The sequence below is a fragment of the Stegodyphus dumicola genome, chromosome X1, assembly GCF_044657685.1.
Source record: "Stegodyphus dumicola isolate Sdum_Otavi_A_Nest chromosome X1, ASM4465768v1".
NCBI lineage: Eukaryota > Metazoa > Arthropoda > Arachnida > Araneae > Eresidae > Stegodyphus > Stegodyphus dumicola.
The window spans coordinates 60206674-60742580 of record NC_140780.1 but is presented as its reverse complement, the minus strand read 5'-3'; the positions used below and the strand labels follow the sequence as shown (position 1 = coordinate 60742580).

The 535907-nt window shown below is 33.1% G+C and overlaps 2 protein-coding genes and 1 long non-coding RNA gene across 4 annotated transcripts; 1 reads left to right on the top strand and 2 right to left on the bottom strand.

Annotated features, from left to right (window-relative positions):
- Positions 1 to 21809: 21809 nt before the first annotated feature.
- On the bottom strand, positions 21810 to 39781 carry LOC118186085 (protein yippee-like 5). Its single transcript, XM_035356133.2, has 3 exons — positions 39440 to 39781; positions 31957 to 32126; positions 21810 to 24151 (listed from the first exon to the last, which is right to left on the bottom strand). The coding sequence occupies exons 2-3, from the start codon at positions 32115 to 32117 to the stop codon at positions 23953 to 23955; spliced, it is 360 nt and encodes a 119-aa protein (XP_035212024.1). The 5' UTR covers positions 32118 to 32126; positions 39440 to 39781; the 3' UTR covers positions 21810 to 23952.
- A 30525-nt stretch (positions 39782 to 70306) lies between these two features.
- LOC118185692 (transient receptor potential-gamma protein-like) lies at positions 70307 to 508908 on the bottom strand. Of its 2 annotated transcripts, XM_085808683.1 has the most exons (17): positions 508498 to 508908; positions 372600 to 372718; positions 298969 to 299046; positions 206250 to 206516; positions 174530 to 174764; positions 164510 to 164884; positions 149171 to 149341; positions 113727 to 113961; positions 112612 to 112764; positions 103984 to 104123; positions 100500 to 100615; positions 93817 to 94071; positions 90638 to 90833; positions 90349 to 90540; positions 88032 to 88073; positions 83618 to 83816; positions 70307 to 77481 (listed from the first exon to the last, which is right to left on the bottom strand). In XM_085808683.1, exons 4-17 carry the CDS (start codon positions 206381 to 206383, stop codon positions 76295 to 76297), a joined length of 3630 nt encoding a protein of 1209 aa, XP_085664809.1. In that variant the 5' UTR covers positions 206384 to 206516; positions 298969 to 299046; positions 372600 to 372718; positions 508498 to 508908; the 3' UTR covers positions 70307 to 76294. The 2 variants fall into 2 exon arrangements, with proteins under 2 accessions (XP_085664809.1, XP_035211630.1); XM_035355739.2 differs by lacking the exon at positions 298969 to 299046.
- Positions 322613 to 441934, top strand: LOC146993158 (uncharacterized). The gene is made up of 3 exons (XR_015038795.1): positions 322613 to 322669; positions 370756 to 370809; positions 440169 to 441934. It is a non-coding gene; the product is annotated as an uncharacterized LOC146993158 (long non-coding RNA).
- Positions 508909 to 535907: the final 26999 nt, after the last annotated feature.

Here is a 535907-nt window from a genome sequence, read left to right as displayed (position 1 = left end):
AACTGCTACAGAGCTCTTTACCTCAATAGAGAGACAAATTTCGCGTATATTTTACGCCAAGCCGGATAATTCTTCAAATTGTTTTAACCCATTAGCCGTTGGTGTTGCGTTGACGCAACGGTCAAAATAAATGCGTATATAAATATAACTACCTAAGATATTTTATACCAGCAGATGATTTTGTGTAGGGAATATTATGAAGATTATTTCTGTAAAAAAATATTTGCCTTCAACAATCATTTTATTTATAATAATTAATCTCATACTTTAAGCAAAATTTTCGACCAGGTATTTTTGCCGAAAATATTTAACGAAAGAATCGCCGTCTTTATGAGTGATCTATTTTTAGTCAAGGTCACCGTTTATCAGAACATTACATTACACCAATCAGATGATTATATTTGTGTTGGGAAGGAAGGGAAAACAGGTGTTCCGCTGACGCAACGTCAGCAGGAAACGGGTAATCTCTTTTTTTTTTTTTTTACTCATTCCTTTAGATGTTTGGTTCATGTTCTGGCTGCTTTAAAAATGTCTATAACTTAGGTATCTTATATTAGAAGAAGCCCTTTAAAGATTTTTTGATGAAGAAACAGATGATGATAATGTTAATGATCAGAATGAAACTGATATTGTTGCTGTTCCCCCAGAAATTGCAGGAGCTAGTGATGGAGAAGAAGGGAATGACAATGTTTTAAACAATGATAATGATATTTTACCAAATGATATTGCTGAGGAAGTTGAAAGTCACGTAAGAAATAAGTTTCAGCCTTCTAAAAGCAGTGGTAGTCATACGAAAACGTTTAAAAACCAGAAAACTGAAAACTTGAAATAGATAAAAAGGAACCGTCAGTTATGTTTCAGGAAGAGAGATAGAAGAGAAACTACAAAAGACAAAATACAAGGCAAAACTAGTGGAGAGATTTTCAATTTTCTTTTTGGTTTAGACATTTACTCTCTTCTCGTTGAACAGACAAATATATACACTCAGCCAAAAAAAAAAAAAAAAAAAAAAATCTCCCAGAATTTTATTGCATCTGAAGCCTATATGGAAAGATTTATTGGAATATTATTGCTGACGGGATATCCTTCTTTACCTCAAGAAGAAATATATTGGTCTATTGATAAGGACATTTCTGTTCCTGTTGTACGAGAATCGATACCACGTTTGCAGTACAGGAATGTGAAGCAGAATTTGCATTTAGCTGACAATAGTCAAACTGACAATACTGATAAATTATATACGGTGAGACCTATTTAAATATCGCGACTTTCTACTACTGGAAATAAAAAGTCTCTTTTAGATTTCAGACGCGAGATTGCATTATTCCTTTTGCAAACTCCTATTGAGAGTGTAGAATTAGCCAGAAATAGATCAGCAATAGGAAGACCTAGTAAATTCAGCATTCAAAAACCACTGCATGGTGATGGTAAACATTTTATCGTGAAGTCCGATGATAACAAAAGACTTCGTATTAAAGAGTGCCATAGCCAGACTGTTTATAGATACATCATGTTTATAGATTTATTTACATCATGTGTGTAGTTAAGCTTTTCATGCTTGAATTTTTCAATTGAAATAATCTGTATCTGTAAAAGAAATATAATGTGTATTTTAATATTAAATATATTACAAGTAAAGTGATTTGTAGATTTAAAACGTTATACAGTTAAAAGGTAATCCAGTGCTCCACTCAAAGGAAACATCGCACGAGTATAATCCTATTCACTAAACATCCGTAGTTTTATTCCGCTGACGTTGCGCGAACGTCAGCGGAATACATCAGCGCGAACGTCAGAACGTCAGCGAACCTCGCTTTTTGCACAGGTTAGAGCATTTTTTTTATTTTCAATGTAAATTTATGTTATAAATGCTTAATTTAATATTTGTTATTATTTTCATAAGAAAAAAAATCATTCCTTATAGTTTTGGCGGTTAATGGGTTAAAGCTAGAAAAATGTCTTTAAAGGAGAGAGAAAATGTTATTGAAAAGTCCATTTCTTTTTATGCTTAAAATCTGGTCATCAAGTACGAAAATGGTCATCAAGTAAGAGCAAGTTTCTTGAATTGAGGAAAGAAACACTTATTTTATTGTATAGAAACTTAAATCAGCGTACTTCGACGCCCACCAACGAAGCGGCAGGGAAGCTAGAAAATCCTGCCGTGAAAGATCATGCTCTGGCAATTGTATCTAAATCCCCTTGTGAAATGTTGCAAACCTTGACCTTCTAATTGCAAAAGTGAATGGGATAAGACATATGGCAAGGTTTGTTATTGATACCGCTTCTCTGCGTTCATATGTGTTAAAAAGTACTGCCGAGGAGATGGGATATCAGGCTGGAAGATATGAATATCTCAACACTCTCATTTTGGAGAAAGCGACGCAGGGATGTGTTAACAAAGTGTGTTTACATTGTATCCATCAAGATGGAGCTTATAAATGCAACTTCAAAGTATTGAGCCATCAAATGATCTGCGAAACTGTTACGCGAGTAGATCTGGAACTTAGTGCAAAAGAAATAATGGAATGAATTTGCGTTGGAACATGAGCTTGATTCGAACATCACAGAAAAATTTTTGAAGTCGGCTAGAAATATTATTTGCCTTGAAAACATTCTTTTACCAAGAAATTTTGGAGCAGAAGAGGTTAAACATTGTTCAGTGCATTTGTTTTGTGAAGCGAGCAAATACGCCTATGCTGGTATTAAAATACGAGTAGAAACAACTAACTCTGTTAGAGTGCGGTTGCTTCAAGCAAGACGCAGGGTTGTCCCTACTGAAAGAGGAGAGATTACAATTTTTAGACGGAAACTTCTTGCTGCCACTACTGGTTAACGCCCCTTTTCCCACTGTATTACCCAAGATCGAATATGATGGAAGTTTACTATTGGACAGATTTGTCAACTGTCTTAGAAGAACCATGGAGAAACTTCGTTTATAATAGAGCCAAGGAAATTAGAGAACTGACAGCCAAAATGTCATGGAGTCCCTGTGTCATGGAGTCATGGATCCCTGTGTCGGTGAATCCTGCTGACTTACTCAGTAGGAAAGAACAACTGCAAACAAAAAGTTACTGACATCTTTCAAATCACTCAAATGAACTACAAGTTCTCCAGATGAATGAAACTACTATTTATTCAGTTAAATGGAGCCTTAAATTAGCATTGCTAACATAAACAGTGTTAAAAAATTAACTTAATAATTTTTTAGTTTCTTTAAAAGTTTTATTTCAAATGAAATATCAAAATTCTGCCTACCTGTTCTTCCTAGGTGATGACTGTATCTCCTTCGATGTTGATTCAGCACGCAATGAATGACAACGCAACTAAATGACCACACGGTTAGACTAACACTAAAATATATTTAAAGCAACATTAAAATTAAAATTCAAATTATACCGTCTCAAGAATACGTCGTTAGCATGCCATGGAACACATCTATCTCTTTTTCCGCAGTTCGAAGTGAGTTGTAGTAAGATAAGAGTTGAGTTGCAGTGTGCTTCTCTCAAACGATAACTTTGCGCGAAATTTTAAGAGCTCCGTTTTTAACACTCCACTTTTTGAGTTTCGGGAACATTGATCAGGAACTCAACACACCTTTTTATCCATATCTTGAGGGAGGTTTAACAACACGTCCAATTCTTGTTGTAACAAGATGGTAATCGGGATTCCTTTGGTTGATAGAAGGTTCTCCTTCTAACATAGCATTCTCCACATTGGTGAAATAGTTCTCACCATCCAATTCTAAAGGACACAGTGTTTTGATGGGTCTAGTCACAAGTCTTGCTTTAGTTTTAATTTTGGCAGTTCTAGCTACTCCATCTTTTCTGGTGTAAATCGATAATATTCTTCCTAAAGGCCAATAGAGTCTTTTGAGGTTATCAGTCCCTATTAATACAATATCTCCGACGTTAGGGACATAAACTCTTTTTCGAGCTATTGTTCTTTAGTACAATTGCCCCAAGCATTCATTTCGAAACCTGACTCGAAGATCGAACATCAGCTTTCTTCTGTAAACCAATCTTTTTTTCCAAGTTTTTGCTAGTAGTTCTTATTTGGTCAAGCCCACCAGCGGTCGAGCGGTAAAGTCGCTGAACACTGGTAGTTCGGTCTGAGGTTCGAATCCCGCGAACGGGCTGGCTGCATGGGTGTTTTCGTGGTTTTCCCTATGTGTAACGTGTATACGAGCCAGTTTCCCTTAGAAAGTCCTCCACGAAGGCATCCCTCCCCTTAGGCAGATAGCCCTAGTGTGCTTTGCCATAATTAAATACACCGAAACACTTATTTGGTCAAAATCAGTTGTATTACTTAGGCGATTCTCTTTCATAACTAGGTCAGGTGTTAATGGGTTTAAGTCCTTTAGATCTTCACTGACATAGGTTAGAGGTCTAGCATTTAGTTCGCTTTCACAGTCATAGAGAACGGTTTCCATTGCTTGATAGTTTAGAGATGCTCGTCCTAAAACCTTTTTCAGAATTCGCTTTAGAAGGCCAATCAACCTCTCCCAAAAGCCACCCGACCATGGGGCTGCTGGAGGAATGAATTTCCAGGTAATAGGATAGATAGATATTTTTAATCCTTTTAGATCTACATTTTTCAATAAAGTTTCAGCTCCGGTAAAGTTAGTCGCGTTGTTTGAGTACATTACTGAAAGGCGACCGCGACGAGCTGTGAATCTTCTAAGTGCCAATAAGAAGTTGTCTGTTGATAGAGAAGTCAGAAGATCAAAATGTACTGCTCTATAAACTGCACAGGTTAAAATTAGAATCTATACCTTCTTTCTTTCTTTCAGTACTAATGGACCTGCTACATCCACTCCAATAATTTCGAAAATGTTCTGTTTTATTTCTCAAAATTCCACCAGCGTCTGTAAATGACAATTTAGACGTTGAGTTTTCTCACTAAGAAAAGAGTCTTCTTGAACTTTTTTCAAAATTTTAAGTTCAGCTTCTTTAAGCTGTTCAGTAGATAGTTCTCCTGAAATTTTGTTTGGTGTTTTAGAATTCCTATAAAGCCTATATATCCAACTACACTGGTGTGCAAAAATTAAGGACGAAGTCGAAAAATTAGCAAATCAGCTGAACGAAGAGGCAGAGCGAACAGAAAGACCAATCAGGAGATTAAGTAAGGTGATGTAGGGTAGCACATGAGGAGATATGCAGGTAGACGTAATGGGGGAGTGTCTGAGTAGTATAAAGCATGTTGTCCGTGTAAGATCAGTATTTCTGGCGAAGAGATTGCACGCCGTATAGCAGTTAAAATCACACTGAGTTGCTGCCTCAGCGAGAAATGGCGAATAGTCAATCTGTTAGACGACATCTGGATGCTTTTACCCGAGGTCGAATCATTGGGAAGTTGGAGGAAGGCCGCAGTGTGACAAGTGTGGCTGCAGAGTTCGGAATTGCTCACAGCATCGTTTCACGACTTTGGAGGCAATTTCAAACTACAGGAACAGCTATCCGGGGGTTTAGTAGTGGTCGTCCACGAGGAACCACACCGGCAGATTACCGGTATATTGCCTTACAGGCTAGAAGAAACAGGCGGCAGACAGCGGGAGAAATCGCTAGACACACGACACAGGCGACTGGACGACCGATATCGCGTTTTACCGTGGCCAGAAGACTGCATGGCGATGGTCTGTTTGCACGACGCCCTGCACGGTGTGTACCTCTAACGCCTGCCCATCGGAGAGGGCGTTCTCTGTGGTGCCGGGAACACCGGAATTGGAGAGACAATGAATGGGGACGAGTACTCTTTACAGATGAGAGCAGATTCAGTCTGAATAGCGATTCTCATCGCATACTCATCTGGTGAGAGCGGGGAAGCCGCAATCATCCCTGGAACATCATTGAAAGGGACAGGTATGGAGGTGGATGTGTTCTCGTTTGGGGAGGCATCATGCTTGGTATCTTCGACGCAGGTTCAGTCAACGGGACCCGTTATTGTAACGAGACTCATCTTTCATATGTGCGTTCTTTTAGAGGCGCTATGGGTCCGCAGTTCCTTTTCATGGACGACAATTCACCATGTCATCGCACAGTAGCTGCCGAACAGCTCTTAGAGAGTGAGGATATTAAACGTATGGATTGGCCGGCACGATCTCCGGATCTCAATCCCATCGATTATGTATGGGATTTTCTAGGCAGACGCTTGGCAGCTCTTACCTTACCACCAGTAACGATTCCGGAGCTTCGATTGGCGCTGCAAGACGAATGGGCAGCAATGCCGCAACAGCTCATTGACACCCTCATTCTCAGCATGGGCAGACGCTGTGAAACCTGCCTAGCAGTCAGGGGAGATCATATCCCCTATTAAAGACCGGATGTTTCTTGCTGGACACCCATCACAGGGATGTTTCGGCCTTCAGTCGCATTGCGCTCCATGCTACTTTTTCAATAAAGCTTCTTTTTATCCCTCTGATTTCTCTTTTAGTAAGTGTTGCTTACATTACTCATGTCCTTACGTACTGGGGATCTTACGGTATTAAATGTGTTGATTTGGAAAGCTTTTGTACAAAGTTATATTGCAAAAACCGTCTCGTCCTTAATTTTTGCGCACCAGTGTAGTAATTCTAATTATTCTCTTATAGGAGGATATGTGATTAGGATAATTATCCTTACTCTGATTCATGTGAGACACTATAGTTTTCTTCTTTTCTGCATTTACAACATCTTCGTCAGGTGACAGATCATAATCCGACCATTTATCTTTAGAATCTCTAAACCAGGGCGGTCGTTCGTGCCATTTTGGCTTCAGTAAGGTTTTTACTGAGCAATCTCTTGATGATATGTCGGCCGGATTTTGAGATCCAGGAACAAACTTCTATTCATTGGATTTTGGTAGAGTTTTTATTTCATTTACACGGTTAGATATAAACGTTTGCCACGGACCTTCTCTTTGGATCCAATACAGTACGTCCATGGAATCGGACTAGTAGACTGACTGAATATTTTCTAACTTCAAATCTTTCATCACTGCATTGGTTAATCTAGCCCCAATAAGACATGCTAGCAATTCCATCCTTGGAATCGATAATTCTTTCAAAGGAGCAATTCTTGATCTAGCTTGTATTAATTGACAAGTTACCTTTCCCTCCTTTTCAGCTCTAAGAAAAATACAAGTCGCATATGCAAACTTAGACGCGTCACAAAATGTATGCAGTGTTATGTCGGATTCACTAAGGTCCAAATCAGATAGTCTGCGAGGTATCTTGAGGTTTTTAATTTCCGGTAACTGATCTTCCCATTTTTCAAATATTTTAATTAAATCTTCCTGTAATTTAGAATCCCATGAGATTCCCAGCTTCCAGCATTCCTGAAGAAGCAGTTTAGGAATTAACGTTATCGGGCAAGTGAAACCTATGGGATCAAATAATTGAAAGACAAAATCTTTCGATTAGTAATCGGTTCATTGTTCTTCTCAGTTTCTATCAACTGGCATGACAGGGTATCATTCTTAGTCATTTGAGACCTAAAACCGGTACATCGTTTTCATCAACATAAGCTGAGCTGTCTCTAAAGAAATCTTGTATATCAAGGAAGATAATTACTTCTCCATCCACGCAAGTCAAATTTAGCTGCTTTAAGATGTTTTTGAGACTCTCTTTTGAAATATTCGAAGTCAGCAACAGAATCAATACTTGCAACACAATTATCCACGTAAAATGAATCTTTCAGTTTCATTGCAATACTTTCAAAGGCTCTTCTACTTAATCTAGAGCATGATTTAAAACAGCTGCAAGTAAAAAAGGATTATTTGAAATACCGAATACGACTCTGTAGTGTCTGTATGTGATTAACTGTTGGATATAATCACCTTTCCACCACATGAACCGTAAAACATCTCTATCGTTTTCGCTTAGGGCTTATTTGCAAGAAGGCTTACTTGATGTCTGCAACAACTCCGATATTTCCCCACCTAAACCTATTTAGAATTGTTGAAATCATTTCAGTTAGATTGGGACCCTTTTCGATTCAGTCATTCAATGATACGGAGCTGCTAGTTCTAGCAGAACCATCGAACACAGGACGAAATTTAGTGGTACAGTTATCCTTAAATATCGCTCTATACGGCAAATAATGTATACCCAACTTTTCCTTCAACTTATCCTGATCAACTTATTCAATTGATACCTTCTTTTTCCCACTAATTGAAAACCATATTCATTTAATCGACTATTTGATTTCAGAGATTTCACTGTGGTTTTAAGTCTTTTTTGGGCTAACTCTTTATTATCGGGTAAAGGACGATGTCCTTGTAACCAGGGTAAAAGAACCTTCTATCTACCACTACTGAAATTAATCTACTACTGTCTCTGCTAAGACTACTACTGTCTCTGCCAAGAGTTTCTCTGAAATGTTTCAAAGCCAGTTCTTGGGTCTCTGTTTTAGTGCGTTTTTCGCCACTATCTTTAATACCTAAAGTATCTAAACTCCAGAAATCTTCAATCTTTGCGTTATTCACACGAAGTGGCAATACTAGCATTGAATTGTTTGCCGAAGCATCTTTTTTATCATATTTATCCATTACTGCCCACCCCAAGAGAGTATGAACTGCAACTAAGTCTCCTGAAAGATGCTTTATGTTCCCCGTTAATAATTTTCCCGCACAGTCAGCTCCAATGAGTGAATGGATTTCATCCGAATTATTTTCATATAGACAAGCTTTATCATTTATAACTGTATCATTTATTAAAATATCAAGATCTTTTAATTGGTTTAAGCAATGCGAATCATTCAATGGAAGCACAAATTTTATTTTCGTCTAAAACTTCTAATTCACAATTAAAGCTTCCATCTATGTTTGCGAGTTTAACGCGATATTTTTGGTGCTTTTCTGTGTGTGTAATTTCGCCGAATAAACCATCCTATCGCCTTTAATTTCAAGTGGTGAGCAACAAATTTAGACACATAACTTGTTTGGTTACCCATGTCTATAATTATTCTTACAAGGTATTTTATATTGTTTTCCGTAATATACACTATCAAAGTTTGAAGATAAACTTCTTGAACAGTTATTATTCGACAGAATTATGTTCTGACAAATGTCCTTTATTTCAGTAATTACGGCTTTATCACTCGACTGTTTTTTGTCTGAGTAACACATTATTTCCAAATGTGTTTTGCTGCCACATATGCTGCACTTTACCTTTGATAAACATCGAGAAGGAATATGACCAGATTTCAAGTATCGGAAACAAATTCCGTTTTTAATTAAAAGTGATTGCTTGTTTTCATATGGTAAACCCTTTTCGTATAAACAATCTGTGCTTAGATGTGAATCCTTTCCACAGAAGGTACAATATTTAGCTTTGAAGGCCAAATTGCTCGTTAATAACTCAGAAGCTGTCACAGGATGCGACTTTTCTTTTTGTTTTTCTAATCGCACGCCCCAGCAGTTTGGAATTAGCAAATGTATCTGGGTGTGGCACTGGGGAATTATGAAAATGCAATCCTGTTTTTTTCTTAAGCCATTAACTGTTTGTGCAAAAAGCCAATTAGATCATTAATAGAATATTCATCTCCTAATTCTTTATTAAATTCGAATATTAAATCACACGGTAATGCCTTTAAGATTATAGGTGCTAATAAGACGCTGAACGTGTTCGAACTTACACCTAGCGATTCCAAGCTTCTAATATTAACTTGAATTTTATCAAGCAATTTCCGAAAATTCACTACGTCACTAGAACGTTTAAGTGTGGGTATTTCTAGTAACTGTTTCATGTGTGTGTTTATCAAAAGTGCTTTCCTTCCAAAACTTTCTTCACGTAACGAAACAGCTTTTTTTATAATTATCGCTTGAAATAGGAAAACCTTCTACAGTTTCCAAAGCAGTTCCAACAAAAATGGGCTTTTAAGTAATTGAACTTACTAACATCGTCAAGTGATTTGTTTTTATGTATTGATGTTCCGAATGAGTTCCAGAATGCAAGCTAATCGCTTAACTTTCCATTAACTCCTGTAATTACTCTTTTCGAACTTGAGCTAACCACTCTGTCAATGCCGTGTCTAGCTCATCAAAGGTAGAACCCTTCATAGTATTTCGCGTTTTCATTGCGGAAGCACTGTCCGACATTGATGCAAAGTTCACCAGTTTGTCTTTTTGCTTTAGAATGTCACGCACTGTTGTTTCCGCGATTCGGTAATTCAATTCCATTTGCTGCCTTGTAGCGCCGTTTGCTACTTTGGAAATTAATTCTAGTTTTTGCGCAATCGTCAACACAACCTTCTTTCGTTTTCCTGACATTTTAAATGGATAACGAAAAACACAAAACCAAAATGCATAAGCACTGAACACAATAAAAGATAAGAAATTAACTCCGACCGGTTCTCAAACACTATCAGGCTTAAACTAACAATGGAGAGTGGGAGGAAGTGGACGTGTCAGTAAGATTAAGACGAGAGAGGGCGGTGGAGCGGGCACTGCAAGGGTGTGTAAGAAATCACTTACTCATCAGAGGGAAAGGTTCCGAGAAGGCCTGGGATATTTTTGCTATAAATAAGCACGATGTTAGCAAATTTAACGTTTCGCTCAGTTTCGTGAACATTTTTATTTTCTTTGCTTTACGCGTGTTAAAAAAAAAAAAAAAAAAAAAAAAAAAAAAACTTTGTGCGGCAGGCGCGGATTAATCGGGAGTCTACTGTATCTCTTTTTCCGCCGTTCGAGGTGTGTTGTACTAAGAGAAGAGTTGAGTTGCAGTGTGCTTCTCACAAACGATAACTATGCGCGAAATTTTAAATGCTCCGTTTTTAACAAACAGCATCAAAATAAACTGAGAACATTGCGTTCTAAACATTACTTAAAAACGAAAGCATATTTTTCTTAATAATAATAATAATAATTGTTGCCGTTCAGCAAAAAAGAAAAGTAATAACTAAATCATTGGTGAAGTAGTAGTTAAGTTTAAAGAACAATATTAATTATTGCGCAATCTTTAAGAGTAGGGGTTGTTCAGCCCAACATCTATTGAAATCGAAGTGGTGAGGAGGATTCAAGTGGCTGTATTTATTTCCTGAAAAATCACCACACAATAATTTCGATGCCGATGAAGAATCCTTTAAGAGCAGAAAAGGAGTGTAATTTCTACAGTTGCAAAATGCTTATTATCAACAGACCTGCCTATTGAGAAGGAAAGATTGTTATTACTGATATTTTTCTAAATATAGTAAAATTGTCAACTTTGTTGCTTGGGTAATGAGATTTGCTGAAAGTATCCATTCCCCTGCATGTGGAAGAAAACATGGTATTATTGATTCAAGAGAGAGATTGAAGGCCGGGAGAGAGAATCAAGATGATCCAGAAGGAATGCTTCGAAAATGAGTGATAGAAAATTGAAAAATTTCCAAGTCTTCGAAGATCAAAGTGGAATTATCAGACTCAAAACCAAGCTAGTATATCGACATGATTCTTCTAAATTTAAAACACTAGCTATAATTCCCTCTCAGCATAATGTTATTGAAAGATTAATACGTTAAACTAATATGAAAAATTTTCACTTTAGAACTCAGATTTTAGTAAAGATATTACGAGAACAATTCTGGATCCTAGATGAAAGAAAAGGCATTAGATCAATCGTGTCTAACTGTGTCATCTGCAAGAGATTTTCAGCAAAAAGGTTAGACGCTGTCACATCTTCCCTTCCAATAGATTGTGTGCGGAAAGCTGCTTTGTAGTATCGACCTAACAAGCCGCTAAATTCTGAGAGGAAACGAAAAGGCATGGATTTGTCTGTTTACATGTAATACACACAGGGCCGTACATCTCGAGTTAGTGACAGCTCTCTCAACCGAATACCTACAGATTTATACATGTAGAATTATCTATTACGATTATAGAACTTTGTACAGCCTCAAATTCCCTTCAAACTTTAGACTGGAATCCTATAGCCAATGACAGCGGTATTCATATTATTGAGTGGAAATTTAATCCACTTAATAGGATGAATAATCACCTACCGCCTCATGTTGCGAGAGGCTGATTAGCATTATGGAAAATTTAAGAAAAGTTTTAGGACAAGTCTCTTTGACCTATGAAGAAATGACTACAGTGCTCTGTGATTATTAATCAGTTCTTAATTCTCGTCCTTAACATATGTTGTAGAAAATGATGCAGAATATACTCTTTTGAGCCCATCAATGATTCTTCAAGACTTCAAGTTCCCGGTGTTCCTGACTATGATGCACTGATAATAAGAGTCTAAACAAATGAAAAACGTACAGGCAGGACTTACAAAGTAACTTGGGAAAAAGATTTCCTTCTGAATATTTAGGTGCTCTTCTTTAAAGGCGAGAAGGAAAGAGTTTTCAACGTTGCTGTTGGTGACGTTGTTTTGATCGACAGTGACAATAGCAAACGTTTAAACTGGCCATTGGCAAAGTTATTAAGACCCTTCCTGGCAAAGAGGGAGTGACAAAGCTGGTAAAACTTCAGACTGCAAATGGACAATTCCTTAAACCCATTTAGCACCTATATATAGCCTTTGGAAGTGACAACTGCAAATTCCCTCTTTACATCCAAACTGTATGCGGGTAGAGCAGTGGGAAAACTGAATAGGCACTGAATATGGCGACTGTAAAACTAAAGTCCTCAGGTACTGCAAACAGCGAGATTTTGAACGTTATTAAAATACCTAAAAAGATTAAATTTGTAAATTCGAGGGTATATGTATGTACTAGCGTTTCCATAAAGCTAGAACCAGGTTATTATAATATTAGGGCTGAATTTGGTTGTCTTATATAACATACTTGTTACGCTATTTAGAAGATATTTTCAATTTGTGTGTTAGTTTATTGTGAATATTTATCTTTTGTTATTTATGCTATTTAATGATTCAATGCAACCAGAAATAACTTTCCGAGATAATGCACGTTAACTTCGGTGTGAGGATGTTGGAAATTGCATCTTTACATTTCCCCATCTAATATAGGACCGAGAGTATAATCTTATAGTTTTAATTACATTTCATTAACATTTTATTGGTAGCAGGTCCAATCCTTTTTCTGTTCGTTCAAAAAATACTACAATGATGTTTTTGTTTTTTGGTTAGAGTTGTGTGACTAATGTTTATCAAGAGCAAGTTTTTTTAATAGTAATTTTTTAAATATACCACAGAGAAAGTATATTAAAAAAATCGACCAAGATGATCCCGAATCAAGGTCATTTTGAGACTTGTTTATTGAATAATTTGATTTTATGGAAGTTTTGAGAAATGTCATATATTTGTCTGAGGTGATGTAAATGAATCCTGTTCGTGATTGTCTTCAAATAGATTTGTGAATTAAACGTTACTTCTGATTAGATATCTTTATACTGACACCAGACATCCGGTGTCCGTAACAAAACTCATCTGCATTTTTTTAAGCTAAATAAGTGAACATTTTCTTTCACTTTGAGTTTGTTGCATATTGCGTTAGTTTTGTGTTGATTATGGAAGCTCACAAAAATCTTTGGACTAATTTAGCACTCGAGCAATAGGCCAACAATTGAGTTTGTCCTAATGCACTGTATGGATGATACTGTCAGAAAATCAAATGTGTTCATACCATCTGTAACATGTCCAATCATTGCAGTCTATGTATTGTCCAGTCTGGAGGAATTTTGCTACTTGATGTGTTCAACAATGTGACAGACAGCGAATTTGCTACATTGTTCACAGATAAGGCAGTTTTCTCGAGAAAGGGAGCATTAAATCAACATAATGCCCATTTGTGGGGGTTTTATGCAAGTAACGGGCAGCTGAAAGATGTTCCTCTGTAAATGTTTAGGCCAACATTGTTGGAGATCATATCCTTGGACTATACCTTCTGTCCCCCTTGTCCGGACGGCAGGGTTATACTTGATTTTCCTGCAGCAAGTCCCATCCAAACTTACTGAAGAAGCACATCTTTCCCAGTTGTTGTACCACTCAGTGTAGTTCCAGCATGATCAGACTCCCCCCACATTACACGAATCCCCCCCACACGGCCACAAACACATGGCCTGATAGATAACTAAACCTATCATGCCTGGACTTCTGCCGCTGATCCATTGATTCAGTTGAAGACCTCCTGGCTGGCATCTCTGTAGCTGCCAGACATCTTCCAAAAAGTTAGGAATTGCATGCAGTGTCACAGTGAAGTGCATGTCATTGCTGCTGGTCAGGATTTCCAACACCTGTAAAACTTGTAATTAAAATGACTTCTGTTACATCAACATGTTGCTGTTCTTTCCTTTTTCTTAACCCATTCACGACGGGCATCTCTGTTACCGAAGCGTCGTTTTGTGGGGACCTACAATTCGCGCTGCTAAGCCTAACTTTGGAAAACAATTCGTACAAATTAAATTTTTCATCTAATTGTTCCAATTTTTTGGTACATTATGAGAAGAATATTCAGGTAGTTGTGAGAATTAATTTTAAAGCTTTATTATTACATTTTCCTTAAAAATTTTATAAAATACTCATTCTAGAATAATATAATTTTCCCACAAATAGATATATATGGAAAAATATCCGATCGCAGATTTTATTGAACACAACACACAATTAAAATTAAAAAATATTAAAACTGTCTTTCATAAAAATTCAACAAGCAAACAACGAAAAATAAGCAATATTTCAAAATGAGACAATCTACGATACTCTTTGAAACATGGGTGTATGCAAAGTCCAACATTGCATATGTCACAAGAATATAATATCTGCTGCTATTTTACTCAGCAAATTTGACTTATTTAGCATTTGTATATGTTCTATGGTCAGATAGTCCTTTCATTTTGCCATATAAAAAAGACCTTTCGCTAAGCGATACAAAATATTAGTCTCAATGCCGGAAAACTCAGAGTAATAAAAAGTCTCTAATGATAGAACATCTACTCCACTATAACGAATAAAAAAATAAAAATAAGAAACATTAATAAATTAAATTAAAAGTCTTCCAGAGCATCGAGCACATGTTCATTTGTTTATATAAAATGACGCAGTAAGAGCTATTAAGGCCCGTCCACAGTTGTTGACGACGGCGTAAATTCATGGACCTTATAAGAAATAGACTAACACAAATGGGTTTTCTCCCTCGTCTGAGGCGTTCCCGGCTGTCACCTTCATCACATCCGGAGGAGTAGGGACGGCTTGCAAAAATTTAACAGTGGTTGCCTATTGCAGCGTGCATAATTGTCAAGAAAAAGCTGGTTGTAGCGCCTCATTTCGTAAATGAAAATTTCTACATATTTTTGAAATTGAGATTGATTTTTAAAAATTTAGCATATTTATCAAGCATAATTAGCGTTCCAAATAATTATAAAGCTATTGCATGCTTTCAGGGCTGGATATTTTTTTAGCTTTTCCTATGCTGTAAGGAAATTTGTAACTACTTCTTTTAGAAAGTAATATTTTAAATCTGAATAGGAAATTTCAAACAAGCAATTTTCTCTTCCAATTTTTATGGTTTTTATTGGTGTAAACAAGTAAAAAAATACTAAAATATTTAAAAACGAATTTTTGAAAGTTTTGTTTAAAATTCTAAATTGTGCTGCTTTTTAAAAATTATAGATGAGTATTATAGCACAATTTCTATAAAGGAATTTTATTTCAATTATATTTCATAATACATCACAGTGATAAACTCTTTTGACTGCTTAAAAAATTTTATACATTTAATTCTAATATTAAAACTGTATTTAATCGTAATAATTAATTTTGCTTGTATTTTATAGTGATTATTTTTTAATTTATTTTTAGTTCTGCATAAGCTTTTTTTTATTTACTGTTAATTTAATTTATTAGCCCAAAGGAGCGGTAGCCTAGAAAGGCTGTTAGTTTCGAAGCGGTATTTTGCGCTGTTTTACTATAAATGTCCGTGTCTCCTAGCAAATTGTTGTTACCAAATATTATCGCCCTGTATTATATTTAAAGAAATTAAATAATGAAGAATCTGGATGAATACATGTACGTTTCTCGCACTGTGACAAAAACGACAGTATTTAGAGCCTTCAAATTTTGAATTATGTAATCCTCCACTCGAACATGGGCATCTGGACGGCCGAATTTCGAATGTGTTTTAATCTGTTTCCTATTTTGTAAAACTTTAACGAATTTTTGATTAACAAACTCATTGCGTTCAGAGCGAACACAGTACGGAAAATAACAGTTTTATCTCCAGTGCGGAAATTCTAGAGATATGCTGTTTTCAAATGTATGTGGTTTACGGGCGAAGAATATGATATTCAATAAATATAGGCAACGCACAAAACGTTAAAAAAAAGTTCCTTTTGGGCGTAATATAAAATCTGAGTGCTTCTAGATTTTATTTTACCTTTTTTTTCCCCCTTAATTACACTCAGAAAATTTTATACTCCGAATTTTATTAATTACTAAAATAAATATTCCACTTTAATGTTAATAAGTTAATGATGATATAATCAAATAAATGATTGTTTTGTAATGTTATTAAAAATCAATGCTTGAAAATGGTCATTAAATTAAAAAAAATGATCAGATCTTGTTTAATTTTACCTTATTTCAAAGCATCACGTACTATCAATCTTATTTAATTTTACGTTATTTGTACACAAAATTAAGTTCATAAATCTTTTGCTTAGAGTTTTTACCGTTTTACCAAAGTAAAGATGTTTGTACAAAAATTACGCATGAAAAAATTGCGCGAAATGCAGTAAAATGTGCTTTAATGAGATATATTAAATCCTATTTGGAAAAACTGTGGCTTTCATAATCTCATCACTATACAACGTATCACATTTAATAATTAAAAAGAGTTATGTGATACAAACGCCATAGGTTTCGGTGTTAAAGTAAACCAGATCGTCCCTACTCTTTCTTGCCGACATCGGTGACGCCCGCCCCGCCTACTGGGTTAGTCTATCTCTTATAAGGTCCATGCGTAAATTCGCGTGACACAGAGGTAAATCTGAGTTCGCTCCTGTTCAGCTTTTTCGCCCGCGACGCGCGCGTATAGCCAATAGCCGACCGAGTTCTTATAACGTGTTATAATCAGAAAACCTTGCTTACCTGTTTCAATCATGGCGTCAGAACCACACAGAGATGAGTTTTTGCTTAGAAATATCATAATTGTATACAGCAATAAAATAATCAACATTGTTCACACCATCTTCAGATTTCTCAAACCGTATATATTGGTATAAATTTAAAATTCTCATTAAAGGGGAAAACTGTATATTTATAAAGTAATGATCCGACTAGTATATCCATATGCTTCACCTATTTATAACACCGTAAGTAATAGGAACCTAAATAAATTAGTGTTTCTACAAAATAAGTTTCTGCCTTACAAAATTCTCCTTAATTATTATAAATATTGGCTATATCATGTGTAATAAAAAGCTCTATAAATATCCCAATATTAAATACACCAAAAACTAACTTCAGCAATATAACAACTTCTAAAATAAAGCAGTTGACTGTGAAAGAGTATTCAATAAAATACAATTACGAAATTTTGGAGGAAAGTTACAACTTGTGTCATACAGAAATCATTTATTGAAGTTTAATTAAATTACCTTTGCAGCGACTTATACTTGTTACATTATTTTTCACAAACCCTGCCATCACAGATAGCTGAGTGGTCAGCGCGCGGCTTTGGAAATGGAAAGGTGGCGAGTTCGAACCTCACCCGTAGACAATATATGATTCAGTTAGCTTTTCTCATTTTGAAGCGTGTTTCTTATATTTAATCATGAATCATTATATTCTTATTTTACCTATTATTATTGTTTTCATTTCTTATTTTATTCATTATTATTATTGTTTTTAATTTAGTTTAAAAATGTGCATTGCAAATAGAAATCCTTATGTAATAATATATCTGCATCTCTTTATCATATATCTATAAATTCTCTATTTTTAATTTTTGCATATTTTATCATGCACATAATTTCTCATAAACTATCCAAAGTTTGAACCTCATTCTAAATTCAAAAATAAATAAAAAGAAAAACAAAAGACCAAGGGAGGGAGAGTTAAAAAAATATGAAGTTGGTTTTATTATATGGTGGATGGTTTATATACTGTATTCCAAACCAATTTTATAAATCCTAATTTTCATACAATATAGAATTTGCAAGTTTGTCAAACTGGTCGATACTCATCCTGAAGTAATTAAAAAACAAGTAATACAAAAAAAAAAAAAAAAAAAAACCCTTCTTAGGTCCACAAAGAAAAATAAAAAAAATACAAACAGAATTTTTTTAAATTAAAAATTTTAATATGTGAAAAAGCTGTATTAACATCAAGTGTCATTCAATACAAGTTTAAAAAATTGTATTTGAACTTGAGTGGATGAATAAAAGGCATTTTATGTACTGAAAATTTGAACAAGATATAGGGAGAGTGTGAGCTAATAGTAGGAATTTAATAATTCCGGATATTCATTTCGCAAACGAGGCAGTAAAAAAAAAAAAAAAATCTCTTTGAACAGGTCGCGCTAAATAAATCTTTCGGACCCTTTCTTGCCATTTTTTGGGGTTTTGCCCCTGCTTAATAATTGCACTTAATAGTAAAGTTTCAGCTATATATATATATAAAAAAAAAATCTTATTCGGACAACTTGCCGCAAACATACAGAAGCACAGCGAAGTAATAAGATACAGCTCTGTTGACGCTATATTACAGAGTCACGTGATGTTTGGGCAAAATAATTCTATTGGTTAAACGCACTCTTCGCAAGCGTACTCGTTTCGACACTTTTACGCTGGTAACGTAACACCGTGTTCGTCAGCTATGCTTCGAGCATACTCGTTTGGACGGGCCTTTACATTACTCAACACTAACGAATTAGCATTTGCATATATTCTAGGTTTAGATACTACTTTTGTTTGCCATTAAAAAAATACGTTTCGCTGACGATAAAAAATATTCATCTCAAAGCCCGAAAAATCTAAGAGTAATAAGAAAAAACTAATGATAGAATGTCTATTCCACTATATCACAAAAATAAAAAGTACCTCAATGCAGCGAGAACATGTGCATTTGTTATATCTAAGGCAGTTAAAGAGACATTACATTGCTCAACACCCTCTCATTCTGAAACAAAATACCAAAAATAAAAAACATTGCATAGGAATAAAGGTAAACATACTTAACTTTTGATATATTTCACCATAACAGACATACAGCTACATCTAGCGGCAATAAAAAATACTAATTAAATGTTCTATCTAAAAAGTCAAATGTGGTATGCCCAGCCATAGAATGAACTAAATGGTGATTCAAATATGACACACCCGGTCGTGAGATAACGTTTGCTGCTGATGCATATATGACACGCTCGTACTGAACAGGTTAACCATCGTAAAAGATATTTCAGACCCTGCAATGCTATGTGCACATAATAATGGCTTTATGTTACATTTTTTGAAATGTAAGTAAAAACACTTACGATCTTAAAACAAATTCTAAAAAATAAAGTTCCACAAAATTGGTTTTTACCATTTTCATAATTGTTCAAAATTTTAGATATCTTTTCAAATACAGGATTAATAACCGGAAAAATCTTGCATAATGCAAATTCAATGTGTCTGGTACTGAGTTTAATACTATTTTTATACTTTGTATGAATTTCTGATAATTTAACAGAAACAAATAAAAATATTTTTGTAACAACTTTATGCAGTATTAAAATTTAGACTAGTAATAAAATTTTGTATAAAGGAGATGCTCTACTCCACAGATGTCAACATTCAATCTGGATTTTTCCAAGAAAAGGTTAAAATGTGTCTTGTTCTGAATACCTATATTAGTTTAGGAATTGAAATATTTTATTAGTAATATTTGCTAAATTTCATATTAGATTATTATTAAATGTGAATTTCTTCATCCTTTTTGGTATCAATAAAAATGTCAGGTCTCTTTGTCATTAGATGAAAAACTTTTGAGACTTTCCTATTTTGTTTCAAATCTGAAACTAAAATAAAGATTAGAACTACTGATTAAAACGTTTGAGAGGTAGTTTCCATATACATTCAGCAATGAATGAAAAATTGATTTAATGCTGATGATGTAAGAGAAAGCCTGAAAGTCTACTGAAATCTCAATAAGGAAATTGCAATCCATCACAACTGCATGATGATATTAAAAAAATACAGTGCTATTCAAACTTTTTAAGGCATTAAATAAAAATTTAATTTTCGCCTAGAATTGTTTTTCAAAATATTAACTGAAACCATTCCTGTTTATTGTATTTTCACAATATGATATAGTTTTGCACATATTGATAAATCTGCCAATAATGGTGAGGTTACATTTTCCCAGTTATAATTAAAGCTCTTATAAAATTTATGTAATCACCATTAAAAATATGTTCATCATATTTTACTTTGCATATTTTCATTAAAGACTATACATACATGAATAGATAGATAAAGTATTGGGCTAATTTTATGAAGCATTTTATATTGATTTAAGTCTACAATTATTTAAATTAAATCTTATATATGTAGGGTGATCAAATATGAAAGAGCTTTTATTGGGTAAGAGTAAGGATGGATATTCGTACGTGTTTGGGCAATTGCAGTGGTTTGGTTGGGTTGCCTAGAGCAAAGGAACCACAGTAGCCGGTTTGTCCTGTGCTTTATTTAGTAGCAGTTACGATAAGCAAGAGGAGTGTGCCTGTCTCTACTGAGCAACTCATAATTATAAAGTTCCTCGTCCATGAAAACAGCTGAAATTTACTGCAGACTGCATGCCCAGTTCGGGAAAGCTATCTTTTCATGGTGAAGACTGAAGGTGAAGGGGTGCAACTAATTCAAGCAAGGCCTTGAACATGAATGTAAATCAAGGTCATCTCCATCGTCCTCGTACCAGTGCAAGTAATGAAAACATTGTACGTGTTTGTGAGCTTATCAAATGGGATTGCCACTGCTCAATGCTTCAGATTTTGGAACAACTTGGTGTCAACTATTGAAGTGTCTAATCAGTCATCAGAAAGCAGTTAAGCTTCAGAAAAATCTCAGCTCATTGAGTTCCAAAGGTGTTCAATAATGAACCGAAATTTGCATGCATTTGCATTTCTCAATTGCTTCAAACTTGTTTTGAAGAAGGGGAAGGAATTTTTTGTATAAAGTCACCTGTAATGAGACATGGGTATATAGCATTACATCCCCAATCAAAGCGTGCAAGATAGAGTGAAGAAAGAAAGGCAATGAAACACTGTGAAAGCCAAAACTCAATTGTCTGGAGTGTTTGGCCACAGTTTCTTGGGATTGAAAGGGGGTCCTGTGCATTTCTTACACCGGACATCAGACCATCAACATAATCTACTGTAGTCTTTTGGATCAAATTAGGCTTCAGTATCAACTGTCCCATCCAGGAAGTGTAGTTCCTCCACAACAATGCTAGGCCCCACATAGCAGGAATAATGCAGCAGAGACTGTTGAAAATGCTTGATTATCCATCTTACAGTTCAAATTTATTGCTATGCAATTTTCAGATGTTTGGACCCTTCAAAAAAGGACTCAGAGGCAAGCGTTTTGAGACCAATGATCAAGTGGAAACATTTGTGTGCAACTGGTTAGATACCAATCAACTTTCATTCCACAAGAACTGAATGAAAAAAATTACCAAAACACTGGGGAAAATGCATCATAAAAGGATGCAATTATTTAAAAAAATAATTAATAAAAGTGTAAATGTTTCCTACAAAATAAATTTTGTTTAAAACAAAAGGCTTGTTTATATTTGATTCCCCTCCTCATATATGCTTAATTAGATTTAGTACATGTAAAACTGAAAATATGATTCCTATGAAATAAAATCTGCTTAAGTATGTACAAGCAGGTGTATAACAATTATACAATTCAGAAGCTATAACATGAAATATTTATTTAGGAAAAGACATAATAAATGTGTTACACAAAATTTTTTTCACACTTATTTTAATACAAATTTTATAAAACAGCTCTAAACAACTTCATTGATATTGTTGAAATTAACAATTTCAAATTTCCAAAACTTTTAAAGATAATTTGTTTTGGCTTTTGGATGAGATTCTGCAATTTTTCAATTGCATGCAAACTTCACACTAAGCAAAGATGACAACTAATCAATAAAAGTGATCTATGTAAATAATCTGATACACCAATTACATGTACATTACATGCCTTTAAAATACAACTTCAGCATTAAAAATTTTATACTGACATATAAACACCCATTATGTATTTCCAAAAAACTGCACATAAAAAATAGGTGGTTGCATTGCAATTCACTCATGGACTTAAAACTTTTTAAATGCATTACTTTTTAATACAAAAGCATCACCTTATTTACTTAAGTTTAAAGATCAGCTGCATGCAAAGCTTTTTCTTTCCTAGGATGAAATTCTCAAATTTTGAAAAAGTTCTATGTTAATTTTTAGTAGAGAGGGAACGATTCAGTATAATGCAATGATGTTTTACATTTCATGTACTATAAATGCAATATTCATGCTTACAGAATTACATAAATAAACATTTGACACACATAAAGCAAGTTATTTATGTGAAGTACTCAAGTAAATACGTTAAAATGGATACAGAAATAAAATTGCATGAAATACTGATGCAGCAATTTTATTTTTCAAACTAAACCACTATGTGCATTGAGATTCTTATCCTATCAATATGTAAGCGTCTTAATGCCTGCTACATGCAAGTTTTTAGATTCCTGCTAAGAGTCCATGAGTATAAGCCCTGGCATTCTTGCGATAGAACAATAAGCTGACACAGCATACACTAGTAAAAAGTTGCAACATGATGCAGCAACCACATTCACTCATCTCTGAAAAATGGACTAGCAGCACAAGAAAAAAAGCGTTACAATATACTCCTCCACCAACATACATACCTTTAACCTGAGCTATTTTCATATAGTAATGAGACAATCTGAATGATTGAGCATCACTCACTGATGCAGTAAAGTAATAGTACTATTACCTGCTGACAAATTTTGAAACCACTTAATACTGTTCCTTGTTATCTCAAAGTAGCCTGCAACATATTTACTGACTTTTCCTCCTAATTATTGCTTAATATTAGAGATTTTGTATCAAATGAAATTTGCAGCTTGAATATACATACTTTATGCTCATTAGGAAATATTTTTAAAGGCTTATAATTTTGAAGACTTCCTGAAAGTGAAATAAGTTCTCTGAAAAATCTGCTTTAAAAGCCAAGATCTGTATTTTACTCATACTGCCTTACTCATTCATATAAAGCATATCCATAGTTTTTGTAAAGTTAAGGCTTGGCATTAAATAGAGATTTCAGAGAAGGAAGTAAACAATAATTTTCAACAATTACCATGTTATGTATTTTTCATATGTTGATCTCTTAGCGACTACTTTCAAGCATTTCTAAAATTAGATTTTTTTATCTTATGATTACAGCATTTCCAAAGTAAAAATGACACTCCCTCATTGTTATTAATTGTTGGCATTAAATATTTATGCTCTATTTGATGGAATAAATGCTTTTTCTGTTTTTAGATTATTTTTTTATAAAAAAAAATTCTTAATTTTTATAGTAAAGGCTATTTTATAGTAAAGGAAAAACTTAACATAGAATTAAAAAAAAATCATTTACTCTATACCCTTAGAATTGTTTTGCATCAGAGTACTGTTTCCGTAAACCATATAAACAGAAAAATAGCTTTCCTGCAAAAGATGTATTTTCTGGTCAACAAATATGTTTCAGAATACTGGAATTTATTAACAGCAATAAAATATTTTAAAAGCTTATTACAATAAAGTTAACAATAATAAAATTTCCTAGACATGAACAATGCATATTGTGTATAGGAAATACGAGATTGATGCCCAAGCCTTTTTAATGCTCTTAAATTTGATAGATAAAATAATATCACATCTATATTTTTCCCACTTAACAAAAAATATTGAATATATATAAACACTGTGAACAGTTATAATATGAAAGGAATGTGTTTTCATAAAACAAATATGTTTTGTTTCAGTGATTTGCAACATAATCATCTACTCCATCACTTTCTGTCACCAAAGCTCTTTCAAGTATTACACGTCCTTCCTTGTAACGCTGGTTTTCTTCTGTTGCAAATTCATATATCCAACCAAGTTTTGCTTCACAGTTTTTACATGAAACATCTCTGACCATATGCCGCCCTGTTAGCATCACACGGTCTTGAACCTCACTGAAAACAAACGCAAAAAATAACAAAAATAAATAGTGTCCTTTTCTACACATTAAAATTTATTGAAGAGTTTGAAATAATATTCAATACATCCACTGTTATCAATGCAGCTATACTGTGTAATTTTATGACAATTAACATAATTTATTCTTATGCTATGGATAGAATTTATATGCATTCTAAAAACTCTGAATTTGATGCCCAGTTATACATGTTCAGTAAATTGCTAAAATTATGATTTTAACTAATACAGTTTGATATATTAATGAAAAATGTATTATATTTAAAAAATAGAAAATCTTCACAACATACTTCATGCTTAAACATAATATACTTGACAGACTGAATTGCTAATAGAAAAGCATTGTTGTGCAAATTTTCGGTATTGTCCCAACTGGCGATCTACTGGATTTTGTTTGTTAGTTATTCAGTTTTATACTAGATGGTGCCACCTCTTTACCAGACTATTTTTTTTGTAAAGCAATGTTTATGCTTATCGTTTCTTTCACATGCAATTTTTCCGTTAAATCAGCGCAGTTTTTAAAATACCGTCTTCAAATCTTTGTTATCAATTTACTCTCAAATAGAAATAAATATTTTCCACGTTCACATTACAAAAAGTTGAAATAAGAGGTGTTAGTGTGTATTTAATTATGGCAAAGCACACAAGGACTATCTGCCTAAGGGGAGGGATGCCTTTGTGGAGGACTTTCTTAGGGAAACTGGCTCGTATACATGTTACACATGGGGAAAACCACAAAAACGCCCATGCAGTCAGCCCGTTTGCGGGATTCGTACCTCAGACCGAACTACCAGTACCGTTCGGCCGCTGGTGGGCGAGTTGAAATAAGAAGCAAATGAAATAACTTATCTTAAGCAGCAACAGTGTTAATTTATCTCTCTTAAATTCATTACCTCATTTTTTGATACTCTGTTTACAACAAATTGTTTGTAAATAGGTTTTGAAACAACTAAATATAGCAGTACAAAAATCGGGTGTATTTTGCCTTACCTCTTATTCCTTTCATTTCAGTTATATGCACAAAATTTTTGTTATATTGTACGAGGGTTGGAACTTTAATAGTGGCAACTATTTATTTACAAGGAATACAAAAGTGATTCATGTTACCATGTTTTACAGTCCTTCAATATAGTCGTCAGCATTGTGTACAACCCGTTTCCAACGATGTGGAAGTCGCAGAATACCTGTAGCAGCGCCTGTTTTGTTGATAGTTTGAATGGACCGGTCTACTGCCGCAAGAATCTCAGGAACAGTTTCGAAGCGAGTGCCATGAAGTGGTTCCTTCATCTTAGGAATTAAGTCATAGTCACAAGGGCTTAGATCTGGGGAGTATGGTGGATGGTAAGGCACTTCCCAGCCCCATCGCTTGAACAAATCAGTCACACCTTGTGCTGCATGCGACCGAGCATTGTCATACAAAATGAGAGGAGCGTTCTGCAGAAAGTGTCGCTTTTTTCTCAAAGCTGGTCGGAAAACGTGCTCCAAAAATGAGCAGTAATACTGCGCAGTGACGGTCTGCTGTGGGGGGAACGGTATGCGTTAGGATGACACCATCACAGTCGTACACGAGAATCACCATAACCTTCACATTGCTGGGGTTCTGACGAAATTTCGAACGTCGTGGTGACCCATGATGATGCCATTCTTTTGATTGGCGTTTCAGTTCTGGTTGGTACGATCGGGCCCAAGTCTCATCCAGCGCAATGATACGGTGTAAAAAAGCATCTCCTTCACGCTCCAGGTGGGTTCAGGTAGCATCGTATTGTAGCCATTTCTGCATTTCCATCAATTGATGTGGAACCCATCGTGAAGCAATTTTTTTCATGCACAGGCGTTCCTTCAGAATGTGCAGCACAGTTGTATGCGCTAATCCTGTTTGTCTGGCCAGCTGACGAATCGTTTAGCGGAGATCACTGTCCATTAGTGCGGCAACAGCTTGCACGTCTGCATCGCTGACACTCGTTCGACCTGGCCGCAGCACGTCTGCCACGTTTTGGCATCCTTCATTGAATGCTTTCACCCATCTTGCTACAGTTCTGTAAGGTAATGCAGATTCCCCGCAAGCCTCTTGAAGCCCTTGATGACACTGTCATGCTGCATGACCTCTGGCACATTCAATTTTTATCCAACATCGTTGTTCTTGTTTTGAAAACATCCTGACAACACTTACTTTAGACCAGGAGCTAATACAAGGATCCGTTCTTCGCATCACTCCACATGCGCGCGACGTAAGCAGGACGAGTCTTTTTGCTGAGAGGTAAGGTAGGTATGTAGTTTACTTGTGCTACACGTGACACTATTTGGTTTTGTTGCATAGCATTTTTTCAGCTGTGTTGCCACTATTAAAGTTCCAACCCTCGTATATCCATAACATTTAGGGGCTCTAATTTAGTTATATTAATATCTAGTAATTAATGTCCTTTTGGCCACTCTGCTTCAGGCCAAGGCCAGAACAGGAACCCAATGGGACATCATAGCATGATGATGAAACTGACAGTGTTAAACAACTCTCCCAGGGTTCATAGCCACATTTTAGTTAAAAAATAAGCACCTGTCTAATTACATCATACACAACTGCATAACCTTAAAAATTAGACTTGTAATTTAAAATATGAGAAATGAAGTACTTATTAAGAGAGAATAAGCATTACCTCAACCATGGAAAATAATTACTTTTTTTTTTTGTTTTTAATTTTAAATAATAGTTCAATTTACAGAACTAGTTTACAATGAGAGGAAAAAAAAACTATGAAGAACTAAACTATATTACAAGATTTAATGATGAAATTTCAGTTCAAGATAGAGAAAATAAATAATATAAGGCATATTTATTGTATTCGCTTGGAACCTAATAATAAATACAATTTATTTTTCCACTCATACTGATATTTAAATAATTTAAATATAAATTCTGAACATTTTCTAAATTTTCATTGTATATCTGTTTTCTCTTAACAGATATTGCAAGCAAAGTAATTTAAGTAAAAAAGAGGAATATTTCTGAAATCAGAAGACAGAAATTTGCTTCATGCAGTCATCTTTAACAGTAAAAGCTTAACTAACCCGCATACTTGGAATTGGCGAATATTCGGACAGTCGAGCGTAACTTGAAGGAGCGGAGCAGTAGACTGTAGCCGCTCTTTAGATTTTGTTGCTAAATAAATGCTTTTGACATTTCAATATATGCATCATATAAAAATAAACCAACGGAACTAAAAAATATTCTGCTTAGCAAGCACAGTAAAACTCTTTCAGTTAGTAAGTGTTCATAAACAAATCTCGGGCTGAACATCAAAATTAATTATCTCTGCAAAATATCGCAAATGTTATTGCACAATATGTACGCCGTAATTCTTCCCTACGTGATATTACGCAATCGGAATCAACAACTGCCAGTATTGGGAGAATAAAGAACTAAATAACTGGGGTGTTTTTCATTCTAATTTTCAACAGACGGCATTAAATTTCTGGAATAGAATCATTCTTCACTTGGGTTGGTAGACCGCAGAACTTTTAGTCCTATTCAATCCAGATTGGAAAGTGACCAAAAAAGAAAAAAAATCCGTTGCTTGTTTTGCAGCGAACTGTAACAGTTTCAATATTTTGCGGAGAAAGGGGAGACCTCCCAACCTTCGTACTGCATAATATATTGGCCAAAAAAATGAAATTATTTTGACTATTCGATTACTTTCCCTTTATTTAAGCCATTCCGAATATTATTCCTTAGAAAGGTAATCTGTGTTAAAACACAACCATTTTTGGAAGTTTACTATACTTACGCAGTTACTGCAACTATGTTATTATAAACATTCATACATATGCTCATAATATAAGCATAACGATCATAATAAACACAAATATGAACTGACCAAGCAGAATGAGAATGCAAATTTTAAGGATCTTGATAGAAATTTAAACGTGTGTAGTATTTGGGTGGGAGGAAAAGAATGCCGAATGTAGAGGAATTTTCTACCGCTTTCGCAATTCTTTGACCAATAGAACGATGGGCACCTGTCTGTACTCTTTGTGCACACCAAAGGTTATGTTAATGCAGAGAAAGAGGGAAAAGCTATTTCCGGGAGTATGACTCACCATCTGACATTCCATATTAGGAAGAAAAGTTGTTTATTTAGTTTTGGCTTTGGTACAGGGAAAAATTGCACGTTCATAAAAAAAAAAAAAAAAAAAAAAAAAAAAAAAAAAAAAAAAAACACTAAAAGCAAAAAATAAGCACTAAAAACAAAAAAATAATGGCTTTAAAGAAAAAGTAAGCACCTATAAGGGCCTTTATATTTTATTTTCAAATATAAGGACTTATAAGCACCGCTACGAACCCTGTCTTCTACCGCAACATCTGGAACAATGTCTTTACTGGAGGCCAAGTAAAGCTACTACATATTCATTTGATAGGCTTAGTATTTGATATACAGCAGACACAGTGGCATAAATGAACTTATTTAGTGGCCAAGAGGTTAAAGGCAACTGAATACTGGTAGCTCATCCCAGGTTCTAACTCAAGCGAACATGATGGCTGCAAGGTCGGTTTTTATAGTTTTCTGCTATGTGTGATGTGACTATGACCGAATTTCCCTTAGAAAGTCATCCACAAAGGCATTCTTTCCATTGGGCAGACAGCCCTTGTACATCTTGACAATTAACCTCATTAACCAAATCCAACAAGATGGTGGGCATGGTCTCTTGGTGTGTGTGTGTTTCACCATTAGGTTGGAAGCTGGTGAATGGTGAAAGGGGAAGCAGCAGAACAGTCAGCCACTTCCTAGAGTTATTAGTAGGACAGTAGGTAACAGTTTGAGTTTTGCTGCCATTAGTTATATACCTTGCTATACTCTTCCCATTGCCTATATTTTGCTAATGAGACTCATTTTCTTTTTGTTCTACACTTTTTCTTTTTGTTAATGGTTATGTTTGCTCAGAGACAATGTCAGTGAATGTTCATGTCCTTGGCTGTTCTGCCTTAGGTCAGGTCAATACCCAATTTTTGTTTATTTTCTGCTTAAATTATATATGTTCAAGGGTTGTCCAAAATAATAAAAAATATACTCAAAATAGTGAATTTGTTCATATCATTTGTACAGTAGACAGTAAAAATAGTCACAGCTTTTTTATATGAATATTTTACAGATAGTCTCAAGATTATGTCGAATTCCAAATTTCTGTTATTATTTGTAAGTTCATGGTGAAGGAAAATGAAACCGAGTTTCAAAGAGGTCAGATTGTTGGTGCATTCTATAACCTCAGCTGTAAAATTATCAAGTATATCGACAGACATTGTGTTACGTCATGACAACATACAATACTCTCAACACAGCACTGCAAGGCTTCATTGTGGAAGGAAAATAAAACTTTCTGACCAGAAGGAGGTTATTCTGAGTGGTACGGGTTTTGGGATCTGTCATCATGCATTTAAACAGCATTTATCAGCTAAATTTGTAAATTTACTTATTTCCTAAATTTACACTCATTAAGGTGATCATCATTTCATTTCTAAATTTACATTCATTAAAGTGACATTTATATTTAAAGAAAGAAAAATATCTTAAATAATATGCTAATACATACCAAGCGACAAAAAATATAATGACCAGATAAAACCGGTCATGCTATTCGGAGGGTTAAATAGGATTTGCAAAACAACAGCAAACAATCTCTAATGACAGATTTTTTAAAACCTAAACCTAAAATTTAAATCAAAAGTGCAGTGGAATTTATCGATGAAACAAGCTCGGATCCATAAGTGATGATGAATAAATTTGCAAGCATAACATTATGCATCTTTTTGATTTTGACTTGAAATAATAATATTTTTATATTTTATGTGATGTTGAATTTTATTTATATCACATAATTCGAAGGTAATGATAAAAACTTCCTCCAAAGTTAACTTACTACACGTAAACCATAATCCAAATCTTAAACTCTACTGACAGCCCAAAAGTTGTTAATTTGGACACCCATAATCCGGGCTTCAAAGCTACAAACTTTCTGCGCATGCGTCTTTACGGCTGCGAATATGCGTGTGCGCATGTCCAAAATACGTTTACGCATGCGCGTTTAATGTATAATGAACGGTATAAGCTAAGCTGAAATTATCTAATTCAGTTAATGTTGCAGATTGCGTTGTTCCTTAATCTTCAGATTGGATCCGGCTTATTATTTTTTGCAGACTGTTAGAGCAATTTTATAAAAGTAAAAAGTAAGCTTGAACTTTCAATTATGTCAAATAGAATTTCCGATATATATTTACTAATATGTACAAAGCGAAAGTATGTTTCGAAGTCCATTAAACAAAAAGTGGAATTGCTGCAAAAAATGGATAAAGGCATATCATTTGTTCGTTTAACCATTCCGAAATCTGTTTATCAATTTCACGCTGCTCTGCGGTGGGGGGACGCTGCGGCGCGCAATGAACTGGAAGTCGATCTGTCAGCACTATCCTTATCTTCAGGGCAGTTGATTTTATTTTATTTGGGTTATAATTCCTTACTAAATGTAGTATTTCATCTCAATGTACTCTGTCTTTGATATGATTTAAATCGAATTCCTTGTCATTATAATTCGCTTCCGATAGCGAAGAAAGTACAGTAAACAAATAAATATTAAGCTTTTTTACGTAAATTTTGATACCCTTTAGATCATGATTGTTCTTTATTTCCTAAATTACTGTTTCATATTTTTAATGTTATAATTTCTGCATGCCATCTTACCAGATTTAAACTGATGATCTATAATCCGGAATCGCCGAAGTCCCGACGAGTCTGGATTAACGACTTTTGACTGTACTTTACCAGCAACCATTCAACTGCAAACCCACACAAGTCTATCAGAAACACCATTCTTCATACGAGTTCTCATATCAGCTCCTCATTTCGGACATGCCAAACTCAGTTTTAAAAGTCCCGACTTCCACAGAAATTCCAAAAATAAACTTCGATTCGCATAAACACACCCGTGAACAAAAGACTTGTTAACAACTCCAACATGTATTTTCTTTTAATACTAAATTTACTTTGCACACAATCTAAAATATGTGAATGTTATCTTCCCATCACGTTTCTCATTGCAACATAGGCCATTTCAAAACAAGCACAACACGAATCAATGGGCAATTAAACCACTGCAGCAAAAGAGTTAAAAGTTTCAATGTCAAAAGGGTTGCTGTACAAATAACATCGTCCCCCAAACCATCCCACAGCACGCAATCCTGCCAAAAACCAGCGCAGAACACATATTGCCACATTTGGTGATCTTAGGGCCCCACAATTTATACTCTTGTACAACATAAATAGGATCAGTATTTAGATTACCTCAAAGCACATAAGAGGGCTGTCTGCTTAAAGAGAGGCATGCCTTCATGGACAATTTTTATGAGGAAATAGCTTATACTCACATTATACATAAAAGGTATAACTCCCATGTAACTAGGCTAGTCACTAGGATTTGAAATTGGGTCAAACAACCAGCATTCAGCAGTTCCACTGCTTACTCACTGGTGGAATTCTTTGCAATATGACGAGATAATAAATAATAGTTAAACTGTGACCAATAAAACTAAGAAATTCAGATGCATATAAAAAATTGAACAAAAATAATTGAAAAACTGATACACATCCAATTATAACAAAGTACTTTTCCAAGACTAATATGAATATTAGATTTTTACTACTGCAAAACTATTCATTTTTAAATCAAATAATCACAGCAAAAAAAAATTTAGATAGCTTTAAAAAAATTGAACATTATGTCTTTAAAATTTATTGCATACCTATATGTTAAATTGACAACTTTGTTAAAAAGAAAGGCTCTTCCAGTTGCTCCGGTAAATCTTGTACTGATCAGTTCATTTCTGTTTGTTAAAATGGTATCGCAACCTGCACAAGAAAACATGCGGGATCCTCCAATATGCTCAAGGAATATTCGACCCATCCTTTATGTCTGACAAAGAAAGCAAAAAAATAAGAATCCTAAGAACACAAGATATTACAACTAGTATGTAAAAAAATTTTAAATATCAGTTTAAAAAATTTTTTGACATTAAGTTATTAAACCGTTCCATGCATTGATGGTTTGGCTAATCTTTGGAATATGGTAACAGGTAGTTTGGCGACATTTTGGTAAAGTGATAAAGGTTATTAGCTAGGACTTTAGCAGTGTACATGGATAAAGTCAAGAGTGTGCGCAATGCCATTTTTGTGCAATGCTGAGATATTTTTTTTTAAGTGAAAATAGGTCGACGTGTACATGGATACCGTGTATGTGCAATTCTTAAAAACGCGGCAAGCAGTGGGCGATTCTGCACTTTCTGCCAATTTCGCACCTAATCTTCGTCATGATTAAGCACTTTTGTTCCATAAAAGTTCTAACATAAGCGTAATTTGGCTAGCAGATTGTTGGGAAAAGATGTTGAGTAAAAAAAAAAACATTCCTTTACTTTGTGAAAACAAAATGGCGTCCAAACAAAAACTAGCAGGTTGCTGTAGCAGGGTTGGTCGCCAAATTTTTGCCAAAAAATCGCCAAGTTACCATAATCCAAAGATTAACCGATGGTTTTTGAAGTAATTAAAACAAAAATCATAATACATAATTTCACACACAAATTAATATAATAAGAATTAGAGAAAATACAAACTGTCCAGAATTTTACTAATTAGTAGTTTAATAAAACTAATAAAATGTCCTAATGTGTAATACAGTAAACATAAATTTTTATTTCTAGCAGCTTCAGATTTAATGATCAGATACTGGAAAACTTTCCAGTTTGTCAAAAACAGCAACACACAAAGTCACTTTAATCATTTAAACTTACACACAGATATCTATTGGTAAACAAACATGGAGGAAAGTTTTACTATGTTTAACATTTTAATGATATCCATATCTTTTTCCCCTATGCATTCATTAACAAGAGCCAGATTTTCACTACTAGAGTGACTCAACTGCCTCATTGTCAAAAAGGACTCCCTGTAGTTACAACTTTACCGTAAAAATAAATAACTACAGCAAAATACCCCAGCAGTCCTCTTTTTTGTAAATATAAATACAAAGAGTAAATATAAGTATAGAAATAGCACTTATAGCTGCAATTTACATAACTTTCAAAACATTTATCACATTATATTGTCATCAGTGCCATCTCTATTCAGAGTTAAAAACAAAGAAACAAGTTTTACTGACTTTTTAATTGTTAACTGATTTCTTGTTGGGTGCAATTCGATAACAATCTTTCAATCTCTGCTGATGTAATTCTTACTATGCTTAACATTTTTTGTGATATCCATATTACCCCCCCCCGGCCCTATGCATTCTTTAAGAGCCAGATTTTCACTACTAAAGTGAGTCAACTGCTTCATTGTCAAAAAGGACTCTGCAGAAAGGTGGAATAACAGATTTCAAATGTAACATTGGAAAAGGCAGTATCCGCATATTTTTCTTTTACCAATTCCTTCCTTTTTCACTTGCTGATAAGGCTTCAGTTTTACACTTTGGCAATAAAATATGTGTTGATGAATGTATATTTTCATCAAGATTTTTTAATGCCATTTTCAAGATGTTTTCCAAACTTTTAAAAGCTTCAGCAATGCTGCAATTATCCTTCTTGATTTCATCCAAAGTGACTGAAACTGGCTTCCTATGAAGTAAAATCTCACATTTGGTTTGACTGCCATATTAAGAACATTCAACTGAATCATCTTATCTATTTCAATTTCTTCCACAGTCTGCACAAAAACTGGAGAGTTCTTTACAAAGCTTTCAAAGAATTTGCATAATGAGTTGCAACACATTTTAGGAGGTGAGTTTAAACCAATTCCATTGTACTCATTAATTTTAGCTCATGCAAGTTGGCGATTTAAAAAATATTTTATGACTTGAGAATAACATGCAATAACATATGATATATTTAAATCCTTGCCAATAAATTAAGTATATATGTTAACTAAACATAAAAGATAAGTTGAAAACTATTTTCCGTTTTTTCATTTGTCTGATTATAACTATAGACTTTTGACTTAAATTAGCTTTCAACTTTTTCAATGGATTTAAACTTTCTTTTCTATACAGTATTAATGACGTATTTATAGTTTCAAAAATTACCGATTTATGGTAGATATTAGACAAACCGTCTAGCACCATACATACTGTTTGATTAATTAAAATGTAACCATATTTGTCTATTTGTTCTTTATGTATCATTAATAATTTACCACTTAAAGACACTAGATGGAGACAGCACCTCCGTTAATTTTATGAAATGAGTATTCATATACTGTAAAATAATACATTAGTAGGGAAAAACTTATCTACTTATTTTAAACGATATGGTGTTTTTATAACACATTTACTTACATTATACATCATGTCTTTTGAATTAGTGTACTTTTATCAGATTTATGTTCGAGACTAGATGGGCATGGAAGTGACAGTTCTTTTTCCCAAAATAATGGCTTAGTTAAAATTGTTTCAAACAATTTTATTTCTTTGAAAAGCTTCTATTTTCGTATTCTGTAATTAAAATCTCTTTAAGAATATTTCATATGCTTATCTAAACCAGGGGTTTCCAGCCCTATGCCCATGGGCACCCACCGCCGTGCGATCACGATAAAAATGTTTTAGTTATCAATGTGAAAGTTCTATGTGCAAGTTTTCTCATTTTTAATGAAACAGAAATTGCATCCAACACAGATACCACCACAAAGTGAAATGCAATGATCTCTTTCTTTGGAACTACTTTGATATGCACCCTCAAGTTGCCAAATTTCTCGCCAACACGCTGCCATATTACTATCTAAATTTTTTGTCTATATTTCGAACTTTAAGCCTAAAATGTCTCCAAAAAGCGGTTTTCTACCTGCAAAAATTACGTTTTGAACACACGATTTAAGCTAAAAATCCGAAACAAAAACAAAAAATTTAGATAGCAAAAACGTAAAGTTTCTAACCAAAAATATTTGACAAGAATCCATGTACACAGCGACATGTTTTAACACAAAAAAAAGTCTATGAATGGCACAATGTAGGCAACGAACGAATTTACAAACTACGCACACCTTGCTTTAATAAATTAACATAACAACAATAAATTTCAAAGAATACCATGTACACAGCATCCTGTTTAAACTTTAAAAAAACATCTATGAATTGCACAATTTAGGCAAGGAACGAATCTACGAACTACGCACACCTCGCTTTAATAAATTAACATAACAATAAATTTCAAAGAATACCATGTACACAGCATCCTGTTTAAACTTAAAAAATCATCGACGAACTGCACAATTTAGGCAAAGAACAAATCTACGAGCTACTCACACCTCGCTTTAATAAATTAACATAACAATAAATTTCAAAGAATACCATGTACACAACATCCGGTTTAAACTTAAAAAAACATCTACGAATTGCACAATTTAGGCAAGGAACGAATTTACGATCTACACACACCTCGCTTTAGTAAAATAACATAATAACAATAAATTTGAAATAATACCATGCACACAGCATTTTGTTTCAAAAACAACAATAACGACAGAAATTCATACTAAATAACCAATGAACATAACATTCTACAAAATAAGAACAAGAATAAAATAAAATGCACTTACCATGAATTAATGCTTTTTCGAGCAGCAGAAATACAAATTTCATACCGCCACGTAATCACTATCGTATTTACATGACAGCCAGACACACTCCAGATAATTCATACTATGGTTCACAAATAAATAAAATCACAAATCCCTACTTCTATCATACACAGCCATTAAAAATAATCTCCCAGACCCTCTTTCCACACCTCCAAATACCCACTACCCCTCAACAGGATGGCCACAATATTTCCTTTTGCCGAACTTCAATTCAACAACTTCTACCATTTTTTCTTTCCCTCCCATCTTCTCAGACACAGACGCGAATCAACGAGCTCCAGCTAAAGATTGTTCAACGTCAACAGGGTTGCCATAGAACACGCATTCGCGCCAAAAACAAGCGCAGAACACATATCGCCACATTTGGTGAAATTAGGGCGTATATCAGAGTTGTACCCTTTCTTTTTGTGCATGTATTATTAACTCTATCCAATTACAAATTCACCTTGAAAAAATAAATCGTGCCAGCCATCCAACAGATATTCTAGAATGAGCTCTTAGGGACAAAAAAGTTGGGAACCCCTGATTTAGACCTTTAGTTTTAACACATTTCCCATTATTTAAAAAGAAATGAGAACATGATTTTAATTAGATTATTTTTAAAACTGCTGTTTAAAATCATAATTTAAATCAATGATTTGAATCACTAACACTCTAATTATAATTTTAATTAAAAAAAATCTCATTTTTAGATCATAATTATAAAATATGCCTTTATGTCTAAAATATTTTTCTCAAAGCAACATCACTAATACAAATAATTATTAAAAGAAAATACGACGGAAGTGAATAAAAATTATTTAAATAAATTTTACAATTACAAAATCTTTCTGTTATATTAATTTATTATTTTTAATAATAATTTTGACATTTTAAATTATGGAGAGACACTACAAAATTAATTTCTGACTATACAAATTTAAAATTTGTAATACAGTAAATATAAATTTTTATTTCTAGCAGCTTCAGATTTAATTCTACAAATGCACTCCCCCCCCAAAAAAAATACACTGTGCATTACATTTGTTATTCTGTCTCTTCTGAAAATTTTTAAATAAATTTTTTCTTACTGAGGGTTATACAGTCCTGTCATGCAGCATTTAGAATTGTCTATACAGTTATTCAGGTATTTTTCTATATGTATTATAATTATTTAAATAATAGTTTTCACAAATAAAATGCATACCACAAAATTTACTTTTGAAAAGTCAACTTAGAAACTTATATTTTTCTAAACTAAACATATCTACATACATATATATATGTTATGGTGAAACACCGAAATTTGGAAAATGTCGACTTTCACCGGTGAATAACATTCATATAGTCACTTGATGTGTGTCCGAAATATTTTCCAAATACTCTTATTTCTGACTTACACAGGTAAATGTCGACATTCACCATGTACTAATGGTGAATGTTGAACATGTAAGAATATTATATTTTCTTCTCCATAATTTAGTCGTGAAAAAACGCACTTGAGGCTTAAAATACGAACTTAAGAACATAAGAACTTAAAACGCACAGTACATTCAAAATGAGAAAGGAAAATAATAGAAGTTAGAAACTTACTAAATTATGCGATTCAAATCTTATTTATTGCAACAACTTAAACTACTATGACGCTTTGAATTGCACAAGAGGCCCTTGCTTTTACGACTGCATTTATTTGTGGAACACTTCCTTTTGCAATTACAGCGTGTACATATACTTCTCTCTTTTCGACCTACACCAAAGCATACCTGTGTTTGTTGACATACACCAGTAAGGGTCCGAATGTACTAAATGTAATGCTATATTCGATCTTTCACCGACATATTTGGTGAATGTTGAACATTCTTGTGAAAGTCAACATTCTCCAATTTCGGTAACATATACACAAACATATATAGACACACATATATAATAATTGGGTTTTTATCTGCAGAAAACTCGTTGGCACTTCGGGAAAGAACCTGCTGGCGGCGTTGCATTTTTACTCGCCAAGCTCGCAGTTCATCGACGATGACCGAGCCGAGCCATAAACGTGATATATTGTAAACATGATTTTTAGTGCATGTAAATTAAAGTTAGCAGACAAAACAATATATTAAGCATATGGTAGTAAAAATTCACAGATAATAAGCATGTAGATGTAAAACTAACCGGTTAAACATGATATACGAAAATAAATTTGTATTAAATTCAAGTTAGCACAGAAAAGAATATATTATTAAGCATAAGACAATATATTAGCATTTAGAACTTAAATAAAAATTCATTTAAAAAATATAAATTAGTATTAATATACTGAAATTAACCGGTTAAACGTGATATACGAAAAAATTTGTCTTAAATTCCAGTTAACACAGAAAACAATATATTCCTTACACCAGCAGTGGCTTGCTAATTTTGATGACCATGGTGATGCATCAAACTAATCTGTCATCTTAGATAATCAATAATATTTTCTTATTTCAATTTAATCATCTATTTAAGTCACACCTGCCATCCTCTGAAAGGTTATTGTTAGAAAAGCATTAACAATATATTATCTTGTTAAAATTTTACGCCATAAAAATTCATTTATTATCATAATTTTAGATGGCAATAACCAATAATAAAAGCATTACTTAATATTTTTTTAAATCTATCTCGGTCTTCACTTTCGCTGCAATAATTTAGTTCGAAAACTGTATACCATTTTTTTTTTACAACAGGAGATAAAACCTTATGGGTCATCGCATTATCCAAAAGTTGAATAATAATAACTGATTGGTTTTTGTTACCTAACACAAATTTAAAAGATCTATTCATTCTGAAAACTACATCAAATATGAGCCACCTGAAATGTAAAATTTTAATTACGTTTTTCTAAAAATGTCTATTACTCTCCATATTCAGAACTCCTAATATATTTTCAAGAAAGTTTCAATATGCATTTTTGTGATGATAGAATATATATATATAAATACTTCCTAAAATTTTAAAATATTCAGCATACAACTATTTAAAAGATATCTGCAACTGCATACAAAATTAAGACTTAATAAAATAAGATTTTAGGGATTTATAAGATTATAGAATTTTATGAAAGACACAAAGTCTGTTCTGTAGATTACGAAACCCTAGTTCAGAAATTCATAAATACATACGTCTTCAACTTATATGCAGTACAAATGTTTAAACCACATTTGGTGAAATACTTATTTTAATTTATGCTTCCCTCTAAAAATTTTAATTCCAGTTTTATTATCCGATACAATACCCGGATACCAAATGAGAGTTCCTTTTTTTTTTTTTTTTTTTCAGGATATAAGAGAATTTGAGAGTTATGGAACTAGTCACATCTACGCACAGCTGATTTCCAACATATGAAGGGAACTTCCGTAAGCAATAAGAACTATAGTGAAACATGACCTATCTTTAAAAAAATTATTTAGAAACTGCTTTTCCAGTATTATATACAATAACTTACAAATTCTTAATGATACCGATAGCAACGTCTAAAAACTAACTTATTAATGCATCCAGTTGACATATCAAGGAATACCACGCACCATTCTCAGAAAATAAAATCTAGTTAAACAGGGCAACCCTGAATCCAAATAAATATTAAATACTCACAGTTAAGTGATGGTCTCAACTTTCAAATTTCAAGCAGCGTTTAGGGCTTATATCATTAAACTACGATTTTCCCTCCACAGTTTTACTAAGACAATATATTAACTAAAAATAACTTCAAATTAAAAACGCGTAACAAATGAATACCGTTACACTTCAGTGCCAAATAGAACGCAGTTTGAAGTCAACCCTATCAACTACTATTTAGTCACACAAATGTACAAATCACGCATGCTCCGTTCATTAGTTGCTGCCACGAGTCCCAATGTCTTGTTTATAAACAGAGCTCAGTAATCCTTATCTCCAGCTTTTTTATGTTTAGAAAAATTGCAGGAAAAAAAGATAATAATAAATAAAATATAATCTTTATTGATATTATTTTCAATGTACTACAATCCTTATGATTCTATCACGGATAAGGTTTAGCCAATAGAGCTGTAGCAAACCGCATGTATTCGTTACTGAGTAACGGGTACATCGGTTGACTCGAAGTACCGATTCGGTACTCACAAATTCATTTCGTTACTCGCATCTGTCGTACGATGCGGTTTGTTCGAGTACGAACGATGCGGTTGCTATACGAATACGAATGATGCGATTTCTATGCGAATACGAATGATGCGGTTTCTATGCGAATGCGAATGATGCGGTTGCGTTACAATGTGCTCATATTTTTCATAGATAATTTTGAATTTTTTTGGGCATCGGGCAAATTCTTGTTTACATTATGTGTTTTAGTTGAAATACTATTTAGTTTAGTTGTTGACATTTAAGAAGATGAGCAATTTTGATAGCGGGAAGCGTTATTTTGTATTTGCTTTTTACTATTGCTATTTATGTTTGTAATTTGAAAATTTAGATGATTATTTATTTATTTTTTTGCTTGAACGTGCCATAGTGAGATTTTGTTGATTTGAAATATTTATATACTGCACTTAGGTATTGTTTATATAAGAATATGTAGGTTAATATAGGTTCTTTACTTCCTTGTATCAAATAAAATGGTAGTAACTATTGTAATCGAGAAAACTTTGGGTATCATATTTTAACGGAAATATCCGTTTTTGACGATTACGGTATCCATGTGAATTATTTTTTGGGGTGACGTATGTACGTACGAACGCAATGAAGGACTCTCTCTTTTTTTTTTCAAAAAAAAAAAAAAAACTTATTGTTAAATGTAATCCCATTTACTCTAAAGCTGATACTTATGACTAATGATTATGACTTTAAGTTGATACTTGAAAGGGATTTTTTTCGTGATGTGCAAGTACGTATGTATGCATTTTGCATAACTCAGAAACGATTAGTTATAGAACGTTGAAATTTTGTATATGGGTCCGTTATAACATCTAGATGTGCACCTCCCTTTTTATTGCAATCGGTAATGCTACCAAACGTAAATATGTATATATATATCAAATAAATTATAATTAAATGTGAAGTACATATATATATATGTCCTTATAATTAAATTTAAAGTACACACACACACACAAACATATATATATATATATATAATAAAAGCTTTGGCTTTTATTTTATTTAATTATCGCTAAATAAGTTACTTGACTTTTATTTTCGCAATCATTGGTTGTAGTCAGGACTTAATTTTTAAAATTAGAAGTGCTGGAGCTCTATGGAAGGCCAACAGGAAAGATGAATAAATAAATAAATAAATAAAAATAAATAAAATAACTATTACAATAATAAAATAATTAGCAACTAGAATATTAAATGATTATTATTATAATTCAATAAAAATTTAAAGACAAATGAAAATTTAGTTAATTCTTAAATTAATGATGAATAACTAAATAATGAAATAAAATACCAGACATCGTCTTGTTTGGGGGCTGTGGCTAAAATTGCAATTTAAGAACTAAGCCGAGCATTAGCTAAATTTAGGCTTTTGATGAGAAAATAATGTACTGTTTACCAGAGTATAGATAGAAATTTGGTTATGTAGCCCATTCTTCTAAAACGACGACGTTTCGTCGCTGCCTTCCACCACCAATTCTCTCTCTCTTTTTTTTTTTTTCCGGTTTCGGTTTATTCGGTTACAGCAAAGCACACTAGGGCTATTGCCCCTACGGGGAGGGAGGCCTTCGTGGAGGATTTTTTAAAGAGAACTGACTCATATGCAAGTTACACACGGGGAAAACCACGAAAACGCCCGTGCAGCTAGCCGTTAGCCGGGAATTGAACCCCGGACCGAACTATTAGTGCTCAGCGACTTTACCGCTCGAGCTCTGGTGGGCTCTTTTTTTCTTTTCATTCACTGTTTGAAAAACGGGTGTTCACTTTACGATAAAGTAAGCACCTGTTTACTTCAATTAAAATGTGTGAGACGATATGACTCTTCCTACTTTAATCTCACTTAGCTTTTGATTTCTAATATTGATTCAATGTTTTCTGTAGACAAAGTATCCTGATTAGAATAATGGATATCAAACATGTTCAAAAGGTGTGTATCTGAATATAATTAGGTTTTTATAACATAGGGCACATTTTATTAGTTTCACATAGTTCTAAAGCAATTGACCACAGTATCGCTGTTTTGAAAGAAAGTAAAAATGTGAGAAATGTATAATGAACATTAATATACAAGCTTTATTAAAAGTAGTCAGCCTTTTAAAACGTGACCGTCTATGCTTTTAGATGATTTTTGGAGCTCTGTGCATTTGCTCTGGCATCTTAAAAAAGTGATGTTCAATATCAACGTATGTTTATGTTCTCAAAAATACAGGTTTCTTTCAGAAAGCGACCTCTTAGAAGTCGTCAATAAATGATTCAGTATAGTTATTTTCTAATAGACCATAGAATAAATTTATTTTAAAGTCAATTTTAAAATGGCTGCTTGTACTAAGAGTTAAGAGCAATAAGATTCTAATTTTTCTTTCGCAATTAGCTGTCATGCCAGCTGAATTGTTTTCTGCAGAATCTTATTGTGTATAATTGAAATATTTAGCTATGCATTCAACAAATACACAACAAATGGAAGACAAATCATTAAAAAAATTAAAATATTATTAATGAATGATGAATTTATATCATATTATATATAAATCAAAATTTAACTCCTATACCTTTATAATAAATTGGAGAAGAGCTATAAAGTGAATTAATTTTTAAAAACAAAACGAAAATTAAAAAAAAAAAAAAAAAAATTTGTCATATACCTAGAATCTAAAATTGACGAATACTGAATTTTACGCCTTATGTGTGTATGCGTGTGTTTAATTATGGCAAAGCACACTATGGCTATCTGCCTCAGGGGACTTTCTAAGGGAAACTGGCTTGTATACACGTTACACATGGGGAAAGCCACGAAAACACCCATGTAGCCGGATCGTTCACGGGATTTGAACCTCGGACCGAACTACCAGTGTTCAGCGACTTTACCGCTCGGCCGCTGGTGGGCCGTTTTACGACTCATATAATAATAAATGCATATTCATATTGTAACAGAAATTTTGTTAGAAGTCTAGCATATGTATAGTTATTTGTGATCTCTTAAAACTGTCGTAACATGATGCATATTTATCATTATTGTGAACCAAAACAGTATGCTTTACATCTTTACAAATATACGTGATAGATTTTAATATTTATTTCTGCATATACTTACGTTTCCCAAAGACACGAAAGCAAGTCAAGCAGATTAAGCAGACTTAAGTTCTCTGTTAGCTAGTGTAACATAATTTCGGATTCTATGAGCCTTCCAGAATTATTAGCAAAATAGTGGAAATGTCTTTACAAAGTGTTTTTATAAGCAAACAGCAGATGTACACTGAGCAGTGATCAACTGATATATTTCTTAAATGATTTGGTTTAGTTGATTATGACAAAACACACTGGGGCTATGTGCCTAAGAGGAAAAATGGCCTTCGTAGAGCACTTTCTTAGGAAAGCTGGCTCGTATGGTACGTGGTAAGCTGGCTCGTATGGTACGTGGTAAGCTGGTACGGGAAAAAAAAACCACAAAACGCTTATGAAGCCAGCCCGTTTGCCGGAGATCGAACTCAGGTCGGAATTACCAGTGTTCAGCGATTTTACCGCTCGACCGCTGATGAGCCATTTCTTAAATGAATAAAGGTATACTCATAGCATTATGAAATAACATTGATTGAAATATTTAGTGCACTATTATCTCTAATAAAGTAACATAAAAATGTCCTTACCTTTTATAGATTTCTAAATTTCTTTTAAGTTCTTTCTTAATTCGTACTTAACCTATGCAAATGCGAATGTTTTTATCGATTATATTGTTAAGTGTAAAAAGCAAGTTGACATTTATAACATAGCATTCCTTGTCTCAACAAATAACAGTCTCAACTAGGAGTTTTTGGAAAGGGGATGAATCGGGGAAATTTCACCCTTTCGTCATTAGCGGGTCTGATGAAGCGAATGGGGGAAGCAGCAAACGAAATAACGAATAACGGACAAATAACGAAAGCTAATCTTTAATGCGGTCTCCCAGTTTCTGTATTTTTATTTGGGAAAGTTTTATGGTCATTATGAAAAAGTGAAAATTTGATATGGATTCCGCATGACTTCCTTCTACGACTATTTAAATTATGCTTATTTTTGCTGCACTTCATTTAAACTTATTTCCTCGAATTATTCTAACTCAATTAAGCGATACCCGAAGGCAAGTTACGAATGGCACCAAACATTGCAAATTTTGAAACTAAATTTCCCGGTCAATCTTTGTCCTACGGGACTCAAACTTCTTGCATTTTTATTTTTTCATAACAAGTATAAAACTTTGCCAGATATAAATATAGAAACCAGAAGACGACATTAAAAGTTAGATTTCATAATTTGTCCAAAATTAATTCTTTTTTAAATTTGATATTGACAAAATATGAATATTTTCGTCATTTAAAATACTTCTGTATTTTTGTTGCACCGTATTTAAACTTGCTTCCTCGAGTTATTGACATTAAATTACATTAATTCCATTATCTATTGGAAAATAATTATAGCAAATCATCTATTTACAACATCTCTAAAAGGTCACCTTTTAAGAGATCTCTATTTTGGGGAACATAAACAAACATTGGTAGTGAACATCATCTTTTTAAGACCACCACATGTAAAATCCTCTAAAAGCATGAATGGTTGCATTTAATGAAGACCCATTACTTTTAATAAGGAATGTAACATTAATCTTAATTATACATGTTTTTGATGTGTGTGCCAAAATAGTGATACCGTACTTCCGTTGCTTTAGAAATGTGTGAAATTAAAAAAATGGATACTATACAACAAAAATGTTATTATATTCAGATACACACCTTTTGAACACGTCTGAAATTCACTATTCTGCTCAACATAATTTGTCTGCATAAAATATTAAATATTATTAAAAAATCAAAAGCTAAGTCGAAGTAGAAACAGTCATCTCCAAGGATAAATAACTCCTGAAGTCTTCTGAGTCATCTCTTCTAAACCATTTTAATTGAAGTAAACAGACGTTCGCCTTACCGTAAAGTAAACACTTATTTTTCAAACAGCGGATGAAACGGGAAAGAGGGAATTGGTGGGGGAAGGCAGCGAACGAAATAACACTTTTTCGAGCTGGGGATGAAATGAGAAAGGACGAAACGATACTAAGCCAATAAGACAAGATCTGGTATTTTACTTTATTATTTAATTAATCATCATAAACTTAAAAATTATTTTAATTTTTATTTGTTTTTACATTTTTATTAAATTTTACTTATAAGTATTTTATACTTCAGTTACTAATTATTATGTTACTTTAATTATTCATTATTTTAATCACTATTTTTTTATTATTTTAATTATTAAGTTTTTTAATAAGTAATTTTTTGTTATTTTAATTATTAATTAATGTTATTATTGTAATATTTATTTCCTTTCTTTCTTTATTTTTTCCTATTTTCCTGACGGCCTTCCGTAGGCGCTTCTGTCTTTAGAAACTAAGCCCTGACAGCAATAGAAAATTTAATAATGAATCATATCCAGTGCACCAAAAAATAATAGCCAAAATAAAGTGAATTATTTCTACTCAAAAATGCGACGCAAAACTCTCTATCGCAGCACTACCCAGTTCCCGCGGGGTAGAAAAGCTCACGTGATTCAATGCGATGCGACGTTTCAAGGCCCTTTTTAGGGCCGTAGACCGATAAAATAGGCTCAGGATACGGATACCGATGGATTTTACCGAAAGTAACGAGTAACGATACGATAGTAACGAGTACTGGTTCACCGAGTAACGAATACATACGGGTACACAATTTCTCGTTACTTCTACAGCACTATTAGCCAAGGACCAAGAGCATATTGAACTATATAAGGATTCACGCATGCTCCGTTCATTAGTTGCTGCCACGAGTCCCAATGTCTTGTTTATAAACAGAGCCCAGTAATCATTATCTCCAGCTTTTCATGCCTAGAAAAATTGCAGGAAAAAAATAAATAAATAAAATACGATCTTTATTGCTATTATTTTCAATGCACGACAATCGTTATGATTCTATCACGGATCAGGGACAGCCAAGAACATATTGAATTATATAAGTATTATATTGGATAATAGATCTAGGGCTGCATTCTGTAGAAATCGAAATCTAAAAATTTTAGCAACCATTTAGAAAGCTAAAAGTTCAAATAGTATGTCTTCTACTTTCGCGGATATGCTTAAAGTTTAGAATGAAATTAAGGCAATCTTTTCCGAATTTTCGATTCTTGATGTGATTAAAATTATCAGTAGTAGACTTTTTAATGAAATAAAGGAAGCCCCCTACTTCTATTGACAAAATACTTGTATTATTTAGTATACTTGAAGAAATCTTCAATTTAGAAACTTCGGAGAGTTCCATTTACAATATTGCTTCCCTTAATATGGTTATTTCACGTGTGCTGAAATTGTTAATAGTTGGTTGTTTTTGTATCGTATCTGGTAATTTAGTATGTGGTGCGTATTTGTACCTATATTTTGAGTTTTGCATTTTCAATCCGTTTATGATTTTGTACTATTTTAAAATTTGTTATGATGCCTTTAAGACTCGCACTGCCTTTGCATCTTTAACTTAATTGTTGCGTAGATGCTCGCCAGTTCGACAGCTCGCCTTACATGTTTCGTTCGTAAGAGAAGTGCGGTGTTTTTATGCTTAGAACTTTTGCCATTCCTGAGCATTTAGAAGCACCTCTGCTACTTCGCAGTAAATTTGAATGTAACTGTTTAGTCGAGAGAGTTAGGTAGCCGCAGACCGAGTACCACTCGAAGAAGCCATTTAGATAAAAATTAATTCTGCACATTGAGCTTTTTCTGACTATACTGTTACATTTGAAATGTTCTTTCCAGTCAGGATTTAAGGGGTATTTTACATACATTATACTAGGCAAAGTATCAATGCCTTAACAAATAGCGCACCAAAAAGTGACCAAAGGCTGAAAGTGCTATATGATGAGGCATTTCTCCAAGTTGGCTTAAAATTGAATAATTTTGACGGTAATGAAAAATCTTTTTGCTTAATTTTTAATAACGCTTTAGCTGTAGAGAGTGCAAAATTATATATATGTTTATACAGGGTGATCAGCGAATAAGCCCTGATTTCAAAATTAAATATCTCTACAATAAAGATCGATAGAATTATGCGGTAAACTGTACGTTTATTAGCAAAACTGTAAAAATGGTGCACAAAAGTTTAGAAAATTTAGTTACAAAAGTCGTTAACAGATGGCGCTCTAATCGCAATGACCTATCAATATCCTTTAAGAATGGGCTTTGAATTCGAAAGTGATCAGTACGAGTGTTGGCTAGTGAAAAAAGGCTAGCGTAGAAAGTGAAATAATGTATTCCATTGAACAACATGTTTTTTTGGTTCTGCAATTTCACCGATTAGAAGACAGTCCTACGGCAACACGTCGCAGTTTTCAAAACCGATTCAATGTTCCAGTTGAACCCGATGCGAAACCCATTCGCATGCTCTTCGCGAAATTCGAACGGACTGGCAGCGTGGCTGATGATTGAAAGGGAAATGTTGGGCCTAGGCAAACTGTAGTCACTCCTGAAAATGCAGCCAAAGTTTCTGGAATTGTAAAGTAAAATCCTAGGAAAAGCATTCGACGGATTGCATCAGAGACAGGTTTGAAGTACACGAGCACGCAAAAAATATTAAAAAATAGCCTACGACTGTTTCCATACAAAATCCAAAGTCATCAGGCCACACCCATGAAAGCTGTGCAACAAAGGACTGACTTTGCGAATCAGATTCCAACAATTGTCAACAACGACAGATTTCATGTGAGCTGCATCTGGTTCACAGATGAGGCACATTTTCATTTGAATGGAATCGTTAATAAAAAAAAACTGGAGATTTTGGGGTTCAGAAAATCCTCATTCGTGTGAAGAAAAAGCACTGCATTCGCCTTAAGTTACTGCATGGGCTGCGGTATGCGCCAGAGGCATTATCGGACCCTTTTTCGTACGAGAAACGATAGCTACTGAACGTTACGTAACAATTTTGGAACAATTTGTCAGTATTCAACTAGCGTTGGAGGATCGACCAGGTATCGACTGGTTCATGCCAGATGGGGCTCGACCACATCGAACAGTTAAAGTTTTTCGCTTTCTTTGTGAATACTTTGGGAATAGAGTAATTGCGTTAGATTATCCGCAATTTACTGACACAGGAATAGCTTGGCCACCATATTCTCCCGATCTGAGTCCTTGTGACTTCTTTCTGTGGGGCGCATTAAAAGACACTGTCTATCGAAACAATCCCGCTACTCTAGATGAGCTTGAATCGTTGATTGGTGTTGCATCTGATTCCATTTCCGTTGAGACAAATTTCATTGTTCGCCACCTCATTGTTTCGAACGGTGACCATTTTGAAAAAAATTGTATTTTGATTGTAAAGGCTGCTTCACTTTATTTATTTATTTATTTTTTTACTCTTTTCAGGAAAAAAGTTTTCAGCGCAGAGCGCCATCTGTTAACGATTTTCGTAACTAAATTTTCTAAACTTTTGTACACCATTTTTACAGTTTTGCTAATGAACGTACAGTTTACCGCACAATTCTATCGATCTTTGTCGTAGAGATATATAATTTTGAAATCAGGGCTTATTCGCTGATCACCCTGTATATATATATATATATATATAATTAAAAAGCTAGGTAGTAAGTACTATGTAAAAAGACCTATTTGGTCTAAAAATGTTTTGCGCAATATGCTGCAAAATTAAGGAAATGAGAAGAAGATAAATTGTAATGAGCTTGCCAAAAAGTTACCAGGAGCTGTGATATATATATATAAACAAGCACCTTTCGTGCAAGTCGTTCGTTAAGACTATTTCAAACGACTGTTAAAATCTTCAAATAATAAAAAAAAAACAATATTTTGAGAAATTTATGACTGTTAGAGAAAAATAAAGTTTCATATTTGATTAATAATAATAAAAAAAAAAACCATACACCATTGGAGAAGATCATTAATGCCTTCGGCTATTAAAATGGTAGAAAAACATCACAAAAGCAAATATGGCGATGAAAGTCGGAATATTCCTTTGTCAAACGACACTGCCGCCAACTGAATTTTTGAAATTAACCACAACCAATTCGAGTAACTTATTACTAGACGTTAAGAAAACCCAAAATTTATTTTTCTTATAATAATTTCTATATTTTTTTATTTATTTAACATTGGACAAAACAACTGATAATTCAAAAATATCAGTTGATGTTTGTATCGGATATGTTTATGAAGAAAACTTTTACAAAGAGTTGTTATTTTGTTGTCCGCCGAAAGAAAATATAAGAGAGGAAGGCGTATAACAGTGTAAAGTTGACGAATTTTTTAAAGTGAAGGTTTAGAATGAAACTTTGCATTGGAATTTACAGAGATGGCGCAAAGGCGATGACGAGCACAGAACTGGCTTTAAATCATTTATAAAATTGCTGGTGATGATCATGTCACTTTTGCATACTGCTTGATCCACCGAGAGGCCCTAGCGTCAAAAAAATAGCAACGGAATTGAATGCTATGATTCAATATGCTGCACAAATTATTAAAAGCCGTGCCCTTAACATCCATTTATTTTCAAATCTCTGTAAAGCTATGGCCTCCGAATGAAAAAAAAATATTAATACACACAGAATTAAGATTGATGTTAAGAGGATGATGTTTAAGATTATTGTTATTAGAAACTAAATTATTACATTTTAAAAATCTGATATTGCTGCTCTTTTCCAAAAGAACTTATGGATATCAAAGCTGCTGTATTTGTCAAATAATTTTGTTCCAGTTTAATATAGCAAAATATTTTTTTCGAATGAAAAAAATTTGAAGATTTTTCAAAAAGATTAATATTTGGAAAAATAGGGTGGAAAATAATGCATTCGAAATGATTTAGAATATCTGCATGATTGAAAAAATAATAGTAAAATTAAATTGAAAAAATTATTAGCGATCACTTAAAATCAAAGATGCTAAGCTTTGTAAATATTGTATATTTGTAAATATCAAATATTTAACCGAACAAATGACTAATATTGCTACTCTTTTCCACAATAATTTACGAATATCAAAGCTGCCCTATCTGTCAGATATTTCGCAGAAACTAAAAGATCTCAATATGTCTTTCTTAAGTAAAATATAGAAAAATATTTCTTTCGAGTGACATGATTGAAGATTTTATTAAAAAGATTAACATTTTAGAGAATGGGGTGAAAAATGATACTGTTGGCGTTCGTAATAGATTAAATGCACAAGTTCGATAATAGGTTAATAAAATTTATTTTTATCAAAAGAAATATTTCAGAACTCTGGAATTTTTCACAGAAATATTCGTACAAGTGTTCCAAGTATCACACAGTAAAATCAGTAGTTACACTTCAAACTACTAAGAACGTTAAACACAATGCAATGCAAAGCACATCTAAAGAGAAAGCTGACTCAAATATCTCAGTTCATGCAGAACTAAACAACTCGCATCAACAATAACTAAGCAACTGAGAGCAGATGCTCTTCGGCCTGAAATATATTTCAACCCGCGGCCGAGATATTTCTAGTACCTTCTGCTTCTCGAAATAGCTGGAAAGCAATAAGAATTGCGGTTACAGATAACATAATGGTTAATTACATTTATTCAATTTCAATACATATTACGGTGATACAGGGACCGGACCAAAATGCCGCCAAATTTTTTTTGGCGATTTCTCTCCAAATTTCACGACAAAATAAGCCGATAAAACCGTTTTCAACTTGGCGATATCTCGCCAAATTACCGAGATACCCATTTGCGCAATGTTAAATGCACCAGCCCCTGTATTCTTACTTTTCCGGTATCGCTTTCTCTTAAAATTTTTCTCGCGCCACATTACACAGAAAAATACAACAATTTTACTTGTAATTATACTAAAATTACCTATCTATGCACAAAATTCGTAACAATACATTCGAAATTTCTTAGACTATCGAGAATTCTATAATTGAAAAATAACTTTAAAATGTTTAATTGAAAAATTATTTGACATCACCGAGTATCATAGACGCTCAATTTTGTAAATACCTTATATCAAATTTAATTAGGAAATATTATCTTGGTTTCAGAAACCATTTATGATTGACGTTTATGAGAAAAATCACCTGCCATATAAAGTCTGAGAGGAATTTCTTGAACTATTGAGTTATTCAAAACTTCAATATCCAAATCCCTGACTGAATTCGAGATCGGAGCTAGAAATGAATTTTCCTCAGCTTCAGGTAAATAATATTAAATTTTCGTCTGCCATTTAACACCATATGTTTATGTGAAACGACATTTTCAGCTTTAACGTTTATTAAACCTGAATATCGTTTAACTCTGAAACGTTCACACATTGCACTGAGATTTAATTTGCTATTGCAGCAAAAAAAAATCATATCCGTCTCATTAAAACATGATTTTTCTGTCATTAATTTCTAGATACGTGAAACAAATCCTAAAACTATTACTTATCATACGTATAATTGTTATTGAAGAAATAAATTATTTATGAGAAAATATTTAATATGATATCTGATAAATTTTTAAATGTTTTTATGCCTTATTTTATTCTTCTGTATAGGTGGCGTTGTTCTCGCACTAGATGCTTATTACTGCGTATGCATTTTTAATATTTTGTATTATTTTTTACCGCAGCAGACGTGAAACGAAAGGACAAAAGACTTCAGCATTTAGCGAAAAAGTAATCGTGCAAAAATTCTAATAGTGCATATAAAAGTCTAAATTTTATTTATTTTGTGTTCTTATTTATCATGTCTAAAATCAAGTGTTTCCAGCTAACTATAAGTCTAGAAAAAATTCAAGGTAAGCTGTTTATAATTATTAATTATTGAACTTAACACCAAATACTGGAGGCCCCTGCGAGATCTATTGAAGGCGAAAACTTCCTGATTCTTTTAGAGTTACCTGTATTCTTTTAGAGTACCTGTAGCATTTGTACCAGCTCAGTGCCTGTCATCGAAATGCAGCAGTTGCTATAGTGACCTTCTGCATTTCTGCAATCGGGTATAGTAAGCAGTGAGAATCCATTTGTTCCAGAAAAATCACTACCGAACTTCTGCTATCAAAAGCAGTTGCCGGCTTCATTGATGCTCGCATCGTATCTAACGATCAATCCGAAGCCTGCCATAGGACTTTCTGATTCCGGTGCAACCAGTAATTTTGGAGGGGGGCAGACTACATGTTGAATTGCTTATAAAAAAATTGAATATATAGGCTTTTGTTATAAATGAAAAACTTTTTATGGAATTTATAGTTGCATTCGAATTGTTTTCATTCTGAAGTTCATTCTGAAGTTCTGGCTTCTTTTACTCGTACATTTTTAAATATATATTTGAAGTTTGCACACCATCTGTACATAATTAGATTTATTCTTCATTGTAAAAGCAAGATGTCAAAAAGGAAGATTTGTTCTAAGATCTGAGATTTTGAATTTAAAATATTTCTAAGATTTTCGACATCTGAGGATTTGAATGTCCCATCCTTAGAAAAAACAATATATAACTTATAATCTATTCCCCATCTAATGAATAAATTCAATTATTTAAAAGTCGATTGGATCTTAGTATGATGGTTGATGGTCCTCATGTTAATTGTGTGGGAAAGCGTAATTATTAATTTGATGCAAAAGCCTAAAAAACTTACTAGCTGATTTTGAAATAATTTTTCTCTTTTAAATAACAGTTTTTCCACAATTATCCACTGTCTGTATCACTTATCGTATTATTTCTAAAAGACTGCATATGAGCTAAAAAATAAATCACTGGATTTCTTTTAATATTACAGATTTATTCTTCACTCAAATGGAAGCCTTTTCCCACAATTGTGAAAATCTTCCTATTATCAAAACATCTACTGCTATCAGACAGAGGGTTTTCTTGCTCTATATGTCTACGAAAGTGTTTGCTATATCCCGAAGGGAGCATACAATATATTGAACTTCCCTACTTTCAAACTTTACCCACGAGCTTAAACAACTGCTCTATCGCACTCGGATTTCGTAATTCAGCAAAATCCTGAACGTAAGGCAACGACCTAGGTAGGATTATTTGTACAACTTTCGCATTTTTTTTTCCATACAATATATTTATAACTTATATTTTCCTTAATATGAACTCTCAACCCTAGTCTGGTAGCTACCAAACAGTTCCGCTTTTAATTTTATTCTATCTTTCACCACGGGGAATGCTTTCAGAAATGTGGCTTTTAATACTTCGAATTTATGTTTCTTACTGCCTGATTCACCCAACAAAAAGACTGAGGATTTGAATGTCCCATTCTTAGAAAAAACAATATATAACTTATAATCTATTCCCCATCTAATGAATAAATTCAATTATTTAAAAGTATGTATTTGTACAGATGTATTTGTACCAGCTCAGTGTCTGTCATCGAAATGCAGCAGTTGCTATGGTGACCTCCTACATTTCTGCAATCGGTTATAGTAGGCAGTGAGAATCCATTTGTTCCAGAAAATTCACTACCGAATTTCTGCTATCAAAAGCAGTTGCAGGCTTCATTGATGCTCCCATCGTATCTACAATGAATCCGAAGCCTTTCATGGGACTTTCTGATTCCAGTGCAGCCAGTAATTTTGGAGGGGGCAAACTAAATGTTGACTTATTTTGTGACATGATTGGCAATTAGTTCGAGAGCCATTTATGGGGTTTTCCTCGATACGTTAAATAGTACAAAATTTCAAACAGACATGAAGCGAATTATCGCTATATCTGAAAGTAACTAACTCAAATAAAGGTTTAAATAAACCCTCTTTTTTATACAAAATTTAGATCATAAATGCACGTTCTGGTTCCAAAAAAAAAAAAATCAACCACAGCTCGTGGTGGTGCAACTAAATAACCGTCAAATTCAATTTAAAACATGAACTAGTAGTCAAATACTACATAACTTATATCTTAATCTAAGGTGGCTTAGTAACTCCACCGGCGTAACAAATTCAAATATCAGCAGCGTTAAGTCAAAGGCGAATAATAAAAAAATATCCTAGCCCGCAGGAACAAACGTAGCGTAACGCGCTCTGTCTTACAATCTAAAACTTTTAAATACTAGCTGAACTGATTTGCATTATGATGACGAAAAGGAAAGGAGAAGTTGTAGTAAAGGCCGGAATTATAAATAACTGGTTAATTTAAACAATATTCTTATAAGTTCATTCTTCTGAAAAATATGAATGATACATTTAAAGCTCGGAGATGTTCAGTTGATGGTAATATTTCACTTCCTTCGTTTCCTTTTATTTGTGGGAAGGTAATTTTTTTTGTACTTTTCTTGGAATGAATATGGGACTCCGACTAAACATAATTAAAAAGGTATGATCGCGTAAAATCTTTCTCTAATTATTAGTTGCGATATTTCAAAGTGCAAGGAAAGAGCACAATCATTTTATCATGGGAACCCGAATTCAGGCCTGGCCACAAATATAAGTGACACAGGCAATCGCTTAAGGCAGCGGTCTCCAAACGTTTTAGCCCGTAGGCCGTATTGGCTCTTTCATGAAACTTTGAGGGCCAAGACGTAGGTCATCCTATCATGGGGATAAAATTGTGATGAAAAGCTTACACATGTTTATAAACAAGGCAGCGAGATTTTTGTGATTGGATTTCTATCTAATCGCAAAGACGAAGAGACGTTTTAGATTTTCATGCAGTTTCACCCAACATAAATTTTTTAAAACTCATTAAATATTTGCTACTATATTCTTTTGCAAAGTAACTAGTACTTTAAAGCGGATTTACTTCCCCGTTGTAACAATTTATCAGCACATTTAAGTTTTGAGAAGGTGCAAACTTTCGCTCATAGGTATCTCATATTTTGGGCAAATTTTGTGTGAAAAAATTGTTAAGATTAACATAAATTACATCATATAAAGAAAAAAAATTAAGATTTAAAAAAACTCGTTTTTGAAAATTTCTATGAACAAATTTAGATTACTAATATGAAAATAAGTAAAGGTAACAAACGAAATCTTTATTCTCGCAAAAAGTGCAATGACAAATTATTTAATAGTGTTACTATATTTCATTCACTGAAAATTTAGAAATGATTGTATAATGTTTATAATATATTTTATAAAGAATATGTATGACGGACATTTATAGTATATACTTTTAGTATATATGTACACTGCTCAAAAAAAAAAAAAAAAAAAAAAAAAAAAAAAAAAAAAAAAAAAAGGGGGGACAGTGCTATATCTCTCGTTCTACTGGGCCGATTGACAAAATTCAAACTGCGTTTTTCATGTCTCGAAAGCATTGGATGATGCGATACAGACTGAATGTGCTGTGCTATAGTTCGTGATGTGACTGAGCGATCCTTCACTGCCATGCGCACAATGTTCCTGTCATCACGTGGTGCACTGATGTGGATGCGATCGAACACGTCGGTCCGTTGTACCATCCTGCATCCAACGGTCTCATATCCGCATTACAGTTGTTTGGTTTCGTCCAACACGACTACCGATTTCCCTGAAAGATAATTACACTCTCGGTAGGCCACTATCCTTCCTCTGTCGAACTCGGATACTTGATCAAACGATGATCGCTGTTTACTACGAGGCATAATTGATCGTTTTTTTGAAAAAAACAACAGGAAAAACACAATTGCCGAACATGAAATCGTCGAAAACTCCAAGCCTTAAATAGCGCTTTGAAGTGGCGCCACAGGCGCGTGTGATGTGTGTCTGCGCTGAAATTCTAATCATTTGCATATCTCCCCTCCGCTAATGCATGATGTAAATTTCATGTTATTTGCATGCTTCCTTCAGGGTGCTGCATTTACTGTGGCCAGCAGTGTATATTAATCTAAGGTAGATTCATCTAATGAAACATATATTTAACATAAATATTTTTGATTTATTAAATTTAATTAGTACTAAAAATAAGTGCTAAATAACTGTTTAAAAGTTTGTTAAAATAATTAATATTTAAAATATTTTTATAAATATTATGGTAAAATATATAAAAATGCAACTAATCTATAAGTAAGTTATTAAGTTATGCATTTTATATATTTTAAAAAATCATATTTCCGAAATCAATGCAAATCACATGTTAGAAATTATTTCACTACTGAAATATGACTTTATTTATTATTTTTGAAGGGCGAATTTATTTGAATTAATATGGTGACATTATATGAAACATTGTACCGCATACAGTGACAAGACGTAATAAAGACGTCTTTGCAACGGTTGCAAAACCGTGAAGTTTCGCGGACATTTGGACGTCTTAAAGACGACATATTGCAACGTTTTTGCAACACGACTCGCGACCGGTTTGCAACGTCGTTACGACGTTGCCGTGCTATTTGGGATTACATAGAATTATACAGCTTATAGGATCTTATTGCTCGATCTGCCAAAATCACTAAAAGAAGTTGTTTCTAATATTTGAATGTACACTGCCGGGAAAAAAAGAGGGGGGGGGCAGTTCTATGTCTTTCGTTCCGTTCTACTGGACCGACTGGCGAAATTCAACTTGCGTTTTTCATTTCTCGAAAGCGCGACTTAGGATAAGTATTTGATTTATATATAGCATTGTTCTAATGTACGTATTTTGACACAAAATCGGACTTTTCTGAAATGACATGCCAATGTTTTTCCATATTTCGATTCCACGACTCAAATTATGTCAAACTGCCAAGTGTTGTAAAAATCGCACGAGTAGTTTTTAAAAAAGTAGCTCTCAAAATTTTAGCTCCTCAATGTTAATTGAATTTGGTATATATTTATTAGTCTCTCTTTTCTTATTAAACTTAGCTGATTCTTCCTTTCACATTTCGAAATTTAGTTCATTCTAAATAAAATTCGTCCATTTTTTAAGATTTATTTTTAAAGTTTGTATTTTTAAATAATTTCTATAAATTTTTGAAAAAAAAATTGAATCGTAATGTATAAAATTTTTACCATCAACTTAAAGTAGATGTATTTCGAAGCATGCCTACAAAAAATAGAGTTTTTTAATTTAAAATTTCCGAAGATATACGTGAATTTATATATTGGCGCGTTTTGAAATTTGGCATATTTGTTGAAAGCGATAATAACATGAAATGTAGTTTAGGCATATTGTTAAAATTATTTGAATGTAGGAACGATGCGAGTTTTTCCGCTCATGCACAATGCAAAAAGGGAAACGAAAATAGGTTGCCATGTATTAAGAAGTTCGCCAAGTGAATTATTCTTGGCGCAAACTTAAAAAAATGAGCCAAGATAAATTTTAGAATTTCTCCGTAAATTTTACAAAATTTCATATTTGTGCATAATTTGTTTCGTAGAATCGAAATATGAAAATAAATTCGCATGTTATTTTAGAAAATGTCCAATTTTGTGTCAAAATACCTATATTAGAACCAGAGGCGTAGCTAGGGTTTTCGGCGCCCGGGGACAACTGAATATTTTGCGCCTCTTTCTCTGTGCCTAGAACGGAAAACATTTCATTCTAAAATTTCGTAACATCAATTTGGCGCCCCTGAATGCAGCGCCCGGGGACAGATGTCTCCCCTTGCCCCACTTTAGCTACGCCACTGATTAGAACAATGCTATATATAAATATAATATATAATCGCCCTTTCGAGACATGAAAAACGTAGTTTGGAGTTCGTCGATCGGCCCGGTAGAATGGGAGATATAGAACTTTTCCTTTTTTTGCCATGTATCCTTTATAATATACTTATCTTTATACAATAAGACCCCGCTTAACGCGGGGGATACGTTCCATCGAAGTGGAGCGTAATGCGAAACAGCGCTAAGCGAGGCTATCTTAACATGTAAATAATGGGGTTAGGGGAAGACGGATAAAAAATGGTTAGGCATTAAATTTAATAATGTTTTTTTTAATAAAAATAAAATCAAACATTTATTTCTTACAAAAATAAAAACAATATAAACGCATATACTTTTAAAAACAAATAAAATTCTCAGTCAGATCATTCAGTCTATTCTGGGTTTCCAGTTTTCTGCCTTTTTGTTAAGAAGGCATTATGATAGATTGGCTTAATGGCATATTGCGTTCAATTTCGTCGTCAATCCATATAGACAGTCGTTTTCCCATCCTCTATAATGTTATTTCTAGAACGGGTAATTCTAGTTGCAGAGCTTGATGTAGTTGCAGTTGCCGATGACAGTATTTTTCTTTATTCTTAAGAATTGTCCTTATTGTTGAAGTTGCCAAAATCAATGCAGCACTAATTTGAGATTGACGTTCACCAGAATCTAATCTTCTAATCACTTGCATTTGAGTTTCCAGTGAAATGCTTTTTCTGGTTGCTTTCTTTTCTTGTTTTTTATTATCACCCATGATAAAAACTAAAGATCATAATATTTGTCACTGTATTAATCGTTATAGTATTATACAAATTTAAGCTTACAATAATGTCAACAAATGTTTCAAATGATAAAAATGCGTCCACCAAGCAAGAAACACAACTACACTGTTTCGGATATGTTATTTGGAAACCTAGCGCTGCGCACAATTTCGGAGAATCTCCGGGTTGAAATAAAAGAGCGCTAAACCGAAACAGCGCTAAACGAAACAGCGTTAAGCGGGGTCTTACTGTAATATACTTATACTTTATAATATACTTAAGATAGGCTTTTTACCAATATGTTTGACAATTCTGATTTCAATGTCTGTGGCCCATTAGAGGTCTTCTAAGCTGAAATTCATAAAAGCTTATTTGAGGTCCTATTTAAATCAAGAAAATCGAATTCTCTTGCATTTCTATCTAAAGAAAGTGCTACAAAAATTATAACACGCTGACATAATGTATGACTATGCCTTGCGAAAAGCCTTTAAATTCGTATTATTGATAGATTGAAAATGATAGCAGTATCGTATTTTTAATTAATGAAATAAAAGTATACCGTGGTTTGAAATATTAATGATATTTAATTTGTGTGGGTGTTCTACTTAATGATCACCAAGGGCGCAGAAAGAGTTGGGCTGGCTTAGATTCAGTACCTTTAGTGGCCGAAAAACAGATAATTAGCGATGTAACAAGTCCTGATATAACACAAAATATGGCATCCTATTTCAAGGTTTATAAAATTCTTTCCAGTAAATTTATTATTTCTACGGGCATAAAATAAACTCACCTTCCACGATGCTTATGTTGAATAGTTGGATTGCTGGGGCCATCTGTTGGTAATAACTGAAACTATTTGTCTTTGCTACATTTAATAATGAAATGCGTTTGAATTATGGATTTGAATACATTTATGTCATTATAAATTTGTGTTTTTACATTAATTCAAATTCACTGTCTAGCTAATAGGTTTCAATATCAATAGCTGCTCATTTTTATTAAATACTGTTATTTAGAATTGAGTGAAAATAAATCGTGGGAAATTAGGTTCCTTTGAAGCAGCGTCAAAATATTCTAGACCAGCGGTTCTCAATCTTTTGACTAACACAAACCATCTAAACAAAAACTGGAAAACTTTAGTACCACCACAACATTTTACAATGATTATTTTTCAATTTCTCAATAGAAAAATTTAAAAAAATATATTTTGTCGTTTGAAGAACCTGCTGCCTATTTGTATTAGATATGCATGCACACATAAAAAATGTTAGAATAAAAACTGGTTACCATTTTAAGTATCAAAATTTAAGTTATAATATTTTAATTCTGAAATATGGGCTTGTTTAAGAGAGATCAATTTCTTTATGTCTGGTCATATTTCACTTAGTTTTAACCGCAAATTTAATTTCGTTCTGTACTTTTTTTTTTTCAAATATAACATGGAAGAAATACTTTTCACACAAATAGGTTGTTCAAACAAGGGAATAAAAATTTAATAGCTTTATTTAAAATGCCTTTGAATTCTTTTTTTCAGTTCAGCCTAAAGTTAACAAGTGTGTTATTTTTGAAATCTTCAGTTAGAGTTCAGTCACAGAAAATTTCTATTAATTGTTATTATTTTTTCCCACGATATTTTTGAATTTAATAGTTAAAAATACTTTGTTTCTTTCCTTACTACCTATTGTTCTCTTGCGTACCAGTGGTACGCGTACCATCGGTTGAGAATCGCTGTTCTAGACAGTTCTTATTAAAATGAGGCAGTGACAAATTTTTGGGATGCTCACAACAAAATAAAGCTTAAAAAGAAATTTAAGTTTAAACTACCGAAAGTTAAAAATTGCTTACAGATCCGAGATGTCTAATGAGCACTCAAAATTATAATCAAATGGAAACGAGTTAAGTATATAACATTATCTCCTGTATGAAGTACCAAAGACTAAGGATAACTTAAAAAGTCGAATTAATTCTTAGGCTAATATTTTTTAAAGCAATTCACTAAATGTGTAAGTTTCAGGCAGGGCCGGCGGAAGCGGGCCTGCAAAGCCTTCTTCGCAGGCGGGCGCCGACCAGCCAACGACACAGAGTTTTTTTTTAATGCAAAAGAACGTGCACTTACCCGGGAAGGAAAAAAAATGTACCTTGAATGCTACACAGGATAGGGATCATGTGCGTTTGCGCCTCTCACCTTTTCTCTCCAGCCCACACAAATACTTTGCTATCCAACCATCAGTCCTTAGGCACAGTGTCACACAAAGATATTCGAGTTCCAAAAGCCGTGGGAATTCTAGGTGTGAGCAAATTTAATCTAGGTAATACCGTACGCCGACTACACGCGCAGACATTTGCGCTTTACTCAAAATAACCCTTCTGAGCACCTAGTATATCATATAATGGTCATTCTTCCATGTGTCTAGAAAGCCACGTGTTATGTATCATCTACATATTCCTTCTGCATATTTATTGAGTCGCTGGCGAAGAAAATTTTCGATGTAAAATAACCTTACTACTATTGGAAAAGAAAAATCCATTTGATGAAGTACGTACTTATTTTATTTTACTTAAAACAATTTCTATTTATCCTTATTTAATCGATTTTATTATATTTTTATTTAAAACGTTGTACAGTGAAATACTGCTTTTTTTCCCCTAGAAAATTTTTCTCAGGGTGGAAAGGAGGGGAATTAATTAGCCCTTTCTATGGGGACAAATTTGCCATTTCTCCATATGTAAGAATGAACACAGGTGCCAACTTTTCATTTTCTTCACGGAAGTTGGAGAGGGGGGGGGGCAAGATTTGCATTGGATGAAAATTCAAAGTCGTAAAGAGGATTTATTTTCCTCTTTCGTGGGGAAGCGGGTAGCATCAGTCTAAGTCCAAATTCTCAACGTTTATATAATTTATTTAATGACTAGACTCCCCTTGGTGTGCTCGTGTGCGTGTTTGTACAGAAAGACAAAAGGAATATAAAAAGCCGCTTGACCAGCTTACCCATTAGGCACGTAGGCAGGGGAGGGTGTCCCGAGGTAAAGAACTTAAGTTTTATATTCAGTTATTTTCGTAAAACGTTGAGAATCTTTATTAGATTTTTAATATTAAGTTGGATTCTGGGACTTGAGCCCGTACCTTGCTGGGGAATGCTGCATCGGACCCTCTGAGGACAAGACCTTTTTCTTCTCGTTAACGGTTGAAATTTCAAAATTTGATTAGTTCCTTCGAGCTAAATACAGAATTGTCTACATTGGTTATTTAAGCTTAGGTTTACAACACTCAGTAGAATTCATGCCAGTTGTAAACATATATTTTTTGTATATTAGCAAAACATTTTGCACTTTCATCCTCTGAAATTTTCCGATTACGTGCCTGATACGCATTGGCTCCCCTCCCTCTCGTTCTTTGGAGAAAATCTGAATCTGCTTAACTAGAAGGCATTTCAGATGTGGAATTTAATTTTAGGGGTATTTTTAAAATTGTTTCTTCAAAATTTACGAATAGTATTTACATAGAAAATTGAACGTCAAAATACCACACGAGGATGGTTCTATCTGTTGCTAAGACTTTAGAGGCTGTATTCCTCCATCGGGGAAATCGGACCGTTTGGTTGCCGTTCTTCCGCGACAGCATTTGTTGATTCCATCTTGATGAGAATTTTGGAGAACTGAAGTTTTTAGATACTGTCTATGAATTACATGTCCAAACATCCGCTTGATCATGATGCTTTTTACAAATCTGGCTTTTGTTGACAGGTGATATATTAAAACGAGTAACAACAATGCCAGAAAACTTTGGAAGCATTTACAAGATTAAGGACAGTAATAAACAAAAATCAACATTAGAATTTCACAATAATTCAATTATAAAAGGTAATGCAATAGTACTGTGCGACATCAAAAAGAAAGATATGTACAGGGGTACGACAACTTCACATAAAGCTATTGAATGAACTGGGGGGGGGATATTTACAAGGGCAATTATGATGTGGTTAACGTTCGCCGTGAGATGGTATCTGTTTGTTTTGTTTTCGGTGCTGTCGTGGTAGTGTATAGATAGATTGGGGTAAGGCTTAGTTGGTGTTTGGGGAGAGAGAGGTTTCGGAGTGCTTGTACACGGAGTTCTTGGCAAACATTTAAGTTTGACCCATTTACAAGGTTAAACCTTTCTTAATCGTTTGTTAGAAAGATGCTAATTCTTCATCAGCTTCTCGAAAAAGTTATGAAAAAGGTTATTTTATTTTTAGTTTTTCATTTTCTTCAATTTTTTTTTTACTTTTCATCTTTATTCTATATTTATCAGATGTTAGGGTTTATTTTAAAAGGAAGAATAGACATTTAATACTTAGAATTGAATTTTTAAATTTAAATTTGAGTGCTTAATTTTTATAATATGGAAACAAAGAAGAAACCATCCCGTGCGCAGAGAGAAAGAACATCCACCACATTGTATAAAAATATCGAAAGGACTGATGAAACTCCAAAGAAAGGGAATAATGATCCAAGCATAGAATTAAATTAATCGGAAGTTGAAGATTACCCAGATAATTTGTTGGAAGATACTGGCTTAAAGGAAAATTCCTTTCCTTATATTGATTTTTTGATGATCTTGCAAAGTGGCCAACTCTTCGCGACAAAGTGAGAATGATTTTGTCTGAAATGGGGGCCTATTAAAAAGAAGTTAATGTATCCGAAAAGTAACAATGGACTTAAATTTAGTTATAGAATATTACAACAGAAAAACGGAAAACGGAGAATTAGTTCCCCGTACATGGCTATCATATTCCATAAGTAGCAATCCTGTTTTTTGCTTCTGTTGCAAGATATTTGCACCGATTGACAGTAGCAGCCTCGTAAAAAGCTATAATGATTGGATAAATGTATCTAAAGTTTTGCATAGGCATGAGACTAGTAGAGCACATATGAAATATTTCTTTAATTGGAAAGAGCTTCAGAAAAATTTGAAAAATAAAACATTTGATTCCCAAACTCAAGAGATGTATATAAAAGAAACAAAAACATTGGCCAAGTGCATTAGGAAGACTGATTGAGATCACAAAATTTCTTGGCAGCCAGAATTTAGCTTTTCGAGGCTCATCTGATGAGCTGTACCAAAAATACAACGGAAACTTCTTAAAATTAATAGAATTGTTTGCAAAGTTCGACCCAGTTATGGAATTTTACATAGAAAGAGTATTACGACCTAAAGTTAGCAGCAGGAAAGTCTAATTTAAAAAAAAGAGAGTCAAAATAAAATGCTGTAAATTATTGGCAGTAGTACAATAGAGAAAATCTTACTATTTCTTCGAAAAGCCAAGTATTATTCTATAATTTTAGATTGTACTCCCGATATTAGCAAAACTGAACAGATGAATGTCGTCATACGTTTTGTCCTCTGCAATTATGGAGTACCAGAAATGCATTTTTTAGGCTTTATTAAAGTTGATGATTCTACAGGTAACGGCCTAAACAGTAATAGTAACTGGAGACAGTAACGGAAATGTTGAAAATGTGGAACATTCCCCTTGATGATATGAGAGGCCAGGGATATGACAACGGCGCAAATATGAAAGGGAAGAAAAATGATCTTCAACATAACATCTTAAAAATAAATCCTCGCCCATTTTATGTTCTTTGTTGCCGTCATAATTTAAATATAATGATTAACGATGTAGCAAAACTGAATGCAGGTACCGTTAGGGTTTTTTTTTAGTCCAAAGGGGCTTTGTCCCTGAAGGACTATTGTTTTCGTTTTGCGATTTTGCGCCGATTCACTACAAACGGCCAAACACTTTTCAAACTGTTGCCACCAAATGTTAGAGTCCTGCATTATATTTGAAGCAATTAAATAATGAAAAATCTGCATAAATGTATGTATATTTCTCTCATTGTGATATAACAATGGTACATAGAGCTTTCAAATTTTGAATAACTTAATCCTCCTACGAATATTGGCATGTGGAAGACCAAATTTGAAATTTGGAATTTGCTTTATTACCGATTTCCTATTTTGTAATACTTTAACGAATTTTTGATTAACAAACTCAAGGATTTCAAAGAGAGCAGTGACAATGTTGTACAGAAAAAACATTTTTATTTCCAGCGCGTGAGTCTCTGTATCGGAAATTCTAAAGATATGCTCATTTTAAAATTATTTTGCGATATTGCTGTTGAACTGAATTTTCTGGTTTAAGAGCGAAGAACGTGATATTTAATAAATAAATGTAACACACAAAATCTTAAAAAAAAAAAAAAAAAAAAAAAAAAAAAAAAAAAAAAAAACGCCCCTTTGGACGTAATCTGAAACATTTCAGATTTTTTTTTTTTTTTTTTGCAATTCAAGAATTATACAATCTATTTTCTTCTTCTCCTGAGCGATGGTTAGTTCTTTTGAAAATCATTTGCTGTTTAACCTTAAAAACCCCCTCTCAAACACTCGATGGGAAAACAAAATTGAAGCCATTCGACTTTTAAGATATCAACTAGGAGTAATCTATGACGCTCTTTTTAAAATATCCGAAGGTGAATGCTTTTCAGAAGAAGTGCAACATGAAGTACGAAGTCTGAGTGCTAAAATCAAAGATTACAAATTGATTTGTTCCTTAATAATTTGGCATGATTTGCTTAACAGAATTAATCCTTCAGCAAATAACTGCTAGAAATGGGTTTGCGTGTTACACTAGCCTTAAAGGCAATAAGTAACTTAAAAACATTCATTGAAAAATATAGAAGTGACATCAATTACAAAAGTATTCTTGAGAAAGAAATGTCACTTCGATTAGGAACATCTTGACAAATCCCCTCAATCTCCAGAAGAGAAGTTTACGGCAAATGACTTTTTTGAAATTTTTGAAATTGCTTAAATGCATTAAATGAAAAATTGCATTAATGAATTGCATTAATAAATTGCATTAAATGAAAGATGTGATGCAATGAAAAATCACTGCAATAATTTTAGTTTCCTGGGTAATTTATCAGAAATCTAGAATGCAAATTTGAAAATAAAATACAGTAAATTAGGAAAATTGTTACAGTGGGATGACAATAAAGATATTAAAGCAAAACACATTTAAGACAAAACAGTAGCTTCGAAAGACATTTTTACAGGCAGTATGAATGACCCATTCGATACTCTGAACTTAATTGTGTCAAACAATTTATGCTTTTTGAACTTGAAGATCATATTGAGAATACTACTTAGTATTTCTGTTAGTGTTGCTAGTAGCGAATGACGTAGCAAAGACGTTGCAAACTGTTCCGAGAGGTTACAAAGTGGTCGTAGCAACGTCCTTGCTACCTCATGTGCTAATTGGGAACCATCATTCTCCAAATTAAAATTGATCGAGACATATTTAAGGTCAAATACATCGCAGGAAAGACTCATAAATCGAGCGTTGATTGCCATTGAAAATGAAATCTGTCAAGAGATAGATGTAAAAGAAATTATTGAAAAATTTGTAAATATGAAATGCAGAAAATAAATTATTCTCGATAAACTGTTAAAAATTCAACAAATGCTTTCTTCAAAACTTCCTTTTCTTAGACAAAAATTTAAAAAGAGAAGGGCATGACTTCAGCTATTTTGCAGGCGGGCGCCGGATAACCTTGCGCTGGCGCTGGTTTCAGGCGCTGGAACTGGAAACTTTTACTTCTAGTGAATAATTCAGATCCTTCTTCTTACAAATTTAACTTGAGAATATAAAGAAAAACAATAAATGCAGGGAAACTCAAAAGATGTTAATTATTATGCTAAAAAGGTGAATTAAATGTGGATTAAATTTTAATTACTAAAATCTAAAAGCTCACTATAAAACACTAGAAAACAAACAGTATTACAAATTATTAAATTAGTTGCTCCTTACGAAGTTAGTTTGAGAATATAAAGAAAAACAATAAATGCAAGAAAATTCAGAACATTTCAAATATTATCCTACAAAGATGAACTGAATGCAGATTAAATTATAATGAGTAAAATCTAAAAACATGTTACAAAACGTGAGAAAACAAACAGGATGAAAATTACTAAATCAGTTAAATAAAAGCTTTCTTTTTAATTGAAAAATTTTTGACAAGATTTTTGGTTTGCAGTTTATGATTAAAAAAAAAAAACACAATCTTCTCCATCATCTGTTTTAAAATCTGGTTATATATTTATTTACATTATGCATTTATTCCCTTCAGACCTTGAATATATCTTATAATAAGTGCATCTTTAGAGACCTCTGTCAGAAGTTTTTTTTTGGGTCGAAATAATTAGCTTGCAAATGTTTGATTGATTGATTATGCTAATGTTTATGACATAGCTATGTATTTAAAGCCAGTCTGGTTTGTTACTTCTCTCTTATTTTACATTTCCACCCCTTCTTACGCTCGCTTATTTGTTAGACTATTTATTGTAGGTTTCAAATAGCATGGTATACAAATACTTTCTGTACAATTATTTGCATATAAGATTCTCGTCATTTTTACTGAAATTTAAAATTTTGTTTTAATATTTTTCTTTACAATTTATTTTTAATGTGAGCATATCCACATGCATATATTTATCTACCTATATATGTATTAATACTTGGCATATATATGTAGTATACCTAGATCCTAATTATTCAAAATAATGGGGAGTATAGCATTAAGGGAGACAGAAAACCAGTTATCTATGATTTTTTTTAAACGAACTTTTTCACTACTTTTATCTTAATAAATATATATATTTTTACAAGGAAAGCAAGTGATTTCAGAATATAACACACAGAAATACTGAACTGCGAAATAATCTGTGTGTTAAGAGAGAATTTCATGTATCCACGTTCAGTTGATGGATTATGTAAATTAAAATTTGAGTTCTTCCGAAAGAATTGTTCTAAAAAATTACTAAGCTATTTAAAAAAGAAGCATAAAATATTCCAGTAAATTATAGAAATATTTTGCAGTACAGTGGAAGTGAGTTTTTGCCATTATATGCTGAAATCTGTCAAGTGGTCAGAATTTGCCATTGTTGTTGAGAGTACTCCAGAACAGGAATTCTGAAACAAGAGACTGACAGTTATTTATGAGATATCATAAGTCTTTTTTTTTACCATGCTGTTTTTTTTTTCATCATGCTGATTCCCATTTTTACTGATTGTTACAAATAATGGAATTTTACAATTAATTAAAATTTGACGCTACGATTAAGAAAAATTTTGCAAGCAAAATACATTAATCCCTAAAACTAAACTGCCATTCAAAATGAAGAGCGTTTTACCTTTTTGAGAAAAATTCATTTTTTAGACAAATGTCGGCACCTGCATAAACAAATGTTCGGCAAATGTCGGCACCTGTCGGTTTTAAATATTCAGTATTCAATAACGGTCTTTTTTTCCCTTTCCCTTTTTCAACAAACTGGCAGATTTAAAGTAAATTTATTGTTATAGACTGCTAACAAAACATTGCGAGTAACGTAAAATAAATCTCGTTAATTCACCAATTACTCGTGTAAAGGACTCGTGTACAATTACTCGTGTAAAGCAAAGCGGTCATATCGAATTCTCTCTCAGTGAGGCCTTCTTATATGAAAATGAATGAAAAAAATGAAAATTCAACGACTTAAGATTATGCAGGTGGAATGTCGTAACTGGTTGCTTTTTGCTACCTTTGTATTATTGCTTTAGCTTTAGTCCTGTTTAGCGGCTACTTCGAAGATTTAACTCGGTTCTGAGCAGATCGAAATTGAAGTTTACCAAAAAAAAATTTGGTAAGTGAGATTTGACTTTTGCTGAGTAACATTTGGTAGAACATAAGCTAACTAGTTTACTCATCCAGATTAATTATTTGTTTATAAAATTTTCATGAATTAGGAAAAGCCACCTTCTGCTTCTGATTGCTCCCATTACAAGGTGTATAAGTTACAATTATTCTTTCAATTTTGTGTAGTGGATCGAATTTTTGGGTGCAACAAAAAGTCTGTTATTATTTCTTCCTTAAGTGACTATATACGTAATAACTCTTTGACGATAATGAGGCCGTCTGAAGTAATGAAATGCCGGCTAGAAAAGTAACATGAAGAAAAGAAGTAAGGGGCACTACATACTTAATTTTTTGACTTGTTACGTTCAATACATGTATAATACGTTCAATACATGTATAACATCTTCAGTATATGTCATAATCTTTAAATAATTAAGAACAGACTTCGGCGGGAGATTTCATTCAAATGGCGTAATGGAAACAGTGGAGGCAGAAAATCATATATCGGTTTGTTAACTTTCTTTCGATGAATTTCAGTACCTAAATTCTTTAAAATACTTAATAACTGGATTTTTACTTAACTCACGGAGTTGCAACGTTTTAAGAATAAATATCAAAGCTGCAACTGGATTGCTTAGCCTTTAGTCTTCAAAACCAATACTACTCAGTAGAGAGATAAAATAATCTTTAAGAAATGCCATATGGGACTCAGTATATACGAGTATACATTAGATTTGGATATTAAGGAATATGAGAAATTTCTGATATAAGCTGAGAAAGAAATGATTTGTTTATGTGACGGATTTTGAAAAAGTGTAACTTATATGAATCGCTGTCATAAGCATGCTGTATCTAAAATCATAAGAAGATAAATTTTTGTTCAAGATTGGTAGAATATTGTCTTAAGAAGTTTATCTACATGGAAGAGAAGAGATTTATTTTGAAATGAAATATTGTCATTCATTTTTATTAAGAGGAATACGTTAAATTCCTTTATTACGTAAAGTTAGGTTAGATCATAAACCTGTATGTTTGACTACGTTATCAACGTTTCTTATTGTTAATGAATATGCTTTTTCTCACCGTGAGAATTAACCCGTGAGAATTCCTACCTATCTTAAAAATAGTACCAACCTGGTAGCAAATCGCAGAAACAGCCTACATTTTGAAATTATTTATAATTACTACATATGCAATCGTAAAATAAAATTACTAACTGTTAAAGAAATATGTTGTTCCACAATTTCAAATTCTAATATAATTTCGAAAATGGAACTGTTGTTTGCTACGATGCTTATCGCTTAGTAATATATGCCAAAGTAGCAGTTTTGGGAATTTTATAATAAGAATGTGGGGAAGTGTAGAGCATCTCAAATTACTTTTAAAGCATGATAATATTTATGATCAAGGGACTAAACAGTTTTTCAAAATTAATAGAATCTAAATCTTATTTTTATTGTCTTTGTATTTATTATTTGTCGTAATTGCAATGTAATTTGTAATGTGATTTTTTTACTGTCTTTCATTGTATCTAATTTCCTGAAATAAGAAGATTGTTGGCTTGCAGTTTTCAAATAGTAAATTTCATTTAGTCAATAGACTTAAGTAATATATTTAAAAAAGTCTGAGAATGGGCACAATTTATCTTAATAGAATAATATAATTAACTAGAATAACTTCATTTACGGAAGACTGCCTGTTATGTAATTTGTAACTCTAACGCATGGCTTAATGACACAGTTCAAGAGACTTAAGCTCATAACAATTTGTTTCGCACTTTAGATTTTTCAAGTGTTTTTTGTTTCCAAACTCTTCCTTTAAGAGGGAAAATTAATTTCATAAGAGTAATGGAAAATTGATTAAACAGTTATCGCCTTTTTTTTAATCTCATGTTAACAGTATTTAATATTAAACTAGCTTTATCAGCACTTGAAGTTCGATAACAATTTCCTGCTTACGCATGTAAGAGTTTTGAAACTTCTAGAAATGAAAATTATGTTATGAGTTAGTGAACCTCTCTTATTCTCTAGAAGTATAAACATATAAGAGATTTAAAGGTAATTTAATGAATTAATGGTATTGCATTTTTTTCAAAGAAAAGGGAATGTCCGTTTTCTTGGGAGAGCATTTCTTGCTTGCTCTTTGGCAGTGTGTTTACAAATAGTACACTGTTAATTTAAAGTATGAAATATGTAAACAGATGTTTTTAAGAGATGGTTTTGGAAATTATTCATAAATAAAGAAGCTTTGCAGTTCAAATGGTGTGCTATGAGAAAAGGAATAAAAGTTATCATTAGAACAGACTGTGAAAGACATGATATAACTTGATTTTTATTTTGACATGAAGGGGCATGAAATTCATTACTTTGACAATTTTATTTGCATATCAGGTTACTTCAAAAGATTCCTTTCAAACAACAAGAAAAGAGTAACTCAATATGCTTGAAAATTGGGTTAAAAAAGGCACTTAAATACTATATTGCCAATTTTCTTATAATTATCACTCGCAGTGCTGAAATTAATGTTATGAAAAGATAAACATTATACAGAAAAAGTTGTACCAAAAATGAAAGATAACAAATTAGGGAAAATAGATCACTAAAAATTTCAAATGCATTTCGTGCAAGTGGTGCCCAATTTCTGCCATAGTACGAGTCACTTTGATTGTTGAAAAAAATTTAATCTTTTATTTATTTTATTATTGTTTTTTTCAGTCTATTGTCTATATATAAAAATGTGCAGTTACATTTGATAAAATAATAGGAAAGTATTTTACCAGGTAATTTTCTAAACAAATTTTCTTACTTACTCAGGCTTAACGAAATTCGTTGAAAAAACGAAAATTAATTCAATAAATTTCATTTTTCAAATCTCATGTTCATGTTTTGTTGGTTTATTAATCGCTTTTTTTGCAAGGAATTCAGTCATCAAAATGCCAGTTAGGAAAACTTAATCTACATTCTTCATTATGAAATTTCAAGACTAAAAATCAATTTCATTCATTGTATGCATCATTTTTTAAAATATTTTCTATTTCTAATATTACTTTTCTAGTGGCATCATAATTTCTCATAAACGTGAGAAATTTGGGGTATCTAGTATGAATTGTAAAGACTATTGAAAACAAAAAATATTAGTTTTACGTTATCTTCGATTATTTTGAATTTTATAATATGTATGCTAATATTTAAGTATTTAAATAGACTTTTGATTATTATTCCTGAAATCGAATAGAAAATGGGTTTCGAAATTTACTTTGAATTCCAGGAAATGTAATTGTCTTGAGTTCTCTAAATTCATTGATTGTTCATTGATTCAAAGACAAGAGAAATTACTAAAGCTTTTGATTTTGTTCGTTAAAGTATCAATTTTGAGAAATTTACAGATTTGTCAAATTTATGAAACACTCGGATGAATTATTTTCTCCTTTTCTTTGAAGTTAAAAGTAATTTGAACTATACATCTGAGCAAAAAAGTTTTCCTTCCTCTTTCTTTACTAATTCGTTTTGCAAAAGAAATATTTACAGCAGGTGGTTGGAATTAATTGAGTCATTTTTCCAAGCTGTCTACAATTAAATAATTGCAGAAATTCAGTAAGCACATTTCTTCTAAAGACATCATAAAACTAAATGTGTGATAGGTTTTTCATACTACTTTGATGGTATGAAAGTTTGGAGAAGAAAATGCTTTTATGGCCATGAATTATGCATTTGAATGCCCTTTAAAAACAAGGATGTTAATTTTGTTCACACTCCCATACTTAATAATGATTTAAGTGATCTTTTTTACTTTTGTTCAATAATAATTCTGAAAACTGTTTTCGCAAATGTATTCACAACAGTTCCATGTATAACAGTTCCATGTTCAATAGTATATACAGTACAGCAGATAACACCTAACCTCTAAAAATCTTCCAAAATATAAAAGCGGGCGCAAACATTTCTAAATATCATTTAGAAATGTGCACCACTACGTTTCATAAAGTAATTTAATTTAAGTAACTTTAATTATAATAAATCGAATTTTCAAATTTGTCATGTGATAGCACATTACGAAAACAACACATGTAGTTTCTTTTCTTTTGTTAACACTTTTGTTTTCAAAGCAGCATGTTAGCAAGGAATCTTAAATAAAATAATATATTTTTATTTCTAGTGCACAAAAAGCCTTCGGAAACTTGTCCTTAGGCGATATAATATTAATATATGAGTATGTAATTAAATGATCTTTAGCTTTTGAAAAAATTCAACATTGTTTATTGTAAACTAAACTTTTTTGACTACTTGTTGGATTTAATATTATATGAATTATTTATTATTAGATGAATGCCAAGAATTTTATTGTTTATTAGAAGCGGTCAAAATAATATTAAATTAATATTAATTGTTACTATTATCTTATTTGTAACAATCATCTTGAATCAGCCAATTAAGTAAAGGGATAAACATTTGGAGGATAAAACGATCCATATTCAGCAAATCTAAAAGGCTGTATAAGCCTGAAGTGGCTCACACTATGTGTTGGACACCACTAGCAAAATGTACAGAAATTCTTATCACAATTATTTTGAAATAATCATTTAATTTTTTTGGCCAGCGGAACAGTTATTTCGAGAAAATGCAAAAAAAAAAAAAAAAAAAAAAAAAAAAAAAAAAAAAAAAGGTAAAAGTTATACCTTTTTAAATATCATGCGCAATGACTACAAAACAATATCAGATGTTTAAGCATAGTTCAACAATATAAGTATTGAACTCTTAAATTCTGAAAAAAAAAAGGAAACTTTCAACATTAAAAATACTCGAGTTAAAGAGGTATAATTTCATGATGTGTATGTTTTGGTAAAAAGGTTTGAGCTTTCGAAATGATGGAAAGTTTGACATATCTTTTAGAAAATTAGATAATTTGTAACTGCTTCAACAAAATTATTTTCATCTGTCGAAGGAGGTAACTTAGAGTTATCACTGCAGGATAAGAAGAAAGTTAGGGCTTATCTGGTTTCAAAATAAAAGTATATAAATATTTTGTAATAGTCATATCTTTGCTATGTTGAGGAGTCTAATGTACAACTAAATGCATTAACGTTAAAAAAATGACGTCGTATTTTATTAGATGTATTAAGTTCGCAACGAAAATTAACTTTTGAAAGGAGAAATGATACGCGATTTTTAACATAACGTGAATCAAACACTGTATAACCATGATAAACTTCATTAAATTAGCATTATTAACTATTAGCTTATGCAAAGTAAGTGATAGAGCAATGTGCTGAGAAATTTTCCACTCATTTCAGAGCTATGTAAAATGCCCATTTAAGGAAAAATAATATGTTGTTTATAGATATAATGCAAAGATTTTTTGATTATTTGCGAAAAGAATAACCTTTGATAAAGCAGTAAATTTAAATAGTTGCATATATTCAGGGTCTAGTTTAAGTAAAAATGTTTGTTCTGTTAAATTTAATACGATTCTTAAGCACAGAGCTATTCATACAAATACAGAATATAAAAACATTGTACTGGCTTTCTTTTCATAATTATTAGAACGTAAAGTTCATTTGGCTGAAATTAAGAACAAACAATTTTTAAAAAAATTTATGGAGCTTGTAAAATATTTGTGAAGTACTTCTTCCGTAACCATAAAATTGAAATTTATGGTATAAAATAAATGGTTTTCTTCTGTCGTTTTTCTTCACTTTTTATCAGAACTTAAATTTTGAACTTTGTAAATTCAGAAGCGTAATAATTAGTGAAAGAAAAAAATCATAAAAAGCGGTGATAATTGTTGCATTATATAACTGCATGGCCTGTTTATTTGTTTTTAGATTATCAGTCGTAACTAGTATGAAAAGCTTGTTTAGCTCCTACGCACTACATGTATCAAGCATAACTGAAAGCAGAATATTTCAAAATATTCTCATAGCTGAAAAGAACTAATTAATCTGAAAGCTTTTAAAAAGTTGCATAGAATAAAATTATTTTCTTAAAATTGCATAGAGTGTGCGCAGAGATATACTTCGCAGAATTCAGACAGTCAACTTTTCTCCCCTTTGCCATTTCAGAAGTTACAGACTTAACTACTCACTAAAATATAAATACTGGCATTTCGTTTTCAACTGCTTCGGAAAATAATACTGCTGCAAACATTGTCGAAAACCAAGGAAATGGTTTTTTCGTTGCATGTCTTCAAGCATATTAATAATCGTTTTAACTTCTTGAAATCTTAGAGCTAATTATAAAACAGCGTAATTGAACTGCTTATAACTGAGCTTATTTAACAGTTTTACCAATAACACATCTTAGTTATTAGTATCTTATGATAAAGCTTTTATTGTGTAGTTTGATTTGAGCTCTCAAGCAAAATAAATTTGACTCTTAAGTATTCTGCAAGACAGAATATGCCTTCTGGAATTCAAACATAAATAAAACAAAGTCAATCAAAGAAAAATCAGACAAAATCATTAACATATTTTTATGTGAATTTGCGCTTATTTAATTACTATAAGAAATCTTAGTTATACATTTGGAACTTTTTAAGAACTTTGAAAAACAAGTTTTTAGTGTAAAAGTTTCACCAGTTCATCCAGCAAACCGCACCATAAACTAAAACATTTTTACGTTTTGTTTAATGAATATAGTTTTTCAGCTATTGTACAAGATTTTACATTAAAAAAACACAGTGCTGGTCTTAATGAGAAAAATTAAAAAGTCAGTATTTGAATGCCGTTGCCAGTTGCAGCATTAAGAGCAAAAATAATCTTCAAAAACACATTTGATGTTAAATGGAGAAACGTGAATTATTTTAGTGTTTCCATGAAGATGATGAAATGAGAAAAGACATAATAGACGAAATTCTTACTTGAGAAAAAAAGTCAGTATGCAAACAATGAAGCTCCTAGACTCCATTTTACATTAAAATGGGATGTAATAATTTAGATAAAATTTACGGTATATTATTAAAAGCAAGTTTATTGTTTTGTGGAAAACTTTAAAATCCTGTTCTTGTGAGTTTGCTGATTAATTGAATACTTAATCTCATTTAGTTATTAACAATGAGATTAGAATTCAGGTAAAGAGCAAAATCAAGGTATTTTCGTAATAATTAACTTTTTTGCAATGAAACAAAACATTTCTTGTCTACAGAAACAATGTCTAAAAAGCATTACTGTAAAAATGCTTTTCAGTTGCACTAAATCGCACAGTTTGAGGCATTAAATTTATGGCATCTATTAAATACTTATTCGTATATTGTTTCTGTAAAAGTTACTACTAAACTACAGTCCTAAAGTCACATATCTTTGAACATTTCTTAGTTATCACCACATCACTGTTTGCAATTGATATGATTTTTTATATTTCATAAAAATCTGTCATAGACTTTCAAAGGCTTTTATCAGATGTGTATAAAACGGAAGTAGTATTGCGGTTAGTTTTATGAGTTTATCTGCGGAAGGTTTGTATACATCAGGACATCTGAGGTAAGAAATGTTTCTCAATATTAATATAAAAATTACAACCCCAAGGCAAAAATTTAAGCATCTAAAACATCATATTTATATTTCCTATCTCACAACAAGAAATCAGTGGTATTCGTCAAAACAGCACACGTTTGTTTCTTGTTAAAATTATTCTATGCATTTTAATCAGTGTTTATTAGTTATGTTTCTCATTTTTAACTTCGAATGGACGTCCTATTAATCAGCATTTTGGTAGCTACAACCTTAGTATTAAAGATAGGCCTTATTTGAGTACAGAAACTGGCCAGTAGACATGTTGTAAAAGGTAAAAGTATTATTTCAATTTTAATTACTTAGTTTTGTTATGATGAGATTAGGATCTATTATTTTGCGAATGAAATAAATGAATAATTATATAATTGGAATGAGAGAAATATGGGAAATAATGGCATTTTTTTCTGGTTTATTAAATTTTAACTTTCAAAAAATAGAATTAGGCCAAGTAATACTACTAATTAAGACAGAATTAATTGACAGATGTTGAAAAAATATATTAGCTGACTCTGAAGAAATTATTAGTACGATCATACAAGAAGCTTCTTTATAAAATTACTGGAGAAGTTTTTTTTTTAATATTAGGGAAAAGTAACTTGAACCATTGTGATGATTAAAACTGAATCCCAAATAAATATTCTATTAAAAAGGAAATCTAAACTTCAAAATATTAAACGAGTACTTTAACTGCCTATTGGCCTGTCTCTGTAAACATAGTTTTTTTCGATTTTAAGTGCCAAAGAAATTCATACAAAAATAATTGATTTGGCACCGCTAATAAGTGATTCCGAGTCATATCCAGCCAGTTCTCATTTCTTTGTTAACAGGTTCAATCCCGTAAACAGTCGATATTAGTCCCAGAGTCCCATTACTAGGCTTATGAGGACTTACAGGTTGACTTGTTGCTATAGGAGTTGCAGGCTGATTTTGGGGTGCAATGGGAACAGTCGGGGTTGTATTTTCGGGCGTGGAGGAGGCAATTGGAATGTCGGAATCTTTCCTTGTTATGGTGCTGCTCCTTCTGGAAGATGCCCTTTTAGATGAAGTTCCCTTAACGGGAACTTCTTCTTCGATGTGAACCGTAGGCACTGGAAAGCGTTCCTGTAATCTCATTTTAGGCGTTTTAGGGGAAGACGGTGAGTTTAAAGTTGATTTACCGCTTGAAGGTGATTCTTCAACACTTCCTATATTTCCAGACAGAGTGCTTATATTATGAGCATTGTTCTGAACTGAGACACTCACAGATGGAATAGAAGCATATGGCGTCTTTCCTTGAGGCCTCATAACTAAGGGGTGATGCTTAGGATGTGCACTTGGTGCTGGCGCGCTTACCGTTCGTCTAGCTTTAGCCTTCTTTGTAGCTTCGCTGTGATGTAATTTTGCTGTATGATGGTGGTCCATTTGTGGATCCTTCTCAGGACTTGCATCATGGAAGGCCATTCGAAAGCGTGAAGATGTAAGAGAGGTGAGCGCATTTAGTTTTTTCGTTAACTTTGACCACTGTCGAGCTGGTGTATCCGTATTTGTAGCACGGTCGCATTTCATCGATTCATCATCGCTAACAACAATGGTTACACCATTATTGCTTCCAGCTTCTGAAAGTGGATCGCCGCTGACCAATGCAGTAAGGCTCAACGAAGATTCACTAGAGGTAGTATCGTTGTGCGTAGCTTCTGCTTCTGATGTCACTTCTGAGCTGACTGATTCCATACTTTGACTCCTTAAGCTGTCTTGGTTTTTGCTTTTAGAATTGCGAGAATTTCTTTCGCTGTAAGGCCATTTTGCACCCTGTGGTCTTTTAGCTTGTTTTCTTCCATTGGCTAAGTTAGCCAGCTTAAGCCAATGTGTTCTAGGGGACTTCGTTGCTGCCTCAACGTCTGATTTTTGATTTGCCTTATTAGGTGGCTGTTTCACAACTCCAATGTCAAAACCTTTCATCAGACGGCGTTCTTTTTGACGGCCTTTCTTTCCTCCTGTTCCTGAAAGCAAAAATAAATAAAAAGATTATATTTCAATTCATATAAAACGTAATTTAACAGAATATGACAGTCTAACGGTGCTGTACAAGCAAAAGAAAAAATGAATGATGAGGTCAAGTTGAAGTAGTCTCATCTACGTACAAGAATACAATTTAGAATATTTTAAAATCGCCTTTTTCGAGTTTCAACTTTTGATGCTAACTGGTAAAGAATGCCAGTAAATGATGATTTTATGATTTATTTTTGAATAATCAGAACAAAGTGTAATAGCAAATTCAGCTAAGGTGTTACTATATTAGGCAGGATGCAGTTTTAGAAACTAAGAGTATAAAAATTCCTTATTAAAAAATACGTAGCGTTCAAGTCTTAATCTTATTTTATGTTTGTGCGTAAATTTTTGCCTATTGTTTCTATGTAAAGATGTAACGAAAAGAGTTAAATATTTAAAAAAGTCTGTTGCAAGGTCTTGACTTCTACTTCATAAACATGTTTTTGGATACTTAACATACTTACAAGTGAAATTTGACATAGTATTTGGCAGTATATATTTTTAAAAATTCTCAAACTTCAACAAATAATTTGTATGCAAACTTATTACTTCAAAGAAAATCTTTCCTACAGATTTGGGAAACCGGAATGACACGCAGAATAAACATGTCAAACTTCCTGAGAACCTGAGTTTGCTCTTAGTTACGCAAAGCGAAAGCTTGCATCATTAATATTTTTCAATGATATCCAAACAAGTCTCTTCCTAAAACTATGTTCCAACTTTCACATGAGTTTAAAAGATTTTTTTTGTTTTTTTGATGGAGGGGGGAGAATTACTTCTTGTTTTGCTATTGCAATTATAAAAACATTTTTCTTTTTGGTACTAAAAACCATTTTAGTTCCCTAGACATTTTAAGAAATTAAAAGTAAGTTTATAGGTGAACAGGTGAGAGCGGGTTCGGACACCAGGCGACTTACTTAAATTGATCGGATATTATCCGTATTCCGCAAATGTCTAGAGCAACACTCTTCGGTGCCCTGCAAGGGCCATACCGGGAGTTTATTGAATTCACGTTCTGAATAGCCATACGAGCTAAGGAAAAGTCCCTAATTGCCGAAAAGTCGTATCCCTCGTTGCTGTTAATAGTCCATTTATTGATATTAAGTTGCAGTTTAAAACTAATTAGCCGATTGCTTGGAAAGTTAGAATTCTGGAATCATCTTAGCTAGCTGTTGAAGGTGAAATTATTACGATGGTATTTTGATGAATATTTCCGACGATATGCCAAGTTATTGATATTTCCAGTTCCTTTTGTTGCGCTGTGATTGATGTCCTCCGTTTGATTCGCAGCGGGGAGTCCGTGTTTAAAAGCTTAAAAACCGCAAAGGGTATTGCTAGAATTTCCCGCCCCGCTTAACGCGGGGGATACGTTCCATCGAAGTAGAGCGTAATGCGAAACAGCGCTAAGCGAGGCTATCTTAACATGTAAATAATGGGGTTAGGGGAAGACGGATAAAAAATGGTTAGGCATTAAATTTAATAATGTTTTTTTTAATAAAAATAAAATCAAACATTTATTTCTTACAAAAATAAAAACAATATAAACGCATATACTTTTAAAAACAAATAAAATTCTTAGTCAGATCATTCAGTCTATTCTGGGTTTCCAATTTTCTGCCTTTTTGTCAAGAAGGCATTATGATAGATTGGCTTAATGGCATATTGCGTTCAATTTCGTCGTCAATCCATATAGACAGTCGTTTCCCATTTCCTCTATAATGTTATTTCTAGAACGGGTAATTCTAGTTGCAGAGCTTGATGTAGTTGCAGTTGCCGATGACAATATTTTTTCTTTATTCTTAAGAATTGTCCTTATTGTTGAAGTTGCCAAAATCAATGCAGCACTAATTTGAGATTGACGTTCACCAGAATCTAATCTTCTAATCACTTGCATTTGAGTTTCCAGTGAAATGCTTTTTCTGGTTGCTTTCTTTTCTTGTTTTTTATTATCACCCATGATAAAAACTAAAGATCATAATATTTGTCACTATATTAATCGTTATAGTATTATACAAATTTAAACTTACAATAATGTCAACAAATGTTTCAAATGATAAAAATGCGTCCACAAAGCAAGAAAGACAACTACACTGTTTCGGATATGTTATTTGGAAACCTAGGGCTGCGCACAATTTCGGAGAATCCCCGGGTTGAAATAAAAGAGCGCTAAACCGAAACAGCGCTAAACGAAACAGCGTTAAGCGGGGTCTTACTGTATATAAAAACAAATTGGGGATAGTTAACATTCTAATTATTCGATTGTCTCCGAACTAACTAATATCAAAATGAGCTTTGCTCTATCCCGCTTCTTTAGATAAAATTTGCGATGTTAGTCGATGTGCGTCGCCACTTTTAGAGGGCCTAGATGCAATCACGCAATGCTTCTTCACAATTCGAAATCCCTAATTAGGCGCTGTTAACTTTCATATACATCGTAACAATACATGTGATATACCAAATGCTTTTCGATAATGTATGATACGACTATTAGCACGGAATTTTTCTGCATAACCACGACAAAAATATGGAGCTTCAAAAACACGACCTACTTCGTACACAGAAAACTGCAGACAATAATCAGGTAAACTTATAGACAGAATTACCAAAGCATGAAAATTTATCAAAATTTCATTTTTTTTTATGAAACTCAAAATTTGTTAGCAAACTGAAATTGAAGATGATTATCCTGGCGGTTAACGGAAACTTCTTCGATATATGACCAAAAGATGTTGAAAATAAGGCAAAGGAAATGAAAAATATAAAAATTTGCTAGAAAAGATCTGCGAGCTACTTATTAAGTATACAGTTCGAGAAAGGATAGTTTTAGGCTACACTTCCTTGTATATTTGTTTTAGTCATGGTCATCCAATCACAAAGTTTTTCAAAGGGAAGTGGAGAATTTTATGAAAGTAATTTTGACAATGCATGAAGCAATATGCTACAAATTATAACTAAAATTACGTAATCGAGCATTAACACTTGATGTAACTAAGCACCTAAAATAAATTCAGCAGTAACTTAGGCCCAAAGTTCTGGTTCATGAGTTCTATAAATATAAAGTTCAAATTCAACTTCAAAAAGTTTCTGAAAATATGGAATCTAATATTCGCTTGCTATGTGCAGAGTCAACATTTCCATTAGAGAAATATTTACTATACATTAATAAGTTTCTAAAACTTAATGTAAACTTGATTGATGCTAAAGAGTAAATGTAAGCTCGAAAAATTCGCGAAGCTATTCCAGAAGCAATTTACATACTTGCATCAATTTTCAATGCATATTGACGAATAAATTCAAGAAAGATTTTTAAAGCAAGTTTAATGAACAGTTGTGAAACACATTTTATTGGGTTTGCTGATTAATTCTACATTGTCTGAAACATTGTCTACATTGTCATCACTCTTAAAATATTCTACATTGTCATCACTCTCTTTTACATTTGTAGCTGACTGAAGATACTATTGATTAGGAATATCTCTACAAATTCTCACTTAGAGGTATGTGAGGTAAAATGTATTGAATATTTCACTAATTCGCATTTTGCTGAGTGAGCACCTTATGAAAGTTAATAATATAATAATATAATGTGTTCAGATATGAACGTAATAATTCTATAGAATGCAAAATACCACAGTCTTGAAATTGTTTTTTGTAAAATTCTCTATATTATTTTGAGAAATTTTGTTACTGTAAGTACCTGTTCAGAATCCAAATTTCAAGAAACATAGTCTTTGGCTACTAATTTTAAACAGCGTGTGAGTGAGACATGTTAAGAGTATATATGATAAATGAAAAAATGGCTCCAGTGTTATTATGAAATAAAACAATCTAACTTTTATTTGATAAATGCGTACAATATTTTCCTCATTATTTATAATTCCATCTTATCTTCGTTGAGTGAGTCTGACACCAAGGGTATCCTTGTTAATTTCCCATCAAATGAAATATTTGACTGAATCTTGTGATATAATTAAAGTATATAATTTCTTACGAAGAAAAATGATTTAACTAGAGATAGATTAAATGAAGGACGTGTAGATCAAAATATTCATGTATTATTTGTCTTCCTTTTGAATAAATATTCATGTATTATTTGTCTTCCTTCTGAAATTTGACTAATCCTTAGCATAGTCCTGTACTCTATTGTATAGTGATTTAACGCTTCAAAATATTAGAAAATGAGTAATATTGTTTGAATTTCAAGTGTTTTATATCTTTAAAATAAAGTATTTATTCAAAGAGCAAAACTAGTTTATCGTTGTTGGACAGAATTTAAATACACTCATGTCCAAAAATTAAGGGTAATTCGGAGTCACGCGGAAATCGAACTCTAAAATAAATATATCACCTGTAAAATCACTACACACATCTTCAAGAATCATATGAAAATTTCAGGAAGTAACCAGATGACACCGATGGTACGTCACAATGACGAGAGTGTAAAAGAGTGATATATAAGGAATACAGGCAAAGAAGTAAAATTGTTCGAAGGTGCTTTATAAGCATTTCAGTGCAATAACCGAATAGTTATGGCACAAAGGACGCATTTGGAGGATTTTTACGTGGTAGAATTAACGGCCGTCTGGAATGTGGGCGTAGCCAACTGGAAATATCAGACGAACTTGGAATTGCCCAGAGTGTCATCTCCAGGCTTTGGCAACGATTCCAAGATGATGGTAATGTGAGTAGACGTTACAGCACAGGTCGCCCCAGAGTTACAACGCAGAATGAGGACCGGTATTTGGCAGTTACTGCCAAAAGAAACAGGCGGAGCACAGCCTCAGACCTGTCTCGTCAGCTCTCTTCAGCCACTGGTACGACAATTTCAAGGCAGACCGTGTACAAACGCTTAGGGCAGATTGGTCTATATGCTCGTAGACCTGTCAGATGCATTCCACTTACTGCAACTCACTGTCGCCTGAGGTTAGCCTGGAGTAGAGAGCATGCATTGTGGACACCGCAACAGTGGGCTTGTGTGATGTTTTCCGACCAGTCCAGGTTTAGCTTGCAGTCTGATTCTCGCCGGACTTTCATATGGAGTGCTCCAGGTAGCCGTTACCACCAAGAAAACATCATTGAACGACACCGTTACGGTGGTGCAGGAGTGCTCGTTTGGGGTGGAATTATTCTGGGTTCCAGAAATGACAAGCCAAATCTATCGGGTCGTCATTCTTGAAAGTATTTTTGCTTTTTTTTATTCATGCACTATTTTATAACTCAGCATATGAGTAAATTGAGAATACTTATTTATTAAATCAAGATTTTATGCTTTGCTTTTAATGCAAACACATTTCTGAAAAAAATATTATTTATGAAATTCGTATGTAAATTTGTAAAGTTTTCTAAATAACGAGCTATTTTTATTAATTTTTTTTGTTTTTTCCACATTTTAATCAGCCTTCACCAGAATGCAGATAAGGATAAGTTTAAACTGCCATGTGTAGCTAAAAGTTTGAAAGTTTAACTTGGCAATGTTTGAGTTTCTAGTTATTCAGTGATTCAGCCAGCCCTTCTTGTTTTATGTACCCGCCGTACTGGTGACTTATAGAGCATTTTTTAAATCTGTTAACTGTTAGTTTTAGATAGGTGAGAGTTATGGCGGCTGAAGTTTAGTTGCAGGTATAACTGCATACTAAACGCATAAATAGTTTAACTGAGTTATTATCCAGTAAATGGCGGCGAATACCTTTTTGTTTAATTCTGAATTATTAAAATCTATAAATCTGAGCAATAAGCATATAGCTAAGCTTTGTCTCTGTATGGTATAATTGTGATAAATTAGAAGTTACATTATAAGATTGTAAATTATACTTTACAAGTCAAATCTTGTAGCTTTTTATACCCGTAATAACAAGAGAAAATACAAGTGCCGCTACCATATTAGCCAAGTTGTTACTGTTATGTTCTGTGTTTCGTAGTTTTAGACTATTTTCTTGCGCATATTTCATAACGGGTTAAAAAGAGTGCTTGGTATGTCCATTTGCTTCTTTGATAGAGCGGCTGAAAGTAAAACTATCCATTAACCGTTCATATTTCTGTATATGATAATTTCATCTCCTAAAGAGATTATGACAACTTTTTATATACCTTTCGCGAGTCCACCTTGCATCTGATCGCTGGCACTAGACGTGTTAAAGCCACTGTTCTTCATGATCTCTATAAGTTCAAATCTGAATGCAGATATATCTTGCTTAATTTCATTTACGTCATCCTCTGTCACTCCTTGATTATCAGCATTCCTCTGCTCCTTAGTAACGTAACGTCTTACAAGATTTCGCATTATTTTCTGTAAAAAAAATTACTTAATTGAGCACATATTGTCTACCTTTATGTACTTAAATATATTACATACATTAACTATAAATTCTTCAGTACATGTTTCGAGTAACACAAAATGAAAAAAAAAAAATCTAATTTGAAAAGCAATATACAAAATACAAAAAGAACGTATATAATATAGTACGCTTAAAAGAGATCAGGTTAGATCAGGTTAGAATAATTGAAAATGCTGATGTTAAAGGATTAAACAATATCTAATACGTATTCTTGTATAAACTGACATCATATCACGATTTTATTACTTTTTTATTATTGCTCTTTTTATTTCCAATCCTTTTTTATTGAGAGAGATTAGGAAGAGCTTGATGAGAAAAGCAATAATAATGGAAATAAATGATTTAATAAATACAGTCGGGTTATGATTTAATCAATTTAATAAACACATACAATCTTTTATAAATTTAATAAATACAGTTTATAATAACTGGAAATAAATGATTTAATAAATATAGTCGTTACCTGTATTTCTTAAAATGCTAGTTAAATATCATGTATGTGGAGAATGCAAAAGAAAGTTGCTCAGTGTTTTTCATCTCAGTAGAACTTAAAATAATAGTAGTTATTCTACAGAGATCTTTCCATCTGCTAAGTTTCGACATGTCAACAAATTTGAACTCTGTAATAACAGTGAGAGTTGCGGTGCTGTTCCCTGCTTATTGAGGAGACACTCAAAAATAACATACTCAGACGTTAAAGTTTTATAAAAATATTTTATTCTTTAAAGTTTGCACAGAATATACGGATATAAAACGAAGTGCTTGCAGTGCTACTAAATGAGCTATGTTGGCTATTTCGGAAAACTTTAGAAAGCCGAGTTTATAAAAATCATACGTAAAAGATACAAAGCATAGAAAATTCGTTGTCAGGTGGTATGAAAAAGTCTAAGTATAGTGATTCGAGGGAGGAGAAAAAAGGCACAGTTCTATATTTTGCATTTTTCATTTCTAGAAAGTAAGGTTTAGGATATATACTCAAGAGCCAAAACATTATGACCAGCCCTACATTTTCCGATGAAACGCGCCTGGATGATGTGGAAGGCACGTGATCAGGTGGAAGTGGTATTTAATTGCTGCTGGAGAGTCTGAAGAATCATTCTTTCACTTACTTCTGTGTGTGATGGGAAAGGCTGCGGATCTAAGCGACTTGCACATTGTAACGGCTAGAAGGCTCGGAACAAGTATTTCCGAAACTGCACGACTCGTGGGTTGTTCGCGATCTACAGTTGTTAGTACGTATGAAAAGTGGATGAATGACGGTGAAACCAGTAGTAGACGACATGGTGTTGGACGTCCACACGCTATCAAAGAGAAAGGTCGTCGGAGAATGTCTCGCATGGTAAAGCAAAACCGGAGCTAGACAGTGACTCAGCTGACAGCAGAATACAATGCAGGGCCAAGTAGAAAAATATCGGAGCACACTGTTCAGCTGACACTGTTGGATATGGGGCTACGCAGCAAACGTCCAACTCGTGTACCTTTGCTGACCAAGCGTCATCGCCAACTGCGCCTGCGCTGGGCCCGGGAACATCGCGAGTGGTCCATGGATCAGTGGGATAGAGTTGTCTGGTCAGATGAATCACGGTTTGTCATTCATCCCGCCGATGGCCGTGTCAGGATACGCCGTCTTCCAGGCGAGCAGTTGCTCCCTCAATGCACAGTAGGTCATACACAGGTCGGTGGTGGCGGTATTATGCTCTGGGGGACGTTCTCTTGGGCGTCTCTGGGACCCGTGGTTATGGTAGAGCAGACCATGAATGCTACAGGGTATCTGAACATCATTGCGGACCAGTTGCACCCTTACATGGCCTCTGTTTTTCCAGCTGGAAATGGAATGTTCCAACAGGACAACGCCCCGTGTCACAAGGCTACAATTGTGTTGGAGTGGTTCCAGGAACATGATGCTGATTTCCAGTTAATGTCCTGGCCGCCTAACTCACCGGATCTCAATCCGATAGAACACATTTTGGATATCATGGGACGGCAGCTCAGAGGTCAAAGACCACCAATTCGCAATATCTCGGATTTGCGTGACTGTTGCTACAACATCTGGTACAATCTGTCTCCAGCCATCTATCAAGGACTTGTGGCATCCATGCCAAGGCGGGTTGAAGCAGTGTTGCGCGCCAAAGGTGGCCCAACTCGTTATTGACAGGTGGTCATAATGTTTTGGCTCTTGAGTGTATATTAGATTTATATATATAGTAATTGCTCTAATACTGATAGAAAGCTGAACTTTTTCTGAAATATATGCCAAATGATTTCAAATTTCGATTCTAAGTCCCAAATTCTGTATAAATACGAAATTTTATAAAAACATGTGCAAGCCATTTCGGAAATTTTTGTGTTTAAAACTGAAGCTAAAAATATACACTTAGCGAGCTTCTAACTTAGCTCACACGCGATTTGAGTTCGAGATCACTGACATTACAACGTATTTCAGCTCTCATACTTAAGCTATGAAAGTATGCCTGTATAAAATTTTGTACAAAATTACAGATAGATTAATTTTTAAATGATTCACTTTTTACGCTGTTGAAAAATGCGTTTTTGTTATATCGAAGATAAGGGCTGGCGTCGGCACCCACTTGTGAATTCAAACAAAGAAACCTTCAGTAATTTGTAATTTTTACTCTCTTTCCACATTATAAGTGATTTCTCTAGGAATATTCAAGCAACACAAATTTATTCAAAACAAACATATTGCTTACATTTTTATGGAATAATTTATTTAGTATATTTTTTACATCTAATAAATCAGATATAAAAATTTCATTTGCTAATCATACAAGATTTCAGTCTAGCTTGTGAATGTTATATGTATAACTTGACTTTTGGTTGGAAATTTTGGCTTCCAAACTGGTTATTCATTATTTACAGCATAACGTAAAATCAAAAATAGTTTAAATAGAAGCGACAAGTTACAAAATATTAAATTACTATTAAATGCCGTTAAGTGGATAATGTCGTAAGGAGAAATTGAAGTAGTTTAATCCCTACTAATTTAGGTTTCAATTTTCCCTTGCTGTAGCAAACCTTTTGATAATACTGGTACAGAAAAGCCCAAGCAGAATGCATAGTAACGCTGCTTCTGCAAGAAGCAGTTTAAACTCGAAAAAATAAACTATATGATGAAGCAAATAATCTTAATTTATTATTTTAAAGCTGAGTTACTACAAGCGTAGTATGCAGCAACTTTCATCAGTATGCGTAATAATATGTAAAATTTCTTACCTTTTTATTAATAGGTATTTTTGTTGTCCTTTCTTTAAAATTAAATTTTTTTTCAAAATTTAATAAAATCAGTTATTATTTTTGTATAAAAAATCTATAAAAATATTTTAGTTTTCTCATTATTTTACATTATATCTTAAACGAACGAGTTTCATTTTGAACTCTGCCAGATGGAAATATGCTACTTGAAATTTCGATCCTTCATATTCAGATATATTTGTGATACAAAAAATTGCAAGCATAAATATTAGAAGATAAAAGACAGAGGTTTTTTTTAAGAAAGACCATAAAAAATTGAGAAGGTACATTTATGGAAGGTGTGCTACTGGATAATATAATAATGATATTTTACACCAAGAACCAGTAACTGTTTTGTACTTTGTTGAAAAGAAAACTCACGTGTATTTAAAAATATTTTCTTTTTGCTCTAGAAGATATGTAGCACTTTAATGTAAAACAGAAGTAAAAATTCCTGTTTAGATTATACGTAATTACTTTTATGGGAACATGATGTAGTTTATCTTTGTGCTTAAAGCATTAAGTTTATTTTCATCTCTAGTATATTATTTTCTTAAACATAAATGTGCTTTTCAATGAATAGTTAGATTTATTACGTTATTTATTGTACATTATAAACTCAATGAAAGGGAATAATCTTAAATGTATAGCGCTCTATGATAGTGCTAACTGAAACCAAGAAAATACATATTAACTATCAAATGAAATACATATAATGTGTATTTTGACATTTAAACCACAGAATGAAAATATTATTTCACTTATGCATAAATAAGTGATAAACATATGGTATAGTATATTTTACAATTCAGAACATAGAAAGTGTTTAACATTTTCTTACAAGCGTAAGACTGAAGCAGAATTACTTGTCATTTAAAAAATGAATTAAAAAATGTAAAATAGTAATGCTTTACCTTGTATCGTAGGTCTCTTTCACTCGCTTGCTTAGCTTTCCTCTAAAAACATTGAACAAATGAATCATGCTTAGAATTATAAAGAAATAATTATATTTATGAACTTTAGAGCACTGTTTAATTCTGATCAGTAAGAAACTTTCAAGATTCAGGCAAGCATTCTTTAAACCAAAGCAAGCATTCTTCAGATTCATGAACATACAAAAGGCTTTCTTTAAGAACACACTTTAGCAGTAATCACTGCGGCGGAAAAATGTTCATTAAGTTATTCAGTTTTAATGCGTGATATTAGAGTGCAAGACTATATTGAGTAAGCATAAGTTCGTATACAAATCAATTAAAAAAACAACAATACTTTCCCCAAAAGTTTCACATTACTATTCCTTTTTATGTGAAATTTAACATAATGACCGAAAGAATGACACATTACAATAACCAATATTTTATATGACATATTACTTTTATTTAGGTATTTAAATAACTACCTGAGTTTCTGAGTTTGGTGTCATAGGCAGTAGTGGCATTGGTTTCAAGAGATGCCATCGTTGTTGTTAGAAATTAAAAAAAAATCTTAACAGTGTTTCCTCTTTTGGTTTCAAACTTGTATTATGCGATTTCAGAACCAAAATACGGTTCTTACAGAAAGTAAACATTTAGCTGCCAAACCGAGTTTTACCATCAAAGTGTTGCTTTAAAAAGGAACAGCTAATTGCAAAGATATGAGAAATCAGAGAAATGATAGAAATGGCAAGAGATGCGTACACATTATTAAATTCTCATACTGCTGTGACGTTGGAAAAGTACGAAGCTTGAACATACGAGGCCAAATACACTAACGGGGTGCTGGTAAATGTGAAGTTAAGAAGTTTTAGTTATTGATATCCTAAGATAGTCTATACAGCGTTCTTCAAGAATATATTATTGATCACCTCTCTACTTATATAATATGATTACACAGGTAGAGAGGTGATTAAATTTTTATTATAAAACATTTAAATTAAACAGCACTTCATGTTAAATATTGTAGATGCTGACTTGCTGTAAGCGTGGATTTTACTAGTGTCTAAGATGCCAGTTGCGTAGCAGACGAGTGCATTTTGTTAGCAGTATGCACATGCATGAACAGTCGAAATCTAGGGTGATAATCTTTTTTTCGGGAAAATTTTTAATTGTTATGAATATCTGTTACATGATTAATATTATAGAATGGCGGAATATTTTAAGCATACAACACATTCACTAAGTGCAATGCGAAAGCTGTCAAGTTACTATATGTGCTTATACAATGCTCAACAAATGTACGTCTTACTATCATTTCCATGCATCTATGAAGAATCATTCAGAACAAAATGAATACTCACTATTAATAACTTTGGGATGTGAGGAGAATGAAAGGAAAAAAACAGTAGATCATTAATGATGAAAGAATTTAATGAATAAAGATTTCATAGTTTTTACGCGCAGTTATTAAATCAAAATTCTGAACATAACGATGCACTAAAAGTTGCTATCAGTTCAAGTAATAGTACTTAAAGTTTCTACCACGTCTCATTTATAGGTAAAAAATCGTGTTAAAATAGTAATCATACACATTATGTGTCATCACATCATTCATAGTATGCGATCGTTAAAAATCATGCAAATTATAGACATATGCGGTCTATAAAATCATCACATATCTGTCATGTTTATATAAAGTTTTTAAAGGTTAGTTTTATTTATTCAATATAGCATCAACATTGAGTACATTTACAATAAGAAAAGCGATTACAGCTAGTAAAAATAACTCAGTTTATTATATACTATAAAATATAAAAGCCACATTTGCAAATATTAGAAAATATTTATAAATGTTAGCAATATCTGTAAACATTAGAAAATATAAATAAACTTAAGAATTAGATATCTTTAAACTATCTGATCTACAGAAACGAAAACTGATACACTTAAAAGAAAAAATAGGCAAGAACTTCAAAATAAAATATGTTTTAAATATTAGACTGTGAACTGAAGAAAGCACAAGGTCAATACATACACTCAAATTTAATTAGGTCAATGAAACTGATAATAAGATCTTAATATTCAACTTGGAAAATATTGCGAATAAAATGATACAATTTCTCAGCTCTGAAGAATAAGCCTCATATAATACACATACTTAATGAAAACTTATACTACACTAATATTAAATAATTCTAAAAGCTAAATCCTGAATAAAATATGATTTAAATTTCACTGCGAAACCAAGAACGTGTCATAAGGCAGGATTAACATTGAAATCAGAACTTATGTGATTTTTATAGTAGGAGAAAATTACCCGTATTGTTTTTAGATCTTTTTTCTTGACAGTTCTTGTAGCACAGAACTTCCTTTTCAACCAGCGAAAGAGATACATGGCGCTTTTAGGAGTAGGAATGATGTTGAATGGAGGAGGCACTGTTGCTCCGTCTTCAAAGTAACTAAGCCACAGTTTGGTCCTTGCGAATTTCCATTCAACATCGGCGTGTTCCTGATAAAATGATTTCGTTACATCATAATGAAACTGGCAAAATATTATAGGAAAGTACGAATTAGGAAAGATTACAAAAACATAAACAGTTTCTTACGGAAATAATTTGGTATGAATGATTCATCATGGCTATGAGGAGGTTGAGGAGGACAACGACATTGATAACACAATAGGAACCGAACATCAGCAGTCCCCAGAATCTGGTATAGCTTTGAATCCCAGTCAATTCAAAATTATCCAAGTCTATGAGACCGAAACTCGCCCAAAAGAGAGTTTGCGAAGATTCAAACAAACTGTAATAGAAATCATTGAACAAGTATTATTAATGGGGTAAAATTATTTCTTTGAGCTTAAGAGAGAAACTCGTAAATGGGAAAAATAGTTACCTTTAGTGGAAAAGGGCATATGTACTTGAAAATTATTAATTGAGAAAAAATTTGTTTATTATCTCTTTACTATCATTTCGTGAGTTTTTATTAAAACATCTCACAAACGTGAGGCTCCTTAAGAATACTCGATAACTGACTGAGAAGCTTCAATAGCTCAGTAAATCAAGCATAAAAGCATTTTTTGGGTAATGGTTTATAACAGTGATAGGTCTCAAAGTTTAAATAGTCAGTCGTGCTATTTAAACTTGCTACTATTGCTGGTAAATAACAAACTAGTTTACTGGGACTGTTTGCTGGTTTACCAGGATTTTGAATAAAATGCTTTAATAAATGGTTGTATTTAATACAGAAAGATGCTAGTGATATTTCTCTTTAAACTACTGTAATAATGAAGTTTTTACACAGTAAATGTTTTAAACAGTAATATAAATTTTTCCCACTTTATAAGATATGTATGCACATTAGAGTTAGATTAACTAAAATTAACGGCTAATAAATATATAGTGACTTCTGTAGGTTACGATTTTAAATTAGGTACCTAATAAATATATCTCTGTTTCTATGGATTATAGTTTTAAATCCATTTGATGCCTTTATAAAAAGAAGTTTTAATTTCTCATATCGTGATTTTCATTTAAAAGTTTCAACTTCTAATATCTCTACCTCAAGACAGAAGAGAAACACGCCTCAAATAAATAATAAAAGTGAAGCAACAACCTGTTTTAGGGGTATATTTTCTATGGTAAAAATCTGCGCCTAACACAGGTTGTTGCTTCTCATTTATGATGCTCTACCTCCCAAAAGTTAAGTATGCGATGTGAAGTCTCATATAGTAATCGCTGACAGGGATTTTAATGGGTGAATATTACTGCTGTTATCAGTGAATATACAAAAATATCAAATGATATGACGAAAAAAAAGATTTTCTACGCGAAAAGTAGGTAAATTAGAAGTAGTGCTAAATTGATTCATTTGCGCATACAAAACAACCATGCATGAAGCTTTTCTTGATCAAAGGAAACTTCTAATGAGTGTCAACTCCTAATGAATGGTTTTGTATTTCACTATCTTTGTTAAGAAATAAACAATACGTTTAGAAGCCTTTCAACAGTGGTTGCTTATGGAAACCTTGTAGAGCAGTTCATTCAGGAAGTCGCCAGTTTCTTTTTTGTGGACTGTTCTAACATTCCTGTATTACGAAAAGAATTCCAAACAAGCAGGATATTTATCCGAGACCCATGAGATCGTTCTAAGGTAATATAAACCTTGATAACCGTTATCATGCTAATGGCCAAACGAAATCTCTACAACGAGCGACCGCATCTGGTGTTAAAGCAGTGGTTGATACAGCAGTAGAAAAGTCGATATCTTGCAAGCATTCGGAGGAGAAACGTAAATACCGAAGAAATTTATGCCTGGTATACCTGCAGGAACTAAGCCCACAGAAGCTGACTTAAGTGGAACCGTCATCATACAAACTGGACAGAATCGCAACGGTCCAATATACTCTTCACGAATGAACTGAGATTCATCCTAAAATCACACAACAGACTTCTAGAATCAGAAAAGTAACCAAGAGTTTGGCCAAAGAAAACAACATGCAATCAACACAACAGTATCTTTAAACATTACGTTTTTAACACTCGAAGTTCGACCTGGGTTCGATTCTAGGCAAACCGGGCTGGCTTTTTCTTGGTTAAAAAGATGTCCCCGAGGGCATCCCTTCCCTTAAGCAGATAACCCTCGCGTGCCTTACCATAATCAATAAACCAAACTAAATCAACTTGCGTGTGTTCAAAATGGTTGCTGTAACTGTAGAAAGTTCACGTTCATGTGACCTCGCAAGAGTGCGCTATATATCGCAAGAGTGCGCTATATATAAGCAGGTATATGTTTTCACTCAGTATAAGACAGCTCTCGTACAAGAACAAGGCTTGACGGAGAAGTATTGATTACGTGTAGTTGTCGGCGTATTTTTACGGAATGTAAATTCCATCGAAATTCAGCGGATTTTTTTTTGGGGGGGGTGTTCGGTAAAGTTTGCTTCGCCAATTAATTACCGAAAACTTCTCTAAGACTCTTAATGTTTTCTACGTGAATGAAAGTTATTACCTACCTTGCAGAGCTGTGTTAGCTGAGTGAAGAGAGAATATAAGGTATTTTCTCCCTTTTTCCAGCATGATTTCGTGGTGTAACGGTAGCAGATTCGGCGCGTATTTGAGAGGTCCAGGTTGGAGTCCCGGAGACGACATTGCACTTTTTTCACATCTCCTGCTTTAAAATAATCTAAGTCGATGCGTAGCTTGCATCAAATCAGAGAAGGTAACATGCCATATTAGAGTTGTTGTTAAATGCACCAAATGTAAATAAGCAGTTAGGAGGATAATATGTTCCTTAGGTGAAGTAGGTAATTAAAGAGTTGAACTTTAACATCAATATATTTGTTACTTTTTTATTATTATTTGAGTTTATAATTGCGTTAACTAATGCAAAGTGGCTACTAATTGTGTTGTGAAATATGGAGTTACTTCAAACGTAATTTTCTGCAGTAATATTTTATTTTATTGGCCCTTGCTAACTTTTGGAAGGTAATGTAATTTCTCAACCATCAAGAGGTTTAAATCACAATATTTAGTGAATTAAATCAACATTCTGTTCCATAATTTTAAAACTTCGTTTGCGTATATTAATTATTAATAGCTGAAAATATACCAATAATCTGTTTCCCAATATGCTAATATGTTACATATTCAAATTTTTATTCAGCCTAAATAGGCATAAAACGAAGAAAAAAAAAGAAACGTAGTTAAAATCGGAATTTGTAAAATATATCTATATCCTTAATTGGCAGGTAGATGAATTATTTTTAGTACTTGAACATACTCACTTGGAGAACCTCCTCCACGTGAAACAAGCTGAATGATCCAGTTTACTGTCCTGACCGTTTTTACCGGAGAAACAAACTTGTCGCTCCATATCAGCATAATACCAGAGAAGCTGGTTCATGCCGCATGCAAATGCGAAAAGCACCAATGTGTATACAAAGAAAAACTTAATAATATCAATCACCATTCTTCCAAGGCATATTTGAAGAGGTCCCAGGTAGGGGTTCACGGAAAAAATGTACACCAGTTTCAGAGAACTAAAAAGGATAAAAAAAAATACTTAGAAAGTATGGGAATCTAGTAAAACTTGAAATGAAACAAATAAAAATGAATCACATTTTCAAAGAAAAGCAGACAAGTAACTAAGCATCAGGTTCGAAAAATTGGTTGAGGGTAAAGGAACAGAAGGTGAATAAAAATTAGTAATTTTATAGGTCTCGGGAAAAAATTGTTAAAAACTTGTAAATTAGTCATTTTCAGCGTAAGAAAAGGTAACCCAAAAGGAAGAATACTTCTTTTGCCACGATGAAGAAAAATATTTCTTTTGCCACGTTTTCAGAATTGAAAAAAAATCATATATTATATATATATATATATATATGTGATGTATCAGCTTTAGTCGTAGCTTAAATAATCAGACGATAAGTTTAAAAAACAGTATCCATTTATTATTATTCAGGAGAAATAGCAGTTACAAAAATCAGATATCCGGAATAAATAAAAAAGAATTACTAATAACTTTTTGTATGAAGTTTACTGCATCGTGACATTAAAGAAAAGCCCCGATATTCCTTTTGCGAGTCCTTTTATAGCCTCTGGAAAGGCGGAGCTTCCAAAAATGACGTCAGCCTCGTCAGCCAATCCAGTTCGCTTTAAATATTTCCAGAACATTCTATAACTGTACGTGTAGAAAAGGCGGAAAAAGCAACTTGACTACGGGGCTGTGGATTTAACTCCACGTACTTTCAAATAAGAGAACGTCGCCATTAAAAAAGAAAAGACATACAGTTAGAATTTTAAGTGTATTCTTGATTATGGAATTTTATTATTACAAATATATATATATCCGAAAACTAACTTCTCGAAACTAATAGTATTTATTAGTTTCGCGCAGAATGCTACGAAATTAAGTAATTAGGAATGATTTAAAATATATAGAATTAATAAAAACCGAATGAGGTGAATTTTCTAAAAGGAAGATACAAATTAAACAATTGAACTTGAAAACGAACACTAAAGTAAATTAAAGCAAAAGGGAAAGAAAATTTACGTAAGAATAAATAATGCTTGATAATTCTTTAGACTTTGTCAAGAAGCAACCGAAAGAGTTGTCAGCAGAGTCACTTTTCTGAATTATACTTGAATGAATTAAAAAATTAATCAAAGAAAATTTTAAACCATTAAATGAGAATTCATTAACATAAAATTTGAAGCACTTGAGAAAATGTTTATAAAAGTTGTAATCACATTGCCAAGAACACTAACAAATTATATAAAAATTAATGGATTTTTAAAAATAATATATGCTATGAAAATTATTTGAAACAATTGCATTAATAATATGAAAAGCTATGATTTTGGAAATCTTTTCACCTCTCTTTCATTAAATGAAATCAAAAATAGTCTTCTTTCAATTTAGGACATCTTTCCAGAATTAAATAGAAATAATTAAATAAATTATGAGAATTTAGTTTCATGCAATTCTGTAAGCAAAATAAAAATTTAAATTTACTTTAAATACATTGATGATATTATTAAATACAATAACTTTAGTTTAACTGAAAATGCCAGTATCTGTTCAAAATGTTTAAAACTTAACAAAACAAATACTAACAACAACGATGTTGATTACCTTGATATTAAATTCGCAATTTTATAAAATATGTTTTTTGACAAAAGAAGACAGTTTAGCTTTAACATTAATAAACTAATCAACTGTAATCCATTATCTCTAAAAAAGTAGTTGGCTACAGAATAATCAATCAAATTTTAAGAATTAAAAAATTGTTCTGAATTTGAAGCCCTTCATAAAGAAATTCATCTTTTCAAAATTACACTTATTCACATTAAAATCGCTGTTAATTTTTTTTAATTGCCACTTCAAAAACTGCACGGCTTTAGTTTTTCTTCTTATTAATGATAAGAAATATTTAAATCTGAAGATGAGGTATTTACTGGATACGCAACAATTTAAATATGGAAATCTGTAAAAATTCCCACTGGCACTGCCGCCTACAAAAGGCCATTTCTATTCCTGTCCCGTCATTCGCCAAACAGTTAAGACCTTTTTGCTGTTAAATTTATTGCCTTCTTTTTTCTACTTTCCTTGCGATTAGTTTTGCCCTTTTTAGTAAAATAAAGCTCTCTTTGCAATATATCCCAATTTTAAATCTAAAATTAAAAATTTTCACCTTCTTAATATAAACAATAGTATTACTTTTACAATTAATACAATACAATAATTTTTACAATTATTTACAATTAAAAATAAGATTATCCTAATTTAAAGAACAGCGTTATTTTTATTTTCTATTTTTAATCAGCAGCAGTTCTACAGCTAAACTTGTGTATATCAAACAATACAACTAGTAAAACTTGGATAAAATTTTACTTATTAATTTTTCCTTTTTACTGTAGCTTCGAACCCTTTTTATTTATACCTGCTTTTAAAAACAGTATTTTAATTTCAAATTTCCATTGTATGGGAAAATTAGCTTTCTAGCAATTAACTTTGGTATTTAAAACATTCTTTTTATTTGTAACCGTCATCAGATTTTGTTCTTCGATTTTGGTTTTCCTCCTTGGCCTTTTGAGTCCTCTGTCTGAATAAATTTTGGAATTTTATATTTTACAATAATCCGCATTTACAAACTTTAATCAATTTTACCATTTCTGAAATTTTGGTTTCTCTTCCATTTGTCTTTTTCTTAGTAACTTGTACAGAGTACCAATACGGATTTCCAAGTTACTAAATTCTAAAATTTAAAGTTAATAAATTTTATACCTTATAAGGTATTTCTCCCACCTTCTTGGCGAGCCTTCGGGGCGTAGTGGGCAGCAGAATGTAGCTGGTATTCCAGAGGTTCGCGATTCGATTCCCGGTGAAGGCGTTGTTAATTTTTGATCTCTACGGCTTTACCAATTAACCTAATGTCTCTACAACCTTTTGTTTAAAAGCAACTAGACTCTTAGTCTGTTATAGAGTTATGGAACTAATTTCGAATGACGTGGAAGAACGTGATTGAGGATTGGTTTCAGATAACAGCAAGCAGCAAGTTCGGTCTTCGGTCTTTAAAAAAAAAAAAAAAAAAAAAAAAAAAATCATTAAAAAATTATTCTAAACTTTGTACTAACTCATTTAATTATTTCTAATTAAAAAAATTCTTTGATTAATTTTGCAGTTCATCCAGATATAAGTCAGAAACGCTACTTCCTTAGTTAGTAATCTCTCTGCTGTTTCTTGAGAAAGACAAAAAATTATCAAGTGTTAATTAAAATAATGCGAATTTCGGTTTGTTTTAGCGCTAATTTACTTCTATTCCTGTTTCATTTCCCAAGGTTTTGATGCAATTGTTTTTCATTTGTGCTTTCCTGTTATAAAATTCACCTTATGTAATTGATACTAACTTTACATACTTTATCTCTTTTTTCTCACTCTCTCTCTATAGTGGTGCAGATATGGAAATCTTTAGCACTTTGAAGAAACAAGGAAATTAACAAAACGAAAAGTTTAGAACTAAAGAAACTAAACAACTAAGGAAAGGACAATATACACAGCCGCGTGCTACGTCAGGCTAATGCTAAATAGTATGAAATTATATCTGTGGACGACTGGTTAGTTTTACTGGTATTTCATATACATGGTCGAGATTTAGTTTGTCTTCGATATAACATTCACCACAGCTGCGTTCTGCATATTAAAAAATATCTATAATGATATTAATACATTTTATGTTCAATTTTCAGCCTTCTATAGTTTTTAGGGGCTTCGTTTTCAGTAACATATAATGTGAAAATAAACCAGATGAGAATGAATAGCACTTGTGTTGGTTGCATTCTTTTGCAACTTTTTTCTAAACGTATCCTTTAAGTGTTATTCACTACTTTTACTTAATCAGAATTTTATTGTACTGTAATAAACTAGAAATCGGACACTCATATTTCTAGAAATTTAAGGCAGATCTATTTTCTATTAAAACTTATTTTGAAATTAAAGTTATTTTATAACGGCTTTGATAAATTCAGCTAATAACTCCTATTATTTAGTAAAAATACATTAATGGTAATTTTTTTCACAAGACCATTTAATATTATTTTCTTTACTTCAAAAAGATAATTAGGCTTTTCGATGCAGGGTGTGGGAAAATTAGCTCTGCCTGCCGTGAGGATTCGAACCACGGATCTCCAGCTTACTAGCTGGAAACGCTGTCTGCTTGTACCCTACACTGAGAAATGTGAAAATTCCTCATAATTCTTCACGTTATTTATACGTTTAAAATACTCATGGTTTAATCTACGGTGGTTTACTCATGGTTTAATTAACTTCATGCCTTTCCGCATCTTCATTTAAATATATTTGGAACACTATTAGGGTGATAACGATAGCAATTTATTTGCAAATAGAGATGAGGGTAATTTCCTTTATGAAAATTAAGAGAAAATAAAGTATTTAAAGTATAAATTTCGGAGTTTATGTTCCAGAAAATGAGTTCAGAAACAATGTGTATTTTTGGAAAAATGGAAAAAAAATTCTTAGTTTGTATAAAAACAAAACACAAGTAAATCTGGAAACAAAATTCTAGTTTAGAAAAGCTGCAGAGTCTTCATATTACATTGATGACTTCTTACAGGCTAAATAATTCAGAAACAGTAATTACCGGTATGTTTGTTTTCTACAGGGCGTTCGAAAAGTGCATTGGTGTTCTTATTTCCTTAAATCTTGATTCTAGACATGTACTTGCATTTACCAAGTTTCCCAAAATGAGAAATTATTGTATGAAAACAGTTTCAATACTGTGGTTTGGAAGGCTGTAATTATAAAACTTGAAATTTTTATTAGTTGAGTATTTAACATAATTTAATAAGTTAAATACAAAAAGATCCACACCTTTAAATGTAAAATTTGTGGAAATATTTAAAAAAAATTTCGAGTAAAATACAGGTAGCACTCGTAATTAGGACTACAGAACTTTCTTGAAAATATTAGCTGAAGAATCTTGTTTGAAAATACTGCGTGTAGAGAAAAGTATTTCCGCAAAGAGAACAGAATTCAACACATTTCATGAAAATATTTATTGTACGTATCCCTTTGAATTTTGGACGCAGGAATAAGGAACGTTTTGCTTGTAAAGCATAATGGATATTTTACCAACATGAGCCTTCGTTCTTCGAGGCCATGTGTAAAGAAACATTTTATATTTTCAGAAGTTTTCAACGCATAGTACATAAATACGACCTTACAGTCTTTTGAATTATTTTACAGATTTAGTAGTGGCAGCCTATGAGTAGAATAAAGTTTAAAAAAAATTAAAAAAAAAGATCATTTTGTATAGTGAAAATTATAGTCTATTATAGTTCCCGTAAAATTAGTTTTCATATAGATGACCAATTTTTAGGCATTTTTATTCAATTATATTTAAGCACTTACATTAATTCAGTTTTATTTAAGCGTTTACAATTTTATTTAGGCATTTTATTTAGTCTTTTAAAATTACTAAATTAGAAAATTCTATTTTATTTATATCACAATAAATTTGAAAATAAACCACCAATTGACGCAAATGATGTGGGTTTGAACTTTACGTTCCCGTTCAAACAAATGTCTTTCTTTAACAGTAGTTTCCTGTTTCATAAATCATAAGAAAACATGCCACTTTCATTGCATCTGATATTTGAATTTGATTAACAACGTTCTTCACTTTTGGAGGTAGTATAACATGTGACATCATGAGGACTAATTAAAAACACTTTTTTTTTGTAAATTAGAACGTGTCAGAAACGGCAAATAACAGCTAGAAATATTAATTTAATCTGGTTACTTTTCATTGTAGATTAATAGTTCTGATTTACACTATCCATTTTTAAAATTAATAAAATGCCGAAGATTTTGTAAGCGCATACAGTAAGCAAGACCAACCCTTGCTTGAAACATCGTTGCTGGTGTTGAAATTTTCCGTTGTTGCTGGTGTTGAACCATCGTTGCTGGTGTTGAAATGTTCTGTGGTCAAGACTGTTCCATGGTCAAGACTTAATCAGTCTTCCTCCAGTGGTCATTTGAAGTGTTCTTTTTAATAACCTGATTCTCTATAAATTAAAAAAAAAAAAAAAAAAAAAAATGGCTTTCCCTGCAAAACTTCAGCCGATATTTTCAAGATATTCTACGAGATGTTCTAAAAAAAGCAAATATCTAAATTATGATCTGTCTTAGACACGAAAAATTTGAATGAATAAATTTATCAATTATTTGGATTAAAATCGAGAGAAAACTGAATTCATTCCTTAATATTTAATTGCATATTCCATCAAAATTTAGATTAAAAAAAGTATATGCCCTTTCGTAATAATAAACAAAATCGAAACAAGCATAAAAAAGTCATTAACTTCAACGTAGAAGATATCACGCCACGTTTCTGACATCTTTTAATATTAGTTGTTATATGTGTGAGAAAGAACTGAAGAAACTTGCCTGAAAATATTGGCTGTTGCGAAAAGTCCTTCGGCAATGAGGATAGGATCCCACGCATCCCATTTTTCGCGTGGTAGATAAGCTGTTCCTGTGTCTTCGGCTATTTCTTTTTGCACCTAGAAATGTAACTAGAAATGGTCATAAAATAAAGAAGACGTAAACGCACTACAATTCAGATAAAGAAGGATGTCCGTTCATTGAAACCTAGGAAAAATTGATTTACTAGTACAAACGTTTTTACACTGCTCAGAACAATTAGGGGATATTATGATTTTAGATACAAACATCGGATGAGGAATTGTTTTGGTGACTGATATATGATGTATAGGCGGTATAAGACATGAGAATAGAAAAAAAGTAACGAACAAGGAATAATTAAAATTTATTGAGGATATTTGCCGGTAAACAAAAAATTAACATTATACAAGTAAACAAAAAATGTGATTTTTCGGATACAAATGAGTTTCAGTAAATGATATGGTTTTTCCTGACCGAAAGCAATACCGCACACTTCTGAGGAGTCAATGAGGTTATCAATGAGAAGAGTGGGGTGTTCTCTCCTAATCCTATAGAGGAGAGCTTTTCAACTGCTGAATTGTTTCTGGGGGTGATCAGCGACTAGCAATACTTTTCCATAGAAAATCCCAAACATTTTCTATTGGGCTCATATCTGAGAAACATGCCGGCCAATACTTTCGAAGGATTCCTTCGTCGAAAAGAAAACTGTCTACTAGCGGATCACGACGTGGCCTGGCGTTATCTTCCACGAGAATGAATTCATCCCCAATTGCTGTAGCATAAAGAACCACAATAGGTCTGAGGATCTCATTCCTATATCACTGAGCCGTTAGTGCTCCGGTCGCGATAATGTGCAGGTAGGTGTAGCCATTGATAGAAATACCATACCAGACCATCGCTCCGCCTCCGCAAAAAAACCTTCATACACAAAAGCAGGAGTATTTCGTGTACCAAGATCTCTCCAGATGAGAATCCTCCTATTGTAAGGTTGTACACTAAAGCGGGACTCGTTCGGGAAGAAGACGTTACACCACTCATCTCGTCCCTCCCGAAAAGCATACTTTTTGCGTGCTGCCCGGTGGTTATGTGTCAGTGAAACACAAGCTTTAGATCTACGAGCCTACAAACCCACATGGTGGAGTCAGTTTAAAAAAGTTTGAGTTGAAACTCTGGTACCATTAACCCTTTGAAGGTACTGTTGCAAGGAAGTGACGTTCAAAGTGCGGTTTCTTCTTGCCTTAGTGTTAAATAACGATCCTCATTTTGTGTTGCTGTAGGCGAGCGACCTTGTTCTGATCTTCGGTGAACATTCCCAATTTCCAAAAGAACCGATTTCGTAGTCTGGAAATGACACTTTAAGAAACTCTTAACACTTCCGCTACAAAGGCTTGCGTTTGATCCGCCTCTAAACGACCGATAGCCCTTCAGGTTACCGATCAAGCTAAGTCATTTTGCTCAAACATCGCATTCTTTGTTACAAAATATTCAACACGTGTTAGTTGTTTTTAATCTTCTCTTAGAGAAGGAACGCTGAAGGTCGCTCTTCAGTCCTTATCTCAAACGCGCAGTTTTCGACGTATTAGACAAAATTTGCATATTTCCAAATTTGTAAACATTATAATTTTTCTTTTGAACCTCTTCTATTTAATTTTTGTTAAAAAAGTTCTCGATTATATGTTATTTCATACCGAACTTTCAATATATCCTAACAGTTTTGAGCACTGTATTATTAAAGAAAAGGGTGCCTTTACGGTGATTTGATGTTCATTCAGAATTATAAAGAATGCAACAATGAAAACACTTTAGAATGATTTAATTAGAAGAATCCAGTTCAAATAATTCCAATATTAGAAGGTAAAAATTGTTTTTACACATGAATTACCAATGAAATATTTTGAAAATAGTTATACAAATTGATTTTACACTCTTATTCAGAGCCTACAGCACATCACTTCAATTTCAAAATAATTAATGTAATTTTATTCATTTAAAGGGAGAATTTTATTTTCTGTTTGTATAGTATCTTAGTAATACGAATTTGAATAATTTCCCTTATGCATCAATTTCTTTAATTTTGCTAAAGTGACGTAAGTAATTTTGCTAAATTTGCTCTTCTTTTACAAATCTCCCATAAGATAAAAGTAAGGCTTTGTTTCCAGGCAGAGTTACCTCGTCAAGCTGAATAGAGAATTCAGATGTTTTTAAGAACTGACATAAAGAATTTCCTGTGCACTGAGCCATTTCGTCAATCCTTCTTTATACTGTAATATTCAATGCAATTCTTTTAAAGGTCGTATTACACATTCAAAACATTTCGTAAGAACCATTGTTTAGTACGAATTTTGTAACATGATGTAAAATAGTCACCATGGATCGTTTTAAGGTATCAAGTAAAAGAGAAACTAATTCTCCATTATATACAATGGTTGATGATGGAGGATTCGATGCTAATAGCTGATTGATTGTTGAAAATGAACAAATTACACATTTTTTCTGAAAGGAAGGAAAAAATCGTACATCTTTCTTTCAGTGGTAAAGCAGATAGAAGAACAATTGTTTGAAATTTTTATTCGCCCGAAACAAATAATGATAGTAGCCTTATAATATCGAAAGATGGTTTACATAGCGCGATGCGTATTATCTCATTTATAGCTAGTAGAGTAGTAAGTTCTGTATCGATGGCGTGTGGCTTTTCGATTTTGCGCTTAGTAAAGTAACATTATAAGAAGCACGAAGGTCATCGTCATTTTCCTCAAATGTTGTCGCAATAACGGTGTTGTCAAATATTTGTCTTTGGTTGTTTTAAGAAAGTTAAATCTTTATCTTTTTTTTTTGTCGCTGTGGTCTTTTGTTAAATGTTCCTTAAGCTTCATTGATTTGTTTGACAAAGTTTTATTGAATAGAAGGTACATAAGTAAAGTACTATACCTGGTAACGGAATGAAGTAATATTTTAAATATTCAACACTATATTGGCTGCATTCCTTTTTACCTCACTCATAACGTTTGTTTGTTAAAAAAGGGCGCAATTTTTTTTAATTTTACCCAAGATGTAAGAATTGTTTCCAATTTATTTATTGCTATTTATTTTAGCTTTCATAGCAATGAAAAGGCGTCATACTTAGTTTATTTTATTAAAAACTGTTTGAGGATTCCCGCCATTAACCGTGCACCCCTAAATTAACTTCAGGAAGAAAATTTGCAACAGATCTTTTCAGTGGATAAGGACCTCTGGGGCTCCGTAGGAACGTTGTTGAGAACAACTGATTTGAAACATCATGCTTGTAGTTGGAAGTAAATGTTTAACACCAACGATTGAGAAAATAAAGGCCACATAAGGACTTTTATGGGCACGGTGTATAGAATGTCTATCAGTAGCATCCTTTTTAACTAGCTATTTGCATTTTACATTATCCCCTGAAAAGAGTTAAAAGGAAGATAACTGAAAGAGAATGCTGAAAAATTACCTGAAAATATGCTATGATCCTTAGGGCTACAGTTGCAACATAAAGTGAATTGGTTATAAAATCTATAATATTCCACATGTCATTTATGTATTGCAATGGACCGCTGTCCCACAGTTGTTTGATTTCACTCCAAATAAGGCCTGAAATTTGAAAGAAGTTTCTTATAAATAAGTGATACAAAGAAAACAAAAAGAAAAGAAATCAAAATTTATATTTGATTTTTAAAATTTATATTTAGTTTCTGGAAATATGCTGCATTATGGTTCTCGTAAAATTTTCCCGAATTTCGATACTAACTCCTTCAAAGCATATGAATTGGCATAATTTTAATATACTACTTAAAACTATATCAAGTGATGAAGTAAATCGATGACTTCATCGCTTGGTCAAGAGTAAAGGCAGGGGTGGAAGTGGAAGAGGCACTAGTTCATCTCCATTTGATCTCCTGGTAATACCTCTATCAACTCATTATCTTGAGCACCCAACGGCTGCTGTGAGCATCCCCACTGTATACTTGACCAAGCAACCTTAGTACACAGAGCAGGTGCTTTTAGATACATAATTGTGCTACATAGTTATGTCGTGTAAAATCAGGCCCTTAGGAGCTGAAGAATAGAGCACTGCATTAAATGGTCATTCTAAGAAAATTGCTAGAAAATCGATAAAAAATTATTTATCGATACGTTGTTTCATAAAAACTTTAAATTCGTATGGAATTAAATAACCATTGTAATTTATATTGCAATTCTGACCAGTATTTTAATTATTTATCATAAATGGTTCCGCAATTAAATCTTTTGTTAATTAAAATCTCATACTAAAAATTTCTTCTTAATTCATTTTGCTTAAAAATAATAAGAGTGAATAAAAGTTGTAGAGTTACTAGGATTTTTTTGAAGCAAGAGAGAGGAAAAATGAGCAGTGCCCTCACTGGGACTCGAACCTCTAGTATGTATGCTTCCAGTTACACTACGAAGGCATGCTAGAAGGCGGGAGAAATAACCCCATAAATAAACCCATAAATAAATAAGGAGATAATAATAACTTTGTAAGGTTCCAAATAACCTTACAAAGTTATTTGGAACTTACATAAATCAAATTTTTCTTAACTCATATTCTTTTGCTTTAGATAACATCCCGACTGCTGATTTATTTCTTTTTTCACGAAATATTAAGTAATTTAAAACATTGATTCGATGTTTTAGATTAGATTTTGCAGCCTTCCATTTTCATTTAAGTCTAATTTTGGTAGACTCATTTGTTCTTTTCTCTCTCTATATTTTTTTGGAGGAATTCCTTGCAACAGTTTGTTGAGACTTTATGTAATTCGCACCTAAATTATCTTGGAAGGAATCATATGCACATTGAACTGAATATTTTCATTATTTGCAACATAATCCTCGAAGGTAAAGCTTTCTTACAAATATTCATGCGTTTTACCATATTTTATTTTAAATGTAATTTTGTACTTTTTCATTCCACTAGTATGTGAAATACTTGAAGAGATTTTCATTTAGCTTGGCGAATGAAATCCATTGGAATTTTCCGCAACCCATAAGTTAATCAAGATAATACCTCGGTTAAATTCAGCACTACATAATTTTTCCAGTAGCCTGAGGACGGGTAGTAAGCTACTAAAGAGCAATGAAATAATGCTTTCTCTGATAAAATTTTTTTGCCTGACATTTTTATCCCTTCTTAAGCGATATCCCACTTTTTTCGTGCTTTTGTACTGCTTTGAAAGAGCAAGACAAAGAATTTACTTCTTCAAAGGAGCATGGTTTTTCAGATTTTCCTGTTACATTACAAGAAGCATTTTTCTTTTTTCAATTGTTTCTGTTTCCTGTTCCGTTAGACAGAAGCTAGAGGTGTAATTATGCTAAGTTTGCTTGTGTATAGCCTTCAGGAAGAAAAAGAATTTATTAATGTATTAGAAAATAGCTTACATCATATTCAATCGGCTGATCAACTGTATAAATTGTCATGATGTTGCAGTTTGTTCAGAGTACGTTAAAGGACTAGTAAGAGTACTAAATTTCAATCCCTTTTATAAGTTATCTAAATCTATTTTTATCATTTATTTTATTTCAGCTACAGTTTTCAGCTACAGCCTTCAAAAGTTTCGAGGACTAGTTAACAGCATATTTATTTTAATTCATAATATTTAAATGTCACATATTCATGAGTCCTTGTTACATGCCTTTCAATATACTTCATCAGTGTACAGAACACATTTAAATTCTATGAAATGATTTTATTCAAAATGTTGTATGTAGATTATATTATATGCAGTAAGAAATTTTTATTTGAGTTTTAAATTATACCCAGCCAATATTTTACACATTTATACTTTTTCACTTCATAAAATTCAATGCTGTCTAGCTTGCTATAACATGCTCTTTTAAAGATTTACATAATATTTACAGTTTAGGCAAATATAAATAACTTTTTTATTTTGTTAGATTTTAGAATAATATAACTATTAAATTATTCATGTACAATGCTGTGCTTCAAAAATATAAATTGTATATTTACTATACAACTTATTACTAATCAGGTATATTTAAATATGATAAACACTTTCTTGAAAATTTATTTTAAAATTAGAAGTTATTGATTTATTTATTTCGTCTAATGTTTCAATTTATTTCACCAAGTTTTACTGAATGATTTTTCTAATTAAATGATAACCAATACCAGAATTTCAAATATTTCGTACAATTTATTCTCATCTCTCAGGAATCATACTAGAGACACTTTCCCAATCTTAATCTTTAAAAAAATCTTCGTTAAAAAAGGAAACATGCATCCAAACAAAAGGAATCGAATACAGAAGTATCTCTACATTCGATTCCTTTTGTTTGGTGGCATGGTTATTTTTTGTAGTATTTATTTTATTTTGCTACTTGCTCCGGCATTAGGCACTATACGGAAAGTGAGGGATGCCCCGTTGAGGACTATCTAAGGGAAACTGGCTCGAATCCACGTCATGGGAAAAACAACGAAAGCGCCCATGCAGCGAGCCCTTTCGACAAAACTCGAATCCCGGACCGAGCTACCAGTGTTCAGCCGCTTTAAACGCCCGGCTGTTGGCGATCCCGCTTTCATAGTGGGTATCACTTCTTTAAAAAGAGCTAATTACAGTTAAAAATTAAAAAAATGTGCATAAAGTTAATGGAGCTTAATTAAAAAGAAGTTATCTGGTTTGCGTTCTGTAATGTTATCAAAAACTTTCGTTTTTATTTAAATTAACATGCAAAGCATTTTCCTTCATTTAGCCGCAATTTAATTTTGATTTCGAGTGTTTACTTGGCAGATGATTCAAATACAAGAGATTTGAAATTCTCATTTTCAACATTGAATTAAAAGAAGTCTTAATTTTAAAAACTTTACGAATCTTAAACTCATTTCTTTTTTTCTGGAAAGATACAGGTAGGAATGAACACAATCTTCACAAAATGAAGTATAACTATTTATTGCGAAATCTGAGTATAGAAAACGCATGCATGATCTTTGTTTAAATTCATGAAGACAGTCATAAACAGCGATTTAAATGAACAATCACGTTGAGTAATCACTTGTGAGCATGACAGGATAATGCCATCCTACAAAAGAAATTTGCAGCTTATATGATCTATATGTTCATAAGATTTCATAATGAGATTTTGTGACAGATACAAAAAATGCAGCTAACGCAAGCTAAATGCTACTTTTACATGCCCCAAATTGTTAAAATATGGGACTCCCATATTACAATATACAAGAATCCCAATACACAAGAAATTACAATATGCTTGTTTATTTTGGCTCTGGAATGACGTTCTGTGAGTCGCAATTACTAATGTATTTTTCACCATCCTTTAGCTAAAGCGAAAACGGAAAAGCTTAACCTGCATTTAAAAATGTTTGCGTAGGTGTTTAGTGTTTAATATACACAGAATATTGGTGAAATGTGTCCAGAAATGCTATGTTTCGAGTTCGCAATTCGCAAATGAAAATGAGGATAGCTTAAAAGCGGAAATATAGATTAAAGAAAATTTCCACTTACCAGGAGCGCTCAATAAATTTTAAGCTTAACACTCTAATGCAGGTTATAAGGGATTGTCTCCCTCGGTCCAGCATGCATTCGTGGTATAACGATATAACCACACTCGGCCCGTATTCTTGAAGTCCAGGTTCGAGTCCCTGAGAGGGCATTGCGGATTTCTTTGATTTCCTTGTTTCGAAAAATTCTAAAATAATTCTACAGTGCCGCTCGAACTAAAATATGGTGGATTATGATTCTTCACCACCGGGATTTGGCGATTGGGTCCCTTAACCCCCAGTTGCCCTTTAAAAGGGGGAGTATCTTCTCCCTCCTTTCTGCATGCCTTCGTGGTGTAACTGTAGCACACTTGGAGCGTATTCAAGAGGTCCAGGTTCGAGTCTTGGCGAGGGCATTGCTCATTTTTCTCACCTGCAGCATAAAAAAAACACCCTAATGACTCTACAAGGTAAATGTTTGAAATTACTTTCTCAATTTTTTGCAAAGTTTCTCTTGATTTCAATATTCTTAACATAGCAATCCGTTAAGCACCAAATTCAGGCAAGTGTTTGGTCGCAGTTTTTAAACCTTCTCGAACAACATACATCAATCATCTGTAATGTGGATCACGAAGATGCTCTGCTTCAGTGTTTTGAAATAATCTCTTGCGGTCACGCCTGGTGAATACGGTAGAAGGGGGAGGAGCGGAAATCTGTATTGCTGATTAGCTGTTAAAAAAAATCTGAGCCTGTCCTGGAGCATTTAGATTAAAAGTAATAGATTTCTACAGAGTCTGCCATTGGGTTTTTAAGTTTTTTGATTTATCGCAGTCCACTACACAACATCACTACATACCATACAACATACCATACATCGTAGTATTATGTGGTGTATTAATTAAACAATAATTGACCCTATTCTTTAAATATATTCTGCTTATTAACTTTCTGCTAGAATGAGATAATTATCCTTCATTACACATACAGTGCGGTTTTAAAGTATTTATTTGCCTTGCATTAATTAAAATATATAATTTATAAATGATGGCAAGGAAGTACAAATGAAAATTTCAGCTTTGAATATTTAAAAAGATGTCTGAATGTAATATTTTAAAGATCTATAAATATAAAATATAAAATTCTGAAACTGGAAAAAAAATTACCCGAAGAAATAAAATCTTGTGCATATACCAAAGATAAAATTTTCTAAAGCAAGTCTTAATTAAAATGACTTATTGAGCTGAAAGTACATATAGTGTATCTGCGATGGAGAAAGATCACTCTAATAAGTTCGGGTTAAATGGATGCATGATTAACATTAGGAAAATATTTAAGTCACAGATATCTGTATGTTTACTAATTAAAAGTTATGAATAAGAACTCATCATTGTTTGAGTTGCATTAATATCTTTAACAATTAGAATAAATTCATGGTAAAAAGTGATAAAAATGACAAATTTTAAAATATCATTAATAATTTACGTAGTACATTTAAAGATTCTTGAATTATGTGACAATAATAGTTAATAACTTATGAAATACAAAAACAATCAAGGCCTGGTGTGGTCAACATTAAACTAGGCATTTCTTTGAATTAAGTGTTGGAAAACAGTCTAGTTATACTTATTTTCACACGAAGAGTAGAATTCATTTCCGTAACATTATAAAATACAAACTTCTGAAATAAAACCCTATCCGTCCAATCGAATATAGATCGTCTATATTTGGGATGATAGAATGAAGAATATTCACCAGCAAACACGGTTGAGAATACGGATACCTTTGTAACAGATGTATCAGTCTGTGTCAGTCCTATTTAGTAATCCTACCCGAAGGGATTTAATTCATCATTTCAGGGCAGAAATTCTTCAACAAATTTAACTCTCAAAGGAGAATAATAGTTTGTACCTCAGAATTTAAAATGAGAAACTGATGTGTGAAATAAAGTAAGCTTATGAATTTATAGCTCAGAAATCTGTTTAGGACAGTAGCGTAAGAAAGCTCAGAAATCTGTTTAGGACAGTAGCATAAGAAAGCTAAAGCTAATTTGCTGGATTTTAAAAATCCAGATACTTCGAATTCATAAAAGAGAAATATAGATTTTGAAAGTATATTCATTTATCTTTAGGTAATGTAGTTAAATATAAATATTTTATTTTATTTACCAAATCAGAGTCTTGATACTTGGTACGTTTCTAAAAACGAAAACGAATATATTTTTCTAAAAAAGAAATTTTTATTAATATTTTGGCAACGTAACAGATGCCAGTTAAGATGCCAGTTACATTACAGCAACTTGCCAGTTAAGATTAGGTCTTTTACTAAGACTTTTAGTTTCTGTATGAAAATATCAATCTTAGAACACTGATCATGCAAGATTAAGACATTAATAAAAAATTAAGTTTTAACTTCCAATGAAAGGCTTAATAATTACTGAACATAAAATTTAGATGAAAAATAAATTAAATATAATAGCTAGCTGCTAATTTTAATACGTTCAAGGTCTATTTTAAAAGTAAAGTTCATTTTGCAGTAAAAGAAAAGAAATATTTTTTTTTCAAAAAACTTTTATCTTCTGAATTTGCATAAAATTCTCTATTTTTACTTCCTTATATGAAGTAAAAGAAGTATTGCAATCGCTAAAACTTTCGGGTATCATATTTCAACGAAAATATTAATTTTGACCTCAACGAAAATCCCCATTTTGACCATGAGAACGATGCTTTTGTGTGACATCTGTACGTATGGACAGAATAAAGGACTCTTTTTTTTCCAAAATGGATTGTAAAATGGATTCAGAAGAGATTTTTGTGTGACATTTGTATGTATTTCGCATAACTAAAAAAAGAGAACGTTGAAATGGGATTTCTATAGCATACTTGTGCACCTCCCTTTCTGGTTGCATTCGTCCGCTCCAAACGTATATTTTATATATATATATATATATATATGTGTGTGTGTGTGTGTGTACTACTCTGTTACCTGGCTCGGTGAGCTCAGTTTTATATGCTTATATGTTGGTAAATTGCGCATTTTTTGCTGATTGATTGCATTGATTTGCATTATTTTGAAAGTGATTGAATTATGTTGTTCTTATGTTTCGGTTAAGCTGCTTTAATAGTTAATATGCATACAGTAGTTGTAGAATTATCAACTATTTAAAAGTTTAAGTTGTGCTAAGCCTAACGAGGCCTCCATTAATTTATATTGGAAACTCTTAGTAGAATAGTGAATTAAGTCAGTTTGTGCACCAACTTCAGTGTCATTTTGCTGAGTAGGGCCAAAAATAAACTTTCCATTTTGTGAACCGAAAACTCTGTCTTCTTGCCACTGATTGAATTGCTTTTTTCTACTTAGAAACTCTAATATTAATTGTAAAATATTTTTTAACTGTATTCAACTGTATTTGGTGTTTTATGTTTTCCTGTATTTCACAATTTTTAATGAAGATATTGTAAGTTTTTATGAATTTTTGCCTTGCCGCGAAGAGTGAAATGAATGAATGGTCCATTTAAACCCTTTATCATAACGAACAATTAGTGCTTGTGTACCCTTCTCATAGAACTCTGCAGTCAGTGATGACGGCCAGGTATTTAGGATTCTTTTCACATTTCTTGAATAATCTCATCCACTTTTACCCTTCGATCCACCGAACTATCACATATCTTACGATGAATATCCGCGGTTTTCACATTTCTTGCTGTTAAGAATCGTATGACTGTGTTTCACAGTCTCTCGACTTTCTTGAGTAATTGAATTGCACCCTACTAAGCGTGTTGACCCGATGCCGTGAATGCAAGCGGTGCCATAATTCTTCCCAATGAAAACGGGGAGGCCGCGTGCGCACTCACTCTCATACATGAGTGAAATTTCAAACTATTTTCACTAACGAACCTTACTTAAAAAAAATCTACCTATAAAATATATAAAATATTAGAAATTAGGTTGAAAAATATGCTTCTAGAAATGAACGAAAAATTCTATTTTAAAGCTTGTAAGTAAAAAACCTCGAGGTTAATAACCATAAACTGAGAAACATGTATAATGAATATAACTCCTTATTTCTACTTAAGATTTGCTGAAAATGGCATTTTGTAAGGAATTTAAATTTTTAATTCTTTTTAATTCAAGCTTAAACTGCGGTTATGTATTAAATAAATACGTAGGAAAAGCCAGAAACAAACAAAGCTTACATGTTGCTTTTAAATGAAAAGGCATGTGATTGCAAACATACCTCAGAATTTTATGCAAATACTTTTATAACATATTCTGAAATTAATTTCGTAATTTAAAATTCAAGCAATTAATAGTTAAAATAATTCTAAGTAGCGTACATATATGATAGTGTAAAACTGAAGTGTAAGTACAGTAATCAAGCTAAATATTTTATAAAATCCAAGTGTACGTTGGTTATTTTACTCAAGTTTAATGAGATAAAACTGAAATTAAGTTTTAATTTCACGTAAAAATTGCGCAACTTAGGGTTTTAGCCGAACTAAAGAAATGCGATAAGAGGTGTTGAAAGTTTTTAAAACATAAGCAATTAAAAAGGAAGATAATAAGCTAATTTAGTTTATGATAGTACAATGTGAACAAGAAACATACCCATTACCCAAGTAAGAATTATTAATTCGACAACGCTAGGTGGTGCACCTCTCTTGGTTGTGACGTCACTGTGCAGACGTTGCCTCATTTCATCCGTTCCGAACCATTCTACTACTACTGTTTCAATTCGTTGGGACGCCAGAATTAACAGAACTGAGAGAAAAGAAAGAGGTGTAAAAGAAAAATATTAGCTTTGCTTCCTTTTTTTAGGCTCTTTAAAATAAATTTCAAAGAGTTTTCTTTTATTTAAATTGCTAATCAAAATATTATGGTTAAAACACGAGGCAGCAAATAATGTTAAATTAAGTATACGTCATTAATGATCAGTAGATTGAGCAATTAAGAGCTTATTATTGAACGCTGGATATCTGGAAAGAAAATATGTGAATAACTATGCAGTACTGCTATTGGTGTTACAATTTCAAATTAGTTGTTTTTTATCAGCTATCGTATTCGGAGTATAAGTTAATGCATTCTAATAAAGTTAGCATATTTTTTTGACATATTTGCAAACAAATCTCTTCCTCAAGTAATTAGAAGCAAATTATTTTACTTTCAGCGATCACAGGAAAAATATAAAATTGCTAAAATTAAATTTCATCTAAACACAAGGAAAACACGCCAAAGTAAAATAAAAAATTAAGCAAAAACAACCTGATGTTTGGCGTTTGAAAAATTAAATAATGTACTTCAGCATAAGTATAACATAATATATTACTTTAAATTATTTTCGTTGCGAGCATCTGTTGATTAAGATTATGAACTCTCGAAGTTATAAATGACTTGATGAGCAAAAACAACCTGATGTTTGGCGTTTGAAAAATTAAATAATGTACTTTAGTCATAAGTATAGCATAATATATTACTTTAAATTATTTTCGTTGCGAGCATCTGTTGATTAAGATTATGAAATCTCGAAGTTATAAAAGACTTGATGATCATATTGTCTTCTGAGAATATGCAAGACATCTCTGTTTAACTGCAAAGAAATCATGCAGAAAAATATTCTTTGATTAATTTAATCTTCTTTTTTCAATAGATATAACCATGTCTATTAAATTCCGGTGCAATACGTTATGGAGAATGCTAGCACGAAGAAAATGACTTTTACTTACACAAAAATGTAACATATGAAGCCGAGTGACATATGAACTTGATGAAAGGCTTTCTTAAAGTGCGGCCTAAATATGACTTGGGAGCGATGATGTATGCTGTGCAGAAGACAGGAAACATAAGGCCTATCCTTGTGATCTCGGCCATCTGGAGTAAAATATTTTTTCTGCGGAAACCTGGTAGACCTTCGTACCAAATGGAAGCAAGAAGTTGTTGGACGTTCGGATGAGCACAGAACTGAAAAGTAAGCAAATGCAAAATTAAAAATATAGATGCTTAAGGAAAACCTTTAAAAAGTTATTGAAAAAACATGCAAAAGTTGAGATACAGATACAATTTCAAGATTGACACATTTTAAATGGCTAGTTTTAAAAGCAACAAATATGATATTACAGTAACAGAATTTCGGATTAGTGTTAGTAATTGACATCCTTCCTATATAATATACTCATAGATTTGCATTTAGAGTAATATAAAACATTTACCGTTTTACTTCTATTGCTTCTTTTAACCAAAATTCACTTAACTTAAACAAATTAAATTTTAATTAAAATCCTCGGTTTCAAAGGTTTTTTTTTTGCATTTATCTGTCGAATAACCATCGGAAACGGAAGTGAGGAAGCTGCTCATCCGACGGTACCCTCATCACTTGACTTGATGATGGACTTGATGCTGCAGAAATTCTCTCTTGCATAACCTTTTTGTGCACTTCGCTATGGAGCTTCGATTGTATTTGCATCACTGCGCGATATTTTTTTCCTTTCATACAGCTAATAACAAAATCATAATTATAATTGTGTTTTTCTTGTTCTCAGTTTGGATTATCCTTTACTGAGTTAAGAAACTTTGATTCTATCTTAATATTTACTTATCGTTAGTTAACTGCGCTTAGATGACAAACAAAATAAACTCTGCTCTCGTTCAGCATTTGATCATTAGACTAAGTGCATCATACGAACGCTTAAAACGTATCGAAATAAGCTATTAAGAATAAAAATAAAAACAGAAAAGAAACTCTGTCATAAATTACCACTGGATAAATGGAAAAGGCCAAGCCTTTGTTCGAAAAGCGAAACAATAGTGGTAGTTGTGTACTGCGTAACAGAAGCAGAAATGGCTATGACCTGCGGAAATAACTATTCAATTGTGAAAAATTGAAAAATGGCAGCTATCAGCTATGGAAATGCGAACAAGAAATGAATCCGCAAAAAGGGAAATTTAATCGCAAATGGTATGAAGAAATTATCGCTGAGTGGATAGAATGAGATGAACAAGCTAACGTAAGTCTACTCGTAGAATCGAACCAAATCGTATATATATAAGAAATAAAACAACACCTAAAGAAATGTGGAACGAATTAAAGAAAATTCACGAAAGAAAATGTCTCTGCAACAAACTTTGCCTTCACAGAAAACTGTATACGTTAAAAGCGAAATCCAAGTACAAACTCGGAGACGACATCAACAAAAAGCTTGAGAGAGTAGATGAACTACGAGGAAATTGGAGAAGGAATAAAGGAGAGTTATATTGCAGCACTTACTAAGCGGCTTACCAAAAAGCTACGGAAATCTTATTATAGCTTTAGAGGCACGCTCAAAAGAAAAACTGACGTTGGAATATGTAAAAACGAAACTCGAATGCTCGAGAAGAAAAGAAGGCATGGAACAAAAAAAGACAGCTGCTTTCAAAACGAATTTTAACACATTCAAATATTTCAATCAACGAAGGTGCAATTATTGAAAAAAAAAAAAAAAAAAAAAAAAAAAAAAAAAAAAACAGGACATTAAGAAAAAGAATGCATATTCTTACATACCTACAAAGAAAAAAACAAAAACAAAAGTAATCCATTTTTCAAGGATGAAAAGCAAGTGAATAGAGGAAATCACGGAAATAAACCAAAAACGAAAGTGTCTGTAAAAGATGATATATATGATGATGAAAATAAAAATAAGAAGTTCGTAAGAAAAGCAAAAAAAGTTAAAACTACAGATGTAATTCATAATCTAGCCAAGAGTTATGAGTTTGTTGACGGAAAAATAACCGAGAATTAATTTTAATATTACTTATTCTATATACAAGTATTTATACGTGTTAACATTTTATATTATCTTCTTTGTATAATTGATATCACTAAAAAGTTTCATTGACAACACTGAGAGTTGGTTACCAGTCTGCTCCTGCTCTTTCGCCGTATACCATTTGTTTTTGTTGGAATGGATATAATAAAGTGATGTTTGATATATTTTTTAAAGTTAAATATTGTTTCTTCTACCATGACAATCAGTGACAATTATTAAAAACATATATGATATTCTGAAGGTATGGGAACAAGCAAAATAAAGTGTTTTCTTTTGCTACTTGATTTATAAGAGTCTGCCTTTTAGATTTCTGAAGCTGTTAAATGATGTTTCTGTACAATTATATATATATACACCGGTGTGCAAAAATTAAGTCGAAAAATTAGCATATCAGCTGAACGAAGTGGCAGAGCGGACAGAAAGACCAATCAGGAGATTAAGTAAGGTGATGTACGGTAGCACATGCGCAGATATGCAGGTAGACCTAATGGGGGAGTGTCTGAGTAGTATAAAGCATGTTGTCGGTGTAAGATCAGTATTTCTGGCAAATAGATTGCACGCCGTATAGCAGTTAAAATCACACCGAGTTGCTGCCTCAGCGAGAAATGGCGAATAATCAATCTGTTAGACGACATCTGGATGCTTTTACCCGAGGTCGAATCATTGGGAAGTTGGAGGAAGGCCGCAGTGTGACAAGTGTGGCTGCAGAGTTCAGAATTGATTTCAGCATCGTTTCACGACTTTGGAGACAATTTCAAAGTACAGGAAGAGCTATCAGGGGGTTTAGTAGTGGTCGTCCACGAGGAACTACACCCGCAGATGACCGGTATATTGCCTTACAGGCCAGAAGAAACAGGCGGCAGACAGCGGGAGAAATCGCTAGACACACGACACAGGCGACTGGACGACCGATATCGCGTTTTACCGTGGCCAGAAGACTGCACGGTGGTGGTCTGTTTGCACGACGCCCTGTACGGTGTGTACCTCTAACGCCTGCCCATCGGAGAAGGCGTTCTCTGTGGTGCTGGGAACACCGGAATTGGAGAGACAATGAATGGTGACGAGTACTCTTTACAGATGAGAGCAGATTCAGTCTGAATAGCGATTCTCATCGCATACTCATCTGGTGAGAGCGGGGAAGCCGCAATCATCCCTGGAACATCATTGAAAGGGACAGGTGTGGAGGTGGAGGTGTTCTCGTTTGGGGAGGCATCATGCTTGGTAGTCGTAGAGAACTTCACATCTTCGACGCAGGTTCAGTCAACGGGACCCGTTATTGTAACGAGACTCTTCTTCCATATGTGCGTCCTTTTAGAGGCGGTATGTGTCCGCAGTTCCTTTTCATGGACGACAATGCACCATGTCATTGCACAGTAGCTGCCGAACAGTTCTTAGAGAGTGAGGATATTGAACGTATGGATTGGCCGGCACGATCTCCGGATCTCAATCCCATCGAGCATGTATGGGATTTTCTAGGCAGACGCTTGGCAGCTCGTACCTTACCACCAGTAACGATTCCGGAACTTCGATTGGCGCTGCAAGACGAATGGGCAGCAATGCCTCAACAACTCATTGACACCCTCATTCTCAGCATGGGCAGACGCTGTGAAACCTGCCTAGCAGTCAGGGGAGATCATATCCCCTATTAAAGACCGGATGTTTCTTGCTGGACACCCATCACAGGGATGTTTTGGCCTTCAGTCGCATTGCGCTCCATGCTACTTTTTCAATAAAGCTTCTTTTTATCCCTCGATTTCTCTTTTAGTAAGTGTTGCTTACATTACTCATGTCCTTACGTATTGGGGATCTTACGGTATTAAATGTGTTGATTTGGAAAGCTTTTGTACAAAGTTATATTGAAAAAACCGTCTCGTCCTTAATTTTTGCACACTAGTGTATATAATTGTACAGAATTTTCTACTTTACTTTAAATTATATATATATATATACAAGTATAATGAGTTATAGTTAGAATCTGCATAGGTATTGTTATTAGAACCATTCCCTATATGTGGAAGTGACAAATGTATAATGAGACAAGTTCATATATTAAGTGTAGGAAATTTCCGCTTTTGCTTAGATTACTTTCGAAGTTATCGAATTCGAAAAGTCAAATTGGTCAGTTGATTTAGGAGCCACATGTCATATGACTGATAATATTAAAGTTTTCATGAAAAGAGATACAAGCAAAACAGAGCAACCAATAATTGTTAATGGCACTTAAATGAAGTCCGAAGATACATATACTGCACAGACGACGAGGGTAACAAATAGAAATAAAAATCTTAGATGTTTCATATATTTTTGACTTCGAAGGAGGACTAATATCCGTATGAAGCATCACATATAAGGGATTTACAGTTGAATTAAAAAACACTTGCAGAATAAATAAGAAAATTAAAACCATAGGAACTGCTAAAACAGAAAGAAATTTACATAAGAGAATCGAATCGAAAAAGAAGAAAGCAAGAATCGTAGTTACAAAAAGAAATAAAAACAGCATGGATCTTTGGAAAGAAGACTAGCGCTTAGGAATTATGAAGCAGTTAAGAGGCAGAAGGACGATGACCTGACAACCGGTATAAGAATCGACCGAGAAATTGAAAAAAACTAAAGAATGCGAATGATGCATCACAAGTAAAATTTCGGAATTAGCGCATTTCAAGCAAAACAACTACAGAGTGAAATCAATTCTGAATTTGATACATTCGGACATTTTTAGACCGATTTGCACAACATCATTAGGAGGAAAGAAATACTTCATAAAATTTATTGACGATTATACAAGATACACGACGATCTACTTGTTAGCCACAAAAGATGTCCTAGTTAAAGCAATTTATAACCATGACAAAGAACAAATTTGAAAAGAAGCCAAAAGTCTTAAGAACAGACAATGGAGGAGAATACACAAATTAAAGAATACTTAAATGAAGAGGGAATCGAACATCAAACCTCTGTAGCATATTCAGCACAACAAAACGGTCAAATAGAGAGATAAAATCAGTGCGTAATGGAAATGACAAGATGCCTACTACTCGATTAGAGACTCAAAAGGGAATATTAGGGCGAAACCGTAATAACAGCCACATATCTACAAAACAGACTACCATCAAGATTAACCGAAAAAATACCGTATGAGCTCTGGAATAGCTCCTTGTTTACACAAATAGGTTGTGCGAAAAGGTAATAAAATTTAATAGTTTTATTTGAAATGTCTTTAACTACATTTTGTTTTTTCGGTTCATCCAAAAGTTAACAAGTGTTTTATTTTTGAAATCTTCATTAGAGCTCTATAACAGGAAATTTCTCTCAATTGTCCTTTTTCTTTACGAGATTTTTGAATTTAATGGTTAAAAATACTTTGCTTTTTTGAGTACCAGCTATTTCTCTCTTGCGTACCACTAGTGGTACGTGTACCACCGGTTGAGAATCGCTAACCTAAAAGATCCCCAAAGAACAACTAAGGAAATACCGGAAAAAACTAATTTTCATACAGGGAAAGGAATGAAGAAATCAAAATTCCTAAAGACTGGCAAGAATCGCAGACTTCTCCAAACAAAGAAAAGGAGTTGTGGTTGAAATCACAAAAGAAGAAATATAATCATGAAGATAAATAAAACATGGGAACTAGATTATCTTCCAAAAGGAAAGACAAAATTAAAAATAAATGGACATTCAAAATAAAATACGACGCTTCAGAAAATGCTACCCGATATAAGGCTTGTCCAGGATTTAAAGGATATTGCCAAAAATTTGGACATGACTACGATGAAGCATCTGCGCCAGTAGTAAAATGCACTACAATAAAGACTATCTTGGCAATAGGAGCCGAAAAGGACAATCATGTAACCATTTTGACGTAAAATCAGCTTGCCTGTATGGAGACCTTAAAGAAGATATATATGCGAAGCAACCCGAAGTCGGGAGAAACCATCTAGTTGGGAGAAGCAAGCAAAGTCTGTAAATTAAACAAAAATGCCTATGTACTAAAACAGGCAGCCAGAAACTGAAATCACAAAATAGCTGAAATCCCGTGCAAACAAGATATATCCAAGGAAGGGCTGATTCATGTTACTTCACATTAAACAAGAAAAATACAAGAACTTATATAATCGCATTCATTGATGACATAGTATTAGTTGTGAGAGATAAGCGTGAATCAATTCAAGAAGTTGAACGAGTTCTCAAAAAAATTTTGTCATTTGAAATCTTGGTGACATATCTACGTATCTAAGAATCTAAATTGAAAATAAAAAGATGAAAGCTTTAAACTTCATCAAGCTAACAAGGTTAAAAGTATAATCAAGAAATTCGACGGAGAATCAGAAAAGAAACTTAGCAGAAAATTAGAAAATCAGTTGACAACGGGGACTGTATTATTAAAGTTATACGATATCTGAGAACTTCGATCAGTTATAAATTACATTTCAAGTCAAATGGTGAACCATTCGTCAAAGCCTACAGAAGTCTGATTGGGTAGGAGAGAACTCTGACAGAAAATTCTAATTGGGATACATATTCGAAAAAGAAACTAGTTCAGAATCATGGACAAAAAGAAAGCAACTTGTATTGCTTTATCTTCGACAGATGCTGAATATATCGTTCTAACTTTAACCCTGGAGCTACTGTGTATGAGACGACTAATTTGAGACTTAGAGGATTTCAACAGGAAGCTAGCGTTGTAGTAGAGTTGAATATATCTTGCATAAATCTTTCCAGAAAAAAAGAAGCAGTTATACTAAATACATCGATATAAAATATCACAACATATGTGATTTACGAAAACAAGGAATCGTTGAATTAAACCACAGGAACAGCAAAATGATATATGAAGATATGTTCACCAAACCTTTGGATAGACCACAACTGAAATTATTTTTGATAAAATTGGTCTTGCTCCAGACGGCATAGGTCGTCTAGTGGGAGACTATAGAATCGCCACTGGAAACGGAAGCCAGAAAGCTGCTAATCCGACGTTACCCTCACTACCTTTACTGAAAATAGACTTGATCCTACAGAATCTCTCTCTTACATAACCTTTTTACATTACACTACGAAGAGTCGATAGTGTTTGCAACCATAGCGCAATATTTGTTTCCTTTCTTACAGCTATTAAGAAATTTGTTTCTATATTGTAATTCTGTTTTTCTTGTTCGCAGTTCAGAGTATCCCTTAATGAGGTAAAAAACTTTAATCCCATTTTAATATTTGCTTATTGCCAGTTAACTGCGTTTAGATAACAAATAAAATGAACTGTGCCTTCCTTCAACATTATCTACATGTATGCGATTTATAGATTATATTATCATTTTTCTTCAAAGTATCCTATATTTCTGATGTCTCCTTTAATAGAATCTATTATTAAGGAAATTTCTTATATATTTGGGTACATTTATCATTTCACAACCAAGAGGTTCTTGTTGCTATCAAGACAAGTTATTTAGTACAGGTTAACTGATTTAAAAAAAAATGCGTGAGGACTATCTGGGGAAAGAGAACAACGCATTCGTGGACGATCGTCTTAGGGAAATTTTCAATCTCGCTAATTATGGCATTAATTACAGTATCTCGTAAATTCAATTATTAACGCGATATTCTCCTTTCCTACAAAGCATTTTTCTAAACTTCTGCTATTTTCTTGCTAAGTTTTGACCATAATTTGTCTTAAGGCCATTAAAAGAATAAAATGCAGACTTTCGCATGAAGATGATAAATGCGCATTTCCACATCTTAATTTAAAAATTTCAGTACCTTTCTTAACTACGGGACCATGAGTAGCACATTGACTGTAACACTGCTAGTTCAACCTAAATTCGAACCCAGCCCCGAACGGTCTGTCGACATAGGTATTATCTGGTTTTCTTTGTGCGTAATATGAATACGAGCCTGGATTTCTTAGAAAATGTTTCAAGATGCGCTCTCTACCCTCAAGCAGATAGCTCTTGCGCATTTTAACGTATTTGACTATGCGACAATTTTAAAATACGGAAAAAAGGTATTCCCATATAAAGACGCATTTTGGCTCGCTAAAGAGAGCAATGATTTTATAAAGCTGGAATGACTGGAATATCGCATTACATAATTATTAGATAAATCTGAAGTTTCGAGCTGCATTGGACACATATTTTACTAACTAGAGCGCAATAAAAGCAACAACTAGTTTAGGAGGCAAGGATTATTTATTGATGAGGACAACATACTTTAGCTTGAATATTAACAATATTTTGATTCTTACTCATATAAGATATTTCTCCCACCTTCTTGGCGAGCATTCGTGGTGTAGTGGGCAGCCCACTGGGCGGGTATTCCAGAGGTCCGTGGTTCGATTCCCGGCGAAGGCATTTACTCATTTTTCATCTTGCCTGCTTCCAAAAAATACCTAATGTCTCTACAGTGGCGCCCGAACTAAAAGGGTGTTGGATGATGATTCTCCTCACCCACGATTTGGTGATTGGGTAACCTAAAAACAGCAGTCGCCCTTTAAAAGAGGGAGTATATAAGGTATTTGTCCCGCCTTCCTCGCGTGCCTTCGTGGTGTAGTGGTTCTGCACACTGAGCCGGTATTCTAGAGGTCCGTGGTCCGATTCCCGGCAAAGGCGCTGTTAATTTTTCATCTATTCTGCTTCCAATTAACCGAATGTCTCTCCACTCTAAAAATTAAAAAAATAAAAATCTGAAATGTTTCAGATTTTAAATTACGTCCAAAGGGGCGTTTTTTTAACGTTTTGAGTGTTACCTTTATTTATTAAATATCATGTTCTTTGCACTTAAACCATAAAATTCAGTTCAAGAGCAATATCGCAAAATAATGTTAAATTAAGCATATCTTTAGAATTTCCGATATACACAGTCTCGCGAGCTGGAGATAAAAGTATTTTTTTTCTATATAACGTTGCCATTTCTCGCTTTTAAAGCATTGAGTTTGTAAATCAAAAATTCGTTAAAGTTTTACAAAATATAAAATCTATAATAAAAGAAATTCCAAATTTGGGATTCCAGATGCCCATATTCGCAGTAGGATTTCGTCATTCAAAATTCGATGGCTCTATGTACCATTGTTTTATCACAATGCGAGAAATAGACAATCATTTATGCAGATTTTTCATTATTTAATTTCTCCAAATATAATGCAGGACTCTAACATTTTGTGGCAACAGTTTGAAAAGTGAACCGACGTTTATGAGTCCGACGCAAAATCGCAAAACGAAAACAATAGTCCTTCAGGGACAAAGCCCCTTTGGACTAAAAATCTCATGAAAGTGATGCTGGGTAGATATTTGATTCCTATACCTATAATGTGAAATATAAGTTTATCATTTAAATGTTTCATTTTTTAAACTGTTCTTGATATCAGGCATTAAAAAGTCTACCCTTTTGATATGTAAATACATTTCAGTTTTATGGTAGTATTTTTCTATTTTTTGTTGAGAATTATAAAATTTAAATGCATATTATGATGTGCGAAATAATGCGTACATTCTTTAAATTAAAACGCATTTAAATAATTTATGATAATATGTTCAGTAGTAATGTGATTAAGTATAAATGAAAACATATTGAATCACACACACAATCTCGTTTGTGAGGTGTTTCTGAGATATGATGGACTTTTATCATTTCTAAGCTAATTCCTAAGCGTCTAAGCTATGGAAAATTCTAAGCTTGACAAAAAGGGACTTCTACAGCTTGACTGCTATAGGAATGCTACAAACATTCTTCTGAAAAAAGAGAATCAATAAAACGGCTAGAGCTGTTATTACACGATCGATAAGATTTCTGTATAAAACTAAAAATATTGGAAAGGCAAAATTCTCAAAATTGGCATACGAGGGTAAAAATCAATTGCATAACAGATCTCATTCATATGGTGTTTTTTATCACAGAAAGGAAGTCAAGAAAAGAAATTGACACGCCTTTCCAGAAAAGAGCAAGTGTATGTTTATATATAACTTGTAAAAGTTTTTGCACATCCGAGTATAAGCTAATTCTGGGTTTACATTGACAACTAGAATTTGAGGAAAAAGAAGAAAGGTACAATTCAAATGGGAAAGAAAGTTTCTCGATATTATGAAATATCTGTAGCATTTTTTTGATGTATGAAAATATGATAATCGTACAGAGGAAATATTAATTATTTGTTATTTAATACGTTTGTGAATTCATAGACACCATAACTAAGGACTGAGGGCGCTTAATGTGAAATGAATTACCTGCAAATTACAAGAGTCTTGGCTTTATTCACAGTGTTACGGATTTGGCATTTAAATAGTTAATGTTAGTAGAATTATAAATTAAATTGTTTTATTCCCTGTGCAATGCAGCGCGTGATGAATATTATGAGAAAGCTAAGCCGGAAAAATTAAAAATACAAGAGCACGTGCATTTAACATTTAATAAATAAATAAATACCTCTTTTTGATTTCGAGAAAGTTCCAGAAAATTCTAGTGCGCGATTTAAAATCTTATAAAAAGGAAGAAAACCTCTCAATTCGATGATTAGTTAGTTTGTTGTTGTTTTAAGTTGGTGTATTTAATTATGGCAAAGCACACTAGGGCTATCTGCCTAAGGGGAGGAATGCCTTCGTGGAGGACTTTCTAAGGGAAACTGGCTCGTATACACGTTACACATGGGGAAAACCACGAAAACACCCATGCAGCCAGCCCGTTCGCGGGATTCGAACCTCGGACCGAACTACCAGTGTTTAGCGACTTTACCGCTCGGCCGCTGGTGGGCGTTGTTGTTTTAAGAGTTTGTTTAAAGAATTGCTCTTGCTGACTGTAGCGAATTCGCGGATTAGCTTTCTCTAGCTGTTTGAATTAAGTTCTCTTGAACGTTTGAGTAGTTAAAAGATAACCACTGTGAGATATTGTAATACTGCACGAATATTTGAGGAAATTTAAGCATATTTGTTGTGATAATAATAAATTTTGTTCATTTTTCATCGGACTTGTGCATTCATTTCGTAACGAACCCGTACGCAAGCAACAATATTATTTGTTATTTCGGATGAACTGGCACTTATTGCAATTCTTAAACTTTACTTAGATCAAATATACGGCAGCGAACATACAGGGAAAACATTAGGGATTAACACTGGACTGTAGATATGCAAAATGCTTTTTAACAGCGAAACAGTTATCTAACACTAGATAATAGCTTACTAATCTTTTTCTAGTTTGTCACGCCCTTTTCAAAAGTTTATCTTTTCATAGCCTTCTGTCCTAGCATCGATCATGTATTATATATCCTTTGAATGCCATCTATAGACAATGCTTTAATACGCATAGAAATGTTTAAGTATGTATCCTTTTCACTTGTATTCCTAGAATTATTAAAAAAAAGTCCCACATAACTAAAAAACGGGCTGCCAATGTCTTTAGAGTCCCACATATTTAAAATTAAGTAACTAACAGCATATTTTATGCTACTGCACGCGGGCTGAACTTGAAAAATTTGCCTAAGTTAAAAGAAGTTTCTAATCGTTTCATGGATGTCACTGAAGGTACAGACATATAATCTTATCTTTAGAATTTCAGACTAATAGATCGTAACTTTAAACTTTTTGAACGCTTATATGGATTAAACGGTGATAATTTTTTACATACAATTTTGACCAACAAATATAAAATTTCGACTGTAGTGATTTAGAATAATTCTTTTAAAGATTAATGAGCTTAATATCTGCAGAATCAAATGACGTTTATTTAACAATTTTTTAGTGATCCAAATTTCAGAAGTATCATATTATTGCTGATTTGATCCTCATATTCCCTTATCAACCTGGGATCAGAAGAACATCACGTTGGAACAACAGGATCTAGATCGTCGTTTTCCAAACGTTTTCACTCGCATAGCCCTGTTTGAAATGAATGCCAATGGGGAAGCCCTTAAGCCTACTCGCGGTTTACAAGTGAATATTATATAGGAGTAGTATTAGGGGGAGGAAGATGGGATAAATAATAAAAGTATGTAAATGAAAGACATGGTATAAACAACTGCATAATACCTGCGCAATAAAATTATAAAAAAAAATTTGAAATTTATCAGAATATTTTAGTTTATTTCCAACTATCAACAATATTAATGATATTGCCAACATTTTGCCGTACAGAAAAGTTATTTTGAAGTTCAATATATCAAATTATTTGAGTCACAAAAAGGTTAGTAGTGAAAATAGTAGAAAAACATACCCATACATTATTGAAAATTTTTATTATTTGTTACAGAAAACAATTTAAATTTCATTTTACTAATCAGTAAAATTCACCATAGTGCAATAATAGGCCTAAATAAAGACTTGACATTAAATAGCACAAAAAGCTTAATGACACGCGTATATTTGTTTCTTATTTTAATTTTCTAATTTTTTTTATACTTTCTAATTCTTATCTTAATTCTTATTCTTCTTCTATCTTATTGAAACTGATGATAACTACAAACAAATGTCTGGTTCTGCAATTAAACGAATTGTATATTTAATTTTAGTGCTTGTATAGATGAAGAATTCCGCAACACAGAGGTTTGCAATCAGATGAAGCACCGAATTTTGCTTTCTCTGACGAAATTTTGATTTTATTTTGTAAACGCAGCTCAACTGACCGGAAACTTTGGTTAAGGAATGGGATTTTATTTCACTGTGAGATATCATTTCTATAAAAACTCGTAATCTTATGAATTTATGTCGGGTGTTTTTTTACATTCTCACTAAATACATTTAAAAACCATCAAAAGTCATCATACACTTTTCTTGAACTGTCGTAAAATAATATTTAAATGAACCTTTCAAAAATTTTGAGAGACACCTGAATACGTATCACTATTTCATCTTCAATCTCGATGTTATTTTCATTCAAGAAGCAATTTGGAGGAGCAGGACCAGCGCTCGTTAGGTCTTTCGACCTCGGTGTAAACTCTTCCAACTTTTAAATTTTACCGCCCCTTTTTTAAATTCTAAAAGTTTTGCCACCCTAAATTCTGTCGCCTGGTGCGGTTGCACTGCTTGCACCGGCGGTCTTGTGTAAGAAAGAATCAATTAAAATTTCATTTTCCATGCTCTCCAACCAACATACACAATTCCCTTTAAAAGAAGGCTCTGATATTTGCATAAAAACTGCAATATTTTTGCAATGATAGATTCATTTCGGCTAAAATGCCGGCCAAATGTTACAGTGTGTGTACCCAAACTTCTTCATTTAAAGTTATCTCCAGTAAAGATATGCAGTCCTTCGAAAATGCTGCAACCTCTGCAAGCTGCTTCATCAAACTTGTCAACATGCTTCCTTAAGAGAACCAATTTAGTTCAAGGTGTAGCATATGACTTCACACATTAGTCTGAAGAACCTGTTTTTAAGAAGTCGCGATTTTACATATTTTATAATGTCTTTCAATACCATCATCTGCTCAAAAAACATTTTTCTCGAGGCTGGAGCGTGTCTGTGAAGAATGCAGTGACTGTTATTACGGTTCTTTGCCTCATCTTTTAATTTTAACAACGGCTCCTGTATTGTGACCTAACATTATACATGCACGATCAATGAATAATAGTATTTTAGTTGGTAGTCGTCTGCAGACAAGTAGCTCCTCTGTAGCTTTTTAAATAAAAGTAACAAATACCATTAGAACTATCAGTTGTGCTATATCAGTCGATGTGGGGCAAATTTGGTATATCGGATAACGATTGAAAGTGATTTTTTAACATCATCAACCACAGCATTGATGTGTTGAGTGACGGTGTTATTTGAGTTGAACACTGTTTCAAAATACTTAGCCGTACTATGAGCGTGTTTTCTAAATTCATATTGCAGATGTTAATTTTATGACCGCTTGACAGAAATGTTAAAACTATGGTAATTTGTGAAACCAAATTGATATTTATATTTAGGATAGTGTGGGGAAGGCCTTGCAATGTCTCTATCATTAGGATTTCCAAAACCGTGACTAGGTCTGTTAACAACTAATACAGAATCTTTCTCTAAATGGATTTTTATTTTTTTTAATGTTTTGTTTTTTCAACTACCTTATAGTTTCCTTATGTTTTTCAGTTTTTTATTGGAAATCTGCTGGCAAAGCTTTTAGATATTCGAAAAAATGCATTCCTATGAGTGATACTGATATTTCGAAATTGTAACTTTGTCTGTTTATTATTCTGTCAATAGAATTCAACTCTTTGATTTTTGTCGCCGAAAATAAAGCATTCATAGACATATAAATTATCAGTGATAGAGTTAAACACCTTATTATCAATCACTGAAAAAAATTAAATAACCACTGATGGGAATTGATTTTATATAATAGAACGTTTTTAAGTTGATATTTGATTTATTCACCTACACTATATTTTACTTTCACAGAAGTTTTCGATTTTTTAATGAACTCTGTTATTAAAGATTTACAGTCCAATGCACTAAATTATTTTGGGATTTAATACTATCAGGATCACACACTAAGTGAAGGGCTTCAATAAGATGTTATAAATACAGATGAATGACTGGATTCAGATCCATAGAAATACTTATTGGTAAGAAATATGCACTGAAGAGCTATCGAACCCCCCACTTTGTAATCAAAGCATGTTTTCCCAATTCTTCTTGACCAAATGAAATTAACAACATTTACCTGCATAATTATGAAGCATTCAGTTGTGTATTGAAAAAAATTAAAAACATCATATTTCTGAGATAGATATTTAGTGTCATCATGCAAAAAAAAAAGTCCCTAATCTGACACAAAAGCATGTAGAGTTGTTAGGTTAATTGGAAGAAGAAAAGATGAAAAATATGCAACCGCCTTCACCGTGAATCGAACCACGGACCTCTGGAATACCGGCCCAGCGTGCTACCGTTACACCACGAAGGCACGCTAGGGAAGTGGGAGAAATACCTTATATACTCCCCTTTTTAAAGAGCGACTAGGGTTTTAGGGGACCTAGTCGCCAAATCCTGGGTGCGGAGAATCATCATCCACAACCCTTTTAGTTTGGGCGCCATTTGTAGAGTCATTAGGTTAATTGGAAGCAGAAAAGATGAAAAATATGCAACTGCCTTCTCCCGGAATCGAACCACGGGCCTCTGGAACACTGGCCCAGCGTGCTACCGTTACACCACGAAGGCACGCTAGGGAAGTGGGAGAAAAATACCTATAAGCAAAACTAAATATTTCGTTCCCTTTCACTCTTTATGAAGAGAGTTTTTAAGCTGCAAATTTTAACCACTATAATTCAAACGTTTTATTACTGTGTGCTAAATGTCAAATATACAGTAAAACTGTACTCGAACTATCTGTGAATAGCAGCCAAATTAGTCAAAATGAAAAGACTATAAATCAGATGAACTATCATCCTACGAAAGCTTCCACTACGATTTCTCGTGCAATAGCTAACATCTACATGACCATTTCTACAGTGTAGGACGTGAGGAAGGGAATTGTGCTATGGGATCCAAAACATATGTTTTCATACACTTCCTATTATAAACAGCGGGATTACGTGGCGACTTTTCTTGCATTGATCGTCTGCTAGAGAAGATGAAATTGACCTTCTCAAATTCAAGACTTGGCCGAATGTGCTTCCTACTCTTTCATTTTTGAGTCTACCTTTTTCTCTTTGTTTCTTTTTCTTTAATTTCGGAAATTTTTAGTTAATTTTTTTTTCTGGAGCGGGCGCGGAGCTTCTGGAAAGTACGCATGGATCCCTTGGAATACCACAGAGCACAGGCTGTGAACTGCTGCTCTAGAGCAAGGCTAACAAACAAAGTTGGTGATATAACTTTTCAGATATACGTAGAAAAATTAATAAAGTATGTGGTCACTTCTGATCGAAATAAAGGTCTTACATCGATTTTCCGACAGCGTTGTAGATTTCAGCATTCGTAGTTGCACAGGTAAAAATACGTAGGTCACTGCGGCTGTTCAAAATTTTGCCCGCCCATACCACCACCTTTAAACCGATAAGTTTCCTGGATGTTTTCAAAAATGAAGGGTTTCATAATTGCTGAGTGTTTGCTCTCTCCCGATTGCAATAACTTTTAGAATACTCTTTAAAGAAGCACGTGGTGGATCAACAAAGAGAAATCGTCTCCACTCTGCAGTAATCAAATCGTGACGACTCCTGCACCGGTTACAGCCGAAAACATCGAGGCAAAAACATCGCGGACGAAAACGTCGCGGAGAAAACAACGCAAGGCGAAAACGTCGTGCTACAAAACATCGTGATACAAAACCTCGTCGTTGAAAATAAAGCGGTTCAAAAACTTCGCAATTTAAAAACATCGTCGTCGAAAATATCGTGGTAAGAAATCGTGGTAAGTATCTACAAATCATCGCATGACGATAACATCGCAGACATGCTTTTTTCATACATGCTTTTCTCAAACATGCTTTAATAACTGTAAATGGATATTCCCATAATGATTTGTGAGCGCAAGATGGAAAGAAGGATAATTTTTACTTTCACATTTTTTTATTAACTAATAAATTTTTTCTGAAAAAGTAAGAAGGAAACTTAAGTATAGTAAATTAAGGCAACTTATAGCAATTATTAGAATTTTAAACCGACATAGTTAACTAACAAAGGCTATTAATAAATCATTTTTTATAAAGTTTTTACTGGTAATTTTTCATGAAAAGTATAAGTTGCATTTAATTTTCTATGTTTAAGTTTCCTTCTTACTTTTTCAGCAAAAAATTATTAGTTAATACAAAATGTGAAAGTAAAAATTATCCTTCTTTACATCTTGCGCTCACAAATTATTATGGGAATATCCATTTACAATTATTAAAGCATGTATGAAAAAACATGTCTGCGATGTTATCGTCATGCGATGATTTATAGATACTTTATTTTTTACTACGATATTTTCGACGACGATGTTTTGTACCATGATGTTTTAGGATTGCAATGTTTTCTCTTTGCGATGTTTTCTCCCACGATGTTTTGTAGCACGACGTTTTCGCCTTGCGTTGTTTTCTCCGCGACGTTTTCGTCCGCGAGGTTTTTGCCGCGATGTTATCGGCGGACACCCCTGCACCACTGCAGTCGGACGAATTTCGTATTTCAGGTTAGTGAAAACCCAAATCATGATTTTCTTGCATACAACCCTGTGTTTGCGGGGGGGAGGGGTCACCGGACCATTATATCTTTCAGTGCCCACTCACGGAACAGTTCCACTTCCCGATACCAGCCAATATCTCAGCATTTCACAAGTTCCTAGCCAAAAACAGAGCGGCCATAAATAAAATCTGCAAAATAATAACCACCATTGCAGCATATGGCCAGGACCTTCTGTCAACCAGAGTAATAGGGCTTACATGCATTACTTGCACTGACATATGCACTCTAATGCTCTACCATCTAATCTCTGACTGCATAGGGAGTAGAAGAAAATTGAACACCATTTTTAGGTGTTTAATTTTCTTCTTTTGTTATAACCTATTGTTTTTTTTTTTTTTTTTTTTTTTTTTTACCGTGCCTGTATGTTAATTCAAATGTACTTCAAATGCCAGATGTTAAACAGTTGCCCCTGTATGGCATGTATGGCCATATATCCACACTTATAACTATTAAATAAACTCCAGGGGAGGACGCGGGACATATGCCTGTTAACCTCTGTTAAACTTCAGGCGTCCCCGTCCTCCGTCACCTGTCACCTGCATACAACCCTATACTGTCTTTTCATATTATTTTGACATGACACTTTTGAATACTTTCAAGCCTTTACAGGATTCTGTTAGTGTCTGGCCTACCTCCATTCCAGTCGCACATCATTTCTCACAATCTGGCAAATGCCTTCTAAACGACACTTCCCACCTTCCGCACACAAAATTTTGATCCAACAATCTGTAAAATATTTGAAATTAGATGAAGTACCATCTTTCACTCTTTTCACACATGCCAAAAGAACGGGCTCAAAAAGTTTCACATTTCTGTGTAGCGTAGAAATTCAAGCCGAATACTTATTGTACACGTTATTTTCTTAGAACATATTTTAGCGATCCTCATAATAATGTTCTATTCAATGTAAAAAAGTGCTCGTTATATTTGTTTCAAAATAAAAAATAAACTAAATTTTTACCAATTTTTATGACAATATTTCATTGCATAAAATCTGAAGATTAGAAATTAGGTAATGTGTATCTTTTAAATACAGATGTGAGACCAAACGCAAGGTTCTGTTTGTATGCTATAATTTTCAAAATATATTTAATCAACTGATTACAATTACTGCGAACTTTAATTGATGTGTTATGGTTACTTGCTAACTTAAATATTTAAAAAATGTATAATTTCCGATTATGAACTGAAACCATAATTTGATTATATGCCTTACCAATTTTTTGTTATATTTCGAAGTTTCATTCCTTATGTTCCAACTCATCTGAAAAATTATGATTCGCAAATGCAGCTGAAATCTCACATAAACACAAGCTTTCAAACCACGGCTGATAGGCGATTTAGTTTCATTATACCACAAAATATATTTAGCGTTTTTTCTTTCATCGATACCATGCCATTACAAACTATTCTTCGGAGGTAATCAACAAGGTAAAAAAATTGCAACAGTATAAATTTAGGTAAGGAAAAATATCTCAAACTTCTGTCTTCCTTGGTTATTTCGTTTTAAATATTTTAAACCCAGGACAGCCTTTTGCTTATCCTCTATACTATCTAATCTTTGAATACACATTTATAGCGGAAACGGATTGGTTTTAACACATGATTTGTCGAAATAATACATATGGTCTTTTCTGCAGTCCTTTTAACTTCGTTCAACCTTTTTCTTATCTTCAACCCAACTTCTCTATTTTTTTATAGTATAATTAAGGTAGTTGACTGATGGGATTGATAAAACTTAAAGCTAAAAGTCACAACTGATAACAATAAAAAAATGGAGTCTTCTTACTTTCATTTCCGCAAAATTATTTATTAAGGCCGAGAAATTAATTTATTTTTCAGTCGTCTAAGCTTCAATGCACATCAATGAAACGCTTGAGTAAAATTATACATAGAGCAGAATAAGATTAAATTTTTTAAGCATTTTTAGTTCAGTTTTTAAATTCAAAGACTATTAGTAGTATAACAGCCAGTGGCTGGGTAAGGTCTGCTTTTGTGTTTGCGCTGTAAATTTGCTGAAAATTCCTAGTTACATTCTAGCCTCGATTCATACGAACAGAAATATTTGCCTACACTAATACTTGATCTCCTTGAATGTAGTACAAATCGAATTAATTTTTTTAAAACTTCATTTCACGGATTTCTCTTGTGGAAGTCGATATTCTAGAAAATAACCTGGATATATGTTTTCAGTTCATTTTCATATCAAGACTATCAAGAATATTTCATCTCAAGAATTTCGCCGAACATTTACGAAATTTGGCAGGCGAGAGAATTTATTTTCATTTAATTTGGCCGCATGATAAAAGGTGCACTTAAAAAGCGTCGGCAGGTTTATTTACTTGAATACTGAGTACAGCTGTATACATCCAATTATTAAGTTTTTAAACAGAAGTTAAGTAGCTGAAAAAAAATTCTGTGCAGTGGGTAGAAGCTTACTTAAGTAACGAAATGTAACATTTTGTATAGACGCCGTTGAGCGAAATTTCCAGCCAATAATATTTTAATTGTAGAACTATTGTAGAACTTTTATTTAATAAATAAAAATTTCAAAATTTTAGGGAAAAATTTATGAAGTTAGAACTTCTTTCACGATTTACTCAAATAATAAAGCATTGGACTGATTTAGAACCCATTTTGAATGAGAGTCCAGAGCGATTTACACTTAGAATTCCTTGGTTTTTAAAGAAATTTCTTCATATTTATAACAATCACTGGCAAAGTAAAACATACGTATTAAATTATATGTATTTTGAGATAGGAACAGATGTTGATCACATGTTTTTCTTAGAATTCTAGCTAATGAGTTCTTCAACATATAGGATAATACTCCCATGGTGGTTATTTGATTTATAACTAAACTGCTTTCGATAAACTTCGGTATTCAGTCTTCCCGTTACATGGACATATTTAGGATGCTTTGCATTTTACCAAACCTCTTTGGTGTTCCTATTTTCAGAAAAGAAAACATAATTATGGTAGATAAATCCTTCAGCTATTTTTATTTGCGCTTTCAAAAATTATACCGGCAACTTAACACATCCCACTATTCTCTTTGGGTTAAGATAATTTCAAAGTTGGAAGAGTTAATGAGATTTCGAATATTCAAACTGGTATTTGAGACAGTAACAAAACATTATTTATAAGCTTCTATAAAGCAATTAGCATATTTTTTTGGGGGGGGGGGAGAAGGAATGTAGCCGTGGTTTTTAGTTCTAAGTTCAGTACAAAGTACAACTGTAGTTGCGAAACGAATTTTGAACATGTTGTACTGTTTATATTTATTTTAACTAACATTTATTTTAAGCTATCTTTCCTGTCAAGCCTTTACTTTCCCCTGGAATTTCCAATGCCAGAGTATGTAAATTTTAGTAGAACGCGCAAAGTATTCAAATTTTCAGCGGAAGTATTTTAGAGTTAAATAGAAGGGAAACGAGTTTGGGGGTGTGCTTTCTTGATTCACGAGCGTGAAGGTTGCTAGGTAGAAATTTAAGAACCGCGCGTTTCGGCCTGTGAGCCTACTTCGGCAGTTAGTTGAATCTTTCAACTTCTTATTCAGAAAGTTTGCTGAAATCTCAGCTGTATCTTAGAACGCGGTTAAGTTAGTCACGTTTATAGAGCCTCGTAGGTAGTGACCTTGTTATTTATTCATCCTGATTATTTATTTTTAGTTGTACTTTTCGATTTTTAGTTAACCGCCGGGTAGGCGTAGTTTGTGAGCGTCAAGTGAACGCATCTGTAACTTCTAAAGTGGAATAAAAAGGGAGTTAAACCCTTCTTAAGAGTTTGTGTAATTTCCAGTTCATAGCAGTCACTAATACTGTTGCGGGCAAGTTGGGGCCACGCAACACCACAATGGTGTGGTGGTGTATTTAATTATGGCAAAGCACACTAGGGCTATCTGCCTAAGAGGAGGAATGCCTTTCGTGGAGGACTTTCTAAGGGAAACTGGCTCGTATACACGTTACACATGGGGAAAACCACGAAAACGCCCATGCAGCCAGCCCGTTCGCGGGATTCGAACCTCGGACCGAACTACCAGTGTTCAGCGACTTTACCGCTCGGCCGCTGGTGGGCCCAACACCACAATGTCATTCATAATATTTTGAAATCATATTACTTGTATCTTGTTACCACAGAACATATTTTGTACTATTTAACATTATGCAACTTAAAAAAATCACAGTAATGATTTGTATTACCTAGTAAAACATACAATCTCTTCGGAAATGTTTCGATAGAAATATTATAGATGTTTGAAAGCTTTTCGAAAGGTCTAAAAATATATAATACTAGTTTAAAATTACCCGTACAAATTATAATGTTCGAAAATTGTTTCGCTGTTTTATTTTGAATCCCTATGAAATTCTTAGAACAACATATTCTGAGATGATTTTAGTGGAGTCTGTCTAAAGGAATTTGATTAGCGATTAAATTTCACATGGATAAAATACCGAAAAACTTCCAAAATTCTTCTTTTAAATAAATCTTGGTATTTTCAACCATTTTATCTATTTTGTAACTTGAAACAGGTAAAAATGGTTGAAATACCCAACTTTGATATCAGTTTAAAACTTAATACCAGTCAATTTTTAAACAAAATTCTCTAAGTAATCATAAAAATTACTCTAACTGAAATTATAAGATTTCTAAAGTAACGAATTTGTAAGGCGTTTTTCTCTGTATTATTATGATGTAAATGTTCAGTACACAACTGCAGTGATTTGCAGATTATATGTTTTATTTCGGGCACGGCACTGAGAATTTCTACAGAGGAATCATAAATTGGTTTCAATTTCCAGGAATTCTCGCTTCAAGGCTACTTTTTTAATACGGTTTCATCATTTATAAGGAGATTCGAGATAAAATTCTTCTATACAGTACCATGTATGGGAAGCTATAATATTCACACGAATAATTACGCTAAAATATTAATATGAATGAAATAATAACGTGAACCTGAACAACTTGATTTTACAAGAAAGAATCTTGTAGTTGCTATTTCGTTATTTTCCAGGAAAACGTACAAGTTTTATATAACGTAGCTCATTTTAAATTTTTCTCTTATTTGGAAAGTGATTTCCTATACAAATGTCAATTTGAAGATAGGCATACTGGAAATTATAGTATATCCAATGTTCATTATGATGATCCCTCACTGTAGTGACCATTACATTACAATGACAATAAAAAAGCTCCCACCTAATGAGAATATATCAAATCGATTTTCCCTATAATGATCATTCGTTGTAACTTCTTTTTTCCTCTGGGACACGAAGGATTTTTATAACGAGCATAAAATATATTTCGCAAAAAGAATGTTAAAGGCATATTTACATGGGATGTTAAAGACCATATGATAAGAAATATCATTTCTTTATCAGGAAACTATATAACTTCGGCATTAGGGAAAGTATTCAAGCATTTTTTCTTAAAATTTTATGCATGAAAATAAATTCTGAAATTTTTGTGCATCAGAAAAGTTAAGTCAAACAAATCATCTCTTTTTGAAATTGAGAAAAAATTATCGAACTGAATATATAGAGGGGGAAAATAAGAATTTTAATTAGAAAAAGAAAGAAAAAAAAAAGCTTAAAAAGTTTTTAATTTTTCAGAATTTATTTATTATTGTAAAAATTTGATTCAATATTAAAAACTTACTAAGAGAGCTATGAAATTAAGTTAAATATCTAACTAAGCTTTGAAAGCTAGAGAATGTGTATGTTGTGAGGAATGCTCAGGGGAATAGTGATTCTTAGTCTAAGCTAACTTCCTCTTTTTATAATTTACAAGAATGTTTGACATGGAGCAATAACAACAATAATAATAATAAAACGTTTCCTGGACCCCTTGCTAGGAGATGTAATAATTTACAAAGGATCCTGATTACCTGCCGTTCGTTTTTGTAATCATTGCCACATCTTATCGTCCAGAAATTCGGAACTTCCTCTCACAAGAACCCCGATGACCTTCCTCTCACAAGAACCCCGATGACCAATGCAGATTATCAATAATAGCTCTCATCACGAACGACATGCAAGCGCTTGTCTTACAAGGTGTGAAAAAAAAAGGCAGCCACTTTTGCAGATAAGAATATACTTTGAAGTATTTACAGTTCAGATTTTATGCAGTTTCAAGGGCCCCTAATATGCGTCTTATAGATGTTTATATAGAAGCTAAAAACACAGACAGTTTCCGTTTCTTTTCAAATTTAAACATATAAATCTAGTTTCAGTAAAATAACTAACGGCTACTTTCAGTGAAGTACCTAATCAGTGTTTCAGTAAAACAACTAAGGGAGGCTAACTTAAAGATAAGGCTGCAAAATGTTATGCTGGTATTCTTGTAACTTTTATACATTTATTTGTTTTCTTAAAACGAGCAAAAAAGCGCTAATAAAACGCTTCACTTTAAAACTGTAGGAAAAACGATTTTCAGACAAAATATTGTCTAACATTTGAAAATTATTCTGAAACTTTATGATATGAATTTACAACTGTATAGGATGTAAATGAGTACCACGACTCCGTTCCCCTAAAAACGAAAATATATTTCATCATTCACGACCGAAGGCATTATTGGCGAGAATTTATGCAAATAGTGCAAAAAAAGCCTGCCTATTAATTTATTTCATTAAGAAGAAATAAGCAAGTTTAAGTAAGCGAATGTGTATATTAACTAACATATAATATAAAAGAACGCAACGAATTAGACATTAATTTTGGAACATACCGAAATTTATATCCAATTTCCCTTAGCATCTTAGAATATAATAAAGGCTATTAGGATGCATCGTTCCAGATAATTAGTGGAAACGTTAGAACCACCCAAAAATAATGGATTTGCAGTTCTCTTGTTTGACTCTACATATGTTTCTCTGTTTTTTTCGTTTTTTTATATTATGATCGAAATCATTACTTGCAAGAAACAAAAACTAATCCATTATTTCGATGATGCAATTGATTTTGATAAATATATTAGAATAATAACATAGACACCGAGTCGAATTTCTACAGAACCAAGCTCATGCTAGTAGAAGTATTTTTTCCGATAAAGTGATTTTATTGATTCTTAGTTTTAGATTGTTGCCTACGATGTATTACTGTCTTACCAATATGCCAAATTTTGTTTCATTATTATTAGTTTTATTTATTTTACTTACGTGTGATATTGTATGTTTTAACTGATGGTGGAAAGTACATGAGGGTTATCTCTCTGTGGGTAGAATACCTTTGTGGAGGATTGCACTTGTATTTACATTACACTTAATAAAAAACACGAAAACATCAATGATGTTAGCCTGGTGGCTGGGCTTCTAACTTTTGTTGAACTATAAGAGTTTAGTTATAGTATACATTTTACAAGCTAATAGGTTACACATGTTTCGCATTCTATTGATTTCTCCCGCTTTTATACGTCTTTTTTATAAATGTCTCTTCTTTTTTCAGTTTCTAATATTTGTCTTGATCTATATTGATTTGGAAGAAGTTTAAAAAAATAAAAATAAAAAAAAAAATAAATAAAGATTACCTAAATGATACTTTAACAGTTTAGAAACCTACAATTATCTGATAATTTGCCTCAGATATACACGCACCAAAATAAATAAGTAAAGCAGAATAATAAAATACTTGAGAGTAAATTAATCATCTGCATTTTTAATGATTGCTTCATCAAATTGTTTTAAATGATGAAGATCAAATTACTAGATGACTAGAAAAATAAAATTCATTGTACTTAAAATATAGAAGTTGACAAGCTTCAAATATAATTAAAGAACTAGTATTTTTGCTACATTTATTGTCTTAAATGAAATCTGAAACTAACGTAAAAAGCAGTCACTCAAAATTATGCACAGTGAGTCTACTCTCTCTTGTGCAATATTTGCATAATTAGCAAATCTTAAAACTAAATACCCCAATTCAATTTTTTGGAGGTGAGTAGGCTATTTGATTTCCTTATTTATTATGTATTTAGATTCCTAGTAAAAAATGAACGGCTTTTTGGTTTTTCAGTGGCTCCACTATAAAAAAATTTGGGTCGCTACGTTTAATAGCAAGATTGTAAGAAGGCGTATATATGCTTTATTGCACAGGAACATTTCGGCCCAAAATTCATTTCTCCATCGACCTGACTTCCCTTTGATAGTTCTTTCTTCCCTTCTCATACTCCTTCGTCCATTCTTCCTTAACCTCTCGCGCGAGGTTATGCTTTCGCTAATACTCGTTTCTTTCTCTCTCGCCCAAAAGCCAAGATTGTTCTGCGTTTTTCTTCTCGTCCAGATGATGTAGGCTGCATAAAATATTCTACATAGTAAAAAATCATAAATAACAGTGTTTTACATCGTATTATCATGCATTTACATGATTATTACTGAATTCAATAAATATGCGCAATATTTAAAAATTTTAATTTATTTAACGATTATCTGCCTATTTAAAGCACAGCTTATAAGCTAAAAAGCAATATTTAAAAAATTTTTGTCTTAATAACTCAAAATAATTTAAAAATTTACTCTTTTTGAAGCATAAGAAGTGTTGATTCAAGGGGGGGGGGTTGCCCGGGCGCTCAGAACACCCCTGATTACACGTTTGTACATGTGGACTGTTCTTCCAGCTCACAATAAATTAATTACTAAACAGCACAAATTAAGGAAATCAGATTGTGTTTGGTCAGTTATCTGGACTCGAGTGATTCAGAACTCAAGTTTCAGGATCGCTTGTTCTTTCGAGGACATCAAAACTAAATTCACTATTAATTTATTTACGTGTTTTTTACTTTTCTATTCATTTAAATAATAGAAAAAAATGCAACAAAGTAAAGCGCATAATTTGTTTATGAACCTAATCAAATTTACATAAATGTACATTATGTGTTTATTGACCGACAATAAAAGTATAATAAGCATGATATGCACATTTATCTCATTTAATTCAATAATATTTCGTCAACTATCAATAATATGTCATCGCATATCAATAACATGTATTCATATAATATTTTGGCAAATGTGTAGCTTATAAACTTTAACAAAAAAGCAGATGTGTACTGTATAGGACTGTTCTCTCTTTACTTAGCGAATTCTTCTTTAGTCATAACAAGCGTTTCTTTTCTGAAAACAAACAATATAATGGTGATGTTATATTTATTCTCATTCTACTCTACGAATTTTTGTCTTTCAGTTTGGAGAAATATAGTAACTAAACTGAATTTGTAGGATAATAGTGAGTAGCAGCCTCGCCATCTGAAAGTATGTCGCTGTATTTTTTTTTTTTTTTTATTTGTAAGTACAAATGGTTTATTTTTAATTCTTGTGATTATATAAAGTATAAAATCTTATATTAATTTTACTAATATGCCTCAGAAAAGAAAATGCTTTGTTATGACAATGAAGATAAAGTTAATGTCGTTAACCAACTGAAGGCTATTAATCGGTATCGATTTTAAAAATGAATATTATAGTCCTTTTAACGTTACAATAAATGCTAAAATAAAACAGGATAAGCGAAGAAACAGTCATTTGTTGGCTTTTACTTTTAACCTGGGCTCGTTACTTGTAGATTGGTTACACGCTTTATAACAGAATGAATTATGCGAGTGACATACAATGTCTTAGAATTATATAGAAACAACATTTGAGACACAGGGGAATAATTTGCGTCCGAAGTCAATTTCTTTCCGTACGCAATTTGAGTGAAACTTGAGCCCTAAGTTTTCATAATCAAAAGACCTAGTTTTTAAGATATAATTCTATATATGATCAGCCATAGTTGCAGATGAATCTGTGAATGAAAGTTCCCTAAGGCTATCTCATCAGCTGAGGAATTTCTGGTAATGAGGTTGCTTAAAAAAAAACTGTCTTATTTATAGACTACAGAAAAAGTCACTAGAATTTTTAAAAATGCATATAGAGCGAAGGAGTTGTGGTAGGAAGATGAGGTTTGCATCGAAATTTTAGATCAAGAAATTGGATGTTTTCTCGAGCAAAGAAAAAGAAATTAATTTAGAATTTCCCCACAAATGGCAGTCCACAATAGTTAGCTTAAGTGTATAAATAATATTAGCTTTAAAAGAAGCTGTCTACTTGCAAAATTTCTATTTTTTGTACTGTTTAATGCACACGGACTATGATAATGAGTTATTATAAGTTACTTTTGGTTGATAAAGCATTATTAATGAAATTATTCTACCTGATAGGAGAACTAGCTGTTTCAGCCTTACAACAGTTTCACACACCTGGATGCTAGCTACACAATTAGAAAGCAGAATTAGCAATGCTCGTAATATTGCAAGAAGAACGGGTAGATGAAGTTCATCCGTGTTGTAGATCTTGTATATGGTACGTTGTACTGTAACTGCATTAGAGTAACAGTATATGGTATAGAACGCAATGAGCTTTAACGCCAAGAAACATTAACTACACATTTCATTTCTCGAAAAACATCAGAAAGGTTTATTTAAGCATACTCTGTACTTTAATCATATAATAACTATGCAAGATTACTAATTTGTAAGGAAAATTAGAGAGTTGTTCAGAGAAATACAGATTTTTAGTGTACTAGGCATTTCACGTCATTTCAGCTCAAAGAAAGGAAAAAAATAAAAATGATTTTTTTTAATCAATAACTTTCGATATTGTAAGACATACACAACTATTTCGTGGGAAGTCTTTTCCTTTGTACAACAAAAGTCAAGGTGATAATTTCCCTCCTTCGACCATCAGAAATTTCAACCTACTTCTCGTCCGATGTTTTTTATTCCTCAACGGTTAAATCAGAGCAATTCAATACTTCAGAAGAGTAACTAATGTTTATCACAATATCACGCCAATAAGTCATTCACTACAATACAACAACATTAAAAATATGATTTATCGCAAATAATTATAAGCCACAGAACACTTGAAAGCAGAACAGGAGGCACTGCCCATGGCACGTGTCCTATTTTTTTCAACCCGCACCTTTCCAAGATCGAATTGCTGAAGTTATTGTTGGCCCGTAATGAATTTTGAATATCCTTTAGATAAAGGAAGTATATTTTTTGTTGCGTGGAAGTGTTAATACCTAGAATTTTCAAATATCGACAAAATATAACGGTGTGCATACACAAAGGAGTCGTGAGATTTTCCGCATACTTGTCATCATTGACTATTCTTTTCTCAACAGCCGTGTGGAAAACATGCTTCATAATAACATAGCTTCATAATAACATGAGGATGGTACAAATAGGCTACAAATAGGGCGCAGCCCCATCCACATAATCGACAAGATTTTATGACAAACAAGGGCTGCGCCAAGCAAAAACCACAAATGAGGGCATCCAGCAACCCGGCCATGCCCCGGCAACAGGCAGTAAAATTAAAAACAAACCTAAAAACTTCAAAAACTTCAATTTAAAAACACTATAATCGGGAAACCAAAGGGTGTCAAGTTGCCCCGGGTAACAAAAAACATGTAAAGAAAACCAAGAAAATAAACTGGAAAACATCACAACAGGAAAGCAAGAAGAAAGGAAAATAAAAACTAATCAAAATTAACAAACATTAATCAAAATTAACATGAAGATGGTATGTGATAACGTGGTACGATGTTTAAGAGAGGGTATAAAATCTTACAGGAACTCTCACTTTCATGCAACATGGCTTCCTTATACAGCAGCTCCTATGAAACACTTCCTCATAACGGCTTATGTTCCAAGAGATTGATAAGTCATTCATACCCTGCTGCTGGCCTTGGACTTGATGTCCGACAAATTTTGGCTGCGGGATTCTTTGAAATCCCGGACGTAAACTAGTGGCCCATTATAATTATAAAACGCTGTCCGTCATGAAGTTGCTTTCAATAAACCCAGAGAGACTCAACACGTCGGTGTGATTACGTATTTGAAGAAAGTGATGTCATGTGATGGAGAACGCACTGAATACTTGATAGCATGGAACATTATGCAATCGAACAACTGCACAGTATTTAAGCTTTCTTTCTTTCATTAAATCTGATTTGAAGGGTTCGATGACATTGCAGCAGCGTCTATTTGCAAAATTTTGAGAAACAATGAAAACAGGCATTTATGACCCTAATTTTGAGGCGGACTGCGATATCGTGAAATAAAGAGTTCAATTTTTATCAAGTTTTAAAAGTTTAGTGATGTTGGGGCATCCAATTTTGCACACATTGTGAGTTAAATAAAAGGGGAAGGGGAACCGTTCTATATCTCTGTTCTGGTGGGTCGACCGACAAATTTTAAATTGCATTTTTCATGTCTCGAAAACGTGACTTAGAATATATATTAGCTTTATACATAGATTGCCCTAACGTACTCATTTTGATGCAAAATCGAATTTTTCCCCACACAGTTCGATTTTACGCCTTAGAATATGCATAAAGATCAAAATGTCTTAAAGACATACAAGTCATTTCAGAGATATTCACGTTTAACATTTAGGGCTAATTTTATACCTGCGTCAAAAAGAATTTCCACTTGACGAACTTTTAATTAAAGTTAAACCTGACAACGTTTTAAGAAATTTCTTCGATGAATGACCACGTGCTAAAATCATTTGGAACTTAATAACTATTAATATATTAATTTTACATTTCAAAAGTAAAATGTTTACATTAAAAAATGCTAGAAATATTTTGAGCTGCATATTTTGAAAACAATTAAGATACCAAGCAAATAATTAGAGGATTTTCTAAAAAGAAATTACTTTAAAATTGCATTCATTTGCAAATAAACTTTATATTGACGATGGTCTCTCTCTCTCTCTCTTATCAAAGATTTAAAATTTGAATTTAATATATGATAAAAACGTGTCAGTATCCACAAAAGTAGATTTTAAACAAATCAGATTAGCTTTACGATACGAATTAGAAAACATGGGAACAGTTTTAGCCTTATCATTTTAGGTTTTAAATGGTTAATTTTAGGTTTTAAATTCTTTGATTACATTATGTCGTAAGCGTTAACATACGTATTTATTTCCTATTACCGTCGCTCAATCGCAACAGTTTTATCCCAAATCTTCATTACTTGTTTTTATCAGATTATGCAAGAAACAAAAATTATCACTGCGTATTTTTAGTTATTAAAAATTCGAAACTTCCAGGTAACGATGGGCATGCATTATTCAAAAGCATATAAAATATTGTTCGTTAGAAATTTATTTGTAGCTATTCATCATAATGTTTGTATTGAAATTTTCATATCACTTGCCTTCATCGAATTTCAGCGGTAGAATTAAATTCTGATTCTTCATCTATGCCTTTACTACTAACGTTTTGCCCTCATTTACCAACATATTCAAGTCGTTTGAACCTAATGTGTTTTTTCATAAACAGCTTTAAACCTTTCAAGATGTTATAAAACATCTTTAATAATCATACTTTATGGTTCGGTTGTTTGCTGACAAGAACTAATAAGATATTTATTTTAACAAGAACATAGTGCCATATTAGGAAAGAAAATAAAAAAAGTTAATTTTAAATAAAAATTTATCCATTATGTTGCACTTTTCAACACTAATTATCATAATTTCATGGAATGAGCTGTTAATTGATATCGTATGGGTAAATTTGCTTCCCCTTCTTATGGAATACCTAATGGCTTCTGCGGTGTTAAATGGGATATAGTCTTCAAAAGAATTGCTGAAGTCCCACTGGCGGCGGAGCGGTAAAGTCGCTGAACACTGGTAGTTCTATCCGGGGTTTCGAATCACGGCGAACGGGCTGGCTACATGGGCGTTTCGGTGGTGTTCCGCATGTGTAACGTATGTACGAACCAGTGTCCCTTAGAATGTTCTCCATGAAGGCATACCTCCACTTAGGCGGATAGCCCTTGAGTGCTTTGCCGTAATGAAATAAAACCCAAATTAATTGCTGGGTTTAGGTGAAACAAAGAATAAAAGAGCTTCCGCTGACTTTTGTTGCATCATTTATTACTAAATTTAGAGTACGAATAGCCCATGGAATGAAAATGTCTCAATTTATATATCAAAGAAAATTTTCCATTTCAGTAAAAGTCATCGTTATTGCTTTTAATCCTATACCAGTTTTGAAATCAATCCCGAAAATGTTAGTACTTAAATTTAAATATATTTCCGAAATTTTTTATTAATTAATTTCCCATTTTTTGGATATTATATATACAGATAGATATGAAATATTGATTTTAAGGAGGTGTGAAAATTTCTGTAACTCAAGATGTTTTTCAAAATATTGAAAATAAATTGCTTAAAATAAAAATTTTTAAATCAAAACAGGAAAACGAAAATGTTTAAGTTTTATTTGAATTACAAGCTAACTTTTTAATAACAGAAGAGAAAAATCTGATATTTCTAAATATGTACTAAATTCAATTAACATTACCGAACTAAAATTTTGAGTCTTAATTTTATAAAATTTATTTAGTTAGTTAATAACTAAATAAATAAATCCATGAATTGATGCCAGCCATAAAGTTAATAATTAAAACTTGACAGTTTAATAAGAAGGGAAATTAAATATATCATCGAAAAGATTTGATAGAAGCACACAATGTTAAACTGGACGAGCCAGCAGGGTCACACACTGAAGTCAGTTCCCAGAGCACAGAGTAAATCAGTACGATGGAAGGAAACGTTAAAAGTCAGTCCCGCGGACCGGTCTACAGAGTTGTTTAATAGTCATTCGTAGTCAAATGGCGAAGTAAATTAACTGTAAAATTTCCTTTATTGCCGCAATGGTAATATACTGCCACCGTACATTTATGTCCTCAGAAACTTTCTTTCACTCATCTTCGCCAACAGGACAAAGCATCTTAAGAGTAACTCCATTAACTTGAAATGTGATAGAGTACCGTCAGAAGCATCTAAATTTATTCACGGAGTTTCGTAAAAAATCACTAGTTTCGAAACGGACTGAAAATAGTGGCTCGGAAACGGGCTGACATTAGGGCGTCCAGTAGTCACCACCGGAAGATCATGGCCTCTCTTCTGTTGCGAGTCACGCCACTAACACGGTAACTATATAGTAGGCATGACAGAACTTCCTCGTGGTACCGCGTGCTTGTAGTTATACATTGATATTTTGCATAGTACATGCACGTATATAAAGGATTGACAAGTATTTTATTTGGCAATTATTGATAATCTGCTGAAGAATGGTTTACACTTGTTGCTTTGCTAATTACTGAAATACTAATAAAGTAGACTAGATTTTCTCTTCAAAATCGGACTTTGTGTGCAAGAAATGGTTACACTGGCAGAATTTTAAAACATTCTAAAGTATGTGAGATCTTTTTTATAAAAATATCAGTTTTTTTATCCTTTATAAACGTTTAATTAAAAAATATACTATAATATACGTATTATTCTTGTATTAAAATTACGCATCTCTTGATAATCTAAAAATTAGGTCTTATTTTTGTTTGATATTAAACATCTATAATATTTTGAATTCAATAAAATCTTCAATTAATTATATGCTAACAAATAAGACTGCAGTTAGTCATCAATGCAAAAGCATTCAATTAAATCTGTAATCTGTAATGTTGATGAAGTATTAATTAAAGAATAATATTTTAGTTAATAAGAAAGAACTCAAAATTTTCATGAATACTCAAGAGCTTATCAGAATAATAAGCGCATTTCCTGGAATTCAGCTATAGATAATTTTCCATTTCCATAAATTCATTCCTGAATGGAAACCTGAGGTTTTGCATGAAAGCTAGATTTTCATTTTACACAATCTATTTGTAAGATTTCCTTGTGAATCTATAGTGGTAGTCGATAGTGAATTTGTTTTTCTTCTTTATTTGGGAAAAATATTGCTTTGAATCAGACATTCAGAAAGTAGTAAAACATTTTGATGGAAAAAAGGAACTTCTATAAAATTAATCTAGTGCCTCTAAGGCTTCGAAAGGAAGCTTTACCTTCACAACTGCTCGATTGCCCAAAATATTTATCAAGTAAATCTTCAGATTCTAGATAAAGTGCTGATGAGAGCAGAGACAGAATTGATAGAAATAATTTACAGTTTGCATTTGCTGCAAGTTTTAACAATAAAACAAATTATGATAAGAAAAAAAGCTTTACACATCTTCAGTTTCTACTGAGCATAAAACCCGAGAAACTTCCTAAAATTTGGGCAATAGCTTTCAAAGAACATAAAGTCCCTTTTTTCATTACTGATATTCACTCTGCATCGATTATCGAAGCTTCTGCGGTATTGTAATATAAAATAATAGCAACATAAAGCCTATAGTGTAGTGTTCTTAATGGCAAATCAAAATTAAAAATGATGTATAAGCAGTTGTCCTAAAGTAATAAATGGTGTAAATAGGTTTTATAAAATTTTGATGTTTTATTAAATATCTCTAAGCCACAAAAATTAAAATTGGTTTTTCAATGTTATAAAAAAAGCTCTTTATGTACTCAAAACTGTTAATCATGATGACAGTGTTAAGCAGGAAACTGTAGCATTCGTTGTAGAACAATTTTCAAATCTTATTTATAAAAAGAAAGGAGTTCGTTATTCATCACACATATATAGATATATATATATATGTTTTTTTTCTTAGCTATTTTATATTCTATTTGTCCCTATGCAGATAAATATTTTGACAGTGTAAACAATACAGACTGTGGATGGTTCTGAAATACGTAAAAATTTTAAAAGTAATTTTACACTGCTTGTTTTAGTACATGACTAGATATTGTTCTTAATTCACCTAATTATGGCTTTGAAATTAATACTTGCAAGGATTATGTTAATTTTATTAACAGTTAAATTTTGAGTTAAACTTCTTTCATGTCAAATTCTAAACTTCAACTTACTACTTCCGGCCAGAACGTAGTTTTGGAATCACTCTGAATACTTAATAAGGAGGAGCGGTATTTAAACCGCGAAGTCTACTTGCTGAGTTAGAGAGAATCAGAGTTTCTGATTTGCGCGCGTCTGCCTTTTGGCTACTCTCTCTCTCTCTCAGAGCTGTTATTATGCTCGGCCGTACTCAGGCCCTTGATAAAGCTTCGTAGTCAAATAGAGTTAAGGAGCCAACTCGATTAGAATCTTGATAGCTTCGGATATATCTCTTTAGTTAATCTTAGTTTTAGTTTATTTCTTAGTCTCTTAAGTTCAAGCCCAAGTGTCGGCTTTTATTGTACACTCCGAGACGGAGTTTTGTTAAATCTTATTGGAATAACAAAGGGTTAGTTACCCTTCCTTCTTGTTGTTTCTTGTCACACGAACTTAAGAGATTATTCGCTAACTATTTCTTAAGATCCGTCACTTTCTACAGTAACTGAGAAATACACTAGTGAAAATCTTACATACTCAAAGTTTAAAACTGCGTAAATTATATTACATTTATTAAGTCTAATTAATATTTATTATGCCGTAAAACTGCAATGTTTCAAACAAATAATAAAATGTTTGAATGGAAATAAATGTTCGATAAACGTTTTTACGAATCATGTAATATTTGCTTCTCTCGCTTTCCTAGCAAGCCTTCGTGGTGTAGTGGTTCTGCACGCTGGGCCGGTATTCCAAAGGTACGTGGTTCGATTTCCGGCGAAGGTGGTTGTTAATTTTTCATCTCTCCGGCTTTTCCAATTAACCTAATGTCTCTACACATGTATTGCAACAAAATGTGAATTGTTGCAACAAAATGTGAACCTAAAATGTAAAACCAAATTTATAGTAATTGCTTAGAAATACTTGTATTTCAGTAAATGTCTTAGATTCTGTAATATAAAAGGGAAAATGTTCAGTTCATGGAATGGATTAATAATGTCTGTATTGAGGGGAGGGACATTTTTAACAAGCGAAACAGTGTCGTTTCTAACTTGTTTGGCATCAATTAGGCTTGTGCGCGTTCTTTCCTTATCCGTTACGAGTGATGTCACGATTCCAGTGCCAAGCCTTTTCTTTCGACGGTGACGGTCAAGTACTATCACTAAGTTTTAGCATTATGAAAGTTAGATTTTTTTTGTTTGTAATTTCCACAAATTGTCCATGAATCCGTTTTTATTTTCACTGAAACTTCGAAAATTTAAACATATTTGATGCAAACGAAGTTGAAAAGAAATGTAGTTTCAACCAACTCTTGAAATTTATATTATAATATATACTATATATTTTACATATCATACATAAAATCCATTCACATCATATAATTCGAAAAATTAAAAAAAATAAAGAAGCCACTACCTCAGTAGATGATCAAGGAACACAAGAATGAAGTAAATAATTTCAGTACAAAGTAAAAGAAAAGAAGACCTACTTTTTTTTGCTTGTATTTGATTGCTAGCTTGAGTCTGCTGAGATGCATGCGGTCTCCATGTTCGAATGCCGGACCGCTGGGATCGTAGTTGAGCATTGCTTCCAGTTCGTAAGAACTTCGCGTGTGGTCCAAGAGAGCAGTAGCGAAGTTCTGGCACTGTCTTCGAAGCTCCTAGAATGAAAGGTAATCAGAAACACTCACCTTGCAAAGCCAGATGCCGGAGTAAAATTAAAAAAAAAAGAAGCATGTTTTCAAAGTTTTCTTTACCTGGCATTGAACGTATGAGGAAAATTATATCCAGCATTATAGGGTTATTTAGTCCAAAATTTAAAGCAAAAATGCCACTTAATGTTTCCCTTCCCTGAATATTTGTTGTTAAATTTCAGATGAGTGTATAATTAAAGAAATATCTATATCTCGCAATGTTTACTTAAAGTTAACCGCGGAAGCATAGCATCATCAATGATTTACCAACAAACTTCTTTTCTAATGATGTACTGCTTGAATCTGAGAACAAAAAATTCTTGGAAGTTTGATATGAGAGTTGTCTTAGACGAAAAAAATCGTCTTTTTCTCTCACTCATTCACTCATGCACGTACACACTCAGAGAGAAAGACATCATTGTGAAAATATTAAAAAAGTGTTTTGAGGACCTAATTCGTGCTTATTCACTGCAAAATCGCTATGGAATTTTACGACATAAACATTACCTCCCTTACATATTCCCTCTTCAGGGCTTCTCCTCGGCATCCTTCTCTCCAGCGCAGCTCCCGAGAGCGAATGGTGCAGCTCTTATGCAATTAAGATGCATGTATGAAGTCTAGTTAAATAAAACTACTCAGTGGCCAAAAAAAAGTAATTAATTAATTAATTTCTTTTTACAAAGTACACTTAAATTGATCAAGATTCAAATATAATTATTTTATTTGATTTCTTAATAGTGAAGAAACTTAATAACATTATCAAAAACATAAAAATAAATAAAAAGTATTGCAACGATTCTATTAAATAATTTTCTAATGAAAACCTTTAAAAGTTAGATTTACTTGTGAATGTTTTACGAATAGATGGATGGATGCTTGTGGACGCTTTACAAAAAGGGTTTGCCGAATTCCTAAATCACTAGTAACGGTAAAAACTAAACTGGGAAGGTCTGTGAGCAATACAGAAAAACGTGTGTAATGTATCAGAAGCATTGAGGGATTATTTAGAATCTGACGTTTCTTTCCATTTGATACATATTTCGATACTTTTAAAATGATGTAAAATGAACTTGCAGGTTTTGGAAAACTAGTTGAGAATCTCAAATTCTCTTGAATTCCATAATACGGTTCTTACTGATATAAAGTTGGCCATTCCTGGCATATAGGCTGACCGAAAGTTAAAAAAAAGCAACTCAGTTTATTGCCCTGAAGCAAGCCGAAAACATGCTTGGAAAGAAATATGCGTAGGTCTATTTAATGAATATGTATGTTGCATAAAACACCGGAACATAATGTTACGAAATCAACGATATGCTCAGTAGAATAAGAATTTTCATTTCTCAAGGTGAATGGCTAAAAAAACGTAAAAGTAGGTCTTGCTTACATTAATACAAAAAATCTATAATAATAATGGAGAGCACTTGGACAGGAGCGTGCATCGCGTAACGTAGATACGGATAATCAGAAAGCTTCGAAATTTGTTGCAAGATTTATCCGGGTGATAGAGATGAGAAATTCCAAGCAATCGTTTTCAAACATTTTGGATTTTATTTAATTTTGAAGCAATATTTTTTAGCTTTTTTCCCCAAAACTTCGCTTTTCGCTTACGAACAAAGTAGTTATAGAGAGCCTCACTTTTTGAACAGCAGAGAGAATGAAAAAAATGCTTTTAAACAAAGTTCATTTCGAATCTTTAACCTAATTTGATGATGTTTTGTCGATTTTGTAAATATTACTGTTTTTTATAACTGTATTTCTATTAGTAATTAATTCTCGCATCGAAATATCTAGATTTGACACCAGAAGTTGTCTCAGATTTTAAATTCAATTCTTTGCATTCTTTTAAACAAGAATGATAGAAAATATTAATTAGGTGAGTTTGGTACTAACGTATTCACCCAACCACCTTAGTAGAATTTGCAAAGTTTTCAGAATAGGCCAAAGTTTGACAATCATGAGCATAACCATTCTTCCAGAAATCATACCCAGAACAATCCTTCAATAAAGCAACGCCGCCATGTTCGTATGCTTTCTGTTTTAGCTGTATGCCAAGTTCCAACGGTTATAAACAAATAGAGATATTTTTTGTCTTAAATTTAATTTTAAAATATGAGCTTGCGGAATTTGCCAGCAATGGAAAAAACTGCGTTAAAATTTCTGCAGGAATACAGAATTTTGCTGATCATTTTCGATGGGTAACAACAAGAAAATGCGTTTTCTAGATAACCGTTGTTGTCGAGGTGTGCATGAACCCAAATCTCCACAATTCTCTAATTTTTTTAAAGCAAAAACAGATCACTGTGTATATCATTAGAAGAAGAGCGAAAAAAAAAAAAGATTTGAAGAAGAACTGAAAATAACAGGATCATTTCGTGAAAAATTGGAAAGGCTGGTGTGAGGATTATATGCGACGTGACATTTTGTATTCAATTTTTTCCTTTTTGTTATAAGAGGCCCACCAGCGGCCGAGCGGTAAAGACGCTGAACACTGGTAGTTCGGTCCGAGGTTCGAATCCCGCGAACGGGCTGGCTGCATGGGCGTTTTCGTGGTTTTCCCCATGTGTAACGTGTATACGAGCCAGTTTCCCTTAGAAAGTCCTCCACGAAGGCATCCCTCCCTTTAGGCAGATAGCCCTCGTGTGCTTTGCCATAATTAAATAATCCAATCCAATCCAATCCTTTTTGTTATAAAAATTTGTTGCAAAGAAATTAAGTTTACTATTCACGCGTTACTTTATAAATGTTAGTTTATTTTCGTAATTTTATAATTAAACATAGGAGTAGTATTTTAATTTCCTAACGGTAGATTTTGATTCGGTATTAATTCCTTTTTTTGATCTCATTTTGTCTTCTTGCAGTTATATTTTGCTTCAGACATGAATGTCCATATGTATCACTATGCCATGAACATCCTTACGCGGCTTTTCGTTGCGCAGTCGTTGGCCATAGATATACATTACAAAAATGTTTAATATGAAGCAAATATTCATATTACTAGAAAATTGTAAGAAAACTAATTTTGTAAAGTTTATGAAATCTGACTTTTTATATTATCTATGGGTTTATATAGTTAAACTTAATAGCTTAAGCAAGTTGCATCAATGTAATTTAATTTCAGGTTTTGAGAACTAAGGAATTTTCGCTACTGAAAAGCCATGTTTCTGCCTTCCCTTCAGGAGCTGGTTAAAAAGTAAATTAAAGTAATTTCCTCTTGATTTTTATAGCTTTAATGCCATTTAGTGCTATTCCTTTATGATTTACCAGCGTGTAATATTCTTCAGTTTAGAATTTTACTACATTTATTATGCCAGAAACATTTTCCCGCAAGTAATTTATAAATTTTCAAACGCTAAAAATGAGTTAACGGTATTCAAGTACAGTTTTATAACTTTAAAAAACATAACAGTACAAAAATCCTTAAAACATAAATAATTTTTAATTTCTTATTAATGCAGATAATTTTACGCGTTAGATATATCTCAATTCTGAGGCCCACCGCTTTTTTCTAGAACACGAATTCTGTAAGATTCTGAAAATAAAATCTTCATTTTTCAAAAAATTGAAAACATTTTATCGATGAAAAATTTTTACGGCAGTTTATATATCAGTGCTCGTTGCTTAACCCGCTAGTGGTTACGGGTGAAAACATCGCGGCAGAAATAATTTGGACCAAAATGTAGCGGAGTAAACAACGCAAATTGAAAACGACATTATATAAACGTCAAAGTGGGAGCTAGGAAAGCAAGGAGAAAATATCGCAATTTTAAAACTTTGTGGTATAAAACATCATAGTCGAAAGTAAAGCGGTTCAGGAACATCGCAGTTTTGAAACGTCGTTGTAGAAAATATCGCGGTAAATTATAAAGCACCTACAAATCATCGAATGAAGATAACATCGAATACATGCGTTTTTCAGGCTTTAAAAACTGTAACGGTATATTCTCATAATAAATGGTGTGAACAAGAAGGAAGGAGAACTATTTTTACCTTTATATTTCATAATTTTTAATTAACTAATAAATTTTCCAGAGAAAGCAAGTAACGAAATTTAAGCATACAAAAGCTGAAAATGGTAGAAAAATTAATGCTTCATACAACAGTTAATAAAATTTTAAACAGATATATTTAACTATTAAAGATAATTATTTAATTAATCTATTTTATAAAACTGTAATGTTTGTTTTTCATGAAACATATAGTCTAAAAAGCTTTAAAAAAAGGAAAATGAGTAACTGAATGGAGTTATATTAAAATTTTTTAATTAGTTATCAAATAGTAAAATTATGTTCTTTCACTTTGTTAACCTGATTTTCTTTTAGTAAACATTAAATCTTGTTTTGTTTCAGTTTGTTAGTCTTCTTACAGTGCCATTAATATTTTTATGTACAGGGTACAGCTAATCGTTTGGATGTTGATTCGTTAGTTATGACGAAACGTATCAGTGAGTAGCTACATAATGTTCCGTAGGGGATCTGGATTTATTAAATCATGGTAAAGCATATTAAGTCTATCTGCCTAAGAAAAGGGATGCGTTTATGCAGCACTTTCTAAGGAACTGGCTCGTATCTGTGTTAAGAAAACCAAAAAAATCTCATGCGGCCAGATTGTTCGCCGGCTGGAATTACCAGTGTTCAGAGACACTCGGAAATTAAAATTAAAGGAAATTAGTTCGTTTTTACATTAGTCATCGGGAAAGCTCAAATTAAAAATTATACCCAGAAAATTTAAATGCAGTTTTTTTTCAGATATAAATATAAATACACTGAACTCTTATGGCGATTATTTCTCTAAGACTACCAGTGTTTCTGAGAGCACAAATAAATATATGTATTAAACGTTACCTTTCAGAGATTGTAACATTCAGAGAAGACTAAAAGCGTATAAAATAGCGAATGGTCACTTTTAAAAGGATTCTTTGTATTTCCCTTTGCATTTATATATTAAATTTTGTAAATATAACGCTGATTTTTGTTATTTGACTTCTGAATTAGTATTTATATATTTCATATAAAAACTTATTTAAATGTATTTTTAGTCAGAAATATTTTAGTTATTGCTTGAACTTCTACAACGTATAGTGAACCACGTTCCTAAGACCGCATCTATATCACCTAAGACCACATCTAGTACTATAAGTACATCTAAGAGTGGCCAGTAACTTTTGTATTAAATTTCACCTTCCTAAGATGACCAGCTTTATAGAAGGGATCATTTAGAAGAATAAATGGTCGCCTTAGAGAGAGTTCTATGTATTTAGCTTTTCTATTTTGTTAATTTCCTTTAGTAAACATTTAACTTTTTGATTTAAACGATTTTAATATATGTAACTTCATCCAGTTACTCATTTTCTATTTTCTAATCGTTTTTAAATTATATTTTTCATAAAAAATTGCCGAATTTTATGAAGAAGTTTACTTAAATATTGACCTTTATTAGATAACTACATAAAATTTAAATTCTATTAATTGCTATAAGTAGCATTAATTTTTTACCTCATTTTCAGTTTTTGAATGTTTAAGTTTACTTCTCGCTTTTCAGCAAAAAGTTATTAAATGAATTCAAAAATATGAAATATAGAATTATAAATATTCCTCATTCCTTCTCGCTCTCACAAATCATTAAGCGAATGTACATTTACAACTTTTAAAGCCTTAAAAACGTGTGCCTGCGATATATTAGTCATGCGATGATTTGTAGTTTCTTTATTTTTTACCACTACATGTTTTACGACGATGTTTTAAACTGCTTTATTTTCGACGGCGATGTTTCATACCACAGTATTTTAGAATTGCCATGTTTTATCCTTTCTTTTTTCCTCCCACTATGTTTTTTACCATTATATTTTCGATTTGCGTAGTTTTCTGCGCGACGTTTTTGTTCGCGATGTTTTCGACGGACACCTCTGTAAGCATCAGAGACCCCTTTTCTATTTTGCTATAACATTTTCAGTTATGTGCAAATTTAAATATTTAATTCTTCAGATTGTGTAAGACCACTGAATTTTCAAGAAAAATTTTCTCAATTTTCAAAAATTAAATATTTTGGTTAACTGTTATCGTATGGAAGCGAAACTTCTTTTATTTTATTCTTTAGAATGTTTATAAAAACTTTTCTCTATATAACTATGGGCGTCTGCTACCATATAAAAATCTAGATTTCATAGTTTCTACAAAATTTATTTTCTGGATTTAAAAATACTAAAGCATGAGTACTTACCTTATTTAAAACATTTCTGCGATTGGAAGTATTTATCCACTATCAAAAGTAACGTAATAGCGCCCACTTAAGAAAAACAAAAAGACTGCAACACGAACAATATTATACCTAAGGTATGTTATTTTGTTACTGCTTATGATTGAACAATCACAAAATGGACTGGCATATTGTTAGATATGAAAATTATAGCAACTATGCTTAAGAAATAAGAGTAAGAAAATGCTACATTGAGCGCCCTTAACCGAACATACATGGCATAATGCCGTTAAATTAAGGCAGGTAATTCCGTTCACTACCCAAAACTATAAGGAATTTATATCACTAGTGATTTAAGTTGCTTTATGGTTTGCGATAATTACAAATATAGATTTCTGCTTTATAATTTTCACAGTAATTACTGTGGCTCCGCTTAGAAGATTTACACCTGAGTCACAATTCGTTGTTCTTTTCAATACATCTTACAATACAGATGTTATCGACTTCATTGACAAAACCCCCGCTAGGCAAATCAACTATTTCATCATCATCGTATATCACGCTTCCGATGGTGCCTTTTCCATTTGGATTAATTCGGTCTTATGCATTTTTTACCTTTTCGATTTGCATTTTATGGGTTTTGACTACCTTAAATATACTTTTATTAACCTTATCTATTTGTCTACACATGGACATACATACCATTACAAAATCTGCTTATTTTTGTGCCTTCTTCTGCTCTTTATATTTTTTTCCGGGTATTTTAGAATCAAACTTTATTTATGATATACATGAGAAAAACACAAGTCGCTGAGAACAAGGTCAGAGAAGGAACGGCACTAGTGTCTCTTAGCTTTCGCCTCTCGAGCACTAGTCAGTGTAAAGGCAGAGATTAAGTGATATTATACAAAGTTCTACAGAAGATAGCGAATAGATTTTAAGAGAATTGTAGCAAAAGCATGTAAAAGTGTAATGACACATGTGGAAATGTATTCATTAAAGAAGCTGTTAAGTAAAATAATGTTTTGTGCATTTAATGAAACAACGTATTGATAATTTTATTAAAATAATGTTAAACTAAATGCGAGCTATAAGAAATTAAGAACATTTGTGGTGTAGTGATCGATACAGTCCGCTAGCAGTTGGAAAACTTGAAGAGCAAGGTTGAGATTTCAAGATTTTCTGCTCATAAGAAACATAAACACTCTACAGTAATACCCAAAGTAAGGTATATTGACAATAATTCGATTTTATTGAACTAATCTCTTCTTACCCAGTCGTCTTTTAAGTCTGGAAAAGGGATGTGAAGAGTTAAAAACACGTCTACTGTGCATTCACCTTGTGTACAGCTAGCCAGTAAATGGAAGGTTTTAAGTACGGGACGCCTTCATAACGGTGCCACGCCCTTATGCAAGTATGCCACTGTTCGAAAGGACAGAAATCTCCATAACGGTGCAGCAGCGTAAGGGAGCGTGCACAAACTGAAGTCCACTTTCTTTCTTGAAACTGACCGTCGGCACTCTTATACTCATCCGACGTTTTTCATAAAGGCGCGAAACCTTATATAAGTTCGATTTTCGTTTCAATTATTAATTAGTTAAGCAGTTGATGGAATAAATTTTCGGCATCTTTATGAAAAACGCTGAATGAATCTTTATGCAAAATGATGGACTGGCATAAAAATGACCGCATATTTACGAAAAACGCCGGTTTGGCGTTAAGGTGCTGAAGTTTTTGTCAATCAGAACAATTTTACATGTTATGCTTCCTGGAAGAGGACTTATATAATTTAATAAATTAAACTATTTTCATCGAATGTTTTTTAAAACTTACTCTTTCTTTTTTTCTCGGGGTATGTGTGTGTCTGGAATGAATATAAACCGTAAACTTGTGTCTGTCTCTAAATCTTTTCTTAAAATGTCTTACTCTAAATCTTCAATATGCTACCAAGTATTAAATTTTTCAAACGTTCTATCTAACTAAACTAAACTCAGTGGCGAAACAATCCTAGTGAGCCATGGCCTGCAGTGTCCTTTTTCTGCTTTCTTGACCTTTGGGCCCCGGAGTGCATCAGCATATGCCCTGTGCAAGTGGCCAGCTTGTCGCAGGACCCCCGGTGTTCAGTTCCCAAGCGAACTTGGCACTAATTTTATCGACCCACTTAAGGGATGAAAGGCTAAGTAACCTTGCCCAGCCCGGGAATTGAACTACGGACCTGTGGTGAAGCTGCGCGACGCCCTAGCCACTTCGCCAGCGGGCGGTCGTACGTTCTATCTAATAGTTTAAATACCGTATAAGATTTTCTTTTGACTATTAAAGGCATATGTCAGTTTATAACATTAAAAGCATTTTTACTCTTTGTAAGAGAATATTTCGAATACCCCCTACACACAATTAATATTTTCTAGCTTTTACCAAATATTTAAGCGTAGCGACCTAAGAGTTCTCTAGGAAAAAATATTGCTTTCTAGAAATTCTCTAGAAAAAGTTATTCTCTGAGAAAGAGAAAGAAAAAATCCAGTAGAAATTGTTACGAAGGATTAATAATGAATAAATATGAGTAACAGTGAACAGTCATTTGAATTAATTAATAATTGTAAATTTATTCAGAATTTAAATAAATATGCACAAGTAAAATAAAAAATTCAAATAATTTTCAGACGAAATCGGTCTTGTAAAATGGTGTGCATGCTTAATGATAAACGCTGGACTGACGAACGGAGCCGATGATCAGTTTAAAGCGAGGAACTGATCTTCAGACTATACACGCTTTCTTATGCTGCGGCAGCGTTATGAAGACCTCTGTCTTTTCGAACAACGGCCGACTTGTATAACTAGGCAGTACCATTGTGTAGGTGCACAGTTATGAAGCGGTTCCTCAAGTTTGACTTCCGATGAGAGTATGGTTAATTTTTCAGAATTCATGCTGACAAGAATTATAATTATAATTAATATTACTTTTACACTTCGCTTGTGGGTAATATTTCTTAAAATAAAGTAAAGGGCGTTTTTATTTTTTTTAGGGACCGGAACATTTCATTTGAAACAAAAAAATATTGAAATTTGAAACAAAAAAAATAAACAAATTGAAAAATAAAGGATCAAAACCTGCAGTACGTATTACTGTTTTTTTAATAATGAATCACTAGAGCAGACGAACGCAGTTCCAACTAGAACGATTCGTTATCAGAGCTAAAATAATATTTTCGAAGGAGAGAAAAGCACATGAAGGGAAGATTCAGCAATCAAAAAAGAATAATGCTTGTAAGCATGAAAATCGTGTATGCTAGCCATAAAACGAAGACTGTCAGCTTAGTAATTACTGCCTAAAATAGTAGAAATAAAACAGATGCGCCAAAGGTACTGGTTATTCGTGTCATCACAAAACTGATTTCTAGGCAGAACACGTTACATCATTCTGCCATTATGCTCTGCAAGTATGATATATACGGATTTATGTATTTATAGCTATCATTCTCGTCTTTTTGTTTTTCCGGTTCCACTCTCTTATACAGGTATGCTAGTCAGTCTAAAAGCTTAAATAAAATGTTAAACTATTTCATCACTATTTCTCTATAAAGTATAAAAAAAAGCTCAAAGCTGCATTAACAGTATTTGATGCAGCTCAAAAAGTATAAAAAAAGAATAAAGGAAAAAAAAAAAAGAAAAAATACGCTAAACGGAAACAAACAAATAAGCAAAAAAAAAAAAAATACGCTAAACGGAAACAAACAAATAAGCAAAAAAAAAAAAAAAAAAAAAAAAAGGGGGGGTGCGGAAAGAAAATAAAAGACTCCACAATGGGAAGGCAAATAAAAATAACAAAATTACGTAAAGTAATAAGCAAGAAAGATTATAACGTATTCAAAATTGTGAAATTTTTCTCTTGAAAAGGGAAAAAGATGGAGCTAAAGCTTCATTTACGAAGGAAAAGACTGTAGAGACATTAGGTATTTTTTGGAGGCCGGAGAGATGAAAAATTAGCAAAGCCTTCGCCGGGAATCGAACCACGGACCTCTGGAATACCGGCCTAGCGTGCAGGGTCACTACACCACGAAGGCACGCTAGGAAAGTGGAAGAAATACCTTATATACTCCCCTTTTAAAAGGGCGATTGGGGATTTTAGGGGGCCCAATCGCCAAATCCTGAGTGAGGAAAATTCATCTTCCAACACCCTTTTAGCTCGGGCGCCACTGTAGAGACATTAGGTTTTTTTTGGAGACCAGAGAGATGAAAAATTAGCAACCGCCTTCTCCGGGAATCGAACCACGGACCTCTGGAATACCGACGCAGCGTGCAGAACTACTACACCACGAAGGCACGCTAGGAAAGTGGGAGAAATACCTTATAAGTCTTATAGGGCAATTAAGTAAATCCTTTGCTGCTAAATTTCAGGTATATGAAATGATCATTAAACTAAAATTCCCCATTAACAGTATTTGATGCAGCTTTGAAATGATTCGGAACAAAATTTAGATTTTTTTGCTCTGCTCCCAACGCAACAGAACAGCTAGCAAGTGACCATACAAAAATCGAAAATGAAACAATCAAGCACTGCAATTGATTTGAGTGTGAAAAGCATGAAAAAAAAATAAATAAAATAAATATCTATAGGCAAAAATCAATAACATACAAAAGTGTGTAAAAATACTCCGAGAAGAAAAAGTGTGAAACAAGAAATAAAGAGTGGGAAAAATATCCTACTTGAATGAGGTTCTATATTATCTTTAAAATGTGGTATGAAAATTTTGTTGAGGTATGTGCTGTTGAACGCAGAGATGAGATATAAATTATTTATTGCTATTATTATTGGATGTTCAGTTTTTTAGTTTTAATTCATATGGATGTTTAAAAATTTTTAAAGAATAGAGAAGAAAAGTTGAAAGGAGGCGAATGAGGTAGTAATTTTTACTCTATCAGATTGCACAGGAATTTGAAATGTAATTAGGAAAATAACGTAAGAGAAACATTACTTACGTAAATGTATTGAGACACTCTTTGGAAGGGCTTATCATAAGTTTTGTGTAATTTTTCCATGTGTCTGGAAAAAATAATCATATAGATGTATGGTGTAGTTCTGAGAAATGTTGATTTATAAATTTGGATGTGTATTTTTATTACATAGCATACAATTAATTAGAATACCATTATTAGAATTAAGGTTTTAAATATTTTTGGAAAGTATTATCTTTTATTTCACTTGTTTATTTGATTTATTTTACTAGCTTATTGTAAAACTAGCAGTAACTTTTGACGAGGAAAAATATTATTTCCGACGAATACGTCATGTCATTTAATGTAGAATGGTATTTATTTTAATCAATTTATATATGTGAAACACTTTCGAAAATAAATGAAAAATGCTAAATTATATAACCATTTAATAATTAGGTATTCTATTGGTCAATTTTTAGCCCGAAATGCGTTAGTCCAGAGGGACTCTTAATTTCGTTTTGGCATTTTGCGTCAATTCACTTTCGGCGTTGATTCATTTTCCAAACTATTGCCACCAAATATTACAGCCCTGTATTATATTTAAAGAAATTAAACAGTGAAGAAGCTGCATAAATGTATGTATATTTCTCGCATTGTTATAATATAAGGTACCTAGAGACATCAAATTTTGAATAACGTAATCCTCCACCGAATATGGGCATCTGGAAGCCCTAATTTGGAATTTAGAATTCGTTTTATTATCTATTTCATACTTAACTGAGATATTAAAGAATCAGATATTAAAGAATTTTTGATTAGAAAACTCAACGATTTCAAAGCGAGGAATGGCAACACTGTACGGGAAAAAATTATCTCCAGAGCGCGAGACTGTGTATCGGAAATTCTAAAGATATTCTCATTTTAAAATTATTTTGAGATATTGTTGTTGAATTGAATTTTAGGGTAGTGCGAAGAACATGATATTTAATAAATAAAGGTAACAAACAAAACGTTAAAAAGACGCCTTTTTGGGCGTAATGTAAAATCTGAAAGCTTTCAGATTTGATTAGTTTTGATTGTATTTTTTGATTTTGCACTGATCTAGGAAACAGATGAAATGATATTAATCTTCGTCTCTAATTAGAATATTATTTATTCCTTTTAGAACATATGTTTGGTTTCAGTGATAAATTGTGTTTTAGTAGGTCAGATATACACCGTAAACCTAATTTATAACTGCATTGAGATGATTCAAAATTCAACAATAATAATTTATTTGCGAAATATTTGCTACAGAGAGGAAACATTTGATTTTCAAGTTTTAAAAAGCAAGTATCATAAGCTTATATAATGAAATAAACACGAATTGTAAATTGGCCAAGCAAGGCAAAGTGGCTAAAACTGTGAAACATATATAGTAGGTAAAGGATCGTATTTCTAAAGCGAAACTATTTGACTATATCAAAGTTTCGTTGCATTTTGCTTTTCTCACGAGTGAGTAACGTGAATATGATACATTTCTCTTAGAAATTTCTCTACAGAAGCGCACTATCTCTTATTTAACAAAATCGGATAATGCAATACATTCAGAATTGCGAATTCCTTACACATTAATGTCATATTTCATACGTACATAATCGAGCATTTAAGTGTGTTTGATACACACAGCCATGAAACTTTCTGAAAATATTGCATAGAGAGTTAAACAACAAGAAACAGACATTTAGAACGTTTCAGTTACAGCAATGATAATCCAGTTTGTTTGTTTGTTTCCTCAAATTTACTTTTTGATTTAATTGAAAGATTAATATTAAATCTTTACATTGATAACTATGTCAAAAATCTAACAATGTTTGAAAGTAAGTTTATCAGTTCATTAGAGCTGAGTTGGGAGAATAATGAGGTTTTATTAAATATTTCATTACTGTAAGAGGAAAGGTAGTCAGTTCAGGAAAAACTATGCATAAAAAATTAAACTATTGAAAATTTTATTTTTATTTTCTTTATATGAGAATTATATTTCCTGGTGTGATGATATTTCATAATATGCACACAAAATATTAATGAATTCTTAAGATAAAAGTAGATCAACAGAAAATTTTAAGTCTATTATAATTTATTATAATTAATGACACATAGTGACTAGTGGCTAGCGGCATCCGACTAGTGAGTAGACTAGTGAGTAGTACTAGTGGTATCTTCGTATGCCGAGAGTGGGAATAGGTATATTATAGTAAGTTTGAAGCACGATGCTTGTCTTTAATTTGGTATCATAAGTAGTGCTAGTACTTTAGAGAAATACTGAGGATGTTGTAACATAAGATTATTTAATATATTTAATAATGACAAATTAATTTTAAAGGTAGACTCAATTCTCTTTAAGCAAAAATCTTAGTCAAAGTGATGCAAGAAATACCTTATTTAAACTACGGCGTAAAGCTTTCGAAGCATCAAAGAGCCAAAAGACTGGCCAAAATTTAATATTTGGTAGAATATGTTAAATCATTTTGCATCTAGCAGAATATCGCTTCCTTGAACTTTATTTAATCAGATGATACCTATGCACTAATTGTGAAAAGGAATTCATGACAGTTATATCCGCCAAGAACAAGCAACAGTGGTATTAGAAACGCATTTCAGGAACAGTTGAGGAGGATCATTCCACTATTACACGTTTGGTTACAGGAGGAAATTTATCGCTTTAGAAGACCCATTGGGAAAATTAATTACAGGAGCTCTGCCTAATTATCAAGCAGTGAATGGGAAAATAGAATTTGCCGATGCGTCAATTCAAATTCCATTTGCTGGCAACCAAGCACAAAATTTAGCAAATTGGAGGAAATATTCTCTTTTTTTAATTCTATAAATTCAATTAAACGAAATAATTTATTACTCAGAAATACACTTCCAAGAAATGAAAGTTTTTTTATTCGCAGTATACTCAGTTTCTTTGGTCTGTGAATTCTATTACTCCATCGCTAGAGATAAAGGTTTAGGACTACAATCTAATGAATAAATGAATGATCTAATGAATAATTTCCACAGAAGCGCAACACAATTTAATTGCATGAAGCTCAGAACAACACAAAAACTTAGTTTTAACTTAGTTAAAACTTAGTTTTAACTTAAAAAAAAACTTAGTTTTTTCTTCGAAGGAATATGAGCCTGAAATTTGGTAGTTTTATTCGCAGATCTGTCTTGTAGATAGATAGTGGAAGTATGTATTTATTCTCAGTTAATAAAATTTTATTATATGTTTTATTCATTTGCAGTTTTTTAGTCTAATTAAGGAGACGTATGAATCCATCAAATTGTGATAGTACGCTCTTTTTTATCTATTCAAGAAAAATTCTATTCCGTATGCTGATAGCTCATAATACGTATCTGAACAAAATATTTAGTTCTTTTACTGAGTTTTACAAGGAACTTTTGTTTGACATTTACCTTAAAGAATAAGTACTAAATAAAAATTTGCAAAGTCTTCATTTCTCTTTGTGAACATTACATACGAACATAAATCAGCTTCTAATCTGTGAAATATATTCTCGTTTTTTTCTTCCAATGCAAATTCAAGTGTAAGAAAAATGCATTTCCTTTACTACGCATATGTCACGAAGTTTCTATATGAGCAGAAATGTTTCTGAAACTTCTTTCTTTAAAGCTATTTCTGCTCGAGAGTACTCATGCTTATGTTTCTAATTAATTACTTTCATATGCTTACATTTTATGACTTAATGTTTGATAAACGTTTCTGATGTAGAAATATATTTTAAAACACAACAAAGAATTAAAATACTGGTAAGTAATGAAATAGATCATAATACATTTATAAACAACATTTCGTAAGAATAATGTTATCAAGTATTTCACTGGTTGAGTACAAGATTGCAAAGACAAAATCGCATCAATTGAAAGTAGTGCGTTAATAGCACCTATTCACTATGCAGAAGTTACAATATTTTAAAAATTGATATAAAAAAGACTCATGAATAATTAAAATATACGTACTTGATATTCATTTTTGAATTCTTGCTCCATGAAACTTAACCGTCTCAATTCCCAGGACAGTTCAAATGCAGAAAGAATGGGATCTTTACTGGAGAGTGCTATGAGAGAAGGTGAAGCGAGTGCTCTGTAGGAATTGATCCGAGATCGCGAATGCCTTAGGCTGTCTTCACTGCTGGACTTGACGCATTCTACACAACCACAACGAACTTCGTGAGGCGTGGGTATCTTAATGTCTAATGGAGCTTGCGATGAGTCATTCGATACCCTGTCTAACAGGAGCTTGATGATTTCGTAGTTATCGCGATGCGCAGCTAATATCAAAGGCGTGATGTCAGAGGTGAAAGTCGCTTTGTCGCGATCTATAGCCTCCCAGCTCTGAAAAACGAAAAAGATTCTTTGTTTCATTCATTATAATCCAGTAAATTATGTTATCTTATTTATATGACTTAAAATAAAAGAAACTTTAAAACAATCCGACAGTATAATTCGATAAAACAGCTTACCTGCGTGATAGTCTATTGATTGCATTTTACAGAACTAGGTATTCCAGAAAATTGAAATTTTAAGCTCAGTGAGAACAAAAGATAAACTAATTGTTAGGATTATTTAGAAAATTAACGTAACTAAACAAATTAATTAAGCCTTCATTTACAATTTACTCTGCTTATTTATATCTTTAAATAAACCACATGTGAAACGTCTGTAGCAACATATGTGTAAATATGTGAACGTAACAGGCATAAAAAATGTTTAAATATAAAAGTGATTTGATAGTTCCCGTTTGTAGGAACACATATGTAAATATGTGAAGTAACTGGCATATAAAAATTGTTTAAATATGGATTAGGCATATAAGAATTGTTTAAATATAAATTGTTTGATAAGTGATTTGATAAATCCAGTTCAACATGAAAGATAATATGTGTTTTTCAGAAACCATTCTTTGAAATCATGTAATATAGTCGTTCAGGGACATTTCGACACTTAGGAGATCTCGACACTTTTAAGAAAGTCCCTTAGTAGAGTGGTCTGCACCCTGATGTCGCATGTGGAAACCACTGCATTGGAATAACCTAAGAGTGTAGTGCGTCATTGTGAATCGAAAGGTTGTAAAGTCAGAGATTGATCAAGAAAATAAATATTAATAATCTGTCAGGTAAGTTCTTCATAGTTGGAAATTCATAAAGTATAAGATTGGCTTTGATAACGATGATAAATGTGGACGATGGATTCGATTTTTGGCGATTTTCAAATGACTGGCTAGAGAGACAAGGCATTCAGGAACATGGATGTCTACGCAAAAAGTTTTCATAGCCAGTCAGAGGGGGGTGCTTCCATCTTTCATAGAAATGTGTCGGGGAGATTTCGACAGTAGGTTACGGGGAGATCTCGACAGTCGAGTCAGGCAATTTTGTCAATGGCTTTCGAAAATGTGGAATATATCCATACAATCCCTATATTTTGGAAGACAATGTGTTTGAGTATGAACTCATGTCTACTACAAATGGCACCATTCTAGTTATGGTAGGGGAAGACGATAACTTCCAGAGGTCATCATCACCATCTACTGCATCAACTTCTACATCATTTTCGGAATTATCTCCTGTACCAGTAGTACAGAACCATTCTGTACGGAATAGGAGAAAAAAACAAGAATCAGCCATTATAACATCCGCAGAATACAGGAGTCAGCTGCGCAGCAAAACGCCAAAACAGGGACCTAGACGTCTGGGAGAAACTCAACCCAGTACCTCGAGGGAACTCGAAGACAGTGAAAATTACGGTGGCGAGTGCGGTGGGGTACTATTTTGATGATACTGCTGGACAGAAGTGCGTGAAATGTGTTGGAGAGTGTAGTACGTGGTTCCATGAGGCGTGTGTACAAAATGGGAATCAACCCCAGTTTACATGCAACAAATGTACATAGTTAAAAGGGAGGATATATACTGTTGCATTGTTAATATGTGTTTAGTCCCTCAATCTTTCATTTCCATATTGCGTTGTCCTTATTTCTTAAAAAACGCCATTGTTCTGAATTGTACCTGCCCCCCCCCCCCCGTAGATACCTGTCGAGATCTCCCGCAGTTAAGGGAGAAGTGGACATCTGGCTTTTATGTTTTCATTGCATTTATATGACCTATGATGTTTTTCAGGTAAGCCAAAGTTTCATAATGTGTTACTAATACAGGAATAATTATTTTCTGTAAGTAAATGATAAAATCCTTAAATGTCAACCTGTTATTCATAATTTTCCCTTAAGGTGTCGAGATGTCCCTGAAGGACCTTATTTATGCAATCATGTAAAAATATACATCTCAAAAGAGGTGTGAATAAAATTCCAACTTTAAAAAACATTTATTAAACCCATATTGTAATCCACATTCTTTCTGAATTTAAAGTAATTTATATTTTTCTTATTAAATTTCGGTTAAGCAGTTTTGTCGTGTTTCTAAGGGAAAATCTCGATTCAATTATTCAGAATTTTAATTATTTTTGGTGTTCGCTGTACAACACTTAAGTCAAGGTATATTTTTTATTTTTCACCTTTTTGCTCTATTATTGCAAAGATCCTGACAGCTAGATACTGAAAAGCTCAAGCTAGCTCAGCAGGAGTTTAAATTTCACGCAGGGTGATTATATTATCCGGCAATCCAAATCTCAGTGGGTTAGCCCCCCTCTATTTGGTTAGTAAGAAAAATGTTACTCTCAAGCCTTGTGGGGACTACAGATGTCTCAATGCACAGACCATATCTGATAGGTATCCCATCTCCCGAACTGAAGGTTTCTATTATAGTTTAAAAGATAAAACCATATTTTCTAAAATTGAACTAGTAAAGGACATATTACCAGATACTTATTGACAAAGAAGATAAACCGAAGACTGCTATAACAACACCTTTCGGGCTCTACGAATTTAACGTGATGAGTTTTGGAATCCGTAATACTCCGTCGATCTTTCAACACTTCATTACATAGAGGTGTTACGTGGATTAGATTTTTCATTTCCATTCTCTGATGCTTCTTCATCAGAGGAAGAGCATAAGTTGTACCTAAAATTAGTTTTCGACCTATTACAGCAGTATTGGCTTCGCACTAATGTAGCCTGTAGAGACATTAGGTATTTTGGAAGCAGGAGATGTGAAAAATGAGCAAAACCTTCGCACGGACCTCTGGAATACGTGCCCAGCGTGCAGACCAGCACACCACGAAGGCACGCTAGGAAGGCGGAAGAAATACTTTATATACTCCCCCCTTTAAAAGGGCGATTGGGGTTTTATAGGACCCAGTCACCAAATGCTGGTTGCGGGGAATCATCATTCACCACCTTTTAGTTCCGGCGCCACTGTAGAGACATTAGGTATTTTGGAAGCAAGATATGTGAAAATGAGGGATGCCTTCACCTGGAATTGAACCGCGGACCTCTGGAATACGCGTCCAGCGTGCAGACCACCACACCACGAAGGCATGCTAGGAAGACAGGAGAAATACCTTATAAGCCGAGTGGGAAGTGTAATTTGTTCAGGAAGACTAGCTAGGTTACCTCATAACCGCAGAAGTTTGATCGTTGAAGTAATCTGCAATTATAAATTACCCACAACGATACATAATCTTCGTACGTTTGTGGGCGTGATAAATGTTTAGCGTCGCTATTTAAAAAATGCTTCTGAAACTCAAGCAGTGCTACACGAAATGTTGAAGGATTCTAAAAACAAGAATGTTGTAAAGTTCTATGGGCAGACGAAGGAATTCACCAGTTTTAGACGTGCAAATCTGATTGAACCAATGCTATCCTTTTGTGCTTCCTCAAACCTGAATTACCCTTGTCTTTGTGTACAGACGCATCAGAGTTTGCTATAGGATCAGTACTGCAACAGTTGGGAGATTAAGAATAGAAACCTATTGCGTTCCACTCTAAAAATTAAACGACGCACAGGAGGCTTATAGCACGTATGACAGAGAATTTTTAGCAATATATCTTTTTGTCAAGCATTTTAAATATATATTGGAAGGACGCGAGTTCATCATACTTACTAATCACAAGCCACTGGCATACGCATTCAAAGAAAATAATAAGAAGGTATCGCGCAAGCAACAACGCCAACTTCAGTATATATTGGAATTTTCAACTGATTTTCGGCATATTGATGGCAAAGGCAACTTAGTTGCGGGTGCTGTGTCACGAACTGAAGCAGTCTCAGTCATTGATTATGATGCAGTAGCAGATGCTCAAGAAACAATGAAGAATTGCAACGTTTAATGACATGTAGTACTTCCTTGAAAATTAAATCATGTATATTGTCATCTGGGAAAACATTATGGTGGGACAGTTCAGCAACTAGTGTCAGACCCTTTATTCTAAAGCAATTAAGACAACAAATGTTTCTTCAAATTCATAATTTTGCTTATCCGGGTATCAGAACATCTGTGAAACTATGATTGAAAAATTTATCTGGCCAAATATGAAGAAAGAAATTCATGAGTGGATTAAGATTTCTATTAATTGTCAAATGAGCAAAGTCAACAGACATACAAAACCTAAAGTAGCCGAGTTCTAAGTACCAGACGCTAGATTCAGTGTCGTGCATGTTGTCCTGATTGGGCCGTTACCACCATCCGATGGTAAGACGTATTATCTGACATGTATTAACCGTTTTCCCTGTTGGATAGAAGTAGTTCCTTTAACAGAAATCACAGAAAAAATGGTAGCTAAAGCGTTTTAAGAACATTGGATTAGCAGATTTGTTGTGCCTGGTTCCATCATCTCGCATCAAGGAAAACAAATTGAGTCACAGCTTTTCAGAAGCTGTGGTGCTAAAGTTTTTCACACCACTCCATACCAATTACAAAGCAATGGGAAAGTAGAGCGGTTTTACAGAACAATAAAACCTGCAATAAAGGCCTAAAGCAACATCAGATAGACAGAAATACTATCAATTATTCTTCTAGGATTAAGAGCTGCGATACGTCCTTATACTAATGACTCTGTAGTTCAAATGGTATGCGGTACACATACAAGGTTGTAGAAACATTAAGTTATTTTGAAGCAGAAATTATGAAAAATGAGCAATGCCTTCGCCAGGACTTGAACCACGGACCACGAATACAAGCCGAGCGTGCTGACCACTACACAACGAAGGCATGCTAAGAAGGCGGGAGTAATACCTTATATACTCTCCCTTTGAAAGGGCGACTGAGGATTACGGGATCCAATCGCCAAATCCTGGTGAGGGAAAATCATCACACCTTTTATGGTTCGAGCGCCACTATAGAATGCCCTCGTCGGGTACTTGAACCACGGACCTCTGGAATACGCGCCGAGTACGCGCTAACCACTACACCACGAAGGCATACTAAGAAGGCGGAAGAAATACTTATAAGGTTAGACTAGAAGAGAAACACGCTAATGTGACAATCAAAATCGTAAAAAACAACCTTATATTTAGCGTAGGTATAATGAAACACTCAATCGATTTCAATGATGAGGAGGGACCTTTAGCTGCCCTCGAAATCGATTGAGTGTTTCATTATACCTACGCTAAATATAAGGTTGTTTTTTACGATTTTGATTACTTATAAGGTTACCAAGTAAGTTTTTCAAATGAAACATGAACAGTGTTTATTTACAACGGAAATATGAATTTCATTTCAAATTCAAAACATTAGGTTCCATGAAGTTATACAATCTTTTATTTCTTCAGCGTTTAAAGACTTGCATCATAATACCTCATCCATATTATCAAAAAGTTGATAAGAATTATAAAATAAATTAAGCAAAAAGTGCAAAATAGACTTTTATATCAATCCTGGAATTTAAAGGGTAAGATAGCTTGAAGGTTATTTTAATGCAAAAACTTACTTCGTTTTTTTCTTTGTGATGTACATTTAAATGGATAATACATGTTGGTTATAATGACAGTTCCACTTTGAAATGGTCATAAAAAGAAAACTGCTGGACCAAATGTTATCAAACTTGGTAATCGTGCAAACGAAGTCATGGGAATTTATTTTCCACTAAAAAAAAAAAAAAAAAAAAGTTAAAAAACTCACCACCAGGAGGGAAATGGCGCTGTATGCAACATTGTTAAACGAAATAAGGATCGAAATCTAACCTAACATTTTGTTACACGGGTTTAACATGTTGTATACCCTTAAGAAACATTGACCGAAACAAAATTACCATTTACAGACGTTAAAGGCGATAAACGTCTAGTGCGCCGTTTGTGTAACGGAGAAATCCCTCCATGAAAACCACAAATTAGCGATTAGAAAATCACTCGCAAAAGTGGGCGCATTCCAGAAATCGTTTTCTTACAGATCACTAATTTGTGATTTGTGAAGCCTGAATTCAGCCCTAAGACATGAAGATATCAGTTTAGAACGTTTTTAATCGTTTTTAAAATGAATTTTTTTATGGAGTTATGCAAAACCGCAGTGGCTTGGGATTGGTTTACAGAAGGAAGAAGCAAATGATTTATGCAAATAATTCAAACAATTTGGCGTAATTGAAAGATGTGATACACCGACATGCCCGTAACATTTCTCCTGGTATGCAGTAATAAGATTTAACTTGCTTTCCGAAAATGGTGGACGCAACATTGAACATGCTTTGTAACACGTTTCACAAACGATTAAGCACATTTTGAAACGATGTTTTCATGTCTTATTTCGTTTAACAATATTGCACACAACGTCATTTCCACCCTAGTGGTGAGTTTTTGAACTTTTGTTTTCAAAGAAAATAAATTCCCATAACCTCCTTCACACGATTACCAAGTTTGATAACATTTGATCTAGTAGTTTTCCTTTATAGTTTCCTCCTTTTTCAAAGTGGAACTTTAATTATAACCACCTTGTATAGTTCTGAGGAAATGTTATATAGTAGAAACTTATGTCTTGTTACAATTTAAGAAATTTACTGTAATATTTCATAGATCTTGTTCATATTATTTACAGTTCTTATGCACAATATTTCTAAAATATAAATTGAGATCTTTCCTGATTCAGTTTAACTAAAAGTAAATTAACTAAACGAGATGAATTAATTAAATAAGAAAATTCAAGCGTATTAACATTTCATAAAAACGTCGTTTACGATTTTAAGAAAATCAAAGCATAGCCATGATAGATCAAGAACATTTTCATTACTTATTTTTATTATTAATATTCTTTCTCCAATTAAACATAAAATATATTCTTTTTTTAAGCAGAATATATTGAACATATACTTTTCTCTTTTAAAATCTAACTTTTCAGATAGTTCTTTACATCAGTATATGCTTCTGACCTTAGATAACGTTTACTAATTGCTCGAATTAAACCCACAATATGTTTTCAGTCAGGTCATGACTTGGCATATGGCAGGATAGAGAATTAAAGATATTTAAGGCGGAAGCTTAAAATTACCAAATTTTTATTTATTATCCATTAAAAGTTATGAAAAGCATTTAAATAGTATCACATTCGTTACACCCAGTATGTTCTTCTATCTTCAATGTAAATCGTACACAAATATTTTAAATGTGAAAACGACCATGCCTAAGAAATTCTAAGACACGCACACAAAAAAGTAAAAATAATACGAATAGAAAGGAAAAAATGATTTATATTATAATACAAAATTATCTGTGGAAGCTTACATTTTTATTTTTTGATGCATCAGTTCCAAAAGAAATTAAAAATTAACTAAAAAAATCTAGAATGTTGTCAAGAATATCATTGGAACCCATAGCATCCTTTTGTAACGAAGGAGTGGACAAGGGCTAGTATAAGACAGGGATTGTGAGATTAGAACTGAGTCATTTCGGGCTTCAAATTCGGGACACTATGTGCTCTCCATCTGCATCATAACTGCATGACTGTTTCATGTCTGATTATTCATGTTATGATAAAAATCAGTCATGACGTTATTGACCTCGTCGATGGTGTTAAAGCTTGAGTGTTTTTTTCAGTAGCTTTAGTACTCTCCAAAATTCTTTTGTTCGTGAAGATCTTCATATCTTTAAGAACTGGGAGTAGGTATTGTTTCGGAAATTTTTCACACCGCTTACAGGTATGTTGAGGTGATCGGATGAGAACCGGTACTTTCAGCATGGTATGGCCATTGACAGGTATGTTGAGGTACGTTACGGGTTTTACAGTATGTTTCAGGCAATGTTACAGGTATATTGAGGTATGTTTTCCAAGACAATGTAAACATTTTGGTTCCAGATCCTTAAAGTAAGGGATTCTTGGTCTCCGGCTCACTTAACAACATTTGAAAGGCTAGTGGCATACAGATTAGAGATTGTGAAGTTATATAAATATTGCTGTTGGTATCATGTTTTGCTATTGGGACTAAACTTAAGGGTGATTTTGTCTATTAGTGCCTCGTAGTGTAGTGAATTGTCCGAGTTTAAATATTTGGAAGCTTTTTTTCACAAGATGTAGTCCAAAGTCTGAAAAACTTTCATTAATCAGGAGTCCTCTTATCACATCTTCCAAATTTTTATTTTCGAGTAAAAGGAATGTATCGTAATTTGTATTGAGTTAAACGAAGTGCAGGGAAAGTTTTGCAAGGTAGTGCCACTTATATTAATTCGAAAATGATGTTCTGCTTTCATTTGGCAGTGAAACCTTTACCTACTTCATTATTAAAAATTTCTTTAGTTTCTCCCAAATAATTTGTTGTCCTTAAAAATTATCTTAGGGGTATGTTGTGAAAAAAAATGGAATTCCACAGTCTGTATTTCAATTTTTCTGAGTCCTCTGGCCAGATTCTCATCTCCAGTTAGCTGAGAAAGAATTTCAGTAGCCTGTGAGTTGCTCTTATCCATTATGCGGTTTTCAGCTAGGGAATAGCTGATATCTGTTAACTTATTCTTGTAAATTTTTGCGATGAATTTAATAAGGGTACTTTCTTTTATCTCGATTTTAAATTCGTAGGCTTTTTCTCATTCGTAGGCTTTTCTAGTTTTATGGACATGCGTAATGTTTTTGCTGGCATTAATATTCTCATTACTAACCTTATCTACTTCATGAAGTTTCCTTTTCTTACTCTAGTCGGGTTTGCTTCTCTACCAGCTGCATTTCTTTTTAAAGTTTACAGTGGTTTCTGGAATTGACCAGTCCATTTCACTGGTGGAATCATGAATTTCCATTATTTAACTGAATAGTAAAGAAAGCAGCCAGGTAATCTAGACTCATCAAAGTGCAGATTTAATTAATTTTTATGAATTTCATAAATATGCCTGACCATTGTTGCTCTTTTATCAGGCAATTACCTAAAGCCATTGGGTATTTACTTTGCCCTTAATTTCACAATAAAGCCACAGAAGCCAAATCAAATTCAGAAATAGAGTACAAATATGTTCCTGGACCAGAATGTCCAATGTCATTAACGATTCTTCTCTAGAAAGGATATTCAGTGGAAAAGAATGAAAGGAGATTTAATATCACTCAAAAACTTAAAATTAGACTGAAACGCTATTACTAAGTAAACCAAAGGCGAAGGAATGAACACTAAAGACATTTGAAGATTATGTTTTCCCTCTGCTTCATTATTTTCATTCAAGAACTAATTTTCACAACATGTGCGCATAATACTTTTCCACTTTATTACACAGTGATTTTAGAGGCACAGTCAGATCACGTTTTGGAGTATGCAAGAAATTAAAATGTTGATTTTTGCATCAAATGAAATAATTGTAACAAAGCTAAAAGAAGAAAGAAAAATAATTTTAATAATTTTGCTTTTATTTTTTGTAAAGTAGTCACTGCTGTTTTACGGCATTATTTATTTATTTATTTTATTTCATAGTCGATAGAAATCAGGAAAGGTAGAAAAAAATAGTATCTGCCGCGAACCATCACGCAAAGGTGTAAAATAGCAAATATATGTTTATATTTTTCATGTTTAATCAAAAGCACATAAAACATCTCTAGAGCAATGGGGATCAGTACGAACAGTTCTGCGTCAGTTAATTGCAGATTTTCTTGTTGATGAAAACTGAGATAAAGCGTTATGAGTGAAATGGTACTTACGTGTGGTTTGCCCTTCACATGATGCTGCTCTTCATGCTCTAATAACAATTCAACAGCTTCGACAAACTCTTCATTTATTGCATGTAACAGAGCGTCTTTGGTTTCAACTTGGCTATATATAAGAAGTTGGACCATTTCTAAATTTTCGTTGTCTATTGCCATGAGTAAAGCAGAGCGACCTAGAGGGTCTGTACAGTTTATGTTTATATTTTTCTCTTTTGCGCTTTCCAGATACCTGAAAATAAAAAACCCATTTTATTGTCACAACATAATATTTGCAGTTCAAATGCTGAAAAAGATACTACATATAAATATTTTTGAGTCTAAGCTAGTAATGTTCATTTTATATCAAACTGTGAAACCGGAATTAAAATTTTAAGTTGAAATGATTTAGTGAAATTGAAATTCTATTTTCGTTAGAGATATTACATATGAATAAACTTAACAACAAGTGCAACAATAAACATTGCCTTTTTATTAATGATGAATTGAATCTAAAAGCGACACATAATTGCAATTTAAAAATGTTTGTTATTTCATTGTGATTAAGAGCAACATGTTAATAATAGCTTTGCAGCGAACAACATAAAGATAAGAAAGTTGCAGTTTTCATTCTGTTACGAAGGGTGAGATGACATGCTCTGCCATCGTAGAAGAAATAATTCGTTCAACAACGCTTCCAGTTCACTGCAACAGAGAGACACGTGACATTACGTTACTTCTTCTTCATCAGCCAACGCGTGGCTTTGGCAGACCATTTGATGTCGTGCCATACTGTATAGCCGTGCCCATCCTTCCATTGTATCTTTTCGGGTTTCTACTTCCAAAGCGTTGCTTGGTGCGGAGATGATCAGCTTTCACTTCTTCTGAGTTACACAGCTGGCATATGGGAGAGCTAAGAATGCCGATTCAGTGAAGATAGTCGTGGCCTGTGATCAGTCTAAAGATGACCACAGCAACATCTCGGAGAAAGTTGTTGGTAATGGATTTCGTTGTGCCATCTTGTGCCAAACAGCAGCTGCCCTCCATACATCGTCCACGGTCTTCTTGACTGTCGATGTAATTTTGCTGAATATGGCTCTGTATGTTAAGGGGGTGCATTGGCTGAGGCATATAGCATCCTTCCTTTGCGAATCTATCCACTTGTTAATTTCCTGTAAGGTCGCAGTGCCCTCGGACATATTGTACATGAATATCTGTTGTCTCCTGTAGTTTGCGAGTCTTCTAGTCTTTCTTAAAGCTTCGTTGCAAGTTGTTCTTCCATTGCAAATTGTGCTGCCTTGGCGACTGCTTGTATTCAAGCCGTTAAGTCCGTGAGGAAGACTACTTTTTATTTGTATTGGTGGTAAAGGGGCATTTTTCTGCCTCACTATTACCTCACCGTCAAAGTTGGTCATTTATTTGTCAATAGAGAAAGCTCCTTTGGCGAGGAGGGAGTAAAAGGCGGCTCCACGGTTTTTACTGAGGGTATTTTCTAACGATAATTTCTAGCGCAAATGCTTTCAGGACGTATGAACAGTCGTCTGCCTTTCTCTCATGTATGCACGAGAGAGATCCAAAAGTGCCTCTCAGATGTTTCATGGCTGATCATGGGTCTTTGTAGGTAGGCGTTGGCCCTACGTCTAGGTTACATATCTGAACCTGGGTCCAGCGGTGTATTCTGAGGCAGTCTTCTGCTTGCAGGCGCATAGCGCTCCCAGAAGTTTTCAGGCGTCCTTCCGCTTCTTTCGATGTATTTCATCGTTGCCTTGTCTCAGCGGCTTTCAAAAATGCTCTATTTTATCCTGATATTCAAGGAAGGGGATTGAGATTGTTCCCAGGTTCAAGAGATTTTAGGGATCTGCACTTTATCATCAAAGCCTATTGATTTCAGGGAGACTGACGGACCGATGGTCCGGTTGGTCCTCTGTAAGTAAAAAATCAAGTACATTAGAAAAATCAAGACGGTGTGAAACTAATTCAATTTGCAGTAGAATACTCTTCAATTCTCGAATAGAGAGACTCTTACCGCTAGCAAGATTCTCACATAATGAGGACAATAACTGTACTTAAAGTAATTGTTTCTGTGCCTTTAATATTGTTATTCATTCTTAATAGAGCCTGTCATAGATTGTAATAAATGCGTCTTTGTTCTATATGTCGCAAGTAATACGCAACCTAAACAAATTTTAAACTAACCAGTTACCAATCTGTATATGGAGTCGCCTCAACAGCGCAACAAACCATCTTCTTTCCAGTGGTGACCGAGGACTGACAACTGCATTAACGAACTGAATTCTCAGAACGAACTAAACATCATTTAAATTGTATAATAAGCATTATACAATTTAAAGGATATTTACCTATTTGAATATTTTTTACCTATTACCTCTCATTCAGTTTATAAGTCAGAGTGCACAAAAATTATATCATCTGAAGAACTACCACATGCTCTATTCAAAACTATAATAAATTTAAACGATGTATAAAAGAAATTAAACAAACGAAAAAGAAACAGTGTTTCACAGGCGATTCAGCGCCGCTTACTTAATGCGCATGCGCTAGTAATTAATTCAGTTCTCAATTCGCAGCAAGGCAAAAATACATAAAAATTCAAAACATTTTCATTAAAAATATAAAGATATAGAAAAACATAAAATACCAAGTACAGTAACAATTAAAATTATAGTTTCTACGCAAAATCAAGCTAATAACTTAAAATAATTCCACAATGAATTAAGCTTGCAATAATAAAAGAAGACATTACTTTGTTGTTGCGAAGCTTAGTTTCTTTAGATTGGCAACAAATCCACTATTCTGCTAAGTTCCAAATATAAACAAATACGGCTGCTATGCTAACAAAAATTAGGCTTAGCTGAACTTAAAAAACTTTTAAATTGTTGATAATTCCAGCATTATTGCATGAAGGTTAACTAAAGGTATAAAAACATTAACCGGAAGATAAGAAGAACATAATTCAATCATCTTTAAGGCAAAAAACGCACAATTTACAAGTATATAAGAATAAAGAAACTGAGCTCGCACAGTTGAGTTACCAGAGTTGATATATGTATACATATATTTATATACTTTTAGTGAGGCCGATTGCAACCAAAATGGGAGGCGTACATCTACATGTTATAGCAGTCCTATATACAAAATGTCAACGTTCTGAGGCTACTCGTTTTTGAGTTATGCGAGATACATACATGCGTACATACGTATAGACGCCACGAAAAATTCTCTTCAGATAGCATTTTAAATCAGTTTTATAATTTTTCTGGGGAAAAAGACTCCTTTATTTTCTCTTTACGTACAGATGTCACGCAAAAACATCGTTAAATTGCATTCGATAGTGGTCAAAATGGATATTTTCGTTGAAATATGATGCTCGAAATCTTTCGCGATGACAATGCTTCCTTTTTACTTCGCGCAAGGAAGTAATAATTTAAAAAATTATTATATATAATTAGAAACTGGCTATAGAAGTATGATATCATTTGCAATGTAACGCAAAGTACCAAGCATAGAAGTAAGTAATTAATTTGTGAAATTAATTTTGAATATTAGTAGAGCACAATGCAATATATTGTAATAAAATCCTCAGAATAATTTCTTTTTTCACATTATGATTTAATATTAAAACAACAGAAGTTGAACTATATCTACCAAATAAAACTGACCTAAATTAAAATTTTTAAACAGTGAGACAAAAATGAGAGTAAACTTTTGTTGACGCCCTTGATAATAAAAACAAGAGTGAATCGAATTACGCTTTTACTATTGTATATTATTTATTTCTGATATTATTCACAGAAATATGCAATAAAAAGTGTTTACCTGAAAATTTAAGCAGTGACGATATGTTCGGCTAACAGAAAGAACTAAAAAAATTGTCGGGAAAAAGACAAAAAATCCTAAACAAAGCGCTTAAAACAAAAAATCGCTAGACTTGGCCAGCCTTTCTTGATAACACTAGATTCGGTAGAATATTTATGCATTCATCACAGAACTCGACTAAAATCGAAAAATATTACCATAAAAATTATTATTTCGAAAGGTATACTACGAAAAAAAAAGGGAGGGACAATTCTATATCTTACGTTCTACTAGGCCGATTGACAAAATTCAAATTGCGTTTCTCATGTCTCGAAAGCTCGACTTAGGATATATATTAGATTTATATATAGCATTGTTCTAACATAGGTATTTTGACACAAAATCGGACTTTTTCTGAAATAACATACCATTGTTTTTCCAAATTTCGATTCTACGACTAAAATTATGCCTAGATACAAAATTTTGTAAATTTTGGTGCGAAATTTACGGAGAAATTCAAAAATTTATCTTGGCACATTTTTGTCAGTTTGCGCCAAGAATAATTCACTTGGCGAACCTCTTAATATGTGGCAACAAATTTTCCTTTCCCTTCCCTAGTATATTTGACAGTCAGACAAAAACGAATATGACATAGACATATAATCAATTTGGCAGCTTTTTAAATATATATTCTATACAAATTTTCTGCCTACAATAAACAAAAAGTGTTGTTGCAATAGTAATATTCTGACTGAAACAGTTTTTATGAATGAATCTAATATTTACACATACATAAATTAAGTGTTAAATAAGGGAAACGCTGTTGCTAATGTAGAGCTCGTACCAAAGTCTAATATGCGTACTTTCAGAATGATATAAAGTGTGAAAAACATTACTCTCTTATTTCAAAAAATAGTTTACTGCTAGTTCTGAAAAGGAAATATTTACTGTTCATTTATGTACAGATTAATGGTATGAATGCCATTCCCTCTCTCTTTAGCATTTGAATTTTATAATTTAATGAGTAACAAAAAATAAGTCTGTTGGTTAAATTATTGCTCTGTAGAGCCACTATGTTATTTTGAAGCAGCAGACGGGAAAAATGAGCACTTCTCTCGTTAGGACTCGAACACGGACCTCTCGAATACGCGTCCAGTGCGCTACCGCGTTACACCAAGCATAGAGAAGGAGGGAGAAAATACATTATATATACTGGTTATCATAAATTAAGAACAAATCACAAAAATAAATCCCTCAAAAATAAGCCAAATCATGTAAAATTTGAATATGTTGCCAAGTAAAAGTAGCTGAGTAAAACTCCAATATGCAAATTAGTGGCGCTGCACTCGGAATACGTCATCGGCGAGGACAATAAATGTCCGTGTTTGAGAGCAAGCTCACATATTTCACTGTGATAGTGACATCAGAAATCTGAGATAGACAATTCATAACAATGATCTGCAGGCAAATGATGCCTGCAGAACTACGACAGAAAGCCATTGGGAGTCAAGAGGCAGGGCAAAGTCAAACAGAAGTGGCCACATGGCTAAATGTGAGTCCTTCTGTGGTTCATAGACTTTGGAGACAATTTCAAATCACAGATTCAGCACCTAGGAGGTTCAGCCAAGGACGGCCAACTGCTACGCCGAGCGCCGATGACCGATATTTGACATTATGTGTACTCAGGAATAGAACTGCGACTCCGACTCTTCTTAGATCCTCCCTTGCTGCAGCCACTGGAAGGTTGGTGTCAACGTCAACTGCGCGTAGAAAGCTTCACGAAGGTGGTCTGTACGCAAGGCGAACAACCATTTGCGTGCTGCTCAAGTCACGCCGTAGGAGGGACCGTTTGCAGTTTGCACGACAACATGTCCACTCGACGCCTGAGCAATGGAGGGCTATTCTCTTTACGGATGAGTCCAGGTTTAGTCTAGAACGCGATAGTAGGCATTATTTGATATGGAGAGAACCTATAACCCGTTATCATGCGTCATCCGTGAAAGAGATGCATATGGAAGGGGCAGTGTCTGTGTTTGGGGTGTCATCTCTTTGGGTGGACGCACAGACCTACATGTTTTTCCAAGGGGAACCGTGAATGCTCATGTTTATAGAGATGACATTCTTGATGCTTATGTGCTCCCATATGCCGGGGCAGTAGGTGATGCTTTTCTGTTACAGGACGACAATGCAAGACCACACAGGGCTCGCATCGTATATGATTATCTTCAACAGGAAACAATTATGCGCATGGAGTGGCCAGCTCGATGCCCGGACTTAAATCCTATCGAGCACGTTTGGGATGCTTTAGGGAGACGTTTAGCTGCTCTCAATCTGCCCCCTTAGACCCTTGCCGCGCTTGCAACTGCTTTGCAAGAGCAATGGCTCTCGCTTCCTATGGAACTGATAGACCGCATAATTGAAAGCATCACGCATCGCTGAATGTGCTGTATTGCTTTTAGAGGCGTATATTCCATATTGAAGGTACTTTGTTATAGCAAACTGGCATCTTTGATTTGTTCATTTTATACATGTGCTAATTTCTATACTACCATAATTGTCTGGCAATTTCTTATTATGTTATTTGATATGTGTTGTATATTGTGGGTAAGTTTCATAAAATTCTACATGTAACTTTTTCAGTAATCATGATTTTTGTGATTTTTCCTTAATTTATGATAACCAGTGTTATTCTCCTTTTAAAGGACGACTGGAGATTAGGGGACCCAGACACCAAATCCTGGTGGTGAAGAATCATCATCCACCACCTATTAGTTCCGGCCCCACTGTAGAGACATTAGGAATTTTGAAGCAGGATACGTGAAATATGTGCAATACCCTCGCCGGGACTCAAATACTCACGAATGCTCACCGAGTGTGCTAACGTTACACCACGAAAGCACGCAGAAATGAGGGAGAAAATATCATATAGCAATTATTCATATTCTAAAACCGTTCGGTACATTTTATAGCATTTATAAAGGCCTTGATTTTTCCAATTAATTGCACTATGTCTGAAGGCAAGACAATTAAATTTTCTTTTAGAGATTGTTTAATATTATAAAAGTTTAAAAATTTGACTTTGATTTGTGTAGAGTAGTTCATAACTGTTGTTATTTAATTGACATTTCTTAATAGACAGCCGAATTCTTCCGAAAGACGTTATTTTATTGTTAGAAAAGTTGAGTGCTTTTATAGTAAAAGAAAGAAAAATTATCGATCCCATACTGTTTCATGTTCCACTTTTTCTGCCATCAAAGCAGATGACATATAAGCCCAATTTTTTTACTAAATTCCATCTAAAATATTTGGTACTCCATGTAACTGGTCTCGGAGAATGAAATGAGGAAATTCCAATGCCACGCACACATTCATTATAGATATGTTCCTTTTCTTCTTATTGCTCTCTCACGATAAGTATGAATGACCTAAAGGAATAAAACTCTTGTATTTGGCTTACCCACGCTTTTATTGCAACCGATTATGCTTATTATACGTACAAAAGCGAAAGAATTCTGGTTCATTGGCCTCAGAGCTTGAGTAATATTCCCTGCATGACAAAAGTATATTTAACTCTCGCATAATCGTTTAACACAGGATTATGGACTTTATATTCTAAGGGCTCTTATCTTCACAACGGACATTACTTCGGAGTTTATGAACTAATTTCTTGTGAACATCATCACATAAATTTTTATTAAAAATTACTTCGTTTTTGCTACTATTCTAATATCATGATAAATTTCTCACGGCTTTGAAGAAATTATTGTAGATCCGAGCAAAACGTTGTAATGCTAATGAGGAAAGCTTTCCTCTGAGGATAAGTAGAAAAATAAAAGAATATAAAGAAAAACGAATCTAAGAAATTATACATCAAAGTAGCATATGGTGTATAGATTACAACAGCATAACAATGTTAAACAATGCGATGTTTTGTATCATATATTCTTAATTTTTCCTTCTGAGGTTGAGTGACAAGGAATAGCTGTCGTTCCCTAACATATAGAATGCTTGCGTTTCGTATAAAATAGCAGCTATTTTATCAGTGACGAATACCTAAAGAAATTCCTGTGCAATAGAAAAAAGGAGATAGGTACGTCTATTTTTATTTTGAATAATGTCTGTACTTTTAAATCTCTTGACCCACTTATAAGTAGGCAAAATAAAATGAACAGTTAACCTGTGTATTGGGCTTTGGTAATCAAGGATAATCTCTGTGCAGTATAAACTGCCTACAAACTTCAACAGCAGCTATTATATAAGTACATTAGCTGATGACTGCAGGAGGGAAAGATTAGCATATTATGAGGAAAAAACTGTGTCCATATATTATGAGCAAGTATTGCTGTTTGAAAGGTAGTATGGTAGTATGTTTGAAAGACCCTATGATACGAAAAAGAATGTGGGCTTTAAACTTAGCATATACTTGTATGTATTGCTTGGTCACATACACAAATAATTAGAATTTTGAAGTAAATAAACGCTTTATTGAGAAATGATGCAAAGAAAGACTGCCTTTTAAGTGATAAATTCTGCGCTCGCAGATGCAAAAGCCTACATTTGGTCTGACATGGAGCTAGATAAATTATTTATGCCCATCCGTAGAAGATTCTGCCCAAACTACAACAGGTGGTCAGTTTATTCAGTTGAATTCCGAGAAGGCAGGGATTGCCTTTAAAACATCGTATTGTAGGCATACTCTATTAGTGTTAAGTCTGGGGATCTGTGTAACTGTGAAAATGTATTAAATCGTTAAAGACATTTTCGAAAATATGCAATATGTGATCGAGCATATTATTGTTCATGAACCTCATCTCTGAGGGGGCTTGACAGCAAAAGTAGTACAATCGGCTGCAGTATGTGATCGACCTGTATATGGCCATTAAATTGACTGGCAGTACAATTAGAGGAGAACGGCTATCCTGAAAGATGTTTTATACCTAAGCTAGCTTACATCCAGAATGTCACACCATGGAGGTGAGAAATAAATGGAGTGGACATCGCGCCCCCACCCGGAGGCAGGAGACAGGCGCTTGGCTCATTTATTACTCCGCAGTCTTATTTTTTATCAGTCTTCGTCCGCTTTTTTGTTACAATAGGACGCTATGCGTATCGATGATACTTTCGATAATCATTTCGATATTTTTTTTTTTTTTTTTTTTTTTTTTTTTTTTTTTTTTATATATATATATAATTTAAAGTAGTACAATAGTTTTTGTTCTGATACTGGAAGTTTAGAAATAACCCAAACCTAAAAGTTTAATGTTTAAATTACCATATTTCGTCTATATATATATATAATAATTCATATTGCTTTTTTCATTCGCATTTTTTCTTCTTTCTTCTGTGTTAGAATCGCCTCGGTGTATTCATTTATGTATTAAAATTATCCGACTACAGTTGACGTTGGATGCAACAAGTGCTAAGTTATTTAAATGTTAGGTTTAAAATTCTTAACATTTTATTGGATAGTATGCTTAATTTAATATCTTAAAGCATGGTTTAATTATGACAATTTGATTGATTATTTGAAAATGAAAAACTGAATGATTGAATAATTTTAAAGCACTACTTAAAACTAGTTTTATATTAAATTAATTAAAATTAATCTTTTGTAGGCAATAAATATTAATGTTTTTTCAAAATAAGTCTTTTTGAAGAAGGTGGATTTTTTATAAGGATTTTTATAATTTTTTATAAGCTTTCAGTATGTGAATCCAATCATTTCGGTCAAATTCTTTTACTAAACACTCAGAATCAGAAAATAAAATCAAGACATATTTTTGAAATGACATATTTTTGAAGCTAAAAAATTCATGCTTTTAAATTTTGTTATTGTTTCATAAGCTAGAATGAATATTAAAAATTTCCTTTTTTACACTTTATTTGAATAATTTAAAAAATTGTACAGAGCTTTTTAAACTTTTTTTATATTTTCCTTTCTAAGGAAGCTATTAAATTGCGTATAAAATAGCATTAGAGTTTATGAATTGACTAGAGGAGAAACAGTATTATATTAATGAATTTAGGAGTTAAATTAAACTGTGGATTAATGCGTTTAGGTTTTGGCTATTCGTATTTATAAAGATATCAACCTTCATTCATTAATCCTGCGAAAGAATAACGAAGGCTTACTTTTACCACCGAATGGCGTCTGTATGCATGCAACCCAAGTAGCACACGACGTTGCAAAAACTTTGCAAACTGATCTGAGAGGTTGCAAAGTGGTCGTGGTAACTTTTACGACGTCTTTACAACGTTCCGAAGACGCAAAATATTTGCCGTTGCATCTTGGCAATTTGTCGACGTCGCTGAAACGTCATGATATGACACCGCTTTTACACGGGGTCGTTTTAGCATTTTTTTCATAGTTCATTAGCTTTACTTTTAGAATGAAAAGTGACTAAATCTGCCCTTTCAAGAAACTCAATCACGTACCCGGAAATTATTTGCACTGAGGACTTAGCAGCTTGCTTAGAAGAAGTAAAATTTATATTATTTTCAGAAATATAGATATGTATGCTTTTAAAATGCGTCTTTTTCATGCATCATTCCCGCATTTAAAATTGCAGTTTAAAATGTAATAAGAGTACCATACTCTAATTAAGAACACAATTTACTCTATAGAATTAAACTTGAAAACTGCCTTGCATATGTAGTGTTTGTTGATGTCAAATGAGGCCGTAAAACCACTACATATCAGAACTGCATAGCCACTAAAATAAAGGCAGCAGATCATTGGCAACAGTACAACTCCAATTATCCGAACTCCGACTATCCGAATCCCTGATTATCCGAATCACTTTCAGAATTTTTCAGAATCAACTGAAGAAGAGAAGGAAAAGGAGAAAAAGGAAAAAGAAGCTCAAGAAAAAGAAAGGGAAGAGACAGGAGAAGATGAGAATACAGCAGAATGAATGGTGTGTGATTCGTAAAACCCTGGATTTCAAATTCTAAATGACGATAAACTTATTGAACGTGTGAGGGAAGAAAGGTCGAGGAAGAAGATGACCTTAATGTCGAAATTGAAGTAGACATGGGACCATCAGCTAGTGAAGCGTTTGCCTGCTTTGAAACTGCGATGAAGTGGATGGAGCGTTAGCCCGAGTGTGAGCTCATGCAACTTCTTATTGTCAAGCGGACCTGTCTTTTCGAAAATGGATGAAGGCAGTCAAACAGCTCACTTTGACCGAGGTGTTCAGCAAGCAATGACTCTCAGTGCTTGTCGTACGTTATATAACATGCATGTAAAAGTGTTGCCTTTTCATTTTAATTAATTAAAACCTCTTTTTCTTTAAAAATAATTTTTTTCTACCATTTTCAACATACAAGTACATACAGTAATAAATTAAAGTTTGCGTGGACCTTTTCTTCGGAAAAAATCCATTATCCGAATTTTTAATTATCCGAATGGGGTCCGGTCCCAATTGATTCGGATAGTTGGAGTTTTACTGTACTTACAGAGAAAAGAATGGAATTAAGGGAAATGAGTTGTAAGCAACATAATGTAATTAAAATACGCTATAAAAATATTGTTCGTAAGAAAGTTCGTCTCTTCAGAAAGATCATAATTATGATTATTATATTCTTTTATTTCTTGTGTACCTTTATAATTTAGATTAAATGGAAATAGAAAATGTTAAAAAAGTTAGAAAAAAGTGTGCATGACAAAAAACGATGCTGTGAGGGACATTATACTGATCTTGCCATTAATGCAGCAAATTTCAGTAGAATCCTGCATTGTTGCTGCTAGACTTAGTGGAAAGAGGATAAGCTATATAGTTCAGTGGGTGTATGACTTCCTGCTGCCAGAAATAAAGAGCAGAAAAGCATATAAACACTTGCGAGAACGTAAAATCCTTGCACTGCCATGCATTAACACTTTTTACTCGATATATAAAGAGAATTAATAGAGTTTATGGTTTCCAGAATGCAGTTTTTGATTCAATTCGTATCCAGACTTCGAATATGACTTCTTCTAATTGGCATGATATGATGTAATTTTTTTTTACTGCACAGAATTATTTTTTCTCTCACTTCACTTTGAATTGATAAATGAACTTTCGACAATTTTTTTCACATTGTACAGAAATGAACTTATCAATTAAAAATCTTTCTCATTATCTGCAATATCACTGAAAAGTAATGGGAACGTAAAATATTTTATGTGGCAACCCTACTATGTCACCAAAAAGTATTTATGTGGCATGTGTTTGACTACAATTTAATTTGCACTTTTGAAAGTATTATATCATTTTTTTGGTTACATTTTGTTTGGTTTGCGTAGTAGTATTGATATTTCTGTTCGGAAGAAGATGGACTAATTATCTACAGACACAACTATCATTTGGTGTAATTATCTCCGAGAAGGTGGCGCATTTTCAGTGAAAGAAAAAATAATAGGCGGTACTGGATGCATCGTTGAAAATAGACATTAAGATACCCATACAAATGTTTCCTCAAGGTTACTGAAAAGTTTGCAAATGTTCTCCAAAGTTAGAAACAAGTTCGTGACTTTTCCTTAGGTGTGCTGGTGACCTGGAAGTTAAAAAATACATGTGCAGGTGCGTATGTTTTGCTGCAAGACTATGATGAATTCTTAGGATCATAAGGAAAATTATGAGAAAGAACTAATTTCACCTAAAAACAGCTGTGATTTTATTTTCTTAAAAGAGGCATTTCTATCGAAATGTATTTTTTTTGTCAGATATAATAATTAGAAAAATTAATTATATTTTTTATTATAGAAGTAAAGAATGTTTTAAAAGAAAAAGGGCTTTTAAAAGCTTTTATGATTCTTAATGCTTTTAAACATCAAAATGAAGGATTCTTAAAAAGTGTATTTGAGAATCCTTCTTCTTGATGAAATGAAGATATCCTCATCTTTTGTTTTCGACAGAACCACTTTAAGTTTTCAGGGATTCATATGTTAGGGGATTTCACAACTGATGATCAAAAGGATGACCAAGGAGACCATGTGTTAATTTTCATGTACCAGCCATTCAAAGGAAGATGGTGACAAGTAAAGTTGCTGCTTCAGGTAAGACTAACGTTTCAAAACCATTGTATTTTGTTAAAATTTAGAAGGCTATGACTTAATATCTAATTATATTTGCAAACTATGTAGTACAACTGACTTCAGAAGCTTTATTCCATCTAATATCTCGATTAAAAGAAGTCAAAACAAAAGTTCTGTTATCAAATCGAGTTCATGTTGAAACATTTTTAAATATGACTTCTGCTCTTGAAAACGGGCCTCCCAAACAATTAATCAGCTACACTTATCATTTGCATTCTTTCAAAAATACCTTAAGGTTTTTTTTTAATGACGAGAATGCATTTTATTTGTAAGATAGCTACAAAAAGAGACAACAGTCAAATTAGGAATCCCAAAGAATTGGGTATGCTTTCTAAGCTTACTTAATAGCCCTTTTCTTATTTGTTGAATTTCCTTTTCTTTTTTTTTAACAAATTGTGTTTAAAATATGTTAAAAATATAGGAACTTAAATGCTGTTACCTATACTATTTGTATCTATATACATCCTATACTGTTTGTATCTACATATCATGAAGTCTTTAAATATGCATACGAAATGTATAGTATAGGATAACCAGACTATAAAATGCGCTTTTCCTAACCAATGTTATGTAACAAATAATATCTTATAAAAAATAATATCAGTTATATGTAATTTTCCTGATAATATTTCTTGCTTTCTCATTGTTTTGATTTTATACTGATATTTTGCTCCCATTTCTAATTAAGTGGGTGAATAACTAGTCTAATTTTAATTTATCAGCCAATATATATTGTTTTTAAATTACAGTTTGAGAAATTGCTTTGTTGTTTAAAAACATTTTGCAAAAACATGAAAGTGCTATTAGTGTATGAAAATTATTTTTTGTACTATCTGCCAGTTTAATTGATGTACTGAATTTTACAGGAGCTTTCTGCATTCATAGAAATCTCTGTTTTATATAATGATAGAAGTTATAATCTTTTTTTCTTATTTTTTAATTATATCCTTTAAAGAAGTTCGTTCGTTTGATGAATTTTGTTCACTTTTCCGTTAATTGAGAGCAGTAAGTTTGTATTTTTCGTAAGTTGCCTCTAATTGGCTTTGAACCTGATCGAAGCTTATGAGATACTTCTCCCTCCTTCCAGCATGCCTTCGTGGTGTAACGGTAGCACACTCGGCGCATATTCGAGAGGTCCAGGTTCGAGTTCCAGCAAGGGCATTGCTAATTTTCACGTCTCCAGCTTGAAAATATCGTAATGACTCTACAGTGGCGCCCAAACTGAAAAGGTTGTGGACAATAATTCGTGACCACCAGGATTTGGCATCTGGATCCCATAATCCCCAGTCGCCTTTTAAAAGGATAACTATACGAGGTATTTTCTCCCTCCTGCCAACACGTCTTCGTGGTGTAACGATAGCACACTGGGCGCATATTCGAGAGATCCAGGTTTACGTCCCAGCGAGAGCATTGCTTACTTTTCAAGGAACCCAGTCGCCAAATCCTGGTGATGACGAATTATTGTCCCCGACCTTTTAGTTCGGGTACCACTGAAGAGTCATTAGTTTATTTTGAAGCATGAGTGCATGGAAAAGGAGCAATGCGCTCGCCTTGAACTCGAAACTGGACCTCTCGAATACGCGCCAAATGCGGTACCGTTGCACCACAAGGCATGCCTGAAGGAAGGAGGAAATGCCTTATAATGTAACAGTTTGGAATGGCCTGTAGTTTTCTTCTATCTGCTGTGCATATATTAAAATGCTTTGGGGGGGGAAATCATGAATTTGGGCAACAAAAAATTTAATAGCACTATCCTTTCTTATATCCGGACCGAATGTTTCTCTTTAAACTTTTCATGTTATTAGAAAGAATTTCGTTTTCACAAATGTGATGGGGATATTAAGCACAGCATAGCATAAATGGGATGGCAAAGCAAAGCATACATATGATGGAGATAAAAAGTAATTGCCCATTCGCGAGAGAAATTACAAATAGTTTCATTTGAAAAATTTCGCTACCACTGCTCTAAGCACGTTTTTCCCAGATTAATATATTTACTTGCAAAGAGACTATATACATATATATAGGCTTACTTATAAGAATTCTTACAGACAAAGAAGAACTTTAGATTATGTAATTTCCGTTTCTTTCAGCTGAAAATAAATTATTTGTTAAAAAAATGTTTCTTTAAGTGTCGGATGGTGCATTTTGGTGAGAAGTATAAGCTTATTTAATATTATTAACTACTACTGGAACACCAGCCTGCTGGGTTTCTTCAGAATCAAAGCTATATTACATAATTTTTATTAAAATACTTTTCTGCGTTAAAAATCGTATTTTTCCGCATAATATAATTCGTGACATTTTATTAGTAGGTTTATTTCGGATTCAAATGTTATTCTACTCCTGTCTCAGCCTAAATGGTAACTTGCTGATTAAAGCAACAAAATACACACAGCTAAGCATATCTTATAGCAGTGTTTTATGTTTCTTCGTGCCGGAATGGTTAACTGCAAAACTCACGGAATTTCACGTGAGGAAGAGTATTTGGAAAAACGAAGATTTCAATTTCCCTTCAGTTCTTGAATGGTTTTAGCATTAATCACTAAAGAAAACTCATTCCCCTTTGTCATAAAGTAACCCAGTTCTGTAGAAGTATAATCATTACGCGAATGACAACATTTTCGATTTTCCGCCAGCGGAAGATCGAAAAGAGAGGAAAAAAAAAAAGAGAACCATTTGTGAAGTATAGATTAGTCATAATTATACAGTTTCTTCTCAAGACCTCTTGCTGTTTATATAAGTACCTGAACTTACCAATGCATAGACCAACAACAAAACATAAAAATGGTGATCTATGAAATCAAGGCTTATTTCTTACATTTTATTTTAACTGAAAAGCAAAGTGGTGAAAAAGAAGTTAAAATTAAATGAAAAGAGTAGAAATTAGTAGATTAAATTACACTGGTTATCATAAATTAAGGAAAAATCACAAAAATCACGATTACTGAAAAAGTTACATGTAGAATTTTATGAAACTTACCCACAATATACTACAACGCATAGTAAGGTATAAAATAACATAAAAAGAAATTACCAGACAATTACGGTAGTATAGAAATTAGCAGATGTATAAAATAAAGAAATCAAAGATGTCAGTTTGCTATAGTAAAAGTACCTTCAATATGGAATATAATCGCCTCTAGAAGCAATACAGCACATTCAGCGACGCGTGATGCTTTCAATTATGCGGTCTATCACTTCCATAGGAAGCGAGAGCCATTGCTCTTGAAAAGCAGTTGCAAGCGCGGCAAGAGTCTAAGGGGGCGGATTGAGAGGAGCTAGACTTCTCCCTAAAGCATCCCAAACGTGCTCGATAGGATTTAAGTCCGGGGATCGAGCTGGCCACTCCATGCGCATAATTGTTTTCTGTTGAAGATAATCATATACGATGCGAGCCCTGTGTGGTCTTGCATTGTCGTCCTGTAACAGGAAAGCATCACCTATTGCCCCGGCATATGGGCGCACATAAGCATCAAGGATGTCATCTCTATAAACATGAGCATTCACGGTTTCCCTTGGAAAAACATGGGGGTCTGTGCGTCCACCCAAAGAGATGCCACTCCAAACACAGACACTGCCTCTTCCGTATGCATCTATTTCACGGATGTTTGACGGATGATAACGGGTTCCAGGTTCTCTCCATATCAAATAACGCCTACTATAGCTTTCTAGATTAAACCTGGACTCATCCGTAAAGAGAACAGCCCTCCACTGCTCAGGCGTCGAGTGGACATGTTGTCGTGCATACTGCAAACGGTCCCTCCTATGGCGTGACTTGAGCGGCACGCAAATGGTTGTTCGCCTCGCGTACAGACCACCTTCGTAAAGCCTTCTACGCACAGTTGATGTTGACACCATTCCAGTGGCTGCAGCAAGGGAGGATCTAAGAAGAGTCGGAGTAGCGTTTCTATTCCTGAGTGCACATAATCTCAAGTATCGGTCATCGGCGCTTGTCGTAGCAGTTGGCCGTTCTTGGCTAAACCTCCTAGGTGCCGAATATGTGATTTGAAATTGCCTCCGAAGTCTATGAACCACAGAAGGACTCCCACTTAGACATCTGGTCACTTCTGTTTGACTTTGTCCTGCCTCTAGTCTCCCAATGGCTCTCTATCGTAGTTCTGCAGGCAAATGATGCCTGTAGGTCATTGTTACGAATTGGCTGTCTCAGATTTCTGATGTCACAATCACAGTGAAATATGTGGGGAGGTAGGGCACATCATAAGGATAAAGAAGTGCATAGGAATTCCTACACATAAACGTCATTGTACGACGCCAGGGGTTGTTGTACAGGAGAGTGCTAGTGGAAATTGAGGATTGCCTCGTTCGAGCATTAGGCACCATACGATGAGCATGGAACGCTATACTAACGGAGAGCTTGTGAACATGTGGTTCCAACATGATGGAACCACATGCTCATTTTAGATTGGATGTTCGTAGCCACTTGAACATATCATTTCCGCAGCGATGGATTGGGCGTGGTAGACTAATTCCTTGGCCCTCACGCTCATCGGATTTATTGAGCCTTGATTTCTTTTGTGGGGAACCATCAAAAGTGTCGTGTATCACAATACTGTTGTCTCTGAAATGGCTAGACACGCCTGCGCAGCTGCTACAATCAAAGAAACTCCCGATGTGTTTGAACACGTCCGGCAATCAAAGGTTCGTCAGTGTCCAAGCATGTTTGGCGTCTGATGGTGCAAACTTTGAGCATCTGTTGTATCATTCAAGCTGCGTACACCGTTTGTATTCATGTCCAATAAATGTTTCAAATTAATCATTTTCTTGTTTCTTTTCCCATCTTCTACCTCTGCTACGACTTACCCCTGACATTTTCGGGCATGGGCTCCTATGTAATTCTTAATCCTTATGATGTGCCATACCTCCCCCAGAAGTTTTTTCGTAACATTTACGGGATACCCTGCATATGGTATTTCTGCTGCCTTCTTAGCATGCTTTCATGGTGTAGTGGTCAGCACGCTCAGCACATATTCGAGAGGTACGTGGTTCCAGTCTCTGCGAGGACATTGCTCATTTTTCTCGTCTCCTGCTTCAAAATAGCCTAATGTCTCTGCAAGACTATTAATTATGTTTAAGTTCCAACAGCTATTTAAAAATAATTTTTAGAAAATGGATCGATATGAAAAGTGGTAGAGGATCATAATTTTGAACATTAAGTTATATTAGAATAAACTTATGAATTTCCTTTCTAGAAATGCCGAAGATATCTAGACTAATTGAAAGATTTATTTCTACATTTTAATAATGTGTAGTCTGTAGTCTGTTCAGGAAGCTTGGGTAATGGTGTTTTTCCTCCACCTGGCAATGCTAGTGAAAAACTGATATTTGAGAGCACATTCTGCTTGAATTTTAAGTTGTCTACAAGGTACTTAAACACCCAAATTTGAATGAAACTATACGAAACTCTAATTTTCAGAAAAGGAAAAATTATGCTTAAGTCAAAATATAAAATAAACAAGCTAACAAGAAGAACAAGGTGTTCGCAAATTAAGATTTTAACTAAGAGTTCATGCAGCCACCTGAAGCTTGGTACTGACTGTAACACATCTACATATTTTATTATGACACACAGATACATTGATGCTTTTTATGGAAGAAAGAAATTCTCCTATAATATAATGTAATAAAGAAATAATAATAGACAAATACTGCGATGATCACTTCCAGTAATAGTACAGAAAATATAATAATATTATAATGAAAGAAACTTCCAAAATTTTATGTGACCCAACAAACACCGACACTCAATCTGAAGTTTGAGAATTACTGACATATTTCATTGAACATAATATATATCTCTATATATAAATAATCTGATTTTGTATCTCACTTTTAGTACTATATAATCTTCCACCGACTTTATGTAATAATTTTAGATAAATATAATCTGTAATGTATAAATATCTATATATGTATTTATTGATATAAAAAAGCTTAATTGTTAACTCTCGTAAAAAGTTAAATTTCTGTGAATAAATATAAACATAGTCACATTAATGTACACGTAATTATAAGTATCTATTAAAATGATATATCAAAACTAAATCTCCATGAAAAAATATAAGAATAGTATTCAAAAAATGCTGAGTGTTTCCTGTATTTACACCTCAAATAACATTTACATAATGCAACATTTAGCAGTATAAATAAATCTTCTGCATTGTCCTATGTTACAATTACTCTGATTCAAGTTAAGCGAATAGAGCACATTTCTTTACAAACATTTTTATCTACTTTAAAAATATTTATATAAATAGGTACATTTAGATTACAAAACTGTAATTGCTATTCGAGCAGTACAATTAATTTATAACTAATGCATCTAAGATGACCACATTAAAGGGGAATCAGTGTTTGTGAGAACATAACAACTGGTAATGAACATCACCTATCTAAGACGACCACTCCCAAAAGAAAAAAAAAAACGTAAACAATTTTGGTTTCCTGTGGAAGTGGTCGCGTTAAAGAGGTGATGTTCAATACTTGTATTTATTTGTGCTCTTATATACATACAAGTATTTTATAAATTTTACTACATAAATTGCTTTTCACTCAAAATTTGTATTAGCGAAAATGCTTTATTCAGAATGAGTTCTTTGGTACTCTACTTTGGTTCTAAATCCCATCACTTCACGGAACTATTTGGCTTAACTTAATTTGCCAGTTTGGCATAACCATTCGTACTTGAGTAAAAGACGAAACACCTTCGTATTTATTAATTATTGTTCACTGAACGGGAGTTGGTTTGTTTCCCTTGAAAAGTCAACTAATTTACGATCAATAGCGATAATTACTTGCTTTTAATTTAATTTCTTTTTCAAAGTTTGAAATTTTGTTATTCATGATTTAATTCAAGTCCCCGTACATTTTTAATAATTTACATTCAAGTTACCTTAAAACACAATTTTCGGAGTTAAAGTTCCTACATATGGGTTCACTCTTTTTTGATACTTCTACTAAATTTATATTAGGAGATAATATAATCAATATTTCTTTAGTAAATAAATTATTATTATCTTACTTTACAGCTATTGCGCAAGTATTAGAAAAACTTGTTTTCGAACTAAGCGAATTTGAGATCATACAATATATATATATATATACCTCCTCTCTTTAAAGCAACCACCTACGTTGTTTCCAGGTTACTCTGGTCATCTTAAAGAGGTCATATCTGATGCTGATGTTTATTTAAATTCTTAGAAGTACTGATCATTTTCAAAGGTTATCGTCTTAGCAAAGTGGTTGCAACGAGAGGGTTTACTGTATGTTTTTTAACTTTGATTACAAAATTGAAATAAACCCATGAAAGTTGATATAAACCAGCAGAATTCTATGGGTACCAATAGAATGTTTTACAGGTGTCCATTGAGCACTTTTACCAAAGACCGTATTCCTTATCATCACACCTTCTCATGCTACTTATCTGAGAGCAATCAGATGAACTCTCCACAAACTGATTTCCAGGCGTTTTAGAGCTTTCTAATTAAAGATAAACACCAGTATCCTCAGTTTAAAAATTATGAAACGACTTTCTTCCTACGGCGAAGAGATTTGTCAATTATAAATTAAAGTGTGTTGCAAGTTATCAAGTTGCTACATAACCTTAATGAGCTTTCTCATCCTTTGAATATGTCCAAAAGCATTGCACTAATGAACTTCGTCGACTGTAATAACCTACTCGAACATACTATATTTAGTGCATCTGTTAAATTGTGTTGGTTTCTTTTCAAAATTATTTTCTGTATTTCCAGTTTAATAACCATCTTTATAATTTTATTTCGTCATGGTCTTTTCCATAAGGTTTTATTGTTTCCGACATTTAATTCTATTTTATTTTTAGATGCAGATAAATTTTCTCAAGTTCTTGAAGTTTCAAATTCTTCTGATGCTATTCTCAAAAGATTTGATCCCATGGAAACAGCTATTGAATAATATTAATAGTGCAGTTTATTGTAACATCGTGTTCCCCGTACCTATTTTATTATTCCCTTTTTTGTTTATTTACCCCTTTTTTTACTTCAAAGCAGATGTGTTGACAACTTAATTCATGAATTTCAAATTGTACTGTAATCCCATTATGACCCAAAGTATTATTTTTAATAAATACTGGATGCCGGGTGCGGTAGGATTGCACGATGTACCGGTAACAAGTAATCTCCTCAAGATGTTAATCTCCTCAAGATGTTAATCTCCTCGGTGAGCTCAAACTTTTCTTTGTAAACTATTATGAAACTTGCACTTTTTTAAAGGGACAGTTATTAAGGGATAGTTAGGATAATTACTGCCAATCGACCTATGGTATATCCCTAGTGGTACTTGCACGTCTACAAGAACTTTCTAGCCAGATTATGTATTTATATATTTAAGTATGCAGACAAAGCTTTTATCTCAACTGCGTTTTGGAAATAATGTAAAGTATAGCTTCAGCTATCATTCCCAGACAAAGAGATAATATTCGTTATGATAGAGTTAACAGATATTTTGCACACTTAGTTTCGTAGCTTCCAAAGCAGTTTAAGGTCACGGCGATTTGCAGATTTCGAGTACAGAGGCTGCAGATAAAGATTAAATTATGAAAGTTTCAGAATTTCATTTAATTTTCATGAACAAAAAATTATTTAATTTTTAGTGACGAGAACTGAAATGAGAAAAAAATATTACACTTGCCAGATTTATGAATGAATGAAAATTAGATAAAGTAAATATTTATTATGTAACGTAAGTAAAACTATAACGAGTTAAAATCGTTCCTTCTATGGGCCCTTGGGTATATTGGTCAGGACATCCAACCAACAATAAAACTATAAAACTAAATTCACTTCTTAGCTAGGGTATAACTTATTTCTCAGTATTCTTTGCTGTTTTGTAAAGTTTATTTTAATTAATACGCTTTTTATTATGTTAAAATCTCCTCTATACTTCTATCGTTTCGTCTATTCTACCAGAATATGTTAATGAGAGAAGCTTTAAATAGAAGCAAGAAGCTAAATTAAGAGTGAAGTTTGGGAGCTTCAACAGCCCGTTGTGATACTCCTCTAAGATTGTCCGTCAATAGTGCTATTGCTACCAGTTGACGAATTTTCGGCTACTTGAAAATTTTGTGAATAGCGTTAGAATGACAGAGATAAGTAAATAGGATCTAAGTTAAAACTTCTGGTTTGTAAATAATTTAAATTATTATTGTCGGGGAATTCCGGGAGGAGCTAACATTAGCCGTGCTGTTATTTCTGTACCTCGATCTAAGGTAAAGATAAATGTTCAGCAGCTTTATACTCTGACCGGTATAGTGGTTAGCAATGCTGACTATCGTATCGATGCGCCCGGGCTACAATCCCGAAAACTTCTTTGATATTTATAAGTATATAATATCAGTAAAGAATTTACAGTTAGTACTGTCCGATAACGCATGTAAAACTATTCTTGAAATTTTGATGCTCCACTCCCTACTTTCTATTTTGTACTTACTGAGTGCTCTGGTACTGACAGGAGAAGGCTTAATAACGGACTCTATAAAAGACTAGCGCTTAATTGTAACTATAATTAACCTAGTTGTAATTATCCTTGACATAATTACAACTAGGTGACACGCCAGGAAACCCGTTGGAAATAATATTCATTGCACTGTCTGGCAAATCCTGATTTAAAAGACCAATGCATCAAAACCTTTCAGCCATTCGAGAATAAATTTCTCTATGAAAAAGGACACTTCAGGGAAATTAAATGTTTTAAGGCCCCGAACATGAACATAGTATCGTAAATTTACTTAAAAGTTTATAAAACTATATATTTTAAGTGTAAACTTTATTAACTGACGTCTCTAAATGAATCATAAAATTGTCTCATCTAATCCATAACTTCATCCTCAAAGGTGAAATTTCACCTATGCCAACAAAAGAAAAATGCAAAACACAAATAGCAATAATAATAGTAAAAAAATATGTTAATTTCAAATGAATCTTTACTGTACTGCGTACACCAAAAATAATCAAACTATTTTATGAATCATGAATTACATTCCGGAACCTAGATATTTAAAGAACTATAAACTGCATTTTCCAGAAACGAACAAGAAAAAAAAATTGTAACCATTATAAGTTTAAGTCTCAATTTTTCTGAAAAGGATTGAGTATGAATCTTCAAATAATCTGCATATAAATAGTTAAATAATTGCAAAAATTAATAAGATTTAGCAATACAAAATAATAAACTAAAAGGTTAAGCAGAACTAATGGAAATTTAATCCTTGAAAGCCGGAATCATTACACTACAGACTACAAGAAAAGCTAGAAATCATTTCAATATAGAAAGGTGTCTCATATTTTAGTCATACAAACAGTGTACACTTGACTTGATAATAAATATGCTGATTGCAAATTGAATGTATAATACAGATGAAAAGCAGTAAAAAATTATCAAAGCAAAAATCCTTTTCCCATTAGTTACAATTTGCAAGCCGAATGGAATAATAAAAGGTTCGTAAACAAAAGGCCGCCGGCGGCTAAGGCGGTGAAACCACGGAAAACCATTAATTTGACGTAGGTTCAAATCCGTTTTGAAAGGATTGGTTGCATGGGAGTTTTCGAGGCTTTCCGCATGGATAATGTGACAACGACACAATTACCTCAAAAGTCCTATCTTTCTTTTAAAACAAAAAATGCTGCATATGTTTCATTCGCTGAATTTTATTTTGAATATATTGTAACCTACATTTCGATATTTTTTAATCTTCTTTAATATTAAACCAGAATTTTATGCTTTTTTACGATGCCAGGATATATATTTGATGCTTCGGATTTTGTTTCACGTAGATTAATTACTTGACAAAACAACAATGAATTCGCTTCAAATATATCATCTGATTTATTTTTCAGAACCAGGCTTTTCAACTAATGAGGCGAGGATTTTTTCCATTATTTCGTCGAACGTAACGTCCCTTTCATATTCTTTTAAAATCACATAAATCAGATTTTTCAATTTAGTATCATGGGTAAAATCTGGTAATTTCAAAAGGCTGTTGTATAATTTTACAAGAAGCAGATCACAATGTATGTATTTCTAGCGCCAAATAAAGAAATAATTTAGAGATAAATGTCTGTTCCAGTGTCTCTCTGGCCTTCAAATTGAGTGCCAGTTGAAATAAATTTATTTATGAAAATAAGGAGAAATATTTGTAAAATAACTACAATAGTTCGCCATTAATATATATTATATGTTACCGTGGAAGACTGTAATCTGGAGAATGTCGGGACAGAATGGGTTTTCCCCCTCGCCATTGGTTATAATCATCGCATCATCCCTTGGCAACAAGTCTTTCTCAGTAGGACATGGAGATTGCATCGCTTTTCCCCGCCCAGTCTATGCTGATGTCCCTCATGGCTCGATCCTTGGGCAATTCCTGTACTTGATTTATGCAAATGACTTCCCCAAATTCAAGAGCTATCTGCCTAAGGGATGCCTTAATGAAGAACATTTTAAGAAGAATAGGCGCCTCTCAACCAGGGTAGTGGTTAGTGACGCTGACTGCCGTACCGAAGAGTCCGAGTTCGAATCCCGGAGAAGGCATGGATGTTTGTAAATGTACAGTATCAGTACGGCATGCACGCACTCTAAATATGCGGAGAGCAGAAAGGTCTCTCGAGAGGTTGATCGTGGGAGACCATCAAACGCTTCCTCCCGGGTGCTTTCAATCAAAATTGGGGGTGGAGCTAAGCAATGTCGTTCACTCACTCTTGCCAACGATAGGGATAATCCTGACCCCTTGCCATGTTGAGTTTCGTTGGCTTGCTCAGATATCTGAGCCCTGATCTGATGTTACTGTTGATCGGATGGAGTAAGTCATAACCCAACAACTGAAAAACAGGCTCGTATTCACATTACGCATGGAAAAATGAGGATGTATCACATGGAAAACCCATACAGCCAGCCCGGTTCCTGGGATATGAACCCGTCGGAACACCAGCGTTCAGCCACTGCTGGACTATATTTTGTAGAGAATCTCAAGCGAGGAATCCTTTGAGAAAGCGAAAAGAATGAAAGTATAAGTAAGCAATTTTTAGTTTTCAATATCCGGAAAGAAATAGTGGAAAGTAAATAACCTAAAAGGCAATCAAAAGGAAAAGGAAATATTCCTGTTTTCAGCCTCACTTTGAGGTACAAGTGTTTTGGTATTTTCTTTAATGCTAAATGACCCTTTTATAAACAGAGATTTTCAGTTGAAAAAAATTGAATGCAATGAATAAGAACTGTAATAGAAGAGATACAAAACTGCAACTCTTGTTACGAAATACAGGGCAAAGTATTTTAAAACAAAGCTATCGATTTAACTACTTTCTTTCCTCACATTAATTGGCAGTACTTTAAGCTATCAAGATCTTTCATTTCCTAAGCGCTTTTATAAATTATGAGGGAGTTAAATGCACGCTTTTATGTTAATTGGCAACTATAAGATGCTGAAAATGCTTTTAAAAGGAATAAAAGACAATCCGAGTTAAAGATGTTAAATATTTTTTTACAATATTTAATACCTTTACTTGGAATTTTATTTTTAACATTACTCCATTCTCTCGTCGGGAATCAAAACCGAGTTTTCGGCTAACCAAATTGATTTGGTAACTGGTACATACGAAGAAATAACCTGCATTACTTTTTATAATTCACGACAATATCATTTATACTGTCGTAACTATGAAGTTTAGAAAGATTTGCGTTTGAAATGGTTTTTGGTATTTAATGGGATGCTTGAAATGTATACTTCGTTAGAGGATGGACTACTTTATATTCTAACGTGTGAAAAGTATGAGTTACATTAGATTTCTTATATAGTCACATATCTATCCAATCTGCTATTAGGAACAGCTTAACGTCATCTACCGGTATCATATTTACTAGAATATTTAAGTCAGTTATGTTGAAACAGTAATATTAATTTCAAAAACTTTTTAATTTGAAATAATTCAGTTTCTTATTCATTAACCAATAAGTAATATTACATAATAAGTAACGAATTTCGATTTACCTATATGCGATGAAAACATCTGTGGTAAATGCTGCATATGTAGACTATTTGAAAAATTTTAGAATATATGCTGTTTAATGTATCGCGGTCAATATTATCATTCGGATATTATTATCGGATTGCAGAAGTCCCTTCCGTCTGTAACAAACATACTTTGCTTATATAAAATGTACTTCATAACATGGAATATACTTCGGCTTATTGTTATGAACAATTTAGTTAATGTGATTAAAATATTATAGAATTTTTTTAAACCGAACTAAAGTTGCCAAATAAGGTCAAAGTAGATATAAAAATTACCAATAAAGAAAAAAATCTTGCCAAGCAAAAAATTAAACGACTAAACAGCAAAGTTCGATTTTAAGCAACAGTTTAAAATAAAGCAAACAAAAGCAACCTAAGTTTGGCGCACATATTTGAATGAATCTATCGATTCTGAGAGCGGCCGGACACACGTCCATCTTGTCCAGCAGAATGTTTTTCTCATTTTCCTCGCTGCTGGAAAAAGAAATTTCATGAAAAAATCTACTACGGTTGCATTTTTTGCATAATTTTTTATTTTACACTTGCATGCTCATTTTCAATAAGGGATGCTCTCAAGGTTCAAGATTATTGATACAGTACTGGTCAAATAATTTTCTGACATGTTATGAGCATTTCATAAATGAACTTTCGAATTAACGACATTGTGAACAGCTCATAATCAATTTTTTGCCTTATTAAAATGCGGTGAAAGTACCCATTTATATATATCTGCTTATATTCCTATTAAGTTAGTTTAATTCTGTTGCTTGAAGGGCATTTTTTTCACATCATTAAATTTTATCATTCAGTTAATGCTATCAAAATAGTCATAGACAAAGGTGATCACATTAAGCGACGTTTACTGTATAGTGTTAAGTCCCTTAGAAACTAAGAAAATGTAATTTAAATATCGTTACTGTTTCATGAGAAGTAAAATACTTCTTTAGGGTACGAAATCAATGCTGTTTATCTTTTAAGACTGAATATGAAAAAGTAAATTTCCATGCTTTTGCTGCTGTGAAACGATTCTGGAATAAAGTGCCTCATCGTAGTCAAAATGGTCATCATACACTGATATTTTTGTATGAAAAACAAAATACCGCTTCAGCGCAAAGAATCACCAACGTCTGTCATTTAAGAAAGAATATGAATAAATAGCTGTTTTATGTTTTTTCTGTTATTATTAAACGATTCTAGAACACAATATCTTGTCACATTTAAAAATGATCATAATACAACACGGACATGGTTATCTTTGATTTCAATAGGTAGATCGCAGGGTAGAATGAAGAAAAGTTACGTTATATTTGTTCAGGCAATGTACGCTAATTTCTTTCTTTTCCATTTCTTTAATTGTTTTCGAAATAAGTACGGTGTCCTTTAATCTCATCAGCAGCGTTATGAAAGAGCCTTGTGTAGGAATAATTGATGCTCACTGGCATTAAATTTCCACAAGAATGGAGATTAAGAAGTTCTTTGCAATATTTTACTCACAATAACATCACGCAAACAAATAATATAAAAACATCTTTTAGCTTTAAAAACTCAAAAGATCAATATTCCAACCCTAGGACTTCATTAATAGTTGCATCTATAAAAACAAACAAGCAGAGGACGCAAATTTAAAGCTGGAGCAAAAACTTAAGTTTTTGAGAATTCAAGAAAGCGCATACCAGACAAGATTCATGAAACCATTCATCGCTACCTTACCTCACCGCGTGCATTTCAGTCAGTTGCTGTCTGACTTTAAGGCCAGAATTTAGTTATCTTGATACTGATGACGTATTGTAGTTTTCCAGCATTCTGCTTACTACATACGTAAAGTTTAACAGGCCAATCTTAGCGTTACTAGTCTTTGTAAAGTATTTTAGTTCTTATTTAATTTAGTTTGTAGTTCTTATTTTTACGTTTCAGACCATAAGTACTGGTCTTTGTATCCCGAAGTGCTGGAATAGCTGTAAACTGTGAAGAAAGGCTAATTAAACACTTTCCATGTGTACCGTATCTTCTACATTTGCACGAACATAGTTAAAAGTAAACTCCCTGTTCTGACTCAGGACTCAATTATATTTGCGAAAGCAATTAGAAGAAAAAGTAGTCCTGACACATTTTACTAAAATTTAAACTTTTATTTCGAATCTAACACTGTAGAGTCACTAGTTTATTTTGCAGGAGGAGAAGAGATATATGTGCAATGCCCTCGAGCTTGGACCTTTCGAAAAGGCGCCGAGTGTGCTAACAGTTACACCACGAAGGCATGCAGAAAGGTGGGAGAAAATACCTTATAACAAAAGTTTTCTTTTTTCTTGGCTAAGATATTTAAACAAAAAATAATTAAAAAAATGGTTCAATGCTTAGATTCATTATATAATTTTTCATAATTTCATAATCATTATATAGTTGAATTTAAGCATATTATATAGAATTACTCAAACCCGTTACCGAATAACTAAGTACACAGAGAAAATTCGGATATATTCTGACTTAAAACAAGTTTAACAAGTGCACACAAAAAATTAATTTAATTTTACTTTACCGTTAAACGTAATGAAATGACAAATTCATAATATAAAGTACTAAATGAGAGAGGTTTTCTTACAATGAATGATACCAGATTGAGGTTGCTATTTGAAGCATCTGTGAAGAAATAAAAGCAAGCTAGCGTTTCGTATTAAATTTTGTTCATTATGCCTTTCATCATTAATATCTCAGGTTTTTGCTACATCATTTGCAAATCATAATTATTCTATTTCCGGTGATACTTAGTTTTCCCAAGAAAATGTACCTTGGTTTCTGTTTTCTACTTTTAGTGGAGCGGAAATATGCTTTCTCTTGCCATTCAGTGTAATGGATGAGAATAAAGCACATGAAGCAAAATGAAACTGCTGAATCACCCTGGAATTTGATTAGTAACGAAAAAAAGAGCTTTTTATGGGCCCAAGATTAACTTCTACAAATATCTTACATTTAATTGCTATAGAATTTAAAAATGTTTCTCGAATTATTTGAGACATTTCTTTTGCAGGAAATGTTTTGAACTGCACTTGAATTGCAGCTTGAATGTGGTGAGAAACTGGTGAGAGTTAGCCTTGCTTATTTAGCTGTATATTGATGTTTCATTAATTGAGATTCAACATGCTTTTATTGCCTTCCAGAAATATACAAGTTTCTTAATTAAAAGCAATATGCTGAACTGCTACTGAACCGAACATTAGAAGCATACGAATATTAACCAAGTCCAAAATCTGTCCAAATTATATACTGAATCCATAAAATACCTACAGGTTGTTTACTTCATGTTAACGCATTTTTAAGCCGTCTAATTTTATTAAAACATTTATTCGACAATATTTTAGTTCAGAAAATAGATGAGAAAACTTCAAGCGAATCTAGGATCTCCAAAGACAAATGAAATAACTCGATGAATTTTTGAGAAATCTTCCACATGAAATTTATAAAACTTCCAAGGAACAGTAGCTTTGTAACAGAACGTTTTATTTATATTCTATAGATCTTACTAACATTATAAATTTTATTAACTGAATTTCACACGATTTTGTATGTTCTTAGCGCCACAGCTTCAATTTTGTAACACCATACGTAGAATTACAGTAATAACGAACTAAAAGAAGCTGAAGAAGGCCGAAGATAGAAGTTATATAATCCAGACTCAAAATAAAGCCCGTTGCAGATATTTTTGCCTCTGTCTCAGTTTCGAAGTGTTAGTCATGAAATAACCTGAATTTTGCCCAGTTTCAATGCTTGCTTTCGATAAGTCTACGAAACTAAATCCACATAAAATCTTACAGCAAGAACTCTTCTTATGCGGACTGTGACAAGCGACGAAGGATATAAAACTCGCATATAATCACTTGCCTACTGTTTGTCAAAATTGGGACGGTGTTAAAAGGAAAAGTAACGTGTTTATCCGAAAATAAGACTGGATCTTGTATTGGTTTTAGTTCTAAAAGAGGAATTAATATTTATTTTCAGAGGAAATCTTATTTTTTCATGTATAGCAATGAACATTTATCCGCTTACAACATTCTACATTTACTCATATATTCAAGAATCTGCATTTATTTGCTGCTCGAAATTTACCTTGAATTTCTTGCGATTACATTTTTTATTACAAACTATTGTCTTTAATCTCTCATTCATAGCAATAGAGCTGTCTTTAAATGAGCAATTCCTATCGCTGCAGCCAGCTTATAGCGCATTGGCAACACAGCTGTCAGTGACTTTTATCCCATGAATTCTTCACTCAAGTCACGACATCTTGTGAGTAAGACTTACGTCCTCACTGATTTCCATTTTGTGTGCAATGTAGTCAACACAATTACATTCTTTGTCAGAAAAGTTCCAGGGCATTTTTTAAAATTTTTTATTTTATAATACTTAAAAAGGAAAAAATGTTTTTAATGTTATCTGGCATGCCTTCTTACTTGACATGACCTCAACCATGTTTCTGCGCAAACCCATTAAGTGGCAGGTCTGTGCTCAGCAACCCATTGTTCGGGTTGTTGTCGCATTCGTTAAGGTGACTCAAGGGATGCTGATTATTAGCAAAGAGTTAACATTAAGTCCTGTGATAAGGTCAGGAAAACCCCTAGTGAAACGTGGAACATTATTAAGCAAGCATATGCAGGTGAGGCACTTTCAAAAAGTCGTGTTTTCGAGTGGCACAAAAAGTTTCGTGAAGGCACAGAGATTTAGTGCAAGACGATCCCAGAGCTCTACAGCACATACCGATGCAAAGATGGAGCAGGTAAGGCATTTATTGCAAGAAGATTGTCGTGTAAATGTGCGTAGGATATTAGAAGAGCTGGATTTGAATTCTCATAAGCTTTGTACTTTGTGCTGGAACATTTCTGACAAAGGATGTATTATAGTTTAAAATTAATATCTTAAAATACCTACTATTTCGGTGACGCAGATGTATGTCTTCAGTTTCGGAATTTTGTGCTCAAATTTAATTTTTCCAATTTGTCTATATTATTAGAATTATTCCTCTTAGGAAACCTAAAAAATGTTGATATTTCACATTTATACATAAAACAAAGTTATCAGAGACCTATTTAAATTTGATTCCAGAAAAATGGAGATACATATTTCACCTTAAATTTGCTCAGAAAGGAAGTCATTCCAATGACTTAAATTATACCACTGAATGATGAAAAAGAAGGAATTATTTTAGGACAATATTATATATAAACCCTTATTGAAGCATTTATTAAAAAAAGAAACGGGGGTGCTACAATGACTTCAATTTAAAAAACAGGGAACCTTAACCTTGTTGGGGAGAGGGAGAATTGAACTGTTAGTCAATTTCATTTTATGAAATTATATTGAGAAAATATATGAGAATCAAAATATGCCTGCAGGGATAAAAATCAAATGACAGCTTGGTCATTACGGGAGCATATTCTTTTCACAAATGGTTCAGTTGAGCTAATAGTATTTCGCGATAAAGAACGATGGCACACCACTGATTGAATGACTACGAATCTGAATCCTAATAAATGAACCAGGTTTCAAATTTCAGGGAGGGAGGCTCAGCAAAGACGTTTCCATAGATTTCTGCACAAAAAGCGAACATTAGCCATTTCCTATTAGAAAATCTTTCAAGAAAATATTAGATAGATAGCTTTCGTATGCTCTATCATTAGCAACTAAGCAAACAAACTGTCATAAACAGCAAGTATTATTAACATACATAAAATAAAATTCTAAACTCAGTGTATAGTAATTTGTATTTGTTGAATATGTAATTACGCAGTACAAACCTTCTCGTGGAGGCCAAATCACCCCTTTCTACCGCCACAAGAAACCTCTTCTCCTCGAGGGTGAGAGCACCCTCCTTCGCATCAGGCCTGCTCATGTTGTTGGCGGCAAAAGTTGGAGGAGCGGTAGGACTCATGATCTTTGATTACGGCTGTGTATACCACCCTCTCTTTAACTGCTCTTGCCGTGAAACGTGCGGCCTGTCGACAGGAATCTTGTAAATATCATCGTTGCGATCGCCGTTTTCCTGCCCTCTGTCGATCAAATATCTGTAAAAAACAAGACATAAATATTAAAATTTATTTTCTAGCTTTTAAAGTCTGCAGTGAATGTGGATTGATTCTGCATTCCAGAGATGAGTAACAGATTATTAAATAAATCATTTAATAAATAAATTTAAAAAGAGTTTTATTTATTTATTTATTTTTGATTCAAAGAAAAGGGTACAGAATACCATTTTCTTTTCTATACACATCAATTTAACGCGTAATTAAAATACTATTGACAAAAGTAAATTGTTTATACTGTTCATTCTTCTACTTGCTCTTAGAAATAATTGAAACGTTAAAGGAATGGGAAATAGAACATTCTTGATCAAAATGACTTCAGCCTATTTCAACTTATTGAAAATAATAGTTGGAGACCATACCTTTCACAAAAAATGCTGGGCACATAAAGTGAGTTTAGCTGGTGATGTATTTATAAAAGAATTCAAAGAATTAAATGCCAGCCGAAACGAAAACAGTTTTTTTTTGCACTCGAAAGAAATGAAAGGTATGTATTTAAGGTACTTAAAAGGAAATATACCTCAATTGATAACAAAAGTTTACCTTGCATCTGTTTTAATTAGAAGGTATCCTTTGTTGGAAGTAGTCATTTATTTACATGAAGAGCAATATTACGTTATTATAATGTTATAAGCCCTGTGTTACTTGAACAATATGAAGCATCTTGTTGCCTTTTTCAACAACTAGGAGAATGAAAATTTGAGCATTGGTTTCCTAAATGAATGTTTTAGAAATAAAATTTTGTCTCATAAAATACGGATTCAACAAACTTTAGTTGCTAAATTCTGTCAAAAATTATGAACCTTATTCTAAATTTAGAAGGATCAAACTATGAATTCGCTCACATTTGCAAAGTCTGTTAGGAGACTTAAAGTTTTACCTTGAGCGCCAATGCGATGGTTATTTTGGAGATAACACAGAGTGCATGTTGATGAACGAGAAAGGTGGAGTTGATCTAAAGCACAGAATGGCATTGATAATAATAACAGAGAAGATTTTGAATTAAAAAACCTTACACATGCTATCCAACGCAACAAATGAATTCGCTAAGCATATTTGCAGATTATTTTGTCCATCTGTAATTCGCGAACGCTCCTACATAAGTTCTAAAGCCAAAAATCACATAAAAAGAAAGAAAATACTCTAAAATAACATAAATTTATTTTCCAAAGAGATTACAAAAGATGAGCCCTTATGGGTGGATAAAATCAATTTCATAAACAACTTCTTACAATGACACTCATAAGACATATATAAAATCACTTTGATGTTGTACATATTTTTAAAAATCTACATAGGCAGCTTTTCAGAGCATTCATATAGTTGATATCGCGGATGTTGAGAGGTATTTTAGTATCTAAAATATCGTAGTTACAGACAAAAGGCAAGAACTCAATGAAGGTTTGTTTCATATTATTGCAATAGCCTATTTGAATTACTGCTCGAAAATTAGTTCGAAAATTAGTAGAATTAATTTAACTTCTATTTATTTATTTAATTATTTATTTTCGAGTAACTGCAACATTTGTTTTCTGCTTTTGAGTAATTTAAATTTTTTAATGAGACATATATTTATCCCTGATGATAAATAATTATCCAATAACGATTCTTATATTCTCAAGTTTTTAATAGCTAGAAACAAATCACTCGCACAACGAAGAGTTTAACTACTAAATAAGCAAAAAGGAAAAATAAAGCTTCCAGAAAAAACTGAGTAAAGAAATTAGCAAGCATGCTAATAAATTTAAGTTTGGTATTTTATTTATTTTGTTCCATATGTGCCTGATGTTAAATTTTTATTACATAATTTAAATCTTTCTAAAATGTGCAGAGTAATTCGCTACAGCGAGTGCGAACGTCTGGAAGAGCACGTTACTGAAAGACGTAAAGGAATCAGATAGCACGGTCTGAAACGCCATCGACATGTGCAAGTGTTAGAACACAGGAAATGAAAGAGCAACACATAAGTGAAGAGCATTATTTTGTTTATCAAAATATAATAATTGAGATGTTAAGAGAGGTCGCAGAAGGTGTTCAAAGTGTCGGCTACCAGCTACAACACAAGCTTGATAGCGGCGCAGCATGAAATTACGGACTCGGAAACTACGGAGATTCGAGTGGCATGACCATCTTTCCTGTCCACGTGAGTATCGTGTACCGGACTTTTCACGTTCATTTCAGATCCGGAGATGGTGAAGGCCAATGAATGCTACCTCAAACTCGACTCACTGTTGTCCAAATGTCGCATTTAAGTGATCCTGAAAGTCACCGTTGAGATGAGTTGAGGCGCCATTATGCTGAGAATCACATATTATGCTGCAGTGACTGCTGAATGTGTTAATAATTCAACAGTTCGGGTAAGACTGCCTCCAAACAAATGTTAGAACACAAATGAACAAGCAAGAGATATAGTCTATTACGTGGTCCTCTACAATACCGGACCAAACTCTGACAGCAAACGGCTTTTGTGCTGCAGATGTTCGTGCAACGTGAGGTTACTCCATTGCCTGTGCATGCGATTATGTGCAATGTAGCAGCCTTCCTATGTAAAGTGAGCTTCGTCTGTGAATAAGACGGAAGTTTTGAGGAGTGTGGAGTTAGACGCACATTTTTGCAAACAGCATTGACGAAAAGCAACCTTCTATGGGTAATTACTCGTATTAGGCTGCAGTAGCTGAATGCCCTGCTTATGGTATGGATGCAACTGGTTCGAATTCAAGATCATCCAGACAATGGTTTGGAAAAGATCAAAACAAGTAACGATAGTTCCTATACTGGTATCTGGAGTGTTTCTTAAATGAGGGACCATCTCTTTGATTTCATGGGTCCGTGCTACTCATTTCTGATTCATACGGCGTCTCTCGAAGGAACCCATTTTAGAAAATCTTTAATGAGTCATGCAGATATCTGGGGGCTCGGAATACGCCTCATTTGGGTAATTCTCCCGGTACAGACGCACAGCGGCTTGCCTGTTACAATCAGCAGCTCGATATGCTAGACGCTTATTTGCTAATTACGCAAATGTGAAACTTTTTACAAATGTAACTTCAAGATTGCACAAGAGTCGGCTTTGCTTCAACATGTACCTTTACCTTTGCGTGAGGTTGTTGATTGACGTTTTCCTGCACGGTTATTCCCCAACAGCTCCCTATATTGCGTTAAGGTTGCGTTTTTGTCTTTATCTTTCCATGTGATTCCAATACGTTTTAGAGTAACATTACCCACCCAGTAATTTGTACATGCGGTAGCAAATCACCCTCTATAAAAAACGTTATTATGATAATATCAGTGTGCAGATACACAATTGCAATGAAGAATATGCACATTTGTTGCAAAGGATTTAAAATTTATTTAATAACTTGTACCTGAGATAAATATGAAATAAATATCTAGTTTGAAATATGTCTATTTATGAAAGCTTTGGTCTTTATCCACAATTTTTGCACCTTATAGGGCATTTCTCCCACCTTCTTAACGTGCCTTCGTGGTGTAGTGGTTCTGCACGCTGGGCCGGTATTCCAGAGTTCCGTGGTTCGATTTTCCGTGGTTCCATGGTTCGATTCCCGGCGAAAACGATTGCTAAGTTTTCCTCTCTTCGGCTTCCAAAAATACCTAATGTCTCTACAGTGGCGCCCGAAGTAAAACGAATTGTGGATGATGACTCTCCACACCCAGGATTTGGCGATTGGGTCCCCTAAAAACCCCAGTCACCCTTTAAAAGAGGGAGTATATAAGGTATTTCTCCCGCTTTCTTAGAGTGCCTTCGTGGTGTAGTGGTTCTGCACGCTGGGCCGGTATTCCAGAGGTTCGTGGTTTGCTTCCTGGCGAAGGCGATTGCTAAGTTTTCATCTCTCTGGCTTCTAAAAATATACCTAATGTCTCTAAAACCTTTCTTGCAGAAAAAGAATGATAGATTTTAATTTAAAATAAACAAACGTTATTCATCTTAAAGAATGATTATTCATCATCATCAATGGTTATTTATCACCAGAAAAGAAATAAATATTCTGTATATAAAAATAACTTAATGTTTTTATTATTTGATGTAATATTTATTTCTTATGAGTTCAATATGTGGTGTGGATAAGACTATTTTTTAATTATAATTGTATACATTTTGAAAAGCTAAAATATTTTTCAAGGCAAAGAAAGCAATGTATATCAGGAACAAATTTCTGAGGGATAAAGAGTACTGTCATTTACCTCTTCTTAAAAAAGAATACTTAGTTAACAATAAGCTTTTCAAAAACAGTGTCGAGTAATCTGTTAGTGCATCTTCGAGAATGAAATACTCAAATGCATGAAAAAAGACTAATCAAACTAAACGGGTATTGTATGATAAGGAAGACACGTTAATGGTGATTAGGAAAGACAATATTATTGTATATTTAGAGATAAAAATGTGTAATGATTTAAATTATTATAGAGGTTTGAAAGACTTGTAATCAGCTTAAGAGAATACAATTAAGTTATAAGAAATTTAAGAGAAAAAATTGGGTTTCTCTGTGTTGGACAGTTTCGAGAAAAGCGCTTGTACATTAAAAATGTAAAAATAAAATAAAACAAGAAATTTATTATTGAAGTTATATATCTAATCTACTTAATTATTTCATAGACCTGACGTAATTTTTGGCTGCGTCGCGATCTACCAGAGGAAAAAATGATATATAAAATAAGGTTTCAGTAATGTAATGGCTCGTGACTGACTCGAAAGCACGCCTCAATTGGCAAGTAGAACGCGATTGATGGGTTGGCCAGCTCGGTCGTTTGTGATATCAGTAACTCAACCTTATGAAATCCTATAGCAAAAGTAGCTATTGCAAAGAAATGACAATGAAAATACAGTTTCAATGAAAAAAGTATATAGTGGCTTTGCCTGAGCTACTATATCAAAGCTGCGATACAATATATTAACTAACTATTTAATTTGACACAAATTAGCAAAAAACATATTCATCATTTTCCTCACCAGACTATAAAAGTTGAGCAAAAAAATACTGCCCGAAATTATTGCTATAAGACATATATATTTTTGTCTAATTATTTGCTCTGTTTCTCTAATTATTTGCTCTTGACACAGTGCGTGCTATTCTGACTTATTAGTAGTATTAGTATCACGATGTGGCAAAGATTTGGTCTTTGATTTTTCTTCTGTCCAATTCACGATTGGACCAACAGTCTCATTACTGTCAATAGGCTTGCTTGTAAAAGCCTGCTTGTATACAACCAGGTTTCTTTAAAACTTCGCGTACTGATTGCGGATGCTTTTAACATCTCGAAGATCACGTCCATACGAACCACTTTATAATTGTTTAACCTTAAATGCATATTTATTTATTCATTCCTCTTTATTTAAAGGTGTGTGAACTTCTTCAAAAAGATGATATTCTGAGACAAACTGAAGTGAACAGTACAAGTGTCATATCCTTGTTTAAAGAATGGAGAAATTCTCCAAGTTTGTTTCCTGATATCCCAGTCATCTTTGTTCCAAAGATTTATCAAGAGAATCACAACAGAATAAAAGAATTAAAATCCAAAAGGATGTACTTGAAAAAACATGAAAAAGTACTTTAGCATGTAGCTTAGCTGAAAAGGAACAGTATGATAAAAGCAAAGGTTTTAGAGTTCAGAATTGAAGATTTATTTTGATACTACAATTTTGTAATGTAACTGGGTAGTTATGCACAGAACCATTAAGATTCATAATATTTCTAGTAACAATCACCCAATAATTATGAAATTGTTAATAATTTCTTGTAATTTGAATGTATCTGTAGCCATTAGAAATGCACCATCAAGATAATTGAAGAAAGACACAATCAAAAATTAATAACATTAAAGATCTTTTAATTATTTTAAAGAAACTAGACACATTTGCCTCCAATGCTTCATCTGAAGACAATATTCAACATTAGTTGCAAATTGTAAATGAACTGAGGACAATCTTAAAAGAGATAATTTTTCATAAAAAAAATTAAATAAATTTTCTTCTTGAGTAAGTATCAAATTTAACTCTGAAAAACAACATAATAGATATTCTACAGATTTTTTAATATTTTATACTTTAAGACACAATAACACGCCGAATAAATACTAATTCAGAAGACAAACAACAAAAATCAGCGTTATATTTACAATTTTTTTTTTTTTTTCCCACAGGACTAGTTTCGATGGTTTTACCGAACCACCATCCTCAGCTGCAAAACCGCAAATGAACAAGATAGGAAAAAAATGATTAGATAAGATAAGAAGGCCTGGACAAGAATAAGCAAGTGGCGCCATCTATTGGTGAAACCAGAACACCTTGTTCATTTGCGGTTTTGCAGCTGAGGATGGTGGTTTGGTAAAACCATCGAAACTAGTCCTGTGAAAAATTTTGTAAATTATAACGCTGATTTTTGTTGTTTGTCTTCTGAATTAGTATTTTATACTTTACTTCATTCAATTCCATCAAACATATATAATTTTATACGAAATTCGGAAAGTATTATTATATCACACTCACGGACTATTAAGAGTTTTTTTTCAAATTTTAATATACATCCAATAAATGAACAATTCAATAAAAAATTTCGAAGTTTCATAAAACATAAATTTCAAGAATTATCAGAAAATAGGATCTGCCTATCATTTTAATTGCTGATGAAATTAACTTAAGTCAAGCATAAAAGGGGCTAATTTGAGGGGATTGGCATATAATTGCGTAAATGCTGGATCTAGTGGATATGTTTTCATGATTTGTAGCCATTACCTGTTTTATAAAGATGTTGCACATATTTTGCCGAAAAAAAATTTCTTGCAGATAATTTGCATATTTATATTAAAACGCTGTAGTAGGATTAGAAAATATTGGGTTTAAAATTCTTGCTGTTGTCACTGACAATAATTCAATTAATAAAAAAGCTATATCTCTCTTTTGAGAACCACTTCAAGTTAGTGTTATCTATTAAAATCTTGGCCATTGTTTTTTATTGCAGGTATAGTGCATATTTTAAAATGTATTGGAAATAAATAAAAAAACAATTAACAGTGAATCTTTTTTCCAAGTTTCGATGATGCTGGATGAAATTTCACTGCAAAGAGTTACAGAGATAATATTTCAGTATACCGTAGCACTTTATTCAATAAAATCGCTTCCTCGGCGAAGCCATAGACCTCTTAAAATGTGGTCATCTACAGTGTGTATTATTGGTAAAAAAGATGTGAAGAACCGCAAGATTTTCCATACCACTGAAAGATTCAAATCCAATTGTCGTTCTATTCTCTGGGCACTGCTGCTACCAGCATTCATTTTTATTTACAATTACTTCTTGTTAGAAGATAATGAACTTGAAATTTGCAAATTTATTAGTTAGCTGTTATAGCAATGAAAATTTGCTGCTTTGGACTTTCGCATGTATATGTAATCCATTTACGCAAAAAAGTGGAGTTATTTTTCTTGTGTTCTCATTCTTCTATATAAAGTTTTTCTCATACACTTTTATATGACATTATTTTAGAAAGGAACTCCAGATAGCAAATTAGTAATTTGAAATGTTATTTAACAGCTTCAGAATTTCACTGTTCAAGGAGTTCTATTAAAAACCTTGATTTTTCACTAAGAATTTAAAAAGATTTATTTACAGAGTAATACACAGTAAACTTCTGAAAGAACGGTTGCATTTATGTTTAAGTTCCACTATTGAAATATTAATTAGTTTACATTTTACCTATTTGCCTCATTTCGCCACGAGGTTCGCTCATTGCAGAATTTATGTAGATTTGAGTGGCAAGCAAGTTTACTGTAAAATGAGAAGGGTTGCACATTAAATGGATGCTTGAGGTTTGGCCTCCTTGCCGCCACTGTATTGCCGTGCCGCCAACCAGCGGCCGAGTGATACAATCGTTGAACATTAGTAGTTCGGTCCAAGGTTCGAATCAACCGAACGGGCTGGCTGCACGGGCGTTTTCGTGGTTTTCCTTATGTGTAATGTGTATACGAGCTAGTTTCTCTTAGAAAGTCCTCCACAAAGGCCTCCCTTCCCTTAGGCAGATGGCCCTAGTGTGCTTTGCCACAATCAACTAACCAACTAAACCAACCAAACTGTATTACCGTAGAAAGTTTTGTTCTCTCTTGGCGACTCCAACACTAGTCTTCAACTAAATACAATGACGCACAGGTAGATTCGGTTTTGGTAAGTTAGAAAGTTTGTATTTAGTGACAAGATTTACGTAATCCGATTCCACTCCTAAATCATCTTGGCGCTTGCGCTGTGTACGAAAAACGTTTTTTTTAAATTTTTTTTTTCTCGGCATACGTCTTTGATATATTGATTTCAGAACTACTATCGGTTTTGTTGTTTATCAATGTTTGAGGGAATGCTATGAAATATTGCTTAAGATCAGATGAACGCATGAGAGGAAAATGTTCTCGAAATGCAGTTTAGCATTGTTTATTTATTATTAAACTTCTACAAACATTTATTTACGCAAAAAGTTTCAAATTATTTATAATAAATTTCGTAAATGAATCATGAAACTTCAAATTCCTTGCAAAATAGAATGGATGCTATAAAATTTCATGGACTTACACTTGAAGTATAGTATTGAACCCATATAAAGTTTATAGAAGTTTAAATTATAAAGCTATATGGAGTAAGTATGAAGCTTAATATGAAAAAAGGGCTACGGGTTTTACTTCCTTAAATATTGATCGTATACTCATATTTATAGATAAAAGTTTCTGAGCACATTGAATTATATTAAAACAAGATAGGTTTGTGAAAATAAAAAGTCTTACTTTTCCCGTGGTTCTCACAGATAAAATGTTAGTTAGCAAAATATCCATTATACTTTAATAAGTAAAGACAAAATCTTCCATGCCTTTGTTCGTTAAATTCGCAAAGATCTGCTTAAATAATATTGTTATGGAGCCATTTACAAATTTTGCAACGAGGGCTGTTTTATTCAATATGTTTTAATTGTGAGAAACGAGAAAATTTTATTCCTTAGTTGGTCCTTAAGTTTAGTCGAAAAGAAGTTAAATTTCCTTCGATTATTCCTTCGGTTACTGAAAAGTGTTTTAAGCCAATAAATACGTGCTCGAACTTAAGCTTAATCAATAATTTTCCAATTGTATTTTTTGTCCTACCGAGACCACATAAAATGTTAGATTTTCTACTTACAATACTCTGACATCTGTAGTATTGTATTTTCGGAGAACCCTTTGCTTTATTTAAAAAAAACCTCTGTAACCGAAAGCACTTTCTTGTACCAACAGTTACTTCAATAAAAGTTCTAGTTTTCTTTTTGAAATATTCTGCATAATATCTAGAAAAATACACGCATTTCTTAAAGCAGATCAAGAATGCTTTGATGTCATATTAGGTATATTTAATTAAATATGTAGTTTATTCACATTCCCACCAATGCTTTTACCATCCAAACCCACTATAGAAATATTCAAATTAAGATTCGATTAATTGGTAATAAATAACAGTTAATTTACAGTCTGTGGCTGTGAAATGAGGCTTTTCAGATTTAGTCAACTGAACTTGCTCAAGTGCCTGATTAATGTCTCCCTTCTATTGAATATATTATGACATGAGTTGTAAGTGATTAATTCCAGTAGATAACTAGAAACCATTTAATGGTATATGGTAAGCAGAGTTTCGGGGAGAGCTTAATTTAGCTACATTAACGTTTCCTTCAAATATCTAAGCAGACACATAGTATAGGTTCGAGTTTTAAACTTTACCATTTTAGATTGCAATTTTGAATTATTGCACACTTGCATGAGGAAATAATAAAATTTTCAGATGAGCTTTCCAACTGGGCTTTGTGTCATTTTTAAGTGTGTAATCAGATAAGCACTTCGTGATACTTAGGAGCAGATAAAAAGTTACATCTTATAATTCTAATTATAACTATGCCAGTTGAAGACTAAAGACGTGGAGATATATTGTTGGAAAACTAGCAAAGTAGTTCCTTTCAATCACTGCTAGAGATTGCCCAGACTTTCTAAGCTTTTTGTTTAGTTTGCGTTAAAGAATATCAAGTATCTTTTCCTCGATTATAATGATAAAGCGCGCAAATACATTCGCCGAAATATGATCGAGAAATTAATTACTTTTCCTTCAAATGCGTGATTTGTTTTACCATCTCTACTCCATTTATTGCTAGAAAAGAAAACTACGATGTACTGTTTAAAGTAGAATCCTGACTTCTATGAATAGCCATTTTTAATCGCATTCCTGCCTAATGTTTACTAAATGAGAGGTAAGATGAACATTTGCAAGACGAAAAGTAATCTACTTCTTAAGAAAGCGTAGAAAGTTTGGTCAAGTGTTAGAAATAAGAAACTTCTTGAAATGTTTAAATTCATTTGATCAAGAGAGCAGAAAAAAGTTAAAGTACTGGGTAAAGTCATTTGAAAATGCATGAAAAAGTTCTCGTGTAATCAAAAGATCTTGTGATTGCTTTCAGTACAACTCCTATTCGTTACGTCCACTTCAAGATTGGTGTAATTTCTTGAAATATAGTTTCAAACAAAAATTTTTAAAAGGAATAATTCAAAAACGGAAGTGATTAGATTTTCACAAGCAGATCAGTAAGACTGGAACTGGTAAATCGAAATTATTTATCATGGTAAAGGAGAATAACGAAGCGAGTTGCATTTCATTTTCTGATAAAAATTCTATTATGTTAATTCAGTGTAATTATTTATTTCAGTGCAATTTCTTTTATTTTATCGATGTGTGCTATGTATTTACTAAAGTATATACTTTATTTAAAAATGAGACTATTTTAACATGAGTTTGAATATTTTTGTAGGTATCGATGATGACATTCTGCACAACTGTTCACATCTGTTCTCACAATTGGCATTTGTGTTGGTAAAAGAACTTTCAGACAACACTCAGCCAACCTTATCATTAAACAAAAACATTGCTTTCAGTTTTGTGACCCTTATGTTCACAATTTTGTCTTTTTACAATTGTACGTTTTTCACATTTCAGTGCACTTTAAAAAATATATTAAATATGTTTTTCCATCAGTTAAAAAAGAGTACATAATCACTAGACTCTTCTAATTTACAAATGGATATCCTAATAGGTACTGTTGTAAATATGTTGTTGGTATTTTTGATGCGGGAGATGTGAAAAAGGAGCAGTGCCCTCGCCGGGACTCAAACCTGACTTCTCGAATACGCACCGAGTGTGCTGAACATTACACCACGAAGGCATGCTAAGAAGGCGGGAAAAATACCTTATACTGTCACCAAGTAATATTTCCAAAAGTTAAGTTCATTTAAAGAGAGAAATATTTCCTGCCTTACAAATTTAAAGTTTTTTTATTAACTTCCATTATGTAAACTGACAGGGAAAGTACTTTTAGATAAGACAACTGACTGGTTATTAAAATAGTCTCCCATATTTATGAATCAGAGTTCAATACTCTATAATTTTGAACTCTAATTCATATATATGGTAAAAAATTCGGGCAGCATTTTGGAGAGTTATCCCCTTCAGATCCTTTCAAAAATGTTAGTCTTTCAAAGACAATTTTTAACTGTACTGCTTCAAATTCCAAAGCTTTGATAAAAACCTATTACAATACTGCCTAGATATCATATCACCTCAAGCTGCTTTATAAAGACTTTTTATAATCGCTGTACAAAGAAGTCCTCCCTTAGCCTTTATTCCTCTAGATTGTCCTAAGGGTAGACGGAAAATTTGTCATCTATAAAAGAAGTTATTCTTAAGGTATGCCATCTGATTCACGACGAATTAAAATTATATTAGTATTAAGAATTTGCAGTAGAATATAACAGGATTTCGGGTAAAGGCAAATTCACTTAAATTAATGTTGTTTCAGTTGTATATATTTGCTCACCAGTGGTAGGTCCGGTGTTTGAGTCCCAGCGAACGGAAATGGCTGCGTAGCACCCAATCCTCCTCCGTGCAGTGCCCAGTGGGAGGAGCACGAAATAAATAATAATAATAATAAACAGTAAATGGTTTTCGTAAAATTTGTTGCTACACTTTAAGGTTTAAATAGGTATATATACAGAGAGTAAATAATAAGCAACCTCTCCGTATTTCCAACAAGTATTTTAGTAAATCAATAAATATGGTTGAATTTCTGATATTTTTGTGGTAAAGAACGATACTTACGTATTATTCTATCGACCGTAGAGCAGTAGCCAAGCAGCGTCATTTAGCGTCACTTGTGGATAAACGTAATGTAACAAGACGCTCACAACACCTCTGTTTACGTTTGATGGGTAACCTCCGTTAATACTCGATAAGTCACGTTTTGTTTTTACGAACAAGGATATAAACTAACTTTTATTGTTATGGTTTTTCCTTTCAGGCTTCAAATTTAGCATCTTCCTTCACAGAATAGAAAGCAGGAGATTATTTTCATAGTTATGGGATCTTGCCATCAAAGAAGGGTGTATTAAAGGATACTGTACGTTTAGCTGAATGTGGTCAACAAAACAGTAATAGATTAGAACAATTATCAGCGGGAAATTTGTACTCATAGCGTTATAAACAGAGCTTCTCGTAAAATCGGAGGACCTAATCAAATAACAAAAATCAAAGAAAGCCTTTTTAAGATAGAAAAATCGAAACGGATAGAGTACTGATTGTTTATTAGATAAAGAGACATGAGTTCCTTAAGAATTTCGCAGGATCGATTGGCGCAGTTTTGGTGAGATCTCTGCCAACTTTGATGTTAGCCAACAATCAAGATCGAAGGGAAAATTCGTAAGTACCTAAAGAACATGGAAATGATATAGAAAATTTCGTTTCCGTAAAATAAAAATCTAGTAGTTGATTGGAGTTTTAGAGGTATATATAGACTCCTATTTAATACAAAATTTTAAAGCTAATATAAATATATCAGCTATTTTATAGCCACGATAAAATTTATTGCAGCAAAATGAAAATGATACGCTTTCCGGAATGATATGAAAATGAAAACCATTCCACATATTAGCATTTAAGTACTTTATACTTTGAAATAGTTTTGGTCGTAAGTGTAAACAGCTTTGCAAATATACTATATGAACGTAGATAGTCTTCCAGGTCTCACGTGGAAATAAAATCGTTATAAGGAATCCTATTGTAAAACTCACAAATTTTCAAAATAATATCTTAAGGTATCTCTTTAGCATTATTATTGTTCTAGACTTTTTCTGTATCAATGTTTCAATCAACTTCAATGACGGTAGGTATTAAGATATGGAAATGCGTTTGATAGCGACAAAGTTATTGTTAACTGGCAAACAATTTAAAATACCAGAAAGAAACAACAAGTTCATAATGAAGGGATGAATTATTTCCCAGAGGCACTTGATACTGAATCCCAGAGTGCTTCTAGAAGTAAGTCAATCAATACGACTATCAGTCGAGAGGACCAGGGAAGGAGTTTCAGTTGCCCAAGATACAACACGAATGATTAATATCAGCAGGTGAAAAATAAAAACTTCTGGAATGCTGTAATGTTTGGAATTGATGAACTTATAAGGAAGGACTCCTTTTTTGGGGGGAAATTAGAAATTAGTTCGTTTACGGGAGAGCCCGAATTTGGAGAATATTTCACTGGCAGAATGCAAAATATAGCGGCATCTCTGAAAGATCAGCCATGATATATTTGTACTTTCAGTAGGAATGGCAGTTTTTTATGATTGTATTTCCGTGTATTAAATGATAATTTTAGTGTCCAAAAAGATTTCCAAAAGTTTCCAGATGGAAGATTTCATCTGATTAATACTGAATTGCTTGACAAGTCTATACAGTCATAATCTCAACTGGTTTGAATAAAAAGTCTCTGGAATGAAGGACTGTTACTGAGATCAAGTTTCAAATACCCAACTAACCTGACAAACACTTTTACAGAATAACTAAAGGCAGTTTTTGCGGCAAGATATTGAAATCCAGTGAAATTATGAAGCAGTGCTTCTGACTGAGAAGATTGTGGATGCACAAAAGTCAGAACCTTTCATCAAACTTTACATTTATTACAATAAAAAACGATAATATGTAAGAATTAGCTCTTATATTTTCTTACGAGTAAATGAAGTTTGTGAAATACGCTCTTTTTTTAAGAAAATAGAAGTTCTGTTTGAAGAACTGTATCACAAAATATTGCCTTCCGATTTTATAGATAGCTAGAACAATATTTTGCTTGAGCTATGTTATCTGAGCTTGTATTAATATTTCCCTCTCTTCTAATAAATACGATTAGGACACATAGTTATTTAATTAACTGTAGTCAGAAATTACATGAAATATTCCAATGTGTAATGCGAATACGAGCCAGCCTATCTTAGAAAAATCTTCCATAAATGCATCTCTCTTCAGGCAGATAACACTTCCTTATACTTCGTCATAAAACCAAAAACGAGATGAAAAGGTTGTTTTCTTCAATAAGTTAAAAAATTCGTTGCCAAGCCACGAGAAAACAATTACTGAATTAGAAAAATTCTTTAATCAAAGTGCATAAAATATATTTATAAAATTCTAAAAACATTTATCACAAAAATAGCACAAATTCTTAAAAACTTATTGCAATAGTAGTGTAGATAGATGTTTATAGAATCATGTAATTTGTATTATAAAACTATTATCGTTAATATTATTCAAAGGAGTTTCATAGCTTGCAGTTTTAAAAACTGAGAAAGGTTCAGTTCTCTTTATTTAAGAATCAAAAGTTCACAAGCAACAAATTTCTAATTCCCGCCCGCCGAATAAACTGCGAACAAACGCAAGGAAAGCATGGCTTACAAATTTGGATATCTGCTGTCTAAGTGATATATCTCTGAAGTAAATCGTTATTTTTTCAATAATCTTAATTTCTTCGTCTGTTTATTTATTCGCTGATAGTATGTTTTTGCTTACTATTTATCAGATTATACAATTCTAATCGTATCATCTTTTAGATCTAGAATTTATAAGAACATATCACATAAAAGAAAATCTAAACAGGCAAAATGTATTGAAAATATTAATTTAAAATTAAAAAGTAATGATAGAAATTTATGACTAGGTGCTTAGCTGTAAAACTTTATATTATGAAATAAAATACCATATTTAAGTAAATTTTTAACTTACTTTTCTAGCTTGTGTTGTAACTCTTTGGCTTTAGATTTTAAATCCTTTATTATAGTTTAGTGACGGAGGACGTGGGCATCACCCCTTTACCATTATGGTTAATTGGTTTAGCGCCACGTCCACCCTTATCTAAAGCTGACCCATGTTAAGGCCACACGAGATCCACTCATAAGGCACATTGATTAGTGTTACAAGACATAGATATTAAAAATGGTTACATCTGTCTGAACACAGTACGTATGAGTTATGAACATAACTTTAGCAAGTGACACATAAGATTACAATTCAATACCCTAGCAAGTAATTTTAGCAAGTTATATATAAAGTTTACAATTCAATACATAAAGAAGATATATCATACATAATGATTATATTATACTATCGTAAATGATAATTGACGACATTGTCAACATGAATTTACTAATGCAAAATTCAACATTTAAACTCAGTATACAAAAACCGAAGACCATGCAAATGCTTATATTTCATACATTGTCAACTTAGATTTAAAGTGGAGAAGTATAAAAATGCTTAGATCTGACATAAGTCTCTAATTAAATCATTTATTTTAGGAAAAAATAGCTTTTCCGTCTTTAATTTTATATTTTCTTGGAAATTAAGAGTAAATCAAATTTATAAAACGTAATAAGAAAATGATACAATTAATGAAAAGAATATATATTCAGAACTCAACAATAAATCAGCAATGTAGAAGAAAAAAAAATAAATTGCTAAAGAAATAAAATGTAATCCCTTGTTTAATTATTCATGATATGTAGCACAACTGTCCTGAAAATTAAAACTTATTTCTTGATTTCAATTGTTACAGAAGCTTTAAACTCGGTTTTCTTTCTTTTAAGTGCTTTTGTCAAGTTTTGGCCAAACTTCAGGGCAGTAAAAGCCGCATGTTAGAGTTTAGGAAACTTCGAAAGCAACAATTAGATTTTCTTCTTATTTAAATTGCTTTAAAAGTAATCAAAGAGAATTTCATGAAAGGAACTTTTGAAGTAAACTAAGAATTCCACAGTTTTGTGTTATTTTAGTAACTAATATTGTTACACATAAACGTGAATAAGAATTTTTTTCTCTCACTTTAGATTCAGGAAAATGTTTTCTACGATATACGGATCTGAAATTATCGTACGATATAACTGGACATTTCAGACAAAGCCTCCGCGTTTAAAATTGTTGCATGGTCATAGCAGAACTACCCTAAAATCAAAAGACAGAATTTTAATAGCCTTTGCGAGTACAACAACATAAGCAGCTTTCCATTTGAGTGAAGATTAAAGCAATAAGCCCAAAACGGCCGAACGGTAAAGCCGTTGAACAATAGCAGTTCGGTTCGAGTCCCGACAAACAGCGTGGCTTCATGATGTTTTCGTCGTTTTCTCCATATGCAACAAAGATATGACCTATTTTCTCCTAAGTCATACACGGGACATCTCTTTTTTTGGTGACAAAAGGCAGAGCATGTAATAATAGTAAAAAAAGAAATAACACTAAATAAAGAAGAGATCCAACGATTTTTTTAAAATTTTTAATTCATACACATTCTTTTTGAAAGAGTAAAATGTGTGAAACAGGATAAGTCTGTTTGAGAAAGCTTTGCTTAAATTGCTAAAGCAGATGAGGGTTATATGCCGAAGGGGAGGGATATCTTTTAATAAAGGCCCTCTGTGTGAATTTGGTTCATGTATATACTCTTCGAAATAGGAATATTGTTTGAAAACAAGCTATAAACGTTTTCAAAATTCTTTACAAAAATACTAATTTAGTTTTCTCCTTATAATTAAAACGAGGATTGACATACAAAGATAACCTAATCCTAAGTAATTGATAGGAATTGGATAATCAGTTCCATTTTTTATAAAGATGAAACATTCAAACTATGAGATCTCGCGAATCTTCAAAAAGATTTAAATGTGCAAAACTCAAATCTTAATGCCCTTTTTAATCCGAATCTTTAAAAAAAAGTGATTCTTGATATTTTAGTGGCACGAGCTTGAGTACCACACTGCTTCAGTATGGAATTCGAAAAATCAAAATTCAAAATTCTCGCTGAATTAATCAGTATTCTCCTATAATCTCGATAATTCTAAAATCGACTCTCGTATCATCTCGATAATTCTAAAATCGACTCTCGTATCATCTCGATAATTCTAAACTCGACTTCGTATCATCTCGATAATTCTAAAATCGACTCTCGTATCATCTCGATAATTCTAAAATCGATTCTCGTATCATCTCGATAATTCTAAAATCGACTCTCGTATCATTTCGATAATTCTAAAAATACATAACCAATCGCAAATATCTCCTCGATGTTTCTAAGAACTTATAGCTTGGTATAGCAATACGTCTACACAAACCTGACTCCTCTTGTCTACCTGTTGAACTATTCAACTATTGCTGCTAAAGTTTGAACCGTTAATTGAAATTTGAGGTGCTACTCAAATATGTTTGTCAACTTATATTGAGAAAATGTACCTCAAGGTTCGAGAGTTTGATTATGTATTTTGATCATGTTTTCGAGAGTTTGATCATGTATTTGCAACCTTTACTATAACTTCTCTTTTCCGTTTCCTTCCTAGAAATATAAAGGAATTAAAGAATATTTAAGCGGAGGTTTCTGTATTGCAAGACAGAGCGGGCCCACCAGCGGCCGAGCGGTAAAGTCGCTGAACACTGGTAGTTCGGTCCGAGGTTCGAATCCCGCGAACGGGCTGGCTGCATGGGCGTTTTCGTGGTTTTCCCCATGTGTAACGTGTATACGAGCCAGTTTCCCTTAGAAAGTCCTCCACGAAAGGCATCCCTCCCCTTAGGCAGATAGCCCTCGAGGCTTTGCCATAATCACACACACACACACACACGCAAGACAGAGCGTGTTTCTGCCTCTTATGGCCATGTTATGTTCATTCTGCCAGCTTTGATTAGAGTGTAATTCTTCGGCTTTGCGTTATTGCTGCTGACATTTAAATTTGTTAAGCCGATTAGAGTTTCTGAGCCAGCTTAGATTTAATTTTAATTTATGTAGTCTTTGACTACTAGTCTACGTCTGAAATTTGAATTTAACTATTATTTTAGTTACATTATAAGGTATTTCTCCCGCCTTCTTAGCGTGCTTTCGTGGTGTAGTGGTCAGCCAGCTTGACGTGTATTCGAGAGGTCCGTGGTTCGAGTCTCGGCGAGAGCATTGCTCATTTTTTATGTCTCCTGCTTTGATTAACAGTGACTTTACTTTGGCGCCCGAACTAAAAGGTTGTGAATGATGATTCTTCACCTCCAGGATTTGGAGATTGGGTTCCCTAAACCCCAGTCGCCCTTTAAAAGAGGGAGTATATAAGGTATTTCTCCCGCCTTCTTAGTATGCCTTCGTGGTGTAGTGGTCAACACGCTCGATGAGTATTCAAGAGGTCCGTGGTTCCAGTCCCAGGGAGGGCATTGCTCATTTTTCATGTCTCCTGCTTTGAAATAACCTAATGTCTCTAAAACATCACCACTAATGGTAGTTGATTTTGTTAAGAACAAGAGATGCGTTTATGTTCAAAGCTCTGTTTTTTAATAAAAAGTTTTTTTAAACCTTTTCAAGTTTCTGTAATTATTTCAGATATAGCGATATTTCGTTTAATGTCTGTTAAGAGTTTGGAACGAGTTTATGCTCCCACAGCAAACCAAAGTCTACGGTTCACTAAATTTGATTGTCATCTTTTTAATAAACATAAAAAGACTGATAAAAACTAAATGTATTTTATAAAAAATGTAATAGTAAATAATGTAATTATAAATGTATTTTTAAAAAATGCAATCTTATATTTTTTTTTCATTAAATACAAATTTCAAACTCTACTTTTTTTTAAACTTTTAATATTAAGTAACAGCTTTTACCTTTTTTATCTGAAAGCTGTAGAAATTTGATATTCGCAAAATTCGAAATTTTCAGGATTCCTATTCAAGTTCAAAGGAATTCAGAATTTCACTTATAGTTAGTTTTTCCCAATATAAATTAAAAACTATACATAATTGTAATATTTCTTTGCCAAATTTGAGATGCATAATTGTAAAGCTAGGGTAAAGCAAGGTCCAGAAAAATATTGCACGAATAGCAACTCTGAAAACTTAAGGATGCAGTCGGAATAATATCCTCCTTCCCCAACATAAATTTCATGAAAACTCCAATTAGGACGATAAAAAAAAAACTAAGTTTCACGAGCTAAGCCAACATATGGAATGATTAGCTATGTAAAGGAAGATTTACGCTAATATTCCTGTCAAAAGTTCTTACAGGAAACGTATTTGAGACAGAATATTAGTCGAAAGTTTACTAATGATGGACATTTTTCGATAGATTATGAGAGATTTAATATAAAATTATACGTACATTTTTGCAGATTTGATGCCGATGTTATTAATATGATTTTGAAATCCGCTCAGTATCAAAATGCATAGAAGAACTACAACTAATGATACCATAAAAATTTACAGTGATTATCATGTATAATTAAATGGAAGAAAATTGTTACGTATAATTAAATATCATTAATGATATTCATTAGTTGAAGAACGAAAAATTCTGCTGTTTGTAAAGAATGACTATGACTTTTTTCTGCATTTCCATTTTTTAAACTTCTATGTATTTTTTGAATATTATACCGTATCTTTTTGTATAAATCTGTCTGGCTTTGAATCAACTGAGTTTCAAATTTGATGGCGTCGACATAAATCTTCCAATCAATTTCAACACATCATAATTTCCGGTAACCTTTGACGGGAAGACAAGTTGTATACATTTGTAAATTACAGCTGCAGGTTTGAAACAAAAGCAAGTGTTCAGTTGGGCTGTCCATAGTACGGTATTTTGAAGTAATGAGGGTTTGAAACGTATTCTGCAGGTATCTGGGGTACTATGATAATAGAAAATACAACATCATGTTTCGAAATTTAAAATTTAAACAGCAAAACAGCAACAGAATTTTACAGTGCCTTGAGGGAAATTTATAGTAGGCAGACAATAAATCGAAGTGCCCATTTTACGAAGATATACCTTCTAGGACATTTATGGTGATCGGAGGCCTGGAAGTCCAAAAATATCGACAGAGTAAGGAAATGGGAGGCTCGTAATGGGGTCTAAAGGAAGATGATTATATCGAGCAACATGGGTAAAAATATTCAAAGCTACAATAATGTCACTTTGTTACAGTAATAATGTGTTTCACGGGAAAATTCTTCATATGTGTTCTATGTTCGGTTCTTCCTTTATTAGATTTGTCGTCCAGAGAATAAACAAAATTAATTGTTTATGCATCTGCGATTTATAATTAAAAAGTAATCTGGTTTACGCTCTATGTACAGTTATTTTATCTTGGCAGAAGTTTACTGTAAAAATCCTGGTAAACTTTCAAAATAAGCATGCGGTCTTCGGCTTTCTGAAAGAAAACTTAAAATCCCTTTCGAAAAATCTGTTTTATAAATGTAATATGCTCGTGCTTCTTCCTATTGGAAGCATTTGTAATTATACGCCAAATTTCCTATGTTTAGTGATAATTTACATATTCATCATGAGGAGCTTTAGGTAATTTTTTAAATGTGCTTAACATTAATAGTAGCTGAAATATTTATAGACCTCAAGCAAACGCACACAAAAAGGAAGCGGAATGATGGTTATGAGCAATTTAATGTAAATTCCCTTGCATGCTAATATGGAAATAGCGCACGTATTTCCTTAGTGACGTCAGTTCCTTAATCCCCGGGAAGACAGGGCTGTTTAGTGACATCTAGCGTCGAATCTCTTCGTGAATTGCTTGATGTAGTCTTTTTTAATCGTTTATTACTGAAGATCCCTCCCTTCCCTTCCCCGACAGTTCCTTGATATTTATGGCAGTTTTTACAGTGGCAAAAAGTAGAATCAAATTAATGTTGCATTTTGATATAGTTCCTCTTTTACTAGCTTATTTCATAAGACACTGCATAAGATATGCTGAAAGGGTACGCGAATGCTGGAAGATAAATGTTACGGAATCGATTTTCTAGTGAAGCTCGATTTCAGATTCCGTTTTTACAGGTAAAACGAAGGAAACTAATGTATTCAATTTGGATTAATTTCACAAAGTGCTAGAAAGGTCGGAACTTCCTTTTTAAATTGTATTGTCAACGAAAATGGAGGAGCGCTGAAACTGTTAAATAGAAAAAAAAAAATAACATGATGGGAAATTAACTGCACAAATGTGCATATATCAATACATCCTTAGAAAATTTCCTATCCTCTTCTACCACGCACAAAGCAGAAAGCAGTTTTACTAAAAATTAATTTGAACGTATAAAAAATAGTAGATTGAATTACTTATGTTTCTTGATAACAGGAAATAGCTCTTCCAGATTTTTATCATAAGTTAAAGCATTTAAGAAATAAACGAGGCTTTAATTTTTACGAAACTTTCTGGCAGATATTTGAGGCCTGGAAATAATTAAGCTATAGCCTTTAAAAATTTACGGTCTACCGTTGATTATAGCTAGATTCATTAACACAAAAACGTGCATACTGAAAAACCTCACCCCATTAGAGTCACTGATACCCATTAGTGTCTGCGAACAGGATGGTTCTAATGAGGTAGTTAAAAAAAGGAAGATGCCATTAAAACCATTAACATTATGGAAAGGTTAGACCTGTTTAACGCTACCAATCTCGCACACCGCAAAGATAAAAATACAAATTTAGCATAAATTTAAAAGACACTTTCCTGTCTGTGACATTTGACTGCTATTTTGATAAAGGGCCCTTAAGAGACGTTTTTCGGATTATCACAATAAATGCAAGGAATAGTTGAGCGAAAGTAACAAAATAAAAGAGAATAGCTTGCAAGTTATAATGAAATTTTGGATTTATTTAACGCTTTGAGAACCCGGCAAAAGACATCAGAGTTGAAGACTGATTTATGTTGAATGAAGGACTAAGCAGAACTTCAAATGATCTGAGAATTATTGCTATCGACTGTAATGTTCAAGCTATGAACCCTTTACTATGCTAAGATAAAACTTACGGATCACAGTACAACAAATAAATTTTAAATGAAATATAAAAAAAAAATTGCACCCAAATAAATTTCCAAGATTGAATCGAATACCAAAGAAATCGAAGAACTAAAACATCGTTATGCTGAACTATTAAATGATGGAATGAAATAATAAAATTTGATAGCTTCTATGATAGAAAGGGAATAGTAGTTCATGATGTTTCGAAATATTGGTTTATCTCTAGTTATATCGTTCAAAGGAACTGAATTATTACTCTTGCAGTATCAAGATTCAGTACCGTGTCCAGGACCGGGACGAGGGTGAGGCAGATGAGGCACTTGCCTCAGGTTAACAAATAGAAGGGGCGCCAAATTAGCTATTCGATGAAAAATTCAGGAATTTATTTTTAAAACTTATGATTTTTAATATAATTTTTTATGATATAATTTCGGATAACTTATGATATAATTTCGGAATACATCAGTAAATATTAAAAGAATTTTGTGTTATAAACAGTTCAGCTAAAAAACGAAAAAGAAAAACTAATAGCATTAACTTATTCTCAAAGACACGAGCATTCACAGTAGCGTATATAATATTTTCTAACATTATAATTCGTTATTGAGTAGCTTTAATTAAGTAATTACATTTTGAGTAACAAACTCTATAGACTAAACTTTCATTGAAAATACTGTACTGCCGACATTAGTTGTTCTTTGCTGTCTCTCATTAGGTTGACTCAATAGAATCCGAAAAATAAACAAGTGTGATTGAAAATTGAAATGTACCATATTATTAGTCATTGCATTTGTAGTCCAAAGGAGCAATTGGCCTTGGAGAACTATTAATTTCGTTTTGGCATTTCGCGTTGAAAACTATAAACGACGAATCACTTTTCAAATCGTTGCCACCAAATATTATCGCCCTGTATTATATTTAAAGAAATTAAATAATGAAGAATCTGCATGAATGTATGTATGTTTCTTGCACTGTGATAAAAGAACGGTACCTAGAGTCATCAAAATTTGAATAACGTAATTTTCCATAAAATATGGGCATGTGGCAGCCCTAATATGAATGTGAATTTTGTTTTGTTATCGATTTCATATTTTGTAACACTTCAACGAATTTTTTATTAACAAACTCAAGGATTTCAAAGCGAGCAATGGCAACGTTGTACAGAAAATCATTTTTATCTCCAGCGCGTGAGACTCTGTATCGGAAATTCTAAAGTTCATTTTAAAATTATTTTGCGATACTGCTGTTGAACTGAATTTTATAGTTTAAGTGCCAGAAACATGATATTTAATAAATAAAGGTAACACGCGAAATGTTAAAAAAAAACGCCGCTTTGGACGTATTTTAAAATCTGAAAATTTTCAGATTTTTTTTTTGTATGAAATTTTCCAATAAATGAGGCCCATGAATCAAAGTTTTTGGCTTGTATTCCTACTCATGTTGCGCTAGAACTGTATCGATTGTTTCAATTTATTTAAGTTCATCTGAAGCTAATTTTAAGTTATTTCTGATACAGATGCCGAAGGATTAAACAAATTGGTTCATTCTTTGTCAACTAGGATGTAAAGATCTAAGGTAAGATAAATATTTTTAAATAATTCTGTTGTTTATATTGAAACAGTAAAATAAAGTTTTTAGTTTTAGAAAACTAAAAAAGGAGGTTTAAAATTCTGAGTACTTTGTGGAAGATTTAAGACAAACTGTTCTGGCTAATTCTAATGTAATTAATTGATTTTGACGTAACAAATATCTTAAAAAAATTAATTTTGTTCCGTTGACTCTAAAGGGATCGATATAAAATATATTTAAAAGATATACGTCTTGCTAAGAAAATTTAAGAAATACTTGTTGCTGTGAATAGAAATTAATGATAAACACCTGTCATAGTCGCGAAATTTAACACATAGAAGTTGAGTTAATTGATGAGACGCAAAAATAAAAAAGATAAAATATGAAGTGCCATTAAAATCTTGTTAATTTTAAAATTATGCTTTTATTGTCGAGATATCATGAGATTGTTAGGATAAAACGTGCATGACAGCCACATATTTAAATTAGATGGCATATAAATTTCTGCTCAAGCTCAAATAAACTTTTCGTCGGAGATGGATAGTTTAACTGACGAAAGATTCTGTGAATATTAAAGACTGATTTCATTGATTAATCTATTATAATGATGCTCGCGGCACTATATGCTTTCGGGAAAGATGTTCTGATAGAACTGTCTGATATTCAAAGTACAGAAGACTAAATGCAGTCAATCCAAACACTAGCCCTCTGAGCGGCCAGGGTTTCGCTACGAAAGCACTAATTTTCCAAAACTACCATGAGAATAAATTATTTTTTGATTTTAATGTAAAACCTCTCTAGGTTTTACATACCTGGATTTGTGTACTTTTGATATATTGCCTTAATTTCTTTGACATATTTTAATATGCACGTATATACACGTTCTTACAGACATCACAGAAAGTATTCTAGGCCGTATATATACGGCCTTGTCGCTTAGAGGGCTAGAATAAACTGTTTGAACATGCTGCGTATGTTTTCCCTCGCCACTTCTGAATGCGAGCATTAATGGAAAGTAAACCAGAAATGTAGAAATTATTACTTAGTAGTTGTTAAAAAGAATTTCCGCTATCAAAAATATCTCTTTTAAATGCTTAAACTGAAAGTCGCAATTTTACTTAACATACCGAAGAGGATTATTTGTGGAACTGCGTTATAGGTAAAAAAAAAAAAATTAAAGAACTATAAAATTCATTACACATGAGAGAATTTCAAGTAATGACGGAAACATGTTAGTATTATAAATGCGAAATGGTTTCAGTATAATAACCATACTCAGGTTTCATTATTATTGCAACTTACAGAGAATTAGTAATTTAAATTAAGAATTGTAATGCATTTTGGTACATTAATTGAGGTAAAACAAGATCGCAAACTTTGTATAACGAAACCATAGCTCGTATTAAAGTATGTCATATTTTTTGTTTCATAACATAATTTACAATTTTTTACAGAGCTAGCGTTGCCTAGTAAGCACAGGTAAATTCTTATCCTCTTATAACTATATTGTTGTTTTCAAAGTAAGTATTTTGAATAATTTTTTAAAGTATGGGAATCCGTTGTTCTCCGTTTACTGAGACCATTAACCCTGAAGACAAATTTTACTCCGGTTGAAATGAGCTGATTATGAAAGTATGTTTTTCTCATTGAAAATATCAAGTTGGCAAATATAACTTTCTGCAGAAAATTGTTTGGCGCATCTACTTTTATAACGGAAAAGATCCAAAATCTGCTAGGAAGGAAAATGGAACACTGTAATTATCTAAATAAAGCCTTTATAAATGTGTTTCAAAAGAGAATCTTATTCATAGTCAAGCAGAAATATCAAATGCTACGTCGAAAAACGTTTATGGTGCGATAATATTTTAAAAATATTTTCTTAATACTTTTCGTTTTATATTTTTGAATTTTAACATTTTGTAAATTTTATTCAACAATAAATTTTTAATTAACTTTCTTATGACAAAAACTACAATTCAGATAATTTCTTAATCAAAATCATTCAAAAATCGAATTTTTCACAGATGGCATCGAAAAAAACCCAATAGTGCTGAATACTAAAGAAAGAAAAGATTTAGAAATTACGTTCATCAAAGCTGCGCTTTACAGTTACAGGACTGGCTGGCGAAATGTGCAAATTCAAATCAAATAAGTAGTTCACCAAAAAAATTAATAACAGATAGCTTAGAAGAAAATTTGGTTGAAGTCGGAGAATATAGCAACTTTGATTCAAATAAAAGCAAACAAGTATTTGAAATTTCTGGAAACAAGGAGAATAAAGTAGCCATTAAACTGATTAACTTCAATGATCCTCCATCATGGCCAACAATTTCAGACAAAATAAAATTTTTCTTAGAACATGGACTATATCAAGGGCAAAATGGAATCTACTTCAGAGGATGGTGGAAGATTTTCCACAGAATGGTTTTTTAAGAAGTGTTCTAATGGAAAGGTAATACATCGCAACTGGCTTATTTATTCAAAAAGATCTCTGTCGTTATTCTATTTCCCATGCATTCTTTGTAGTAAAAATAAAACAGAATTCACTATTTCCAATCCAAAAAGAGGTTTCAACACAATTTACCTCTTAGAGGTACGCATGAAATTATTGTGAGGTCAAGTGCAGGAATGTTCCTAAATTTAATTGAATTAATAAGTCATTATGATAGAAATATTGCCTATCATAAAGCTGGTCACAGAAAGGGATCCGTTTCTTATCTGTCTAGTAAAGAACAAGATGGATATATATTACTCTTAGGTAATCATGTTCGATTTGAAATTCGTTCTAGGATAAAAAAAGGGAAATATTTTTCTTTGATATTTGATTGTACATCAGATGTTTTGCATCATGAGCAACTGTGTCAGATTATTAGATACGCGTACATCAAAGACGAATCCATATTTATTGAAGAAAGCTTTATAGATTTTATAGAAGCAAAAGGAAAAACTGGTACTTGTTTAGCAAATAAAATTATTTATAAGGTAGAAAAGGATGGCCTCGATATTCAAAATATTCGAGGATAACTTTATGATAACGGGGCCAATATGGCTGGGTTGTACAAAGTCGTGCAAGCCATTATTTGACAAAGAAATGATCAAGCTACATGTATTCCTTGCTCGACTCATAGTTTAAACTTAGTATGCAAAATTGCCGCTAAGAGATAGTTTATGGTAAGCGGAGTATTGCTACGCAAATATTTAACCTAACAGAGAGTATGTTTACGTGACTGACATTGTAATGTTCCTCACTTTTATCTATTAACTAAGTGTTGAGGAACCTAGTGACCTACTAAGTGAATAATCGCTTCAATCCAAGAACAGAAACGTAAACTCAAGAAGGGTTAATTACCCTTTATTTCTCAAAATGAAGATTCATAGATGGCTTCTTTCTCAGGGCGTACAACAAAGTCTCCACTTGGGCTTAAAATGTAAGAAATAAGAACTAACTAATGACTAACTGAAGAGATTTAGCCGAAGCTAACACTAATTCTAAACTAGTTGGCCCGTAATATTAAATTAGCTAGCGATGTCATCTAAAGGCATTTAATACGGCCGAGCGTAGCAAGAGACGTAGAGACGTAGTCGAAAGGCAAACGCTCGCTATTCAGGAATCCTAATTCTCTCTTCTGAAGTCAGCGAAACTCTGACTTAAATACTTACTCTTTCTCATTTGCATTTAAGGAGATTCTAAAACCTCTTTGTGGTAAGGAATTGTAAGCTGAAGCTAGATGAGATTGTAAAGTCTTATGAATTTCAAATAACTGTTATAAAATTAGGATACACCTTACAAATGATAGGAAAACTACATAAAATGTTAGAAATTCAGAATATACAAAAATATACATGTTTTTTCCCTTTTCTTGAATTTAAAGAAAATCAGTAATTTATTATGGCAATGCATGCAAGAGCTATCTACCTAAAGGGAGAAATGCCTTCAACGACGACTTGCTAAAGGACACTGGATCATATTTTCAGGAAAGATAAATTTTCTAGTTTGTGACTTAATATCAAAACTCTTTGTGCTAAATTCAAGGATAACAATTCAAAATCACAAATAGGCTAAGAATGACTTCAGTTTTATACTAACCACAAATCTGAATATTCGTTGGGAAGGTCTCAAGTACTCGCACCACTTAAGAAGATATTGGACAGAAATTGTATAATAAATCCCCCAGCGACAGCGCTAAGAGAGTTGAATTCTGAGTTACAGCGTTTTAGTTGTTAATTTTCAAACTGAAGCCTAAATATTTTACAATAAAATAAATATATGCTGGCAGTGAAGTATATCTGAACACATTTTGGTATGAATGCATACAAAATTTCCAATATTTATTCATGAAATGCATTATGAAAATACCAGCTTTGCATGAGTACATTTGGAATTCATAGCACATGAACTGGAAAATTTGGTTTACATGTTTGTCATCAGAATGCAAATTAAATGGCATCTGAAACTTTTCTGAATCTTTCTGTCGAAACAGAACCTCTGTATCATCCATGTACACATTTTTATTGAGTGATTCAATGGCCAGAAAAAAAAGGCATTATGTATTTACTGTATGGCATTAGTTGAGATGGGCACGTTCAAGCTGGCTACTGCGAGTATAAAGCATTTTTGGATAGTAAAATGGCTGCTTCAAGTCCAATTCCATTAATATTCGTATTGACTTTCGGCATCTAAGATTAAATTCATCCCAGTGGAAGTTCATTCAGACTGAAATGAAAGATATTAAATAACAGAATCGAAAATATTCATAAAGACGATGTGTTTTTCACAAAGCTATGATAAAAATATAAGAAAAAAATAAAAGTTTCCACTATATTTTATAAGGTATCTGCATATTAAACATTTTTTACGATGTATTTACGTTTAGATACTAAGATTTACCAAAAGTAAAACTTTCCCTTTTTTAACAGACCTTTTCAAAACCAATTTACGTTCGAAGTAAAAATCATCTGCTTATTTAACCAGGTTATTGTGTTAAAATTGCCATCAATAGCAAACAAATCAGAGGTACTGCGAAATATTTAAAGCCTGTTTCAAAATAGAACAAGAAATAGAATTATTCAACTTGCAGAGCGATTAGGTATTTATCAGAGTAACATAAGAAGTCCGCAAGGCTGTCACCAGGGTTCGAACTTCATACCTCCCTATTTCCAGCTGGACGTGCTTTCACTTACGCCACGAAGGCATGCTTTAAGGAAAGTAAAAATTCCTTACATTTTCCTTTATAAAAGGACTTATGAGAGTTTATTCTCGCTCAAAAAGCAAGACAAAATGACTTTTAAAATTTTATAATTACATAATTTGGGAAAATTCCTACAACTTTCTAAAAATGATCTTAATAACTTCCCAGATAAAGAATTTACAACTGTTTCGATAGCTTTCTGCTCAAATCTAAATTTTACTTTTATTCAGAAACTAGAATTAAGATCCTGAAATTTGTAAAAATGGAGTATGTTTTGAAGTTTTAAAATTATTTCGTAAACTTGTAAGCTTGGAATAAGTTTTGAAGTAATCATCGATAAATGTATAACAATGAAAAACTTTCTATACAATTTATTTTCAAAATTTTCTGAAAGTTAACTCACTAGAAAATTGTTTTTTGTTATTTAAAATTTGAGTTTTACCGCATGGCTCCTTTTCCCAAAGGTGAATATATATAGTTATAATGGTAGCTTAGGCTGAAGCGTAAGCAGATCCATAATGATAAACAAGCTTAGCAGCCGAGGTATATTTATTAAAAAGCAGTCATGCCAGATTTAACATTCATTTTTATTTTAATTGACATTTGCGGCCACAAATAACCTGGCACACTAATTGTGCCTCGTTATTTGTGGCCATGGCACACTAATTGTGCCTGGTTATTTGTGTTATTTGTTGTTTGTTTTGTTACATGCATATTTTTTATAGCTTTATAAAATAGAAGCAGAATTAAAAGAATTTAAAGAATAGAAGCAGCAAACAGTAGACTAGCTTAGCTGAACAGCAGAAGCAAAGTGCAAGGTGTTCAGGGCAAAATCCTAATTCAGAGTAGGTTAATGTCAAGTTTATTATCATTCGATTGGTTAATTAATAAAGCTCTAACTTTATTATCGAAAGTTTGAGGTTTAGTTCGCAAAACTTTTACATCACTAAAGTCATATGATACGATATGTAAAAGTCATATGATACGAATTAATCTGGAAAGAACATCGTCCATAAACGATTTTATAAGCTGTTTTTTTTATATGGAAGACGTGTAAAATGTGCAATGCCCTCTCCAGGACTCGACCTTGAACCTCTCGAATGCGCGTAGAGTGTGCTACTATTACACACACACATTTACAGAACATGTCAACTACATTCATAGAAAAAGTGAGCGAATTATTAATTTCTATAAAAGTAATTTTATACTGGACGTTTTAGCCAGAAAAAGTAATATAATACGCAAAATCTATAAAAACTTTTTAATTCCAATGATGACAACTGGTACGGGAACATTAGGGACCACAGCGTCAGAGCTACAACGCCTAAGAATGAAATTACACTCATGTTTGTGAAAATTGCAACACCAAGAAGGAATCGTCATAATTGAATGCAATTTAATACACAGTTGAGTGGTAGTGGTACAAATAAATGATTAAATGTTCAAAGCAAACAAACAAGAACAAGAGATCAGAATCAGTATTTTGTGTGGCCACCACGCGCCGCAATAAGTGCTGCTACACGACGTGGCATGGAGTCAAACAAAGTTTGAATGTCTGACTGAGGAAGAGCATTCCATATCGTTTGTACGCGTACCCAAAGTTCGTCTGCAGACGCAACAGGACGAGGATCACGAGCAAGACGCCGACCAATGACATCCCACACATGTTCAATTGGCGACATATCCGGGGAACACGCAGGCCAAGGAAGAAGCTGTACCTGCTGCGCTGCAAAGAAGGATTTAACAATCCGAGCAGTATGAGGGCGGGCATTGTCCTGTTGAAATACAGCGCCTGGCAAGCTTTGAAGGAAGGGAACAGCTTCGGGCTGTATAACTTCACGGATATACCGGTTGCTGTTCAGATTGCCCACAATTCGTAGCAATTGAGATCGTCTATGATATGCTATGGCGCCCCAGACCATAACTCCGGGTGTTCGTCCACTGTGGCGTTCGATAATGCACTCCGGAAGGTGGCGTTCACCGGCATAGCGTCTGACACGAATGCGGCCATCATGGTACCACAAATTAAAGCGGGATTCGTCAGAAAACACGACATGCTGCCAATCAGCACGCCAGTCTCTATGCTGATTGGCCCATTTTAGCCGCAGGCGGCGATGGTCGTGCGTTCTGGGGATCGTGTATAAAGGAGTCCGTGCGCGCAGTCCACACTGCAGCAGACGTCTACGAATTGATGAAGAACACAATGAAACACCTGTAGCTATTGACCACAGTGCTGCCAATTGTCTAGAGGAAGCTGTACGGTCCGTCCGCGCCATGCGGACCAGGTGTCTATCATCGCGAGCTGACGTCACATTTCGGGGTCCACTCCCGGATTTCCGAGTTGTCCGACACTCGTCCGTCCACTGCTTCCAAACGCGCATCACTGTGCTGCTGTTACGCTGCACACGAGAGGCTACTGCACGATACGACAATCCAGCTTCACGAAGGCCGATGATTCTCCCTCGTTCAAACTCTGTAAGTTGTTCAAATCTTGCTCTCTTTCGTCGACGAGGCATAAGTACAGATTGAGTTAACGTTTACCACTAGCAGATAACCACCGATAACCATACACGCCTCGCTACAGCCGTCTATTTATTTGGATCCATCAGCCGTTCAGAGGGCGCTGCTCAGCATACGCATGCGCTACGGATTTGCAATTCTAATCATTTGCATATCATGCGCTACTTTGCATTTCCTGAAAATTTCAGCTCACTCGCGTAAGTCCTTCATGGTGTTGCAATTTTCACAAACGTGAGTGTAGATACAATACAGAGAAGCTGCTGCTGTGCATGATCCGAGCATGTAGAACAATCTCCACAGAGGTGCTATGCGCATTGGCGGGCGTGCCTCCTCTTTCCTTATCCTATAAATTATTTTTCGAAAATTTTTTATTAAGGACTAGCAAGAAAGATATAATCTACGGAGATTATTTTGTAATAAGACGCGCCTTTGAAAAACTAAACACGAGTTTATAATTCACCCAAAGAAGAGAATATCGATCACTTATATTAATATGACACCAACAATAAGAGAAATCGACATATATACGGATGGCTCCAGGAATGGAGAGGAAATTGGACTGAATTTTGTTGTGTATTTCGATGGGTGTGAGGTGGAAAACAAAAAATATAAACTAGAAGAATTTAACTCTGTTTATCAAGCCGAATTAGTCGTCATTCAAAAAAGATGAACTGGGTAAAAGGAAACTTGTCAAGGTAGCATACATTTTAGATTTATTCCGATTTCCTATCAGAATTAGAAAGCCTCTCCAACCCAGATCAGCCGAGTTTCGATATTCAAAAAGGGAAAGAACTCTGTAGGGATCTTTTCAGAAAACACCGAATAAAATTTTCTTGGATGAAGGCGAACGCTGGATATGAGGGAAATGAGCTGGCAGACGCCCTTGCAAAAGAGGCTGCAACTGGGGTATATATAGAAAGAATAAATTACCGGGTATCTAAACGGAAAGCAATAAGGAAAATGGATCTAAATATATGTAAAGAATGGAATAAAAAATGCAAAAATTCAGACCGTAGAAAGGACTACTTAGAAAACATTGAAGTCTCGAAAAAAATAAAAACCGTAACCGATAAAATTCTTTGTCAGGTCCTTTCAGGTCACGCCAGATTCCTGGCTTACGTAAACAGATTTAAAATTCAAGAAAACGCAAACTGTTTACTATGCGAAAAGCTGGGAAATAGCAGGCACTGTATGGAAGAATGTAAATTAATGAAAGACCTTAGGAACAGCAAAGTGGACGTTTAAGACCTGGTTTATACCGGAAATGAAGTAAACGTATACCAAAAGACATCGTGGAAAGAATTAATAAAAACCTGGTCGCAACTGGAATGAACCAATAACAGAACACACAGTTAAGACACAATAACACGCCGAATAAATACTAATTCAGAAGTAAAACAACAAAAATCAGCGTTAATTTACAAAATTTTCACAGGACTAGTTTCGATGGTTTTACCGAACCATCATCTTCAGCTGCAAAACCGCAAACATTTGCGGTTTTGCAGCTGAAGATGATGGTTCGGTAAAACCATCGAAACTAGTCCTGTGAAAATTTTGTAAATTAACGCTGATTTTTGTTGTTTGACTTCTGAATTAGAACACACAGTATTCTTTTATTCATGTTTTGTTATCCTGTAAGGATCTTAAGTTTTACTAACGTTTATTTTATTTTAAATCTTTACTATCACTTCTTATTTTCTACTTCCGGCCAGAATTATAAGCGTGAAGGAGTTTATGCAAAGTTGTCTGGCGAACGCCAAGTATTTAAGTGTGGCCTTTTTGCCAAGCAGAAGAGAGGAAGCCGTGAGTTCGAAGCAGGCCGCTTACCTTAGAAGTTACGCAGTTGCTACTTTGCCTTCCAGGCCAGAGGTTTTAATCCTCTTGATAAATTAAACGTATTGTAGTGTTCACAGTCTCTGTGCTACATACGCTTTCTGTTATTATAAGGCCAATCTTATTCTAAAGTTAAATTAGAGTTTAGTTTTATTTTGATATCTTTTAAGTTAGACCCCGAGTGGAGGGTCATTGTATTCCGAAGTACGGAAGTCATTGTATATAAAGAAAAAAAATAAAGGGTTTTGTATACCCTTCGTCTGTATCCTGTCTACTTACTACAATTAGTGAACATAGCTTTAGTAAGCTCTCTGTTCTAGTCAGGTCATTGTATGTTTCCGAAGAAGGTTAGAAAAAACATTGAACCTGATAGTGGCGCCCGACGAAGAATAACCATGGCCGAGTTTCAAGAAGAACCTATGCTGCCTGCAGAAACAGCTCAGAATCCAGAAATGCCAGCTGCCGCCCTGGAAGGATTTGGGTATATTGTCCAGACCATGCGCGCTTCGATGAAACCAGAAGCAACGTTTAATGGAAACTCACAGGTAACCAGTTTTTTGGAAAAATTGGATGACCACTTCATGCTCTACCCCGTGCACGAGTTTCAAAAAGTTACCTTAGCTACCAGCGCTTTGAGGGGCCAAGCGCTTAACTGGTTCAAATGTATCGGCAGAAGTCTCTTTGGTCAAGCAGGAAGTCCCACCTATACCTACGAAAATTTCAAGACTGCCCTACTAAAAGCCTTCCCTGTTGTAAGGGATCGTGCGAAATTAGAAACAGAACTTTTCAGTATATATCAACAAAGAATGGAAAACATCTCGAGTTTTATTTTAAGAAAAATTCACGTTTTCAAGCTCTTGTATGGAAACCGTCCGGATCCTGAAATAATTCAAGTGATTTTGCCGAGGTTACTACCCCAAGTGCAAGACTTTATTGAATTGAGAAATCCGACTACACTGGAAAAATTATTTGAGCTAGCAATCCAGTTTGAAAGTAGAAGAACGGCGGACGTCGAAAGAAGACGCCAATATCAACAGCGAAACCAATTTGGTACGCCAAGACTACAGCAAACTCAAGCGCATGGCTACGGAGAAAAAGCGAATCAGTGGGCAAGGAAACCCGAGCATTCAAAAACAGCCGGCGAACGTCGACAGTTCAATAGCAACCCAGGAAAAAAGTCTCAAGGCCAGTGGAGAAAGAAGGAAAGCACCGAAAGAAAAAATAATTTAAACTAAAACGGATTTCTGCTGACGAGAGGGTGCGGAAATCCGAAGGCCACGAAAACCCCTCTTCCTACAAGTTAAATACAGTAATGGTGAAAAATTTAACTCTTCCGAAGATTGAAGTCTTGGTAAATAATATCCCGGCCACCGCACTCCTGGATACCGGCGCGCAGTGTTCCTGTGTGGCAGAAATCTTTTTTAGAAAGTATTTTCGCAAATACCGCATATATAATGCGGATAATACAACAGTATTAGCGGCGCAAGGAGAACAATGTAAGTGCGTAGGTAAAGTACCTTTGTACATCCGTATCAAGGACGAACAAGTAAAGGTGATGTTTTTTATAGTAAAGAATTTGCAAGCACACTTAATACTAGGAATAGACTTTCTTTCAGACGCACAAGCTACACTGGATTTTAATGAAGCGTCTCTTAAGCTGACGATGAAACCAGTGCGTGTAGAAAAGGTTGAACCGCCAAGGTTAAATCTCGACCACCTGCCTAATGACGAGCAAGATAGAATCCGACAAGTGGTAAGTGAATTTGCTTCCTTATTTAGTGATATTCCAGGATTTACCCAGGTTACTAACCATAGTATTGACACCGGAGATGCATTGCCGGTTCGTCAAAAACCATACCGGTATGATAAGAATAAGGAAAAAATTATAGAATGGCATATTACCGATATGCTACGTAAAAAGATCGTAACGCCTATCTCAAGTAGTTATGCTAGTCCGGTGGTTTTATGTAAGAAAAATAATGATTATCCTTTGGAGCATCCAAAAAGGTGGAGATTCGCTATTGATTACCGTAAATTAAATTCCATAACGAAATATCCGGTATATCCGTTACCGATTATAGAAGAAATTTTAAGGAACATAAAATCAACCAAATTTATGACAACTTTAGACTTAACGAATGGTTATTTTCAAATAGGGATCAGGCCTGAGGACGTGCCTAAGACTGCTTTTATAACCAAGTCTGGCACTTATGCATTTTTGCGAATGCCGTTTGGCCTTTCAGGCGCCCCAGCAACATTTCAGCGATGCATGGACATTGTGTTAAGACCTGTTCTCGGAAAGTCCACATTTATCTATTTAGACGATATCATTATTACTAGTGATAATCTAGACCAACATGTACAGGATTTAAGACAGGTGTTTTCTTTATTAAATGAGGCCGGTCTAAAAGTTAATGTCGAAAAATGCAAATTTGCAGCCCCTGAATTAAAATATTTAGGTTACAAAATATCGCAAAAAGGGATCGAGACAGATGAATCAAAAATAATCGCTGTACAAAAGTATCCGACTCCAAACACGGCAAAGAAGCTCTCTTCTTTTCTAGGACTTTGTTCATATTATAGGTCCTTTATAAAAGATTTTGCGGCTATCGCTGAGCCATTGTTAAAATTAAAAAGGAAAAAGGCAAGATTCTCGTGGACGGCCGAAGCCAATAGTGCTTTCGAAAAATTAAAACAAGCATTAACGCAAGCCCCTGTGTTGAAATTTCCTGAAAAGGATGAAAATTTAGAAATTTCAGCGGATGCTTCGGATTATGCGGTAGGAGCGGTACTTTCGCAAAATCAGCAGCCAGTGGCATTTTTTAGCCGAACTTTAAATCAAACACAAAGAAACTATTCCGCGACCGAGAGAGAGGCACTTGCAGTTCTGTTAGCAGTGCAAAAGTTCCGAGTCTATTTTGGAAAGGCGCCGATAACAGTATATTCTGATCATGCGGCGGTAACTAGATTGTACTCTGGAAAAAATTTATCCCCAAGGTTAATAAGATGGGCACTCAAGCTGCAAGAATATAATCTGGTAATCAAGCATACCCCCGGAAAGGAAAATATCGTAGCAGATGCCCTGTCACGAATTAAATTAGACGAACAGGGTAATACCGTAAAAGTTGCAATGCTGACAGCGTGTACAATAAATTCCCGAGAAACTGTAATAACCGAACTGGGTAAGGATCCTGAGTTTGGAAGTATTTATGAGTATTTGAAGGATCCTGAAAATTTTAGCCACCAAGATATTGTGGCGATAAGAAATAGGGCGGCCCATTACGAACTAATAGATGGTCTATTATTTTATACAAAAACTACGAATTCCAACAACGAATTTCGACCTGTTATCCCAGCTAGTCTTAGATTAAATATCCTGCAAGAGCTCCATGACAGCCCTTTAGCTTCTCATGCTGGTATTCGAAAAACTACTCAACGCGTACGCGAGGCAGTCTACTTTCCTGAACTGCAAAAGTTAACAAGGGCGTATGTCCAGTCCTGCCCAACATGTCAAGCCGTTAATTATATTAATTTCCGCCCGGCCGGGTTTCTAAATAGTATTAAATCCGAATTTCCAAATGAAATAATCGGCATCGATTTATTGGGCCCTTTCCCAAAAAGTCAGTTAAACAAAAGTCGCTATCTCCTTGTTATAGTTGATCATTTTAGTAAATGGACCGAAATTGTTCCCTTAAAACGAGCCTCCGCGAAAGTAGTTACCGATTCTATTTTAAATAAATATATTTTAAAATACGGGGCGCCCCTAAAAGTTATATCGGATAATGGTCCTCAATTTGTAAGTAATATATTTGAAGACATGTGCCAAAAACTGGGCATACGTCATTTAAAAATGGTCCCGTATCGGCCGCAATCAAATATAGCGGAACGGGTCAACAGAAATATAGTGAAAATTATCCGTAGTTATGTTAAAAATTTTCATAAAAGCTGGGATAACTATGTCAATGAATTTGCTTTCGCCCTTAGGACCGCAAAACATGATACAACGGGCAAAACTCCTGCTGAGTTATTTCTAGGCAGAAAGGTTATAACACCGTTAGATAAACTATTTTATGTGCAACAAAGAGCCCCAGAATTTAAAATGGGTGATATAGAAAAACTAATAAAAGAAGCAAAAAAGAATACGGAAGTAGCACAAAGAAAACAAAAATTGTATTATGACTTGAAACGACGGGGAGTAACTTATAAAGTAGGGGATGAAGTACTAAAAATTAAGCATTCACTTTCTTCAGCACCAGAAGATAAAACTGCCAAATTTTTTCCACGCTTTGAAGGACCATATGTTATAGAAAAAATAACTCACGCTGTTGTAGTGTTAAAGGCAAGAAATGGTGAAACCTGTTCCGCAAACATTGACCAGATAAAACCATTCTATGACCGTAATAAAATGCAAATCTTTTCAGATCTTTTGCAGGATCCGGTACGGCAGACACCGCAGGCACAAGTTCCAGAGGTGGGAAAACGACAAGTACAAGGGCAAGCCAATGAGAGACAGAAGCAAGTGAAAAGAAAATTGCCCCGCGGAAAAATTGAAGGTACAAAGAAAAAGAAGCCGTTCCACCGTCCAAAAAACAGAGTTCACGAACACCCCCAGAATGAAGAAGGGAGAAGGACGACGTATGTGGAAAAGACCGGGAGAAAGGACGGCAACTATAACCCGGCTGTGAAACGGAAGATTGACTCACCCGACAGAACTCTCCGCAGCAAAAGTCGCCGAACTGCGGAAGGGCCATCAGCGGCGGAGGAAAAAGTACAAGAAAAATTTGAACGGCCAACAACGAGGTCCAAGCAGGATCACGACAGAAGTTTCCCGGTTCCACCAAGACCAGCTGCCTTCAAACGGCCAAGACCACAAGCAGAGGACAGAAGGAAGATGTTCAAGGGTGGCCGTAGTGGTGAAAAACGGAAGCTTCCAGAGGAAAGCACTGAAGGGCGAGCCCGTACAAGAAGGAGGATCAACCAAGCTACGGTCTGCAGCACCTTTAAAGACTGGGCCCAGAAAAGGATGTCTGAATATTACAAAGATAAGTAAAATTTTATGTTACTTTGCAAACTTAAGTTAATCTTTCATTCTTACTGCAAGTGGCAGATTTCAAGAAGTTTTACCTCATGCGAGGTCTACCTTTATCGCCAAAAGGGCGAGAAATGAGTTGTGACCGATTTTCTTATTATGTTTTTCAATTACTCGCGCGTAAAACTAAAGTTGATGTATAATAGCGTTGTATAAAGACTTAAATATTGTAAAAAGTTATTGTATAAATTTTATTTAAAACATTCTAACAAGAAAGAAGTTTTAGTCTGAAAGACTTTTTGAAATGTAGTATTATTTCAATGTAGAAAGAATTGGCACTTGCTTTGAAAAGAATAGAAGTTAACAATGTACTACTAATGTATGTTTTCAAATGTGTAAAATTAACGGCATCTTGATATGTTCTTGTATACATGTGAACTGTTATTTTGAATGTTTAGAAATAACGTGATATGGTAAAAGTCAAAGTAATGTTAAAAAATTTGTTATTCGTGTGACTGTAAAGATTAAATCATGGTGAATATGTGTTAAAGGTTGAATGATGTAGTTAGGCTCTCTGACGCTACACTTTAGAGTTAGCCACTTTCAGAATAGTACCTCAGGGTCTAGAGTTGAAATTAGGGTGTGTTAAGAGGTCTCGTATGTTGAATTTTAACACATTAGTGTTTTGATTGTAGGAGGAAGTGTTGAACACATAGACAGAAACACATTCGTGTTTGGTGTTTTTACAACACATGTCAGAGAGCACGGGGAGAGATAATTAAAATAGTCATGAATGAAATAAGAATGTTAAGAAAAGTATATTCTATATGTTATTTGCAATGTCATTCTGTAACATTTCATTAAACTAGTTTTCCTTCCAGACCTCTGGAAGGAACCAGAATTGAATAAAGCTCCTGTTTTGATGCAGTACAGATGAAAAAGAAAAAAGATTGTTGTATATTCCGGGAGCTGCTATTGTAACAAATTTCTTTCTTTTAAAATTTTCTAGTTTCTAGCTAAGTTATGATTGTAAAAGTTTGGCCTCGCGTTAGTTTCTAGAGCTAAAAGTTTTCAACAAGGTCGTTTTAGACCTCAGTTTCAAACTAATTAACTCTGGCGGGAAGTATGTAAGGATCTTAAGTTTTACTAACGTTTATTTTATTTTAAATCTTTACTATCACTTCTTATTTTCTACTTCCGGCCAGAATTATAAGCGTGAAGGAGTTTATGCAAAGTTGTCTGGCGAACGCCAAGTATTTAAGTGTGGCCTTTTTGCCAAGCAGAAGAGAGGAAGCCGTGAGTTCGAAGCAGGCCGCTTACCTTAGAAGTTACGCAGTTGCTACTTTGCCTTCCAGGCCAGAGGTTTTAATCCTCTTGAAAAATTAAACGTATTGTAGTGTTCACAGTCTCTGTGCTACATACGCTTTCTGTTATTATAAGGCCAATCTTATTCTAAAGTTAAATTAGAGTTTAGTTTTATTTTGATATCTTTTAAGTTAGACCCCGAGTGGAGGGTCATTGTATTCCGAAGTACGGAAGTCATTGTATATAAAGAAAAAAAAATAAAGGGTTTTGTATACCCTTCGTCTGTATCCTGTCTACTTACTACAATTAGTGAACATAGCTTTAGTAAGCTCTCTGTTCTAGTCAGGTCATTGTATGTTTCCGAAGAAGGTTAGAAAAAACATTGAACCTGATAATCCTATATGTTTTTCCTTCGCGGCTAGTCTAAAAAAGCCATAGGACGAGCTTGGGCTTGCCAGGAGGGTGGTTTGCGCCATACCTACATACCTATCTTAGATACTCTTGAGCGTGGTGATGATTCTAATCACATTCCGAGCATCCTGGCAGTCGTAACCTTATATACTATCTCTTTTAAAGGGCAACTGGGGATTAGGAGACCCACTTGCCAAATCTTGGTGGTGAAGAATTATCATTCACCACCATTTAGACGCACCAAATGTGCTACTATTACACCACGAAGGCATGCTGGAAAGGAGAGAGAAACTACCTTATAAAGCAATTACTACTTTTAGAATAGAAAAAGGAAATACCAAATTAAAATGACGAATTAAGGGACTATTGCAAATTGAAATTATAATTTTTTTTTCAAATAGGCAAACACTTGCTTTTCAAGCATTTGTCGGTAATGCCCTTTCATCCTATCTGCCATTCAGCAATACCATCAGTGAGAACGTTACTTGGAATTCGCCACTGAGACCGATAAAGCACTTCCGTGAAGGGGCGAAGGGCGCACCAAGCCTAATGTGGAATTTGAAACCTTACCTTGGATTTTAGTTATGTCCTCACATAGCAAACTGTTTTCTAAAGTGAATCTTTCTGAAGGATGAAGCTATGATCATACCGAGCTAACAATCACATTCTTCTAATTACTACGCCGTCCAGCGCCACTGAATTTACATGTAAAATATGAGTTTAAAAAACATGCAAATAATACAAATGTACATGAAAAATAAGGAAACTTTTGTTTCTTGCAAAAGAGCATAATGTTTTCACGCTGCAAAAATAGTAATTTAACGCATGAATTGCAACTACATTTGGTTAACAAATGAAATTAAGGAGCTTTATTTCCTACTTGCACGAGAGAAATACAGGATAAAGTCTGTAATCAGTAACTAACAGAATATTCGGTCAACTCAATTGTTATTTCATGTAGTTATGAGTTAGCTAGTAGACACACATTCAGGATTTTTATTGTCGCTTCAGTAAACGCGTTATATATTAAAGTTTTAAAATGTCATGCATTGAAATCCTGAGCTATATTTTAAACTTCCGATTGAATAAATATTATTTATATATTCATTCAATATTTCCTTTAATTGAAATTAAAAATATAGTCTTCCAGCAGTAACTTTCTCTGAAGACGCATATTTAAAAAGTATGGAGAAATTACACATATAAATAATTGTTTATAGTATATACTATGTTAAGTATTTCATTCCCTTCCAAAAAATGATAAAAGTGCTTTAGAAGCAGTTAATAACTGATTCATTCTTAAACTTCATTTTATGAGTTGCAGAAGAAAGGAGAATCTTCTTCTATCTTCACAAGAAAAAATGGTATTAGGAAGTTAAAATTCTGTAAGATGCTAGCCTGAAGATTTTTGACACACGGTACCAAATATTATGAAACTGATATATTGTTGCTGTTTTTTTCCCACGCACCTTCTCAAAGAACCGCAACTGCATATGTTGCTTCGGTCTATTGGGAAGCTTCACATGACTTTCCTATCCAAATTAATCTTTTGAACTGGCCCCATCAGATTTTTATTTCAAGAATTCAGTTCGAGAATCTCACTTAAACAATCGATTAAGGCCGTTCAGTAATGTTAATCAGGTATGTGTTCAGGAAAACCATTGTTTAAAATTACCGTAAACAAACTGCAGCGCAGAATGAGTATGAAGAAAATTCATGCTGAGAAACTATAGCATCCCCTTCACCATGAGGCTCAAAATTTTCACTCTTCTCTCATATTATTATTTTAAATAAACGTGTTAGTATATTTATTTGAAGTTCTTCAGAAATTTATATTTTGAACACAAAATTCGGTTACTTATCACAAGCAATTGGAAATCCAACTTTATTTATAACGCAATGACATGATGCAAAATTTTGATCAAATAAAAGGGTGAAGCTATTTTTTAAATAACAATTAATATCCCTTTCATCTATCTTGTCAACTACTTTCATCTGCCTTTTGGATCTGCAACGACATTATGATTATTAGAGATGATGTTCAACTTGAAGACTTGAGGATAAATTGTAGGAAATACTGAAGAAACATTAAAAGTTACAGATATTTAAATAAAATAAAGATTTTTCTACCTCAAAGCTAGTAACAAATTTATTTGCGTCAAAATTAGTTATCAATTTAGTGGCAAGTGTATGAATATTATTTCAACTAGGTTTTATTACAGGTACAATAAAATCCCTCGTAACTAGTACCCAGTTAACCGGTAATACTATTTAACGGCAATTTTGAAAGTCTAAATTAAAATCCAAAGTTTTAGCTCTTGGAGGAAAATATAATTTTATGGACTAAGAATCTGAAAAAAATGTTAGATTTTTTGCCTCTCAACGTAGCAAACCTTATCCAGCGAACCAAGAAATTTTTGAGAACAAAAATGATGAACTACCAATCCCTTTTAATGTTTCGAAATATGAGGAAATGTCTATGATTTTCACAAAGAATTCACTTTGAAAGACGCTATATTTATTTTATCACTTGGCTGGAAAGATAAAAAGATCATTACTGTACATCGCTGTTGGCGCTAATTGCGACCTATGATTATGTTTGTAGATGAAGAGTTGAATGATAAATACTCTGTGGGTTTAAAGCCTTCATTTTGGGTTTAATAACATGTTCGGAGATGTTTAGTGTTAGTGAAGATGAGGTGCAGGCTTGAGTGGGTGTAGATAATTCTGTTCCCGTCACAATCTCTCTGGACGACAACGAAATAATCTTGCATATAAGTGGGAAATGAGAAAGATAATGCTTCTCAAATTGCAATTTTTACAGATGATATTGCAAAATACGAATGGGTAAGTTCTGGAAATATATTTTAAATTATTTGGAAGATCTTTTTATACGGAAAGGGCGCGATGTTTCGTTACTGCTGGTTACAAGAGATTCTACTGTAGTTATATCAAAAATGATCCCAAACTAAACATCTTTTATGTTTCTTATAGTTTTTGCTAAGAAGTTGCTCTTTATTATATTTTATAACATTTTCTGTTATAAAGGCTTTCTAGTTAAAATAACTAGGAAAGTAATATTTTAAAATTTTTTTCCTCTCAGTTCTAGTAGAAGTGCATGACTTCGAATTAATTTTGCGGTAAGTATAATAATATTTAGCGGCTTTTACCTGGGCATTTAAAATTTCAGCTCACAAACTTTTGAAAACAGATTATTTTTATTTGGCTTGAGTTACGCAATATATTGATAAAATTAAAGATAAATTTTTATACCAATTTTGTCAGTCCTCAACATACCTCTTTCAAGAAATTAAATTAGAATTTATCAAAATTAAATGAAATTAGATGTTTCTACAATCTATCTTCATTTAAAAAATAAATCTAGCAAAGTGCGTTTCTTTCGGATTTAATTCTATAAAAATGTTGATTTATTTTTTAGATTTGTTATGTTCCCACACAAATCCTAAAGTGGATCTTTCTAAAGGATGAAGCTATGATTATATGAGCTGAGTTTAATTTGTCCTTTCCTGCATACAGGAACGTAATTAAAGAAATAACGAAATATTCTCCATATCATCCATTCTATTAACCTTCTCTTTTTACATTACAGTTCAGTCACTTTTATGCTCACGTTATGAATTACCCTCGGTACATTTTCTAAATGATGCTAGATTACTGTGAAGGGTTCTTTAGCAGAAACAAAAAGTAATAGGAATGTTGCAAGGGTTTGCTCTTAAACGCAAAATTTACGTCATCATTGAAATAAGCTACAAATTTCATATTTGCTCTGTTAGCTTCATCGCCAGAACCAGATGAGTGATGTACAAATTAAAAGGAGATTTATAATACTTTGATTACATCATCTGAAATGTTGCATTCCTTATACTGACATTAGAAACCTGAATAATTTTATTTTTCAATTTTTATGACTTTATTCCCAAAACGCTTATCAACGACGTAGCATGGCATGTGTTCCAATTTCACACGGCGTAAAATTCTTTCATTTACTATTCATGTAGCTTATGCGAAATTCCGAGTTCTTAGAAGTTTTGATATTCGATGTTTGATAAATTTTTAATTTGGCTTTCAATTATATTAATTTGCTGCTTAATTAGAGGAAAGATGTAAAAGAAATATTCTTAATAAGTTATGTCTTTTCTTATTCTTTAATAATAATTGAAATTAATATAATTTATAATTCATCCCATTCTTGTGATTCAGAATACTATATCTTATTGACAACTCATAAATTTTACCGGTATTTAGTCAGTTATTGCAATGAATAAAACGAGATTCTGACTAACTCCTTATATTCTGTTGGTCATTTGAATTGCTAGGCCATTAAGGAATGGAATTAACAAAATTACAGTGGTAACTCGCTATACATCACTAATCTGTTACAGATCCTGACACCTATACTATACGAACTTTTCAATAAGGAAAAATAATTTATCCGTTCATATAAAAAAATCTGATTGTTATTATTATAACACTATTAAACACTATAGTGAAACTGCAGTGGGTGAAATATAAAAAGTACATAAATGAAACACTGGACATGAATTAAAGATTTTTGTGCTATTCAGCTTAAAAGCAATTTTTCAGTACGCTCTATCGTCTGTGATCTTTATCTGGGAATCTATTTCACTCCCTTCGTAACGTTAGGCGATTTAATAGAGTTTCTGTTTTTCGCAGTCGTAGATCTCATAGTCCAATCCCGCGTACGCATTCCATCTTCAGACTTTAAAACAATTCCTTTTCTCCCCTCCCTCATTATGATCCTAACAATTTTCTTCGTTGTTTGAATCTTCCCATTAACTCTCCTAAAACTCATTGTTAACGAATTTATAAAACTTTTATGCGAAAAAACACAAATTAACTTGAAATTTCAGAGTTACTGGATAGTAGCAACAAGCGTACTCACTCTCATGGGCATTCATAGCATTGTCTCGAAAGAATTGTGTGGGCAGTCGCGACTCATGGAACTCGAGGCATATTACAAAGAAATGGTGCATACCAAAAAGTCTTTCGGGTTTAAGAAAGACACATATAATTTGTGCGCATTTCAAAGCGGACGTTTACCAAGGTAGCACTGTATATTTGTTTTGCAAACACATTATAACAGAAGGATAAAGTGATTAAAATTTCAGGAAATTTTGAGGTACAGAGCATGAAAAAGTCAATGCTCGACCACATACCTCTAACAAGAACAGCGGCAGTTATACGGCTGGACATGAACTCGAACAGACTTTGGGTGACGTTTTGGGACACTTTAGTCTATAGGACCTCATTTCTGAGTCAGTTCTTTTGCTGTGCTGGATAGCGGTTATTAACAAACCAGTCTCTGTAAAATGTGCATACATTTTTAATTGGTGAGCTATCTAGAGAAAGCGTTTGCTAGAGATTCAACACCATGTGTACAGCCCAGACAACATGCGGCCTTTCACTGTTGTAATGTAAAGTGGGGCGACGAAGCCCTGCAGATATGACATAGCCATGGGCATTAGGAACCTCAGTATGTAAGGGGTCTCTATTCAAAGTATTGGATATATGAACTATAGGTGAACGGGAGGTGTACCCAACTATCAACCCGGGTGCTGATCAGATGTGATGATGAATAATACAGAAAGTTCAGAAAAGTTCTTTCTTATTATAGTAGGATAACACACCTCCAATACAAAATACAACGAGGAAACGCAGTTTATGAACGAAAACCCAGAATTTCAGGTTACATTTGTATACTGAAGGAGTCATTACTTTTGTTTCTAATGTGCACATGCTATGAAAGGCTAATTATTTGCATGTCCCAGCATACTGAAACTTTCAAGAAAAGTTCAGGTTTGTTGTGCGCTTCGTTTATGGTGCAGGTCTTAATATCACCTCTAAATAGGACAGAATTTGGGCGGAGCCGAAATATGAGTTTTTTTGTATAAAACGTTTGATTTACAGAATTTGCTGTAAAAAGATTTTGGAACTTCTGTCCGTTAAATTTTCTATAAAATACATTATTTTGTGCCCGTTAGTGGAAGAGAAACTTTAGATGTAGCCCTTTTCGAAACAATAACTTATTAATATTTCTCATTTTACGACCGAAGAAGAAGTTTCTTTCTACAACAAACTTTTATGGTTTGTTTCTCACAGACACTAAGAAGGTAAATAGGTGCAGTCAAGATAAACTCTGGAGAAGTACTTCCTCAAAAAAATTGACGCGGCTCAACTCCTAATCGCACCTTTACTGTATAGAAGTTCTGATCTTTACGCTACACGAGCATACAGGCAGAATGAGATAAATTTCTCGCAAGGGATTAAAGGCTATAATACGCAAATAGAGTACCTCTTTCTACAAATTCAGAGATACTTTTACGTACGCAGATTCCTTACCAATTTTGATGGAGCGTATTTGAACTACAGTTTAAAATTCTTCTAGTTATGAGACGAGAAATATGTGATAAAGTTGTTAACTTCGGTTTCCGATGAGAAGTGTGCAAACATCGACCGATTTCCGTTAACTTTTAAGATATTGATCAAATATCCTCCTTCGTCTGGCGTAAAGGGGGAAGGATGTATTCTGTCTTTTCCTTTTTTTTCCCCGGCCAAGTCTCATATCGAACATTTACCACGTAGTTTTGTTTTATTTACGTGAGCTGTTGAATGATGTATTGCAATATTCTTTCTCCCGAACGAATTTTTGTTATCGTAGAAGGTACTGTAAGAAAGCTATTATAGGCACTTCAGAACTAACCTTCGTAGGTCATGAGAAAGGTACTTTTAGCTAAAATGGTATTTTGAGAGAGAGACAGAAAACAGTCAAGAGCTGATTCTTCCTTTGTTTGATCTTTGTGTTTTTTCCTGTTTATGTTCAATTGGACTTTGAAAGCAATGATAAAGGCGGAATCTTTATTGGCTCGAGGATCGTAGCTTCTTAAGCTGAGTGGTTGCCACCAATAAATGGTTAGCATCTGCCAAATAAATGTTACTGGATTTATTTGGCAGATGCTAACCAAATTATCTTTAAAGTTTATTCATTTCATCTTGTCTTTATTTTAAAGGTTATTCGTTTCTTGCTAAAACAAACCAAAATAAAAACGAAATTAATGATGTTTGGCTAATTAATTAGTTAATTAATGCGTCAAATTCGAGTTACATGAAAGAAATCAACTGACATTTACTACATTTGAAATGAAACAAAGAAGCGGACCAGAGCAGAAAAGTTATTTGCGTCCTGTTTATATAGAATCCGGGCATTTAGCCAGTTGCCTATCAATAATCAGTTCTTACTAAAGAAGATGTACTCTATAAGGATAACATAACTAAACCGCTAATGTCAATATATCATTTCATCAGTATCGCAGTTCGACGTTCATCCTCGAGAACAAAGTATCCAAAGCTGCACTTGTTTCAGTAAGCTTAAGGTATGAATACAGACTAATCGCGCAGAGCGGGCGATTCTGATTTCAAATCCCAGTCGAAGTACTGTTTTTTACATCTCGGCAAATGCAAAACAACCGTTAATGTTGGCAGTGCTACTGTGAAGCACTGGAAACATGTCCAAGGTTTCCTAAAGCACATACCCTTAGTTTATCTTTTATTGCCTAAGCCATCTTAAAGGACGCTTGATTTCTCACGTGAAACACTGAAAATAAGACGAGCATGAATTCAGGTAAATCAATTATAAAATAAAAAGATTTAAGAAATCTACTGTTAACGTTACTAATTTATTAAACAAAGGTATCTAATCACCTATAAAAGGCAAAAGAAATATATTTTTGAGTACAGGCTTTTAGCCAAATATTTTTTAATAATTATTTTAATTGTTTCAAAGGTCTCTTTTTTTTCTTATCTACGTCAGGGAATATAGGCATATTAATACATTATGCATTTTATTGTAACATAGGTAATTTAAATAATTGCAGGATTTATTCACCTAATGGGTGGAAGTTAGTAAGAAAATGTCGTCATAGGAAGATTAATTGTTGCCTTAATAATGACTTTAAATATTAATGAAAGTCTGCGAAGTTTAATAAAAATTTCATGCGTATAACAGGGAAAATGCCCGCAATGAAGATACTTCTGTGACAACTGGTAAGCGAACAGAAGATATGTATATATAGCATAGCTAATAATAGTGTTGTGAAAATTAATGAGGCACTGTCGCAATAGCGCTATTAGACAGTTCAACTGAGCTATATAATCCGAACAACATAATATTATTAGATACCTGATTCCAGAGTTATATCAGCCATTTGTTCATTTATTTAAAACTTCATTTATTAGTAAATTGAAATATGCAAATACAATTCCTTAAGGGGAGTTTAAGCAAGTAAGAAATTTAACTCATTAAAATGACAAATAATGTTTGAAATTACGTTAACGGTGCCTACAGTGAGCTAACTGAAGATCAACAGTAAAATGAGTCGGGGGAAGAAATCAAAGAAATAATTATAAATCACTTGATGATACGGCAAAAAGGTTATAATTTTAGCAGAATGTAAGCCAAAAAAATGCAGCTTGCAATGCATCCAAGACAAATTTAGGCAGATTACAAATTTGAAGCATTTTTATTATTAAGAGAAAAGTCTCAATATCAAAAATATGATGATAGCAGAAAAAAGTTCTAGGATGCGGAATATATTTTAAAATACATGATTTGTATTTACGTTATCCATAGACAAAACTACGAAAATTCCTCTGCAGTAATCCATGCGAAGGATTTGAACTTACGTCCAGTCACCTGTGATTAGCGGCTTTACCGCTCGTTCTACTCGCTTGGAGTTCTGAAACTTGCAATTCAATTTATTTTGCTTATTGCAACTGGAGTAACATAGGTTACTGCTTTGATTGTTATTTACTGCACCTCATTTGTGTTGTGCATTCAATACGCAGTCAGCATAATTCCAGAATTTCTTTAATGCTGAACTTATTTTTCAAAGATTAAATCTTCGTATTTTGGTTGTTGCCAAAGAGCGCTGGATCACCAGGCTTTATTATTTTTGATTTTTGTAACTGCTTACCTATGAAATATTAGCAGCTGATTATTTTTACTACTATGTATTTCTAGATGATAAGATTCGTATATATTTTTTGAGAAAAATTGGTGACCCTCTTTGTTAGAAGAGACATGCTTTGTGACGATTATTAGCGACACAGCGTTTTAAGGTTACAATGATTAGTTATGGCGAAGAAATGAAACTTTACTTCATTGGCTTAAGGCAGTGGTCGGCAAACTTATTAGCCAAAGAGTCAAATATGAACATTACAACAATTAAAAAAAATTGGGAGCCAAATCTGCTTGTTTAGTAAACTTTTATTACACTAAATAAAACTAAATTTAATGCTGAAATATTTATTAATGCCAACAATGTGCTTGCATCTCCTGGGAAAGTTTGAGTAAGTCAGGTTTGTATGTTGTTGTTTTTAATTTTAGGCATGATTCCAAGTTCTCATCAATAAGACGAGTTCTCAGTTTACTCTTGATAATGTTCATGCTTGAAAAAGATTGTTCGCATATATATGTAGAACCGAAAAGGGAAAGAACAGCAAACGCGAGCTTTTTCAGCTGATCGTAAGAGTCAGGAATACTATTCCAAGCGTTGAAAATGATCATGTCTTCCTTCTCCACGTCATTCAAAGCAGACCGCTTGTGTTGTGAACTAAGATCACATATTCTTTTTACTAACTAAGATCACATTTTTTCTTCTCCAATATTTCCAATTCAACACAAAGACGTTCGAATTTAGAGCGCCATATCTTCTTGTTTTTTAAATCCAGCAATTGTATTTCAAAGCTACCAATGGTATTTCAAAAGGAGAAAATTTCAACTCGGTTATCGTAGCATTAAGAGGATTTTTGAAAAATGCTAAAGTTGCTCTGCTGTTTTTAAAATCCTAAAACCTGCTGATAAATGCTTCCCTCATATTTAAAATTATTGTTTTAAAATGGTGTTTATCAATAGATGAATTATTTTCTTTCTATCTTTAATGGTTTTGGCAGACAATGGTAACTCTAATTCTTTTCGGAATATTTGCTTTGTTCTTAAAATCCCGAAATAGCTCTTCGAATGCATTTATAAAGAAATTTTTTATGTATTCGCCGTCTGTGTACGGTTTTCTTTTCTTAGCAATCTCTTGGCTACAAACAAAACTTGCCATATTAATATTGCTGGATGATTGCATCCAGTTATTAAACACAGAAGTTGACGACTCTTGACTCTTCTGAAGTTCTCAACTGCTTTCTTCCTTGCATCACCGATAGGATATTTAGTAGCTAAATTACCCAAATGACGCGTGCTTTCTTGTAAAGTGTCTCTCTAAATTTGACTACTTGTTATGCGCGAATTTCTCCTAACAAATAAGACATGTCAGAAGCCCGTTCAAGTTTTGAATAAACGCAAAATTCTCGGTCCACTCAACTTTAAACTCGCGGTTTTCATCTTCCGTTTTGCTTTGCTTTCTTTTCGGTAGCCATGTTAATTGGGGTGCCTATAAAAATATTCCAAATATATTTTTTTCTAAAGCCACCAGTACAAAATTATTATCATTATTAAATTGATGAAAATAAATGTTAAAAATAATCTTTTTATAAAATACAGTTTTCTTAATATATGTAACGGCACTAAAAAGAAAAAAAATAATTTTTTCCATCATCAGAATAACAAAACTTTTAATATGACCAAAAATGGAAGAAAACTTCCAACATTTGGACAAATAGAAGTTATCGAAAAACTCGATTATAAATTTTGTATACATAGCAGGTGCAATAAAATTGTATAAAAATACCTGTAAGATGTGCAGCTAGATTAAAAAATGCAACAACTTTTTAATAAGACAGGACAACGGCAGACACGGTAGATAAGACAGAACTGTTCACACTGCAACTGCTGCTCTGTGATGCCAATTTGTACTTTCACTACTTTATAAAAAGCATGCAAGCGCATGCCGGTAGCTTGTACATGGTTTATGTTCACGTTTACGAAAACTAACTAAATTAAACTCGATGTTCGTTACTTATTTTTACAACAATATAAAATTTTAATTACCTATCTATCTTTTTACTCAGACAAAAAATTATACATGTTCTCGATTTATAGAAAATTTTAATTTATTAAAATAAGATGCAATTTTTTCCTTACAAAGTTTTTTTAATTAAAATATTATTGCTCCTTCCGTGGATATTTGTACCAGAGCCGCACCTAAGGAGCCAAAGAGCCACATGCGGCTCTGGAGCCGCTCTTTGCCGACCACTGGCTTAAGGTAATACTTTTAAGGAAGCAGATTCGTATTTATTTTACAGGTGTGGAAAACCACTCTTTATGTAGGAAGGTATGTCTCAAGTATTTAATTAGATCTTCAGATATGAAAAAAGGCGAAGTTGGGAAGCGACTTTTGAAACGTTATTAAATGGAAGATAATGTACCAGAATGTTAAGAAGATCAGGTAATGCCCCTTGAAGAATTGAATTGAAATCTAAATGCTGTAAAAGGAATGAAAAACCAATTCTTCGCCGTTTATGATCCGAAGCTTTCTACTGACAAAATTAAAGTTATTCAAGCTATATTTTACGAGGAAATGAGAACTTTTTAAACGCAGAAAGTCATTTATTACTGCACAGTCAGTAGATTTCTTTTAACTATTTCATAGAATGTTGTAATCTGTCGGTAAGCTGAAAGGTTCCAGAGTTATGTCCAAGTTAAGCAGTGTTTAATTCTTAAAATCTGAGGATAAGGTTCTTTAATGAAAGAAGAAAAAGAAGTTTTATGATTAAAATTAGTGACTGAACGTTCTACCACTATTAAATTATTTTTCGGGTGCTGCAATTAGCTGAACGATAAAACTAAGATTTAGTTTAAAATAAAACCAATAATGAAATTTAGAGAAAGATCATTCAGTAGACCTTGAACAAGAGTTTTGCGAAAAGAACTGAGGTACATCTGGAAAAGATAAAATTTTGAGAAGAAAGAAGATGAATAAGAAGGAAAAAACTGTTCAAATCTAAATCAAGATCTCAACTTCTTCTGTTATTAAAATAAAGGGCTCAGCTGATAATTATTACCTTCTCCTCAGTATCTTCAAACATGAAGCAGGCTTGTTTGAAACATGATTAAAATGCGAAAATCACTAATCATAAATATCAGCCTGAGGTCGATAGAGTTTTTCAAAAATATCTATATTCATCTGAAGATACTGACTGATGTTAACATTAAGTATCTTTAAATGCATATTTTAAAGTATCACAAATATATTTAATATGTAATAGTTTTAATTTAAAATCTAGTTCTTGCCACTGAAATATATAAAAGCATTCTAAGACAAAACAGAAAATGTATTTAGAAGTAGCAATCTAAGGAATTATAGTATATGATACAGAGCTGAAGAACACTGTTTATTTTTACGAAGCAAATATTTTATACTGGGGAGTAATGTCGGCCGTTCCCTGTGATGCCAAATGAGCAATGTTCTTGGTGATGAGACGACTAAATGACTGATAAATTCAGCCATTACTGATGAATGCTTAGTTAGCAAGAGTTCGTTTGTTGGAATTAAAAAGAAGGTAAACATTTACTGATCTTCACAATGTGTGCCTTTTTGGTCTTTAAAGACAAAACGCATGAGAATTAGCTACCTAAAAAGGAAAATGCCTTCGCAGAGGACATGACACACGCTGCTGCACGTTGTCATGAAACGGTATAGCTCTATCTCTGTTTACAAATCTAGGCCATTGAACGCATAACTGTGGATACCTTCAATTTAACCAATGTAGTACTTCTCAGTACTTACTACCGTTAATGTTTAGAAGGAAAAGTATCTGCGTACTAACAAATAGTCATGTTCACCTTCTTCGAATGTAGATTCGTCTTACCTTTAAATGTTTTATTTTAAGGATATTTAAAGTGCTTGTGCCCCACACAGTTTTACACAAGGCTTACAGAGGTAAGTAAAAACAAATACAACAACATGACAAAAAATAAAGTAAAGTTACAAATTCACAAATGAAACGTAAGAAATAAATATACACAGAGAAAAGAATGTCATTTTATCTTGAAGAAACACGTGGAGAAGGGGAGGAAACTTATTGTTTAAAAGTTTAACTGAGAAATGAGTTCTTTTCTTCCTCCCGTAAGCTTTGAACAGTAGAACAACAAATATTCGACATTTTGCCATTTTCCCGAAGCTACAGGAACTCATATCGGTATTAAATAAACCGAATACCTTAAAATATGAGCTGAAATTGCCATGCCCAGTTAGTAATTTCAAATTGCAGAAAAAATGCTTATTTTTCAGTCTGTGAGAAATAGAAAGAAAAAATAATTTAGTCAGGGAGGCAGTAGAGAAATTTCTGTATAATTCATTCCATTTAAGAACTGTTTCATTCTAACTTTGTTTCTTGAAGAATGACTTAAGCAATTTCATAGCGATGTTAACTTAAAGGTTTTTAGCTTGTTTTGCGAACCAATCAGACCTATCATTTCCTAGATGGCCAGCATCACCAAATACACGCGAAAAGATGGCATCAACACATTTATGGTTAATACTTTTTAGAACAGCGGAAAAATTGACTAATTTATTATAAGATAATTTAAAGATTAAAGAGAATCAATGCAAATAAGAAAGTTACGATTAAAAAACGATGATTAGGTATTTACTAAATTGATTCACTAATCCACAGTAATTCGGCTTGAGAAACACTTCAGTCATTGAGAATTCTAAAGAGTTCGGGTTCCAGTTCAGAACTATGATGGAAAGTGACATATGATAGTCCAACTCGATTATTAATTTTACTGCCATCTGCATAGCACACAAATGGTAAATACATTATGGTTTGAATTGGCAAACGATCAGCAGGGGAAGAAAGGTCGTCGAACATAAGTTTGCTGAAGATATCTTTAAACCTTTTGTAATATCAAACATGAAGATCAACCGGGGAAAACCCCAAAGTTACGAAATATGTTTCATAACAAATTTATCTGTGGCCAAGCATAACTCTTGGTAAAATCAATCTTTGAATTCTGCAAGGAATACGGGAGTTAATAATTTTTCTGAAGCTGTTCCCGTTGTTCTAGAACCATAGCAAAGAAAAGGGACTATACGCTGTTTATAAAGTATACCAGTAACATTAGATTTTAAACGAAAAGTGTTGCAAAAGGCATGATTAAGTTCTCTGAGTACATTTTTACATTTTTAGGATAAATACACAATATGATTTTTCCCGCAAAATTTGTCATCAGGAAAAAGCCTAAATATTTGATTTCTTTTACCGTTTCGAGTAAACTATTATCAAAGTGTAACTGCTGATTTGTATAAATGGCATCCTTTCTTTTAATTATAATTTTAGGTTTATTAGAATTGAACTTCAATTTCTGCTCTCTAGATCAATCTGAAATCCTATTAAGGGTGTTCTGAGCCGTATTAAAAATGTGTCGGGATACTTCCCTTGAAACCAAATGAGTAGATTATCAGAAAAACAGTTGTTTTATGGCCCAGAAAATCTGAGTGTCTAGTGAGAAGAAGATCATTCATATTTAAATTCCACAGTAAGGGTCTCGAAACAGCGCTTTGAGGGAAACCTGTTTCCAAAGTACGGGAAGTAGAAATATGGCCAAGGGATGCAGCACACTATCTACGTATCGTTGGGCCATCATAGTGCCCTGAGTTCGAAATAGAGGTGACCTGGAATCGTATGCAGTTGCGCCCCAAACCATTATGCCGCATTGTCGCGCGGTGGGGCGTTCCCATCCTCCACATCCAACCCATACTCGTACGCGGGGACTATCAGGGGGAGAAACAGAAGCGTTACTTATCTGAGATCACGACCCTGTGTCATTCCGTCCACATCGCTCGAGCCCGGCACCATTGCAGGCGTTGGCGCCTATGATGTGGGGTCAATGACAGTCTTCTTAACGGAAACCACAAGTACGGGCCACTAGCCACCAATTGATGGAAAATCGTTCTGGTTGATACGGGAACAAGGATGTCTTGAATATGCTGCGGAATGGAGGTAGAAGTGGCTTGTGGGTGCGCCACAGCTTGCCGGTGGATAGTCGATCCAAGGGTGCTGACATCACTCTGGCTGCACCAGAACCCCTAGGGCTTGTCACAATTCCTTGTTCCAACCATTTTTGCACACTTGGTGCATTTTAAATGCGTCCAGGTGTGTAAAGTTGATATTTTCCGTATGGACCAACCTGCCCTTCTCAGTCCTATCACCAAGCCCCTCGTAAAAACGTCTGTCTACTGGAACTGCCTCCATTAACGACAGCCTGGCATCCTCTACTATTACATGCGTCCTCTGAGACAAGAACAAATTTTCTACGATGATTTCCCTAGCAGAAATAACGGTATGAAAATTGAACATTCTACAGGTTCCTTCCCTTATATCTTCTTCTACGTGAGCTGGAGAGCTGGGCATTTCGCATCATTCGCATAACTAGGTGTGTGCGTCTACCCTGAAATTTGCATAAATTTCGGGCCATTCCTTCTTGGTGTTGCGTTTTCAATGTCGAGTAATGTAAATCTGATGTGTTTAAGCCACCCTACAGAGAATATTCCCCGCAGTAAAGAACAGGGTTTGGTTGGAGTCGGAATTGTTCGGAAACTATCAAGTGCAAGGGGGAAGTGTTTATGAAAAAGTAGAGATAATTAAGTTGTTGTGAGGAAGAAAGTAGATTGCTGAAAGAATAGTTGATTGTACCAAAGCTGCTGTGGTATCTAAAGTTGAGAACTCTTGGTAAGTTAGAATTGTTTGAGCTGGCTGTGAAATATGAAAGCTGCAGAATGTCCGAAAGTCATCGGACGCCGAATGCTATCAGAGATATATTGTGGCATTTATTTATCTTTGTTGCAAGAACTGAAGGTAAATTCGGTGAAATAACGAGTTGTAGATAGCAACAGATCAGCTTATCGGGTAGACAAGGTGGCGAACGCCAAGATGGGATAAAGAAAGCTTATGAGAAAAAAATTGTTATAGAAGCCTCTCAAATAAAGTTGAAACACGTAATCTATACAGCTGAGTACCATTAAAAATTGGAGACGTTTCTCACACGAAAGCAGTTTTGAAAGAAATTTTGTCAGTAGAATTGTTCGATATAGGGGCCGGGAGTAGTTTCTTAGCGGAGAAATTTTTTAATAAATATTTTAGAAAGAGTAGATTTCTGACGTCGTAGGGACGAACGTCGTGGCAGCGCAGGGTCAATACTGTAAGTGCAAAGGCAGTGTGGTGTTGATTGCGCAAGTGAAATATGAGGAACACAGGTTTTGTTTAATGTAGTGAGAAATATACAGGTAAATGCAATACTAGAGTTGAAGTTTTTGAAATAAGCAGGTATGCGCATGTACATTCAAGATCAGACGGTGGTACTATATATAGTGGTAAGAAGGAAATAAAATCATAAAGACCAGCCTTGGATCCTCAATATCTCTGAAAAGAAAAAGAAGTATAAAAGTGGTAAGTACTGTTCCTATGTTATTCGATGAAACCCCAGGGTTAACACCCGTAGTTATCCATGAAATAGATATCAGAGATCCTAATTTGTGGCGTTTCGCTGTTGACTATAGAAAATTAAATAGTATAATAAAAGATGTATTTTACCTCCAACCAATATTTGAAAAAATGCTTAGAAAAACTCAAATTCACGAAACAACTGGCAACTCTGGATTTAATATCTGGTTACTTTCAGATGAGCAGGAGGCCTAAAGAAGTGCCAAAAACGGCAAATCTTTAGGCCATCCTCGATTTATTGATAAGTGCCATTTTCGGCACTTATCACTAAATCGAGGATGTATACATTTTCAAGACTGCGGTTTGGCTTATGCAGTACTCTGTTCCAGAAGGCAAAAATTTGAAGTCCATGTATATAGTGTTAAACCCCATACAAGTAAGATGAGAATTAATATGACTATGTCCATGTACATAGTGTTAAACCCCATACAAGTAATCCGACATGATAGACATTAGTAGTATGATTCGTGAGCGTACTCGAGGTTTTAACGTTATTAAAAGAAGCAGGATTAAAAGTGAATGAAAACGAATGCTAGCTATGGAGAAAGGACTTCATCACTTGGAATACAAAATTTCACTTATTGCAATTAAAAACTACCTGCGCTGAATACCGCAACCAAGATACTGTCGCATTTAGCCTATAGAATATTAATCAAGACTTTTGCACAGATTGCAGAGTCCATGTGAAAACTGCAAAAGAAAAGACAAAATTTTATTTGTCAGCGGAGACGAATACAACTTTTAAGAAACTCAGAGTGACGTTGGCTGAAGCACTGATCTTGAAATTTCCTGACTCGGATCGGAAAATTAAGGGCAGAGGCAGATACGACTGATTTTGCGTTAGGGAATTATGGTTATACAATATGGAAACCTGGTAGCGTATTTTAGTAAAACCGCCGCCCAGACTGTATTGTAGTTAGGGGAGCCGACTGCGATACCGAAGGGCCCGGGCAAAGAATATGTATTGTTAAGAAGAAAAACTTCGCAGCAGCAGGGGTGGCTCCCTTCGAAAGAAAAGGGAAACAGCTGCGCATGAGTGAAATATCTGTCGCCAAAAAGCGCCAAAGCTCGAAGCTGATGTCTAAGTTCGAAGAGGTTCGACGGTCACGTTTATCAAGAGTTTAAAGCTGTGTGACTCCATTTTTTCCCCTCCATATTGATGAATATAAAACCAGACATCAAACTGCGATATGGATAATGCAAGTTCAACAGCCAGTGAAAGTGAAACTTTACCTAATTTTCTTATTCATCTTAACTCACGTTCCTCAATTTCCTGTACACGTCGCGGAGGATGGAAAACCTCGGTTAGGTCCGGTACATCACAGAGGGGGAAATTCTCGCCAACAGTCTCCGTCGCCAAATCCCTTGGCGAATTTTCCCTTTTCTTTCTAGCGGCGTAGAAGACAAACTGGTTTACGATACGTCTATGGTACCTGTCCTTCTTTACACAGACGTTCTTTGGCCTGGGTTTGAATCTAGGAGAAGGCATGGATGTAAATTGTCTGTCCCCTTATTGGATGTAACAGTGGCCGCCTATTGAGTGCCTCCATAATAAAATGACCGCCACGTCTGGAGTTAGTAGGGGCGGCAGCCTAAAAAGGGCTAGTCCCGCCATTAAAAAATTAGTAAAAACCTCAACTAAACGGAAAGGAACTATAACTCAGCCCAGAGAGAAATCCTTGAGGTCATACTATCTGCTCAGAAATTCAGGATGTATTTCGGCAAAAAGCCGGTAACTATGTAAACGAACCCCGCGCGATCACTTTTATCTTTTTTAATTACGCCCGCCTAAACTCTTTCGAGCATATGGTTCCTTGCCATCCAATAGATAAAAAAAAATTGTCCCTGTAGTTGGAAAAGTAGTAAAGAAGTCCAATGAAAGATCATCTTGCAAAGCAGTACAAGAGCAAAGCTTCTGTCCAGTCACTGGAATAGATGCAGATAGTCTGAGAAGTCAGCAAGTCAAAATATAAAACGATGAGCCTGTTAGGTAATCATATTATCACTCTTATGTATTCGGGAATGTGTTTACTTTCTAGAATGACAGGTGTTTCCTCTCAAGCTGCAGGACAATTACACAAATCTTAAGCATATACAGGAAAACGAGAATGTCAGGGCGGATGTTCTGTGAAAAATTAAATCGCATGACGAGGAAAACGAGTTGATATTTAGAAACATAAATTATGCTGATAAGTTAGAAATAGCATTTTAAAATTAAGAACCAAAGCTCAGTTATCCACTGTTTCAAATGCTAAAACTTAGGATACATTTCCTATAACTAACATATTAAACGAAGTTGTGTTCAAGTCCTCACCTGACAGTCAGACGTAAGTTTAAGAGCCTAGAAAATAGAAAAGCTAGTTTGCTGTTATTGTAATAGTTTTTTATATGCAAATAGTAGGCGTCCAGTGTTCAAAACTGTTAAACACAAAAAAGAAGTTTTCAACACGCCGAGGAATCAGGTACACTGTATCAACTAAACCAAATATCACCTCATCATCATCAATGCTTCTGATAAGATTCCTGCGGATTTCGGGTCAAACATGCATCATAAAGTTTACTTTATTATTTTAATATAATCCAAAATCATAGAACAATCGTTCAAGACACTGTCCTTATATCTAAACTAGTTCTGTTTTATTAGGTATTCGGAATCTGATTGGTGATACCTTTCCTTTGAAGTTCATACAACTGTTTAAGAGTTATAGAAGTGTGAAATCTATTATAGAGATTAAAAAGGAAGAACGATGTACCTGTTCCTTATATTTGAACAGTCATATAACTAGCTGAGTTCTCTAATTCAAAATTATTCCAGTTTTTTCCCCCCTCCACCAGTTATGTTCCTCAGATTTATTCCTTTTACTCCCTCCAAAGAATTCCCTTCTTTTCGTCTATTCCTAAAAGAAAAAAAAAAGACCTATAGTTTTAAAAGAGTCTTTTACTTATCCCACTTCAATCTGTGCGCGAACTTGATTATTATTATTCCAGCAATTCCAGTTCAAGTGCTCAGACAGCCGAGAGGCAGAAACGTTTCCGCTTCGTGCGCCGTTCGCCGCATTCCTAACGCCGGAACGGCTCTAAGTGGCTGCGTGCGCTACTGATTCCCTGCTTTTTCTCCTGTCTTCTTCTACTTACTTTCCTCAAATAATGCAACATCCGGAGTAGACTATAATTTATTTTAAGGGCTTAATAGCTATGATTCATGTTTTGGGGCACTCAGGGGTAAGGCACATAAGAGGGCCTTATTTCCGTGGTTTGCGGTCATCTGAATATTGTTTCGCCAAGACCGCAATTATTTAGTGTGTTTCTAAAGAAGGTGGAGCTAAGTTAAATCAACTTTGAAATCGATAGAATTTTATATAAAGCCTAGTCCAATCTGTGGTTATTTCCATGGTTTATATTCACTTACCTATGTTTGATAGCCTTCGAAATCGATAGTTTTATTTAAAAACCTTCTCCAGCTTAAGGCTGCCTTTTTTACTTCTAAGAAACATATTTGAAAATCAATTAGATAATCAGGTAGTAGTAAATATTTCTAACGAAACGATAAAAAGATTAAATACATATTTTTCATATTTTAGATGTGATAATATTAGATACTGGTTAAAATTCTGTTTTAATGAGGTGAAAGACAAAAAAAAAAAAAAAAAAAAAAACTACGTCATGTGCGCGAAATTTGTGGACTTGAATATGGCTATCAAACGATCTTTGAAAACATCTTTATAAAACATCTTTTGACCTTTCGGCGCTACGTCGCCTTTTTAGTAAAGAAGCTTGGATTTTCGTTCGAAATTTTGAGATAAAAGCAAAGTTTTTAAGAACAGCATAGACCAGCTCCTCTAAGGTTAAATAAAAGACAAGCCAACAAATTGAAAGTAAAAAATCATGTTGATTGCTCTCTTCGATAACTGAGCGTCCATCATCATGAATTTGTTCAAGTAGAGTGTTTTGTCAACGCTGCCTATGATATACAAGTACTTATACCTTCGTGCAATGAAATAAGAAGAAAACAAGCATAGAATCGAGGACTGGATGGATTCCTCATCACAGCAACCCTACGAGTCCAGTTAAGGATACGGCCAGGCCAGTTAAGGAAAGCTTATAAGGTATTTCTTCCGCCTTTATAGTGTAGTGGTCAGCACGCTCGGCGCGGATTCGAGAGGTCCGTGCTTCGAGTCCCGGCGAGGGCATTTCTCATTTTTTCATCTCCTGCTTTGTGAAATAACCTAATGTCTCTACAGTTCCGCCCGAAATAAAAGGGGGGTGGATGATGTTTCTCCACCACCAGGATTTGACAGTTGGGTCCCCTAACCCCAGCCGCCCTTTAAAAGGGGGAGTATATAAGGTATTTCTCCCTCCTTCTTAGCATGCTTTCGTAGTGTAGTGATCAGCACGCTCGGCGCGTAGAGAGGCCCGTGGTTCGAGTAGAGAGACCGTGGTTCTAACTTCTGGAATATCTCTCTTATCAAAATTTTCAAGTAACTGAAATTATCGAAACTGATATTAGGGATAGCCCAACACAGATATCAAAAAGAACATTCTACTTATGCTTTCAGAAATGGAGTGTGTGTGTATTCCAACTAATCGTAGTTAGAAAATGACTATGAAACAATTTTTTACATTTCAAGTAAAATTATACCACAAACATTTTCCGTGAATATTTTGAAAATAGGGATAAGATATATAATGCAGTATTGATTTATAAAAGTAAGAATAAATGACGTTAAAGGGTATAACAGTTATTTAAATACAAACATGATTTAATAAATTTTACTATAATTACTTTCATTTTAATGAAAATCGCCCAAGTACAAATCGGACTTATGAAAATGCTATTATAATGTATTTTTGAATCATTGAAGAAAGACAAAGATTTATATTAGCAAAAATTTTGTTATTTTTTTATTTGAAATGAATTTTCGGATTGAAACAATTTTTTTATAGTTATCCATTTTACGATCAAAAATTGATTTAGAGAAACAGAGAAAATATCTATTTAGAATAAAATTTGTAAAATTAAATTTGTATCTTTGAAAATTTTCCAAAAAATAATAATTTCTACTTTATCAATTAATTTTGAAAATTCCAGTCCGTTTTTAATTTGTAAAAAGAATTCTACTAAATCTTCCTATACAGTTGGCGATTCAAACACTAATAAGACACCAATCCCCAAACATTTACGCGTTTTCTGTCTCTTTTCAGGGTAAAGAATGGATTTGGATTTGGATTATTCAGTTATGGCAAAGCACACGAGGGCTATCTGCCTAAAGGGAGGGATGCCTTTCGTGGAGGACTTTCTAAGGGAAACTGGCTCGTATACAGGTTACACATGGGGAAAACCACGAAAACGCCCATGCAGCCAGCCCGTTCGCGGGATTCGAACCTCAGACCGAACTACCAGTGTTCAGCGTCTTTACCGCTCGGCCGCTGGTGGGCCAGGGTAAAGAATGAAAAGCAGAGGATATAATTTAAATGAGGTTCCAGAATTAAGTATAAAGAAGAGTACTCACTAAATTACTAACTCTTTTTAAAATCTATCTTATCTTGGTATTGATTTATTGACTTCTTTTTTTGTTGTTGTTTCTATTTAAGGGTCGTTTATACGGTTAAGTGTTTGAAACTAGACAATCCGTTTTGTTCACAAGTTTAAATTAACTCACAAAAGGTAAGGGCTGTAAGTAAGGAATTTTAGTTAGTGGCATTAGATTTTGTTTAGTAGAATTATCGCGAGTAATATTAATTTTCTCACGAAATGTATTATATTGGCCCTCAGTAGCAGACTCATATGCTGTAAAAATATTACAGAGCTTTTCTTGCTTTTACTGTTTAAGCCACTAATAAACTGTTAAATGTTATCCGGTTAAAAGTCTTCAAACATACAGTTTTCTGTATAGTGTCTGCTAGATGTTAGTCCTGTCATATCACCGACATTTCGAATGTCCGATTATAAAACAACGGGGCGAAGTCTTATTTTTGTAAGACTACTGGAATACCCCGAGGTTTCTAAGCTATGCAAACCATTGGAAGAGAAAAAGTAAAGGATAGAGAGCTATCTTTAAGGCATATTTTAACAAATTGTTTAGACCCTCAGGACTCGAATCGAAATCGTAGTTTCCCGACTTCGATTTATCAACATTCAGAATAGAATGGTTCTGGAGAGCTTTCATGTCATTTTGCATGTTTAAAATTAATACCATACTGCACCAACCAGTTTTTCTTAAAACGTAATCTTCAAAAACATCTCTCAAATAACTCTCCCGAGATGGATATTCTCTGAAAATTCTTGAGTGCATTGTGTATTCTCTTTTCAGCAAAAAAGTCGTAATTGTATTGCAACTTTAAATCCCTATAGTTATTTTAAACACTTTTCAGTCCAAAGCCCAGGACAGTTCTGAGATCGTATTTATGTCCTTTAAATGATATTTTTTAAAACGAGGTCAAGATTATTTACCTCTTGAAATTAAGTTAATTACACAATGTTTTACCATAACAGCTTAAAGACTAATAACAAAAGAAAAAGCAGCTTAATTAAATCGAGGTCAAGATTATTTACCTCTTGAAAATTATTTCATTATTTTCAGATCTTCAGACTGAATTTATTATCTATGAAGGATTATGAAAGGCCCATCGAAATCCTACGAATGATCCCTTATGTGAAACGTTGAGATAGTTAATTACACAATGTTTTTTAAGTACCATAATAGCATAAAGACTAATAACAAAAGAAAAAGCAGCTTAATTAATTAAAAAAATAATAGTAAAATTATTTCAGGTAAATTCCATTTTTGTTTTGATTAAATATTGGAATTATTGTGTTGAAATATTGAATTATTATTATATTATAATATTATTATATTAAAATATTATTATATTAAAATATTATTAGTATTATATTGTAATATTGAAATTTGAATTTATTCAGTTCTGAAATTCTTTCTAAGAAGATAAAATATCTTTTATGTTGTCTAGTATTATTAGTAGCAATTTTTAAATTAATCTTCTTCACTACATTATTATAGTAGATGTCTTGCTCTAACGGAAGTTTCAGATACATAGTTCGGATAGTATGGTTCGGATCTTTCTTAAACATGTTTGGAAAATCTGTCGATGATCCGAATTTTTTTATTTTTGATAAGAATGTAGGGTGTCCCTTAGTTCAAGTAACCAATTATTCAAATTTTGTTATCATTTCTGAACTCCTCGCATTTCTTCTCCAGGATGTAAATTTAAAGTTAATTGAAGTGAATATTTAAACGGGTGAATCTTGGAGTTTATTTAGAGCGCGTTTTCGATAGCCAGCGCACATTACGAGTCTATTCTTGCTGTTACTGGAGTTACTGATACGTCCCTTTTGGCCATTTAAATAATTACCACACTGGGTAGGTTGTTGAGGCAACCTAGTTAGCCTTAACTTAAAGTGTTAGTCCAGCACTACTCTTAAGCTTCGAATTTATTGTGTAACGATTCGATTATTTATTGTGTAAGTTTAACCGCAAGTTGTCTGTGTTATTATGAACACGAAGTACGTGCCTTTTTCTGTTCAGAGTTTGAATAATAATAATACTGTTGGTTTCCTTTACGTCTGTGCGAGAAGTCGCTAGATTCCTTAATAGGATCTAGTAGAGTTTATGTGGCCAAAGGGAACACGACCCTACAAAGTTTAAACTTTAACATATTCTTAAAGCACAAATATGGATTCGAGACAGGGAAATTTTAAACTTGAGTTGCTGACCAAATTTAATGCAACTGCTTTTGATGCTGTTTATTTAACCAATTTCGATACTGTGTAACGATATGCATGAAACCATTTTCAAAGCTGAACGGCTTAGGTTCCAATCAAATATAAAAACCACACTTTTGCTAGGTCACGCTTGCTCACTGTTTTTTACAGCAACCGCATTTCAGTAAAGCCCAGATGGAACCAAGTTTCGAGTTCTAGTCGTATGAAGCTATTTACTCACTTCGGTAACTATTTTAGTAGGGTCAGAGTCAGAAGATGGACAGGATTTTCGCGTGGAAAGGCAATGCCTTCTTCAAGTTCTAATAACAGAAGCCCAAATTCTTGTACAATACGTGTGTTTATAATGCCTTTCTGCATCCAAAGTTACTTAGTGTTGACGACGTTGGCAACACACGTGAAAGACACGTATTGTAAATAAACATTAAAGCTTGTTTTACTATTTATCCTTCCTTTCAACACAGTTCTCTTTTCTGGTAATTAGCATAATTTTTCATGAAATTGTGCCAAAAAGGATTTCGAAACTTTTTGAAAAAGTTTATTAGTTGTCTTTCAATTATTTCGCAGGTTACTTCTACGTGCCTCTCACTTTATCCAGCCGAAGAATGGGATTTTGATAAGTAGAAAACTGCTTTGACCTTATCCTGCAAAAATTAAACCCGTTGAGTAAGATTAGGAGAACGGCGAGAGCATGATACTGCTTCAGTCCTATTGATTCTCTTGTCTATAAAATGGCAACCAAACGCTTGTGTATCTGAAGCATACTTATGCACAAATATTACATAAAAAGATTTCATGTGCAGATTATGATATATTTTTGTCATGCGAGTATTCAAGTTCTTATTTTAAAAGTGCATAAGACTATATAAAAAATTTATATTTGCAACCGCAACTCTAGGTTTTCTAGCAGTTTGTACATTATACTTAAACAAAACAAATTTTATTTAATGGTTTGGTTTATTTAATTACGGCAAAGCGTACGACGGTAATCTGCCTAAGGGAAGGGATATGCCTTCGTGAAGGACTTTCTAAGGGAAAGTGGCTCGTATTTTATTAAATGTTCCACAGTTTAAACAGAATTTAGTGAAAATTTATTCATGTTTGATTTCAACTTCAGAGAACTTAAGGAGAATTTGGAATTTTATATTTTTAGTAAATTTCAAGACCTGAAGTTCCGCAATTGACATGATTGAGAAGTTGATAGTAATATATTTTAAATGTCCGGAATCTAAATCTTATATTTCTGTTTATTACTAATGTAACAAAGCTTTCTTATTTCTCAGAAAAGTACACTCATATTGAATTTTTGCTTACGACAGATGCAACAGGTGAAATAGATTAATCTGAATATCATAGGCCAATTTTATTTATTTATTTCTGTCACCATTAATGATGCACGAAATGTTTGTAAATAATTAATTTCCGGTAAGTACAGAATAACTCAACAGTTACTAAATGATTTACGAAACGAAAAATAATAAACAGTACAATTTGTCACTTTAATATATAAATTAAACCAAATAATAGAACATTTAAAATACATATATACGTAATACGACTGTGCCATTTATGTAATAAGTGACTTGGTGGAAAGTAAATAGCAACGGATTGGCGGTGGTTCTCGGCATTATAACTATCTAGTTAGCAAGATAAAACTCTAAAAACACACATAACGAAAAATTCCACACATAATTTTATTCCTTGATAATGCACATCTGTGGATGCGCTAAGCACCCCTCCCCCAATTTTGTACAGAGTTCATCTTAAAAAATGGACGAAATTAGAAAAGCAAACTCTGCGTGGGTAGCAGCAGCGAAAAGAAGCAGAAATGAAGCGAAATAATTGAAGAAGAGGGAGTTCCGACGCAATTACTTTTTTATACCGAATTCCTTTTCAGATCATATGACAGATTAATGTTCAGATGTTGGGTTCAGATTTCATTGATAAGTGCTCTGTCTAAAATTATTGCTCTGTTATTTATTTATTATTTTAAAGATAGATATTTTATATTTTACATATTCCCCTCCTCCCTTTAAGAAGAAAGTGGCTGGGTGAGAGAAAAGCATTTTTAGAGAAAAAGGTGCTAAAGCGTTAGCAAATGAAGAGAAATAATTTGAAAATTACAAATTCTGAAGTTTTGATCAAAATAATTAATTGCATAATTACTAAATATGAACTTTGATAATATTTTAGGGTCCTTCAAAAATTTTCTGTCCAAACGTCTTGTGTTTTAGAGTCCATATAATTAGATTTTTTTCAGGGAACGCTTTGCACACAACATCGCTATTTTAAAAACTTTGCACACACATTTTGAATAATCACGACGAATTTCAAAATTTTCAAAGCATAATTAATTTTTAGTATTATAAATTATATTTTAACATCATAAATTTTATAATAGTGTTACTAAAATCATGTTTTTTTTACTGTTAACTGTTACATTTCTAATTTTCTTATTTTATACAAAACTAGAAGACCCCACAGCCTTCTCTAATACAAACATTTCCATCTGTTAGGCAAATCCACTTAAAACTGACTCATGTATATCATGAGTGGTTAGGGGTTGCTTTGGCAGTTGGTTATAAAGACCTCGGCTCCTTGTTTAAAGACAACTGGCCTTTCTGGGCTGCGCTATACATTCCATTTATAAAAAAAAGTAACCGCACTCCATTTATATATGGAAAAATAATTATATGAAAACATTATATGGTGGGAGCCTCCAAAGTTTATATTGCATTTGGAAGGTAAAAGGAACAAATAACAGAAGTAGAAACAGGTCCTCTGTTTTGAACCAGCACTCCCTCGTCATACTCTATCTTTTTTTTTTTTTTTTTTTTTTTTTTTTTTTTTTTTTTAAATTTTTAGTACTTTTATGTTCATCCTAACTATACTCAATCAATATATTTAAGATGGGGTATTTTCTACATTACATTCAAAATACTTTTGTACCAGCTTTTTCTAAATTAACTCATTCATTTTTCACATTTAGCTCATTCTTAAAATAATTCAAAGTTCTTAAAATTCAAATTTTTAAACAATAACCTTATGTCTAATTATTAATACAGTAATTTTAATAACCTTCTCTAAATACAGTAATTTTAATAACCTTCTCTAAATAAAGTAATTTTAAATCGTTAAATTTGTTTTTTAATCTTGTACAACAATTAAGAAAAACTAAATTTGTTATAAAAAATGTTTAATCATTTTCATAATAATAGTACTAAATTTTTATAATCTAATATAGACAACATTAGGTACCTAAATTTTAAAGCAGTACTTTATTAAAAATCACTTAATTCATGGTAATAAAAACTTTTGGCATACATCATTTACAAAATAACATTAAATAAACTCACAAAATCTGTAAATTAAAAATCATATAGGAAATATTGGGTCATTTTTCAAACAATATTTTCTTGCGTATTGGCCTTTTGAAAGGAAATCCATATACAGGAACACGATGGAAAACGGTGAAATCTGATACCTGTATCTGATAATACTGCTTCGTAATGTACTGCTTCGTTCTTTAAAATTAAACATATACATTCGCATACACTTGTGGCTCTAATTTCAAAACTAACAACATTTACCTTTTACATTCTCATATCTATATAGTGAAACTACTTTACAAGCTGTTAAACATATCTATATACATATAAAAACTGCAGTTACTGATACTTTAACATATATTAATAATAACACATATTAATAACAGTTGTTGCTACCATCAGTTGTACCTTAGATATCTACTTGTACTTGGTCATGTTGTGTTTTGACAAATGCTGCCCTCGGCTTTAAACAGAGAAGGTGGATATAGTACTAAGTCGACATAAGTTACTTCCTCGCACCTGGTGGAAAGTATTTATATTTTGCTTATCAATACTGGAAGCAATGGACTTCACACCTGTTAAAAACTAAGGCAGCTCTTACTAAACTGACTAAACTATTACAATTCTGTAAAGAAAGATATTCATAATCATCAACTAGCTAAGTACTCATTCGATAGCAATATTCGTACTCGTCAACTAGCTAAGTAATCGTCGTATAAACCATTTTTTATTTATATATATATATATATTCATGTATTTATTTATTATTTACACTTACATTTATTTATTTATATATATTTATATTATTTCTTTCTTCATTAATTTTATTTATTTTTTTTTAATTTTTATTTTCTCCTTAATTAATTTTATTTTCATTTTTATTTTATTTTTTGTTTATTATATTAAGTATTTGCAAAATTTAATCAGCAACTTTGTTTTTATTATATTAAGCACCAGCTTATAACTCTGAATTATATGTAGCTTTTGAAATGCAAGTTGTCTTTGTTTATGAACTACTGCTACTATATGTACTTTCTGATTTCTTTAAAAAAAAGTACAGCTCTACCCTGGTGGTGGCGGCTGCTGGATTGTACTTGATCTTCCGCTGAGCAGGCACTATTCTGTTTGATATACACCATGGTTTCTTAATTTTTTTTCAGTCGCGACCCCCAGGACCCCATAATATTTACAAAAATTTTGTGGGACCCCATAACTATTACGAAATTCCGACACGCGAAAAAAATTGAGTTTGTACTGGAATATATACTAGTATTTCAGTTTTAGGTCATTAACTTTAATTTCTAATTTTAAGATATAGAACAATATGGAAATTTTAAATAAGTAACAGCGTCACGTGCAAAGCAAGGAAGATGAACGTTTATATTATATAAAGAATGCATCGAAACGTTTTTTGTTTTTTTTTTCTTTGTCAGTATTGTCTTATCTTTATCTATTTTCAAATATATCGTGTAAAAATATTTGGCAATTGTAAAATTATTATAATAAGTTAAAGAAATAGCGAAAGTGCTAAAACTTTTGGCGACCTCCTGCTGCAGGTCCCCTAGGGGGTCGTGACACACAGATTAGGAAACCCTAGTCATAAGCTTGCTCAGTGGTGATAAATAAATAAATACATTGCTTATCATTTATTGTTGGGGTTTTTGTAAATAACGCAAAAACAAAAATCCATTCTATGATACAATTTATTTATGGTAAGTCGAGCTGTAGTTAAGAGTCGAGCTGGAGTTAAGAGAGAGACTTGTGAAGTGAACTTTCGTGAAGTTTAGAACTTTCCTTTGCTATGCATTTGATCAGCCTCAAGGTGCGTCTACGCGATTACGCTGACGATGTAACTCGCAAAATAAAAAGTTACATAGCTGATGAAAATTTCTTCGAAACGAAGACGCAAGCGAAATCTGCGTTTAGGTATCGGAATTATTGAATAAAAATCATATGACACGCACAGAAGGCTGCAAGGGCAAAACGTTTCAAGGATTGTGCATTAAAATAAATGTTATTGGTTACTTATCGTCAGAAATGTGTATCATTATAAATAGTCCTTTAGCCGTATGAGCTATTTCATTGTAGAGCACAAGGCTTACTATTTTCGTAATATATGGTTGCAGAACTATAAATATCTATCACTTATTGTTGGAATAAAATTACTGTACCTTGGTAGTTTTGTTAAGGTTTGTATTTCGATTAAATAAAAAGTACATGTTAAAGATTCATTTAAGTCAGAATTCGATAAATAAGCTAAATTAAAATAAATGTTTACAATTTTAGTTAAACTCGGCACTTAAATTCGATGGTTTAATAACACACCATGTACTACTTAACACAGAATAATACCATGTTGCTGAAATTGCAAGGAGTATGTGCATGAATCAGTGTATATGGAGTTTAATAAAATTCAATATTAATATAAGATCCAGTCTTATGTAAAATAAATTAACTGTTAAGTACTTGTGTGAGAGTTTCCTGAAGTAAAATTTATCAGGGCAATCCCAACTTAAGATCCAACAATAATCCGAAAAGGTCACTTACTGGCCGGACCGAGGTCTGGCAAGTCCTAAAACAGATGACTCTAGTAATCCGGGGTGGTATCTCGAGGACGCTGGGTAATGTTCCTCTGCTACGGACAGCCCGAGCGACTGGCAGGTAGCAAATCACAGTTAATGACCTGTGTCGCAAAACCGATGCGTCTTTCTCTCCAAGGTGCGAGGGCAGGGGTTGAAATCCTGTGCCTGGTTCTAAGTGGTGAGAAGACTCTTAGTGCCATTAAGTTGGCGGATGAAGGAATGCCCCAACTGTTGTTGATATGCTCAGTGATTTTACTCTTCCTCAAGAGCCTTGTTTGTACATGTATATATTTCTTTCTGCATTCAATAAATGCGGTTTGGCTGACTCCTGCTGAGTTGGTAAGACATACAAATTGTGTAGCAGTTGAAAAAAGCATGTATAGAAATGTAGCCAAGATGGACCAAAAAAAAACTTCTTTATAACAAACATAAATTTTCGTATGTTGGCTGCAAGAACATAATAGAATTACTACTTTCTGGCCGTCAAAACGGTACAGTGGTTAGCGTCGCTGACTGTCGTGCTGAAGAGCCCGGGTTCGAATCCTGGAGAAGGAATGGATGTTTGTAAATGTATAGTGTCCATGCGGCATGGGACACTCTAAACATGCGGCCTCGAGAGGTTGATGATAGAGGAAGAGGGGGGAGACCCTCGGATTCTTCTCCCGGAGTGCTCTCCGTCAAATTGGGGGCGGAACTGAGCTAAACCGCACTATACCTGTAAGGTGTTCAATAAATATAGGCGTAAACGTGCGCTTCTTGCCACGAGGATGTTCGTGGGCTTGGGCTAACTATAGGTCAGACAAGTGAGCATTAACAACAACTTTTCATACAGTAGAAGTACACAGGTGTTAAATAAGTCATTATCAGGATCAGGATAGGCCTTACTTTATTTCATTCTTTGAGCGAAATGTTTTCAGCTCTGACTTATAAAACCCACAATAGCGAAATCTTGATAGCTTCATGAAAGTTATTTTGCGATGTTCTGAAATGATCTTTATTACTTAGTGCCTTGAGGGGGCCTTTTTCTTTACCCTCACTTAAAGCAGCTACTATTGTCAGGCCATCAGTACAGATTTCTTACATCGCATACAGTAGTCTTAATCAATCTCTAAGTATTAATTATCGCATAATCAGAATTCATTTAAGATCATAAGTAGTGTTAAAGTTTAGCAATTTAGAGACACTTAAGAACATGAATCGTACTAGTTTTGTTTTGCATAATTAAATATAGGTAACCCTTTTCCTTAGATTTTAATTAAAAGTATGTATTTTCAAAACAGGAAACAAATGTTTAATTTACGCACAGAAATCTGATTACGAAAACAAGGTAATTACTGTCAGTAAAACTTAAGATGGTTGTTTGAAAATCTAATTAACGTTTATTCTACAGTAGATTAGATGCGTTCTATTCTATTACAAATCAAGCATTAGATGCTATGTAGATAAGATATTATTGTTAGTTTTCGAATATTTAATATATAATGAACCCTCAAGTGGCGAACATTTCCCTAAAACAAGCACTTCTGAAAGTGATCAGTATTTCCAAAAGTATTAAAAAAAAACTCGTACTACATATCTCTTCCCTAAGACACCCACTTCCATAGAAGACCAACTATAGATAGAACCATGGGTAGACATATTAGAGAGAGTTTAAAGGTATAAGGTATTTCTCCCGCCTTCCTAGCGTCCATTCGTGGTGTAGTGGTTCTGCACGCTGGGCCGGTATTCCAGAGGTCCGTCGTTCGATTCTCGGCGAAGGCGGTTACTAATTTTTCATTTTTCCTGCATTCCAAAAAAATGCCTAATGTCTCTACAGTGGGGCCCGAACTAAAAGGGTGTTGGATGAGGATTCTCCGCATCCAGGAATTAGCGATTGGGTAACCTAAAAACCCCAGTCGCTCTTTAAAAAAGAGTGTATATAAGGTATTTCTCCCGCCTTCCTAGCGTGCCTTCGTGGTGTAGTGAATTTTCACGCTGGGCAGGTATTTCAGAGTTCCGTGGTTCGATTCCCGGCGAAGGCGGTTACTAATTTTCCATCTTTCCTGCATTCCAAAAAAAAAATGCCTAACAAAGTAATATACATATGTTTTAATCATAGTAGTTATAATCATTACAGATAGTTGTAAAGCTTTAGAAAATTTATTAATTACGCTCTAAGGGCTGCACGTTAAATAAGTCACATGGGCATCTTTTCATAGTCAAGTTATTAAAAATATTTCTGAAATAAAAATTTAATGAACTTAATAACTTATACTGGTCATTCAGAATTTTAATTTTGCTGATTTGCTAAAATTATTCTTATAATAAGGATTATATAAGGATTATATTCAACAAAAGGAATTTTTTCCTGCAAATAAATCTTTATATTTAAAATAAAAAGTAGAGCCAAACCTCTGTAAGACGGCGATTCTCAGTATCGATGTGTTATGTTCAAAATACTTATGCTCGAAAATACTGGGCCCACTAGTAGCTGAGCGATCGCTGAACACACCTAGTTCGGACTGAAGTTCAAATCCCGGCGAACCGGCTGGCTGCATGGGCGTTTTCGTGGTTTTTCCCCGTGTGTAACGTGAATATGAGCCAGTTTCCCTTAGAACGTCCTCCGCGAAAGCATCCCTTCCCTTAAGCAGATAGCTCTCATGTGCTTCGCCATAATAAAATAAAGGTGATTTTATATATAAGATAATAATTATATGAAAAGGAATTGTCGGAGCTTAAAAGAAAGTTTATAGTTTCTTTCCTATGAAGGTCCTAACCAATTTGTTTCTCGAAGATAGTCGTACCCAAAGGTTGTACAGGTAAAAATTACAAAACTGCATATACACTGGTGTGCAAAAATTAAGAACGAGACGGTTTTGTCATTATAAATTTGTACAAAAGCTTTCCAAATCAACACATTTAATACCGTAAGATCCCCAATACGTAAGGACATGAGTAATGTAAGCAACACTTACTAAAAGAGAAATCAGAGGGATAAAAAGAAGCTTTATTGAAAACGTAGCATGGAGCGCAATGCGACTGAAGGCCGAAACATCCCTGTGATGAGTGTCCAGCAAGAAACATCCGGTCTTTAATAGGGGATATGATCGCCCCTGACTGCTAGGCAGGTTTCACAGCGTCTGCCCATGCTGAGAATGAGGGTGTCAATGAGTTGTTGAGGCATCGCTGCCCATTCGTCTTGCAGCGCCAATCGAAGCTCCGGAATCGTTACTGGTGGTAAGGTACGAGCTGCCAAGCGTCTGCCTAGAAAATCTCATACATGCTCGATGGGATTGAGATCCGGAGATCGTGCCGGCCAATCCATACGTTCAATATCCTCACTCTCTAAGAGCTGTTCGGCAGCTACTGTGCGATGACATGGTGCATTGTCGTCCATGAAAAGGAACTGCGGACCCATAGCGCCGCTAAAAAGACGCACATATGGAAGAAGAATCTCGTTACAATAACGGGTCCCGTTGACTGAACCTGCGTCGAAAAAGTGAAGGTCTGTACGACTACCAAGCATGATGCCTCCCCAAACGAGAACACCGCCACCTCCATACCTGTCCCTTTCAATGATGTTCGAGGGATGATTGCGGCTTCCCCGCTCTCTCCAGATGAGTATGCGATGAGAATCGCTATTCAGACTGAATCTGCTCTCATCTGTAAAGAGTACTCGTCCCCATTCATTGTCTCTCCAGTTCCGGTGTTCCCGGCACCACAGAGAACGCCTTCTCCGATGGGCAGGCGTTAGAGTTACACACCGTACAGGGCGTCGTGCAAACAGACCACCACCGTGCAGTCTTCTGGCCACGGTAAAACGCGATATCAGTCGTCCAGTCGCCTGTGTCGTGTGTCTAGCGATTTCTCCCGCTATCTGCCGCCTGTGTCTTCTGGCCTGTAAGACAATATACCGGTCATCTGCGGGTGTGGTTCCTCGTGGGCGACCACTACTAAACCCCCGGATAGCTGTTCCGAACTCTGCAGCCACACTTGTCACACTGCGGCCTTCCTCTAACTTCCCAATGATTCGATCTCGGGTAAAAGCATCCAGATGTCGTCTAACAGATTGATTATTCGCCATTTCTCGCTGAGGCAGCAACTCGGTGTGATTTTAACTGCTATACGGCGTGCAATCTCTTTGCCAGAAATACTGATCTTACACCGACAAACCGACAACATGCTTTATACTACTCAGACACTCCCCCATTACGTCTACCTGCATATCTGCGCATGTGCTACCGTACATCACCTTACTTAATCTCTTGATTGGACTTTCTGTCCGCTCTGCCTCTTCGTTCAGCTGATATGCTAATTTTTCGACCTCGTCCTTAATTTTTGCACACCAGTGTACATGAAAGCTTTATTGAATCAATTTTAATTATTCTTTTGGGATTATATTTGATACATTTCAGCACTATATAAATTTATTTCAACATTACATATTTTTTGTTCAGTTCAAATTACTTAACTTTAAGGATTGAGACGACAGACGCAATCTTGTGCTTCTTGCTACATTAATATTCGTGTGCTTACTCTGATTAAGTCAGACAAATGAGATGAGATAAGCCATGAGAATAACTAGAGGGGAAGCATATATGCGATTTGTGTTTAAAACTTAGAGTTGTTTTTCTTTCGTAGCATAAACTAGCATCGAACTCTCAACAGGCGAATTATCGCTTCTGAAAAAGAAATACAAAAATCAACCTTTTTATTAAATCAGAACTCGAATATAAAACGCACATCTCATGCTTGACTAGCTCAACGTATATTTCTGGAGAGATAGCCTAAAGTAACAAACAAATTCAAATTAAAACTGCGTCTAGTAGTAAAGGATTACGCAAAAGAGATTTAAAGTGAAGTTACTGGCCGGATCAACAATTTAAATATCGGCATCTATAACGCAACGCCAAAGAATTATAATCTTATCAGAGCTAGCGAAATCTTGTAATGTAGCCTCGAGAGGCAGAAGACGTTCTGTCTTACAATCCATAAACATAAGCTCAAATTTATTTGCATTTTGGGGAAGAAATGGAAAGGAGAAGTCGCACTAAAGGCTAAAATTATAAACAAGTGAGTAAATAAAATAACGGCAACTCTACAAACTATTAACGCTACACTAAGATAATGGAATCTGAGAAACTGTGATTATTAGCAAATTTTAATTCTATCATTCATTAATGATTAATTTCTATTCAAAGAAAAATTCCACCCCCCCAAAAAAAAATAATTGTTCTCTTAATGATATCATGCATAAAGAAATGATTTTAATGAGAGAATGACTTTTTCTATTTTTGAGTCGCAAATGACATCTTCTGTTGGAGATTTGGAGCCAATAACTCTCCGGATCATAACATCTTTGAATAATATTATTTAATGAAACTAAGATTATTTTTACAAACAACAAACATTTCCAGTATGTTTTATTGGCCGTTAATGGAACAAATTTACCGCTTTTCAAAGTTTTCAGTTGACATACATATAATTAAGTACACAGTTGCATACACTGTGTAAACATTGTATCACATAAAAGTTCATTTTACTTTTTGTGTGTATAATTTGCGGTGGAAAGCGGTGTTAAACTGGTTACCTGTTTACAAAATAGTAATGCACTGAGGTGAACTGAATCAACCATTTGTGTCTTAACGGCTGCTCCATTAAACCGTTTTGTATAGCAGGTATCTAAATTATCAGACGAGAAATAGAATAAAATTGATTGCGCTGATGCTTCTAATATTATTGAAAACATACAAAAAATATTTTTGCTACACTGATTTAAATGAAATTCGAAATTAATGAAAAAAGCAAACTGAATTTTCATTTCTTCTTTTGCAATATTACTTTAACTAGCAAATCTTAAAATTAAATGCCCCACCAGTGGCCAGTAGTTAAAACTGCTGAATACTGAGATGACGCTCCGAGTTCGATCCCAGGCAGACGGGTTGGCTGCATGGTTTTCTTCCTGGTTTTCCTCATATCTAACATCAGTATGAGAGTTTTCCTTAGAATGTCCTTCACGATGGCGTCCCTTCCGTTAGACAGATAGCCCTAGTGTGCTCTTTTATGACACTTTTAATTTTTATACTTTTTATTTTTAGCATTTTTATTATATTACACATTATAGACTAGCATCGAACTCAATAAACATTTTATTCAAAACTGGACATTAAGTTAATAAGCATTCAGTTCTTAAATGATAATGTCAAACATACCATCACTCCAACAGGATAGAATTACATTAAAAAATTTCTTGATGTGACAAGAATTGACTTAGGGAGAAAGGCCTAAATAATTTCATAACAGCCTTTCTTCTTTCGTTAGAAAATCAATTGATTTTACCTTCTGAAATTTATAACATTAAATAATCCATTAAATAAGCTAGTTTGGTCTCGTTATAAGCATTAGATTTAATTCCTCGTTATAGGAATTAGAAAACTTTAAGTGATAAAGTCCGTATAAATCAGAACTAAATATTTAGATAACGGCAATAACTAGATAACGCTATTTAATAAAATAATAGACTACTAAACAGACTAAAATTACAGAATAAGAGCATCTTCTACATCCTTATCTTATTAAACGAAATATTTGTGTGCATAATATTAACGAATATGCAAGTATTATGTCATAATACTGTGCATCTGTGAAATAGTGACATCGGATATAATTATTGACGAATACCACAAATAACGCCGCACTTATACAGCAGTTATTTAAAGAAAATAAGACCTACATAACTTTTTTAAACTTTTATTTTCAGAAGCATCACGCAATAGCAACAGCGATGCACTGCATAGCAAAAGATTAGAAAGTGAAATAAATTCAACCATATTTGAGAAGCAATTAAAAGATGGCACATATCTTTCCATTTATAGCAATAATATGTATTTATGTACAGGAGATATAAATTAATGTTTTATAATCTGCAATTATGTAGTATGAAAAAAATTTTATTACCTCAGATATTTAGTCGAAATACTTCTTACATACAAAATAATAAATTTTATTGCTAATTTTTATTACACATTTGATATATGTTTTTTCACAGAAGATACCGTATTTATGATCTCATGATCGATTCTCTAGTAAAGTACATTTATGGAAGCTTTTATTAGTTTAGTACGAGAATGCTGTCTCCTCTTAGACATTTTTGTTTTTATTTCTCGTGCCGAAAAACTTAATATTCGGTACAGGTATATGTTTCACAGACCATGATAACCTAAACACTTTTATTTGGTTTTAAATACAAGCTACCTGGCTTTCAATATAGCACATTGATACTTTGGGATCTAATCTAATTCTTCGTTGTATTCGAAGTGTGAATAAGCTCGTTATCCTACAGAAAATATATATCCCTCGTACTTCCTAGAAATTCATCAAGTAGTTATAAATTGACCCCTGAATCCACGTATAATGTTGTTTCGGCCACCAGAGCTCTCTGCCTGTCTGTGAGATATTATTTCGCAATGCGCAGATTGTATGCGCAGCTCGCATTTTGTTATTGCATTCTTAAAACCGCTAATTGTAACTCTGTCGTTTTACTTTGTGCTGTGTTGTGTTCGAAAGTTCAAACTTCCGAATAAAGGTTAATTTACAGTCCACTCGCATTGATGTATTCTTAGGTTTATTAATTTAAAGTTAAGATACTGCTACGCTACAAATGTTCTGATCGTTGGCGATCTGTGGTAAAAGTTTATTTGTACTTGGCCATCAAAGTTAAAATCTGGATCAAAACAGAACACATTCGTCGCCTTATCGTTTCATGAAAAAAACGTCTCCGCTCTTCCTACAAGGTCCGCCTGTAATATACCTAGCCATCAAAAACATCTAGATCAGGGGTTACCAACAAGGTTGATACTGACCCCCTGGGGACTGGTGAAATTTTAAAGGGGACACTAAAATTTTTTTGAAGTAGGAAACATGCAAAATGTGCAGTCCCATCCCCGGGACTCGAACCTAGGACCTTGCGGATACGCTTTGAGTACGGTTCCAATTGCACCAAGAAGGCATGTGGAGTGGACGGGAAAAGTACCTTATAACTTATAACATAACAGTTTTTTTTTTTAAATTTCGGATTTCGGAGTACATTTTAAACAGTAGAGTTTGCAGAATAATATGAAAGGTATATATACAGCAAAACCAGAAAAGTTCTCAGTTGTAAATATAATTACAAAGTAATAAATCGATATAAAAGACAAAAAAATCATGAGGAAATAAATGTAACACTAAATGTGCTTAAAAAATAATTATTTTTTTAAGAAAGGCTAACTTTAGGTAATTCGTGTGTACAAAATATTTGCTGATCCCCGATAGCAAACTGCATTTTTTTACAGCTGAAATTTTATAGTGAACTGTTCATTTAAATAGAGTTTGCTCCGTTTTTTAGATTTTAGATAAAGTAAAGTAATTTCCCTTACATTTATTCTTCTTTATTGAGAATGTAAAGTCATGATAATTTTTTAGCAGTACATCAGAAAATTCATTTGGGATCTCACCGGGAATCAAACCTAAATCCTTCTTATTTTCTAACCGGGATAAGCTGACTACTAGAACCCAAATTACATGAAAAGAATGTGTTTATTTTCTTGTAAGGCAAGTGAAACAGGAATTATTATCAACTAAGCAGGAGTTTTATTTGTTACCTGAAAAAGTTTAATAGCGAAAGGTATTAAAGACTTTACAGGTTGAAACGTTAATTGTACGTTAGATTCCCTACCATGGGGAACTTAGTATGAATTATTTTGAAACTAGATTTTAATATTTTGACAAATGAGATGCTCAGTTACCCTTAAGCAGAAAGGATTTTCCACTAAAATTGAATGTTACGGGATTTAATTAACGTAAAATACTCTGCTCATTTTAATGATTATTAATAAATATACGGCGACTGAAAATACAATTTATGAACTTCATTTGATATACTTTCAGGCATTTCTAGTTAAGCATTTACGTTTTTCAAGTTTCATGATAAAAAATTTTCAAAATTTGCATTGAAATTCCAAAGATAAAGAAGAGAAAAATTAATTTTTGATAAATATTATATTTAGACATTGCCAGTGTGAATATATATTAGACCTTTAGATTAATTTGACAACAATATATAAATAAACCGTAAGTTCAATTGCATCAATAAGAGTTATCCTTTAATACTGCACAATATTTGAAAATCTTTAGCAAAAGGAGTATTCAAGTTTCGTCTCTAAAGCCGTGCAATGAAATAATAATTGAATTAATTAGCATAACCTGCTCAGAATGACTAAAGCTTATGGGATTTTATTTTACATAGACACCACCTGGAATAATAATATATGTATGCATTATTTGTATAAATTTACTTAAATCTGGATGACTACAATGTCTACAAATACGAGTTTTGCTATAATAAGTAGACAAGAGTTTAGTATAGATATTATAAAAATATAAAAAGATAGGAAAAATTTAGTTTTGCGCGTGATTTGTCATGTTTTCCGATTTAGTTTCTGGAATTCCAAGTTATCAAGTATTTGTTATCGCGAAGTCTCAAGTAACTTATAACAAAATAAAATATATTAAATGAGAGTAAATTAAATATATCAAATTAGTTTTCTTAAACTTTATTAAAAAGCAAAACGAAAAAGAGGCTCACAGCGGATTGCGAAGTGTTGTTTGTAAATCTGCTCTTAATAACACCCAACAGCATAATTACATACAAAATTTACGTTTGCAAACCATTAACTAAACAACACTTTTTTTAATGCTCTCATGTTCACTTCAAATTAATTCTTAATGTTATCATACATACATTAAAATTATGAAGACATTTGAATTGTTAAAGAATTTTATATTTTCATTCACTTTGTAAAGCTAAGTTCACACCCATGCTCATTTGACCTTACTAATGCCCTGCATTAGTAACTACAATAATTATGAAAAGGAATATTTGTGTTTATATATGGCATATTTCTATCTTATCAGCCTTTATGCTTTCGTAAACAGTACATAGTCTACGAGCATTCTTGGTGCACAGTGTAGCTTAATTTTTATGGAAATAACAAAAGGTAGAAAGATTCACTTAATATTAAAAAATTATACATTAGAGGTAAATCGGAACACAATTTAATGGCCATCTGGGAAAAATATTTTTATATATCAAATTTTATGTTGCATTTACATACATCCTTCTGATCGTAAGACTGTTACTTTGGGAAGATACTGGAGATAAGAAGCTATGGCTCATAAAATCAGCTTAAAAATTTCTTATGCTCTATAAATCCGACCCTTACATTTTATAGTGAAATAAAATACGACACAGACCTTACTTATAATTATCCCAGTAGTTAATACAATGACAGATAATTTGTATTCCCTAGGCAAGTCTTTAGTAACACAATTCGTTTCAATTTTAAGCATATTGGTTACTCTTAATAACGTTCACATGAGGGGAAATCAAATTCTTTTTTTCGTGTGAAATTCTTTGGTTAGCCGAATTTAATTAAAAGTTATTTTTCTGTTGAAATTGCATCCAATAAAAATTTTCAGTGATGATAGTAGCTCATCACATGATTTTAGGGAACGGTACAATATTCTGCAGGAAGCCATGCGATCAGCAATATATAGCTTTTATACTAGATCTATACTAGATCATCATATCTATACTTTTATACTAGATCTCTTATCTATACTAGATCAATACTATGAATATTTGGCTTGAAGGATTTATAAATATAAACTATAATAATTTTGGAAATAAAAAAGGCAGATCTCGTAAAAAAAGTTAGAGTTGAGTAAACCTTATTTCATTTCATAACTAACATTATTTCATTAATTCAAATACCGGTAATCCTCCTTTTTTGTGTTGTTATTCTCAGCTTTTATTGAATTTTATTAGATTATAGTAATTTTATTGTCTCTACTAATTGACGTTTTTCACAAAAAAATAATAAAATCTATTACTCTAAGAGACCGTCTTACATTTAGTTACTGATTTCATATTCTCTGCCTTCCACAGTTCGCTCCTTTTTGTGGGTGACATCCTGAGTTCACACAGTAATGGCCATTAAAAGTGTTGCACCCTGAAGGAAACACCGAACAAACTTGAAACTGCCATAAAAGTTAGAATATTCAGGGTTACGTAAATGATTAGCATTTCATTATTACAGTCAAGTGTAAAAGAGGAAACTGAAATGCCGGTTTTCTTTTCCTTATCAGGTTGTTTTCTCGACACCCAGTTGTCCGACGATACGTCTGTCCGATGGGTGCGTTTGTCCGACAAAACTTTGTTCAGACAACGGCTTTTGTCCTCATAAAACTTTGTGATTTAAGGCATAAAAATCATGAAGTTCATTTATACCTGTTTAGCAGCGTTTACGCCTTAGCCAGTTAGGGAAGGAAAAGTTGAGCATACGTAAATATATGTAGCTGACTGAGAGAAAAAGCATGATCGATGTTTGCTTCGCTGAGTCTGGTGACCAATTGACATAAAGTTGAAAATGTTAGATGAAATTACTTCGATCAGCGCCGGAAACTAATTCATCACCAATTAAAACTTGAAAATGTTTATAATTAAAAAATTCATTTACCGATAAATAACTAATTAATTAACTACCGTAATTAAAAAGTTAATATAAAATAATAAATTTCTTTAAATAATAAAAAAAAAATTCAAATATAAACATATTAGCTACGATGATAAACGCGATCACAAAATATTCTAGTTATTTCATTTGAAGCAGTTTAAAAATCAAAATTTACTGCTTTGAATGCAGTTTAAATAGGAACGATATAAACTAATTTATTTAAAAATAACACTAGATATTAATGCGGTAAATGTGATTCTATTCTTTTGAGATATATGTATTTACTTTATATGATATTTAAAGAATTAAAAGAAATATATATATATATATGTATATATATATATATTTCTTTTAATTCTTTGAATATATTCTTGAATATGGAAATTTTTATAGTAATAATAAAATTCCATATTCAAGAATACACTTAAAATTCTAACTGTATGTTCTTTTTATTTTTAATGGCGACGTTCTCTTATTTGAAAGTACGTGGAATTAAATCCACAGCCCCGTAGTCAAGTTGTTTTTCCCGCCTTTTGTGCACGTACAGTTATAGAATGTTCTGGAAATATTTAAAGCGAACTAGATTGGCTGACGAGGCTGACGTCATTTCTTTGAAGCTCCGCCTTTCCAGATGCTATAAAAGGACTCGCAAAGGAATATTGGGGGTAATAAATGGATCCTGTTTTTTAAACTTATCGTCTGATAATTTAAAATACGACTGCATTTATGATTCTTCACCAAAATTTTTATTCCGGACAAAAGCTGGTTCATCATATATATATATTCAGTTATTTATTTACATTTTATGACATTTAACAAAGTAAAAAAAAATATTTATCCTTTACAGATTGATCAGTTTTAGTTCGCATCCTCACCTGATTTTCCCACCTTACCTGATTTTGTCTGAGTATATTGCGTTTGCATACGCCGCCCAACTGGGATAGTGATTAGTGTCTCTGACTACCGTAACAAAAGGCCTGGGTTCGAATTCCAGAGTAGGTAGGGATGTTTGTAAATGTATAGTGTCTGTGCTTCATGGGGGACCGTCAAAATATGCGGCGAGCCGAAAGTCCTCTCTAGAGGTTGCTCTTCTTCTGAAGTAGGGGTGAAACCGAGAAAAGTTGTACTGTCACCTGTATGGTGCCCAAGGTCTCTTGCTAACGACATATGAAGTCTTGACTCCTTGTCATTTAAGTAGGCTTGCTCTGTTTTCAGCAAGCGAGATTACTCACAACAACAGTATTATGTATTATTGTACTCATTTCTCTTCAGATTCAAAATGCAATAAACTCTATTATAGCAACTACTTTCCTAAGATGACTAAATTTGAAAGCAGTCAATATTATGGAGAACATAAATAAATACTAGAATTGAATACCTATATATAATATGCCTATGTATAATACTATGTATAATACTCTCAATCCAAAAACATATGGAAACGTGATTGTCTTATTATTATAATTTTTATTATATCGAGCCCTCTCTCGCGAAAATTACGGCAGGCCTCTGCTTGGCGGGCTTCGCCTCCCAACTTTCAATTGGACAATTGTCACAATATATTTCGTTTTCTTAACGAACATGATTTACGACACCTGCTTTGACCTGTGTTGTCGACATCTCTCACCAGTTGGAAACGTCTGGTAAATGAATATACAGAAACTGGCATTGAGATTATGGCAATTAATATGGCAGATGAACTCTGGCTTCATACTGAAGCCGCATGGGTTTCAATATTTGTAACACTCATCCATAATATCTTCGATTTTATATCCAGCCGTATAACAGCTGCTATTGTTTCCAGAAGCGGAAACTTGGAGCATGGATTTCTGCATATTCTATACCTCAGAATTACCTGAATTTTTAACAATCTTACCCATTTATTATAATACATTTGTAAAACAAGTAGGGTTCCACTAACTGCTTAAAAAAGTAGGGTTCTACTAACTTGTTGATGTAGCAATTTTAATGGAAGCAGTATATTTTCAAAAAACTGACTGCTCTTCCTTCAATACAGTAAGACATTAATTAAATAGGAATACATTTTCATGAGGATTTTTCATCAGCAACGTTTCAAACTGATAAGACTATTTTCATATTAACTTGAGTATTTTCAATCAAAATTTCCTATCTTGTTTTCAGTTACTCAATTTTTCAAACAGTTTTTGCACTTTTAAAATGATGTATTTATGTTGTAGTAATTGGCAAAAAATGTCTTTCATTAAATGCTGAGTTACGAAATAATTTTTATGATCCTGGTAGCAATGCAAATCATGTATCTCAGAGAAGAACTTCTTTTTCTATATAAAGTAAACGCACATAACGTTAAAATCACGTAAACACGCAGTGCTTCAAATTTTGGCACTGCTGCTCTTAAAATGGAGTAGTATAAAGTCCATTTGAAGAGACACCGCTTATTTTTTTCTGACGATAGAGTATAAAGGGTGTCATGAATAGTGCTAGCGTAAAGTTTATATTCAAAATCTTGGCTACGTACCAAGCCACGAAAGCATAACTTTCATTCTCTCAATTTATGTTCCTTTATTTTATTTTATTTTTTTATCCTTCGTTTGCAACATGTTTGCTGGTGCACCTCGTTGTAAAGTGCTTCCGCTGTGAACAGATATCTTTCATTTACCTGTGCATAAATTGAAATTAATTTTAAAATGAAAGAAGTTGCATTCGTAATTAAACTGAAATATATGTAAAATAAAATGAATCAGATATGTTCTCTTGTTCCAAATCAAATAAGTGCTTTGCAGTAACACTGAGTTTCACCGTTATGTCTATTTCCAGATAGTGTTAAGTTTTTGAAGTTTGCTACTACAAATGCTTAAACTAAAAAAAATCGTCAGCTTATTAACATTACAAGAATGTACTGAAGACAAATAAGGTGTAATTCTTCATTAGATTAAACATTTCACATAAAATTTGTTAATTTCATGAAGAGAAATTAGAAAGAGGGCTTTCACTGAGGTTATGAGAATGCAGTTCTTAAGTATAAGGTAATTTTTGTTATTTCCTGAAATCCGTAACATAGAACAGGAGACTGCAATAATACAAGTAATGTTCTTTCTTATGCGTTGTTTTAGAAACGATAAGAAATCAAGTAACTGAAAGTTGAATTAGAAATATTTATCGATGCAAAAGTAAAATGCCTTGAGTTTTTTTTATTTTGAACCCATAAAATTTCCCCGTGCACCGCAAATGTACAACACGGGGCTTACAAATGTAAGTTAACTAAACATTAAATTTTACGTGAACAAATAAAACAAACAAAAACAGAGAACAGCAGGCTAGACATCACAAAAAACAGAGCCACAGTCACGCCAAGTCACGCCAAACTTTTTCAAATCCTTCAACAAGCGTTATCTTGACTAGTCAAACAAATGAACCGAAGCAACAGCAACAAAGAATAGAAATGTTGCAGGGTTTATACTGATGCAACTTCCGGCCTTAATACAAATAGGATAGGTAAGTAAAAAGACGGTTTGTAAATATCTGTTTTTAACTCGACTCTGAGGATAGAATGTCGCATTCTTTTTATTTCTGCTATGTCAGGAAAAGATTTCCTTGAAACGATACTTGAGTTTGTTGAAGTGAAAATGATCACAACGAGAAAAGTCCAGAAAACAGGTTGATAAGCATTATTTTCAGGACAAAGGTTTTCAACAAAGCGGTTATTGACAGATGTGAAGGTGGATTATCGTGCAATATAACGGTTTCTGAATGAATTGGGTAATATTAAAAAGTGTGTGTTTAGTTTTTAGCTGTTTAAGTTAGCTGATTAACTAAACATTTAAAGATGCAGCATTGTTTCGGTACCTCAGCTTGTAAATTAAGCTTAATATCATCTAAACACCTTTTTAATTTTCCCATAGTGAAGAACGCAGGGAGACAGTCATCACGCCTTTAGCGTAGATTCCAAGAACACCAAGTAAATACAATAATAATAAATGTTACTTCTTTTGACATTTTAAAAACTAATGCATCATAAAAACCATATTTTTTGTGCCTGAGAATAAATTATTGGTAAATCATATAGTAAATAAGAATCTGTAGGACTGCTGCAAACTAGAACTAAAATAGAACTACTAAAACACTAGAACTAGTAGACAGATAGCGAGTTATCTCAACGTCTTAAGCAACTCACATAATACAGAAGAAGGTTCGAATAAACTTATTTTATTTTTAAAATTTTAGTCTTAGTTTGAAAATAAAGAATTAACTTGTGCTACAAATGAAATGTCCAACACTTTTGGATATTTTAAATTAACAGAACAAACAATTACATTCGAACTTCATAATGCCGTCTAAGACTACATATTAAATAGAATAAGCTGGCTTGTATATTTTACCGACGCGTATTTAAAGCATCGGCTAGCAAGAATGCAAAAAACCGGAATACCGTTTTTAAACAGAGCTGTAAAAATTATTAACAACAAGGCGCGAATGCCAGAAGTTCTCTTAGCTAAAGATTCAAAAACCCCAGCTTAAATACATACAAAGATAATTTGCACCTGGTGAAGAAGATGGAAAGAGAAAGTTATAGTAGGGCCTGAAATTATAACTTTTTAACTAGCATAAGATACTTCTCAAATCTAATAACTTGGCTATTTATTTAAGCGGTCTCACTACTGGCCGAGGGATGCCCATGTGCAACATAAATACGAACCTCTTTACCTTAGAAAAGTCCTCAATGAAGGTAAGCAGTCTTCCCTTTAGGCAGACAGCTTAAACTAAGAAACCATCATTTCTAAACTAAGAAAGCCAGGAATTCATCGAAGTCTAGTGTAATTAATAAATCGGGAGTAACATGAAGCATCAGTATCAGTGTTTGAATTACCAATGTCACTTACTTAATTTGTACTTTATGTCAGAATTAACGGAAAGATTAGATGTTCAAGTGTTAGAATTTTGATTGATATAAAATTAGCAATATGTCCACAGAGAAGGATAAACATTTAAATTTTTCGAATTATTTTACAAGAAGAATTTTAATAAATTCTAATATAACAGAAATAATAATAATAATTTGAAAATAAATATAACAATAATCATCATTTATTATATTACTAATGATTGGATTTTCAGGGCTTGATAAATTACAGTTTGATCTGTAAAAATGTGTTTATCCTAAATGCTATGTTTACGTGGAAATATATTTTACTTTGAAAATTTTTTTTGTAATATTTATGGGCTCTTTCAAGTGTAAACAACTTAAAAAAATTTTTATGCACTAAATATCTTTGGACATAAAACATCTTCAAAATCATTTTTATTATACACGACAGAAAAGAAGATAAAAATCCCATGTTCTAGTAATTTGCAGCTGTTAAACATTCCTGTAGTAGAAAACAGCCTTTTTTATTTATGTTTTTAAAGTGTTCAGAGGTATTGAATGCATATATGATGCAAAATTATGAAATCTGAAAAATAAATTTTGTTGCATGTAAAATATAGTTAAGTTAAAGAGTTGACGATAAAATAACGAAGGTAAAAAATTTACTCTTATGAAAAGAGCAAAAATCTTTAAATTTTTGATAAAAATTAAATATTTTATGAATTTAAAAAATAGCTTTTCATACATTATTAATAAATATTTATTAGACATTTCTAATAAAATTATTATAAAAATTACTTATGAATGAAATTCAATAAAAGTCTGAAAAGTCAATAATAATTAAGTCAATAATAATTCAATAAAAGTCTGAAAGTCAATAAAAGTCAATAAAAGTCTGGAAATTTAAAGTAACAGTTGTTATTCATTGAAAATCGTAATGAAATACGTAAGCTACATTTGGGGTTATCGCTTATAAAAAATATGCAAATTTCATAACGCATCAATATATAAATTCACGTGTATCTTGGGAAATTAAAAAAAAATACATCGATTGTTTGTAGGCACACCTAGAAATGCATCTACTTTCAGATAATGGTAAAAGTTTTATAGGTTAAATTCAATATTTTTTCAAAAAAAAAATATATAAAACTTATTTAAAAATATAATTTAGAAAGTAAATCATAAGAAATGGGCTAATTTTATTTGGATTGAAGCTAAAGTTTGAATTCTGGAAGAGGGAATCAAACAAATTTAATAAAAAAGAGGTATTAATAAATAGATACCAAATTTAATTAACAACGAGGATCTAAAATTTTAAAAACCATTCGGCCGATTTTTACGAAACTTGGCAATATGGCATAATGAGACGTAGAATCGAAATGTGGAAAAAATTCTGTCATTTCGAAAGAATTCCAACTTTGTGTCAAAATACTTAAGTTAAGACAATGCATTATATATATATGATATATATCATAAGTTGAGCTTTTTAGTCATGATAAATTTGTTGAATTTCGTCAATCGGCTCAGTAGAACAAGAAATATAGAACTGTCCAGCTTTATTTTTTGACAAGGTCCACATGCATTTTTTGAGTGTTTAAAAAGAGAGAGAAGGGGACGAATGATCGTCTAGAAATAATGAAAGGGGTGCATGGGATAAAAAAGGTTGAGAACCACTGTTCTAACAAAATCAAATAGAATCATTTATTTTTATTTGCTTACATACGTTTCTTTTGGTGTTCCCATAATACTCGCGTATTTTCCGTAATGTTTTAAAACAAGTGTCTGAAAAAAGTTTTAGATACTCTTGAGATTTTTTCTTTCCTTAAGGCGTTCAGAAAGAGCCTCCCCAATATTTTAAAACGGATTCGTCTCATGTCGTTATTGTTTTCACATTGCTAATTGATTTGCTCATGGATTTTGGGTGCATGGCCTTTGATTGATGGAGCAATAATGAAAAACTTCAAGAAAGCTGAAACATATAATATTCTTGATTGTTCTGATGATCATTATATGTGGAAAGGGAGAGAATGAACGGTGAATAAGATGTTGACAACGGTGCCGATGTTGATGACTTGTAAGATTTAGCATATGGCATAGATAACAGATCCAGCAGCATTAAATAGTTTGAGGTCTAAGAAATAGCAGCGAACAAGAAGAATAATGGCGCAAAATTCAAGATACAAGGAAGTAGAAATAAAAGATATTAAAATATCGTAAGTTTAATATTGCTGTTTATTCTTATTACACTGTAAGTTTCTTTTAAATAGCTAATATTGTGGTAGTAACTGGCAGTTTATCCATAAAATACTTTTCCTTTACTTTGTTCTTACTGTTACCGCGTCCTTCGAATATTAGATTATTCGCATAATCTCTCCGACCGAATTTTCCTATGAAAAAATTATTTAAGAAAGGGGGATAATAGAGTAAATACAGGTAGTTAAAAATCACAGAGAACTAAGTATTTAAATGTGTGTTGAAAGGGTAGGATGAACTAGGTAGGTAATTGCATTTTGAGCAGAATGTTTCCCCCAAGGGTGGATAAAGGTGTATGTCAGGAACAAATTTTGGAGAAATATTTCTCATGCCAAAATATTAAGTTAGCCTAATTTTTCTCGATTAATCTGTAACGCCCTAGCTATCAAACTTAAGCATTTGTCAGACCATACTGCATCTCGCATTGTAGTAATACTAACATCTGTCATTGTATTTTGACTACCTGCTTGTGGAATCAATTATCACATACCTTTTGCTATCTCTGAATCTTTTATGCCACTCAGGAAAACTCGATATTTTCATAACATTTTCCACCATTCTGACGTTTCGTGATTTTCATTCAAAACTTGATGTTAATAAAGCGTTCTAAGGTGCTATAAACTTTGCCAAGTGTATACTCAGATATCTGTTTTCTGCTCAATAATTTGCAGACTACTGCTTCTATCAGTTTGCAATTTACTCACATACTAGCTCAGAGATATTCAAATACTAGTATTCACGTAATTTTAATACAAGAATATCAAAATGATAAGAAGCAGCTTTTCGAGTAATTAACTTGCCACGTCTTGTATGTGAATTGTGTGCGAGTTCGATAAATTAATATCTCATTCTTACAATATCAGCAGCCCAAATAATTATATATTAAGCTTTAACCCATTTATGCCCAGTAGCTAAAATATGGGACGCTTGGAAATTACTGTGCAGAAAATCTTGTAGCGCATATAGCAATTTTTAATACGCCTAAGGGTTGTTCTTACTGTTAGCAAAAGATGGAACCACTAGACGGACATTAAAATTATTTTAGAACAAGTTGTTTTTATAGGAAACATTCAGCATCGACACATCATGGGTAGCCACAGGAAGTAAGTTATTTTTACAGACTTCTTATTCATAAAACCAAAATAACTTTAAAGGATTTGCTTAAAATAGATCACAAAACACTTCTGCAAAGTTAGTTTGCAAAAATAATAATATCATTTTTGTCTAATTACGTTTAATCTTTAGCGTTCTGTTTATGGGACACTGATCATTAGTGAGTGCATTAAGCCTAAAAGATTTTACTGTCTTATTAATAACCTAAATGTATTTTTATTCGAAATATGCATGTTTTATGCGATAATACTTCAAAGCTACTCTCTTATTACTATTATTTTCTACAAAATATTTAAATTTTACAATATTTGCTAAAATATATTTGTGTGTACAGAAAATATATTCATAAAATTGTCAAAAAAATTAACTTTTAATTTTTTCTTGAAATGTAAATTTTTTTTCTCAGATACGCATATTATTGAAAAGAAAATATAATTTTTATTATTTTGTGTGCACAAAAAAATTCTAATTGTTATTTACTGGAAAACTTCGATCAATTATTTCAGATACGTAACCTTAAATGAAGCAAATATCCAAATATTCAGTTACGATAGAAACAGACAATTACTTTACTTCCATAAAGCTCATTAAAGAGTTCGCAAATTCTGGATTTGCGGTTATAGGACAAAACAGGACTAGAAGCTATCCGATCGGAAATTGTTAAAAAACCTAAAAAAAAAGTGCTATCGATCACAAGAAAGGCATATATCATCTGGTGTAATAATTGTACGTTGAAAAGACAACAGTGTTGTTACGATAGTTTCGAACCGTAGTAGAGTAAATCCATTAGGTTCAGGCAAACGCTGGTCGGCTGAGAAGCAAAAGATCGCAGTGTTTCAGCCTCATGAAATTATGACATACAAGTTTATGGGACGTACCGATCGAATAGACGATAATATTTCAAATTATCGCTTTGGGTTCGGCGGAAAGAAATGGTGGTTTTCCCTTGCAATGTTTTTGATTGAAGGTTTTTAATACCATGCTTTCAACTGATGTTAAAGTTTCAAATATAGGTGTATTCATTTCAAAATTCTTGGCTGTTTCATCGCATATTTTGCAAGAAACAGGAAACAATGGATCAACTAGAATATCGCGGCAGCATTTCGCAGAACTATCTCAAACGATTTGAAGTGTTTACCAAATCTGGAAGAACAATCACTTCAACAAAAAATGAATAAGCGTGTGACCAATGAAATTTGATTTGACCAAATTGTCCACGCAATTGTTGTAAGTAAAACACAACTGCGATATGCTCAGTGTCCAGGTAAGACCACAAATATACGTGAAAAATATAACTTTGGACTGCACGATAAATGCTTTCAACAATTATATGAAAAATATAGGTTTTTTTAATTCATTGTTTTTACATTTCCATTATTTATAATATGTAAAATGTTCTTAAAATTACTATCGCTTTGAATAATTTAATCGAATTTATTTATATTAACCATTACTAATTATTAATGATTTTCAACACTGAAAGTTTCAAATATGAGTACAGGTGTGTTTTGCTCACATGTATCCAATAAAAACTGCGTTCATTTACTCAGCAAATATGGCAATCGTGATCAGTTTGACACCTAAAGTGTATTTATACCTTTCATATTAAGCGACATAAGTTCATTAATAATGAATAAAATTGCCAAAAAAAACTTGGGCATAAAAAGGTTAAAGACAAATGTTTACCACAGTTCTCCTACGCATAACTGTGTGCTACATTTTAGGTATTTATCCATGATACCTAGTTTATACTTGTACAGTACTGTGTATAGATACTTGTTTTGTCAGCTATCAGTGCATGTCATTTGCGCTGCTATCCTAGCGCATGGTTGGACTTTGCAGGTTCGTAGCTACTCTTCTTTTCAAGTAGCCAATAGGCCTGATGTTGCAGTAATGTGTGCATGAGAGAAATATCAGGCAGATTTTAAATGATGGTTTGCCATCCCCGCCTGCTCCTTTGATTAACCAATGCTCATTTCGCGAAGCCTACCTTTTTATGCTAGTTGTTGTTTGATGGCAGCTAACCCTGATTAATCGCCAAAGATGTTTAAAATGGTTGAGTGGAAACAATTCTTGGCCAGCAAAATAGCTACTTTTCACATTCAGTGCCGAGCCATAAGTCTGTTTATCCATCAGTACTGGAAGTTTCCACACATGAAGGCATTCTGATATTAGTAGTAATCCAATATAATGTTGAAAGAAAGTAGGAGACTAAGCATTGGGAGTGTAGGGAGACGTTATTTACGAAAGCGCCTCTATCATTTTTATTAAATTTTATAACTAGTAGTTTGATTGAGGTCAAACATATGCAAACTGTATACCGATTTGGCTGTTATCTCACACAATAATAATTTCTTAAGGAAAATTTTTTTCAAGAAGATAGCACACATCCACATACTGGGCAGTAGATAATGTCTACTTACAATATATCGAAATTAATATTTCGCGGCGGTCGCTTTTACCAGAGCTATTACCTACGACACACGGAGGTAAAACTTATGAAATTTAGAAGTACACTGGCAACGATCGATAAACTATTAATAAAAATACATGAAACATACTTACACGTCTCAAGAGGGCATTTGTTGTTACGGATATTGTCAGATTCTCTCCGTTCCTGCCTTTCTTCATACACAGATGTTCCTAATGGTCATACAGGCTAGTAATTATTGCTGTGATTACCCGATAAGATATTTTAAAATGTGTTGAATTTTGAAATAACTGACATTTTATATGCATATCAGTCAGCTTAACTCATTTAGTTTGCATTCAAATAAATTTTTCATTAAGACAATTTAAGAAATTTATGTATAATACTTTTCGCACCTAGCTGTAATTCTTTATAATTCCTTTTCGAACAACCACAAAAGAACAATAATACACAAAAGAACAATAGAAAAAAATAACCACAAAAGAATATATAGGTACGGAAAATTAAGGATGTAAAACAGATTTAATGTTGGCAGGTTAATTCGAATGTGTTTCTTTCAATTTCTAATTTTTGCTTCCGATAGGTAAAAAACTGGGTATTTTTAGCTCAAAGAGCGTTAGCCCAGAAGGATTATTAATTTCGTTTTGGCATTTTGCGTTGAAAACTTTAAATGTCGAGTCACCTTTCAAACTATTGCCACCAAATATTACAGCCCTGTATTATATTTAAAGAAATTAAATAATGAAGAATCTACATAAATGTATGTATGTTTCTCGCACTATGATCAAACGACGGTACTTAGAGCCATAAAATTTTAAATTACGTACGTTTCCACTATATATGGGCATCTGGAAGGGAAAATTTGGAATTTGTTTATTATTTATTTAATATTTTGTAAAGCATTTATGAGTTTGGGATTAAGAAAATCAACGATTTCAAAGCGAGAAATGGCAACACTGTACCAAAAAAAGAAAAAAACATTTTTATCTCCAGCGCGCGAGACTGTGTATCTGAAATTATAAAGATATACTCATTTTAAAATTATTTTGCTATACTGCTGTTGAACTGAATTTTATGGTTTAAGTGCGAAGAACATGATATTTAATAAATAAAGGTAACCCGCAAAACTTAAAAAAAAAAGAGAGTAATGTAAAATCTGAAGGCTTCCAGATTTCTTTTAAAATAATTAAAGCATAAAAAAATAAAATCATAAAGTTATCGCCTTTGTAAAATTAATGTGAAAACCGTAACATTTATGAAAATCATAAACCAATAAGATATAACGCAGCTTTCATTCAGCCGATTCTCATTATAAAGAAAAAAAACCCTATTAACACTGCTTGAATGTTATGTTTCATAGCTTAATGAAACAATTCATGCATGATCCTCCTTATCCCCCCATAATGTTCGTTGCACTTGTTCTAGATGATATATTTTTTTTATCTTCAGTCATTTATTTTTATTTTATATCCCCGGACAATGAGAGTTAAAAGTACATTGCCAACCAAGCCGTGATGGGTGGCTTATATTGTACTAGCCCTGTTTATCATTATGCAACTCAGCAGGAATTCGAACTTAATGCTTTGGTAGGAAGAAATTTTATGACAGTGCTAAATTACACAGAGTGAAATAAGTAAGACTATCTGAAAAGGAAGAGCTTAACTTTGCTCGAGGAGCGAATTTCATGTTTGCAATAAAAGAGGCTCTGAATATTAGAAACAATGAAGTATGTAGAAAAACGTAAGGGATATCAAGCGTAAAAAGATTGGATTTTAACTAGCATTGGCAGTTTTAGAATTATTTTAAAGTTTATCAGTTATACATTTTGTTTTAGATGAAGTCATCATGGATGATTTATGTGAACAGTTTCCTGAGTTTACAATAATAATTAATGAACAGAATATAAAGAAATTAATGAAAAATTAATTAAGTGTAATTAGCAGTAAAATTCAGAGAAATTAAGTAAATTGAACGTATATTCAGCTATTCTAAATTGAAAAGTGTAATAATAAGATGTTCGAGTTTCATTTCTTCTCTAAGAATATTCTTTCAGCAGCATTCTGAATGGAGTCTCTGATACGCATAAATGATTAATGTATCTCTTGTAAGATAAGATTCTTATAGTTCTGCTTGAAACAAAGGAAGAAATGGGAAAATAATGATGAATACCTAAGTCTATATCAACATATTCTTGAATGCCTCGCGAATTTGAAAAAATACGTTGATGTATATAAGCTTCGTTAAATTTAACATAATAAAAAGTAATTTTAGTGGAGCACATTCATATAGAATACAAAGTAAAATTACGCACAGTAAGAATAAAAACAAATTAAAGCATTGAGAATTGCGTGAAATGTTAGTACTGGTTTCCAGTGACTGAACATAACAAGTTTGCAAGTTTTATATTTTTCGTTTTAAATACATAATAAATGAGTTGTAATTAGAACTAAATTACCATACGGTCAAAATATTTTTGCTTTTCTTTTCGCCTCGCCCCCCTCTTTTCTCATCTCCTTACTCCTTCCTTACTCCTTTTATAAAAGTATAATTTCACAGCCATTTACTACAATGCTAGCCGCTTAACCGTGATTCCATCTTTCAGTGTAAAGAAAGGTTTTTCAATTCCTATTTCAGAACTACTATGCTAAAATGTTAATGCAAACGGAAAGTATTTTGAAAACTGTTAACTGATTAATTTTTAATATGCTACTCTTGGCAAATTTTCCAATTGTACCAAGCTTGAATTAATTCAGAATCAACTGACCAATGAACGTCAATGATGTTGGGAAAATCTACTGCGAACTTAAATAATTTTGGAAGTCAGAGAAATATTGTTTGATGGTTACCGCGAAAGAGGCTTCTTTCTTTTCAACTTCTTGTATATTTATTTTTTCCATCCTACTGCTATTAGCGTAAGTGTTAAGAAAGACATGGAGAGATGCATTATAAACTAGACAGATAAGAACAGCATAACACAATGCAATTAGATACTAGAGTATGAAATGTCACATAAAGAAGGCTCATCGACTTTGACTCAAATTCACTTGATGACAAACGAGTACCTGTTCAATCGATCGACCTGAGAAGCAATCGATCCAAAAAATACCTGTTCGTCCTACATAAAAGTTGCCTTTACTATCTCTAACTTAAGTTCAGTTTTGAAATAATCGCATTTCTTTAAATCTCAAAATAAAATCCGTCAACTATTAAATATATTTGATTGTGTTATAGTTCTAAGACTTTCTTCTTCATAAATCTGGTAGCTCATCTACTGATAAATTTTGCCTATATTTTATAAATGAGTCTTTTTATTGTACTCTTAAAAAGCGTAGCTAAAGTAACATTAGAATTTGTCAGAGGAGACTATCATTTATAACGCAAAATCCTAACATTAAAAATCCAAGTATTTATTTGATATTATTGTCTTACACATAAAGATATCCTTATGCAAAGGCATTACTTTTTTTTCCAAATATGTGACCTTACTTCCTAGTTGTTTTATCCATTTGTATGTGATGTTTGCTATTCTCCAAATCATGCTTCAAAGCAATTTAATAATGTAGGACATATTATAATTATCCCAATCCATGAAAACTGAATTGGTACTGTGCTAATTACGGATGAGTGGTGATTTCTTCTGCAGATTGATTCCCCGATGATTTGAAACCTTGATTATAGGTCTTGTGAAAGCTTGGAACTCGCTATCACGCAAGGTGTATCTGCGAAATGCATGTACATGGAGGCAATGATCTGCGCAGATTTTGCTGTGGGAAGCCACACCGATCTCCATATCTTCCCTCGCGGTACTGTGACTGCTACGCAGTACAGAGATTAAGTCTTTAAGAATTTGTTCAATATGTTCGTATGTATTGCGGTCATTGTTCCTGATGCCATTTTTATGGACAATAATGTGAAAATTTATAGGGCTCGTATTGTCAGCCAGGCTCGGAAATACTGTTTCGTATGTCACAACCATCGAGACCAACCGACTTGAATCCCCCTAGAGCATGCCAGAAATACGTTAATTTCTCCTCGTTACTTTTCCCATTCGGAGAAAGTAAATGGGCACTTGTTCCTCCCCTCCTCGAAATAGTTTATATGTTTTCATATACACGCATGGATCTTATGTGTATAATTTATGTGTTGATGTGGTACTATTTTCTGTAACCTACTTTCAGAACCCGAAATTACATACTTACATAAAAAATTATTAATTGAATTTCTTTTCTCAAATTTTGCCTCCCCTGGGAAATGTTTTCAGTACATCCAAGTACTCCCGTGCTCAGGGCAAACATCTACAATATGTAAAATATTTTGGCCTATACGAAAAATAAAAGTTGGTATGAAGGAATAAAAGAAAATCTCTTAGCTACAGCAACAAAATATTTAAGATACTGAAAAGAAGACTACATAGATTTTGCAGCATGCTTGTTGTGAAAGAGATTTGAATGGCGGATATTTTTCTTTTTAATCATGCAAATCTTTCCTCAGATAATATTTTTCTCAAATAGTCTTTGCTGTGTCTTACATGCTTATGAAGCTCACTGAAATATTTTGAATTCACTTTCAAATTAAAAAAATTCTTTAACGTTGACACATGTAACTAACGTCTTTCCAAACAGAATTTGAGATGAAAAAAATCCAATCTGATCGAGCTGATGAGTCAGGTAAACCGTCACATACCTTTAAAAATACCGGACATTTTTCAGCCCTGCATACAACCCCGGACGTAGCTGAAATCCCAAAATCTAGCAACTCTACCTAAAACACATCGCAGAGATTCAATAAGCAATGCTTTTTGTCGATAAGATTTAATGTAACAAGAATGCTAGGTTTTTATAATATGTCCTCATATTCATAGTCAAAATAGATAGTCAAAATAGATAAATAGATAGTCAAACTTGCAAACTGTCTGTTTTCACTTTGTCAATAAAAATTGCTTCTTTTGTGTACCTTCACTTTAACTCTGCCTCCATAGAAAAACATGCGCTCGTAAAGTGCATTACTAAATCATATTGCATTATTTTGCATTCCTATGAATTGATTATAAAAATATATTTCCATTACTTAATAATTCTAGTATCACAATAATAATATTAAATACTCGTAGTAGTAGAGTGCTACTTAAAATTAGTGTAATAAGTATAATAATAAGCATATCATGGTAGGACTCTGCACCTCCCACAAGACAAGCCAGACTCGTTAAGCGATCGTAAATCAGATTTGGAGATGCGCTATTCTACTGAATTCATCTTTGGAGATTGTAATGGGCAGAAATTTTAAATGGTGGTAGAATTGTTACGTGCAACCAAAATATAATCTCTCACTAGAAAAAAGCCAACATCCATGGAGAGCCATAGTCAGCATGCATTTCGAGCAATGCATTTTGGATACTTAGTCCTCTGGAAACATCAGTGAGCTCGTTCGGCAGCATCTAGATATACCTTATATTCTGACTTAACATCTAGAATCTTCAGCCGAATTCTACTACTGCTTTACTTCATGGAACTGCTTTTCGTTGCGTACTGCTGAAAAAGAAATCAGACTTTCATTAGGCTATTGTTGATCTACTATTACACTGTCATTCCACTACAAAGCAACGTTTTGATTCTCACCGCAATGTATGGTTCATGGAACGAGAGCCACTTTCCAACTGCCAAAACTCTAATTTTCTGAGCGTATTCTGTTGGAGATACAGATTGCAAACATCAGATGCATACATCAGCTATACAATAAAACATTTTGTCTCTGCGGTTATCAGGACTTTGTAACCATCAGCTACTTCGTAGGTAACAGAATATTTTATTAATTATGTAATTTGTAATACATATACATATATGGCTGTTTTTCAGTTTATTAATTAAAATAGTCAGGAAATATCATGCTTTGAGAAACTAATCAACTCTTCTGCTTTCGTATTTGCATTCCAAAAAAACTGCAGCTTCCGTAAGGTTTATCTGACCTCTAAAAGTTTTGAGTTTTTTACAGTTTGATCAACGCAAAAGGTAATTACGCACTCACTTAGGAAAGGTTTTGCTGATTTGAAAATAGATAGCAGTCCTTAAAAATACACCAAACAATCAATTCTAGCATAAAAATGTTTCTAGAATTGCTGCATCCTTAATATCCTAAATAAATAATTCTAATTTCAGACCCTAAATGAGAATATGGAGATTTAAAAGAGCAGCAGTTTTACTATCAAGCACGTGAACAGACATTAGTTGAAGTTTTACAAATATACTTCGAAACTGGATTTAAATACATTTGCTAATTACATGATAAACTATTGTTTTACATTTTTAAATAACATGTGCATTATTATGAAATATTTTAACTTCCTTGATGCCTCTATCAATAAAAACTATACGTGTTTTATTTATATAATTGATCTTCTCTATCTTCAATGGCCGAAGAATACACTTTTAAGAAAGCAGGATTTCCTAAATATTAGAATGTTAAAATTCATGCGAAATTTAAAACTAATCTACAATTTTATGAAATAGTTTATTCTGCTGAAAAGGTAAAGTTAAATAGAATAGTTTGTTAAATTGATGTCTTACTCAACTTTCGCACGTCATCGGTTTTCTGTAATGAAAGGCTAGTTCTTAAATCAAGTTTTCCAATATTTGAGAATATTTATTTTATTTACATTTAAGTTCCAGGTGATTAGCATATAACCTGTTAGCCTTCTAGTAGCTTCTTTATATTTTGGTCATTACAGCTGAAATATATTTATGATTTATCTAGAATAACAATTTAGGCAATTAGGCAAATTTCAAATACGTACGTAGAGTTAGGTGCGTAATAAAAGATAATCGATAGCAGCTAGTTAAAAGACGAAACAAAGCAATACCTAACGTATGAATATCGGAAATAATAGATTTGTTAATAATTTATTACTAATCAATAATGGCATCCCTTGGTAAAATAATTTTTACTTATCTGCTGGAAGTTACATTAAAAGCCTTCAACGAGTTATCAAAACTAGTTGTATCTGCAATCAAACCTTTCATAAACGAAAAGTAGTTATTTAATGGTTCCAGTAATCAATTCCAATATTTCCTACTAGCATCGATCTACCTGCCTCTATACGACTTCAACAGTCTCCAGAGTACCTCCTTTTATACGATGTTGATAGCAGTTGCACGAATCTGCGTACCTTTCATTTCTTCATAATCATGTTTCGTGTTTAAATGAAGGTTTTTGTTATACATTACTAAAATTAGAGGAAGAAGAAGTATGGTCTATTAAATAATTTTTAAAAATAATATTAAGATCTTCTGGAATTTAATAAATCGTGCTGATTCGATGAACCCATACTAGGAAAATTTACAGTATGAGAATATTTTATTGCCTTTATTTAATGCATAAGTGCTCTCACTATTAGTAGCTGAAATTCCGCAGAACAGTTTGAACGTAATTTACAATGCTTTTAAAACTGTCATGTTTAATAGTTTCAGATGTCAATACAATTTAGTTGTCTTCTTAATTTTTCAATTCATGAAATAAAGAGCTTGATTTTGTAATATTTCTAGATTACTGATAATTTTAGGAAAAAACAGTATCCAAAACACTCTTACAACAGTTAAAAAAATAAAAAGTTATAATACAACAGTTTAATACGCAATTTATATATTGCAATTAGAATGTCTCTGTTGTAGCATGCTACATGCTCATCCCAATTAAGATGAAAATCTGAAAAGCACCGCTAGTGACAATACCCAAAGCCATGATAAAACAATTAGGGATTATACTACTGTCTTTTTAAGCAACGAACTGGCAATATTTGTCTAGATTTATAACCATCTTACTATCATGACTCCACATAATCAATGTTCTAAAAGCATTATTATTATTATTGAAAATCTATTAATGGTTTTGAATCCATTACATCAAAACACCAAATCATCTGAGAAAACGGAGATTTTGCAAAACTCATTATGTCTTCTTATAGCAGAAAACATTATAAACCAACCATGCCTTCGTTGGGATTCGAAGCAGGGTCATCCAGTTGCTATCAGCACGTAATACTCTCAACAGGAGGGCATTCAGAGAGGAGAGTGATAATTCCTAATAGTATGATAGAATATATTACGTGTTTAAATAATACAAAGTCATTTGCATGTTGTTTTATAATGGGACTGGATTAAAAACTGTCCTTGTAAAAATCCATTTTTTTAAAATTTAAATTTAGATTACTTCCTTTATAACATACCATGGAAAGGTAATGGATGAGAGAAAATTTAACTCGTGTTAGCTCTAATGCATTGGGGTTTCTGAATTAAATTCCATTAGATTGAGGAATCGACAATCTATACTTACGAAATGGCTAGAGAAAACTGACTTAAGAATGGTAATTAAATTCATCAAAGCTAAAAGTTTCAAATCTAAAATTAATATCATGACAAGCATGTTTTTGCAAAGTGTATTAAGTCATTGTGTTAATGTTTAAATCAGCCAAAATTTTTTCTGGTATAAAATCAAAGACTGTTATTACTGCAGAAATATAAGATGCCAAGTTAAAGTGCCTCACATTTATATACGGATACCGTAGGAAATCAGAACATTAACATAATTTTGCATTTGACCATGAATTCTAAAAAACATATGTCAGAAGGCGTGATACAAATAGTTGCTTTTTTCTATTCCGGTATATCTCTGATTTGCATTTGCATAAATAAGGATGGAGTAGAATAATGATAGCCCCGTAATTATAATAAATGATTTTATCCGCCGTCTTACATAGCGTTGCCCCGTTTTTATTTTGAAAATGCGTTTGTACTCTTGTAAGTGAAGTGAACGTATGACGGATAGCTTACGTAGCTTAATTTATTAACTTTTGCATATTAATTCCTCGAACAATTTTGGGTAATTCAAAAATCATTTGATGCATATCAGATCTTACCACAGATTTTGAAGGCTAGGGAATTTTTACGTATTTCATTTTTATATTCATGTTTAAAAACTCGTAGATAAGAAGTTGAGGCATATAAAAGTGTGTACCAACAGCAAGTTCTATACTTCAGGTATTTAACATCTGCAGTAAGTGTAAGATGTTAAATCACTTCGCTTTCTGAGCGGTGTTCACAGGCCTTTTTATTCTCAACCGTGAATAATAAGAGGTATTTTTCTTCTCTTTAACGTACCCTCGCATATACAGGTACATTTTTATAAACTCATATATATATATATATATATATATATATATATATATATATATATATATATATATTTACTTAATAGTTTTCTTTTCTTTATGAGAAAATTCTAAAAGGATTTATGAGTAAATGAAAAAATACAGAATTTTAAATATTGCACTTCATCCGTTTAAAAGCAGACCAATAAATCGAAATAATTTACATACGTTTAGATTAGCTTTGATAATTATTGATCACAAACATTTTTGAGTTAATTGTTAGACATTATCCTCCACTCCTCGAGGGGAAACAAAAGAGAGAAACAAGACGACCATCTGTTCGCTCTAGAATCACATTCCCTACAATAATTAATCCACTTTGATTTCTCATAGATAAATAGAAAACTCAGTACTTGGCGAACTATGAAAATAAACCACTTTCTCTACATCTCCAACTGTTTAACATCTTACAGTGAAATATAATTAGTCGCGGCCGACAATGTGGGAACTTTTCTCAATGGACCACTGTCAGGATAGTTAATGGATATGAACAGGAGAAAGCTACTTTTCTGTAAAAGGATTTTTGAAGAATAATGAAATTTCTTCATAATATATTCTTTTTTTTCAAATTCAAAATTTTCTTCATAATATATTCTTTTTTTACTTGTATTGATGCTTACATGCCGTTGAATAGCTCTTCATGATATGGAGCAATTGATTAAAATTTTTAACTTTACTGGAAAGTTTTTTACTGATTGCTTTATTTGTACAAATTTTAGACAGAAAAACTTATTTTACCTTGGAAATATTTTGCAAAAAAAAAATTTCATCATATTAACTTAAGCTTCATGCCAGACTGAAAGTAAAATGGATTGATTGTCCATCAATGGTACTTACTTCTTCCTCTGCAGTTAAATCTAACAGGGATCACACGTGAAGTTTCGACAAGAAACAGATATTGGTATTTTTAAAGATCAAGCGGGATTTTTGTAAAGCTGGGTAAAGCTTATGGCAATTCATCTTTGTTTCATAGAATGTCTTCTTTTATCTTCTTTTATTCGTTTATTTATTTTTTTGACCCAAAAATAAATATCTAGGGTTCTTCCGAAAGCTTTATTTTGTTGAAGTAAGAGAAAAATAAATTTGATGTCTAGAAATATTTTTATTGAAATGAATTTAGGGTGAACCAAATTTAAATTATTAATAATTTTGAACAAAAAAGAGTTTTTTCGTTCTTCACTACGTCATTCCCTTTTTTCTCCAAACAGATGTAAATAATTTTAATTCATATCATAAATTTAATTTCTTTAGTTAATATCGTTGAGCTTGGAAGTCAGTTGATAGCCATTAATAAATATTAAAACGATTAAAATCATTAAAATTGTTAATCGATCCATTAAAGATCCGCTTTGCAATATAATTAATCAAAATGATTTTAAATTCAATTTACAAAACAAACTTGCAGCAAAATACCAAATCAAACTTATTACATATTATTTAAGACCCGACGCGTAAGAATACTAGAAAGATATGCTTTTCGTGAAAAACGTTTTTTAATCTAATTTACTGTAATACATGGATAAAAGAGATGCGGAGATTGCGTCAATATGAATTAGATTATCACAAATCATATAACAAGCAGCTAAGACAGCAGAAAGTACTAGGTTAACTCTAGTACGAAACCACGCTTAGCCCAACGAGTAAAATTAGCAGGCATTAACTTTAAGAAACGTGAAACGATGTACTACAAGGAGGCAAATGTTTTACCAGGCTTTATACCTTCGCCCCGGTACCTATACCGATATTTAGGAAATTTTTATGCTAATTATATTAAGTAAAATTACGGACTTCTGACGACATTGACGGAGATATGTAATTTCAAAATTTGGGATATTTTACGTCATTTCCAACTTGGCTTTGGAGGTCGGTTAATAAATAAACAGATAAATGTTTTCCTCTTAAATACAAGTCAATGATATTCTTTTATAATTTAGTAGTGTTAAATATTCCTTAGCTTATAATTTTGTTACAGCTGGTATGTCAAAAGAATTTTCATACAAGTAGTTTATAAGTTTACACACGCTAAAAATATGTTACTAATATTTTCCTGACGTTTATTACGTTACAGTAATAATCTAATAATCACACAGAAACTCATTAAACTAGAAATATGTTTAATGTATGCATAAAATGTTACGAGTTGTCTAAATTTCAATACTAAGACTTGCCAGTATTTTTTAGAACACAAATATTCTGTGAATAAGATCATGTTTAAAAACTTTATATTGATCAATGCTTTTAACGACAGTCTGAGTTTAAATACGCCTCACTTAACCTATTAACATCAAAAATTCTTTTTAAACCTACATTTTGCTTTTGAATGTGTGTGCAGCCCCTGAGTATGATTTTTAACTTTAAAGTGAAAGATCTAGGTAAGCTTGTAGTACGGGAACCACACATTTTGTATTTTATTTTTTTGTATGAGTATAAAGTTTACTGAATATAAGTATATGAACTGTGGCAACATATAAAAAGTTACATTTTATAATTTTTACAAAATTGATATTTTAAAATTTAGCATTACTATAAATGAGCATCATTTAAAACATTTTTGTAAATGGAAGTGTATGTCTGCGATCAAGGATTGCGAAAATAAACGCTTAATAAAATGTAATTTTAGTCTGATACAGTTTGTTTAAAAAATATTGAACTTAACTCATCAGACTCATCACGTTTTATCTCAAATTTTTAAATTGATGTGCCTTCAAGTTAGTCAATTATCATTCCTACATTGTTTACATTCTGTTTGCGAGGAGCTGAAAAAATTGCATTGTGCATATTACTTTGCCATCAACATTCTCCGAAAATCAGAACATTTTTATTAGGAGTTTAGAACACCTATTTGTTTAGTATTTATTTTTCGGTTTAAAATTTGTATTTCGTCCGTTATTCCGTATCGTATATTCGTTATATAGGTATGTCCACTGTTTAAAGTTTTAAACCTATGTCCAGTTGTGTAAGTAAACCTATGTCCAGTTGTGTAAACATCTATAAATGAAAGCAAAATTGGACTTCTGTACTTAGACTAGCACATGAAATATGCAAATTAAGGACACTAGCAACATTTTGCACAATGGCCGCATGTTGGAATTTGGGTATACAGTGTTATTTAAATTTAATATTGTTAATGAGAGTGATCAGGATTCGTTAGTTGTGTCTCAAAGGCATCAGTTAAATGAATGGCAAACGTAGCAGTTAATTGGTAGACTCGAATGAGAACAAACAGAAATCAAAGCTGTTCAAGATCTGAATATCCTTAATATCATGAATTCAGCTGTCATATCAAGAACTGCTTTTTAAACAGCAAATCAGAAAGTAGTCTATTCACGGGCGATCAAGAGCAGCAACTACACCAGAAAACCATTTTATGTCATTGTCGGCTCGAAGAAACCGTAAAGCAACTACAAGAGAGTTAGTTTTGACCTTCACGCTTCGGCAGTAGCTCGAATCAGCAGTTCTGTTGCTGCATGGAAGGGTTGAACTGTAGAGTCATTAGGTAAATTGGAAGCAGAAAAGATGAAACATATGCAACCGCCTTCGCCGAGAATCGAACCACGGACCTCTGGAATACCGGCCCAGCGTGCTACCGTTACATCACGAAGACACGCTAGGGAAGTGGGAGAAATACCTTATATACTCCCCTTTTTAAAGGGTGACTAGGGTTTTAAGGGAACAAGTCGCCAAATCCTGGCCGCGGAGAATCATCATCCACAACCATTTGAGTTCGGGCGCCACTTGTAGAGCCATTAGGTTAATTGGAAGCAGAAAAGATGAAAAATATGCAACCGCCTTCATCGGGATTCGAACCACGGACTTCTGGAATACCGCCCCAGGGTGCTACAGTTACACCACGAAGGCACGCTAGAAAAGTGGGAGAAATACCTTATAGAACTTTATACAAGGAAACCAATTATCTGTGATTCACTCACTTTATCTTCTAAAGGGGCCCGTTTAATCTGTCATGCTAAATAGCACCAACAGGAATAGGCCCGTGCACTGTTTACTGAAGAGCTGAAATATAACCTGAGTTGTGATTATAGAGGTGTATTGATCTGTAGGAAGTGATGAGCACTCATCGTATCTTCTCCTATTTATGAAAGATACTAATTTAACGGAAGCGATTTCTTGGTTTAGGATGAAATCACCCAAAAAAAAAATGATCACAACGAGCTGCAGATCGTTGAGGTGGCTCTATAACCCAACAGCTATTAAGACGAGAACCAATGTAAGGCTATTTAAGGATCTCGTTGGCTCAAATTCTTTGTTCATAGATAACAATGATCGCTTGCATCCAGTATTTCTGATGAGAAAACACTTCAAAACAAAACACATCACTCAAATGGCTTGGCCAGCTTACTCCCAGGTCCTCTTAGCGTCTAATCGGATTAAGCATATGTAGAATGCCTTGAAACGCCGCATTAAAACTCCCAAATGCCTGCTCAGACCTTTCAAGATCTTAAAGTGCACTTACAGGAGAGTGGCATGAATTTCTACAACACGTGAGAAACATTTTCCTAAATTCTATGAAATCAAGCTGTGAGGTTTGCATTTCGATCAAAGATGACAAAACACCATATTAAAGAAAGAGTGTTGCAAAATTTTTCTATTGTTTAAAAATTTCTGCTGTGTGCTTCATTAGACTTATATTTTCTAATATGATTGATAGCATACTTAATTTTTCGCATTTTCTTTTAACATGGCATCGGAGTAACTACAGTAATATTTTAACTCATATTTTTATTTCATTAGATTTAGTAATACAAGGGTTTAAATTAAATGAAGCTTTGAATCACACGGGAAGTTAGAGAACCTACTGACAAATGTAGGAATACTACACCTATACCCCCTTATATAAGAGCTCTAAATTATAAAGACAAAACTGTGTTATTACATTTTAAGTCATTATCATTAAAGTTAGTTGTCTCTGTATTTTACATTTATGTATATTAAGTCACACAACCGGGGCATTTATTGTCCATGTGTGGTAGCAAACAGCCAGTTCTGCACAAATATTGTAATTAAAAAAAGATGACTATATCATTGCATATTAAAATCTCGATACTGATTAATTTCTTTTTATCTTCATTAGAAATAATATATTATGTTATATAAAGGGTTAATTTTTATATTACAATGTTTTTGAATCCTTTTTTTTCTGTAATGCTGTCATAGTTTGCTTAATTCTGTTGACAAAGCTAAAGTGAAAATGCAAATGTTTGGAAAAGTGAAATTACGAAAAAGGAGCAGAAAGAAATGAAAGTATTTGAGCAATTAAAGCCATAGAGCAAATTTATGAAGAATTTCTGCCAACTTATATTGCCTTACCTTCTAAACGGAAATTTTTTAAAGGTTAGGATGTCAGGGCAACCTTATAGAAGATGATTTACTGTTAGATCCATTAATTAAACTTCCGCTTTGCTTCCTTGCTCTGAAACTGACATCTGCTGAAAAAAATACTTTTTTTTTACTGACGAAGCAATTCTGATAAGTCATCTGTGAAACAGAAGCTAAATTATTATTTTTTAAAAACGGATGCATATTTATTTCTAAACCTATTAAAATATATGACTAGTATGGTGAAATATGCCATCCTAATTTAAAATGTAAATCCCTAATTCTTATGTATATGAATTTAAAATTATTAAAATTGTTAGTTAATATTTTTAAAAAAATCACATGACATGAAAAATATTAAAATTTCTACTCCATCATTTTCGACAAATTAGAGCATGATTTGAAGTAAAATTACAGTTTATTACAAATACAGTTCGTGAACTAATCTTAATATTTAACAAAAAAAGTAACTGAGCTTGAAAGAGCTGGAAAGCAAAACTTCGTTATTAATTTTTTTTATTATAAAAACAAAGCTTTGGTTTACAATAGCTGTCGGATATGCGTCTTCAGTGCATAAATATTAAATTCCTTCAAATAAATCCCGAAAATGTTCTACCTTGTAAGAGAATTCCTTTCATGATCACGAATTTCTCAATGAAAGATTCAAATAAATATTAAATCGAAGTGAAATGAATGATATGAAGTTCTTTGTGCGGTTTGAAAATTTAAATCCTGTTTTTAGCATAGACATAATTCATAATACAATTTTAAAACTATACGTATTTTGAAAACAGAGTAGAATGTACTATAGTGAATATCAACTATAAATTATTTTCTTTAAATATGAAAGACAGAAGCTCCAAAGGCATTTTTAGGCCTTCGCTTAACTTGGTAGATTTAGAAAATATTATACAGAATTAAATGAAAAAGAAATCAAAAATTATATTTATTACACGCAACGCTTAGGATACATATGTCAGAATTTAAAAACTTTACCGTGAGCTCATGTATTTGGCTGTGAATATGGTAGCACAGAGTGGTTTTGGAGTTTCGCAAATTCTGGAATACTCATCTTTTCGAGTATGATATTTTTCTCTTCACAACTAGTATTTCAAGATTGTCGATTAGATTGAAACGTGATGCAATCCTTTCAGGCTGATTCAAGATTCTAAAATTGGAAGATAGAAAAGTTTTCTGTCTTTTTATATTCAAGTTTCAGCCCAAAAAATTTGAATATAACGTGCACAAAAGTTAGACTGCTAAACCACGAGAAACTTGAATTATTACATTGAGGAAACAAATAAAATTTTTTTTAAAGCGTAAGATTTCATACTGTGCATTTGCAAGGTCAAACTTTAATGAATTACGTAAGACTCAAGTTTCTTATTTCACTAAAATGCTTCAGTGATTATTATATGTCATTGATTAGTTGGTTTGCTAGTTGAAGAGGAAACTAGGAGGGTTACTTGTATAATGAAAGGATTCTTTTGTGCAGGACATTTTAAGATAAACTGGCTCATATTCACGTTACACATAAAGAAAACTACTAAATCATCATGCAGCCAGTCCATTCGAAGGTATATGGATCCTGGTTGAGCCACTATGTCTTATTCACTCGGCCATTTATTTGCACATGTGACTTAATTCAGCACAAAATATTAAAATGCTGATCAAACTTAATAAATTTGCACGCAATAATCCTAATCTCAGCTTTTAATCTTTTTCTTCAAACAAATGCGTCTAACTAAATATGGATAGAACTAATATTATAAATACGCTAGCCTATGGGCCGACTGAGCCGTTACTCGTTCTATGAAAACTAGACCAATAGGCCATCACTTTGAAGTTTAATGATGTGAATGTTTTCAAAGAAGAACAGGACCTGAAAAAGAAATGATAACCTTTGTCCCGATCCATTGACGATTTTGAACGATAATGACAGGGGTAGTATTTTAGATATGCAACTGTGAAACAAATGAAAAAAGAATGGGACGGCAGAAGTGTAAAAACCACACTTGTGACAGACTGAGCCAAGAAGTATAATCAAACTATATACTATGCGAGTATGTACACTAAAAGTTAAAAACATACAATGCTGTACAAGCCTCCAAATTCTCAAATGCAAAGAACACAATAACACAGATGTAAGTTAAAATAAAGGTAGTAGCAAAATCTATATAGAAATCAATTCTTGGAATTAAGAAGTGAAATACAGTGTGATTCAAAAGTCCGTTAACATTTGAAAATGCAATAATTTACTGAACGAAGCAGATAGAGAGGTAAAAACTGACACACGTGCTTGAAATGTCGTGGAATAATTTACTGAAAACAAAAGAAGTGCTTAAAATAGCCAACAGATGGCTCTTCATATGATAATAAAATTAATAGCAAACAATTGACTTTTAGCAAAGATTATGTTCCTTATAAAAATGTTCAATATGTCCTCATTCATCCACACATGGCCGTCATTTATCTACAATATTTTTAGTCGAGGGATAATGTTGTGAACAGCACTGTATACCATATCTGTAAGTATGGTGAGAAATTGCCACTGGATGTTGTCTCTTAGCATCCCTAATGAGGTCGACGATAACGGTAGACTTCTGATTTCAAGTAACCCCACAACCAATAATCACACGGATTGAGATCTGGGGACCTGATAGGCCAAGCGTAACGGAAATGATGGCTCAGCAAGCGATTCTCACCAAACGATATAGGCAAGAGATCTTTCACGCAGTAGAGCTATATGGGGTGGAGCACCATCCTGCATAGATGTCATACCTTCCAACAGTTGTTTACCAATCCAACTAGGGATGATGTGATTATGTAACATATCAGCGCACCTCTCTCCGTCACACTGATAGTTTGAATAGCAGAACCACTCATGTCCTCGAAAAAAAAAACGGATCCGATCACGATTGATGTGATAAATCTACATTACACCATTACTAACACCCAGAAGCGAGGAGAAAAAAGTGACAGAGTCATGAAGAGACTCATTCCCTCACTACAACTTATTTCATACACGATTCTCATGCGACGTTACTGAAATTTGGGAGCCAACGCTATACGTTGGCCTTTTTTTTCCTTTTTTTCCTTCAATAAAACTCCTTACCATTTCAAACAAGTCTGTCAATTTTTCCTCTGTACCTGCATTATTTCATGAATTGTTGAATTTTCAAATGTCAACAGACGTTTGGATCACCCTGTATACAAAACATTTACTAATGACTACAAATTATAAATCAAAACATGAAAACGAATAGGAATATCGATAAGTTTGTACATCAAACTACCAACTAGGAAACAAAGTTACGGTCACTTAACAGGCACACAGAGAATGGTCTGATATGTCTGTGATTTTCTAGGAGTATACAATGCTCTTAATGTCATCGTTTGACCTGTGACAAAATAAGGGCAGAAGCTGATGTATTACTGCATTAGCTCTACTGATTGCATACTTGATGTTCTAGTCCCAGTTTTAATTGTAAATTAAGGATAGCCTCAAGATACTTAGCCTTGGGTACTCTCGGGATTTTCTGATTAAACAAATAAAATTTATTCTGAATTCCAAGCTTTGTCTTGAGTTGTCTTACTACCAGTAACTGAAATTTACTTCCATTGATGACCACTCTCCATTCTCTACACCAATTGTTAGAATACACAAAAGAAAAATTACCATAATTGTTTATACCAGATCATAATCCAGACCCACGTCTTCTACATGTGTTATGATTCCTTTGGTAACGATTCCACAGCCTATTGATGACACTACGATGCACATTCAGCTGTCTTGCAACAGCTGCTTGTTTAACACGAGCTTGCAACATCCCGACAGCCCTCTAAATTATCTCATCGTGCACATGGAGTCTTCGGCTCATGATTTCCGTTTTCGCTTTATGGGATTACACGCAACTTTCGCTTATTGCGAACTGACATATGGTTACGTCATGCCTCTGTTTAGGGCATTGTAGTGTGACTGCGGACTCCGTTTTATGCTAATTTTGGTTGCCTATTTGTATTCAGCAATACTACCTCTTCCTCATATGTAAATTCTGTGTTTCAATTCCCCTTTTTATATTCTTTCTTTTCTTTAAGCGTTTGTTCCTTTTTTTTAGCTGGAGTATATTTTAAAGTTTTGAGATTTTTATGATTTGATAACACGTTTTCTCCAAATTCTCCGTATAAAATATTTATAACAATTAGAAATACATTTATTGTTACTTGTAGTGCATTGTTTCTTTAGCCATCATAAAATATATTAGGCAGTATGCAAAGAAAAGCACTTAAACAGTCACGATGTTGAACATGTAGATGATCTTTTTTATGGAAATGATACCGATGTAAAGGCCTTATACTAATCTGACACTGCTTTGGAAAGAGACAAGAAACTAGCATAAATTTTCGGAAATTTGAAACATAAATCTCCAGCCTTAAGATAGCTTGGACGGATAACAGAATTCTGTGTAAAGACTTGCTCTGATGGTGATTTGCTGAAATTCTTGGGTGCAAATTTGAATACGAGTGCAGGCAGTTGCAAATCAAGTTTCAGACAGGTTTTAAAGGCATCTGAGGAAGAAAAAATCACGAAGGGGCATTTCTTAAGGACAGTTCCAAAAATATATTACCAAGCCGAATTCATATATCCTGGTGTTATTTGGATTAAAACTTTCCAGGAAGTTTGGGAACATGTAATTGACTGTAGTATGGAATTATGTCTTACTTTAAAAAATAAATTTAGTCAGTGGTGCTGTGAATTTAAAAGTTTAATGATTTTCTACACATGATGAAGCTGTGATGTGAACATGAATGCTACTAGTTTTTCAACTTCATGTATTTTGTGACGTCTGTTTCAAAGGATACCGTGCGGTAGCTTATTTCAAAGATTAAGATTTTAGTTCAACTAGTTTTGTATTGTCTAAGAGTATAGTGTTTTCTCTCAAGAAGTTGACATTGTCTCGCATAGAATTTATGGCTACTGTTATAGCAGCGAGAATAACAAGTTACTTAAAGGAAATATTTCAAATTTCTGATGTTAACATATTTTAATACACTGATTCACAAACTTTCTTTTACTGGATATGAGCCTTTGAGCCTCTCATAAGTTCAAAAGATCGTCAGGAAAAGCGTAAAACTGGTTTGTACACTAAACTCACGATAAACCAGAATTCGAGATTATATTCACATTCACATTCTTTTCATGGACTACGTTAAAGCGCGTGCTGGCTTGGTGTTTAATATTCATGAACAATGCCAAGCTATCCAACGAAAGAGTTAGTGGCTTCTAAAAGGCTTAAGAAAGGAAAAAGTTCACGATTATAGTTGTTCAACAACTACGCTTGATGAAGGAATATACTGAAATCTAATAAAAATTTGAATTAAAATATCGAAATTTTATTTTTTAAACAAATTTTATTTTTTAATTTTTATTTAAAAAAAACATTATTTGGAATTTTAACTCATCTTCAGCCCCTATTTTCGTAGCCTTTGGGAGGCTTACGGGACGTAAATTAAAGATCATCCTAAAAGAACTGTTGGAACCCAGATTTTTAACTTGGAAAGAGTTCGTTACTTTAATATCTCAGACAGAGTATTTAGAGACCATTCAAATTCAAGATCTCTTTTAAGCTCTCTTAAAATGTGTCCTGCTTAAAATGGATTCTGCTTAAAATGGATTCTGCTTAAAATGGATTCCGAAGCACCGTAGGAGCAATTTTTTACCAGAATTGGAAACCAGCATCTCGTTCTCTTGAATTCTTTATGTACAGTATATTGTAAGCTTTAGCATTCTGTTTAAGCACTTGATCGTTTGCTAATATGAGAAAGAATATACAATTAATAAATTATTACAAGTAAAATTTTCTCATTGATGAATTAGAATAAAGTAATTTTCTTCGGAATTAACATCATTGATCCGTAGAGTGATACAAAAAGAAAAGACAGTATAAAAGTAGTGGATTGAGAAATTTATACGCATCAATCATATTCTTTATAATAGCTCATTCTCAGTATTACGTACATCAGCATTATATATATTCATACAGACAGAGGAAGAAAGATTAAACCTTAATGTCAATAAGAGCATTTACAGAAGTATTTACATGATTGCAGAAAAAACAAAATATGCTAATTTTAAAGATAGAAAATTTCTTGGATTAGGAACCCAATAATGTGACTGACAATTTTTTCATCTACTTGTGCATCAAAAAATAAAGACACATTTATGCCAACCTTATATTCATTTCATATTAAAAGGAGAAATCTACGAGTAAGTTAGTATAAGTTATTTATTGCTTGAACATCTTTTAAAGAAGAATTTGCAATTTAATTTGTTTCTATTTAAATTATACTTATTTAGTCTATGAAATCTTCTTTTTGAATAAAGTCTAAATAAAGCGGCTACGCTGTAAAATACCGTGAAAATCTACGACGTAACATCTGAGCGCAAATGATATTAGAGAAAAGATAAATAACGTCTAAGTTTAGGGGTATGACGAATTATCTGCCTAAGGTGAAGGAATGCCTTCATTAAAAAGTTCTAAGAAATCATTTTTAAGGGGATTTATTTTTGCTTATTGGTGCTTATGCATGTCTAGTTGGTGGATAATTAATGCTCTTAAATAGTCATTTTCTTCGAAGTCTATACTGAAACTATTTAAGAGACCATTATAGACCATTATAGACCATTATATTCTAGACCATCATATTCTAGATCATTATAGAGATGTCTGGTCTGATCATATTTCACATAATCAATAATAATACAGACTGGTCTTTATAAACTGATAGGACGAACCAACAACTAATGCTACCATTACCGGTTTTAGACTTATTTATACTATCAAATTTTGACAGCAAGTAACAGCTATGTTAAACTTTTGTAATTAAAAGCAACTGATATTTATGAAAATCAGCCTAAGAAATACTATTAATATTGTATGGATACATTAGTATTATGTATCCATGTACATAACTAAACGAAAGTTTTTAAATTTAAAACAAACTTTTCCCACACATTACTTTTTGAAGTTAGACACATACAAGGAGTTTCTGTTAATATTTTATTTGAGACATAATAGCTCACCTGCTAACTTTAGCAATTGTATATAAGTAAAGTAACCTAATAATTCATTCTATTAATGCAAAGGTTTATTTGAAAGATGGGTTAGGAGTTGTACTCCATGATTTACTAGATTTCAAGCCATATGCATTTTAACTAACTTGTGATTTCACACCTTATCAAACCATCTACATCGACAAAAGTAACTTAATTAGAAAATTACCAACATGGAAACTAGCAGTGTAAAAGAAAGCATGAAACGAAATCTCCTAAAACAGTATCAGTAAGTTAATGTTTTAAGAAGTAGATATTTGACAAAAAATCACTCAGAAATACTCTCTATACAAGGAAATAAAATAGTATATTTCTTTAATGAGGGAGGCATTAACTGGAATAATCGTAGAAAAAAACTTTAAAAAATTCTTTAGTTGCAACAGCTATCAGTACAATTTTGTGAACACTGTATCACATATGATTTCACTAAAATAAAGATACATAATAAATCTTTTTTCAAGCAGGACAAAAAATCCATGCAAATTATGAAAAGTTTGGAGCAAATCACGAACTTAGAAAATGAAAATTATAAAATGTCAATTGAAAAATGTTTTTACAAATTATTAGAGAGAAGACAGAGCGTAACTGAGATGCATTTGTAGAAAGATGAAGAAATGTTCTGTGAAACGACTTTGAGTCTACCTAGTGTTAGATGTTTGGAGTCTGCGTAATATTAAATGCCCTGTTGGGGTAGCAAATGCAAACTTTGATTTCACAAGCAAGGAGCGTTCTTTATTTTTTTTGAATTACTAAGTAACATATTGCCTAAACATTTAAACCAACTTTATTCATGTATGTTTTTTGTTTTCACGAATTCATCTGGCAGAATTTTATTTTTAGAAATTCCATTACTAATGTTCTAATTGACTGCTATATGTCTAACCAGATTTACTAAAACAAATAAACTCAGCATATATTTTACCTGATACGTTACAACGATTACAGAGTAAAATATAGCTCACGTGCAGGAAAATTAGTCTCTCGACATCCATCTCTCTTGTTAAAAGAAACCCGAGACTTGTTGTCGTCAGTTGTCAATATTGACGTCAGACATACTCCAAGAATAAATCGTTCAAACAAAACTGATCTATAAAAAATAATTTAGCAAAGGGAATGCGGTCGATATTCTGAAAGAACTTAGCTTTCCGACGAAAGTGACATTCAACGAAAGGCAACATTTAACTCTTGTTATTCGTGTGTGCGTGCAGCTTAATACTGACGCCATTTTTTTCCTATCACATTGCGTGGGTGTCCTTCACAAGTGTGTCAGATTTTCAACGGCCACAGAAATATATCCAAAGAGCTGTGAACGTAGCTGTCAGTTGCTTACTGCATAGTTATCGAAGGGTAATATACAATAGGAATGCCCCAACTTCTGTATATATATCATCGACATTTTTCCTAAAAAAATATGCCGCGATCTACCGCCTTTCTCGCCATTTAACTCATTCAAACACATGACTTCTACACTGATAAATGGCGTTTGGAGAGGGTAAATTAAACCATAAATATTTTGGTAATAATATTTATTAACGGAACAGTAGCGACTGAAAAATACGGATTCAGTTTTATTTAATTATTGTATTGGAAAGCCTTCATCATCTGCATATCTCCAGCCTAATGTTCAAAATTTTGTGTATATCCAGACAAAGATCATGATAACGAATCATAAGTATGGAAATCAGTAAGAAAGGAACGATGTTTAATCTTCGTGAGCTTTAACTATGATAAAAAGCCGATTTGCATAAGTACAGATATATTCCATATGTTTGATGATATCTGAATATTTTCTCGACTGACATATATTGAAAACTCTTCCTCAAATTTCCTGTCTTGCAAAATTGGATCAGTTTGTAGAGTTATAATTTCATTTTCTAACGCATTTTATTCAATATTAAATGTGTCAAAAGTTTTCCCGGCAATATCCGATTTAAATACTTTTTAAGGAGAAGACAGACATTGAACAATAACTTTTGCAAAATCACGAAATCTGACTTCAGAATCTTCAATTACCATTTTAATTTCTCTAACGTATTTTTAATGTTTTAATTATAATTTGGTGTTATTGTTGATGACCTTAAATATTTCGTAAAGTGATTTAAATGATTTTGTTGAATATCTATTTCAGGTGTTCTCAACCGGGGGTACTTTCCTCGTGTAAGGAATTTTATAGTTTCAAGGGGAGAATTAGGTAAGACTTTTGTTTACTTGTTAAGTATTTAGTTTTAGTTTATAAATATAAAAGAACTACTTTTAATAATTTGTTTGTATTTGTCAAAATGGTCTGTAAATTTCCTTCTTTAATTTATGAAACGCATAAAAATAATCTTAATTTAAATAAATGTATATGTATTTTTCTGAGTTTTGGAAACGACGTGGAGGCAATGATCGTCTACCAAAGATAAAGGGGTGAATAGGGCAAAAATGGCTAAAAACCACTGTTTATTAGCATAATAAATTTTGTTTTGTATGCATTCATTCTACTGATTATTTAAATAATTGTCTTGTTTCTTCCTTGCAGTTTTAAATTTAAATTGACTTTACTATGAAATCTATAAGAAAAGATAAATAACTGACGCTTATTGTATCTTTTAAATTTACCGAAGCTTGATCTTGCACTTCGAGAAGCATTTTTATCTCAATTAATAAATCATGAAATCTTTGTAGAAATTAACTTCTAGTAAGCCGCATGACATCGGCATGTAATAATAATTCTGGGTGTCATTCATAAAACTGTAACTGGAAGAGACGATTTTGAGGGAATGTGCTTCAATAGAATTAACAATATTGAACGCTATGTCTATTATTTATTCTATATTTAATCTTTCGCTGGCTAACAATTGTTGGAGAATTATGCAGGATAGCTCAAACAGGTTTGTAATTCACCATCATTTTAGTACAGAGTTAAAAATATAGTTGCATCATTGCTCATGTTCTCTATGTTATTATTGAAAATATTTGAATATTGAAAGTAAAAGAGGTAGTTTTAAATTAGTGAAAAAATGTTTTAAAACATTTGAAAATTTCTACATTTCTAGTCCTCTCTTCAAAACATCACATTCAACAATTCTTCCTTAGATGCTTATGTTTAAATACATTCGAATAAAATTACACAGTTAGGCTGCATCACTTATGTATCGGCTGATTCATCAAAATAAATGGAGAAACAAGAACATCAATTAATGGACGTTATATAAAAGTTCTCCTATATTTTCCATCATTTTCTCAATCCAGAATCTCATATCACAGAATTTCTCAATCTCATATCACAGAATTTCGAGACAATTGTAAGTCTTTAATTACAACATTAATTTCAAACTTGTTCTTAAATTCATTAAAAAGAGAGTCTGACGTTTTCCAAGAAAATTTCTACAGTAAATTTCCCGTCAGAAAATGGTTTGCAGGATTTTGCTAAAATACGGCTTATTATGAATGACGTAATTTTCACGGCCCGTGATTTCGACATGGGTTTATTAAAATCATATTCGAGCTTCTACTTGAGCTTAAGATACTAATTTTATTTTTTACGGAACTCTTTTCTGTATAATGTATTTATTATTTGTTATGGAACGTTTAAAATATCTGACGAAATTACCCTTTTTAGTAACGGCTACAGAGGCATTGTATGTTAAGCAACAATATTTATCCTTCATCATCGCAGAAAAATGAATCAAGTTCTCATTCATTGTGAAGATGATGAGTCATAAAATGGTTTTGGATTACTACTCATTTTAATGTATATTAATGTGCAAAAGAAGTATGCAACTAGACAATTTTAATTTAAATCAACGAAAGAAGTCATTAATACTTATGCACAGCAATGCTAATTAAAACTGTCACCTTTTCTAGTAATACTAAGACAATATGAGCACTATGCTGAATAAAAAATTCTAAATACTAAATAAAGAACAAAGGAAATACCAGCTTATGTACTGTTACAGCTAGGATTAAAAGAGGATGTGCGGAAGAGCCTACTTATAGGAGTGTTAGAAGCGAGCAGAGGACAACGCAGGACGTCTCTTTTCCATTCTTTCTCGACAGCTGACACGGAAGGCGAATTATCAACGTCAACAATGATACTAAACATTTGCTTCTGCTGATCGACCAAAAATTGATTCATCATTGATTTTGTTGTTGTTGTTGGCCATTACTATTATACTGTCATGTTCTAATATAATGCAGGCATTCTGTACTGAGTTCGATAATTTAACAATTACTTTTGTTTTCATATCATAAGCAATAAAAATGTAACACGAATTAATTTCATTGATCCTTTTGTAGATTAGAATTGTAGATCCTTTTGTAGTAGAAATTTGATTGCAATAATTGAATACATTTCAAATTCATACACCATAAAATGGTCTTCTTGAGTATTTTTTTTACTAATAGAAATACATTCATCAAATCTGCTGAGTAGAAAAGTTTCTGAGATTCATTTTTCAATATGATTAAGAACTTAATTCTAACAAGGAATTAACGGACATATCAAGAATTAAGTATAAGGAAATCCAAGTTGACTACACGAAACCCGACTTCAAATTTAATAATTTTTCGGATATCAACATTCAACATCACTACATAGTATTCTTCTGATCTCAGCTTAGTTTGGATGACAGGACAAAAAAAGCATCATATAACCTCGTCCACTGTTATGTTAAGAAAAACAAATGCTCAAAATCAGCAACCAAATAAAACAATAATAAAAAAAATTGCTTCGTATTTGATGTGCATTGCAATAATAAAACAAATTATTTCAAACGTGGAAGTATTGTACAGCATTTATGCTATTTAAAAGAGAATATTCCATTAAAATAAACTTTAAGTTCTGATTTGCGGAATACAGACATTACGTTCTGATTTGCGCAATACAGACATTAAGAACCTTTTGGCGAGATTATATCGCACAAAAGCATTATAAATACTATTAGTTCAGTTTCAGTAATTTTAACAAGAACTAGACTGTATGAATACATCAAATTCTGTGGTTAAAACATCATGAATGTACATTATCTCTCATGGTAATTATAACAGACGTATTTTAAAAGGAAAGTCATAATTTATCCAATAATTTTATTATGAGGCAACATGCTGATAATCTAATAAGCGAACTACACATATAAGAAATAAACATCATTATAAATATGTAATATTATTTAAAAGTTAATCAGCGCTCCAGTAGCAAAATTAATCAATTATAAATACAATAAAATTAACATTCTCAAGGAAACTAAAACAAATGAAAAATGACTTAAATTGTCAAACTAATTAAACGATAAGTCTGTTAATTTTTAAACATAGAATAATAATATAAATAAAAATAAAAAAAACACTTGAATAATAAAAATTCTCATCAGGGGAAAAGGTGTGTTTAAATTAATATTAATTAAACTATTGAATTATGAAACTACATATGATAACGTAAAAATTTATTTACAAACGGAAAAAATAAAGTAATTTAAAATTAAAGGTGTCCTTTCTTATGAAATGCTTCACCCAATATAGATTTATTCGGAAAAAAATCTTAGATTATGGCCATTAGCCAAATTTATAGTACAAAAAATAAATTTAAAATTTAAATACATATTTTAAATACCTGAAAAATGAAAAAATATAAATAGCAAATGCCTGAACTTTATTTGATATAGATGACTTCAATCCAACATGGCTGCTAAGCCAAAAATGGTATGCAATTTTTCATAATAAATAAATATTAATTCAAAAATGGTAATGCCAAAATTAAAAAAAACATTAACCCAAGAAGGTTTTAATTCATGAACATAGTGATTTATTATAATAGAAGGTGCAAAAATAGGAAAATGGTTACCCGCTGAAAAAACAAAAGACCAAAATTTAAGCAAAATTCAAACATATTCATTTATAAAGAACTTAGTTAAAAATAAATGGCAATAGAATAGAAAAAGAAGGATATGCAAAAAACATAATTCATGTAACAGCAAGATATGTAAAAATGCTATTCAATTTCAAATGCTAGGCAATTATAGTCCAAGCGTTATCTGCTTAAGGAAAGAGATGTCTTCCTAAACCGAACGTCTCCAACTCTTACACTGCTTTGTAGCTGGTGAGCAACGAAAAAAGTAAGAGAAAAAAAAAAGGAAGGAACTGGACGTTACTGGTGAAACAAATTAATTTCATTTTATGGTAAAAATAGATATCGCTCATAATTGTTGCAACAAATGAATTCAAGGAATGTGTAATTACAAATGTAAAGAATAAATTTTATATAAACAATGAACATACATTACACAAAGAAAGATTTTTGAGCAGAAACTGTTGCAAATGGCAAAATAATGAATATATTTCTATGCGAAGAACAAGCTTCTTGTCAAATTTTATTCCAAATTCTTTTCCTTTGGCACGCTTGCTTGTGGAAGTATGCAGACATACGTCGCATTTCAGTGAAAAGACTTTCCATTTTTTATATGAAAAAGTATCAAAAAATGAAGAAACTTATTTCCTATTTAGATGTAACGTGGATCAAGTGTCCACAAATGCTAACAACGGAATGATGTATTTAGCGCGAAGTTGTCGCTCAATTTAGCAAATAGTTGTTCATGCTAGCATACACCCACACACGCAGAGAAGATTTGATTTTATTCCAAATGCAGTTTGTAAACAGCAGGAAGTGCGAAAGACGACTATCATGGGCAAATGCAAAATGTTAAGAAAAGTATCAGCAAGCATAATTGGATAAAACAGTCGAAACGTTACTTGAAAAAAGGTGGTAATGTTAGAAAAGTAAGCCAAAATTATCATTATAAATTTTGGTGATGATACATTAAACAATGAACCTGCTGAAAGTAATTCTGGAGAAAGTTGCAGTGATAAGTAAAAAACAAGCGCTGTACAAGGTTAGGAAATTTGTTACACCACCAGGAAAGAAGAAATTTCGAATAATAAGCCCGAAAGAAATAACCAAAATTATATGATTTGAAATTCATGAAAATCAAGCAATTGATCAGTTACGTTTTTACCAGTCAATAAATAATAAAATTACGAAGTCAGTTTAGAGACAGAGAATAGCCACATTTCAGATGCTCTAAGCCTGTTACATGTGTTGACATTTCTAAGCTCACGTTGCTATTTTATTGCTAATATTTTTATTCTTAATAAAACAATAGAACAATTCTGTATTTCATTCCCTTGATTTCGTAAAATATTTCCTTTTGATTGCTTTTTTTAATTTTGATTTTTTTAATGCTGAATTCATCTACTAGATAATCCCTCTTGTCATAAAATGCTTATTTTTTCTTCATTTATTTATCCGAATTTTTATAATGCAAGACTACTCTATTACTTATTTCTTTTACCATTGTTTAAATTTTACAGCAGTTATAATGTCTGTGGCATAAAAACCACACATATTGCTTGTATATGTAGACTGGTATTATATCACAGAATGGCTGAGAAAAATTAGCAGGTTTGGAAAACTGCCTGAAGACAGCACTTGCCTGAGAAATAGCTGCACTTAGTTGAAATTTAACGAATTTCATAAAGCTCTTTCTTATTCGACAGGAGGCTCTTCCTTTCGTATTATGAGATATTATGTTACTTGAACATTTTTCACGAGTAAGGTATATGTAAGTATAAAATTTACTATGAAGAAGAGTTAAATTCCTAAATAGAAAAATTAACTAATGCTTTAATTTTTAAAAATAAATGCCATGACTCGCAATCATTCTTGTTCTTTTGGATTCATAGGAATCATACTTTTCAGATTAAAACCAAAATTAGTTTCAGGGATACTATGTTTAAAATATAAAACCCCTCTACTTTATGCGTTGGTTTATGCTATCTATATAAATGTATTTAATACTTTCTAATAAGAAATCTAATTAGTAAATAATAAACTCTGTATTTTATTTATATAACCTCTGAAAATGCTACAGTTTTAACTTTAAACTTTTTGACAAAATCATAAAACGAGAACACAGGAAGCAAGCCTTGAAATCTATATAGTATACAATATTTGTATCGATGAGAATCCGACTTAGCGCTCTGTCTCTTTCCTGACACGGTCGATAGTTCATGAATTTTACCAGGTTCATTAATAACCAGTCATCCTTGCATTAACTCTGTTGGGGGCTAAATGCATATTTTTTTTTTTCAAACTGATTTATGAAACAAAACGTTCAATTTAACATATTCTCGTATGTTTGTTGAAAATCAAGATTAAAACCTCTACAAGTAAATACATATTTAATAAGTTATTACTTTAGCTAGAAATTTACGGCATTAATTAAATCGTCGAATGGCACGCAGTGGTATCCAGATGCTGTGGTGCCTACCACGCTTTGAATCAGAGCATTAAATGTTTACAATTTAATCTGGAAACACTTTATTGAATACAGTTTTGATTTGGTCCAAGTATAATGCACTGATAATCGATTGTTTTAGAAAATTGTCCAAAACGGAAGCTTTCCAAGACAGTATCTTTCTCTTTTTTTGCTCCAAGAAGATTCCTGCTTACTTATTGAGGATTATCACCATGTTAGCCCTGTGGAAACAACTCTAATACATTAAAGACAAATGTTATTGCATATACAAACAGAAAATTACATCTGATACATAAAAATTAATTATAATAGACATATTTTAAAAGGATACATTAATTTATCGCCAAAAGCTTTCTTCTTTTGAATATTCAATTATAATTTAAAACTGCCTTTACTATATATCTGAATATCATGCTAGAGCTTTGCTACCCGTTATGATTTTCATTTTATTACTTATTTAAATATATGTGAAGTTTATAATTTGCATAAGAGTTTGCATTTGCGTTTTCCTGCCGTAATGCAAATTAGTCCGCCTATATTTAAATGAGGGTTTCAGATTGTTAAGTCACATTGTGTTCTGTTGTTCTAAAGCCACATTACTAGTTCTGCTATTCTAGATAAAAGTTCCTGACTTTGGCGCTTCTGGCCCACCAGCGGCCGAGCGGTAAAGTCGCTGAACACTGGTAGTTCGGTCCGAGGTTCGAATCCCGCGAACGAGCTGGTTGCATGGGTGTTTTCGTGGTTTTCCACCCTGTGTAACGTGTATACGAGCCAGTTTCCTTTAGAAATTCTTACACAAAGGCATCCCTCCCCTTAGGCAGATAGCCCTCGAGGATTTGCTGCAATTAAATAACATACCCTAACCATCTTCGGCGCTTCAAATTGACGTTCGTTAAAATTCCACGCCAGTGAATTCCGAGCCAATTTCCTGATTAAACTGATCTGTGTAGCCTCTGGATATTTAGTTAGTTCATTTTAGTTTTACATTTGAATTTCTACTTTCAGTTTTGCGTCGCAAGTGCTAGTGGACTTTGTAAGCACCAGAAGTACTTTCTGTTTATCTTATTGAGTTTAAAATAAAAGTGCCTTTTACACCCTTCTAAAGTTTCTGTATTTACGCTTTAGACTAAGCGACAAGTCGTTTAAAATCTACTAAAAGGTTACGTCACGTTTTGCAGTGGTAAAGGACATTAAACGTTACACGTAAGATGCGTAAATATCCTTTTCTTCAGAATATTTTCATTAAACAAAAATTTGAGTGCGATACGAACCTGAATCAAGGTGTTATACAGTTGCTGAAAATGTACAATAATCATCAAATATTGAAATATATGATATGTCATGCCCTCAAAATGTAGGAAAATAACAAATCTTTCTTCCTCAATCATATGTAGTGAATATCTAAAATTCAATAAGAATTAAACTAAAAATAATTTATTCCAGTCTTAAGTAACACAATGTTTTCTTTTTCAGAAGAGAAACCAGTCGGTATTTTCTAATTTTTTTTAAATGTCCAAACTTTCACGATGCAGTATTTGTTTAAAATAAATTCTACCCGAAGAAGGAAAGGAAATGCAAATTAAATGGGTTCGCTGAAAGTGATAAATGTGCATTTTGCATATCAAAGGTCTCGATGCCTTTCAAAGTTCTGTTCAGTATTCAAAAAACATTCTGGCTCTTTGCTCTTTTTAACCTTCTATAGTTTAAATAATTCCCTCATAATCTTTTTCCATTTCAACAACACAAGATATTTTCCAGTTACTTGCTGTTTTTATTCAGTTTCCGTTTACTTTCGTTTGCTTTTATAAAATGGAATCCATTTTTTAAAGAGAACTGCACTATATGAATATACTTTTATCTTAACAGGTATGGAATAAATTTTAGCCAGCTTTTTTTGATTTTATTTCTCTTGCAGGAAAAGCATAATGCTAGGAAGCAAACAAAAGGGAAAGTTACACGAAGTACACTTTAATTTTTTTAAAATTTGACAGAAACTTAAATCAGATCGATTTAAATATTTTAATTTACATATAATTTATTAGATTAATTGAAATAATTATTACTTATAAAAAAATTCAAAATTGTAAGAACGTTTTGTGAAAGAAAATATCAGAAAATTGTAAGAACTTTTTGTGAAAGAAAATATCAGTAAATATTATAGAATATTTTCAAAAACAAATCTGTTATTAGAAACTAAAAGCTAATATTAGTTTGATGGAAATCTTTAGCTTGCAGAACATGGAAATGTATCTAAATGGCTTAAATAATTTTCTTTCTGTTGAAGCTCAGACGTTTCACGAGTAGAGCACATTTATTTCATGGGAAGGTAATCATAATAATATATAACACTTCAGCAGTATTTTGTAATATGTTGAAAATTGAAATATGCAATTAAATGAAAAAAAAGCTGTTATACGAACTACCTGCGGAAGCGTGCAGACAATCACTATGCTTCTTAAAGAAGTGCCCACAATTCTATTACATGTTCTTTGAAAAGAACGTTGTATGACATCAACCAGGCTATGCTTGATAGCGTTAATAGCTGGTAAATAAAGGTCGCTTTCGCTCGAGTCTTCCTGAAACTTATATGTTAACATTTTATATTTGTCCGACTCAGTTAGAGAAACGAGCTCAAGAGAATAATAGGCTTTTCATTCCCTGTCTTCCGGTGGTCAGTAGTGATGTTTGTAATGCGAGGCATCAACTTTTGTAGCTCATTTCATACATAAAACGATGTACAAAGGGGCGGATGGACTATTGGGAAACCGAGATGTTTCTAGAAGCGCCAACGTCCCATAGGTATTCCTTGTCACTTGATATCGCTGAATTAAAAACTGGTGAATCATTAATCATAATGGTAGAATTCACACAAAGAAATAAATAAATTCATAAATGATAAGATTAGAAAATAAAGAATTAAATATTTTTCGATTTTGAGGTTTTAACGTTTGCTCATTCTACAAATATAGACGCCTTTAGAGTTGAGGCGGCACATCTCTAATTCAACTCTGAATGTACTAGAAAGCGGTCGAAGATGGTGTTCATTGTTGAAAGGAAACATGGCCATCCTGTGAGCTCTTTCTCCATTTAATATAGCCTGGGGCATAGTGATTTAATATAGCGCGGGACATAGTGATTTAACATAGCGCGGGTCACAGGTGAAACCTCTCGTTGTTGCTGAAACCTATTATTCTCTCTTATGGGGCAGCCAATGTAAACATTGCATCATCCTTTTGCTTAGTGATGTGTCTCTATTCAGTTTGTTTTTTGAATTTATTTACATAACATGTCCAATACAAACAGTGCGTCATCATATGAAAGTGTTTCACGAACCCACATACGGAAACGTGGTGTTCGGAATGACGATAGTTACAAGCGGAATATTATTAAGAAATCCAGGGTTCCTGGACAGGCTTATAAGAGTTACAGTGGCAAAGATGTCTCCCGACAAATTATTGATACAAATTGCGCGTAAGTGAAACCTCATCTACTTTTCCCCGTCTTTTGTTGATGAAAATGATGAAAACGTTTTTAGTTTTATTTGCCATTAACAATTCTTGCACACGTGAACTGCTTATTCTTTTAATATAAATTGAAACGTAACCCGATATTTTCCTAAAAGTAAAGCCAAATAGTAAGCGCTTTTCTGTTTATTATAGTATTTCTTCCTGTGGGCACCGCATCTCAGTTTGAAAAGAAATCACTTATGGCATTATTTTCAATAAATGCTAAACGGCTTAGAAGAACTTCATCATTCCTAGCCCTAGGAAAAACTCCTCGAGACCAGCTTGGACATAACCCCAAAACACATGTTATTTACAATGAGGTTGGGAACTCATTAAGGATCATGTTGTTAAGTTTTCCACTGAAAACATCTTATTAAACCAGTTCAACAATAAAATATTTACCTACTGACCTGAATATAAGAGTCATGTACTGTTTGTTAATCAAAAAAATCCTTCCTCAAGAGTAAAATACAACTTTTATATACATTTTGTGAAGAATAATTCGACTGCCGCTTCGGGAGATCCCGAAAAGATGTTTGTGAAACATGTGAAGGGCTAACAAATAAAATTAAAAGTACCTCTTTGAATGACACTGCGAAAAGAGAGACAACTGCTGAAAAAAAATTGTGCAGATTAAGAAATCTAAAACATTTTACTCAGCCTTCAAAGAGGTGAGTGATAAGTGTGATCAGGAGGAAAACACATACGGTCTTGTAACGGATTACATGCACAAGCTCACACTTCCCCACATTCCATTTCAGGAGATATTTTATTACCGACAGTTGTGGGTAAATTGTTTATGTATTTACGATCTTAAAACAAAGAAAGGTACTATATACACTTACCACGGAGGGTTGGCGAAGAAAGGGGCTAACAAAGTTCCTTCACTTTTATATGACTATATAAGACAACATATTCTGGCGTCAGCAAAAAAAATTCATATTTTTTCGGGTCAAAACCGAAATTATATCGATTTAAGGTTCCTCTTAGCTCTTTCTGTGACCAGAAAATTTTTATTGTCCAGTAATGCATTCCTGTAAGGAGACATAACTTCCTGTGTGATAGGACTTTCGGTGTTATTAAACGTCCCATTAGAAAAATGAACAGAGTATACACATCAGCTCAGTGTAAGAACCTCATCTCTGAAAGCAGCTCTAATTTCAAAATTTTAGCTATATTGTCGGAAAGCAACAACATTGTCCTAGACGTTAACTGTTGGTGGCCGTAACGTAAAGAAAATAGATGATATTAAAATAATTATTCACTACATACCAGAAGAACAACACAATCACTTTATAGCCAAACTCTACAACAACTGCACCTTCAAAAAGCGAAGACAACTCTTAAGTTTAATGTGGTTGGTTAAAATTGTTTGACTATATTTAGGTTTTCAATATTGTTTCAAAATTATGTCCAGTATTAAAGATTTCTGACAAAAATAATACATTTCTGGGTGGGTGAATGTAAGTTTTAATGGGAAGAAAAACGTATTAGCCGTTTTATTTTATTTTGCGAGATTTTTCATATTTCGATTGCTTCCAAATGCTCTTTTTGTTGAATTAAAGTAAGTTATTCAAAGAAACAAGATTCAAAACTGCCTAGGAATTTTAAAATAAGAGTTAACATTGCGAAAAAATGGCTACCATGTTGTTTTGAATACCTATTTTTATTTGGAGATCGAAATACGTGGTAACTTTATTCTGGAAAATGTTAGGTTTTTATTGCCTGGTGTACAATCTGCAAAAATGGACATGTGCCTATTCAACAGTAAACGATTCAATTCAGCAGTGTAAGGAAGATAAAGAGTGGCCATTTAAAAATAAAAATTTAATGATACTCTAATAATTATTGAAAGGAACTAATGACCAAATGTATTAAACTCATCGCTTTAACTCCATCGTCGTTAGCTCATCACAAATTCATAACCGTTGAATCTGATTATTTATTCCTTAATAGAATAGTATAAAAGGGATTTCCCAATGATGATATTAAAATAGTTAATAATAGATAAAAAGTCGTTCACCATTATGCAAATCGGATCCTATTCACTAAGATATAAAACCTTCATATAAACGCCCGGGCGGATAAAGGTTGCATTCTTCACGAGACAAAATGAACTTCACAACGGTGCTGGCATCTCTATGGTTTTACACTGGGGCCCACATGCATTTTAGTGATTGACGTGTAGCCTGCAGAAAAAACGCCAGCACATTATAGAAGTTGACAGTGCTAGTCAAACCATCTTTGCCCAGCCCTAGATGTAGATTCTTCATGTTGATGTTAGAAGAACACCATTACTGAATTTCGATGTTATTTGCGACAGTGTCACATACTTGTTGCTAGAGATGATTTCAAAGATGACACTTGTCACAATCATTCAGAGTCTTTCGATGCCCAATTTGCTGCGAACCATTTGAACGTTCTGTTCAGTAGAATGGTTCGTGATGCTGGCTCTCGTATCCTAGGTATGAATATTTGTACATAACTTAAAGGTTCGAGTCTGGTAGAAAGCATGCATGTTTCTACTAATACATACGAGGAATCAGATTGAAAGAAAGTTGAAAAAATAATATATTGATTGAAGAAGTAAATGTTACTATTAACTTTTATGCTATAAAAACTTATAAAATTAAATCCTTTTCCTCTATAAAATTAAATACTTAACACTGATATATGCGGCTCTCACAATAATGTACAAAGAATTGCTATTAATTTTTTAACATTGAATTCATAACAGCTGTACAATTTACGAAATATTACTATAAAATTTGTCTTAAACTAAGTTCTTTATCTCTTACAAAAATATTGAATTACAGCATCTCTTACAAAAATATTGAATTACAGTTAAATTTTAGTTGGAAGTAAGATTATAATTACAAACTGACTTCAGGTACTGGTGTATCACTGTCTGAACAACTGAACCACTGTAAAAAAACTCAACCTTCATGTACAAAAGAGTAGGATTGAGAAAAAATGCTAACAGCGTTATTTACAAATAGAATCCACACATAAATGCTTGCGAAGCACGTATCTAAAACTTAGGATGAACTTAGTTATACAAAGTAATGGCCGCAGACTCTGTCATATCAGCCTATTTGGATTTGCGCAGTTAAAATAGCGTTATAGAAAGCTGGAGAACATGAAAATTTCCAAATTTTGGATTTTAGAGGTCATGCTGTAGCTCAAAAGCAGGTTAAAGAAAATTGTTTGTTTCTGATTGTATTCTTGTGTCTGTAGCCACTCGATGATATAATGATCGAGATCATCTGTTTTGCACATGAGCACTGATCAGCCTTTTAAGCCACTTAGGTATGATTTGGAAGTGCCATTCCTGTACTTTAGTGTTGTTGATAAATTGATTGGTTTCTCATTCACTTTTGAGGAATATATTAAGTTTTTATGACAAATATCAGACGAATTATATCTTTTTTACCATTTGACAGGTAGATCTTGACGAATTACGCTTTAAGCCTATGAGGAGAGAAATACCATTGGACTAGCTTGTCTCTGCTCCTGTAGTTGCTTTCTTAGAGAACTGATCTACGTGTTCATTACCTTCTATTCTTGCATTCGCCAGGACTTAGCGATGTTCGGATCTTATAGTTACTGAACATACTAGCAAAATCCTGTGGATTTGTCTTACTATAGTCTGTTACTTTAAAATAGGAAATTTATGGGATTTTCCCGCCGAGCGATTTGACTCGCAACCATGAGAACTACAGCTGAGCAAAAGGGTCGATTCGCCTAATGTTTTTCCTTCTCTTCCTTTAAGCTTCAAATGTTGTGGAGAAAATAAAAGACGTGTAATGTAAAAGATTATAGCAGATTGCTGCAACGCGTTCTCGCAAACGCTGTTAGACCGTAAAGCATTCATTGCATTTTGTAGCGGTAACCTCTAAGTTTTACTTGCACAATAAGATTGCGGTAAGATCCAGATGCGGCCGGTGTCGTGCCTTGTACACGGTTAATGAGACCTAGATTAAACTTCGTTTATTTCTAATATACTAAGTAACTTATGTAAACTGTAGGGATTTATATTAACCAATTTTATTTAAGTTGCTATTCTTTTTTATAAGCCTTCGTTCCTCTAATTGCCACTGCCAGAATATTTAAATTTGGTAGCGCGCGTGAAGGAATGCAAATTCCACTTTGAGAAATAGTTTAAAAACCGGGTTTCGGTAGAAAAGAGAGAGAGAGAGTTAGGCTACAGCCGCCACCTCTGCTGTTTAAACGTTTGCTTATTGCTGGTTCACGTGGCTTAATTGCATTTACTTGCTGCCACTAGTTTCGACGGGGATTTAAGAAACGGGTTCTAGCTGAGCCCTGTAGTTTAGTTCTATCACTTGTTCATATCTTCAAACTTTTAGTTTCGTTATCTAATTTCAGTTACCGCCCAAGCAGATGCGTGGTTTGTTAACGTCCAGTTGAGGTATCGTAAATTTTAAGAGTTAATAAAAGATACTTTTTACCGTTCTCTTGTGCAGTCACTACTATTCCAGTTTTCGCACAAACGGGAATATACTAAACTCTACAACACTTTATACAAAAAGAAAAAATAACTATATTAACAGGGGCAGAATCGCTGATTATAAAATTTTCCGTACTGAAAATCCGGCCTTTCCCGGCAAAAGAAAATTTCAGACTAACGTTTCGTCCTCCTATAGGTTACTAATAATTTTTAAGATAAAAGTTTAGGAGGCTCAGATACTACAGCTGCAATATAAGCATGGCTTGGAAAACAGAGTTATTAGACCTGCTGCTAATAAATTAGAGTTTGGATAGCATTAAGTTTCTTTTCTTAATATGTTTATTGGCTAATCTTATTTGACTTATCGAGATACTACAAGAAAACAAATTTGATGTGAGAGTATTAGAAGAAAAAATAACATTAAATAACATAAGCCCAATACAGCCAGCCCCTTCAGACATTAAGAATTGGACCTTAGGTAAAGAGCCAGACTTTGAAGCTTAATATACTGATTCGCAGCCTGTCTTTCACTGTAGGAAGCAAAATATTGACTATTTTTCCAATATGCTACTATAATGTTTAATCGCTTGATAGCGATAAGTGTACGACAACAAAGCTCTGTCTAATTAATAGGTCGAACGAGGCTGTAGCATATTTCAGTCTCAAAATAAATTTCACCAATAGTAGGTAAAATTAATGACTGTGAAGCAGTATACATGCGTTATTTGAACAATAAATTTCAGCATAAATATATGAATAATAGCGGAGAATATTTTTAGCTGCAGGATTAGTGCTGTATTAAGCAGATTGCAAAATACGCAATAGAAACCTAATCCAAGTAATTCATAAAAACTTTTATAAATTTGTGGTTCAATTTGCGAGAAAAAAGCATCAACTGGTTGGTTTTTCCCTATGTGTAACTTGAATACGTGCCAGTTTCCCTCAGAAAATCCTCCATTAAGGCATCCCTTCCCTTAGGCAAGTAGCACTCGTGGCTTTGCTGTATTCAAATAACCTCACCCAATCTAACCGAAAAAACATTATGTATTTTCCATTCTACTTACTAAACATTGAATAACATGTATTTCTTTATTCAGGCTAACAATTCATGAGATCGTGTAGTTGCACTGCTTTACTGCCTAATGAAAAATACTGAAATATGTTATTGAGTGATTATGAAACGTCTTAAATTTAATTTAGTTGAAGAAATGAATGAATGATTTTATACTCTAAGGGAGATGGACTGCGTTTAGCTGGGAAGACAGGAATGTCATGCAGATGGTCCGCTTTGTAGCTATAGATTCATAATTACGAGTTTTCTTTGATTCAGTTAATCGTGTGACATATACAAGATCTATATAACTGATTTTGGAAGACAATATTTGCTATCATTTGATAAGTGAAAAATAATATTTAGAGAGAACTTTAAGCAGACTCAAAACGGATAATTAATGTCACAACAATAGATACACTTTGCAAAAGGTCATATACGAGTGTGTCACAAACTGAAAATTTGAGAGAGAGTAATTAATACACATATTACAAGCTCGCACTTGCTGACTTATAAACATACGAGTATTTAATACTGAATTTATCAGCGAAAAATCTTCTTGAGCTAAACCGAATAATGTACAATGCAAAAAATGAGCATTTGTTTTTCAGAAAAATAAATTCATATTTAGTACTGCTATAGTACTAAATTCTATATTAAAAAGTGCATTCTATATTAATAAAGTTATTTTATTGAATCTAATAAAAGTACCGAAATATTTTCAGGATAATTTTCCGTACTTCGATAAATTAAATAAGAATGTTTCGTATCTTAAGTGTAATATTCACAGAGCTATTCATATTTAATATTTTCATAAGGATAACCAAAAACGTAGTAAAGGATGTTGCTTTATGCAAAATAAAACCATTAATCACCAAATATAATTACGTTTACTCTGAGTTTTCTCTACAGTTTAATCAGAGTTTACTTCCAAAATTTGGTTAAAATTCGAATTGCAGATAGTCATGGTCACTGAAAAATGATTTAAAATAAATTTCTTCTTGAATATCTACGAAATTTGAGCATGAAAATTAAAGAGAATTTTAAAATATAACTTACAAAAACGTAATGAGTTTTTTACGAAGTAAAATATTTTCTCTGAGTGCACTTTTAAATATTTGTAATTTATAATTATGAAACACTCTCACTCTAAGCATTCAAACTTCGTTGTATAAAATTTTCTACTTTATATTGAGAAGCTTTATTTTTTGAAATACATGCCGAAAATGGATAATTGAGGAAATAACCTTTTCAGCCACCTTTTTCTGAAACGTCTTTTCTAGTTAGTTAGTTGAAAGACTTTTACTATGTTTATTGTATATTTCACAATAAGGGACACACATGTCATTCCCGATATTATTGACTTCTTGAAGTTTGATTGTGCATTAGATTGCATGGCTGCATCTATTTATTAACGGTCCCACCAGCGGTCGAGCGGTAAAAATCACTGAAGACTGGTAGTTCGAATCCCGTGAACGGTGTAGCTAGATGAGAGTTTTCGTGCTTTTCCAAATGTATAGCATGTATACGAGCCAGTTTCCTTTAGGAAGTCTTCCACTGTGAGAATAGAAATTTCTCACACCGCGAAGCACATTCATCAGGGACGATATCGTAACAATAATCGTAATCGCAGAACTGCACGTGTATATATAAACACCAGACAAACGGGTTTTTACCTCTCTCTTGGCTGACGTCGTGTTCGCACGGTGTGCGGGGCTTCGCCCTGCATATCTCGGTCATGGAGTGTCGTCTTTCTTCTGGATGAAGAAGAAGGAGCTACCGAAAAATTGCAAAAGTTTAGGTTGAAAATTAATCTGCCTTGATGCCGTGCTAAAATTTAAAACATCCTCAAGTAAATTACTAATGTGTGCTTCGTATCAAGAAAATGCTGCCTTTTGTCGGCAACAAACGCCTCGTGATAACATATGCAATATGTTTAGTTAACTTGAAAATATTTACAGTGCACTGGAAGAACGATGTTTAAAGATTTAAAATTTGAGTTCTGTCTTCAATAAGACGGCGCCATTTTTCCGTTCTTCTTATTCCGTTTCTTGTGATATTATTTTGTATGCTGTGTTGATATATTTAATCCAGAAAATGTTTTGATGAAATAAATGTGTGATGGATGAAAGAAGTTGTTTCCTCTGAGGTATTTATGCAACGTATTTGGGTAAGTAAAGCATTTTATTATTCTTGATATTAGGTTTTGAAACGCAATGTACTAGGAATAGATTTTAGGCCAGCAAATATTGGGCACGTGTAAATTAATTGATTACTTGTAGGTATCTAGTTAAAGTATATTGTCACACTACAACACCACATAATGGTGTACAACACCACATCCACGAAGGCATTCCTGCCCTTAGGCAGATAGCCCTTGAGGCTTTGCCGTAATTAAATAAACCAAAACCAAAGTATTTAGTAACAAAGTTTGGGTGACTATTTTTAATTCAATAATTGGACGACCAATACCTTAAAAAAATATCCTCTTTTATTCAAATCGCTTTTATGTATCTTTTTCTCTAAAAAATAAGTAATTGATAATATAAGGCATAATATACGCGTATTTCTCAGTTATTACTCCTGTAATTACATACGTTCCTTCTTATTGACATTCATATAATTCATTACTTTCTGTTGTGCTTACAGTTCAGCTATATGGGAATTTCTGATGGTGATAAAATTTCCGGTTAATCTTGTGAAGAAGTGTTTTGATCGGCATCGATTCAGTTCATGCTAGAAGGTGATTGACACAGTTACACGTTGCCACAATACTGAATTTATGCCTATTTTTTATTTTTTATTTTCCTGGCCATTACCTGACATGTGGGTTATACTTTTCTTATATGAAAGGGCACTTTTTTTGCCCCTCCCTTATCTATCTTCTTTGTCATATCCGTTTGTTCCCATGGTAACAACTGTTGGGGGCACGCGCCAAATGGGTGTTCATCGTAAAATGGACGTGCCTCTTCTGAGGAAGGAAGCGAGCAGAAAAATCAACGCCAATGGATCGTGTCGTTAAGGAAAACGCAATGTATATTCTACCCGATAACGCTCATTGTGTGTGCTTTTGCGGTAAACCTGCTCTGGTATTCTGCTGCAGCTTTCTTACGTATGAGACGGAATGTTTGATCTAAGAAACTTCCTTTTTTATCTGAATGCCGTTACATAAATACCGTTAGACGGCTAATGGAATTGATCTGATTGCAAACACTTAATATCAGGAATTCGGTGAGCTCTAATTATCTGTTCCGAGGAGTGAAGCATTTGTGAAACTGTCTCACAGTGCGTAAGCATCAGTAAAGAAGGATTGAATTTTATTGTATTACATCGCAAAACAGGTAGTTAATTTAAATACCGCAATAACATTTATAAAGAAATAAAATTCATTCCGCTTTCGTTCATGTCTATATTTACCTCACGGCTTGAAAAATTGTTATGATACCGTTTTTCCTTGAATTATCTTAAGTTAAGCTCTTTTTATTGGGATTATGACACGATCCGCGTAAAGATAAAATTTACTGACGAGCTGAGTTTTATATAAAATTTTGTTTTTATTAAAATAGCGTAATTCACGTTCTTGCGCGTTAATTAATCATAATAGCGGTTCTTTGTTTAGCATATTGCTAAGGTCTTCGGCAGGTATAGCCTTGGATCCGGGATCGAATTCCATGCATGTTTGAAAATGTCTATAATATCTTTGACACATGTTGACACTTAAAATACTGTCTAGCCAAAAGTCTCCTAGAAAGGTTGGTGATAAAAGAAGAGGAGCAGGAGACCGTTCCGTCAGCCGGAATGTTCTTCATCAAAATTACGAGTATTATGGATATGAGCAAACTTATACTGTCATCTATAAGATGTGCCCAAGGTCGTTCCCTCTTGGCCACGATGAATTCGTGGACTTGTTCTAGACTATGTTTACATCATGAGGATTAGGCTCAACAGAAACATTGCGTAATAATGAATGAAATTTCGTAGTCTCATTTTTATGCGAAACGAATTTTTAAATACAAAAATGTGAAAAAATTTAGAAAACTGACATTTTTTACAAGCAATATATTTTAAAATTTTCTCTTTCTGTCATAATAAGCTTTATTATTTTCGATAGAAACTATATATAGCATGGAAAGCTGATAGAATGCTGAAAATATTTTAATCAGCGTCTTATCGATTTGCATTATTAAAAATAGTATAATAGTGAGATATTTGTGATTAAAAATAAATATATCCGTCATTTGTAGTTAATTTTGATCTAGAATAATTTCTGTTGCTGCTTCACCTATAATCTGCTTGCTGTATTATAAAAATCTCTTAGAGGTTTTTCTCAAATGAACTGCTTAGTTTTAATGATCAAAAGGATATTTATTGAAAATTTTAATAGTAAGTATTAGCACTATTATCAGGAAGATATCATAGCAGCAGATCATGCCAGTATTGATTTTAACATCTAAGATTATTTTAGGTAAACTTTGTGAAATATATTTCAGAATTTACGAAAATCAGAAGTATTTTGGTTCATTTTATCATATAAATAAAAGCGATAACTGCTTTTTGTGTATGCTGTATTTATGTTAATCACAAAAGTAAATTATGTATCATAGCATTAAAGAGAGATGAATGCTTCGGGTATTCTGTAAGACATGGATGTTTAGAAGAGAAATATTCTAGAGTTGTCAGTATCAATGGCTGAATATATATTATAGTTAGAACTAGCTGGTAGTTCTGTTACGACAACCATTATTTGATCCCTATAGCAGTGGCTCAATGCTCGATGCATCTTGTCTGGCTTCCAAGGTACTGATTATTAAACATATTCAGTTTCAATTTATCTCTGTACGCAAGGTTACCCAGATGCTGAGTGCACTTAAGAATCTAGTATTCCCACCAGCATTCCAACATCTTCTGATTATAGATACGACCGCAATTCCAGATGAGAGTGTTTTAGCTTGATAGATTGCCTAGCTAATAATGTAAGGATTTCTAACGCCATTCTAAATTAAAGACATTCAGGATACCATACATTATAAGGCATTAGAAATTTTGCTTCGTTCATTTACATTTATATTTTTAACAGTTCCTAAATGAAATAAACGTGAGCTGTTTCTCTGTGTTCCCTGTTTCTGGAAAAGCAATCTTCAGTTATTGCATTGAATTCTAAGAAGTATATAATTAATGACTGATGTAAATAATGACTCTCAATTTAAAAACTCAAAAAGCAAAATTCAGCCTTAAATTAGTTTTAATTCAGTGCTTAAAATTATTCAATTCAGATAAAAGGAAATCCAAGACTGAAGATTGTCTACCTCCAGAAATGAATAGTTATATAAATTTTATATCAAGTAATATACCAAAAATCTTAAAGCTGCATTTGTTGTGACTAAAGATATTTTCAAGATATTTTCCTAGAACAAATGATAGTTTTATAGGCCCAGATAAATTTACATTAAAAAAGTACATTTCTCGAACATTGATTTGCTGTTTTTAAATTATTTTAAGCAAAGTTCTAGTCATTAGATTGTTTTGAAGCAGGAAACAAAAAAATGAGCAATGCCCTCGCCGGGACTCGAACCTTGACCTGCCGAGTGTGCTATCGATAGTCCATGAAGTCATGCTAGAAGGAGGGAGAAAATACATCACATACTCCCCTTTTAAAGGGCGACTAGGGATTAGAGCACCCAGTCGCCGAATCCTGGTGGTGACGAATTATTGTCCACCACCTTTTAGTTCGGGCGCCAATGCAAATTAATTTTTTTTCTGAAACAGGAGAGATGAAAAAATAAGCAATGCCCTCTCCGGAGAAGGAGGGGAAAAAAGTAATGATTACAAGTCGTTAAAGCTACATAGGAAATGTCTGCCAAAAGGTAAAGCATTGTCAATTCTGGGAAGAAAACATTCTAAAGCCAGTTCTATTATAAATGTCACATCATATGTTTGCATTGCTTCGAATTAGTTTAAAAAGCCAATGCTTAGTTATGAAATTACTATAATAAGGAAATAAAGCTTAGTTATGTAAATAAACAATTATTAGCGAGCAAAAGAACATTAAATTCTTTATGAAATTCTAGTCTTTGAGTAAAAATACCGTTAACCAGTCTCTATAGCGCTATGTTAATTTTTTTCCTTTTTTCCCTTTTCTCTACTTATTTTCCAGCTTTTTTTCTTTTGTTTAATAGTAGGAGGAGTTCTAGATCTACAGGTGACGTAATCTCTACAATCTTATTGGACTAAGTATCGTCCAGTAAAATCAACCAGTCGATAAAACATTCATTTGTTGATCTCAAAATTTTCAACTTTTCCCTAATGGAGAAAGTATCTCCTACATATGATGACCCATTGCATGATTTCGTGAGAGGTTTTCCTTGAGATATTTCTCCTAAAATGAGAACTTTGCTCCTGTCCTTTTTCTACTTCTGAGTTAGTTTTGAGCTTCAAACATTAAACTGTCAAAATATTAGAAAAAATATAATAAATGACTAATATTGATAATTAAATTTTAATTACTACTTGTTAAGGACTTTAATTGAATTCCAATTTTGGAGAAGGAAAGGATCTAGAAACTTCTTAACTTCCTCTTTTCAAATGCACTTTCTCTGAATTAAATGAGTTAGTTCAGACATTAAATAATTTCTTTTCTGTCTGTCTTAGTTTAATGACCTGTTTACCAAGTCAGGAGATATTTGTGATAACGGAAATTCTTATTTAAGCTTTTGACGATAGTTTTCTTCTTTAAACTGATGATAATTTAGGGTACTAATCAACCTATTTTTTTAAAATAGAGGATGGAGGAGAAAAATAGAGATGCAAGATGCGTGGTGATAATAAATCAGATATTATCTCTAGAATTCCAAATTAATCAAGCAAATGTAATATTATTTGTATGCAGAAGATTTAGAAGACCTACTTTAAGATAATCTTTTGAATTTGAGCCTGTTTTACTCATAGATATAGAAGTAATGATACACTATTTTTGATAAACTGAATTTTTGGACAGTAAATTTGGTGTTAGTGGTTAAAGACGGTGTTGTTAACTGTATTTCTGTTTATTATTATAATAAACGTAGAGATTATGGTTGCATAAAGACACAAAATTTGACTAGGTTTCGAACATTCATTTTTCGACAGATATTGTTCAGTTACCGAATTGTACAGCGAATCGCTTTTCTAAAATCTAATAATGCTTTCAAGGGCTTTCGGATTTCCACAAGGAAAATCACTGTTATTTTCCAATAGTTTCTAATTAAAAATTACAGCAATTATTACATCGAAGAAATTTACAAGTCAAGTCTTTAAATTTCGGGAGCATGATAAATTTAATTTTCGCTCAAAAATTAATTATCTAGAATTATTTTGAATAGAACGTGTAAAATTTTAAGTTTCAGAAAAAGGAATATTTACGCTTAAACTACAACACCAAAAAATTTAAAATTTAAGTGTATAGCCACAAAATACACAATAGAGTTTCAGATGTGCTCAATTTTGATTCAAAATGACTTATATGTACGTGTTATGACATTTATAGGTAAAGTCTGTATTAAACATAACTTCTACAGAAAAAGGAAAATTTTACATAGGTTTACAAATCCTATATTTAAGTCAGGAAATAATTAACTAAAATAGCAATATTTAATTAATAATTTTCTGTAAATAAATAAATAATAGTAATATAATATGTCCTTTAATAGTAATATTGTGTAATACAGTAATAGTAGAAATAATACTTTTAATAATAATAGTACTTTTAATGAAAAAAGATGACTTATAATTGCAAAAATTTATTTATCAAAAACCTGGATATTAATGAATATATTTTAGCACCTTAATTACGGATTTATCTTGGAAAGTAGTATAAAGCAACTTACACAGCTTTTGTTTCTTTTGTCCTGGTGAAAATTTCGAGATGTTTTGCTGTAGATTCAGAATATTTGTCTCCTTTAGCAGTTTTGCGAAAAATGACTGTATTTTCGCAGAAATTTTATAGTCAGATTCTTCCATTGCAGACAAATCTCACAAGCCCTATTTTAAAACTGAATTTAGGGAAAAAAATCACAATTTGTTCGTAAAATGTTTTGGAACATTTAATACACAAAAAGAATATGAAAATGTTCCTGTTGCTCATTAAAAGTCAAGAGTTTATGTGTGAATAATTGTCATTTTGCGTATTCTGAAACTATGGCGACCTCTAAGTATTGTCGTTGCGATATTACATAAATACCAAATATGTATGTAAGTGACAAATCATTTTCTTTTGTAAATTATAATTTATTCTTCATGTTTTCGTCTTCTAAAGAAAGGGGGAAAATATGCCAAACTGCGCAAAAGGTGGTTTCTCTTAATACCTAGAAAAATTAATACATGCGTAATTTAAGGTAGAAAATTTAAATCTTTTAATTAAGGGATCATTTTTTATTTTAGTGTTAAATTCTGATTTTGGAGCCTTTAAAAATATTTTGTCTATTAGGTACGCTATAATTTTCTTTATTTTTAGAAGGATTATTGAACAACGCATATACTTTGTGCCTTATTTAATGCCTCTCTTAAAACATTATTAAAAGTTTTTTCGGATCACTAAACGTTGAAAAAATTAACCATGTCTTTTCTGAGAATCGAATCATCACCATCCAGCTGCCAACTAGATAGGCTGATCACCACACCAAATGTATATATGGGCGGAAGACCTTAATTTCCTACGAATTTTCTCCTTTCTGCATATGATATTATTTGTATTTTGCTGCTGTTATTAACACTGAACATAAATCTAATACGAGTAATAAATTATATTTTAAGATTTAATTTGGTTTCTCAGATTTTCTAAAACTCTGAGAATAGAAACCCAACGAAATTCAGCTATAGTCTTTTTCAATATTTTCCCTGTTTTCAAAGGAGCCTCGTTAGTGGCAGAGTAGTTAAGATCGTTAGATACTGGTAATTTGGCCTGATTTGAGCTCGATCCGAAGCTAACGGGCAGTCTCCATGGTTTTTCCTATGTACTAAATGGCTTTTTCTATGTACTAAATGGTTTTTCCTATGTTCATGGTTTTTCCTATGTTCATGGTTTTTCCTATGTACTAAATGAAAGCCAGTTTCCCTCAGAAGATCCTCCACGAAGGCATCCTTCCTCTAGGGCCATAGCCCTCGTGCCTTTGCATACTCAAATAACCTAGCTTAACCAAATCCACGCTTGAAACATTTTAAACCTAGACACGGAGTGCCTGATTACTATTTTACGAATGCTATCAATACTAGCTGAAAATTAAAAGTGTTTCTTTTGTTGGAGAGATGACCATAACCTATGTTACGGGTGTGTTGTTACGTCAAGCTTATCCATAACTGGTGCTAAATTGCAATGTTTGGCAGCAGTTTCACGATCGTATACGCATAATACGTAAATACCATAATATTTTGATCAACATTAGTGTATCGAGAATATGAGCTAGTTTCCCTTAAAAAGTCCTCTTCGAAGTCATTCCTTCCCTTCTCGTGATCTTTGCCATATTCAAATTCTCGAACCTAAAGAATAGAAGAAATACTTGCAGGCAACGTGCTTATGACGAAAGAGGTAATACATTGAAAAGGATATTTTGGGGAAGAATTCATATGTAAAAGATGGCCCTCTATTCACGAAGGATGCTTCAGAAATTTCAACCTAATGAGTCTCTCGAATTTAACCTCTTTAACCGGACATCGTACTTTCTCTGAACAAATACTATTGCTCAAAAGTGTTCAGTGACTTTTAAACACTCTACCACTTATGGGTTAGAAGGGTACATGGGGACTCTTCAAACAGAAAGGAAATAAATATACAATAAATCAGATTTAGTTGGAAAATATCAAAGAAAACTTAAGTAGAAATTTGATTAATTAGCCATTAGGTCTTATAAGTAATGTATTTAATCCTCAGAATAAATTTGCCTGATACTCTACCATCGTTTTCTATAATTGGGTATGAAGGAAATTTCTTGAAATATTTTAATCAACATCAAATACATTTCTGAAGTATTAAAAATTTCAGGAAGTTCTTATATTTCTGAGTGCAAAAGGTGTTAAAATTTTATTCTTGTTATTAGGGAAGCTTAGAGAGGATTGAATTGGATTATTTAATAATGCCAAAGCACACGAGGGCTATCTGGCTAAAGGAGAGGGATGCCTTCGTGGACTACTTTCTAAGGGAAACTGGCTCGTATACGCGTTAAACATAGGGAAAACCACGAAAACGCCCATGCAACCAGCCCGTTCGCGGGATTCGAACCTCGGACCGAACTACCAGTGCTCAGCGTCTTTACCGCTCGGCCGCTGGTGGGCCTGGAAGCTCAGAGAGAATGAAGATGTTTCAAACTGTCAGGCTGATGATCCATTAAATCAATTTAGATAGAGCATTATTTACCAGTCAGGAGCTTGATCAAAGCTGTGCAGCCGTGTTTAATAGTATTACATTTTAAAAACCGCTTTTAGAAAAATGTAAAAAAAAGTGTGCAGAGGTATATTTGTATTTCTGTGACCTTTTGCCCAAAGTCAATGCAAAATTTAACTCATATCCTTTTGTAAACAGAATTTAGCTAATGTTATATGATAAAGAAAGCCTCTAAGCTACGATAATTTTTATCGCGTGTTACCTTTAATAAGTTACATCACGTTTAAAAGTTTGCGCAAATATGGTTGGAGGAAAAGGGCAATCAGAAATGTAGTTTCCATAATTATTCTAGTCAAAAGAAGAAAAAATTATCCATACTCTTACAATTAAAATTAACCTGCATACAATTACATAAAATATTTATGAACCTTACATAAATACCTTATTTACTCGAAAATAAGAGCCTCTTTCTCTATATCTCCATATTCGCTGTATTTGTTCTAAAATTTGGTAGTCTCTGATGATTGATTATTTTATAAAAGAAATATTAGAATAAGCGAGAAGAGTGTCATTATGAAACTATACATCATAATTATACAGTTCAAATACTAAATCAACCAGCACGTAATTACCGCATATAACGGGGCGCTCGGAAAACATCTGTCAAAAATATAAGGGCAGGTAGAAGGGATCGAAATTAACAAATTTTGAAATGGAATGTGTGTGTGTGAACAAATGGCGTATTAAGATGCTACAGGGAGCTCTGAACGACAGTTAAAAGAGTTCTGCTGGCAAGAATTGTCAGTTTCGGTGAGGTTTTATAGTTGTCTCTCCATTGTTATTTAAGAACGGAGCTCTCCGATATACATTTTGTTTGTATGGATGTAAATGAATTGTAGTTGATCAAAAGGAGTATATGAGAACCGTTGATTGTAGCTATTTTTAATAGCTGCTCCTTTTTATTCTCAGTTCTCAAAACGTACATCGGCGAGATTCGCGGTCGTACCGATGCATACACCTCGAAATCTGCATGGGGAAGGGCACTGTACAACTTCAATGCTTTTTTTTTCGTACGCATTCTATTACAAAATATGTTTCTTTCTGTCTCTTCTATCTGCCTTTACACTTTTGTCAGATATTTTCCGTACACCCTGTATAAACTGCGTAGTTAAAGCTAATTGTAATAGCTAAGTATAGTAAAGCTATTTCATTTGAAGTCTGCATCTATTATACTGGTCACTGGTATGTCTGAAAATTAAATAGGTAGCAATATCTGGGACCACAGTTAATGACATTATTACTTCAAGGAAATTCTGAAGGAAGGGAAGAAAAAAACTAAAATTCTCTTTTTCAGAACTACTGCAAGACAAAAAAAAAAAATTCACCTACAGGTATGTTTTTATTTCTTAAAATTTACTCTAAGATACAGTGAGGTTCTTATATTTGAAATAGTCTTACTGTTTTCGGAGTAAATATCCATATTCCAAATGACAGTTACACATGTTGAGACTTCGAAGCAAATTTCTAAAAGACGATTTTGACTTTCAAAATGAATTCATTTAAAAGCATCTGTTTCAAATTACGGTTGTAATGTATAAATGCTGAATTCGAAATTTTACATTTTATGAATTTCAATTTTTACAGTCTCCTTAATGGATGTGTTTTCGAGGTTCTTTTTAGCTGTTGAAGTCATTTATTTTTTAAAATATTTTTCACAGCTGTTTTGCATATTATGGAACAATTTTACTCAGAACAATCAGTAATTTAAAAATACTTACTAATTAAAACTTTATCTATAGGTAGCCCATATAAAAATTTTGCTTTTGTGTATTTTTACTGAACATCGTAAGACCAAAATTTTCAATTCCTTACTTGCTTCTTACATAAGTTTAATATACTTACTATATGTTTAATATGAGTCATTCAAGAGTTAGTCCTTCTTGCAACCTTTTGGAAACACCTTTAAAAGTCCAGTAGTATGAAGAAAGGTAAGAAAGGTTTATATTTAACGATGCAAGATTATCAGGTATTTTCTCCCTTCTTTCCGCATGCCTTCGCAGTATAATTGGAAGCATAATCGAATCGTATTCGGGAGGTCTCGAACCCTAAGGACTTTGCAAGATAACTTCTTTGTCATTTAAAACTATGCAAAAATATGACGCCGGATTGGCATAGATTTTCGTTAAATCTCAAAAGTTTCCTTTTTGCTTGATTTTATATTTTCCAATGCGTGTTCTTCTTCTAAGTAAACTACTCAGTCAAATAAACAATAAGATTTATATTTCAATATCTTAGTTGAAACATGTTTTATTAAGTTGAGAAAAATGACCCCTCCTCAAATTTGTTGGTTTCATTAGCAAATGAAAAATTTGTAAAGAGTGGATTGCTAATACGTGAATCACTGAAAGCTAAGATGCCTGTATGGGCTTGGTGCCACCGTAATCGGTATAGCGGTTAGCGACACTGGCTGCATTAACCATGGGCCTGAGTTCGAATCTGGTGAAGGCAACGATGTTTATAAGTGTATACTGTCGGTGCGGTATGGGGGCGTTCAAAATACTGGAGAACCAAAAATCCTCTCGAGACGTTTTTCGACAGGAGAAAAGGAATGGTAGATTGCCCCCCCCCCCAACGAAACTGAAACCCAGATGTAGAGTAAGTGCCGAGAGACTAAACTATTTGTGAAGTTTTGGTGTCCTACCCAATTTCGTCCAGTATCCACTGTCAGTTTATTTGATCATATCAAAGCACATGAAGGATATCTGCTAAGGGGGGATGAAAGCTTCTCTGAAAGAAACTGGCTCGTATTCACTTTACATTATGAAAACTTCCATATAGTCAGCCCGTTCGTCTGCAATTGAACCCAAGTTGAGCTACCAGTGTTTAGTGACTTAACCACTCGGCTACTGGTTAGCCGTCTGCTTTGAAAAACAACCAAATAGATAACTGGCTTCCTTCGCTATGAAAGTCTTCTTTTGGTTATTTCATCATCTTAAATGTAACTTTTGCTTTTAATTTGGCAATCATAAACTGCAAATATATTTATGGCAAAATATTTTCGAACAGCGGAAATTTTAAGTATGAATGCACTAGGAAGGCCAAGCAATTTTAAGAGGCCAGAATACGCTACATAACCTACCATTAAAATATTTAAGCTGCTAAATAGAACTTCAAGGGAGGGACATCATTAGAGTCAAGCACTTAGTGACCACGCAACATCAATGACCACACTATTAAGCATTAATATGATGTCTCACTTCTGTGTGGTTAATAATTGATGTGATACTAATATAAAGCAACTATTCACCAACTTTCCTAATCGCGCAGAAGTAGAATAGAATAAATTAAATAGAAAGACATTCTATTAATCGTATTTTACTCGATCACTTTAATAAGTTGGTGCCGGGCTTCGAGATATCACATTCATTTGAATGGAGATCATACTAATTATGTTACATTTAAAAATCCATTAATAAAAAATTTACCAGTTGTCGATAAAGTTCTTCCAGAATTGTATACAGCTTTCGTATCCTAATATAAAAATCGTTAACATGATTGATTTGAGATTGCTGTTTCCCTACTTCTTTTGTGAATTTTTAATACGCTTCTTTATGCTTTGAGATTTCGAAAGTGTTTTTATACAAACATCCAATATTTTTCTTCCTCTTATATGTCAAACAGCTTATAGATAATGCATACATTTCTTGGCGGATTAAAATATGTGAAAAAAATTTATAAATCACTCACGCAAGTAGTAATTAAGTTGGTAAAACTTCATGTTGCGAAGGTATATTTGAAGAAGTTTTACAGTCGTAAACACAAGGTGTCTTAAAAACATTGACCTCGGCTTTTATTTCTTAAATGTGATTTTAGACCTAAAATATAAATTACAATGTTACGTAAAAAAAGTACAGATTTTTATGAAATCAATTAAAATTTTCCGGGAGTTAAAGTTTAAAGAAATACAAAATTTACATTTTTATTTACAAAATGTGCTCCATACACCGATAAGATCATATACAAAATTTCAGCATTTTATCATAAAAATTCTCAAAGATATGTTGAGGGGTTGATCATAAATTATAATGTAAATGCAGCTAGACTGCAGATGATGGAATGAAGAAATGCATCATAAGCATACGAAATATGGCTTTTATCGTTAATTTTATTTGCAAATTTACAAAACTATACTTCCCAAAATCACATCCAGGCGTAGAAAAGTGGTTTAAGTCAGCATTTTTGTAATTTCATATCTCTGCGGCTTTTGTAATAAATGTATGGGCCACATTTTGCTAATCAAGAATTTTTCTGTACGGGAGGCCATATAAAAATTTAAATTTTGCATTTCATTAAATTTAATTCCTTGAAAATTATAATTGATTTTATAAAACTCTGCACCTTTTTTTAACCTAACTTTTTAAATTTATATTATATGTCTACGTGTATATTTAAGGACTAAAAGCCGAGGTCAATGTTTTTGGGATACCCTGTATATATAACCTTGAGCATAACCTATACTGTAGATAGAAAATGACTAATCATCATATCATAACGGCATTTTACACGTGCATTCTATTGATATTCAAAATGATAGGCTTAAAATTTTGGAAAATGAATTACGCTGGTGACGCTTACAAAATATACTAACGTTCCACAAATTGCTGAGGCCGCCCACACCAACAAGTTTTCCGAGAATTTCGTTTTAGTAGAAAAGAGTTCGGCTGTGTGAGCATTTCTCGATTTCAACTTATATATCGTAAATGCAAGCTATTTCCCTTAGAAAGTCTTACAAGAAAGCATTTTTTCGTTTATGTGTCCTATAATTAAATAATCCTAAGAAAAACGAATATAGTTTATTTGTAATGCTAACTGAGTAATAAGAAAACAAATTATAAACTCTTTAATTATGCTAGTAACAAATTCTTCAACATAAGTCGAATCATGGTATTTTTATTTTTTTCTTTCCATTTATCCGCATAGTTAATTTTAAATATTAATTGAGCATTAAAAAGTAAAATATAATCTTTGTAATTAGCATAATGTATGCAATGTTCTTGCATTTTTAAAAAGATGAGTTGCTTAGTATTATAATATGTAAATATTTATGGACAGTTTGAGGTTTTATTTTATTTTTTTAGATATGATGCGAAACGACACCAGCTAATTCTCCAACAAAGGAATGATAATGACATTTAAATTTCATTCTATCTAGTTATTCATATTTTTAGTTCAAAGGAGCGTTAGCTCAGAAGGGCTATTAATTCCGTTTTGGCATTTTGCGTTCATTCACTTTTCAAACTGTTGCCATCAAATATTACCGCCCTGTGTTATATTTGAAGAAATTAAATAATGAAGAATATGCGTAAATGTATGTATATTTCTCGCATTGTGATAAAACAACGGTACCTAGAGCCATCAAACTTTGAATAATGTATTCCTCTGGAATATGTTATTCAAAGTTTCTGGAAGGCAAATTTGGAATTTGCTTTATTATCTATTTCATATTTTAATTTGAACAAGCTCTTTGAAAGCTCTTCAACCTCATTACGTATTTTCTGGAAGCGTTCCTGTTTCTGTTATACCACAGCACATCCTGTTGTTTATATCCGTACATGTCAAGATAGTTTTTGCTTTCACCACAGTTAGCCCTCTTTGGAAATGCAAATGGTATTTACTTATGCATTCTACTTTATGAATATATATTACTGCACGTAAATCTTAAACTAATAAGAAAACTAAATATCCCGTTGTTTACCACTATTTAATATTTTTTTAAAATTTCATCTGAAAGAATTTTTGTAGTTTCATAATCTCATTCCTTTCATTCAATTTATAATCAACAAGCTCTTCAAACTAGAATTTTTGTAGTAAATTTTTAATGCATTTCTTATACTTTCATTGCTCATAAATCATTTATGAGTTTTTGATTAAGAAACTCAACGATTTGAAAGCGAGCAATGGCAACAATCTACGGGGAGGGGGGAGGTAAACCTTTTCATCTCCAGCGCTCGAGACTGTGTATTGGAAATTCTAAATATATGCTCATTTAAAAATTATTTTGTGATTTGCTGTTGAACTGAATTTTATGGTTTAAGTGCGGAGAACATAATATTTAATAAATAAAGGTAACACAGCAAACGTTATAAAAACGTCCCTTTGGGCATAATGTAAAATCTGAAACCTTTCAGATTTTTTATAATTTACTTGATGCGTTTTTAGAGGAACATAGCGGCAGTACGATAGAAGAAATATACTTTAGCATCTAGTCAGGTATGCAGGATGTATCATAGAATCAGTGACGTTCAGTTTTGTTTGAACTGATTCAAAATGGAGAAAGCTTCTATTACTGAATTATATAGCTCATCCGAAACGATTAATTATAATGGTTGTATGGAAACATTCGTTTGATGCGAAGGAAGCTTACAGCAACCATAAGAAAAAAAATCTTTGGATTAACTGTAACTGTCCTGCTCCACTAAACCATCTGTTAAAATTAGAACAATTTCTGTACGGTTCTGTTTTACTATAAAAGCATATTGTTATATGAACAAGTTCTATGGCATGGATTGCTGAAATTTCATAGGTAGCAGAAATATGGGTAGTCTAAATGATATTTAACTGAAATGAAATAAGGTATTTTTAGCATCTCTAAGCATGGGAATATATCATAGTGAAGAATGTTGTTCCCACATTGGTGAATAATGTTCTTCCGCATATGATTCCTTTTCCCGAGCATATTTCAAATGTACTATCTTCAGTGAAACGTCACCCTGCATAAACCAACAATTAAGTATGTATTTCAGCAAGAATTAAATAAACTTCCTACTCAGATAGTAGGGAAATATGATGGGCGGCGCGCGCAATAGCACGCCAAACGTTTACCGAGAAAGTAAGGTCATATTAAAAATGGTAGTTTTGGAAAACAGAATTTTTAGTCCTAAGACATGACTTAATTATATTTTTTATATTTATCAAATATCTCTTATTCATATGCGCTTAATATTTGTTAAATTACTCAATTTATTTGCAGTATTATTTGAAAGCGCTAGATTTGTTCTTGTTTTCTCTGCTTTTCTCTAGCAATGTGTTTAAAATTAGCTTAATTAATCATGACAGAAAAATTATTTACCTGAGTGGTAAAAAAATTGATGTCTTTATATCTTGCTTTCTAAAGTAAAATTTAAAGTAATATAAAGTAATTTTTATATCTAGTAATTATAAGTAAAAGTAAAATTTATCTTTTGCCTATTGAAAAGAACATTAAAACTCGTCCCACCCCATTTAGTCATTGGGAACGGAGCCGGTAAAAATTAGTAGCGCTTTCATACTATGGCTACTTGACTATTAGTGGGCTGTGAGTTCAAGAAGGCATGCAGATGACAAATGTTTAAATAAGGCAGGTATTAAAATCTTAACAAATTCCTATATGGCTTAAGTATTTGGCAAATGTCTTCATAGGCATTACTATTTTTGAGAGTATCGATGTGATTTATTCAACTATCAGTTAAAACAAAAGAGTTTGGTTGATTACGATTTAGGTGAGCATTAGATATTCTGCGATGGAATAGTCTTAAAAGCTTAAAGAGTAGGCTCCTTGGAGATGAAGCGAATCACCCATAAAGTGAAGCTCCAAAATTATGGTGAGGCTTTTAAGAGCTAAATATTAAAATATGAGACAACTTCGCCATAGCAGAAATGTCTGACTGATATCATATATTTTTGTTGTTGCTTTTGAAATCTTTAAATTAGCTTCTAAAAGAAAAAGTGTAAAGTGCTGTATATATTTCGTACGTAAAACTTCCTTACTTATAAGAAGAGAATTAAAAATACTCCATTGCTAAAATATTTTCCAAAAAATTCTATAATCTATAAAACTTCAAATTTTATCTGTTTTGTGTCATGTGTTCGATTAATCTCGTGCTTTCTCTTGCACGTATCTTCCCGCACACATGCACAGTAAGCATTAATTTACTTGTGAAAAGTAAAGTAGTATAGTAAAAGTAAATCATATCCTTTTTTTGAGGCTAAATTTATTCTCGACGTTTTCAGTAGTTTAATATCTACTCTCATTTTAGGCTAATAATTTAAAATAGAAAACCAGCCGTTTAGTTAAAATTAAAGTGTTTCTGTGAGTTACTGTAATACAAGTAATAAAATTTGTTTACCTGAAACCTCTTTTGAGTTACAACTGCTTCATTTGAAGAACGTAATTATAAGAACAAGCTGTGGACTGTACAGTATTATTGAACATGAGAATATTACTAAACGAAATATAGAATCACATAGATACCTTTGTGGGGGGATATAAGAAAAAAAAAATAGAAATACATCATTATCATTCATGCTTGTTTATGTATTTTTTCGACCTGGAAATTTTGTACATATTTATTATAATATTTCTTAAAAATAAAACATTCAAATTAAATAAATGATTTCTTAATAAACTGAACAAAGTTTTATCATAATTATGTTTTTCTTTGCAAAATAAAAATATCCTTATCAAATTATTTTTCAAACGTTTTCCATTCGAAATTTATCGCAACTTTCGGAAAATATTAGCTTTCATTTACATTAAATCGATGATCTTAAATTTCTTTAGAAAATCACTTTATCAGCCATATATTAAGCGACGTTTAAATCTAATGTTTTACGCTAAGGACATTTATTATGAATGCCAAAAACAGCCTTTCATCTGATACTGATGCATGAATAGTTTCGTTTAAAAGAGCCATTAATTAACTGGTTGAAAAAATCTGAGCGATCGTATGTAAATGATGATAGATTGTAATGATGCATTCATCGACACATTTAGAGCTAAACAGCTGTAAAAAGGAACCAAATCAGTTTAATGTTTCAAATAGTGTGCGTAGGAGGTACTGACGCATACTTAACACACATAGGAGTTACTGATATATAATACAGACATATTTCAATGTTCCTTAGAACGCTTTGATAAAAAAAATAAACCAAAAATATATGAACAAGATTATTCATTATATAATATTATTATAAAATGAATGCTTATGACTTATGAAATTTTGCTATCATAACTAGTGATTCAAACCAAAACGCAAAACCTGAAATACTTAAATTCGATTCAAACCGGGTTTGCAAAAATCTTCTGCTTAATTATTTCATAGAATATATATTTCAAAACGACAAGAAGAAGCAGGAGAGCTCTAATCTCATTAATCTGTTACTGAATTTTCTGTATACTTACACTGTGAAATTCTGAAAGTTAATTTGCAGACTCAGAGCATTAATGCTGACAGCAAAATATCAGCTAATTTTGATAGCTCAGTGTCTTCGCTTTGTTAAAACAAAGAAGAAAATAATTTTTAACTTGTAAGATATAAAATACACAACAGAAGGAAAGCACAAAGCTTTAATTACTTTAAACATTTTCTTCAATAATCATTTACGAGCTCCATAAAATATTATCGAACTTTATAACTGAGAATGTATTGCATTATATTATGCAAAGTTTCCCGTAATTAGTGTTACATTGCTTGAAACCTGATAGGTGGTGTCATTGTGATATCCAATCGTTTCTCAAAATACTACGTCATAAAGGAAATTTCAAGCGCAAAGCTTCGTGATATTTTGCTTGTGTGTGTTTTGAGAAGAAAGGAAGAGTAACAGTGAATAATGGCATCCGTTCATAGGAACATATCGTAGATTGTTCGGGTAAGTCATTTTCCAGTGGAATGAAAAATAGCTCTGAAAAATATTTACCTTTCTCTTTGGAGATACTGTTGTTTTTATTTTCAACATACTTTTGCATAAAAGTGCTTGCCTTCACTATCTTTAAAGAGGTACTACGGGGATGAAATATATATAATGTATGTATAAGCTCAGCAAAATATTTTGCTAAGCGAAAAATGCAGTCATAAAAGTTTTGGCTTTAATGTCTTCAAAATGAAGCTATGTTTTGAAAACTAGCTTTCGTGCTGCAGTGATGCCATTTATCATCTCTCAAGTATGGTAGAAATAATTACAGTACACGTTCTCTAAATCAATTAATTAAATAGCTTCAAAGGAATACATTCTTTTTTACATATTCCCAGATTTTAAGACTGTAAAATCCATAATATGTAAATTATCAAATACACGAACATGTTATGAACTGCAGAGGTTTTCCATTTCATATTTAATGCCACATTAAATTCTTAAAATGCAATACGAACTACATTGAGACCTCTGTTAAGTGCACATAAGTAAAGACTTTATCTCAGATATTAATTATGAAAGGGAGTAGTGCTTCCTTGCAGAAATTTCCTTCTGAAAGAACTTAGATGGGACGTAACGTTAAAATATGTATTCTTGGTTATGAGTTTTCCAAATTTATGCAAAAGAGAAAATGTAAATAATTTTTAAATAATATAATGGGCAGTATATTTAATAGTAACAAAAGATTATAATTGCTTATTAGCGGGAAAAGAAACCGAAATTGTTTCTAATGTTTTACAGATGTCAATAATTAAATTTATGTGTCTGCTGTTTTTTGAAACTGTGCACCTGTTTACTAACAGCATCATTAATGCAGTCAATACTGCCACCAAGAACATTCCCGTTAAACAGACATCTGGAAGACTTCCCCTCCACATCGTGCGAGTGCTACGTTCATTCGTGCTCATGGTTTCATGCATTTCAGATTATACACCAGTATACAAGTATGCAAAATTAAGACAATTTTCACATTATGGCGAATTTCTGAAAACATAAAGCACAGATTTTAATGAAATCTAATATGAATATTCATTTATAGCAGAGAAAGAGATTTGCCATTCAAAAGTTATATATGTACGCATGATTTTCAGCGTAGCTTATAGTGCACATATTCCCAAAATCCATGTTACGATATCAAAATAAAAATGAGTCTATAATATGGGATATGGTCCTCTCTCACAGCCAGACAAGTAACATAGCTTCATGTCATACTGAACAAGAGGCAGCTGAGGAGTCTTTGTAGTAGTCGATCTCACTCCTGCAGCAAGGCAATTTTCGACTCCGAGCTGGTTCTCGGAGAATCCCTTCTCCTTGCTTCCAAGAGCTTCCCAGACATGATACATAGGGTAAAGATCAGGCGATCTAGTTGGCCATTAAACTCGGCGAATATCCTCACTTTCCAGGTAATAGTCGATCAGCTAGCCCCTGTGTGGATGAGTGTTTTCGTCCATTAATAAAATCACAGGATTAAATACGCCCCTGAAAAATCGAGCGTAGGCTATAAGGTATCCTCTTTATACGTCCTTATAGTCAGGGAGACATTATCAAACACATACAGAGAAATAAGGACATCCAACGTAATACCTGCCCAACCATTACCCCTTCCCCAAGGTAATGATACTTTCCCTGATGAGGGAGGAATGGTATCGTGTTCCAGGCTCTCTCCAAATACAGGTATTCCAAGAATCAGTGGCCAGGTTGAATCTTGATTCATGTTTAAAATGCACAGTGCACCACCGAAGTCTGCTCCAAGGTGCATGTTGTCTGCACTACTGCACTTCATTAAACGCACTCACTTGTGTGCTGTAGTGAGCGGGAGACAGTGTGATAGCTCTGAAGTCGTAGCAGACTTGTGTCGCCGTGGTGAAACTGCCAAATAACGATCGTCATTCGTCGTTTTGGATGGTAGTCAATCATGTCCAGGCCTTCTCGGTACGGATCCGGTGTCCTGAAACTGTTGCCACAAACTGCAGACGACACAGTCTGTTTTACATTGCTTTCTCTAGCCACATTCACTTGTGATTGGCCAGTCTCCAATGTACAAACAATTCTGCATCTTGTTTTGTCATCCAATACAATCGTGGCTACTCATTTTGCTTGATAAATTATGAAATTTATGCAACTCGTGCGAGAAACGAAGGAATTTCTTGAAGGAGTACAAGCACACAAACTGCCGAAAGCCCTCGCGCGCTTACATCCCCTCCACAATCATAGCTCAGCAGTCAGACACGTGAACATTTACGTATTCGACCCGGAATATCTGCATAATTCTTCGGTGGCATAATTAGCTCCTTTGATTGAATAGTTTTTGTAAAATTGGACATAACTTGCAAATTTTCTTTAATTTTGCACTCTAGTGTATTTTATAAAAACTGAGTAATGGCTCTCTGCCTAATTCAATATATGTACCAAGCAGTCACACTCAAACCTTACCGTACGGACGAGTTATAATCCTAAGCCTAGACTGATTGTGGAAATAAGAGACACAAAATGTAAAATATTAATTTAACTTTGTTTTCTGATAGCTGGTGAGTTAACTTAAAAAAAGGCGAAACACAAAATTTAAGTCTGCTTGATTTACAGCAAATGACTGGAATGTGCAGTAAATTATCTGATTACAACACTGCTTGAAGCTACATTTCTTACCTAGTTCGAACGAACTCTAATAACGTTCGCAATTACCAAAAAAGCGCTCACATATGAAGATGCACGGCGGCACCCGGGCAGAAGGCAGTAGGGCAAGGCAGAAGGTGACAGCAATGGTCAAAATTGTGCTATAAGTCTGGCCGATTATGATTCTTCCTCTCAATTCAAACTACACCGCTTGCAATAAAAATCTGTAAAAATTTCTAGACTCTGTGAATACGTGAAGAAAAAAGACATAAAGGAAAGTTTTAAAAATAAATTTAAACTGTTAGTTAAACTTAAATGAAATGCTGCAAGTTTTGATCTGCTATTAATTTCAATATCTATATATTAAATATTACATGTTTGAAATTGCGTACGATGATAAGAATGAAAGATAAATTTTATTAAAATAGCCAGATTTTCTGACTAACATCTTCCCGCTTCTTATCAAGCTACCTTGTCGATATAAACCCTTTAACTAAATCGAAAATAAACACTCAAGTTTTAAAATAAAGTAATATAACCTTATCTTCGTTATTTAAAACTTAACTTGGGTTAACTAACATAAAATCCAACATGCAATTACTGCAGATCTGAGTCTCATGCCCTTGCTATATTCACGGAATTATTTGCAAGAATAAGAAGTCATTTCACTAACTCTTGATTGATGCTTAACTAGTTCACCAAATATCCTATTATTTACTTAGATAACTTAATTTAAAATTAAACGGAACTCACAGGAAATTCATGATCCTCAGGGTAATTCTCAGAGGCTGCAAATTAATATTTACATTTGCATATTAGTAATTCTTATATATATTTAATGAAAGCAAACTTAGATGTAATGATGTAGGAATTTTGCTGGCGTAAAATGCTGAAAAGTTGATCTGTAATGAAGAGCAACTTAACAGCCGACGCAGATCAAATATTCCTTTTTATTTCAGCAATCATTTTGCGGCCACAGAACATTTATATTTTGAACAGCTTTGCAGTAAAAAGAGAAGCAGTCTATCTTGGCTGAAGTGCAGAAAGCAGTAACTTGTTTACAGGATGAAATCTTAATTCAGAATGAGTTAGTTTCGGGTCTTAATTCTTTTGATTGGATAACTAATAATGATGTAACATTATTATTGGCTGTTTGAATTTTATTTCCATCTTCATCACCAGCGTTATTTTAGAATTATATGACATGGATTAGTGTCGAAATGGCGATAATATATCTTTTACATATTTTTACCTTTCTTGCATATTCCTCTCCTTCAAGAAAAGCAAGGCTCAATAAGCCTTTTGAAAGAAAATGCGTTAAATTAGTAGTAAATGAAAAGAAATGTAAATCACAAAATTTACATTAACTTAATTAATTAAATGCTTTTAAAGTATAATTTTTTTAGTATAAGATTTCTGTAAAAATAAATGCAATTTTTAAAGTTCCGTTGAATTTTTCAGTATTTTAATGGAAAGGTCTTTTTGTTTTGAAGTCCACATAATCATAATTATTCGGGGAAGGTTTTTGTTCTTACAGAGCATCACACAAAAAAATTTTATGACACTAATTTTCATATTGATAAATTATATTTTAATATCATAAATATAGGAACAATACTGTAGAAATTATGATTTCACTGTTATTGTTTTTCATTTGGAAAGTCCTTTTTTTAGAAATTGGAAAGGACCCGAAGTACTTCTAAGTAAACATTTCTATCAATAAGGCATATCCACTTGAGCTACCTGATGTGTTTTTTCTGAACCAGTGGCCAAGGAAGGCTATGGCAGTTACTTTAAAAGGCCTCTGTTCCCTGCATAAGGTAACTGTTCTTTGCGAACAGCACTAATACATTCGATAATAAAAAATATATAAAATAATAATAATATCCACGCGTAGGTTCGGATCCTAACGGCTGCATCATTGAGTTAGACAGAATGTTGCAAGTGCGGGTACACCAATGGAAAAACACATTATATATATATATGGCTTTATATTTTTTCACTTGCATATTAGGAATGTCTTTTATGCATATTTTAGTAATGCCTTTACATAGTTCTCTAATGAGCAGGTGAAATAGCAAGATTAGCTATGAAAATAAAAGATAGTAGCTTATCTATAGAAAATGGTGCTGAAGGTTCGAATGATAAATATAAGTTTTTTAATATGGAATAGAGAAAAATTCATTCATGTAACCATGCAAAAGTTAATCACTAAATGATATCTCAGAGTAATAAAGGGTAATTCGTTTAGAAATCTTTGAAGTTATTAGCAATAAAAATGGCAGAGGTAAGTTAATATTACTAATAGAATGCACGTCAATGGATGTCCATATAATTTGAACAGAATAAATTTAAACAAAAAATTGCTCCTAATATAAAATTTTTCAGATTCAGGGTGGTTTAAAAAGTTACCTCAAAATCAGTTTGAATATTTCTTTTTATTCCAATTAATTGCATTCATTTCATTTATTATGCAAGACCTTTTCAGTTTACAAGTACCAACAGTTTTAGAAGTCAGAGATTCCATTAATTACTCCTTTTCTCTTAACAAGGGCCTCCTAGGCATTCTTAGCTTTAATTTGGATATTTAAATTTATCCAATATGTAGAATTATAAACACAAGTAAATAAATAAACATAAAAGAGAAAGAGAAACACAGTCGTACGAATTGCTAATAATCTATTCTTAGTTAAATTTATGAAACAATACGTAGCTTGATAAACTTCGGTCGCTCGACAGAACTATATATCTTAATTATTACATTAGCTATGTAAGCACATACTTCACCACTAAAAGAAAATCTTTTTTACTACCCATCTGACAAGAACTAGATATCCTAAGATCATCTAAAAGTTGGGTATAGCTTCCATTGCATGTAGTCATAGCGACGTAAATATCAAGTTACCACTCCTCACCCTCCAAGGGATCTTTAACAGCTGATCGAAGTAAGGGCGCCTAATGAGCCTGAAAGGCTATATCATAGTGCAAATAGGTGATCCATTTTTTCCCCGAGTCGGAAAATAAATTCGGGGGAACGTATGAACTACAGAAAGTGGATTTTTTTCAAAGACATGTTTCACTAGAGCGACTTCATCGCTACTATAGCCACGAAATGTTTATAAGTTTCTTGGAAGCATTTATTTTGATTAAACACACACACACAAAAAAAGAAAGAAAGCAAGAAAGGAAATATTTTGCTCTGTGCTGTCTTTCCCTCATTCATTAAACAGAAAGAGAAGAAAATAAGAAAATTAAACTTCAGTTATCTTATCTGCTTCTTCGCATTTAATTAAATATATTTTCAAAGATACTGATTGAAGAGGAATTATTATACTGAAGTAGTTATATCTTATCAAATGTCAAAAATCAGCATATCTACTAAATTCCATCTTACGATGATTACATTGAATTATAAAGAATTCCACTTAGTTCAAAATTGCATTTTGCTTCACATAATTTTGCGAAAGTATATTATTGCGATTCCTAGCGCAAAATGAACTTCTATAAAGTAAAGAATTATCTATAAAATTCTGTTGTAAGTTCTGTTGTAAATATTCTGTTGTAAATATGTTGCAATATAAAATTCTGTTGTAAATGTTGGATAAACTCTCAACGAAGTTAGGGCTATTACATTTTCTGTAACACATGAGCAGAAGCTGTTTGACGAGAGTTTTTCATTACGATTCCTGTAAGATAAATTTTATCTTGAACGAAGTAAGTTGAATTTGAGAAGGACCTCTCAGTGTCTCAGAGCACTGAGATTCTGTCTCTCAGCACAGTTCCAATGGTTACTTGCATCAGTCATACCTCATGTTCCACAAGTATTATTTCAATTAGAATTCAGCCTTATAAATACATGTACTCCTACATATATTTCACGGTTACATGTCAAGGCTACTTTGTCAAGGTTTCAGAAATAATTGTCAGCTTAAAATTTTAAATTAAGCAATACTACAACAAAATCCCTTGCAGCTATAAAGAAACTTAAAGCATAAATTATATGAACATAAAAAATAAAAAAATGTTTCCACATAACACTTCATAAAAAAGTGGCTAAGCTCTAAACCATTTGCGAATAGTTTTTTAAATTATTTTAGCATGTAAAAAATATCAAAGGAAAGTTTTGAATACGACCATATGACCACATTTCAGCTCAATCTAAAAGTCTAATCGGATCAGCTGGAACCAGAATCGATGATCTACTAGAACTAGATTTCCAGCAGGGAATGATATTGATAATGTGAAATCTTGGGTTACTGAAAACTTACAGATCAAAGTATAAGCTGAAGAAGGAAATATGGTGAAAATGGCGTCTCAGCTACATAAGCTTTGTTCACAGAGAGATAGTGCATTTAAAAGTTTTAGAATTCAAAATTTTATCCCTCATTCCCCCCCCCCACACACACACACACGAAAAAAAGCACGGGAAAGCTCAAGCTTAGTCGACATATTTTAATATAAATCCTTCACTGAGAAGAGCAAAATCAAGGAAAAATCTTCACAGATGCGTACTGCAAAAGTTTATTAAATTCCTACTGTAGAAATTTATACCGATATGTAAAAAAAGCGAGAAATAACAGTTTTATTAGAAACACATGTTAGAAATCAAGATTCTGTAGAAAAAAGGAGATGTTACTTTCCAAGAAAAAAGGACACTTGTTAAATGATTCTTAGAGCTAAAGAAACAAAATAAGGAATGTGCTTGTTTTTAAAATTAATCTACAATACCTTCAGCGATAGCTAATCAGCACAAACACTTGTCAAAAATATTTTTATAATATTTTTAATAGAGTATCAGAAGAAAGTGATTAGGTTATCTAGCAGGGTAGTTTGGCCAAGTTTTGGAATCTATTTCTGTTTTATGTAAATTTTCCTTGCTTAATGCGAATTCTCATTACACAGCACTTGTCAAATTCAAGTCACGTGGCACAAGTATACGTTTCTGAACTTATCTAGGCAATCATAAAACATGATGAATGTCCATACAAATTTTATTAAATAAAATATAATCGAAGTTTGCTTTAACGAAATGCAAAAGATTTAAAAAAATTCTCTTTTAATCAGTTACTGTAACCGCGACTTTGTATCTGTAATAAAATACTCTTGTGTGCAAAATTTAAAGAATTTGCTAACTATGTTTATTTTTACGAAATGTATTGAACCAAAAGGATTAATTTTGCCGCCAGAGAATTACGCTACTATTCAGAGTTGAATATGAAGACCTACACGTGCGTGTCTGCATAGCTGTGTTTATGGAGGGTATATAAGCGCACGAGGGGTTTTCGGTGATTTGTGCGCTTGTAACTACTTCTCGGCATTCGGCGTGTTTCTCGCAAGAGTTGCGTAAATTTTGTAAAGTATCAATTAAAATAAGTAGCCACGAACGTCAAGATTACAAAATGAGATGGAAAAGTTTTGGTAGATTGGAGCCAATGACAAAAGCAGGTGACTACAGAGCTCAATGTAACGCCTAGTCTGCTATTTAATGTTGTGAGCAATTTGTGGAAATAGTTTGAGGACACTGGATGAGCTGCGAGAAGACTTGGATAATTTCGATCATGATCCGCAACGACGAACAAAAATCGTTATTTGTCACTCTCAGCGCGGTGACACAGCACTGCTATAGCTTCACAGCTCCAACGTGAGCTGTATGGTCCTACTGGAATCCGAGTTTCGCTACCTATATTTGCCAATTTTTTCTTGGGCTAGGGCTGTATGCCAGATGACCGGCTTCCCGCTCTGTCTATTTGAGTCTCGCTCACTGCAGCACACGAGACAACGCATTTAGCAGAGTGCAGACAACATGCGTCTTGGACCTGCCTTCACTGGAGCATCGTGTTTTTACAAATGAGTCGCGATTCAGCCTGGACACTAATTCTCAGCGTACCCATTTCTGAAGATAGTCTGGAACACAATACCAAGCCTCCCTCATCAGGGAAAAGGATCATTACGGTGGTGAAGGTGTGATGGTTTGGACAGACATTATTTTGGGATGGCCGCATATCCCTATATATGTTTGACAAACGCTCATGGACTGCTGTGAGTTACAGAGCCCTATATTCGACATTTTAGGGTCGGAGCTGGTCCTGAGTTAGTCTTAATGGAAGACAACCCTCGCCCACATGGAGTTCAGCTAGTCAAGGATTAATGAGAATATTCTTCTCACTGATTGGCCAGCCATATCTTCTGACTTTAATCCTATTAAGCATGCCTGGGACTCTCTTGGGAGGATGATTTCATCTTGTCATCGCCCTGTAAAACCCATCTCGGAGTTGAAAATTGCCTTGCTGCAGGAGTGGGATGGACTGCCACAGGGATTCTTCAACTGCCTCTGTCCAGGATGCCGTTACACTGTGTTATCTGTCTGCGTGAGAGAGATGACTGTACCCCCTATAATAGACTCATTTTCAGTTCGATATCATAATATGGATTTTGGATATCTCTTCGCTATGAGGTATACTGATAGTCATGCGTACATAAAATAACTTTGGAATGGTAAATCTCTTTCTCTGTTATATATGTATATTAATATCAAATTTCATTAAAAACAGTCCCTAATGTTTTGAGAAATTCACATAATGTGAAAATGTCTTAATTTTGCACACGAGTATATATATAGCGTTAACAATAATTAAATTTCAATGAATTAAACGATTTTAGGTAGCAATCATTTTTGGTGTTCTTGTTATAATTAAGGAAGAAATGCAGAGTGAAACAAGGACTGAAGTCTGTTTGCATTTAAATATGGTCATTTTTCACATTGTTAAACGATCGCGTGATTTCTGTTAATTCCGCTGTTTCTTTCGCACATAAAGCAGTATTATCGTTCTTTACATTTTATGACCATTACACGTTGTGCAGTCTTGAACATACAATACATATGGTTACAACAGTTAGGATACTTTTCATAACTTACTGTTGGCTCTGTTTGGAACATCAGGTTCTTTGTAATAATTAACATGATTTAGAATCACTTGCATAGCAACCAATAAATGACAACTTAAATCTGGAATTTTGCTTCATATTCAAAGTTTCAGTAAAGACTAATTAAGTTTTCTATTAATACGGAAGTAAACATTAAAAACTCGTGTTAAACAGTCAGAATTTCTTTAAAGGGTAAACAAATATTAAATTTAAATTAGGATTTATGTTTTTCTCTCTTCCTAAATGCTTAGATGGGGGGGGGGCAATCGCGGGTCAAAACGGTCTTCTTAGTTCATCATGCGGGCAAGCCCGTTCCAAGGTGCAATGGTTGTTGTATGACGATTTTTTGCGGTGACCGTACCTTTTGCCAAGATGCTCTGGGGGACCTTTTCCCTAGAAATCATTATAAAAATTACAGTATTCACTTAAATTTATACTTTTTATTTTAAATAACCCCCAAACGGTGAGCATGGTGTCAGGACGATCCTATATATGGGTGAACCAATTAAGTGTAAAATGTGGGCTTGAATTTCAAGGAATATGAAGCAAAAAAAAAAAAGCGAATCGATGATAAGTCAGATATTTTATAAATAGCTTAGGTTTTCATACATTTTTATTTTTATTACAAACTCTGTGTTTTGAAAACGGCTGTTAATTAACAAACACCATGTAGACAAATGTCAAGTTACCTGACTTTTATTTTCGGAACCCTTGGTCGAAGATATATACTTCTAGTTACGAAAATGTTTCAAATTAAGCAAGTAGTCATGTTTTGGTATTTCTTAATTTAAAGGCATCAGTTTTGTATACAATATAAAATCTAATTTTTTATACATTGCTGTAGTCCCCATACTTATATTTAGGAAAAAATTATACTCGTTATATATAGAAAATAAAATAGAAGCAGTCTAAACTCCCGTACGGCAAAAATTTTCCGAGGTATTTTATTTTAGAATTTTGAGATGTCGTTTTGGGTTTTCATTAAGAGGATGGTTAATAAATGAATTGGATAATTCGAGGTTATTTTTTCCTTTAAATGATACTCTTTTGGGATTTACTAATACCTTTATTTAAAGTTTTGTTATATTTGTTACATTTTATTACGAAATAATTTTCTCGCAAGCAATTTATAAGTCTCAAAATGGGTTATTAATTTTCTCATAAATTTTAAATACTTTAGAATCATAGTTTGATAATCATAAAAATTCCTTGAAATACAAATATTTTTCAATTTTAATTAATTAAATTAATATTACGAATTGGCTACGTACCTTTTCGTAATATTGTCCATAATATTGCTGAAGCCTCCCAGTGTTTTCTAGAACACGAATTCCGTAAGATTCTGTGAATAAGACCAACTTTTTGAAAACTAAAAATTATATTGATTAATATTTTTCTCAGTAATCAGCAGGGAAATGCTCGTTACATAATCTCTTACCATCAGAAGCATTTTTCTAAACGATATTTTATTTTTCGTTGAGTACAAATAACGAGTAACGAGTAAAAGTAGGGAGTACAAAAGTTTCCTAAATGTAAGTATAGGGGCTAGAGGTACCGGTAAAATATTAAACTTCGTAATTTTTCACAAACATTTATTTCTTTAAATTTAAAAATTCTAAAACCTGAAGCGTCATTTAAAACATTTTTGTAATTATAAGTATATGTCTACAACCAACAAAAATAAAGGGCAGGATAAAGAACCTTTGTAGACACTGTATGTACATAACGTGAGACACTGAAATCCCAAATGTTTGTTTACGATTTTTTTGTCCAAATAATGTTCTAAGTTACTTTCAGCAATTCTTAATACCCAATATAAATTTTTCTCAGTAACTTGTGGACTATATTTGTGTTTCATGCACTTCATGAAAAAGGTTTTCAAGGAAGTGTTTCTTGAAAAGTCTTTGATAAAATGTGTTTTGCATAAATATGTCGATCCAAATAAAACTAAATACTCTTTGGCATAACGCAGAAAATATTTAATTTATCTTCTTTTAGAGAAACTTGAAATTTCGTTCATTCGATTGAATAAAATAAGTTCTAACTGAGTCTGAACTGGAGCATCCCGCAAATTAAAATGAAAAGGCCACTCATTAATCAATAACCTTTTTCAGCTTTTAAATCTTCAAAATCTGCCAAATTCATCATGTTACTCTTTTCTTCCATTTCTTGTCAAGTTTTCTCCTCGTGATTCCAATGTCGGAGACTGGTGTATCTGTTTCTCATTTAAATTTTCTTTTCCTATTGGCCATCAGATGATTGACATGTACTCTGCTTCACTTTTAAAGCAAAACGTAACGCAGGACATGTTTTTTCTCCAAACTCCGTTTTCTAAGCAGTCTTTGTATCTCAACAATATTCTTATTTCATTGTTTCATTTATAAATTAAGCCAACTAAAAATGATATAACAGTATTCTGAGGTGGATGTTCATGCGTTCTAGCATTTCTAGTGTTGTCAAATAAAATAGGGTGGAAAATCGATCAAAATGTCATGGAACAAGATTTCGTAATATACCGGATTTTGCCAACCCCTGGTTTGGATTCAGTATGGCTTGAAAGTATTTGTTTTTCAGCTGGCAAATAGTACTTTTAGAATCGCGTTTGAATCCAAATGATGAGGCGTATTTAACTGTGAAATTCTATTGATTTCGTTAGAGAGCCTGTGATTCTGAGTAGCTCGCGTTCGTCTTTTCAGGCTACTCTCTCTCTTAAGCTTTTATTACGCTCGACCGTACTTTAGGTCCTTGATAGCTTCGCCGTTAATTAACGTTAAGGGGCCAAATCTGTTAGAATCTTGATAGCTTCGTCTATATCTTTTTAGTTAAGATTAGTTAGTTTTTAGACCTTAGTTTCTTAAGTTCAAGCCCGAGTGGAGGCTTTATTGTAACTTTATTGTAAGAAAATTGTAACTTTATTGTAAAGAAAGGAGTCGTCTGTTAAAAAGTTATTGGAATAATAAAGGGTAATTTCACCCTTCTTACGTTTTGTTCTCAGTCTCACGAACTCAAGCGATTATTTGCTTATCAGTTCTTAAGATTCCTCAACTTTACCTTAGATTAAAACACCTAGGAATCTTACAATTCTTCATTTAAAAATAAAGCTTATTCGTGTCTAAGATTACTGATAGCTTCAAGAAAGAAATTTACGATATAATAAAAAAGCGAAAACATAAAAAAAGTCCCTGTGCAAATAGCATACATTTTTACTAAAAACATATGTGTATGCAAACATGTTAAGTAGTTTATTTACGACATACACGATTATATATAATGTTGTAAGCGAAAAGGTACACCCAGTTGCTATATTATTTAATAAACTAACAATAATATTTATTTTACAGATGTGCCCATAATGAAGCGGTTATTACACAGGGTTTACTTAACGATAATCATAGGTAAGTAATTTATATATATTACATACGAATAATCAAAAGTCATCAAATTTAAACAGTATAATGATTCCAAAGGTTGAGGTTGAAATTCTTTAAATGCAATTAAAATATTGAAACATGAGCTATCTTAGTATTAGACAAGACTGAAATCTGGTCTAAATTATTGAAATATAAACAACAGTAAGAAATACCATACTGTTCAAGAGTGTATAAAAAAGAAAGGCTTAAAGTGTTTAGCTTCTTAATGTTCTAACGAAGTATGAGAGGTATGATTTATTGCATCTTAAATTGTCATTTACCAGAAGGGAAACATTTTCATTCGGCGTCTATTTCAAACCTTCTTAAGTTGTGGAGCACAGTGAGGTACATTTCATTAAAACTGTTCATTGAGCATAATTTGATTCTTTTTTCCCTAAACTCAGCATAAAACTTGTATTAAGAATGTTAGTATTGTTTTAATTTCCTAGAAACCCAGTTATCATTTTTCACAAAACTGTTAAGTATCATTAGAGATATCAATCTATTCTTAGTCCACTGAACATTTATAATTCTTGAGCGCTCTGAATGTATGTTTTAGCTTTTATTTACTATACTATCTTCCTTTAGGCAATGTAACTAAATTTCTCAACGAAACAAAGAAACAGTTCTAAATACTTTATTTTGCACCTTCAAGAAAGGATGGTTTACCGCTAGCGTGTGGAGCATCAATATGTGTACTCCTCCCCTCCCTTCACGATACTCTTTTACCTTGATGTGACAGTTGAGAACGCTTGCAGAAAATATCATGCATCAACCTGTCTTTTAATGTCTGAGAATGACAGTTCTTTGATTAAAATCGAACGATTATAGCCTCGCAAAATAATTCTTTTTAATGTGACCAAATAGTTTGCCAGTGGATTTCATAGAGTATTACTCATTTCAAATAAGTGGCTTTAAGCTATGAAGATAATATTCTGTTATACGGACTTGCTAAATAAGCTGAAAATTAAAAGATTTTGTATTATATAATTCATGTTTTATTGTTGATTTTGCTTTTAAATTCTATAACACATGGTACGAACCATTACAAATTATACCACTAAATTGTGATTCTTTATGTATTTATAACCTTTAGATTTCATTCTGGTCGTAGTTCTATGATTAATTTACAGCAGACTTAAAGTTATGGCTAATAAAGTAATTTTGTTATTAATTACTTAATGCATAAGAAGAATAAAAAAATATACTTTGGACTATTTAATGCTACTTTGAGAAGCGCATTATTTGGCAGGAGAGCGTTTAATGAATATTTGGGTATATCCATTATTTGTACTGCCTTCTTACAATAATTCGAAAGGCTAAAGCTACAAAACTCTGTAATTTACATATTGAATTTTATTTAAGTAATGTTGCATATTACATTATATGAACCAGTTTTTCTTAGAGCTCATTCACAATTTTAACCCTTATTGAAAGGATAATAATGCACGCTCCCCTAATTAGCATTAATTAGCTTTTTATTTGTATTCGTAAATAATTATAAATATACTATTTTTCAAAGCTTAGGAGCAAACTCTATTACTTTTATATTTAAGTTCTTATATTTTTTAACGAGATTGATTCTAAGAGTTAAATTTATTCAGCACACTGTAAATTGTTATGAAAGAATTACAAGTACTAAATTGTTGACTACTTATCTTCTTACTTTAGACCAACAGTTTAAATTTAAAATTTTATGCTTAAGATTCTCTTCTTACGTAAGACCAATAGTTTAAAATTTTATGCTTATTGTCATATAATTTTTAAATTATTACCTTATTTTGGCAATCCAACCTTAACATAATTTGATTCAAGGAACCTCCTCTGTAGCTGGTCCGCTGTACCTTTCAATAATTCTAGTTAATGCAGGACTACGTTCTTTCCATTCCATGCCCTGAAATGCAATAAAATGTAATTTATTTTGTCCTAATTTTGAGACACATAAATCAAAATTTCTAATTTAGATATAAATTATAAGTTCAGAAGTTTAACCAGTTTCATCTTAAATGCCTTAATCAATTTAATTGACGGTCAGCTGGGAAGAGCATGAAAAGAAGACATAATTCTTATCAAAGAATTAACAATATTGAAAATACAATGCATTTAACAACAATTTACAAATGTATAACACCGCTGAAATGTAATAAAGAAATTATTGCAGGCATGAAATTACGCTGGTTAACGAGCATGACATTAATATATTACAAGTCAATATTAGCGAGTACAGAGATCAGAAGAACTTTCTTTTGTTACCCTTTTACTTTATAAAAATCATTTCCTGGCATTCGATAATAATGATAAAATTCTGGAATAAGTCGATAGATATCTTATGTTACATATATTTATATTACATCCATTTATGTAGCATATATTAGCTGAGAATTCAAATATTGTAAGTGATCCTCTGTAACCTGCAACTGCAAAGTATATTTGTTCAGAATGAATCAGTTATTGGGAAATAAATCTCCTCTTAAAAGAAAACAAAGCAAATTTTCCAAATATTTGAAAAGTGTATAATCATAGAAATGTATTTAACCCTGAATATTCTATTATAAGACAATTAATAACAATGAAAACCAAAACAAAGTGTTCATTAGGAAAATATAGATAACATGATTATAAAGCGGAATAATGAAACTCACATATTTTCTATGCTGACATGACACATTCTATGAATATAATGATGTAAATAATAACTGGTCATCATTAGTCATGATAGTCTGAAGAAGAAATAATAATTTAATTATTCTTCTTAACATAATCGCTATATCGAGATAAGCAAAAAACAATCTCTTTAGTATTTTAATAAATCTTCACTAGAAAAAGAAATACAAATTATAAGTTACAAAAAACTTCATTGGAAAATAAGAAAGAGATCAGTTAATAACCAACGTTTTTGAAAGTAAACTTTTAAAAAGTAAACTTTCAAAAGAAGTTTTCTAGCTCCTACAAGTGACCGAGTGTTTAAGATCTCTGAATAATAGAAGGTTCGACACGTACAGAACCCCGATGAATAGGCTGGACGCACGAGAGTTTTTCAGAGTATCTTCACCCCCATATCAACCTGAATAAGAGCCAAAGTTCTTCGAAAATTCTTCACAAAGGCATCATTGCCTCACCAAAAAGTGAGGGTTAAGAACACTAAATATTTTTGGCTCGACCTGGGTTCGAGCCAATCGAACGAATGGGCTGCAATGTGGTTTTCTTCACATGTAATGGGAATGCGAGTCAGTTTTCCTTAGAAAACTGTCCACGAAAATATCCCTTCTCTTGTAGAGACATTAGGCCACTTCGAAGCAGGAAAGATGCAAAACGAGCAATGCCCTCGCCAGAGCTCGAACCATGGACCTCTCTAATACGCGTCGAGTGTGTTGATTACTACCCACTAAGGCATGCTAAGAAGCGGGGGAAATGCCTTACATACTCCCCCTTTTAAACGGCGACTGGGGTTTTAGGGGACCCAGTCGCCAAATCCTGGTGGGGAAGAATCATCATGCACCACCTTTTAGTTTGGGCGCCACTATAGAAATATTAGGTAAGTTTTTTTTAAAGCAGAAGAAATGTAAAATGAGAATGCCCTCGCCTGGAATCGAACCACGGTTTTCTCGAATATGCGCCGAGCGTGCTGATCACTACACCACGAAGGCATGCTAAGAAGGCGGGAGAAATACCTTATACTCTTAGAAAAGGTAAGCCTCACGCCCTCTGCCGTACTCAAATGATCTAACCTTTAAGTCTTTTGAAATAACAGAGATACGAGAAATTCCCTAGCATGAATGGCAAAATTAGGCAAAAAAATCTACCTCAGTATTGTGTTCATATTTAATAAAAAATATCTGATCATTTCAACAGATAAGCTGACTCGTGATTCTTTCATTCGAAGCAAGTACTATGCTAAATCTTACTAAACTGGTAGACAGTGTTCTGCAAAATACTTAATCTTGTTTACAATAGAACAGAAAATCGTTCCTTTTGAAATTCTGACTTTTCCGTTCAGATCACTACCAAACTATGCACGATATTTAAATAAATTCCATGACTTACTAGCTTTAGAAAGGTTAGTAATGGATTCAAAATTCTGATTTAAGAAATTATTCAAGTGAGAAAGAGCTTCTTATTTTGATGATTTTAGCCACTTGACATTTCTTTATAGGAATTAATAAAACTTAGAACATTTTATACTAGTTCCCGTTTCAATAAGTAAGTTATTCTTATGTAAAATAATTGCAACAGGTAGAATGTTTATTAACCTATAAGAAGTCGTTTACCGGAGGAAAATCAGTAGTTAATGCTCAAAACTATACCTGGAAAAAGTTGTCAAAATTGTATGGCTTAAACAGCTCTCATCCTTTAGAGATAATTTTGAGAACTTTACTTAGTTGCCGAATCAAAACTGAATTCCTGTTAATAAATATTTTCGAATTCTAACATGAATTCCAGTTTGGGTTTTATTTTAATTAGTCCAATTATCTTATTATTTCACCTGTACTATCACTTCTGCTTCTGTCCCCCCAATAGAATACTAATTAATGTCTCTAAGCGCAAAGTTCTTGAGTTTGAGAAAGAGACTTTGGCAGCAATGGCTAACCTGTTATTCAGTTACAACTCCCTCCCTTTGAGTCGCGTTATCGACTTTAGCTTTGCTAGCTGCCATTGCTTCGTAAAATATTGAGGGACGAGCTAAAACTTAGAAGGCGCGTGTTATTTTGTTTGTAATATTTGACGGTACATTTGTTCTATGTTTTCCCACAAACAGCAGTTTTTAAGTTTCTATTATAATATGTGTAACCATCAGACTAGCACATTAAAAAACAGATTTATTTGAAACTAAAGTATGCATTTACTGTATTTAGACAATACGACAGAACGATAATTATTTTCTCTAACTTTACGTTTCTATAAGCTGGAAGTTAAAAGAAGCGTAGAATTATACTTTTTTACAAACGAGAATTTGAAACACAACTTAATGGTTTTCGCACGAAAAGCATATTTGACAGTTCCAGATTCGAAGACCTATCATGAATGATTAAGCGGTTTTTACAGGAAGTCCTTAAAAGTTTAGTTAGTGATATTTAGGTCAATTTTGGTGATATGAGTATAACACTTTGTTTTATGATTTCTGCTATGAGAACTATTTCCCATCTACGGGTAAAAATTTGAGTTTCGCATATATTTGATAAAATTGTCACGTCGCCAAAGTTGTCATTACCTTAAGGCCTATTATTTGATTAATTTTTAAACAATAGGTCTGCAACCATCCATTTAATTCATATTTAGTAGTACATATTTTGAAACAAACTGCATGTTTAACTAAGATTATATCTATCGTGTTTACTCGAAAATAAACTCCCTCATTTTATTTTGCTAAACTTGTGTTTTAAAATGTTATAGGATTTTATAATTGCATATTCTGATAACTAAAATTTATAGAATCAGGTGAATTAGTATAATTATCATACTACAGAACAACTACACTATTTTAAAACTAAATAAGACACATAGGTAATTACCATACACACATGCATATATATATATATAGGGTCCGCCACTGAAGCGGGAAATTTTTAAGGTACTCAGTTTTTCATGAAATTTTATTATCTTAAAAAAACGCCGCTCAAGTGACAGCCATTTCTATGTAAACAATCATTTAATCTTAACCGAAAATCTTCCATCACTCGACGAAGCAGGTCAGGTTGAATCTGATCGATTTCTTGTCTGATATTTGTTTTTAATTCCGATACGCTTCGCAGTATATCAATGTACACTCTGATCTTCAGAAATCTCCCAAGAATTACGTCGCACGCAGACAAATCTGGGAATCTTGCAGATCACGAGATGTTTCCATGTTCTCACATGAGTCCTCATGGAAGACTTCTGGTAAACACAAAAACTGCCCAAAGCTTAAAATTCTCTTAAAACTGCGTAAAGCTGGCCTCATTTCGTCCCTCTATATAAAGTGCACTTCAAAGGGAAAACAATAAGCAAGCTAGACTTATGTTTTGAAAACGGGGAAGTTAATTTAATGGCACTTTCAGTGTATTTCCTTTTTCTATTTTAATGCATCAGATACTGAGCTTAGCTCGGAAAATTTAAATCCTAATTATTCTCCATATTTTTGCGCATCTACTTGAACTCAATACAATTGTATCCTATCCCACATCAATATATCATTTGATACAGCAATCATTGCAAGATGATATTTATCTGTCAGAAGCATCCAGTAAATTTTTCTCCTGCCAACAGTTCACTATACGAATAGACTAATTTGGAATTCAGAGAGACAGCGAGAGTCGCTTAAATATTACAAACCTCCCTCTAGCGCATGTGGGAAAGAGAGCGATCGTTAGTTATAGCAAGAGGAATCTACTGTTGTGAACGGGGACTCCATAAAAGATGTAAACCGCCATTTTCGCATTATCAGCACCTTGATAAAATCTTTCGACTTTCTACCTTGGGGATAGGGAAGCTGAATTTCTCAACTGGAGGTTTAAGTTTAAGCTTTAATTGATCAACTGAAGGTTTAAATTTAAAGTTTCGAGCATGAAACATATTGTATGCAATATTCATTGTGAAACGTGCATGGAGTTAAAAGAGCTGTGCACTGCAATTATATTAGATAAAAATTTAAGACAAATCGTTGCGCTACTTCTTAGAGAAATAATTGCTAGAAGTTTACACATTTGGCTGTATAAATGTAAAATGTCCGCACATTATAAGGGCATTTCAGTAAATATTAGCTAGGGGAACTATTTCTTGCGATGTTCCTAGTCTTCATTATATAAATCACAAATTAATACTTTATCTTTATTCTAAAAGTTATCGTATAAATTCAGAACTTAGTTTTATTTCTCTAAAAGAAATTTTCAATAGTAGTAATAAATTAGGCTAAAGAAGTAGTTTGAAAATTTGACTCCAAATAGTAAATATTTTTAAGTATATGTTGTAACGTAATGCTTCCTAAAAGCAGACTTGGAATTATAGCTAATTTTTGATTTTTTGATGGTGACAAATGCATCGACAGAAACATTCTTATCATTCAAAGTTAGATTTTTACTTTATTTGATTATGGAAAAGTATTCGAGGGTATCTGCCTAAATGGAGGAATGCCTTCGCGGAGGACGTTCTAAAGGGAACCTGATTCGTATACAGTTTACACATGGGAAAAACCACCGAAACGTCCATTCAGCCAGCCCTTTCACCAGGATTCGGAAACCGTGCTGAACTAGCAGTGTTCAGCTTCAAATTTTCAACCAGAAATTGTTTCCAGATTGTAATTGGCTACGTTAGAAAATATTAATTACTGATGTGGATTCAATTCGCCGGGAAAAAAATCCGAGTCTTAGAGTATAATACAAACTTAATTGATAGTAAAGCTTGTCACAGAGTTAAAACATGACTTTAAGGTTAGATACATAAATGAGCTGTAAATGCATCCCTAAAATCCAAACCAACTGATAAATGACGTTTATATAATAACAGCATTCACAATGAAGTTGAAATGCGGTATTCTAGCGTTAAATTTAATAAGTGAATCCAGTCTGGTGCTCCGTCTGGATAAAGTCTGTAAATAATTATAAAAAGGGGTATTGTTTGATATGTTATCAGAAGCCTTGAAGAATAGATTTAATGATTTCAGTAAACACGAATTCCTTCAATATATTTGTTACTCATTCCTTAGCTGAAATCAAGTTTTCCTGCAAATTTGGAAACGGAATATATAGTAGCTGCAATCAGATGCTCAAAGCAAAAGGAAAACTTATCTGAATGATATTTTTATAAGTTATATCTATCTATCCAAAGGAAGGTTTGCAGAGCTCCATAAACATTTTCTATTCATAATGACTTTTTCATAAACCTGTACATCGACGAGCCACATTTTTCCCGTATGATGCGTATTAAATGTTTAAATTATAACAAAAGTTTTAAGTTAAAAGTTTTAAATATACTCTTCGGAATCATTAGGCCTTTTGACAAATTATGTATAGGCAACATATGCTATCGGCAAAGTTTAAAATCTGGCATTCTATAGAATGCCTAGGCTTTGTATATAATGCCTAAAACTAACTGGCAATGTAGGAAACGATTCATATTTCACACATTTCTTAGGAATTCTATAGAATGCCAAATGACAAACCGGCAAAGTATAAAAGGCATTTTCGATTCGTTTCGAAGAGCCAAACAACTTACCAGAAGTTAATAAATGATGTAAAAAGGCCAAACTGACTACTAAGAAGGAACCATGGGACCACTGGCTGATAAATTGCCAGGATGTGTTGTTGTTTGTGGAAAACAATAGTACATTCATTTATCCTGTTACAGAAAGCATCAGTACTATACAATATTACGTCACGGACGCTAATCATTTTCCGTACTTTATGAAAGCTTATTTGAGTACTGAGCACGGAGACATGGCAGAATGTTGAAGGAACTTTTAACCAAATACAAAAACGTTACTCGTAATGATATTGAACTGCACAACCACATTTGTAAGCTCTGCCAGATAAAACAAAAAGGTATTAAAAAGGGCATTGCTTGTGACACTTATGATTGCTTCTGAATTCAATTTCCTTTGTAAGGTTCATATTACTGATTCCCAGTCTCAGATATATAGGAAATCGAAATTTATTATGTTGTACAAAGGCCATCTCACTATCTTTTTTTTCACATGTTTTGAATAAGTTTTTAATGCCACTCTTTCAGTACTTTTTCAAAATAACATTTGTATTTTTGAGGAATGAATGTCTTTTAAATAGTAGCCTCATTATAAACCCTTTTTGATACTTTCCCTAAAGAGCATTTGTCATTCTATAGAATGCCTAGGGAAAGTATTTAATAATTCTCATATTTCGTACTTTGCCTAAAATCGTCCGGAATTATATACAATGCCGGTGTTTCATACGGTAACATATAGATATAATGCTATTTGAAAAAACAAGCTTAAGGATTACATTAAAATATTATGTTCACACATTTTCCATAATATGTAGCTTTCTAATCAAAAGTTATCTGTGACTTTATCAGGTATGAAATGTTATGGATTATCCTGTAGCCGTTAACATTAGTGAATTTACAATTACTTTATTATATTGTGTGATTCTGTATGTGGTGTTCGGCGTTTCAGAGGGGTAGCGTGGCTCATGGTTTATCTTTGTAAGGCTCTGCGTTACCAAAGCTCTTGAAAAATTGGATGCACATATTTTAGCAGGTCATACAATATGAATCATAAACGTAGATAAGGGTCTCAATTATTTTTCTTAGTTAATGACTGAAAATAAAGAATATTTCCTGAAATTTCAAATGAGGTGACGTTCAGAGGTTTAATGTATGTTGAAGTGTAGTTTATTACGCATAAGAGTATGTATAGACTTTACACATTTCTTAACAGACTGCTAACTCTAATAAATGTGTTGTTACATTTGATAATGGTTTATGCTTAGTGTCATGTGCAAACATTACAAACACCTAAATAATTCCGAAAGATTATGTTATATGCAATTAAAACTGAACTGAGAATGTTAAGAAAATTGAATACAGAAAATATTGCTATTTGAAATGTAGCTGAGATAGTAATTTATCTACGGTATCTTGACATCCTTCACATTTATTTAGACACTCTGTTGGAATATTGCACAGTAATGAAAATTTTAGTGTTTCATATATTCAAACAGACAATGAACTAAAACCACGGAGAACTAAAATTTACGGAAATAAGCTAGAGCAGATAAGTAAGATAAGTAATTACAAACAGCATCATTATAGATGTTCTGCATAAGAAGTGCGAAATACATTTAAACACTAATGATAAAATTATTTCGAAAAGGAAGGAATTCGTTTCATAGTACATATTGTAAAATATAATAGCCTCTATAAAAAGGAGAAAATATATCATAAAAGTTAACTTCTTATCTAGAAACATAATGTAACTGGAAGTGTAATATCATAGTACGAAAGTATTAAATAAGTATTAAATAAGCTAAGCACTTCAAAATTAATTATAATAGCAATGAAGAACAAATTTCTTGAAGAAATAAATATTTACTGCTTTAACTGAAATTCTATCCTTTAATTAGTTGAATTTTTAAATACATGAAGTTAGCCGCTGGCATGATTTTAAATCTCCCTCATTTATTAATTATCAGTAGACTAAAAAATCTTTCTTTACGGAGACAAATGTTCTAACACTTGAATTAGCTGTAACACGCTGTTTTAAAACTGAACAAATGACTAGCAATATATAACTTTACTTTTATTTTTACACGACTTCAATTTTTCAGCTGTCTGTTGCATACCAAAATTCATCTTCCCTCCGGCAGAGAAGGACTCTTTTTAAAAAGAACAAACCCAAGTTCTACTTCTGTCTTCGAGTAAAATTAAATATGAGCTTTTCATTGTATTTTGTTTCTAGTATTCGTACGTTAGAAATGACTTCTGAAACAATAGTTTTCTTATTGCTTTGTCACCAGAACAATATATCAAGCCTGAGTTTTCTCGGGTAAGAAAGCTTTCTGAACATCGTGCTTCTTCTCATACGTTTGCAAATCATTCTTTGCATAAATTTATGATAAATCGTATTTATTACGTTTCTAAGTGCTTTTGACATTGAGTAGCATTTAATTTCCCTTACTGCCTGAAAAGACGATGCAGAAAACCAAAACCGTAGTAATAATGATTAGAATTCCTTGAGAAATATTTCTTCTCGAGGAATTCTAATCATTAAGGAATTATCATTATTCAGTGACAACGTATCTGTTTTATAATGATTGTAAAAGCAATCTGTTCAGAAAGAATAAAAAATTGTACATCGTTAGTGTTTTATTACTGGATGTGCTACAATCACTAAGCATCATGCATTCAATGTACTTATGTAGCTATCATATTTAGAACTCGTCTAACTAAATATGAATATAAATATTCTGAAAAGGAAACTCATCATTTACCACACATAATACATAACGGCTATTCATTTTAACCACCTTTTGCTTAAAATGTATACCACACATATGATGAAATTATAAAGTATTTTCTCCCTTCTTCCAGCATGACTTTGTGGTGTAACGGTAGCTCACTCGGCGTCTATTCGAGAGGTCCAGCTTCGAGTCCCGGTGACGGCGTTGCACATTTTTCATATTTCCTGTTCCAAAAGAGCCTAATGACTCTACAAAATGACCAGAAAGGTTTTTGTATCAGCATCAATTGTGAAGCAAAAAACAACAACTTGAAAATTTAGATCATATATTTTACAGCAAACCAAAAATGATATGACACTTATAATAAACCTAAGTGTCTTTGTAAATGTAAGGATTTAAAGATATTTCCCTCAAGCACTGCTGTGGTAAGTGTGGAATGCATATCAATCGGGGAAACCTAATATCCTTGTTTAATTTCCGAGAAAACTATAATCTTATTTTTCAGAAAATTTCGCTCAGAAACTCCTGGCGGTTCTACAGTTTGTCAGAAAGATACATTAACTCAGAGTAAAAATGTTGCCTACCGAAGTCGTTATTTAACACAATAGCAAATATTTTCTAGTATTCGAAACCTGTTTGTCTTAGGAAAGGAGCTCCTTGGAGGGAGCTTTAAGAAGAATTGGGTTTGATTCAGTTTACGAAAAAGAAAATCCAAAGCAGCCATACAGTTAGCCCCTTAAATTTCCCATGCATGGAATCTGATGTAACATTTATATCCACAAAACAGCTAGTAATTTAACGTAAAGACGAAGTTAAGAAAGCATTTTAGGTTCAGGTACTTGTGCAATGGATTGATGTTTCTTATTCTGCTTAAATATTTTCTTGAATTAATTTAGATCCACATAGATTTTTAGTGATGTTGATATGAGATTTAGATGTCCATAATATATGTTTTGTCTAGAAACAATGCATAAACATGGAACATTTTACCTGGTTAACTGCCTATTAGATCCGAAAGATGTTAATAAATTATTAGAAGGTTAATTTCCGGTAGTAACAACAACCATTATACTGAAATTTTATAATGGTTTGATCACGATAAAGCATGCGAGCTTATCTGCCTAAGGGAAGGGATGTCTTGAGGAATGTTTCAAGGAAACTGCTTTTTTATACACGTTACACATGGAAAAATCCATAGAAATTCCCATTCAGCCAGGCCGTTCGTCGGAATTCGAACCCACGAACATTTGTATTATGATTCCCCTAATTACTAGTTCCAGAGAAATGGACGGAGACACATACTCGAACTCGCTTCTTTGTCATAAAGCAATGCTTGCTAAGAAAGTTAATTTACAGAGTTGAAGTCGCTTTTCGAAAGCAGATCTGACTGAGCACTTATATCGTAAGGAAACAGTTGTTTGATACTATCTACATAAAGTTTCATATTTTATAATATTCTCGTGACGGTTCAAATTGTTTTCACGAAACTATCCAATTCACGAATGTTCCACATTCCATAAGGTTTCTAAAATTTAACCCGTGTAAACAGATTAAATTTTTAATTTTCCTTTTTTAAAATTAAATTTGCTATCAGCTCTAATGACAAAGAAGTAAGTTTATTTTAAAATTAATTTTATAGTTTTTCGTGGCGGCTTTTTACTTATTACCCCTGTTTTAGTGTCCTAAAATAGTGAATCTAAAGCCGAATGTTCAAATATTTAAAAAATATATATATAATTTGGAATTCTCGAAAAGAATACATAAGAACAAAATATCCATAAATGGAGCTTTATTACGATAAAGCTTGCGAGTCTATCTGCCTAAGGGAGGGATAGCTTCGTGGAGAATTTTGTTTTAGTATTTTGCAGAATTTCATCTTGACTATTCGAGGAAGAATACTTCAACACATTCTGCCATCAAACGAATTAATTTCAAATCCTATGTATAGCTCCTTTTTTCTGTTAAAGATTAATAACTTAGATTCTTTCGATCAAGAAATTAATTAATTGCAACGTTTGAGTTATAACACAGTTATTCTCTTTAAAAATGCTGAAATCCAATGCTAGATTAAACTATGCTGTAAATAAACAAAAATATTTGATACAAATTACCCGTAAAGAGATACAAGATCTAATATTAACTGTTTTTAATAGTGATTGTTTCTTTTATTATTTATGATTTTTGTTACCGTCTTTAGCTTCCATCTGAAAATTCTTCTGTTCCATTTTTATGGCTACGAAATCTGCCACGAAAACGCAGATGAATGAATGAAACAGCAGCCTTAAATCAAACTAGGACTATCTTAGAAACACCTTGGGCCCGTGTATGCGTCAAAATATCATCTCAAAATCTTAGCTGTGCAGAACTAGCTAGAATTAGAGAATGAGTAACAGGACGAAGACCTTACAAATTCTTACAAAAAGTGCATGATAAAATCATAATCCCCTGTCTATCCCAATTCATTACCGGACATAGTGCAACTTATTTTGTGAGTTTTTTCCCAGATTACTATTTGTTTAATTATTGGTAACTAAACACATTATAGTTTCAAACAGGTACTTAGAATATTTCGAACAATTGCAAATTATCTAAACATTCGGATTCATTTCTTTAAGGATTGTAATAATTGCATTATATAATTAATGCAAAAACAGTGTTATTACTTTTGTGAAAATACTGTCAAGCTACTTCTAGTTCTGTGAGTGTTGATGCTTTTATTTAATGTCCGATATTTATTCAGCTACTATTTTGAATCCTAGAATTACATTAAAATTATACTTAAATACTCTTGTCTAAAGCTATTCATTTAGAATTCAAAACTTAACAAGATTTTCTGCAATGTATAGATTCTGTTTAATCTAATTTCATTTATTTACTTTAGTTTGTAAAAAAATTGTTTTTTAAGTTTTATTTTCATGTGCACAACTTATGTTTCAATTATTATTTAGTATGCAATCAGTTTATGTTATCTGTAATGTAAAATTTTTATATGCATCTGTTATCTATTTGCATTACAGTGATAGGATTTCGTTAACGCGAGCAGATTTTAATAATTATAACACTGCGGTACGCTGTTATTTTCTTGCAATCAAATTCAGACACATGTTGCTATATGCTCCTTGTTTTTACTGGAGGTATATTCTACATTTGTTGTAAAACAAGAAAGAAGCACAAATTCTCTATCGAAAATGTGTCCTGTTTCCTTCTATTTTACTCTAATTCCAGGTGGAGTAAGACTTGCTATTTATTACATTGCTTTGCATTTCTAATCATTTTCAGATTCTAATATGCTGTACCTATCACGGAAATTTTACGCTGTTTTTCGGCTTTCTTTATGGTGCAATAATTTTGTAGTCAGAATTGTATATAGTTCTAGTCAGCTATATTTGAAAGTACTCCTCTTTCAAAGCAGTATATTCAATAAAGTTCATGTTAAACATTTCAATCATAATCCGATTTTAGTTGCAACACACAATCTTCACTGTATTCCGCTTAGAAACATAAACACTGTCACTAAGCACTAGATCCATTTCAAGATCATTCCTTTCAGAACAGTTTCAGGCCTTTATCACTAATCATTTCTTGGCGCATGTGATGAAAAATTATAATAATAAAAATCTGAATTAAATATCTCACTAACTCTTATTGAAAATGCACAGTAACAAAGCATGTGATTCAGCAATCCTACTTTGTACCTGAATTTCAAGCTATGCCATCGACTTTCTTCAACTTTGTAATCAAGTAATGTCTCTGAATTTCTCTCATAGATTTTATTTCGTACTTTGCAGTCTTTGCAGTCTGTGTCCCCCATGCATTTTCAATAGGTGCAAAACACGCTAAACCAGTAACTGAAGATTTAACCTTTTTCAAATAAAAGTGAAAAATCATCGTTAATACTTGTAGTTATTAAAACAACTAAATCATCCTGAAATGTTTATTTTAATATATTCTTCTTATTCTTGATATTCTCTACTTTGTAGAGACTTTAGGTTTTTTGGAAGCAGGAGAGATGAAAAATGAGCAACACCTTCGCCTGGAATCACGGACCTCTGAAATATGCGCCCAGCGTGCAGACCAGCACACAACGAAGACATGCTAAGAAGATGGGAGAAGTACCTCACATATTTCCCCTTTTAAACGGCGACTGGGGTTTTTAGGGGACCCAATCGCCAAATCCTGAGTGTGGAGAATCATCATTCATCACCGTTTTAGTTCGGACGCCAGTATAGAGACATTAGTATTTTTTGGAAGCAGGAGAGAGGAAAAATGATTAACTCCTTCGCCGGGAATCGGACCAAGGACCTCTGGAATACGCGCCCAGCGTGCAGACCACCACACTACGAAGGCATGCTAAGAAGGCGGAAGAAACTTTATAAAGATTAAAACTGTATAAAGGTTATAACATTATATCTTTATAAGGATTCATTCCATATTCTTCAATACATCCTAAAATGTTATATTCTCAGTACCTAAAGTAGGTAACTAGCTCTTTTTAAATATCTAAGCTTTAATTGTCTGAGTGCAGAACATGGTTCTAATACTGAAAGTACATTCGGCGAAACTAGAAAACCAATAAAAGGCGTTTACTTTAATATTGATAGAGAACTGATTACAATCTACATGCAAGCCTAAATACAATTTTATAACGAACTTCAACCTAAAACATTAACAGTTCAGCGATAATATCAAAGTACACCAAGACTCCAATTTAATTGACTGTTTTATCTAATTAAATGAATTAAAAGCTTTGGCAAGTCCCCTAAGCGTGAATTTCAGAAAGTATTGGACACTTCATTATCAGCTTCGTTTCTGTGCGGGGCGATTGATGTAAAGTTTGCTGAGAAGCAGTCTCCCAGTCTCTCTGGTTACTTCTTTCTGGTTAGTTTGTAAGGTTTAATTTTATTTGAATTAAACATCTATTTTTACTGTTACGACTATTCGTCTGGTACTCTCATTTCCTAGGCACCAGACATCCCACAGACACGTAAAATAATATACAGAAACAACATATACAGAAACGGCTAACTTATTCCTACTCGAGAGTTTGCTGTGAGCAAGGTCCTTCAATAATGTTTGAGACTTTTTCACAAGTCTCTAACAACTCTGTAATAGATGTCTGATAGAAAAATGAGTTCAGAAGCGAACCATTTCGCTTCTTTGATGAGAGTAGGTTAGTAGGTAGTTAGGAACTGAGTTCGGAGAATTCCCTTAGCTAACTTAGGGAAATTAACACAAGATTCAGCAGCCTGAAATACTAAATTGGCTGTGTTAAATTTACTGGGGTATTATTCATCAATGTACAAAATAATTCCCTTCAGCATGGTTTAAATTTTATACCGAAGCCTCTATGTTTCTTTAACTGAATCATAATGCATTGAAAAGTAACTGATGAGTGATAATTCTAGTGCAGCATTTCAACAGAATAAAATTAACAACAGATCATTAAAAAAACACAGTAAAGAATCGTTATAAAGGGTAGATAAAGAAATTTACTAATTTGATATTAAACTATTTTATTTAAAATAGCTTACTTTCATTTAAAACAGGGGTTCTCGAAATAAAAAAGAATTTTCATAGATGGACTATATTTATTTAATTTCAGATTGCTTTACTCAGATCAAAGGCTGAAGGCAAAGGTAAGGTTAGGAGAGAATGAAATCTTTGTCATCCAAAAGCAAGGCAGAAAACGTTAATGCAGGTTTCATGTAATGACTATGAAACCAATAGAAACATTTTACTCTTTATATTGATTTGGTGAAATAGTAATTTATGTATCAAAACTGTACATTGTGTCACCAAAATTTCGTATACAGGCTTGATTTTCCCAGCCGTTGGCCTTGTATTTCTAATCACAAAATATTCTAAATGACGCCAATTTCATGCTTTGCCATCTGCAAATAAAAAAAAATACTTACTCTGTAAATATTACAAAAACTAGCTTTTTATGCGACTTCTGTCTCTGTAATCGTATTTTGAAGCAGTTTATACTTATTACAAAAAATAAAACACAAAACGCTTGACATCAGTACTGTAAAAATTCATTGAGATAATAGTGTCAAAATTTGCAGTTTTTTTCCGTTTTTATCAGCTTGTCTTGAAGGGTCGATTAAAAAAAACTAGCATAACTCCAGATCTATTTTTTCTCTTTTTGATGTCATCCAGTGGCATTCCTTCGAAATTTATTAATGTGTAATACGTTTAAATTCATAATTTTCATACATATAATATGTCAAAAGAATTTCACAAATCTAATTTATACGTTTCCAAAGGCTAAAGATGCTTCTTGTTTTATGATGTTTAATAACCTTAGAATCGTTACATTACAATAATACAGAAAATTCATTAAAATAAGACATTTAAATTTTTAAACTAAGTGATGTCACGAATTTTTTGTGCACTGCAGCTTGCCTCTATTTTTTCAAACTCGACCTCTATAAAATTCTGCGAACGGTATCTTTTTTCTTGGGGGGGGGAGGAATGATTATAATGGTTAATATTTTTGACAGTATTCTGTATAGCAGTACTCGTCACTTAATATATTAACAAAAAATACCTTAAACTGCTATTTTCTTTTTAATTACGTATGAAAGAAAATATTTCTTTTTGAATTTGTATATGACCTCTTTACTTTCAGAAAGCATCATTTCAAGTTCTAAAATTAAATGACTCGGCTAATTTCTTTCCGGAGGAAAAATTTTAAATGTTTTATTTTCTAGAATGTGATATATTTTTACTAAATATAATTATAGCAGTCGGTGGCGGTATAAAATTTAGATTTCGCAGTTCTTAAGAAATTGATTTGGTAAACGTAATAATGTTAATCCCTTAGTTCAGATAGCATTATAAACTTTTAATTTAGGAAATTAAGTATGGCTTTAATGCCCATTTAATAGCTAATTACGATACAGTTTTATTTTAGATAAATAATTTAGTAACTTTGTTCCATGCTGTTACTATAACGAAACATTTGCGTTTGATTACTCGAAACGTTATTTTACCTGAATAAGTTGAGTCTTTAGGTTTTTTGAAGAAGGAGATGCGAAAAATGTGCAATGCCCTCTCTGGGACTCGAACCTGGACCTCTGGAATATGCGCCGAGTGTGCTACCGTTACAACCCAAAAGCATGCTGGAAGGTGTGTGTGCGTGTGAGTATGGCAAAGCCTCGAGGGCTATCTGCCTAAGAGGAGGGATGCCTTCGTGGAGGACTTTCTAAGGGAAACTGGCTCGTATACACGTTACACATGGGGAAAACCACGAAAACGCCCATGCAGCCAGCCCGTTTGCTGGATTCGAACCTCGAACCGAACTACCAGTGTTCAGCGACTTTACCGCTCGGCCGCTGGTGGGCCCCCATGCTGGAAGGAGGAAGAATGCACCTTATGAAGTTTTTGCGCTACGTTTTCTAAACCGGAGACATTTTTCCTTTTCTTAAATAAGCAAAATCATGAGAGTTTGATTTCATTCGTATCTAACACAACTCCAAATTGACTTAATTCACTTTATAATACATGATTCAGGTTACTGAGCTATATTACAATATTATTCTAGTGTGAAGTATCTTAACATTTAATTAAGTATTCTGAACTATATTTATCAACGTACTTTTAAATACTCTGAAAAAACATTAATAATTAATGTGCAAACTATAATGGATAAACTTAATAATGTATCGTATACGGATATAAAACAAAACTAAATACAAATATTAATTAATTAAACATCGCTTGAGCTTTCATAAAATGTTCTATAAATACCAAAAATAATTAAGATAATTCACACGAGCAAAATTTAGTAAGAACAATTCTGCCGAAAATCATTAGTGTTAGGGAATGAATGAAATTCATAAAATTTAGGTTTCATTGATTAAGAAAAATATAATTTATTAAGAACATTTACCTTAGCAAATTTTAGTAAAAGCTAAAAATTAAAAATTAAGAGATTTAGGGATTCGGGACAGGAAAAATCTTGATAAAAAATCAAGTCTCCGGATTTCACCGGGAAATTTGGCAGCCATAAAAAGATATAAGGAGCGTTAATTGTATCATTTATAATTATTTGCATTATATCGTAATGTTCTGCATTGTTAACAATATGAACATAAGTTAAAAACGAATTTGTATGTTTTCACTAAATTTATAAATATATTCCTATAATATATGCTCTATTTAAAAACCTATATTACGATAATAAGAAAATTTGCAAAATTAAATATATTCTAATTTATACTTGTTGCATTTTTAAAATGGCATAGAAAAACAATAAGTGTGCTAAAGTACTAATGATATTTGTGCGATACTAGCGTTCCGAACATTTGCCATAGCATTTTTTTCCCAATGCAAACATTTATTAGGATAAGAAACAAACCTATTAGTGCTACTACAATTGAAATGAGTAAATGATAAGATAATTTTCTATTCAAGATGGTCGAGCGCACTTTTTTTTAAATAAGCAGAAAATTTACCGATAAGTATCACTAGTGCGAATTGAAAAAAAAAAAATTAAAAGCTCTCTGAAAGCCAAAGATTTCTAAAAGCAAACGCAGTGATTCAATCACATTAGAAGAGCAAACGTAGGGAAAAGTTTGTCTTCAGATAATAAAATGACGAGGGGGAAAAGTGAAAGCATAAAAAAGCCCTTCAGTTTTTATTATAATCAGTTTAAGACCATCAACGAAACTATTTAAATTTTTGCTTTGGCTTTTATTCAACATATCCTTCAACATTTAATTAAACTCATTGAACTCGGTAATAAGAATAAAATGATGTACTTTCAACAATTTTTTTTTTCAATTTAAGTTTTTCTATGCCTGGTATAAAATAAGGATGGATAGAATTATATTGTTACGTGAGTACTAAATATAGGCAACAAAATCTGCTGCACGTTCATTCTTTAGAAAACCACAAATTTGTATATTTACAGAGGGTGTTTACACACATATTGAAAACGATTTCGAGACCGCTTAATTAAAGTTAAAAAATGTAAACGGTACTTTTTTAAACGTTTGATATCATAGATTATTTTCTGGACTCTAGGTCTACGTCTTGATTTCCGTGATAGAGAGGCCTTTTTGTAAAATTTCCAGGAGTATGGATTTCCACTGCTTTCCAGACTTCATCAGTCATGGTGGCTTTGAGCTTAGAAAGAGGGCTTTTCAAGAAAACAAAGACACAATAATCCATAAATAAATCATCAGGGGACTTTGTAGGAATAAGTTAAAAGGTGTTTATGCAATATCCGTATCAGTCTTAATGGTTTTAAGGAATGCAGTAATATTTTTCGAAGTATGACTTGCTGCCTTTTCTTGGTGTCGTTTCACACTTTGAAAGTCATCGGAACAAAGAAACAGAATTCGTTCTGTAAATATCTGACGTAATGCTTTCTCTTGTTAATACATTGAGTTGATTTTAACATGTTTTCTCACTCTTCTAATTTTCAATTTCACGTTATAACAGAATCTTGCAATAATCATAAACCCTGTACTAAAACTTTCTTTCATGCTTCATCAAAGGTCGCAATGTATTTCTACTTGTCTCCAGATAAACTGTTTTCATACAGGGCTCTACAAATTTTTCTGCGTTTCGCCACATGCTTCGAAAAAGCTGGTGAACATAATATTTTTTTACCTGCTTTAATTTATAAATCTTGGTTTAAAATTTTATTTATTGTTACTACAGACGTATTTAAAGATTTTTGCAATTGATTTCTGCGTCGACGAATCTTTTCTTTTTAACATTAATTTAATTTTATAAAATTAGGAACTCTAGGCAAATTTTGGTGGGAATTCATTTAGTGTCTTGCTTTAATGAAGAAGTAATAATTGACGGTTCTGTTGCTTGGTTATTTGAATATAGCAAAGCTAAGAGGGCTTTAATGGAGGCCCTGTTGAGGGAAACTGGCTCTTATTCACGTTGCACATGAGGAAACCCACGAACATCAAACATGCAACTAATCCCATTCGTCTGGGTCTGAACCCAAGCACGCCGAATAACTAGTATTCTAAGGTCTGAAACATTCGGCCGCTAGTGGCCCCTGTTGACGCTTTTTCCATTTTCGATCAATAATGCTGCTTATTTTGCACTTATAAATTTTACTACCATGCCTTTTAGAGCGTTTTTGAATTCTGAAACATGAATAATTCTCTTTGAAAAGCGCAAAAACATATTCTCGAATGCACAGCTTATTTACATGCGGCATTTTGAAAGAAGAAAAATTTAAAAGCAGCAGAATATATTTCTCCAGTGTTCAATACATTTGGTTTTTTCAATTCTTTATCGAAATTCTTCTAAAAATGTGTAAACACGCTCTGTTTTCTCTAACTTCGTCGCGCAGATCATTAAACTAGAAAACATAACAAAAACTCGATACCATAGAACATAAACTAGATAACATAGAAACAAAAAAAAAGGTATTTAACACTTATCCAAGCTCTATAGAATCGGGAAATTGCATTTGAATAGAGAAAGTTATTTTATTATTTTATTTATTACGTGCTCCGACCTTAGGCACTACACGGAAAGGGAGGGATGCCCCGTGGAGGTCTTTTTAAGGGAAACTGGCTCGTATCCACGTTACACATGGGGAAAACCACGAAAACGCCCATGCAGCCAGCCCGTTCGCCGGGACTCGAACCCCGGAACGAACTACCAGTGTTCAGCGGCTTTTACCGCTCGGCCGCTGGTGGGCCAATAGAGAAAGTTGATAATGTTTTTTAAATTCCTTTCCTCTTCAAACCGACATTAAATTAAAGTTATTAACAAGTAATAATTAAGAATTTAATTACTAATACTATCGCCTGAAAAATCAAAGACCAATTCATTTATTATATTTTCATCTAATTTCATCATTGACAGTTTAAAGTCTACAGTTCAAAACTAACTTAGAAACAGAAAAAGAATAAAAATAAAATTCTGATATCAGCAGGAATGTCTTAAAAAAAACTTCGCGGAAAATCATAGAAAGGCTTATCATTTGTATGAGATATTTTTTCCCTAAGGAAAAAGTTGGAGATTTTAAGATTAACAAATGAATCTTTTATTGATGGTATTTAATCGAATAGGATTGCAGAGATTATGTCAATCATAGAGATGACATTATTTTTTATTCCCAATGGCACAGACTTGCCAAAATGAGTAAGAAATAAACACAAACACAGAACGAAATACAAAAAAGAAAGTCATTGTCTCATTCGACTTCTTGTCTCCCAGTACCACTCCACCAAGTTAGCACCAGAAAGATGTGTGTGTGTGATTATGGTAAAGCCTCAAGGGCTATCTGCCTAAGGGAAGGGGTGCCTTCGTGGAGGAATTTCTAAGAGAAACTAGCTCGTGTACACGTTACACATGGTGAAAACCACGAAAACGCCCATGCAGCCAGCCCGTTCTCGGGATTCGAACCTCGAACCGAACTACCAGTGTTCAGCGACTTTACCGCTCGACCGCTGGTGGGCTTAGCCTCCTAAAGAGCTTAATACAGTGGCCATCCAATGACGTGGTCCTCACGAAGGGTACAGGTAAAAGTATGGGAAACAGTAGCGATGTACAATGAGGCAGCTGGTAATGTCTTCCCCTAGTACTAAAAAAACGGTGATCGCTTTATACGAATTTACAAAGAAAGGTTGAGGAAATCGGAAGCTAAGACTTTCCAAATGATATATTTACCTATTATGGAGAGAGTACAGTAAGGATTCGGAAAGATAACCAATTTTAAAGAAGTGTCCGACCAAACAGTCATGCTGAATGAAGAGTTTAAAATTTGCAATCATGGCAGGGCCAGTGAGGTACCTTTATTCGCTTCAGAAACCTTCAACATTTGGAAGCAATTAGAGCCCTGAATTTCTCATAATGTCGAGAAGAAAATAAATTCTTGATAAGATGTTTTATCGTACAAAATAGGACAATGCTATGTGTGAGTTGTAATACGCAACACCCTTTTTCGCCAGCGCATCAGCTTGTTCTTTGCCACTTAGTCCACGATGACCAGGGATCCACTGAAGAACAATCTTTTCCATAAATTAACCATCAATTAAAACTTTTATATGGGTCGTTGACTACACAAAACGTGTCCCAGGAGGAAGGGTTGTGAATAAATGCACTGGATAGCAGATCTGGAGTCAGAGAGAATGACGGCCTTTCGAAATTTATCACAGCGAATGACCAGTTTTCTTCAAATCGCAACTTCACCATCAAAGGCTGTTCGGAAACTTCCAGTAGGGTAATAAAATGAGAAAGTTCACAAACGATTACCGAGTAAGTATTAGTGTTGTCATTAGAAAACGAACCGTCCGTATAGATGCTTATCTAGTCAGGTTCAGCGTACCTTTTGTTGACCCCTTTCGCCGTCTTCTCCTGTGCGCGAAAATTTCCCCCCAGCGGCCATCTGTTTTTCGTAGCGTGTAATGTTGTTTTCTCTGTACATCATAACTTTCCATACATAACTTTCGTAGTGGATGAATGTCAATGAATATTAAATAAAATTATAAGGAAATAAAGCATAATGGAAAAATAATAATATCTCTGCTTATTTCTAACAGCAGGATAATTTGATAACATCTGACCCAGGCGGTCCACTCTTCCTAATTTGTTGTTGTAATTTTACTTTGACAATTATTGGTTTTCTTACAGTTCTTTTCCGTCCGTGTTCCAACACCAATCATCGAGTTATTACGGACTGTACTCATCAAACGTATATCCTTCTTGTCTTTCCAATACACAACCTCATTTTTTCTCTTTTTCTGCTGAGTAGACGTTAAAGCTATCTCTCACTGTCTTGTATCTTATGTAAAATGGCGCGAATATTCCTAAAACCCGGGGGGCAAATTCAATTGGAAATAGAATGCCTGATTAGTGCTACCCTCTAGGAGGTATAATGTAGAAGAACGCTTGAGGCGCGTTAGAGCCCCCTGCGGAAGTTTCACTTGAACGCGCTAGCCGCGTTAAGGACGACGAATAGGTTAAAGTCTCCTGAGCAAGGATTCGAAGAACTTCGGGAGCAGTTATCATATTGGGGTATTGAAAGTTTAATTTGGCCTTATTTTATGCATTAGTAGAGTATTACGTGGTTTCAAAATAGTACCCACTGTTACAGGGAGAGGAAGGGGAATCCTGCAGTCCAGGACTCTCTGAATAAAACCTTTTTGTGTTTTAAGATTTCGAGGTAATCTTGTTATTTTAAATTAGGTTATTAAATTATTAACCTTAACATTAGGCTATTTTAAAGCTGGAGGCATAAAATATGTGCAATGCTGTCGCCGGGACCTTTCGAATGCACGTCGAGTATGCTACCGTTACACCACGAAGGCGTGCAAAAAGGAGGGAGAAAATAGGGACGTTTCCCTTCCTTCCTTGTGCTGCGTGCCACTGAGCGGCGTGGAAGCACAGAAAAATTTTGAATTCAAACTATATACATTCTGATAATTTTTTCCAAACGACATCCTTAAGACGTAATAAGTTTCATATAGAATGGTAGTTTTCTCTTCGAAGACTCTCTTCACTGGTTTAATATTAATCAACAGCAGAATTATTAAGAAGCCTGTTATAAAATGCTGGGTTTATTTAAACGAGGAAAACACTTACATTCATGTGCGACATCTTTGTTGAATAGCTCATATTAACTTGTAGTGTACAGTCATTAGATTATTTTGAATAAGGAGACGGGGAAAATGTGCAATGCCCTGGCCGTGACTCGAACCTGGCCCCCTCGAATACGCGCCGATTTCGTTACGCCATGAAGGTGTGCTGGAAGGAAGGAGAAAATACCTTATAATAGTAGAATGCTACATGCTTTTAGCTAGAGAAATTACTCTCATATTATAAAAAAATAACCGATATACGCACTTGCATCTTTTAAGAACTTACCCCTCTAACCTATATACAAAAAGTACAAAAATTAAAACTGTTGTGTGTTCTTGTTATGATTTATCTCACTTGTCTGACAGTAACATCAGCCCAAGCCTACAAAATTTATCGCGGTAAGGAGTGCAAGACTAGGCCTGTCGTATCAAGAGCCTTGAACAACATACAAGTAAGAGTACGAAATTGCTCAGTTCCGCGTCCAATTTTGTTGGAGAGCACCCGGGGGTGGGAAGGTTTCGAGTGTCCCCCATCCTGCTTTCCCTACCAACAACCTCTCGAGAGGACTTTCGGCTCGGTGCATATTTAAAGCGCCCCCATGCCGCACAGAAAGTATACATTTATAAACATCCCTGCCTTCTCCGTGATTCGAACGCGGGCCCTTCGGTACGGCCGACAGCATCGCTAACCACTATCACGGTCGCGCGGTAAATAAATAAATCTAAAAGGGGAAAAGGAAGAAATATTGTAACACAGCTGTAGACATTAACGGGTACTTGTAACCATGGAACATAACGTTATAAAGCATATAAGATTCTTCTTTTCGGTAATAATTGTTTCTAATTACATAAAAAACTACTTTATTTACAAATCCAATTAAAAGCAATGCAGACATATGATATCACACTTTCTGAAAAACCATAAAACTAGCTTTAAAATATTTTAGCGCGTATAATTTAAATACTAAAATGGTATCCTTCAATCCACAGCTTGTTTACGTGAGAAATTTTGAAAGAAGAATAAATTTAAAAGGAGGAAACGGTATATATCCGATTTCAAATAATAAGCTATTGCCAAAAATTTTTATTCCGCAAAAACATTTCCTTTTATTCTTTATCGAAATCGCTCCAAAAATAAAATGTTTGATCTTTTCTGTATCTGAGCGTATTTTAAAATATTTTTTACAGTTAGATGTTGTCCACACATATAATCTTTTATCTCAGAACCTGTGATATCGATAAACATAAAAGTTGGGCACAAAACTTCCAAACCCAAATGTATATATTATCGCTAATGGGTAGAAATAAGTTATTCTGCAGATTATATAGCTAATCTGCAGGTTAAATAAGGAGATTCGTTAAAGTGCGGATTTTGTTTCTCAAATTATCTTAGTAATCTACACATTACCCTACTAGGAACTCGTTAAAGTGAAAATAAGATCTCTGCTGGAAAACCAGCAAAGTTTAAATACATAAAAATGCCTTCTTCTAAATTGACCTTTACAGATTATATCGATGAATAATTTGAATTATTCATCGATATAATCTGTAAAGGTCAATTTTGAAATTAGGTTATATCTGTAAAGGTCATTTTATAAATTAGGCTTTGAAATTAGGTTATATTGATGTTATAGTGCCTTCGCCGGGATTCAAACTTGGGATACATGGAGTGTGCTTGTAGTTACACCACGAAGGCATTCGGAAAGGAGGTAGAAAATACCTTATAATGTGTTTGAAAGGTTACATAAACATTAAAGTATTTCAGTTACCTATTGTGCTCAGTGCAATTTCAGAAGGAAAGCGACAATACTAGAATTTCAATGAAAATTATTTTATGTGTCCCCTTCCTTCAAATTTTAAGGCGAAATTCCTCACCTAGATTCTCAAGTCGATCATGCATTTCTAAATACTTTAAATTGTCTTTATTGTATTTGTTCGGTATTCTGTTTCTTTCCCTTTTTCGACAATGTTTAGTTCTACAAAAGCTAATAATTTATTGTGAATATTTTTTAATTTTTAGTATTAAGAATTTTTCTAACTGCTTCAATATTTGCTACTGGATTGTGTATATATTTTCATACTGTTATCGGTATACATGGTACCGCTACTTAGAACAGCCGCCACTTACACTTTTATATTGTTGATTGGGCAGGGTTTCAGAAAATATTATTGCAGATCTACATGTACCGCAAATAGGTATACTTGTAGCAAAATACGGTGGCTGTGTAATTTAAAGTGTCTCCAATCTTTAGATTACACTAATAAGTGACCATAATTTTATCATGTTTTGCAAATTCCTTTTCTTAATTGTAATAATACTTTAAACCATTTTATTCTCTGAATTATAGTTTTTTAATTGATTGATGATTGATTCTATCGACTAATTTGTTGACTGTTTGATTGTATTAACTTGATTTTTTAGATAGCGAAAAATATAAGCGTACGGAAACATTGCTGTTGTTCCATCAAAAATCCTATTTTCAAACTTAACGAGCGCCTAGTAAGCAGTGTCAGATTAGCGAGTGCCTAATAGGTTATATGCAAAGTGGAATGAGAGGAAAAAGAAATGAGAAAATAAACTTTTGAACTTTAACGATACGGAAGCCGGGCCCACCAGCGGCCGAGCGGTAAAGACGCTGAACACTGGTAGTTCGGTCTGAGGTTCGAATCCCGCGAACGGGCTGGCTGCATGGGCGTTTTCGTGGTTTTCCCCATGTGTAACGTGTATACGAGCCAGTTTCCCTTAGAAAGTCCTCCACGAAAGGCATCCCTCCCTTTAGGCAGATAGCCCTCGTGTGCTTTGCCATAATTAAATACACCAACACCGATACGGAAGCCGTTAATGTGGACATTACCTGGGTAAAATGCGGAAAACTCATGATTCCGCACTTTAACGGAGCAAATCGGTTAATCTGCAGATTAGCTAGGTAATGTGGACATTTACGAATTTCGCACTTTAGCGGTACCATGTATACCGATAACAGTATGAAAATATATACACAATCCAGTAGCAAATATTGAAGCAGTTAGAAAAATTCTTAATACTAAAAATTAAAAAATATTCACAATAAATTATTAGCTTTTGTAGAACTAAACATTGTCGAAAAAGGGAAAGAAACAGAATACCGAACAAATACAATAAAGACAATTTAAAGTATTTAGAAATGCATGATCGACTTGAGAATCTAGGTGAGGAATTTCGCCTTAAAATTTGAAGGAAGGGGACACATAAAATAATTTTCATTGAAATTCTAGTATTGTCGCTTTCCTTCTGAAATTGCACTGAGCACAATAGGTAACTGAAATACTTTAATGTTTATGTAACCTTTCAAACACATTATAAGGTATTTTCTACCTCCTTTCCGAATGCCTTCGTGGTGTAACTACAAGCACACTCCATGTATCCCAAGTTTGAATCCCGGCGAAGGCACTATAACATCAATATAACCTAATTTCAAAGCCTAATTTATAAAATGACCTTTACAGATATAACCTAATTTCAAAATTGACCTTTACAGATTATATCGATGAATAATTCAAATTATTCATCGATATAATCTGTAAAGGTCAATTTAGAAGAAGGCATTTTTATGTATTTAAACTTTAACAGGCAACTATGCTGACTATAAGGTGATTCATAATTCGCCTTGAGCATTCGAAACGTTGTAATAAAATAACTACAACAATTAAGGAAAAAGGTGTATAACAAAAATACATAAAGGATATCTCTAAGTTTGCATTCTTAATATGCCTCATCATATAGCGCAGATTTAGTCACTAGGTGACAGTCATAACACTCCCAAGTAGTATGTGGTAGTAAAAATGTCGCAAATTTTCCGGAGAAGTTATATGCGATGCGATCGCGGTAACTTTTGCAACATTCTTACTAAGCAGGAAAAAAAAACATTTGCCGTCGATTAATTGACGTCGATGGAAAGTCGTGAAATGATCACTTTTAGACGTGACGACTTAGGTTTCTTCATAGTTTATTAGCGCTATTTTTGAAATGATAATTTATTAATTCTACCCTTTCAAGGGTAAGAGTTCAATTTGTAAGGAGTAAGGACTCCCTTACTCCTGAAACCCTTATTCTTAATTTTCAGCTTCATTTTGTAATTTTTCATTGATTTTTCTAATCCACATTAATTATTAATAAGTAAATATATCAAATAAAAATATAGATTCAATATTAATAATTTTGTAATAACTTTAATTACTACTTAAAAATATATATTAGATTAACTATTACTTAAAATTTTATTTTCATTTATCGTATAAAGCATAAATTAAAAAAAAACAAGTATGTTATAGAAATTATTATTAGCGTACGCGTTTTGAATATTTTTAAAAAATTCCTATTTCCAAGTAGGAATAAAATCCGTAAATAAAAAATGTAATTTATTAGTGGATTATATATGCTCCTAATTCATATGTAAATTTGTTTTTTTTAATAAATATTATGCCGAAAATACAAACATTCTGTTAGATAGCCTCTATAACTCGAATTCTTTTTTGCTGAAAGCCATAAAGAATGAGATTAACATTACCATATTAAAAAGCTTAAATTTTTTAAAAGAAGAAACAGTAATTTTTTGTAAAGCACTCATGTTAATAAAAAATAAAAAATTTAACTCTAAATTTCGTGTAATTTTATATCAATTATTTCTTTGGTATCTTTCATCTTTGAAGAATACGCTTCGGAAAAATGCTTGTAGAAATGTATTAACTATGTTATTGTGGGCAAATGCACTTTTGTTTCAAAAATGACACTTTTTTAAAATTTATAATTTGTTTTCTGAAATAAAATAGCAAAATTTATGTAAAAATAAATCCGCAATGAATATTTTTTATAAAATAATTTAATATTTAAACTAATTTAAACAATCCCTTAGATTTAAGTTAATTATTATTGTGCTTTGACTTGTAACATTTAAGAATGTTGATAGTGATCTAATAGAGAATTAATACTTTAACGGCATTCATGCAGCTCAAATCATTAGGCGGCAAATAAACATTTGTTTAGATTTTAAAATATTTTACAACATCGTTGAAAAAATAAAGTATAGCAATCGTGATAATACATTACGAATTCGTGCCTGGTCGATTTAACTTAGGCTAATGAAGCACTTGATAGCACGTAAGGGAAGAACATTATTTTGCGATCCATAAAAAGGTAGTTAGTTCACTATTTATTATCCATGCACCCTTTAGATACTTTTATTAAACTGTATTAACAATCAACTCTTCTCAAAATACGATATCAATACACACTGTGTTGCTTTTCATTGCGTTAGGTTTGTAGGTGCGAAGTATTTCAAAACGGTTGATTTGCAAAGGACAGCCCTATCTTTGAAACACTGCTTTCCATTCAAACCAACGTCAATATAACGTTTCTTTTAGTCTGTTTTAAGCAGTGGCTTAAATTTTTAAGCCGAAAGCCTAAAAAGTATATTGGCAGCGATATTATATTATTATTTCATTTTAGATTAAGATTGTATTTATTTATCATTTAATAATTGCACAAAATGTTTACCCTTTCTTATGACTGGTTATAGGAATTCATTCTTGAGAAGATAAGTCTTTAAATTAAATTACCAGAGTAAATACGTGTGTAGAGACATTAGGTGTTTTTGGAAGCAGGAGAAACGAGAAATATGCAACCGCCTTCACCGGGAATCGAACCACGGACCTCTGGTATACCGGCCCAGTGTGCAGAACCACTACACCACGAAGGCACGCTAGGAAGGTGAGAGAAATACCTTATAAGTGTTACAAATTTTGTATAATATTTGTTTTAATGTTTTGAAAATTTTACATGCAAGTAATCAGATTCTTAAATTTTCCTTGGAGTAATTTTGTCACATTTACAAAAGTATTTTATCATCATTCTTATAATGTGTCGTATTGCTATTGTCATTTTAGTAGAAAAGCTGTATTAAAAGCCTATTAAAATACTTTCAAAGAAACCCTACCACAAAATAGCTTAACTGTACCATAGTAATATGCGGTGTGGAATGTTAGATTACTATTTCCTTAATTTAAAATGCATTCTATTTATAGGATTATATTTTATATTTATTCAAGGAACTTAGAGCACAATTTAATAAGTTTATGACCAATAAATATTTCTAGTAATATCTGTCTTGTGCCCCTTCATTTCGTTTACCTCTGATTCCACTTTCTCAGGACGTTTCCTGTCATAAGTTGCTATGCAATTCTCAATCATTTTGACCTGACCTACATTCCTTTAACAATAACAATAGTAATACCAATACCAATATTTATGGGACCCCTGTATATATTTTGATTAATATTTTAGTATAATGCTTTTTTATAATGTTCTTATTGTAATATATGACATATTAGATAATTTTCATTAGAAAAAATGCGTGTATGCGTATTCTCAGTATTATGAAGAATTTGTTCTTTTAACTTTATATATATAATAATGTAATTATATACGTGTAGGGATAGCATACAAATGTGTAGACGAATAAGGAAAGAAATTTAAATTAGCTAAAATGTTAAGCAGGTCATTTAGTCTATGTAGAGTTCATTTTCTATGAACGACGAAAACATTTTATTCTTAATGCAATTTTACTTTGAAATAGTTTTTTCTGAAAGCCTTTCAAGTAAAGCCCTAATTAAACGCAACGTAAAAGAAATCAATTTATGTATGAAGGAGTTAAAATTATCGTAATTAGTTATAATACTCAAATTCAAAAAGGGAAAAAACGAAAAGGAAGGGAGAAACATTTCAAGGTTACAAGCTTTTGAATTGATGTACGTTAATATTGGGCTAGAAAAATTAGCTGTTTAGGAATGTTTAAATTCAAAGTTTTTGATATATTGATTGACTTCCTTAATTATTCCTATCATATTAATTCGCATTGAAATTTTTAGTGATTTCTTAATCACACATTGTTTTACAAGCTCACTGAAAAAAAAATAATCAAAAAACGGATCAACGATAAGTACTGGATTTTATACAAAACATTCCAGTACACCAGCATTTCCATCCCTGTTATCTTTAGTAAAGACCCACCAGCGGCCGAGCGATAACGTCGCTGAACACTGGTAGTTCAGTCCGAGGTTCGAATCCCGCGAACGGGCTGGCTGCATGGGTGTTTTCGTGGTTTTCCCCATGGTAACGTGTATACGAGCCAGTTTCCCTTAGAAAGCCCTCCACGAAGGCATCCCTCTCTTAAGGCAGATAGCCCTCGAGTGCTTTGCCGTAATCTAATAAACCAAGCCAAATCTTTAGTTAAGGCGTCATTTTAGGAGCTTGAACAAATTAACAGTGGAAAATGATTAGTAGACACTTGATAATAAATGAAAGCTTCCTTTTATCATTTTATAAGGTATTTCTCCCGTCTTCTTAGAATGTCTTCGTGGTGTAGTGGTCAGCACACTCGACGCGTATTCGAGAGGTCCATGGTTCGAGTTCTGGCGAGGGCATTGCTCCTTTTTCCTCTCTCCTGCTTAGAAATAAACCTAATGTCTCTACAGTGGCGCCCTAACTAAAAGAGGTGGTGGATGATGATTCTCCACCACCATCATTAGGCGACTGGTTCCCCTAATCCCCAGTCGCTCTTTAAAAGGGGGGAGCATATAAGGTGTTTATTCCGCTTTCTAAGCATGCCTTCGCGGTGTAATAGTCAGTATGCTCGGTCCGTGGTCCCGACGAGGGCATTGCTCATTTTTTATCTCTCTTGCTTCGAAATTAACTAATCACTCTGCAATTTTCATTGTGTTTTTTTTTATGTACGCACTTCATGTATTTAATGGTACCTGGGATTATAGCTAAGACTGAACAATCATGTTCAGAATTGAAATTATTTAAAAAAAAAAAAAAAAAAAAAGGCTATTCGTGAAGCAGTCTATGAGCAATAAAGGCTCCCCAATTCAGCTTCAGCTTTTCTCTCAGTTAAAAATAACCAAACTCAAAAAATTAACCTTGATAAAATGATTAATGAATTTTATTCATACATGTTTGCTTGTAATAAAATAAACTCGTTTGTAATAAAAAAATTAAGCTTGATAAAATAATTGATGCGTTTCCTCCAATATTTCGTTTTCCTAAACAAAGTTAGTTAGTTTAGTTAGAAAACAAATATGTTTGTAATCCAGGTGTAAAAAAGTATACGAAGAGTTCACTATTAAACAATTTAAACTTAATTACATTGTATGTGTTTCGTATTACGCTTTGCATGACGTCAAATAACTTTGGATATCATATTCTTTTTTCACTTAACAGGATCAAACAAGAATAAAAAATAACGCATAAGCTCACATCAAAAGACATTTATGGGGAAATGTTTCATTCGATTAACGTTATAAAGCTACTTTAAATATTAAGAAAATTATCAAACATAACTACGAAAAAATGGCTAAGTTTGAGAGAAACAGTAAAGAGGAAGGCTCCATTTTCATCTATTGCCTCGCTCCCTCCGAGTCTCTAATTATCTCTTTGCTAGTGACTAGAACATTTTGCTCACAAATTCTTTTTGGCGAATTAAATTATGAGAAATCTGTTAATGTTATAATTACAAGTGATGTGCTAAAACAAGTACGATATTAATCCCCTGGCAAGCTTAAAGTATTTCGTCTAATGTTTGCTGATTGATCGAAATTCTTTTGTTATAAAATATGGCGATAATTGTACTAGTATTTATTTATATTTCTTGACAATAATGAACGTTCCTGCACATAAGTAGCAAGTAATTTCAAAGTATTGATGTAGAAATTTTGATTTAGACGTGATTGGAATTTCCTCGGCCTAATCATTTTTGACGATTATAGGCTTTTGAATACTGCATAGTCAGAATGAAGACCTGAATAATGAAAACGAAACTCTGTGTGGACTTTACCATCCACTTAAATGTTCAGAGAACTAAAAATTGCGAACTATTAAGAAAACTCCTAGTAGATTTTCACCGAATAATATATGTACGATGTAATTTCCGTAAACTGCCTTGAACAGCGAATAATACTTTGTAAGACTAAGCTTATCGAAAGCGTGATTTATTCTTTAATTCACAGAAATGTCATACTGACTAAGCTAAAAAACAAGGATTTTGTTTCGGTTTATTAATGAGTCCATTACCTTATAAGGTATTTCTCCCACTTTCCTAGCGTCCTTCGTGGTGTAGCGGTTCTGTACGCTGGGCCGGTATTCCAGAACTCCGTGATTCGATTCCCGGCGAAGGTGGTTGCATATTTTTCATCTTTTCTGCTTCCAATTAACCTAATGTATCTACAGTGGCGCCCGAACTAAAAGGGTTGTGGATGATGATTCTCCACACTCAGGATTAAAAAGGTGAGTATTTAAGGTATTTCTCCCACTTTCCTAGCGTCCTTCGTGGTGTAGTGTTTCTGCACGCTGGGCCGGTATTCCAGACGTCCGTGGTTCGATTCCCGGCGAAGGCGGTTGCTAATTTTTCATCTCTCTGGCTTCCAAAAAATCCTAATGTCTCTACAACCTAAAAATGCTTTCTCCTAAAAAATTAATATCATCCGATAAGATGAAAGGATATTTGCATTAATGCAAATATCCTTTCATGTTATGAATCTTTAATGACATAAGAGTAAAGATTCATAAGATGAAAAGACAATGATCTTTTCCGTGAGCACCTCCACATATACAACAGCGCATTAATAAAACCCAATACCGAGTTTAATCCTTATGAGTTTAGATATGCATGTCTGGTATAATAATGTTTTAAGACATTAAAGAGAAAATCTTTATTAATTTTGCTTACAGGGCTGAAGAAAAATTCAGCAGTTTAAAATCATTTGGCATAAAGCCATTCTGTGAGATGATGATAAAGACGCCACTCAATTGCTGGAAAAAAGTGCAACCCAGAGCGAGCTTATGTAGTTATACATATATATTTTTTAAATCAAGCTATCTGTACGCAATAGATAAGTTGCATAGAAGAAATATACAGTGTTAAACACAAATAAAATTTCTTCCCCGCTATCAATGGAAAATGAAATTAAAACATGACTTCTCGGATGTTACTTATACAGACGTTTCCTGTTCTACCAGTAAAATATATTAAGAACAAAAACTGTAATTGATTAGAAGAGTGAAATTAGGCGATAAAATAACCATACATTGATGTAGTTTTTATATAAAACTATATCGATATAAAAGTGGACTTCAAGAGCAAAAATGAAAGTAGTAAAAGCACTACACAATATTTACAAAGTATTCAAAACTAGAAGTAACAGTACACTTACACAGCATCAAAAAATTTCGATTTACTCGTACAAAGAAAATCATTTGGATGCAAATACGATACTTTAATAATTAAGGCTTAGAAATTAAAGAAAGGAGAAAAAATTAACGGAAATGCATACAGGTAATAAATTAGAAAAAACTCCTAAAAGTTATAAGACTCATTTCAGGCTGAATTGGGCGTCGGGGGAAACACGCTTTTGATAATGAATCGCCTGATGCATAGTTGATACTTTGTGTTTCATTTAGGGGGCATGAGGGCATGTACTTCTTCGGGGGATGAGACAACGGAATTCCAGACGAAAACGTAACGATTAAAGTGCGTTTCTGTGCAATCGATTAAAAGACCATTATATTCATCTTAATCGATGGCAAAGTCACCTTTCCAGTTAATAAAAGAAAAGGTTAAAGGGGATCTTCGACACCCCGCCCAGTACTCGTTCATGAATTAAAGCACTAGCAGTAATCCAAGTGGACCAACCACAAACTTGGTAAAAGGAAAGAAAAGAATGAAAAAGCGAGGCAAGGACCCCACCCTTTAACTTCCTCTCCTTCCGCTCACCTTTCACATTTTCGAAGGTTTATCGAAAAGGATGGGGTTAAGATGTTTCCCAATTCATACAAATTGCAAATCGTTTTGGTCAGATAATTTGAAGCACAGATTCAGTGGAAATTGCAGTGCGTTGTAATTGCAAAGGGAAGATTTATAGAGAGTTGACAATTAAAACGGAGAAATCGAATGTGCAGAATCTCCGTAAATTGGAGTTCACTACTCATCCCAAGGAGACTCGGGCCCAAGGCGTGACCAGAATCTTGTCTAGAGAAGGACGTGACTCTTAATGCTGAGGGAATAGGAAAAGCATGCAATCAAATCAATCGTGTAAAATAAAATTTTAAAAAAATATATATCAAGATCTTCTTTCCTGTACGAACATAAGACTTATTTATTACATAGGATTTTGTATCTTATGCGCAGATTTCTAAATACTTGATAAAAGTTCGAGAAAGACTGTAACAATGTAGCTATTAATTAGCGTAAAGGATGGCGTTTAATTAATGGTCAACCAAATAATACCTAGAAAGAAGTAATATGAGAATATAGTGACAGTTTTTGACTTTTGAATATCCTCAGAATACGTTAATCCTTCGCACACTTTTTTGTGCGTGTTGGTTTTAAAAGAATGCTATTTGGGCAGTTTAAATCGGCATATTAAATAACAAGAATTAAAAATTGTTAATGGTAGCTTCATAAAATTCTTTGCCTTCTATGCTTGAAGTGAAGCAAGGTGTACTACAATCTAAAGTAAAGACATGGAGGTAGGAATTGGGGGTTTAAAAGTGATGCTTTATCTTATTCAATGCTGCATCAATTCCTGTAATCCCTTTCATTTTAGACATATGATAACACTGTTTAGTAACTCAGTAGTATGCTTTTCGTCAAAATGAGTTGTACGTTCTTTACAGAAATGAATAAATCAGATCAAAAATAATATACCGTTTTGCTGCCCACTTATTCCAGCGCATCCTGCATTATGCGCTTTCGAAAGGAAAAATAAAAAAGGCAAAAATCCTGGTTCATGGAGAAAGATATTTTTAACCAAACGTAGTCCTTTCACAAAGCACCCATAGCAATCATTCATCTTCCAAAAATATAATTCTCAGTGGAGATTTACTTGTCATAAAACGTTTTTGTTGAATTACCTCAGCGGCTTAACAGTGCATTTTGTATCCGAAAGAGTGTTGTATTCTTTTCATACTACAATGTTTTTTTTTGAAAATTCTTTTCCTGATGTGTAACAGATTATTTTTCTTTCCTACCGACATTCACTTTTCTGGAGATATTCGATTTTGGCCGTATTTTTTGCTTCGCAAGGATTTTAGCATGTTTCGTTGAAAGCATTTTGATCCAAAAACCCAAACGTTTCAGCAGTAAAATAAAGCAAACATATAACTTAAAGATATCAAATGATTTTCTAATATTAGAAACCAAATTATTTTTAGATTTTTGAATATTCAGCCTAACTTGGCATTGCTAACCTTGATATACAAAAAATAATAGTAAAATTTACACTTTAGTAAATTTTATTTTAAATAATTGATAATTTGTTTACTTCATTTTCTCCTATAAATAATAATATGTATCATCTTATCATAACCTAACTAACTATTTAAATTAAAATCGTGTATTACTAGTTCTCCTCAGAAGAGTATTTAACTTGAAAAGGTTTTAACTAGTTATTTAAAAATCGAAATTATAGTATTCAAAAGTAGAGCACTAGGTCAATTAACAAATGTTCTCCGAATTTACGTTTATGATGGCGTGCTTTTGACTTGATTTTCTTTTCCGAAGAAAAGAAACTTAATTCAAAATAAGTAGAATAGTGTACTAAAATATTCTAGGTAATCTGTATACGTATACGGAAAACTTAAATTTATGAATTTGCCTGTTAAAAAATAGGTCAATCATCTCCAAAATCAGTAAGTTAAATAAATACGAATAATAAAGAAATTAATATCTAAAGATCACTAATTCAATTTATAATAAAACAGGGGAAATTTTATTGCAATGGGAAAGTGTGATTCTGTTTTGGAAAAGTGGTCTTCCTGAACCATGGAAACATTAAAGATGGTTTGATGTTTTGCAGAATTCGCGTTTGATCTACGGATGATTACTGGGATTTTTTCGTATGCTTTCGTCAGCTCTTACCAGAATGCAAATTAGCTACATGGATACAAGAACAGCATTCTTTAAAATTAGAGGCAGAATTTTAGCAATTATGCTGTACGTTGTAGTAATTCCTCACATAGCTCTGAGAATTATTCTAGATAAGTGTTAGTTTTATCTTAGCCAAATTTCCTCGAGCGATTAAAATAGTTTGAGCTAAAAGTTTAAATGACTTTTAGCTCAAAATAGTTTGTGAACTTCAAGTGTTAAATTGCTTTAAATATTAAGCTGCATTTTACGTTTATTTAAATCCCGCAAACAGTAGAGATTATTCTGTAAGCCGTGCACTTGCTAAGTTTAAAGCCTTAATAAAAAGATTATTTTAACTTTAATTTCAGTTGGAGTTATTTTAATAAATAGGGCGCTAAATCACCCGACAGCCTCACTAGGGTATACGTCGATTCGAACAAGTGAGTGTTTCATTACAAAATAAGCATGGATTTTGTACAGAAAAGATTGGCTGCTTTGTTTACCTTTTAACTTTCATTTATGCCGATGTGACCTTTGTCTCAAGATAGACATTTTTGATTCTTTAAACAATGCATGATTTTTTGGACAAAACATAGAAGTTGGCACGTTTATATTTAAATTATATCACATCTAAAGCAATGTGTCTGCAAACATTGGTAATTTTATTGCAATGGGAAAGTGTGATTCTGTTTTGGAAAAGTGGTCTTCCTGAACCATGGAAACATTAAAGATGGTTTGATGTTTTGCAGAATTCGCGTTTGATCTACGGATGGTTACTGGGATTTTTTCGTATGCTTTCGTCAGCTCTTACCAGAATGCAAATTAGCAAAATTTCTAACCTTCAAAAACCCGACTTGCAAGTTACACAATACTAATTTTTAAAAACCTTTACAGCAAAGACGAAGCATTTACTGTTCATCCATCTTCAGTATCTAAATAGTCTGCACTGCTTTTCTCAACATTGCAGAATGAGGTTCTTATTTTAAGCTAACTTCTGGGAATTATTAGGAGTGGGAAAGAAATAAAGCTTTCTAAGAATTACCAAACTAATTTGCTCTACTCTACTTATAATACATGTAATTCGTAACATACTACATTTTTTAGGAAACATACGTTTAATTAAATATAATTTTAAAAATATCACAGATACATCAAGAGTTGTATAGAGAAATTTAAGAATGTAATACGAAAAATGCTAAGTTTCAGTCTTAGTCTTGAAATGCTGTTTTATGAAAATAATAAAAATTTCTGAGGTGTAAAACAACGAGCACAAATTTCTAGTGGAAATATTTTAAAATTATATTCGTTTCAGAAGCGTAAAAGACACACAACATTTTCTCGTTTTAAATGAGTTAAAAATCATTTCGATTCGATTCTGGTTAAAAATCTAATTGCGCAACAAACTAGAACACTAACAGAAATTACGGAAACTCTGCTGCAATTGTTAGAACTTCATTACTTTATTTCCTTATTCAAAACTGATTGAGAAATCAATGTTTGAAGTATATAGCTTGAATTCAATTATTAAATTATTGCAATGGAATTCGAAAATACATATCTCGGAGAATTCTCATAAATTTTATTCACCCCAACCCTTTCCACCCTCATTCCTCAGTAATATGCGGAATTTAAAGAGTACTAAAAAAGGCTGCTGGCGACAATAAATTGAATTCTTCTGCTGTCCCATCGATCCTGATCTTTGTCTCGAGAAAAATCGATTCATGACATTGGGCCGTTCTCCTTCCAAGGCTTTATTCGAATTCATCTGTCTTCGGAGGAAAAAGATGATTAATTCAGAAGTTTTTACGATAGTCTTTTACACGACACTTTGCCAAAGCATCGCGTGAATTATTGAATGTTTGATGTACATAAGAGATATTTTGATTTGTGGCGGGGAAGGGCGTTGTGTTAACGTACGTTTTTGAGAGATGTTCAATATTTAATACGAGATTGAAAGACTGACTCTGCTAAATATAGAAAGCAAATGATCTGAATGTTTCTAATACTCAGCATTAAGTACCAATTAATTGATAGCATAATTCTTAGAAAATAAAGAACAAAATATTTCAGATTCTAATGTTTTTTATTTAAGACACTAATTACCACAAACTATATCTACATGACACGAGGTTCAATCACTCATAGATATATATAATAAGGCTTCAAAAAGGAATAGGGGCCCACCAGCGGCCGAGCGGTAAAGACGCTGAACACTGGTAGTTCGGTCCGAGGTTCGAATCCCGCGAACGGGCTGGCTGCATGGGCGTTTTCGTGGTTTTCCCCATCTGTAACGTGTATACGAGCCAGTTTCCCTTAGAAAGTCCTCCCCGAAATTCATCCCTCCCCTTAGGCAGATAGCCCTAGTGTGCTTTGCCATAATTAAATACACCAAAAAGGAATAGTTAATAAACTGCAAACTTTTCATGGATACAAGGCGTCCATGGTCTCTTTATCATTGCAAACCTTGTGTCAGGTATTGAAAGCTATTTTTGAGGTTACGAAACACTTTTTATGAGATCTTTTCTACACAAAACTCTCAGTTCTTAATGCAATGTAAAATTAAATCATACTATATATATAGGCACAGAAAGCCAATGCTTCTCTTTTTTAGGTGCTGTTTTGTAGAGAAAACTAACTTAATTTACTTTTCTTCTAAAATTTTCACTTTAATTAAACAGTTCTTTATTTTGGTATTCTATATTGCATTCATATTCCACATTAAGTTCTATAAACTGTATTCTCATGCCCCTTAAAAGATGCTTTATAAGGTAATTTCTAACTCCTTTCCGCATGTCTTCGTGGTGTGAAGGTACTTGGCGCGTATTTCGAGAGGTTCAGGTTTGAATTCCCTCGAGTACATTGCTCATTTTTCATGTAATCCTGCTTCAAAATAAACTAGTGACTCTATAGTGGCGCCCGAACTAAAAGGTGGTTGATAATAATTCGTCGCTTCCAAGATTTCGCGATTGGTTCTCCTAATCTCCAGCCGCCCATTAAAAGGCGGAGTATATAAGGTACCAGATGTGGGCGCAGCCAAACCCACCTAACCGAATAAGTTGGTCTTATGGTCATAACAAGCCAAGGAAGGGTCTATAAGGTATTTCCTCCCTCCTTTCCGCATGCCTTCGTAGTGTAGCTTAAACATACTCGACGTGTATTTGAGAGGTCAGGGTCGAGTCCCAGTGACGGCATTGTATATTTTTCACTTCTCCTGCTTCAAAAAAACCTAATGAGTGTATAGTGGCTCCCGAACTAAAAGGCGGAGCACAATAATTCGTCATCACCAGGGTTTGGCAAGTCGGTCCCCTAATCCCCAGTCATCCTTTAAGAGGGGAAGTATATAAGGTATTTTCCCCTTCGCTCCAGCATGCCTTCGTGGTGTAACAGTAGCGCGTATTCGAGAAGTATGGGTTCGAGTCCCCGCGAGGGCATTACTTATTTTTCACGTCTCCCGCATCTAAAAAGAAGGAAAGACAACGAAGAAAACCTAATGACTTCTGGAGCTTAAAACCAAAATTAGTGTTTGTAAAATTTGATAAATTTACGAAAGAAAATTGCGTTTGGAGTGGTTCGGATTGTTTTAATCGGCAGACAACTATCTGCCTATACAGGAAAGATGCATTAAATCGATGTTTTTCTGAAAGAAATGGGCTGTCATATACGATACAGATGAATAAAACGACTAAAACCTCCTACAACTAATCCAGCCATCCACAAGAAAAGAAGCCCCACAACCTATTTAGTATTTCCTTGTTTTAGCTATCTGGCCATTGGTCACCCCTTTTTCCTAACTGTATTAATAGCTATTAGATGGATGCATAAATAAATGCTGTAAGGGAATATAGTTCAGTGACTTTGCACCTTAACGTAGATAAGTGCTCCAAATCAAAATAACGTAAATTTAAGATAAATGTGTATAAATGTTCCATCTATGTTAAAAGTGTATGCATGAGTGTGAGAAGAAGGTACAATTGGAATTTTTTAAGTGAAGTTATGTAAATAAGTGTTTGTTAAGTTGCGAAAGTAAGGATTTTAAATCAAAATAATGAGTACTACACCATGGTATAACTAAGTGCTCTAAATATGATGTAACTGTTCCAGATATACTTATAGGGCCTAAATGAAACGTGTGCGTAAATTGTATATATATTTGAATGTCAACATGTGTTCACGCATTTCGATTGGCAATTTTCTGGGACAACATTCGGTTCATACTAGGTAACGTGTGCATGTCGCAAAAGCTTTCTTCTGGCCTGTCATGTCTTAGCTGTTAACGTAATTATAAATGCTGACTTTATAACATTCATTCTACGGAATCATATCAAGGTATTTCACGGCACAAAAACTTTAATAAAATTTCCATTAACTTATTTTTGATTTATTTAATGCTTGTAAGAATTTTTCAATTTAATGCACGTATTTGTGGTAATATATCTATAATTAATATATTCCATATACACTATGACTTCATAACGGAAGAGTAAAAGGATTTAGAGTTTGAGAACACATTGCAAAATTGTACACGCACTTGCCCAAAAAGGAACACCGGAGCCCCAAGTTAATGCATTAGTTTAATAAGAATTACCCCGTAAAAGCTCATGTGAAGAATGAGTACACCCACACTAAAAAGCAGCAGAAAAATTGAACCCAGTCGACTCGAACTTAATCAATCTAAGCTTAGTGACGACTTCTCAGTCACCATTTCAGTTCGGCGCAGAGGAGAACAGACGGGTATCATTTAAACCTGCATGTTCGCTGTGGCGGAGTTGAATTCGCGGTCTTTGATTTCAACCGGTAAACCGAAAGAGTATACGACAGAAATGCTTTAATTCTGAATGTTCCTACTTTCCTAAAATTTAAGCCAGACTTATAAACGTTAACTTTGAAATTTCAAATTAAATAAGTTAAATAAAAGTAATCATCAAAGGAACTAAAGTTACATCGGTGTTCGTGCGTTTGTATTCATTCCGTCAGTATAATTAACTCATACTAATAAAAAAGCATTTTGAAAGGACATTGCAAATTCAAGTGTTAAATACGTGAATCTAGCTTTAAAACAATTGCATCAAACTTCTGTATCGTTTCAAATTAACTTTCCACGTTTTACATTTTTCTGTAGCTTAGTACGCTAGCTGTTACTTAATGTTTACATTTTAGGCAAACGTTGATGAATTTTAACGTCACGTAAAATTGCAAGCAAGCTAAAATTTCTACAAACTCGAACGCAAAATATATGTACTCCATTATTGAATGCTAAAATCTTGAAAAAGAATCTCATTGCCGCACTATTGCGTCAACCGCTACAAGATTACATATGCTTAGTAATACGAAGAAAATACTTTCTACGTATGATTATGATGGATTATGGATGGAATTGCAGGCTGTTTGCAAATGGTATTATGAAGAAATTATAATATTCTTGAGAATTTGGAAATACAAAACTAAACTTATAAAGTATTTCATCCATCTTCTTGGCGTAGCTTCGTGGTGTGGTGCTCTGCAAGCTGGGTGCGTATTCCATTCCATTGACGGAAGACGCGAGCACTGTACCTTTACCATAGGGTGAATCAGTTCAGCAGGGTGCGTATTCCAGGGGTCCGTGGTTCAATTCCCGGCGAAGTCGTTGCTAGTTTTTCATCTCTTCTGCTTCCAAAAATTACCTGATGTCTCTGCAGTGGCGCCCAAACTAAAAGGATGGTGGATGATGATTCTGCTTACCCAGCTGGCGATTGTGTCCCCTAAATTCCCCAGTCGAGCTTTTAAAAAAGGGGCAGTATATAAAGTACTTCTCCCGCTTTCTTGGCATGGCTTCGTGGTGTGGGAGTCTGCACGCTGGGCGCGTATTCCAGAGGTCCACGGTTCGATTCTCGGCGAAGGTGTTGCATATTTTTTATCTCTCTATAACTTATAAAGTATTTCATGCTTTAAAAATAACCTAATGACTCTCCAAACTCTTCAGATGTTTTCTTCGAGATTTAAGTTTTCCATCTTTTAACTCTCAAGTCTCAAAGCCTTTATTTGTATAAAATCAAGAATTTAGTTTTTTAGTAATAATTACTTTACATTATTTCTCTTCATTAGAATGCAAGCATCAGAGTAACGTTTAAATCGAAAATGAAACTACAGGTAAAAAGTTATTCTCTAAGCAAATGTGAATATAACAACAGAAATTGGCCTATGTGTTTCTCAAAGAACAGTGAAAGGAAAAATTTTTATAAACTAAATTAAGTGAATTATGCAATGGGCGAGGAAGAGTATATGGTAATAAAAGTTTTGAGAGTTCTAAACAAGATTGGCCTGCATGGAATATGAATGGGACATCCTGTTAAAAGATAGCATAGGCATCTCGTAAATCTTAAGATTTTTATTAGCATTTTTATTAAAACCAGTTTCATTTGATGACTACATTACTGAGTAGGAAAGAAAAAGAAAGAAGAGAGAAAGATATCGGTGATCTTTTCTGAAGAAGCTATGACGAGTCATAAATTCGTAACCAGATTGAAGTCTTAGTCGGGTTTATTTAGATGCTGGATAACTTTCATTACGCTCAGCTGTATCTTATTTTGTATCTGGGCAAATGCTAGAATATAATTTTATATACTAGATAATAATTTTCTGATAAACTCGATCTTCAGAAGGCTGCTTCGTATTTTTTGTTATTATATGTTTGTTTTGTTTTATATTAAACTGTAGAAAAAGTAATGCGATGAAGCCAAATAAACAAAAATTACAGCGGAATTCTTTTCAAAGCGCGTCCAACGTTCACGCGCATTCAAGTCCAGCGGCACTCTTTTTCAAAGCTTGCTCAAAATATGAGTTTTCTTTTGCTGGTAAAATAACCAAACACTTTGTTTTGCATTTTGGGGTTTCTCTGCAATCCCTAAATTACAGTTAGTCATTAATTTCAAAGTTGAAATGCGTAAGAGTACTTTTCAAAAGAATAGGCATTTCCACTTTACAATTTACAGATTTGTTGATCTGTAAAAGACCTTATCCATTTTAACATCTTTCCGTTAATTCCCATAGCAAGTATTCTATAAATCTTTTCTCACCGTATCGTATCATATGCCACTTTAAAAACAGCATACAAAGCTGTTAGGATATTCCTTTCACCTACGGCATTTTTAATAATTTGGCTAAACATGGTGACTTGACCACTAGTTGAGCTATTCTTGCGAAATCCAGCCTGTTCTGCTGCCATTAACCCGTTTTCTTTAAAAGTACCAATTCAATCTATTAGTCTAATAGATACTTGCAATTCTTCTTTCAATCAGTTGAAAGTATTGGATTAAAACAAAATATTTATAATTTTCCCAAGGTCACTTCTGCTTTCGTCGTTTTCAAGACACATTCATCAAAGTTAACACGATCTTATTATTTCGAACTTTTTTGTAGCAAAACTCTATAAAAATTTAAATTTTACATACTTTTTTAACCTGAAAAATTTCGCGTACTAATTTTTTTATATGAAATGTTTTAATTGATTCATGTATTACAAGGTATTTCTCTCGCTCTCTTAGCATGCCTTCCTATTGTAATGGTTAGCACTCTCGGCCCGTATTCGAAAGGTCCGAGGTTCGAGTCCCGGCGAGGGCAGTGCTCATTTTTCAAGTTTCCTGCTACGAATTACCTAATGTCTCTACAGTGGCCCCCGAACTAAAAGGTGGTGATGATGATTCTCCACCACCAGGATTTCCCGATCGGGTGCCCTAATCCCAAATCGCCCTTTAAAAGGGGATGTATATAAGGTATTTCTCCCGCCTTCGTGGTATAATGGTCAGCATGCTCCTGGCGAAAGCATTGCTCATTTTTCCTCTCTCCTGCTTCAAAATAACCCAATGTCTCTACAGTATTGCTCAAAAGAAAACGCCCTTTTCTTATTCGAAAATTTTATTTAGAAATTTGAAACCAGCCATCATTTCTTATTTTTTAACCATTTTTATTTGCACAGATAGAGAACATTGTAGAGACATTAGGTATTTTTGGAAGCAGGCAAGATGAAAAATCAGGAACGCCTTCGCGGGAAATCGAACTGCGGACCTCTGGAATACGCGCCCAGCGTGCAGACCACCACACCACGAAGGCATGCCAAGACGGCGGTAGAAATACCTTATATGCTCCTCCTTTCAAGGGGCGACTGGGTTTTTTCGGGAACCGAATCGCCAAATCCCGGGTGTGGAGAATCATTATCCAACAGCCTTTTAGTTCAGGCGCCACTGTAGAGACATTAGGTATTTTGTGGAAGCAGGCAAGATGAAAAATATGCAACTCCTTCGCGAGGAATCGAACCGTGGACCCCTCAGTTAAGCGCTGAGTGCTGAATTCAATACGTTGCAACTAAGGGAAAATGAAGGTAGTCATTTGAGTAAAAACCAAAGGGAAAAACTCGATGCTCTGTTAATGAAATACGAGACTGTTTTCCAACCAGGGGCAGAAGCAACTTCCTTCATTGAACACTATATAAATACCAGAAATAATTCTTCAGTTTCATACCAGATGTCTCCAGGCAAAAAGGATATTTTTAAGAAGATGGTCTGCTGGAAAACAAAATAATAAAAAAATATGAGTCTTCATACGCTGCGCCAGTAGATCTAGTGCCCAAACCAGACGGAAAAGTCCGACTTTGCGTTGATTACTGAATAATGAATGCTGTTACGATGTCAGACCCATATCCTTTACTTAGAATGAATGACTTACTGTATACTTCTAAAATTACACCAGATATGAAAACTATTGACTTATGGTTTGGGTACCGTCAAGTCAGCGTTTGCCCTACAGACAGAGACAAATCACCATTTGTTTGCCCTTTTGGAACTCTAAGGTTCCTTCAAAAGCCTTTCGTACTGAAGACTGCTACGGCACTTTTCAGACATTTAATTGATAAATTCCGAAGTAGCTTGAAAGATATGCTTGTTTTCTCTTACTTAAATGATATTATAATACTATCAGAAACTTTTGAAACACATGTAGCTGATCTAGAAGCAGTTTTCGAGAGACTGTTGCAATTGAAACTTAATACAAATTGCAAGAAATGCAGTTTTGCTTGGAGTAAAGTGAAATATCTTTGTCAATGGACTACTGGTGGAAGAGTAAAAGTTGATCCAGAAAACTCTCTGCTATACAGAAGATGCCTGCTCCAAGAAATGTGAAACATGTGCAGTCTTTCTTGCAGATCTGTTCCTGGCACAAAGGATTCATACCGAAATTTTCATGAATAACTAGACCTTTTAGTAATCTAACTAATAAGAATGTAAGCTGGACATGGGGACAGAGGAAGGTAATTCTTTCAAAAAATTAAAACTGCTTCTCATTAGCCCTCATATCTTAAAGCAAAATGATGCAACAAAGCCTTACATTATTCGGTCGGATGCTAGTAATTATGCTTTAAGTGCTGTGCTGTTACAAGAAAAATATTCAGAGGAACATCCAGTAAAATGTGCTAGACGCTTGTTATCCGCCGTCCAAAAAAATTACTCTACAACAGAATGAGAATCCCTTGTTAATTTATGGTCCTTGAATAAATTCCGTGACTATATTGATGGTCAAGAGATTGTTGTGGCATCTGTTCAAAAAAATTTGAAATAGATTTTAAGCTTAAAGTCACCTACGGGTAGACTTGCTAGGTGGGCTATGCAATTACAGTCTTAGAATTTGAAGATTGAATATATTCCTGGAATAGCTAATTTTGTGCCCGATACGTTGCCACGCTCTGTGTGCAACCATTAAGGAGAGATGTGAGGTTTGTACGATAAACATTGCTATGCCAACCAAAAGTACAGCAGAAATTCGTGGAGAACGGATTAAGGAAACAGATCTTAAAAAACACTAGAATCTTTCAAAAGTGAAGTAAAAAGTGAAAACTTTTCTAATTGAACCAGACGAAGTTATAAAATGAATCAAGGAATTTTATTTTGTTATTCCCCAGACTCTGAATCAGCTAGCAGTACATGAAAGAGAAAGAATTCTTAAACAATATAATGATGCTCCTACAGCAGGACATTATGGTGCTAAAGGAACATGCCACAAAATTTCTCAAAGGTATTATTTAAGAACAATGCGAAAATACATTACAGATTACATAAAACGCTGTGACCAGTGTTTACAAACCTTTAAATCAAAAGCCATCCGAGTTGCTCCAAACACCAATATATAGACAACTTTTCGAAACGCTTGCTATTAATTTATTTGGACAACTACCTGAAAGAAACAATGGGAAAAAATGATTTTTATTGTCTGTCTACTGCAAAGGAATGTGCCATTACATTAATCAAAGAGGTTTTCCTACGATATGGATTGCCTCGTAAGCTATTCTGTGATAATGGAACTAACGCTGTCATGCAGCAAGTGTGTTTTGTTCTTAACAATAATCAAATGTTCATTACACTGTATTACCCTTAAGTAAATTCAGTAGAGCGAAAGAGCAGGGATTTGAATAGCTTAGCCATACTTGTGGGCGCTAAACATTCTCCTTGGGCAGGAACGATTCCGACAATCAGTTTGGCAATGAATACTCATAAATGCGAAACCACCGGCCAATTTGCTGTTCCTCCAATTTGGTAGAGAGCTACGTACGCAGAACGATGTTACACATGATCTTAAGCATGCTATCTCCAATGAAAATTTTCTAGCAGAAATTACCCCTTACTTGAAGATATTTGCCTCTACAGTAAACCAGGTAACGGAACTGTTTGAAAACAAACAAGAGTATCGAAAACAATATGCTAATACATGGCGGAACCAGGATACCAATATAAACCTGGACATCGAATTTGGATTTCCATGCACCCTGTGTGCAAATCCGCCGAAAATCTATGTTAATGCTTCGTCGAGACGGCGCTTACGTTGTTATGACTCAATGTTCACCGGCTACCTATAAGGTTTCACACTTAAGTAAGCCAGATACTCCATTAGGTTGTTCGACTCAAATTCATCTTCTTCTTAACCTCTTCACGGAAGAGAATGTCCCAGAAAAACCTACCTCGGAGCCAGACGAGGAGGCTATAACAAATCAAAAGAAAACACTATTAACTTTTCTCTCCTCATTTTTGAACTCGCCGGAGGAACTTTAAAATCTTCCTCCCTAAAAGTTTTATTTTGGATTGTGCCGCTGTTAGAGAACAGTAAAAAAAAAAAAAAAGAAAAATTGAGTAGATATCTTCGGATTCACCATGCAATAGTACTATATAAACCACTTGCCATAATACAGCCAAGCATTGTTATGGCTATGCCATAACACTGTAAACATTATGCTTGTAATTCGTTTTACTTTGTGTTGAAAAGAAAATATTTTTAAAGATAATTTTGTCTTGTGTTTATTTGTTTGAAGTAAAAAAATGAGTCTTCCTTTATAGAAGTCAATTTTAACCCCGCATAGTTAACTGAATTTCTCATATATTTATTAATATCGAGTTTTAATTAAACTTACCTAATTTCTTCTTTCATAATTCAAAATTAGTTTTAATCCAAAAAAATGTGTGCATTCAGATTTATTTTAAAAATATGAACTTTTGAAGAATTTTAATAAATTTTCCTAAAAATAGTTTTGAATTTTAACCTATACAATTTTATCATCATTTTAAAGTAGATGGATTATTAGGCTTACCTGTAAAAAAATAATTTTATATTCAAAATTTTGGAAGATATATTTGAATTTATATATTGGCGCATTTTGAAATTCAGCATATATTTTATAAGCAATAATAATGCCAAATGTCGTTCCAGCACTTTGTTACAAATTTCATTACTTGCAATTCATTGAAAATCTTAAATTTAAAAAAAAAACTTTTACTGAGGATTTATTCATACGGAAATTTTTATTTTAATTTTTGTTTACATTGACATAAATATTTATTAAGAATATATGCAAAAAGCTATTTTTTTAAATTTACAGGAATATTATTCTAAAATTCAAAGATTTTTTTCTCTTTTAAAGCAGCCAACTTTTACTTTCACCATTTCATAGTCTACTCTTCTATTTAACTTAAATTATTACTCTTCTATTATTCTATTATTTTACATGCAACGAATATTATTTACATGTTTCAAAATTGTGCATCACATATGTATTCAATACTTCTGAGTTCTTCAAACAAAACGCCAAAAAATATTGTAAATAAACTATGCTGTAATTTTACTATAGAAATGTTTAACAACAGCATATTTACTACAATATAAGATTTTTATCTTCTTTTCTGCGTGTAGCAAAGGCAACGAATAAATATGATTCTGAAAATGCCCAAAGATATTGTACGTAGCCCAACGATTAAGTACGTAGCAAATTCGTTAGAAAAATTGTTGTTTACTTTTGAAAGAGCCATTAATGTTATCACGAAAAACCCTTTTTTTTTTTTCAAAGTACAATTTATTTTTTATGAAAACACAAGATTTAAAATAAGCACATTTTTAAAAGGTAAATTGTGATTTGTCAAGACCTAAATTTTAATCATTAACAAGAAAATAAAAGATGATTATTGTAACACTTATTTTCTCATTATTATTATTTCAGGTACATTTTGTATTATTTTGAAATTTGTTAAACTTCTTGTAAAATATATTAAAAAAATTAAGAAGTTATCCTTCTCTTTGGATCTAATTTTATAGCAATCAAAATTTTAACACCTCCAGTTTAACTCTTTCTGTCAACTTTACCAAAAAATACAAATTCAATGAGTTTAATTAACGGATGACAATCTAAATTTAGAAAGAGAGTATTGGCAATTCAACCATTGACGCTGTATCTATCATACTCCTTCCGATTGGATAGCTACTCTAGTTTTCAACAAGTTTCTGGTTTTCTTAATTTAGAATTCGCTCATAAATTAGGTTAGTTGGTTATTTAAGTATGTCAAAGAATATGAAGATTATCTTTCTAAGTGGAGGAATTCCTTCATGGAGGACTTCTCTAAGGAAAAGTGGTTCGTATTCCCATTGCACATAGGGAAAACCACGAAAACCTTGCAGCCAGCTCATTCACCTTAGTTGGAATTCGGAACAAACCACCAGTAATCAACAGTTTTAATCCAACTGTTGAACAGTTTTAATCCAACTAGCTCCGGCACTGGTTGAACCTCTTGAATTAGGATCCAAGTTATTAGAGTCTTATTTGTTATATGTGTCATAATCCTAGACCAATTCAATCAAAATCTTGAAAAATTTACCTTTGTCGGTTCGCTTCCATCCACTTATGAATGTTATTTGTCAACTCTACTCTCGGAAAATAAACTGGCACACTCACGCAGGTTTAACAGTAACAACATAAGCTATATTATCATTCTTATACAAATTATCTTTTCATAAAGTATTTTTGTTCACAATTACATCGAACGCACAACTAATACATTTCACCTCTCAGTTATTAAAAAAAATCCGATGTGTACACCATATGACTTCCTTGTATGGAATATTAAATTATACGCAACTTTTCTACATTTTCCACATTTAAATATATTGAATTAACAGTTAGCGAATTTTGAATTAAATCTACTTCGTCGATAGCGCTTAGACCACAATAGAATAAATGCACTCTTTTAAAGTTCACTACATTTATTTACCATAGCGACACTTCGGCGCTACGTTCACTTCACAGCATTAACATTCATTATAAAACTCAGAGTGCAGAAAAATTATATCATTTAAAGAATTACCATAAGTTCTATTCAGATACTAAAATAAATCTAAAACGATATATAAATGAAATTAAACAAATAAAAAAACTTTTTCGCAGACGATTCAGCGCCGCTTACCTAATACCCATGCGCTACTAATTAATTCAGTTCTCACTTCGCGGCAAGGCAAAAATACATAAAATTCAAAATATTTTCATTAACTTTTTTCAGCTATAGAAAAACATAAAACACCAAATACAGTTAAAACAATTAAAAAAACAATTTTTACAATTAAAGTTACAGTTTTATATAAAAATAAGCTAATAACTTAAATGTTAATTCCATAATGAATTAAGCATAATTTAATTCGCATTAATAAAAGAAGACGTTATTTTGCTCTTGGGAAGCTTAGTTTCTCTAGATTGGCAACAAATCCACTATTCTGGTAAGTTTTAAATGTAAACAAACATGGATGGCATACTAATTGTTATGTAGAGAATTTGTCTGATAACGGTATAAAAACTATGTGAATGATTTTCTGATTTATGGAAATCTTAATTTTTATTTGATTATGAATTATTTATTTTAAGGCTTTAATTTTGGGGAAAAACATATGCTTCTGGAAATATTATTTAGTTTAAATGAATATTATTTATTTTCTTTTATTTGCAAATCTTGTACAAAACTTTGATTCATTGTGAAAAAGCAGGGAAAAGGAGGCAATTTTCGCCAAGTCATGATTTCGCGCGTTTTGTCCTTTAGAATGTTCGAGAAAGAATTTTCATTGTTAGTTGACCTTAAGAGAGGAAAGTACGTGACGGAAAGGTCAAAGGTTGCTACTTGTCTTTCAATGTAAGTCATTCAGGTTTTTGGCGATTGAGGGTCCGGTTGTTGGCTAAGTGAAGAAGGGCGCGCCTGCGCGATCACCCTTTTTTCCGCATTCAGGGGTTGAAAACGAAGATTTTGCCATAATTAAGGGGGCGATAAGTGAAGCCATAGTGGGAGCCCGCGTTTGTGAAGGAGAAGAAGAAAATTTGAGTTGGACATTTTTCACTTTTGGACTCGCTTAGGACTCACTGCTGGGATTCGCTGACTTTCGGATTTGCTGGACTTGTGGACGTTGCTCTTGAAAACTGGCTTGAAGGAGATAAATGTAAGTGACTACGAGAGGTGTTTTCCGGCGGGGAGCGGCAAATATGCTCCCCGGCCGCGTTTTGGTTAAGAGGACTCACTTACTGACTGGCGGGTGGAACTTACTTGGGACGTTACTCGTGAAGCTTGCTCTTGGGATGAGTAAGAACAGGCGAGCCGTAATTGCCTAGAAAAAACGTTTCTGACCTGAGGCTGAAAACCCTCTTCCTTGCGGCGTGCTGGTAAAGAGGCGAAATTTGAACGAGTTACCTGCGTGTTGACATAGGACTTTCAGGACCAAGCGGATAGCCGTCCTGGGCAGCAGTGCTCCTGTTCCTGTTCTACAGTGGAAAAATAACATACCAGTGTAACGATGAGCCCGGTCGACGTCAACTCTTGATAAGATACGATTCCTCCGCTTCAAGATGTCCCCTCAAGATAAGTTTTATTTTTTTTTGGTGTGTTTGAACTTTAGGCAAGTTTTTCAAAAACCTCCTTAGCAGTAAAAACAACGTCGAATCTAAAATTTAACTCTCAGGCCATAAATTGTTTCCCTTTCCTTTCTTTTAAATTACCAGACAAACCTTAAGTTTTTTTATGAATTTAAATGAAAAGACTCTCAGATGAGGTTAAGATTTTTCATATTGTGATGTAATTGAATAAACTGATTATTTAATCTGGAAAACCTCTTACAGTATGTTTTCTTTATATATTTAATATGAACTTTTCCTTTATATCTTGTATATGTTTTATGTTTTCGATCCTCTCACGGCGCGGTCCCGGAATGCATTTTTTTCACAACGCAAAAATGCTGTACACGTTTCACTATACGATCACTACCTTTCACGGCAAGTAGTTTCATATTTAACATTTAACATATAGGAATTTCAGATATAACATGGTACCCTGAAGTAAAGCTATTTAACCATGGTCTCGAAACTTTTAGATATAACATAATCAGAAATTAGGCTTAGCCGCACTTGAAAAACTTTTAAATTGTTGGTAATTCCACAGTTATTGCATGCAGGTTAACTAAAGGCATAAAAATCTTAACCTGAAGATAAATCAACATAATTCAATAATTTTTAAAGCAAAAAGTGCACAATTTACAAATATATAAGAATAAAGTAACTGAGATCACTGAGCCGAGCAACAGAGTTGATATAAATATACATGTATTTGTATACTCTTGGTGCTGTCGATGCAATCAAAAATACGAGGTGCACATCTACATGTTATAGCAGTCCTATATACAAAATTTCAACGTTCTGAGGTTACTCTTTTTGAAGTTATGCGAGATACGTACGTACGCACAGACGCCACGAAACATTCTCTTCAGAATTCATTTTAAATCAGTTTTATAATTTTTTGGGGGGAAAAGAGTCCTTTATTCTGTCCATACGTACAGATGTCACGCAAAAACATCGTTCAATTGCATTCGATAGCGAGGAAAATGGATATTTTCGTTGAAATATAATGGCTGAAACTTTTCTCTATTACAATACTTCCTTTTTACTTCGTACAAAGAAGTAAAAAGAACCAAAGGAATACAGAAAAATAAGTCCTTTTACACGAGCATGCCATCCTTTTCGCCTCAGCCACGCATCTCCTTCTCGTTGCCAGATCTTTCCTCTCTCCTTTTAGATAGAGCTCGTTGGCTTAACTGTTCTTCCGGCAGGGCTGTGTCGGTAGCTTCCCCTTACCGAGTATGTGCATGACAATATGATTTGCAAATATTAAACTATGATTTTATTTGCAAGCCCAAACGTAGAGTTTTGTACCTTCGTTGGTTTTTAAACTACCCAGTCGTAGTGCAAATGGACATTCAGTTACATTCACATCATTGTGTTCACTTGGTTTTCTTGGAAACTAAGCTAAAGAGTGGACGGTTATCTCTCAACGGTATTCATCCTGTGAAGATTAAAAACATCTTTAGATTAAGTGATGTTAGTTTTATCTTATAAGATGGAGTGTAAAAACATTGGTGTACTTTAAAATGCTGTGCTGCGCATATGACTTAAATAGCTGAGAATTAAGCGAAAGATTTTTTATCTTCTGTTATTCAGTAGTAAACCTCTGTCTTGCATGATAACGCATCTTCTCACAGGTAAATAACCACTTCGCAGGTCCTCTCTGTCCTGAGAACACTATGTGTACTTAGTCATCTCGCATGTTTTCCATGTTTGACTAAAAACTAAAAAATATTTGTTACGTGGAAGAGATAAAAAGAATGCGACATTCTTTCTTAGAGCCGTGCCAAAAACAGACTTTTAATTACTTGTCTTATTTATATTAATACAGGAAGTTGTATCACTGTAAACTCTTCGATGATTCTATTTTTTTAATAAACTCTGATTACTTAATTACTATACTGCGAATATACACTAAAATTTCGAACTAAGTAAAAATTTTCGACGGAATGGTTGTCAGAACTATAAATCCGAAGGTGAATATCGGAGCATACTATTCAAAATTGATACTGATTCGAAGTCGAAGTGTATACCTTCAAATTTGGCTTACTGAAAGTTATTAGATTAATTGAACTATCTGGATTAATTTTTCGCATTTTTTTATAAAAGCGGAAACCTTACGCACGATATACTGAGATCGTAGCGCGTAATTTGATACTAAGCATTTAACAACACAGACTATGTTTAAGTGTTTTACATTTTAAGTCATATCTCATTTTTAGTAAACATGCATGGAATACAAATTTTTATATTGACCTCTTAAAAAATTTTTCATATAGCTAGTTTGTAGAGACATTAGGTTAATTTGAAGCGGGAAACATGGAAAATGTGCAATGTCCTCTCCGGGACTCGAACCTCAGACCTCTCGAATGCGCCCCGAATGTGCTGGCCATTACACCACAAAGGCATGCTAACAAAAGGGGGGAGAAATACCTCATATACTCACCCCTTCAAAGGGCGACTGGGGACCAGGAGACGCAGTCGCCAAATCCCGGTGACCAAATCGCCATCGCCAAATCCCGGTAGTGATGAGAATCATCATCCACCACCTTTTTTAGGTCGGGCGCCACTATAGAGTCATTAGGTTCTTTTGAAACAGGAGACATGAAAAATGAGCAATATCCTCGCCGGGACTCGAACTTCGGAACTCTCGAATACGTGCTGACCATTACACCACGAAGGCATGCTAAGAAAGCGGGAGAAATACCTTATATACTCCCTCCCCATTTTAAAGGGCGACTGGGGATCAGGGGACCCATTCGCCAAATCCTGCTGGTGCAGAATCGTCATCCACCACCTTTTTTTTAGTTCGGGCGTCAATGTAGAGCTATCAGGATTTTTGATGCAGAGAGACATGAAAAATGTGCAGGACCCTGGCCGGGACTCGAAACTCTCGAATACGCGCCGAGTGTGCTGGCCATTACACCACGAAGGCATGCTAAGAAGGCGGGAGAAATGCCTTATAGATTGTCCCTCATATTATTACAGATAATTAAAAAGAATATGCTATTTACTACATCATTTCTAGTCTTAAAAGGTATCAGAACTGTATGATTAAGAATATGTATACCCGATTTTAATATTGAATCATTAGATCTCACATAATAAACGCTGTTTTCTGTAGACTAAGAACGTTTGGTAAAATGTTTTTTTATTTCTCTATCATCTGGTGAGCGTGTTTTAACTCAACTATTTATCCGCCTTATTTAAGCTCAATTTTCAATTAAAACGTCTCAAAAATAAAAAGAAGTCCTCTTGAAAAATACAATTAAAATTTTAAAAGAATTTGATGAGAATACAGCGCTTATAGAAAAATAACTGTTTGGAAAAAAGTGAACATTCTTGTATCAATAGTGAAAACGAATATTTCTAAAGAAAGGAAATTAGGGGAAAGAACATTAATTTGCGAAAAACCGATTAAATGAAATTGCTTTTTCAAGGCCAAATATCTAGAGGCTAAAATCGTATTGTTGAGGGTTTCCTTAGTGCAATGCGTCAAATTTTCCCCCGAATGGGCCTATACAAGCAAAAACGGCGATAGAAATGACATCGCGAGAGCCGACTGTGTTTTTTTCACAGAAGGGCCATATAAATTTAAATTACGTCACAGAATGTTATATCATATCATAAATGGAGAATTCAAAGTGTCTCAGCCAAATTTGTTGAAGATTCCAAAAGTTATCCAAAGAAATATATGGATCAGCTAAAGCTGCTTTCAGTATTGATGAAACTATTTTCTTTTCTCTCCTGCTTTCAAAATACCTAGCCTCTAAAAACTTTTAGTATCATGAACAAGGTTGTTTCACTATTTTACTTTTAATAAATATTGCTGAAACTGGAGGCGATACTTCTACTCATTAGAAAGTCACAGAAAACAACTGCTTTAAAAGTGAATATTGTATACAGCGAACAAAGGCGAGTTTGATAGAGGATATACTATCTGCAGAATGTCTCAATAGAAAAATCGTATCTGCAAAATGCCTCAATAGAAAAATCGTTAAAGCATTAATGTTCCCTTGAGGTGATAAGCAAATCAAGAAGAAAAACTCAACATTAAAAATATAAAATATGTTCTATTAATTTATATTTATTTTCTATTTATTTTTTTATTTTTATTGATATATTTAGTGCATAACTTTTGGTGCTTTTTATGTTATGCTGTTTGATACTTGCGTTTAAATGAAATATTTGAGCTTCACCGTAAACATTAATTATATTTTAACAAGCTAAATGTACGATAATGAAACTGTGTAAAGCAATAGCACAGTGAATATAATTTGGAAAATTGTTTGTAAATTAAAATGTAGATTATGCATCTTTCTCATTTCTATATCTTTTCAAAGGCATCGCGAAAAATATTGGGTCACAAAATATTTATTCGAAAGAAATGTTATTCAAATAAATATAATGAAATTTTAAAAATATGTATATAAACAAACATGCTTTAAGTACCCAATGCGAATTTTATACTTTCAATAAAGTGTATTCAATACGAATGAATACAAAGACATTTTTAAAATAATGTTTGAAGAACTATAATTCATTTACACAACTCAAATAAAATTCTTAAAATAGAAAAAATTTATATATACATAAGAATAAAAACGATGATTAAAAATATAATGTAAAATAAAAAATGTTTCCAAGAAAGGAGAAATGAGATATTTTTCTGAACATTTAAGCGGTATAAGGTATTTCTCCCTCTTTCCTAGCGTGCCTTCGTGGTGTAGTGGTTCTGCGCGCTGGGCCGGTATTCCAGAGGTCCGTGGCTCGATTCCCAGCGCGGCGAAGGCAATTGCTAATTTTTCATCTCGTCTGCCTCCAAATAATCCTAATGACTCTACAGTGGCGGCCGAATTAAAAGAGTGTTGGATGAGAATTCTCCACACCCAGGATTTGGCGATTGGGTCCCCTAAAAACCCCAGTCGCCCTTTAAATAGGGAAGTATATAAGGTATTTCTCCCACTTTCCTAGCGTGCCTTTGTGGTGTAGCGGTTCTGCTTGTGGGTCGGTATTCCAAAGGTCCGTGGTTCGATTCCCCGCGAAGACGAATGATCATTTTTCATCCCTCCGGCTTTTCCAAAATACCTTAATGTCTCTACAGCGGAAATGTTAACATAAACTGATAAGTTCGCCAAACGAATTATTCTTGGCGGAAAGTGGCAAAAAAAATGGAACAAACTATATTTTGGAATTACTCGATAAGTTTATCACCAAATTTTAGAAAATTTGCTTTTTACGTATAATTTCCGTAGTAGAATCGAAATATGGAAAAAAATTAGCATGTAATTTCAGAAAAAAGTCTGATTTTGCATCCAAATTCACAGTTTTGGACAATGCTATATATAAGTCTAATATATATTTTAAGTCGCACTTTCAGGATATGAAAAAAGCAAGCTGAATTTCTTCAATCGGCCGAATAGAACGGGAGATATAGAACTGCCTTGTGTTTTGAGTCGGTGTACATTGCTATGTTATTTTACTCACATTTTTTTCATAACAGTATTTTAATCTCGATAATTTGTAAATTTTTGGTTAGTTCATAATATGATTTTAAAAAATTAGCGATTTAAACTATAAGTAAATACCTTTTCCCATCGCAATGTTTATTTTTATTTAATTATATATGTATTTATGATTTCTTTATTTGCCAATTTCTATATTTTGTTCTTAATACCCACTAGCATTAGCATAGTGCTATAATTGTTAATCAAGTTAAAAGTTTTTGCACACACAATGAAAACAGCTTACTATCTTAGATTTACATCTGAATAATTAAACAAAATATAAATCAAGAATTTTATTATGAAATAATCATAACGTTTTATTTTTATCTCTAAAAATAATTTTACGTTAAAGAAACACTCAAATTCTAAAGCGTAACATTAAAAAAATAGTATAGTAGAATACCTAATTTTAACGCCAAATACAAGACTTAAAGTAAGGTGTAGCTACAATAATAGTAATATTCACATATAGTGAATTGAAACATATTCAGAAATTAAGACTTGGTTTTCCGTCATATGACATGTTCAATACTTTATTATGAAAAATGTTACTACTAAACAAAAACTTTAAACGAAATTGAAATTAAATTAGAACATTTAGTATATACTGTCTTACGAAATGTTTCACATTACACATAGAGAAAATTGAAATATTTTAAATGGAACGAAATTCTAAACTGTTTGCTTTAGCACTGGCACTTTGTTACGTACTTGCTACTGCAACAAATTAATATTCTGATTATGTTTTAACATTTGTTATGCGTTAATGATTATACAATATTACATGAATATTAAATATACCAAATATTGTGTACAACGGAGTAACTTCATCTTTTGCAGGTAAGCGGATTTAAATTTTCTTTTACTGTAAACTCATTCTACTCACACATATAGAGGGAATGTTTAGGATTTAAGTTTAGTAATTTAACTTTCTCAAATAGCATACATATTTTTAAAAGCAAAACAATATCCATTTTTATCTATAGTGTACTTATTTACTAGCTAGGAACAATATACTTCAACACTACATGCTTAGTGCACTTTTTTATTTAGTATATATAACTTTTTAATAACTGCACTAAGCTTATATACGAGAATATTCATAATTTATGGCATTGGTTCACTTAATGTTCAAATAAATAATTTATTTAATATTCAAATATTAAATAATGTTAGGAAATAAAAATAATAAGAAAGATAATAAATAAAAATAATTTTAACAATAGTAAAATCCTGTACTGCAAAGAAAATAAAAATCGTAAATTTTTATTGTTTTGATACCTTTAGATCCTTCACTTCTAGTTAAACAAATATTGTATAAGCCGTGCTGATGATCAGAAAAGTTATTTAATGAATTAGTAACTGTCTTACACAAAAACTAGCAAATTTGTCAAGAAAACAAGCTACCTTATGAAGTAAATTACATTACCAGTGAATCCTTTAAACATTAAAATATCAAGCTAAGCCTTGTCATTAAGACAGATCTAGCAGTAATTGAATTTATTAATTATTATATTCGTCTAAAGAAATCATTCTATCACTAATAAAAAATAAGAATCTGATGTGGACAACACTTGTCTTCCTTGTACAGCATTTCGTACTTCCTTGTACGGATTATACACATTTTTTGTCGCACTTCACTTAAACTTATTTCCTCGAAGTATTCTAACTTAATTAACTGATGACTCAAAGTAAACTGAAAATGACATCAAGATTGCAAATTTTGGAATTAAATATTCTGGTCAGTTTCTTTTGTACGGGAGTCAAACTTCTTATAACTTTGTTTTTCCGTAACGAGTGTGAAATATTCCCAACTATAAGTACAGGAACCAGTAGAGCGCATTAAAAGTTAGATTTCGCTATTTGTGGACTTTTATTTTAAGTTGAAATTTCCAAAACATAAATATTTTCGTTAGTTAGCAATCGGAAGTGTATATGTCTATAACCAACAACTGCGAGAATAAGGACAAGATAAGGGGTGGTTAGGTATGTATGCAACGACAGAAAGAGGAACTGGCAGCAAAGAAGTACTCAATTGGTTGCTCATTCCAGAAGACCAAGTACATAAGAATTGTTTTTAACAGAATTCTTCCAATGAGTTGCACCTCTTTATTGCGTCATTCTACAGTGGATATATGTGCATCTATTATAGAAAAGTACAAAACATTGGTGCAATGGCAACAAAATGATCATAATCAAAATCAAATTACGTTCATAGTGCTAAAAGAGCCTGAATTATGGTCGATTTTATATAGGTTACGCGAAGACTTTATTATGTAAGGCCTAGCACTGGGAAACTAAGTCATCCATCACTACAAAAACTGCTGAAATTTCATCTTTCCGATAGCGACTTTTAGTCAGACCAATATTATGACTCGATGTTACAGATGATCGGCAGCAAGCTTCAATCGCTTCATTTATGGCAATAAGACTAACCGCCACCGACACATAATTTATGCTTATTACAGCACGAAAGCAACTGGAATTCGTCAATAGCGAAATGCAATCGCGATGAGTTACGGAACCTTTTAGCTGAGCGTACGTGTCTTGACAAAATCAGAACTTGCAACCTGTATCGCTACCGTAGATTCAGTATTGACAAACCTAATCGGCCCGCCATTTTGCCGAAAGTTTGTTTGCTGAAAGCGATATGCTTTTTCTTCTATAAACAACTTAATTAAGTGTTATGATTTTCCAGCATTGTTTTCTGTTACTTTAAGTTCAATAGCACTTATAATCTTTTTTTGAAGTTTGCCTCTCTGTAAACACAAGTCCATGAGCACACAAGTCCATCTTTGTCCATGAGCACAAAACATTTCATTTCTTTATGAATAAGATCAGCATATTTAATCCAATCAAAAGTTGTCTGCAAGCTAAACGTCTAATATAGTAATAGTCAAAGTGCAGTTGCGTCCTCTAATGTATCAAGAATTTAAGATTCGTTTATCTTTTGTGGTGATAAGTAAAACCAGGAACATCGTAACATAATCAAAGAAAATGTTGCTGATTAATATCTCTTTCATAAAACGTGCCCTCCAGCGGTCGAGCGATAAAATTGCTGAACACTGGTAGCTCGGTCCGAGGCTTGAATCCTAGCAAACGGATCCGAAGCATGGGCGTTTCCGTGGTTTTTCCCATGTGAAACAAGTATACGAGCCAGTTTCCCTTAAAAGGTCTTAGACAAAGGCATCCATCCGCTTAGGCAGTTAGCCTTCGAAAGATTTATGATAATTAAATAAACCAAACGTTTCATAAAGCGTATAAATGATTAATATGGCTTAGAAAGAGCTTGCATCTAGAATAGACGTTAATTTATTTATGTTTAAGATGGCATCATGTCAAGTAGGTTTCACTAGGTTTTGGCAAGCTGCAGACGAAATATTATGCAATGAGTAGAATAATGATAAATAAATGAATGAAATTTAAGAGATTTTTTAATGACAAAAACAAGCTTGGTTTTAAAGATAAGAAGGCGCTGCGCTCCCACCTGTAGCCAAATGGTTAAAGTTGTCCGGTAGTTCATTTCGAATTCGAATCCTGGGGAAGATGGTGGCTGCACGGGCTTTTCCAAATGTAATGCAAACACGAGTCCTTTTGTCTTCATAATTATGCTTTTTTTAGGCTGCTGCTTACATGACTATGCCCTAAGCCTCCATGAAACTCACCAATATTTTTAAATTACTATAACAGATTTCTCTATGGAATAAGGTTTTAGGTTTGTAATTATTTTTTTGCTTGAGAATAGACGCTTTCATGCCCTTTAGTGGTCTCAGAAACAACGGGGTATATAAACGCAGAAGATACAAAGAATAATATATTTAACTGACTTTCTTCTGTAACATATTCAGTACGAGATACATGAATAATATTCACAGGTACTTCACTCGGCTTACATTTTTCGTCTAATATATTTATCTAAATGCAGATTTCGCTGAAGGTAAGCACTTGTAAATTTAACTTACATATGTTATGCATATCTGATAACATTTGTTTTTTATGTGTTGGGTATTATGCTCAGTGCAGCTTCCTGGAATTGATGTTTTATTTGCCTACAAATAGAAAATGGAACTAAATAGTAAAAGGTGAATAGCTTATAAGGTATTTCTCCCTCCTTCTTGGCATGCCTTCGTGGTGTGGTGGTCTGCACGCTGGGCGCATATTCTAAAGGTCCGCGGTTCGATTCCCGACGAAGTCCTTGCTAATTTTTGAATCTCTTCTGCCTGCTTCCAAAAATATCTAATTTCTCTACAAGCGTACAGAAGGATAATGTTTGGAAAATGTTATATTATTTCCTCGTATCTCATCATAATTGAAAAATAACTTGTAAGTTAATTTATATTATATAATTAAAGAGCTAAATGTTTAAATTAACGCCATTCTCTCTTCCACGAATGCGTGAATTATTTTTGCAAAATAATAGCTAGATTTAAAATAAAGCATTGGAGAGTTTTAGTTTAAATGAATCTCATTTTTCATTTCATCTAACATTTTCCGCCTTTCTTCTAGGTTAATCATAAAAGTATATGATGCATGAAAAATAAGCCTGAAAAATTAAACTGCACTACCTTACAATACTTCATCAAAATAAAATACAGAGCATCAGAGATTTGGTAAAATTTATTTAAAAGACTTCTTAAACTCCCTATCTTTTCGTTTAGCTTCCGTATTATATCGCTATTAAGCTTCCGTTTCCAAATGAATGATTTCCAAAATCACGTCATGCCTTCTATTCTAGATTTTCAATATTATTTTTATTGCGAAAATGTATAAAAATTGATTGGATGGGAGCGGAAGTAAAAGGCAAAATACCAATATAAAACGAAACGCAATTAAATGAAAGAATGTCATTTAAATACATGACTAAATTAAAGTACAAAGTTAAATTGGTAAAATGTAATTGCCTACGTATACTAGGAATAAATGAGAAATCCGAAATGATGTAGCTTGAATGAGATAGCTAATCAGGGAGAAATCTTTTAAGTAAAATTATAGAAGCTTATTTCAAACTGAAACTCCAAAAAAGGAGACTCAGGCAGTGAAACCTTAAAATTGGACAGCAGGAAAAATATTTAAACTGTTAACTATAACGAAAGGAAATGGCAAGATATATTTTTAATTAATGAACACGAGAGAGATCAAGAAATTCCCTTCAGTTACTACGTGGAATACTTCAACATATAATTCAGAGCATTTTCAGTCAGAAATGAGGCTCGTCTCCAATGTGTGCACAGACCTCATTTATCAAATACACGGGAACCAATATATTTGATTCTGGAAAGAAAACGCGCCAGGTAAAATAAATTGAATAGAGGATGATGTTTACAGTAAATTATTGCACAACGACTGAAAATTATAAAAGGACATGTTTCAAAGTTTTTAAAAGTTATATGGTCGTATTTAGTCGAGTACTGAAACTTTAGTCCTGTAACCCTAACAGATTTGTTATAAGTTATCACTATATTTTGGATAGTTGGACAACATCTTATCAAGGTTTTAAAGCAACAATTAAAGTGGCTCAACAAATTATTGGCGTGTCAGTTAAGAAATCAGCGGCGAGAGAACACAAAGCCGAAATAGCTCATTTAACCAGATTTGACAGAATCTAACGACGCAGAGAGCATGCCAGAAACTCACTGTCAAGATACTCATACGAAGTTTATGAAGTTGCTTAAGTGGCCTCTGAACGAACCATAACAAACTAGATAAGAAAATTAAACCACTGAAGGTACATATTTTTATAAGCTAATATGTAAATCTCCACGAATGATCCAGAAAGTGAGGTAAAAGTGGGGAGATTATTATAATCCTTTACTGCATGTGTGCCAATCCAATGGAAAGCCACTAATAACAAAAGTCACGCCGTGAAAGAAAACAGTTAAACATAGGTAATAAAGCTAGGTTACAAAAGGTGTAATCTTTAAGCGTGTGAGCAGCAAATGGTCTGATCAAGTTATTTTCTGAAATGATTTTGTAACTAAGAGCTTCTACAAGAACTGTAGCATTGCAGCTAAGTCCAGTTTTGAAGAAACGCTTATTTAATAATGTGGTCCACTTCAGGTTTGATTTTTAAGTCGTCATGGATCAGTTTGTTTCTAAACAGGAAATGTGCATTTACGGTTATTTTCAGAATCTTATTCTGTACTGTTTGACGTTTGTGGAAGTCTGTTTTTGAGGCGGACGCCCAGTCTGTAGACGGTAGACCCAGTCTGTATACGTGGTTTTCTCCACGTGTAACTAGAATTAACGTAATTCTTCCGACGTGTGACGTGAATATGAGCCATTTTCTTTAAAAGATCCTCTACGGAATACAACCTAACTAGGTTCATACTTCCACTCTCCACACAGGCTGCACTGCAAACCGATTTCATTAGTGTAGGTTTTTACAACTTGAGATCTTACGTAGTGTTTAGAGTAGGCCATCACTTCTTCTCTAAGAAATCTTGAGGTGGCCAGGCTTTGGGCCAAAGTATGATCCCCACTTTAGGAGATAAAAGTCCTTTTGGGCACCCAATATCCTCTGCCTGTGCGTTTTGTCGAAATCAAAATAATGAATCACCCATTACATAATCTGGCTTCTAGTTTATATACGTAACAAAATATTTTGACCCAAAATTTACTTCGAACAGACCAGATGAACTGCTAAATTTTAGAAAAGAAAATTTCTCACTGTTACAAGAATACAGTTTTATGCGAAGGCATTGAGCTCTTAAAAAGAGTTTACGGGGAAAGTGCAACGAACTTTTCTCCATGTGTTTCTCAAGGATCCTAAAACCTTATGAGACCTATCGAAGCAAAATGCGATAAGAAGCGTTGCAGGGAAATGCGGTCCTTCCAGAAGTACAAAGAAAAACCACTCGAAAGTATACTATACAGAATCTGAATAGTCCTCCGATTGGGTTCTTCTCCTTCCTGTTCTATGCGAAACAAATGTTTTACTCTAGAATCGTAAAATATTGCGGATATGTGAAGTAAACGCATAGCGGAATAAAACTATTGTGACTAGAAATCTTCCGTCTAAACTAATGCTTCGAAAAATGTGTTTCTGGAAACGTTTCTTACTGTGTTGTGCATCGCTAAATCTGATAAGGCAATTAGTCACTTAACAGCGTCAAAGCTTAAAAGGATCGATTTTAAAAGATAAGAAAAGTTGTTAAACGCTAGCTTGTGGTATCTAAGATGTGAATTGACAGGAAACGATTTCAGCGTAACTCATAGTCGAATGTCCATGCAGGAAAAGTTCCCGCATCTAGAAATTCTAAGGTCCGCTCTTAACGATATCGTTGTGTAAACGATTATGCTTGTTCTCATACAAGATGAAGATGATGCAAGAAAGTAAGCCGAAAATATATTCATTTGCCACTACCATTCTGCAAAAAATAAATAACAGCTCAGCGTTTCTATTCATCGTTTTCTCAGGTGAGAAAACTTTCCAGTTGTCAGATTGTATTAACATATACAGAGTTAAAATATGGCTTTCAGAAACATGGTCATGTAGAAACACCCAAGTCGTCCCAAAACTAAATATTTTGTGTGCTTTTATACTGATGAAGCAACGTGCCTATTCGTTTATGAGAAGGAAACTATATTTAGACGCGTGTTTTTAAAAATGCCCAAAACCTTTGCATTTCCCTGATCACGCCATTTGCAACTGACAGTTATATTCCAATTGAATGCAACGATGCCGCGTTTGACCGGCTGGAGAATATGGATAAATTGTGGTGGGCCGATCTTCACATATTATGTTTGTGCTTTTCATTCTCTGAAGGGTATATTAAAGTCATTTCTCATTCTTCGGAAAAGATAGATGATCCTTAAGAGCTGAAAATCGGTATTTGGAATGTTGTTGCTTTTGTAACACCTCAGATAGTTCGGAGTACGTGGACAAAAATTGAACAGAGGTTGAAGAGTCTCATGTATTCAAACAGAGACAGGAAAAGGAATTAAGTCAGGTGTAATTATTATTATTTACACAATACTGCAACTGCTTCTAATAAAATATTGTGATATTTACTGCAAAATAAAACTTTCTGTTTCTAACTGCTCCTTGCCATATTAAAATGATTATGGAACTTCAGTGTTTCCTCAAGAAACTCCTCCTTATGCTTTGGATACTTTCATAACTTTCTTGAATCTTTTCACGAGAATACTTATTACTCTTTCCTAAATGAGAAGCTTCAGATCCTGAAATATGCGTACTGTTGGTGGACAGTACTATCCACATAGGAAACAAATCAACATGCGAATAAATAGGGAGACCTTGGTAACCAGAGTTAACATCATGTTTTGAGATAAAAAGTTTAGAAAGGAGTGCCTGTAATGGAGCTTGTAGTTCCAGATTGTCAAGAGAAATTGTGTTTTTAATTTACAGGAAAGCCTGAAATTTTTAATTTTGTAGCGTAACACGTTTTCATAATGCTTAGAAAGCAGTAAGCAGGGCTTCCGTTTCAGCCTCAGCAAAGTAAGGCCCGTTCGTTCCAAAATATGCTACTGCGCCACCATTCCCGGTACTCTTAATTTCTGAAGTGGCTCCTCCTGAAATTCACGAAAGTTTTGATCAGACCAGCATCGATCATTTGCACACTCTGATAAGTATAAATAAACGTCATTTTTTATGATAAACGTTTTTAGCATTTACTTGTTCTTAATGATTATGCCCTGCGGCTCATTTTACTGAAAAGCAATCTGTTTGCTGAGTTCTCTTTCTCGAATTTCGGAACAAAAATGAATTTTATATAGGCGAAACAGCAAATTTTGGTGCTTAACGCACTTGAAATTTCTTTCAGCTAGACAGGATGACTTCGAATGCCTAGCTGCTTCATTCAATGGCACAGTATTTCATTAAATGTATCATTTCGTAACTGCAGTATACTCTGGCCTGTGCATACAGTTTCTACGATTTTACGTTCCCCTCTTCTGCCCTATAAATCCTACCTCTTCAGTGTTTCTTACAATTTTATCTAAAAGAATCTTATATATTCGATGAGTCTTCTACTTCTTACGAATTTCATGTTGGATTGCAAAAAATGTTATTACTGTCTTTGTAATGTGCTTTAATGAATTACCAGCATACTGTTCATTGCTCCGCGACTCTGTTTAGACAACTGAATTCACTTCTGTCTATCTCATCGGAAACGGCTAGAAAAATTCATCGGATGAGCAATGTTTGAATAGAACGATAATTATGGTCAAGTATTTGAGTGCATGATTTTTATAGGCATATACGTAATAAGATTCACAGAGATGAAATTAATTTAATTTGAATTAACTAGAGCTTTGAGCTAGTGCTGTGAAATGAAAAGGGCGAAACATCAGTAACCTTTCAATCAAGAACAGCCTTAAAGCAAGGCGTATTAGAAACGCATACAACAGATCTCCAAACGACCTGATATTAGCAAGAATGAATCTCTGGCCTGAATGTGGGACCTCGAAACAGAGATGTAAAATACATGTTATAATATAAAAGTTTAATATCCAAATATTTAAAATATTCTTTATTCTAAATATTTTAAAAAATATTCTTTCTTCTAAATATTTTTAAAAATATTCTTTATTCTTTTTTTTCTTTATGTTTATTTCTTTATGTTTTAACGAAATAAAAATTATCTTTTATTGCTTCTTAAAAATTAGTCACTTAGCTGAAACATTTGTATTGAAAATTTATTTCTAAATGCTTAGATTATGAAACATAGGCCGTGTTCATTAAGTATAGTTTACATAATTAACGTTTTACGTTAACTGAATAAAACTCATATTATTTTGTCATAAATATTTAACATTTTAAGTACATTTCTTTGAAACGTATATAGATTTTGTACAGAATGTGTACAGACTAGAAAATGACATACAAAAAGAAGCTTATTAGTTGTTAAGCTTTTAAAACTTTCCTTGTCCAGTAATTGGCTGTTTAAAGCGTAACGCTATTAAATGTTTTAAGATTTTATTTTTAGGATTTCTCCTCCCCCTCCTCCCGAAAAGTAGCATAACACTGTATAACACAAAACGCGGTCAAATATGATTTTAAAGAAAATACGTCATAAAGAATTTATTTGGGTATTTCGGTTGAATAATAAATAATTTCTTAAAATTCGCTAAGTTCAGACGCTTTTCTGGGACATTTATTTTGCTTCTCCCAGTATTTACTTATCAAAACAAACAGCATAAAAATTGCAACTAGCACACTGATAATAAACTTGTCGTTTCTAATGTTTTGTTTTCTGGAGGACCTTTAAAACAATAAAATAACACCAAAATGGCTTTTTAAAGACATGCAAACTTTGCTGAGCAAATTGAAAGTTGTTAAAAACTTTTGCAAAAGTGCTTCAAAAAAGTACATTAAGTTTAATGTTAATTTTAAACGGAAATGTTTTTTCCTTCAGAGGAAAAAAAATTTCCGTTTAAAATATTTTCTTTAAGCATACCTTTATAAATAACATATAATATTATCGTGAAGTGCAGTACTAGCTAAATGCATCTAATTTTATAAAACTCCAATTTGCATTATACACACGCAAAATTCTAAAGCAGAATATTTGATAGAACAGCAGCTATTTTTTCTTTTTGGTAAAAGATTTAACTTACAGAATAAAAGAGTATTCACTTATGTATCAATCTATTCCAAAATAAAAACCCTTTGAACCTGATGAAATAAAAAATTTTAAATGAGATGCGGTAGCTTTCATTGCAAATAATTTAAACACTACTCAATCTTTAAAGGGTGTTACTTTTAAGACTAGCATAGCACTGCACTTTAAGACTTATAAAATGAAATGAACTGTAATTGCAAATCTAGCTATAAAAATTAGGGGAGAAATGGTATTTAGAAAATAGTGGACGACATCTATAGAGAGTTTAATTTTTTTTTTAAATTTTGGTGTGGTGTATTTAATTATGGCAAAGCACACTAGGGCTATCTGCCTAAGGGGAGGGATGCCTTTCGTGGAGGACTTTCTAAGGGAAACTGGCTCGTATACACGTTACACATGGGGAAAACCACGAAAACGCCCATGCAGCCAGCCCGTTCGCGGGATTCGAACCTCGGACCGAATTACCAGTGTTCAGCGTCTTTAGCGCTCGGCCGCTGGTGGGCTCTTTTTTTAATTTTTTAATTTTGATTTGATTTAATTTTAAAATTATAAAATTAAAAAATTCATTTTGTAAAGAGATATATTTAATATTTTGTTTCCATTAAATTATACAATAAATTATTTTTCTCTTTTCAGGTTATTCATTATTTTTCGACAGCCGCTCAGAAGGTATGGTGGTTATAGAAGCCGAGTGCCATACCGAATGGTCAGGGTTCGAATCCCCAAGAAGGCATGGATTCAGTTGGGCTGTCCCCTTATAAGAGGTGGCCGCCTATTGGATGCCTCCATAATAATGTGGCCACCACTTCTGCCCTTAGTAGATAGCGAAAACCTAAAAATGGCTCGTGCCTGCCATTAGAAAAAATATATATATATTTTATGACTTTTAAATGAAATCTTATTTTACAATAACTTCCTTCTTATATTTTTTTCATCTTTTGAGTTTCAACGACGCGTTATCCATTGATTTATTCATTTGTAAAAGTATTTTTTAATATCTAAAACATAAATATAACCACTCTTTTAGTTTTAACATTTCTATTGCGTCAAACGGTTAATATTAATAATTAAATAAAGAAAATTTAGAGAAGTCTATACTTCAAAAATAGAGAAAGAAAAAGACGCAAGTAAAATGATACGACCTAATGAAATCATAACTTTTAAGCTATGTTTCTAAGTGATGCTCAATGAAGAATAAATATTGCCCTTTCTACTTTATATTACAGCATATGCTTAAAAAATGTAAAATATATCCCAGTTGATATATTTTTATCATTATGGCTTTAAAAGAGGGCTAAGAATAATCTAAAAGAATTTAAAAGTTTTGCAATGTTGAAATGTTATTATAATGGACGTCAAATACTCAGAACAGCAGAGCGACTTTCAAACATTCATCAAAATCTCAGAAACTGCGTTAAAATCTTCATACAAATTTCATTTAAAAGTATTTTTCCTCTATCCAATGGTTTAAACAGTAAAATTCTGAGATTTTTTAGTTTGTTCGTTAAAAGAAAATATGTGCGAAAAATCGTTTCCAAGATAAAAATTAAAAAAAAACTGAATTAAATTTTGAATTTTGAAAAAAAAAGGAAAATCCGCTGTACAGCATTGAACTGTCAGCCACAAAGAGTATGTGTACAAAATTTGAGCTCGTTAGCTTATCAGAAAGTAGTTTAAAAATCGATGACCAACTTTCGACCGTAGCGACAACCACTAAAATTGAACTAAATAAAAGCGCATAAAAAGTAATACGGTTATTATCAAAGCAACATTGATAAAATGACATTAAAAATAAGATGCTGTATCTAATATAGAAGCTAATATAACATTTTCACTGATGAATGTTTTATTATCTTTTGAGGTGCAAACTGTATGTTTATTCTAATGGAAATTTTCCTAACTACTTTTTTGTCAATCTCTTCATCGCATCGCTATTAAAATCATACTGTCAGCAATTTTGATTTATTTTTGAATTTTTGAATTTTTTTGTAATGTTGGCAGTGTTTTTAGTCTCAGATCATTTTCAGTCTAGATCGTTTTTCAGAAAGATCTTTATTCTAACTTTGCAATTTCCTTTGAATATTTCAAGAAAGACACAATGTTTACATATGTCAAAAATTCCTAACATAAGCTTCAAAACGCTGAGTATATAAAGACAGAAGTTGCTTAATGATTGTTAAATATTTGCAGCTACTTCTCATGTTTTCACTAAAAAAAATCATCCAGTTATTTTACTTTTGAAGCATTTCGCGTGCATGAGTTTTATATGACTTTGCATCCAAACATTATGCATGATTGGCATAGGGACGACTATTAGAGAGTTATAATTATCAACTTCAATATGTTTTCTAAAGTAAAGATCACTAAACATAAACTAGACGTTAAATAAATGTTTATTTTTAAGCAGAACTTTCATGATTTCCTAAAGTAAAATTTCAAAATATGCAATAAAAATGCTAAGTTGAATAAAGAAATTCCTCCTCCTCTATTAATTTCTTCAGAACTTAAGTTTAAATAAAAATTATTAAAAAAAAGGGCCAAAGATTTTACGACTAAGAGGTTTTAATTGAAAAGCAACATCTTTATTTTTAAAGTTACAGTAAAATTAGGCTCTTAGACATTCTTAAAGATAATTTTACTGTTCTTCATTTTGAATTCCTAGATTCCAAACTATCATTGCCAATTCTTTCATTTCTGACGCAGAACTGCTACTTTAATTGGAAACATGGTGAACATTATTATTCACCGCATGGATAACTTTTTTGGCTCTTGCTTTCATTCCTAATTCTTTCATTCAAATAAAGGGCCAAAAAACTTCTTCCATTTTAAACCAGAGCTAAGGCCACTGAAAGTTCTTCCGTTTTAATTAGGATAAGCGTAGTGCATACTGAGCTTAATTGTAATTAAAATTCTGTCTTTTCCCTTTAATTTGAGGTAACATTTCTCGTTTCTTTCTTATAAAACATAATTTTTTCATCTTAGATTTAATAAACTATTTTTAAGTTATCATAAGATAAATCACGATGTACATGACTGTAATGTATCTCACATAGCATATTGCTTTACAAATATTTAGAAGTATACAAAATATTAGATTTCTAGAACAAAATAATCAAGAACTATGTGAGAAGAAGAAGACGTAAATTATCGTTTTTCTGGACATCATTTTTCTTAGAGGAAAAAGAAGAAAACGCAGTTCGAAATAATTACTGGTTTCGAAATCCTGAATACAAACTTTTGAATAGCTCAGTGTTATCATATTCATAACTTTTGCTAGCAACATTAAATAATTTCAGAGTCAAACCAGCGGTTGATTTCCATGCGAAGCCAGTAGTTTTGTACAAACCGTTATGCGACTATTATACAGTTCAACAAGTAGACTTCAATTTTGCTCTTTAAATGGTTCCTTAAAAGTCCATGCTTTATTGTATGTAATAAGTAATATCATTCAATAATCACACAGATATAATTAGAACTACAAACTTTCACAAACTAATAAAAAAAAGAGAAAGCCATAAATATGAATTATATATATTCCCATTTCCCTCCTCGTGGTGCACTCTGGAATCACTTTGCGGCTAAGTGATCTACAGATTTGGCATGCAGACTTCCTACTCTTCGTTTGGGATTCTGGAGAAGAAATGGACAGACACCACCTATTCCGATGTGGTCTGCTTCGTGGCCTTAAAGAAGAGTCGAGATACTGAGAAGGCAAGAACACTCTTTAGGCAATAACTTCAATCTTTTTATTCTTATTGTTTTCCTATTGTTTGTAACCTCTGTTTATAAGATTTTAGTTCTTTGTAACTTTTTGCCTAGCCATTGGCAATAAAAGAAAATTCACGTTTCCAAAATTTATAACTCAGGAACTATTAAACTGGACGACTATATAGTTAACTCAAAAACTTAACTTTGAATGCCGTATGAAGTAAAAATGTAATACAGAAAATCTCTAGCAGTGCAGCAAAATAATGGAAACTCAGAACTTTGTTCTTTTTTTGTAAATAATCTCGTTACTTCTTAAACTGTAAATTTTAAATCCTTACCATCCCGTACATATTTGAATTTGTTTTGATTTTGATTTGATTTTAATCATTACTACTGAATTACTGCAGCTTACTTCACATAATTTGGCTTCAGCTGTATTTGAAAGCACTTTTCTTATTTATATAAATTAACATACCCTCCTACATATATATTATTAATTTATGTAATTTATAAAATTTAAAGGACACTTAATTGGCAATAGACCTTTAAATTCCTGTTTCGCTGCAGTGAACGCAACGCTAAAACTCTTGCCCAGTCGCTGTGTAGAATTGAAACAAAGCGCTCTGAGACTATAAATACTCCGGTTATGATATACGCACTCTCATTTGATACTTATTTATGTCTAGATAAGCCACGTCCCTCGCTGGGTTATATTTCTCCATTGTTTTAGAAAGAGGGTAACTGCGTGGTTTAAAATTATGGAATGAGACGCAATGGTTTTCCAAGGGAAGGGATTTCAATTGAGTCCGATCTACCTTCACATGATAACATTGAATCAGATTTGATTGCATTTCCCTTCCTATGTATTTTTTGCAGTTGTTGTATTCTACATTTCTTCTGACTATTAGTTCATTTTTTACATATTTATAGGAAATATTAGTAGTTTTGAATTTCATTTCCTTAGGATATTTGTGGATTTGGTTCTAAATTTCTTACTTTCTGTCTCTATAACTATTATGTATATATGGGTGGGTGTGTACAACTGTTTAATTTAGGAGTAAAGAAATTTACACATATTTTTCATCTGTTTCATCATATTCATCATATTTTCTAGCATTTAAGAACTATTTCAACAACTTCGCAACTTTTTGTAAAACATTCATTATTACAGATCGTCTAACTTTTAAACTTCCCTTCAGTACATATGGGCCTTGACGAAGTTCAATTTAATCACCAAGGCCAGAGGCTCTCAAACTGTAGAACGCGTCTTCCTCGTGGTACAGGAGGGCTTAGACAGGAACAAAGATCGATAATGGCGGAAAATAAAAGAGTGTTATAAAAATTGCTAATAAAAAGCAAAATATTCGATAATTTTAAGTTTGGTATTGAATGAAAGATAAAGCCATTTCTAATGCTCTCGTCGTGACTGTTTTTAGACATAATTTGTACAAAAGTAATCTGATATAAGTTTTAAGTATCCTTGCCTACACCTGACATAATACTGGATTTCTTTTGCATCATTTATGGGAACCTTTTCATCCGTACTTGACCTTCATCGTATGATACGATCTTACTGCTGTCGACTTGTATTTCGATGTTCATGGAAAGGATTTGTCTAAGAGCCCTTTTCTGTGGTCCGCGGCCACCCACCACACTACGTATTATATATAACCACTATCTTCCCTGCTTTATCAGAGCATATATCGTATACAGCCATCTGTATATCGTATAAAACCATCTGTATACAGCCAACTATATATCGTATACAGCCAACTGTATTTTCGAACTGTATTATATTATTATATATGTATGGCACAGTATTATTTTCTTTGCATATGTGTAATAGTCTATTTGCAAATGAATACAAGAGCAGGTTTGTATTAGTGTATTATTTCGAGAACCCACAGAAAGACAACTTTGTTTTTAAACCCAGAAAAGAAGAACAACACATGCAGTGCCCACGTCAGCTTAATAAGTACAATCAAAACAGACTGCTCTAGCCGCACAGCTAACTGCACTCCTTACACTGTACTTTCGTTTCCATTTGCTAGAAAGGCAGCTCCCTTCATCCGGACTTGCAAACGAAATTAGAATGACTGTCAGGATTTAAACAGGCTGATAAGCACCATGTCCAAGTGAACCAGCTGCTCTGTCGGTGGAGTAAAGTATTGAGTGTATCAGCAACGTCCGTGATGTAGCTCTCTTTTCTTATATTCAACCAGTTTGAGTGTGAAGTTTTGTTTTCAATCCCTTTTCTTTCTAATGTTGTTAACAATAAAGTTTTGCTCACATAAAAACGAATAAATACTTAAAAGGATATCTTTCCACAGAACAAAAACTCCCTGAGAATAATTCAACAGAAAAATAACTTCCTGATTTGGCGTCTGCATCATGCACGTTTCTGAAGACATCCTATTTCAGTTGTGCTTGAAATTTCCTATTTGTGAATGGGTAAAAATCTTGCCTAACTATACGATATTTTTTTCAAGAAAAAAATAAGATCAATTTATGGTTGCAGTACATGTTCATATACATTTCAGTTCATGTACTGAAAAAAATCAGATATGTTCATGTACATTTCAGTTCATGTACTGAAAAAAAAATCACTGAAATAATTTAGTTGCTTCACATATTCTTGTCAGAAAAATGAGCTTCAAGCAACAAATGAAGTCAAAGAGAACATATCAACCCACTTAAAAGGCCTCCAAGTATTGTTCAAACATAAGTTACCCAAACGGAAATGAGAAGCGCAGTTGGATTTCAGACCAGTTCAATGAAGACATAAAAAACAGTCTCATATTATTATTCTAAAAAAAAACAAATTGCATATATCTCACTTTATTCATTAAAAGTTATTAATTTTAATTCATGAAATTAAGATAAATATTGAAAATATTGTAAAATTGGTAAGAAAATATCGTAAGATAGGTTGCGAGAATACTTGAACTGAGGTAAAAGGGGCATATGTTCTGAAAGGAGTGGTTAGTTGTACTCTATAATTACAAAGTTTCATTAAGGGGTACACGAAAGAAAAAAAAAATTGAAAACCGCTAATCTTAAGAAGATCAGTGGAACTCCATTCTCGATTGTACAACCATGATAAATGTTAATGAGATAACTGCTAGTATATTATGCCTGACTGCAGCAGGACTGAAAATGTAATAAAACAAATTTGGGTGATATTTAGATCTACTGAATTTTATTTGAGAAAATGTAATGATTAATGTAATTAGCTAAAGCATTATAAGCTACTATTGCTAAACCCATTAAGACTGAACTCTCTCTATATATATACACAATTTGGTCATAAGAACAACTTGCCGGATATGTGAACCCCTAGCGGCCTGTCCGCTCAACAAACCGAAATAGAATTACAGATATTGTTATTTGAAGGTATGCGCTCAAGATTCTGATGATTTGAAGCAATAAAGCTATCACAAACAAGGTTACAAAGAAAATATTTTGAAATTTTCGGACGTGTTTTCGAACTATCCTTTAATTTTGGCAATCTGAGTAGTTTCAGCCTATCTGAAACTGATTTCAGAAACAAATTTCATATTTCTATAAACCAGTATTTTATTTATCCTCCATTTATTAATCAGATCTTTATTTATTAAATTAAACAAATTTCTATTTTTGAGTTTGAGTAAATAATTAATCTGATGTTCCTTAGAATACCTTAATTTAAGAAAAAGCACCTTCTAACTTTTGTATATTCATCCTGCTTTCAACACTCTTATTTTAAGTTAGCATTTATTTTGCATTTATAATTCTTTGTATTTTAACAAATCTTTGCAGTATAAGAAATTAAAGTAACCTTAACAAAAATTTTAACAGTTCTGGAAGAAAATGAAGAGTTTTATAAATACTTAATTTGTTTAAACAACATGAAAGATGTTACATGTATTACGATTTTGAGAACTGGATTAGTATAACACGCGAGCATAAAAAACAAGCATAAAAATTTTATCGCTTTTTGGATTAATAGTGAACCTCAGAATTTAAGGATGGCAAGATGGCATGTAGCCTGAATAGAGAAATGAATATAATACAAAATGAAGATATCACAAAGCATAGAATCGTATGCCATTGGCAATTAACGCATTTCTAAGAATCAGTTTGCAAAAGCCTGAAACCGACTGAGTTATCAAATTAAATAAAAAACAAATTTCTATTAAATAAGACAGACAATTCTGAATTCATAAACTTTATGCACAGAACACATGAAAGGAAATTTGTGATAATTACCCGACCAATTTCAGCTACAAAAGCAGTGACGTATAAACTGCAGTTATCTTTAAATATCTTGCACATAAATATTTAAATATTTTAAACAATAGAGCGAAGAATCATTTCACCCAGCAAGGATATTAACTGCCTACTTACTGTCTCCTATTCAGAACCACGTTAACAACCTCATAATAATCCGAAAAAAATGCTTTCCTTTAAGGTCTGTTAAAAGTTCAGCCATCATTAAGAAATTCTGATATAATGAACTGGTTATGCTTCGAAGAAAGGGAAAAGATTAAAAATCTGAAGCGAAGAGCAGTAATGATCTAAAGGTCTGACATAAGAGATTGCAAAGATAAGAATGCAATTTGCTCCTTTCTTCAAAGGATCCCTTTCCTAAATGTTCGATTCACAAAAGCCATTTGCTAGTAAATTTCATTGCGATAAACTGCTGTAAAATATACCTGGTAATAATATTAGTAAATGGTTCTTTGCGACAGAAAGTTACTGAATGCTTTTAGTGAAAAAAGTTCAGCAAAAGAGGGATTAAATGAAAGTTTAGCAGCAAATTGTTTTAGATAGAAACAAAAATAACACTTTAATTTTAAATAAAAGACTATTTCATTCGCAATTTTCGTTTTTTTGTAAGAATAACTTCACCGATATGAGAATAAAAGAAGCAAACTGAGAATTTACAGAGAATTGGTATTATAGATACTAAAACATTTATTTTTGCTCATTTGTCAGTCCACCTAAGTAACCTACAGTGACGGTATTAGTTATTCAGATTCTGTAATTATAGTAATAAATAATATAACAAATAAGTAAATGTGACACTAGAGCTATATAAAATTATAACAATGTAAAACAGAAATTATTTAATTCCATTTGATAAACATTAAATTATTTGCCAGTTTTTAATAAGAGGAACTAGATTCATATCCAATTCGATCTGTTAGTTACGAAAACAACCAAGTAGCACATGACGTAGCAAAGATGCTGCAAACTGGTCCTAGAGGTTGCAAAGTGGTCGTGGTAACGTCTTTGCTACGTCATGTGCTACTTGGGAATTGTATGTGGATAGATTACATGAGAAAATCACGTTTACGTGAACTTAAGTCAAAATACACTCTTAAATCAGAGCTAGTTTTAGAGGTTAGGTTTACATATTTCAAAAGAAGCTTACACGTTTACATATTTCAAAAGAAGCTTTGATGGAAAAGCTCTTCATCAAAGAACAGAGTTTACACATAACATCCAGAACTACATATCTGATTTAATGGTGATGCTTGGTTCAAAATCATAGCACGAAATATTACGATTATCATTTCGAGTTCATTACATGCTCAATATAATTCTCTATAGGCTAGAAATTACACGTCGAAACATGAAATAAAGTTTAAAAAGAAACACTTTTACAGTGCCATCAGTGAAAGGAAATGTTGAACTATTTTTATTAACTGAGCGATACTCACTAATAAAAACTAATAACAGCATAAGCTAATAAAAGCATAAGAAAAAAAAACTGAAAGCTATTAAACCCAATAGAATGTTTTGAGACGTTCTGGCGCATTTGATAGCTACAATTAAATGATAACAAATAACGATCGCAAAACGATAAGGAAAGAAAAGAACAAAAACAAATTAGTAAGCAAGCTGTTTGATGGTCGATTGAGAAAAAAATTAATTAACTGGACTTAATTAATTAAAAATACATCCTTGACTATCATGAGGAAATATTCCCTCGACGAAATCCAACCACTAAGTGAAGAAATTTGCACATATAGGGTGCCCCAGAAGTCACTTTACATTTTGAAAATTAAATAACTTTTTTTCTATTAATATATTTCTTTTTCTCTTTTCATAATTAAAAAATATAATCCCTGGAAATTTTTGGCATGGATAAGTTTACAACAGAACAACGAGTGAAGATAATTGAATTTTACTTTGAAAATGGACGGTCAATTGTTGCAATGCAATAATATGCGCCATTTTAATGTTCGACATCCCCCTAGTAGGCCTGCAATAAGGAACTTAGTGACGCGTTTTCAAGGTTCAATTAGTGCAACCTTTAAAACCAGCAGACTTTCAGAAACGAGTAAATTATGCTGTCAGGTTTCAGAGAACTGCAAGAAATGACAATGAGTTTATTCACAAGTTGATCATGGGAGATGAAGCTCATTTCCATTTGAATGGACATGTGAATAAGCAAAAAATAAAAAAGAATTAATTAAATACAGTGATTTAAGAAAAAATTATTTAATTTTCAAAATGTAAAGTGACTTCTGGGCCACCCTGGCAAACAAACATTCTCAAACCAACAATATTTGGCAATATTTTTTCTTACGGTTTTCAAATAATTTTTCTCTGTAGAAGATGATTCTATAAAATTTTGCATAATTTTTTTTCCAATTTATATCATTGCTGTATACCATGTCTTTCTCTTCTTGTACTCTTTACTGAATAAATGAGCATGGTTTAATAATAAGAGCACTTCCAGACCTTTAACTCATTGATTAGACCTTAAATATTTTATTAATATGTTTACATTCTGTTCCCAATTAAAAATTCATCACCTTTGAAAAGATACTTGTAGGCATGCACTGTGCCTTGAATGTGTCTGTGTCCATTGACAATAATTCAAAAATGAAACATGCAAAGGTATAAAATTCCATGCACACCATTTGCATAATAATCCTGAATAATAATCAAATTTTAGCTAGAACTGCAAAGACTGAGCTCTTTGGTTAAAATTATGAAGCAGGATAATATCAATAAACATAACATGAAGCAAAGAATTGAGGTAAGGAAGATTAATGAGAGTCAAGATTTGAAAAACATTAAAATAATCAATATTTAACCGAGAAAAAATAATGCTTTACCTAAAGTGAAAATTATTTAAAATTTAATATTACATTATTATCAAGTATGAATAGAAAGAATTATATATTTTATGAAAGCGCTTTCCTCTATTTAAATTTTAAGGAAATGCTTCTGGCATTTAAAATTGAATTTATCGGACATTCCAAATTTTGTTGGTTACAAAAAATAATCCATATGCTTCGATTTATTCAATGCTAGTCAAAGTTGTTTGACTTAAAAAGTAAAAGCGAACGTTAATTTCACTTTATGAATTGCTTTTTAACTACTATGAAATCACGCTGCTATGGCATTTTGATCAATTTATTACCACACTTACAGTTTCAATTAAAAAAAAAATAAGAAAATAAAATCTGAAAGGTTTCAGATTTTAAATTAAGTCCAAAAGGGCGTTTTTTTAACATTTTGTGTGTTACCTTTATTTATTAAATATCATGTTCTTCGCACTTACAATAAAATTCAGTTCAAGAGCAATATCGCAAAATCATTTTAAATTGGGCATATCTTTAAAATTTCCGATACTCAGTCTCACGCGTTGGAGATAAAAATGTTTTTTCTGTACAACGTTGCCATTGCTCGCTTTGAAATCGTTTAGTTTTTTAATCAAAAATTCGTTGAAATGCTACAAAATATGAAAGCGATAATAAAACAAATTTCAAATTCAAATTGGGGCTTCCACATGCCCATATTCTATGGAAGATTACGTTAGTCAAATTTTGATGGCTCTAGGTACCGTTGTTTTATCACAATGCGAGAAACATATATACATTTATGCAGATTCTTCATTATTTAATTTCTTCAGATATAATACAGGGCGATAATGTTTGGTGGCAACGATTTGAAAAGTGATACAGCCTTTTAAAGGTTTCAGCTCAAAATCGCAAAACAAAAACAATATTCCTTCTGGAAAAATTGCCCCTTTGGACTAATTATACTTCTAAGTAACGTTTGAAAATTCTACTACTGTCTAATACAGAAATGGTGCAATATATAGCTTGGGTGATAATAGATACATTGTATTAACGTCTTTGGACTGAACCTAACGAAGCATGTAGAGTCCACTTGATTCACTCCTGTGTGAAAACTGTAAGAGTAGTAGTAACTGCACAGAAGAATAAAAGTTCCCTTTATTAACTCTTTCAAATTTACAATGCGTCAACTCGACAGTAACAAATTACGCCTCTGCTTGGGCGGTAACTGAAATCACAGAACTAACTAAAGATTTGAAGATATGTACAAGTCGTCGAAAAAGCTCAGGCTTCAGAATAATTCCTGTTTCTTAAACCCCCGCGAAAACTAACGGCAGCAAGTAAATGCAATTAAGCCACGCGAACCAACAATAACTCTGGGAGCAGTCGCTTAAGCAGCAGAGGTGGCTGCAATAGCCTAACTCTTCCTCTTTCTTACTGAACCTCGGTTTTTAACCTCTTTCTTCAAGGTAGAATTTGCATTCCTTCACGCGCGCTACCAAATTTAAATATTCTGGCATTGACAATTAGGGGAATGAAGGCTTATCGGAAAGAATAACAAATTAAATAAAATTGTATATTTTGAATAAATATAAATCCTTACAAGTATTAGTAGTATTTACAGAATTATTTTACACGCTTCCTTTAATATGCATTAAAGCGCAAATCAGATTTAAGACATTCTTGAAAGAACAATTAGAATGAACTAACAGGAACAGGCCGAGGCAAAATTATTTCAAGCTCAACATTCTAAAGTTGATTTAGTGTTGTGTAGGAACCTACACTTATCTTTAAGAAAACAGTTCACATTATAAGTTTACCAAACTTGATAGAATATCTTTCATTTTGTGTGGCATAAGTTAAAAAAATAAATAGAGCTTACTGTATGAATATGAATTGTTAGGTCCTTTTTCTTTACTGTTTAGTTGCTGATGAGAAAAGGATTTTAAGCAGGGTGTTTTAACATTTGCAAAATGTTTTTAAAAAAATGAAACCATGACAATTTTATTCATTGAATTCGTTATGTTAATATTGAAATATACATGCGAGAGGTTTTAGTGAGCAAAAACGTTTAGGATTAATATCCATTTTTTAAATCTTGGAGCAACAGCGGGATGGGAAATGGAATGATAACTTTCTTTATCGCAATGTTTAATAAACTGTTGGAAGGAAGATGATTAGTTCCAACATCATGGTAATAGTCTTAGTATTATTTTTATTACTAATTTACTTTTATTTTATTACTAATTTTTATTATTAATTTTTATTATTAATTTTATTACTAATTTTTATTATTAATTGACATTTTAATTTACTTGGCCAGTGACTTTGATATTCTGATTTACTCGGCCTCTGACTTCAGTGTTAACTTTGATGTTAACTTCATCAAAGTTAACTTTAATGATGCTAATAACATACGTAATAATAATTGTAATTATTTCTGCTGTAAATTAAGTTTCCATTGAATGTCAGATAACCGAAGTCTGCGTGAGAATAACGGATTTTTACTAAATCGATTTGAAGCGTAGGGTCTACTAAAATGGACAGACGTGACTGGTGTTCAAATTACATCACTAATGCTCGTTCATTGGATACCTTGTAGTTTTCCATAAAGAAGTCATTGACCTGATTATTCTGTTTTATTTTATCAGCAAGATATTTTAGGTTACATATGAATAGGAGTTAATCATATATTACATGTTTAGGAATAGAAGCTGTTTGAATTATTTTAGCTAACTGTAATTATCTTCCATAATGCAATTTATTATTTAAGCGATAATGTATTATGTTAAATAGTATGAAAAGTTTTAAAATTTGGAGTTAATACTTAATGATAATTCAATTTGCTTCTCAGCTAAATTAACTGACAACCTTAAACTAAATCTCCGCAAAATATCTTCAATGTACATATGCCATTTTAGTAGAATCTTTCTCATTAAAGAGAACACCCTGAATTTTATTCATTTCAAGAAACAGGATAATGAATTATATGTGCTTTGCGGAGGGATGAATCAATCAATGCCATCGGACAACTTTGTTAATTATCAATTTCCTGAAACTTTTACATTTTCTTTTTACTCTGAAAGTCATCCGACTCCATGGAATGCAATTACATCTTCCAATCAATCCACTCTTCCGTTATTAATCTTCAGCGATTCCATCTTCCTTTTTTTTTTCATAAAATGGTACCTGTACACGTTTCTTCCTAATAAATGCAAATTTGTAAATCCTAATAAAGAAAAGATAAGGCTTCTCTAGTTGCACTTTTAACAACAGAAAAAAGTGCATTTGTGTTATATATACTAATACAATTTAAATACATGACGATAATAATAATTCATGATTTTGGTTAAGCGCATAAAGTTCATACATTTTCATTTCAAATATTTACGCCTGAAAACACTAAAACTTATTACCTGTGCACGTTTCATCTAAATATTTTAATGTAACTATAATGTTCCTGAATAAAAGCAGATACATAACCGGTAAAATCGGATTTTCAGACAAACTTGTCTTTAAAAGCTTTCAATAGAAGGCATTTTCCTTCATGAAATAGTTTTCTGAAGTGCGTTAGAATAGGCACCAACAGAATGCTTTAACCTATGAATAAAAGATGTCTTTAATGCAGAAGAGATACGTTTATTCTTGTCTGATTAGAAACCTACCACAAATTGAATTGTTGAGTAATAATTCGAACTTATCACATAGTCAAAAATAATCCAGGAAGTAAATTTTAGACAAATTTTAACATCTTTAAAATTATCACGCATACACACCAATACTGAATACTGAGCATGAGGTCAAAACTTGAAATTTCTTTGACGTGTAATTATGAGAAAAATATTACGTAACATGGTTTTCTCTTCGGTTCGCTTCTACTTGGCTAATAATTAAAAATACTCTAACAGACCTTGACTTCATTATTAAATACTGAAACTCAGTTGGATGAGTTATAATGTCAGTTACAAATTCCGAAATGAGTCAACGAAGCACGCGAAAATTTAAATCTCCAAGTATGTTAAATACTTCCTTTTCCTGCAGCACTTGACATTTTATTAAAAGAAAATCTCCCTCACTCTTTAGTCGACAAATATTTGCATGAATACTACGCAGTAAAAAGTTGTCAAATTTTTCATTCTTCCTGGCTTAAATAATTGACTGAAATCACTCTTTGTTTTTATACGCTGTTAACATTTGCAAAGGCTACTACAGAGAACAGTCTTTTTTCCTCCTAAATTTAGATTTGAATTTATTTTACAAGCATTATCTCTTAATTCTATATAATGTGTGTTTTTGATTATAGCTAAGCCTCGAGGGCTATCTGCCTAACGGGAGGGATGCCTTCGTGGAGGACTTTCTAAGGGAAACTGGCTCGTATAGATATTACGGTGAAATACCGAAATCTGGAGAATGTCGACTTTCACCGGTGAATGTCAACATTCACATAGTCGCTTGGTGTACGTCTGAAATATTTTCCAAACACTCTAATTTCTGACTTACACCGGTAAATGTCGACATTCATCATGTACTAATGATGAATGTTGAACATATAAGAATATTATATTTTCTTCTCTGTAATTCAGTTGCAAAGAAACGCATTTGAGACTTAAAATAAGAACTTAAGAACATAAGAACTTAAAACACACAGTACATTCAAAATGAGAAAGGAAAATAATAGAAGTTAAAAACTTACTAAATTATGTGATTCAAATCTTATTTATTGCAACAACTTAGACTTTTATGACACTTTGAAATGCACAAGAGGCCCTTGCTTTTACAACAGCATTTATTTATGGAACATTTCCTTTTGCAATGACAGCGTGTACATATACTCCTCTCTTTTTTACGTACACCAGAGCATGTCTGTGATTGTCGACATACACCAGTGAGGGTCCGAATGTACAAGAATATAATGCAATATTCGATCTTTCACCGACGTATTTGGTGAATGCTGACATTCTCCGGTGAAAGTCGACATTCTCCAATTTCGGTTTTTCACGGTAACATATACGTTACACGTGGGAAAAAGCACGAAAATGCCCATGCAGCCAGCCCGTTCGTGGGATTCGAACCTCGGAGCGAAATAGCAGTGTTCAGCGACTTTACCGCTCGGCCACTGGTGAGTCCATTATATAATGTAAGCATTATCTATATAATGTTTAGTGTTTTTAAATGTAAATTTCGTCTTCATATTTAAACAATGCTTAAAATATGGAAGTTTTCTATATATTTTACAAGCATTTTAACAGATTAGATAGGATTTAATACACAGAAATTCTATTTAACACTTCTTGTTTACAAAGCGAAAATTTATAAAGTTATAGATATTGCATTAAGCTATTGAATCACTTGTATTATAATTTTGCTAAGATAGAGTAAAATCTATTAAAGTTATTTCAGCGTTAAATTTTGTATAATTTAATCAACATGTGAGAAATCTAATACCTGAGTTTCCATGGGTTAGTAATTTAGCTGCAACATTTAACGACATTTAATAGCATGGTGAAAGTGTGACAGCACGATGAGGATTAATATTGCAACAACTTCAACAACACGTTTGCAGCTTTTATAGAAATAGTATCTGCGGAAATTGATACTTTTCTGTAAATTTCTGTATATTCATCTAGATTTCTGATGTTAATACTTATTTTAATCGCTTAATTTTTGTATAGTCAAGTTTATCATGACGCTCCTTCATACGCTTACAAAACTTATGAAACTTCTGTAACGGTCCTCATATTCTTGAAAATTGATGTTATCTCAAATATACTCTTCATACGTTTCTGAAATACCGGTTTCAAACAATATTCCAATTTCACTTATATGAGATTATATCTTTTGGTAGTAAAAGCACATTTCCTATTCATCCTACGGTATTTGCATTTAAAAATAAGGAAAATAATATCACAATGTGAATTTTATAGACACTGTGCATATACAAATTCCTTTGTTCAAAAATTCATCGGAAAGTTTACGTCACCTGTATGAAACTTGTAATACCTGAATTAGGCAGTTAAGGGGCTGATAGAAAAATATATGAAGTGATATCATCCGGGATTCAAGAGTTCGTGATGCAGTCCAAATAGAGGTGAATCACCTTTCGACTATTCGGCGTAATGTCCCATTTCTAACAGAGAACGTTTTTAGCAAAGAAGCTTGAGTTTCCTTGATCAGGAATAGATGCCTGTCATGTCCTAACAATCTTGCTTATTTACCAGACTTTTCGCTCCACATGTCCTTACTATTCTCTCTTTTATCATGATATTTTCTTACAGGGTCAATGTTTTCAATTAACTTCTTAGTTACTCAAGCGATGATACGGCCAGTCTGTGATATGTATAAAAAAATTGATATTCTCCCAATGCTTCCGGTAATGTCAAGAGAAATGAAACAAGTGCATGTATTTTAGGAAATGTTACTCTGAGAATGAATGTTGTAACACTAAAAATTAAAAAAAAACTAGAAGTATTGAACTGAAAAGAAAGCAACCTTGGAATTGAACAACTTGCTAAAACTTGCAGTGAATTTAATAGATGTATAATCTTTTCGGAACAGACAGAATTTAACACTGTAAAGTTGTGAAGTTATGAGTCGAAAAATGAACAATGCAAATGAATATATTAAAAAATTCAAAAATTAAATACGTGACATTTCTTCAAGGATTGGCGCAACAAGGTAAAATATTAGGTTATTTGAATATGACCAATCCACGATAGCTATCTGACTAAGGGAAGGTATTCCTTTGTGGATGTCTTTCTAAGGGAGAGTAACTCGTTTTCATGCTAGACATGGTAAAAAACCAAACATATAGCCAGCCCATTCGTGAAACGAAAACATTCGAAACAAAACAAATTAACCAAAACTGGGCAAACACGTGACTTAAGTGCAAAACATAAAATAAATTTATAATCAACGAAACATATCTAAAAGATAAAATTCAATTAAATTATTAAGCTGCAACAAACTAAGATGCAGAAAATTTTAAAATGTAGATTCTAAAAGTAATTTTTAAGTCAGATTGGCAAGTTTTCGAAAACTACAACAAAGACACGAAAATATGAAATATTAAGGATCCAATGAAGTAAACGTAAAAAAAAATTAAAAGACGTTTATATAAAAATAACGAGCAATATAAAAGTGCAAAACGAAATCACTTTATAGAAAAACGTAAAAAATATAAGCTAACCACTCGTACCCAGCCTAAAAGTGACTAAATTTCGGTTTTAGCGTCTTTTTTTTTTTTTTTTTTTTTTTTTTTTTTTTTTTCTAGCCGAAACTTTAAAATACGCGCTGGTAAAATTCTGAACCATCTTTAAGTAATCTATTTTATGAGTAGTCTTAGACTACGTTACCTACGTTTGAATCTAACTGTCTGTTATGTGGACACGTAAGTGGAATTTTGTGGTTTATGGTTTAAGTGCGAAGAACATGATATTTAATAAAGAAAAGTAAAAATAACACACAAAACATTAAAAACGCCCCTTTGGGTGTAATATATAATCTGAAAGCTTTCAGATTTTTTATTTCAACTTTGTTCAGTATTTTGTGAATTCTAATTCAGAAGTCAAACAACAAAAATCAGCGTTATATTTACAAAATTTTTCACAGGACTAGTTTCGATGGTTTTACCGAACCACCATCCTCAGCTGCAAAACCGCAAATAAACAAGATAGGAAAAAATGATTAGATAAGATAAGAAAGCCTGGACAAGAATAAGCAAGTGGCGCCATCTGTTGGTGAAACCAGAACTAAAACATAATTTCTTTAAAGGCCGAAGGCAAATTTGGATTGGAATTAGGATCGTTAACTAGAACAGAAAGATTTTTATGAATATGAAATGCCTCTAGAAAATCCAGTTCTCCAATGGAAGATGTTTTTTGAATAATTTTGGCAGCAGAAAAATTGAAAGTGTGATTTTCGGACCAACAATGTTGAGCAACAGAAGACTTCTGGGTTTCCTTTTTTCTAACATATGCCTCATGTTCCTTGACGCGAAATTTTAAGGCTCTCTTAGTTTGGCCAATGTAAATTAAACCACACTGGCAAGGAATCCTATAAATACCCCAGGAATTCATATCCGGAATGGGGTCCTTGAGTATGGAACTCGGAATTTTATTGATGGGAGAATAAACAACCCGAAAGTTAAATTTCTGAAAAATATGTGCAACTTTGTAGCTAATTGATGGAAAGAAAGGAATGACAACAGAATTTTTATAATCTCCTAAAACAAGAGCGTGCCTTTTAGTGTGTTGAGATGAGAATTTTTTAACTGCTTGATTAATAATGTTGGGTAAAAAGCCCCTGTCAATAGCTATTGCTTTTAAATAATTTAGTTCTTCATCAAGGGCTAATTTGGAGGAGCAAACTTGAAGAGCACGGAAAACATAGGAATAAAATGAAGTTAACTTTTGTTTAGTCGGATGACATGATTTAAAGTGTGGTGGAAGGCAAACCGATGAAGGTTTACGGTAAACCGTAGTACTGAAGTTGGATGTGTTACGTGTGACCAGAATGTCGAGAAACGGAAGAGAATTGCAAGTCTCAAATTCAAAAGTGAACTGAATAGCAGGATCAATAGAATTCATTGTTGAAAGAACTTTATTTAAATCATCTTTATTGCCTTCAAACAGGGTAAAAGTATCGTCAACGTAGCGGAACCATGCCGGGAATTTTAAAGTTTGAAACAATTTTGATTCATAATAATGCATGTAGATATCAGCCAGGATGGGACTGAGGGGGCTTCCCATGGCTAATCCCTCAGTTTGCTTGTAATATTTATTTTGGAAAACAAAATGTGTTTGTTTCAAACAGAGTTGAGTGAGAGAAATTAGCTCATCAATTTCGATGCAAGAGAAATGAAATTCGCGAAGTCTGGTTTCTAGACATCTTAATGCACCCTCCACTGGGACATTGGTGAATAATGATTTTACATCAAAAGAAACCATGAGTAAATTACTAGGAGAAATGTTTTTGACCTTATTAACAAACTCTATTGAATTTTTTATGGTGTAAATGTTATTGTCTAATAGAATTTAAAATCTAGAAAATAAATATTTAGCTAATGGATACGAGGCAGTACCTAAATTTGATACAATAGGGCGGAAAGGAATACCACTTTTATGAATTTTGGAAAGAGCATATAATCTGGCACAATTCGCAACAGATGGGATAAGCGAATGTTTTAAGTTGCTTGAAATGATTTGCGAAGATTTGATCGCAGTTTTTATTTTTGACAAGTCCGAAGGTGTAGGATCTTTAGGGATCGGATTATATGGTCCTTCGTTTAAGAGTTTAGTGACACCATCGATGTAAGTGTTCTTATCCATGACGACTATCTGGCCACCTTTGTCGGCCTTTGAAATGATAATATCCGGGTTAGAATGAATTTCGCGCATTGTAGCTCTTTCTCTCGCAGTTAGATTTGGTTTCAAAGTTTTATTATTGAATTTCACATTATGAGCGATAAGATGCCTAATCATTTCTTTCTGTGAATCTGAAACTTTACTGAACTTGAAAGCTTTTTCGATAGGAGCCAAAATCTTTGGAATCGAGGGTTTACAGGTTTGTGAGAAGTTAAAATTATATTTTAGAATTCTCTCTTGTTCTTCTGAAAGACTAACATTAGAAATATTAACTATTGGCTTGATGTTTACAATGGGGAGATTTTTTGAACTACTTGAACTGGAAGACTGTAAAAGAAGTTTTTCGAATTTAACTGCAAGGGTGTTTTTATGACGGTTAACTACATTCTCCGTTCTAGACCAAGACTTTTGTTCAAGGGCAGTGAATTTTGGATATGATTTAGCGAGTTCCAAATGAAGCTTATAGAGTTCATGTTCAATTTTGGACAATTGTTGACGTGTATCCCTTATGACGGACGGAAGTAAGGCAAGTTTGCAATTTAACAGAATTCTTGAAACGCGACTCGAAGGTTTTTGATTAGATTTGATTTGAATAAAATTGGGGATCAATTTTTTACATTTAAATTTAAGTAAAAAGTCAAGATGGTTCAGGAATTTTTGTCGTTTCAGGCGTAATTTTGTGAAACGATTAACGGATAAAGGCATGATAAACAATGCAGAAAATCAAACTAAATTAACTAAGCAATAATAAAGCACACACAAAACATCAGAAAAAACTGAATTGAAAACAAAACGTTTTGAATGAATAGAAAATTAAATAAATAGAAAACAAAACGTTTGTAAGCAAAATGCATGAAATCAGACAAGCAAAGCACAATATCCAAATATACAAAACATAAATATAACTTGAAAATTGCAAAAAAGTACTTACCGAAATTCATGCAATCACAAAATGGCGGCCACACCACGTGCGAAAAAGAAAGCAAAAAATAAGCCTGTTTGGGGCTTCTATAATTAAGACACAATAACAATAACACGGCTTATTAACACGGCTTATGACATACATGTTCCTATGTTTTCAAAACGTTTGAGTAAAATCCAGTTGCTCCATCTTCCCTTTAATCTTTGGTCACTATTAAATAATAAGCGATAACAATAAAATTGCTATTTTTAAGCCTTTCGAAATATGGTAAGGCAAAATGTAGCATCCACTGTCGTAAAAAAAATAATAACTAACGGCAGATACCGCAAAAGCCTTGTCCAGATCTATTTTTATTTTTATTTCTGTTGAAGAAATTCTGGAATCATTCCAAAATTCTGGAAACATCCGGGAGTGGAAAAGAACAATAATAAGCCTCATTCCCTTATGGAATACATCTTTCGTAAGTGCTTGTGGGTTGTGTAGAGAGCTGAAATTTTTTTCCCCAACTGCTTAGGGAGAAAATGCTACTTGTCTTGCCACTGAAACTATGCAAAAAAGAATTTATTATTTAACAGGAACTCTCCTTCAGGAAATAAAGGTCTTCACTTGCACTTCAACAAATCACTCTGAAAGAAGTGGTCTGAAAATTTTCGTTTATCTTTAATGGGAAATTTCGTATTTTAAAAAGATTGCTTTAGATTGTTTACTCATTTTCAAGAAAGAATAAGTTCTCATTATTTTTCTTGGGGTTTTTACCGCTGTTTTGCTTCTTTCATCTTGAAATGCGATAAATTTATACAAGGTTAGTATTTTAAATACGTATTAATTCCCAGATCTGCAATGAAATTAATAACTATGCCACTGCTATGAAATCACATTGGAAATTCCAGTGGTAAATTCATAAGAATGTGTTTCACAAACACTAGACCTAAGTAATACGTAATAGAAACACTATATACTTAAAATACAAAGTGGTATAGATAAATTGAAGTATAATATTTTATGAAAAAGCAATTAAAATTTCCTGCAATCACTGATTTAGAATAATTTGATTTAAATTTTATTTGACGCCGGGTAAAAATTTTCAATGAAAATTAAATATCACTTTAAAATTATATGTTTTCATCCGTGCTGTACCTGAATCTGAATTACATTTCATTAAAAACTTTGAAATATTTTCTCTTAATAAATTCAAAACAATTTAATGTTTGAAAATAAATATTGAGATATTTTACAAGTTGGGTTATAAAGTAAGTAGATTTTAAATTTATTTAATCTGCCTTAAGATGTTATTCCTGTCAAACATTTAGCCCTTAAATACCTTGGTACAGCAGTTGTACCGGTTCTTTTGTACAGCTGCTTTGCCAAAACCACCGAAATTTTATATTCAGTTTGTTATTACCTTTAAAATTGTATTTTAATCGAGTCGAATACTCTTGTAATTGTATTTTGATCTTCCAAAAAAAGATAGTGATTTTTAAGTAATTTTAGCTTTCATTTTTAACATTACTTTGATATGACATATAATATGCATCGAATAATGAGCCTGACATCCTTAGAATAAGCTTTTCAGAAGTGCAAATTTGTATGAAGTCTGATCTATCTACCAAACTCACAAAATTATGGCTGTAACAGTAAGGGAAAGTCAGAGCAAAGTTGAAAGAAGATTATGTGGTCATAAACCTAGTATTCTAGAAGGTACTAAAATAATTTAGTATTTTATAATACATTACAATAAGTAACACTAGCTAGAAATATTTTACAACTTACATAAGGATAAAAAAGTGTTTGATAGGTATTAAGGGTCTACGCATCTAGGAAAGTGTAAGAAGAATTTTTCTTGAACTGTTTTCTGGACTGTTCATTAGGTAAAATCTACAGGCTATATTCATTATTTTCTTTCCTTTCATTTCCTTTTGTCGATTTTTTAAAATTTTAATTCTGAACCGGTGCGGTATTTATGGAGGATAACACCCGACCGCATAGAGCTCGTTTGATGCAGAGTTAGCTGAGGGTGAAACCATTCCACATCTGCTGTGTGTTGTGACCTGCTAGATCACCGGACCCGAATCATGTGTGGGACGTATTGGGACGACGGAGAGCAGGTCGCAGTGAGCCTTCAGGCATCCTGCACGAGTTCCTACATGCATTAGTACAGGAATGAGGGTTACTGCCAAAACAAGCGGTCAGCGTCACTAATACCAGCTTGCTCTGTAATTGTCAAGCATGCATTTCAGCTACACGGTATCATACCCGCTATTAGCGTGATGCTTCCATTGCACATTCTTCCAACCTATTTGGTCTTTCACGTTGTGATGGTCTTAATACAATTAATACATGTGCTTTTGTAGTCTTTGCTTTATTGTTTGCTAATGGTTTTAGTAATGCCACACCAACCTCCTGGATCAATTTCACGCATGTCCATTAAATAGTTTTGTTTTATTCTTTTTTGCCTTTGCTGTTTATTTTTTTAGCAGGAATTTATAACATTTATTACAGGCTGAAGCATTTTCGTCAGTATTTTGTAAGAATCATATTACACAAGCATTAATTTTAAAATGAAACAGTTAAGTTATTGTGAACATGTTACAATTTTTAGGACAGAAAGATAAAATAGTTAAATTAAATAGACGACATAAGGAGATATTATAAATTAAAGTTATAATTTGTTTTGTATATGTAAAAGCAATTTAATATATTTGGCACGTACTTTTGATTTAGAAATATGCAAATATAATTCAGAAATGTAACGCTGATGAAAGTTTTTTGGCGCTCCTTGAAAAAGAACGAAGAATTTTCAACTATTTGTTTTACTGTATTACTTTGTTACATTATTTTGTTATGTTATATTATTGGAATGTTTTGTTTTCGTTCAAAACTTCTGTATTTTCTTCCTGTTAGACTGCTAACTACCCAAATTTTGATTTAATTACTTTATAAAGTATTTTCTTCCTTCATCTGAATACTTTCGTGGTGTAAATGAAAGCACTCTCAGCTAGGGTTCGGAAGGTCCAGAGTTCGAATCCCAATGAGAACCTTTAATTTCTTTGCTTCGAAAAATTCTAAAATAATTCTACACCTCTAATAATTGTATATTAATTTCGCGGCATGCTGCGCAACTTTAATAATTTATAATATTAATTTTCAAATTCTTTACTTTTGTTTATTATATATATAAAACAATATGTCTACTTAAGTCCTTACCCGGCCTTTATTTCTACAAACGTTGGTTGTAGACATATACATCCTTTAGAGAAAGAATTACGCAAATACACATTTCTGGCATTTTTAAATTTAAAAATGAATTATTTAAAATTACGAAATCGAACTTTTACACATTCTCCTTGTTCCTCTAATATAGAAAATGATAAAAAATAAAATAAAAGAGTAACTCGAGTACAACAAAAATTGACGATTATTTAATTTTAAATTTTCAGAGCTTTTCTTGAATCCTCAAATGAGGTGTACAAATTGCAGAGACTAAAAATAAAATATCTCCTTAGGAAAAAACAAATCTCTGATTGTAATGGAGTAAGTGATGAGTATTGATATGCAGGCTGTCAGAAAAGTTTTGATCGATATAAAATTTTCAAAGAGACCTTAATCTTTAGCACAGAATACAAATGGCAAAAGTCCATTTCAAAGCAGTTTTCTAAATGAAAGAAACAATTGGCGTATTCTTTGAATAGGAAACAAAGTTACAAATGGAGCTGTATTTGTTTAATAATCAATAATTAAAGCATTATATTTCAGAACTTGTTTACAGAAGTTCTATTGTGAGATCAGGTATTAAAAACATTGGCAGTACAAAACAAAGCAAAAAAAATATTACAATACCCATACACTTCATATTACATTTAATAAAGTGTATTACACGTTTAATTCCTGTATATTGATAGTATAAAGTAACTGAAACAGAAAATAAATAAATAACGAAAATGAAAAACACTGCTTATGCTTATATCAAGAAAAACAGATATGCTTACATTTAAAATGAAAATCATGAAATGGGAAATTCCAAGATGAAACACGAGTTTCATTAATTGAATGCTTTTATCGTAATGCGTGTTCGAAATGTGTGTCTTCAGCTGTTACACATAACTGTGTCCGTAAAATAAAGAGCTCTTAAACTCTCTTATAATAATTGGTGTTCAGTACAAATGAGCAGATCTTTACAACCTGTTGACTGCCTTTCATAAACTTTGCTTTTCCAAATCTTCAGAGGAAAGTAGCTAGTAATTCTAGTAATTTTAAATCAGATGATAGTGGCGAACAATCCACTGGACCCTTTTTTCAATAACATTAGTTACAGATGTACTTTTAAAAAATTCCGTAGCCCTGCGGATTTATGTACTAATGTGTCATCATGCCGAAACCACACAGTTGACAAATCTGGCAATGTCACAGTGAGACATAAGCTTCTTAAAAGTCAATGGCCTATGTAATAACTTTAATTTATTTATGCGTACTGCTTGCCAGTTAAAATGCCATCAGAATGAATAAACCAATCAGCATTTGTTAAATAATCTACACCAGACTGTTATTAATTATAAAACCACTGTTAACAGACTAATGATAGACACTAAACAAATAATGAAAGAAACTCTTTCCGAAAACCGTTCTGTTGAAAGCTTTGATCCGAAAGCGCTGATCTTAAACGAAAATAATCTCGACTTATCCTAATTTACTTTTTAATGGTCCCTTCAAGGAGGGCAATTTCTGGCCCTCCTTGAATTTACTAAATTTGTAACTAAATATCTTGCTCAAGTTTTCTTGTACGGAAATCAAACCTTTTGAATTTTCTGTTTTATTTTTAGTATATGATTTTCTTAAACATAAGTATCGGGACAAGGGAATGTGTAAAAAGTTAAATTTTGTAATTTTTACAAATCTGATTTTTAAAAGTTTAGAATAACAAAGCCTGAATATTTGCGTTATTTAAAATATTTTGTAATTGAAAGTGGATGTCTTGGAATGAATTTGTAAGTGTGTGACCAACGTTTGTGAAAATACACTGGTGTGCAAAAATTAAGGGCGAAGTCGAAAAATTAGCATATCAGCTGAACGAAGAGGCAGAGCGAACAGAAAGACCAATCAGGAGATTAAGTAAGGTGATGTACGGTAGCACATGCGCAGATATGCAGGTAGACGTAATGGGGGAGTGTCTGAGTAGTATAAAGCATGTTGTCGGTGTAAGATCAGTATTTCTGGCAAAGAGATTGCACGCCGTATAGCAGTTAAAATCACACCGACTTGCTGCCTCAGCGAGAAATGGCGAATAATCAATCTGTCAGACGACATCTGGATGCTTTTACTCGAGGTCGAATCATTGGGAAGTTGGAGGAAGGCCGCAGTGTGTGTGGCTGCAGAGTTCGGAATTGCTCACAGCATCGTTTCACGACTTTGGAGAAAATTTCAAACTACAGGAAGAGCTATCAGGGGGTTTAGTAGCGGTCGTCCACGAGGAACCACACCCGCAGATGACCGGTATATTGCCTTACAGGCCAGAAGAAACAGGCGGCAGACAGCGGGAGAAATCGCTAGACACGCGACACAGGCGACTGGACGACCGATATCGCGTTTTATCGTGGCCAGAAGACTGCACGGTGGTAGTCTGTTTGCACGACGCCCTGTACGGTGTGTACCTCTAACGCCTGCCCATCGGAGAAGGCGTTCTCTGTGGTGCCAGGAACATCGGAATTGGAGAGACAATGAATGGGGACGAGTACTCTTTACAGATGAGAGAAGATTCAGTCTGAGTAGCGATTGTCATCGCATACTCATCTGGAGAGAGCGGGGAAGTCGCAATCATCCCTCGAACATCATTGACAGGGACAGGTATGGAGGTGGCGGTGTTCTTGTTTGGGGAGGCATCATGCTTGGTAGTCGTACAGACCTTCACATCTTCGACGCAGGTTCAGTCAACGGGACCCGTTATTGTAACGAGATTCTTTTTCCATATGTGCGTCTTTTTAGAGGCGCTATGGGTCCGCAGTTCCTTTTCATGGACGACAATTCACCATGTCATCGCACAGTAGCTGACGGACAGCTCTTAGAGAGTGAGGATATTAAACGTATGGATTGGCCGGCACGATCTCCGGATCTCAATCCCATCGAGCATGTATGGAATTTTCTAGGCAGACGCTTGGCAGCTCGTACTTTACCACTAGTAATGATTCCGGAGCTTCGATTGGCGCTGCAAGACGAATGGGCAGCAATGCCTCAACAACTCATTAACACCCTCATTCTCAGCATGGGCAGACGCTGTGAAACCTGCCTAGCAGTCAGGGGAGATCATATCCCCTATTAAAGACCGGATGTTTCTTGCAGGACACCCATCACAGGGATGTTTCGGCCTTCAATCGCATTGCGCTCCATGCTACTTTTTCAATAAAGCTTCTTATTGAAGAAGTAGCATCTTCCCTTATATTTCTCTTTTAGTATGTGTTGCTTACATTACTCATGTACTTACGTATTGGGGATCTTACGGTATTAAATGTGTTGATTTGGAAAGCTTTTGTACAAAGTTATATTCAAAAAAACCGTCTCGTCCTTAATTTTTGCACACCAGTGTAAAACTCGGGTAAGAATTGTTGTGGACACTTTGTTTATATATATATATATATATATATATATATATATATACACGTTATTACATTCTAACAAAGAAAGAGGAGCATGGCGGAGGAGTTAGCAGAACGAAGGCGAGAAGGCATCTGTGTAGGAGAACGTATGACGCAGCATTTATATGAAAGGTTATGTAACAGAGTAGCTTCTAGAAAAATGTAGAAAAACTTATGACGCAGCATTTATATGAGGAGGTTATGTAATAGGCGCGAATGTTCTAGCAGGTACTGGGTTAGGGGACGATCCTGAATTGCAGAAAAGTAATTAAAGGTTGCTGGTTCGCAAAGAGCAAAGCCATCGTATTTTTTTCTTTTTTCTTTTCTTTTTTTCTTTTTTTTTTTTTTTTTATTTTACATCTTTTAATGATTTTTTTTCTTAAAATACTCTTTGTACATAAAATTTTCCATTATAAGGAAAAAATGTAAATGCTATATATTTTTTCCTCTTTTTGCAAAAAGTCGTATCTTTAAAAGGAATAAAAAGGAGCTAGCCGTAGAAAGGGTGGACAGAATGGGATTTTAGGTGTTTCAGCTACATGGCAATACTCGCGTACGCTTATACACCACATATGAATACTTTTTTTGCCATGTATAAATACTTTTTACCTCATATAACAATTTGCGAAGGGAATAGGCATCATTATTTTCAGTCAAAAGGGTACTTAATTAAAATACTGATTACTATTTTGCAATAGACTCACTTTTTTACGTACTTTATAGTAACTACGACGATATGTTTCTTAATATGGTTTCGTCGTCTGAAATTTGAATGAAAACAACGTATAACAAGCCGAATTAAAAATAGTAATAATTAACCTTTATTAAAAAACACTAGAAATTAGAAATGCTTCATTAAGTCAAAAGTTATGTCGCATTTTGAATGGGCTTAACTGATTTGTACTCTATGACGCAGGTTTTTTTATTCAGTGTGATATAATATGCAAAGAAATGCACCTTAAATTATAAATAAATATGATTATTTATTATTCAGGAAATTTTTATGAATAATGAGTAGAAGACAAATGCACAGTTACAGTATTTACTAACTGTACAAGCTAGAACAAGCTCGCGAACAGCCAAAATCAACGAAATTAAAGATAAATGCACAATTACAGTATTTGTTAACTGTAATTGTGCATTTATCTTCAATTTCGTTGATTTTGGCTGTTTGCGAGCTTGTTCTAGACAAGTATAGAGAACGAAATATTTAAAAATCACGACACTAACAATCAAAATAGAAACTGGTGAAATACGCCTACTTTACATAAATCATCATTTTAAATCATTTGTAGAATTTTAACGATACAAAGCAGGAAAAAAAACATCTTCTAAAGTTTTTCAAACGGTATATTATATTAGTAACTAACTTTTCAAATTAGGTAAAGTAGCAGCCTAAATTAGGAATAGATTTCGAATGCAGCTCTATGGATTTCTGTGACGAGTAGATATAGGTCCCCTTTCTTCAGGAGAAAAATAATTTTGCATATTCTGAGCAGCTTGACAGTAGTATTCTATGCTTAAATTTGCTAGATTTCTTGAATTTACCTCATTTGAAAGCACATATGAAGTATAATGAACTGCAGTCCCTAGGAAAGGATCAGAAGAGCTTCGCAAAATAAGAGGATTGAAGAACGTAATTAAGTAATGACCAAAGAAAACAGAGCACAAACGTAACGCCATCTAGCTAAGAAAAAACACATGAAAAAGGAAAATATTATAATTTTAAAATAATTCGGAAGGACTGGATTGGAATTAATGTCATTAATTAAAGGAGATAAATTTTTGTGACGGGGAAAGTCTTCAAGAAAATCCAGTTCAACAACTGAAGAACTCTATGGATAATTTCCGCAGAACCAAAGCCAAACCTGCTATCAAATTGTAGAGCCAGTAGGTTTCTTCATTTTTTGGAAGCAGAACACGTAAAAAATGTTCCGTGCCCTCTCCAGGACTCGAGCTCTGAACCTCTAGAATACGCGTGGAATATGTTGTATACTTCCAATTGCACCACGAAGGTGTGCGGAAGGAAGAAAATACCTTATATACTCCCTTTTAAAAGGCGACTGGGGATTAGGAGACCCAGTCGCCAAATCCTAGTGGTGACGAATTATCATACACCGTCATTTTAGTTCGGGAGCCACTTGTAGAGTTATTAGGCTTTTTTGACGTCAGGAGACTGAAAAATGTGCAATATCCGCAACGGGACTCGAACCTGGACCTCTCGAATACCCGCTGAATGTGCTGTCTTTGCACCACGAAGTCATGCTTGAAAGAGGGAGAATCAATCATACCTAGCTATCGAGGATTCATTTTTAGTTCTCAATTTCCGACATTGAATTCATATGTTTTGACGCGAAATTTTAACAGACTTTTTGTTTGCCCGATATGTTTCAAACCACACTGAAAACAAATACTACAAATTCCTCAATATTCATGTCAGAGATTTATTCTTTAAGAATAAAATTAAGAATTTTACTGTTAACTGAGGATATGACTGAAAGGTGCACTTCTGGATGATTTAAAATTCCTAACTGATAGAAGGATGAAATGAAATGACGACAAATCTATTTATGTTATTTATAACAGAGGAATATCTTCTTTGATCGCAAGACGAAAATTATTTAATGGCCTTTCTCAATGACCACGGGAAAAAATCCTCTTTCAATGACGCCCACAAGCGGCTGAGTAGTAAAGTCGCTGAACACGGGTAGTTTGGTCCGGGATTCGAACCCCGGCGAACGGGCTGGCTGCATAAGTGTTTCCATGGATTTATGTATGCGTAACGTGTATACGAGCCACTTTTCTTTAGAAAGACCTCCTCGAAGGCATTTCTTCCCTTAAGCAGATAGCCCTCGAATGCTTTAACCATAATTTAGAAAAGCAAACCAAATATCTCTCAGTGACAACCGAATGAAAATAACTGAGTCTATGAGAAAGTAAAAATTCGGAACAAACAACTTTGAGACCACAAGATACATAAAAGCAAGCAATTTTTTACTTAGCAGTTTGGCATGATTTAGTACAGAGATACTGATAAACAGAAAAAAATTTACGGTAAACAATGGTACTAAAATCAAATTCATTATGTATAATTAGAATATCAAGGAAAGGAAGCCAAGTGTCAGAATCATTTTCAAAAGTGCCTGGATCAGTCAAATTCATAACAAATAAAATCTTGTTTAAATCTTCTTTATTTCCATCAAAAAGAGCAAATGTGTCATCTGCATAGCCGAACAAATTTTAATAATCAAATATAATAATTAATAATCTAGAGCCGAACAAATATTTTTTCAAATAATGCGACTTAAAAATAGTGCATGTTAATGTCAAGGTATTGGACCGCTGACTTTTACATCACTATTTTGCATTTCTTAAGAACTAATGAATCTACGTTTAAACGTTAGTTGTAGTAAGAATTATTTTTTGTATTTACTGAACTATAACTTGAGAGAAGAAGGAGACCTGAGTAGAAATTTATAAATGTAAATTGCGAGTACTCATAAAAGCTGCAGAATGGTAGCTGAAATATCGTATAGGGAAAATAATATTAAAAATTGTGATTATTTTCTCAGTCCAAGAAGTTTTTTTTTTTTAAATTACAACATTCTGGCATTTTTTTTAAATTACACTGTTCCAAACGTTAGTTATTTACAATGAAAACTTTCAAATTTAATTACAGCTAAATTCATCAATAAACATTTTTTTAAAGATATAAACAACCAAAAACTGATTTTCGTCTCCAGAAAAAGACTTCTTGAATAGACATTCAGTGCTTCGCGAATTAACTTACCTGTCCACATCAAAACTAATGAGACTTTAGCAAAAAAATTTACACAGCGTAGTACGGTGGAAATGTTTCAACATTTTTTGCAAACTTTCTGCCAAATATAAGCATAGTAATTTCATTGTACCACAAATTCAAAATTTCAGTTTCATTGTCAATAAATTTCAAGATAGTGTAATTTTATAATGGATTTTAATATGTGTTAGAAATTCAGTGTTAAATTTCTGATAACTTTAGAAGAATCATTTGAGTTGTGCACTTAAAACTGAAAACTTAATATTTGTAATAATGCATTACAATATAAAGCGTATCATTATTGTACTATTGCTTTTAATCTAAAAACTGAATGATTTTAGGAAAGAGATTCTTCCATTGTTTTCTTCTTGTCTATTAATTTTAAGTTGACAAAGTTATTTCAAAGTAAGAACAAATGACTACCTTCTCTTCTTTACCAAATTTCATTTGCTGTCAACCCTTTTCTTTCAGTTAATAATAAGACCTAGTTTCAGTATTTCTAGTCTCACATTCTTCTTCTTCTATTACTACTACTACTACTACTCTTACATTCTTCCATTACATAACTAAAACCCTACACTTTCCAGCGCTTTTTGAAAATGTCATCGACGATACTAAGCAAACATGACATGTGTTTGCTGTGCCTTTGGGAATATTTTCTTACGCAGTGAAGTTTTAACTAAATGGGTACCAATATTGACATTTATTTTAGCAAACAATGTACTTAACCCTTTTCTAATAATAATTAACAGTTACAGACATGGTGTTTAAAATAATGAGTTCTTTCGATAATTTATTGAAGTGTTATCCCCTTCACGTTTTTTTTCAAATATGAATGATAATTAAAAATAAAATTCTCATTTAAAATGAACGTTTTAAAAGTCTCAGAATGTTTCAAATGCTATGTAATAGATAACAGTAACATCTTGTAAGGTTTATAGTAGTATAGTTAACTATGTATATTCTTCTGCAAAATTTTTGTTTTCGGTGAAAACCAGCTTGTTTCCATGGAAGCAGTTACAGGCTTTGATCAATTTTAAATGTCAATGAAGAAAGAGATTGTCATCAGAGTGCATATTTCCTTTAACTAGTTATTAATTTTAGATAAGTTTTATGTTAGCATAATATTATAGATTACATTAAGTAGATTATAGATTTAATACATAAATAAGATAAACAAAATATTTGGCACAGTTAATAATTTAAACATATGAGAGCATATATTAAAGAAAAATATAAAAATAATCCTAACCACATACAAAATGTTAAATGTTTTCCCGCGTGCTGACTATTTTACAAAAAACAAATCAATTAAAATAGATATTGTGTCAGAAAATATCAATTAAAATAACTTTGTCTAATTTAAAATATTTTAAGTTAATTATAACGAGTCATCCCGGGAAACAATTTTACGCGGTCCCTGTACACATTTCAATTGCGCAGTTGTTGTAAATATGGATCTTATAGTTTTAGTCAGAGAAATATGATCCAAGCTTTTGTGCGAGACTGTTGCTGAACGGAATAAAAAACGTAGAGTGAATAGAGTAGATTTTGCCCTTTGTCCAAAGTATGTGTGTATGCTAGGCGATGTGATTGTGGTAAGGTAGATAACTTCCTTCGTACAGTGACCCTGTGGGGGATATATTTAAGTCGCTTAAAAGTTAATTTTATTTTGAAGCAACCTTTCCTATTACTCTCTCTTTCAGCCCACGCTTTCTTGCCAGAATGTAAATGAGTTAGCGCACGTGTGTTCAAATGAGGTAGAAAGAAGTTAGTATTTAAGGGACGACTTTGGAAGGTGTTTTTAGAGAGCAAGTTTTGCCTGCCTGAAAGCCATGTTTTTATCTCTGATTTACTAGCGATTATGATTTTGTGGCGTTGAGCGCTTCTAGCCATTAGACTTCTTTATGCCGACTTTTACGTATCAGAGTCTGCCCTGCCTGCGCGTTAGATAACCTGTGAAAGGCCGTTAGGCTAACTAAATTCTATTATGTTTTAAGTTATGGGTTACCTTTTGAATTAAGCAAAAACTGTTGGCTTTTTGTAAGCAGTAGTTGGCGCCACCTGTGAATAATATCGAGTTAATAAAGGTCTTTACTCCATTTACCTAGCCTATTTCGCATTTAAGACTTAGGGATAAACCACTACACAGTCTATTAACGTCTAGTTAGTTTATTCTAGCTAAGAATAAGAAGCGTTATAACTCCAAAAATTTAGAATGCATCCAATGTTTTATTCATAAATGTAATTTTCAAAGCAACTAAATTACTATTAATAAACAGAAGTTTTTTATTTCATGCATATAATGAATAATTTCATTTTTGACAATAATACAGAAAATTGAAAGCAAGTTCCATCGAAATAAAACTATCGGGAGCATTTAAAAAAATATTAGCAGATTTTTGAAAAAAAATCTGAGAACTAGAAAATTTTGTTGTGTTTAATAAGTAAAAAAATGTCAGTATTTTGTTGCATGCCTACTACCGTGTCATATAGCTTCCAAACGTAGTGGCACAGACTGGACTAAGTTTTCAGTTGTAGTTGCAGATGAAGTTATTTTTTCCCCTTCCCTTGAAGCAAATGAAGAATTAATAGTTCATGAAAGTTTTGTTCTTTCGCATATTGCAGAAATATCAAAAGCATCTACTGATAAAGAGATCTTTAAAAGACTGTCTGATAACATCTGTTGAACGTCTTTGTCCTGACGAGAAGTAATTAAAATATTATTTTGCCTTTTACTTAGCAGTAGCGGACTATATTAATGAAATATCTAGGAACTTGTGATGTTAGTTAAAAGAAAATAGTGTAATTCTGACAGCACTCGCAAGAGAAGTTAATGCGAGTTCTGACATCACAAGATATAGCGCAACTTTCGTACTAGTAGAACACCAACACTTTGATGAAAGTGTCAAAATATGTGTCTGTGAGTGATCATAAAAAGTATTCTGTGAGTTTATAGCGTATGTTGTATTATGCTTTGCACTGTCTCTAAAGAGATCTCATATTATAAATGCGTTTAAACTATCTGTATGGTTAGTTATACTTAGTGGCAGTTGTGACAACTGGCCGTTATGTATACAATTTCTACCAATTTATTGTCTGAGAAGTACTTTTATGCAAATAGGGAGTGCCCGTGATGACTTTCCAAAAGCCTGGTTGTTGGAAGAAAGCAATGTCCAGTGACTAGCTTTGAATAATTTGGTCTCTGTAAAGCTCTTCAAGTTGCACTGGAGATTTTTTATCTTTAACCTTCCTGTGCTAAGATATACTGACATATTAATGTTTAAATTTGTATTTTGGATTTGTTAAACATCTTTATAAGTGTCATATGTTCCAGTACTTGTTGTGACACTTTTTAAGGCGTTAAATGTAGTGTAATTAATACACTTTTCTTCTTCCTGACAGTTGCGATTAAAGGATTCTTTCCTGCATTTCAAGCAAGTGGTTCCTTCACTACAATGTCGGTTGCAAGAAAGTCTCTCCATCCTAATCGTCTGCCTTCATGGTGTAGTTAGAAGCAACAATCGAAAGCTATCCGGCTAACCATTCAGCTAACAATCGAAAGGTCTGGAGTTCAAATCCCGGTGAGAGCATAGCAGATTTTTCCTCATTTCTGCTCCGAAATAAACTTGATGACTATATATGATTAAGATGGTGGTCCAAACCTTGGCAAGTGAAGCAGTGGGCCAAGTTGTACTAAACTAGCAGTTGTGAAATCAAAGGAATATGGTATGCTGCCTTCTAGTTTTGTTACGATATGCTGGATCTATTTCTACAACCCAGATTTTGGCATTATCTCCCTCTGAATCGACATGTGCAGATTCATTTTCCGAGCTATGACGCTGACCCAGAAATTCTTAATGGTGTCTCCAACATTAAAATATGCTAGGTACCAAAAACTATGATAGAACTGAGTTAGGGCCTTGACCCCCTTTTAAGATTGAGTGTATCTCTTACACTTGCTTATCCTGAGTGACTTGCTTCAGTTTAAACAGTAACTGAGATGGTGAAATAAAAATACTGCATAGAAGCGCAATCTGTGTTTAAGTTAGAGCTTTCTAACGGAAGTCCAATAACTGTCGAAAGCGTCTAATATTGACCTCATTTATTACTGAAAGTACCTTATTTTAGTCACTTTTTATTAGAAAAAGAAAGTCAAAACTCTTACTTATAAAAACGTTTAATTTGGTTAATAAACAGTATGCAAAAAATCTAAAAGTATGTGGAAGAAAGTCGAAATTCAATCCCAAATTTATGATTATATCTACATTCACATGGCCGCGCAGTCGATTGTTATGACTTTATTTGGAAACACAATGACTTTTAAATCTGCGGGCAAGGATATGGCAGTAATATATGAAACGTTTAGCAACTATTTTAAGATGGAAACAAACACGCAACTATTGCATCTCTATACACACGAAATTCAATCTCATAATATGAAAATTTAAAAAGGGGATTCTTTTATGAAAATAAATCTAAAACCCATTCTAAATTTAAATACCTATACAAAAAATATATTTGATTTAATTTGTATGGGAAATACATTTACTTTTTAATGTATTAAAAAATTTGTGAAGTGTTTCTATTCGACGGAATCTTGTAATTAGAAAAATCTCATAAACATATATGAAAGGAAATCAAAATTCTAAGGAAAGTATGTATCTCTAGATATCTGTATATATGAATCTGTTTAAAACAAAAGAATCGTTGTTGATTACCTAAAGATATCTCAACTTATCAAAGGGAAATGGAATCTCTTCATACAACCAGCGACAATTCATTGAAGATCCCCTTTCTGAACCAAATCCTTATCCAATTTTAAATTTTCTAATTAATTTGTGAAATCTGAATTTAAATGTTAAGAAGTTCAGAAATGTGAAATATTTCCCCAACGCAATGATAGGCAATTAATTAAAAGTAATTTAAAAATAAATAAAAATAATTATAGTTTTCATACAGAGCAATATTTAAACTTAAGTATAAATGAAAAATATGTGTAAAAATTAAATAAGACGTTAGAAGCAAATGAAATGAAAGAAATATCCAGTTTAATTAATTATAAATTCCAATTTTTGATTTCCACAGTAGCACACATTTACTATCTAAACTACACATTTCCTAGGAGATAATTTTCATTTACATATTTTCTGTCTATCTCTCTATATATAATCCTATATTTTATACTAGAGCATTTATAATAAACATAAATTATGTATATACAAAACACTTTGCTCTACATTACTAGGATATATCATAAATAGAAAAAGGCATGAGTTTCGTCCATAAGGGAAATTATATTTTTATCTTAGGTAGAATTATGCAGTATTTTTGGAAGAAAATTATCGAGAACAATGAAATATACCTCAAAAATATTTATTTCAAACATTCCTGATTTTTGTCTTCTCAAAAGAGAACGTTCAAAACTTTCTCCCTTACAGCTCGTAAGTATACATCATCTAGTAATATTAGATAAGATCACTAACGGTGTAGGCACAACAGAATAACATTGCCTTGTTTTGGTTTGTCAGAATGAACTAGGTAAATTTAATTCCGATCAGGAAAACAACCATTTTGAGACAGTAGGATGAGGACTTATCAAATTTCATGTAAGAAGGCCCCTCCAAAGCTACCGTTGTCTCAAGAATCTTCCTCTGGCATCATGTTTTACACTTGATTTGATGTGTTCTTACAAGCTTATTTAAAAATTCCATGACAGCCAACTCAAGATGATTGGCTTTGGCATCTCAAGGTTCCCATAATGAATGCTATGGCTATATTTCTACTGAATATGCTCCAAACAATATGGAATGAGGTTAGTTATTCTTTGGATGTTACGTACCACCGACAGTACTCTTTCAAATTTCAGAAATTTTTCATCAGATTTTGTATACTTACTTGACTCCCCTAATCGATAAAAATCAAACGAATTCTGACTAATCTTGTATAGAGAGGTTATTGTACGTTTTCATTTCAACCAAAATGTGCCTTTAAAATTTTAGTTTACAAAGTTGCATGATTTGTTCTGCTTTATATTTAAGTAAAGATTCACCTATGGCTAAAGTAGCGGCAAAGCACGGATGATTTTCCCGACTTTTCTTTGCGACAATTGAACTAACTACATTAGCAGAGTTTCTGTGGTTTCCTTCATGTGTAACTTTATATGGAATGCTTTTCCTTCTTTAAATGATTCCCTTCTTTGTGTTACTGGAAGTACGTTCGGTTAGCAAACCGGAAAGTCAGGAATCCGAATCCCAGAGAGACAATCGTTCAAATTTCATGCTTCCTGCTCAGATAAAAACTTAATGTCTCTACAAGTGTTTTCCGATCTAAAAGGCGGTGTACAATTACCCGTCACTAGCAGGAACTGACCACTGTGTTTCTTCCTCCCAGTGGTCCTTTAAGTGGGGATGGATGTAAGGAATTTTCTCATTTCCTACCGCATGCCTTCGTGGTTTAATTAGAAGCATGTTTGACCGGCAAATCACAAGGTTCTAAAGTTTAATCCTGGCTAGAGAACTGTTGGTTTTTCATGCTTTCTGCTTCGATAAAAACTTAATGACTCTAGGATTTTAACACAAATTTCCCTTAGGAACGTCTGCTCGAAGTTATCCTTTCCCATAGGTAAACAGATAATCCTCGCTTACTTTGCAGAATAAAATTACCTTGCTTTCTAAATTAATAACATTTGATTTTAAAAACAGGTTTTGTTTATACATTTAGAAAATGTCTTAGAATACAAAAATTGTTTCGATGTTTCTTGCTTAAAAATATTTCTGAAATGTTTGAGCATGAAATTTTCAGAAAATTTTTTTAGGGCACAAAGTGTCTTCCGCTGCTTTAAAGGCTTCAAATGAGCTATAAAATAGTGCCAATAACCCGGAAGGTTTTGTTTTTAGCGAATATCTTTCAGTTCTAAAGCCCAAATTTAGACTGTATGGAGAATTAATGAATTACGGAAGAAGATTATACATTTTGCAACTTTTTTAAAATCTTAAATGTTAATGATAGTAAACTTCTAAGAAAGCCTGATCAGTTAGAATTTAACGATGTTAAAGAAAGAAAATATCTTAATATGATTCATTTGCTGCTTTAATGCTATAACGCAATGGTTCTCAAGCTTTCCTAAGCGTTTCCATTTATCGATATTTATAACGTAAATACCTTCTAAATTTCCCTTTCATAACTATGACCTCCATGCTCACCCCCTTTACAGTATCCTCTCAATATATTTTAATGCTATATTATTTTAGTCAGAAAACTATGATGAAACAAAGATTGAATATTACAGTATTTATTTCAAGAACGTAGAGAGGTAACACATACTTTAAACTTTAAACAAAAATATAACATTATTAATGTACGGTAATTATTTTGAGTATCACTTTTTCTGAATCTTGAAACATTCAGTGAACCGATGAATTCTTGATGAATCAGTGATTATTTACAACTGAGATCTAGGTCTATATTAAAACACTAAGAATTCTTGAAATAACTGTACTTAAATACCTTGTATAACATAAAAACCGTTGCACCAAGAAGGAGATATCCAAATGAGACGATGCTGTGTATGGCCATGCCTTACGCATATGCAAAGGATTAATTTTTGGTGGCCAATGACTGACTTTTAGGGTCATTTGAACAGGGTGGTCAAATCGTATAATCGCTAAACATGATAGTCGGAGCGATGCTATCAGTCGATAATGATAAGTGAAACCTGGCCAAAGATTTCCTCCAAAAATGCTTTGAGCAACATCAAATTTTCAGCAACTGGATAGTTTTCCGCTTTTAGCGATGCGATAACTTATTCTGTAGGACGCTTCAATTTCAGCGTTTTTGTTAAGATAATAGACGCGATTTCATACTTGTATCTGTAGACAATTTAGGAAAAACAGTTATTAATTTTTATTTTCTAAATGAGGCAACATCAACAGAGATTTCCCATTTCCATTAGATGAAACGTCCGTTCGCATCATACAAAGAGGACTAGGGATATCCTGGCCTCTTATCAATAAAAATCTATATTTCAAAGTCATCAGAATATTTTATTTGCTTCTAAACTGTACCGTATTTGGAAATATCTTAATACTAGACAGTATATATCTTAGCAATCACCCCTGTTCAATCACCCCTGATTAGATTTCACCCCTGTTTAGCTGGTTCTTGTAAATGCTTGGCACAGACATCAAATCAGAGCAATTATCCCTAGTAGTTTTAGTTCTGTGCGAAAATCTCCTTTGCTACCGCTTTGGCCATTTAACCAAACTTTGTATTTAATAACCCTATAAGAACAATGACGAATTTAAAACAGAACTCCATACTTAAATAAATTTCACTGTGATACAACTGTAAAGAGAGACAACTGCATAACATATTTTATGATTTGCTCAATTTTAAAAATACACTGTTGCCCATCCAAAATTCAACACGAAGAAGGACAAAAGATTTAAACCCTGAAATAAACTAGAAAATTTATTTCAGAGATTACACATAGTATCAATGCTAATTAAACTGAAATACAACTTCTATGATGTGAAGAAGACGAGAAAATCAGTAAGGAGTGTTGCCTGTATGTCGTCAATAACAGCTGTTACCCTCCACGGCACTCAGTGTAAGAGGCTTGGATATGATGTTTGGAAACGCCAGCCCATGCTGCCTGCACACGTAACCAAATTTCATCTGGTGTATTCTCGGGTACGGCATGCTGGGCTAGGCGTTATCCATTCATTGACTAGACATGTTCTATGAGCGATAGATCTGGAAAACTGGCGGTTCAGCGATATGGTGGACTAAGAAGATCATTGCGTGCAACATGTGGTCGCACATTGCCATGTTGAACAGGAGAACAGGAAGGAGAACAGGCTGCAAAACCTTATAATAAATTAAACCTCATAATTACTTTCGCTTTTATTCAATGAAAAATTTTAACTTTTTTAACATTCACCTGTATTCATTATAATACTTTGTTGTTTTCTGCCATTATTGTTAATTTTCTTGCATACACCCAGGGGTCCGCGTATAAAAAGTTGAGAACCGCTACCCTAGAGTAAAAAATTAAATATAGAAAGGTAAAGATGTAAGAAAAGAACGCGGTAGTTTTGACGATCAGTGTACAAATCCGTTTTGCAAGTATGACGCTTTTATCATCCTCTCACGTAACATAAAAACTATCCTGCTATCAATTTACCCTCACTGCCATCAACAAATTTTGGTGATGCTTAAAATTATATTGCTAAAGTCCTAATTAAAACAATTATGCTGGGTTTTCCCATTTCAAAATGTTTTATGTTTGTTCACAAATAGACACTTGGGTTCACAATCATGCTCTTTTCAGTTTAACAACTATTATAAAAATGATAAAACATTTAAATGTTTCCGACAGCATTTGAGTTTGGAAACGTTTTCCGGCGCTGAATTATGCTTTCTTTCAAATAAAAGTATTTCAAGCTCGTACAGTTCTTCAAATAATGTGGGAAATTTGGAGGGCCAATAAAATTTCAATATCCAGCATCACTGGCACTCATATATAATTAGAACTTAACACCTCACTTGTGTAGAATATAAGTTAATAAAAGGAATCTCTCTCATATTTTTAAATTTATTCTCATTAGTAAAAGATCAGTAATTTGAAATGGCCTTTTTTGTGTTCTTCAAGTGTCTCCACAGTTCGCGTAAGAGATACTTCACAGCAACTTCTCAAAAGATATTTTATCTTCTTACAACTGAATATTTTAAACTTTTACGTAAGGCACTTAGCTAATCAAATTTTAATACTCAAAGCATTCTATTCAGGTATTTCTTGCAATGCAAAAGTGCACTTTAGAATTGTGGAGGAGAACATAAAAACCCTTAATGCCCTTAATGGAAGTTATCACAGCTTTTCAAGTTGTCTCTGTCTGCTCAGCTTCTTAAATACCCTCCCTAAAATGAAATGACTGTAGATTTGAAAACCTTAACTGAAGGAACGTTTAAGAAGAAATCACTAAATCCCATCACAATTTCATTTTCTTTATATATTCAAACATATATTTAAATAAAGTGCTGAAACATTTGAGTTATTCTGGTCAATTGTGCAACACTGGAATCATTTAGTTGTATCTTTTAAGTATGACACAAAACCGAAATAAGCCTCACACAGGCTCTTTTCATTAATTTCACAACTTTGTACAACATTATAAACCACAGAGGTATCAAATAAAGTAATGGAAATACGTAAAAGTAATATTTTCTATATACATTTAATAATAAAAGCTTTACTTATGTCATAGTATTAATGTCAATTTTAAAATTTAACTAATTAGAACCATCGTTTTTATTATACTTGATTTTAATAATTTATGAATATTTGAAAAGTTTAGTTACATTTAATGTAAATATGTTTCATCCCAACGGTAGAAAACACGACGTATAAGAAAAAACATAATAAATTTATGCGTATCAAATCATCCCTGTCATACACGCAGCTGTTCAAAATAGTGTAAATATAAGTAGCTACAACATACTGCCTGCCTGACACATGAAAAATAAGCATACTGTTGAAATAAATCTTAAGTCTGTTAAACATTTGCTAAGTAATTCTGCCAAATTTCTACAGGAACAGAAATCAGAGGCAAGAATTAGTATTACTATAGGAAAGTAGAACATATTTGATAAACAGATAAGGAAATGTTATTTATTTAAAAAACATTAAACCTCTCCTTTTTTTCTGTGTATTTTCTTATTATCATAATCAGATATACTTTCCAAGAAAAAGGATTTTCAATTCATGTGGCTGATGAAACTGTTAGAAGACAAATCTTATTTTGGTCAATGTAAATGGTTTATGTGAGTAGTAATGTAAATAGTTTTATGTATTAAATGCGTTTTTTGGAATAAATTTTTGTTTTTAAATTGAATATTAACACATTTTTTGCAACAAATGTGTATATTTCCACACACTTGCGAAAGTATGTCTAGAAATGCGCTTGATTTGGTGACTGAATAGCAAAACACGAGAGTTGGTGACTGAATAGCAAAACACGAGAGTTGGTGACTGAATAGCAAACACAAAAAACAATTTTTTTTTGTTCTGAGTATGCTTGACATACTTAATGTATAGACTTTATGGAGGTTTTAGAAATACCGGTCATTCTGCCATGGAAAGAAAAATCTGGAGTTGATGAAGATTAGGTTCAACCGCCTATCATAGCGACCACCTTTGTGATACTTTTCACATGTCATTTTTAATGTTGTCCTTCAAATGCGGCGAAATTGCAACGTATCTTTCATAAATCCTATTTTTTAAGAGATACGTTGTTTCAAACGATGACGTGATTTAGTTGCAGATCTTTGTTCAACTGTAACTAGAATTTCTATTAAAAAGTTATTCCAAAGTTTTTCCAGATATGCTCAGATATGGGCCTAATTGGGAATTTCGATCTTATTAGAGGCCTCTAACAAATATCATTTTCATTCTGTCATTAAAATGAAAACACCTTAAAATTATTTTAAATATGATAAACAGTATAGGCTTTCTTATAACAATTAATTCAAAAGATTCAGCGCAGTACAGCCTCAACTCGAAAATGCTGCTGACAAAAACAATCTTCCGGAAGAATGTTCTAACGTACTGATCAATATTCATACATATTCTTAGAGACATTCTAGGTTAGTATATTTTACAATATTGAAAGCTGAAGCAATTACAATATTTTACTTCCGAGGGTTACTTTTTATGCTCACAGAGTTTTCTTTACTCATTATGAATTTCCCTTACACTATGAACTATGAATTATGAACACACCTTCACTTTCAGAACTACTATAGTATGTGAGCACAATGCAGACCTGAAAAATCAGATTCAATCTCATGATCAGTAAGAAGTTGAAATTATTTCGTTAAATCATTCTGTCTCGTCGTTTCGTTCTCATAGGGCGTATTTCACTTGCAAATATGAACATACTGCATATTATGTTTTACAGATGTGAGCATTATTTTTAAAATCACAAATTGATTCTAATTCCCAATTCATAAATTTATTCTAATTCCAAAACATATCAGTTATCCATTGACAGCTTTATTACTGTAAATGGGCTACATTCAGAAATTTTAAACTCATAAATATGATTCGTAAGCTACGTACTCTAATGCAAAAGTCAACCTAACGTTTCCATTTATAAACATAGCTCGTCCAAACGTCTCACGTTACTAGAGTTGTAGATACATTAGGTATTATTTCAGCAGCCAAGATGAAAAATTAGCAACGCCTTCGCCGGGAATCAAACTGCGGACCTCTGGAATACGCGCCCAGCGTACAGACCACCACACCACGAAGGCATGCCAAGAAGGCGGGAGAAATACCTTATATACTCCCCCTTTTATCCCTTTCCGGCACGCTAAGTTTTAAAGTCGGAGTTTTGATTATAAAAAAAGGTAAGCAGTCTAATTAAGCCTAGAGGAGTACACAAGTAAAATTTTGTGAATGTAATCCTTATCGTTTTAATTCTGTGGGTGTGCCCAAAGTGGCACACTGATTGAATAGAGCTTCTAGAAGGGTGCTGAAACGAGCATTGTTGTCAATGAACTGACCGATGAGATGCGGAGAAACAAAGAATATAGACTCTCAGTTGTCCTAGATTATCGGTGAGCCCAGTCTGGGCACACCTAGAGTTCGCTGTTTGATTTTAGGCAAGATTTCAAGGTAAAAATTTAAAACTAATATATAATAAGGAGATTAGCATACAGCCAAAAAATAACATAGAAATTTCTTTTCAAACAATTCCTTTTATAACCTAAAAAAAAAATCTGGAAGATTTCTTTGAAATATGAGGGTCTTAAAAAACTAAACATGGCTAAAATATATGGACTGGTTTGTGTTGAGTTGCCATCTACTATAAATAAAGAAGGTTCAGAGTAACCTATAGTAACCTATAAATCCTTTTTCCTTCAATTTTTATGTGTGTACAGAAGGAAATGTTTAGGTGTGTCCAGACCTAAAAATTTCCCAAAGGTTAAAGGGCGACTGTGCCGCAAAGGGTTAAAGGGCGACTGAAGTTTTTAGGGGACCTAGTCACCAAATCCGGGGTGAGGAGAATCATCATCCAGTACCCTTTTAGTTCGGACGCCACTGTAGAGATATTAGGTACTTTTGGAAGCCGGCAAGATGAAAAATTAGCAAAGCCTTCGCCGAGAATCAAACCGCGGACTTCTGGAATACGCGCCCAGCGTGCAGACCACCCCACCACGAAAGCATTTATTTATGTTTATCCTAATCCAGATATTTTAAGGTTTATTTCTAGCATTAAGGGCAATTTTCTAATCTGACATCCAGTTTTTATCAAACTAGACACCATAATATGTATCATTTTTGTTTAGTCTTGATGAAAAACATTTGTCTAGAATGGCTGAACTTATATGAGTTATTTAGCCGTTTCATCCCTGAGAAAGTTTCACAGAATGTAACACAGGTTGTAGACTGATTAAAGTGCATAATTATTTGTCTAAAATTAAACATCAGTATTTTGAATGTGTATATATACCTTACGAGAATTTTAAACCGAATTATTATAGATTATCAGAATCTTCCAAAATAGCAAGTTCTTTTGTCCCTGCAAAATCCGCATACTACGATGCTAACAATTCTAAAACCTAATATCTCAAACATCATTAAAAATAAATCCTTAAGAGTGAAATAAACAGTTGCACTAATGAAACCCATTTCAATAAAGTAATAAACATTTTTTACCGAAACGCTATATAATAATGGGACAAATACTTTCTTTATTGAACAAAATTAAATACCACAAATTACGTTTATTTAATTTTTATAAAATTCATTTAATCTGAAATAATTTATAAAATTTACGGTGGTTGTTGCATGGCATGTCCATCTGCGCACTCAGTATACGAATACGCTCATTTAAGGTCTGCACCTTAATTTTCAGGAAGGAATGTCAGGAAAATTATTGACTCGTCTTATCTCTTCCCGTCTAATTCTGTACCTCCTTTTATGATGATGTACACAGTAAAATCTCTTTTGAATGATGAGTTTAAAAATATGCAAAACCACTGCTGCTGAATGCTTGTGTCTGCCTTCCAGTTCGAAGAATGAACTCTCATTTACTTCGAAATGTAGATTTTTTTTAATACCTTATTTTCATATTTTCATATGTCATTTTATTACAGTCCTTCAAGTGGTTTATGAGCTTTCAGAGAAAGAACTGTGCAAGTTATTTGACTTAGAAGCAGAGATCTAATTATTGTTCGCACCTGTACATTTAACTTAATATATATATATATATATATATGTAATATATATATATATATATTGAAATTTTTTATGCGAAAAGCGCGGACATTACACAACCGTGCGTGATATTTAAATTTTGCGAAAAAATTGTCATTTTGCATTTCAACATATGTTGCTAGAAACCTTGAAGTCTCTTTAGTAAGCTGAGACTATTTTCTTTGCTGTCTTATAATATGAATTTAGCTTTTACTATTAAGAGTGTCCTTCCGCCACTCAGTTGAAACTTTAGATCCAAAATACTTTCATCCATCTCAGTTCAAATTTTCAAGCACGTTTAATTTTACCTACAAACAATAAATAAGGAAATTAATACTCTCCACTTTCGTGGATAAAAAATTATTTGCATCTATTACGCTTTACATTATCATCTTTCTCTTTTGTATTTTTATAACTTACTTAGAAAGTCTTCCAGGAGATTTACAGATTTTTGTACTTAAATGCCTTTTTGATGCTGTCACTTTTGCTCAAATACACACTTTTCGTTTTCCCAGTATTCCATTTGATATAGGTGTATTCAGCTGAATTCACAGTTTGCTCTTCTTCCTATATAGGAGGTAATAATAAAGAAAGCTAGATTTTAAAATTTTCTTGGCTTTCCCTCTAGTCAATTTAGTTTTATTTATATTTAGTTTTAAAGTTGGCTTTTACCTATAGCAAACTAGAATAGTTGAGACATTTGTTATTATTAATTTTTAGTTGTTCATTAATATTTGCTATTTACTCATAAGAAACATATGTTATGTTTTCGAATTTCTTACATATAAGATATATATATATATATATATATATATAGTATATAATATATACATATATATTATATATTATATCACATGTTGTATGATCTTAAATTCATTTAGTGCGAAAACAAGTTACTACTACTTGCGCAATTGCTGCAAAGTAAGTTAATAATAATTTATTTCCTAAACAATATTGATTAATTGATTATATTATCTCCTAAGTTTAATTAAAGTAGAATTATTTTAAAAGAGTGAATCCATACTGGTAAGTTATATTTTGAAAGATGTTTTGAAGTAACTTGAAAGTAAAATGTTAATAATGTTTTAACGGGGACTGGAATTAAATAATCATGAAGAACAAAATTTCAATTGTAAAAGGAAAAATTAAATTAAAAGCATGTAATCATTGTCATTGATCGGAAATTAGTTGACTTTTCAAGGGGAACAAACCAACTCCCGTTCAATGAACAATAATTAATAAATAAATACGTAAATACGAAGGTGTTTCGTCTTTACTCGAGTAATAAGGTTAAGCCAAACCAGCAATTCTAGTCAGGCCAAATATTTCCGCGAATAAAAGGGATGATGAACCAATGCTGATACTCAAAGAACTTATTCTTATGAAGCATTTTAGCCAATTCAGTTTTGAGTGAAAAGCAATTTCTGTAGAGAAATCCGAAAAAACTCGAGTAACCGTTCCCGACACCCCCGTGTTTATGCATTTGAGTTCTATATTATTTGTAAAAAATTAAACATTGGAAATTGTCATTATGAAATAGAATTCAAAGTATAAAGTTGAAATAAACATAGAAGATTACAAAATAAGATAAATAATGCAAACTTTGTAAAAACAAATCAAAAATAATATAAAAATAATATAAAAAAATATAATAAGAACAGTGAATGTACATGAAGATATAAAGGCCAGAAAAAGTATTAAGTAACTTACATTCTTTCTAGTGGGGAGTCGGCAAAGTGTCTGACTCAGAAGTGTAGGGTGTCCGAAAAATTGTTAGCGGCAGTGGGAGCTTTGAATAATATTAGTCGGTAAGACTTGGGTGAAGTAATTTATGGTAGTGGGTGGGACTCGGAATTCTTGAGGGATGTATTATGTGGAGTTCTTATTTGAGTGAAACTGTCTGTTAAGATTTTTTTTGAAAATACTAGTGAATGGAAATTAATTAATTTCTGGCTAATTGTCGTGTCGCAATGATTAAGAATTTAAGAAAGGAAAAAAGGGATTTTCACTGTCTAAGAGCTATTAGACAGACTAAAGATTATGAACTATACCCATTTTTTTAGTAACAGCATAGGAATAGCATAAGTCTGAAGACAATTAGCTTTTTACAATATATACAACTGAGTAATTACACTATATACAAATCCTTCAACTGATAGTCATCCAACTTATACCGCCTTCTCAGGTTTAGGAACAAATTATCATATCCCTATCAGTTAAATCATTTAGAGTGAGTATTTAACGCCTGCTCTTTTAAGGCAATGGTTAATAAATTGAATGGGTATTAGATTATTTTTGAGAATTTTAATAAGGAGCAAAATTTCGCGTTGTAAATCTATTGTATCTGTGCAGATAATTTTAATTCGTTGTATTTGATTTATTATTGTATTGTTAATTACTTTTTTGGATATGTTGGAGTTTTAATTTATTAATTTTTTAGTATTGAAATTGAAGTTTCTTGTTTTGTCAAAAAGTAAAATTTTTTTGTAGTTAATGATTTGAAGATCTAGATAGTCTATGCTATTTTGCGAATTATTAGTTTTATTAAGTGTAAGACAATTTGGATAAATCTCGGAGTGTTCATTTTCACCAAAATTATTAATTGTAATAAGGTCATCAATATATCTGTAGGTGTGCTTGTAGTTATTTAATTCTTGTGGTTGTAGATTTTTTTGGAAGTTAAATTCTTTGATAAATAAGAAGATATTACAGATCGTGGTGCTGGAATGTAAGCCCATTGGCAAACCTCTGACTTGTTTAAAAAGTTGATTTTGAAACTTGATGTAGTTATGAAAAAGTGTGCATTTTAGGTAGGTTTTCCAATTGTTAAGAGTCATAATTTTGAGCACATCCGGGAAGAGTTTAGGCAGATCAAGTAGACTGGTATAGATTTCTTCTAGAGGAAGGGAGGTATATAAGTTTTCAAAGTCATAGCAGTTAATGTTTTGGATGTTAAATATATGGGTAAGTTATAACAAAATACGATGGCTGTGCTAAGAAACGATTGGCGACCTCAAAATTAACTATTCTAGATTTTATTTTCGCCCCTTAAATTCTCCTAAATTCGAGATCTTTCCATGTTACATAACGCTGCTTAAAAAATGAAACTGAAACCTAAAATTAACCAAACACAGCTTAGCTGTACTTATGCACCTGCTTAATATAAATACTGATTCGCAAACAACTACATCACTCCTTTTCCTAACTTCTGCCATGCAAAGATCTCCGCGCTGCTTATGCTTTCCTGTTTAAGATGCTTGCGTCATACTTTTAAAACCAGTGTACATAAAGATTATTGTATTCAGTTACGATTCAAAGAAATGGTTTTAATGTGTCTAAAAATAAAGATGGTGATCAAAAGGTGGGATTCAAAAGTTCATAAATCATTCCTTTTGTGGTTTATTTGTTTAGGTTTGTTAAGCGTCATAATTAGAACAAATTCAGGAAATAGTACCTAAAAATAAGTGTGCAACAAAGTGACTCATAAAATGTCATACAAATTTCTTCTTCAAATTGTGAAAGTCTGAAGAGCGTAAAGTAGTGACAATCCTAAACTAAAATTAGTTGTTAAAACTCGTACAAATAAGTATGATAATGAAAACAAAGATTTTGGTACCTTGCCTTCAAGCATTAACCTTTAAGGATGGGTATGTGCCGAGACATTACTCTACCGGCAGTGATTTTTTCTTCCGTTTTTTCAAAATATATCATAATTATAAGCTGACAAAACACTCACAATTTTCATCATTTTATTATCTATCACATGGAGGCGATAATTACATTTTACATTAGACTATGTAGTAAAGACACCGTGTGGAATGTTCTAGCATAGTAGCATTCTCTCGAAGCATAGTAGCATTCTCGAATTTATTCTCTTTAGTTTCGTTTTCTTACACATGCTTTGGTATTGCATTTTGAATTCCAGTACATGTTTAAGTTTATTCGTGTAAGAAAGATTTTTCCCTTAAAGTGTCTGATGAAAAATAACAGCAACGTTTTTAAACGCGGGTGCAAAAGGTTTGTTCTGATGAAGGCAATGATAGCTCAAAATTCAGCCGCAGATAATGATGAACAAATAGCGTATAAAAAGTGATTATCAGACCGATAGTAAGCATTTGAATCATAGTCTTCAAAACAAATTCAAATTTTGAATAGAATACGTGGTATAGCGAAATAAGGTTACACTCAGCTTTTACGCATCAGGGCAAAAATCTGCGCTCACTTATTGGAAAACTTGAAGGTTGCAGGATTTGCCAAAACACTACAAGAATGTTTTGGTTTTCTCATAGATCATAAAATGCAAATTTTGTAATAAATGTTCTTGTACATTGTGAAAATACCTGTATTAAAAATGAACCTGAGTGATATTTTTGGAAACTGAGCATTTTGTCTCTGTTTCCATTTATACAAATATTTTTATAATCGTCATTGGAACATTAAAACTTCCTTGAGTTAAATTTAAAAAAGATTTTAATCAGTTTAGTTTGCTAAAGCTGCTTACGATCTTTCCTTCTACCCAACATTTTATCAATATTAAGGTGCAGTTAGGTCAGGTGTTTTGCTCATAACTCTGCTTTTCAACACACGTCAGTATGTCAGACACTTATTATTTTATTATTTTACACTAATTATTATGACTCAAGCAGTGCACTTTAATTAGTATTTAAAATGTAAAACTAAAGGTTTTCATCTTAATGTACTATAAAACAACGTATAAATGTAACTTTATGATACTTAAGAAACATATATCGTTTATGCATTTATTAATATATAACTTATCATTGTACAGTGTCGCCAAAATGTAACTATCCTGGAATGATCTCTTTGCTGTTTAGAGTACTTTAGAGAAAGAAACAGTTTTCCGAACCACTTTTATTTTCACCACGCTGTGTACAATAAATGAAGAAACTTTTTATCGGTTTCTCGTGCGTGACGCCTAAGTTATTTTCATCTTTTCTAGGTCAGTATTTCAACCGCTAATATAGATGGTCTTTGCCGTAAACCTTTTATTCAGCGTACCAGTTTGAAATCGTATTATTACCCGTCTCAAAATTTCGAAATTCATCTCAGGTTTATAACTCCCATTTTTGTGAAACATATATGTGAGTTATGGTTCATGGTACATTTTCGGATCCACATGTTTGTATCATAATACTTTTTTTAGTTTTAATTTCAGTTTTTCAGTCGCGTTGTAGAGACATTAGGTTTCTTTCGAAGCAGGAGAGAGAGAAATTTGAGCAATGCCCTCTTCGGGACTCAAACCTCGGACCTCTCGAAAACGCATAGAGCGTGCTGACCACTACACCTCGAAAGCATGCTGAGAAGGCGGGAGAAATACCTTATATACTCCCCCTTTTAAAGGGCGACTGGGGTTTTAGGGGACTCAATCGCCAAATCCTGGTAGTGAAGAATCATCATTCACCACATTTTAGTTCGGGCGCCAATTTGGAGAGAAATTAGGTTATTTTGAAGCTCGAGAGAAGAAAAATGAGCAACGCCTTCGCCGGGACTCGAACCACGGGCCTCTCGAATACGCGCCAAGCGTGCTGACCACTACACCACAAAAGCATGCTGAGAAGGCGGGAGAAATACCTTATAACGTATGATACCGAAAAATTAAAATAAATTCATAGTTGTGTGAAAGGAAAAAAAGTGTATTGCGTAGAGGCTCCCAAAGTTCATTCTGTTTACTTTTATCTACTACAGAAGGGTATGAGTTTTGTAAATCTAACTATCGTATATTATGCTATTATGAATTAAATACATTTGAGATGTTGTGCGATTCTTTTATCAACTTAATATGACTTCAGACCGTCTACCTACTTCAACTTTAAATACATTTGTTTCCGGAATAATAGAAATATAGCAATGCAATGAGATTTTGATTTCGGCCATGTATTCGCCGTCTGTTAAAGCCACGGTTATTACCTAAAATTGCAAAGGTAGCATCAAGGGCCACAGATTTAACTATCTCCAAACTCGTCCTCCAGTTTTACATCCTATAGTTTCAATAATTTATTTTTAAAATGTATAATTATGCATAGTATAAATTAATGTCACCTACAAACTGTTTCTTTACAAATGTATAAAAATACTAATATCGAGAATGTAGTTTTGAATTCTCTTACAAATAGACTCTGTAAGCCTCGAAAAAATACTTTATAAGGACAGTAGACTTTTTCAAACGGATCTTGAGTTAAAGAAATCTGGGGAGAAAAAAAACCTTTTGAAAGATTAAATTGCGCGTTCTTCCAACGGAATCGTGACAGGGAATCCGAAGTGTATTCTTACAGAGACCTACTAGATACGATGGATTCTATTTTAGAAACACTTTCTGTTACATACGTTTCGCAACCTTATAATCACTATTAATGTCGTTCATTGTGTATTTACTCCTACGGAGTGCTGACAGAAAATCTTCTTCTCAGACTTGATCGCATTATTTGCTTCAATAAATTTGTGCTGCATTTGTTCTGTAAGCGAATAGAAAAGCAACTGAATGAGAAATTTAGCTTCGTATGAATTTGTATTATGCGTAATAAAATATAGCATAGCTTTTTTTAACGGAATCTGTAAATATGAGGATTTTATTCAAAGCGAGAAGTTAGTACAAGCACCATTATATTCCAAATTTAAAAGTTAATACAAAAAAAGTTAAATATAAAAATTCTTTCTAAAATACGACCGTTTGATATAAATTATAATTATTTGTTTTATTTTATTCCTAGATTTCATCAGTTTTTGTCACTTAATTAGAAATTCTTTCACAGAAAGGATTTAAAAAGCCCAATATTTATTTCAAAAAGCCCTTAACGTATGCTTTCAAATGCGAGAAACCTCATCGAACGTGCTGGCTTCATGTAACTTTCCGTGGATTTTCCTATGTGTAATAAGGTCCATCAGCGGCCGAGAGGTAAAGATGCTGAATACTGGTAGTTCGATCCGAGGTTCGAATCCTGCGAACGGACTGGCTGCATGGGCGTTTTCGTGGTTTTCCCCATGTGTAACGTGTATACGAGCCAGTTTCCTTTAGAAAGTCGTCCACGAAGGCATCGCTCCCTTTAGGCAGATAGCCCTCGTGTGCTTTGCCATAATTGAATAACTCAACCCAATCTATGTGTAATATGAATGTGAACAAGTTTCCCTATTAACTCCTCAACTAAAGTACCCCTTCCCTTAGGCAAACATATGTAATCTAATAAATCCAAAAATTTCGGGAACTTCCCGATAACATATATACACGAACACTAATATTCGTATTTTTTTTTATCCAATGGCTGGCACTTGGCTATTCAGCATTGGCCACTCCTAAGGCCAGAAGTGATGGGCATTATTGTGGAGGCGCCTAATAGGCCGCCACCGTTGCCTCCTATGAAGAAACGGACAGATACAACCGTGCCTTCTTAAGGATTCGAACCCGAGCCCTTCGGTAGCGCAGTAGGCTTCCCTAATCATTGTACCGTTTGTGCGCACTAATATTTAAATTGGTAGCATTGTTCAGTTATTGAACCGAGAACTAATAAGACAGTAATACATTTCATGTAGAAACGCACCCACGGAAAAATAATGCTAAAACTTGTTGTATTGCATTTACAGACAGTAATAGTGAGGAAAGTCGTGTGTATGAAATAAAACAGAATGCTATGTAGGTACATTTTTATTCTCAAATTAAATGCTAATTGCAAGAATTCAAGGTAATCTTTGATTCCCTAGCGTTTTGCTGTCCGTTTCGCCTACATATATCAATAGTATTATCAGTGACAAAATGGTAAACCCGAACGGCATTAGACCTCCATTTTTAAAAAGAAAATGTGAATCAAAGAGCAAATATGACAAAGGGAAGAGATCCTGATGGAGGAATCTGAGCATTTTCATCAACCAAAAACTGCTATATATAGTGGGATATAACACTTCCGGGATTAGGCACGCAGATTGTTCATTGATTATTATCCCCCGTTCTGAGTCCATCTAATTAGCATATATCACGAAATATCGTCATTTGTACTAATGGGGTGATTTTCAACGAAACGGATTTACCGACATAGTTCCTTTTTTTATTCATTACTTCTTTTTCCTTTTCTATAGTTGCGCTTTAAGTAAGGGTTAAAACAGAAATCTGAATAAATTTTTCAGATTATATTTTTCGTATTCCCGCAGACTTTGAATAATTGTGTTTTAAAGTCCGCCTTCTAGACTCGTGCATTTTTCTTAACTACAACCTAATTTCGCTGTCATGCAACATACAATTTTCAAAGGAAATAAGAAAATTTTACGCTGCATTGTTACTTCCAAAATATTGTAACACATTATTACCGCTAGTAAACCTTTACAAACTTTATATTTTATCTGAAAACTCTAAAAAAGGAAAGAAAGTATCCGCAGTTTGTTGTCAACTGTCTAAAAGGAAGATTTAAATAATAGTTATGATGGCGGAAAGAGTTTAGTGACCTCATCTGTAATGACTATTCGTTGCTAGGAGTACCCAAGACAAACGGCATGTCCTAAAACTGTTATGAATTTCTTTCTAATATCAATAACAACTAAGGAACAAAAATTTTATAGAAAGTATGTATGGATATATTTTATTTTACACTATAGCTATAGTTAGCTTTTTTCTTACTCTAATGTACTAATTATTAATAACTTCAATTTTTCAACAGTTTAATTAAATTTATAAAATACAATTGCTTACGATATTTTACTAAGGAGGCGGAAACTTAGCAATCACATCTCATTATACGTTTTTGACAAATTCCTATAAAATTTATATCTTTTACAGGTATTTTACGTTTATGCATACATACAATAGGCAGTATTTCATAAGCGAGATTAAGTATTATCTCTTGAAAAGTTAATGAATGGACACTTGCAAGCTTTTAAAGCATAAAGTTTACATTTTTACATGGATCAACAATGAAGAAATTCTAATTAAAAAGTTGTTCTTTTTATAAATGTTTGAAGATCTTAATACAAACAAAAGGTCCATAATGTGCAAAATTTCATTATATTAATCCCATTCACCTGAATAAATAATCATTACATATCATGCTATCTTGAATTTCACTACATGCTGAATTACGAATTTTAATATTATTACAATAGCTAAATTAAACTAATGTTTTAAAATTATAATAGACGATGCTTAATGTAAGCGCGTTTAATATTATCATTCGGATATTGATATCAAATTGCCGAAGACTCATTCGTTTCTATACGAAAACATAGAAAATATATGACTTATGGTGATCAACAATTCGGTTAATATAATCAAAGTGTTGTAAAGTCTTTAGGTTATTTTTGAAGTCGGAGTACATGAAAAATGTGCAACCTGGACTCGAACCTGGACTTCTCGAATGCACCCCGAGTGTGTTATCGTTACACCACGATGGCATGCCGGAGAAAATGCCATACTGTGCTATAGAATAAATTTGTTTTAAACCTGAAGTAAAGTAGTCAAATATGTAAGAATGGATTATAAAAATTGCCATTTAGCAGAGAAATGCTGTAAGTAAGTGTGACAAACTTCTTGGTTTGGATTTTAGTCAATCATTTAAAATTAGGCAAAAAAGGTAAATTTATCCAAAACAATATCTAGGCCAAACTAAGATTGTTTCTTGCTGAATTTTATTTTATTTTTTTTCACTGGCATGTTCTATTCAAATGAGAGATGCCGGTCCGAATATTAAGTTTATACCATAGCAATGATCAGATGCTTTCCGGAAATGATACATACCAGGGGTGGCCAACAAGTCAATCGCGAGGCTAATTTTCGTCGATCGCTAGCAATGCGTGAAGTGGAATTCCGTATAGAATAGACTTTGAAGCAACTATAGAAGATAAAAACCTTTTAGCAATAGTTTAATGCATTCTGAGAATTTGAGGTCAAAAATTCCTAGAATTCGGACAACCTGACATTGTAATCTCCACTCATCCAGTACAATGCATTTTGACTTATGTTTTACACTTGTCACCGGACGCAGTATGTGAAAGCAACTGTTATAGCTCTACTCATCGAAAAACACAGTCAGTTAGCTTGAATATTTGGTAGTGTCATACGGTAGCTTCTTTTCTTTTGTATTAACAGTGTTACTATTAATCAGTATTACTTATCCTCAGCGACCGCTTTTGGTTTAAATTTTTCTTCTGTTTAAAATGTCAAGTCCCTTTTCTTTGTTTTAAACCAAATTGCTTTTCTTACATATCTATTTACTTGATAAGTGAGCATTCGCGGCAACAGATCTTTAAACTGCGGTTATAACACTGAAATAAAAATAAGGGACAGTATTACAAATATATTAGGAATAACAATAATTCTATTTAAATTAAGAGTTCAGTATTTAAACCGTAATAAATATATTGTAACTTTAACATACTTCTTGTAAATTTAAATATATCTTTATTATATTTTAATCCACTTGTATTTCTGTGGCCGATCGTAGTATGCAGTATTGATATTATTTCTCTCAAAGTTAAAGGAGATAATAGCCGCAGTCCATGAGTTTCTAATTTTCTAGAAAAATATTTAATTCAATATTTATTGTTTAAAAATCTTCAAAAAATTGTGATTTCGGATTTTTGCATTTTCAATTTCTCTACACTTTTATCTTTCTAAAAACACCATTCTTTAATCTCTATGAAAATTAGAACTGTAAAAAAATCTAGTTTTAATATGTCATCGACTGCTTTGATAAATGAGGATTTTTACATAAAATCGCGTTTATCTCCAAACGTGATTTTTTTATACTTGATGTACCTTTTCTCAGGAACTACTGCTTACAGGTATCTAAAATTTTATGGCTTATTTATTAGGTTTTCTAATATTTACTGAAATGAGCTTTTTGTGATAAACTTAGAATAAAAAATTTTAAAAAGTTTTTTGGTGTGAGAAAAGTGCTAAATTTTACTATGCCTAACAAAATATTCTGTAAATTACTCTAAAATTCAAAATGTTTTGAAAGCTCATTTCAGTATAATCAGATAGGTATACGTTAATTACACAAAAAATTTCAAGCGTGTATCTACAGCAGATTTTGACAAAAGGTACATCTAAAATGGCCAATTTAACATTTTCGGTATAGGGGTTTCTGATACCCCTTAAATTGTAATATTTCTTTGCATTCTAATATACCTATGAATATGAGTAATAAACCTAAGAATTTCTCACTTCAAAAAAGAATGGGAACTCGATTACATTTTGACAATGTTGAATGATAAATGTTGTTGTTTAATATGCCTTACCTCAGTAGCCATTGCTAAAAAAGGTAATCTGGAGAGACATTTATTTAGCTTTACAAAACAAGTATCAAACAGATTATCCACCAAATTCGGAACAGAAAACGTAAAGTTAGGGTGTAAGGATTTTAAGTTTTACTAACGTTTATTTTATTTTAAATCTTTACTGTCCTCTCTTGTTTTTCACTTCTTGCCAGAATAAACGCGCTTAGTTTTGGTTATGCAAATTGAGCTTGCAAACTCTTAAGTATTAAAGACATGACTTAAGACATGACTAAGTATTAAAGACATGACAAAAGAAGGAGTTAGATAGAGAGAGAGAGATTTCTACCTTGCCCTCCCGCGTGCTTTTTAGTCAGTTGCTGTCTGCCTTTAAAGCCAGAATTTAGTTCTCTTAATACTGAAGACGTATTGCAGTTTTCCCGCATTCTACTTACTACATACGTAAAGTTTAAAGGTCAATCTTCGCGTTACTACTCCTTGTAAAGTAGCTGAGTTTAGTTCTTATTTAATTTAGTTAGTTTGTAGTTCTTATTTTTACGTTTCAGACCATAGAATTTAGTTCTCTTAATACTGAAGACGTATTGTAGTTTTCCCACATTCTGCTTACTACATACGTAAAGTTTAAAGGCCAATCTTCGCGTTACTAGTCCTTGTAAAGTATTTGAGCTTAGTTCTTATTTAATTTAGTTATATTGTAGTTCTTATTTTTACGTTTCAGACCATAAGTACTGGTCTTTGTATCCCGAGGTGCGAGAACACCTGTAAACTGTGAAGATTAAAGGGTAATTAAACCCTTCCCATTTGTGTCATATCTTCCACACTTGCACGAACATAGTTTAAACTCCGTGTTCTTACCTAGAGCTCCAGTATGTTTGCAAAAGCAATTAGAAACAGTAGTCCTGATAAGATATCTTGAAACTCAATTAAGAAATCAACAAAGCGTTTTTAAAAAAGCCAAGTATGAAGTCATAAGCAGCACCTACTGCATCATTCAAATAAGCTATCTCTTAGCAAACAAATGAAATCCGCTTTCCGAGGGTTAATTTGTAAAAGAAACTTTTTTAGAAATGTCAGATTCACTTTTTAACGATTTTAAGAACAAGAAGGAAATTGTTGCTGCGATTCAAGATCTGCAGTTGCCTCGAAACACAGTGATGCAACGAATTGAAAGGATGAGTGGGAATGTAAAAGAGCAGTTATATAATTATATTAACAGATGTTCTTGTTTTTCTCTTCAGTGTGATGAATCGACAGATATAAGTGATACGGCACAATTACTTGCTTTCGTTCTTATGGTTTTTAAGAATTTTACATCTAAGGAATAGTTGGGTATGATCTCTTTGAAGGAAAGGACTAGAGGTGTAAACATATTAAAAGCCTTTAAAAACTTGCTCAATGATTTGAAAGTACCACTTTTTAATTTAGTCTCAATAACAACGGATGGCGCAGCTGCAATGATAGGTAGCATAAACAGATTTATAGCCGTATGTAAAAAGGAAGACGAATTCCCTGCCTTTTTAAGATACCACTGCATAATTCACCAGCAAGTGTTAGCCAGCAAGAGACTAAACGCAAAAGATGTAATGGACATAGCATTTAAAATTGTTAATTAAATTCGACAAAGTTCCCACAGACGGAGTCTCTTTCTTTTGTCAACGAGCGGCTAGCTGTGCGATGCCATCGCGGTAAAACTCAGGAGTCTTGGACGAAAAGAAGTCCGTGAGGGCCTTTTCGATGTCTGGCCGGTTGTTGAAAGATTCCCCATGAAGATGGTTTTCCAGGGAATGGAAAAGATAGTAGTCTGTTAGCGCGAGGTCTGTGGAGTATGGTGAATGGGGTAGTGTGTCCCAGCACAGTCGCTGGATGGTGTCCCTGGCCTCCCGAGCCACATGCGGCCTCGCATTGTCATGGACGAGAAGTACACCCTTACGATTGACTAATGCTGACTCTGTATGCATCAGTGCCTGACGCACACGTTCCAACTGCTCGTACAGGCTTGCCAAGATGGTTTGGCCCACTGGCAGGAGATCACAGTGCCCCACTTGGTGACTAGTCAATCAGATACAAAGCCTGATCTTGCGTGGGTGGAGAGAAGGTCTCGCAGTGTGAGGGACAGGGTCCTGCGGTAACAACCACTGTCTTGAACGCCTGGGTGTATCATACTGGACCCACTTTTCATCGCTGGTGAGTACTCGATTAAATATGGAAGCATTGCGGTGCAAAGTAAGCAATGAAAAACATGCAGCGACACCCTGTTGCTTGTTTGTATCGGACACAGTGAGTGGGGTACCCACTTGCTCAGCTTGCATGTCTTGCCTATGCGGTGCCAATGGAGGCTGACCGTTTCATGATATACCTGGAAGTATGCAGCAAGCTTACCACATGTTTGGCTACTGTCACTCTCTATTGCTGCTCTCAGGGCCTCATCGTCCAGCGCTTGTGGTCGACCGCTGCGTGGTGCACCACTAAAAGACATATCCCCCTGAACTGAACTTCTGAAACCATTGCCTAGCGGTTCGTTCGTTAACGGCATCATCCGCAAAGGCCTGGCAAATTCGGCGACTTGGTTCTGCTGCTGACAGGCCCATTTTAAAATCATACAGCAAACAACTCCAGATGAGTGTCCTTTGATGTGTCCATTTCAATTAGTCTCTGTGTGAGTTATATTCGAAGTACCGATGCAACACGATTTTATACTCTTGGTCAATGTCCGGACTCCCACCCTAATTACTTCATCGCCAGGTTTGGCGACTATTTTTATGTTGGTGTTCACTGTTCCAATGTCATATCAGAAACGGCAAGAACGTTTTTAGTTACTTTGTGTTACTACATACCGATGTCAGATGGCTAAGCAGAGGTAAATTTTTGCAGCAATTGCGTGATTTATTGCCTGAAATTACAGATTTTCTTCACGAACAAGATGGAAATTGTGAAAATTTAAATGATGAAACTTGGCTTAGTGACTTAGCATTTCTTACTGATTTTACTTCAATATTAAGTCATTTAAATTTAAAATAACAAGGTAAAAATAAAAAAAAAACTGATATGATCAGCTGCATAGCCGCATATAAAACAAAACTTATTTTGCTAATAGAAGATCAGCATCAAAATAATCTGAATCATTTTCCAAATATGACGAATAACCAACAAAAACATAAAAATATTAATTATAAGATCCACAAATATGTCGCGGAAATCCAAAAAGTTATTAAAGACTTTTAGATAAGATTCCGGGATTTTGAAAAAATTAAAAACTTGTGGAATTCATAAATATTTTTTAAAAGGAAAAAAAAAAGATAAGTCCGAAACGCATTAGCCAAAAAGTTTCAGACATATTTCATATGGATCAAAAGGCATTAGAAAATGAAATTATACTTTTACAAACTGACCTAACCTTACAAGCCCGACAATTTGAAGAAGATTTTTGGAAATATATCAACCGAGAAAAATATCATAGTATCACCAAATGTAGCGAATATATCTATTCTTGTTTCGGATCTACATACCTATGCGAATTGGCATTTTCATACTTGAAACTAACGAAGACTAAACAACGTTCTGTCCTGATTGATTCCAATACTGAAGACTCATTATTATTATCTTTCTCAAGATATATACCTAATTATGATTCCTTGGTTAGGGACATGCAAACTCAATCTTCCCATTAATGTTAAAGCAACAAAGTAAATTCTAAATCTGCCTTTATCTGTAACTACTTTAAACTAATAAATATTGTTAATAATTTATCCATGCTCTTTTTTCTCTTTGACTGAGTTTTTGGGACCTTTAAATAATTATTGTTGTTTTTTTCACGTAGGTAGATAAACCTTATATCTGTTTTTCAATACGAGGTATGCTCAGCGAACTATTGATAGATTGAAAAGTTAAATTGCATTTTAAGTTAGTAAAAATCTATCTTGAAAAAGTGTAGGTCGAATTTTTTAGGTACCGCATAGGAATGCTGCTATTAAGAATTTTGTCTGGAAATTTATTTTCTTCATTAGCCTATATCTCGAAATCTTAAGTGATTTAAAAAATAAAAATTAGTTTTGAACATATATTTTACTTATCTACTCATACCTCGCTCTCGCTGGAATGCCCATTATACTGAAACACAGTGTATAAACATTGTATGTATTTTACATTGTATGCATTTTCTCCCTCCTTAGACTACACCTATGATAGCAAGTCGATCGCGACACACTTTTAAGATAAAAAGTAGATATTATGAACAAAAATGTTGGCCACCCCTGATATATATACTGTTCAAAAATGTACTTTTTCTTACAGACATAGTGAATAGTTCGCAAACAAACTTTCCCATTTTTCTAATTCTATACTTATATTTTATTAGTTAAATTTTATTGCTATTTTTTTTCACCGTTTAATGTTATCGCTCTTAATATTATCAAAATAGCAGCGGACAAACGTGATCACAATTAAGTGGCGCCTACTGTATTGTTTTTGCACTGTAAAATATATGCTTGGATGCCGAAAACTTGCTGCCTTTTGCACGGCTTTCGTTAGTGTTTTGTCGCGCGCGGTTGGTTTTAATATTGTTTACATATTTCGCAAAACATTCAAACATTCCATGACACTTAACAGACGCAGAATTCTGCATAGAAGGATGGATTTTCAATTCATTATACACGAATTTACAAATTTCCAGTTCAATTTCTGATACCTCCTGATGTATCGGATTGCTTTTATACTGGAAGGAAAAAAATCAAATTACAAAATGAGAGGACCATTTCGAAATTATAATCAGGAAAATAACCCTCATTCATGACATACTCAGGAAATTCGAAATTACAGAACTAAAACCCTAATGATCCTAGGTTTAATTAATCATACCACAAGTAAATCTGTTCGTATATGGGTGGAATCTTATTCGTTTATCAATTTCGGCTATGGAAAAAACCTTTTTCTCTCTGATATATTTTCTTCAAAGATAAAAATGTTAAGTTTTATATATCTATATTAAAAGGGTTTTTTCGGATCAAAGTTATCGTAATTTGGAATCCAACTTACGTGATTCATTTCTTAACCTGGAAATAATGGTTTATGGTTAACCATTTAAAAGACATATAGTTGCGTAATCGTCTTGAAACACGCTGCAAACAAGCTAAATTTTTCAACTTCATGTTTTACAAAGTTTTAGTAAATATGACAATATGGTTTGAAAGGATACCAGTTTAAATAGGCTCGAAAGTGGTCAAATAAATGGCACAAGGAAAATTATTATTATAAAATATGCAAATATTTCATCAGTTATTATGTTTACTACAATGTTTACACGAAGTGTATTATACTTAGCACATCAATTTTCAAAACTGAAGGCTTCAAAATGATGCGTTTATCTTAATTTTAAGTTTAGAAATAGTATTCAGTAAATTTTTTAAATGTTTTTGAAAAACGCTTTTAATAAGTAACCTACAGGGATATGTTTTATTATAATTAATTTATTAGATTAAAATTGGTTAAAATTTCCTTTTTTAAGAATTATTTCTATCAGTGCGTATTTTGTCAGTATATTAAGTGACTATTGCACATGAATACATCTTACATTTCCTAATGTTTCAAACCAGTGCTTAAAACTGAGAGTTGAAAGGGAAAGTAAAATAATGCTGTTCAATATTTAAGCAAAATTTCAGATATGCCTCATTTCGTTTTATATTTTACATTCACCAACTTTAAAAATGCATGACTTGATAAGCTAATTATGTAAGAATTTAACAGCAGTAACTTCCTTGGATTATACATTAGTCAAGTTTTTTAAGAATTATTATTGATGATGAATGCCAATAACCTTGACAAACAGATAAATCGTGAGAGATAAATAGTGAAAATTTATGTACTCATTTTTACTAAGCCAAAGATTCTGTATTCACTTTGACGAATACTAAAGTGTAAAAAATTTTTGTTTATCAAAGATCTAATTTACAATGTCTGTGAATGTAAGCTGGAGATTGAAGAATATTGAATAAGCTACGAAAGCATAATTCTTCAAATGTGCATTGCAGTTTAATTATTAATATTAAAAGAATTAGTAAGTGAGACTGACATTTTTCTGAAATAAAAATGTAATTTACCTGCTATTATTTGCATGAAATGTTAAAGTAATTAAGTATTATTTGTGAGCATTTATTTCAAACAATCTATAATGCAACAAGAATCGAATCTCGAGGTATTCTAATTGCTGGCTTGATATGTTAACCAGTAAATTACAAAAAGAGCTAAGAGGAACGGCTTTTTCTGTAGTTCCTTACAAAATAAAAATAATTAGAAAACAAATAAAATTAAATTAAATCTTATGGAAACTGCCAAATGAAATAAAGAGTATAAAATTACCTTATGTTTTAGAAGTGAACGCTTATAAGGTATTTCTCCCTCCTTCTTAGCATGCCTTCGTATGTAAGCATGTAATGGCCAGCAGACTCGGCGTGTATTCGAGAGGTCTGTGGTTCAAGTCCCAGAGAAGGCATTGCTCATTTTTCCCGTTTCTCAGCCTCAAAAATCCTAATGTCTCTACGGTGGCCCCGAACTAAAATGTGGTGGATGATGATTCTCCGCCACCAGGATTTGGCGATTGTGTCCCCTAATCTCCAGTCACTCTTTAAAAGGGAGAGTATATAAAGTATTTCTCCCGCCTTCTTAGCATACCTTCGTGGTCAGCACACTCGGCACGCGTATTCGAGTCCCGGCGAAGGCGTTGCACATTCTCATCTTTCCTGCTTCAAAAATAAGTCTAATGTCTCTGCAAGCTGCGTTTAAAAACATTTTCGTAAACATTATGAATTACATTACCATAAAATTATCCAGAGCATTTAATATAATTTGCAATACCTCTTAATTTAAGCTGCAATCTGAGGATTAATGTTAAATTTTCACCGCAACATAGTTGTTCAAAAGCTTTGTTCTAACACACCTTAATCGTAAAGAATGTAGAAATTGACAGAATAAATACAATAAACATTCAATAAGTATTCTTTTTATATTTTAATGAATAAAGCTGCATAGAGTCCTCTATAATGGCTGATTAAATGTGTGGGAGATTACACTTTATGCGTAAGTACCTCTATGAATGCTTTCTGTTCTTACTTAGATGACTCGTTTTGTTTTTAATTAATATATGAAGCAGTATACGATCCTTTTAGCTTTCTTCTATAATTATAAAAGTATAAAACTTTTCTTCTATTATTAAGAAGTAATTTTAAAACTTTTTTATTATTTGTTAAGCAAAATAAGTACGTATGTAAAAAAATAATAATTAAGCTTTGCTATGAATTTTATTTTGAGTTTATAAACAATTAAAAAGTACATAAACTCTTGTATAGAGTCGCATATATAAGGATAAAAGTAAACTGACCTATTAACTGTGACAGCATAAATAATATTTTAACTTTTATGTTAAAACATTAGAACTAATATTATTTAATAATATATGGAAGCTCACAATATTATATAGAAAAGGACCGCAGCAGAGCTCTTAACAGAAAAATCCGTTTCCTCCTCTGATTCAGAAAAAGCAAGCATGCTTTGAAGTATACATGCATTATAGCATGTTCTCGCATACACATTTCTTATTAAAATTTAATGCGTTTAAATTAAGAATCATTTAAATGGCCACTTTCAGCGAATTCGGCCGTTATCTCATTACGATAAATAAGCCTAATGATTCATAACATAAAGTAATAAAATATTAATGCTACCATTAACAGTATTAAGTATTTGCATTTGCTGTACATTTCTAAATAGACAGAAAATGCGCTCTTATTGCATAGAAATGTACTTAGCGAGTCTCTTTTTTTTCAGCAATGTTCTCTTCAAATTCTTTTACGAGCACCTGAGTAAAGCTTTACCGGAAGATAGTAATCTAAGCAACTTCTTGTAAATGACCATGCATTTATTTATGCAGCAAGACTAAATTTATTATGAATTACCTATAGTAGCCGATGTCTCGAAGGAGATTTTACTGAATAATTCTTTTGCATCTTTCACTTTGTAAAATATGTCTGTTTCTGTAAATCTTTTTCCCATCTGTTTTCCCATTTGAACGTAAGGTTTCTCATAATCCAGGTATTTTTGTTCATTTTCTTTTAATACATGTTCAGCATGCTGTCACCGTTGCTTATTACACTCATTATTAGAACTGTATTTACAAAACCTTTTACTGAAGATCATAGATTTTCTTGGAGAATAATTTGTGAAGATTCACTTTGTTTCATCCCCCGTAAAATAATCTGTACTTTTCCAATAAGTGCAGAAATTAACAGTAACGATAAAGCTTCCTGTATTGAGAGAGTTTTGCAAGCTTTATCATTAGTCTTTCATATTTTGCGTGAAGCTTATCTTTTCTAAACTAGGGAAATTATTTAACAAATATTTTAAATCATAGCTTTGGAATTATTTAGCAAATATTGTAATTTACAACAATAACTAATCAAAATTTTATGCTTAAAAGGCTATCGAATTGCGGAGTTTGTTTACATATATTTTCGCGATTCATGAATGTCAATCGCATTGCTACTGGAAAAGATTATGCGATGAACTTTTTTTCTACTTGGCTATTTCCTTTCGCATCAGAAAATATCTTCGTTAAAGATCATAAAAAATACGACTTATTTTTGCCACTTTGAAAAAGTATATAGTTACGAACATTTTATTTAATTTCATTGCAACAAAAATTATGTGTAATGAAAACAATTTTTCTGCAAGTTTTCGGAATTGTAGTGAGCGGGCGATCAAGCTGATAGCTACCGCTCTGGGTGTAGATGTTTGCAAAATCTATTCTAAAGCATTATTCGTTATGAGATTTTACATATTGCAAAAACGAAACATTTCAACGGAAGTTCTGAAATTAAACTTAAATACTGAAATATAAGATATTTACCAACAATCAACTTGACTGCTTCCGTGGTTCTAGTATTTAAAGCTTACCGACACTGCAAAGATTGTTAATAGTTTTTATAACCAATTCAATTGCTATTTCGTATTAACTGGATGGATATGTTATATCTGGGCCATATTTAAATATTTTAGTAGCTAACTTCGTGAATTATCTTTGAAAAGGTTTGTCAGATTCTGTTTCAATAACGAAAATGTCTCTAGCTTCCAAATTGCTTCCAAAAACCCTTTTTTTAATCAAAGTTTATAGCATTATTGTAATATGTAAGCTACATAAGCTGGACCTGAAGAAGAAAAGCAAGCATCTGCATTTCTTCGGATTATTATGGTATATTTAATGGATTAATGGATTACTCTATGTAACAGAAAAATGTTGTATCCTGAACTTGTTTAATTACCTAGTAATAAAAATATTTGGTACGTTCCTGTTGCATTACTAAAAATTGAATTTTATTATACGGTACAGATTCAGTAATTTTGATCGGAACAGACATTTAATAAATGAAGTTATCTTCACTTACTTAGTAGCCAAGATTGAGGCTTACTGATTGATCACTAGTCTGTTTTTCTGGCATCGCTACTTAAAAGTTTGAAAACTTCAGATTTACAACCTTGTTTTAGATATTATCAAGCATTTTGATTCTAATAAATGAGATGCTGCAAAGGAAAACTTCGATAACTATTTAATACAAAAAGAAAATTATCAATTGTTGTTCGTATCTGTTAAAGGTTGCGGGCAGGATAACCCGTACGGGCCGGTTATGGGCAGGGTTTCTTATCTGTTAAAGGTTATGGGTCTCGAATGTCGATAATAGAGCTTCTTTAAACAAAATATAACACCTTATAAAACAAAATTCGTTATTCATTAGCAACTGTACTTACCTGTTATAAAACTAGCGATTTATAAACGGTTTACTTTTACGCCTCTTTCCTACCAGTCAAAATTGTCAAGATCCAGTGCTTAGGCGATTATTAAGTGAAAATATTCATCAAATTCGAAAGTAGTACTTACCGATTAATATAATTATAGATAATATGATCCTTCACTAATTATACTTACTAGGTACTCTGAGCAGCCTCAAATAGCTATAATTAAGAAGTACAAATCTTTGCATGGAAATCTGTGTCATTGTATGTTGGGTTCAGTGGAATATATCAGTCAAACGGGAAAAAAGGTTATTGAGTGGAATAATAAGCACAATTATCTTACTTTACCTTGGAATTCTGGAGACATAGGTTTTTAAATTTTACAGTCTAGTCCGAGGAAAGACAGAATGATTACAAGTTCTATCAAACGCTACTTGCTCTATTTACTTACCCTGCTACATTATACATCAGTTTTCCAGTAAAGTGAAAGAATAAAGGATTTCTTTTAATTTATCTTACCAGAACGCAAAAGTTTAAAATAAAAGTTTATCCCTTTTATTTCATTTGTAGGTATTTCCATTCATCCTGTATTTGTTTGCAGTTGTTGTAGACAACACGTAGATGTCTTTCCACGCATTTTTAAAGTAATATTTTAGTTAATAATTTATACTCAGAATAAAGATCACATCAGAGCTGTTAACAATATTTTACTATTACATTTTATTAGAAACTGAGTTTAAAAATCGAAAATGCTGTGGACTCAGCATTTTCGATTATTACTGTGAATTGTCCTGAGTATTAACTCAGGACTATTCACAGTAATATTTTACGTTAAAAACTGATTTTCTATTAACATCATATATATACATATATAATCAGAGAGAGGTTGAATATAATTCCCTCCTATATACCATCAAATAACTTATTAGCATATATTCAAAAATATATTCTCGTCTGTTGCATATATATAAATATAATGCAAAAAACTATTCTCACATTGCAATGCACAAATGTAGTTGCGTGTAAAGATTATATTTTGGATATTAATCCAGTAGTGATAGTGGTAATCAGGCGCAATTACAGCTCTTAAATCTTTCTTAAATATGAAAAACGTATTCTTTAAAGTTGCTTATTATGCTTAGAATGCAACTCTCATTTTTTGCTGCGTATTCCATAGTATGAAACTACACATCTATATTGTAGGTACCCGATTTGCAATAAAAGCTGAAATATAGCCTTTCTCTAATTACGTAGGTTGTTTCGAAACATTTTATTATTCTAACTGTGCATTTTTTCTTAATATTTTTAATTATTGCAATAAAATGGAAAGCAAACGATTAAGAAAGACATTCTTACGCTGAAGTGTTCTTTTATAATATAAATAACGTAAACGACGTCAAGATAATAGCGATGAGATATGTAACATAAATGGAGATTTTAAATAAAATTTTTAAGCCATTTGTTTCTATTTACTTTATTCCACGTACTCCAGTACACAAATATTGCATATCTTCAAATAGTTTTCTCTAAAGCCCAATAAGAAAATGAATGAATTTAAAGTCTTACAAAGTTTCAAATAATGTAAAATCAAAACAGGAAACATAAAGAAAAGTTCAATTATAAATATTATATATTTTATATTGCATTTCCCTCTTAGTGCTGAGATTTAGAAATTTATTAATTTCGCAAAAATGCATGTTATTGGACTAACAGTCTTAAGCTACCCATGCCTTGATTATTATTAATGTATATGTTAAAACTAGAACTATACATATTGTAATGTTCATATGAATAATTGAATATCAGATAGTACCTTGTTATGCAGAGGAAGCTGTTATATATATTTATATGTTTTTTCAGTGAACGTGCTCTTAGTGGAGACGCTCAAGAATACATTATCATTGAAAATCCATTGCTTAATGAATATTGTTGGCTTTCCTTCTCTGCATTAAGGATATAACAACTGTAAAATTGAAAATGGTCGCTTAATCTTTATTTTCTGAGTTTTTCAACTTAAGGAATTTATTTCTTAATATTCTTAAGCATGAATAGATTGCGAAGCAGTTCATTTTACACTGAGTAGTACAACAGATACTTTTTTGTTATACAAAAAAGGTTGGTAAGATGTACCAATAGCGCAATAAAGTTGTAATATAAACGCACAATATACTTAATGAAAAGGAAAGGGAAAAAAACTCACCGTTCGTTTGAATACGAAGCTCTTTGCCGCCTTCAGGCGTGCGCGAAAAGCATTCGCTTGATTGCTTTAATTATGGATTTCGTAGTGCTACAGCTTTTCTTAAAAAAATCCTTTTTTCCGTTGCATACATTTTTTTTCTTTTTTACTTTGAAATGATCAAACAAGCGAGTCTACCAAAAAGTGTTATTTCGCATGATATTAGTTTTCACTGCACGGAATTTCGACTCGCATACACTTAAATCCATGCATCAATTTATTTTCTTCTCACTTGTTTGCCACTTAATGAGCGACTTGTGTTCATCGAAGTTGGAATTCGGATTATAGAGATGGGAACACTAGAGTCGAGAGAGAGATGTGAAACACCAAGGTTCTGGTATTCCGCTGCAGCAAATTTACCAGGTTTTCGCCTTCTACAACCGTTACTCTATACCAGAGCCATCTATCGGTTACCGGAGTAGATCTCAGAAAGAAACAGTGCGTGGATTAGTGTCAGTCACGACATCACTTGCAGCGCCAAGAGTTCGAAAGAAGTAGAGGGGAAAATAAGATGAAATTTGCATCAAAAGCACTTAGATAGCGAATTCATTTCAAAGGTTCTTATCTTCAAAAGCGCTGATAGTATTTTTAAAAATTTTTTCGCTGTTTTCTCTCAGTAAATTCCTCCAAAATTGTCATGTAGGTAAATTCATTTAACTCAGCCGTAAGCATGAAGAAAAGATAAATGTAAGGCTAGTCTTAGGATTAAATAACTAAATTAAAATTTTGAGGTAATTCATAACTTCAGTTATTCATAAATAAATAATTGTTAATAGATAATAATTGTTAATTGTTAATAATAATTTATAGATAAATAATTAATTGTTCCATTATAGAAAATGGAACACTTAATTTTATCTTTAAACTCATTTATGGTTAGAATATAAAACTGATTTTGCAAACGAGTCAGTTGAGCTTTCTAATGAGGAATGATAAAAAGTGTTTTTTATTGTGTTTCCGATTTTCTGAAATCGAAACCTTTAGCTCGATTAAGTTTCAAACGAGAACTTAATTAATCTCGACTTGTTTTCCCATTAGTAAGTGGGCAAAAGGGTAAAGTAATTTTAGTCAATATTAGCAGTGATAACTATAATATTTATCTTCAAGTAATTTTTCAAGTTTTCATTTGCTTTTGTAATAAAATTCAAAATCTTGAAAATTAGATGTTTTCCTTTTCAAAATCTAGGATCTTATTCGAATATCGTAAAACTTTCTATTTAAAACGCATAAAAATTTACGCAGAATGTGTCATTAATATGAAAACTTTCCTTTCTCTATGCAGCATAGATATGCTTATAGGTATTAAATGTAATATACTCGTATATAATAAAGGCTTATAGGTAGTATGTAGGGTAGAGATACGTTATAATTTATGCACGTACACTAACTTGCTATCGTTATTTGAATGAATGCGTAATATGTAACTACACATGTTCCGTATATTAGATTACATGAAATTTAGCCATTTCAGCTATTCGATCATTGTTATAATCTACATCTCAAAATTTGCCCCTTTTTCGCGAAGTTTTGATGGCTCAGACCAAGTAGTCATAATTATAAATCTAGAAGTGATTATCTAAATTTACATGCAACGTGAATGACAGAATGACAATAAGTGTTAGAAAGACGCAAAGATGCATTTGTGAAAAGAGAGATGTAATCCCCGTCATTGGGCTGTAAAATAACTAAATCTGGGTTGAGGTTAGGTCATTTAATTACGGCAAAGCCTCGAGGGCTATCTGCCTAAGGGGGGATTGCCTCGTGGAGGACTTCCTAAGAGAAACTGGCTCGTATATGCGTTACACCTGGGAAAACTACGAAAAACCCCATGCAGCCAGCCCGTTCGCGGGATTCGAACCTCGGACCGAACTAACAGTGTTCAGCGACTTTACCGCCCAGCCGCTGGTGGGCCCTGGGTTGAGGTGAATCCTATATTGTATGTATCAAAACTTTAAGGTGAAAGGAAATTAGAAGCTTTTAAGTTACATGGTGTTAGGAATAAAATTCTGGAAAAAATTCTTGAAGTATATACGTAAAACTCTCACAGGCATAATAATGTGATTTAAGTTTAAAAAAATCTCATTAGAAAAGTAATTACTTTTGTATTATCAAAGCCTGAAAAATTTTCATGATATTCCGCAAAATAACAACATCAGTTTGACGAATTGCTCAAGGTGTCCGACGAACTTCTGGATACAACGAAGTTATGTAACACGGCATTTTAGTCATAATAAACCACTAAAATCTATATCCGCAAGGTCGAAAGATATAGCTATATTCATCATCTTCAAATACTGAAATAAAACAACCAAGGAATCTTTTGAAGAGGATTTCTGCTAAGTTTTCCAATACATAGTGCATAAGAAGCAGTTTTTACTTTGTAATTAGAATAACATTCAAAGACGTTAACGTTGTAACACAGAAGTGAACTTTCCTTCTTTGTCTGACATCAAATTTATAAGAAGTTTCATACTTAAATATGCTCTAAGATTTTGAATTTCCTCAATAAATAATATCAAAGAAATCCCAAAACGTTGCAAATACGGCATATCAGTTCTAAAAATAAAACCCTTTTGCGATACATATAAATTCTAAAAATAAAACACTTTTGTATATATATATATATATATGTATATACACGTATGTGTGTATGTATAAGCTATCAACAATTTCAACTGTTCCTTTCTTCAATGGAATGCTTTCGAAGAAAATCGCTGTTTAGCTTTGAACGAAGGTTGTGATGACATTTTAAAAAATGGGAGAAAGAGAAAAACTTTGCTGTAACTGCAAAATATAGAAACAAGAAGATCTGCTCTCATTTTTAAGGAAATCTTTCAAAACATATTGGCAGCGTATTTCATCATATTTAGAATTATTCGGCTTCATGGAGTTTTGTTCTGCAACCCCATTTATGAGAAATTCTGTTGACTTTTTGAATTCTCATATTCATCTTTGTGACGTCTATATACTAAATGACTTAGATTTATGCAGCTTAAGATGATTAATTTGTGTTAACTCGAATGGCCTTCAAAATGCTCGAATTTTGCATACTACGTAGCTAAAAACTAACACTGTGTAGTTCATAATAAAAGCAACCTTTTTTTCATGAATTATTTAATACATGTCCGATACGTACTGATAGAAACTTAGAATTATAAGACAATTCTTGTTTCATATACTTAGAAGCATTAATTATGTATAAATTACCTAAAACCAAGAAATGAAAATATGTATTTATTTCAGGCAACAGAAATGAATAGTCTGCTTTGATTTGCTAGCTGCTGCTAGCAGGTTGACTCAGAAACCTACACCGGCATGATTCTAACTAAGCGGGCGGCAGGAATGCGAAGCCGAGATTCAAAATTTAAACAGTTAGTAGAAATAACAACGTGCGCGCTCAATAGCAAAAACACGCTCTGACTAACCTTTTCGTTACTTTAGCTTAAATACACTCTCGTTAACCCTAACCCATTTATATCCTGGCGTGTAAACACAAGGAAAACAAGGAATTACGAAAAAAGGTAACAAATTAAAATAACTATTAATAAAAATAATATAAACCCTATATCTTACATCAAAAGAATTTAGTTATCGTCAATAAAAGGTCTTTAATGATCTTGATAAAGATAATTTAATTCTAACCCTAACACTGAGTCAAACTTCATAAAATGTTAATTCTTAAAATTTCTTAAATTAGTTTTCACAGACAAAATATCGTACGACTTGCATTACATATACAGTGCTTTGTCATCTTGTCTCATCCCAGTCCTCTCGAGGGAAAGTAGTTTAGAACAAATCTAATGCATGTAACGTATTCACTCAACTTTCACTATGTTTTCCAAAAATAGATTTATTTTCACTTAAATCACATAGGGAACTTTTATTCACCACATTCTTTCCAACTTTAAAATCTCTCTCCCTGCTCTCTAGCGAGGTGTACTGAAATGAGAACGTGTGTTCATGTGAAGCGTGCTGAACACTACAGCCTAATCGAACTGCATGCATGTTAGAATTCTGACATACTAGACCTCAAAAATACACCCTACATTCAATTCTAAGCCTTGAAAAGCTAATTCTGGTGAAAGAATTAATTTAATATTGGTTTGGAGGGCCGAAATTTAAATTTCATGCATTCTCAAGCTAGTTTTTACTTTTAACTTAAATGCTACTATTAGCTTGACTTTAACGCTCTCATACATAGACGCTTATTTCCATTTTACAAGCATGCACAAAATTACATTTAGTTTTAACGCATATTTCAAAAAAACGTTTATATTTACAATCACTTTACTTGAATTTCCCGGAAACATTTTCAGATCATGTATATTCAACAAAATTCTTTAGTTTATAGAGCAATGAAGTTGCTTCATTTAATTGAAAAACATGACTAAGTTTCCTAAACTCAGACTAAAAATGAATATCCCGTTCTTATTTTTAAATTTACAATATTCTGATAATTTCCAAGCAATTAAATTAAAGAGCATCTTACTCAGATAATTATAAAATAATATGACTGTCCTCGATCGAGGCAACGATTAAAAGACATTTTTAGCAATATATAAATCGTTTCTTCAAAGTGAATGTCGGATGTAAATGAGGAAAACTAAATGAGGTAGATATTAATTATTTTATTTGGGAATGTACACTAACATTTAGAAAAAAGTTCTTCAGTGAAACCTCTTCTAATAACTATAAACTATTTTTACAACTCCCAAATATTGTACTACTTTACATAGCTTAATGGAGTTCATCACTAAAGCAAATGACATTATTACGTATATGTAATGATGAGGAGTATCAACCTTAATTTGCCGAGTAGTGTTTCAAGGTAGGTGCCTCACAAAGTTTTGCTCGTCCATATTATGCATTCTTTTACAAATTAAAAGTTTTAGTCACTTAGTTATTTATGTACTTATTAATATCAGTGGGGCTGTTAGTCTCACACCTCCCTTTTTTGTCCGTATTGCTTTTGTGCAGTATGGCAGCACAAGTAAAAAGATGTTTTTCCTAAATATTATCACATAATACTAAGAATAATGTAGCGAATGCAAAAAATACATGACAATATTTGAACACTTTATACCGAATTCCACAGATATTTTCTTTTTTATAGTAACTGTTTTAGGTCGTTTCTCACGCCAGAGACTACTTATTTGAAAAGTAAAATGAACAATAAAAGTGATTCGATAGAATAATAACTTTCTGGGCTAAAACCTCAACTACGGTATTATCGTCGCATTCGCAAAGAGTACAAGTTTAATGTTAGCTGGATATTGAATCACTCGTTCCCTGTTGTTTAAAGATCGTTTCCTCTGCGATTTTCTTTTCTCTACCTACTTTCTATTGCCTCATGTGATTTTCCGACAAATATAATTTCGTGTCATTGTGAAATCTCGGTATATGTACTGGAAATTTTCGTGACACGATATGTTAACTGTCTGCTACTTATTTCATATATCGTGAGTGCATGTTACCTTGACCCCTGACTTATTCTGCAAAAGTTTCAGTGGATTCTCATTTTCCACCCTCTTGAACTCGCGTTTTGTTGGGAAAGTTCTTTTACGACTTCATATTGTATTTCACTTTTATGATAGATTCAATTTATTAATTCCATATTTTCTTTCTTTTAAAATGATCGCAAGCTGAAATATTACATTCATTAAAAGAATACATTATCCAAAGCTTTCCTTTGCCCTAGTTTTATATATATATATATTCATTCCTATTTTAATATCTTACCACATTCATAATTATATGTTGCATTCTACCCTATCTGTTTCATTTCTACAGTTTTGTTGCAAAACATTTTGATGCAACTTTCGTCATAGTCGCTCTTAATTTAATTTACTGCTTGTAATCGTATTTGTTTATATTCGCCTTAAATACCAACTTAGTTAGATATAGCATATGATAGTTTGATATACACATGAGCGAAATCATATGAATCCATAAATACTTATTTTTTCAAATGATAGGAAGATGATTTGCAGCTGTGATTATTCCTGTACCATTATATTATTTACATTTTCGAGTTAAAATACTGTGACATGTTTAAATGAATCTCCTTCTGCTACTATCTTGATGAAGGTAGGAAATAAGTGTTGTGTTGATAGTATTTGAAATCAAGTTAATTATTTTTTATTTAGGAAAATCTTAATTTTTTACTTAATTCTTTAAATTATTAATGTATTGTGTTATTAATACAGTATTCGGTTTTGAAAATGCTTTAATTTCGGGGGAAAAACAAATGCTTCTAGGAATATTATTTATTTTCCCTTATTTAAATTTATTCAAGATTTCTGTTCCTTGTGAAAAGGATTCCAGAAAAAAGACGAATTTTACTAAATCATTCCTTGCAGGGTTGTTTTGTCCCATGAAAAGTTCGAAAACAAATTTCTTTTGTGTAATTGACCTTTAGGACAGGTTCTACGTGACAGAAAGGTCAGTGGTTGCCATCTCACCTTCTCTAGGGGTAATTTTAGTTTGGGGATAGGAGTGTCCGGTTTGGCTAAGTGAAGGAAGAGTGCGCATGTATGATGAACATATTTTGGTCCTCCTGGATGAGAAACGGAAATTTAGTCCCAAAAAGGGGGGCGAAAAATGAAGCCATTATGGTAGCCCATGTTTGTGAAGAAAGCGAAAGAAATTCGAGTTTGAATCATTTACTTTATCAGGTCCAATGTTTCTTCTAACCTTCTTCGGAAACATACAATGACCTGACTAGGAACAGAGAGCTTACTAAAGCTATGTTCACTAATTGTAGTAAGTAGACAGGATACAGACGAAGGGTATACAAAACCCTTTATTTTTCTTTATATACAATGACTTCCGTACTTCGGAATACAATGACCCTCCACTCGGGGTCTAACGTAAAAGGTATAAAAAATAAAACTAAACTCTAATTTAACTTTAGAATAACACACGTGGAAGATTGGCCTTATAATAACAGGAAGCGTATGTAGCACAGAGACTGTGAACACTACAATACGTTTAATTTATTAAGAGGATTAAAACCTCTGGCCTGGAAGGCAAATAGCAACTGCGTAACTTCTAAGGTAAGCGGCCTGCTTCGAACTCACTGCTTCCTCTCTCTTCTGCTTGGCAAAAAGGCCACACTTAAATACTTGGCGTTCGCCAGACAAACTTTGCATAAAATCCTAAACGCTTATAATTCTGGCCGGAAGTAGAAAATAAGAAGTGATAGTAAAGATTTAAAATAAAATAAACGTTAGTAAAACTTAAGATCCTTACATACTTCCCGCCAGAGTTAATTAGTTTGAAACTGAGGTCTAAAACGACCTTGTTGAAAACTTTTAGCTCTAGAATATAACGCGAGGCCAACCTTTTACAATCATAACTTCGTTAGAAACTAGAAAATTTAAAAGAAAGAAATTTGTTACAATAGCAGCTCCCAGGATCTACAACAATCTTTTTTTTTTTTTTTTTTTTTTTCATCTGTACTGCATCTAAACAGGAGCTTTATTCAATTCTGGTTCCTTCCAGAGATCTGGAAGGAAAACTAGTTTAATGAAATGTTACACAATGACATTGCAAATAACATATAGAATATACTTCTCTTAACATTCTTATTTCATTCATGACTATTTTAATTATCTCTCCCCTTGCTCTCTGACATGTGTTGTAAAAGAACACCAAACACGAATGTGTTTATGTCTATGTGTTCAACACTTCCTCCTACAATCAAAACACTAACGTGTTAAAATTCAACATAACGAGACCTCTTAACACACCCTACTTTCAACTCTAAACCCTGAGGTACTATTCTAAAAGTGGCTAACTCTAAAGTGTAGCGTCAGAGAGCCTAACTACATCATTCAACCTTTAACATATATTCGCCATGATTTAGTCTTTACAGTCACACGAATAACAAATTTTTAACATTACTTTCACTTTTACCATATCACGGTATTTCTTAACATTTAAAATAACAGAACACATGTATATAAGAACATATCAACATGCCGTTAATTTTACACATTTGAAAACATACATTAGTAGTACATTGTTAACTTCTATTCTTTTCAAAGCAAGTGCCAATTCTTTCTACATTGAAATAATACTACATTTCAAAACGTCTTTCAGACTAAAACTTCTTTCTTGCTAGAATGTTTTAAATAAAATTTATACAATAACTTTTTACAATATTTAAGTCTTTACACAACGCTATTATACATCAACTTTAGTTTTACGCGCGAGTAATTGAAAAACATAATAAGAAAATCGGTCACAACTCATTTCTCGCCCTTTTGGCGATAAAGGTAGACCTCGCATGAAGTAAAACTTCTTGAAATCTGCCACTTGCAGTAAGAATGAAAGATTAACTTAAGTTTGCAACGTAACATAAAATTTTACTTATCTTTGTAATATTCGGACATCCTTTTCTGGGCCCAGTCTTTAAAGGTACTGCAGACCGTAGCCTGGTTTATCCTCCTTCTTGTACGGGCTCGCCCTTCAGTGCTTTCCTCTGGAAGCTTCCGTTTTTCACCAGTACGGCCACCCTTGAACACCTTCCTTTTCCCCTCTGCTTGTGGTCTTGGCCGTTTGAAGGCAGCTGGTCTTGGCGGAACCGGGAAAATTCTGTCGTGCTCCTGCTTGGACCTCGTTGTTGGCCGTTCAAATTTTTCTTGTACTTTTTCCTCCGCCGCTGATGGCCCTTTCGCAGTTCGGCGACTTTTGCTGCGGAGAGTTCTGTCGGATGAGTAGATCCTCCGTTTTAAAGCCGGGTTATAGTTGCCGTCCTTTCTCCTGGTCCTCTTCACATACGTCGTCCTTCTCCCTTCTTCATTCTGGGGGTGTTCGTGAACTCTGTTTTCTGGACGGTGGAACGGCTTCTTTTTCTTTTTACCTTCAATTTTTCCGCGGGGCAATTTTCTTTTCACTTGCTTCTGTCTCTCATTGGCTTGCCCTTGTACTTGTCGTTTTCCCACCTCTGGAACTTGTACCTGCGGTGTCTGCCGTGCCGGATCCTGCAAAAGATCTGAAAAGATTTGCATTTTATTACGATCGAAGTAGGGCTTAATTTGATCAATATTTGCGGAACAAGTTTCACCATTTCTGGCCTTTAACACTACAACAGCGTGAGTTATTTTTTCTATAACATATGGTCCTTCAAATCGTGGAAAAAATTTGGCAGTTTTATCTTCTGGTGCTGAAGAAAGTGAATGCTTAATTTTTAGTACTTCATCCCCTACTTTATAAGTTACTCCCCATCGTTTCAGATCGTAATATAACTTCTGTTTTCTTTGTGCTACTTCCGTATTCTTTTTTGCTTCTTTTATTAGTTTTTCTATATCACCCATTTTAAATTCTGGGGCTCTTTGTTGCACATAAAATAATTTATCTAACGGTGTTATAATCTTTCTGCCTAGAAATAACTCAGCAGGAGTTTTTCCCGTTGTATCATGTTTTGCGGTTCTAAGAGCGAAAGCAAATTCATTGACATAGTTATCCCAGCTTTTATGAAAATTTTTAACATAACTACGGATAATTTTCACTATATTTCTGTTGACCCGTTCCGCTATATTTGATTGCGGCCGATACGGGACCATTTTTAAATGACGTATGCCCAGTTTTTGGCACATGTCTTCAAATATATTACTTACAAATTGAGGACCATTATCCGATATAACTTTTAGGGGCGCCCCGTATTTTAAAATATATTTATTTAAAATAGAATCAGTAACTAATTTCGCGGAGGCTCGTTTTAAGGGAACAATTTCGGTCCATTTACTAAAATGATCAACCATAACAAGGAGATAACGACTTTTATTTAACTGACTTTTTGGGAAAGGGCCCAATAAATCGATGCCAATTATTTCATTTGGAAATTCGGATTTAATACTATTTAGAAACCCGGCCGGGCGGAAATTAATATAATTAACGGCTTGACATGTTGGGCAGGACTGGACATACGCCCTTGTTAACTTTTGCAGTTCAGGAAAGTAGACTGCCTCGCGTACGCGTTGGATAGTTTTTCGAATACCAGCATGAGAAGCTAAAGGGCTGTCATGGAGCTCTTGCAGGATATTTAATCTAAGACTAGCTGGGATAACAGGTCGAAATTCGTTGTTGGAATTCGTAGTTTTTGTGTAGAATAATAGACCATCTATTAGTTCGTAATGGGCCGCCCTATTTCTTATCGCCACAATATCTTGGTGGCTAAAATTTTCAGGATCCTTCAAATACTCATAAATACTTCCAAACTCGGGATCCTTACCCAGTTCGGTTATTACAGTTTCTCGGGAATTTATTGTACACGCTGTAAGCATTGCAACTTTTACGGTATTACCCTGTTCGTCTAATTTAATTCGTGATAGGGCATCTGCTACGATATTTTCCTTTCCGGGGGTATGCTTGATTACCAGATTATATTCTTGCAGCTTGAGTGCCCATCTTATTAACCTTGGGGATAAATTTTTCCCTGAGTACAATCTAGTTACCGCCGCATGATCAGAATATACTGTTATCGGCGCCTTTCCAAAATAGACTCGGAACTTTTGCACTGCTAACAGAACTGCAAGTGCCTCTCTCTCGGTCGCGGAATAGTTTCTTTGTGTTTGATTTAAAGTTCGGCTAAAAAATGCCACGGGCTGCTGATTTTGCGAAAGTACCGCTCCTACCGCATAATCCGAAGCATCCGCTGAAATTTCTAAATTTTCATCCTTTTCAGGAAATTTCAACACAGGGGCTTGCGTTAATGCTTGTTTTAATTTTTCGAAAGCACTATTGGCTTCGGCCGTCCACGAGAATCTTGCCTTTTTCCTTTTTAATTTTAACAATGGCTCAGCGATAGCCGCAAAATCTTTTATAAAGGACCTATAATATGAACAAAGTCCTAGAAAAGAAGAGAGCTTCTTTGCCGTGTTTGGAGTCGGATACTTTTGTACAGCGATTATTTTTGATTCATCTGTCTCGATCCCTTTTTGCGATATTTTGTAACCTAAATATTTTAATTCAGGGGCTGCAAATTTGCACTTTTCGACATTAACTTTTAGACCGGCCTCATTTAATAAAGAAAACACCTGTCTTAAATCCTGTACATGTTGGTCTAGATTATCACTAGTAATAATGATATCGTCTAAATAGATAAATGTGGACTTTCCAAGAACAGGTCTTAACACAATGTCCATGCATCGCTGAAATGTTGCTGGGGCCCCAGAAAGGCCAAACGGCATACGCAAAAATGCATAAGTGCCAGACTTGGTTATAAAAGCAGTCTTAGGCACGTCCTCAGGCCTGACCCCTATTTGAAAATAACCATTCGTTAAGTCTAAAGTCGTCATAAATTTGGTTGATTTTATGTTCCTTAAAATTTCTTCTATGATCGGTAACGGATATACCGGATATTTCGTTATGGAATTTAATTTACGGTAATCAATAGCGAATCTCCACCTTTTTGGATGCTCCAAAGGATAATCATTATTTTTCTTACATAAAACCACCGGGCTAGCATAACTACTTGAGATGGGCGTTATGATCTTTTTACGTAGCATATCGGTAATATGCCATTCTATAATTTTTTCCTTATTCTTATCATACCGGTATGGTTTTTGACGAACCGGCATTGCATCTCCGGTGTCAATACTATGGTTAGTAACCTGAGTAAATCCTGGAATATCACTAAATAAGGAAGCAAATTCACTTACCACTTGTCGGATTCTATCTTGCTCGTCATTAGGCAGGTGGTCAAGATTTAACCTTGGCGGTTCAACCTTTTCTACACGCACTGGTTTCATTGTCAGCCTAAGGGACGCTTCATTAAAATCCAGTGTAGCTTGTGCGTCTGAAAGAAAGTCTATTCCTAGGATTAAATGTGCTTGCAAATTCTTTACTATAAAAAACATCACCTTTACTTGTTCGTCCTTGATACGGATATATAAAGGTACTTTACCTACGCACTTACATTCTTTTCCTTGCGCCGCTAATACTGTCGTATTATCCGCATTATATATGCGGTATTTGCGAAAATACTTTCTAAAAAAGACTTCTGCCACACAGGAACACTGCGCGCCGGTATCCAGGAGTGCGGTGGCCGGGATATTATTTACCAACACTTCAATCTTCGGAAGAGTCAAATTTTTCACCATTACTGTATTTAACTTGAAGGAAGAGGGGTTTTCGTGGCCTTCGGATTTCCGCACCCTCTCGTCAGCAGAAATCCGTTTTAGTTTAAATTATTTTTCCTTTCCGTGCTTTCCTTCTTTTTCCCCTGGCCTTGAGACTTTTTTCCTGGGTTTCTATTGAACTGTCGACGTTCGCCGGCTGTTTTTGAATGCTCGGGTTTCCTTGCCCACTGATTCGCTTTTTCTCCGTAGCCGTATGCTTGAGTTTGCTGTAGTCTTGGCGTACCAAATTGGTTTCGCTGTTGATATTGGCGTCTTCTTTCGACGTCCGCCGTTCTTCTACTTTCAAACTGGATTGCTAGCTCAAATAATTTTTCCAGTGTAGTCGGATTTCTTAATTCAATAAAGTCTTGCACTTGGGGCAGTAACCTCGGCAAAATCACTTGAATTATTTCAGGATCCGGACGGTTTCCATACAAGAGCTTGAAAACGTGAATTTTTCTTAAAATAAAGCTCGAGAGGTTGTCGATTCTTTGTTGATATATGCTAAAAAGTTCCGTTTCTAATTTCGCACGATCCCTTACAACAGGGAAGGCTTTTAGTAGGGCAGTCTTGAAATTTTCATAAGTATAAGTGGGACTTCCTGCTTGACCCAAGAGACTTCTGCCGATACATTTGAACCAGTTAAGCGCTTGGCCCCTCAAAGCGCTGGTAGCTAAGGTAACTTTTTGAAACTCGTGCACGGGGTAGAGCATGAAGTGGTCATCCAATTTTTCCAAAAAACTGGTTACCGGTGAGTTTCCATTAATCGTTGCTTCTGGTTTCATCGAAGCGCGCATGGTCTGGACGATGTACCCAAATCCTTCCAGGGCGGCAGCTGGCATTTCTGAATTCTGAGCCGTTTCTGCAGGCAGCACAGGTTCTTCTTGAAATTCGGCCATGGTTATTCTTCGTCGGGCGCCACTATCAGGTTCAATGTTTCTTCTAACCTTCTTCGGAAACATACAATGACCTGACTAGGAACAGAGAGCTTACTAAAGCTATGTTCACTAATTGTAGTAAGTAGACAGGATACAGACGAAGGGTATACAAAACCCTTTATTTTTCTTTATATACAATGACGTCCGTACTTCGGAATACAATGACCCTCCACTCGGGGTCTAACGTAAAAGGTATAAAAAATAAAACTAAACTCTAATTTAACTTTAGAATAACACACGTGGAAGATTGGCCTTATAATAACAGGAAGCGTATGTAGCACAGAGACTGTGAACACTACAATACGTTTAATTTATTAAGAGGGTTAAAACCTCTGGCCTGGAAGGCAAATAGCAACTGCGTAACTTCTAAGGTAAGCGGCCTGCTTCGAACTCACTGCTTCCTCTCTCTTCTGCTTGGCAAAAAGGCCACACTTAAATACTTGGCATTCGCCAGACAAACTTTGCATAAAATCCTAAACGCTTATAATTCTGGCCGGAAGTAGAAAATAAGAAGTGATAGTAAAGATTTAAAATAAAATAAACGTTAGTAAAACTTAAGATCCTTACAACTTTTCGAATGGCTTTGAGATACTGTACTTCGTGTTCTTGTGTTGAAAAGAGATGTAGTTTGTCTTCTAATAGTGCTTACGGCGGGGAGCGGCAATTATGCTTCCAGGCCGCGTGTTTCGCTAAAATGCGAGTAAAGGACTTTTCTGTGTCGACTTACTGAATTGTTGAGCGAGTTTTTCTGAAATAAAGAAAGACTTCAGTCTTTCTTTATTTCAGAAAGGTCTTCCTCGTCAGATAAGAAGTTGGTTTTTAATTTGCTCGACGTTTTTGCTGATGTTGCCTTTCTAGCCGTGAACTACAAAGGCAGGGAGCTGCTAAGATGTTCCCGGTTGCTTTCGACATAAAACGGAACTATGATTTTAGCATCCGGAATAATTGAGGATTTTTCAAGTATCTTAAAAATAAGGAAGGTTGCTCCAGCGTTTTGTTAATTCCTAACTTTAATCGCCCAAGTTCCCCACGCTAATGTAAGATTCTATCCTCGATAGCGGGTCGACGAATTTAGAAGGCACTTCTCCAGTTCATTTTCCAGTGGCAATTTTTCAACGATGTTGAGCTGGCTGATTTGTTACGCGCAGATGATGCAAAAATCGTTCTTCAATATTTCGGTCGCTATTCCTGAAATGGTGAGGCAAATCGGTCGTCCGTGTCCCTCTTACAGATTGTATTTTTCCAAGAATGCAAGGTCTGCCGAGTCATTCCCAGGTCCTCTTCAAGTTGTCTACATTACAGATAAGTTACTTCAATTTATTCATTTTTGTTGGACTTTAAATTAACTCTGGAAAATTTATTCGGACCTTATTCTTCTTATTTAAATTCCTAATGTCTGAAAATTTCGTCCACTTCCGACTTCTCACAGAGACTAATGAATTTGTCTGAAATTCCTCTAAATTGATAATGAAAAATCTTATTAATTATAGCATTTTAATAAGTTACATTTTTGTGAAATTGTCTTGCTCAGTAAAAGGAATTTTTGGTGCATTCCAGAAAGAGAGTGGTGTATTTTGACCCATCTAATTTTAGCTTAGTAGATCCTGTTAAACGTCAATTATGTAAGTCATCATTGTAATATGGTACCTGATAATAGAGAAAAATGTGAAAATGAAATAAGTAATTGGTAAGTAATGTTAACAATAATGTGAAGTTAATGAAAATATGAGGAATCTGAATAAATTTACATTTAATCTGGAAATCTTATTATGTTTTTTTTTTATATGTTGTTTTTACATTTTTATCCGACTCTTCCTATGAGAGAATTCCCGGAAAAAAGTCTTAATCACAACAGAAAGTCTTCCATTTTTTATAAGATCATAACTATGTCTAAATTGCTAACTTTTACCTAATTTAGGATTTTTCTTGGGTTACCAGATAGTTAAATTAGAAATAGTAATAGTAGTAATTTAGTTCTCAAATTTACCAAATAATATTGTGAACCCCAAAACTCACAATATTACATAAGCATGGGCATTATACTGAAACGTTTCTCAAAGTAAGCCTATCTAAGTACTACCCCATTCTTATACAGAGTGTTCTTACAAACTTTTAAAACCATTTCATGTCCGTTAAATTAATGTTTAAAATGTAGAGAACATTTTTAAAATGTTCAAACCTTTTTCCCGAACTATAAAAAAAGCCTGCATCGTGATTTCCATGATTGTGGTGGTTTTGCGTCTCGAAAAAGCTGTTTTGAAGAGATCAAAGGCACATAGTCCATAGGTAAAACGCCCACCAGCTGCCGAGCGGTAACGTCGCTGAACACTGGTAGTTCGGTCTGACGTTCGAATCCCGCAAACGGGCTGGCTGCATGGGTGTTTTCGTGGTTTTCCCCATGTGTAACGTGTATACGAGCCAATTTCCTTTAAAAAGCCCTCCACGAAGGCATCCCTCCCTTAAGACAGATAGCCATCGAGTGCTTTGCCGTAATCTAATAAACCAAACCAAACCAAACAATAGGTAAAACATCAGAGCCCTTCGCAGGAATAATTTTTAAAAATATATATATGCGATGCATGTCTTAATTTTTTCAAGGAATACTGTGGCAGGTTTTGAAGTATAACTTGTTGCTTTCTCTTGATGAAGTTTCACTTTTTGAAGTATGACTTTTTGCTTTATCTTGAGGAAGTTTCATAGGGTTCTAGAAATTGTTCTGCTTTGAGCCGCATACCTCGGTTAAAGCTGGCGAATATTGATTATAAGGTATTTTCTCCCTCCTTCCCCTCCTTCCAGCATACCATCGTGGTGTAACGATAGCAAGCTCGATGCGTATTTCGAGAGGTCCAGGTTCGAGTCCCGGTGAGACCATTGCACATTTTTTACATTTCCTACATCAAGAAAGCCTAATGACTCAACAAGTTTTTGTAGTTGTTTAAATCGAAAATCCTGGTTAATTACTATATTTTTTGTTTCATCATATGTGTTTAAAGACTTGACAATCAGTGGATTTTCTTTTGCTACGAAAGATATAACATTAGAAATGTTAGAAATAATACGTTCCTTTTTGGCGTATTCATTTGAAGTCTTCTTTCCATGTATACGTATCGACTGACGGTTTTTCTCTTTCTGATTAATAATGGCGCTTATTTTGCACTTACCATGTAAGTGCAAAATAAGCACCATCATTAATCAGAACTTTAATACCATGCATTTCACAACGTTTTTGAATTACAGAATAAGAATATTCTCTTCGGAAAGTACAAAAACGTATTCTTTAAAATACAGCTTGTTTGCATGAGACATTTTGAAAGAAGAATAAATTTAAAAGCAGCAGACGATAATTTCCATAAATTATCGTCTGCTGCTTTTGTATTCTAAAACATATGTTTCTCTTAATTCTATGTTGAACTTGTTGTAAAAAAATACATAAATACACTCTGTAGTCAGTATCACCTACTTGTCAATCAAATAAAGATCTGTTTCCCAGCAGTGTACTTGTCTTACACACGTAAAACATCGGTTTCTCAGCATCACCCTGATAATCAGGAAATTCCAAGACGAACTAGATCCCAAGAACAAGAAAATGCTAAATCTCGCAATAAATTAGTACGTCACCGCAATTATTCCGCGGAAGCTCACCACAAAAGCAGTAAGGCGATTTGCTGCCGCACGAATAACCAGTACCTATCAGCAAAACTGATCTCCTACGCAGAGGTTGGTAAAAATGAAAAGAGACGAACAGTTCTCTTCATTTTATCAAAGGAAATTCGCGAAAGAACACTATCGGAAAATTTGAAAATGTCTTTCCCATCCATAAAATGCCAGGAAAAATCATAAACATTTCACCTATACATAAGGAAATAGGAAAGAATAGCAGTGATCTGCAAGTCAGAAGAAAATATTAACGAATGTTCAAGAACCCTGCAAGCATCTGAACCAGGAATCAGCAATATTGATGTAAAATGCTACTCGCAGAGGCCTCCTAAGGTCATCATAGACGAGATCCCGGAACAAATTTCGGAAAACATCATCACCCAAGAAATTAAGCCTATCCTAGAACTGGACACAGAAGAATTAAACCCCAAATTTCCATCTCTAAGGATAGAGACCATAATTGTGTTAGGTGGATGTTCGAATGCACAACGAAATCATTTCACAAATGTACTCAAAGAAAATCCTTCCTCATGGGATGGAGCTCCCATATTATCATAGAATTCATTGTAATCCGCTGATGCTTCAACTCCCAAGACGTTTTAAATCAGCAAAAACACTACCCCAATAATAATTACTATGCCTTTTGCAGCGCAAAACATCCTACCAGATAATGCAAAGCAGAATTCTGGTCCTGCATCAGCTGCAAATTGAACAATAATATAAACAATACTCACTTCGAAATCGACCATCCTTTATACTCTTAAGCTTTCTCTAGTTACCAAAAAGTATTAACCAAAACTAAAGTAAGAACAAAATATGAATAATCCAGAAACACACCAAGCCACCAAAGCCGATCAATTTTATGGAAATGCAGTTTTGTAACGATGTTCTCTAGGTGTGCTCTTGCTTTTGGGGGAATTTATTTCGTTGTCAGTTTCATAGATAGCATTTGAGATTTCCTGTTGAACTTTCGTGCTCTTGCCTGAGTGATCTAAAATCTTTTGGCGGTCTTCGTGCTGATTTGAGAAGCGATTTCGTACGCAATTCGTATTTCTATGATTTGAGATATCCCCTTCGACGTGGGTTGCCCAGTTCTGGATATATTGCGCTATTGGTTGGTTTGTGATCGTTATGTCCGACCATTCTAATCCCCCGATAGTTTGAAATGTTGGTTCTGATGGATTAATGTTTATCACTGTTAGAGTTTCACTGTTAATTAAGTCTTCTACTTCTTTGTCTCATGTATTCATGCGTAGGTAACTCCTTATATGGGATTGTGCGTATTGAAATATCCCTCGATCACATGGGAAGATTTTGGGAATCTTTGAAAGATGTCTATAAGGGTGTTCAAGTTCTTCAGCTGCTAAGGAACAGAAGGATGTAAATTGTATTTCTTCGTTTCTTAAATTGATGGCTACTGTTATAATGCTTCTGGAAGAGTGACTTATTACTGGTGAGCAATTTTAGTTTTCGAGAATTATTGCTGTCTTACCAAGTTTTGATCCTTTTGGCACTGTAGTAGGTTTCAGCTGGTTGGTAATGCTCTTACTTTCCCTTTTCCACGGTACAGCTATTGGATCAGATGGCTATATTTTGGATCTTCGGAAAGGAAAATTTCTAATTTAAAATTCGTTGCTTGTGCTCATGTGTTCATGCTTCGTATACTTGTTTATTTGGGCAATTTTGATGGGTACTTGCTGTCTATGAAATTTAAGAGCTTCCAGACATAACAAAATCTTTTGAACGCAGGGATAAAAAACAAGTTACGATTAATTTTAGCAGCTAGAAACTTACTATTGCTATGGAATTGAAACAGAATTTTCTTTATTATTGTTAATTTTGTTTTTGTAAATCAGTTTTTGTAATCATACTCGGATGCAAAATTCTCATGTACTTTTGCACAGCAGATTGCGTATATAGTAAAATTAAATTAATGAGGAATCTCGTATTAAAAATTTGGTTTATATTATTTAGGCATCGTTGCGAATAATTTCAATTAAGCTAGAAATAGATTTTTCTAATGTTGATCACACTTACTTCTTGTATTCAAATTGGAGAGAAACACACCAATGCGAAATCTAAATTTAGGCATTTTTTCCTGAAGAAAAACAAGGACTTATATCTAATCTTTCTCTAAATCGGTACAGTTTTGTTTATAATATACGCCATACTAAGTTTGCTTTTTTGCCTAATTTGAATATCCTCTATACAAATGATAATTTCTTTTATATTACATTGCTTTTACTAGAAATTTTAATCAGTAAAACTTTCTCAAATACTTTTATAATATTATTCCAAACGTGCGTTAAAATTTATTAAAACGTAAATACTCATTCAGTGAACATTGCGCAGATAGTGCTCAATTTTAGAAAATTATAATCTCATAAAAAGTATAATTATTCTTGATGGCTGAATTTACGGTAATCGATTCTTATCTTAAAATGAGCTCTACAAGAGTTTTCTGTCAAGTGATGATTTAATAAAAATTTTTATTGTAATTCTAATCTCGAAACAAATTATTTCTAGGAAACTGACCTTTTTTATAATAGCGTCTCTATTTTTAGTGGAGCATTTTCATTGTAACTTTTTTATAAAGATTTTCCATAAAACTCCATTTTTTCCTTTATTCTCCTAAAGAATTAAGAAGGAGAACTTAAACCTCTCTCTCTTTGAACGCTTCGTGAAATGGAGCATAAGTTGCCCACATTTATCCTTCTTCTCTACTACTCAAGTTGAGTAATAACCCTGTCAATTGACAAGTCACCGAGGAGCTCATATTGGCTGGAATACCTGACGTGGGGCGACAGATGTCTTGGCATATATTGTGGAGGAAAAGAAAATCATTAGAATTATGGGAGTTTATCCGTTTGTAAGAAAGGAATTTTTTCCATTGTTATGCTACCTGCTCCAATGAAGGACCTGTTTTATGCATGAAGAGACTCTTTTAAACGTAGAAATAATAAAAGTGTTGAAATACAGAAAACCGTTTACAACTTTTAGTAGAATAATAATGTTGATAAACCGGAAGTCTCTGTAATTCAAAATAAAAATAATCTCGAAATTAAAACTTAGTGAATTTATTTCTCATCACCGAATATCTAAAATATAAATTCTGAGAGTTTCCTAGCAAATTCATTTTAAATGCAGTTTATAACATGAAAAAATAACTAAATAAAATATATTAAACGTACGCAGGATTTTATATTACTGTTACATAATATTCTTAAAAAAATTTTTTCCACTCTCTCTGTTACTTGTGTTTAATGGAACGAATGCACTTTGTAGAAAGAACTAATAAGTGTTTAAACGTTGAAAAAACATAAACAGTAACAGTGATCGGTTTTCATTGAAATACAATATTTCCTCAAGTAATCAATGTATTGCAAGCCGTGTAGTACTATGCAAATTGTTTAAAATGACTCGTAAAATACATTCCCGCGTAAAATCTGAAAGTATCAAAGAAGTAATAAAATTTATAAATGATTTTGATATTTTATGTACGCTATCGTTCATTATCAGCTTGTGGGAGAAAATTATCAAGAGTGATAACTGGAGTGATAATGCAGTTGTATAAATTGTTGTTAAGTGGGCAAAGTTTTGGTGGATGACATTAGTTAATCATTTTTGTACGGTTTTTAAAAGGATTGTAGAGAAATTAGGTAAATATCTTTCCAATCAACCCTTTATTTATTTACAATATTTTCTATAAAATGTTTTCGGAAGCATTAGTTATATATATTATTTTATTAAAATATTTCTTAAAATCAATGTTACTGGAATGATCAGAGGCTACGATATCCTACTTAAATCTCTTAGCAGCTGGCTTAGTCTAGTTATTACTCCTAGAATTGTAGAGCCATTAGATTTATTTTAAATCAGGAAAGAGGAAAGATCAGAATTACTATCGTCGGGATTCGAACTCCAAACCTCTCGATGTTAACTGAACGTGCTTCCAATGACACCATGAAGGCACGCGGTAAGGGAACAGAAAACTCCTTCCGTTTAAAAACGATGAATGAGAAGGAGGAGTCCCAGTTGCGTAATCCAGTTGGTAAAGAATTAATGTCCACCATATTGTAATTCGGCAGCCACCCGCATTGTCATTTAGAAATTTTTGAAGCCAGAATACACGAAGAGTCAGCAGTGCCCTGGCTGGGATTCGAACTCTGGACCTCCCAGTTCTAGTCGGACGTCCTTCCATTTACACCACAAAGGCAAATAGTAAGGAAGCCTATTACCTACATTCTTTTCTCACTTAAAAAGCGACTGTGAGGGGCTCCAGTCGTCCAGTTCAAGTGATGACAGTTATCGTCCACCACATTTTCTAGTTTATGTGCCTCTTGTAGAGCAATTAGATAGCACTGAAATAAAGAAATTGGGGAAATCCGCATTGCTCTCGCTTGGTTTCGAACTCCGGACCTCCCTCTGCTAGCAGGACTTGCCTCCAGTTTCCCTCTGAAGGCAAGCGGTAAGGAAGGAGAAAACTGACAATATTTTACTTCGACAGTAGAGAGCTAGGAACTAATTGTTATGAAATTCCAACGGTCACTGTCAGGAAGATGATAATAAATCACAGTTACACTGATCAAATCGCGGCAAGTCAAATCGTAAAATGTTGATATTTTCTTCTCTGCATTAAAAATGTATTTGAAACCATTTTAATAAAGTTAAAAGAAGTTTATAAAAAGATGTCCGAATATGCAAGATACAAAATATGAAACCCAAAATTACTAACTTTAATTTGTCCACGTCCTGTCCCTGGAATCTAAACTGCATCACTTCAAAAACTAATTGATCTTTATTGTCGTTAGATCTTATTCAGTCGTCGTTCCGAACTTTTTTAAACAAACGATTCTGATCTGAGGCCCTACTGAAGGTGCGTATTCCCTTTTCTACTCGCTCTTGCTTGGCTAGCTCGTATCTTAGTGCTTCGCAATGTTGCTCATTGTTTCAAAATGTGATAAATGTAAATACACACCCATAGTGATTTGAAAAGTAGAAAATATGTCCTGAGAAATTATTTTTCGATGAAATAAAACTTTGTCTTGTTATCTACAAATTAATTAAGATCTGCAAGCTTCTTCTTCGACTACATAATTAAGCTAGCAACACTATAACCATCGACTATTATTACAACTATTTGTGCCTTTTTGCCTTTATTATTATTTTTATTAGAAATTTTTTAGTAAATTATATACATATTATGCCTTTGGCTGCCCACAACAAATTCAACCTTTACTAAGTTTTACACTTTTAAAAATCTCCTGTTTCATTAGTACTTCACTTTAAAAATATCTCATTAAATTAGTATTTCCTTATCATTTTTCTAGGAGCTTATCAAATAGAAATTAATTATTAATACATATATGTATGTGATGAATTCGAAGCACAGTCGTGATGGCTGAGTGATAGGGCGAGAGGAAGAAACTGATACCAAACTAAGTTCAGCCAGTTATCATCTTTATTTCCAAGCCTATAAAATCCCCTCAGTAGATACGGGTGTATCTACTGAGGTGATTTTATTATTGATTGGGGAAATACTACTCGTATTTCTCCAATCATAAGAAAATACGATCCATTTCTATGATTCAATCATAATAAAACACACGGCGATCAGCGAATAAGCCGTGATTTCAAAATTAAATATCTCTACAATAAAGATTGATAGAATTATGCCGTAAACTGTACGTTTATTAGCAAAACTGTAAAAATGGTGTACATAAGTTTAGAAAATTTAGTTACGAAAGTCGTTAACAGATGGCGCTCTATTCGCAATGACTTATCAATAGCCTTTAAAAATGGGCTTTGGATTCGAAAGTTATCAGTACAAGTGTTGGCTAGTGAAAAAAGGCTAGCGTGGAAAGTGAAATAATGTATACCATTGAATAACAGGTTTTTTTTTGGTTCTGCAATTTCATCGATTAGAACACAGTCCTACGGCAACACGTCGCAGTTTTCAAACCCGATTCAATGTTCCAGTTGAACCCGATGCGAAACCCATTCGCATGCTCTTCGCGAAATTCGAACGCACTGGCAGCGTGGCTGATGATTGAAAGGGAAATGTTGGGCCTAGGCAAACTGTAGTCACTCCTGAAAATGCAGCCAAAGTTTCTGGAATTGTAAAGTAAAATCCTAGGAAAAGCATCCGACGGATTGCATCAGAGACAGGTTTTAAGTACACGAGTACGCAAAAAATATTAAAAAATAGCCTACGGCTGCTTCCATACAAAATCCAAAGTCATCAGGCCATACCCATGAAAGCTGTGCAACAAAACTCTGACTTTGCGAATTAGATTCCAACAATGGTCGACAACGAAAGATTTCATGTGAGCTGCATCTGGTTCACAGATGAGGCACATTTTCATTTGAGTGGAATCGTTAATAAAAGAAACTGGAGATTTTGGGGTTCCGAAAATCCTCATTCGTGTGAAGAAAAAGCATTGCATTCGCCAAAAGTTACTGCATGGGCTGCGGTATGCGCCAGAGGCATTATCGAACCCTTTTTCGTACGAGAAACGATAGGTACTGAACGTTACGTTTCGGAACAATTTGTCAGCACTCAACTAGCGTTGGAGGATCGACCAGGTATCCACTGGTTCATGCAAGATGGAGCTCGACCACATCGAACATTTTAAGTTTTTCGCTTTCTTCATGAATACTTTGGGAATAGAGTAATTGCGTTAGATTATCCGCAATTTACTGACAGAGGAATAGCTTCGCCACCATATTCTCCCGATCTGAGTCCTTGTGACTTCTTTCTGTGGGGCGCATTAAAAGACACTGTCTATTGAAACAATCCCGCTACTCTAAATGAGCTTGATCGTTGATTGGTGTTGTATCTGATTCCTTTTTCGTTGAGACACTGCAAGACGTGATGTCAAATTTCATTGTTTCGAACGGTGACCATTTTGAAAAAAATTGTATTTTGATTGCAAAGGCTGCATCACTTTATTTATTTATTTATTTTACTCTTTTCAGGTAAAGAGTTTTCAGTGCAGAGCGCCATCTGTTAACGATTTTCGTAACTAAATTTTCTAAACTTTTGTGCACCATTTTTACAGTTTTGCTAATGAACGTACAGTTTACCGCATAATTCTATCGATCTTTGTTGTAGAGATATTTAATTTTGAAATCACGGCTTATTCCCTGATCACCCTGTATGATAAATTTCTATGTACATTGATTTTTAATAAGAAATGACGCAGGATTTTGAAGAAGCGAAACGAGGAGATATTAGCAACACAGAAGCTAGCAGATGAATGGCGTAATTAGCTCGCCAAAGGGTATTTATACTAAGTATGATGTAATTGTAGAGGCAAGGTATGATTGGTAAATATTAGTTTTAGTTGCTGTTTTCTAGTAGCGTTACATAACGTAGAAAGATCTCTCTCGAATTTGGAAGAACAGATGAATTTAGGAAGAGATCACCAAATCTAGAATGTTAATTTTGAGGTCGCCAATTATTTTTAAAGCAGCTACCGTATTTTGTTATACCTTATATATATGTAATGTTGTATGATCTTAAATTCATTTAGTGCGAAAACAAGTTACTACTACTTGCGCGATTGCTGCAAAGTTAGTTAATAATAATTTATTTCCTAAACAATATTGATTAATTGATTATATTATCTCCTAAGTTTAATTAAAGTAGAATTATTTTAAAAGAGTGAATCCATATTGGTAAGTTATATTTTGAAAGATGTTTCGAAGTAACTTGAAAGTAAAATGTTAATAATGTTTTAACGGGGACTGGAATTAAATCATCATGAAGAACAAAATTTCAATTGTAAAAGGAAAATTAAATTAAAAACAGGTAATCATTATCATTGATCGGAAATTAGTTGACTTTTCAAGGGGAACAAACCAACTCCCGTTCAATGAACAATAATTAATAAAAATACGTAAATACGAAGGTGTTTCGTCTTTACTCGAGTTATAAGGTAAAGCCAAACCGGCAATTCTAGTCAAGCCAAATATTTCCGCGAATAGAAGGGATTACGAACCAATGCTAATACTCAAAGAACTTATTCTTATGAAGCATTTTACCCAATTCAATTTGGAGTAAAAAGCAATTTCTGTAGAGAAATCCGAAAAAACTCGAGTAACCGTCCCCGACACCTTCATGTTTATGCATTTGAGTTCTATGCATAAACACCTTTATGTTTATCTTCTTAAATGGGCCTATTTCATGACTTTAGTCTGTCTAATAGCTCTTAGACAGTGAAAAATCCTTTTTTCCTTTCTTAAATTCTTAATCATTGCGACAAGACAATTAGCCAGAAATTAATTAATTTCCATTCACTAGTATTTTCAAAAAAATCTTAACAGACAGTTTCACTCAAATAAGAACTCCAGATAATACATCCCTCAAGAATTCCGAGTCCCACCCACTACCATAAATTACTTCACCCAAGTCTTACCGACTGATATTATTCAAAGCCCCCACTGCCGCTAAAAATTTTCGGACATCCTAAACTTCTGAGAGTCAGACACGAAGAGAACACTTTGCCAACTCCCCACTAGAAAGAATGTAAGTTACTTAATACCTTTTCTGGCCTTTATATCTTCATGTACATTCACTGTTCTTATTATATATTTTTTATATTATATTTATATTATTTTTTATTTGTTTTTACAAAGTTTGCATTATTTATCTTATTTTATAATCTTCTATGTTTATTTCAACTTTACTTTGAATTCTATTTCATAATGACAATTTCCAATGTTTAATTTTTACAAATAATATAGAACTCAAATGCATAAACATGAAGGTGTCGGGGACGGTTACTCGAGTTTTTTCGGATTTCTCTACAGAAATTGCTTTTTACTCCAAATTGAATTGGGTAAAATGCTTCATAAGAATAAGTTCTTTGAGTATAAGCATTGGTTCGTAATCCCTTCTATTCGCGGAAATATTTGGCTTGACTAGAATTGCCGGTTTGGCTTTACCTTATAACTCGAGTAAAGACGAAACACCTTCGTATTTACGTATTTTTATTAATTATTGTTCATTGAACGGGAGTTGGTTTGTTCCCCTTGAAAAGTCAACTAATTTCCGATCAATGACAATGATTACCTGTTTTTAATTTAATTTTCCTTTTACAATTGAAATTTTGTTCTTCGTGATGATTTAATTCCAGTCCCCGTTAAAACATTATTAACATTTTACTTTCAAGTTACTTCAAATCATCTTTCAAAATATAACTTACCAATATGGATTCACTCTTTTAAAATAATTCTACTTTAATTAAACTTAGGAGATAATATAATCAAATAATCAATATTGCTTAGGAAATAAATTATATATATATATATATATATATATATAATTAAATGAAGTAATAGAGAGTATAAAGGAAATTATCTCCTAGGAATTCCAAACTAAATTTAAGAAAGCAAATATGCACTATTATGTTAATACTTAATTGGAAACTGTAAAAAAATACACTGGATTGTCAATAAAAATTTAAAAAAAAGAATTAAGCAAGAGAATTATTGCGTTATTTCCATACACTGCCTTTTTTTATTTTTTATATGAGTACTGATTTTGGAACGTAGCTTTATTATGCTGGTTTGGGGACTTATTTGTTATATTATACCTTGGAATTATTAATTTGTATCTTTTGGGTACTTTATTTTGAAAATATTGCGTATATTGAATTATGCCGCTAAACTGATCTTAAAGTATTACGCTTAATATACTTTTCTTTCCTGTTATGTTCTGAGCTCTTTTAAAACTATAGTCTCTGCAAATTTGAGGAAGTAGGCTTTTTTAAGAACTTAAGGTAAACCTTTATCGGAGCCTGAATCTGATGCATCTAATGTGCGCAATCATTTTTGATTTGTTACCCATTTTTTAAATATTAATGTTTGTAAAATAGAAAGATACAGCACGAAATCATTGTAGTGTGTAGTATTGAAGACTTAACAGAGACCGTTTTCACTCCAATTCCTCACATATAATTAATTACATGTTATTCAGCAACGTGCATAAAACAGAATAGAAATAGCCCACTCATCGAAAATATACTTTTATATTCTATGTACATACAGTAAAAATTATTACTTCGAAAGTTCCATCGTATAATTGTCTTTTGTTAGTCGTATAGTTATTCTGTATGGTGACGTTCTGTAACTGACTACTGTTACAATTTTCAAGTTAAAAACTTTAACTGAAATCAAAACAATATTGTAACAAATTTATCCTTAAGATAAATGACTACTCATTTCAATGAAACTGACTAGTATCTGCTTCATTGCGTTCATTCCAGTTTCATTTCTATCAGAATTAAATAATAACCCGAATGTAAAAAAATTGCACCTATGACAAATTCTGTTTCATTGCGTTTCTGTTTCACCTGTTACTTTATATTTATAAATGAAATTACGTGAACTAATGTAAATTAGAATAATCGTGAAGTTGTGTACTTCATTCAACATTCATTTTAAATTTTGCACGAAATTTAATTATTAAAATTTATGTTTTTCGTGTAACTTTATTTTCTGAGCCGAATCTTTAAAAAATTAATTGATGTATCCTGAAATTTAATATTCGTTCCATGCAACTGCTAAAATGACTTGGAATGTAATGTTCTTTCAAAATTCAATTTAATGCTGCTTTCCAAATAAAATATAAAAAATTCTGTAGTAAAAA

Excerpts from the sequence above, each read along its gene's own strand:
- LOC118186085 (XM_035356133.2), bottom strand. The coding sequence starts at position 32,117 with ATGGGTCGAATATTCCTTGAGCATATTGGAGGATCCCGCATGTTTTCT. Across the intron at positions 24,152-31,956 it reads GTTGTCAATTTAACATATAG|TGAGGTTCAAGACCGTGTGA; the intron begins GTATGCAATAAA and ends GTTTGTTTTCAG.
- LOC118185692 (XM_085808683.1), bottom strand. The coding sequence starts at position 206,383 with ATGAGTCCTACCGCTCCTCCAACTTTTGCCGCCAACAACATGAGCAGG. Across the intron at positions 113,962-149,170 it reads TCAAATACAAGCAAAAAAAA|TTCTGTGCTCATCCGAACGT; the intron begins GTAGGTCTTCTT and ends CTTACTTTTCAG. Across the intron at positions 77,482-83,617 it reads GCAAGGTGGACTCGCGAAAG|GAACAGGAGGAAAGAAAGGC; the intron begins GTATATAAAAAG and ends TTTTGCTTTCAG.